Source organism: Falco peregrinus, chromosome 5 (assembly GCF_023634155.1).
Source record: "Falco peregrinus isolate bFalPer1 chromosome 5, bFalPer1.pri, whole genome shotgun sequence".
Lineage (NCBI taxonomy): Eukaryota > Metazoa > Chordata > Aves > Falconiformes > Falconidae > Falco > Falco peregrinus.
In genome coordinates this window covers 39,074,353-39,651,068 of record NC_073725.1, presented here as the reverse complement: position 1 = coordinate 39,651,068, position 576,716 = coordinate 39,074,353, and the positions used below count along the sequence as shown (strand labels likewise).

General features: G+C 39.2%; 10 protein-coding genes across 39 annotated transcripts; 4 read left to right on the top strand and 6 right to left on the bottom strand.

The window, feature by feature from the left end:
- Nucleotides 1-226,394: 226,394 nt before the first annotated feature.
- Nucleotides 226,395-347,200, top strand: AKAP9 (A-kinase anchoring protein 9). 9 transcript variants are annotated; one of them, XM_055803463.1, is made up of 51 exons: nt 226,395-226,622; nt 254,318-254,572; nt 262,558-262,602; nt 269,585-269,638; nt 270,038-270,208; nt 272,694-272,849; nt 273,860-274,057; nt 274,849-277,293; nt 278,853-279,066; nt 279,796-279,875; nt 281,324-281,462; nt 281,962-282,059; nt 284,027-284,132; nt 284,565-284,754; nt 287,790-287,883; nt 288,726-288,821; nt 290,351-290,722; nt 291,690-291,914; nt 293,313-293,453; nt 294,002-294,102; nt 294,819-295,024; nt 302,439-302,650; nt 307,840-308,002; nt 312,470-312,682; nt 313,862-313,900; nt 315,083-315,315; nt 317,838-317,957; nt 320,956-321,132; nt 321,238-321,342; nt 321,776-321,928; nt 322,187-322,366; nt 325,611-326,699; nt 327,776-327,922; nt 328,315-328,818; nt 329,233-329,296; nt 329,986-330,104; nt 330,910-331,101; nt 331,729-331,917; nt 332,507-332,663; nt 333,397-333,616; nt 334,695-334,845; nt 335,725-336,393; nt 338,840-339,045; nt 340,084-340,192; nt 341,070-341,255; nt 341,795-341,995; nt 342,378-342,610; nt 343,610-343,695; nt 344,497-344,617; nt 345,804-345,943; nt 346,598-347,200. In XM_055803463.1, the coding sequence occupies exons 1-51, from the start codon at nt 226,575-226,577 to the stop codon at nt 346,639-346,641; spliced, it is 11,856 nt and encodes a 3,951-aa protein (XP_055659438.1). In that variant the 5' UTR covers nt 226,395-226,574; the 3' UTR covers nt 346,642-347,200. The 9 variants fall into 9 exon arrangements, with proteins under 9 accessions (XP_055659438.1, XP_055659439.1, XP_055659441.1 ...); XM_055803464.1 differs by having other exon boundaries at nt 284,556-284,754; nt 332,507-332,651; XM_055803466.1 differs by having other exon boundaries at nt 284,556-284,754; nt 344,497-344,572.
- A 304-nt stretch (nt 347,201-347,504) lies between these two features.
- Nucleotides 347,505-359,408, bottom strand: LOC101920327 (lanosterol 14-alpha demethylase). The gene is made up of 10 exons (XM_055803472.1): nt 359,173-359,408; nt 358,382-358,480; nt 357,180-357,356; nt 352,998-353,124; nt 351,869-352,043; nt 351,574-351,693; nt 350,928-351,123; nt 350,248-350,343; nt 349,211-349,379; nt 347,505-348,543 (listed from the first exon to the last, which is right to left on the bottom strand). Exons 1-10 carry the CDS (start codon nt 359,323-359,325, stop codon nt 348,365-348,367), a joined length of 1,491 nt encoding a protein of 496 aa, XP_055659447.1. The 5' UTR covers nt 359,326-359,408; the 3' UTR covers nt 347,505-348,364.
- Nucleotides 359,409-361,075: 1,667 nt separating this feature from the next.
- On the bottom strand, nt 361,076-383,131 carry KRIT1 (KRIT1 ankyrin repeat containing). 6 transcript variants are annotated; one of them, XM_055803650.1, is made up of 18 exons: nt 382,997-383,131; nt 381,409-381,733; nt 380,611-380,732; nt 380,032-380,191; nt 378,594-378,686; nt 377,576-377,705; nt 375,235-375,478; nt 374,826-374,941; nt 374,252-374,395; nt 373,023-373,179; nt 372,629-372,736; nt 371,187-371,343; nt 368,693-368,844; nt 367,902-368,068; nt 365,925-366,012; nt 364,010-364,216; nt 363,590-363,706; nt 361,076-362,804 (listed from the first exon to the last, which is right to left on the bottom strand). In XM_055803650.1, exons 3-18 carry the CDS (start codon nt 380,710-380,712, stop codon nt 362,736-362,738), a joined length of 2,211 nt encoding a protein of 736 aa, XP_055659625.1. In that variant the 5' UTR covers nt 380,713-380,732; nt 381,409-381,733; nt 382,997-383,131; the 3' UTR covers nt 361,076-362,735. The 6 variants fall into 6 exon arrangements, with proteins under 6 accessions (XP_055659625.1, XP_055659622.1, XP_055659621.1 ...); XM_055803647.1 differs by having other exon boundaries at nt 381,662-381,733; XM_055803646.1 differs by lacking the exon at nt 382,997-383,131 and adding an exon at nt 382,851-382,930 and having other exon boundaries at nt 381,662-381,733.
- A 219-nt stretch (nt 383,132-383,350) lies between these two features.
- Nucleotides 383,351-475,488, top strand: ANKIB1 (ankyrin repeat and IBR domain containing 1). Of its 5 annotated transcripts, none has more exons than XM_055803645.1 (20): nt 383,351-383,489; nt 413,873-414,138; nt 432,373-432,673; nt 438,740-438,922; nt 446,289-446,406; nt 448,864-449,072; nt 451,302-451,390; nt 453,142-453,286; nt 454,686-454,852; nt 458,979-459,067; nt 460,078-460,208; nt 463,960-464,094; nt 464,650-464,736; nt 464,829-464,895; nt 465,299-465,444; nt 466,103-466,281; nt 466,820-466,871; nt 470,119-470,212; nt 471,769-471,812; nt 472,248-475,488. In XM_055803645.1, the coding sequence occupies exons 2-20, from the start codon at nt 413,951-413,953 to the stop codon at nt 472,998-473,000; spliced, it is 3,177 nt and encodes a 1,058-aa protein (XP_055659620.1). In that variant the 5' UTR covers nt 383,351-383,489; nt 413,873-413,950; the 3' UTR covers nt 473,001-475,488. The 5 variants fall into 5 exon arrangements, with proteins under 5 accessions (XP_055659620.1, XP_055659618.1, XP_055659619.1 ...); XM_055803643.1 differs by having other exon boundaries at nt 471,769-471,902; XM_055803644.1 differs by having other exon boundaries at nt 470,101-470,212.
- A 7,935-nt stretch (nt 475,489-483,423) lies between these two features.
- On the top strand, nt 483,424-494,500 carry GATAD1 (GATA zinc finger domain containing 1). Of its 4 annotated transcripts, none has more exons than XR_008747473.1 (7): nt 483,424-483,721; nt 483,835-483,960; nt 484,449-484,508; nt 485,950-486,133; nt 486,857-487,095; nt 487,245-487,300; nt 488,729-494,500. XR_008747473.1 is itself a non-coding variant. In XM_055805972.1 (6 exons), the coding sequence occupies exons 1-5, from the start codon at nt 483,533-483,535 to the stop codon at nt 487,045-487,047; spliced, it is 750 nt and encodes a 249-aa protein (XP_055661947.1). In that variant the 5' UTR covers nt 483,424-483,532; the 3' UTR covers nt 487,048-487,095; nt 488,729-494,500. The 4 variants fall into 4 exon arrangements, 2 of the variants coding, with proteins under 2 accessions (XP_055661947.1, XP_055661946.1); XR_008747472.1 differs by having other exon boundaries at nt 487,185-487,300; XM_055805972.1 differs by lacking the exon at nt 487,245-487,300.
- Nucleotides 491,729-508,728, bottom strand: LOC101911834 (1-aminocyclopropane-1-carboxylate synthase-like protein 1). 2 transcript variants are annotated; one of them, XR_008747471.1, is made up of 15 exons: nt 508,332-508,728; nt 508,140-508,199; nt 506,732-506,802; nt 505,849-505,918; nt 505,468-505,534; nt 503,788-503,885; nt 503,047-503,124; nt 500,256-500,356; nt 498,507-498,593; nt 497,254-497,299; nt 496,546-496,687; nt 496,313-496,455; nt 496,032-496,185; nt 495,115-495,340; nt 491,729-494,432 (listed from the first exon to the last, which is right to left on the bottom strand). XR_008747471.1 is itself a non-coding variant. In XM_055805970.1 (14 exons), exons 1-14 carry the CDS (start codon nt 508,626-508,628, stop codon nt 495,171-495,173), a joined length of 1,584 nt encoding a protein of 527 aa, XP_055661945.1. In that variant the 5' UTR covers nt 508,629-508,727; the 3' UTR covers nt 491,729-495,170. The 2 variants fall into 2 exon arrangements, 1 of the variants encoding a protein (XP_055661945.1); XM_055805970.1 differs by having other exon boundaries at nt 491,729-495,340; nt 508,332-508,727.
- Nucleotides 508,729-513,553: 4,825 nt separating this feature from the next.
- On the bottom strand, nt 513,554-541,073 carry PEX1 (peroxisomal biogenesis factor 1). 4 transcript variants are annotated; one of them, XM_055805958.1, is made up of 24 exons: nt 540,824-541,071; nt 538,455-538,598; nt 536,489-536,572; nt 536,126-536,240; nt 535,265-536,037; nt 533,698-533,817; nt 531,456-531,579; nt 531,058-531,167; nt 529,655-529,755; nt 528,201-528,333; nt 527,390-527,486; nt 526,106-526,276; nt 524,543-524,697; nt 523,183-523,372; nt 522,812-522,981; nt 521,830-521,964; nt 521,193-521,257; nt 520,212-520,354; nt 520,030-520,133; nt 518,675-518,851; nt 516,883-517,113; nt 515,209-515,409; nt 514,769-514,899; nt 513,554-513,842 (listed from the first exon to the last, which is right to left on the bottom strand). In XM_055805958.1, exons 1-24 carry the CDS (start codon nt 540,950-540,952, stop codon nt 513,758-513,760), a joined length of 3,888 nt encoding a protein of 1,295 aa, XP_055661933.1. In that variant the 5' UTR covers nt 540,953-541,071; the 3' UTR covers nt 513,554-513,757. The 4 variants fall into 4 exon arrangements, with proteins under 4 accessions (XP_055661933.1, XP_055661934.1, XP_027652129.2 ...); XM_055805959.1 differs by having other exon boundaries at nt 522,812-522,978; XM_027796328.2 differs by lacking the exon at nt 540,824-541,071 and adding an exon at nt 540,402-540,532.
- A 170-nt stretch (nt 541,074-541,243) lies between these two features.
- On the top strand, nt 541,244-546,105 carry RBM48 (RNA binding motif protein 48). The gene is made up of 5 exons (XM_055805961.1): nt 541,244-541,453; nt 542,886-543,076; nt 543,207-543,352; nt 544,282-544,817; nt 545,833-546,105. The coding sequence occupies exons 1-5, from the start codon at nt 541,340-541,342 to the stop codon at nt 545,917-545,919; spliced, it is 1,074 nt and encodes a 357-aa protein (XP_055661936.1). The 5' UTR covers nt 541,244-541,339; the 3' UTR covers nt 545,920-546,105.
- On the bottom strand, nt 544,507-555,005 carry CLXN (calaxin). 3 transcript variants are annotated; one of them, XM_055805968.1, is made up of 7 exons: nt 554,847-555,005; nt 554,434-554,589; nt 552,173-552,277; nt 550,423-550,574; nt 548,171-548,275; nt 546,280-546,349; nt 544,507-544,643 (listed from the first exon to the last, which is right to left on the bottom strand). In XM_055805968.1, exons 1-6 carry the CDS (start codon nt 554,902-554,904, stop codon nt 546,299-546,301), a joined length of 627 nt encoding a protein of 208 aa, XP_055661943.1. In that variant the 5' UTR covers nt 554,905-555,005; the 3' UTR covers nt 544,507-544,643; nt 546,280-546,298. The 3 variants fall into 3 exon arrangements, with proteins under 3 accessions (XP_055661943.1, XP_055661944.1, XP_055661942.1); XM_055805969.1 differs by lacking the exon at nt 544,507-544,643 and adding an exon at nt 544,902-545,173; XM_055805967.1 differs by lacking the exon at nt 544,507-544,643 and having other exon boundaries at nt 546,152-546,349.
- Nucleotides 555,006-555,594: 589 nt separating this feature from the next.
- Nucleotides 555,595-571,363, bottom strand: FAM133B (family with sequence similarity 133 member B). Of its 4 annotated transcripts, XM_055805962.1 has the most exons (12): nt 571,183-571,363; nt 567,272-567,369; nt 566,506-566,584; nt 564,357-564,431; nt 564,150-564,182; nt 563,686-563,754; nt 563,008-563,103; nt 561,866-561,913; nt 560,003-560,098; nt 559,169-559,217; nt 558,951-559,014; nt 555,595-557,669 (listed from the first exon to the last, which is right to left on the bottom strand). In XM_055805962.1, exons 1-12 carry the CDS (start codon nt 571,204-571,206, stop codon nt 557,546-557,548), a joined length of 855 nt encoding a protein of 284 aa, XP_055661937.1. In that variant the 5' UTR covers nt 571,207-571,363; the 3' UTR covers nt 555,595-557,545. The 4 variants fall into 4 exon arrangements, with proteins under 4 accessions (XP_055661937.1, XP_055661939.1, XP_055661940.1 ...); XM_055805964.1 differs by lacking the exon at nt 558,951-559,014 and having other exon boundaries at nt 559,173-559,217; nt 571,183-571,360; XM_055805966.1 differs by lacking the exon at nt 558,951-559,014 and having other exon boundaries at nt 557,462-557,669; nt 571,183-571,361.
- Between the last annotated feature and the right edge of the window lie 5,353 nt (nt 571,364-576,716).

The window sequence follows — 576,716 nt, the reverse complement described above, 5'->3', positions numbered from 1 at the left end:
GGTACAGAAACCAGAAATTCATTACCCTTAGCAGATAATCACTGATTTCCACTTATAAATCAAACAGGTCTCCTCACTAAAACGTCAGAAATTTTATACTAGGCAGAAAAATGAGGCCAAGAATTTGACTTTAATTTTTATAACAGGACAGAAATTTAAAAGAACTTGGGAGAACTACGATCAGCAGTCATCTCAGGATGGCTACACTTTGGAAGTGGTGTGAATTTCAGGGCTTTGTCTTACATCTCTTATCTACAGTTTTTAAAATGACTGCTGCCAGTTTTGGACATGCAGAAGTTTATTACAAATAATAGCACTTAAGAAAGGAGTCAGTGCCTTTCATGCAGCAATTAAATATCCACGTTGTATAAAACACACCCATATCCATAATTATTTTCAACCACAAAACTGTTTCTGCAATTTCCCCAGATATTTCATTTCACAACCTGTCTGTTAATGTTACTTTTTGATGATTTTAATGAACTGACTTAATGGTCTTTATTAACAGTTCTCTTCATCATGGTTTAAAAAAATAAATGTATGTGCATGGTGCATTACATAAGGCAAATTCAGTGAAGACACATCAACATTTGAAGATACTTTCAAAGCAAATCATGCAAGATTATTGCAGAGGAAAGCAGAAAAATAGCAACATAAGAAATCTGAATATGAAAGCATCAAATTCAGATAAACTGGGCCATTTCAAAATGTCAAAACTGTTCTGTACACAAGCATGCAGGAGGAATGCCTCTCCCTTCCATTCACCACCACCTCTCCAGCCCTCCCCCCACCCCACCTGCCCTGCTATTTCAAGGCAATGGTACACAGGAAAGCCAGGACTGAGGTTGCTGTTTAAAGTCCAGTGACCGTGTGGTGCCTTACTGTCAAGTGATCAGCCTTCCTCAACAGCTAGCTATCTGCAATTACAAATAAATAAGAGGTATTTCTGTATGGCAGGCAAGGAAAAGGCCAGATTTCCCTTTACTGCCTTGGGCACATCACATCTTTGTTGGGTCCTCTTGCATCCTATGGAGGACCACAAGGGAGGGATACGGTGTCTGTCAGTCTCACTGTGCATTAGAGTTATCCCCTCTTTTGTACTAGAAGGGTGCAAGAGTTTTGACCCAGCACCGCAGACTTTCTGCCAGCACCACAATCCTCATGTGGTATCTGGATAAACTGATCTAAATACAAAAGCCCGTCCCTCAGGATAAATATAACTGCCAAAGCAGATCAGTTTTATTTACATCAAATTAAACAAAATTCTGCTTTTTGGCTGAGAGCTAATAACTTTCAGCCAAAAGCAAATTCTTACCTCTGAGTTATATAAACCCCCTAAGCAGGCCATTTATAATACAAACACTAACAGACATGCAGCTTCTATGCAGTGGTGCTTCCAGGTGACACCACCAGGAAGATCAGCTAAATATCATGGGAATGACAAAATGGTGCTCGATGCTGGATATGAGCCTCTGACAAAGCCCTGCAAGGAGATACCAGACAGAAGGCTGAAGCTAGGAGACATTTATTTTTAGGCTCTTGGTTTTTAAGGAGAGCAAAGGAACTGAGAGGGGAAAACAGTGTCAACAGTTCACGCAGACACACTTTTCATGTTTGGGAGAAGCCGAGCTAGACTGAAACTATAACTATGATGGGATTTAAGAGTAGATACAATAAAGGCAGCCACAATCTATACCTGTAACAAGGAAGGTCACTTCTAGGAGGTTTTGATGTAGTGGAACTTGAAAAATATATTCATTTTTGCCCAAAGGCAGAGGCTGGCATGGCAGCTTGGGGACCACAATGGTAATTGTTCCTAAGAGGAAAAAGAAAATGTTCCATAAAGTTCCAATTGCCTTTAAAAGAGAGAAACATTTGAAGGACTCTTTGGTGCTGTTCCAGGTTCAGCAGAAGGAAACCTCTCACATAGGGCTGCTTTCATCTGTAGGTGTTACCGCAGTCAACACAAATTGCTGGAGAGGGGAAAAGGTCGGGGTGGAGGGAGGTGTTATTACGACAGCAAACTGAAACTGGAATAAACAGAGCTTAAACCCCCCAAAAAGTACAATTTTTCTGTAGCATTCAGAGCAATTTTAAATCCAAAGCCGGGGAGGAAAGGGAGAAGTGGCAAAGAGGCATTGGGAGGAATTTTTTTCCAGGAGGTTGGTCTCTATCAGTTATTTTGTTGCATTGTTGATTAATGTAATTGAAGTATATATAACTAGAAACAGAAAAGGAAATAAGACTTCTTCAGGGACCCATTAATTTCTTAAGGATAAAGTGTTTGAAGGTTCAAAGGCTTTGTTAAAGCTTATTTTAAATTTAAAATTTCCATTGCCAAGGGATTGATTACCATTCTTGCTTTAGCTTTGTCAAACAATAAGTTGATCCCAATCCTTTCAAAGTTTTATGGTGATGTATGTAGGATATTCAGTTAATTGTAAAAAAGAGGGGACTGTCTTCTGTACTCAAGGACAGCTATTTCACAAAAGGTCTGCAAATGTTCTTTCAAATGTTTGAAATCTTGGAAACCATAGCACTTGTATCCACTATTACAAGTCACAGTATTTTCAGGTATCATAATTATTTTTTAATATTTCTTCTCATTGGGAAAATTACATAACATCATACCTGTCCATATTTTGGGGTATATACATTACTGGATAATAAGGTAATTCCAAGGCACTTAATATAAATCACATCATCCTGAAAAAAGCTTTTGTGGCAGGCTGAGTCTCCCAGTTTTCTGTTAAACCCTGTTTTTTTTAATGTGATCTCATCACCCTGACTCATTTCTCTCTCCTCTAACTGACATCTAGGTCTGTATGTGTCCTGGAGCAGGGACAGACTTCTCTCTTACAGTGACTACTACAGTGGGACTCACATTTTCATTTGCAGCTCTGTGCCATTCCCATCAGAGTAATAAATAAAGGGGTACTTTATTTTTCTTCTTTTCAGAATAAACTGGCAAATAGGATCAATTCATGCATATATACACACACAAACAGAAACACTTAAAAGAGTTCTTCACACAAAAAATGTAGTCAAATAATTATTTTTGATTTTCAGAATGTTGATCTTTCAAAGAAAATTCAGAGACTTGCTTTCAAGTAAATGTTTTTTGTAATTTCAGGTTAAAGCTAATAATTGAAAAAATAACCTTTCATTTTAAACCCCCCAAAACCAAAACCAAAACAAACTTGTCAAACCCAAGATGATTTGCTATTTCTATTATGGTAGTAACTAAAGACCTCAACCGTATTTCCAAGTCAAATCAAAATGATTTATTCAGTATCTTACCCCTCACTCAGTAGGACTACAGTTCACTCTACCATGGAGTCATTTCTAAAGCTATAAAGGCTCTTTCAAAATAAAAGTACAACTAGAGCCCTGGTTGCATTTTTTAATCAGAAGGAAATATTGCTGTTTACTCTTAATTTTCTACTCTCCAAATGTTCTAAAATGGAGCTGTTATTAAAGATAGTGAGATGAGATTGGCCTGAGCTTCAAAATGTGTTTCTGCACTCTGGTTTTGGATGGGTATCATGTGTCCTGGCTCTCTTATCTGACATGGATGGATTGGTTTTTCGAGTCAGGAGGAGATGAGGACAGCAAGGGAGCCAATGACATAAAGTGTTGGCAGTTCTCGAGATTTTATTATGAATCTTAAAATGTTTGCTATTTTTCTTAAAGCCTCATCTGTGGAAAGAAGCTATTAATGGCAGCCTGAGGTCCCATTTTAGGAAAAAAATTGCAGGCTTCATGATTGCAATCACGGGCATGACCCTGGGAACTCAAAACCAGAAGGCAAATAAAAAGCATCAAGATATGCCATTTTGAAACAACAAGATTTTAAGGCTCTCTCCTGATTTTATACAGTTTGTGATATCTTTGTGCCAGTGATTGTAGCATCAGGCAAAGCAGCCCCCTATGCATGGATGGAGATGGATAGCGCAGATGGCCCAGCAGTGCCTGCTGGTGAGCCAGCGGAGGAGCCCTGAGACACCCAACACCAGCAGCTGCTGTCACCACCTCCATACATCAGCAACACCCCTATGCTTTTATGTTTTGGGTTTTTCTTTTTCCAGCCAGAATGGCTAGAAACTGGTTATTTAAGCCACTGCAGGCTCAGAGCCTGAGGAAGGCGATGTCTCTGCATGTATTCCCTGGGAAGTCTCCCTGTCATCTGGAGGTGGAGGGAGGCAGGGGAAGTCTTTCAAGATGCATTAAATAGGCAAAGTCACTGTTTACAGTCAAAAGTTGCTTTTTAAGATTTCATGAGTTCTTTATTTAAAGACAAGCAAACAAATTCAGGTCACCTCTTTATCCCGCTTAATTTAAGAAGGCAACTCTTCAAGCAGATTTTCCTCCTGTATTTTTCCTGCCGGAATCGTCATCATCTTGTGCAATAAATCAGGAAAAATGAGAAAGTTGGAAAGGCTGAACTTGGCTCATCTGATATTTTAGATTAATCTGTCATGGCAGGGTATCCCACAGTGCCTTCCAATCCCCCAGTGCCATTGTAAGACAGACATCTCACCTGATGACTCTCACAGAAAAGCCCCATAGCAGGTTAAAGGGGGAAATTATTCTTTTCACCCACAGAAAAAAATATAAAACCCCATCACAGGCTGTGTGTTGTGCTCAGGTTTTCTCCATTTTTCCTCAACAATAGCCATGTATCAAGTTTGCTGGACTAAATTACAGCTGGTTTCCAAAGGATAACTCCTCACTGGGGAGTCAATGATTGTCTTGATGAATTACTCATCTACCATGAGCCTTCTCTAAGGAAGATCATTTGTGTGGGTTGCCATGTCTGTAGCGACACAACTACATTATAGAGGAGCACAAAAAATACCTCCTTGTCATAAGCAGCTTATGGTGTAAACTAAGTGAATGCAGACAATGCCAGCACAGCAACAGGCTGGGAGGAAATTGGAGATGAAGGAACAGAAGGAAATACTGCTCCTGGAAAGCATGTTTCACAAATAGAGCAAGCAATGTATTTCTCTAATTCCTCATGAATCTTCCAGGCTAACTCTGATGCTATCAAGGCTGCTAATGAAGCAAGTTATCAAGAACACAGGAAAAAAGTGTTTTGTATTTGGAATTTCAAGGAAACCAAACCAGTGGACTTTTGGCCAGGTGCAATTTACTGTTTAAACTCCTCCGTTAACTTTCACAGCAAAATTAAGCTGATATGGGCTCATACTGCTATTAGCTTGGTGAATCAGTGTGGTTTTGGGAGCATGAGTTCATTTCTGTTTTGCCTCAAACCTTAAAATAATGTTTATAAATTTAATACTTGCACAGTGTGATTCAGATGGCTCCTTCTGTGCGGAAAGAAGGGGGGAGGGGCTGCAACAGCAGGGCAGAGGGGAGACACACAGGGACGGCAGGGAGAAGCAGGCAGGGCGCAGCTGAAATGTATACACACATACATGCACAGCAGTGTAGCTGCAGCTACACATGAGCTTACACTGATGCTTTTCTCTCTCCACTACAACAGCACGTAAGTAAGCCTTGTGTCTGTAGCTAACAGCTAGAGCTGTATGATCTCTGGGTATCAGCACTAGCCGGCCGATGTTTGCTCTGGGTTTGACTGTGCCCAGATACAAGGCAGCCACGCAGAGGAGGGACGGGGAAACCGCCAGTCCCTACATCTGCTCACGCACGCTATGGAGCTGAGTGTGTCTGGAAACAAGGGCCATACTTGCAGTGTAGTGCTTGGAGAAAGTGACTGTGAAAGTGGGTGCATGGGAGGGAGTCAGGGATGAGAGAAGACAGGGGCTTGCAGTGCTGATGGAGAACTATCAGCTCCTGCCTTACAGCAAAGCACAGGGAGACATGGTTAACAAGCTGGGACTCTGATACAAATTGTCTTATGCAGCGCAACTTCTTTCTTGAGTTACACGGTTGTGTGCTGCCTGTCACAATATGAAGGTCCAAATCGTCCCCTTTTACACTATACCTGTTCTAATGTAAATAACAAAGTACAGTAATAGCAGAACTGAAATATTTATTGTCCCCCTGAATACTAAAATATAAAGCTTTCAGAGAAGTCTTAAACCACAAAATTAGTGCCCATGCTTACTTCAGTTGACAGGTGTTTTCCAGAATCTGGATGCACCTACCTTCAGAGCAACCCACATGCTTCTCAGGTAGCTGGAGTTAATGGGTGCTGCTTGCTACAGCATGTGGTGAATGAAAATACAGAAAAGCCCTCATCTATTTTGGTGCTAAATCTGTTTTTACAGCTTGAATCTCGATATTTGGCACTGAACACAATAAAAGACGACTCACAATTATATTCAGCTGGCTCAATGACAGTAGAAGTAACCTCTGGGTGATGCCGGTTGTAAGGTGATGATGTCTTCAGCCACACCTGGAAGAGGTTTTCTGTTTGCTCTTCTTTCCCACAGCTCAGGTGTGTGCACTTACCCAAGCTGCAGGAAACGAAGATGCAGGTTCCTTTCTCAGCAGATTTAAGCCCACATTGTGAGATTTCTCACCCTTTTGGTGGGAGTATTTCTTCTCTCTGAAAATTGCACATTCACTAGGTAAAAGAGGGAGAAGAACTCTATATCATAATGATCCCAGTCTCAGTGTATACTTGTAACTGTGATATTTATGTTAGATACACATCAAAGTGGAGCTGGAATCTGAGTCTTCAACAACCAAGATCTACCTGTGATGCTCTAGAGGCTTTCTCAAATTCATGCCTGTATTCTGGCCTGATGCAAAGGTATCCCTCCTTGTAGATTATCAAAAGGACAAAAAGATAAGGCAACTTTGGTGGCATAGATGTTAGGGTTCAAGTCACCCTCAAGCAGGAGAAGAACCCAAACCTGGGCCTCCTGAGTCCCTGCTGACCACTGAGTGGGTGGATTAGCCGCTAAGCATGGTAAGTACTCACATCACATGTGCACCCCACTGTGGATATAGTCCTTTACTTTAAAGTTGTTCTTACATATTGGCATTTTATAAGTTTGCTAAAACAGTACCAGCTGTGATCTGTACTAGTCTAAGCATTTTAATGACTTTTGGCTAAACCTTCATAGCTAATAGTGAAATTGCCAAATGCTCCATAAAACAAATATGCAAACAATTTGCTGGTTAATCATCTATCATAAATGGACGTACGCAGCTGCTGAGATATATAATTGCTGTTTCATCAGGGCTGGTACTTTATTTACATAATTCCCTTACTGATTTTAACATAGATCTTTTTTTTTTCTTATTTTTTTTTTCCCTGAGAAACAGAGCGAGAAATGCTAACATAATGTCTCATTAAATGCAGCATGTTAAAAAGACAGTTCTGGTCACAGCTGGTGGATAACAATAGTGATTTTCTTTGATGTATTTTTAAAAATAATTGAAATTTGTATATCCGCATATTTATATATGTATGCATATATGTGCATGCATTGTTATTTACTTATACAAAATGTATGTAGAATAGGCATACAAATGTTTGTGTTAACATATTCAAATTAAGATCTGTTAAAAGTGCAGAAAATAGGTCTTCTATGCAAGACAGAAAGATAAAACATGAGCAATAAAATATAAATCAGCATTTTTTCTTTGATTCTGTTCGGTATTTTTGATTAAAGAGAATATCAACTGCAGATAGAATCCAAGCCATACAAATTAATATGTTTTCTGGAAAAGTATATTAAGTGCTTTAGTGTGTCTGTTTGGTTCTTTTTGGTTTTGTTTTCTTCCAGAAAAATCCCGATTAAAAATGGAATAACACACCTTGCTAGAGTTTACTCGTGAAAGTGTTAGAGAAAAGTGATTGATATCTTTCTGATGTTATGTCTTCTTATCTTTGTCAAGCTCTAGAGAGCTGATGAAATTGTCTAGAAAACCTTAATGCTGAAATGACAGCTACTACAAATGTAGAAATAACACTAGCAAGGGAGAGTACCGGCAATACCCAGGTCTGCTTTCCTTGAAATGTTCTTTTGTTTGAATGGAAGCCCACACATACTGACTGGATATTGACAGTGATTGTATCAGAGAAGCAAGGTACGGAGAGTAAGAAAATACAGCATGTGGTTTACCAGTTATGGGTCTTTCTGTTCGTTGTTTTTTTTAAAGGTTGCTTTGCCTGCATTTGCTCTCTTTTCTATGCTCTCTTTCTCTAGATCCAGGTATGAAAGCTGGGAATAGGTTCTAGAAGAAGACTACCCATTACTTCTGGTGTCACATTCATGCTTTTGAGAAAGTTTAAGCTCTCTCCTTTGTCAACAGTGCAATAAGGAAGCTGGAAAATGCCTGGACTCAGAATTTAGCAATATGGCTGACTGACTTGGTCAGTTCCAGCTTTTGTGTGAGTCTAGACTTTGGGCATGTTTACAAGAAAGGTATTTCCATTCCTCTATTTTGCCTCTTCACTGGCATTTTGTCGTGATTCTTGAAATCCTTCTGCAACAACAAAATATTACATTAGCTTCAGCACAATGCAGGAAGAAAAATGTTGGAAAATGTTGTTTATTTTACCAAACAGTAGACCCAATATCTATGCTTTTTTTTCTTCCCTTACCAAAGCTTTTTGTTTTTCATCAGAAAGTGCTGTCTTTCAAATGCTAGGTAAAAGCAGCCTGCAGTTCCCAACTGTTCTTTGCCTCTTCGGTGTAAAACAATCTCAGCTAAAGCTGGTTTCTGTACATCTACCAAAACTGGATGGCGATCATCAATGTTTCACTGGCTTGCCATCATTGTAACCTGACCAGAATGCAAAAAAGTGATTGAATGGAGGGTAGGGTTCTATATCCTATTCTGGTATTTCCACGTACCTAACTTCTATGGGCTGATCTCTAAATTACATGCCTACAAGGCCAAACATTCAACACTACAAAACAGTGCCAGAGTTGGCACAGTTTGACTTAAATCTGGCCTCTTTGAAAATATTCCTCATGACAGTCTTTAACAGCATGATTGTTGTGTTTGTTTTCTTCCCAATAGGTCTACAACTGTACTTTCTGTCACTTTTGTTCCAGGCCCCATGTAGCTGTATTCCTGAAAATTTGGGAGGTCATTTTGCCACTTCTCTTGTCTTTGATCTCATGAAAGCGTCACCTCTCCCTACAAAAACTTGGGGACCATTTAATATGATTTTAAACACTATGATAGCATTTTATATATGAAAAAAGCAGCATTTTGTGACTTCATTTGCAATGGAAAGCATTTGTGATTCATGGCAACCCTGACATGGAAAACTGAGAACCATAGATGGAAACCATCCTGCAGTGCATCGTGTGACTCAGGACACGTTTTCCACGTCTGGATGAAGCTATCCTTCACAATCCCTCGTCCACCCACCAGCTTTCATGCTCTGAGCAATGCCTGTCCTCTGCTCTGAATGAGCCAGGGTGTCCACAGAAAAATGAGCATGTAGCCATTTCTTTTGGAGCCCTGTCCTCTTACATTGGTACCAGGACACCAAAGGCAAGTGCATCACACAGCCTGACTGGCATTTCCTACCGTTTCAGTGCTTGAATTTGCAACCTTGTTGTCCTTTTAATAGTAGTCTAATTTAATTTCTTCGCTTTAGAAAAATGCAATGATGACAATGTCCAAGCCATTGTCCTGACTATCTCAGGAGGGATAAAACCACCACGTTTCTGGCAGTGTTTGACTCAAAGCAGTCGATGGCAATAGCATGCTATTTGAGCCATCCCCTGAAAGGAGTCCCAGGCTGTGTTTATCAGTGGTTTTGCACAGCAGACTGTTGAGGCTCAGGTCCTGTGTTGGTGAAAGTGTCTTACAGACTAGCACTCCCCTTTCATCCTTTGCCCCCATTTATCTACGGCACCTTTGCTGCCATCTCCTGCCACTTGTCGTCTTCCTCTTCTGCTTCTGCCTCTCATTAGTCAGAAGGGATACAGCTGGCAGCTGGAGTTGTGGGGAGGACTTCTTATCCAGTATGCTTTTACATGCTAGGGCTTTAAAGTTGCAGAGCTGGCAGCTGGAGCAGTTTGTATTGCTGAGCCTCCCAGTCCCCATCTGAACTAGTCCCTCCTGGACCCACATGGACAAAACAATGTTTTTTCCTCCCCTCTAACCTCATTCTTGGAGCTAGGAGAATTTCTTTTGCTGAAAGTTTCTCCTAGAAAATCAGCCAAAGCCGGACACGCTGCATGATTTTCTTCACAGCTTAAAGATGGTTAAAAAGTAAAAGTTCTAAGTAGCTGCAAATAAGATCTTCTGCCATCTCTAACAATAAGTTGCAGAGAGTGAGGATGCATCTGTCCTGACCTGTCCAAGCTACCAGGTAGTGAGGGATTGATTGACTACCAGACTATTACAAGGTAAATCTTCAATATAAAGCATGAACTTATAGATGTGGATTTATAGGTCTTTCAGGCAAAATGTTCTAATTTTTATTTTTCTTCGTAAGGCAATTATTTAATTCCTTTCAGTTTGTCAAGCAGTAATATGGACTTGAACCTTCAAGTCCTATCTCTTTTATTTTTTTTCTTAAGCCAGTGGGTCAAACACTGTCCCTTAATGCACCCACCAAGTCCCACTAATGTCAGCTTTCCTTCAGAGGATGAAATAATATGATTTAGTCCCAGAAAGCAGACCTCAAAGTCAGAGGCTTTTATAAGCATGCTACTTAGACCAAAGGCTTTAGCAAGTGGATTCTAAGGATTTTATTATGAGGAGCCTGACATGGAGTGGAAACTCTGAGCCATGAGGACATGCCCTTTCTCTCAGCCAAGCTGTCATCAGATGTGGTGGATGCTGAGCTACAGGTCCTCTGCTTTTGTTCCAGCTGGTATTGATGGCTGTCCATCTGCTACCAAGCAGGCTATGAAACAAAAGCCTTTCAGCAAATATCTTTTACAGTAAATATTTTTAATAGAATTATACTGTGGGTGAGGTATGGAATACTAAGAAAAGTATATTCAAGATAAAACAAATTTAAATACCTATAGGGTATTTAAATGTTTACATATGTTAATGAGGGAAATGTCTGCTTTATAATCAAAACCATATACTATATTGCATTCTTACACTAGATGAAGTTACTTTAATAAAGAAAAATTAAATTAAAAAAATAAATGCGGTGGGCTACTACATATTTATAGACTCTAGAAACTACAAGGCATATTCCTGCTGGTTTGAGGGCTGATTTTACATTAAATGCTTTTAAGCAGTTATTTATTACTGCTTACCACTGTGTTAATAAAAACAATTGTCTTTAAAAAGTGAAAAATAGATCCCAGTATTGACCAGTACCATCACTACATATAAAATGGGAATTTTCTGAGTCTTAATTGTAGTTAATAATAAAAGACTTCACTTTCTTCTCTTTAAGATCAAGGCTGATCCCTCTTAGCAGTGCATCTTGAATAAATGCATCTTGTGTCAGCTCATTGTAAATCTTCTGAAAAACAGCCATCTTTGTAGGGAACAGAGCTCCAGGTACAACAGAGAGAACAAGCATTTGCTCTTTTCTAAGGAACAGTGCTGTTCGCACTACATCATTTTCATAAGTAGGTGCTCAGTTCAGGGCAGCATCTTTGTATGGCAGTTTCATTCTTAGTCCGGACAAATCACCCTTCTGATCTGAGCTATTGCCAGGCAGTGCCTGGCCTGTAGGATCTGTTTAAGTGTGCTAAGCTGCATCCCTCACAGTCCTTTCCCAGAGCATGCACTGGTGTTTGCTGATGACCAGGGAAATGGTTTTTCTGCTGCTGAGGAAGCTGCTCACTGGTGGCAGCCCTTTGAGCTCAGGGTCCCTCTGGATGGTCCCCACCACCCCAGGAGCAGCAGCACCTGTACAGTGATGCTTCCACTCTCAACCACCCTCCCTGCCAATAAAGAAGGTGGAGGCCACGCTGCAAGGGGGCACAGGGAAAGACCAAAGTAGTAGCAGTGCTGTGCTGTAGCTTGTGCTTGGAGCCATGCCAGTGTCTGGATTTCCTCTGCCTGTGAGAGAATAAGAGGGTTCCAGGTGCCTCATGAACAGGCAGATGTACACAAAGCCATTGCTAAAGCAACTGCTGAGAAAGATGATGTTGTGTTGTCAGCCACCTACACAGCATGAGGAGCTGGACACAGGTTTGTGGCCACCAACCCACATTTGTTGTCAAGGGTCCTGAACCCCATCGTTCACATTTTTTTCATTTTTTATCCTGCTGGGATTTCCAGCCAGTCCCCTTCTACAGTGCTCTCCCTCATAGGCTCAAGTTTTTCAAAATTACAACTCTAGAGCTCTATAGAATCCCTTCACAATCAAAACAGCTATAAAGCCCTGTGAAAACTGGGTGCAATCCTCATTAATCTGTCTCCCTGTGCGGTCAGTGCCTTACCTAAGGTTACAGCTTTCAGAAGATGTTAGGACGTACATTACCTGCTGTTGTCCAAGAGGGCTGGGAGAATATACTCCATGCTATTTTATCATAGCTTTTTCTGTGACAGGCATTTCACACCTCAGCACTTCATTAGGCACAACACAGATGTTCAGCAGTGAACACCTTCTGGGGAACATTTCCTAGTACAAGCCTGAGCATGAATGAAAAAGCTATAGACAGCAAATTCCCAACAAGGCAAGAGGAATGGGACACTAACATTTACAATTCCTAACAATAATGGAAAAATGCAATTAATTTCATGGAAGGGGTTATATAGATACAGATAGAAATTGCGGTTTAAGGCATGGGAAGCATTGTATTATATTTCTAGCATCAGAAGAGATAGAAAGTTATACTCTTCATGTCTGGTGTGATCTTACAGTTGTAGGGTGTAAGCTGCAGGACTGTGTACACATGCATGTCTTCAGAAAGCAGGCACTCCTCAAGAGCTGACCTGCTTCCATATTCTATGTTTTTACTGTTGTTTACATTCTTGTGCAGAGAATATTTATGTGAATGTAGAAAAAAAATGAAGACTTGTTTTGGTAAAATCATAGACCCAGAGGGTGAGAATTCAAAATTCAAAAAAATCCTCCAGCCACGTTTCCACCCTCTCTGTCCCCCAAACCATGCTAAGTGCATGTGTCATCCCTGCTGCTGGAGACTTTGTGATTAATTTTCTGTAAATGTAGTGTTTCACTGTTATTATTATAAAATGTTTTCCATTAGTAGGGGTGATGTCTGTGCTGATTGTCAGAAAGAGGCTTTTCTTCTGCAGCCACATTGACCCGTGTTCAGCAGCACAGTCCTTATGCTCCACCAGGTAGTTATCCTGTGAGCACCAAAACAGTGTTGCCCTGAGCAAAGCGACCCACAAGATGTCCTTCATAAGCAGCATGTTGGTGTCTTCCTCCCACTCTCCCCTGCTGCTGCCACAGCTGCAGCTTTTCATGACGCATCTCTGGTCACAGCTGTGGTACTGGCTTTGCAGGGCAGTCCTGGCCTCGCCTGCTTCAGTACCGTCTTCACTGGCTTGAGTTTTCAGCTCAAAGATCATGGAATGTTATGAGGATTTCTGACTTTGAGTCCCAACAGGCCAAAGGGAAAGAAAAGCAAGGAGAGAAAATTCTGGTGCTCTTTTATCAGTTCACTCATCCTCTATCACAGTGTAAAAAACCTACCGTGTTTGCAAGTGGGACAGCAATGCAACCTCTTCCACACCACCCGTGCTCTCCCTCTTTCCTCCCTTGCACATGCCTGTGACCAGGTAAGCCAAGCCTGCTTGCTCCCTCCAGAGACACACTCAGTTCATTTCTGTTCGGCAGTGTCAGAGGTGGTGTTGCAGATGCTTTAATGGGTTTAAAAACATCTCTCCCCACCCCCCACTCCAGTTCCTTCTGGTTGAAAATTGAATCAGAAGTACTGAAAGGCTTCGCAAGACATTTCCAGTAACACATTGATGCCTTTCCAAGACTTCGCTGCCAGCAAGTCAGGTGAAGTTTGGGCCAATATCAATGTTTACAGATTCTTGAGTGAGCTGAACTGAATTTGTCAACCTGAGCTGTCTTATGTTCGCTGCAACACCTGTCTATACAAAGCCACTTTTAGCTCTCTCGCACTCATGAGTTCTTATATCTTGTCAGTCATTATGGCACACCTCTCACATTGGAAGCACTGACAGAAAAACTGGCTTTGATCATATGAGAGAGTCACTTTTTAATAGGAAATTTAGGCAACAAAAGGTATAGGGTGTGACTCACTTGCTTAGACATAAACACCTAAAATAGGTCAGAGCTAAAACTGTGCTGATCACCCTGGGCTCCCCAGCTAGCCTGGGGTGCAATCTGCTGCCCTAAAGCAGCTATCAGGACTGGGCCAGCTCATAGAGTCCCAGCAGTGGCCCTTTCTGCTGGCCACTGAGGCAAAGCAGGGTGGCTAGCTCAGAGGAGCAGTGGAGATTTACATGGTTAGATGAGATGAATCCTAAAAACCTAAAATTGTTGAGAGCTGTTTTCTGGTAAAGAATATGGTGAGTTGGTTATGCTGAGAAGCAATTAACAGCGATTCTTGGGGGATTTATTTTCTCTCCCGCCCCCATCCTTTTTTTCTGTCCTCAGCCACATAGCTATAAATAGAGATGAGTAGCTGAGTGCCTGAAGCAGTCACTTATCAGTGTCATCTCACTGAAGTGTACAATTAGTTTCTGTTTCAAAAATGCCAGTTGATTGTAATTGTCTCATTGTGACTGCACAACTGCAAAACATGTATTAATCCTTGCACTGGCACATACAGGCAGTTAGCAGTCATGCATGCACAGTGCATTAATCTCCCAGTTAGCAGCAAGAGAGAGAGAGAAATCTTCCTGTAAGGGTCAGTCAGAAATCTTGGTTCATTTCAGCTCACACATCACAGATTGCCTTTGCTCCCTGCTCTTCCCATTTGCGAACTTCATTATTTCCCCATGGGAAGCACAAGTTAGGAAGCTGGCGGTGCTGCAGGGGTGGCCCATGGCAGCCTGTGCCTCCCGCTCACCCCAGCGGTGTGGGAGCAGCTGGGGCTGGAGGACTCTGCATGGGAGCAGCCAGCTCTGCTGAGCACAGGCCAGCACTGCCTGCAGCTTCAGTGGAAATTTCTTGTCTTCACCTCGGCGTGGATGTGTGTGAGCCTGAGGAGGATGGAAATGACCTTAGAGGTCCAACGTGCATGGTAAAAATACTCTGACAGGTAAAACAATGTTGCTTGTCTGGTATAGCCTTTCTCTCCTCACATACCTCTTGTGGCAACATAAATACAAACTGGCTGGAAATTCAGTTGTCATTGATCTTTAACTGTTTCTAACCCTACAAATCGTGATTTGGAAGGTCTGTGAGTACTAAACCATCTAGTATTTGCATTCAATCTCATTGCACTTTTTCCTAATTCATTCTCCTGGGACAACAGGCCAGGAACAGCACAAAGTGTGAAGGAGTGTAATCAGCTGAATCACTGAATTGAAATTCTTCGGTTATGAAATTTGAGAGTAAAGAATATAATAAATGCAGTAGATAATAATATTGATAGCAATAATAAAGATCTACTGTTTTCCAAAGGAGCAAAGATGCCATTTTCCCCTTGGCTTTTGCTGCTCCCACTGAAGGCAGCATAAAGTACAAAACAGGTTTACTAAAGATGGATCGTGCTGAAATAATGTGATACCCTTCCTTGTCAAGATAATAGGGTTGCTTTAAAGAGAAAAAAACCAAAAAACCCCAAATTATTGTAGTGGAGCTTATTTATCTGGTTTTCAAAATGCAGTTGACATTATGTCACATAGAACATTAGTTAAGATTAAGAACATGGAGATATCAGATGAATCCTGAAATAGCGAGCTGGCTCGGAGGGTGATGGCAAAGGATCCTGCTTCAAGGAAAAGTACCAACAAATCACTGCCATATGTGCCTCTCAGAGCTTAGTCTCAGGACCAATCTTGCTTCATATTTTCATTAATCATTTTGGCACACAAAATAGAATGGGCTGATGAATGATACAGAATGAGAAGAGCTCAGGCCTAAAAAGCAGGAAATGTTTGCTGTCACACAGACAGACCTGAATAAATTCAATCGTACAAATGCAGGGCTATGTCTGATATAACACAGACTCCTGCTCTAGGCTGGCAATGGAAAAGACAGGTTAGTTGATCATGCAGTAGTACAAGGCATTGGGAAAAAGAAAATGCACTCACAGGGACATATCAGTTCCCATACTTCCAATAAAAGTGAGTAAATACTAATGCCACTGTTGGGACCTTATCTAGAAAATTGCCAAAAATTGCAGTCATCCTAAGACAAATTCAAATATATGTGGTCAGAGGGGGGCTGCTAAAATGAACAAGGAAATCAGGTCCTTGTAACAGAAAAGGAATCTGAAAAATCTGGAATTACTGAGTTTAGCACTGTTGGCACCAGGAAGGCTGGGTCACTCTCTGGAGTAGTCTTTTAGAGTTACTGATGACATTTCAGTGCCCCTTTTGCACTGAAGCATTTAGGCAACTCTTTCCTCTTCTGTTTGACTGGTGTCCAGTGAATCAGCTGCAAGAGATATCAGCTGGAGAGCTTGGAATGGTGGGTAGTGTGGCTGGTGGCATGTGTAGTAACTGGAGAAAAATTGTTATGCTGAGGTAAGAAGGCAGAGGGAAACATAACTTCCAAAAGACTGTATCAAGGGCCTCCTACACCCCATTCCATTAAATATTTCATGACACATATCAATTGCTGGACTGGTTCTTTATTCGGTGAAGTGGCAACTTTCCAAGTTAATTTTGGAGTTTGCTGTCACTTCTGACACCACTCAAAAGACACCTCCAGCCCTCATGCTGGAGCTTATCCTTGAGGGCCTTTTACATTTTTTGGAAATGGAGTCATCCAAATTAGGAAAGCAGCAAGAACACAAAGCTGAAGCAAATAATCACACAGCTCAATGGCAAGTTTCTATAAGTATTATGAAATTAGTTTGTAACTGATTTATAGGAAGTTCAGGCAAATACAAAAATAAACAAACATTGTGACTTACTGGCACTCCATTGCTGCATAGAAGTAAAAGCTGTTAAAATGTATTTGATAAATAAACTCTTCGACAAAAAGTAATCTTAAAATATTACAAGGAAAATTAAGAATATGAGCAAACGGAAAGATTCCAGAGGCTCTCCAGGCATAAAACCTGACACCATTTTACACAACCGGTAGCAAGTTCCGTTTTTAAGGCAAATTAAGATACTGAGAAGTATTTTTTAATCACTTTGTCATGTCTTTTTACAGCGTCCATGTTATTTTTAGTTTCATAATCCAAACAATTCTAAGTTATTGTACAAGTAAATTAGAGAAACTATATTTTATAAACTGGACAGCAATCACAGCCCTATATATACATTTCACATTCTTCTATTTTTTATGGTGGTATCAGAAATAAAAAGTTTATAAGTATATATTGCAAAAAAGTCACTTCAGAGGGCTATAAGCTAGTAAAAAGTCCTGTTTTCTTAGTAAACACAAAATGGAAGTTATTTAGGGATTACAGGTATTCTATCAGAAAATATATTTTGTGGTCACTAAAGGCAGGAAAATAGCCAGACCCTGAGCACTAAGTGCACTTTCTCAGCTGCTCTGGTCTTCTCCAGCAGCTAGTAAGGAATGAGACGTTCCCATAACAGCCTTAGGTGGCCAGTTGGGTCCAGACAGTGGGGAAATGCCTGTGGAAAAGCCTTTCCAAACAAAGTGCTCAGCCCTCTAAAGGTCATTGCTTCTGTCCATGGATGGAGACCTGTGAGCATTTGTTCAGCTGGAAGACCCTGAAAGGTCTTGCAGGATGTGTAGCATTTTGCCTGGCTGCCCAAACTGAGGTTAAATTCTGCCCATGTAGCGTTATTCATCCAAAGATTTCAAAATACTTCCCAGCGGTTAGATGGGTAATTCCCTTCCCCTCACCTTCAGTTCTGTACAAAAAAAAGCCTCAAAGAAAAACAAGAAATCGAGGTCCAGAGTTTGACTTAAGTCTGAGTAGTAAAGACAATCATGTTCTCCTGAGTATTAGTCCTCTGTAGACTATTTTCTGCTGCTAATCCTACTCCAGTCATGAGGTATGATGCTAATATTGGACAACAATTAAAACAAGGACTTTGTGCTATTGGTGCTAAGCACCAGTTTAAATTCTCAAGCACTGAAATCTGAAATCAAAGGAGGAACCATTTATCTTTTTTGTCCTTTTGGTCTTAAACCATAGAATCATAGAATCATTTAGGTTGGAAAAGTCCTTTAAGATCACCGAGTCTAACCTTAAACTCTGCCAAGTCCACCACTAAAACATGTCGTTAAGTGCCACATTTACACAACTTGCAAATACATTCAGGGATGGTAACTCAACTGCTTCCCTGGGCAGCCTGTCCCAATGCTTGACCACCCTTTCTGTGAAGAAATTTTTCCTAGTATCTAATCTAAATCTCCCTTGGTGCAACTTGAGGCCATTTCCTCTTGTCTTATTGCTTGTTACTTCAGAGAAGAGACAGACACCCACATTGCTACAGCCTCCTTTCAGATAATTGTAAAGAGCTATAAGGTCTCTGAGTCTCCTTTTCTCCAGCTAAACAACCCCAGTTCCCTCAGCCGCTCCTCATAAGACTTGTACTGAGTCTAAATGACTCAAACACACTGTTTTAATTCATTAAATATTTTACCCCCTCCCCAAAAAAGCCCTAGGTGTGATGCACAAAAGCAATTAATAAATTATTCAACTCAATCCCATGACTTCGTGCATTAATACATGAAGCCTCTGACCCCCTACAACATGAAGGTTTTAGTGATTAAAGAGGCATTCTGGCATAAATAGGTCAAATGCAGAGCTCTGGAGCTTCCTTCACCATCTGAATCTGAGTTGGTAGTCTTTCTCTCCTTAATTATAAAATCCCAGAAACTGAGGGAAATAGAGAGAAGCTTGAAATCCTATAAATAACACATAGCAATGCTTGGCTTCTTTGGGGTTTCTCAGGTGTTGTCATGTTCTGAACTGTGCAGCCAGCATTCTTCATACATTAATAATCAAGAGGGGAGACATTAAAGAAGAAGAAATATGTGAATAATACAAGAGACAAGGGAAAAATAATGAAAGCAAATGTCCTTCACCTGACATTGGGCATGATCATTCTGTCCCTGTGCAAATAAATTTCTGGCTTCAGGTCTGGTAATGAGGCAGTAAGTTGCTTATAAGTGCTGCTGAAGGCAGATAAAGACAGCTGTACTTCCAGATAGCTGGAGTTCTGTTCTATGTAGTATTGCAGAATTAAACCCTTTAAGATAACAGGGGAAAATTAAAAAGGCCTCTTAGCTTCACTGTCTTACACGGGATCCCTGGCATTTGGAAAAGCTGTGTATAAAAGCAGCCTGAGAAAACTGAAGCTGCAACCTCCCTGCACAGCTCTCCCAGTCCTACCTCTGTTGGGAGAGCCGAGTCCCCGCTGGTAACGACAGGCTGCAACCATCAACAGCCACGGAGAAAAGGTGCTTTAATCAGCTTCTCATACCCTGATAGTTTAGTACCTTTCTGTAACCCAGAACCTTTTTTATTTGTTCCTATTCCCTTGCCATCTTATTTCCCCACAGTGAGAATTCCCCAAGCTCTGGCTGCTGGCACTGGCTGCTTCCCAGAGGTAGCCAGACAGGATATGAAATTCACCAGCACTGGTGTGCCTACAGCTCATTCACATGTTTTCCCCCCAAATGAGGCAAGTGGGGACCCTAAAGATATCTTTTGCTTTCCTGCCTCACTCCCACTCATCTCTGACCGCTTGCCTCTCAGCTGCAGAGGTACCAAGGCTAATGGTTATGTCAGGATGTGGGATCAGCACCTCTAGGTAAAATTTGCACTTCTGTAGCTTTATGTACATATTAATATTATTTGTCAGAGAAAATGATGGAGGAAGAAGTCAGGTGAAGAATACAACTTTCTTGTGCCAAATGTGGTCATTTGAAAATTGCAGTTCAAAGTCACAGCCATTTTTTGTGTGATGTGATTACAACTCTTCAGACACAGAGCCCTAACCCTGAACTCCATTTTTTAAATGTAAATGTTTTTGTCTGATAAGCTTAATCGAATCTGACTTCAGATGTCTAATAGTTATCCTAATAAAATAATTCACTATAATCAGCCTAGCATAATATGTGCCTGCAGATCATTCATCCCAACTATTTGAATGTTTATCGCAAGAGAGGATGATTGCTCTTTTTCATGCCCTCTTCACTGACTTTAGAGGTAAGCTGTTAGACCTCCAAGGTCTGGTGAGATAAATTACATCCCACAGTGGCCAGCTGGGAACTCCAAAGGATCAAATCTCACAGATGCTGTGTGCTATTCGATGCCCCTTAAACTCACCTGCATCCTGATGACTCCACATAACATCTGGTACACACCATACCTTTAAATGATGTTTAAAAGCAATAAGCAATGCTTACAAAGAATGTACAGTGTCAACACCAGAGTAACAGTTACCACAGATGTCCAAGCACTCTCCAAACTATCCAGCTGCAACAAGGTCTTTTACCATCTCATACCAGCATACTCTTCATACAGTCCCTCTGCTGCCTTCTCCTCGTCTCACCTCATCCCAGGCACACTCTCTCTTCTCTTGCTTCTTCCTCGGCTGCTCCCTCTTCCCTGGCTGCCCAACCCCTTAACAGAACCAGCCCCAGCTGCACCTTATCTACATCGGCCAACCCACCGCCCCTGAAGCCAGCCCACAGCTGTATATTATCAATGTTAATTAACCCAGCTTCATTCCTCCACACAGATACATTTTTGAGAGAGGAAAAAGGTTTCTCCTGCGTTTTCCTTAGTTGAAGTTTAAATAAGCATATAATCCATACCGGATCGATGTACAGAAAATCTCCCTGTTGGCTGAACTTGGCACATGTTGTTGAATCATGCTTATCCCTGTTAATGTTCAGTTAGAAGTAATGATTAAATCTTCTCAGAAAAAGAATGAAATTTTTTAATTACGAGAAATCATTCCTGGACGAGAATATGTATGCTGACAGAGAGAGACAGAAAGAAAGAAATGCTGAATTGTAAAATAAGTATTCCACTTGATCCCAACATCACCACTGTCTTTACTGGCAGTGACCTTGGTGGAAAACTGTGCCACTTTTATTTAGAAATAAATTTTGAACTACAGAAATTGAATGCAGATTTTTGGGCACCACTGGTAGGCACAATGCACATAAGGGTTTTGGTTTGACCAACTATAGAAACAAGAGTCCAGTAACAAGTATCTATTTGCATGCTAAATATGGATTGGTACAATTAAATGACAGATTACATAAAAGCACTCATCCATACTAATCTGTCAAAAAGCAGTTCATGCTGTATTTCACAGGCGTGCTTTTGAAGTCCAGCTGAAAATATCCTTTTCCCATGTAGCTTTAAATAACACGCAAACAGAATAAACTACTATCTTTCTATTTGAGTGAAGAAATAGCTCTGTCATCTTAAAAACCTTACACTGTAACTATGTTTTTTTGTGTGACATGCAGGGACTCTGTTCTGGCAGATGACTGGAAGGCATCAGGAGAGCCAAGTGGAGACCATGAAACATCACATGAATCCTTAAGTACTGAGCTCCTTGGCTTTTGTAATTTGTTCCTTCCTACTCAGCTCAAGCAGAAACTCCAGCGCTCTCCAAAGTTAAATTTGGATTTACAGGACAATAGTTTCTGTCTTCTTTTACACAGAATTGGTGCGTTTTTATTGACAATTATAGTCTGTGGATAAGCTATCTTTTCTGCACTTACAAAAGGGTACATGTAATACCTATTCAGTATATAGTTAAGAGACTTACTATTCTAACATTTTGCTTTCTTCTCTAGCTTCATGTCATGCCTTGAAAATGTTTATATCCTCCTTTTGTGAGTCATATGCCTCAAAGTCAGAAAAAACCCATGACAGTTTGTAAGCTCTCATAGGAGTAATCCATTAATAAAATGGCTATGGATTTCCATCCCATACACTACTCATTGGCTAGTACTGCTTTACAGTGTGGGGATATGGACATTTCCAGCACAACCAATGAAGATCTCTGCATTTTGGGCATGTTGAACAGACAAAAGAAATAGCTGTTTAATTTTCTGTAACAAGAGCAGCTCAGTGTTATCACCCTGTACTTAAAATAATTTGATCTTTAGCAATTCCTGAAAATAGATCCCACGCAAAGCGTGAACTTGGTGACATGAGCATTTCCGATGACACGTCTTTGCTTTCATGCTCAGTGCAGTCTATCAGTTCTCATTTGTGAGTGCACCAACATCCTAAACCTTGTGCTACATTAACCAGAATGGCATTATTTCCTCCCTTTTTCTGCTGGTGAATGTAGTTTGAGGAGTGTTCATTATGATTTTATTCTTCCTTGTAATAGGACTGTGCTGACACTAGCCATTGAATTAATGAGAACAGGTGTCTTTTTGTATTTTCTCCCTCCTGTTCACCCTGTTCTCCCACCCCCTCAACCCCTTTCTTTCAGTAGAGATCTGCTACTTCTTTGTTCATGAATAATGTGCTGGGTTTCAACTCAATTAGTATGTAGCATCAAAAGAGGTTTGTCAGGTGTTGTTACCTGAAGCTGCCCCTCTCACTGAAAACACTTTTATATACTGCTTCTCGTATATATCATGTAACCTAGCCAATAGCTAAAATAAATATAGTATCCCAAACCGGACTGTATCATATTTTATAAATGAGATATGAAGTTGATTTGCAGCTATGGGACATAGGTTTGTAAAGGCATTTGTGCATGGACGCTCCAGAAAGGGAGGCAAGAGGTTGTGTTCATGGAAATAGGAAAGCTTAGTTTTCATTCTCTCTTCACTAAAACAGAGGAATATCAGAGAACTGCATAGATGCCTGTATTATAAAGCACAAAACAAAGATATTTTGATTGCATATTTGATGCTTTTTGAAAAGCTTGAGGAGTGGTTAGAAAGAAAGAATGGGCTGAAAAAGTGTGCAAAATTAGTTTGTATCTGATACAGATCATGCAGAAGGGCTAGAAAGCGTTATATGAACATCTGGCTTTTCCAGTGAATGTTCTGTGTTAGGACAGTGGGTTGTAAAGAATATACTCAGAAGCCAAAAATATTATCTAAGAGTATAAACAGTCCAGCAGGAGAAAGAAATAGCTTAGAGGCAGGGAGGCAGAAGTACAGTACTTCTGGACAGGTAACGACTTGGGTGATAAGAATCAATACATGCTGCAGCTTCCTGGGCTTACATTCTGGCCAAATGTTTATTACTTTTCACTTGTTAATACTTAGTAAGCAGTGATTTCTGTAAGAGAAGAATATTTTCTTGCACCTTGAATAAGAGTTGAAAATAATTTAGAAATACATGGTATTCATAAAGAATATGATCTTTCCTTTGCGATCTCTGCCATCTCAATAATCAAATGTTAAAAGGAATTTTTACACACATTTTTTCACCCTTGATTTTTATTTCTATCAAGCAATTGGCATTTTTAAATTCCTTCAGCTGAGAATTACTGTCTAACCAATATGATTAATATCAGGGGTTTTTTGATTTAAATCATTATATTGGTGATCAGGAAATGAAACAGTCTAATCACAAAATAATCAAGTTTTAAATTATGGAGAGGAGAGAACAGTAAAGTAAATTTCAAGTTCAGAGTAAAAATTAACAATAGGCAACAACTTCAGAGGTTGACTTGATGAAGTTATGAGCTAACCTCACCTTTTTCATCTTCTGTTGCTTCATGTCCTTGGTTTGAGGTTTTCCTGAGCTATCTGGACTGAACGGAGCACAGTAACATTTATTTTAATGGGCTAATATGAATAATAGTCGAGGTAATACGGAGAAAGGTACATGGCCAATGAAGCGGGCAGGGGCAAAAGTCAGGGTTCATTAAGGCTTTCAGCTGCCCTTTCGGAAGTTCACGTAAACAGTGTACATACTGTTTGCAATTACAAGGTGTCCACCGTGAAGTTGCTGTGAATTTACCCTGGTTCAGAACTGTAGGGCAGCTCCAGAGTTTCTCCGTACCAGCGTTGCTCCTGCACTTGTGTATAACAGAGCAGTGCTGGTCACTCCCCGGGAGCAGGGACTGTGCTCGGACCACACCAGGTTGCACCAGGCTGTGTTCTTTGGGTGGCTGCTGTCACTTCTCACCATGGGTAACACAGCTCAAGGGTGCGTGGAGAACACTGTATCTTTCTTCTGACCTACCCTGGTGTGAAGCACAGAGAGTGGGAACTGTACAGCCTTGTGTACTCACAGCGATGGCAAACAAGCACAGCCCTGGGCTTGGGAGTGTCACAAATACACAGTAAATTCACTCTTTCCAAGGAATAGTCACATTCTAGTAGTAGCCTCCTTTGTACTGCAGTCTTTTCTAGATAGGGTATCTTCTATAAAGGGAATGGTAAAACATGCACTGTGATGCCCCAGTATTTGTCCCAGTGACAATTTTACTCCCCAAAATCTTCAGCTACCAGAGTATGCTTATATTTTCTTTTACTACAAAAGTTTAGATTTCAAATTCATATGGGATTTTCAGATCCCAATTGGATAAAAATCAGAAATTAATATTGCATGCCTCAGATTGTTGCGACGGAGGGAAGACACAGTCACTCAATATGAGTGATCAGCAGACTTCCTTTATTGTCTCTTACAGTCACCTTTTATGCCTTCTTATAATTAGCTCATACATATTACAAAAGTTAAGCTCATTATTGGTTAGTTGCCTAAATACCAAGCCCGCCCCTTGTTTCTCTTCTGTAGTTATCTGTTCCCACCTGCAACATTCTTTTCCCACCAAAATCTTCCTGTTATTGTGTAACAAGGACAGCCAAAGACAGTGTATTTTGCTTTACTTCAGATAAGCTGAGAGCGATGTGCATTTTTGTCCAGCCAGCTGGACTATGTCTATGTGACCCTTTTCAGCTAGTCAGTTATCCACATCAGATAAAATCCTTTCAGGTTGTTTACACTGTAAATATTAATATCTGTAATATAAATGACATTTAGTGTCAAATTACACTGCAGTAACTGCCTGGTCTATACCAGAGGACTGAATGCATCATGCAAAGACTTAACTGGCACCATTAAACTTTGTATTAATCTTTGGAATTACTCATGTGGGTTCTTTTTATTTTTGCTCATTTCATGACCTATATAAACATGGGAATAAAAAAAAATAATATTAATTTGCTATAGTTCATTCCTGATTTTTTCCCAGAATTTTGAGGTTTGATTAATTTTAGTTTCTTTTAAATTTTTCAGTTTGGAAGTTTCCATATATATATATATTTTGGGGAAAAAATTGTTTTAAACCATACTAAAGGCTTTTTAGCTGGAATCCCAAGATAATCAGCTGATTTATAGCAAAGTACTAAAAAACTTGTAAAAATTCCAGAATCTGGGGTAATTGCTTACTGGTTCCAAGGTGCTGTAGTATGTAGGAATATATTCACTGACATTAAAACCAGGCACTCTGAGGATAAAATACTTCAAGACTGATAGCAATTTATTTAACATTTTCCAATGCTAATCTAAGAAATTGGTCTTTAAAATTATTTCTAAAACATGTAAACAATAGATGTCCCTTCCAGTTTGTGCTGAAATATGTATGAAAGGAAGTAATGAAATGGAATGGTGGAAGATCTGATTTACTATGTTTTTTACAGTTGTGGATAGTATGACCAAGTTATATAAATAAATGACTCACTGCAGAAAAGTCTAAATTTTATAAGCCGATCCAACAAATTCCAACTCTTTTTGCTAAAACGGATGACTTTTTTTAAAGGTCATTCTATCACGTCTAGGTGTATTACAGGCAGACCTTTTTCTTGTTGTTCTTAAACTCGGAAATTTACATTTTATCTTAATGTCTAATGTCCATAGACACGTATATTTGAAAATTATGGTCTTAATATAAGATGTCATGGGTCATGCATGGTTTTTTTCCAGATTATTAAAACAAGCCAGATCACAATTACCAGTTATTAAATGAGGTAGGTCACAGTGCTTCAGAGTAAGCTCATCTTCACTCTAAAGGATCTGAAAGCTACATCATCTGCTATAAATACGTATGTGTATATTTAAGTGCACAGTATAGCAGTATACAGAGTGCAGGAACACACACTAACACAAAACAAGCCTCTCCTGGCTGGAAGAAGAGACTAAGTGACCCAAAAATATTAGACTTTGTGTTTTCTCATCTGTATTTGATGTGTTTTATTTTCATTCTCCATGTTCTCCCTTTAGTACAGTTCTTTTAAAAGTATTTTCTTAATTTAATTTATTTTACTTTAACCGAATAAAAAATAAATTGCATTTTTCCAGTGAATGTATAACTACCTACTGCTGTGCAGTAATATATACTTAACATAAAAAGATTGTTAATTAATTGTTTAATTATTATCAAAAAAAGGAGGTAAGTATTATGTGGTATAACATAAATAATAATTGGTACTTTTTTATATGCTGTTTTGCCTTCAAGGATTGACCTCATTCTTACTGGTCAGATGTATACGGAGACACAAATACTTATGACATCCCACACAAGAGATGTAGCAAAACCAAAGAAATAACTTGAATAGACTTCAGTACTAAAATCCTGTGAGAAAAAGCTATTTTTAAAAAGCTCTCCATTAATTGTGATGTCTAAAGGATACATAAGGATCAAAGTTACTGCCAATAATGCCACATACCTCAGAGCATCCTCGCTTCTTCTCTAAGATCTTCTGCTCTGTAGTTCTTGGAACTCATTTGCTCCAGGTTATTAGGAGTTCAAGGACAAATATTTTGAAAAAGCAAGATCTCAAAAGAAAATCTATGGTAACATTCACAAGCCGTTACACTGTGGAAAGTAGTAATTAAAGACCCACTCCTTCCTTTGAGCCCTAAAATTAAAAAAATGAAAAATCATTCTGCTCCACAACTTAGTGTTTAACTCCTTGATGCTACCACTGCACTACAGAGGCATCTCCTCCAAGATGTGGTTACATGTGCAGTTCTGAGTCCTAAAAAATTTTGGGTGCTAGAAAACAGACTGTGTGCATTTCCTGTCCAGTTAAAAGGGTTTTAAAGGGAGTCATTTAAAAGATGTAGTGGACCATATTCTGTCCTGCATTATACCAGTTCACACTCAGTGATACATGCCTACGTGGATATGACCCAGCAGAAGGAATAAGTGACAAAGAATGAATGCTCCAACTTGGCTGGGAGGATCTCTGCCCAATGTTCTGCTTGTTTTACAGCCATTAGTAGAGAAATCACAACATTCTGCTTGTTTTACAGCCATTAGTAGAGAAATCATTCCTTTTCTGCATCTACTGAGCAATGATTTCCTTCTGATAAAAAGGGCTAACTGTACTCTTTTTATCTGGGCTCAAAGTTAGTGAAATATAAAAGAGTTGCTGAAGATGAAGCTGAGTCAACAAAACTCATCGCATCCAAAATATATTGCCATGTGAGTGTTCTCCTGAAATGCTGAGAGGTGAAAAGCTAGTGCTTTTATCCAGCACGCCATCCAGTCATCTGAGCAATTACTTGCTTAAAGCAAATGACGTCTAGATACTGGAGAAAGATAAAGTTAAAAGTCAATTCATTAAAAATATTTTTCTCCTCAAGAAATGATTTGGTTTTTGAAGTAAATTGAACATAAAGAGTTGGAAGGAAGAAGAAAAACTTGAAATTTTATCATACCATTTTAAGTTTGATTATGTCACAGAGAAAGTAAATGGCAATAGAGTATAAAGGAAGAGAAAGAGGTTAAAGAAGTCAACAGTAATTAAATGGTGATTGAAGCTGAAAGAAAATTGATCTGTGTTAGCTGAAGGCCATTCTTGCCTTTTGGGATGTTATGCATCGGTGAAGAGGGGAAAGAAAGGTTTTTCTTGTTTTGATATGGAAATATATGTCACATCTTCTTAGCCTATGGTGCTGTGAATCAAGACTGCACTTCGTTTCTGGTACACTGATTCTAGTGTCCTATGCATGCTTGTGGGTATTGTGTAAAGATAAGATGCTCTAACAAAGCTTGGCAAGGTCAAAAGGCATGGGAGCTTCAGCAGTTTGCATGCTGTTTTGTCTCGGGGCAAAAAAGAAAAGCGGCCTAAAGCAAATGAATCTAAATAGGGATAGCACCAACGCATCCATGTAAAAGCTGTGCAATATCCATGACTTGGGGATGCAGTGACCCACCAACCGCACATTCAAAGTCTGGCTGTTTGGCAGGCTCTTCTGGAGGGATATTTGGATGTGCTGGCATGAATTTATATGAAAGGAACATATATTGACACTGAACCACATAGAGAAGCTTTAAAAAAGTGAACAGTGCCAAGCAGTTTAAGTCTTGGTTACATGCTGGAGAGGCTGCATTTAATAAATTTCTGTCAGGGCATGAAGAAATGAAGCTAAATCTGTGACTCCGCTCAAGTTAAATACTGCCAATAACAAAAGCATTAGCTAATGCCACTGTAAACTACTTTCTGGGCTAGGTGAGAATCCATGTCCTATAAGTCTTACTCTTGCAAAGATCAGTGCCACTTTCAGGCACCAGAGCCTTATAAAATGGATTATAGACCGTGTTGGAAGATGCAGAGCACAGGCTGCAAGCAAGGCTCAGCACTGTGCAGGAGACGACCTTGCCATGGCTTTTTTGTGCCAGAAGAAAAAATGAACTATGATAATGAGTTATAAAACCAGCAACATTTACTGATTAGAGACTAAACCTTTCAGTTTAGTCACAATTTTGTCACAGTCTCTGTTGACATCACTGGGAGTACTGAGTGTGCAATGAGTCAGTACAGCATGTTTTGGCCATAGCTATGTAGATTTGTGAAATAAGTGGATTAAAATGAGAAAACCAAGTAATTTGCATTACTTAAAGAATAACAGACAGCTACTAAATGGTCTGAGCTACAGTTTTTATGAGCTTTTTGTCACTAGAGAGAGCTGTAGATGCATACAATTAATAACATTTATGTTAAAAAATACATTAATTCCTCCCTCAGTGAAGAATTAGGACAAATAACAAACAAAGCATAACAACCTTTTCTGTCATAAACCACTACTGGGAATCTTTCCCTTCTGTAGTGAATACGGCACTAGCTGCCTGCCATCGTCTTATTCGAGTGTGTCAAGCATAACAAGGATAAGAATAATTTGAGAGGGCCACTTCAAAAAGTAGCTCAGAAAGGAAAGGTGATTTATTATTAAAAGGCATTAGTGATCTATATTTCTCACAACTAGCTTCCAGATGTAGGAGAACAGAAACATTTTTCATGTACTGTAAGACCAGGATGAATGTCAGTGTTCAGGTTTCCTTCAGTAAAGACAGCAAGTTTTCCAAGAATTCTTTCTGTCATTTCTGGATGTGCTGATACTTTAGTTGTAAATCCAGGCCATTCACTGAGGTGCAAAAAAATCTGTTGAACTATGGTTCAACACATGGCTTTGAGCTTGTTTCACTTAAAATTAATATACATTTCCAGTGTTTTCCAGGGGTCATAGAAAATAGCTTCTTAACTTTATAATTATGTAAATTATAATTATTATTTATAATTATTATTTCTAGCCGTCTTTAATGATAATATGTAAGTAAAATATTGCATCCTATCTACCCAGCCACTTAGGTACAGGCTTCACCATACAGCTTTTGTTTGCACTGCAGATCACTTTGACCACTCAAATTATTCCTTAAGCTTCCGCAAATTCTCCTCCACATATCTTAGTGTTATAAGGGCCCCAAGCCTGACTTCTAACTTGTTTTTAGGACATTGAGTCCATTTTGCCTTGCTACAGTTCAGACTGAAGTCAGAGTATTCCAAGAGCTATTGTTAGAAGGATATTCACCATTTTTTTTCCCCATGAGAAAGAAGTAATAGATAAACTATGAGCTACGAGGTCAAATTAGGATTAATTCAACACTGCATTCTCACATGTAGAGATTAAAGCCACAGGAACTTTTTATACTGAAATTCACTTTATCTAGGGCTAGCAGGACCTGAAAAAATCAGGTTTTGACTTTTGGGCATCCTGAAACTTAAGGCATCCATTTATGTTCAGGCTTTCTGAGAAGAGTACTGTGTAAATGGAGACTGCCTAGTGTGCTGTCACCTTCTGTGGGGCATGGAGGTGACAAGGGCTCTGTGTAGCTCTTGCACAGAAGGCCCTTGGCCATTTTGCGCAGCCACCACACAGAGCAGCGCACTTCTTCCATGTGTCAGCCACCATAACTGTTCATGGGCTCGCTCTGAGCTTATATTGGTGTGCAACATGATTTTTCTTTGTGTTTTAAAATAGCTCACATTTGCTAGGCACAGGTGGTTTATGGCTGTACAAAGTGTACATGTGATCCACAGCTCTTCTGACATTGGGGTTTCAATTCATCCATCTAAATGCAATCACCCGCTGTGCCAGCAGGTACATCCAAGCTGGTCACCACAGGCTTGCTGGATGGTCCATGGGGTGTACTCTGTAGAACTCTAAAGTGGGTCAGATGAATCATTCCTCAGAAATTCCCTCTTCTCTCTGCTGAGCACAAGAGGAACGGAGCATGACTAACTCAGATGTAAACATCTACATTGCAAACGTTTAAGGTTAGGTGATATAAAAACTGAAAATAAGGATGAGTTAAAATGGTAGGCAGCAATTCAGTGGGAGTTTTGAGAGTCTCAGTAATACGTAAACATTGGATTTAGATGCCTAAGTAGCAGTCAGGGATTTAAATCTCTTCATTGATTCAGCCCTTTGGCCTGAATTCAGACACCCACGTTACAGAATTTGCACTTTTGATCGCAAGGCCCAGCTCCCCTGCCCTGGTACCTCAGTGGAGACTGACAGAACCCAGGTGGCAGCACACCGAAGCTGGCCAGACCCTGCAGCAGAGCCTTGGACCCTGGACAACCTGCTGAAGACTGGCATTTAAACTCTTTCTGCCAGAGGACTCCGGCTTAGCCTCTCTCTCTAAAGATGAGTGTCTGGGTAAAAGATTACTTTAGTATCTCTTTCTGTCTGCTACTCTACACAGTTCAGTTTCAAGCGAAGACCATACCTGGGTTCCCACTGTGATCATGGTGAGTGTGAACCCGCTGTCTCCCAACGTGCTCCATAAAGACCACGTAGCAGGGTATTTTGGACTGAGGAAAGACTGAAAACACATTCCTTTTTGCTGAAGCTCTACTTTATGCTGATTCTTTGGGCTATGAGGATAGTCAGTATGAGTCTGCAGCTTAGCAGCATTCATCGTACAAGGGGGAGAGCTGAGTCCTGCCGCTGTAGTGGAAGCTATTGTGTAGCAGAAAGTCACAGGGGATGAGACCTAAGATGAGACTTCCCTTCCAAAATAAATGTTCTGCCACCTAGGCAATACTTTACAAATGCTGTCAGAAAAGGATTATCTTCAACCATAAGAAAGGAAAGGGTTATTGTCTGAAAATAGTCTATCTGGCTGTTGATTAGGGCACAGATATAGGCCTGAATTATTTTTTCGGTTGTTTTCTCTGCAAAACCAGTTTTGGTGAGAATTCTCTGCATGTGCCTAATTCCAGTTAAGTATGTCAATTAACATAGCTGTTTTGTACAGCATGAGGTCATCCTTTAAAAACCTGAAGTTGTATCCAAACGAGGGAAATACAATAAGAAATTCTGGAAGATTGAATATAAAAGTACAGTAAGGCCAGCAAAACAATTAATAATATTTTTTAAAGAGTAGGCCTTCCAGGGAGTCTGCAGGACTACTTGGTCATCATGATACAGAAGGAAAAGATCATTTCAGAGAGGTTAAATGGATTATTTGCATCAGTGTTCACTGTGGAAGAAACTAAGGACGTTCCCACTCAGGAGTATTTTTTGTGTTGGATAATGAGCAGATGATCTCTTTGAAATTGAAATGACTGCAGAAAAGGATAAGGAACAAATGGACAATTGAACAGTAAAAAAAAAAAATTGCCAAGAGCAGATGTTATTCAGCCAGTTGTTCTAGGACAATGCAAGGATGCAATAGTTGAATTATTATTGAGGGTGTGTAATTTCTTGCCTGAAATTGCCTTAGCAGCAGGACTGAAGAGTGCCAAATGGGATGTCAGTTTTCAGAAGTGATTCCAGGGAAGATCTGAGGAACTGCAGGCCTGTAAGACCGACATCTATAGAGGGCACATCAGTAGCATGTTTAATAAGAATAGAAATCCACATCTGGAACTACTCCATGTCTTTGTCCATGGAAGTATTGCTTTATAAATTTTCTTTGAAAAATAAAAAACCATGTAGATAAGGGTGATCTGGTAGGTATGGTCTACTTAGGTTTCCAAAAAGCTTTTTACAAAATCCCTCAGTAAAGATTTTAAGAAAGCTAAACATCTGTGTCCTAAAGGGGAATTTTTGTTTAGATGAATATCTAAATGAAAGACAGAAAACAGAGGGTAGGAGTAAATGTTTAGTTTCACATTGAAGTGAAAACACCAGAAGAATTCTGCAGGGACTGTTCAATATATTTTAAATGTCCTGCAAAAGGGATGAGCACTGAGGTCAGGTTTTCTAATCACATCTTTGTTACCCAGAAAGTCAAAGGACAAGGGAAAAATGCAGAGGACTTTATGTCATTAAGCAACTGGACAATAAAATGGTGAAGGAAATGCACTGTTAATAAATGTAAAGAGATGTGCATGGGAAAATTCTAACTTAATCTAGAAAATGGTGGGCTCATGATCTCACCACTCAGGAGCGAGATCTAGGTGCAAAGATGGGTAACTGAAAATGTCATATAGATATTAAGTAGTGGTCAAAAATGCAAGTCAAACATTAAGAATTTTTTGGAAAGGAGCAGAACAGAGAGCATCACTATACCATTGTATAAAGCCATGATGTCCCAAGTCTCTTGTCTCAAAATGGATGCAGTAGAGCTGAAGCAGGTTCTAAGAAATGAAGTCTGGAAAAGAGGTTTAGATCTATGAAATCACGAGTGGCATCAAGAGCTAGATAATGATGTTTCTTCAATTGTCTTCCATTGCCAGAACTAGTGGGCATGCAATGAAGCCGAATAGCTGAAAATAGTTGAAAGTGGGATGTGATGGTTAGTGAAAAATATACAGACTTGCTCTTATTTCTCCATGGGCACATGCTTATGTCCACTGCTGGAGGCAGAAAACAGAGCCACACTGACGTTTGACCTGAAGTAGTAGGCTCATGTTTATATTTTTAAATTTTTAAATTATTTAGTATTTACATGTGTTCTAAACTGCAGTGTTTGTAAACTAGGGTGCTTGAGGGCTCTCCATGGGGTAGGCAGCTGGTGGGTGGAAGTTGTAAGGGTCTCTGTTTGATAGGAGCTCCAAGGTCAAGTCTCCTCTCCTTTTCAGCTTTTACAGGGATACTTATTGGCATTTCACATTGGAAAAGGCAAGGACTGAAAAGACATGGAAAAGAAACCACTCTTCAGTGACACAAAGGGATGTCTGAAGGCCAAGATTAGCAGACTGGCTGAGTTGCAGTAAAGCTTGTTCCTCATCTCTCTCTAGATTCCTTAGTTTGCATATAAATAGAATATTCAGCTATGTGATACATGCTTGTGTGGTGTCTGCTGCATGCAAGTCAAATATCTAAAAAATCCAAAGTGGTGTGTTTTACTTGTGGCAAAGATAACTGTACATTTTTCCAGTCAATATGAGATATGCTACTGGATATCTCATCTTCAAATGTCTGTATTGCTCTGTTATGCTTCACTTCCCATCTCAATGAAGTATAATGTGCTTCACTTTCCCTGGCCAGTCAACCTCCCCAGTTCTACTGAGCTGAACTTCAAGAAATACTTAGCTGCCAGGACACAGAAGTTGAAGGGGGATTGTTATTATTGTTTTAATACAATTCCATACTTGGCAACCTTATCCTTTGCTTTTGTCCTAATAGCTACATAATGGGTTTTTTTGACATTCAGAAATGAATAAGACTTCTTTTGTAGTAAACCTAGGTGTAAAACCATAACCAGCTATTTGGGACCTTAGTTTTCCAAACTCTGATCTAACACAAGTAATGACTTCTGAGGTTCACATATAGAAAAATAATACATACTTAACCTGAGCACAAGAGTAATCCCGGTGACTGTAACTATGTCTGAGATAATGGAACTCATGAAGATTCTGCCCAGAAGTTTTGGTGGCATGAAGCCACAATTGCTTTATATTTGCATTTCTTGCATTGCTCAGAAACTATATGTTTTAGGTTTGGTTTTAACTGATAGTTTTCCAGATTCTTACAGCCTTCTTTTATGGGTGGATACTTTGCTCTGAAATGAAATAAATTACTCATAGAGGAAGATACCACTTACCACAGCTGAGTATGTTAACTACTAATCCATAGTAAGGCCATGAATATTTGTTGGCTAAGGAGGACTTTTTAACAGTAATGAGCATGTGTTCTTCTGTCATATTAAAAATCTTCAGTAATAAATCCTAGACCACCCCAAAAAAAATTACAAATCATTTTTCTTTCATGTGTTTTTGATAAAGACAGTAAAACTTAGTACTGATAAATTCACAGCAATTAATGGCAACAAGTATAGAAAACATGTTCCAAATAGGATTTGACCAAATCATCTTGCATACAAACTTGATGCCAAATTATTTAATTCTGACAAGAAAAGTAGTCAGTAAATGCCCCCCCTACAAAATCATGAGCGCAAGTTTTTAACAAAAGGAACTTGTTACCACACAACATAGACCTGAATTGTGAAACTTATTGCCAATAGGTTACAGAAGCCAAAACTATAAGTGATCTTGCAAAATAATTGCAAAAATTAATGAAAGAAAATGTCCACTAAGTGCTATTAAACCCAAGGACTTGAGTATAAGTTCCAGCTATTGTAGCCTGTGATTCACAGGTTGCCAGGAGCCAGAAGGATGTACCCATGAAAGAGGCATGGGATGATTATCTTACAAGCATCTTTTCCTGGACAGTGTCAAAGCCAAAATAGTGAGGTTTATGCTGTCCTAAGCACAAGGAATACTAGCCAAAGTTTCTTCTACATGTAACCAGAACTGTGAACCACCTTTCTTAGGTGTCCACTACTTTTTTTTTTTTTCTTTTTTTCTTTTTTTTTTAAAAAAAGGGAAAAATTAAAGCATTTTAACAGTTTCTTGAATGATCTTTCAAGGACAGATTGCATCATATATAAGTAGTGGCCATACCCCAGCAAAAGTAATCCAACATTTGCCATTAATACTACTATAGTAACAAAAAATAAAGGGGTTGAGTTTCCCACACTGACCTGCTTTCCTATGGTAAGTGTTTTTGGAGAGCAATTATGATCTGAAGAAATGTTTCATTCTTGAAAGAACTCTTTTTATTCACAGTGGAACATGCCTGAATTTTACAGACCTCCACCAAAATAAAGTTTTTTGTGAATAGTTGGTGAAAGAAGCCTAAGGAAAATGTGTACCTAATCCTATTAGCTGACTTAATTTGGAATTATTAAAAACCTTGATATACAGGATTTAACACAATCTTTCTAGCAGGGTGTGATGTAATCTATTTTTGTTCCTCAGCTAGCAGATGGCTTACCTTTAAGTAATTTCCAATATGTTAGGAGATCAAAAGCCATCCTTACACCACGGAGGCAGTAATCGTTCCTCTCTGCTGGGGGTTGCTTGGTACTGTGGTGGGGATATGCAAAAGCTGCTGGCATTTCCAAGCATAGAAGGCCGACATTTCTTCAGACTTTGAAGTTAATAATCCTTCAGAAGTTGAAAAACTGAGAGATTTTCAAAACCCTTTTAATGTTCTATATGCCATGTACTAAAGTAAATATCTGTAAGTAATCACTGCGGACTAGTGCAAGGAAGCACCGCACATGCGAGCGCAGGGTGTGAGCCTTTGCAGGTCGTGCAAGGCACGCTGTTCTGCTGCAGCAGCACTATGGGGAGCGGGGGGTCTGACTGGGCGGGACAACTCACCCTAAGGACCCCGCTAATCAGCTTGATGCACACCCAAACACCCTGCTCCTCATGGACCTGAAACGCCACACAGTAGCCCTATACATGGCCTCCAAACATCCCTTTTCTGTGCTCTTCCTTGCCAAAGCTGTTGGTGCTAGCACAGGGTATCACAGATTCAGTCTGATCGCTGCATCTCTGCAGAGATCAATGTTTTGCTCTCCTGCAAGTGGGAGACTCAGCCTGAAAATGCCTGTTAGCAGCCGGGTTCAGACAATAAAGGGGAGGTGATTAAGATTGCTTATGACAGCCTCATTGATAGAACGCCGTGCTGTTTCCAAAGCACGCATCTTAACTTGCCTGGTATCTATCCCTATGTCAACTTTAGAAAGACATTCCAGTATAGCTAGTTTTGATTTCCCTCCCTGGATCAGTATTCTCCAACTATTTGGTGATGAAAAGACCATACCACCTGGGAAGGAAGAGCACCAGCCCAGCAAGGAGCAGCGGTCTGGCCAGACCCTTGCTTTGAGGCAGGGGGCTCAAACATTTTGAATAAAGTGAGCTCGGTCTTAAAAAAATGCCTGCTGGGCACAACCTTTCCAGCTTCTGATCGCATCATATTTATTTGGTAATCACAGTTTTTGCTCTTCTTACATTAAAAATAACTTAATATCACTGTTACTCCCTCAATATGCTTTAGCGGTTGGAAACTTCTAATCAACTTTTTCTGTAGTGAAGGGTGTAAAAATCAGCACTTAGAAATAATAATGAAAGGCTCTGTATTTAAATGTTGCTAATACTGACTCATTAAAGTAATTAAATAATTTAAAATTAACTCTGAAATTGGGTTAACCTATAAAAAGAACTAAGATTACTGAAATAACTTAAGGCCATTTTGTGTTAAATTAAAAATAATACTTGAGTTAAGCGTATTTATTCTTGAAATTTTAAGAGAGTTCCACCATTCAGGAGCAGGAAGTCAGTGACTGAACACCTGGAAAAATGTTTGCTTTTGCCAGCTGTAGCTTCTGCACAGGTGCAGAGAAGGCGTTTTTTTCTGCATTTGGACTTACTCAAGTCATTCATTCAAGTTGAGAAACAGGAAAGTTTGTTTTTTTCTTTCTATCTATGATTAAAAATTGGGTGGTAGAGACTTGAATGTATCAGTTTTAAAAACTCTTAAAAAGTAGAATGGTGAGAAAACCTCAGGGGCATTAGCTAAATGCAGACTATACTATTGGAGTCGATTTTAACATATGTTGATAACAAAAATCATAAGTTTCCAGAACATTCCAATTACCTAGAAAAATTTTTACAGCCGTTTCCTGCAAGCATCTAAAAACAATTTATAGGCTTCTCTTGAGCCAAACATTAATCATCTAGTTGGTAGGGAGTATCATATACTGTTTTATGAACATAAGAGTGCAAAAATAAAGTCTGAAAGATGCACAGTATACCATAATACCATTACAAAAATTATGTATGAGGCTCAGCTGCTGCACAGCACAGCAGATATAGTCTGGGCACTTTGTGGTTCCCAAGGGTGGTGACAACATCTGGAAGCCAAGGCAGATGTGTGCCTGCCTGAGGAGGCAGCCAAATGCCCACAGTCGGGGTGGGGGGAGCCGACCCCTCTGCAGGGTGCAGGTAGGAGTGTGCTGTCTGTGTTGGACATGGAGGAGCCCCTGACCGCCCACCCCACCACAAAGCCCCAGATGGGGCGCTGGGTACAGGGCAGCTTCAGGGTGGTCATGGCTCAGGCAGAGCTGCTGCTGCCTTGTCCGTGCACCCTGGTGGCACAGAAGACCAGGAGGGGTCATTAGTCATTCTGCTGAATTCAAGCAAGTGCAGAAACCTTGTTTTGCTGTTTTAACTCCCCCAGCAGGAGACCTGACTCAAAGGAAGGTTAGGGCATGACCACGTCAGGGTTCTGTAGTGAAAAGAAAGGCATTATACTGAAAGCATGGCCAGGAGTATTGCCTTGGTCCAATTTACTTCTGCAAGGCTGCAATGAATGCAGCAAGTTTCAATGTGTTCACGGGCTCAGGAATCGGTTGTGTTTGTCCAGACATGAACACAGGGGAATATCAGACATGGTACACTCTGGGGTGGGGTTCACCAACTGATTGCTAGGAATAGAAAAGCTGCCAAGGGTACTCTTTATTTGCAGTCATGAAAAACCCCTCATAAACAGTCTACTATTTTGGGCATACTGTAGATGTCTGTTCTACGTGGGGGAACTCAAAGCAAAAAAAATGACAAAACAGTATCTGCTGATAACCATCTTTATGCTAATTGTAGTAAGAGCAGCCTCCTGACATCTCCCCGCACAACCTCAACAGCGCTCTGACTGCAGCAGCCTTGCCCCGCTCTCAGGACCCTTCTGGTCTCTCCACACAGCTTGGCGACGCCTATGGCAAAGCAGTGGGCTCAGATGTAGCTAATTCTGCCTTTTTGCTTCCTGTCTTCTTTTCCTGAGAGATAAATTCTCCATGCGTGGAGATTTTCCCATCTTCTCCGGGACTTCTACAGCCAGACTGGCTGCATAACATCTCCCTTTGCAAACCTTTGCCGCCTGCCTCACTGTGCATAAGGATTTCCAACACCCTGTTTTCAGGTGACGTGGGTGTATCTCTATCACCCCTCCAGCTCCTGCTTCTCTCCCTCCATGGTCTCATCTGTTTGCTTCTCTTTTTACTCACTCTTTATACAAGTCCATAAGTTTTGTTCGGTGCTGTTCACATGTCAGCCTCCAGAACTGAAGAGCTCTCTGGATTATCCCTATTTTCAAGTCAGGGAACTGAGGCCCAGAGCAGGGATGTTATTTATTCAGCATAACCCAGGATCCTGGTGCTTTAGTCAGTCACCTCTGCTTCCTCACTAAGCTTCCCACTTTTAATAAAATGAACCTTTGCTTTGACTTCAGTGTCTATTATTAATGAGAAATGTACACTTAGGGGAAGGCTGAAATTAACTTGTAGTCTCACTGGCCAATGCTCATAAAAGTGAAATCTCTTCAGTCAGGTGGAATCAAACAATAGGTTCAAGCAACTAATAATGTGCTGTGTGACCACAGGGGGAAAACCAGTCAGCCATCCCACATTAGAAAGACACCCTCATATGATTGGGGGAAATCAAGTAAGATTTGCTTTGGTGGCACATATCTTGCAGAAATATCTTAGTGCAAAGTGGTGCCTTTCAGGTATGGCAGCATGGGAAATCAAAAATCTAAGTTAGCAATAGGTGTCTGAGGAGTATGAATCTTGTAGCCATTAAAATAGAAGGGAAAAATCTCCTCTCTGATTTGCACTTGCATTACTACTAGGTATTCTGCATTCTTTCCACTAGCTAAGCTGGACTGGATGCCCAAAGGAAACAAAATGAATGAGTCCACAGTAGGCTGTAAACAGGGAATAGCTAGAGCTCATGTGAATTAAAAAAATGAGCATGTCCTGACATTCATAGCTCAGTGTCCAGGATTCAAGTCCCTGTCTGAGTACATGTTTGCAAAATACAGACATCTTAGCAATGCTTCCCAGGTATACTTGCTGCCTGAAATATGAACTGAGGAGGAATCTCAGGCTGGCATATTAGCAAAAGCAGAAGAGACCAGTTTCTTCTGAGCACAGTACAGGGAACAATTATGCACAAAAATCTCTCTGATATATATTCCAGTGCAGGCCAATGGTACACAAGCCATCCCATCCCAAGGTGTCTGGACATAAAGGGCTTGTCAAAATGAATATGACTACTGCGTGTCTGTATGTATAGAAAAAAGCATAGCACAGCAGTGACTGCACAGCACTTTCTGTATTCCTACTGTGTACCAGGCAAAGATTTTTCAGTTCATACATCATTCACAACTTGCTACAGGGGTTCCACAAAGCCAGTACATATCCTTTACACAAAGGAAAGGGGAGAAAAAGAATAGATGCAGAAAAGAAAAGATTCTGAAAGTATGTCTGCTGGATGAGTAGTCAGTGTCAGGGGCACTAACAATACACAAAGCTTAGCAAGAAGCAAAATAAATAAGTAAACAGTGACATCACCCCTACCCTGTCCAAGCCACTGTGAAGCAGAACACCACCTCTGATATCATGGTGCATCTTCTCACAGTAGAGAGAGCAAGCAACCGCCAAAGGGGTTTCGTCCTGTTCCCCTGGAAGTATTTGCACCTTTGGGCATACAAAGGGTGAGGGGAAAGGAAGAGAAGAACTAGTATAAAAAACTGAGCAGGGGTCATCAACTTACCCAACTTCACCAATCTACAAGGTAGGTGTCTCATCTAAATACTTATTTAGGCCCCTTTATAGTGCGTAGGGAGAGGCCCCTCCAAGGGCCTTCTGTTTTTGAAGGCTATTGTGCTAACCCAGCAACAGAGGTGCACACAGATGGACAGTGGATGAGCACTATTACATTTGCTCTTTAGTCATTGCATCTACCATCCTGGCCAGGCACTGAACCCAAAACCTCCCTTGCTGAAAGATTCTCACCTTTTCTGCAGAAGAGAGTCTGTACAGGGACACACAGGAACATTCACTCACCGGTGGACCTATATGGGCAGTGACACAAAATGAGACATTCATCTGTAGTAAAAGCAATCAGAAGGCAAATTTGCAGCTAGAAAGTTCAAAGGCAGTGGCAAGACAGAGCAGATTAACATAGATCTGGCTAATCTGTTCTGGTTAGATCCCTTTTGGGGATTGAAACCAGCAAAATGAAGGAATTTTTTGGCACAAACTGCTTATGGAGAAGACACAGCTGCATGAAGAGAAGAGGCACCAAAAATGAACCACCTTTTCACCCTCACTCCCCCCCAGATTTAGTTAAACAATTACAATAATACCTAGTATGATTGATGGCTACAGGTTGTAACTACTGCTGTTGTGTTTCTTGATGCACTATCCTTAATCTGCTATTTAAGTAAACCATGCTGAAAAGAAAATTTTGAAGGGCTTCATATCGCATTTATATCACCATGGGTTCTGTGCCATAAGCAGTGGTTAAAAAGTAGTCTATAGATACTATATTACACACAAGGCAGTGCTGCAGCATAGTGCCAAGCCCAGATCTAATCTAGAAATGTGTTTTAACTCTGAAATGAATACTGTAATGCAGACTGCCTGCTAGTTTGGTTTCAACTGTATTTTATCTCGTGGGGTTCTGAGCTGATTGTAGCAGAAAAAGGTGCCAAGATGGTCTCTTGTATTAAAATGTATGGGTTACATATGCACCAAGTTTTATTCACAGTTTAGATTTCAATATCAGCAGCGTAAGGCATGTTGGGATGTAAACTGTTTTCAGATGTGTCTACGGGCTTGAGTGGAAAGGAAAATATTAATGGTACTCAAACTGATGGAAGTCAGGACCCAGAAGGTGAGCTGCAAAGTTCTGAAGGGGAGCTGCTGTGTTTCTCAAAAGCTATAACCTTGACATGGAGGTTAGCTCTATTTCTCTCTTTTACAGCAGTGTGTTGCATTATGGGTGTCTAAATATTCCTGGAAGCATTTCAGAGATTTTGTGACCCAGATGTGGATTATGTGTAATACTAACTATGTACATGCTGGAGATGATTATGCTGGAGCTTTCGGATTCCATTCTGCACGTGTAGCACTGAAAAGAAACTTGACTTGTACTTATGAAATTCCTTTTGACCATAAGAAAAACAGAAGGAAACCCCCTTTGGAGACTTCCATAATGGGAAACAGGAAACAGGCCTGTCAAGAGTGGAAAGTTTGCAGCACAGGAAAAACAATGGACTATATAAACATAAATGTCATTATCAGATACTCTGCAATGGCCTTGCAATAGGTCTAAAGTTGAAAATATGCAGTGGTTTGTGTTTTCATTCAGATCTAAAGATTGCTTTATGGGCTATTCCTGTTCCTGTTGAGATCAAGTGGTATTTTCATACTGACAGATGGGCATAGGTTAAACCCCAGGGGTAGTGGCTTAAAAAAGACACTCTTTATGAGACTTTTTAGCATCTTGACTTATTTCTGGTCTTTTTTTTTTTCTTTTTTTTTTTTTTTTTTCATACATTCACAGTCAAAGCAGTTGAACTGCAGCAGTTATCACAAGGCTTTCTTGGCTAGCAATGCAATGAGTTTCAGTGATGGCATCTAAATTTTGAAAGCAGGATGCTGGTATTTCAAAGTTCCATCCATGACTTTAATTTCTCTACAGAACTGATGAAAGGGCAGATTTCAGATTTTTCATGAGTGTGTGAAACTGTTCTAGGGAAAGTACTGCAGCTTCTTGCTTAGACCTCAGTTAGGACACTTTTCCAAGGCTTCCCTCAGAGGAAGAAAACAGAGGATGCCACAGTCTGTCTGCCTCGTGCTTGAGGACTGCAGAGGAAGAAGCTGATTATTTAGTCAGTGTTCCTACAGTGCACCAGAGGTCAGTGGTGGTAGAGGTACTGCTTGCAGACCCTCCTTGGTACAGTTTAAAACAATTCAGCAGCCTCTAGGGAGCAGATGGCCTCTGGTTCCCAGCGAAAGACAAAAGTAATCTCGAGACAGCTTACGCTAGCTTACATTTATACTTTTAAGGCCTGTAATGCAACAAAATTCACTAGAACAGAATGTAACCAAGCCAGAAGCTGCCCTGTTTTTAACTCAGCATCTGGGGGTTTCGCAGATAAGTGTTATCACCAATCACCCTACTAAGGTAGCTTTCTAGCTCCATTGTACTGGTGCCAGAGAAGATGCTAAGACACATTTATAGGGCAAAAATTGTATTGTTATCCCACAGGTTTTGTGGTACTACCATTGGGGGAGGAAAGGCCTCTTATTAAATATAGAGGTTTACACTGAAGTGGTGGCCAATGCCATTAATAGCAATGGAACCAATACATAACTTTATTTCACTCTGAAGAGTTAAAAACAGCCCCTATACAGTGGCTGTTTCTCTGCATTGATTGTAAATTGAGACCAGCTTGGGCCAATGCAGCCACACTGTAAATACCTGTGATTAGGTCAGATGAATTCCACCCCTCACTTGCATTTGCCACATACATCCAGAAGCCCAAGATGGTCACCTGCATGGTTCAGCAAGTCATGCTGGAAAAGGTTTGATTCAGCTCAACCTTCTCTGTAGCACTGGTCCTCTTGGCAGAGAGACTGAAGACAGAACAGGACAGGACCAGCTCTCCTATGCACCTGTTGCAGAAGCTTTTAGAAAAAGAATATATGCTTCTCCAGGTGGGATATACACATCCTGGGCTTTCCACTGCCTTCAGTAACAGGGTAAAGCAAAGGTGTATTGCATGCCACTTCCCTTCGGATTCTGTATGACTGCTGCAGTGAGAGCTGGATATTGCTCTTGGAGTCTGTAGACTGCTTTAGACCAGGTGAGAGAGATTGTTATGGACTGGATATACTGAATGTCTCACTTATCTTTTATGTTTAGAGATACTTCACAGCTCTTCTGTTATTCCTGTGTTTGAAATCATATGGTTGGTATACATCAATACCTTTTACTTTGCTAAAGCCAACACCAAAGATTTTTAAAAGTCTCTTCTGCCTCAAGAATCAGAAATTAGATGTTTTTATGGCCTCTAGAAAATTATCTCTTTCATCTCAAGCAACTTCACTGGCAATGTTTAGATCTGATAATCGGATTACAACCGTGTTGAAAGATACACCCCCAAGTGAATGAGTAATGTAATTTCTGTGTAGCACAAAAGATACCTACCCAAAATGGCACCATCCACTGCGGATGACTTAACTGTCTAAAAATAATACAATTCAATCAAAGCTGGTTGGTTTAATAAAAACAAGGAAGAGTGCATTAGCTAAGTGGAATCAAATAATACTTGATCATCTTGCAAATATTGTTTGCCCTTTCACCGTACCCTACTCACAGGGTGCTTCATCCATTCCTGGGAACTGACTCCCAGCATCGCTTGGGTATCTGCAGCCTTGGCAGCCACCCACAAATAAGAGGTCTCTGCTGAAGGAGGTCCTGTTTCTCCTGGCTGAGCTAGTAGGGCTTCCACTCCCTGTGCCTGGGAAAAGGTCTTTTGTCTATGATGCTCAGTCCCACTGTGCCTCAGCACTGATCAAAAGCCCTCTTCCTGGCCTCCATTTTCAGTTTCTTTCTTTTTCAGACTCTGAGGAAATGAGGAACTGATCAGTTATGTAAAGACAGCATAGAAGGGGGATCTGCCTTTGTTGTCACCCCTTACCCCATGCCATCCTGGATGGTTCTCCCAAAATGGTGGTTAAAGGGTGGTAATGATGCCATGTGAGGAGGACAGCTGAGGGTTACGATTTTTCAAGAGTATTGTCTACATTCCCTAGTTCTGCAATTCCGTGGAGGCTTTCCTAAATAAGCTGTGGCTGAGGGAAGTACAAAAATTAACGGCCTTTCTTCGGGATATAAGGTGTAAAATTAAAGCAATCAGAAAGAAGAAACCACAGTTCTAACAGCCAAGGTCTCAACTTCTGTTGGCTCAGCGCTGAGCTCTCCCCACCATTGTCTGCCCTTGCAGTTAGATTCCAGTTGACATTTTCTGAAGTACCTCATGGACTATAGCTTACATTTTCCTTGTGTGTGATTTGAAAAGCCTGGCTATAATCTCTGTTCACCCCAGCCACATAATTTTCAATGACTCCTTTATTCTGGAATTAATGACAGAGCATACTTCATGGTCCTGTTGTACAGATCCTAGGAACAAATGACTACAGACTGCTCTAGTCATCGAGGAGAGATAGGACCTCCACAGGGCAATTCATCTTCCCTGTCTCAAACACATGTTTTAGGATGGAATCAATGACCCTCTGGAAGTGCCTGTCTTTTCCCATTAATGATTAAGGGACCCTAATGACTGGCAGAGATAAACACCTAACTTCAGAGGTCTAAGATGAAGGCTGATGAATCCCATCATAAATAGGCAGCTGAACATTTCACCTAGGCTGTGTTCCCTAACTGGAAAGGGACGCCAGACAAATGTTAGTGCCCACAAACTTTGTCATCACAGAAAACCTGATTTTCTTTAAGGACTGAGGATAAATGTTATTGAAATGCTGCTTTGTTAGTACCTTAGAAGAAGAAAGAAAGGAAGAATATCCTAGGGAGAACATTAAATGCAAGCTGGTAGCTACCAGCAGGAGGAACCCCAAGCTATACGTATTGACTGTGATGAGGTTCCTTTAACTTTGCATGGTAGGATTATGTTAGAAATAACTGAGATAATATTTTGAAACTGTTTATGAAATCAACACTAATGTAAAAATCAAGGAAATAAACCCTTTCATTTCAGAGCATATTTTATTAGGCATATAAAGCCATCTGGCATCCTCCACCCAGCAGGATGAGCTCGTTAGACAAGATTGCATTCATTTCCTAGAAGTGGCTGGATGGTGTATGCAACTTGATACATCGTGAGTGATGCAGTAAGTAACCCTAAAATGGGGCTGCTGGTCAGGAGCATAAATGCTTCCTCTTTGTGCTGAAGTACAAGTCTAAAGAGTGGTAGGAGATCTTTACAAAATTCTTCCAGAAATGGCCTTTTTAGCCACAGAAGACTAATCTATCCCAAAAAACTTATTTTGTTCCCTCTGTCCATCTGATCAGAAAAAAACAGCAACTTGTTCTACAAAAAATTTATAAAAGCAAAACCTGAATATTTAAGAAAAAGTTCTCAAGAAAATGCAAATGAGGACAAATAAACTCAAAAATAATTTTCTACCTGTCTATAAAATGGTCTTATAGTAGCCAGTGTTACTTGTGGATATTTAAAATCTTAAACCTCTCACAGTGAAAAACAGAACAGAATACGAATTTGGAATGTGTTGTTACTAGATTTCAGCCACAATTGCTTGATTCTTAGTTTTCCTGGTTTTAAACTAACCATTATCCCAAGGGTGTCAGTGCAGGTATAGCTCATTTTGCTCAACTAGTTTGGGAAATGGCAAAGTTGAGGGAAACGGTGATTCAGGGACCAGTGGGTGATGCTGCAAGCGAGCTCATTTTCAGTGTTTCAGTGTTGTTTAGACACACAACCTTTACCTCCTCTGCAACATGCAAGGTTGTACAGTTGTACATGTATACAGGGCCAAGCTGATAACGGAGGCAATGAATGTTGCCGAATAATTCATTTCGAGAAAATCCAGGTGAAGGAATATACCTGGAAAGCTCCCTAATGTCTTTAAAATAAAAGTTGTAATGAGTAATATTTTACAGAGATTAGTTTAGTCACTTTTTAAAAAGTGAGATAAAAAGGTTTTCAGTGCTAAGGTTTCCATCCTTTATCCCTGAATATCTCCTTCATCCCTGAATATCTGGAGTGACTGGAGTCCCAGTTGTCTGACAAGATCACTTTGCATTTAGCAGTATTTTACATGTTGAGTCTTCATCAACTGAAGACCAGTGATAAATAATGCCTGTCAGCTCAACATCATGCAGACAGATGCACACTTTAGTCTCTTATTGTTATGCAAAGGATCAATGCTGTTACTTATTCCGGCTTTCAAGGAGAGAGTTAGGCAAACTGCACTGCAAACGGTTGCATCTATCTAGCAGCTACCTCACTTTCAATGGAAGTTAGATGTTCAGATTGCAAAGACTGGGCTAAGCACTTGAAATATCATCAAGGAAGTGCAGAAGCTAGATACATAAATAAAGCATATTGGATTACTCCATAGCATAATTGGCATTGCTACTACCACTGTCTTTTTTAGTATATCCAGTTGCTTGAAACTGAAAATCTCTGCCTGTACTGTTATTTGCATGGGACCATATTCCACACCCACACCCCTAATAAACAGTGATTATTGTCATAAATGATGAAGAAATTCTTCTGTGTGTTTTGGCTGGAGTCACTGTTGCCCCGTGGGACATCAGGGGATGCAGCAGGGCCATGGCTGTGTCCAGAGCAGCTATACGCTGCAAAGCTTCTCTGCAACCTGACCCTGAGGAATCTGTTCATCTATCAAAGAAGCACAAAGAGTTAAAGCAACAGGTGTATTATCAAAGATGACAAGCCTTTCCCACCTTCATCTTTGAGAAAAGCAGCAGCATAATGAAGATAAATAGGAATTTTACAGACAGGTAATCACACGATAACAGATCCCTGTTATTTAATACCACCAGAGCTATTTCAAATAGTGTTAGGACTTGTCTGTGCCCACCAGTATCAAGTTCTCCTAATCAGTGATCTGTAAGTGTGCATGGTCCATTAGGGCCCCAAGAACAGCTGTCTGTGTCCGCTCAGGATCAGATTACAGGATATCATTAACTTGGTTTCTATATCCGCTTCGAGGCTTTTGTTACAACTAACTCATAACTCTTTCTTTTTTTTTTTTTAAACTGTCCTGGAAACCAGGAGAGCTAAAGAGTAAGGTTTCTGTTTTACCTGCTTCTGTTCAGTATCATTTTAACGTACATTCAAAAGAAAGCTGTAAATATAATGTTCATTGTAACTAGTGCAATAAAACACAGAATATTTCATGCCTCTTGCACATGCCTGTGCTCAAGCTTTATAGTTGAATTGTTTTAGTGGAACTACTGAAATCCACTCTAATCTCCTACTGCCTGTAAAATATGTAAAAATACATATATTTAAAACCACATTATATATTTCAGAGCAACTTTTCAGTTTATTTCAGTGACTTTTATCTGATCAAATAATACATTGGTTTGGCTATTATTGCATGACTTAAGTACAGTTCTGGAAACATAAGGCTGAGTATGCTTCTTCCCATGAACTGTACTCTAATTATGGTATGGGTTGTTTGATTTTAAATGCTTCCTACTAGAATAAGAAATTTATAGGGCTTATATAGAAAAAATGGTGATGTTATTTTTTTCCTTACTTTTTTGAGGCAATTTGTTTCTTTCTACTTTTTTTCTGCGCTAGTTCTAAGAGATGTCAAACAAATCAAAGATGGATTCACAATTGATAGAGTTGAGAGCAGGAATAAAAACCAACCAATACATTACTAGCTGAATGTTATTCAGCTGTCTTGACTATTATTCTCCCAGTGTAATTAAAAACAACAAATTGTATTCATGAATCACTTATTCAAATAAAAATACGTGAATTCAGTAGTCAGTGTGAATAATTATACCAACAGAAATGCAGAAAAGGACACACGAACAGAGTCATTGCTGCCTATAGCAAATGTGTGTTTATAATACCCTGCTTTACTTATGTCAGCTATTATGCAATTACTGAATAGTAGATCTGTTATTAGATATTAGGCTTGATCATTCACTACCGTTCTTATAAGTAGATTTCTTATATTGAATATAAGTATGACCAAAATCTACTTATTTCAGTACATGGAACAAGATTAGGTTCCTAAAACAGCTAAAATTCCTAGAACAGCTTACTAATTAGTAAGATTAATTAATTAAGATTAATTAGATTAGTAAACTATTAATGCAAACTGTAGATATCTGGATATAGTATGATGCTCAAGCTAGGGCTCTAGGGTAAAAAGTGGTTTTGAAATAAACTTTCCAGATTTTGTGCCAAAAATCCATGCCTTGTAACAGTCCCTGCTGAAAATCCAGATTTGGCATATGCCAAATATTTAGGTAGTATTCTGAATGGAGTGACCCAGCAGTGAGGCTGTCAATCTGTATCTAGACACTAAAGTGAATGGCTCAGTTCTCTCCAGGAAAAGTTCATAAAACACCTGGAACAGGAGTTGAACTGGACCATTCACCAGTATCACTCTTCCTTCAAGTCCCTCAATGCGCTCCAATGGAATGCCCCTTTGCAATTACAAAAATTACAAAATTTGTAGAATCCCTTGATAAAGCTGAACAGAATACACATGAGCTATAGAAGCAAAGGCTGCCTGAAAGAAAACAACGCATCCGTGGAGGTTTAAGGTGTCATTTATGGAGCTGAATTTTGTTTCAGGGTCTTGATTGTCTCTTGTTCATTCTGAACAGGTTTTTCCATAGGGATGACTTTAGATCATGATAGTTAGACGCTGAAGCCTGAAAACACTGGTCATATGATTTAGCTTTCCATAGCCTGAATCCAAAAATGTTAATGCTCCTGATCTGGCATGAGTGCTTAATAATGTAAGTGAGCAGAATTAAATACAGTTGTGTGTGCTGTGCCCTTGAACCTATGGCTGTGAAAATGTGTTCACTTTTGCTCTGTATAAATGACGTGCTATGTACATTTTCTTAGCAAAAGACAGGTAAAATAAGACTCAGATTTTAAACAATTTCAGATGATTTTGCTTAGAAGGAAAGCATATTTGTCTTTGAAAATGGAAGGCACTGAGGACTGCTTTTGGCAGAAACCGCAGCATGGAAAGCCTCAGATGCTAACATACTGACCTGCAGTCCTCAGCTGCAGGTGCTAAAAGCCCCATTTTAATGTTCCCTGGTGAGTGCTCGTACCTTGCAAGCAGCTGAAACACGCCCCAGGGACCACCAGCACCATCTCTTTCTGACAGTACAGCAGATTGTCCCCAAAGCCACCAAGAGCCCGTGCAGTCCCTGCGGGTGCCCCTGGGCTGGCAGGCTGCAGGCAGCAGCCCCCGGCTGCCAGGATAGGGGAGTCCCACTGGCCCCAGGGCGCTGGTGGTGGGAAAAGGGGGCCCAGGTGGGATCTTCCTGACCATTTGCCTACTCTTGCAGGTCTTGCTCAGTTCCCTGATGATATCCTAGCAGGAAATCTGCTTGGGCAAGATCTTCTTTCTGGTGCTCACATTCTGCCAGCCCATGATGACAATTTAGATTGAGCAGAAAATTGGTCTGAAACCAATTTATCACTGGAATATCCTATTAAAGCAAAACAAAACAAAATTGTTGGTGGGCAAATTAGTTTAGTTGCAATGGCCTGCAGGTACTGCAGAGCTGGGAGGCTTGTGGCTTGGGTTGGGATGGATTTCTCCCAGCTGGAGATGTTGCCACAAGAATGGGAAGCAGATTGTGGGTCATGTTGTGTAAAGAAAAACTTCCGTCCTAGTTGGAAAAGCTCAGCACAGAGCACAGGCAACATGCAGGGCCAGAACGGCAATGTTTGGAAACTTCTGCTGAGCTGTATGAAGGCGCTTGCCAGCTGTGAGTGTGTGACAATCAACAGCCATCTCTAGGCATTTATCGGCATGACTGGAGAAAAAACATCTTTATCTTTCTAGAAGGTATGTCCCTATAGCTAGAAGCTGCAAAGAAGGTATGTGATGTTTGCATGCTAGTCATCAGTGCAAAAGATCCCATCACTATTAAAGCCATAGTACAGAAACCTGTTGGCAAAGCAGAGTCTTGGCTGTAGAACTGGATAAACAATAAAAAAATAAGATCCATGACTATGTTATTTGTTCATGAATCACCACCTATCAGCAATAATGCTTATTAACAAAAAAAATATAATATCAAGCCATCTGGTATGAAAAGGTAAGTCTCAAAGGATCAATAAACTACAAATTATTGTTATGAAATGAAATACAACAGATGAGGTACTGATGCTTTTTCACAAAAGACTCGTCATTTAGCTCTGTACAATGCCTGCTACTGAAATTCTGGTGAGACCTCGGTTCTCTGTTGCAACGCTGGGGAAGGATTAATGCTGGAATCTGCTGGGAGGACAAATCACAGCAATGTGCTTGATGTATTTTTCAAAAGCATTCATTTTAATATAGAAATCTTTCTATCTGACATAGCTTAGTGAATGGTAATTAAAGGTAATCATTCAACTCATCTAGTGTAATTTTTTATTATTATTTTTTCCAAACGAATAATAGGGCTGCTGTAAAAGAGAATGTTGCTAGCCCAACTTTCTTTTGATAAAGCAATAATAAGAGACATAACAAAATGCTGTGATGAAAACAAAGTCTCAGCTCAGAGCCTTTTCTTACAGCTTTTCTTGCAGCTGTGGCCCAAATTATAGGAGTTTTCCACACACTTAACTCTGGCTCTAATTTACAGTAAGTAGTTTTACCATGGGCATCTGGAAATATGTGATTTTTCTTTCATCATATTGATTTATATAACTGTAATTATGACTATCGTGGTGTTTGGGAAAAATAGTAGTTCTCCTGTTACCTGCTTGGACTTGTTATGTTGTGTAAAGTCCTGTAGGGCTTTTTCCAAAAAAACAAAAAGCACATCTGCATGCTGGCTCCTTTGTCCTGCTGTCCTATCTGCTCTGTCCTGGGCGTGTAGAAGCTGGAGCATAGAGAGACAGGCAAATGCACCAGGCTGCCTGTGATGACAGCAGCAGCCATGGGAAGCCTGGTCTGATGAAAGCTTTAGGTATTTCTTAGTAAAAATGTAGACCTTTCCACGCACATGAAATCAAGGCCAAAGAAGAAGCTCTTTTGAGTTGTGCCTCCATCTGTAGCATTGAGACCAAAACCCCACATTCAATTTCTAATATTTGAATTCCAGATCCAGATCTGGATCCACATTTTGTATTTGGGGCTCATTTCTGATACCCCACTGATCCAATTCACAGTAAAACACAGCAAAGACAACTCTCCAGTGCGGTTAAATTCCCAAAAAACGGGACTCAAGCTGCTGCTTTGGAAGTACTGAGGAAGACTTTCAGATGTCCCAACCTTTTGTGCTGGCTTGCCAGTCAGGTCTTTTCATCATCAAACTCAGCAACGGTCATTATTAACACAGTAATTATTTCACCCTCACCTTTGTAAAAATCGCCCTGTAAAAATCCCACTGAATTTTCTGAAGATTCAGAGCAGTAACAATCTCTTCTACTGTGACCTTGTGCTCTTTATTGTCTTTAAATCAAGAAAGACCATTATGAGAAAAGATGGCTCTGGAATTGTTTGGGGAAAATGGTTCAGAAACAGGGGTACACATACAGCCTTCTCTTCTTACAGGAAGCATACCATTTGGATGTGTGAGCAAAATGTTACGAGTTTATTTGGTTGAATTGATGCATTTGTGTGGCCGGCATGAAAGGGCATGATGTGAGTTAATTTTTAGCCTGTCTTCCTGTGAAAATGAGGTTAATATGGCTTTGTTGTTTTTATAACTGTATATGTGTGTATACATTTTAACTTTTTGACTCCTGGGATTTGACTTAGATGTATAAAGTTCCCACAAGCTGTATGGAAATAGCTAGCTGCTTGATGAGAAAGATAATATTATTGCCCATATTGAGGGAAAAGCATCAGTGAGTGTCTTCCCCTTTATGAAACGCCAGAGAATTTCAACATGGGACACTGACCCTTGGGAAGGTCGAGCGGCTGCTAGATCCACTGCTCGCAGAGCAGCCTACTTCTTCATTAAGCAATATTTAATGCTATGTTAATAAAAGCTATTTGTAAGTCATTCAGGTTTTAAACCTCAGGAATTGGAAGATGCTGGCGACCTGTTCAGGAGACGAGCGAGATGTCTGAGCAATGTCCTCCCATGGGTAGGACTTTATTGCAAGGGGGATGAGCAAAAGATACAATACACCTGTGGCTTCTGTGCTGTGACACTTTTCTGAATCAGTTGTTCTGTGTCAGTTGTTGATATAGCTCAGGTCCCTACAGAAACATAGCCATGGGATCATTGCTATTTGTCTGACCACTTGGGCTTCCACAAACCCATGTCTTGTCAAAACAACTTTCCAAGATGTTACATATTTCAACCAAGTTCACAGTGGGGTAAATTCTCAAAGATTATTCATTTCTTAAAGAGCTATTAAATTGGGAAACTGTCCACTGAAAAAAAAGAAGAAAAAGGGACTGTGCCAGAGCCCTGATAAAAGTCCCCAAGCAGCAAGTTCCCACCATACCATAGGCATGAATACTGTGGGACCTGCATATGCTGCTCCACTCTACTTTGCTGTTCTCCACACATGTGAAATACATAAACTAAGTGGAAAGTGGCTGTTTAAAGTGGCTAAGGGCATCCATTAGCTTGCCAAGTATATTTACAGCACATCTAAAAATTGTTGTTAGGATAACTAAAATGTTTATTGGCAGAATATGAGGAGAGAATTTTATAAAATGTTTGCTTCTGGACAATAAAAAGGGAAATAGGGTGATGATTGTACTTCTGAACGTCTGTAACCCAAAAGTTTGCACAGTCCCAAATCCCAGCCCATTTATAATGATATATAAATGTCATGCCTTCCATGTCTGAATAGAAGCCAAGCTAAGGACACATGACATCTGCTCCAGATGAAAGGGATTCGTGCTCATAATGTAATTCCACATATATAACAACTTCCTCAACTTTTTTTTGCAGTTACCAAGGAATTGTTTGGGGCATCTGGCGAGGACTGGCAGTGTAACAGTATTGGATTGTTAAGACAGTTTGGAATTCAAATTCCCCTTGTGAAGATGAGAGGTGATAACTCTGTAACTACTGTCTTGTAAAGAATTATCCGTTTGGCATACACAGATACTTGAGAGTTTTTCTTGTGCTGAAGTGGGTATTCCAGGTTTCATTTCTTTCCTGTGACATTCCTGAAAAATGTGAGTTTGTTGATTTGCTCTTGTGCAACAAATGTTATGGGCTTTAAGTGAAAGCAATGCTGCAGTACTGCTCAGTCACAGCACTCTCCATCAGCTTGGCACTTCCCTACCACATGGAAATCTAGTCAACTGGTATAGCATTCTGCAATCGATTACAGCTTGCTACCACTTTAAGGACACACTCCATCCCAACATACAACCTTGCTGGTATCAGCACCTGCATATTTTACACCTTTTATGTTACTGCGGTTGTTAAATCTGTTCCATCTTTCTTTTGGCAGCCACATCAGTTAATCTAGAGTCATGAATTCATAAGGGCTCAATGCTCATCTAATAAAAAGTTAGTCTCTGCCCCAGTAGCATTTACTGCATCATCACTTTTCTTACAGGACATGAATTTTTCAACAGCTTGTGAAAAGTTGTGAACAGAGCCTTAATTAAAACCACATTCAGCAGAAAGGTATCTTACATTATGAGTGAAGGAAAGATCTGGGTAATATTAAGCAGCTGTTAAAATACACAATTAAGTCAAGCTAATTGTTATTACTGGCAGCCCTAATGACAGATGAGCAGTGGAACGCTTGACTGAACAGGCCTTTGGTCAAACGATTGATGTTGCATAGCTATTCTGCAGTAGGCTCCTGACCCCCATTGAATACAGAAATATAATACTGACAGATAAATAACGCAATTTGTATGAGTACCAAAAGCATTGTCCTTCCTCCTCTTCTTACTGAAAAATACTGTCTGGCTGAATTCAGACTTGAGACGCCCTAATGAAAGTTCATAGATTTGAGGGACAGGAACCACAAAGGCAGTCTGATCTCCTGACACAGGTTTGCAGACTCTTCCAGTAATTCCCATTCAATAACTCATGGCTGAGCTGGAACACAGCCCATTAAACAGACATGCAGCCTTGATTTTACAGATACTGGGGATGGAAATCCTACATCTTTTTCCAAAGTCCTAAAGTTTCTAAAAGTTTCAGGATACGGGTGACAAAGCCAGCATAACAACTTCTTGTCTTCCCACACTCTGGCTAATCCCTCTTACCTCTGTGCTGTTGCCCCTCATTTGTGCCAGAGTAGCTCTTTCTGGATCCATGCTGTAAACCAGATTGTTGTAATGATTTAAAAAAATCCTGGGAACCTCTCAATTTGGCTTAATTACAGAAGAAACATATTGTTAACTTCCTCCTTATAGGCTGAGGCATTGCTGCAAACTTGATTTACTCTTTTTCCACATGCTTCGTAGTTATTTATAACCAAAGTGTGTATGAAATGCTGCTTTTCTGCTATGGAAAAGCTTTACAACCACTACAACTGTATTGATCTCACTATGCACTAAGAAGCAAGTGAGCAAATTTCACTGCAACTGTCAATAAAATAAGTTATTGGAAGAGTGAAAATCAAACATAGGCATGTAAGTAGCTGGACAAGAGCATGAGAGATCTCTGATTTAGAGAATGAATGTTATGCCAAACTGCAAACAAAGCAGATCACTCAATATCTCAGTTTTCCTTTTAGTTTAAAAGTGGGACTCCTGGTGTCTTCCTTTGGCAAGGCTCGTCTGTCGACATCCTAGGGGCTTTTTGAGCTTGTAGGAAGCAAAGTGAGAGTAATTTCCTTACAGGGTCAGCTGCAAGACTGTTTTCCAACATTTCAGCCTACCTGGGAGACTAAGGGTTGACAGTAGTTCCAAAACAAAACCAGACCTCCTTGTCTCCTTGGAGTTCTGTGTAACTTCTGCACTTGGAGGACTTTGTGGCATCAGATGGTTTGGCAATCATGCCTGGAAGTAAAGGGTCCAAAGGAAACATCTTCCACTTAAACCTCTGCTCCTTGGCCAGCAGGAGAACTAAGTATCTGCACTGCCCACTTACAGCCCTGCTGTTCATAAGGAACAGCATGTGGGAAACAGGTCTCCTCAGCAGTTACACCAAGACACAGGAATTTACTCTTGAAGCAGCTTAGCCTGTGACAAATTCTGTCTTTTTCAAATCTCCATTCAGTGTTGCCTTCTTTGTCTCCGCGTCCCAGGAGGAAGCTCCTAATTCTTCAGCATTTACTGCATGCACACCCCATGGCTGAGGAGATGGAAAGGGAACTTTTATGTGTTGGTGCTGGTTTTGCTCTGAAAGGTGCTCATGTACATGGCAGTGGGCACGCTGGAGAAACCTGAATAGTACAGAATATGCAGCCAGCTGTTTGAAATCACTTTCTTCCCAGTGAGGTGGTTCTGCTTGTGCCTTCATCCTGTGGAAAGACATTATCATTCATTTAATACAGCTTAAAGTGGAAAGATAAGAGTATTGTCTCTGTGTGGGGGACTTGTCTAAGGCTGCAGTTCGTTTCTGAGCTGGTGAGCAAACAGGAGCAGTTACAGGAGGGAATACAAGTGAACAATGTAGAACAAGCCTGATGAGATCCATAGATGAATCGTTCTCTTTTCTAATCTCTTCCTTTAAAGAAAAAAGGAAGGAATAAGACTGGAAATAAAGCGCTAGTTTTTTAACAGTGCGTACAATTAACTATTGAAACAGCTTGCTGTGGATTCTCCTTCATTTGAAGGCTTTCAAACAAGGCAGGACGTCTTTCTAAAACGGATTCAGACAGAATCAGCCTTGATGGCAGCATTCCTGTGTTGTGCTGGGAGGTGGGATGAGATTTCTGTTACAAACCTCCTGGCCTTCTTAGGCTCCCAGTAAGTTTCACTTTAGTTACTCTCCCTTTACATGGTAGGAAGAGGGCATTTTTTTTAATTAGACAGCAAAGCAATAGTTTATTTCTTGGTGATTGTATATTTCATACACACACGCATATATATACATAGTTTTATTTGTAGACTTGTACAAAAAAATTCTGTATCTCCGTCATGTATTTGTCTTTACTTCTGCTGATTAAACTTTTAAGTTTTCAGTGCCTGTGGCTAGTCAGCACAAAGAATAGAAGGCAGCTCCTTCTTTTAAACCTACTAGGATTAAATATCAGACACAATTAAGCATGAAAATAAAGCATCGTATAAACATGCACAGCAAGGTCAAAGATTTTAATACATCAGTGTGGATCAGATAATGGGACTTTACTGCCTAGTGTCATCTTCCCAGCATGATCTTAACAGAATTGCTTTTTTGGAAAATCATCTAGTGCTTACACTTAGGCATCTAAAGACATTTTGGACACCTAAGGTTACCTAACAGCTGCATGGGCTGGTGCATATAACACAGGGTCAGACAGGAGGCTTGTGCCCTTCCAGAGTGATAGCAGGATGACAGGCGGAACAGCCAGGAGGCCTTGAAGTCTTATCAGTACCTGTGCTTCACCATGGAGTTACTGGGACAGCAATTCACTTTCCTGCTGTCAAATACATAAAGTAAATTAGCATTCTTCTTTAATTCAAAAGCATATTGATTTAAGGAAGAAGATAAGTATGAGATTAAGACTTCAGATGGCCTACACTGGTCTGTCTTCATTAATTTGAGATAGGGTTATATTACATTAACTGAGAACTTATCCCACAACACTTCATTACTTGAACAGCATCTGTAATAGGTAACTGATTTCAAGAGAATTATGTTAAAGTCAGGGCTGTCAGTGAACCTTCCTGCCTGTAATCTAAGCTACCGTTCTGGTCTCTTTTCAGTGTTATTTATGGCTGGCTAGCTTGACTACCAGATAGAAAGTACACAAACCCAGCCATTAAAAGATCTATTCCAGATAACAGATTATCTTGGAAGTAACAGTGTTTGTGTTCAACATTTTGTCAAAATACCAAGCTGGTCCTGTGGGAGGCTGGAAAATATTTTCCTCCCCTTTGAGGTCTTGGTTCTGCTCAATGTGACCTGTACAGCAAACACTGTGAGAGGATGGTGTTTAGTTTGAGCTTACATTTTCAGTCTTACTGCAATTATAATAATTAGAATGATCTGGCACTGGTGTCTGTTTTCTTTCTGAATATTAACCCTGTTCATCGTCACTTGTACCCTTTGACTAGAATTCTAAATAGGCTAATTAACTGCAATTTTATTTATAGTCTTCCTGAAGAAGAGGCATAAGCCTAAACCAATAGCCTGCATCCACTGTCCAAAATCCAAATTCAGATTCCTTCTCAAAAGGTCCCTATTTTGACACATTGGACTGAAATCCCCAATGTGTGTGTCCTGGACTTCAGGCTTATCTGGAATCTACATCTGCATAAAGTTTGGCTTTCAGCCTCTCTATCCAGGAAAAAAATAATGTATCTAAAAGGTCATGATCTAACAGCAGAACTCAAACAATAAATCAGGCCAGCTGTCACTATTTAGTCAGAAACGAATACCAAACTTCCAAAAACGGAGATCTAAAAGTTAGAAATTAGATAAAAGAAAGTAGAATAACAATCAAATACAACTTTAAAAAGAGGCTTTTTTTTAGTGAATAAATTGTTAATAGAACTTTCTTCTTTCACAAACTGTGTTCAAATTATGGGAATTCCTTATTCTGTTGCTTTGCCATAGAGTTGGGTTTTTTCCAGTGTTTGGTTTTTGGTTTGGTTTTTTTTTTCTTTTTGTTTGTTTGTTTGGGGTTTTTTAATGTTTATAAACATTTTGCAGCTCATAGGATGGCCTATAATATGCAGTAAGGTGGTATTGGCACTATATTTGCTCCTTGATTACAAAAATGGATCCATGTACACTTGAAAATTTCCTTACTTCAAGCAATATTGTGCAAGGAAACATGAACATTGAGGGCAAAACCCCTAAGTCAATGCTTATAAAACGTCTCTTGGTGTTCTTGATATAATTTCCATAGCTGGGATATTCTGAACGTCCTTTCCTGAATTGTGTCTCTGTTAAGTGCTCTTTAAGGAAAGAAAAAAACAAACAAACAAAAAACTTTTATTGCTATTGCAGCACACTCCAGAGACAAGGATCTCACACCAGTCACTTTTAGTGCCATTCTCAAGTTAATAACCTATTTTAAAGGAAATGTTTAAATAAGTGAATATGCTTCCATTTTCTCCTTTTGGGCTGTGCCCAGAGGATGTACTAATGCTGGCTCTGCAGAACACTTTGTCTGCAACATGAAAGCCAGATGATCTGACCATGCCCATCCAAAGTGAAAGTGGTTATTATATACAACACCCACTCATCTTCTCCAGGCACTGAAACACCAACAAGACTTATACCCAAAGAAAAGGAGAAAAACCTCTTACTTAATACTGGATAGGCAATATGAAGAAATCTGATAGTGAGCATATAACCACCCAGGAAATCTCCATACAAGAAATAAGAATAATTTTCCCTAAAACACTTGAATGGGATTCATTAACTTCAGCTATCTGCTGGGTAGGAGACTAATGTAAATTTTCATCAGAATTCCTTGATAAGCAATGGAGAAGATAGACTCACAGCACTCATCATCCAAATTCAGGTGTTTACAGTAGGTGGGATGCGTATCTCCATACAGGCTTCATCCAGAGACACTAGATAATTTGCTTAGACTCGACATCTAAATTGCAGATAACTAAAATTAGGGGAGCTGGATCTTGCCCTCGGAGTCTGGATGAACAGACAATATTTCTCAAGTAACTTTCAAAGTGGATGCCACACTGTTTAGGAAGGCTTCTGGTTACTCACGGTCCTTCCTGGGCTTCATGAGCTGCTGTGCTTTGTCCAGGATCTGCTGTGGAGCTTGCAAACAGGCTTTGTAGAAAGTCTGACACAACAGGGCATCCCAGTTTTGTCAGGAAGAGAGCAAAGCACCTGAGTGCTGGGTGTGGTGCTGACTTGGAGCTGACAAGCCCAGCTGGACCCAAACTAATTGCTGAAGTGTGCTCCCAACTCTGCATCTTTGGGGAAACAAGACTTATCATCAGTAACAGCAACAGATTTCCAACAGCTCCATGCCATGAGCACTGAGCAAACAAAGCCTCCCAGAGCCTTCGAGAGGTGTCCCAACACCACTGCTTCCAAATTTCTGAGGGTCCTGTTAACAGAAACACAGGGCTGACTCAGCACAGCACCATTTTCATTTGGGTGAGGTCTACTGAGTGGGATTGTGACTCAACCTAGCCCCAAAATAAGCCTAGCTGTGCCCCAGAGTGGCACTACTGAGTCAGTAGGACCACCTCAGTGTCTCTGCTTTCAGGCCATGGGTAATCCACAGTGCAGATAAATGACCTACTGAGGACTAATTGTTGACTACAGCTTCTGCTTTCCAAATTTGTCACTGAGTCCTAAGTGCTTTAATATTGAGGACCAAAACCTGTGTGCTACATGCAATGTACCAAATTCCCACTCTGCACCCCTTCTCTCTGGCCTCTCTGAAGGCATTTAGAGAGAAGCCCTAAGGCTGTAATCTTTTTTTCTGTTGAAAGGGACCACTCTTACAGCCCTGCCTACCACAGTAGTTTTTCTTGTTCAAACATGCAGGAGCAGTGAAGGTCTCACTTGACAATTCAGACATGCTTACTAATTTGTTTTTGTTGACCTGAGACCCTCACAGTGGTTGTAATGTGTGAGGAGGTGACGGCAACGATGCCTGCATGGTCCATCTGTCTCTAGAGGGACTGGCTAGAAGGTTTGCCCCACAAGCAAAAGGCTTTTGCACCAGTGATGCTCATCCCTTGGTCACCAGGGAAATCATACATATTTATTTTTGTTGACATTGTCCTTGACTGGTGCCTGACAATGACAATCCTTTTCATTCAATATATTCACAGGACACCTACCATTATAGCAGGGGTCCTCAAACTACGGCCCGCGGGCCAGATACGCCCCCCCAGGGTCCTCAATCCGGCCCCCGGTATTTACAGAACCCCCCGCCGGGGGTTGGAGGGGAAACCAAGCAGCCGCAGATGACTGCCTGCCACTGCATCCGCGCGCCGGCCCCCTGGTTAAAGAGTTTGAGGACCCCTCCATTATAGGGACAGCGTTTTTAAATTCAGCTGGTTGGGCCAAAATTTGCCTTCCCATGTATTAGACTCAGGTTCAAGAGTTTCCAAAAATCTTTGTCTCTCATCCTTACCCATTTGCAAGAAGGAGGACAGGGGTGAAATTATTCTTGCCCATGTAAAAAACAGTCCTGTCAAGCTTTCATTTAGACTAGTCTCATTCTGTTGCACTTTATCCAGAGGACTAGAAACTGGCCTTATGGGATAATGCCTCCCCATTTAGGGTCACAGCATGGCATTAGGTCACTTAAAGGGCTCCCAGGAGCAGGGTGGGCAATGGACTAATGAAAGTTTCCCAACAATTTCCCAACCTAGCTGGAGAGTGAGCTTTGGACAGACACATGCATAAGTCCTATGTGAAAGCAGCAAAAAAAGAAACATATCCATGAAATATTTTGACAAGTTTATTTTGAATATTTTATCACCACTAGTAGCAGTCCTAATAATACACATAGTGGTAGTGAAGATCTCAGATAATGGGATGGTTCAGTCTTATTTTTTTCCAAATTTAGTTTTTACAAAGCTCATGAAATCATGCACAAGTCAAAGCTAAAGGATTGTTATTAAGACTGAAATGTCAGTAATTCAGTGTGAATACTAAAGCTGCCAGTGCAAGCTTAATCTGGTCTCTTTGGTGTGTGTACATTATGATAGCCTTTAATTACACAATCACAGATTACTTCATGGTGAGGTAACCAACTCTCTGCGACACTGCTGGGAATTTTCTGGTCTGACATCAGAAATGGATTTGTTTTCTCACAAAGCTGGGAGGTCTCAGCATGCCTCTCCTGTGGGGCAGGAGGAAAGAGGGATCTTCAGAAGGCTGCTCTTGCCTTCTGCCATCACTGCAGTGCCTCCACAGGTCCCAGCTTAGCTGGCAAGCTGACGTATTCATTACAGCGGAGGCGTGGACCTTGGGTTAGAGAAAGATAGGGAACTGTATTTTGTATGTGAGACAATGTTCTGAATAATGTAGGGAGTATCAAGGGAGAAAGGAAGAGGATTTTCAGCTTGTCAAGAGATAAGGAAGCTTGATAATGTAATAGAAAGCTAACTTTCCTCCTTTTCCAGAGAAATTTTGGCATTGTAAATGAAGCAATGGGTTTACAATATCCTTGTAGCCTCCTAGCAGCGAGGAAGTCAAGACAAAGCCACAAAATAGTAGATTTACTGGCTGTATGTATCTGCTTTTTATTGCACTATATCACATTCATACAAAGTATTCTTGCATGTATTTTCACTATTCTGTTTGCAAGGGCTAACATACATGTTAACTGACCATTCGCTGCAGGGTCAGTCTGTGCTGGCTCAAGCCTTGTGAAGGAGAGATATTTAGTGAAGCCAAAAAAGGGGAAGATTTAAGTTCTCTCTGAAAGTCATCCTAGGCTAACATTATGCATTAAAGGACACAATTAAAGAATTATGAGCTGAAGTCTGTAAATTGACCGAGTTTGAGGAGAATCTGTACTTCTATATAACTGCTGTTTTAAAAAACAAATTATTTTGTTCCATTTCTACCAACATATGCTTTCAGCTTTTCTAGCATTCATGAGTATCTTTGAGCAAATATTTCTTCATGAAAATGCTTGTATTTGTTTTTAACATAATACGTTATGTCACAATGATTGTGACACACATAGCTGCCAGAAGAATTAGTGAGGAGGCGCAGATCGATGTGCTTTAAGTACGTTGATTTTCTACCCAGCTAATTCATTTAATCTTAACAGTATGTGTAAGTGCCTTGCCCAATTTCCAAGGGAGAAAACATTTAAACCAGGACAGCTGGTGCTCATCTCAGTCTGCGTAAGGATGCAAAACTAGGAAGCAACCAGAAAAGCAGCGATGCTCCCTTTTCACTTGATCGTGTGGTTACTGGTTATTAGTCAGGTGCCTGGAGCCCGAGGAGTTTAAGAATTCATTCAGCTTTGGAGGATCACCTAGCAACAGTGTCTGGGAAACCACTGCTCTGAGGGAGTTTTCACTTCATTGTGTTTTCAAATGCAAGGCTAGGGTGTGCAAAGCCTCACATGAGATGAAAATCTAAGCAAATGAACATTCAGCGTCCAGCTATCATGATAACAGGAGTCATAAAAATAGGCTGTCTTAGACTACTGGAATTATATGAAGAAATTATATTCTCCAAACATTTGCACAAAGTCAGTCTCATTAAAAGTTCACTGGAAGTTAGTCGTGCAGGCAACATGAAATCAGATTTAATTTTAAATATGCATGGACAGGAAAAAATGCGTCCAGCCATCTTCCATACCCATACTGGTATGGGATGCATTATACTACAGAAATAGGGGGTTAGTGCAAATCAACAAAATGCAATTATTAGAACTGGAATTTGACCAGGACATCCATCTGAACCCCTTCTACTGCAAAAAAATATTACTATTTTGAGACCTAGTCCCAAACATCCTGCAGAGAGTTTTGGGGATGGGGATGACTTTTTTTCCCCTTCACTTGTTCTGATAGCCCTTGGATTATTTCCAAAAATGTCTCATTTAGGCTTCACTTAACAAACAGATCAGAGCACTCGCACACTAGGTCATGGTCCTGTAGGTTGCTGGAGGAAGGACAGTCTGTAGCTATCACATCAGGATCTTCATGTGAGAGAGATAAGGGAATACCAAGCAAACATTTAGTGCATTTTTCGGTTCTCAAGACTTTAATCTTGTGCCTGTGAGAAATGTAGGCCACATACTGTGGATGTGTCACCATTATCCTGTGGGGACAAAATGTGTAACTGTGTTTTGACTTGTATGCCTGTAGGAGTTCCTGCATACTCTCTCTCCCTTTTTTCTTTCACACACATGGGCAATATTTGTTCTTCAAATAACTCGATGTATTAGAGGGCTGTTAAAACTACTGTGAGCTAAAGAAGCACTATTTTGTATGTATGGTATATATGGACTGGCATATCATCAACATGAATTATTCAATTAAATGTAGTAATGATAGCATGTTGACATACAAAATGCTCAGGTGAATAAAAAGGTGCTTTGAAGTACAAAAATATTTGGAGTCAGCTGAGGGAAAATAAATGATTTTAAAGTATAGGTTTCCGAGAAAGAGAGTGACTGGATCTCCCTGCTCAGAAAAGCCCCCAGTCCAAACACACTCCACAGCCAGACCTAAGGTGCTTGCTGCCACCGGTTCAAGTGAAATCAGGTGCTAGTTATAGTCTCCAGCTCAAAAAGGAGAAGCTAAACATCAGTCAGAGGAATGTGAGAAAATACATGGAAGTCTAAAGCATCAATCTTCAAAATCAGGGACAGATGGAGCAAAATAGCGAGCCAGTCTTTCCATTTACACTTTGGTTACGATGGTTTGGCACATTCATTCCTCTACAGGCAGGCAGGGAGGCCTGCCTTGGTGCAGAATAAAGACAGCAGTGCAGTATTCCTTTTGTGAACTGTGCAATCAACCATCATTAGTGATAATACCACAATGGTGTCCAGAGCCTCCACCAAATCATCATCTAACAGAATGTCTACATGCCGTATATCCCCCTCTCCCCAGAATTAATCTTTAAGTGACAAGTAAACTTTATACATAGGAAACCATGGCAAGAAATGATAAGCAAATCTTCAAGTGCAGAGTTCATCTCATGCAGCTCAACTTGTCTGTAGTGTAGACAGCTGTACCTGAGCTAACAGCCCTGAGTTCCGCGTGAAATCTGTGAAAACTACACAGTTTTATAATGTCTGCTCCTTGCTAGATAACTACTTTAAACTGAAATCAATTGTGTCTGAAAGTGCCTGTTTTCCTGTACTAATTATAAAAGAAGACCAGGTAACTATCTCAGGTGTATATACATAAAAATAAAACACTGGCATGTGTGGTCATGTCTGCATTATTTCAGGTGTATTTAAAGCACCAAATGGAAATTTTAGCTCTACCTGGGGCCCAAGGTATCCGAGGCACCTATTTGCCTTTATAGCCTCTTTAAATGTGTATGTATATGTATATATCAAAGACCCTCATCTGATCCTGAGAGTTGAGTTCTGACCTCCCTGAATTCCCAAGTGCCCTCCTGAGGTCAATGAGTGAGGTGTGTACAGGCAGAATGCTGGGTTGTGCCTAAAATACTCTTTTTTCCTCACCTTTTGTGACTCCTGTATAGCTAGGGGTCATGTGGCAAAAACAGATTCTAGTCACATACCATTTTACACAATGGGCCTTGGCCTCTACTTTCCCAGTCCAAAAATCACAAAGCCATGATGTTATTTTAACATCTCCAGAACGTAAACCAATTCAAAAATATGAAGCTAAGGAGAGAGTATCACCAGCTAAATAGCCGAGTAATAAATATCTGATGACATGAGAAGGCTTTCTGCAGGATACCAAGGGGAGCTCAGTCTCTCTGGGATGGATTGCAAAACAGTAACTCCTTTAAGCCAAAAGAAAGAGAAATAAATTATCCTGCTGGTATTTATTTATTTGTAGCATTTCTTTCAGCTGCAACCCTCTCAAAGTATCTTGCTTGGTCAGGTTCCTGTATCATGGAAACTTGATTTTCAGGATCTCCTGGAAGAGCAAAGTCTGGCAGAAAAGAGGCAAACATGGAAAAGAAGCCCTGGTCTTGTTTATACTTATACTTTTGTCTTCACTGACAAAAATGGAGGGTGTTTTACTTCTAGAAAGTAAAACTAATGTTAGTTGTCTACTATAAAACCATGGTGGAGGCAAGACACTAAATATCCTGAAGCTGAATCTCTCCTTTGTCATCAGAAATTGTTTAAGAAAGGGTCTTACAGCCACTGCGGAGTGCTCTTTGCTGGAAGGACTGTTTTGCGTTTCAGTAACTCAGCCTTGCTAACGGGTAAGTGTGTCCTGTCACGCAGCATCCAGCTTTTTTCTCTGGTTCTCCAGAGCTTTCCACCTGGGAAAGGCCCCAGGGAAGGGCTGTTATTTTACTGAGAGGTAATTTGGAGAAGATGACCATGCAATAAGATAATTACTGTGTGTTAGCTATCTTGTTACCAAAACCAATTAATCAACAGAAACTCTCACATTTTTGTTTCAAATAAAGTCAAGTATTTAATTGGTTCTCCAAGCTTTTCAGGCCCACTTCCCCACCCCTCCATAGGGCTGGCACCATGGGTACTACTGAAATATAAATGGTACGATTGACTCACATGGAGCTGATTTTTTTACTGACCTGAAAGATGAGAGGAGTAAGTTTCTGGACTGATGGGCCGAGGCCGATTGTATGAGGTTCAACAAGGCTCAGTGCCGGGTCCTGCACTGGGGGCACAACAACCCCACACAGCGCTACAGGCTGGGGAAAATGGCTGGGAAGTGCCTGGTGGGAAAGGACCTGGGGGGGCTGGTTGACATGTGCCGGCTGCACATGAGCCAGCAGTGTGCCCAGGTGGCCAAGGGGGCCAGCAGCATCCTGGCTGGTGTCAGAAACAGTGTGGCCAGCAGGGCCGGGGAAGTGACTGTCCCACTGTACTGGGCACTGGTGAGGCCGCACCTCGAACACTGTGTTCAGCTTCGGGCCCCTCACACCAAGAGGGGCGTTGAGGTGCTGGAGCGTGTCCAGAGAAGGGCAACGAAGCTGGTGAAGGGTCTGGAGCACGAGGCTTATGAGGAGCGGCTGAGGGAACTGAGGGTGTTTAGCCTGGAGAAAAGGAGGCTCAGGGGAGACCTTATAGCTCTCTACAGCTGCCTGGAAGGAGGCTGTAGGCAGGTGGGGGTCAGTCTCTTCTCCCCAGATAACAAGTGACAGGACAAGAGGAAACAGCCTCAAGTATATGTCAGGGGACATTTAGGTTGGATATTAGGAATTTTTTTTTTCACAGAAAGAGTTGTCAAGCAGTGGAACAGGCTGCCCAGGGTGGTGGTTGAGTCACTATCCCTGGAGGTGTTTAAAAAGCATGTAGATGTGATGCTTAGGGACATGATTTAGTGGTGGACTTGGCAGTTCTGGGTTAATGGTCAGACTTGATGATCTCAAAGGTCTCTTGGGTTAATGGTCAGACTTGATGATCTCAAAGGTCTCTTCCAACCTTATATGACTCTAAGGATATGGTCTCTGAGTGCAGATATAGGGGAGACAAAGAGTACAGAGGAAACAAAATACATCCTCCTCCCTCAGAGGTTCCAGCACAGCTGCTCTACGGGCAGCCCCTGGCAGACAGGAGAGGGGAGGACGATATCTGTTGTTCTTCCCCCTTGTTAGATGGGGACATGGAGAATATCTCCTTTGAGAAGATTCCCTATGGAGGTTTGCATACTGCACACCGTATTTTATACAGCTCTGACCCTGTGTGCACAGCATGTATCTGGCAAAAGATGCATTCAGCCTTTATCACTCAGAGATGTGTACTGATTATTCTTCAGAGACAAAGAGAATTAGAGGTGACAAAATCTTGTGTTTCTGTACTATTAATCTTGAAGAACCAAAAAGGCATTAATTAAGCTTCCCAACAGACCTGTGTGTAGCTGAGCAAAATGCAGTACAAAGAGATTAAAAGCCCTGTTCTCAAACTTGCTCTCCAAAGTATCTTTAACTTTAGTTAAAGTAACTTTATGCATCCACATTTTAAAGCATTTTCCTGAGACCTTCACGCATCCATGCAATGATGCTACAGCTGCCCCAGAAAACACCTCAGCAATACAGCTTCTGGGCTATAACCACAAAAAAATTCTTCCCTCTTACAAAACTTACTCCAAGTCAGTGAGGAGTTCATTGGTAGTTGTAAATCCACCTTGAGAATAATCTGTTTTGAGCTTACATTTTGGAAGGTTTATTTAAAGGTTCAGAGCAATATGCCAGTGCTTGTTTTGGGACCTCATTCCTTCCCTCTTTTTGACAAGACAGGATTTTTGTCTTGAGCAACAAGACAGGAGGTTACAGGCTGGTGAATCCCAACCAAAGGTACATCCTCATCTGGCTGGTGAAATCCTTTTGGCAGGAGCATTCCCATGACCTGCTGTGTAAAGCACCCAAGACCACATTTCAGGAGGAAGGGCATTCTGGACCTGGTGAGCATTTGTAGGTGGGAGAAAAGACATAAAACATATCAGGTAACTGTTCACACACAGCTTGGCCTGAAAGTTTACGTTAATTTTATGTACTTCTAGATCAAACTGGCAAATGTGAAAACAACATGATAAACCCATTCCTCATAGTGTTTTTTTCCATGGTTACAGTGATTTAAACCCATATGAGCTCACTTAAACACGTTGCATAACATTTGGTTCCCCATCTTGAAGTCTGTAGATGTTGTACTAGTTTTAGGCGATTTATTTCTGGTCTTCTGCTAGCACTTGGTAAAGAAGAGGCTCAGTTTTCCATACTGAAAGTAATCGTTTTCCATTTAAGAGTCCACTTTCTGTTTGACTCCCTTCAACCTCATGGAATTACAAACTTGTAGGATTAAAGACGTTTCTGTCTCTAATTGCTGTGTCTTATTACTAAAAAAATTGCTACAGAAACTATTAGTTAAAAACTGATAATGCATTTCTACCAGTACCAATGCAGTGGAAAAAAAGGGAAAATAGGATGTAGCCTGGGAAAGTTGTTTCAGAATTCATTTATCATATTTTCATATTGCTGAAGACTAATGCTACCATATGTCTGGATTTTCTGAAATCTCTCTTTCTGTCTAGAAATTCTGAGGATTTTTTCTGTATTTGCTTGCATTTCCTAGTTACCAGGTACCTTTTAAGTCAGATATTACTAGGGAAGCTGTATAGAAATCACCGATTTGTTCATGGATGATAGCTATCTGACACTATGGGAAGTATCAGCAACTATGTGAACATGGCGTACATTTCATCTGTATATCTCTCTCTCTCTTTATAGACCATGAGTTTTCCCTGCCCTGAAATCTTCAAACCCAGTGTGTATACCACATGGTACATAAAACCATCCTGCTATCCCAGCAATGCTGCACAGTGACACAGCTGCCCTAGTGGTGAAAAGAGGCTACATAATTATTGCTGAGGAAAATCAACGGGAACTGCTTTTCACTGCTGGCTTGTGATGGGATAAACTTCTACTGGCTTTGCTGCTGCTTTGCACTGATACCTTAGACAACCCAGCAGCGCTGGCACTTGTCCACGGATCCACAGCAGCAGCAAAGGCATGACACAGCACATCCAGCTCAGTCTCACCCAGTAGACCTGCTGCTCATGCTACGATCCCCCAAATGTCTGACTCTGCAGCAGCGTGGCCAGAGCTGCAGCAGCACTCAGCTGTGCCCCGGGGCTGTGAGGCATCCACCCGTAAAGTCTAGACAAAGGCAGAGAATCCAAAAAATCTGCTCTGACAGGATTTTCCTTTAGATAAAGACCTGTCCAGGAGAATTTAGGTTTGGAGTCACATTAGGAAAATTGTGCTTTTACTAGTACAGCTTGTTTCATTTGAAGGGTAAAATGATTTTATTATACCAGTACCAAGCAATCCTGCTTGTCCAACAGAATTAAGTTTACTTCATTCCCATAATGTACAGGAACTCTTACACCAGTAAAGCATTCACTGTGTTTTTCAATCACTCATCTCCGAAATGGCAAAAAACATCTCTGAAAAAGGTTATGGTGAGAATTCAATCATCAGTGGATGAGAAGTTCTTTCAGATCATCAGAGAAAGTTCAACTGCATAAAGGATTATATATCAATATTATATAATCTCTTGCAAAGGTTTATGGCTTTATAAAAATGGTTCTGGCTTGCAAACAAAATGTGACTGCTTTGAGTATTTGAAAATGATGCTTTACTAATTTGTTAAAAATCAAACATAAATGCATGTAATACCTATCAGATGCATATTTCTCAGTTCAAAAATTGTAAAGATTATTCCTAATTGCCATCATGATTTTACAGATTTTCTGCTGCCATATTGTACCAGCTCTTCATGCATTTCAAAGTTCCGGTAACTGCATCTACATATCGCACGCATTAGTTCTTTATGAACATGAAAATTCAGTAAAACAACATAAGTCCCTTTAAATAAAAGAAACAGGTAAGAACTAAAGATATAATTCATTTATTTAAAGTCTACAAACCAAATCAGTATTATTTTTTTCCTGAGCACAGGCTGGCATATCATATTTGTTTTGTAGCATGATTCATGTATTTTGACTTTATTAAACGCCAAGCCATGAACGTCCTGTCCAGTTTACCATTTCCTACATATTTCAAATGCTGTTGAAAGTACTTCCAACCTCCAATAACCTTTAAAAAATGCAATTGCCTGAAAGATCCCAAGTGAAAAGCAAAGTGAACAAAGAATGGGGGAGACTACTGACTACAGTTGGCAATTTTCCTGTTATTGGCCAGGCCAAATACAGTCAAGAAACAGTAACATTTCAACATAGAGCAGCTTGGATTGTGTCTAAGGATGGCTAATTATGACCATTTCTTACAGAAAGATCTGTGACTCTTCACGTATTTCTTCAGATACTGGTGAACACTTGCACTCCTTTTGCCATGCTTTGGAGAAGTGCCAGCATCAGTAACCACTGGAGGTTTGACTGTGGGCCACCAAGGAAGCAAGCCTTCAGTCTCACGCTTCTTGTACTCATCTGCCAGGTGAAAGAGCAAGCAGGAGAGGAAGCACACACCGCTCCCCAGCCTGGTCACCGCTACTGTACTAGATGTCTGCCTGCCACGTACTTCAAAATGCTCCTCTTGGTGCTGGATCTCTGCCTTGCTGGCATGAAGGACGTGCAGCCAACCATGCAGCTAGGCTTTTGCTGGGTGTTATTTGTACCAGCAGGACATGGTGATTAACCCTTTTGGTAAATGCAGTATCTGTGGGCCCGAGGGGGTTAAACCAATGACTGAAGTACTGGTTCAGCCTTCATTAGCCCAGGGCATTGGATTATGGTGTTTTTTAAGGCCCTGCTCTTGTCTCTATTGGCAGAGACTTTCAATTTAAAAAGAGATCTGTTGTCAGACACCCTAATCCATGCAATAAGAACAAACTCACCTGATTAAGCTCAGCTACATAAACAGATTAGGCAGCTGTCATGCACCAACAGGCATTGTATAATACGAGATGACACGATATGATAAACAGCATACATATTGTTTAGAAATTTCTATCTCTTCAGGTTGAGATTAAATACTTATGGAACACACAAAGGCTGACTTTTATTTGGCCATTGTCTCTGTTTCTCCAGGACAAACACTCATTCAGTAATTCATCACACATGCTCCATTCATTCAAACTTCATGCGCACCTTGTATGCTGTGGGTCAAATTCTCTTCTCAGCTGCTTTCTTTGCAAACCATTGGAAATCAGTGGATGTGGAAGTGATTCACAGCAATGAAAACAGAGACATGTGGGGTTTTTTTTAACCGGGAAAAGGCTTTGGGGATTATAAGCATGAATTTCAGCAGAATTTGGGCTATGATACAATGACTTTTCAAGAGGATTTAAGAAAAATGGATCTACATCCTTTTGCCATATGCTTTCTGCTATGAACATCTGGTTCCAGTGAGATCTCACTGTGGGATATTTTGTAATGCAAAAATCTGTTAAGTGACTTTTGCTCAGAGAAAGGTTTGGTCGCAGACCCTTTATCCTCAGTGTTATATGTACAGTAAGACTCCAGTCTGTACATTACATGTCTGGGGACAATTAAATATCTACAACCAACGAGGAGGCATTGATCTTAGCAGGAATAACAGCCAGGCTGCAGACAGACAGATTGGAGTTTGTTGTGAGATCTGGGTAAGATGGAGCAGTGTGGAAGAGAATCCACAGAAAATAGCACAATATATCATGTGCTAATGGTATCATTTTTTTGCTGACTGCTTAGCCAGTCATTCTTTCCTCTGAAACCATAGCCTGTGGCAATTAAAGCAAGGCAAAAATACAATCTTTCCTTAAGCAGTCACTGAGATTTAAACCTGTTCATTGGCAAAATTTATTCTTGACCTCTGGTAATTTCTAACTTAATGGACTGTAAACTTGAGGGTTTACATGCCTTCATTCAAAAATAATATATATTCTGGATGTATACACATAATGAATATACATTAATGTTGCTCCAGTTTTGGGGTCTTGATTTCCCTAAGTGGCCAACGATTCTGACTTTCAGAAATCAGATGTCCAGTACTTTTTTGAAAATCAAAGCTGTCTGAGGAAAATCAAGTTGGACACTCAGAATCCGAGATCCTCACAGCATAGGCCTTAGATGATTTTATGAGCTTTTGCCTCTGCTGATGTCATCTGGCAATGAATTCCTTGCATGATTGGTATATATGAGTGTGGCAGGCTTGCCGGTCACTCTAAGCAGCTTTTACTCAAGCGATAGAGAAGGTGACTCATGGCTGTGCCTTACAGTTCATTGTCACATTGAAGTCCTCTTGCCCAAAACCTATATAATGTGCAAGTTGTTTAGTATTTAAATCAAATAAAGGCATCTTGTTGCTAATTTTTCTAATCTGAGACAGCTGAATGGGTGCTGTAAGTGGCACCTGATGCAATGAATATGAGGAGGAGATGCAAAGAATGGAAGAAACAACAAAATAAGTTTGGCAGAAGTTTCCTGGAAAGGTAGGTGCTCTCCTTGGGGTGGGGGGGGTGGGGGTATAAAATACCCTAAACAAGAAGGTTTGCACTGGAGAGGGCTGAAACCAGGCAAGTGGCAGAAATGTTGGTCCAAGCTCAGCATTAACAGGCTTGGGCAAAATAGCAGCGGAGTTGTCAAAAAGGGGAGTTGTCTTAGACTCAGAGCCAGAGAGGACTGCGATGCAGGGGTACAGCAGAGAGATGGGATTGCTGGAGCCACAGCCAGACAAAGCTTGGGGTGGTCATGCTGGGAAGCCCTGGGAAAGTGTTCAGGTTGCCAGGTATACAGCAGACACAAGCAACAAGGGAAAGCTTCAGGAATGGATGCTACAAATGAATGGGGGATGTAGAACAGTGAGGTTGCTTTTCAAATGAATTATAGTACTTAACACTGGTAGATTTTTGATCAGATCTGTAAAACCTTCAGAGACTGAAACCAGGCTGATCAGTCTATCCATCCCTCCATATCACCAGAGGAGTTTCGGGTGAAAAGAGAGCTTCTGGTAGCACATCTTTTGTGAAAGTCAGACAACTCTAAAAACTTTCCTCCGTGATGTTGCTTAATTGGATTCCCATAACTTTCCAAATACACTGCCAAGACCAACACTCTTTCAAAATATTTGGCACAGTGGGGATGGTGGCCTATGAGGTGAAGAGGTTATGTTCTTTCAAATGGAAGTTAACTCTGAAACCCAATAATGCTAGATTAACTTCAGGCACAAAATTTGAAGACTGACTTTTCCCCAATCAAAACATTAAAAAATTAGGAAAATATGTAAAACTGTAAGACCACCAGCCTACTGTGGTTTTGTAAAATAGGTGGAAGTGACCTACTGAAATAAACTTGGAGAACGGAGCAGATTTTCCCTCTTTCTGTTATGAACTGGAATAGCTGCAAGCACAATGTGGCATTAAGGAGATATTCAGGTACCTAAACATAGGTGATTAGTGCCATTTCAGATGATTTCTGGTGGGCTAACAGATATATGGGAAACACATGACCTTCTACAATGAGGCAGGAAACCATAGGGCATCTAAATGGCGCTGGACATATATGTTCAGGCACCCAAATCACTTCCTAGGTGTCTTCAAGTAGAACTAGCATGGCAACTTGCCCTTCATGCTTTTAGAAATCCACCCCTGAATAGCTTCACTGTATCCCCAAAGGTGATTAACAGGCCTGAGGTGAACTAGCACAAGGGTTCAGCAGCATAGCTATGTGATTGAATTCCCAACCCCAGGCTCATTCAATGTTTTCCTGCTAGCATGCACATTTTATACCCCAAATCGCTGTGGGAGTATGCGCTAAGCCAGAGCCTGCTGTTCCCCACTGGGGCTGGGAGCTCAGCTGGAGCTGTAGAAACATATCTTCTTCCTTAGGAGGGAGATCAGACCCACTGTCACCCCACACTTGTCCCTCACATATTTTTTCCATCTGCCCCTTCTCTCCCCAGAGGTTTCATGCTGTCTCACATCCATTGCTTTGCTTGTTTAACACTCTACCAAATGCATAAGGTGCTCCAGCTTTACACATCGGTGTATACTGAGACGTAACACATTTTATTTAATGCCAGAAGTGTTCTAAGATAATTTCAGTGACTGCCTCGAAAGAGATTAAAAGCAGTGGGGCAGGCAGCTCCTATATGTTCCAGGGTGCTGGTGATGTCATGGGACATCCTCTCCTCTCCCACCTGCATGGTCAGGATGCAGGGCTGCCAGCTGCCTCCCCTGCACTGGGAGCCAGCAGCTCTTTGGGTGCTCCTGGTGTTAAGGCGCAGCACAGCATGAAGGAAACCTTGCTGGTCAGGGAAAGAATCGTTATTAGTCAGATCAAAGTCAGGATTTTTTTCCTGTTCTGAGTCACAGCTAGAACTATTGCTCTATATCTTATCTGTCATATTAAAATTTTGAGTGACTTTAACTCAAAATAAAATACTTCAACTAGTGCAATTAATGCTTTTAACACATTTCAGCATTTAAAATTATTATCCTTGACTGTGGCATAAGAGTAAAAAAAAAAAGAAAGAGACTGAGACTCTAACTTTATTCCAAGCATTAAACCATGTATAAATTATAAGGATTCTGGACAAGGGGATTATAATGTGATCTCAAATTATTAAAAGGCTTTAACACAGTAAAAGAGTTCGCAGCCTTTGGCGCTGCTAACGTAGAATGTTTCAGTAATGCTTAAACAACTTTTCTGCAGATCCTCCTTTTTTATTTTCTTTGATCATATTTCTGTCTTCATAGCAGTAAATGGAAAAGTTACAAGCAGAGCACCAGAATGCCTGGGCTGGCCAGGCACTAAAACAAAAACCCCTGGCTTTAAATGATGTCATTTAATTGTCTTGCAGTTGCCTTTCAGCTATCGAAACTCTCAGCTACTGAAAGCTAAGACAAGCTGTCCTGCTGCTTAAGAAAAGGGTAAAGTATGGGTATAGCTTTTGCCACTGGGAAAGGTCAAGAACCTCCCCAGCTAAATAAACCAAAATAACCTCAAATCCTAAATGGCCAAAGTAGATGAAAATTAAGAAAACCCATCACATTCATACAAAATGGTATTGTCTGTGCAAGCAAAGAGGAGACAGAAAGCAGGAGACTTTATCCTCTGAGTTATCCCTGGGAAAGGGGGGGCTCTTCCCAGGTATAGAGGACAGGCCATTACCTGGGAAGCTGGGATGAGTCAGGGATCAAAATCAGTCAGACTGAGGGGTCGCATCCTAGGGAAGCCAGGATAGCTCTACCAGCAGGAAAGCTGCTGCCCCAGCAAAAGAAAAGGGGCTAAAAATCCCAAGCTGAGGTCAGCAATAACTGGGTAGCCTGAGTGAACTCATGTACCTGAGGGCAGAGCAAGCAAGAGGAATGGTATCTTCTACCTCAGGCAGTCCATGAAGTAACTAGGGCAAAAGGACTTTGCAGGGCACAAATACAACCTCTACTTTTGTTCAGGTTATCAAAGGAGCTCAGGGATAGATTCTGAAACACCAGGAAATTCACAGTCAAGGCAAGATGCAGAGGAGCGAACACTGATGCAAGGAACAGAAAACCTCTGCAACCAGGAAGCCCCAGTGAAGCTGGCATATTATTCACTGCAGAAGGACCTCAGCACATGGAGCATGGGATCCTTTTTGGAAAATAAGAGCTCTTTTAGACACCAAAATTGAAGATCTGGACATACAGACATCTTTGCTGTCTTTATCTCACCAAACATCTTGCACAATGACCATAATGAGCACCTGTAGTAGTTTTCTGTGTCTTTTCTGCAAGACATCTAAGCACAGGAGGATACCTGAAGCAGATCCTATTGCTTGTGTCCTTCATAAAAGAGCTGCTGGGCCATGACAAAACAGTGTAGCTGATACACTGTGATCTTTCTATAGCTATCATTCATTAACATGGCACCTTGCCTTCCTCTGATTCATGGATACATCTTTCAAAATGAGGCTAATGACAGCATGGACAATAACTGAACACACAGGTGTTTCATTGTATAATGTGCCGAACAAGAATTACACCTCTGTGTTATACATCTTCTCTATGGTTCCAAAGCTTAAAGCAAATATGAATAAATTTAACTCTGCTTCACTTCCTAGGGAGGCAGATTTCTCTGTTTTGTAGAGAGGTAAAGCTAGGCACAAAGGGCAAGATTTTCAAAGATAGTGAAGTGCCTGAAGATGGAGAAATGCCTTTTGGGATTTGCAAAAGTGCTTATGCAGAGTAGGTACCTGCCTCCCACTGAGATCAGTGTTTTGTATCTGTTCAACAGATGCAAATCTGACAGCTGGCTCTGTTAGAACAATATTTGCGGAGGGTAAACCAACTGCATACAACAGGGAACGGATACAGGACCCACACTCCACTTTCCTCCTGAGATAGGACCGATGTGACATTCATGTGATGCAGAGATCTTGTACTTCTGTCCACAAGTGGCTTCTATCCACCATTTATTAGGCTGTGCCACACTTGGCTGCTCTCTTGCCATAAGCCCACCACCTCCAGAAGCTCCTACAAGACCCTCAGGGGAACCCTCCGCTCTTTTTCCTCAAGCAACTGCCCTTAGCAATCTTGTCTGCCCTTTCCTGCAGCAGTCATTGAGCATCCAGTCACGGATTAGCCTTCTGTTTGAAACAGATCTTTCTCTTTTAATGTCTGGAGATCTAAATAATTTTGAATGCATCCGTTTTAGGTATCCAACCTCTGGTGCCTTCAGAAAAGGATATCCAGCGGCTCCTGGGCTGGGCCTCTGGAGACTTGTGTTCAGTCCCATCACCGGCTGATGATTTTCCATATGAATTCAGTGACTGAACCTAGGAAGAATTAATTCACAAAAGACTGGGATATCTACTGTAAAGGCTTACATAACAGTAAGATTCCAGTTGTTCAAGCTGCGTGTGGACATGCCATGAACCGCCTTCACCTGCTACTACTACGCAATTTCACACCTGTGCAACCGCTAAGTCTGCCATTGGGAACTGGGAGGCATCAAGCCCACAGGTGTGCTCAGGGCACAGCTAGTGCATGTCTGCAAAACTGGAGTCCAGAGAGCATTGGGACAGAAGCCCTTGTTCACAATGGTGCCCCAAGCAGCAGCTCCTGCCCACAGCTCTACTGCCACCACCTCCTTTCAGAGATGCAGAGGAGACAGGTCCACTTGGCTCTTTCATCAGAAAGAAGCTAAATCAACATGTCCCATCTCCAGCAGAAGGACAATCTGGTGGGCAGTCAGAGGGTACAAGAGTGAACATCAAACTGGAGCCAAGCGGACAGTAATGGGGACACCCAAATTCCTGTCCCTGACTTGTAGCCTGTGTAATTTGACCAACAGCTATTTAGTGCAGTGTTCGGCTTTATGACAGTAATTTGCATTTTATGAGTAATTTGAGGCAAACATGTATCTCTACCTATGGTCCAAGCCCAATGAAGATTTTTGTATGGGAAGTGAAAGAGTTTAGACAGTTTTGGTGCTGTGCCTGTTCGTGTGCTTGTGACAGAGAGTTTGTTGGCTCGAGGGCTTGTGTTACCGACACAGCTAAGCCCGCTCCGACCCTTCCAGGCTGGAGCGTTGGTGCTGTAATCCTGAGCAGGATGCTTACTACTGAAAAGCACACTTTGAGAGCGAGGACTGAAAACAACAATTGAAAAACAGCCTATGGCAAAATTCATTACCTGTAGATTCAGTGCTAATGTTCCAGGGTTATACATGCTGTTCAGTATTTTATCTGCAGTCACACCAGATATGTGAGCTCCCAAGAAAACATCTCTCTTTGCCATGAAATTTCTGATGCTTCATATTTAGACAGAAAGAAAGGCAAATAAATTTAGAAAAACATTCTATTTCTCACTTATCCCTTTTGTGGTAATTGAAACAAACCCCCAAACACATTGAGAAGGGATGCTCCTCAGTGCATGCACACGGGCTGGCTCAGTATTGGGTTCAAAGGCGAGCACATTGCTGGTGCACAGCATGGTGTGCATGGGAATGGGCTGCTTGCTGGCAAGCCTTCCTCCTTTGTTCAGTCACTCTCTAGCTCAAAGGAAATTTGGAGGACTGAGAATGCAATATTGAAAAATAAGCAAAGGACTTTAATTACATACTCATCACTGTACTTTATAAATGTCAAAGAGACAGTGTCAAATTCAAAACACATTTGAAAACACAATTTTACTATTGATATTCTTTGTTTTAAAAGCCAGGAAAAAATTAAGACATATATACTTTTCTCTGTCGATAGCGTTTATTCATTGTTAAGGATTTATACACTTAATTCATCGTGAACAGCAAAACTCATTGGCTCTCCATTCCTCCTTTCTACTATTTTCTGTTTAATGGAAGTAAACAGCACAAAGCCTTTTCATTTCTAAATCCTTTATGGTTATAATCTTTAAAATTTCTTTCAGGAAAATCTTGTCTGTTTATGTTGAGCTCTCTGTCTATAACTCTACACACAGAGACAGAAATACAGAAAATGTGCTTTGAACTTGCACAACCTGATGGCCACACCAGTTTCCACGTTCCAGAGGGCTCCGGTCATCAGCAGAGAGGAGGCTCCACAGCAAAGCAAGAAGGAGAAACAAATGCCAGAGTTAACTTCAGTGCTTTACCTGGGCAGATGATAATCAGTTGAGGCAAAATAGGTAATAAAGTCTTTCTACAGTTATTAAAGCATTGACTAAAAAAAGCCACTCAAAGAAAAACACTTCTCAACTTAAAATCAAGTGCTAGCACCTGATCCGTGTGTGATACAGCACATGTGCTGATTAAACATCAGAAAAGCAGGGAGAAATCCTCTCTCATTCATGCTGGTTACAGATGATTATAGCAAAAAATCTGCTCCCAATCTAGTTCCAGTCAAAATGACGGAATGTTCTTTTGATTTGCTGACACTAAGAGACATTAAGTGATACAAATTGGGTAATTTCATCTTCCAAACATAGAACCATCACAAGTTTGGCAGTTTGATACAGGGACAGTTTAAAATAAGGCTCTGGATTAATCACTCTTAGAAATTATTTTCTCCTGACCTCTCCCAGCTGCCTCCCCTCTGCCACCAACTCAATGAAACGGTTTCTCAGCAAGGCAGGCTGTTCTTGGCTCCCCATCCATGAGGAACATATACATCAGGATGTTTCTTAAGTCTGTTTATTAAAGATTCCACAAGCTTGCCCCAGGCGGGAGATAGTATAATTTTGCTGACAAATGGTACACACCACTCATAAGGGCAGCGCTACCTATCCTCTGTTCTTGGCTGCAAATCTGTCCCAGCATCATCAGAGTCTTCAGGTGGACTTCATCAGTTGTAGTCATCTTATCAGCTAGGCACAGCCTCCCTTAATGGCTTGATAAATATTCTGGCATCCCGGTATCACTATCAAGAGATTCAAATCATGCCCAGTACTTACTTCTGCTATTACTACAGAGTTATTGCCAATGACTCTTTCACTTATCTCTGGAACCAGAGACACTGAATAGTTCTTTTCATGTCTCCACTCCTGGTCACTGAGAGCAGAATTCATACAGAACTGTCCTCCACCTGGATGGGAAAGCACATTGGCCACACGAAATTTGAAGAACAGATTTAGTCTGTGTGAGAAATGCATTCCCACAATCCCATGCCTAGCTTGCTAATGTAAATGTGTACGGCACCTGATTTTTTCATTTCTGACATAGGAACACTGTATGTCCAAGTCTTTCACATGGCCACCCTGTGCTTGGCATGGGCCTCAAAGCAGACACAGGTGAAATAGTTTATTTTGTTATTTTTACACTCCCTGCATCCCAAGCTAACAAAATATGTATGATAGGTATTTTGGCTTCAGTTAGGGGAATATGATAGCTGTCCTAGTGATTTTCAACCTTTCTCATGCTAAGCCTTCATCTTTAATCCTCCTCCCATCCAGACGGGCTCTAGCTAAGATGTTCTTTCCCAAATAAAATAGTCACAATGCCTGTTTGAGACTTTGTGCTCTAATACCAAATCAGGCATAAGAATGAGGTAACAAATAAAGAAGACTTTACTGCCATTTGGGGATATTCAAGTGAAATCCTTTACAATGAGATCCTGGTGCCACTGAGAAAAAACTCACCAGTACAGGAAGGGTTTATATGTAACCTATAACACTGTCTAGATTGCCCACAGTTTTTCTGAGATAACCAGGACAGTTAAGGTGAAGATGTGTGGGTTTCATTTCCCCTTTTCAGAATGGCTCACATCCAGCATAGGAGGACTGAGAGGGGCACCATGTATTGAAAGGAGGCAAAAGCAAAATGGTCTCTGTGATCTGCCCTGATGTGGAAACAATGAGAAGACGGGCTAGAGGGATGCAAGAAGGGTGGAGCAGAGCTGTGGTGTGGGAGAGAAAAAGTGAGATGAACCAAGATAGCAAATTAAAGGAAAAACCGAGTCAGGGAAGAGAAAAAAGAAGTCGGGTAAGATGGTAATGAGTCAAGAGAAGAAAGAACATCTAAGATCGAAGCAAAAGAAAAATACAAAATGTAGATTAAGAAATAAGGCTTAAATTGGAGCCTTTTCCACTTTTATATTAGACTAGCATGATAAACCATGTACCTCAGCACATGACATCATGTGGCTACATGCCATGCAAAGATGACTGACAGGTTAATCAACTGACATCACAAGAAGTAGACACGTAGAAGAAAATCATATTTAAGCTGACAGGATAATTATTTCACCATCCCTCATGCAGGCCCCCTCAGGCAGGAACCTGACTCCCAGACCAAAAGATAGGGAGAACTATCACCACATACAGAAGTATTTTTCTCCCTTGTTATACTCTGAGGCATTTCTTCCATTCTTTGAGTCGGAAAACCATGAGAACGGAATGTATTCTATGATCAACATGTAGCCAGGATGAGTATTTCCAGCACCAGAGAATCATTTAATAACATCTGCAATCAAGATGTCTCGGGAGGAGTGTGTTGTTTTTTCTTAAATCTGCACCCTCTGCAATCCTTGCGGTTGATATAGAGAGCTGTTTATATTACACAGGAGTTTCACTTGAAGAATGGAAACAGGCACTGGTATAACCAACCCTTCCCTTCCTTCCAAGGCTTCCTGTTGTGATGGGACCCAGTTGTGAGAGACAGGAAAAATTGCAACTACCCTGTGGGGAGCCCCTCTAAGTTGCAACTACTTGGTGCTTTTCAGATCCAGACACAGTGTGAACACTGGTAACCATCATTCAATGATTTGAGGTGATAACAATTGACGTGCCAAGTTCAATTTGAGTTCTGGTAGCATCTTTCACCAGAGTTAAGACCTGCCTTTGATTATAACTACATTAGCTAGCAAGGGAACCGAAGCATTATTATAAACCTCATAAAAGAAAAAAAACCCCTATAGTTTCTGTGCACAAGTAAATTATCTGCATTTTTCCAAGTCCAATTTGTGATGCAGAATGTGTATTTGCCTTCAGAACAGTGAAGTTAAAGAACTGCCAGCTTAAATCAGCTTGTGTTCAAGCATCTGTTGATTTTGCTTCATATGCTCAGACAGGTGATATCTTCCAACTGTGGAATGTCCCACATGTATTTGACATTTTTGCTTTGTCCAAGACAGTGTGACTAAGCAGAGGTATTATAGACACTGAGGCTGTCCACTTTTCTACCACAACAGTCTCACACACAGTCTCCCATGCTTGCGTGGTGTAGGTGCTAGATAAGGAAATACATGCATTTTTCCACCCTTTTCTATAACATAGAACCAGCCTTAACTTGGTTCCTTTCTCCCACCAGCTGCTCCCTGTGCCTTGTGCAGATGGGGATACCTCATTCCCTCGCACCCTGCCAACTCCTCCCACACGCCCCAGCCCTCCCAGCACTGCCTGCACTGCTCAAAGAGATCCTCAGCAGATTCTCCCCACCCTGGACTGGTGCCATGGTGGCTTGACTCGAGATGTAGATAGACAAGGAAGTCTTGTTTAGGTAGAAAACACCACCACCAGAGCAAGTCAGTCAGGCTCTGGGATAGACAAAACTCAGTTGCTTTTCCTCGCACTCCAGTTCTCTCCACAAGTTCCTTCTGAATAATGAAATAGAGAAAAACACCGTTGATATAAGACTGCTTGTCCTATCAGACGCTACAGAACTGCAGAATAGTAGGCTCTTCTTTGATGCCCCCTCCCACCACCTGCATCTAAGTTTAGCCTTTATAATCACACAGATCAGCCTTTCAGAACTGGGGGAGAGGGGCTCGGAGGCAAATTACAAACCACAGCAGGATATTTTCTCTGCATAAGTGTTCTCAACCTCAGAGTGATCAGCCAAGCCTTCGGAAAGATGCATCACCAGTCAACATGTCATGGCAAAATCTGACAGTACAGAGTGTTTGGCTGTTTATTCAGTGAATATATTTGAATAATGAGTACATTCAAGAAACCATGCTGCTGCTGTGCTCATGGAAAAAAGAGCAAAAGGCTAACTTTGCCAAATAAATTATGTGTTGCAAATTATTCTTTTTCCTCTGAGCTCTGTGTCCCAGGAGTAAAGAGCTAGCAAAGAAACTCTTTACCCAGGCAAGTGGTAACTTGGTAAACAGGATTTCCAGCTCAGAATTCAAATGTGAGGACAAGCAGAAGTATCTTGTTTCCAAAGTGTGCAAATACCAGCAGTAGAGACTCTTTCAGAAAAAAATGTACAGAGGACATACAGGATGCTCAACACAGAACCTTCCTTTCATCAAAGCAGAAGCTATTTTTGAAAATTATGAACCTTAATTTAGAATTGTATGCACATTTACTGAGATAGAGAGCATTTTCTCCTCTTCTGCTGGCTTCAGCTTACATTTCCCTCCAGGATGCAGGTGTAACATTGCTGAAATTCCCTGGCCTTTGCTTGAAGGCCTGAAAGTTGCACTCTCCTTCTCCATAAAAACAACTACAATGAGCTTTTTGTGGGGACTTACACTCTTTCCCTGTTCAAAACCTGGTTGCTATGTTAATTTCTTGTTTTTGACACCTCAGATTTCCTACACGGCCTGTAAGTGGAATTTACCCATTTGTGGTCCGAGAGGTAGCAGCTACGAGAGGTCCTAGAGATAGCCAAAGTCTTCTGAATGCAGCAATTAACTGTTTCCCAAGGGAACTACTTCTTAGATGGTTTTTCACTAAACATCATGTTCCCTCTGGACTTTTAGCCTCTTGCTTTACCTTTTCTTCATCAGTAAATTCCCTCTTCTGCATCACTTCTAGGTGACTCTCCCTTATAGCTTCTGTATAGGCAAGGTCAAGAGTACCTGTACTCCCAGTGTCTTCCCCTATTACTTTACTTTGCTTTCCCCTTTCCCTTCCTGCCATTTCTTACCCAGACCAAATGCAGAGGGAGAAAGTCAGACAAATAATTACCATTTTGTTCCTTGCCTTGCACAGCTCTTTGTAGCCTGGGGCCATGCCTAGAGCTACTGGCAGATACTGCACAGCAGAGCATGCATGAGTAGCCAAGGTAGTTCCCACAGTTGTTGTGATGCCTCCAGCTCCAGTTTGACGGGATGGATATAGGCCTAGGTCACTGACAAAGTCCTGGCAAATGCAGCTTTCAGTGCCTCTTCATAGACAGATTATCACACTCTGCTTGTTTCCCTTCTGGCCTGTGAAGACACCCTTCACAATTTTAATGACCCTGACCAAATCTGTAAGCTCAAACACTGTGTACAACACCCTACTGTTCACCTTCCCCTCCTACCTCACAGCTAAATATGATAAAGTAAGGTGCTTAAAGTTTGACTCCAACGGGAACTATCAGTTACTGCACTTTCAAAGGTGGCCCTTGTTTCGTAAGTGTCTCTGCTTAGGAGACTCCTTCAAGATTTGGAGTTATTTTTTATGCCACTCTTGCTGATTGTGGTTTATATATGCTGATGTCAAGGCATTTTTCCTGAATAAAGGCTTACAGAAATTAGATTGTTTCCTTATGCCAAAGGACATCCAGTATCCTCTAGCCCATTTCATTGTATTTCGCTATTCATCTACAACTGTGGTTCTCATTTATATAATCTTCCTGTGTGGCCTCTCCTCTGCTTCCTTACATGGCTGTTATCACACGACTGCCAAGTCGGGCTCTACTGGATGGCTGATGCTAACGGAGTTGAACACTTTCTGTCATCCAGTGGTACATTGGCTCTGAAAATGAGACTACGGATTGCTTAGGAAAAAAATGATCCAATTGATTATTTTTAGTTTACTGTTCGGCTGCCATGGGTGAAGCAGCTTGCAAAAGGCATGATCACTGCTGAGCAAGGACAATGAAGAAGTATTATTTGTGTGCAGACTTCCCCACAGACTATCGTTGACGCCAGCTTAAAATGTTCCCAGTCACTGATGCATGGAAAATGTTCAGGATGCAGTAGACAGTTCTAAAAACACCAGAACCAATCACCTGGGAAACAAGAAAAACAGAAAGTCAAGTCAAAAAGTATTTCAGCTATTAAACAAACACCACCCACCTGTAGGCGAGTGGCTAGCAGCCTGAAGCAATATGTGTAAATCCTTTTTAGGAGTTCCAATATTTTTTTTTAAATGTAAGGGAGAGAATCAGTTCCTCTCATATTCTCTGTGTGATACTTAAAAAGTGCTGTGCAATAGTAAAACTACAGCCCCCACCCCTGGTTATTCAATATCATTTTTTAGTTGATGTTGAAATGACTATGTGTTTGTGAATCAAGTTGGGTAAAAACAAGAATTAATCTAACCTGATAGTGAATCAAGTTGGGTAAAAACAAGAATTAATCTAACTTGATAGAAAAACTCAAACCCTACGCTCAAAATTGGGGACAAATGAGAGGTATGCTTCTCATACTTCGCCCTCAGTCCCAGGGGACCTGAAGCCCTGTTAAAATAATCAGTAACAGGTATTGCAGTTGTGGAAACCCATACCTAAGTCTGAGGATAACATAGGAGGGCTAGATCTGAGCTCTTTCAAATGGTGCCTACAGAGTCAGTTCCCTCTCCATTGAGTGTGCTCTTTTCTTAGATTGGTTCAGGAAATAGTTTTCCTTCAAGTAATATTACAAAAATTGCATTCCTTTACAATAAAAGTTCAAATTTCATACAGAACAGGTCCAGAGGTCCCTAGTGTGAATGGCTCAGTCTGCCTGATGCAAAGCTTCATGTGGCATTAAACTATTCAGGTGATATTCAATACAAGTAATCAGCTAAAAAGTTGACAGTGGTTGTCAAGGCTACTTCTCGGGCACTAAAAAAAATGGATATCCCTGCACCATGCTTACATACAGGCTGTCTCAGTACTGGCCAGGTAAAGGTGCTTGGGTTCCTATAGCACCTTTCCTTACAGGAAATATAAGACAACGCCCAGTGCTGGCTCTGGGAAGGAAAAGGACTGAAATGTTATACATCTCAGTCCTGGGGGTGGAAAACAAGTTCGGGATGACTTTATGTTTTTCTGTTATCACAGACAGAACAGAACATAGTCTCACAGAGTGATTTGTGTGCATCTGCATGGCCATGTATGGCCAAAGTTTTAAATCATTAGTTCCACTCCCGAGCACCTCTGATTCTGGTATTTTGGGGGAAGTGGAGAGGTTGTAATTGCTCAACACATCTGATAATTAAGCCTCTGAGAAAGTCATTCATTTTGAATTTCCCAGAATGGAGGCACCTAAAAATCATGGCAGTTACGGAAAATGTGGTTTTAAATGTATAACAATTGTGTTTTGGTTTATTTCAAAATGTGTGTACAAACCACGATAGAGAATTACCCCTTCATTAACACCAGTAAAAGTGACGATAATAATAACCCTTCAGTGCTGTTTCTGAAAGGGAATTGCTCTAGGTTAAGAGAGGTAACCTTTGAACTGGTGTATGTTTTCAAACCAGAAAGATTAAAAGGTGAAAGTTGAAAAGTATATATTTTAAATAGCACCAGATGGCTGTGGTGCAAACACAAGGCTGAATTCAAACTGCTGTGCAGTTAAAGCACATGCACTCACTGGGACCCCACGGGTGAATTTACAGCCTCTGTGTACGCTGGGGCTGTCCATTATCTGACATATACCTACGCCTGCTCAGTATCCAGCCAGGGACGATCTTTCTTTCTTAATGACTATTAGATGAATAGGGCCAATTCTTCAGCCACTACAGCCATTCCCAGGGCCTGTGATGAGAACTGGGTGGGTATCTGAGGACAGAGGTTAGCCCACATCCCAGTGGTTTTCAACTTTTTTGATTTGTGGACCCCTTACTAATTCACTTGGAGAAGTGGAAACCCCAGTGAAAATTAACACATGTGGATTGCTATAGAATATTTATGAGCTTGGTTTCCACAGGCACCTTTTGCAAACAATTTCAAAGTTCTCTGCAGACCCCAGACTGAGACCATTGCTGAAAAAAGCCTCTTTTGCACTCCATCTAGTCCTCCCTTTGCAAAATCTAGTAGTTCACCTTAAAAACATCCTCTCCCAGTTTCACTGCTTACCAAAATGAATGCAGCTGTACAGATCTGATTTTACTTTGCACAGTCATTTGAAGGTTAACATAATTTCTTTTACTCTTTAGTTCTCACATTTATATGTCACCAGATATTTGGGTTGCTTCCTCCCCCTCTCCCCAGTCATTTTTCTCTCAGACAGCTCTGAAAGCTAGCTGTAAATTATTTGGTAATCACTCAGGATTTTTTTTTCCTGGGCTCATGGTGTGGCATTATCCTATCAGCTTGTTGTCTAAGCTGAAAAAGTCTTTTTCCATGTGGGAAGCATTCCATTTGTTGATCAACCAGATTTATTGCCTATTAAATTGACAGTTAACTTGGAATAATAATCACAATGAGGAATCTAGATTGTGTGGCCCTGATTCTTTCCAGATCAGTCTTAATTCTCTGATCTCTTATAGTCTTACCCTTGCTTAGGATGCCGAAGACACCTCTGTTGCAGACCCCTTCAAATACGATGTCAGAACTGAGAGTGAAAAGCAGCCTTCTTGCAAGCTCTGCAAGCTATTTTTAAATATTCTTTTTTTAAGACTCCCTGGTTTGGGCGTTGGTTGGGGTTTTTTTTGATTCTTTGATTGCAAGCACATTGAAAAGAGTCCATTTGTATCACTGTGTTTGTATCTCACATACGACAACAAAGTCTTTGAGCATTAATGGAATATAAATATTAAAGAAGGAGTACGATTCCTAGGATGAGGGGTTTTTTTCAATACCTGTCTGTGCCCTCCATCATTTCTTTGGTATGACAGGGTTCACTAACAGTTGAACAATGTATTGTGAAGCCATAAAAGATGCACAATTTTCATTTTATGAAAAGCAATTTTGTTGAGAGGAAAGCTGTGCCCTTTTCAGAAAACAACACAGACAGAATGAATTTTTATTCCCTGCAAAATGATAAAACCTGTGAGTTTACAAGTGGAAATTTTATATCTCAAAAAACCCACGTTATTGGTGAAATTAAAATTATTTTCTAGTTATTTTGCACATCTCTTCAATTCCTAGTACTATTTTATAGCACATGCATCAGGCTTGCATGTTTAATAACCATGTCAAACTGTGCCCTGTATTGTACCAGCCTGTTTATTCATTTCACCAGTTCTTGTCGTGCAATGGAATAAAGTGAAGAATTCTATTTGTCATCTAGAATTTTTGGTTGTCCAAACTAGTCCTTATTCTTGTATTTGCATAAAAGCAAGGTAATTGTCCCATGTCAAAACATTCTGACTTTAAACCTACTCCTTTCCCAAGAATATAATAATTTTGGTAAATCCACTTATTTTACCTTCAGATGTCCTAGGGCAAGAATCTTGGTGCTATAGTGAAGTCCATGAACCGAGCCATAAGTGACTTCTTTCTGAGCAGTTCTGGGTTTTTTTTGTGTTGTGTTCACAGCAGCTGGAATATGTTCTGTGTGCCAGTGTAATGACAAAGGCTTTCTGCACGCCTTTCAGACAAATCACATTTATTGATGGTAGGACACTCATAAAAATCCTACAACTAGTTCTTGTTATCCCTCTAAAAGAAGATCTTACGAAAAAAGAGTTTTAAGCAGCCAAACCATGAAAATCACAAATATTAACAGTAAATCCATATTTTCATTATGGTTTGAACTCGTATTTGTTTTCATTCCGGAGGTAAGCCTGGAGTAACCCCTGAAATCAATGGAGTTTCATGCCCAAAATAAAACCACGGTAAGATCTTAATCTAGCCCTGTATCTCAAAGTGCAGAGATAAAGATATATATGATACATATTTTCACATGATTTTATGTACTAGAACATTTTAATGTAGAGAAGTAAATAATTAATATATTGTGTTATTCACCTATTCCCTATAGAATTTAATAACTCTAAATCTGTCTTTTGGAGAAGGAACAGGTTCATACCTTAAGACTAAAATAACTTGTATAGAATTGTAATCAGAGAGATTAGCTAATGTTAGCATGCATCCTTCGTATCATAAATGTGGTTTCAAGGTTATCCAGCAATTGAAGAGAGCTAGATTTCATTATCTGACCTTCTAAAGAAATCAGCTATGCTAAAAAGCATAGCAACATTTTTTTGAATTCTGTTGTCAAGATCTTTTTTCACATAACTACATTGCTACAACATCTAAGACTGTTTTCAAACTGAACATGTCTTAAAAATTGTACCACTTAATTTTTTCCTGACTTTGTGTATGCAAATGAAGATAGACTTGCCAGCAAGCTGTCATTTACTGGTAGGTGAATCCTAGATACCTGCTGCATGAACCTTGTGACATCACTATTAGGCAAACTGTTCCCCAAGGCTACATGAATGTGTTTGCTTTCTTTGCTTGAAAGAAAACTGTTTGATACAGCTGAAGAGATTTTTGTACAGCATCTTTAGAATTGCGACACTTCGTTTAAATGCATCAATTATTTTAATGCAGTGTGACTGCATCAACATAGCTATCTATTAGTACAAGATGATATATTTCTCAGGACTTTCACAGCTTCAAGTTTGCAACAAGACTGTACTGGAAGTCCTCCTTGCAGAACTGTGCACAGGATATGAGGTATACCTGGGTTAAGAAGATGATTAGCTATTGTTCTTTAAAGTCTCTGCCCAGAGATTTGTATTTTTCCTGGCTCCTGCAAACCTGCACTATGGCAAATTTCCAGTATCCCCATGTCAAAGTGTACTACCTGCCCAATACTGTCTTGCAGCGGCACTAGAAGTTTCTGGTGGAAGCTTTATAACTCTGTGTTCCTCCCATGTGCAACACCTAGACTTTCAGAACAATAGGACTGTGATGCTTCAGATCTGTGAGAACAGGTAGTGGCAAATAGAAGGGCACTTTTTCTGCTTTATATGTTCTCCACCCTGCCTACTTCTCTGTAAGATGTACAGAAGACAAACATCTTGCATGTTATGAGGACTTAAGGGTTGGCTATAACTGAAGTTTGCTTCACCATTGGCTGTTGGAAAGGCCCTGAAAACATCAATTCAGGATAGCCCATTCTGTTTCACTTGGAATCTGATAGTACCAAAATCCATCTTGACTTTTAATTGACACCTTAATGGGACACACCCCAATATTCAAACTTTACTAGAGTCATGGACACCTGGATTTGTGTGGATATGTTGCCGGTTAGATTAACCTGAATTTTTACTGGGCACCAGACAAATTTAAATTCAAATCAATTAGCATTACATTAGCAAAATAGTTAAAACCATCAATAGCAAAATCTAAAATGAATGTAAGTTAAGTAAATGTAATGACAGAAAAACAAAATCACTGAGTCTAGAAGAGATCTCTGGTGATCATCTGGTTGAACCCCTCTGGGCAGAGCAGAATCAGCTGGAGCAAGTTGCCCAGGATTGTGTCCAGATGGGCTTTGGAGATATTCGAGGATGGAAAGTCCACAATCTCTCTGGGCAACCTGTGCTGGTCTTTGATCACCCTCACGGTAAAAAACTTTTTACTTCTGCTCTAATTAAATTTCCTGTGTTTCTGGGTTTGCCTATTGCCTCTTGTCCTATCACTGGGCACCACTGAGAAGTGTCTGGCACCACATTCTTTATTCCACCTATCAGATACTTACACACATTGTTAAGATTCTCCCATGCTTTCTCTTCTCCAAGCTGAACATTCCCAGGTCTCTCAGCCTCTTCTCACATGGCAGATGCTGCGGTCCCTTAGTCATTTTTGTGGCCTTCTGCTGGACTTGCTTCAGCATGTCTGTGTGTCTTTTGTACTGGGGAGCCCAGACCTGGACCCAGCACTCCAGATGTGTCTCACCAGCACTGAGTAGCATGGAAGGATCAACTCCATCAACCTGCTGGAATGCTGTTCCTCATGCAGCCCAGGCCACTGTTGGCCTTTCTTGCTGCAAAAGGATATTGTTGTTCAATGCTCAACTTGCCATCTACCAGGACACCCAGGTCCTTTTCTGCAAAGCTGCTTAATTTCCTGATCACTAGATTGGACCATTCTTGAGCTTGGTGGATCCTTAAAAAGCAACACTCTTCCAACAGGTTAAAAAACCCTCAAATTGCCATTCATTACTTCTCTGAGATATTACATAGCTGTAATAGGTGGCAATAGAACCTGGCTACCCTCTCCCTGAGAGGCTTTATTTTAGATCATACTCTCTGAACCTATAGTTTCTCTCAATAACCAAGGCAGTTGCTTAGTAGCTCTTTGTCTAATGCCATCTTACAGAGCTGTTTTATAACATTAATTAAAGATGGGTGGGAAGGGAAGGAAAGAAAGGCAGACCTCCAACATGCCACCACCACTCCAGGGCTGCCAACATCAGTGAGATATTTCAGGTTGCATTCTCTGTCCAAGATGGATCCCTTCCCACTTCTTCTGCCTTCCCTTTCCTTTATCTCTGGCTTTTGGGAATGTAGGTTTAAGATTTACATGAAGTATTACTCCTGCTTCCCTGCTAGCTAAAAAGCACAATTCTTCTCCCCACAGCCTGTTGGAAACCTACCTGAGTTTACATTCCAAGAGCGTTCCTTAATTAGCACATTCCTCCAGCCTCACTAGCTTTCTTGCTTTTTGCAACGATTCATGACAGCTACGGTATCTTTTGAATCATGTAACATCAAAACTATTAATTTTCAATAATTCTTGTTAGATTTCATAGTATCTAGGTCACTGTGAGTTTTGATAGAGGCCATATATGACATATGAATAAGGAAGATGACTGGCATGACTTTTAAGTATTTTTCTATATAACTGCCTTGAATTTAACTGTAACACACAGTGACCCATTGCTTGGGTTTAGACAAACCATGACTCTCTCATTTAAGAAATACAAATTCTGTGTCTCCCATCTCAGAATGGCTTTTTATTGGGTTGCTTAATCAAAATCCAAATACATATTTTTTTAATACATTAATCTCCTCTAATTTCACATCAAAGGGCTTTTCTGAATGCTGTTAATTGTCTTTGAAGATATTACATGTTTGGGCTAAGCAATCCACAGTTTAGCTAAGTTCATTAAACTAGAGAAGTGTGTCAAAGAAGGAAAGAAAAGAAAATGGGATTATGATTATTTTTTTAGATGACCGACATGTTTACTATTGAAATTCATTGCATCTCTGATTTTTGTGACTATTAGCTTATGAATATCCAATGTTTTCATTTCTTATGACTTTATTGCTAATCTCTTAATGTTTGTTTTTCCTCTAAGCTCCTGCTCTTAACATTACAAAATTGCTGGCAAATCCCCACTTTCTGACAAAAAAGAAAACATCTATTTTGCATTGCCTCAGGAAAAGTCTATTTATTTATTTTTTTTAATAGTATGTTTTTTAAATACGTCTCATGACAATGAAGATGTTATTTTTGTTGAAGTCCAAAACAGTCTTTCAATATGTGAGATTATCTTAAATAGTGCTTGTTAAAGATTTAACCATGGATGGATTAATAGTAGTAATAATAGAAGTGTTACCATAGCACTTTTGAACATTAAAACATGGGTCAGGTTGACATTATATGAGCACAGGATATAAGAATGGTCTTTCCTCTACAAACCTTATGCTCTTAATTTGTGATAGAGATTGATTCACGCAGAAGTAAAAAGCAACAGTAGTGGTGCTGAGAGTGGTAGACATGACACAGCAACACCATCACAGTTGTTAATTTTTGTAGGCATCCAAAGAGAATAATTCTGAGATGCAGAAAGAAGGAAAAGGGAGAAATAGCCCTAGTAACTAAAATAATTTGGATGTAAGAATTAACTCAAACACAAAGAGGGATGAGAAAAGGGAAAAGAAGAGCATTTCCCTGTTAAATGATTACCATTGGGGCTGTAGACCAAGCGTTCCATGTTCATTCTTCTACAGGACATAATAAAATCTTGAGCATTGCTTTCACAGCTGCAATCTCACAGCAAAGCCACTGGATTCAGAGCTAGGACATCTTGACATCTGTCCCATTTTTAGGGTCTGGTAGGAAGTTTACTCTCCTGTGTTTGTGAAAGGCATCTGAGTTCTAGGGCTTTTCATGGTGTGTCTCCTGTTGCTATGAAATGAAAAACATGGTGTCCTGGGTTTTGCTTCATGAAGCTTGAGTTGGCTCTTTACTGGAAAGATGAACCATTCCTTGAGAGTGGCTACTGCATTGTCCACTGTCTGCAGTGAATGTTTGGACTGAATGATATTCCACTGTTCTTCCCCATAAAATGCCTTTAATATGCTGCATAGCCCACTAATTAAATGGCGTGTATCACCAATTAGCAGGAACCACACAACTTCAGTGTGGGTGCTTATCTTGCCCATCTTGCCCAGAAGTGCGTATCTCAGGAAATCTAAGTGTCTCTGTATCCTGGGAAGACAAGCCAGGTGTTCCCAGCATGGCCTTCAGATCATTTGCCTGTTGCTGGGTTTTTTCCACATCCATCCCTTTTCCTGCTCATTCTGGCACCACAGCAGTTTTGAACAGCAGCCACTGAGGGTTCCAGCCAGATTTCCTTAGAAAAATACTTTCTGTGGGGTAGGAAGTGGACGAATGAAGCAGCAGCAAATGGAGCAGCCTTGCCATGTTCTTCCCCACTGCTCTCACCTGCACCTGAGACCATGACTTTAGCCGCCACCAAAGCCTGCCAGCTCTGGATGCAGAAGACCTAGCATTTGGATTCTAATACAGGTCTCCCATATAAAATACTGCTGCCAAGCTTCTGGGCCAGCTTTAGGAATGTGTTTTTAATATTCATTGTTCACTCTGTCTGTTACAGATGTGCACAGTGCAATTATTATAATGCTTTGCACATGTGGTGTTATGAAATGTGTTCCTTTAAAGTCATGCCAGGTTTTTTTCCTGTAACCTAAATATATTATTTCTACCTATGTTCCAGTTACTTAGTTTGCCACACATTAAAAAAAAAAAAAAACCAAACCAAAAAAAACCAAACCAAAAAACCAAAAAACTTTATTATAAAGATTAAACTAACAACTATGTAAGCAATGCAACCAGAAGAGAACAGATCTATTTTCTTCATAAAAGAACATGTTTTTTTCATTTGCATGCTTGGGTATTTTTTCTTGTGCTCCAGCTCCTCAACATAGACACAGATGCTCACACAAACATCTATCCACATAAAAAAATACATGCACATAAGCACAATTCATATTGTACGAAAGGAAATCATTCCCTAGCTGGGAAGAGATGCTCTATCCAAACATCCTCATCTCCAGCAAAGGATGTCCTTGCATTAATCACCTTCAAGTTTAAGTATTTCAGCTTATTATACCTAATAACAAATCTTCATCCCTTGCTCTAGAAATTCAGCTTCACAGAATATGACAGACAGTCATCAGAGAGACACTGTATTTATTGTGCCTTGGCAGTCCATTTTGGTTCCTCACTTACCATGGGATTTAATTAAACTAGAAGGTATCCAGATTCTATTTGTGGACCTTGGTGGCTCTGAGACTTCCACATGGGGTCTCCTGGGATAGCAATGCCTTCCTGAAGAGACTAAGCGATCAATGTTTGGGGAAAGGCATGGGAAGCATGAGTGCACAACACAGATCTTACACCAGTCAGGCATCATCCCCTTGAAGCAGAAACTAATCGCTGCAGGTCGCGTTGCATTCAGAACTATGAACAAAACTCATTGCTTTAATACATCTCTTCTGCAATTTGTTCTCCACTTGACCACCCAACAACCACCATCCCTTTGCCTCCATCTCCATGCAAACACCCCAGCCAGCCAAAACATAAACAAAGCCAATTACTTCTTCAGCAAACTGAGAGTAGTGTGCATGTGAGTGTTACTGGGTAATGATCTGGGAATTAATTAGACACTAGAATAGTTTGATCTTCACGAAGTGGTGGACAGAAAACTGACACACATGTGGATTTGATTTTCCAACTTCTTTTCTAGTCTGCTGAAGATGGACCAAGTTACATAAAATCTACTAGATAATTGCTAGATATACCAATAACAATGACTTCATTTTAATTATGTAGCTTGACCTAACAAAGTTTCTTGAACATTATGTAATATCTCAATTTAAAATCCAGACAAACCAAATGATATTTCTAATAAGGCTGTTTTGAAGAGATGTCAAAGCAAGAGATAATACTGAGGGTTTATCCACTTTTCAGTATTATAATATGCCTTTGTATCATCCTCCTTTAGAAAAAACAGTCTTTCACTGAGCTTCAAAGTTAATGATGCTAAAGCAATCCCAAGCCTTTATCAAAAGCAAATTTTCTATTGATAGCCTAACCAGGGTCAGGAAGCTGTGTCAAGCCTGTAATGTGAAATATTCCTATTGCAGAAATAAATAAGTGTAACACTGTAGCTAGACTTCATGACATATTTTACAGCCCTAGTTCCTCAGTCATCTAGATGGAAGATGTCCACAAGGTACGTTTGGGCTTCTTTCCAATGGGAAAATGGACATGCAGTGGGAGACAAAATGTAGGTCTGTACATCCAGGTCTCTTTCCAACACAGATTCAAGCTGTGTCCTGTCCATGATATACACCAGGCTCAAGAGCTGGGTCTAATAGCTCACCAGTGGTGGCTGGCTTCCCAAGTTTTAAAGGACAGCACTGAATTGATAAGGCAATGATGCTAATTGTCTTTACATGCTCTCACTGGTCCATATTGCTTCAGAGATGCACCACCGCCAGATAGATGAACTATCTGTAATTTCCAGTCTTAGCTTCTCAGAACAGCAACAGAGCTTTGGCGGTAGGTATATACATCTCAACAAAAAGTGAATCTGTTACTGAACATTTAATGATGAACAGGCCCAAAATCAAGTGGCTTGAACAAGGACATCCAAACTCTGACTAGAGACAAACAAGTTAATTCACAAAAAACATCATATTGAAAATTAGCAAGAGTTGTTGCAGGGAAGACTGATGATACTCAAAACTGGACCCTGTGATGGTCTCCTTACACTTTACCAGAAAGGGAGACTACAGTCACAGCAGAAGGTAACCAGCATCAAGCTGACTCAGACTTTATTACTGAAATAAAAAATTCCAGGGCACAGACGCACTGCTACCCCACGATTGTCCATACCATTAAATATGAGCACAATATCAGGCACATTGTTGTTCATGCCTGCTAGCCCATTCCCCAGCAAGTCCTTGGCCTGGCTCATGGGTGAACATGGGCCAAGGATCATTCACCATAGGCAGTTTGGATGCAGCCACTGGGGTCTGGAGGACAGGAGAGTTCAGTGCTATGGGTGTGAACCATGCCCTTTCAGCTGGCCAGAGGAGAGCCATGGTGCACTTTATTTCCTAGTACAGATGTAGCCACTGATGTCTTTGGCATGGGAGCCAGTGAACCCTGCAGGTCTTTGCTTAGAAACAGGAGAATCACATATATTTAAAATAAGTGTAATTGTATTCCAGTTAAGCAGCAAGCCATGGTGATCCTCAGTTTGTTTGATGTTGTGGTTTCATTCAGTCAATTGCCTAAAACTTCAACTATTTTTCTGAAGCACATCCAGGCTTCTTTGCTCTGGAAATCTCAGAGGATCAATCTCCCTGAGGAGATTTTCAGTACACCCTCATTCAGGCCAGGCAGGCATGTCTTTCATGCTGTGTTTTGATATTTCCACATCTTCTTCTGGCTGAACACAAGAGGTAGGAAAGCTGCTCAGAACTTAATTTAAAAGGTAAACTGAGCTCTTTTGAATTTCAAAAAGTCTCAGGATGGATCTTCTTTTATCAGAACCAGCTTATCCATCCCTAATTCAGAGAGAAGGGTAGGGGTCCAGATCAAAACTTTTTGATCTGGCTTCAGATGTTCTCAAAGTTCAGGGGTATTTGGATCTCAGGTTTTGCTGTGGGCCCATCTGTGACCCCCAATGCCCTTGTCTCACCTCTTACCTACCTACTCTCCTACACGTACTTTTCTTCTTTCCAGCTTCCCTCCCTCTCTATTGCTCTTCCAAGATTAAAGCTTTTTTATTATTATAATAAACATAATTCCTATAAGAGATAAGAAGCTCCCCAGCATATCTTTATTAAACCTAGTTAAGATAACATTTTGAAAGCAGACAGGGAAAGAGATTTGTAAAGAGCAAGAGAAGACAGTTGTAGATCAGCACAGCAGGGCCAGAATTTCCTACACTGTCTGAATCTGTTTACAAAGAAGCCTGAGTTAAAAATTGCCCTTCATGTGAAGTCCCATACTAGTGTACATGTGGCCACTTTGCCGAGTCTGAACCTAGATTATATTTCCTAGTATGGCCAATATTATAATCTCGCTGTACCTAGGAATGGCTGCCATTGTATTTTGTCTTGTGTACAGATCCTCGAACACACAAATATATTTGTGGCATTAAGGCCCTGTTATTGAAGCATGAGTATAGCTTGTGGATTCAATAAGGGAAGAAAGGTTTTGCTTCAGGATGGGAAACATGGATACCTATTAGTAAGCCAGAATATGTGCCAGTGTTTGCTGAGATTTTTGGCTAGTACCAATATTAAATACAGACAGAAAATGCAAACTATATAGTGCTATCCCAACACTCTGAGGTTAGAAAAACAGACTATGGGCAAAAGGAATACCATATACACAAAGCTAATAATTTATTGTTGATCTAATTACAGACTTAAGTCTTATCAAGGAGTTATTGTTAGTGCAGTTACAGTGATACTGCACAGTTCAGATTGCATATCACAGTTACAATTGTATAAACACAAACTTTATCGTACTTATCCCCTTCTCTGGTCTTATGTTTACCCTCCCACTGCCCCTTAGTCTCCTAAGGCTGATGGTGTCCATTCATGCAGGGCACAGGGAGGTTTACCATGAGTCTTAAGTATCCCAGGCTCTTTCTTAGGAGTAGTATGATGTTGGTGTTGAAGGATTCTTCCTGCTCCTCCGGGATTTGCTAGGGGGCATTTTTATGTTTGCTGACATGCTATGAACTTTGCTCTTTTCTCATCAGTCTGCAAGACCATGTTGTATCTTCATGTACTCTCTATATGGTGCATTTTACATATATTGGATACTCCTTGGTTCTCATGGCTGCCCCTGGGCCTGGTTTACACAGTGCCCAAGGTTGCATTTGTTTGCTGACCAGCAACTGACACCAATTTTGAGCCCTCAGGACTCCTGTATCTGCCTTTGTCTGTGTTTCCAAGGTTTCTTCCCTCATCCGGTGCTTTTTTCCCTCTCTGCTGCATTTTAGTCTAGGCTCTATTTCTTGTTTTCACTATCAATTACTGAGAAAACTTTATCTAATAACAGGTGTTACACCTCAGAGTTGTTCCAAGCTAAACAAAAGATAAAACCAAGCAGGTAACATCCTCCTGGTCGATACGTAACTGCTGTTACAAGCTGAAGCAAATCTCTAGGTGGACCATGACAAGTTCCAGATAAGCCCTAAGAGGCCCATACTGGCAGCTTAATGAAAAGCCATGCCCTTTACAAGCAATGGAAACACCATATTTACTGAGAAAAAAGCTACAGATATTTTTTCTCTCTGCCTGGACTCTAGCACTTTTTTCTGATACAGGCTTCCCATGAGACACTGGACAGGTTTCTTTGTCCTCCTGAAACTGTAAACAGAAATAAAATATACTGTCCCCTTAATATAGCAGAATCAGAGTGATAGATGTGAATCAATCATTATTATTTGTTCAAAGGAGAATCTCTGGTTTGGTAAAACCAAACAAGTCAAATCTGAAGAATGACTTTTTTTTCTGGGAAAGATCCTAGGAGACTTAGTAAAAGCTGATCTGAAACCCTTTTGACAATCAAGTGACGGAAATATTTGTTCTCCACCCAGATATGCGTCCTGAGAAGTACCAGCATGGTGAAATATCTTGAAGTGATTCATCCTATTCTATGTTCAATTTTTCTTAAAACTGGGAACATAATCATCTACTCAAAATGGGAGGATCCCCTTTTAGATACATAAACAGATAAAAAAATCATTTCATTATTAAAGTACTGAGAAAATTAAATCATTCTCAGAGGTTAGATGAACACTGATAAAGCCTACTTATTCTGGACTAATCTTGTAGGGCAAAACACTCTCTAACGTGCACCAGAAACAAAGATTATGGACAGCATAACATATTGAAATCTAAATTAATCCTGCTTATTGGCTGATAATATGCCCTGATCCTGGGGGAATATGCCTAATTTATTAGTTTTTACGTGATTTGGATTCCTTTAGGATGAGCAACTCCCCAATTTATTTTCATTGGCTAACTGTGTTGGGAAAGAAGTCATTAAAGATGAATGGGGATTATTTTGTTTTGAAAAATTATTACAAAAAATTCACATTCAGCCAGTGCTGTTTAGATTTTATGCTTTCTCATACTGCCAGGAAGAGAGAATATTTGGAGCACAGACTAAAATAAAAAAAATGAAAATAAGATGCATTGTATTGTTTCCTAGCAGACAGCTACTATCCTCTGAGTTTCCCTCCATTTCTGAAGCCACTCTCCCCACAACACATGCAGTACAAACTGGAAGAGTGGTGCTGGCACAAAGAGGGGGGATCTGTTCCCAACTGCTGTCATATTCACAAAATAGAAAAGTAAGGAAAAATAGAAAATACTTTACTGTAAAGTCTTGAAGGGCAACTTAGCCAGGGGGTGTTACTTGATATAACCCTTGAGGCTGACCTAGTTTTCAGAAAGGGCTCTTGGACCTGACTGTAGATTGGCACCCTACCATGTTTAACATTGTGCTCATACCGCAGTCCAAGAAAGATACTTTGTTACACACACACAAAAAAAAAGAATAATAAATAAATTACAAAAATGCAGTTCCTGACATAGACAATCTTTCTGCAAAGGTGTTGCTCCTCTCTGAACTCACTTTTTCTCCTATTTCCTTTTTGCAATTCCCTTCCACAGAATCTGGAAGCCCCCTACACAGTCCACCTCTCACAGGGTACCATCTCCCTACTTAATTGATATGCTCATCACATTTGTGTTGAATTAGATTCTACAAGGTCTTTAAAGGGATGAGTGTGCAAAACACAAATAGCTTGTGCTGTGCATAAAAGAGCATCTGCATCGTAGTTTGCAGGTCATTCATGTTTCTTCTCCAATATGATTCATCGATCAAGGTGGACTATCAGACCTGTATGAGGGATTCAAGTGTTCAGTAGCCTCTAGTTCTCTACCAAGTCTAATTTTTATTTATCTAATAGAATTATGCTCTTCTACCTTTGTTACAAATCATCACTGTTAAACAAAGTGAGGCAGCACTAGAAAACTGGTTTGTATCTTTGTTTGGTCTTTGACAAAACCTTTATGGAAATCCTATGAAATTTAATTGTCTTTTATATCACCTGCCTAGAGACTTCCCTAGGAAGGGACAAAGGTTTCTCACTGGACTTGCTTGTTGTTCCCTACTACTGTTTGCAAAAGCTGTTATTAACTATTCAAGTCAGCATGAACCTAGGAATAGTAAGGGAAAAGCTTTGACTGAATTTGGCCTGATGGATGACACATTTCCCACTCCAAAACAAAACCCATTGCCTTTGCAGAGTCTTTGCACAATGCACAAGGTGTTCCTCCATAGGGTGGATTATCCTTGGAATGAATGAACACTTTGTCTGCAGCAAAAGGGAGAAAACAGACCTGCTTCATCATACAGCCTCTTCTCTTACTCTTGTTTCCAAGTGGAACAGGCTAAGGAGTCCAAGCTAACCTACATGTGACAGGTGAACCTTCAGGTAAAAACAAAGTCTGGTTAATTTGTTGTTTTGCAGTCATTGGAGTTTCAGGTCTTGAGAGATGTGATCACCGTCCAGGTTATAACACTAGCTCCAGAGTTCGTGGCTGTCCTAGCAGACAGGGCTGTACCAGGGATTAACTGGTTCCCTGACAAATGATGGCCAGCTCAGGGCACAGCTGTGGGAGCCCTGCATGAAGAAGCAGTGACTTGCATCCTGAAGATTAACAGCTCACTTTGGTCTTTCATTCCAGGCTGGGGTTTACTTCTGCAAATTTTTGGGGTGGAAGACCAGAGGTTTGAAAGTGTTCAGGTACATACCACCTGAACCCTAGAAGAGCATTGATGAGATGGAAGGATACTCTACACATCTTTTCTCTGCAACGAGCTCTATAATGCCTATTAGTTAAATGAGAAATACTTAAACTACAGCACTTGCAAGTGGAATATGATGAAAGGTGAATGCAGTGGCAAAGGACTCTGAATGCATCCTGTGCCTTACTGACAGATCCATGGCCTATTGTTTGGGTTGGAAGGGGCCTTTAAAAGTCATCTAGTCCAACCACCCTTCAACAAGCAGGGACATCTCCAACTAAACCAGGTTGCTCATAGCTGTGTCCAACCTGACCTTGAATGTTTCCAGGGATGGGACATCTGCCACCTCTCTGGGCATATCTACCACCTCTCTGCACCTCTCTTTGACTGTAGTCAAAGATGAATATACTATGGAAGGAGTAGAAAAATGGGCCAAGCATACAGGGATCCTTCTCTAAGTGTGTCCTTCCACCTTCCAGCAATGTGCAGTTCAAGGAATTTCTCAGCCAGAGTACATATCCACATGTTCCTGGTGATTAATTTTTTTCTTTCCATTAATTTGACTCCTTGCTTTCCCAAACACATCAATGTCCTTGTACTCTGCAGTAATGAGTTACATGGGTTAATTATAGATTGGGTACAATGACCAAGGCATGAAAATTTCTGGAATCAAAGGCCAAGGCTGCAACAAAGGTAAAGAAAGATGTATTTTTTGCTTGACAATGTGTCATAGTATGCATTAATGTAATTGATTACACTTTATTTACACAGGCCTTTATTGCCTAATATGAAAGATAACAAAAAATACTGTTATAAAGACAATAAAAATTGCAAATGTCTCAAAAAGACTTGTGCTTTCTCATTCTATTTGGCAAGTTGCATAAAGCTAATTTTCTTACTTCCAAAAAATGCAATTTCATTTGAAGCATGAAAGTTCAGGAGGTTTTGATACTGAATAGCCAGCTTCTGTTTACATTAAACTTCTGGTAAGACAGGGAAATACAAACTGGTTTTGCAATTGTTCATCAATTAGATTTTGATTTTGTAAAATCCAAACTGGCTGTTTCAAATTCTGCTTTTTTATTTGCTGCGCAGATCACTTTTGCCTTTGACCTATTTAAAATAAAAGTTTCCCATATAAGCTTTCAAACATAAAAGCTACCATTAACTACCTCCAAACTTGCACAAAATCTAGCCACATTGTACTAAAGACACATTGCTAATATGTTTAGGAATCATAAAGTGATTATAATAAAAGCTGTTGAGGTTTGGGGTCAAGGCTCCCCAATGTTCTTGTTTTGACAAATGATCTTTGCAACACTTACATATCATAAACTACGTTTAAAGTTAAATGCTGCAATTAAATCAACAACTTGAATTTGCCCTCTGGGGTCATAAAAAACCCGAAAAGAGATATGTTTTTTCCTTTGTCCACAGCAAGAGGGTTAGAAAGAGAGAGGGAAAAACAATAGACTGTTGAAAGGCCTTTCCGATAAAAGCCCTAGCTTCAGTTTTATACTAAGTTTTATTCTGATTTGCAGTTTTGTGGTCTTTCTTACCAATTATTAGAAGCATTGCCAACAAAACAGAGGTTGCACAAGAACTTTTCCCACACTCATTTCTACCATTCTAGTTCAGTGAACCTCATTCTTAATTTCCTAGCTCAGTTGTGTCATGGAGCTGTGTTTTTACCACCCTTAAGGCAATTTCAAGATTTTCCCAGAGATTAAAGGACTTAGAAGCTTATTATTTACTGGGGACCTACACTACAGAGTGCAGCAGAAAGGAGGATAACCCTAGCAGGAGGAATACATTCTGCTTCTAGAACAGCCTGACTGGTCCACCTACTGTCCTCACTGATTATTATAGTGCAAAAATACTTTTATTAAATATAATGATATTAAATGGACCTGATGCGATTTAACACATTTATGAGAGTCTTTCATGTCTCGCTGTAGGAGGTTGATATTTAAACCCTAGTCCTCACTGAACCTGAAAGCATTAATAATCCCCTTCTCTTTGGCCCATATGCAGGCTCATTACAGTTGCTCTTTATAGTTATCTATTTTCTCTTAGGCCCTTATGCAGAAAAGAATCCCTATAGAGGAAAAAGCTTAAGCACTTGATTAACTTTAAATACATCGAAGTCAGTGCTCAAAGTTAAGCAGGTGCTTAACGCTTTCCAGAGTCAGGGCCTCACAGCCTAGGGTTTCTGTCTCTGTACTGGTTCAAAAAGTAACGATCTAGGATTGGATTCTGCTCTCAACTTCCTTGATACAAATCAGGAAGACTCCATTTAAAGACCTTTGTTCATCTTTGCCTTGTATCTTATATAGCCATCTAGAAAAAATGGGTGTCAAACATTGCCAGTGGAGAACAACAGTTTAAAAAAACTTTGCGTTCACTTTTATCACAGTCATAGAAGACACATGGTGCAAGGAAACTGCAACTCTGAGCTGGTGGTGGAGAACCAGGATAAAATTAAAGAGCAGGATTCAGGCTGAAGTGACCCCTCTTGGCCTGACTGCATGAATTGCCTCCAGACCATTGTAATGACATGGGTAGAAGGGGGCTGAGCAGGGGACAGGATGTGTAGGCAGTGATGAATGCCACAACCAGGACATGGATGTAGTGTGTCCTCCATGGATATTTCGATAGACCTCACTGCCCATCAATGTGCATACGTAAGGAGACATGTGAAGATCACCTTCCCTAGCCTCCTCTCCTCTGATTACTGTGCCCCTCTCCCTCAAGCACGAGGAGGGCCTTTATGCTTCAAGGGCACAGTACCTAAAATCCTGCTTAAGTACTGTTCCTTTCCCCAAGTATATAAGTATAAAACCCAGGCAGAACTCATCTCAACAGCTTCTTAAATCTGCTTTCATGAGGGACAAGAAATTTCCTTGTATATTCTAACTTCCCTGCATTTTCCCAGTTTCTGAAAAAAAGAAAAAAATACAGCAATTCAAGTTGCCTTGCTTTTTGCTCAAGGAATTATGGTGGCAGCCTGGTCTTTATGACACTCTGGGGCACAAGGTCAGTTTCCTCAGATGCTAAACTTAATCTGCAATTCCAGTAACAGACATTCTATCAATTATCCACAGCCACTGATAAACTGCAGAGTCCTCTGGTGCTGTAGACCAAGCCTACATCCATAAAATTATATCTAACCTTGCTAGACAAGGCCTGAAGTCCTAGGCCACGATCATGTACCTGTTGATGGTGATGTTCGCTCGGTCCATGATTTTGGATATGTACTCCAGAGTTTCAGGTGCCGTTCTGCCTTCAACCTTCACAGCTGATTTTTAGCATAAGCTTGAAATCCTTTTCACATCATATTTCATGCATTTAAAGGTAGCTGCTTAGCAGCAAGGGGAAATTCACAGTCTCAGCTCTTAATCTTCAGGAATGTCTCTGGGTTTTGAATCAGGACAAACCAACTGAATATACACCAAGCACACATTAACCTGCAGTATGGATGGACTGAACTCATGGGGCCAGCTCCTTAGCCACCATCAAACAACATTATTTCACACCATCAGCCAAGGGCCCCAGTTAGATGCTGACATCACCTACCACTAATAAAACAAGATTTATGAGCATCAATTTGTAGGCTAGGTAAAAGGGCAAGGACAGCAAACTAGAGTGAGTTTTGAGGGGTTATGCTATGACTCTGATTATTCCCAGGACCAACCAGGTACAGCATAGGTATTACCTATAGAGTCACAGGTTCAATATAGATGTAGTCCTCAGGAGCAGAGAATATGGCATACAAAATGCAGAGCTAGCATTATCCCTGCCTCTGCACAGCACATGCATCTCTCACAGCTAGAAATAGTTAACAGACACAGAATGAGCACATGCAGAGCTGGTAGATAGGCCCGATTGAATGAATCAGTTTATATATTTTAATCCTTCTTAAACAGGTTTATCCTCCAAAGAGTTTCTCATTTCTTCTTCTTTTCCATGATTTAGCAGCCAGCAATCTTACAGCCCTACTGTGCTTAGAAGGGGGCTCCAATTTTTTTATTTCTAACAAGGTTTCCAGCAGATTTTGAATGTCATACAAGTATTCCATTTGCACATTAACTTCTTTCAGACTGAACACATCCAGAGCTAAATTATTATTCTTGAGAGCCATAAAAGCAAAAGAGCCATTGCTCCCTGTTCTGTAGAAGGCAGCATCATTCCTGGGCAAGGTTTAACAGGCGTTTTTCTTCTGAACAGCTACACTTGAGAACTTTTATTCTCTTATTCCCAGCCAAGGAGACTTCCAGACACTTGCCATTGGGTGGGAGACCTATAGCCACATGTACAGGAATAATCCCAAAGTTTAAGTGTGCATGGTTTAGGCAGCTAAACTGAAAGCAGCTGAGCTTGGACTCTCAAATCTATAGATTTGGCTACTTTGAAAACCTAGGACTCTACAAGAACAAAGCTGAGCTGCCAATGGCTGTGAAATTCAAAAAGTCTGCCAGGTAACAAGGCTTGCTGTCGAGCATTTTGAGACAAAGAACTGAAAAAGAACAGTATCATAGCTGTCAGAAATATCAGGACTAGATTCATTAATAATTCTCAATAACTCTTGGAAAACACAAGACTGCTGCAATCTTGAGAAATAAATGGAATACTTAGCCCTTGACCACGCTTCATGTGAAACCACTTTTAATATGAAATTCTGTATCTGGTAACATTTTGTATGCAAGCTGATTCAGTTTTCTGCATAGACATACAGCATGCTACTGAAGAAGCAGCAAATGCCAACAAAGATTATTTCAATCTGCAGCTGGAAGCAAGGGTATAGTCTGTCCCACTGCATGATGAGCTCATCATACTGAGGGAAATGAATACCATACAACACTGCCTTGTAAAAGCTTTTGATGGCACTTTCATCCAAGAACAACAAACAAAAATTTGGCATGATTTCTTTATACATAACATCATCGTCAGTCATTTAGCTCAAACGTCAAGATAACCATTAGATAACTGCATATCCAGTGACATACATACATGGAAAGATACAGGCCATGTGCTGATTGGAAATCATATAGTAAAATCTGATACTTATTTATACTGACCTTTGCCATTTTCTTGCAAAAACAGCGCTTATCCTTCCAACACAGAGATATGTCTGGTGTGATATTTGTCCATGAGAATTCAGTATATTTCATGAAATAATCTTGCAATAATATTAAACAAGTTTGATGTACTTGGCAATATGTTGGATGATATAAATCAACTGAGACAATCATCAGCACAAGTTCTGAGACACCACAGGGATCATCCTGGTACCAAAATATTACAGCTGACATCCTTAGCCATCTGATGAGACACACCAAATCCTGTAATACAAGAGATCCTATAGTGATACTTATTGCAAACCTCCAACAAAGCCTTTTTGGGAAACCAAAAAACCAAACCTACCAAAACACAAGACCAAAATAAAAGCACTCTACTTTGAAAACTGAAGAAAAATAAGGAGAGAAAAAACCCAAACCAACCAGAAGAAAGAGTAAGAATTTGATACCAAAGTTATCCAAGTATTAAAACAAAACCTTGACAATCACTGTAGTAAATCTTATGGTAAAATAATCTCAGCTGGAAAAAAGGAATTCTGAGAGGATGAAAAGTAGTGAGTAAGAACACTTCTACTTCCCTTGCCTCAAAATTATGCTCAGATCTGGGTTTGTTAACAGTAGCTGTAATAGCTAATCCCATGGCACATCCCATAGAGGTGACAGGAATAATAAATTTCTCTGGTGACACAGGGGTGAAGAACTTGTTAGATTAGGTTAGGCGCTGCCCTCTTTCCATGGACTGTATGATAATCAAGGAGTCTCCAGGCATTGATCCAGTCCCATTAATTTAGAATTTTATTTTTATAGGAAATGAAAAATATTTAATACCTCTGTCTGCTCCATTCACACCTAATGATATAGAGCTTCAGTAGATTTCATTGGTCTGAAGAGGAAAAAAACTCTACTTCATTAAGGTCTGCCTTCCATCTACTAGTTACAGGACTTACACAGATGTCAGATAAACTGGTCTTAGCCTCACTGAGTCCACATTTCGTTCCATAAAATTTCTCCATTTGCCAGGCTATGGGAATAGGGATACTCCATACTGCATCCTGAAGCAGAGTCACTGGCAGACAGGATTGCAATAGTTGCAAGACCAGAAGCAGAGGTGCTACCATGTACCTTGACTGATGCTGCTGAGACTTCAGCACAGTGATGAAGTTAATCACTTATCATGGAATAGCTTTTATTTTTGTAACCAAAGACTATTACAAAACAGAATAGAAATATTCTGTATGGAGTACCTCTATATACACTATATGGGTTATAGTAGTTCTCTCTCTTCAGACTTGTAGTGGTTTGACCCTGGCTGAATGGTGGGTGCTCACCGAAGCTGCTCTATCACTCCTCCTCCTCCTCAACTAGGCAGGGAGAGAAAAATATAACAAAAGGATCATGAGTCAGGTAAGGAGAGGGAGATCACTCAGAAGTTACCATCACAGGCAAAACAGACTTGACTTGGGGAAAAGTAGTTTTAATTTATTACCACTCAAATCAGAAAAACACCTTCCCCCCACCCCTCCCTTCTTCCCGGGTTTAACTTAATTCCCTCTTCACTGACCTTGGTGTCTGCAGAGTTGTTGCTTTCACATAGTCTCACTCCTGTCTTCCACTGGTGCAGATTCCCCCCCCTTCCCCCCTCCCCCTTTCTTGATATGCTATCACAGAGCTGACTATCTCAGCCTTGGCCAGTGGCAGGTCCATCTCAGAGCCAGCTGCATCTTCTCACAGAAGCCACCCCTGTAGGCCCCTGCTACCAAAACCTTGCGATACAAACTCACTACAAGACTACAGCAGAAACAAATCTGTATTCAATGAATTTCCTGTTCTTTCCTGGAAAATCCATGAATGAATCTTTGAAATTTTCTCACCATGATCACTCTGTCCTTGACATGGTGGATGGTGTCACCCTTCTCATTAAAACACAAAAAATCTCAGACAAGGGACTGTGAAGCTTTAAGCATGAGAGAACTACCTTGTACCAAGATTCAGGGATGTTGCAACAGGAAATGGAAGTCAATGATGTTCTTTTGTTTTGATGAAATATGAAAACTTCACTGAGAAAGAGGATAATTTTTAATTTAATTCAATTTAATAAAAATAAATTTTCCACTCCTATATCAGGTATTTCAGTTTACATTCTGTATGTGTTGTAAAAGCAACATAAAAGAGTGAAATCACTTCATTTTCACCTATTCCAGGAACATCTGAATAACACGAGAACCATTGCCCATTACAAAACATCGACTATCAAGGGTGCAGAAGGAACTTACCCAAACTCTTGAACTGTCAAAATTTTGGAGTCCAGTACTTCAGGTTCTTCCAGACGTAAGTCTGAAAGTTGCATCCCATACTAGAAACATAATTTATCCATTTCCTGCCCACTCTTGCCGTGAAAAAACAGAAGCTGTATCTATAACACTTCTACGTATTGAAAAGGTGACTCACTTTTTTTTTGCTTTTAGCAGCCATGTTTTTGGGGAACAATGGAATTGTATATTTGCTAATGGTAAGGAATGCAACAGGGTATTTTTAATTAGGTCTCAAGCTGCTTTAGCGTTAGAAATTTTGGAATAAATCTTTGCAACCTGGATATTGTATCCATATAAGCTTTTGGGTTTACTCTTATTACTATTTTTTCAGAGGTGAAGTAGTCCAAAAATGTCATGAAGGCACACTTGAAAAGTCACAAATTAATATTACTATTTGACATTTGCCTAAAAGTGTGACCCAGTAACAGCAGATCTGGAAGTGTGTTAGCATAATGCTGGTTTCCACCCCAACTGAAAAGTCTGGGTCAGAAACCAGGCAAGGTCAGAGAGGTTAGAGGAAGCATTGCCTGCTGCAGCCACAAAGCATTCAGCTACTAAGGCTGAAGAGCAGCTCCCTATCCAGATTTATAACCTCCCCTACTGTTTCAACAGCTCAACACTGGCTTATGCTCCAAAGGGAAATGGTCTCCTGTCTCTGGCTGAAGGGGAAAAAAAGTGATGTAATGGAAAAAAGGCAGCAAGAAAGAACCTGTCACAGAGTGCAAGAAAATGTTTTCACAAAGTGAATGGTTTGAACACAAAGGTTAGCCATACATGCTGATACAGCGTACTCACAGTTGGGTGAATTAGCGAGATGTCGACAGTGGTTTAGCTCTGTAGAAAAGGGGAAATTCTAGTGGAAGTAGCATGCTCCACATCCATCATTTGAAACCTTGGTTAGAAAGTTCCTTTAAGAGACACAGTACTTTTGTAATCCTGATAACATCTGGCATTGTATATGACTACTGATACAGATTTTATTTTTGTATTATTTTTTTTTTTTACTTTTTTAGCCCTCTGTGACATAGCAAACTCACTATAGCCACTGGCAAGCAAAACAAATGCACAGGCCTATAGTCACTAGGTGGAGAAAACTCCAGGAAAACAGGATTCCAGTTCTCCCTGAAGCATTGGTGACCATGGGACATCCTCTCCTCCAATGTCTGACTGCGATTTTTGGCATACTGTCAGTTTCAAAAGAAGAGATAACAGCTTCAGTCCCCTTCACTTTTACTGAAGATCCAGCTGGAGTCATCCATCACTCAAATGAACTAACAGCACCAAACTGCTAGGAGATCTGTGCTACGGGACTGAAGAAATAGCTCTGGCATGGCCATAATTTTGTTTCCTAGCACCTGATATATTGTGGAAATTCTGCCCCAGAAAGGCAAAAGCCATTGGCATGTGTAAGAATTAAGTTCCGAGTTGTAGTTTCCAATCCTATTCCAGGAAAACTGGAGCAATAACTTGTGTTCCCACTGTATTTCCTTTCTTTCCTCTGTAGTACTCAAGTACTGCATAAGAGGAATCATTTATATGTAGCACAGGATCTCTTCTAATCCTTGTGTATTAGTAAAGTTAACACAGCTCACTCCATACTGCTGTCTGCACAGCTGGATGTGTCAAATAGAATAAGCTCATCCTTTATAAAATGAGCTTAAATACACAGCCTACTAGTGTCTTTCTTATTTACACCAACCACTGTTTCACATTGTTCCCATAAGAAAGGCTAGTTTTAGCAAAGTCATGTTCTTGGTGCAACCCTAATGGATGCAGAAGTGTTGATAAATAGCTTCAGCACACTATTCAGATCCAAGTATTCATCTTCAAGCCACAGAATATGTCTAATTATAAGTAAAAAGTCATTGAGATTTGTATTATGAGACCTACAGGTAATGACTCACTGGTGGTACCTTACGCAATCCTGGTCAAAATGAGTGCCAGTTGCCATGACAAAAGAAATCAGTTTACAGGGGTAATCATAAATGTGTGGAATTAGGAACATGGGCTTTGCTTATACAAAAGAGAAAGTTACCTCCAGAGAGTTCCTAAAGGTTTTCCCTTTGCAACAAAAATAAAAATCGAGGTAAGTCACATTCACTGTCATGAAGTTGCCCATCCAGTCATTCTCCCTAGCCCAGAGTGAGAAGGAATGGATGCTGAGGAACATTGCTGTGCTTTACAGAGTACCACGCAGATACCAAGGGAGGGACTTCAGTCACAGCTTAAGATAAAAAACCCCATCAGTTGTCTGCAGGTAGCTGCCTACATGTCAGCTAGAGTCCAGGCTCTCACTGCGCTTGGTGGAGACCTGGTCAGGACAGTCAACAGCATCTCAAGAGTGGCTCAGCTGGCAAGCCACTGCAGCAGGAATCGGTACTAAAGCACAGGAGCATGGTACTGGCTGGGATGCTCAGGGTTAGCCAGAACCCCTGTGTGAGGGCAGCAGATATTACATATCACATCATGCTGCCGCATCAGCAGCTGAGGCCCAGCCATCTTTATTTTGGGACACCTGCTAACACCACCAAACACCTGTGTCTAAGGAATTGGATTCCTCACACTTTAGGTGCTGCCTATTTTAGGATGAACTGAATCATTCTTCAGGCTGCACTGACTGTCTTGACTTGATCTCCATCAACTCTCGCAAGAGTTTAGATACGCAGTGCATGTGTCAATCCCATCTACAGGCATTAAATGCCGATGTCATAGTCAGCAAGCTGAAGCTTGTCTTAAGGCACTCTATGCTGCAGGCATGCCATAACTGTGTATTTTTAACTTTCCATTATTCATGGCTAGATTGTCCCATTTGTGAATAATTTGCTCTGCAGGAGAAGACATACTCAAGCAGCCTCTGTGTTTGTAGAAAGCTGTGGTTCATCAGTGTATTACTTTGATTTCAGCCCCATAAGGGATGGGACTGTACTGCTTTAGAGCCTGAACTGCATGTCTGTTCACTGCTGTACCCAAGGAAATATAGCCCTACAGAACCCAAGAAGATGAGGAACATAGTTCATACAGCAAAGGTGAGTCTCATCTCACTTAAGCTGGTTACTGGGGAGAAGCAGGATCCTACATGTACCACCATGGTCAGCTATTAGCTGCACTGAGTCAGCTCTCCATCATCATTTAGTCATAATGTAATGATGCACCACTTTGCCATGATGCAAGCCTTTGCATATTGCATTTGCAAAGGAATATATGCATTTGCAAATGCATAATGCCCTAAGAATTTTCTTCAAAATCAGAATTCTCTTCCTAGCTCAAGCAAAAATCCTGTTTTCTCTGTTCCCCTCCCCTGGCTTGACCCTTAACGCCACAGCTTCCTCTGCTTTCTTCTGTAATTTCATCACATATTGTCCTCTCAACCCTTCTACTACTATATGCTTCTCTTCCTGGTTTTGATGACACTTTTACTCTAGCCTTTTAGGTCTGAGGTTCCCCAAATGGCCACACAAACTTCCGAAAGGACTGTGTCTACACTGCAGGACATTGTGCTACATGGCATTAGGTAACGCTAGGTTAACATTGACTGCTAACTTTGCCTTGATAGCATTTTTTTCACTCAAGTTGTTTTGACATAGATTTTTACCTCAGTGATTGTTCACGACTATTTCACAATTAATTTAATGCAGGAAATGTTTTTTAATTAGCTAAATCCTAAATCTTTCCATTTAGAAGTAAATCTTAAAAAAAATTATCTTGGACACAGAAGTTGCCTAAGACAAAGGAAAAATACGAGTTAGATCACAGAATCATAGAAAAATTTAGGTTGGAAAAGACCTTTAAGATTTGAGTCCAATCATTAACCTAACACTGCCAAATTCACCACTAAAACATCTCCCCAAGCACTGCATCTACACACCTTGCAAATACCTCCAAGGATGGTGACTCAAACACTTCCCTGAGCAGCCTGTTCCAATGCTTGACCACCCTTTCTGTGAAGAAATTTTTCCTAGTATCTAATCTAAACCTTCCTTGGTGCAACTTGAGGCCACTTCCTCTTGTCCTGTTGCTTGTTACATAGGAGAAGAGACTGACACCCACATTGCTACAATCTCTTTCAGGTAGCTGTAGAGAGCAATAAGCCTCCCCTGAGCCCCTTTTTTTTTCCAGACTAAACCACCCCAGTTCCCTTAATTGTTCCTCATAAGACTTGTTCTCCAAACCCTTCAGATCTGTGCTCCAGAGCTTCGTTGCCCTTCTCTGGATGTGCTCCAGCACCTCAAGGTCTTTCTTGGTGTGAGGGGCCCAAAGCTGAACACAGTGTTCGAGGTGCGGCCTCACCAGTGCCCAGTACAGGGGGACAGTCACTTCCCCGGCCCTGCTGGCCTCACTGTTTCTGACACCAGCCAGGATGCTGCTGGCCCCCTTGGCCACCTGGGCACACTGCTGGCCCGTGTGCAGCCGGCACATGTCAACCAGCCCCCCCAGGTCCTTTCCCACCAGGCACTTCCCAGCTGCTCTTCCCCAGCCTGTAGCGCTGTGTGGGGTTGTTGTGACCCAAGTGCAGGACCCGGCACTGAGCCTTGTTGAAGCTCCCACAATTGGCCTTGGCCCATTGGCCAGGCCTGCCCAGACCCCCCTGCAGAGCCTCCTGCCCTCCAGCAGATCAGCACTGCCCCCCAGCTTGGTGTCCTCTGCAGACTTACTGAGGGTGCACTTGATCCCCTCATCCAGATTGTCAATAAAGATATTAAACAAAAATGGCCCCAATACTGAGCCCTGGGGGACACCACTTGTGACCAGACACCAACTGGATGTAACTCCATCCACCACCACTCCTTGGGCTCAGCCATCCAGCCAGCTTTTTACCCAGCATGAAGTATGCCCGTCCAAGCCATGAGCAGCCAGTTTCTCCAGCAGAATGCTGTGGGAAACGGTGTCAAAGGCTTTACTAAAGTCTAGGTAGACAACATCCACAGCCTTCCCCTCATCCACTGGGGAGGTCACCTTGTCACAGAAGATCAGGTTCATCAAGCAGGACCTGCCTTTCATAAACCCATGCTGCCTGGACCTGATCACCTGGTTGTCCTGTACATGACACATGATGGCACTCAGGATCATCTGCTCCATAACCTTCTCCGGCACCAAGGTCAGGCTGACAGGCCTGTAGTTCCCAGATTCTCCTTCCAGCCCTTCTTGTAAGTGGGAGTCACATTTGCTGACTTCCAGTCAACTGGGACCTCCCCAGTTAGCCAGAACTGCAGACAGATGATTGAACATGGCTTGGTGAACACTTCTGCCAGCTCCCTTGGTACCCTTGGTTGGATCCCATTTGGCCCCATAGACCTGCGCGTGCCTGTGTGGTGTAGCAGGTTGCTGACCATTCCCCCTTGGATCATGGGGGCTTCATTCTGCTCCCCATCCCCGTCTTTCAGCTCAGGGGGCTGGGTACCCCAAGAATAACTGGTCTTACTATTAAAGACTGAGGGAAAGAAGGTATTAAGTACCTCAGCATTTTCCTCATCCTTTGTCACTATATTTCCCACAACATCCAGTAAAGGACAGGGATTCTCCTTAGATCTCCTTTTGTATTTATAGAAACATTTTTACTGTCTTTTACAGAAGTAGTGAGATTAAGTTTAGTTGGGGTTTGGCCCTTCTAATTTTCTCCCTGCATAATCTCATGACATCCTTTCAGTCCTCCTGAGTTGCACGACCCTTCTTCCAAAAGTCACAAACTCTCGTTTTTCTAGCCAAAGCTCTGTTCAGCCAGGCCAGTCTTCTTCCCCACTGGCTCACCTTTCGGCACATGGGGACAACCTGCTCCTGCACCTTTAAGATTTCCTTCTTGAGGAATGCCCAGCCTTCCTGGACCCCTTGCCCTTCAGGACTGCCTCCCAAGGGACTCTGTTGCCCCCCTCCTCACTTCTCTCAGAAGTGAAAACTATGATTTTGTTATCACTGTGCCCAAGATGGCTTCTGGCTATCTCATCACCCACAAGTCCTTCTTTGCTCACAAACAGGTCCACCAGGGCAGTCTTTGGTGGCAGAGTCTGTATCCCAGACCTGTATAAGGTTTTTGATCTACACTATTTGTATAGCCAGGATGAATACAGTAGGTAAGTATATTTTTTTTAGGGGTGTGTGTGTAAATCTCCTGGACTGACCTTTTGAAGTATTTAATGTTCAGATTTGATGCATAATCAGGGATAAACATGAACTAGTCTCATATTCTTTATCACATAATTTAAATGGAAACATATCAAAAGCCAACTAATCGCATCTGTGCCAAAAGGTAATTTTATATTCCTTGTTGAGTGAGACAGAATAATAATTTCTCTGTTCTCTCCAAAAGAAATTTGATGACAGAGCAGGAATCAATGAACAAATCAATATGTGACCATCTTCACTAATAGTTTCAGAAGAACTTCTGGCAGTCCTTACACAAACAACAGGACACTCTACCCTGCAAAAAGTTAAAAAGCAAACTTACTTGTGAATCATTGATGTGAAAAAGTCTCCGGGTGTCTCAAAGAAAACTTGAGGAAGTCCAATAGTGTATGATCAGCAGAGATGGGTAACAGAGAGGGGAGAGAAAACAGAGTTTCCAGCACAATGGAAATAAATTGTTAGCCACCTGCTGTGGCCTGAGAAGCTGGCAAGAGCTAAAAGAGAAGATCAAAAACATGCAATGAAGTGAGATGCTTCTGTGCTTGCATATATAAAGCGATGCCCACTGCAATATCACATGATAGTTTTAAGGAAAAAGAGAAAAGAATAGAGGCAAAATGTAGCAGAGATACTGCCTGTGATATACTCTATCTTGCAGAACCTCACCTAAAATGTTAAATGAATTTGTCCAGGGTTAGGAGCATTACTCACTGCAGGTGAAGTGTCTGAATGCCAAATAATGATTGCTAGTGACATTACAGCTTGGTACTTGTTTGGGCAATGGCACAAGATGTGTCATATCAATGAATTCACAGTCAGCAGTGAAGCAGGAGGGTGAGGACAAAAAAAATAATACAGCTTCAGAGATTGAAATGTGGGCAGAAAATAATAAATTAATGCTCAACTGAAACCATTTCCAAAAGAATGTACGAGGACCCTGAAAGTTCACATCACAGATAATCTCCCCAGTACAGAGAACTCGTTTTCTTAGGTGTTTATATCAAGTGGAGGAAAATGCAGTCTTAATCCTGAACTGAAGTTAACAGTGGCAGCAAAAATACCATTAATGACAGCAACCTTGATTCAGGAGGAGAGATAAAGTTGAAGACTAATAAAAATGCCAGACTGGTAGTGTCATGAGTAGCAAATCCATAAATGTGTGATCTGAATAGTGTTCATCTGAAGGAAGAAATTGGGGCAAACTTAGGCAAACATACTTAGAGAGTAATTAAATCCTACCTGTAAGATAGATAGATAAAAACGCTGTAATAAAAAAGCCTCACTCTTTTGCATTTCCTTCCCTAGAGGAAATATGTTAATCTATTATATCAATTGTAATGCTTTTACTTCACCAGTGGTTAAAAAATGCTTAAGCAGCCAGGTGAAAATTACCACCAGGTGAAAGACTGGGGAGCTGGCAGGGAGCTCCCTGTCTCCCAGGACACATTGCCAGGAGAGGCAGGATGGAGGTGGTGCAGAGGAGAGGCATCACCAGCCTCTTTTTCTTGTGATCCATTCTGAGGGGTGCAGGTCAGAGCAAGTCTTGCTTTCTGCCTTGCATGCCTCATGTCCTGCACACCAGGAATCTCAGTTAGGCAACAGAGTGTAAGTCAGGGGGCTGAGTGTCACTGCAGGTTGTTCATGGTAGACCCATCTAGTTCATGATTTTGGTGTTATTTTAAACACAGCTGGCAAGGGAGAACAGAACCCTCATTGTGCTAATTTTTTCTACCAAGATGATCCCCATTTATAAAATGTGGTTTCTATAATAACCCAGTGAATAATCTCTGGGGAAAAAAAGCACATCCCTGTCATGCATGAGAATCACCCATCAAAGCAAAACATGAAGTTTGATGAAGTCAACCTGCAAAGCATAATTATTATAACACTGTATTAGCAAGGTTTCCTCGAGGAGATAACTACAGTCAGAAAATCATTATAGCAGTCACTGGTAAAAAGAGGGAGGAAGAATGAATCACAAACAAGTCGTGCAACTTGCCTACAAGAGCACCGCAGGGAGGAGTCCTGTTACTTATTACGCTGTGTGTCAGCTCCAAGAGTCCAGAAGCACAGCAGAACAATGCCTGTGACATCTTGGGTGGCCAAAGGTTTCTTACATTATTTTCACATTCATTGTGAACTTGAAATTTTCTCAGAAAAGAAAGCAAGCCTTTGGGCCTGCCTGTAAGAGGCTTAGTTTAGTCTCCATATAAATTATATGACGCGCACTTCAATTACATATAAAATTATATATACACCTTCACCATCCCACAGAACACAGGAGAAAACATCCATTTTCAGCACTCTTCCAGATTATCACTCCAAAGAGGGGTGGGAAGAATACTTAGGCTTATACCATGGTTGTCCCCCATTCCTTTTATTTGTATTTAATTTTGTAGGGACAAGGTTCATTTTGTGCACAGTCTCAAAAAGGAAAATTCTTTTATTCCACAGTTTATTATTATAAATGCATGTGGAGTATGTCGTATGGTTTTTCAGGCTGCATGGAATGAAGTGAAAAGGAGTTTTCAATCTTTTAATGCTCCTTGCTTGTGGAAGAGGCATAAGAAAATGGTCCATGGGGATCCTATATTATTATTTGAGGGATTTTTATTTTTCAGGCCTGGTCAGGTTTTATGACTGGCACGTTTCCGAGAATGCACCTCTCAGGCACTGAGGTTTATAATGATTTCTCCTTATGCTATTTATCTCACTTTTCCAGTTGCAGTGCATTTATCCTCACACAGACAGAGGCATGGCAGGAGAGGAGAGGAGATGTCAAAGAGATTCTACCAAACAGAGGAATATGGATTTCCCGCTCCCCTCCCAGAAGGATATTTTCAAGAAGATGCAAGGTTTTGCAATGCACAAATATATTAGCAGTGCAAAGCAAACAGGAAAGGCTGTGACATTTGCTGAAGTTCTACTAAACTAGCTCGGGTTGTGTATAGAGGAGGAGAAGGATTTGGGGCCTGGCAGGTTGCCGTGAAATGCACACATTTTACAGGCTGTCCTCTGTGCTTCCCCAGTAACTTCTTTCCCATCTATTGCAACCCAGAAAAATAATTTGCTTTCAATCAAAAAGTGAAAATACAAACCAGTCAATGCTCATCTGATTTTTGCAAAATCTAGACTTGCCAGATGATTCTGTACCCCTGTTTTTCTTTAGCTACATAGCACAGCAGTTATTTTGAGCATCTCTCTGCTGGAAAACTATCTGGGTAAATAACAAATATTTATCAGCAATCCCAACTCCTTTCTTTAAATAATCACACAACAGATTTTTCAACACAACATTTGGGGAGGCGACACTGTAGTTTAGGCAAGAATGTATTCATTCTGAGACAGGATACGTGACTTAACAAAAATTATTACACAATGTGGTGGCAGCAAAAGGCAGTTAAACACAGTCCACTAAATAGATGTTGGATCTTACATGCTTTTTTCAAAGTCAGAAAAAAGCACAGATATTTTAAAAATTTAGATCCACCTTTATGAACAGGTATAATCCTAGATGGGGAATAGGGAAGATAGCATTTTCCGCAAAAAAAGATGAGAAAATATTTTCAAATGGATTTTCAAAAGTGCTAAAGGAGTTAGGTACTCAAATCTTATGGGTTGGCATAAGTAGATTCTGTAAGCTTCTTTGCAAATCACAGCTGTAATGTCCATGAAAGAAGGACTATTTTGAAGCCAAGGCACTTAACTGGGACTTGGTAGATCTGAGATTCATAACCGGCTCTTTCTGACTTTGCAAGCCACTTGCCCTCTCTATGCCTCAGTTTCCCTTTCTGCAAAGTAGTACTGAGGTGTTCCTCAGCTTACAGGAGTGCCAAGGATGCAGTCATTGTAATGTTGGACACACACACACTCATTTAATTTAGAGTCATTTTCCACAACTAGAAGTAGTGCAACTGGACATAAGACTTACTATATATGCATAGAAGAAAATTTGTGATGTCAGTTACTCAGAAGAAAAACAAATCAAGCAGGACTTACTGCTACCCTGGTAAAAATGTTTCCTCCTAAACAGGAAAAATGTAGTAATTATTATGGTGAAATAGTTTCAATCTATGAAGTAACATCTAACCTCATTAAAAAGAGGCACGAATACAGACAAAATGGGAATGTGCTTGATGTCAAGTAATATTACCACAGTGCGAGACTGGCCACAGAAGCAATGCCTGGCTGTGTGGTATCGCTGTCAGCACAGCTGAGCAAGCTCAGAACACCCTAAACATGAACTGGGACTTCAGTTCTCTTAATTTTGCAGCGATGCCAAGGTTTTTGGCTTCAAAAGCATAAAAGATGCAGATAGTGGGTGCTTTAGGTGGAAGTGGGGATGACTCAGCCCAGGAGGAGCAGCTTGTTTTCCAGCCCTCCACACACGATTATACCCTCACTCACCCTCCAGCTTGCTAAACCAACTAATCTACTTGCTGAGCGTGGGTCTTGTCCGTCCCTCTCGCTGCAGCCCTCCAGGGAGGCTAGCCCTGGTGCTGACATGCAGCGAGGGATCCTTTCTAAACCTATGTGCTATTCATGAAGGAAAGCAAAGAGGCTTCCTTTTACCCTTGTTAGTCCCAGCTGCTAATGCACTTTGGTGCTTTGGTTTTATCGAGGCAGACCTCAAGCTCTGCTGTCAGGGCTGCTTGGTAACAGGACTGAGGAGAAGGCAGTGCATCAGTGCCTTTGGTTTTCCTACCAGTGACACAAGCCTCATCACTTGCCACAATGCCCCTGAGGCTATAGGTCTCCTGGTACCTTCAGTAGATCTATACTTGGATTCCTCAGAAGAAAATATGTACAAATTTGTTCAAGAGAAATGCTGCAGAAAAGTAGCCCATGGGGGCAATCCCCTAAGAAAACCAATGCAAAGCCAGCACAGAAAGATTCTGCAGCCACTCAAGGTTTGCTAGTGCCTCTGCTCTGTTAGTCTCCTTTACCTGGGTCAGTTACATCCGAACACAATGGCAAGTTCTCCTAGAATTTCTCTTTACATACTTATCACACAGCTCATACACTTTCATTTTTTCACAGTCTTCTGGACTACATTAAAATAACTCAGTTCCACTGGGGACATCTCTGATTACTCACTTCTAGTTTAGTTCCTCATTTGTCTTCAGAGGGGAAAGAGGTTCAAACTTGAAATCTGAATCTTCAGGGAGTGTTCAGACCTGGGACTTGAACTGCTTTCTTAAGTAAACAATCCTGTATCCCCAGTCCCTTCTCCAGAGTAGACACAGTGCTGCTCACCATGGCTGTGGCTTACTGTCAGCTACCTGTCCTGGTGTCCCACTCTGCCTCAACACCACAGCCCCAAAATTCAGCTGAGCTGAAACATAAGAAAGGGAAATTACGCTGGTTTGCACTGTCTCCATATTAACCTTGATTTTAAATATCTTTGTTTCTGCAAGGAATGCAAGTCATTCCTCCAGATCCCTCTTTAAGCACAGTGTGTTATATTTCAAAGGCATGTTAGGCTTTCTTCCTGTCTCTGGTGCCCAAACGGGATGAATCTGCATAAAAGGACGTCCACAAATGAGAAAATAGGACCAGGTCCACTGATACCTTCAGCTTGTGCATGAGAGAGCTGAGGGGGCAGTTCATCTGCAGTTTCCTTGTATTTAAGCCAACTTGAACTGTTGGCACTTATCCCAGCATAGCTGAAAACAGTTTGGGTATTAGCAAGGTACAGCTTGAGCTGAAAGCACAAGAACTACAAGAGACACCCTTTATTCCCTGGATGTTTTCCTGGCTCAGCTGAAGAAATCAGATCCAAGCTTTACCCCACCGAAGTAGTCCAAATTGGAATGGAGCAGGTAAAAAACCCTCTAAGCAAAACAAACAAAAAAAAAACCCACCATAAAAACATACCCTGTAGATAAACAGTCATCAGGATTACCAAAACAAAGCAGAAAAAGGTAGTGGGTAACATTAGATGGCATCAATTCACTAGGAACTCTAGATGTTTCTTAGGACACCCTCAGAAATGGGTACCAGTGGTCCCAAGTCTCCTGACAAACCAGCATAACTATTACAGACTCCAGGAACCGGGCTGCAATTCTTTCACCTGCACTGCCAGGAGTGGAGCTGCTGCAGCACAAGCAAACTAGCAAGCAGCAACAAGGCTTTACCGTGGGTCGGATTCTACCATCCATGCTGTTTCTCCATCCTCCCGAAGCCAGACCCCACTCCTCCTTGTCACTGCTTCAACCAGGCATCCTCCTCCAGGCTCCTCCTTCATCCAAAGCCCCTCCCCCCCACTCCTCAGGGCTATTTAACCACTTAGCAGGATGAGCTACAGCTGCACATCATCCATGTCAACCAACCCACTGCCTCTCAGGCAAGGCCACAGCTGCATGTTATCAATGCCAATCAACCCACTGCCTCCATTCCTCTACATGGAGCCATTAATTCATCCAGCCATAGGAATGCTTTCGGACCTTAACTATCAGAGGACACCCTGCTGGAGCTCCTGTGAAGGTCCAGTTACATACCCACCTCATTTGTGTGCACAGTTCTGACATGTGTGTGGACCTATGCATTATTCAAACTACATCCAGGGGAATACCCAGCTGATGATACCTACACACACCTCACACATGTACAGGTGATAGTATTTTATATGACACACAGGATCATAAGTCTCCTTTTGATACTCTGGCCTCCTTTTTAAAATACTGTTCCCAAATTATTCATAAACTACCTATGGCAGAAATTGATATAAAACATGAGGGTAAAATAAATTATAATGTCAAGTTAATAAAAATGCAGAAGCACCCATGCCATCCTCCAGGCCTGGTAGAAGAGTGCTCAAGCGGGTAAGCCCACCTGATGGAGAGTCATTTTGTGTGTATGTTTGGAGGTCTCACGCACCTTGGGGCATCCTGGCAGACTCCAGTGAAGCAGTCCTGCAGTGGGAATACCTTTATACCTCTCCTGCCCCCTTTATAAAATGACACATTGATCTCCGCCTTGTATTTACGACAGCCTTTACATTGAAACAGATCACCTTGAGATTTGGTTCAAACACAGCAAGTCCCCTGAGTTTTTTCCCCAGCTGTTACAGAGGAAGAAAATTGTTTAAACACTCACTTCATGGAAGCTGCAGACAAAGGCATTGCCTCTTCCCAGATGTGGATTCTGCCTGACTTTGAAGTGAATCTGTAGAGCCATCCTTAAGACCATTCTGCATGAGTACATGTCATTAGGTAAAACCGTTAATTGTCCTAGTTTCCAACATAATGTGCATTAGAATCATTAAGATTCACTGCTGTGGCAGATTTTTCTCCAGTTATTCAGTCTGCTTTAAAAGGAAATGTACTATCTGAGTCTCTGAGGTCTTGAGTATTTTCACCTGTCCCATGGAAAGTTGCCATTTAGTCTGATGGAAGCAGGAATCAGACTCAAGAGGTTCCCCTGGCATGAAGGAAGAGTCACAGGTGAAAAGCCTAAAAGGATAAAGAGTACGCAAATATTTTAATCTCTTAGAGTTAAGGGAACATGGTCACTTTTCTGGGAAGTGGCAGCTTAAGTTTACTCTCTGCACTTTAAAATGTCATAGTGTGCTTTAGGCAGCCAGCTCCATACTGACAGGCTGATTATTGCCTGGAGTAAACAGGAGCATTCCTTCAGTGGTTGAAAGCTATAGAGAAGTGTTGGGGTCACTTTGTTTACTCTGGAGCAGTAGCCCTTTTTGCAAAATGCTGTCTGCTCCAGTCCTGTTCAAGTCCTCCCAGTTTTAATATAGCAGAGTCCGCTGACAGGGATAGTGAATACCACTAATAGGGATTTCAGGGATGCTGAAATAATCTCTGGCACCTTCCCCAACTGAGATTAGAAATTACCCCTAAATTTACAGCTCAATATTAGCTTCATATTCCAGTTTTGTTTTCTTTTTTCAACTAGAAGGTCTGTTATGTCCCCACAATTCTCCTGGCTGGCTCACAACTAGAGAAATACATAAGAGGTCAGAAAATTTATTTCACTGGTTCAACAAGAAATTAATAGAATTGATTAGCCACAGTATCTCAAGGCTTAGATCCATGCTTTGCAGAAGAAATTCATAATATCCTGAAACTTGAAATCCTGAAATATCATTTCACTGCTGTGAATAAGACCAAATCAGCTATTCGTTGCACTCAGTAAAGATACAGTATAGTGAAGAGAATGATAAGCCTAGCTCGCTGTTAGCAGTGTAACGAAAGCAGCAAACCATGACAAGGTTAATCCCTGCCATTAAGAGTGACTATAACACACCTTGTTGATATTAATAAGGTCTTTGAGCTTTATTTTATAAAAGGCTTAATAAGTCATAGTGTGAAGTTGACCCAAATGCTGCTGATGCTTTTCTGTCATCGTATGATATGCCTACTTTGCAACTGGTAGAGTAGGATGCTCTGTAGACCCCGTTTCTTAATCACAGATTAAAGCAGCTATCATGGTTGTAGATATAGAAAACTCTAAGAAATAGTGTGCCTCTTACAGAGTTTTATAGCATCATTCAAGACCTGTTTTGAGACCCACAGCAGAGTCTATGGGACTCACAATCATGATTCTAGCCCCTGCACCCCTTCTTTCCTGCATTTCATTTCTCTGCTATAAAAATGAAATCTTGTCAGCAATACTTTTATTTAATCTATGCCTTTATTGCTAATAAGAAGGCAGTATCTTTAATGGCTACTCCACTGAAATCTAGCAAGTTTAAAACCCCTAACAGAGCAAAATGTGTGCTTGAGCAGTCACCCAGGAAGTATGCACTATCACAGCTCTTACCAAACTGCAACTGTGGTATATTTTTAAGTGCAAAATTTGAAGATAAATTGCAAATATTTCCCAGCAAATTGTGCACTCAGTGCTCTGAGGGTTTGGGGGTTTTGTTGACTATTCCCTGAAGCCTTATTAGGTGTCCTCTCTGTCCAACACTGTTCCACAAGTAATTCATGTAAGTAGTCTGCAGATTGTACACCAGCAACCTACTGGATGTCAGCAAACTGGTAGCTGAGCCCTGTTGACTCATTTTAATCAGATATATCAGACACATTATATTCTACTGGTTTTTCCCTATGGTCAAATCACTGGTATAAATATTCACATCTATCAGTTTTAAGGTCCAGAGCAAAGTTATTCATGATTTACAGCAGCCCTGTAAGAGAGAACTTCCAGTAAAAAACTGTGAGGCCAAGATGTCATCCTTAACCAAATTTCTCCAAAAAGTCATCCCTTCAATACTGTAAGTAACAAAGTAACACCTAGTTATGGGAAGGTATAGAGAAGAACAGCAGCAACGAAGTGGTCATATGCTACCACAACTCCTTACTGCACTCTTATCCCAGCTCATTGTATCTCATCCACTTATTCTTTTCTTTATCTATTAAACTGAGATCTCCTGAGCTATGTGGTGTTTGACATAGTACCTCGCGCAAGAGGGCTCAATTTAAGACTATGCAAATATTAAATTTACTGCCAGGTTAAATGCCCACCAACACTCATGAGATTTGCTGTGAAGAGCACAAAAATGAAGACGACTACAGCTGAGAAAAAATATTGGGTTTGTTTGGTTGTTTTTTTCTAGGCAAGCAGCTCTCTTGGTAGGTGTCATGGTTTAATCCAGCAGGTAGCTAAACACGGCACAGTCACTTGCTCACTCCCACTCCCACCCAGCTCTGCAGTGGGATGGAGGAGACAATTGGAAAAAAAAAAATTGTGGGTTGAGATAAAGACAGTTTAATAGGACAGATATGGAAGGGAAAATAACGATAGCTATCATTATTGTTATTATCATCATCCTCATTAACAAAACAAGTGATACACAATGCAATTGCTCACCACGCACTGACCAATGCCCAGCCAGATCCCAAGCAGCAGTCTCCAGCCACCTTTCCCCCTAGTTTATATACCAAGCATGATGTCATATGGTATGGAATATTCCTTTGGCCAATTTGGATCAGCTGTTGTGGCTGTGTCTGCCCCCAGCTTCTTGTGCCACCCAGCCTACTTGTGCCACTGGTGGGGTGGGGTGAGAAACTGAAAAGTCTTTGACTTTGTGTAAACACTGCTTAGCAACACCTAAAACATCAGTGTGTTATCAACATTATTCTCATCCTAAATTCAAAACACAGCACTATACCAGTGACTAGAAAGAAAATTAACTCTATCCCAGCCAAAACCAGGGCAATGGGAGAAAGCAGAAAAGCTTAAACTTCTTGGTTGACAAATTGAAAGTAAAGCTAGCACAAAAGTGACGAGATGACCTTAGGCAGAGTAACATTTCTCACCTACTGTTTTGTACAGTTGCCTGCTCTTGCTCTTGGTGTATTGCTCTTGCTTTCTCCTCTCCCCAGCAGAAAGTCAAAAGCTCCTTTCTGAATTTTTTTTGATGCTATCTCATCAATCCTGCTCTAAGGTAAGCAAGTTATAATTATGCTGTAGAATGGACAAGAGAAGTGGCTGCAAAGTGTATTATTAAGTGGTTTCTGATGGCTTTGTGGTAGATCTTTGTCTCCAGGGGAGCCTACTTCAGCCTCACCTCTTATTGCCATTAACATATAACCCAAAACAGCCCATTTCTTGGATACACGGGGAATACAGTATCAGTGAATCCATATACCAGGCAGCTTTACTGCCCTTTGCTTCACTGGTTTGTTGCTAGCAACCTTTGATTCTGCATATGTGAAAAACTGAGTGCAAAATGCCACAAATTATTGCTGAAATATTTATGAACACAGAAAGGTAATTATAAGGTTTGGGATGCTGTTATCATCACGAGTAATGCTATGGATGTGACCTTCTCAGCACAGCTCACTAAGTGCCACTGGAATTTCTGTTGAAAAATTATTCATCCCAGCAGAAGGTCACACCATCTTGGTGGGTTAAGTCACAAATTTCCCAGAGAGTGTGTGAGCATGTGTTTGGATTTAAGGAAACAACCCCCTCCCAAAAGTTAATGAGGGAGGTTGTTACAAGGTCTAAGCAAAGCAATTATTTTAAACTACAAGCCAACAAAACATTCCCTTTGTTTGTTTTTCTCTGGGTTGTCCTTGACTTTCAGAGGCTGGAAGACAGCTGCAGGCAGGAGGGCAGCCAAGCTAGCCAAGGAGGAGCTGCAATTAGCTTCAAAAACCCCTCTGAGCAGTACAGGGAGGCACAAGAAAAGCCCTCCCAAGGCTTTGGTGGGGAATAAGGCACCCGTATATATTTTTTGAACATGATCTGCCCCTAAGTTCATCTGCTAAATCAAAGGCAAGTCCTGCTGGAAAACAAGCAGGAAATGAGACAATGCCAAAGATAAGGTTATAAAGGAAACTTGGGAGGGAACAACATGAACAACCAATAACTCAGGACCCCATCTGCCTGACAGATCCAGCAAGTAAGATTTACCTTCCCCAGGAAGAGCCCAAAAACCAAGGGAAAACTGAAATGCTCAGAGATATGCAGGAATGTGGGGTTTCAGCACATGCACAGAGGCACCCTGCAAAAAAGACAAGGCTGCTTCCCATAAGAAGAAGTGAGAGCAAGCAAGGGGAGAGAAACATACTAACCCAGACAACAAAAAAGCAGAAATGACTCCCAAAGTCCGCCCTGAGAAGATTCAAACCAAGTAGAGTCACTCTGGGTGAAACGTAGACTGCTTCACCACCCTGCCAGATTCATCAGGTGGGCTCCTGATCTTGCTTCTGTTCCTGCTCCTGCCTTCACATCAGGTGAAATGGGTACAGAGGTGCTATCAGCAGCTTGAGATCTCTATGTCCCCATCCATGGGTTCTGACTCTTGGTCAGAGGAATCTCTAGCTCAGCTTATGAAATGGATGTACTTTATTTGTTTGCTTCTCCTGCTGCTCCTGGTACAGGATTTCCCCCACTGCCAGCCCTGCTAGAGTGAGAAGGCTGGTGCACTGAGACAGACCCCATGGCGGCTGATGGCAGCACTTCTCTGCAAGTCCAGTGTCAGGCTTCCAGTGGTGAAACAAATACAGAAAAGAGAGAACAACTAGTGGAAAAGGAAGTCCAGGATGAAATAACCAAAAAGTGGGGGGAAAAGGAGTGAGGAGGAGAGCAGAGAAAGCTGTATAAAGGGGGCCAAAAGAAAAAAGAACATTTCACTTTATATTTTAGTCCTTTTCTTTCTCTCCCACCTGTTTCTTTTTAAATATTGCACAGTTTCTGTGACACAATAGCCAATATAATACCATTGCTCTGTTACACCCTCAGACATAATACCTGAGACCTGTATTTCTTTTGTCATCAAAGAACAACTAAAAAAAGAATGGTAAGACAAAAGAAGTAGGATAGGATTGACTTTTTGGTGCAATAGTCTTGGAAAATGCCTAAGGCTTCCAGACCATCTTAGAGAAACCAGAGTGTCACATTTACTCTTCAGTCATTTTGCACTAACTGAATGCAATATGGCCCTTCTCCTGCCTGGAAAACCTTTTGTAATAACTCATAATCTCTCTCTTTTTTTTTTTTTCCTCCTTTCTCCAAGGTTTCTGATATGCATGGAGGAAAATGGTCTAATACAGAAGAATTGCAAGCAGAACACACTGCTGATACTGGATCACTCTGTCTGAATGTTCATAGTCAAATGCTTCTCTATGCCCCATTTCAAGTGAGATTGACTATGCAATGAAAAGTCTGATTTTGGTTATTTTGATGTAAATCTAGCTAATTTTGTTGTGGTGCGTATAGTTTCTCCAAATATGAAGGTAGACAGCAGGTGAGAGTTTCCTCAAGATTTCACCCAGAAATATTTCCAACCTAGATGAACACAGTACAGTCTAAAAAATTGACTGTAATGTTAAGTTGTGATGCCTATAAAAATAATTTTTAATTAATTTCTCTGATGTTCAAAGTCAATTTGCCATTGGTGTATCTTAGGTTTTATGTTCTCTGCCCAGTATTGATTACATACTTAATTTCCAGTAGATTAAAATTATTAAGTTTATTCTTGCTAATCTATTTTCTACTGGTTTAATGGATTTGGGCATAACAAATTCAAAGATGATCTTTATTCTCAGACTCCAAAATATGTACTTAGAAGTATATAAAAAAATGTAATCACACTGCTCCACAATTCCTACTTAAAAATCTATTTTTCCTTGAAGGAAGGGAACAGTTTTTTCTGTAAGAAGGGAAAAGTTGTATATCAACATTCAAATCAAATGAATCTTACTCCAGCAAACTTAGCAGAGATTTAATGAGATATGTCACACTTTGGTGTACATTGATGAGAAAACTGACAAAAAATGGTAAAATTGTGCATTTTATTCTAATTCGGCAATATTGGTCATGCAAATCCAAGTCTTTTGGCAAAGGCAATGTCAGAGAAAAGCCCCTGATAAAAACTGCTGTTATATAATTGATGTAAAGCAAACATAGTAAAGACATTGCTATGTATTCCTTAAACGAAGCAGGTCATATCTCAGAAGCAAGGAGATTTACTACAAACTTACAGAAAGATTTGTAGCTTTAAACTGATAGGATGTGCAGCCTTCCATTCTCTAAGCATTGTATGCCTGAGGGAGGTTTTGTTGACTTGAATAGATTTACTCCCAACTGGTACCAGCCTAAGTGAAAAAAAAAATCAAGCTTTGTATGTAGACATTCTGCTGGTTAACTAAAAACCTGAGGGAAAATTGGATGATGGCATTCCTCATATTTTCTCCACCCCTAAGATGTTGCAAGATATGATCAAATGCAATGCAAGATGCTTAATCTTATTTGCATATTTCCCCATCACTCTATGCAAGATGCTGGGAAAAAGTTAAATAAAGCAAGTATTGCTTTGCCTGGATAATAAATGTAAACTATCTTAAGGTGTGTTCAAGGACAGTTCTGCTCATTTCAGACTTCCTTTGGTGGTTCAGGATTTGCAATTTATTCAACCACAATTGTTATGCAGGACACTGAAAGCTACTGAAAATTTCATAACATTTGTACTTGAAAATCACAAGAGGGTAGCAGTACAAGTATGATTACTTTGGTTTAAACTATATTAATGCTACAGATTATTTTTTTTTAAGTGTAATTCATTTTTGGCTTACTTGTGGTGACTTGCAGAGTGGTTAATTACTGCTTGGAGGCAAAAATTGCGGCACAGAGGTCATTAAAAAAAGAAAGATTTAGGGAGTGCAAAAAAAGTCAGTTTTTTTAGAACTGGTTAATTTGTCCAGAAGGGGATACATTTTACAGCATGCATAAAGCAGAAATATTTATCTTGAAGCAAACCCACAATATTTTCCTTTCTGTTTTTAAAACAAACCATTTGGTTGTTCTATAATATCGTTAGACAGATCTTTTATTGATACTAGTTTCTATTACAATTCTTTCCCTGCCATTGAATTTGGAAATTTTTAGGTTATTTGGCATGATGATACAAATACTTCTCAGCTCTCCCTCAAATTCTGTTGATCATGCAAAAAGAAAATATTCCAAAGAAAATGTGATGAATCTATCAGAAAAAGAAAAAAAATAATCCTAAGTATTTTTATGTTTTAAGTGCATTGACTTCATATTCCACCCAAATAGTCTTGAATTTGACACCTGCCTTCTTAATTCAGTACATTTCTTGTTATCAGCATCATGCCTAAACTTGACCGTCTCCTATTTCCCATAGATTTTGTTGAAAGCTTGTAGAAACACAAGCACCTTGCAAAATCTGATCCAGCAAAGCAAGTCAGGTTCTTAGGTGAGCACCACAGCCTAATCACAAACCAAGCAAACAAATGGGCTATCTCAAGAACTGATTAGAAACAGGATTTGCTTTTGCAGTTGAAAGCTGAGACACTGCCTGCCTGAAAGCTGGTAAAACACAGGAGCAGAGAACAGGAGTCTGTTACATCAACTTAGTTAATGGAAACCAAGGAAAAAGCATTGTCTCAAATGTATGGGAGCACAAACAGCTTATTTTTTAATGGGAAACATAAATACTTGTGTTTCTGGGAGTAAAATAGAGGTGTTGAATTTTGAGAATTTAACAAGAAAAATGTGTGGTTCTGGTTTAAGTGCTCAGACTCCTACTCAGAGAAAGAAACTTGTACTGGATATATATCACTCCAGCTGTATTGCATGAAATTAAGAGAGCCTACTGGTTTTTTTCTTCCCTGCACACAAAAAGGCACTTTTCTCCATCTCTTTCTACTTAATCCAAGGTTTAAATCAAGATGGCTGGTAAAGGCAGAGAGCCCTGCCCTCATCCCAGAGCACCTATTTGTTTGCCAGGATTCCACCAATAAGTAATTTTTCAGTGTGCTAGGCTATAGTCTGTCCTCAGTAAATTGAAGCAAAAGTGAAGCCATTGGAGATTTACCACAGTACCTGGCTTCCTGATATCTCAAAGTAATAATTTTGTTATTAATTCGACTAATTTAAGGCTCAGACCTTTATGAGAACTGGGTTCTAACAGGCTCTGAAATAGATTTTGCTTTAATTAGGTACTCTGCCTCTCCCTTGAAAACAGATATGCATTCACTTTTTACATTTCTAGGATCTTTACTAGTGCCAGCACAGGCTCCTCAGTTAAAAGTGGTTTATGTGCATATTGGATGAGCTATGTATTATGATTCCTTATGTTGGTTTAAGGTCTTTTCTCTAGGTATTTTATATTTATCAATATAACATAGGAATGGCCATACCAGGTCATATCAAAGGTCCAGTTGCTCATTTTCCTTTGTGATCATAGCCAAAAGCAGATGCTTAATATAAAATGTAAGGATGGCATGGAGCGTTACTTTCCCATTATAGGCTTTCAGTTTCCATGATCTGTGACTCAAAGAAGTCAGCATAACGTAAGAAATACAGAGAAATGCACATAAAGGCCTTTCAGTCATTATATTTCTTTGACTCTGTATATTCGAGAGTTGGATGATTTGCAAGGATAAAAAGAAAAACAGCTCTCTGCTGCCTCTAAGGGAGAAAGGGGAAAAGCTAATTCGGGCATACTATATTTATGCAAACTAAATTCAGCCCAATGAATCTATGCTGCCTGTTGTGATTTTAAAAAGGACGTTAAATGGTACATGAGAATGTATTTCTCAAAGGGGGACTGAAACTCTAAAGGCATGGCCCGTGTGCACTCTGTCCCCGCCATAGCACCCCAAAGCTGCACTCCCATGCACCCAAGCAATCGTAGGCAAGTGGGAAAGAAATACTGCTAACATGTTCCGTGAGGTTTTCACTGTTAAGTTTCTACTGCCTTGAAGTTGAAAAGATCAGGATGAAAGGCTGATTTCCACAATCATTACCTTTAACCCAATCTAGCTCTTAAGATTGCCCATGTTGGCAAAAGTATTAGACCCCGGTTGCTTTATAGATTAAACTGAGAATCATTTAATTGAATTGTGTGTTCTGTCCATGTTCATGGACTCAGACTCCTGATTTTTTGATTTCTGCATCCAGAATTCCTCATTCAAACATGTAATTTTATTCAAATTATTTTTCTCTTTTTAGTGTCAATATCTCACTTTGGCTGTTAAGAACATTCATTACCAAATATAGCAGGGGTCCTCAAACTACAGCCCGTGGGCCGGATACGGCCCCCCAGGGTCCTCAATCCGGCCCCCCGGTATTTACAGACCCCCCCGCCGGGGGTTGGGGGGAGAAACCAAGCAGCCGCAGATGACTGCCTGCCACTGCATCCGCGCGCCGGCCCCCTGGTTAAAGAGTTTGAGGACCCCTGAAATATAGTGATACCAAATACAGTTCAGATTCTCAGAAGTACACGAGTTACTATGTTATCTACGCACACACGCCTTTACCCTCCTTTCCCATCTTTACGCATACCTTTCTTTTCTTCCCTTCTCTTCCATGCAGCTCTGTTGGGACTAATTCCATCATTAACACACCAGGGAGGCTGCACATGGAGGCAAGAGGGTGCAGAGCACTAGTATAACATATGATGTACAAGGACTTGTGCAGCCTCAAGAAGCCTGTGCTCAACAGAGCAGATGGCTTCACACCAGGGCTGTCATCCAGGAACTAGAGATTCGTGTTTGACCAGAAACAAAAAAGTTAAAAGATGTAGAAGCATGCTTTCTACATCTAATTCAGTATATCTGGGTTAAGCCAAAGGCTTTAAACAGCTCTTTAGTCTGGATGCCGAGAACACTAACATATGTATTGATGTAGAATTTTGAACAACAAACCCACCAACAAATGAATATTTCATTTCAGGACATTTGCTGGAATCCCTCAGGTTTTCCTTTCCCTCTTCTTGCTTTGGCCCAGGAATCACAGGGCTTGAATTCACAGCCCGCAGCCCTGGCCTCACCCCCAGGTAAGACAGCTTGGTGCCGTTCAACTCTGGTATGATGTTCTAAAAGAGGGAGACCCACTAACGTTGCTCACCCTCAAGAAACAAGACCAAGCTTATTTTGTTTCCTTGGCATGGAACTTATATCTATGCACAAATGATAATAATTGTTTATCAAACATGAAAAGAACAGAGATACTCTAAAACAGAATATATATGCCTGTAAATTCTTCTGGGAGTACAAGACCTAACACAAGGGGGCTGATAGGAGCCTTTAAACTCTGTTAGTATTAAAAAAATTTCATAGCCCCATGTATCCAGCTGTCCACTCTCATGATTTTATCAAGAATCTCCCTGTAGTGGACATGACATTCTCTTCTGCCATCTGGAGATTACATGACAATTTCCACTTCCATTTTTAATGAAAAAAGCTCCCAAGTTCACAAAGAAGATCTTGAAACAACGAACAAAATATAAGCAGGAAATAAAAAGACCACATTTTTAAAATTGATTTTGAAGTCTGTCTCACCAGAGTCTGAAGGCATCCCTTATGATTTCAGGCTGATGATTATTGCAAGCAGTTGAGGCTTAGCTCTGTGGCTGGCTCTGACCCCTGCGAATTTGTACAGAGCTGGGATTTAGGATCTTGGCTCCTGGTCTGACTAATCTTGGAAATAAAAGACATGTAATAGGGAAGAAAGTACTGCTTGGAAAGCAAGATGTCTAGCACCCAGTGCAGGGCAGAGCCAAAAGAAATAATCTGGACCTGATGGATGAGCCCCCAGCAGAGACAGAAATGGTATCAGTATCTTGGTTCCAGTACATCTGGCTGTGGTCCTCACCAGCCATAAATCGCTTTGGGATTCTTCAAGCTAAAGAGACTTCCCTGAGTACCAGTTATCATTACTGTGCCATACAGATCTGTTTTCACAGCTGGATGCCCTGATGCCCACAGCTAGTGCTGCTTGAAGCAGCGCTCATTCAAGCCACCTGCCAATGCAACTTCATAGATCAGCCAAATGCCAGGATTGAAAATGTTTCTTTACCTTAAAATTAGTTTCTTTGCAATTTAAATTGGACACATCAGCCTAGTTTTTGATGTCCTTAGTGGCAGTTTGAAGGGCACCTCAAAAAGAGGAAACCCTGGCCAGACAACGCTAGCACTTTATGCATTGACAATAAATCTCCCAACACCTTAATTTGCAATACAAGAAAAAATATCAGAACTTTAAAAAAGGTAATTAATTTCTACACTGATAAGAATCTCCTTTGTAAAACAGAAAAATGTATTCACTCTTCCCAGACTTAAACCATTAACCACCGTTCTGAAATAGCTTATCTCAAAACCCCTCTCCCCACTTCATTCAGTGCCAAGATTTAATAAGGCTGAGTTAGGTGGAGACCAAGGGGCTGGAAAGCCTTTTACAAAGGGGACAGGTAAAAGTTCGTACTTCCCATTAGCCAGTTTGAAGTAGAGGGAGTGAGCTGGCTTTTACCCTCCCTTTGGTAATTTAAGCATTTGCATTGGAGTGTCTGGGAGTTACTTCTTTCCTCCCTCACAGATAGCTCTGACTTAAGGATGTTGCTTTGGGAGATCAGGAAGCAATTTTTCAAGCTGGGCCTGTATGGACTCTCAGCTTATTCCATCTTCCTCTTAGCACCATAAAAGCACAGTTAGGGCAATAGATTTCAAAGTGTAACACTGCCGTTAAAGCACTTCACAGAGACATTTAGCTCAACACGCTCAGAGTTGCTGCCTGAGGAGACACGGGGGAGTTCACTGCACCACCATGAGACCTGGAGATGGAAAGGGGCCCTGCACGTAGTCCTGTCTGTGTTACCACACTGGTGGGAACTCCGGGAACTCATGTCCTGGAGCAACTTGGAAAATAGCTGGTACACCAATTTAATAAACTCACAGCTTATGTTGTCTTCAGTTGCCCACATGTCTGGATCAATGGCTTACTGTTCAATCCATTTCTAATGTGGTACTGGAAACTGCACTTATATTTTAGCTGGTTTGGAAATGCAACTGCTTACCACTCTGCACTGTTTCTCTGTAGATTTCAAAGCACTTTGCAAAGCAGAGATGTTTACAGAAAGGAGAAACTGAACACAAGGTAGACTTACCCACATGTGTGCAGCTGATCACTAGCAGAGCAACCCAGAACCCCTGAATCCTCACCCATCCACGTGGCCCTGCAGTACCCTCTTTGTCCTTGTCCAGTTTGAAAGGCAACAGACCTTTTATTCAGTGAGTAGCAGGCTCGTTGGCTGTCAGTCACCAAATGGACATTGTTACCTTTTTTTTAACAAAAAAGTTCTGAGAAGATAAATTAAATGAACACTTTACCTTGGCTTTGGCTTGTTCACTGAAACTGTCAGCTAGGACTGGACCTGTAGCTGAATTTGTATACAGTGACACAGATAGCTCGTTCAGAGGAGAATCCCATTTCCAGTGTAGGAATAAGATATCATCTATCCACCGTGTCTGGGGGATGTGGGGGAAGCTGTGCCTGCTAGGACAAGGCTGATGCCTTTCAGCCAAGACACACATGGCTTCAAGAAGGCAGGTAATATTTTTAACATAGGCTATCTGAATGGGGGAGCTTTAGTTTCCAGGGTAGTCTTTACTGGTCTGCCTTCACTAGTTTGGCCTCTGTAGCCAGGTTAAATTGCTCTTGATCTATTGCTTTTATGGACCTAGGGGGAAAAAGAATCCTTATACTTCATGTATATACCTCCCCATCACAGTGCATAACCAGAGACAGTGGTCAGGACACAAGTCTTGAGCAAGATCATCTGATTATCTCGTGGTCATTCATAGGCGGCACTAGAGCCAAACACACAAACCGCTCCTGCAACCACAGACACTTTGCCCAGTCTTATAAAGGACTCTATTTCACTCCCAAAGGCTTCCAGGACTCAGCTTCTCAGCCTGCCTATCTCCTGCTATGCATATGTTGACAACTGTTTTTTCCTCATCTGTATATTCAAAGCAGAAGCTAAGAATGCAAAGGTTATTCACTTCCAAAACCCTCTCTCCATGGACAGGTCTGCAATGTCTCTGATGATGAATAGCACCATGCTGGCATGCAAATTTGCTAAATGTAACCAAGGAAACAGGGTCCTTACTAATACCACACACTTCTCAGAGCATTTGCTGGAGGCAGAATAGCATCTCTGGTATCTGTATGCTGTCACTCACCTCTGGGAATGCAATGTAAAAATAATTACATATGTATAATGAGGAATAGGAAAGATACATGTTGTATGTAAATATAGCCAGACAGTCCTCTCAATGAACGGACTGATTTGATGAGGAAAGCTGATGGAGCAGAATAGCAGTGCTGATTTGGTTTTGATTCCCAGTGGAAAACAGTAGATATGCAGGAAATACACCACTGCTCAGGCCATCTAGATAGCATTTTGTTGTTAACATATATCTGGCCATGTGGATGTGTTTAACATGCTGTGGGCCGGATCATGGAGGTATAACCATAGCACACTTGAAAATGTAGAGCAAGCTTATGGCATGTGTGAGCATCAGCGCTATCTTAAACAAACAACCCCCAAACAAACAAACAACACAAAAACTTAAAGTCTTGAGACAGCCTGAATGGCAGAGGGACTGATGAGAGGAATTGTGAGTTAACTAGGAGAAAGCTTGTGGCTGCCCTGGTATGCCTGTCATCTATAATATACCCAGATAAGCACTTGATGAAGGGGACATGAAACAGGGAACAATCTGGGGAGGAACTCAAGAAGGGATGAAACTTAAGCCTGAGTTTGGGTGAGGCTCATGGTCTGTGTGGATGCAGCATACCTTTCATGGGGTGCTGTCCCTCATGTCTTCCACCATGTCCATCCCAGCACCAGGCCACGCTTAGTAGTCCTCTTCCAGCTCAACTACTTCTCAAACAGCCATACCAGGACAAGAGGGCAAAGGGAGCACACTGATCTGTGAGAAGAACAGAATTTATTCCTTTGTGGGAAATCTGTAACACAGACATGATGTCAGTGTAAGCCAAGCTAACATATGAAACTATGAGAGAGTCAGAGTGACACAAGGCAGGGGCAGGCAACCACTTGGCAGAACAGCTGTGAAGATACAGGGTCAACACACAGTTCTGAGGCAGCAAAGAGACTGTGGGGAGGGGACCATGGCAGAGCCAGTAAACATAGAGGAGGGAGAGGAGGGGAGCTATGTGACTGTGTGTTGCAGACCCCTGGAGTTAGGTCTTTCCAGGATGAACAATTTTTTTTATTTAGAAAAATTAAGTTAAACCAAAAAGAAACAAAACAGGTTGCTAGGATCCCCTTGTCTTCTCTTAATCCCTGGCATTTGTCTCCTGACTCACTTGGTTCTTCATTGGGTTCTTTAGGTTTAGAGCTCACAGCTCAGCTGTGCTAATCCTAAACCCAAATGATCAAAAATCTTTAGACAGAAGAAAACATTCTACCACTTACTCAGTAGCCTGCAATATAAAGAATCTGAATCTATATCTATGAACAGGACATGAATAAGTGAAGGAACAAAGATGTCATAGTATCACTGATAATGAATGAAAACATTTTAGCTGCTGCAAGTGAATTGCAAAAATGGTTGGCCATTCAGTACATTTTGAAGGAGAACTGCAAAACCTGGACATGCACCCAAAGTTTCTGGAAACTTATCTAAAGTACCCCAGAATGGTAGTGGTAGGAAATGTCAAGAAAAAATGTCTTTCTATGGTGTTCAGTATTTTCTGACATCTTTTAGACCAGCAGTATCCAAAAAATACCTGTGGTATTTTGGTAATTCCACTTTCCCTCACATAGATTCCAAGAAGTGCCAACATGCGAGAAAATGTAAAATTCAACACTATTCCTAACCTCAAAAAAATTTCATATTTGGCTCATTTGCTGAGGGAAAAGCTCAAGTTAAATGGCATTTTCCATGGAATGTGTTGTTCGTCTCTACTGATGAGTCCTTCATGACTTTTACAAAAACCCCAATGCACTTTGTACCAGCTGAACTTCTGGCACTGTTATTTTGCACTATTTGGACAAACACATTTTGTTTTCTCAATTAATTTTCTCAAAAGGATATTATACGAAACAAAGCTACCTTCCTTATGTAAGTGGTGGTTTATACTTGGTAATGACCATCAGATCCTTATCCATGTCTCAAGCCTAGCAACTGCAAAGATCTGTATGACTCAAAAGTCTAACAATAGAGGCTAAACAATTTTGAATGTAGATGATACTGAGTAAAATCCAGCACAGCCCTAAAAGTAGTTCTGTGTAAATGCCACATGTTTATTAGGAGGCTTATGAAAGGAATTTGGGCTCCAAGTTCTGCACATTCATGACAAAAAAGCCTCATATGGCATCATGATGCTATGGAGAGACATCAAAACTGGGTAAAGACTGGTTGAATGTGGAACAACTGAAAAAAATTTTCCATGAGATAGCATCGATGCCAGGATAAAATACAAGAAAGGTGGCATGTTAGCTAGAGGAAACATATTAGCCATTAGTGATCTGTGGTTTCAGCTTATTAGGGGATAGTTGAAGTACAGCAGTGAGCCACTTGACATTAAGCAAAAAAAATTCAATAATTTATACAAAATTATAACCCAAACATCATTGTCACTAAGGAAATCTTTGAAATATTAAACAGATAGACACTTTAGAAGAATAGAGAAACAAGGAGTATATTCTTAAGAAAAGACAGACATATATAACATAATGAATGATACCAGCAACTCCAAATGGGCTCTCTTACTTTCTTCTTAATTTACCTTCGGCCATACTACAAGAGCAAATAAGTACTCAAGAAATGTTAAAAGGTAAATCAATGAAAACAGATAAAAACAAATACTCTTTATAAAAAATCTTTGCATATCTATAGCACTTTTCCTTGAATTATTTCAAACCACTTTAATGAAGTTAGGCCTCAGACTTACATTCAAGAAGACTAAAACACAAGTAGATGATTTGCAAAGGCCATACAGAAAGTTTGTACGGTAGTTGAGAGGGGAACCTATTTTCTTTTACTTTCACTGCTTCCAGACGATTTAGAATTGAACTATAGAGCTGCTACAGAACATTGCTGAAATAAGTGACATACATAGAACTTTTCTGTATCTCTTAAGAACTTTATATGAATAATAACTTAGAAGGTAAGACTCAGTATACGTCCTTGTGCTAGCACATACATGATTTTAATCATGTATATACCAGAGAAAAACAGGTAGGAAATCCCCTAAGGAAAGAAGTCCAAAGGAACCAATCCTATGAGATTAAGTACTTCACAACAGTGACCACAAATAAAAGATGTGTGATTAATTCACAAAAAGTGTGCAACAGGCGTTTCTGCACCTATCAGTAAATACAGTATGTACAGACTATAACACTGTGGAAAAGTGAGGCTGAAAATGATCCATCATGAATCCTCTGAGTTAAAGGTAAAAGATCTCAGTTGCTTCCTTTTTACCAAATACTTTTTTAAAAAAAAGATTGTTATCTTGTAAAAGCGAAAAAGCAATTCCGTCTGGAAATAATTTAAGCTTTAGTAACATAACTTATGTTTCAAACCCAATTTAGAACCGGTAGTATTTTTCCTGGTAAAGAAGCTGCTAAGGAAGAAATTAAAGTGTGTAATTAATGTTACAACATTACATTAACACATAAATAATTTCTCTGGCAGGTCATACAATTCACATGCATATTTTATTAAAACGTAAGAAATAATTTTCTGTGTGACCCTGATCTTCCTGCATGCTTTGAAGTTTGAAAGCTAGCAGTATAGCCTATAAGTTTAAAGAAATTTAGAAAGAATTGTGAAGTTAAAAGGTACTTTTGATGTTTGTTCTTTCTCTTCTATCACAAGGGCATTCAATACAGAAGTAGAAAACATTAATGCCTAAGAAATTTCCATGGCAATCATGCTCATTTAACTCTTTCTAATCACTTAATATGAAAGGCTGGAGAGAGCTATTCGTTTAAAAGGGGTGCAAAGATGGTGCTAGGAACGCGCTGTTTTATTGCCCACAAATTCTTCTCTTACTGTCCTTGGAAACATTGCTGGGAGTTACCCCTTGCATTGGGAAGAGGTACCTTTGGCTGCCAAATCACACAGCAGTTTTTCGCATCCCTCGAGACCAGATTCAGAGAATATCCCTTTACCCTAGAGGCATTACTAGTATCTCTAATCACACTAAAAAGCATCAGACTGCTAGATAACCTCTGCTTCTTTGTCCAGACTGCCTCCTTATCCCCATCACCCAAATGACTGCATCCACAAACAGGCTGGACTACAATGGAACACATCTGTATGGCCTAACAGTGACATGTGGTGGTCAGTCAAATTTTTTGTTTCTTTTGTTTTTCAAAGTAGGTTGAAAGCTGAAAGCTGAAATCTGGATGATAAATGGGGCCAGCCATGCCATGAATATCTTCCCTTTGTCTCACTCATTCCCACTACTCTTCAAGACGTGTAGGAGCTGAGTCTGTTTTCTGGCATATAACTGAGGAAAAAGTGCAATTTAAGCAATAAATGAACACCAGTGCTGCTGAAGTTCAGAGGGATTTCCCAAAGGACAGATATTCATTTTACAACTGGTAAATCCATATCCATTCAGAACATTTCTGACCAGTTGCACCAGCAGGTGAAAATATACTATAGAGTAAATGCCTTGGTGGAAATATTTCATCTTTAAGTGTGGCAATGCCAAAGCTTTGTAGCTAACTGTACGCTTGACTTTTTGGTGGTTATTCTTGGAAGCGTCCTAAGTTTTGAGCTGTAAAGGCAAAAGCAGCTAGCAAAGAAAAATGTTCCAAGGGGGGATTTCAGAGAGCAAAAAGTTAGAAAAAGGAATAAAAAATGCCTCAGCAAAGGCTATAAACCCAGTTCTACCCTGTCTCCTGAGCACAAAGGTTTCAAGCAGTCCCACCCACCTTGTATAATTAAGTGCAATTGTCCATTAAAATTGCAGATTCAGGACTTAAAGGGGTCGTGGGTTATTCGTCTCTACACTGAACTCTATCCAGTACTTAAAGACGGCAAGAAACACGCCCACAGGCACTTGAAATAATCCTTACACATATGTCATGAGAAATATCAGGAGATTGTGAAAAGCACATTTAAATCAATTACTCATAATAATAATTTCATAAAGCAGATTTCTCAGAAGTATTGATTTAAATTCCTACTAAACTGTTAAATAAAATTACCTGGCCACCAAAGATGAGGTTTTAAGTCTCCCAGTTGGCACAACAGTCTCTGTTTGCCAGCTGTATTGTAATAACCGAAAAGTTAACATCTCTGACTTTATAATTATTTGAATTTTAATGAACAAGATGAATTAAATCTTTCAGCTTAGCTGCTTACACTGTGAACCAGCCTGAGTTCCTGAAAGATAAGGAATAGATTGTGCTTATTCAACAGCTTTTCTGTGTGGAAACAGAGGGAGGAAAAGATGCCAGGTTTCTGTGGAATTTAAACTCATTATTAAAAATAAGATGATAATGGTAATTATGAATATGAGTTGTAGAATTAATTAGCGAGTTTGAGAACAGCTCCGAAATGAGAACATGGGTCTTTTACCACATCCAGGGACGGTGTGCTTTGTTAAAGGGTGGCCTGTCTGGATACCCCAACACATGCATATGTGTGTGTGTGTGTGTGTGCATATATATATATATATATATATATATATATATATATATATATATATAAAACCAATGTGCAACAGAGTATAATTGCCTTGTAATCACACTTGTCCAAAAATACAGTTGAAAGAGCATGAAAGAACACATAATTTCTGCCAGCTTTCATTTTTTCTCCTTGTTGCTGGAGCTTTTATCACCCTCACTGGTATCTACATTTCACACAAAAAATATTGAGCATCTTTAAAGTTTTCCCATTTCCCTTGGAGTGAAAGAGATGGTGGTATGTTGGTCTAATTTGCCAATAATACTAGCAAACTAAATAGGAGATAAGTAGATGGTGAAGTTGGCTTGTTTCCAGGCTGTACATCCATTGTCAGCATGGTAGATCTAGCCAAAAGTATGAGACCTTCTGCAAACAAAATAGAGAGGATATGAACATTTCTATGAATCCATTTTCTTGTTTAAATTCTGCATTCTGCAATTAAAGAAGACACAGGTGTATCATATACATATATACATACATGCAAACACATGTGCAAAGACTGACTCTCTTCATTCACATGAATACCGTTCAGCACGGAAATTTACAACTCTAAGTGGGGGATTAGCAACTGCTTAGAGATTTAACCTCATTTCTATGCAAAAACTCCAATCAGAGCTCAAATAAGGAGTTACTGATGAGCTGGATACAACTGCAGATATTTCTATCCAATACTGCTCTTCTCTTCCTGCATCATGCTTTTTAATGTTAAACACCAGAAGCAACGTTTTAAACAATAGAAAGTGTAAGTCTCTCAATCATGTGTCTTTAGACTATGCACACTGCAATTTTTTTCATGAGGATTAGTATCTTTTTATGTTGCCTTTTTTCCTATCGCATATTTTTCTCCCTGTAAGATTTTTAGCGTGCTAACCACTGCAAAATGCCCTCATTCCCCAGAATTATAAAATAGTCTGGGAAGAGTAAAAGAGCCTCTCTGTTGCATACCTTTAAGTCGGAATATTTTGATTTCCTGTGTAATTTCAATTTCGCTGTGAATCAGAACCATCTACAGTAAACAGCGGAACTGGAGTTTGCTGATATTATGGTCTGCCAGGAACAGGAGCTGTTATTGCAAGTCTGAAGAATTTTATACCTCTCTGATAGCTTGTATACCATCTGAAACTTATTAAACTGCTTGTGCCTGACCTGGAGCCTGGAGCCTGAGCCTTTATATGCATGGACCCTTAATGCTAATAACAAAATGGGCTTTAATGAACCACGTCTTCAAAAAGAAATAATAGAAAACTTGAATGACTTCTTGGAAAGGATTTTACTATCAGCATTGATTAACAAAATAAATAATATGCCAGCAAACCAACTGTGGTCTGCTACATTTGTTTATTTCAGCCTTTATTTTGGCTGCCTGACTGGTCTTTGAGCTTCTTTTTCCCAAAATGTGTGCCACAGCCTGATGCCAAGAGTAACATCCCCATTCAGCAAACTGTGTGAGAGACAGTAGGAGGTCAGCATTAGAGCTACCTGGCAGAAATGACATTGTATATACAGTAAAATTATCAAAAATGTGCAGATCAATATATGAGACAAAACAGAGCTACGAAACACGGGGTTACACAGCAGAACTACAGATACAGAATTGTTCCTTCCCCTACTGCAGAAAGTGTTCAGCCACCCCTTCGTTAAGGTGGCACTAAAAGTGTAATCTGCATGCTGATTAATGACAGTGTAGTATTCTGATCTGCCCCCAAAGACACTGAGTTATATAAACAGCAACAGAGAAGACTCAGGAGATTTCCTAGCCCATACCTCTTTTTCGAAACTGTATCTACCATCCCTAAGCTATTTCAGACAGAACAGTTGTCTAGTATTTAAAAGACTTAATGCAAGAAAGAATATATTTGTAAAGATAAAGATCAGTCAGCTTCTGACTAACAGATCATTGAATAATCAACTTGATTTAAAATCTTGACATTTGTCTATCATAATTTTGCCTTTTACGTTCACAAACTACTTACTATTTACTCTTTGGAGGTTTCTGTAATTCATACTCCAGTGGTACTTAAAGGTGACAAGCAACAATTTTTCAGTCATTATTAATGACAATAGACAACACAGATATTCTGATTTTTCAAGCTGATTGGAGTTCTAGACATTGACATCAAAAAATCACAAACCAGTTTGGATAAGCTTTCACTGAGATCAAAAGAGAAATAGTCACACAAATACATCCTGCATACAGGCACAAATACATGCGTTACTGTTGGTGGGCCAACACTGAGAAGGAACATTATGAATTACTAATTGTGATACTCTTCAGCCTCAAGAAATAGTCACCAGATTATTTAACATCAGCAAGGGAACCGGACTGTAGGGGCATCGTTTTGGGGCTGTGTGTTTCTACCCACCATCATGCCCCAAATCGTGGATACCAGGGGGCCTGCTGGCAGTGGGACCCACAGACTACTTCAGGCAGCTTCTGTGCAATCTCCCATCCACACCTTCAGTCTCTCTTTGTCCTATGTAGAAAAAGAAGGAGAAAAGTCTATGCATAAAAGCTGGCAGGGCTGAAATAATTTTGACCCAGGAGCAGCAGGCTCCCAGCACGTCAGTGTTCCAGCTACAATGTTGTTAAGACTTTCAGGTGGAAAAAAAACCTCAGCTCTTTGGTCTGACAATTTTCAGGCCCCTGAGCACTTTATTTTTAATGACTGTAAGTGTGTGAAAATAAAGATTTTCAGAGTCTTCTCAACTGTAGTTTATACTACTGCTATTATGATGCCACAGCAAAATAATAACACAGAGCTGATTTTTAATCATTGCTTAGTTTTGTCTTTGTGTGAAGTGCAGTTACAAATTATTTTGTAGTCCTGACATTTTGTGGGGATACAATATACCCCTTCCTCACCTTCTAAATATAATCAGTTCATTTTATGTGCCTAAATATTATTGTTACAGATTCTCCTGCTGCAAAACCCCGCTGCATCAGACAAGCAAGCTCTGGTTCTGCCTCCTGCATCCCCAGCATCAGCAGGAGGGGATTAAGCTGCCCTCCTGGGGCCCCGGATCTGTGGTCAGCAGCAGCCGGGGTGCAGGCGGGAGCCAGGGCTGAGCGCGGGGGGTGGCAGAGGCAGCGGGAGGGGTGCCAGCCAGCCTCCCGGGGGGCTCAGCTGCCTCCCCTGGCTGGGACATCAAGGGCTCAGGAGCAGAGGAAGATGAGATGGCATCCTGCGGGGAGAGGGAGGAAGGCGGGAGCCGTTGAGCAGACTGGATGGGCAGAGGCAGCAAAGGAGCTTTTTGGAGCACTCAGGTGATTTTGGTAAATCTGGGCATCGATTTAAGCCTTAATCCATTCCTGATCATAAACTGTGGAAGCATAGACATGGGACAAGAGGAAGACAAATCCCTAATGCAGGCAGCTTTCTGTTAGATAATAAACATCCTGTAATCACAACTTAATTGACAGACCAATTGGCAACACTGGAGACAGAATTCAGCTAGTGTGCTACAACTTAGGAGCCTTTGCTTTGCTTTCCAAACCCATACTTTAGTCAGTAAAGAAAACAGATAGGACTCAGATGCATGACAGGATTATATTATCAAGAAAGAAGGTACAATTTTTACATAGTTATTTGCAGCCACAATTCATTTTCTCCATGCATTGCTGTAATTTGTTTATCTAAATGTCTCAGGAGACAAAATATAAGCCATTGGATAATCAACGTTTTAGATAAAGACCATTTCATTTTCAATGTGAATTTTCAATTTAAAGACATAGAAATAAACTTTGTGGCCCAGAAAATGGGTAGCAGGGACACAGTGAATCCTGTCAGGCAGATTTACTCGTATTTCCAAAATGGTTTATGGAGAACTTCTGACTATTCCTTCCCAGACACTTGCATACAATCACAAAAAAATCCTACAGCATCATCTTCTATCAGAGGATTTCATGACTCTCTACTTTTGTACTTCATTGAGGAAATGAGTATTAAAAACCTCGCCTGGTAAGAGCATATAATAATGCTGATTTACATGCTGTTTGTTCTCTTTAACATTCTGTTTCCAAATGTGATCCTTTTTGAAATGCTGCTTCCAGTGCCAGTTTTACCTCCTAGCGAAGACGGAGTGCCCTGGAGTGTTTAGGTGAAGTGTGCCACAGCTCTGCACACCAGTGCTGGGCTGCACGGAGTTGGCTAATACAACCTTCTGCCATTTGTGGGCGTTTGCTGAATTATGCGACCACCCACAGAATGGCGAGATGCTTTTGAACAAGAAAAAGCACCTCTCCCTGCTACATAGCTTTACATTTGGATTTCCTGTGTAATTACAATTTAGCTGTGAATCAAAACCATCATCAGAAAACAGAAAGCAGACCTGGGGTTTCTGATCTGTTATGTTGTGCCAGGAATGAGAGCTCTTCTTGCATGTCGGAAGAGAGCCATAGTCCTGCAACTGCACGTATGAATCTTTTTAAATTGCTTGCAACTAAGTGGAGAACCAAAGCTGATTTTCAGGCTAAACCTACAGCATTAACCGTAAGACAGTCTCTTTAGCAGCAAGTGTAGTGGCTCTGTTGTGGTACCCAGTGATGGGGGTGTCACTAAGCCCTTCTTTACATTACGTGGTTCTAAAGAGTTCCTGTGAAAATTCACCTTAGCTATAGCTCAGCAGGGAAGCATTTAGCCCAGAAGCATTAATTTTTCACTGTTAGCCAAAAAGCACCCAGTGCAGCTTGTCTCAGTCATTTAGTGTTTTAGCACATTGTATGTGAGACACCCTGCTCTCATCCCAGAGCTTCATTATTTATTAAATCGGGAGAGGAACAAAGCTCCCCTTGGCTTGCTTCCCTGCTTCCCACCTTAGCTGGGGGGCAACTTACCTTCCTGCTCCTACTGCTCCACAGACATGGTAAAAACATCCCTTAGACCTTACAGCTCGGATCTGATTAATTCTTATAGCACCCTCCCTCTGGGGAGCAGGGTATTCGGTACCTCTCATTTTTGCAGATGCGGCAAGGTGATCTCCCAGTGCTGCAGTCCCCACCAATCTGTGTGAGAAAGATGGAAAATAAGTACACTTATTTCTTCCTTCTTCTGCAATACATGCTGCTTTTCAGATTCCTCTCTTCCTCCAGAAACACAATTCAGCTAGAACCCAGTTTCCCACAACACTTCCCAATGCCAGGGGACTGATGCCAATTCACCAGTTCCTAGTAAATAACTTCCTCCTGACAGTTTGCCAAACATGTTTCCCTCTAAAATCCTCCAGCCGCCCATATGTACAATTTTCATGTGGGGAGGTCTCGATGGGCTCAGAAGGAAGAGATAAAGATGAAAGGTTCCCCATTCTGCAGGTATCTGGCCCTTTCCTTCATGAAAACATGTGTCTGCAGGGAATCCAGCAGGAGACCTTACATCCAAAACATGCCATCACCTCTCTTCCATTCCATTCTGGGCAAGTCACTCCATATCTCTATCTTTAAGAAGATTATTACCTTTTCTTGTGCCAACTTCACAGTAGTGTTGCATTACAAGTGATGCTGCGGTACTGGAGCAACTTTTCAGTGAAGCTCCAACAGATTAAAAGACAAATAAGCATGAAAGTATTAATCATAGCATCTTTTACCTAGAAATAATAAAAGAGTTAGTGATCCAACAAGGATCCAACAATAAACTGCATATATAGTCCTTTTTCTTCAGTGTTCCGGCATGTATTTAGGATTGATAAGTAATCCAGATGAATCGGAGTTTCTCTTCTTGCTGCAAGGTGGATGGATGTTGGTGAACAATTAACCTGGGCCTCTCTGCACAAAGGTGTGCCAACAAATCATGTTACAATACAGACTGAATGGCAAAAAAATATATTTTTTTTTTTCTGGGAATCATTTCTGAACCCATCTGGCCACAATGAAGTACCATGAAGGAACAGAAATTTCTTTCTTTTTTTTTTTTTTTTTAAAAGTTATTTCTGCATCAATCTGAGTAGGTTATAATGTGTGAAAGTCTATTACTTTCTTCTGTGTTGCTCAGTTGGAAATAAATACAAGAGTCTTGTATGGATTACCAATACCAACTATTTTTCAGTTTCACAGATGTTAAAACACACAAGGTCCACTTAACACCACTGTAGAATGCCAACATATAAATGTTTTTCACTTAAAAAATCTATATCAATCCCTTTCTGCCATTGGGGTATATCAAAAATATCACATTTCCTCTATTTTGTTTAGAATCAGAAATCATACTATATGACATCCAAGTGTGAAGATGCAGAAACTGAGGCTGCCCAGCGCAGAGGCCAGGGACTGTGAGTCTCCATATAAGATGTGACAGTGTTTCGGGGGTCCCTTTTACTTTTCAAAAGAGATGGCTATATCCTATATAGAGATGACATCTGTTGCTAGTTGAGTGACAGGTTGGTAAGGGTCACAATATATGTGAGATAAGATTCAGGCAAACCAAAACAATCTAGCTCTCCAATTATCACGGAATTATCGGTGTAGGTTAAGCTGTACAAAGTACATGTGATAAAGACTATACTCTTGGAAGCACATGCTTGATCTTTGTAATACCAGCAAATCTGCTGTATAGAACAGTAAAATTTGTATGTTTTCACTGGTGCTGAACTGGTTTACCTCTAGCTCTGGGTGAATCTGTGATGATGGAAAAATAGAGACACTTTTTCTTTGTCATAAAGAAAAAAGTACATCCTCCAATCTGGATTAAAATGGAAAATTCAGTCTTGAAAATTAAATATAAATGTGGAAATGGGTGTGGCTTTGGCTCAAGGCTTGTTTTCAGACATAACTTGCAATATTGTGATAGCAGTAACTGTAAGAAATGGAACATCCAAAGTTAATTTTCCCTACAAATTTTTCACCTGGCATTCTGAAAATCATGTTTTATTAAATCATTCCCACTACTGTGATTTTTAAACAGAATTGCAAGGGTTTGAAATATTTTATACATGTTTTTTTGTAATCTCCATTTGTGTATGTATCTGTGCTTCAAAAAATATACAGTTCTTGAAAAAAAGTGTGTGGTTGTAGGTGTCCCACAAATCAAAGCCACCAGAACCTCATCGCATCAAGTGAACCCTCCGCTTTTCCATACCATATTGTAATCCTCATTCACAACTCTTACTGGATAGGAAATACCACGCTTTCCAACATTGCCTAGCAGTTCTTGTTAACTGACCAAACTACTGTTGTTGTTATAGGGCTGCATATTAGCTCATAATGAGTCTTGTGAAAAATAGTAGGTGCCTTTTAAAACATGCAAATTGTGTAGATGATGGATTGCCTCTGATAAACTGTTTTTTAACCTGCTCTGAAAGTGAATTAACTTCCAAATGCTTTTATGTGTGAAAGGTTTCTCCTTTTCATTTGACGTTTCCCTTTTTTATTGGTTATTTGAAAGAAATCTGTAGGGGATGGAGCCATAAAAATGCATTAAAAATGTGAGACTCCAAATGGAATCCACAGTGAAAGCTACAGCATGTGCTTAGCTCAGCCTGTGGTGCCTCCGCACTGCAGAGGTCTCTCAGCAGAAAAAGTCTGCAGCAATGCCAAGACACAGAAAGCAAGTTATGGATGATATTTCAGCTTTCTCTGTGAACTCACTGCCATTATCATCAAAATTAAAATGAAAAAGATCTATTTGGTTAGGTTGTCTGTCCCCCTCTTGCTGGACTATCAGCCAGTTCCTGTTTTGTCCTTTACACTAGGACAAGGTGAATCAGAGGATCCCAGCTTACGTTTTCATAAATTCATATTTTGCAGATGCTGGAGACATTTGTATCTGGTGTTTCTATAAACCCACCATCAGCAGGCTTTATTCCTCCTTACTGAGATATTCCTAGACTTAAACGCACTTGCATTCAGATGCTGCCTCAAGGGCACAGCAGTTTCCATGTCAGTCTCTACATCAAGCTTTCAACCCCTTCTCTTGGTAATTGCATGAAAGGAACATAAACGCTAATGGATCAGACCTAGGATCTACCTAACCCAAAGTCCTACTTCTGATACTGCCAACACCAAAAGCTTCAAATAAAGATTCAAAAATGGAAGATTTGTAAAGCATCTTAGCTTTCATTTAAAGTCCATAGAAAAAAGGCGGTTAAAATCTTCGGACACAAGACATACAACCTACCAGGCTCAACTGAATTCAATGCCTGATGAACACATTTAAATGTGAAGTTCATAAAATTCATAGCTTCAGTCCTCTACAGTTGTGATTTTTCTTTTTATTCCTGTAAATGTTTTCCTTTTTGGTATTTTTCTATTTTTATTAGCATCAGCTACACCCAGCAGCACATATTTCCATAGGTCATTTTCTTGTTAATGAAAAATATTTCCTTAAAAGTTTTTGTTTCCTATATTTCTACTTTGTTCAGTATCTCTGCTCTTGAACTTTTAAGCACACAATATAAATTCTGTCTGTCATTTGCTTTAGAGTATCTTTATATATAGCTACTCTATTTGCTACAGTCAGTCTAATTGTTTCTTACTAAATAATTTTCATTTTTTTCATTAGTTATTACTACAGGACTGCTGTTATTTGTTTCTGTGGGACCTCCCATGTTTCTAATAACTCTTTTTCTCTACATATAAAATCCTTTCATCTTCCATCTAACTGTATCTCTTTTGATTTCTTTTCTAACCAGAAATTAATACAACTTGCCACAGGAAGGTCTTTTTCAAAATACAGAAACTTTTAATGATCTCTTAGCACAGACTCCAAAAGTTCTTTTGAGATATGAGGCTACAATGAATTTAAAGCCGTCGCATGCACAAGAAATAAAAAATACTCTTTTCAATCTGTGCGATCTTGATGTTGGCCACATGGAACTGTCTGCCATAGTACTGCCAATTTAGTTATGTTGTGAATTTTTCAGTGTCTTCCATAATCCTACCAAATTAAGTAATTTTGTGCTGTATGAAAATTGTCTCAGGTTTCCACTCTCCTTTTCCAATGATTGAAAAATGGTTTTAACCAAGACAGTCTCATTTCAGGAAAAATGCACATTAACTGTTCATGCTATTGAAAATGGACCATGTTCACCATTTTTCTCATTTTAGTCAGTTGTTAAGATATAACATAAATGTTTCTCATTTTATGATTATTTTTATTTTCCGAGCAATTTATGAGTGATCTTATAAAAAAGACTGTGAAAGTCCTTATAAAATACATTCACCAGTTTTCTTTTACCCTACTCAAGGAGCTGTAGCACATAATTGCACACAGAAAATGCAACTGACCTTGCCACATTCATGCTGAAAATTTGTATTTTGACATCTTTTCCATGATTTATTGCTAAATCCTCCAATTTGGATTATAATTTGGTGATTATATGAGCCTTCTGCAATTGAAACCAACACAAATGCAAACTCCTGCATGCACCTTGGGAAGGTCAATCCCATGTGCCAGTACAGACCGGGGGCTGGAAAGCAGCTTTGCAGAAAGGGACCTGGATGTCCTGGTACACACCATGTTGAACATAAGCCACCAAGCACCCTTGCAGCAAAGAAGACTAAACACATACTGGGCTGTATTAGAAAAATTTGAGCCAGCAAGTCAAGGGAAGTGATTACTGCCCGGTCTTCAGCACTGATGAGACCACATCTGGAATATTATGTCCAGTTTGGGGCTTCCCAATACAAGAAAGACATTGACAAACTGGAGTGAGTCTAGTGGAAGGCCACCTGGATGGCCAGAGGGCTAGAGTTGAAGGTCCAAGAAGCGAGCCTGAGAGCACAAGGTTTTGTTCTTCATTAAAATGTTGGCTAAAGGAGATTTTATTGCTGTCTTTAGCTATGTAGCAGGAAGGTATAGAGGGCATAGAGTACGTGGACAAGACAGAGTCATGCTTATCCCAGTGAAAGCAACAGACAAAATTTGCAGCAAAGAAAATTCTCATTAACTGTGACCTGTCACCCAGCAATACCTGACACTATGGGGACAGGTAGGCTCTTTTAAGGATCCTTGGCAGAATGAGAACTGGCCACGGGATTGTATTATACTTAGAGCTTTGTTACTATATAAAGATTTTAGTAAACAGCATAACTTATTGTTACACAGAATTTCTAGCAATTAGCATAGTTTTCCTATTACCTAAAATTTCAATTACCTAGATTTTCCAGTTACTTGGACCCTCCACACATCAGGTCATATTTGTAATAGTCAGCACATGATACAATAATCACAATCCAGACTGTCTTTAAAAAGTACACGAGTCACTCACTGAGTCCTCAGAGGAAGAACAGTGGAGGTGGTGTCTTGGTCCCCTACTCGATGGTGGTGAGGGTGCTCCCCCTTTCCCTTCCTCGTGGTTGGGCATCCCTTGTATCACACCGGGACACATGACAGCCTTAGCAGTCCGGCTGCTGTTGGATCCACTTAAAAAACTTTTTGGATAAACCGAGGCATTTATGCTTCTCAGGTTGGTGTTTACCGTTTCCTAAGTGGTAAGTGGATTCTGAAGAGGCTGCCAGACAATCCATATGCTGCAGGAGACAGCCAGCTGCAGGGGGTGATGGCTCCTTAATGATCTTTATCTCTTCCTCTCCTTTGTCTCCTGACTACTTGTTGCTCTTGCTTGGACTTACTGGCGATGCTGTCAGCATACATCAGGCCTTAGCACGAGCTGTGTGAGAGCCAAAATGTGAGCAAGAGTTCAGTGAACAGTTGCAGGATCCCTGATCACCGATGGATCAAGAGTTTAGCCATCCAGAATATCTCATGTGCTGTTGCAGTTCCCTGGTCTACAGCGGGTGTCACCATATGCTGGCAAAAATGCTGCACCAGGTGTCAGGAGCAGGTGATATGATGAGGGGGGAAAAAAATCACTGTGAACAGTAAGTTGGCTGGAGATGCTGTGGGATCTCCCTTCTTGGACATATTCAACACCCAACTGGACATGGCACTGAGAAACCTGCTCTAATTTCAGAATCGTCCTCTGAACGGGAGGGTTGGACCAGCAGTCCCTTCCAACTGAGATATCATGATTTTCCAGTCTCAAGTAAATTTTTAATTTGATTTGAATTAATCTTTAATTTCAGCACTATGGCAGCTACAGCAGTTCCTTTTCCCCTCATCCTGCTGCACAGAATTAACACGTCTTAAATGCCTGGGAAGATGGTGGTTCCCACATATTTTTTTTCTGATAAGGAAGGCAGCAAGAATGATTTGGATACTTTGATAAAACTTCACAGACTTCCTGCCTTTGATAAAAAAAAATATTTCCTGACACTTGTTTTCCCCTGTCAGAGCTGTTTGCATCTTTCTTGATTTCCAGAACGTAACGTAGCCTCTCAGCACTTGGGCCCCGTTGTATGGACTGCTGTTCCATCTCCTGAAGCCACCAGAATAACCAGCACTGCGATTTAATCATGGAAGGGTTCCAGTTTTTTTCCTCTTGCTTTCTTCTCTCTTTAGGTATGGATATGTCTTCTGCTACTTTGACACGCTTTACGTACAGCACTTAAAGCCTGTTCTGGAAACTTGCATTTATGCACTTTCCATTAAAGAATATTTTTAATAAATTATTCTTTTCCCTATTATTCCCACATGCTACTTTTCAAAGTCAGCCTAACACATACATAGCACGTGTTTGGGTTTTTGTAATTTGGTTTCGTGCAGGAATATACATATCCTAGAGTAAGCCCCTATTCCCAGCAAGATGCTGTAAAAATATCACAAAATTCCATTCCAATTTTTGTGGCTGGTTGGTTTTTGGTTTTTTTTTTCCTTTGGCATTACTGCTCCTTCTATCTCTAGGACTTAGCTGTTAAGAATATATCTGCTCTCCTTGAACAGCTGTACCTTAAAAACCTTCTCTCCACCTCTCTCTCTCTTGTACCACATTGATTCTTCAGTGTGATCCATGACAGACATTCCTACCATTTACATCCATTTGCTCTCCAGTCAGAAGTAACCATGTCACCTTGACCCTGGTGCAATCATTCCTTTCACCATTCCAGCCCAAAAGGGTTCCTCACGTTGCATTTTCCTGCTACAGCTCTGACAGCAAAGGGAAACAAACCCTTGTCCCAGGAAAGGGATGAGTTTCTGCCACCGAGTGCCAGGGTAACGCACTGGAAAGAGACAAGCAAGAACAGTCAGTCACATCATCTCCTTCCATTAGATGATGTCTGTCCTCAAATCACTTCTCCCTCCATTCTTCTTCATTCTGGAAGCTGAATCATTATAATATTTTTCTCAGAGTTCCCAGAAGATCAAGGCTGTAGTGTTTGCCAGGGTACCAAGTGTCGGGGGGTATGTGGTGTGTATTAATTGTTATAGCATGTTTACCATGGACTGAACCTTCAAATGAGAGGAAATTAATCTCGATGCAGCAGAAAGAGCCACTGCTTTTGGTCTCAGGTAACCTACAGAACAGACATAAATAAATCAATTCCTTAAACCTCTTCTGAAGATTTTACTTTCATCATTTTTCTTTTGCCTTCCTCTTATTATGTGTAATTATAATCTGATTCATTTGAAGTTTTCTTCTTTTTTCAAATCTGAACAACTATAGCAGTTGGTCTAGTGAAAGGTACTGGGTCTGTCTATGAAACCTCCACAGGTATAACGATACAGCTGCAGTCATGTAACAGAAAACCAAAACATTTATAAACAGCTGGAGACAGTACCAAGATGACAAAATTCACATCCAGAACTGAATTTGTCCTAAATGTGGGGACTTTCATACAGGATTTATGATCTGGTGTGTTTAGGAGAAAGTGTTTCTCATACAGAGGGCTTATCAGATTCAGCAGTTGCATATGATTTTTTTTTTTCTTCAGAGTAACGACTGTCAGCAAACAATTCATCATAATAGATTTGTCTGGAAAAATTACCCTTTCATTTTCCTCCACAGACAGGTTATTTAGATTGTCTCAGACAGCAATATGTTTGCTAACTGCAACTGTTCAACAGATATGATTGCAAGTACCTAAACAGAAGACCTAACTTAATATTGGAATTGTTTCTAACTTTGCTTCAGATAGCATTGTTTCATCCCAAACTAGCAGCATTGTGTTAATGGTTTTCAATTATGAACCTCAAGTTGCATTCCTTTAAACACTGTTTTTCCATTCTCTTTATATGTAATCCTTGGCTTCCAAGAAAATGTACGTCACTTAAGAAACAAAGTCCTGTTCAAATACAGGAAATGGTCAAAAATTAATGTTCATTTCATTTGCTTAGCTTTACTGCTTAGCAGAAGAACCCAGAGGGGTTTTGCAACAAGACAAATACTTTCATTTCTTCATTAGACTTCATCTCATATTTGGCATCACATCAGTGCTTTTTAAAAGAATGAATGTTACAGTCAAAATGTCTTCTCATGGGAGAAAAATGTTTTGTCAGAAAAATCTCGAAGAGGATAAGAAAGGTCATTTACTGGGTGTAAATATCCATAAGAGATAAAAATTTCTTTTTTCTTTTTTTTTTTTTTTTTGGTTGGAGTGTTAATTGTAGTTTTCAGAAAAAAAAACCCCATGCATTTTCCATAAAGTGTGTGCTTTAGTTCACTGAGTGCAGTGTGGTAATGCTAAAACCCCACGTTAGTCCTGACTGATGATGTTCGAACAGAGGAAAAGACATCTGTCAAAGTCAAATCTATCATGCCTTTTACTATATTTTATAGCTGGCTTTATTCAACAAATAATCCAAAACGTGCACAAAGAAAAGCTGGAAGCCAGCATCATGAAATATGATCTGTTTTCAAGAAATATTTTAGAATACCATTTTCAGTTATCCCATGTCAATGATTGATTGCTTGTTATTGCCTATTTGACTAATGATAAGCATGATGACACAAAAATTCACACTACTTACAGCTTGCATTGCTTGTTTTGTCACTCAGGAATATCCCTGCTTATTGTACCATTCACACAATAATTTATTTGCAGAACATAATAGTAGACTTAAAAGCAGACATTCCAGACAATTATTCTTTTTAGTGATAAGTCAACGTTATTTTACTTGATCCAAAATAAAGAATTTCCTTGCTCAGAAATGATATATATGTGACCTGACCTAAAGCATACCAACTCAGACAGCTGAATGATGCAAAGCAGACAATGGAGCCTACACATGCATTTGTATAGAAAAAGTTACGCTAGGACAAAAATAATGAAAGACAAACATGTCTACGATCTCGGTTCCCATTCCTTAATTTGCTTCACTGTTCTCCCTAATTAATGTAACAGAAAGTGCCCTTCACGGAGTTTTCCACGTGAGCAAATGGCATAAAATGCACTTGACCTTCAGTGTATATCTACATAGTTATTATATTCACATATTGCCTCAAAACCCTCATATGTAAAGCAATTGATACTTAAATGCTGTTTAAGTATTAATAATAGTGTCATATGCAAGATCTAGGTGGTAATCATTTTAGCTGGAGCTGGAAAAATCACTATGGTACAGGAAGCTGTTGGGGCACTGTACTTTAAGAAAAAAAATAGGCAAATAAAAGAGACAGCCAGGAGAAGAATAAATATAAGAGATTTAGAAAGTATGGGATGATTAAAAGAATTTTACCTTGTAAGTTTAACAAACAAAGGACTATGAGAGACACAGGAACAGTCTTTCAAAAAGACAACTGTTCTCTGAGTGCAGAAGGGGCAGGACCAGAACAAATCAGTTTAATTTGCTGTAAAAATGATATAAGTCAGAGGCAATGGAAAACTTTCTAAATGACAAAAGCAGGCAATCACATCAAGAGAAAAACCTGGAAGGTGATGGTATCTGCCTTTTGGATGTTCCTTAAGGGAAAATTAAAAAAAAAAAACCAAAAAAACAAACTCAAACCAAAACAAAAAACCAAACCACAAGTTTAAAAACCCCACAAGTTATTTAGGGATAAACCACAAAATACCTCGACTCTATGCAGCCCATTGGAGTTGGTCATCTCAGTCAATGGGGTTAAAGCTAACATTGTGTGTTTTAGTATGGCCAGTGAGGAGAGAAAAGTTGCAAGCAGAAGCACTAAGGCTGCTGGTACACTCGCTGGAGATGTCCAGGAGCAGCGTCAGTAGCAGCCCAGCTCAGGGAAACAAGATAAGAGCAGCTGTGCCTGACCAGACCTGAAGCCTGCTCTCCACCATGACCTACCTTCAGACACAGCCAACTGTGACACCTGGAGAGACAGGTAAGAGCCCGACAAACTGTCCATGTCCTCAAAGCACCTACAGGCCTGACTCACCCTGCCCAGCCTCTAGGAGCCCGCCACCCTACCCACAGCTCAGGACCCCATTTTAGCTCCCCCGGGGTCATCAGTCACTGACCCAGTGATGCCGGAGCAGGGCTGGTCTCCATCTCCCCACAGCCCTGCCCTGCCCATCCATAAGCCCCGCTGAGCTCCCCATCCATGTGAGCCCCTGGTCCACGCAGCACCCTGACGTAAGCATGCAAGTATTTTGTGTCTCAGAGACTTCTTCTGAGCAGCCATGGAGTCATAGAGCTGGGAACAAAGAACAGAGGTTGTACTTGGAGGGGATGAGACCTTTGGGAGGCAGCAGCTAAATATTTGTAAGTTATGATTGATTACAGGCTAACCATGAGGCTTCTGTACAATGCCACATCCAAAGGGCTCTTTGAGTCCTGGATAAAGAAAAAAGAAGAGCTGGGAGTGAGGAAATTGTTCTGCCTTTCTGGGCAGCTCTGGCAAGATCAGTTCTGGAATATCAAGTTCAGTTCTGGTATCTACATTAGAAAAAGGGTGTTGAAACTTGGAGATGTTACAAAGAGAAGCCACAAAAACAACTTGAGACTTTAAACAAATACCTTATTGAGAACATTTTAAAGAATTCCATCTCTTCAGCTTGTCAAAAGAAAGATGCAGGAGTCACCTGACACTGTTCTCTAAGTACTTACCAGATGTTAATAATGTGCTCTTCAGCCTACCAAAGAAAAATGGATCAAAGACCAACAGTTGAAACAGAACTAGGAAGAGGAAACATATCTTAGGAGCTATGGGTGATTACTCCTTGGAAAAAGCTGCCAAGAAAAATGAAGGAGTCTCCATTTCTTGGTGTCTGAAAATCAAAAAGGAAAGCCTTTCTATAAAATAAACCCAGGTGGACAAATTACTAAAGGCCCAAATGGGTGAAATTCTGCATTGGAATTATATTGTCTTTCAAAATATGAATTTGCTTGGCTTTAATTTGTGCATTTCTCAACAGGCAGCAGTCCACAAATAATAGTTTCCAATTCCTTTATTTGTACTTCAACTGCAAAAAAATCTTGATCAGATTTAAAGACATCATAGAAAGAACTAGTAAAGGAATAAAACATGCTAAATTTACCTGTTTAACATGTTTCTATAACAGGATTGCAACTAGTTATCAGAAGCAAATTTCCTATATCTTTGGCTCACATCAAATGACCAACTTTTCATCTTAGGTAAAAATGATAACAAGTTGTCCCGTATATAATATGTAATTTTGAAGCTCCTTAATTGACACCTGTGTAGAAAAGAAAACTCTACAGATATATCAGGCAGACACATCTGATAAATCTCTTCCACTCTGGCTGTGTTTGCCCTAATGCAGCTAAAGCCAGTCCACATGGAGGGTTGGAGGCTCTTCACTTTTTTGATTGAGCAACCTTTCTCTCCCTTTGGTATAGCTTGTCATACCATGATTAATTCATTGCCAGCCTTCTCTGAAATAAGTCACTAGGAGACACCCAGGGTCAGCAGAAACAGCTTAGCCACACATTTCATTCACTAGATGTAAGAACTTCACTATTTCTACAGGCAGCTGGGGAAAACTGCAAGTTCCTAAACTTAGTTTACCTTCTCATGGTCATTTGACTACCAAATGCACAGGATGTTGTAGATTGTTAGCAAAGTGAATAGCGTGGGGATACTGGGCAGTGCCAAGCAGCCCATAACAGACCCCTCCTCAGCATCAGCAGTGTTATCCTCCCTTCTGGTCTTGACCCAATGTATGTGCACAGGCACTTCTCTGCTCTCACACTGGAGCTCTGTGAAGGAAAACAGCTCCTTTATACAGAGCAAAAATTTCCCTCCTCTTCCCTGCCTACCCTTTCCAAACATCCTGCATGCATCCATAACAGTGACACCTTGCTATCCACCCCCCAGTCATAGGATTCCAAACTTTCCAAATTGTCTAATGCAATGGAGGTGCGATGATAAACGTTGGCATCATTTACAGGTAGTTTTTTCCTAAGTAGAAGAAAAGATACACTCCAGAAGCATAAAGGCTTTTTGTTTATCTTGAAAGCACATGCAAACAAAAATAGAATAACAATGCAGTTACACTAAAGTGCAGACTGTGTATCTATTTTTCTGAAGGCTCCGTGTGAAACGAACATAAAATAGCAGGGATCTCAAGCAGCAAAATGTGTTAATTCAGTGCATATAAAGCTTTGTTCTATGAGGGATCAGGCTGAGAAAATAATGCAATATTCTTATTGAATTATAACATATTTATCTTATATTCCATTCGGAGGAAAATGTCAATGTTAATTTACCTTAATATTGTTTAATTATAATCTAATCCATATATGTCCAACAACTGAATTCATTTTCTGGCTCTGCTGTGTGTAGGAGCCAAAGGTTAAATGCCTTTGAAGATACAGTAGAGAGGTAGCAATATATAAAGTGTCTGCGTTTCCAAGATGTTTCTTTGATAAAGTGCACACACACACACTGCTAATCTCAAACGTTTTCACAAAAGAAATGGACTCATTAGTGGAGTATTTCCAAAAACATTGCTGAAAACTTTACCCAGGTTCTTTTCTGTCTTTCGCCCGTGTTAAACTCATTTTGAATATTTATTGTTCATTCAGCAAAGGAAGAAAGACGGAACAAAGAAAATTAAAGTATTTGCAATGTAGAAGTTAAGATTTTAATTTTGGCAGGATTCATCCAAAATTCAAAACAAGTTATAAACACCTGGGGACCATGGAAAGTCTGGTGATGTCATTACTCTTTCAAAAACGTTCAGAACAGTGGTGCAATCCTAAACAAAATGTGATCTTTAGTGTATGAATGAAGACCATTTCTGAGGATCCAAATATACCTATTAATTTCTGATTTTTCCCATTACTGTTGCAGTCTTGATGAGTCCCTGGCAATCTTTCTTCTGCTATGTTTAAGCTTTAATAAATGCCAGTCATGCAGTTATTTCTACTCCCTGTTTGGTTTATTCTTACCAGCATTTTTATGTAACGTTTTGTAGTCCAACATGATTAAAATCTCCTTAAGGAAAATGAGCATAAAGCACCAGAACTGTAGCTTTGCACAGCACAGCCCACCTTTTGTCCTTCCTCTCCCTCCCATCCACAAAGAGCAGCAGAGAGATGTTGAAATTACACAAGTACAAAGCTAGTGGATTCCATGTGTTATGAAAAAATTTAAAAACACTGTTTTACCCTCAAGTCCAGGAAGCCCCATAACTGTGCTTGAGAGATGTGGGTCATCAAAATTAAGAGGTCACCCATGAAGTGGGTGGCAATGAGAATACACTAAGCAGTTCCAATTTCTAGCCAAGGATTAAATTCTTTACTGGTATAACTCCATTAGATGTTCCTTTACAAAAACCAAGACAGCTAAATGATTTGCAGACCATAAAAGTGATGTTCATTCTGAGCTGATAAATAACAAACAAATTTTTAATTACAAAATTTGTATGCTGTGAGACTTGTTCTTGCACAACAGCACAATTCCCAGTCAGTACCTCACACATATATTAAAATCCTTAGCAATTTTAGAATTCAAAATGATTTATGTCAATTTTGTTTTGGGTGGCAACAAACTACGGCTTCACTCAGCAAGAAAACATTTCCTGCTGCTATCTCTTAAAGACTGCCTGCAGTGTTTAACTATCAACTGCTAGCATCACACAGACTGGAAGGTGACCAATGGAATGTGTGAGGAGAGATTAGAATGAATTTTTGACGTGTGTTTTCATTTCATAAACTCCAGTCTCTGCAGCCGCAAGTTTGTCATTTGTTATGTGTTTTTTTTTCAAAGCCAGTTTTGTCTTATCTGATGTTGAAACTCTTCCATGATGCTTTGAACACTGAGGCATAAGAAAAAGAAATCAGTTGGAAATTTGTTCATGTCTACCTCTGTGCTTGACATTTCTCCACTGATAACGTACAGCTAAATATTGACTTTTTAGTTAAGTTCAGATTAGCTGTCTGGACCATGAGCATTGATTGTAAACCATTATCTTTTCCCCATTTATGAGCCCCAGTGCTTTAACACAAAAAAAGACAGAAAGAGAAAAAAAGAAAGGCAGAAAACAGAAAATGGAATGGAAAAATGTGTAATTGGCTGTAAAGGTGTCATTAAATTTCACTGGGGAAAAAATGAAATGCTATTGATGTTTACCCTTAAAAAGCTGTCCTTTCTTCATTCTAACAGTAACCCTGTTCAACTCATTTTTGACCCATTCAAGGAAAATGTCAAACCAAGATTACCACCAGGACATAAAGCTGGGAAGATTCTTCTATAACTAATTAAGTAAATACAAAACCTGGCATTAAATAAGCACTGTTAAAAGTATTCCTCTATAGGGGCTCAGTAGTACTGCCAATTCCTTTTCATTATCCCAGCCCTCCATCCCAATCCAGTAGAATAGTTTGCATATGTCAAAATAAGCAGATAAGAGAGCAAGATGATGTAACTATTTTAATTTTTGAACAGCCTTTCACAAAGTCCCTCCCAAGAGGCTGTAGAGGAAACTAAGAGATCACGCAGTAAAAGGCAAAATATGCTTATAGATAAGAAATTGGCTCGGAGAAAGAAAACAAATGGGAGGAATGAGTAGGAAAATTTCAGCTTAGCAAAAGTTAGTCAGTGGGGAGCTCTGCAATTCTTCTCCAGAGAGGTGGCACAGAGGGGACATGGCAAGAGAACTTGTTGCTTCAGCTGCCTAGGGATGTCCCTTTGGATGTCGCAGCCAGCTGGAAGAGATTAGGGCAGCCCACAAGGCTTGTGTACACATGGATTTATTCTGAAGCAGCTATTGCACACTCACTTCACACCATTCAGTTAATCCCATATAATTTCCAATTGTAGACAAGTATTTAACTTCACTGGGGCTGAACCCAGAACAGCACCAGCACCCCAGCTGCCCTGAGCCGGTGAGATGCCTGCTACCCTCAGGTGCCAGGATGAGGGGAGGGAAAGGGCAAGAGAGAGGTCTGAGTCAGGAGACAACATTAATGTTGTCAAAAGTTGTGTCTGTTCCTCCAGGACTACAACCAGCCCTGACCTGAACTAATAGGGTCAGCTAATTAGAGCATGCATACTGGCTTTTATAACTTGAACCCTACTGGGCAGTGCAGACAAAGAGTTAAGTTTGAAATTTTAGGTCCAGCATATCACATCTCCATGTGGCCTTAAATCAATAAAGGGGACTCTCCCAGAAGGTGAAAAGAAGCTGCCCTCAGTGGGGCAGAACTGGCTGATGGCTGGACTAGATATAAAGGGAAAAGAGCTCCTCTGATACTCAGCAGACACCGTGGATTTAACAGGTTTACAGGTCCTTTTGCTGTGAACAATGCCAGCAGTGCCCAGTCTTGAATCAGGAACTCTAGGTGTTACCCTGTGTTCCCCTGCTTCACTGTGCATGGGTACACAGTTCATATTTCAAATCCTAAGCCTGTGTGTACATTGCAACAACAATAGCTTAGTTCCATGAACCCAATTAAACTAAATACTTTAACTCTATGTGGCCTACTTGTAATTTCAAATACTAGCACCTGCTAAAAGAGGACTCATCTAGAGGCATGATTTTCTCTTGTGAGGTGTGATTCAGACCAGTAAAGGGAAAGGAACCTCAGAAATACAGCATTATAGGCTTCTTCACATCATTTGGTAGAGCAGAGTATAGTGGAGCCACTTAGTCCTTCAACCTTGAGTATAACGAAAATGTGTCATGGGAATATATAGCTTGGATAAGGTACAACAAGTGTTGTTCTAAGTATCTTGTGTGACAAAACATGCAAACACAATGCAAATACGAAAACCAGGTGTTTGTCTTTGCATTTTAAGGACTCTGTTCTTTAGATTTTCTTAATTGCCAGCACACCACATCTTCCACAGAAAGAGCTTGCAATATTTCAGTTTTAATGACTGCTTTTCCTATTACTATAGCATGAATGTCAGCAAAAACTCCCAAAACTTGAAAAATAACTGATCACCTAAAGTCCTTTCTCCCCTTTAAACCAAATGTTGCACCTATGCCAAGTTTCAGATTGATGCATATTTAAAAACTAAATTATAAATCCTCAGAAAGATATTCACAATTCACAATTCAGAAAGAAATTCACAATTCACGGTAATGCTGATAGGCTCTTGCACCTACAGTCCCAGAAATTAATGCTGTGACCTCACCATGTACCACGGGTCCAGCTGGGTTTGGTCTAAGTCAATCTGTGGGTGGGAAACCTCACTGGAGTTTTAGGAAGCAGTATTAATGATTTAGAGTCTATTTACCCTGCAAATTTTGCTAAGGTTGCAGTACAGTTCGTTACTTTCAGAAAGCAGGAGTAACATTTTAACACTGCTCCTGAAACAGGATGCAGGAGAACTGTCAGCCTCTAACTACAATCATTCTGTGCAACTAGAAATAAGTAGCATAATTAGAACAAGATGGGGACCTCTTATGGTAATAGGAACTTGTAATAAGATGTGGTGATGCTGAAAGAAACTCTTCATTTTGTTCTGACCACCCACATTATGCAAAGCCTTTTCCAAGAATTTGGTCCTCTCTCGTCCTGTGTTCATGCTTGCATATGGCTGGGAATTCTGGGGCCACAGTGAGTGACTTCACACTCCAGAAAGCCTCTACAATTCTCCCCAAATGATGAATTGTGATGGGACTTGTCAGGTCTTCTGACAAGAGGGAAATTTATCGAAAAGGATGGCAGAATTGTTAGTATGTAAATGACTCAGGAAATGTCCTGCTTGGAAGACAATTAACTGAATGAACATGGCATCCTCTTATCATTATCTCTGTCTGGGTCAATAATCCTGAAATTACAGCATCACTAAAGTCAGGTGAGCAAACATTGTATGTAGATACGATGCAAAATTAAAGCGGCTTTCAAATTAACTCCACAGTGAAGATCTGTGGAAATCAAAAAGCATAGGTTCTTTTATGCGTTAAAACTATCAAAGCATGAAGAGGATGTACACAAAAAAGCTGCAAAATACACTTTCTCTTTAATAACTTGGTCTCTAGTATTTTTATAGTACTAGTTAAAAAGAGGATTGGTTCATCACCAAAATTTTCTGAAAAACTCTGCATACCACAATATGATCCACATTTCCTCTTTCATACCTGCTGAACCTGCTTTAGAGGGACATTAATGGTTCTTCTGATATCTCAGATGGAAATGCACATGGCCATATTCAGCTTGACTGGCATTCACTTACCTATCATTAACCGTCTTCCAAAGACAAGTATTTTGTCTAAGCTGGTCAGCTAGAATCCCTCTGTACACAGAGAGAAAGAACATCCCAAGGGCAGCTCAATTCTTTGTAGGACAGATACCAACATAAATTAGAAGAATTTTCCTCTGAAAGCACTTAAATCCCTGCACTCTTTATAAGAGGAGCCTAAATTATTTTCTGGACTAGAAAACTAAACTTTATGCAGCTAAAATTAGATTAAACAAATCCCATGCTAGGTGGTAGTTCTAGACATTGTAATTGCTCTTCTCTGTTGACTCTATAGGATGCCACATTGTCCCAGAAAGTGCTATAATTGCAAGCTCTGTGCCTATAGCAGTGAGGCTGCTAAAGATTTTCCTTTAAACCTTTATTTTCCTTAAACCTTTTCCTTTATGAAGGAAAGAAGAAAGGATGGAAAAAGGGAGTGAAGAAAGAAAAAGAAAAGAAGAAGGGAAGTAAGTAAGGAAAAATCTGATGGAATAATTTCATTTCAAATATTTCCCCTTTTTCAGGGTGAATAGAAAAAGCCTTGACTGCTCTGGGTCTCTCCTTCTCCACCTTCTCCTTTTATTTTCCTTTTATACTAGAAAGAAAAGGCCAGAAAATGTGGCCTGAACCTGGAATGAAACAAAATTATATTAATTTCATATATAGATTAAATTGCTGTACTTTCACAAATCTGAATGCAATAAACTTTTGCTGCATTTTTAAAAATCTGTGAAAAAATTGCCATTTTTCAAGCACCCTATTAGTTGACTGATGTTTTCAATTACCTTTCCTCTATGACCACTAAAAGCTCAGTCAAGGGCTTGCTGATGCTAACAGAAATCTTTCGGGTTGTCACAAAAAGGCTTTTCAAGCAAACCCTAAAGGCATTATTTTTATCAGTATTTGTCAAGTTCAGCTCAAAATATTAAAATTAAATGAGAGAACTCCAGGTCTTCAAGGCACTAACTTGAATAAATACCAGAAAATTAAACCAAATTCAGTCACGTCTCCAGCAATTCCACTCAAGCCAGTGGCATTTCAAAGGTTTCAGATAAAGAGAGAATTTGTCCCAGTCACTGTTTTGCAGTCAATTTACACTCAGAGTTCATTGGACTTCAGTGGAAATTCCACCATGACAACCATGACAGAGCTGGGAATGATTATGTACAGTTAAGATATAAAGAGCTAATGAAGCATGCACAAATCAGTTCAATATGTTGAATATTCTCTCAGGACTGCTGGTTAGATAATAACTTAAGTAGATTAAGAGTTATAAACAGGATTCTTCTTTGTCTCTATCTTTTAATTAAATAATGACTAACCTACACTAGGAACGTAGTGATCTACAAAGTTAATCAAAAGACAATTTAAAGAATAAATATAATTCTAGAGATGTTTTCCCACCAGAAGTTCTTGCCCTTTTGTCCTGCATTTTTCCACTCTTAACTATAGCAATCTTGTTCAGAAACATGTCCAGCAGCCAACCATATATTTACTGTCACTTCTCATTTATTGATGGCCAATATACTGACGTAGGCATTTCAGATTTGTCAGCAATTACTAGAGATAATGCATATTACATACACAAAAGCAAAATGAATACAGTATTAAGCAAACTAGATTTTTTCCCCCCCCATTTCTTTGAAGATAAAAAAAATCACTGTCTGATTTTTGGAGCATGAGAAATAGCGTGGAAGATACTGTAAGGGACTGTTACACTGTCTCTCAGCACCAGCTCCAGACTGTTCTTTCAGAGCTGGGGAATTATTCTTCATTATGTTCTGGCCACTTCACTCCATTTTGCCATGTAATAGCCCTTGACTTAAATAACAGCCTGGACCATCATATCTAACTGGGTTAATATCAATGATAGTAATGGAAATGAATCAACTGGTAGAGCTGCGTGAGTGCAAACCGATGTAGAATGTTACTCAGGATTTAACATATTGTTTTATACCCCCAAAAGGACAAGGTGCTGGACAACGTTCAGGAAATGGATGGTAGATGTTTTCCTGTTTCCAAGCACTCACAAAGAGCCTAGCAGTTTATTCATGCGCTAATCCCACAGGCAGTCCTAACTCAGAATTTCCACAGACTTGCCATCGCTGTGAGATGTGGAATGATTATGCAGTTATTTAAATGGAGTGCCATCAAATGCAGGGAAGTCCAGAGAATTGGAAAACAGCCGTGGTAAGGAGCAAAACAAAATTATTGAAAGAGAAAAAGCCACCAAACGCAGAAATAACTCAGTTGTAATCGTATATTATTTTAAAATATTAAGGTTTATGGTAATAAATACAGTCATAAGAACCGGGGTGACATTCCACCCATCACAGGATTTAAAAAAAAATAGTCAGGAAGAAGGAAGAATCATGACAGATAAGGAACAGAACAAACAGAATAAAGTACTGCTAATCCTTGTTAGAGCAAAAAAAGCCCAGCCTTTTGTGATCTCGCTGCCAGACACTACTTTCAAGGAAAATTATATGTTGTATATCTGCTTTTTTTCCATATTTTGTGTGACCAGTATTATGGCCTTCCAATCTCTGCCTTCTCCATTACCTGCCTTCTGTTTATGTGACGATTAAGAATGATCTAAGGAGCAGAGATCTCCAGTGTGACAGTCCCAGATCAGGAACTGGAGGGTTGTAACACCAGTCATCCAAAAAAGTAAAATTGCTCTTTCACGCTTACTCAGTATGCTGTAGGCTACTGACAGCCCACGGCAGAACTGTGCATAACCTGTGCTGAGAACAGAGTGTAGGCTGGAGTCAGAATTTAAATTTACTTGGAAATTTCAACCAAGCTGCACACAATGAAAAGAAAAGAAAGGGGAAGCATGCATGGCATCACCAGACCAACCTTCTGTGTTTGTGGTCCTTTACCACATTATCACTATTTTCCATTCCCACATCGTTTCATGTAATTGTTCAAGACTGTGTTTATAATCACTGTGACCACATTTTACCCTTCCCTCAGGACAGGTGGGCTGCTGATTCCCACAGCACTCTAATGACTGCTATAATCCAGGAAACACTGAGACACCTAGGATGTGCTGGCAGAGAAAATAATCTCCATTGTGTAGAAGTGTTCTACAGCTTGAATGAGCTGCAAACAGAAAGCTCAGCATCACTGTGAGCCATTTGAAAAGCCATTTGAAGACCTATGTAGTTCTAGAGGTTTTACCTTTGCTGGTTTTGGGGAACAGCTCTGAAAGACGCCCTAATCTACTTTCAGCTCTATTGCTCCAAAGAACTGCAATGACAGGAATAGCAAGAGAGGAGGTGGTGTAGCAGGTATGACTGAAATCTCTCATCCATAGTGTTAACTTTAAGCAGATTTTTTTAAAAAAATAAAGTAAGCAAGCTGCATTTTGTAACAATCCCATAATCTCTCAGAAGACAACCAGCTGGTGAATTTCTCACTAAACCAACATGTTTTTTGAAAAGTAAAAGAAAATGTGTATATTAATGAGTATGAGCTTTGTGAGTACCTTGGTTTCATACCTGCTCATCAGTATCTTTCTTCCTCCTGTCTTTCCAAAGATTTCACAACATGCACCCATCCCAATTTGCATATAAACATTTGCTGTTACAAAAATTTCCAGTTAAATTGAAAATAAGTTTGTGTTACCAAGTAGGGATTTCTGTTTACAACTCCTCATTTTGTACCAATGGCTACTTTAAAGAAAACCTGGCATGTTTCTGAACATAAAAATCCTTACATTTTCCTGGAATGAAACTGAAAGTAAAGCTCTAATCCTTATTATCATTTTGGACAAGTACAAGTAAGTTTTCTGAAAAGCAGTTCCCTCACATAGGCATGTCAATTGTTCTTGCAAGGTCCCTTTATCTCCTGCACTTTGTGTCTCATAGCAGCCTCCCATCTCTCAAAAAACCCACCATGTTGTACTTGGTGTTGTTCAAAGCTTTCAGGGCTGAAAACTTCCCTTTCTTTTTTCATTTGCAGTTAACTGGCTAAGCGGTTGTTTTGTAATTGTCACATGAAAGCAAAGTATTTTAGTGCAGCCTTTTCATTATTAATTAAGATTGTAAATATTTTAATAACTTTTTAACATGAAAAAATTCTGACAAGGCCACTTGTGAGAGAATCATGGGTGTTTCCTGGTCTTCATACAGGAAAAAAACACTAAGAGTAAGTTCACTTAACAGTGATAGTGGCACTGCACCCAGTGTCACGTTTTGTCCTATAAGCTCAGTTCCTTTTTCTCCATGTACTACTTTAGAGATTTACCCTTTAAAACTAAAAAAAAAAAAAAGAACTGTCATTGCAAAACTTTGTTGAAAGAATTAGTTAAACATTGGACAACTGAGCATTAACAATAAATGGTAACTGAAAGAACCCTTTTTTCCAGTTGTACGGTGCCATGGAACTGTTACGGCAGGATATGTCTGCCCTGTTCTCTCTTCCTCCCAAATGACTTGAGTTGATTTTTCCATGGTTATTCTTTTTCTATTCTTCGTTATTATTTTTTAAATATGGGTCTTACCCCTTTCTCTGCTTTATGAATGCAAGAGGGAAAAATATATATTTTCCTTAAAAAAAAGTTTGTCTCATTTTTAATGCAAACTACAGCAAAAGGACCTTTATTAACACTCCATTATCTGAACTGAAAGAGGTCCAGGATACCATAGGTAATGGAAAAATCTAGGAAACATAAGTGCTAGTTAACCACAGATCCAGCATAACTGTAACTTGGCCAGTGCTGACACAGAGCTCAAGCTTGTCCTGAGCAAGTTGAGAGCTCATACAACCCACATCAGAAATGCCCCTGATTTGTGTCTTTCTAAGAGCAGGTCCTTCAGGTATCTGTAGGTTTGGATGGAGAAATAGTTGTCAGAAGCACCACACCAACAATAGGAAAAGCACGTGCTAAGAAGGTAAATAATGGAAATCTCCCAAGGACTGGAACTCTGAAAGTCCTGCTGAATATGTAACGTGGTCCCTGCTCCAGGAGGGGCTGGGGCACACCACTTGGTCTGTGCTGGCACTGTGTCCTCACTCAGCACTGCATAGGAAACCACAACTCCCTCTCACAGTGTGAAGAGGTTGGAAGCAGGTCAGTAACAGCCAATATGGGGTTCCCAAGGTCAGACACTGAGGGGTAAAGTAACAAATGGCTGTGTTTCTGCTCCATGTTTCCAGCTCCTTGATTCTGCACAAAGGCACTCCCAATCTACTGGGACAAAACTTCCAGTCTGTGCTGGGTGCAGAAGCAACAGTACTATCCCAGGACCTAATCTGGGTATGGGAGACAGACATCCTTCTCCACATAGCTCTGTGCCTAAGCTAAGTGCCAAAATAAAACACTACTTTCAAAAAGCCTAGGCAGTGGGCAAAAGAAATGTGTTGTATAAGCCAGTAGGCATTTCAAGGATGTGTCAGTGGTTCATGCTTTGCTAAGTGCATCGAGTTGCCATGTATTTTTATTAATTCATTATGGCTGATCTAGTTATATAAACAGGAAATGGCAATAGATTAGCTCCTGGAGAGTGTTTCATATGGGATTACATTTAATGCTGAAATTCCCGTCAAACTCTTAACTTTCAAACTACTGATAACACAGTGCATACTGTGCACTTTTTTGAACACTTGAGCAATGCATTCCCAGCAATACACTCAGAGCCGCAATAATCAAGATTGCATTTAGAGAAGCTTAATTTTCATGCTATTAATCTCTCCAGTGGTAAGAGTAATTATTCAGTATTCACCAAGGAGCAATCCCATAACATGCACAGGGTGCCAGTATGTTAGCATGGTTTGAATGACCACATAGTGAGAAGAAATGTTTCTTTCTCACCAGCAAATTATTATGCAGGTCCTTAAAAAGACTGTGAATTGTATTTGCTGGATATAAAATTCTCTCTGCTATAAGGATCATGTCATTTCTCTTTACCCTAAATGACCTCCAAAGCTTCCTATCTTCTTTTGTATCATTTTTAAGGTCTCCCTTCTAAGACTATCTTTCCTTTTATGACTCTGTTTCTTTTTTTTTTTTTTTCACCACACACCTTTGTCCAGCATTACATTCTGCCAAGGACTTTCACCATTATACCTATTTCTTATTCTTCTTGTCTCATCTGAAGCCTTTTTAAACAACTCTGTCTGTGTATTGTGCAGCCCCCTTCAGGTGGGTAAGGCAGAAAGTCGGTATTTGAATAAGGTAGGAATGACTGCATGCTAACTAATGACTTGTCCCTGTGTTGAGGCATTTCAATTTCCAGGAAGGAAAGATACCATTTTTACTGTGACTTTTCTTTGAAAAAGATGGATCTTCTAGCCAATTAATACCTTCTACTGAAAAAGATGCAGAACAGTGAAAGACTAAAACAGTCTCTTAGATGACACGACCAATATCCATAAGTGACTAAACCTACAACCTAAAGGTTGTACGTCTACCTTATTAATCATGTTTTCCTGTGTTTGTTCCTTCTGCAGTCTCCTGTTACACATTTTGACCCTCCTGAAGATAAAAAACATCTATTTTTACTGTATCTAGTACATCCTGAGTCATGATTCAGACTTGCAGAAACCTCTGTAATACATTTCATAAAATAATAATAAACAAAATAAGTACTAGATTTGAAAATATTGCAACACAAGATCAGTCTATAATGTTTTTGAGAATTTGTCCTCTGCAGCTCATAGGCAAATGTCTGGATACTCTGACTTGGATGTTTGTTCAGACACTGTAAATTTGAGAAGTCATCTAACACATGAAGCTTAGATACCATAACTGTGGCCATTCAACGCTAACTGCAACAGGGATCTTTTCTCTCCTTCTGCCGTGTAACTTCAACAGGCAACCATGGTGCCTACCCAGCTGCAGAGCTTATCTGATTCCTGTTCATCGCTTGCTTGTTTAATACTTCTATATCTCCTTTTTATTAATTATTATTCTATCATTTATCTCAGTCTATCCTCCAGCTGGTCCACCTCTCTCCATATAAATTTTGAGTGTTCCTAATTCTTCGTCCCCATGTGCACTCTCAACTGCGTCTTCACCAGCTCCTTCAATTCCAAGTTTATCAGAAATGTCAAGTCCTCCAGGCCAGGCAAACATATTCCCTCATCAAATGGGAACGAACTCATGTATGCAGTGTACCTAGACTCTCCTCTTCATATTTTAAGGGGCACAACATAATGAATAAGCCTATGAATCACATTTGGAAGATGCCAAATTCCTGCTGTACAAGCATTCTTGAGGGCCTGAGGGTACTATTACATTTGCTTCAGGGTTTAAGAAGATGGTGAGGAGCCAGGTTTTGATAGAGGAATTATTAGCTGCAATGAGCCTGCCACCTCTGAGGCGAACGTGAGTGATCCTGTAGTATTCAGTACCACATGCACATTTTCTGGCTTCCCGGCATCCTCCAAAGAGAGCCAGACTCAGCGTCTCCCTTACAGAACAATGCAGTCTAGGGTAATATAGTGTGAAAGGAAGGCTCAGGGCATGCTCTGAGGAACCAAACCACCACAGCTGCAAATATTATCTTTGAGTCATACAAGCACACATCATACTCGGTGTAGGTGTGTTCTCTGGCTCTAAAGGCTGCACTGTCCTCAGAGAGTGCTCAGGGTTATGTTAATTCCTTGTACCACAGCTATTACTAAGAAATATTTGTCTGTTTTAAAGAGATACTGTATGAACAGGAATTATTTGTTTTGAACTCCAGAAAAAAAAAAAAAAATGTTGCTGTTGTTGCATCTTTATGCTGAGAATTTCTCTCCACCACTGATGAGAAACACAAGTCTCCTTGGGCAGGTACTGCCCTGGGCTATGCACTGACCAGAGCAGCTGTCAGAGAAGGTGGCTGCTGTCAGTAGCTCTCTCCAGGCTTCACACCAGTTTAGCATATGAGGAGGGTGACTCCTGGTAATCTGCATCTCAGTGAAGTTACTGGAAAACCTCTAGACACAGTTTCCATTTGCAGAAGACAACGGCCTCCTCTGTCCCCCAGGCCAGCCTGGCTACCATCCTGCTTTCTCTTGAATCCCCTCGAGATTAACCCTTCCTTGTCCTGTGCTTCATCGTTTATCTCACTTCATCCCTCACCAGCCTGCCTCTTTCAGCTCCCTCCACATAAACTTTGACTCTTCCCTAGACCTCCAAATCGTTGGGCCTTTGTGGAGTGTGTATGCAGCTGTGTTCATGGTCAGACCTGAGTTCTGCCTGACAGCCAGTAAGGCCAGGGTGAACATTAATGTGTAAGCAATGAGGAAACCATTGAGTGTGACCTTGAATCCTAAGCTAACATGACAGTATAAACACAGTCCCAGTTATTGCTCATATGCTCTCTGCCTGTCTGAACAATCTCCCTCTTTTTCTCTCAGTCTCCCCCATTCCCCCTCACCAAACTTTCATTGCTTCCTCCACCATTCCTCACTCTCACTGTGTGATTGGAGACCTTTTAAGCAAGTTGAATAGAGGTATTCAAACAGTACAGAAAGGCCACTAAAAAGCACCTGGTTCTGAATGGCTTCACATACGTCCATGGCTCGATGAAGTTCAGAGTCTGTACTTGGATACCCAGAGGCCTCTGAAATTTTTAAATTAATCGGGCAGTGATTCCCTAAAATCATTCCACTACAGTCCTCAGTACTCACCTGTGTAAGAAAACTGTGAATTTCTGTCCCCAGTGTCACGATACTGCCCAGTCATCCTTCTACCTGAATAACCAACATACTAATCAGCACTGGTTCCCAAAAATACTGACAGAAGTGACCTTTGCACGCTCACCTACCACAAAGATAGAGTTAGAACCCAGAAGATGCCTCAAATCCTGCTTCACTCACTTATGGTGAGTAGAGGAAAGCACTATTATACAAAATAGTTTTTTAATTAAATAGTAAGGATTTGTGTCCTGCTTTGCCTTCACAAAGGGTTACCAGATTTCAGCATATTCCCCAACCATTGCCATCACACTTCATTCTTATAATTGTTTTACAGGCAGGAAATCCCATGATTTATTAAATTACTTTTAATAAACATATAATAGCAACTAACAATAAATGAAACTAAAGAAAGCAAGAAGGAGCCATAATCACAGCCATCAACTCAGTCTAAATGTGCCAATCCTGATGCTAATTTAATTTGAGATTTAAGAAGATTACAGAAACTGTATTATATTAATTTCCCTTTCCACTGCCTCAGCAGTCAGCTAGCATTGGACAGATGGCACCATAACCAAAACATTTTTCTTGCCCCTTCAGTATATTTCCTCCAGTAATTTACTTTAGCATGCTATGGCATGTTTGAAGAAAACAAAAATCACAATGTCTCTTAGGATTGTAGAAGATTGGTCTCAATTAAGGCTTATACATAGCCATATAAATCTATTTTCCCACAGTTTTTCAAAGACATTATTTTTCAATATCTAGTTCTCAACAGAAACTAAGCTTTTCAATCATTGTCTCCCAACAGCTCTCGTAAGTCCGGTAGATCAGCAAGAGACGGCATATCATGGAATAAACAAACCGAGCAATAGAGAATGACAGACCAACAAGAAGCCCAACTAGAAATTGTATCAAGTCCCTAACTGCATATTTGAGTTCTGATTTTCAGACAATTTTTGTGCTTAAGGTCAAAAGTTTTGGTTTTCCCCTTTTACCCAAATGTTGGTATTTTCCAGTCAGCCCACTCTGATACTCTGACTCTTGTTACAAACACCTCATCTAGACTGCATGATTTCTTTCTGTTTTCATTAATCATATAAGAAATGCTGTAATGTTTCTAGACACTCAACCATTCTGTGACAGACAGACAGGGGTTATAATAGCTGTTCTTTTCAAGGTTCAATAATTTTAGCAAGCTTACAATTCTTTTTCCTCTCCTTTTACAAACCTGGCCACCTGTGATAAAGAGGAAGTGTGAGCAGCCATTCAAAATAGAGTACATTTTAGCATTTAGATTAGGGTATGTGCTGCCCTCTTTATAAGCTACTGAATACAGAAAAAAATCATGTTGTAACTTTACTGTGGTTTAGTGGGTACATGAAAGAACCTGAACTAATCCTAGTTCGGGTGAAGTCCAAGAATACCAGGGACAACAACCTAATGCAGTATTCGCCAAGGTAGGTGGCCCGCTGGATCAAGTGATACAAGTGAATTCTTTATTGAGAAGGAAAAGGAGAGGCAAGAAAACATAATCAACATTCAGGAATGTATCTGGAGAAGGAGCAAGACACCTGGCATTTGAGAGAATGCAATGGAAGGAAAAAAAAAGTAGGGACGAAAGAAGACTAGGATGAGGAGAGATTTATAAAATGGGAGATCTATAAAGTTTATGTAAGTGTTCCTCAGGTTTCAGTTGCTAGAAAACCATGTCTGCAGCAAACATTTCCCAAGAGTCTGCAACGTCAAGCAGTTAAGCAGTTGGTATGGAAACAGAGATACATAAGAGTGCAACTTCAGAACACCACTGAGTCACAGCAAAGACTGTCAGCACAGTATCCTGCATCCGACAGTGATTAATACCAGTTCCTTAGAGAAAAAGCAGAAGAAAGAGAACAGGTACAAAGTGACCTCTACCTACTACGAACTTCCTGCAACTAGCTGCTTGGGAGGAAGGCCTTCCTGAGACAGAGGAAAGTTAGCAGTCATGAATGAATCTGTATCTAATTCCCTAGTTAAATAGACTGTATTTGGCTATCCGTAACAACAATTTCATATTTTCATTCTGAATTGCAAAAGAATATATCTGTTTAAACATTATAACCTTTTGTCTGAAAATGTCAGGGGCAGCAGCCTGTACATTTCTTGAATATCAGCTTTTTAGTCCATCTTACCATAATGAGCAGACTTTCCAAAAATCACAAAAATCACAGCTGGAGACTTTCAGAGCACTCCCACCATAAGGCTGGGGTTTGGTACCCTTCCTGTGACTAAAGACACAGGACTTCAAGTCTGTGCTACCTTCTCTTCCTTTGGACTTACGTCTGGCCCACTTCTCCATCTAAGTGAGCTCAAAATCTTCCAAATACTCACACTAGCCAACTCTGTCTTCTGTCTGTACATGACAGATAAAATGGCCAAATGACTGGAGGCTTGTGCTGAGCTACGAAGAGACAAGTGCTGCATCAAGGAAGGAAATGAACATACAGTTTTGTCTCTTTAACAAGTCATCCCTGCTATAGAAATAGTTAAAGTGAGTCCAGAATGGGAGCATGCAGAGAGATAACAATCTCTTATGATTATACTTTTCCAGGGGGAACTGTCAATTTCACTGATGAATCTATATATACACACTACACCACACTATGGTATACCTGGAATAAGACCATTCCCTTCGCTCTTCACCATCACCCTCACAAAGTGCTTGGAGAGCTATGGCACCTGGATGAGTCCAGCCTCCCTCCGCTGCCAGCAGCACAGCATGTGTAGCACTCAGTATAACTCTAAAAAGAGTCAGCTTCAGCTCCCAACCACTTTTCTGGGCAAAAAGCAAAGTGAAGAGTCAAGTAAAACTGAATCACAAGCTCCAAGTTAATCACGGTTTCCTGCTAAGTTACCTCTACTGTTAGTCTGCTGCAGGACACCAGAGACCTTCACGTATTAGTTGGCCATTCAAAGTCAATGATTGAAGATCTAGCAAAAGTAGAATAATATAAAAATAATTGAAATAATTCTAAAAACATAGCTTTTCTCCCAAATCAGGTGGGGTTTTTTCCATACTTTCAGGCTTTGATTTTAACATGCCAGCAAGCTTGACTCTATGCAAGCAATCTTCATCACCTCCTTCAATAAGTGCTTTTAAAACATCATAGCTCACCTTGGATTGTCTACTGCAATTTCTAGATAGGAACAGCATCAAAAAGGCAATGTAAGCAGCATGCTCCTTTCTTTACTTTTTTACAACTCCAGTGAAAAATTTGTCTTTCCTCTCCTGCACTGAGCTTGAGGCTGTTAGACCGCTGAATGCTACACCAATCAGCATGACTTCCAGCACCTCATAGCGAGTCATTTATGTCTGAGTGATTGTTTCAAAGCAAACAGTGCTGTAAGTGAGTAGTGCCCAGGCTCCCTGCAAAGGCAGGCCACAGGACCTAGCTCAATGCTTCTGCAGGCACACATATGCAGCACACACAGCAAAGCCCACCTGTCTAAAAAGAGTCATACTAACAGCATATATCCCTATCAGTGAAGTGGCCACACACAAAATAGGTCTTCCTGCCATGCATGAAGCATTTCACCTTGCCATGGCTCGTTCCTCCTGACAGATGTCATTGTGAAGGCACCTCTATACAAGCAGGGGATCACTATGTACCCAGTGAATAGCACTGGCACACTTGTCCCCATCACTGTACTTCTGAGGCCCACAGCCTCTCCTGCCACCCAGTCATGTGACTTAACACACATCATACAGACTGTGTGTTGGACACCTCTTCCCTTAACTACAAGAAGTATCTCCACTCTCACCAACATCAGAATTGGGACCTACTAAAAAAAAATAAATAATGTCACGTTCTTGTAGAATTAGCTTTTTGAGCACAGAATTATTCCCCTACTTTACTGAGATCCAACATATCCCAGCTAGCAAAAGACCTGCAAATCTGAAGGTTGTCTTCTTGTAAGCTAGGAATGCTGTGGCATATGCATAGCAGTCAAATCCAACAGCAACCAGAGCAGACAGAGGTCTTAACACCTCAATCCTGAACATCTGCAAGCACCATAGACTACAAATCTCATTTCTCACTTCTTAGAAGTTTGACTTCACCATGTGTCTGTACATAATTAAACACTCCTGATTTCAAACACCACAGTGTAATAATGTTTAGCCCATGCTAGATTCCTTTTATAGTAACCACCCTCAGACTTGGATAGCATTCTGAAAAATGGTAAGCTAAACAGTTTCAGCTATCTTTACAAATACAGTGAGAGGAAAAATGAAATTACATTTACAAGCAAGGGAGACTCCTTTTCAATAATTCCAGGAAAGGCTATTCTTGTGGCAGGAATTATAATACAAATAAGAAACAGTATAGACTTAACCCATTTTCATTACAGTCTTAAGACTGCAATTTTGTGGTTGTAATCTAATGTCATGCCTTTGCTATTAGTAGATTTTCTCCAGAGTCCAGATAGAAGTAGACATGTTCAGAAAGACCTCAGGAATATCCTGTTTTTCTGGCACCAATTTAAAATATAATTCTCATTGGATTGGTGTCTCTTTTTTATTCATGTTTTTTCTAGAATCAAATATACTTTACCTTCAAAAGAAATGCTGTTACCTTTTTTTTAAGTGACACAGAAGTGCTCTCTAGAATCTATCGCCAGAATCAACATTCTGTCATTCATATCTCAAAGCTTACTTTGTGATATGGTGATCATCTACCTAAAAGTCTGATACTCAAATTTGACAGAGAGGAAAGGAGTGCACCTTCATGTCCCCCCTATTCTTAATATCCAAAGTCAGCAGCAAGTATCCCCATGATTCCAAGGTGAGCAAGACTGGGTGGGTCATCAGCTTTCCAGCACGGGAAACAGGTCTATCTCTGTAGTCTGAATGGTGTCAAACACAATAGTCGTGCCCAGTAAACACTAAACACTAATAGCAATGAGGAAACCACATGCAAGTGTTTTGTCTTTTATTTGGTATATTTAATTAAAAAACATATTTCCACAGATTTAAGGCTGTCTTCAAAACAACCCAAAATGAGGAGGCAGCTCTGTGTCAGAGGGAGCACTGGAAGGTTACCCTGCTTTAAGAAAGCACGATGACTCTTTGACAGGTCCTATATATGGAGGAATATGCTGGCTTCTCCCAGTCATTATAGAGTGCCAGCTGCTTTCCCCTCTACACCCATCCCCTCCGCTGCATGGAACCGAAAGAATGTGTCCACTCTCTGCCCTCTCAGTTTGTCCCCAACAGGGCAATGGAAAGGGAGCAAGACTGGAACAAAACCTGCACCTCATATATATACAGCCCAATCTCCCTCAACTCCCAAGCAGATTTTCAAATTATGCGGGAGAGCAGTTGTATCTGTTCAGTACCAGGCAGAATTTTGCCCCTTGCTGATGTATTTCTGGGTATGATTTTTTGTTGGGTTTGCTTTTTTTCTTTTCAAGCCAGTAGCAGATGGCTCACCAGTCTGATTTCATCTGGCGATTCCTCTGCTCCTGTATTGCCTTCATGGACCACTCCATAGCCACAGTATGGGGCAGTTTCAGAGCTTTCTGATGCATAATTGTCACAGCTATTCAGAATCATAAAGTGAGATACTGACAACAGCAAGTTATTTTAAGTTCTAGGCTTATTTCTATCCAAGGTTTTCTTCTACATCCAATTTCTTCCTAAGCTGTGAACCATTCAAACTACACTTTTCATATAGCTGAAAGCAGATTTGATTAATATGATTTCTTTGTGAAAATCTGAGAAGATTAAGGAGCAGTGATGTAGAGAACATATGCCCTTTCTCAACATGACTTTCCCTAACATTATACAGGGGTCTGCAGATCCTTCCAGTCATTATATTGTCCCCACTAGTGGTATCTAAATAGAGAAAAATCTATCATCAGGGAAGAATTTCATTTTTTTCATATTATAGTTTCAGTCTCATGTGCAGGTCAACAAATCTGCAGCTGTGTATCGATTTCGCTCTGTAACCAGGCAGAAAAGGCCACATTTCAAGGGAGCATTTGCAGATTGTTTTTCCTTTGTGTTACGGGGTCTTTTTGTGATGGTCCCTTAGAAAAAAATTAAGATTGGCCAGATGACTTCTATGCTCAGTGAAGCAAAACGCCAAATAAATATGTTTACAGGCACATCAGTTAACTGTTCTTTCTCTGTGTATCCCAGAGTCTTACGAACCATGGAAACACTTTCCAAAATCAGTGGGGGGAAAAAATCAGTCCAGTATTGATTGAATATGGTTTCTCATCTGTCTCGTGACCTTTTGCATCATATATTATTAGAAATGGAAAGGTCTTAGCTGCATGCCTGCAGTACCCTCCAGAATACAGATAGAAGGTGTGGTTCAGTGCTGAGATACAACGAAGGCACACAGCTGACAGGTTCTAAGCTATGGCAGTGCCAGTATTTGGTCCTCAAAATCAGAAACACAGACCATGCCATCACTTTCAAGTTGATGCAATATAGTATCAGTAGGCTCTTCACTCTATTAGTGTAATATCTTGAATTGGATTGCACATTGTAGAGGATGCATAAGGTTTGCAACCATGTACAGCACAGAAACACACCAAATCTGTTGATTGCATGATATGATTTTTGTTACTTGCTGATGCAAGGATGTTTCAGTGTCAAACCAGTCAACATGATCTGCTAACCAGTGGTTAAGGAGATGATTATAATGCATCTAAAAGCATTTGTTTCTAAAGCATTTGTATGAGTCCCTTGTGGTGAGTCAAGCTGCTGTTTCTGAATGTCTAAAATCTTAAGCAGCCATAGTGACCATAGGCTCTTTGCAAGGTTAGTGCAAAGCATTTCTGATTTTGACACTCCACTTCCTTGCTTTGGCTGGATTTAGAAGGTTTGCACAAATGCCATTGTGAACTCACCTGTACCCTATACTACAGACACTTATACCTATCCCAATGTGAAAAACAGAGATGTTAGTTTTGGGATCACCATAGAAAAGTTAAATATATTTCACTTTCAGATACAGATCTATTTCCATTTTGGTGTGAAAATATTCTAGCAAAGTACCCCAAAAGTTGTTACTGAAAATCCGTGCTTTGAGATGGATGATTTCTTCCTGTATGGGGCAGGCTTGTAGCTCAGCAGAATGTGTTCGTTGGCTCACTATTTTTGCACTATGTGCAAAATTCCTTTAACAGCTGATTAAGGACAGGTAAAATAGATCTTTACTGTTTAGAATGCTGGATTAGTTTGGATGATAAGCAGCTGTCACCCTCTTACGGCTGGTTGCTGGTATCTGTGTGGTTGCCAATGGACAGTTGCCCATACTGCACAGGACACAACTAAAATTGGCACAGACCCAGAGGAGAAGCCATCGCGGAGTCCACATGATGGGTGGCTGAAGAGATTGATCCAATCTTTGAGACTGTTATCCCCTTTAGAAATCTTTTCCCATAATCTGCATGAGTCCATGGACTGTAGGAGTATATCTGACTGACACTATCTGCCAAGCCCCTGCCTTTCAAAAACCATACACACACAACAAACAAACACATTTTTTTTTAAAACAGCTGACATTCCTTCCTGATTTCAGATACCTGCTCAAACCCCTGAGGACTCTGGTTAAGCCATTTGTAAAATGTAAATCTCTCCCACTCATTCAGACTATTTCAACTACCTGCTTTGGTTTCTGGCTTTTAAGCCGGTCCTGTTTCTGTTCTAAGAGAACAGCTTTATTGAGCCACCATAAATAAGAGGTTTCTACATTTAGTGGTATGCAATTGCCCCGGTTGTGAATGAAAGCAATATAATTTCTTTTGGCATCATTATAAATTATTTCAAACATAGCTGTGAATTGAAATAACATTTCACAACAGTATATATATACAGGTAGTATTCTATATAAAGTTCTTCAAATTGTTTTGACCAGAAATATATCTGGATAGTTAAACAATTATCAGACTGCCAACAAAGAACACTTTTTCAGTGAGGATGAAACATGTAGGAATGATGATCCATCGCATCTGTATAAACAAATAAATCCCTCGAAAAACAACAAAAAAGAAAAACCTGAGTTAGTGTTGTTTGTAAAGACCCAGTCTTCTTAAAAAATATTTTTAAAAGATGGTTTGCCTGCAAAAGACATGATACAATGCCACCTTCTGGTTAAAATGTGAAGAAAAAATATACCAGCTTTGTATTGAACATTTTAATCTGTTCTCAAATGTGCTGAACTAGATCATTTTGTGTATGATTTCATAATAACCATACAGTTGATTGCTTGGACCGGTTTCTTTGGCAGATCCCAGTATATCCACTACTGAACGTCCTGGAGCAGTCCAGCCCGGACTAAAGCAGAGCCTTGCTACTCAACAGTTAAAGTTCAATGCAGGTTTGCATCTTAAGACAAGAATCTTTTTATTTCATATGCTAGCAATGAGGTTTGGCCTCCAATTTTAACACACTCACTTTTCACAGACTACCTGATTTTTTTAATAATGTTTCCTTGTTCAAAGGTTTAATAAGTTTGGCAGAAAAGATGTTTTAAAATTAGGCCTTTGTGAATTTTCTTTTGAGAGCCTCATGTTATTGGAGTCATATAGCTACAAACTCTTAACTCTGAAACATGCAGAGACATTTTCATAACAGCTTGGAGATAAGAAAGATGTAAATACTTTCCAGTTTAACCAAAATAAGAATAATTTGCCACTAGAGAAGCCAGCAGCTCTTCTAAGATACATTCAATACCTCACTCTGGTCCTTTTGAACGGCCAAGCACTTTAAAACAGTGACAGGATCAAGGTAAAGATAGTCCTAATGCTCATTAAAGTTAATAGTTGGAAGAGACCCTGGACACACATATATATGCATACACACACACATATTCCCTTATAAAATTTCTCTGGCACCCTTCAGTCCAGGGGCAGAGTTTGGCCATTCCCTTCTACTTTTGAAGAAATTCTAGGACTTATTCAAGATACTGAAGTTTTCCCTAAAATCTTCAGCTATTCCAGGATCATTTATAAAGACAGCACACGCCTTGTGTATCAGTTCAGTGTCCCATCCCTTCACACCCCGGGCTGCATGGTCCCTCTCCAGAAATCCTCTCTACAGAGAAAAGTAAAGGGAGATGCCCAGAGGAGACTTGAGCACGAGTAGGATTAATGGTGTTTCCCACTTCTGAGTCACCAGCTCATTTCAGAATCCCACTTGCCTTATCCATATTCTATGTGCACACCACGTGAAGGGGAAAGTGGGAGAGATGTGCAGGGAGGGGCGACTGCCACTGCTCCGGAGGAGCAGCACAGGGAAGCTGCACGAGTGCAGCGGTATGACCCAGCCCACGGTTACTGCAACATATTTTTACAGCTTTAGACTTACAAATATCTGAATTTCCCCTGACAGGTAGTAAATTCCTGAACAAGATTCAGAGCTCTTTTTATGATAGAAGAATAAAGCTGATCAATGGAGAGAATTACTGTATTGTAAAAGTACAGCAATGAGGGCACCGTGACAATTACTGGATATTTACTCAACTGATTTTTCTTGAGGAATTTTAATGAGGATTTCACACTCCATAACCACATGCTTTAGAGTCTGTCAGTAAAAATGTTAAATGCTTCTGTTAAAGTAATGTGACACTGCTTTTGCTGCACTGCTCCTTGCAGGGGAATGATATTTTAGTGAGATGAGAGCATGACCACATTTTTTCAGATGTCCTGGGAATGTTTTCTATTACTTTATGTTGTGGCTGAATCCCTCAGTATGCCACTGAACCCAGAGAAAAATGACAATGCCAGCCCCATACTGAAACAGTTGTGGAAATTCCTTCCCCATACTGAAACAGTTGTGGAAATTCCTTCAGCTTTCCATGTATAAGTTTCCCTGTGCTCTCCACGTAGCTGGCAGCAACATTATGCATAATGTACAAGAAATGCTTATGGGGGATTAAACATGGCAAAATCCAACAATTTTATACAGAGAGTTCCAAAGATAAACTCATTATCTGAAATTATGGCCACCACATGTTACTGATTGCTATGATTATAGAAAAATTAAGGTTTCGGTTCACAATGCTTAGATTTAATCTCGTGTCTATGGCAGTGGGATCCAAATAAGATGATGTGAAATTAAGAGCTTGGAAACTCAGTTTTATATTCTTGACTCAGCCACTGATCTACAGGATGATCTTCACAGGCTTCATTTTTCTATGCTTCTGTTCCACTCTTGTCTTGCACGTTGTAAGTAATGTTTTCAGAAAAGATTGTCTCTCATTATGTGCTTCTACTATGCCTTGTTTAATGAGGTGTTAAATTCACTGAAGTCTCTAAGCTTAACTATATGATACATAGCATCGTAATAACCCAGAATGCAGAGAAATCATCCTTCACAAACTGAAAATCAGAGTTTGTTATTTCAGATTGCCATTACTTTCCTGTGCTTCTAACATGGGTTGCTCTGCAGTTGTTCATGGATATGTCCCAGAATTTTCAGACAACATGGCAGTGTTTAAACTGCAAAATGTGAATATGTCTTTCAGGTAATCTGCACTAAATCACTCATTGCTGTGGTCGTGTAAGTGTTTCCTTGTATATGGCATGGTCTGCTTTTTCTGCTTGGATGTTTGAGGTACGTAATCACAAAAAACTAAGTAGAGCTGTGCGACCTTCTTGAACACAACAATATACATTTAGTTTTAAGCAATTCATGTTTCCACAGATGCTTATGCCAGACCACTGCAATTTATAGCTCTGTGAAGCAGAAATGAAATTTCAAGTTGGGGCTCTAAATTTCTTCTTGGTGTAGTTCTACATCATTTTATGAGATTACACTAGAAATTAATATAGGCCAGCAACAGAAGAATACTATCTGCCACTTTGGGTTTGGAAACACCTTGTGAAAGGAAAATGTCTTTCACATTACAGACTTCAATGTCTCTCAGTCATGGTAACTAAAGTCTTGATTGCACAGACATTTCATGTGAATGATTTTTCCTCATTCAGTCAGTCCCACTGATACTAACGAGATAACTGGGTAAAAACAAATCAAGGGAATAAAACCTGCAAGATTTTTCTACACCAGCAATAGGCCATACTTTTAAAAAAAGGATATCAGGGAAGCATGCCGAATTAAATATATGCAGTGTTTGGTTGAAGAGAGAGTTACGAACGAGTCTAAAACTAAGAGTAAACTTCCCGGTGTAAACTATAATGGTGGTTCAGAAGCTTTACAGAAACCCAGGCTCTCTAAATCTCTCTCTAGAAGCTGTGGTGCCTTTAAAGGGACCCTCAGCACCCTGAAAAAGGTGGGCAAACTCTAAAGCTAAATCTGGGTGAAGACCTAATGAAAATATAGACTACACACATTACACAAAGCAGCATAGGACTGGGGCCTTTTAATTATAAATTGCTTAGGACAGATATAGATCGTGTCTGCTTTCCTTTGGGAGGTAGCTGTCACTGTTGGCACAATAAAATGGCAATTAGTAATAGCAATGGTTTTAACAAATTATCAAATACCTCCAGCTTTTACTACAAGGAAAATACATTCCCATGCATGGCATAGCAGAGGCCAAGGGACCAGCCCTCTCCGTAGCCCCAGTCACGACTGTGTCCATGCATGTAAACGAACAGGCTATGGGATGGAGCACTGCCCTGCCTGAGAGAGGGTGCAAAACACCATTCTGGCCTGGGCATGACCCACGGGACAGGGGGCTAGAGACAGGACAGCAGGAGTGAAGCCACAGTGGTTTAAGTGGGAAGAGGGTGGGTGCAATGTGTGCAACATTATTTGGTCTTGAGGTGAAAGGATGGGGTTTAGCCTATTTGCTGTACTAGCCAAGGGGGTTTCTGTGAGTGAAAACCATCTCTATTTAGCAATAGCAACATACCAGCAGTAAACCAGCACAGTACCCAGCCTACAGCAGTGACTGACATCTGCTTCTCCAAAGGAAGGTGAAGAAAGGGACTCAGCTTAGCCAGAAGTACCATGCATTGCATGGAGAACAAGTCCTTGCTAATAATGTCTGTGAGGACTGACGTGTTCCTTGGGCTTACACCACCTCACATGCCTCCCAGGTATCTAGCTAGGAGAAAACGGGTGACAGCTCTGCCTCATGGAGAGTCACCCTCACGTGGGGAAGCTGCCTTCCCTCACAGCTCTCCCTCAAATCATCTTGCAAATAAGCATGTAGGAAGCTCACTCCTCTGCATGGCCAACTGAGATTAGAGACAGTGTTTTGTTTGTGTGGTCCTTTTGGCAAGCACTCACTGAAATGAATGATTACACAAAAAGTCAGTTATTCTTCTGTTAAAATAAACTGCCTTTTTTTTAAGGAATCAACAAAGCAAATTTTCCATTCAAAAAGTCATTAAACAAATTTTAGTTTAAAAGAATTTATTAGCACTGAAGGACTCAAAGAAAGAGAAGAATTAGGGAAGCCACAGCCAGCCAAAAAAAGAAGAAAAAAGAAGAGGGAGGGGCAGGGGAGAGAAACTGATTTCTTCTGAATGTTTTCCTTAAGATGAGGAAGTCAAAACGATCACAAAGAAGAAAGGGAAAATGTGGCATCAGCAATAATCGGCATTAAGCACTTAAAACAAGAAGCTTCAAAAAACATGCAAATTTAAATTTTTGAATTTATCCTTTCTATCCTTCCTCATTGATATTCATGGGGCAATAACCATTATTTGCAAACAAAGATAAAACCCAGTATTTACTCTTGCTGGAAAATGCAGCTATAATTTGTTATGAATGCATTCAATTTAGTATGAACCCCTTTGTAAAACTTTCATAACATAACCCAAACCAGAGCTAGACAAACAAGTAGTTTTTTTTGGTTCAGCCACTATAGAAAAAGGAAAACAAAATGTAATCGGTTGAGTCTGAATCAAAACAGACATTTCATGGTTTTGGAAAAATAGAGGGGGTTTTGGGTTTTTTAAGGATCAAACTAATCTATAATGATTTTTGCTTTCACTTAAAAACCTTTTCTTTTTACAGTGAGCTATTACTAAACTCTAAACAGAAGTTTACTTTGCAAATGTAAAAAGTAAACATTATAGCATTTCTAAAATGAAACCTATTTTTCTTCAGAAAATTAGGGTATTAAAAAGAAGCATTTAATTCCCTAATTTTCTGAAGAAAAAACCTATCTGGTTTACTTTTTATTCAGATGAATTTATCTGTAGATGATTCATATTTGCAAACAGTTTAAGTTCCTTAAAAAATTGTGGTTTTTACTATTAACCCAAACACAATTTCAGTAAAAGCCAGGAGCTACTTGCTATTTGTTTGCAGCTCAGTTCTGCACCTGAAGACTTAGGAATTATTTTGAAAATGACTGTTTATTTGCTTGGCTTGGCTTGACTTTGTTTGGTTGAGTAAAACCAGGCCAAGTTCCAGTAGATCCTGGAGTGACTTATATGTTTGGCTGGAAACTCCTGAATGCCTTTCTGAGGGGTTTCATGCTGAGTGCTAAACTCTCTCAGCAGGCGAGAACAACTCTACCAGTCAGGTCTACTGGCTCTGAAAGGGCCCAAACACAGGACAAGTTCATCCACAGCTTCTCATAATACAGGCAAAATGGAAATTTACCACCCCAAATTTCAGGATGCAAAACTGGGCTACACCTGTCAGAGGCAGCCTGATGAGAACTCAGCCCTTACGGCTGTTAGCAGAGTGGGGGAAACAGGAGAAAGACTGCTGCTGGGAATGGACATCCTCCCTCTGTCCCCAACACTAGCAACTGCTTCACACTTCGGCAGAAGCAGACATGAGTTTCCAAGCTATGGCAGAGGGAAAGCAGGCATAGACACTAAGGATGATCATAAGTCACACCAAAGGACTGTTTGGTTCAGCATCCTGTTTCAAGCAGTGGCCAAGTGAGGCTAGGGACGCATGCAAATGAAGATGAACATGCAGTAATGTTCCCCTGGCTTCTAGCATGCTATGAGCTCCAAGATTTTCTGAGCCAGAAAGAGCATCAATGTGTTTTACACTTTGTGATGAATTATTCTTCTGTGGATATATCTAATCCCTTTTCAAGCCATGTAAACTTCTGGCATCCTCAGAATCCTGTGTTAATGCCACCAACGATTTAACTACCCTTTCTGCAAAAAAAGCCCTGTTTTTGTTTGTCAAACCTGCTACTCCATTGCCCTATTTGTGCTACCTCCCTTGTATTACTCACTATCTATAGACTTCTATTCCCTCCTCCCTCAGACACCTCTTTTCCTACTCAGGATACCACGTTAATGGAGTCAACCTTCATCTGGAAGCTATTTCATAACTTTGAGCACCCTTTCATGCTTTTCTATTTCTGCTTTATCCTTTTTGAGATGTAGGGGACAGTCTTCAAGATACACCTACCCACAGACTTATGAAGTGTTATATTGATGGTTTCTATTTTGTTTCTTATCCCTTTCTTAATAATTCCAGCTGTCAATTCCAGAGTCAACCCCAGGTGCATCAGTTTGCATCTTCCAACACTAAATTATATCTGCCATTTTATCATCCAGCCAGCACCCTAAGTTCCTCCAAATCTACCCTGAATTGTTAGTTCAGTTTTGAAAAGCTGTGCCACATCATTTTGTTGACTGCTTTGACCAGACCTATACATGTTTGACAGCACAGAGGTCAGCAACAAGCTCTCTAAGTTTCCACTGGTGCATCTTTCAGACAAGCCAACCAATTCTCCTTTTGGTTTCTTTTCTACCTCTAAACTTGCTATTTAAGCATGCTAGGATCCTTCATTTTGTGACACGACGCTTAATTTCCTTAAAAGCATTTGATGAAGACCTCCTCAAAATCCTTCTGAAAAACCCAGTAGAATGTATCAACAGGATTTTCCCATCCAGTGCTGATTGATTCCTTCCATGAAATCCACATTTTAAAGAATAATTGCCTATGGAAACACAATGCTTGTGTCCTACTCAGTAAATAATACATAAGTATGTTCATTGGTTCTGTTCTTTATTATAACAATCATATTTATACATGTTCATTGGTTCTATTCTTTATTATAACTACTACCAATTTGCTAAAGGCAAATGTCAGATTTACTAAGATTTATATAGCCTCAACTCCCCCATTAAGCCTTTTTTTTCAAACTGTGTCATTTTCTTTTCATAAGCAAGGGAGAAATTTTAGAAGACTGTATGGCATAATGAATAGTTCACTCATTTCATAGCTAACTTCCTATATAACTCAAGTGAGCACCACATGCTCTGGCTGATCTGTTACTATTTCTAGTTTAAAAAAAAAAAACCAAACTATTTCTATTGTTACCCATATTCTCCAAAGACCTCTTTTTTACCAACTATTTAGTTTATAACAGATCTTCTGAGATGTCCTGTTTAAAAATACTCTGGAGCAAGAATCCACTTAGCTTCTCATAGTCAATAAGCTTTTAAAAATCAATTTATGTTTTTCTGCTTTTATAGCTGAATCATCTATTGTGGTTTTTTGTTTGTTTGTTTGTTTGAACGCTGTCTTGTGTTTAAAAAAGCATTTTTACATTCTTTAGCAAAAAGTGCAAGGATGGTCACCCCATTAACTGACTTGGCTGTTAACTGTCCCATCTGTATTACTGTCTTAAATTAACACAGGAAAAAATGGATGTATAAGATATTACTGAAAAATAATTATTTATTTCTTAATGTCTAATGATGAATGTGATTATGGTAATGTTGACTTCACAGCATTTGTTTTCATCACATCACATCTATTTACATACAGCCACCACTGAGGGTGTGAGGACAGGCCAACCCGCAGTGGAATACCCAGGGAGGATTTGTGGAGCACACCCCAGTGCACTCTCATTACCTCTCCCCTCTTCCTCCTTTGGGGAGATTACAAAGACAATGACTGTCTTTACTAGTCAGGCAAAACTTCTGTCTTCTTCACCTTCCCCAAAACATCTGTGAACTCTGAACCACTATCCTCCTTATTTGTTTTCTTTACAAAATATGGCAGCTCAGTATAAATATTCCCTGTCTCAAGTAAGCTCAGTTTATGATTTTAGATGGGGTAAAAGTATAGATTAGATACTGCTGAATCTAACTTTGAAGTTGCCATATTTAAGTTAAACATTAGTGAAATCAGAATCCTTTATTTGAAGCAGGAGTTGATAGATAAAGCAAAAAGGAATAACAAAAAGCAGATTCAAATACACAATGTCTGCACGTATTTGCTTAGACAAGAGTGCCTCCCACCACTCAGAGCCAAAGGCATTTCTCTCGTCATCGAGGTCTTCACAGGAAAGAAACCTGGCTGTGTGAGCTAGAATGATGCACTTCCTAATCCAAACATTTTGGGGCACAAGTCTAAGGTGGTCAGAGCACACTTGCCATATAGAGGCCAGACAGTGACAGGTACCTGCATTATGTCTGACAGCTATAACTTCTATGTGGCTTATCCATAGAAATGACTGATCATACCTTCCATCAAAAGCAAGACTAACATACACTGGTATAGGAAGAAGGTAGTTGTCAACATGTGGTACACATGGCTGTGCAACTTGCCTTCACACAAATGTGTGGTCTTCTGCAAGTGGGTAACAGTTTAACAGTGAAGGAAGGTATTTTCTATTGTGGGTCAAAGTCAATCCCAAATTCTGTCATTTATTTTAGGGTGTAATTTTTGTCAGGAGCAAATGAAAGTATTTTTAGCATAAAACAAGAAATGCTGATCTATCTACATAGAATTGTAAGTTTCATTAATTTTCCTATTTAAAGAAAATCTTAGAAGAATGTTTTGAAACTGTCAAAACATTTTTTGGGCATTTTTTTCAACATTTTTTAATTTCAAAATTTTAGTTCATTTAAAGTATTAAAAAGAAAAAAAACATAAAACCTGTAAGTTCAGAATTGAAAGAAAGTATGGTGAATATATTGCAACATTTCAGCTAGTGCGCTCTGATTACCCATTATTCCAGTTATTATTTCAGATTTAAAAATGGATTTTGATTTTCCATTCTGATTTTAGACAGGAAGACTCTTTGAAACAGTGAAAACTCTCACAGGACAGCCAAATTGATTCTCTTCCTGACTCCAGCTAAAACCTTTGTTCAGGATTGTCCACTGCCCTGTGGTACCTTTGGCCACAGAGTAGCAAGTGATGTAGAGCAGAGAACATTTTTGTACTTGCGACACCTTGAGGGGTAGAAAACAAACCCTACAAATGAGTCCTGAAGCTAAATCTTGAAGTCGTAACACACTGAAGTGTGTATTGTGTATTCACAGCAATCTGGTATCTAACTTTAAATTCAGGAGCCAAAACCTGACACTGCTGAACTGGATAGAACATTTTGCTAGAAGGTTCAGTGGGACCTAGACTTGGCCTCAAATTTCTACATAGAAGTAGCATTAATTTGAGGGTTTGCATCAGCAACACCTTTTTTTATCAAAGCATCCTATCTCACCTTCATCCCACTGCTGCTGCCCCTGCTGTTACCATGCTGCCCCCTTGTTCATGACACGATATTGGTTCCCTCTGAAATTGAGATATGAGTTCAGGATTTTACCAATAACTTTCAAGGTTCTTCAAGCTTTGACCCCTCTGTTCTTGCATAACCTGGTCCACATTTTTGTTCCCTTTCGTAACCTACTTTCTGTTTCTCATTTATCTCTGCTTCACCATCACTTTTCAAGCTGACTGTGTCAAAATACGGTCCTTTTGCACAGCTGACCCCAGTGTGGTGGAACTCAGTTGCTCTTGATATCTACAGATTTGGGAGATAAATTCCCTCCCTCTACCTCTCCAGGATTTCGATGGCCTGTCTGATAGGGTACAAAGTGTGGTCAGGCCACGTGATACAGCTTTCATTCCCCTCAGACCTCCACCCTCTTAAATTTTTTAAAGTTAAGAGCAGGATGTGTAAAAGAATCAGAGCTCACAGCATAATTGGAGTCATCTGAGACTCACACAAAGGTCACATAGGTTAGTGCTTTTGAGAATCTGTGTTAAGGCAGTGGCTGAGAGGGATTTGTGATCCAAGCCAATATTTCTGCTTAGCATAGTTTATGGGAAAATTTTAAACAAACCATAATAGGAACAAACTCCCTTTTGCTGTGCTCCTTATCATAAAGTTTATGAGTGTTGCATACAATATTGGACATGCAAAGTTCCTGTTCTCTTGTTTTCCTGAAAAGTATTTGTAGCTGCTGTTACAACCCAACTGCTACTGAGAGCTTTCTTCCCACATAAATAACCTTGAAGGCACCTCAAGTATGCTTAATAATTAATTCCTCCTTGAACACACTGTATTTTAAGAGTGTGCTTTGATTTTGAGAGAAATACAAATTAACTGGAAAAAATTGTATTTTTAACACTGTATTAATTTCACTTAGAAAAATACACTTGTCTCACTTATATAATTTTGTATTTCAGAAAACCCTGGAAGCAGTTGTACTGCTTACAAGTTTCTCAAACTGTAAAAGGGAAAAATGTATTTTCATATTTTTCTTATACACTGTCATATTTCATCTCTGTTCCAGGTTAGTTTCATCTTGATTATGAATTTTATGACCACAACTAGTCACAGCAGTCAAGCATGTTTCTTTCCAAAGCTGTCTCTAACTGTAAATCATTGTTTGCATTACAGCAGATTCTTGAACCGAACTCCAGTATGGTTAGCACTGAAGAAGGACTGAACAAGTTCTCCTGGATTCTTTTGTAACTAACTTGATTATTCGTTTTTGCTAAGCCAAGACTTCAAAATTCATAAGAAGTAAATTCTAAGCGTATCCTGAATGTGCTACTACTGCCCCTACCAAAGTGTGCAGTTTTCTGTATTTTTGACCAAACTCCACAGAGAGAAGATTCTAATCTAGGTCAGGAATGAAGCATATACCTTGTGGGGCTAAATTTCTCCAAGCAGGAAATGGAGACCCTGGTGTGGCTGAAGAACTTGACCAGACTGGCCTGGGGTTTTGCAAAAACAAATAAACAAGAAAAGAATATATTTGTGCTCTGACCTTAACTTCTCTTAGAAATAACAGTGTGTTTCTCTTTCTGTCAGTGAACACTTCTCGCCTGATGCCAGCTTGTCATCGCATAAATCAACTTGAGAAGTCATGCAGTAGACAGAGAAAACTTTACCTCTTGCATTCACATTTCTGGTAACCCTGAAATTAATATAAAGCAGCCAATAGTAATCTCTACTTTGCAAAACCAGAATTCAAACCTGTTTCAGCATTTTCTGGAACTCAAGCAAAATAGTGCTTTGAAGGGTATATATATATATGTATATATAAAAATCAGCACTTTTTCATTCTATTTACAGTTCACCTTTCCAGCTGTGCAATGCCCTGACTTGTGTGTACGATTTCAGGGCATTCGAACATCCACAGTGATGCAACAAAGCCCACACTTGCATTGAACTTTATCAGTTTGTGAAGTCTCACAGGCTCAGGTGATTTGGGCCTTTCAAAGAACACTTCAGCTAAGCCTTGCCTTGGCAAGAACAAAGACTTGCTAAATGTTTATCTCTTCGTACCACACTTCCCTCCTAAATTGACTGCCATGTCATCAAAAATGAGTAGGAATCCAAATGGGTAGAATTCACAATAGTGACTATATCTAAAACATGTGGGGTTTCGCTAAAGAGAATGATTCTTCATCAGTCCCTCACAGTAGGCCTTTACTTTACAGGCACAGTTAAGCACTGCTTCCAAAATTTGTTTTCTACATACTTTACAGACTTCTTCAGTGAGGCAGGCTTGTTGGGTTTGCTAACCAGCAAATACCCGAGTTGTAAACATTCCTCAGGAGTGCAGTGTCCCACAGTATAAAGAACGGCTCCAGGAATTCTTTTTCCCCACTGTTTTCCAGATCTTCTGATGTGTAACAGATGGTTGTTATTATTTCTCTTTTTGGTTTCTATCCCTTTTATCTTTACCCGAAGTATTTCACCACCACATATTTGTACTGTCAAATTGCACCATGCTGGAATTATGCGCACTTCTGGAATGTGGGATCTACTCTTCAGTTCTTTGCCCTTCCTACCACTTCCAGATAAATCCTCACATTTGCTGACATTCTACTTCTGAGAATCATCTTACAAATGCCATACTTTCTCATTCTCCCTAAATCACATTCTCTATAATTTAGAATGATTTTCAGTTCTACTGATTTGGGCTTTTTTTACTTGTCATTTTTAGTAAAACATCTGAATACAAAAATACTTAAACAATGTCCTTTACCATAAATTTGGTACCAGAAAGCACCTCAGTCTGGACAAAACATATGATCCCACAGGACTTCCAGGGCTCATGTCACCACCAGGATTTTCATTGGTTTGACACCTTGTTTTCTTCCTCCAAACATAATCCTGCAGTGCTGAAAATTTTTCAGACACGTCGTTCAGACTTCCATTTCTCCCTTATGGGTTCATGACTCTTTCTGAGGGAAACTATCCCATCCTTTATTTACATAAGGGCTCTTCAAACGGTAAAAGGGACCTTTCAATTATTATCACATAGTCTGATATAGATTTTAAAATTAATACTGCTATAAAAAAAATTAATGAAATCTGAGGGCTGCTTCTAACTCCTGTTACAAAAGCATCAGCTAGCCCTCAGTTATTTAAATAGTTGGTCTCCATTGACACTGCTCTACTATACTGATGCACAGTTTATTGTTAGACTCATTTGTTCAGTCTGGCTATGATTAATTTCACAAATTTCATCATTATTCAAACAGATCTTCCAGTGTAGACATGCTTTATAGTGTAGTCTTATCACAGCTGTTAAATAAGCTAATGTATTTCATTCTCTATCACATATATCACAAATATTCTCTATCATTTGCAATTACACTGCAAGTCCATTCACTCTGAACAATAAAGCAAGAAGCATCTTATTCAGATCTTACATTCTTCTGAAGATAAACATGTTTATCAAAATTCTTGTTATGGTTTGTGTTTGCAGGATGAGGTTAAAGAAATGACAAATTCACTTTGGAAAATGTATTTCTTCAGAATGCTTTACCCCACTTCTGGTCCCAAGAGCTATGCCTTCAATGTGCTTGAAAAGATTTCTATATTGGCAACAGGAGCGTGAGTTTTAATTTGAACAAAACAGGTATTATAGAAGAAGCTGCATATGAAAGCAGCAAGAAGCCTTTGAGATTCAAGAGGCCTTTATTATCTTCCTAAGGGACCTGTTTAGCTCTGGCATGGAAACTAATTTATACACATCTAGTCTTCTTTATTTTCATAGGAATAATTATTTCTTCCTGTTACAGTTTTCCTTCTGTTGCCACTTTCTCCCTAGTGCAGTTTAACCTCTTTGTAATATACAGTTACAAAACATTGCTTGCAACATTAATTTCAAAGAGGTATCTCAACCTTCTTTGAAGGTGGCTTTAGTTTAGTATATGCAGTATTTCTCCTGCATTAAGATTTTTTCCAAATTTAGTTAGCTATTTTTATCAAAGATGAGTGGAATTGCTGACAGTACAAGAAGCAGAAAAGACAGGATCTCACAAATGTGAAAAGGAACAGATCACAGGTGATAGCCTGAATTGTGGGTTATTGTAATTTGTATACACTCCTGCTAGAAGTTATCTCTCTATCTAATATGCATCAGGACATCCTTGCTACTCTTGTATTTACTTACACAGTTCAAGTGTCAATCTAGCCAGCACAATAAAGGGCCAAAGTGGCAGGTAAAAAACCACATCCAGAAATAGTCTAATATCAAAGAACCGATGTGAAATTTAGATTTTAAAAAAATACACTTTTGCCAGAGATGGCTGGATTCATTTGTGTATGTGATTAATCTCTCAGTTGAAGCCAGGAAGCTGAGAGCAGATTGTAGTGAGTAGCAATTCCTACACTGAATGACCTCCTAACCAACTCATACAGGGCCATGTGACTATAGAAAAGGAGAATATTATTTTTCTGAAATTGTCAGTTACCTTTGCTAAGCTCAGGTTTGCAAAAATAAGCTAAGTATTTTCTCTTTCTTATACTTTCTTCAATAACACACAATGCCTCCATAATTTTAAATTTCCTCATTACCTTGATACTGACAGAACCAGAACACAATCTACCTTCCTTTTCCTCTAAAAAGCTGGTTTAGATCTGTTTCACAGAAAATAAACCATAAAAATGTGGGTTTGTCAGTTTTATGTAAGTAGACAGGACTTAAAGACATGTGGGGTTAAAGGTTGAAACACTTCCAATTCATCATCCAGCTCTAGTTCTCAAGTATTTGGCTGTTCAATTTTGCAAGCACAAGACAGCAATTATATGTGGAAATTTGGAAATTAGAACTGTTATCAAGCCCAAGTATTTGTATAAGGGCATAATTTCAGAAAAAAAAAAATCCAGTTTCAAGGTGTGTAAGGGGACATACAAGGACTGAAATATGGTTTAAAAGTGTACCTGCCAAAGACAGAATCTGTTAAGTGTTTGCTGATCAGAAAGAATGCCCATACGTGTATGTAGGAGGCAGTGGTTCTGAAAAATGCTGTTGAAATAGATAAGCATTTCTCCATATCTTTATGGGTAGCTGACTTTGTTTCTTTGAACATGCAATAACTGAGCATTTCCAAAAATTGTTATTATCCAGCTCTGTAGTGATATACAGCAAGTGAAAAGCACAGAGCTGAGCATCCCACAAACACATACAGAGTATTTAAGCTGTGAAAATTGTGTTCACTGCAAACAAATGCTAGGTTTCACTAAATTTAAAATCATCACCTTGATATGAGGCTTGATTTTCAGAAAAACAATCATATTTTGTACTTACAAGAAAGTGCTGCAATTTTCCAAGTAAAAACTTGCACAAGCCTGTTAATCTAGAATGGATCCTCCTTCCAAAAACATAAAGCAAAAGAAGGGATTGCCTGTTAACCAGGAGCTTGAAACTATTCTTTTTTATTTCCATTCCTTGTTCATTCAGTGGCAGCTTTCTTACTGTCCCCTTGATCCATAGGTGAAACAAACTTGAGAAGTTTGCTCCCTCCTCAGTTATAATAAATGACCACTACCACAAATGAATGATCTACAGGTTACAGCTCATGCAGTTTAAAGCCAGTAGCCTTGCTAACCAGTGGCTCTCTGCATCCCCAGTTCATCAAAGCCTCAATTCTGGTCAGAAAACATGCAGTGAATTCAGGACAAGACCTTACAAGTTCATTCAGCAATGCTTGCTGAAACCTGACAAGCTCTTTCTAAAGACAAATAGACAGGTAGATATTTATAAACTAACTGTTTCTCTACTAATCTTCAAACCATGTGGCATGGCCATGTGGAACACAGGACTATGGAAATTCTTTTAATAGGACCTACAAAGACCCAGGTCTTTTGATTCACTTTACCCAACTGAAGGACTTTCCTTTGGATCAGAGACTTTCCTGTGGGTTGAGAATTTTAAGATCTGACTCTCACTTCCTGGAAAGTTAACATATGCATGAAACTTGCAAAGTTTGCTTGCAGTGATTAGAAGCCAGTGTCCATATTTTATCTTATATACTCTCTGTGCAATCCAGGGATCACAGGTGTTGCCCTCTGTTTTCTTTTTCATTGTGAATACGACTTTCCTGAAAAAGGATGAAAAATGTTGCTACAGTGATTTAGGGACAGGATAATGAATCAAATAGAAATGGCTACATTAAATCTATTTACAAAGTAATTGTGCGTAGCTGACTAGAAAGAGCTGGCAGTGGCCATCAAAAAGAATATAAAGCAAGCTCCACAAAGATGTCTTGTGCATGCTTTGAGGTTTACAAAAAATGTGTTATTCTTTATTTGAAATATGTTAATACATCAGAAACAGTATTCACTTAGGAGTGGGACTATGCCCCATTTTTTGTCAGCAGAAAGTCCCAATGCAGGAGTAGTTCTATAATTAAAAACTTCTCTGCCTCTGCCAGTGCTACTTCTTTCATTCAGGGCATTTGCCTAAGGAATACCATCAAAAGAAGACATCTGCCAATATTAACTGTGACTCCATTACACAAATCATACCAGAAAAAACTTATTTCCTAGACTCCTGAAGAATGACAGAGGAAGGATTCCTCTAGAAAGGAAAATGAGCCAAGTATTTGTCAAGTATTGAACTATGCTGCAATGAAGAATGGGACAATTTTCTGTCTTCAGAGAAGGGGCAGATTAAGCTGCTTTTAGCCGTTATCAAAGTTTCTACTGATCATTCTGCTGCAGAGCATGTCCCTAGCCACATGTACCCCAAAATGTAAATTCAGAAGCAGAAGGAGTATTCTACAAAAGGGAACAAAATTCCAGTGCAATTTTGAATGAAGCAAATTCAAGCAGCAATACTACTTTATTAGAACAGTAACAACTTGAACGTAAGTGAAAACTTAAAAGCAGTTTGGATATCCACTCTCCTAGACTCCTTTGAAATAACTTGCTGAGGAGGTAGCATGATGTTCTAAAAGTAATTAGCCTGACAAAATGTAGGGAGAAAAAATGTTTTAGCCTCTTGCCACGTTTTCTCAGCTTCATATTTCATTATGGATATCTGAGGTACAGTGAAGGTAAAGACAAAGAGAAGATGAAAAAAACTCCATCACTATAGGAATGTTTATTTTTTCATCTTGATTATTATGTCAAGCATTTTTTATTCTGTCTATGGAATACAGCACCTCTATAAGCCAGATTTTCAAAATGTGCCTCAACCGTGTCTACTTATGTAAAGCAAAATCTCTTGCATGTTCCCTTTTTCATGTTAGCAGTTGAGAGCAAATGTGACAGAAATGACATTAACATTAATCAGCCTACATAACAAACAAACAAAACAAAAGCACAAAAAAAAGAAAAAGTGCACAACCAGAGTAGAGGATTTCTGGGTTAAAAAAAATTATTTGTTAACACAAGAGGTAGCTAACATAAGAGCCCATGCAAGTGACTTAGGCATATATGAATGGAGATCACACTAGGCCTCTAAAAATTTGACCTTCACTAAGTTACTTCTTTCTTACTCTATCTGAACAGTGTTATAATTGTTTCATTGTAACTAGCTAGATTTAATATTAAATGTGTCTGGTAGTTCAGGTATTTTTGTCTTTCAGAGCTCTACGTTCAGGGCAAAGTCAATGCTGTGGATTCTTCAGCTGTACCATATATCTCCAGTGAATATGCTCCCCTCATTACACATAGTGAAATTCCATTAATATCAATACTGGTTTGGTGTGCAGAATACATAATATAGATCTATACTGCAGCTCATGAAACACTATTTTGCTTCCTTTATTAAACTTCAAACTCTTGATTCTTCTGCTATCCACCCTCCTCAAGGATAAGACTAAATTGCGTACAGACTTTTTTATAAAATTATAAACACAGGGCAAAAAGAATCAATTATGAAGACCTGTAGTGATTAATATGTCACTAACAAACTTTCCCGATTTTCCTATGTGTTATTTGCTCATTTTCTAAGTGAAACAGAAAAATAGTTTTAAAACCATAGAAGTGAAATATAGTCCTTTATTTCTGGGGAAGAGAATCCACAAACTTAAATCATTAAACTGTAATTATACTCTGAACATTGGAAGGATTTGCAGTAAAAATATCAGGTTGAGATTAAGTCAATAAAATTAATCACTCATAACCCTGAAGGAGAAAAAGGGTTGAAAAATGCTGCAAAACTGAAAGCTACTATGAGCAAAGGGACTTGGGGAATTCATTTTAATGCACCACAGCCAAGTTCAAATACAAGCTGTTCTTTGTTATTCAACCTGAGGTATTATTTTTCATACAGATGCTCACATCTGACCAAACCATAATCGCATTCTGTAGAGTTTTCTTTATCTGATTGTAGAAGTTTCCTGTTTTAGCTATACATTAACGATTAACTGCATATGGATGGGTGGTGTCACAGAGTGGACTATATTCTGCTCACCTAACCGCATCTATCAGTGTATTAAGTGCCTCAAAGCTGGGACTTGAGCAATGGGTAGTAAAGCTGGCCTGAAGTCACTACTCTCTCTCTTCACATGGCCCTAACAGACATTGTATATTGTGAATTCTTTGCTTTTCCAGCAGACAGCTCTCCTGCAGTTGCCTAAGAGAAGGTTATGAATTGCAGTATCTCCTTCTTTCTCACCTGTGTTCAGTGATTGATGGTGCTGTCTAAATTCATACTTCTCAACTACCAAGGTATGTTCTACCCATGAGAAACTGCAAACAGCAGATGCAGCCATCTCCCCGCCAAGGATCCACATGCTATGATGATGGGCAGAAACTTCTTTGTAGAAATTATCTAAGAAATGAGGTGTGAATTTAAATGGTTGAGAAGGATGTAGGAAAGGTTCTGTAAAGGACGCATTATCAACTACCTAAGAAGTAACTTGCAATTCAAATAGAACATGCTTGTGCTTTTGGATTTGAAGTGACCTGATTCATCTGCTCTGAAAATCAAGATGTGTCTGTGAATTGTGGGATGTTGCACTATGGGTGAATTTTAATTTGGCTGCAGAGATTTAGGCTCTTCCTCTAGCCCCGAGAAAACTAAAACCAATTAATGAGGTCTCTTTTTGCTTTAACATAGTGTATTAGGCATCTTGATTTTACAGCTATGAAAGTGGGGACAGTTGTATTGGAAGACTTCAAATAATGGAGAGAACTGCTTAATACATGATTAGTAAAGTAAAGTAACACTTCCAAGTGAAACCAACCAAAATTTAAAGATTTTTTTCAAGGAGTGCTTTGAAAAAATACCAACTCGGGAACTATTTATGTTACCAGAAATAGTGAAGTTGGGGGTGCATGAAAATGTATATATGCCATTGCCCATTCATAAGCAAAATCAAAGGCCACATCCAGTATTTGCAGTGAAAAAGTTTCAGTGAGAACAGCTCCATGTTATTGGCCTGACATGGCTTTCTTTCCAGAATATTTTAAAGAATTAGCTGAAACCTTTGTTTATTTACAAGATTTCTACTGAAGACAGATTTTTTTTAAAGATTTCCAGAAACATATAGTGGCCATCTGCAGGCAAGTTTGCTCCTGAAAAAGACATTTATGAATTTATATCCAACATAAATAAAGAGCTGTTAGGCAATTAAGCTAGAAAATGTGCATTTTTCAGACAGAAAATAAACATTTGTTTCTAGCCAGTTGATGTACAAGTACCACAATTTTAAATTTGAAAACATAACTTTCTGCACATGACGTTGAGACTGAATTTCTGCTTGAAAAACAGAATGTGTAAGTGTTCATGACTATGTGGATTTTTTTGATTCTTCTCAACATGGAAGGTGCTAATCTTCTACATGATTTAATTGAATTGAATTAACTCCTGGAATTAATTTCTTATCACCTAGGGCTATAGGTGGAAATTGAACTTTATTTTAGGCTGCCAATTCTTAGGTGGAGAGCACTGAAGAGTACTATAGCTTTGCTTCAGTCACTGTACAGTAAAGATCGAATTTTCTTTCTAAGCCTCTGTTTTTAGCACTTTTCTCAGCTATTACCTTTGGCCTGAAATATATTGCCCTTGTTTCTATCACTACCGATGTTTCCTATCTTTTATACTCTTCATGTTTGAAGAACATCCAGTTATTCCTTTAGATACACAAGACCTAAACCAGTGTAAGGATATTTATTTAGCTGAAGATCTCTTAAGATATCTTTGCAATAGGTTAGGTAGAAACTATTCCAATTTAAAATATCAAATGTAGCACCTGTGCAGCTCCCTGTAAGGAAAATGACAATTTTTTGTGATAGAAAAGTTGTGGAAGAAAAGAGTGAGATAATTATAAGCCATACTATTTTCTAAAGTATATAAAGTCTTGGTCCAGCAGCTAGTCAGAAGACGACTTTCCACATTTATACGAAAAGCATTATTAATACAAAACTGCATTGGTGCATGTACAATCATTTGTCTTGCAATTACAAAGGCTCGTGTACTCTTCTGGGAATATAAAATGAGTGATCAATGAGGAATGTGACACAAGGATCTTAATTCTGTAGTCCATCTGGACTAAAACTGCATTTCTTACAGACAGGAAAAATGAGATGTGACATGTACACTGGGCTTGCTAAAGGAAAGGAAAGGTAATGTAGTTGTTCTGAATAAGATTTTCTTTGAAATAATACCTACACATTGCTGCTGTGCTCAAAGCCACTAAAGCTTAAAAGAATAAAACCATTATGATTTTTTTTAACAGTAGAATTTAGGTGTGGTTCCCCAACCTGCTCATGGAATAAAAATGTGTTTGGAAGGAGTTAGTTAATGGTTTCTGAGCTGTGCTGCACCATTCCCTAAAATCTCCAACAGCATTAGCAGCTAGTCCACATTATTCCACTCCCTATAGTATTTACTTTCACCCACACTACTATTTGTATCATCTGTGTTATTTGCCTGGTTTTACTTTACAGTTTGTTTTAGAGAAAGAATCAGATGCGGGGGGCAGGGGGGTGGGGGTAGTTCCGTTATTGTCTCTGTTGCATATAATGACCTAGATGCACACTACAGCTAAGCAAGTCCCTGTACAGCATCTGAGTGCCAGAATCCGGGAAGGTAAATAAGAACAAACATCTTGCTACTCTTGCCCACTATCTTACATACTTAATCTAAATAGTCAGAATTGTTCACCATCAGAAGGAGTCGTCTGTGCTAGCTGGGTCTGGTTTTATGTAGTACAGACATTTGCATATTCTTAATGTTACCTGCATTTTCATAGTATTCACCACAACCTCAGCTAAAGATCAGGACCCCCTGTGCTAGATACTATACAAACACAAAATAAAGTTCCTGTCCCAAAGGATTTAGTGAAGAAAAAAATGGAACAGACACACTGTCAGAAAAAAAGGGACACAGAGATACCAAAATAACAGTAAAAGGCTATTTGTTCACTAGACAGAGAATGAAATCAGCAAATCTATTGCAAGAGTTGTCTAACTTCTGCTCTCCATTCCCTGCAACATATTAAGAGAGATGCAAAGCAACCCTGATGTTGCAATTGATGTGCACTGTAAAGTGAATTTGCACCCCTTGCCTCTGGTTAACAGGACACAGTTCTCTGCACCACGGAAACCATAAGCTTTGTACCATAAACATTTGGGAAAGAATGGCAATTGCTGTAATAATAGGTGGAATATAAACCCCTGTCCTAAACCTCATACACTGCAACAGAAACATTTCCTGCTGTAGAAACACAGCCAGAAAGGCCTGAGAGTGTCCACACACAGCCCTACCACCTCAGAGATCTGCAAATAGAGATGATGGAGGCACCATTCCAACAGAGATGACTGTGTACTCCTGCCTGTGAACTATGGTAGTACCTCCCAACTTCCAGCCCCGACTTCATTCTCCCAAAAAACAGTTTGCTCAATCTCTGTGTAAGCATTAAACTCTTGCACATACACATTGCTTTTCTTTCTCTTTAAATAGTGTTCCTTATGACAGGCAGGGTGAATTTTAACCTGTATGTCTAAAGACTTTCATGGGAGCTCAGCAACACAATTATGTGCAGAAAAGACAGTTTCTAGGTACACGACATCCATGTAAGATCTTGAGTATCTAGCCCTCAAGCATGTAAATCCCCACACTGTAAACCATAGCAAAGTCAAGCTCAGAATAGTCCCCTGATGCTACAGTATTCCTTATAATTGATTTTCTATATAGATTGCAGAAAAAGATTTCCCAGAGTCAGCTTATAAAAAGGACTAGACTCTCCATGGGTTACTTCCTTTTTAAATACAATCTAAAATACTACTACCTCCTGAATATATGCAAAATGGGACAAATCTTCCATGTCTTGAAGAGTAATCTAAAAAAGATATTTGGAAAGTTGTCAATTAACTAAGAAAATGTAGAAGAAAAAGAGAGAAAAAGAGGAAAGGAAAAGTAGGCAAAGAAGAAAAGAGGAAGAGGAAAAGGAGAAGGAGAAAAAAAATAGAAAATGGGGGAGGGGGGGAGGAAAATGAGAAAAAAAAAGAAGAAAAAAGAAAGAAACCCCAAATTTCAAGCTTTACATTTTGCATTCCTTAAGAATTGTGCCTATTTAAACCAGACTTTGGAAATCTTGCTGTAGTCTCAGACTGTAAAGCAACAATTTGCAATGCTAAAGATATTTCCTTTTGGAGTAATAATCCAGAATGTCCTTTTTTTTTCTTTATTTAAGAATATTTTAATTGGAAAGATGGTATTTTTTTTTAGTTCAGTTAAGCAAGAAGTTTTCTTCTGAAACATCTAGCTTTCTGTTAGCACTGTTAAACTACTTCATCTTCCTTCCTATGCACACACACGTCATGTCTGGAGCAAAGCAAAATAAGAACCACATGTTTCATATAAACGGTTAAATGCTTTGCATATAGATGGTGCTTAGCTGGAACAACTATAAAGGAATAAAACAGAAGGAAACAGTAGGTGGAAGACAGCATTTTAGTAAGAAAGCAGGAACATAAGCAATTAATCATTAATATGGAAAAAAGCGGACAGCAGTAGAAGGAGGAAAGTAATTACTACAAGAGAGGAAAAGATGTCATTAAGCTTTCATTTGAGGTGAGCCTCACTCAACCACGCTTTGAATCCTTTTGAAAATACACATCCAGGGCCACACTCTGCCTTGACAGAACCAGCGTCAAACTCTAGTCACTCTTTTTCCATAGACATAAGTACGAAGATAATTTGTCCTTTCATCATTCCATAAGTTTGCTGAATTTGTTGTTTACATTTCAATTGTTCAAAATTAAAGACAACAATATAACTGAGACAGGATTTTGATCTTAATTGCATCCAGTAAAATGCAGAATAACTCTACTGAAAAAAACACTCTGATACTTAATTTTGTTAAGTAAAATTCAGTAGAGTTACATAGACTTATCACGGTGTAACTCAGATCAAAAGCTAACTCAGCCAAAAGCAGTATTGGAGTGCGTAATGCCAGACTTGTCAAGCCTCATACTTCACACACAGGATATTCATCTGGCTCCATCTCGCTCTCTTCAGTGCGGTGCTTCAGTCTCAGGCAACCACACAACAGCTCCTCAGCTTCCCTCTAGCTCCGGCATCCAACATCAGATGCATGTGCCGACAAATTGTGTTTGGCAGATGGGGTCCTGCCTGGGGAGGGAGGGCAAAGCACACACTGTAGCAGGGAGTGAGCGGTTGCTGTCGAGGCAGATCCCACGCTCCGAAGTCCTGCAGGTAGACAGCAGCTCCCCAGCTGCAGCCTCACACCACTGCCTCTTCCCAAGCCCCACATTCCCTCTAAAAGCAGAGCAGTCCTGCAAGAGCAAATCTGAGCTCTAGCCTCAATAAAAATATTCAAAAGGAATTACTTCAATGATTCTCATTACAATGAAACATTTGCTAAACAGAACAGCAGGTTGACAAGTGTCTCCACAGTAAGAAATTATGCATTTTCTTAACATTTTGTGGAACATGATAGTTCATAACTGTTGAGTTTTCCATGGTGATCACCATGGCAATGCACTATAAATTCAGTGGATAGTCTCTGTGAAATGTATTTTCCTCCTAAAAAGAAAACTAAATACTGAACACTGCTAAACGGTAATGCACATTATTTTTTTTCTAGGCTAGCAGTCACACCCAGGCCAAAAAACAAGAGGCAAATGAAAACCAAAAGTTTCTGAGAGGGGTAATCCCAGTACATTACATAAACATATATAGTAACTTTTTTGGCACTTCTTATAATGATGCATAAAAAAAAGATTGTTGCTTTCTGAAAAGTTTTTGCAATATTTACCTGATCTGTGAATATCCCCTTGTTGATTAAATTACTAAACAAAATATTGTTTTATAGCTAAGCCAAATTAGCTTATAATAGTAGTCTCTACTTATAGTCATACTTTTCATTTTCATTTGCAGAGATAGACTTGCTACTTTGAGATTATTTCCTACAAATGGAAAAAAAAAGACAAAGATATTAAGGATTTGTCTTGCTCCAGGTTACAAAAATGTTAAGAGCCAGATTCTGCCTCCATTGTGCTAGACCTAGGAAAAGTGGGGGCTGGGAGACAGGGTAGGGGGTCAAAGCACAGTGAACTTTAGTTGCTCTTTTATCTCCCTCTGTTTCATCCATTATCTTCATCACCATAAATGAAATTGTCTTTTAAAGATAATTAGGAAGCAGTTAAGTTTAGAGCAGCCCTGTGGCTGTCCTAAAATAAACGGCTGGAAGAAGAATGATAGAAAATAGCCTCATTTTTTTCCTACATGGAAGCACATGGGACTTAATGAAAAATACACAGAATTAAAACCAGAGAAAGCTGAAGATTTCCTGGCTCCTAGTTCTGTCTGAAACCCCTCATTCCTCCCCCAGACATAGAGCTACTTCAGAGCTTCATTTAAACTAAAAGCTCTAATGGGAATCTCTACCAGATGAGGGTATAGGTCCTTGGACTACACATTAGGAGGTAAAAATCACTGAAATTCAGCAATTATTAACCTTCCAGGTCACTGTCAATACTGTAAAACAGATTGAAAAAAATGTTAGAAGCCTAATCATAATAAGACTTTCTTGAATTTTAATAGAAAAAACAAATATAACTTTTTGAGGAAAAACACTTTGTTCAACTCTTTTTTCATTTCAGGGTTCTTCCCACTCTTAACAGAAAAAAAAAAAAAAAACCAACACTTTAGGATGATGAAAAGATACATGTCATGCAGTCTGTATCTTACTGGTGCTAACCTAATCCATCAGCAGCCTGGGAATACGTGCCTTGACAAAAGGAAGCAGATGTGCTCTTAATCCTCCTAAAGTGAACTATGGGATGCATATCCTCAGTCATCCAGGATGGTTTCTCTGGAGCCCTTATGTCTCTTGGTAAAGGCTGAACAGAGTATTTGTCATGGAATCAGACCTTCACCTGGGTTTTCTGTACTTTAAGTCCTTTGATCATACGTCTCATATTTTACTTTAACTGAACCTTTGTGGACTTTCGAAGATAATCATTGCTTTCCATTTTTCATCAGAGCGTGCTACTGGCGTGAGCAATCCTACCTCTCTGCAAACCCCTTGAAATACAGGAAGCCACTTGCCCAGCCTACTGAGAGGCAAACAGATACAGTAGATACCAGACCTAGGCTTTTTTCAAATAACAGTCGTTAAATCTTTTCTACTTCATGTTGATTGCAGGCTTAATTAACCTTCCACTGTTCAGATCCAAGAGAGGTGAGAAAACACCCTTAATGCCAAAAAGGAATATAAGTAGTGTTTATTACACCCTTTTTTATGACCAAGATACCATGGCTTCTGTAACACAGGTGTGCAGAAGGCAGCCAATGAACTCTGCCTGGCACTCTTTCCAGCACTGTGTATATGACAGGCTAAGGCAGTATCAGACCATCTCTGTGACAAGAAAGCTGTCTTTATCAGTTTTCAATGAAATTAGTTTCCTGCTTCATCAACACGTAAAGGAGAAAGGACATGCTTTGTTAATGAATCCAGGTGACCCACCCAAATGTCTGAAAACACCAAAACAGAATACATCTTGTATTTAAACACTTTTTTTTTTTTAATTGTATTTAAATAATTCCCTTGGAAACATAGGCCTTTGGCTTTTTAGGAAGCACGAGACTGGAGAGTAGGTCAATGCAGTCAGCAGAGAACTGCATTATTGTGATGAAGGTATGAGCTAGGGTCAAATCAACAGTCCTAGCTCTTCTATCATCAATTTTCTCCTACTGCGCCCTTTATCATTATCCATTCCGCAGACTCATCAGAACAAGAAGAGAAATATATGGTCAGGGTGTTCTGCACTGCTGCAAACCCAAACCGCCATTTAACTACTTCCATAAACTTTACCAAAGCCAGAATATAGTCATTCAGAAATTCAGAAGTCTATAAATGGTTCATTTTCTTGATACACATAGTGCCCTTGACAAAACAGTATGCGTAGCATTCAGTATAGAACCCCTCTTACCTTGCCTGAGAAAGCAGCGTAGCTTTTGTCTGAATTAACCTCCTTTGCAAGGTATTTAGAAGTGAGGTGTATTGGACTGATCACAGCACTGTGCACCATCACACATAAGTCTTCTGCTCCTAGCAATAAAAAAACCACAGGGCAATGATTACTCATTATTGTCACATAATGAGACGGACAGAGTCCTGACTGAAACACAGGTCTCTTGCCACTTGGATCCATGCGTAAGTCACTAGGCCACAGTTCCTACAACCAGATTACATGAAAAGTCATGCCTCATTTTCCCCAGAAGTAAAACACGCTACAACACTCTTTCATCCATTGCATTGATGTAACTGGAGTGTTGATGTGGCATACGAATATTGATAGCACACTTTGAAAATGTAAAGTACTAGTAAGAAAGAAGAAAAAATGTTAATGGTTTACTGCTTGGTTATATAGCAAGAACAAAAACGTGGAGTAAATCTGCTACAGGCATCTTCCACAGACACGGCACCACAGGAGTCTTCCAAAGCGCAGCCCAGCTCAGTGTAGACGACACAATGAGCCAGTTCTGTGGCACTCTGCAACTTTGCTGAAATGGACCCTAGTGAAGTAATATAGATGCTTACCACAGTTTGACAACATTATGCAGCTAAAATGTTCACTGACAAAAAGACAGTGCTTTATTGTGCTGACTAGAGAAAACGGATTGTTTTGTACAAAATTAGCCTGTGATTCAGGAGATCTGGATTCAGCTGGCAGCTCTACCACAGATTCCCACAGGACCTTCAGCTAGTCAAGTGCTCTTTCCATTCCTTAGCTTCCCATACATAGCTAGTTCAGCAGCAAAGTTACTGGGATTGACAAAGGAATTACTGGTTAAAATTCTACAGTAACTATTGTAGATTGTATATGATTATCAGGGCATAAGTGATAGAAAATCTATGCCTCTCTATCTTCTAAATATAAAGTCTAAGCATCTGTTCCATTTTGCAAAGTTAAACATTTCAGCTGGATCTATTTAACATTTTTTAAGCATCAACTGTTGTTTTTTTCCCCTTAGCTGCCAATGTTTTGTGATTAGAAAACATTTTATTCTCAAAGCCTTGCCATATTTTCATTGCCATTTTTTTATGAACTGAGCGACAGAGGAGATAAATGAAGGCTCAGCTGTCCATGGTTTAGGAAAAAAGAAAAATGCAGTTAAAAACTTCTTAACAATTGGGCAGAAAAACAGCAAGACAGATGATTATCTAGTTATTACTTACATGAAGTGGTCTTGAAGGATAAATATTTAAGGAAAAAGAAAATATGTCCTCTTTTCCCTCAGTTGGTTTGTTTTCTGAAATAACAATGCTCCCTCCTTCCCATCCCCTTAAAATTTGATATATAACTCTCCAAGTCAATTATGTACATACAGACAATGCCGAGGAAACACTATCTGACAGTTTAGGTATAAGCCACGATGAATATGAAGACAGTGAAGTTACAAAATCATTTAACAGTCATAAAACTACAATTTAAGTTGCATCCTGTTTACTGAACTGCCAGAAATTACCGTATAGCATGTTTCTAACCAAACATTTCTGTGTACCTATATATTCAATATACTGCTGGACTTTTACATTAGCTACTCACTGTATTTTGTAATTTAATGCTGGTGTTCAGACTGAATGTTACTGTTGCACTCACCCCATCTAGCTGCAAATAGCAGAAAGGCCAGCTAGGCAAAAACTAAGCACTATCCTTACAAAAAGGAATGTAAATCTGATTTAACAAAAAAATATAATTTTTTTTTTTACAGAAATAAAGTTTAAGATACTTTGAGTTGTGATCTTTCAGTATTGATTAATAACCCACTAAGAGTATATTCTGTTGTATTTCACTAAGACAGTTGAAGCACTTCTCCACTTCACAGAAAAAGCTATGCAGAAAAGCATTCTTCAAGATGCACAGTCAAACACTGAGAAATGTAGAAAATAAAATTCTTTAGGGAACTTAATTCAGCCCTTTAGTATGCATGTTTCAAAATTCTAACAGTACAATCCTACGCTATCTTCCCCTATGGAAAAACAAACCAAATACAGATCAACAACCGGTTCATCTCAATTCTCATCTGCTTACACAGCAGCACTCCCCATGTCTTCTGTCTGTCTCAGACTCCTCGTGTACCACACAGTCCTTGCCTCTAGCACACAGAGGAAGGCTCCTTCGCCCATTTTAGTAACTTATTTCCAGAAAATGCTTCTTGCTAAGAAAATTCAACAGAGCTGCCCTTTCTTTTCCCTTCTTGCGTTTGTTCTCACTGCCACACAAAGGGAATGAATTAATACAGAGCAGGGGAGAAAGGAGCAGAGAGCACAGCAGAAGACCTGGGAATGAGCATGGTTAGGACACCTGCAGGAATAGGTCTTGACACGTACAAGGGGCTCAGTAATGGGTGTGCTGGCAGTGAGCTGGGGTACAAAACAACTGTGTACAAACTGGTCATGTATTTATATATTTACTTCTGCCTAGTAAAAGGTTATAAATAGTATGCTGTGCTTTTGTAGCACATTATTGGTGATTTATAGATGGTATAAAGAATACATCATCCACAGTGAAACAAAATTGTGGTGGGGAGACCCATACAAGAGTTTTGACATTTCTCTAGCAGAGATGTTCTCTTGTTTATTTCAAAACTGTGAGAGGAACATGAGATGTCCCAGTAACACTAGCCAATTACTATTTTAGACATTATCTCAGTCATAAAGGGCATAACCCAATCAATAATAATTTGGCTATCTATTGAGCAAATTACAATGTTTGCAACCAGCTTTGAGCAAGTTCTTTCGTCTTTCTAATGAAATCATACGTCGTACTAGTAACTGTCAAAGACAGGATGTGGGCTGGCTCTATTATAGAAAAACCTACACTCTTAAATCCAATGGAAGTTCAAATATCATTACACAGTTACATATTGGAACCAGAACTCTGAGCTTCACTAAGCTGTGCACATTACAAGATACAAAACCTAAAATTTAGTAAAGGGAAAAAGGTGCTTTTTCATTCCTTCATCTTGTGTCATGATAGTGAAAAGCTTCCTTAGGATCCACAAGGGAAGTCTAAGGCGTCTGCTTCAATAACCTTTTAAATTACTACAATTCTGAAGTCTCTCTCTCAGTTTAGTCCTCAGCCTAAGACAACTCAAAGTAAAGCAACTAGTGCATCACCAACATCAGTGTTATTCAAATTAGCAAAAGAAATTCCAAAGACCTAGTTTCTACAGAGGGATTTCAGTTAAGAGACTGTAAATATATAGTTACAAATAACTATTTATTAAATAACAATGGATAATACCAAGGTTTTGTACTTAAAAATTTCCCTTGGTGAAAGAAAAGAGGTAACTTAATGGGCTGCTGTGATGAGAAACCACTGAAAAACTTTTTAAAAGTCTTTCTTGTAAATTAAAGACAGGCCTAAATTTAAGATGGACCTGGTGCTTAACCAGGAGGTATATATGCCATCATGTTTTCAAGAAAAAAAACCAAACAAACAGTCACGGAGAAAGCTGAGTTCAGGGAATCCATTCAAAAACTCAATGGCAGAAAAAGAGCTTGCTGATATTGAGAAAAAGTGGAGACAAACTGTAGAAATCACATCTCAAGAAATTACCTTCAATGTGCTAGTGGGTATAGTCTGGTGGTCTGTACAAGTGAGGGAGAGCAGAGAAGTAGGAAATCAGGGAAAAAGTTTAAGACTATAAACCAGCAACCTGCAATGAGTTCCACATAAAGCCTAGGGAGTGAATAAAACACCCACTTCTGTTCTCACCATTTCAGGAAAGTTTCACCTATAAAATGATTCAAGAGCTGATAATTTTATTATTCATTGAAATTTAAAAAAAAAAAACAAACCTGCAATTAGTTTCATTGTTAATAAGCGTAGTTGCAATACTGAGCCACATTGGCTTACTTACACATACCATGCCATGAAAGTCAGCTGAGTTGCTCCAATTTGCATCAGGAGTGAATTTGTACTGCTGCTAATGAGCAGGGGTCTGTGACTGCCTCATTTCCCCTCGTGCATGGAAATCTCATAAGACCCTTACTCCCTCAACACCACTAATTTCCGCTTCAAACCAGTCCTGAAAATTCCTTTTTCTACAAGCCTTGTGCTAAACAAATAGTGCATCCTGTATTTCCCCTTTTAAAGGTGGATTTCAGAAGCTTAACAGGAAAATGGAACTTAACAGGAACCACATCTTTTCTCATTAATAAATGTATTAGTTCCTCATCCCATTCTCTCCCTATTGCTTGTTTCCATAACATACTGAGTCATGTTGAGTAAACTGAGGTTGTAAATTTGTTGGGACAGTGGTCCCATTTCTGGGACATACCTGCCCTGTTTTAGGAAGCTATATTAAAAATTAGATTCAGCATGAGTCTATCTAACAAAGTGCATACCCAATCCTCTTACCTAAAGGTGCCATCCCTCCCTGGGAAGTCATGCAGACCTACACAACTCAATTAAATTTGTCAGCAGTGAGCTCCAAGAAGATAAAATAGTAGTTTGCAGCTCCTTATACAGCTATAATAGCATTCCAGCTGGTGGCAATTCTCCTGTTCCGGGTTTCTTCCAAGTGAAACAATATTTTTAAAACAAATAATTTAAAGGGAGCATATGGCATATACAAAAATAAATGTCTAGGGCATCAAAAGCCCAAAGCAATTTTTATTTTGACTGCCAAAGAAAGTCTTAAAATTTCTTTTTGGCTTTGCATACAAAAGAACCATTGTGAGGCCTTTAGCAGCACTTTCTCTGTGTCTTCCCCCGTCATCTCAGAAAAATAGCATTAATAATTAAGAGTCTTTTTAAAAACACCATAAACATAGGATTTGTGTGCCAATGTTTCAGTTCTATTAACATGAAACATTTGGAATTCCTTTTGCCCTCAGACTTTTAGTCATCTGTGGCAGGAGCCAATAAATAGAGCCTCTTGCTTGTTTTGCCCTGGCTGCCAGTACCTCAGCTAATCTGGAACCTTTTTAACCCATTCCTTTGGACAGCAATTTGCAGGTAGGCTCCTTAAGGGAAGTGAGATCTGGATTTCTCCTACTGTTGCAACTGCTTTTTCAAGGATCTGTCTCAGGTAAGGTCTTACCTGGCATCTTATCTTAAACTAGGCTCTTACTGTTTTCTAAGACTTACTTGCAAACAATAAGTTTTCAGATGGCATACAAAATTTGGGTCTTTCCTTAAATTTTCTTTTTATGATTTCAGACTGTCAGGGAAAAGCTTATTGTGCATTCATCTGATTAGAAAACCAGGACATTGCTTTTTACAAGGACTCTACTCTCAACATCTTACAGCAATGGCTATATGCTCAGCAAATCTATTATTTGGTGAAATGGGGATGTGTTGTTTCCTGACAAACTACCGCATCAGGTTTTTTACTTATTAGCACTCTTTCTAATGTGAGAAAGGAAAATTAAATTAAATTATAATTTCCCTTCTGAGGGACTCATTTAAGGACCACTCATGCTTGTCTCTACAGTAAACTGGATCTTTCAGAATAGCTAGACCTATCCAGGATCTTTGGTAGTGGAGGGGATTGGTACTCATATCGCTCATGTCTGCACACTCCCTACATATGAATCCAACACTGAAGGTCTAAATGGACACAGGGACTGAATCATCCTGCTCCTCAAACTTCCTTGTTTGATGGGATGTTTCCTTCCATCCCTTATCAAGCTTCCTTGTTTCAGTCAGTCCAAAAATGTTAGTACAGCACTGGCTGGAATGGGCCTGTGCAGTACTTAGTCTCTATGTTCATAAAGAGCAGACTTTCAGTTAAAAGGTTTGTCTGATCTTGGATAGTTTTTCTAATCGTATTCACCTGTGGACAAGGCCTCTAGCATAATTTACTGGCATCACCTATTAAGAAAACTACTTACTATGAAGAACATGCTCCCTACTGGGAGTCTCTGCAGCCTTAAAAATTGTATAGTACCTATCTGTGATCAGTTCAGACATGACCTCCCACTATGCAGTGTAATGAAGTCAAGTCATTGACATTGTCATAAGATAACGTCGTCTTTTTAATACATCTTACCTCTGTTGCTGGGCCCCCAGAGCATCAGGAATGTAAAAGCTTAGTAAATACTAAATCATCTACAAATAAGAGTAAGTTCTAAGATGAGCCCAGGCCAATATCTAAAGTATACTGAAAGCTAGGACACCTGGTTAACAGAAGCAACCAAATTGCAACAAGCATTTCTGTCTTCATCAGCCTCCCACAGAATGCATAAAACTTGGTTGGATACTGAAGACACCCTCATCTCCGAATTTATCAACATGTTTATAAATTCTACCACAGAGGAAGGAGCAGGATTCTCATTCCTGTTGAGAAAATTTTTTTTGTAAGGAAACTTCTAAAAGTTCATACAGACTACAAATTCTAATGCAATTACCACTTTGGGAGCTCCGACTCTTATCTTTCTCTCAATCCCAGCTCCGAAGTTTTTTTCAGTGAAAGACACAATGGCTCATCTAGACCAAATGTTCACCTTAGCTGTTAGGTCTTTGGCCAGGAACTATGTAGTTCTTCATATTTCAACATATTCGTATTCTGGATGTAATTCTTAGTATGTACATATTCTGTATGTAATTCAAATTTCATCCACTAGGCAATTTATATCCTGTGTGACTTAGGTAATTTGCTTGATTTCATCTGTTCTCTAAGACCTGGAGATACCTTTGCTGCGACACCATCTTTTAACCAATAACTAACAATGTGGTTTTCTTTATTTAGAAGTGACATGTATGCACACAAGGATTATGAAGATGTATAGGAAAGTTCTCAGAACCTCCTCAGCGTTATACAGCCAAGCAGCTGCAAAAAAGCATCTCCTGTATGTTTTAGCTTTTGGCTGAACAGACTGGGAAGAACCTTTACTGACAATATCTGTATAGATCTTACATAGAAGGACCCTCAAACTTTTGACATCTCTGCTAGTAAAGGTCTAGAACATACCAAACAGTTTGGCAACTCTTACAAACTAGTATGAATTTCTATCTTGCAAGCCAATTATGCCACAGTTCTCCCTAAAGAGTATTTGGTTACTTATCTTTCACAGTAAGAAACACCTCTGTCAAATAGTATATGGAGCTGACAAAAATCTGGCTGATGAACTTCCTTTACAACTCCAGAAAAAAACCGGTGCTATACTCAACTGTTTTCAAGTTGTTTTCTGTAAGAAAGAAATTATTTTTAAAACTAGATAATGTGTAGATGAAACATAACACTTCCCCTTCATGTATAGGCTTTTGCTCTGAATTATCTGAGTCCAGGTATTTTCTTCAAATCTTTTGCTTCAAAAACCATGATAGAAAATTATTTCCCTTCTGAAATCTGTTCTCAGTAGAAAAGGAACACAGCCACTTAGCAGGTTTGGCTGGCTTGTTCTGGCCTTCCTGAATGTAATATAGGCAGTTCTGCAATAAAACAAGAGGATTTATACTGGGTTTTAATCCTTCTCCACAATTCTGAGACAAAGTGGGCTTAACAAGCTAGGCCTACATAGATCCTTCTCGTGATTTATGTTGCAGCTTCTTTAACATCCATACAATTCCTGCTCTTTCACCACTTTCTCCCATATCACAGCATTTTTTCCGCAGATGTGCCAGCAACATACTGCCATTCTTTGTTCCAGTCCTTAAAATAACTGTTATCCTAGTAATATTGAAGAGTTTATATCTGAGCTGTCTAGAAGTAGAGAGGAGAGTGAGGAAAGATGTTTGCTTTTCAGAATAATTTTTATTCTGCAGAGGAGGTGCGGTTTTTCCACAGAGAAAGTTCTACAGTGATAAAATTTAGTAGAAGAAGAGAAACATCTGGGAGCATATATCAGGTTGCCTAGGGGCCTGCCTAGTCAGATACTGATAATCTGCAAGGGTGAATCTGGGTAGTTTATTGCAGTGCTTAGCCATTCTCATCCTTCATATCTAATCAAAAATTCTCTTGTTGGCTTCTGTCCTTTCACTCTGAACTTCAGAGGAAAAGTCTGGCTCCATCTTCCTATGATGCCTGTTTAGGGAGCAGAAGAGTGCTATTAATTAGGTTCCGCATATTCTCTTTCCTTCTCCAGGCTAAAGAAATGCAGTGCATTCTTAGCATTTCTTAGCATCTCCTTGCTTGTCAGGTGCACCACTCCCTGAATGTCTCAGTGGTCCTACAACAAACTCTGTTTTATCAACAGCTCAACTTCATTCACAGTCTCAAACACAGTCATATTACCAGGTTGGCTTGAACAGCATTCAGATGACAAAATGAGGCATCTACAGAAATATGTATTTTGACTTTATAATCAAAAGCATCTAATGGGTGATTTTTTCTTATCAAGAAAGGTCATGACTGCTTTGAAACAATCTGTGAACTTCATATTTCATATGTACAGTAATTAGGTGGAATAACATCACATAATAAAATAAAATAACATATTTCCCTAAGGTTTCCACAATCTGATCTACTGCTAACCTTCAAATACAATGAGCTTTACCCTTTCTAGTAACACATGGTCAGTCACTTTTTCCATTTAAGAGCTACTATTGCTGTATCTTTCCTTCATAAAATTTCTGCTTTCACATACACATTAATAAAAAAGAAGTTAGGATTTTTTGATTTATTCTCTTTATTACTTAAATAGAAAGAAAATACATACTTCTTAATGAAAAATTTGAGTTGGGGTGAATTATATACAAACTTGTCATTATTTGTAATGTATCATTTAATTAAATTATAGCTTCTAATAACTAAGCCATCTTTCAAACATCTCTCCAATTATTGTCCTAATGATTTATTCTATTAATTCTCTTCCATTGGTAAAAAGGAAGTAATTACTGTTCTACTCTGGCATGTTTCATTCCAATTTTTACTCCCTATAAATGTGTTACAGTTCTTCCGTTGGCAGTCAGAGAAAGTCTCTATAAAAGCAGCATTTACTGCAGTTTCTCTCAGAGCCAAGTAATACATATGCAGCTTGACATTTTGGAGTATCTGTTTTCAAGCATTGATCTACAGCAGTTATTAGAGCTATTGCTCTTACTATTTTACACTGTCTTAAGAGTGCAGCTTATGTAAACATTTCTTGGTATCTTTTATGTGTTCATCATAAAGAAAAAAAATGGCATTGCATAAAAACCAAATCTTGAAATGGCCAAAAAGTCTTCACGCACTCACTGTAGGTCTCTAAGATCTCCACTTTTTCAGTTACTGAAAAACAACACTAAGAGAACTAAAGCCAGACTCTTTAAACTACTGGAGGGCCTTCTTAACTTAATTACGCACTAATTGCAAATATAGATCACCTTAGATTTTAAAAACGGGTAATTCTATTCATTCCTGAGGGATGTGCATCCATTTTCTCTTGTATCACCTGTCCCTTTAAATAGTAACATCTAGGCAATTTAAAAAAATCCTAATTTTGCATTCTGATTTCCTGCTAAAGAAAAGCCAACCTTCTAATCATAACAGAATTTAAACCAAAGTTAAGACAAAAATGAAACTCAAGTTCTTACTAAAAGACAAATACAACTGCCTCAACATTTCTCCTTTACAGCAGTCAGGATCAAGCTTTCCTGGCACCCTTCCCCCAGGCATTCCTAACAAGAGGAAATAGTAAGAAAAACACAACTGTGGAAGAAAGCTAACAAAGAACAATGCCTTTCTTGTTAACTAGAAATTAACGTTCTATCTAGAAAGTCTAAATATTCAGTAACAAAAGTAAATTTAAAAACCTGCATTTCTGACTAAAGATAGGTGTTTTTAGACCACACACTGCAGCCTAAAAAGGAGGAAACAAAACAACAGAAACTTACTTTTACCAAGACTAAGCAAAAAAGATCCATTGTGTAATCAGAAGACAAGTGCATATATGTATGTATTTGAAGATCTTGTAATTTAGCAGTAGGAAAAAAAAGCATCCGAAAAACAAAATTACTCCTTTTTTATACTTCAGGGGCATCAGGTTACTGGGTTGGGTTTTGGGGTTTTTTGTTATTGTTTTGTTTTTTGACAGGGATCTTCTTAAATTATTTAAGAATTAAGAAGTATTTAAGATCAGACTAGTTTGATCTTCCATGAAGACTTCTGTAGCCTTTAATGAAACTGCCCTCAAGACACTAGGGCAACAGATCCACCTTTCTTACACCTCTGTCAGTCATTCATTACAGTCTGTGCCATTGCTGACTCCATTCAAATCCTCAGCAGAAGCATATCAATACATCTCTAGAGGTCCACTACCTTCACAAATTACAGGCCAACCATCAGAACTTTCTCATGGCCACTTCAGACAATTCCAGTACTAATGTCAAAACATTTGCTTACAGCTGTTTATTTAGGGGGGGGGGGGGGGGGGGGGATTAAATTTTTTTCAAAGCAATATAGAATTTTTATATTTTTTTTAATTACAAAATCTGGTCAAGCTATTGTCACACAATAGCTTATGAACAATAGCCAATAGCTATATCTGATTAATCAACGTGTAATGTTTTCAGTTTAGCTTCAAATCTCCTTTTAATTACAGCAAGACTGCCACTTCTGTAAGTTTCAGTTATAATCAAGCTTTTCCAGTTCTCTGATCCAACTGCTTAATGCACCTCTACATAGAATATAAAAGTTTATTGTTACATGTTTAATGTAGATTTCTGGCTGTACAAAATGAACTATTTTATCATTGAAGTTTCTGAATGAAAGAAGAACTTGCAGATAGTCAAGAATAAGTCTATCCACATCTCTTCCAATATAATCAACAGAAGGCAGTTTCTCCTTGATACCTGTAAGATTTCTTTCAGTGTGCTCATTAGATAAGTTCAAAATACCAGCCACACAACAAGGGATAGCAGTTCTCAGATGTTCTGTTTGAAAGATGCCTAGAGAAACTCAGTGCTGTTACTTTCTGCTCTACAGGAGGACTAAGGTATTTCTAAAAATGGCCTTCTTTAAAAAGCCATTTGGTTTTCACTGTGTACAGGTGACTTCATGAAGCAGGTATGTCATCTACCAGTTCTACTCTGCTTGAAAACATTTGTGGTGCTCTGTTTAACTTAAAGATTTTTAGGTATCAACCCAAGAAAGCAAAAAAACAGTATTCTTTTTTCTCCACATTGCTGTTAATACAAGAATGAGGAAAGGACTCTAGGTAAATTTCCAGAATCTTTTTACTTTTTACATCACTCATGATAATATTTTTCCCAACTTTTTCCAAGAAACTCATGGGCTGACCCATGGCTACTGTTAGATTCTGATGGTAATACGTAGATTGCTAGCTCCTTTGATCTTCAGGAATTGCTTCAGGCCCTGCTTGTGATCAGTCTGCTAAGAACACCCAATGGCTCTTGTCTTACTATTCTGACATCCACCCTAATACATGCCAGGTTGCTCTTCATGTGATTCTGCATCACCACTACTCGATTCTCTTCTTTCTGAAACCAGAAAAGGCACCAGTCTGAATACAGCTCCCACTGAACATCTAATAGCTAGAAATTATGTGTGTGTTAGAGAAGCAATACATTCTTTATGTGTGTCGATCATCTGCGGTGGGGATCAGAAGCTGTATATATCCTCATACTGCTTTTCTTGCACGGTTCTTCATCTGGAGGTGAGGAAAAAGAAAAACCATATAACGTAATCAAGCTGAATGAAAAAAGAAAGAATGTATTGAGGCTTTTCCCACACACACATTAGCTACAGATTAAAAAGAGAAAAAAACCTCTAACCAAAATAAGAAAAGGCAAGCAATTATTTAAATAAAACAAATGGCTCAAAATAATTATGTTAGTACTAACCCAAACTCTTAAAAAGTTAAGCTGTACTTCAAACTCAAAAGTACAATATAGGGATGTTTGATCTTGTCACGGAGCCAAATTACGTTACATTACAGTTTCAGAGCATCATTTATAAGAAACGTGAAACAGAATCGCCAGCCCTCAGAGAATGAATCACTAATATGAACTGAATTTTCTGCTAAACTTTCCCAATTCTGCATGCCCTTAGAGTCTCAGAGTACTCAGCTTCACATAGTCCTGAAAGCCAGTATAAATTATGGCAACTAATATGCCATCCAGAATTTCCTATAAATTTTTCCCAACACTCCCCAGCTATGTCTTACATATACTTTCTAAGTAAGAGTTCAAGAAGTCCTGGAAAGAACAATATCTAGCTTTTTTTCCACAGCAATCTCATTCCAAAGGAGTTTTTCTCATTACAATTGAGGTATCACAACATCTCATTCTGGTTCACAGTAACTTCGTTTCATGGTTACAAAGACATTATGTATTATTTTTTTTAAAGAGTCACTATTTTACAAAATCTTACTATGGCAATGAGTTAAAAATTTCCTAAGTTGTAAAATGCACACCTTTTCAGAGTTCCTCTTCACTGTTTTGAAGTAACTTCTAATGTAGAATTTACTATTTGATTTTCAGCATAATGTGTCATTTCTTGGGATTTTAAATAAAGTTGATTGTTTAAAAATCCCATGTATTTTAATTTTCCAGCACAGTCACAGAACTCAGGAAATGATGTCACTCTCCTAGTGCCAAAAATCAGGTTGGAAGTCCTAAATCTCAGCACACTTTCTCAGCCAGTGACGCAAGCAGCCCGCTGAAGTGAATGAAACCTTTGTCCTATTCAGTGAAACTGGGATTTTTCATGCTTTTTTAAGAACTCTACAAAACCTAGCTGCTGAATATGCTCACAAAGTAAGCTTCAAAAGATAAAAATCGTAAAAGCAACAAAAGAGGTTTCAGAATGGGATTCAGACCTCTCAGGATTAACTGCTGGCAACATTCCTGTGTTTTAAAGAGCAATTTATTTTTTACTTAAAAAAAACAACAAACCAACACACAACAAAATACTGTTTTAAATCTGATCCCTTATTTTGAAATAATTAACAGCAAACACACAGATTCTGAACAGCAAGTAGTCACTGCAATAAGTGACATCAACAGTAACATTGAGAGGCCACCTCTTTCACCAGGTGTGTCCTGGTTTTGGCTGGAATAGAGTTACTTTTCAGTAGCTGGTACAAAGTATGAGAATAATGTTGAGAACACACTGATGTTTTAGTTGTTGCTAAGTAGTGCTAACTCTAAATCAAGGACTTCTCAGTTTCTTAGGCCCTGCCAGCGAGAGGGCTGGAGGAGCACAAGAAGCTGGGAAGGACCACATCCAGGACAGCTGACCTGAACTAGCCAAAGGGATATTCCATACCATAGAATGTCATGCTCAGTGTATAAACTGAGGGGAGCTGTCTGGGGCCTTGCGATCACTGCTTGGGGACTGTCTGGGCATCGGTCAGTGGGTAGTGAGCAATTGTATTGTGCATCACTTGTTGGGTCTCTTTCGGATTTTATTCCTCTTTCCCTCTCTCTCCTTTTAATTACAATTGTTGTTGTTATTATTGCATTTCATTTTATTTCCCCGATTAAATTGTTATTATCTCAACCCACAAGTTTTACCTTTTTCCTGATTCTCCTCCCCACCTCACCAGTGGAGTGAGCAAGTGGCTGCATGGTTCTTAGCTGCTGGCTGGGGTTAAACCATGATGAAGTGTCGTATCAACAATTTAGGAAACACTTTAGCTGAAGATCAACACACCCCAGTACAATAATCTAAATGTAGCTATCGATATGTGATTATAGCTAATGGAGATCAAAATTAGGGTCCAATCCAGATGACTATCCAGTAGGCGTCTAGCATAAACTGATTCACCCTCCAGTCTCTGTTCACTGTTTTGCAAGTAACTCTTGCAGCATGAGATGGGGAGAGGGAAGAAGCTATGCTCCCACCAAAGCAATACCTGAAGCCATCTCTAACAACACAAAGACTTCTTTCATTTCTTCACAAGTCTTTTTTTCCCCAATGATTGTGAAGCCAGGTTCAATTCAAACAGCTGTAAGTGATGCTTATGACATTGAGTCTTCACACTGTTAAGCCAGGTAAGTGAATTCAGACTAAAAAGCCTTAACAGCCCAGTAATAACCCTCAAGTGCATGGAAACAGCCTGTTAATTTTCTTCAAGTACAAGATGCATACATACATCAAACCTTGTCTATCCACTGCTGAAGATAAAAAAATTCACAACACCCAGAGCTTGTTACATAGATCACTGATGAAAATCACCACAATTTTTTAATCAACAATGAGTGCTGTGAGGTCTACTCATGCTCATAAGCCCTCAGCATGTTTCAGTGAAGTTTTCCAGCAATACGATGTCAGTGTTCAAAGAGCTAAACCTGTGGCATTGCATGAACATAAAACACCACACATCACCTCCAGCTCCACAGCAACTGAAGAGCCTATGGGGAAGGACTTCAGACCTTAGACATTACCATTTCCTGAAATACACAGCGAACGGAAGGTCATGCAATATCCTGGACCAATATGATTAAGGCTACTCCTTTAGCAAATATAAATCAAGTTCTGGCACTGCTTTTTTCTCTACTTTCATCCCTAAAGTCGTGCACACAAGTTTACTAGTTCTCTACATCAGGAACATTTTTTTTTCTATTTTGTGTCAGAGGTACAACCACTGCCCGTGACAGCCCAGCTAATCATCAGCCACACTTCTACAGAATTGTTGCAGTTCGTGCCTCCAAATGCAGAGTAAAATGAGTGGAAAACCAGCCAAGGTCCTTTCACTGGGGCCAGTGAAAGAAGCAGTTTCCCAAACAACTAGCTGCTTTTCTCCTCCCCTAAAGCAAGCTTCCCAGGCTTTGCCTTTACCTGTGTCAATAGTCTGATAAGTGCTTCACTTCTTTTACACTGAGCTAAAACCCAAACACAGGGAAAACCAATACAGATTGGCCCTGGATAATCCTGGATCTGCCATTTCCAGCACCACTCGGACACAGAGGGGCACAGCAGCTGTCCTGTCCTCATGTCTGCCACAGAAATTCACAACTGATCCATGTCAACAGGGGAGAGAAGTTAGGACACAAAGAACAGTATTACAAGGATAAATATTCACGTGCATGAGGTGTCCCAGCTACATTTTTTACACAAAGTTCTTACACCCTTCAAATGTTTAGGTATACCACAATCTGACTAATCACAAACACCCACACTGAACTTCATAAAGCAACTATATTTTTGCAGCATTCTTGATGCTTGTATATTGATTACAGATGTTCCTGCAGTCAGTCTTGCTATAGTTACTTATCTATGACACCAGATGATGCTGAGAGGGTTTCAAAGATGTGCCAGAGGGGCTAGGATGCTGGCATTATCTTGGTTGTCCAGGTGTAACCATTATCCTTCATGGACAGCTCTAAGCTTCCAAGAAGCAATAGTCCTTATTTCCAGGGCTGGGTTGTTCTTCACTTTAGTTTTAGTTAAGCATGAACGATACTAAAACGTGCAGTAAAATGCCGCTACCTCATTACATTACAGTATACAATGTGAAACTAAGATATAGATATTAACAAAGTTAATACACCTTCACATATGAAGTCTGATTGATAACAACTGTTAGGGAAGGGAATGTCCGTAACACCTCCCTGCGGTGCTGCAGCTGCAGGCAGGCAGTGGGAAGGCACTGGGGCTCCCTGCCATCCTTGTTACAGAGGCAGCACAGGATTCTCTGGTTTCTCCTTTTTCCCAGTGCCAGCACAGAAGATGGGCCCCATTTGCCATCTCTGCTAGGTTAAACTGCCCTGCAGAAAGAGCCCACGCTTTCACACGAGCTTGTGCCAAAGCCCACCAAGGGCCTGTTTTCACCTCACTGACTACAGGCCACACGCACTAACCAGAAATCATAGTGCTGAGCTTTCACCTTGCTCTTTACAGCCTCTAAATTTAACATAAAATGCGGCTGCCCGACCCCGCCCCGGAGGCCCAAGGTGCCGGGGAAACCCGCCCTTCCCCACAGGCCGCCGCCCAAGGCAGGGCAGGGGGCAGGCAGACACCGCCATTACGCGAGGCCGCCTTTGTTGCCAGTACTGCCGCCTAGCAGAGACGTTTTACTCACCATTTTATTTGTAATGAGCCGTTTGCCACGAGATGGCAGCATACGATAAAATATCCCGGAATTTTCGTCCCAGCTGTTCGCCAGCAAAGTGGTGTCCCCCACAGAGCCGTACGGGCCTCCTGGGAAGCCTTTCACGCGAAGATCTTGATTTACAGAAGTAGGTGGTGGGCTACAAACCCCTTGTACTTCAGTCAGTTTTACAGCTGCTAGGTTGATAGCAGCAGGTAGAAACCAATTTGTTTAAAGAGCATGTTAAAGTTTGGTGACAACAAAAGCTGCGGTCACACCGAGGGAGTGCAAGCCAGGAACACAGGCCGGCCAGCACCAGTGTTGGTGCTTTGGCCAGGCAGCAGCCGGTCCTGCCTTCACAAAAGTGCAAACAAGAAAAAATAAAAATAAAAAAAAAAAATCTCAGCAGGTAAACAATCAGATCTGCTGAAAAACCTGCACAGTTACGGTTGTGTTGCCCAACCAGGCTGTGACGCACAGCCTTTTTGTGGGTAAAGCAGGAAGAAGACGTGGCTCTGGGAAGGCGGCCATGCTGCTTTCACTCCTGCTGCACTGGCCTGGTGGATTAGCTCTGGCCATACTTGCAGAGCACCCAGCATGTTCTCATAGCAGTTCAGTAATAAATCCTTTTGCCAGGGTGTTAGTGAGGCGTGCTGGTTTTGGAAGGCCTACACACGCTTCTCACAGCTCTGCTGTGTATGGGGTACTCGTTATTTGAGGTGGCAAAAGATTTCCCTGGAAGTATTGAAGTTAAGCCTAGGAAATTCCTTGTACTTAGCAGTTTGTATGGGATTACCCAGCGTGCTATCTCTTTCCCCCAAAAAAATAATGCTAAAAAAGCCATATCTCCCACCATGTTACAATAATTTAGGAGTAATTCTCATTACGAAAGTAATTATCTTTTTAATGTATTTTGAGCTTTGCTAACATACGAATAACAAGTCTCCATTTTAGTACCCAATTGTATCAAAATAGTTAAGAGTTTTAGGAAGCTATACCTTGTTTGGATTTTGTAATTCTGTTGCCATTTCTGTTGCCTGGAGCACTTCATCTCAGATAGCACTGGAAATTCTGGAATTTCTAAAAAAAAAACCACTGGGAATGCTGACCTATCAGGTGAACAGTCTGGATAAATTTGAAAATATTCACACTGGCAAATTGGTAGTGTGCTCAAATGTGGACATTCTGGTAATTTTTTTAAATTCTCCCATGTTCTAAATGGAGTTTCATGAATAACACTTGACCATATAAAATAACAGAATAGTAGGAAAATAGCTAGTGTTTATACCTTCATATGCAATAGGCATAAGAAAATCATATGCAGAATCTTTATGTAAACTTGGAGAACTGTGAGCAGCTATAAAGAAATGTGTGCTATAATAGCTCTACATAGAGCGGATACAAATAACTGATTTGTGGTAGAAAGTAATCTTTCTATAATTTCTATAATAAAGTGTGTACCTCAGATATCAAATGCTAGTTTGATGCTTCTGGGTCACTTAATTAGTTGTATTAGTTGCAAGCTTACTTAAATTACCTTCCTGGATATATTATGTCTGCAGAATAAATTGTCCATGTCAAAATTTATTAGTTAAAGAGTCTTGCCTCTTACTATTTCCAGTATTTACATCAAAGCAGCAAACAAATACCATATTTGTCTTAATCAATTAAATTACAAGAAATAGAGACACACAGCTCCAGGAGGTAGTGTTACTGTAATATCACAAGAGGCCTGTGCTTTACAGCTGTTGTATAGGCTATTTTATCGTCTTTTCAGCAGAAGAAAAATGTTTGGGTTTAGAAACAAGAAAAATAATTTTGTGTGCTGGACTTGACTGTAACTGAAGCATGTTAGCAAGCCCACATTTATTCATGTATTAAGTGAATGCCTGGGTCACATATGTGTGGGGAAGGTTTTAATGTCTGATTTCTTCTGTCACCTATTACAACAAAACTTAATAAGAAAAAAATGCATTCTGAGTAGTGACAAAGCTATACATTTGGTGGGACACTGGTTGCAATGGTTAATATGAGTTTGTCTAACTTCACAGCTGCAGATATGAGTTAAAAATCACATGGTTTTGGTAATTTGTTTCTCCTTATGTCAGAACATTTTATTTTTATCCTCAGTGCTCATGCTGTTTGGTAACTTTTTTCATTAAAAATACATATGAGAGGAATAGAAAATTTAGCTGTTACATCGGACCTTGATTCTATATATATTCATCAGTCACCCCATTTAATAATTTTTCATACAACCATGCTTCTCCAGTGATTCTCAAAAGGAAAAAAACCCAAACCACCACACCAAACTTTAAATCATAAGATGTTTTCCTTACATCTGTAGCTCACTTACTTGTTAACCACCAAGCCTCACTATTTATTCTGCAATGGCATTTGTTGTGCCCTGCTTTGAAGGAGAGAACATTTGTCTGTTTCTAAAACACACTTGGGGGTAGTCCCAACATAAATAACATACCTCAAAAATCCCTGAGATGAAAGTAACTGAGGACTTAAAAAATGTTTTTATAACATGTAGTCAGACAATCTATGTATAATAGGCCAAGTTCTACCTGAAATTTGAGTTGATTTGCATTTGCTAATAGTAAATTAATATGATTTGGTAATATTCCCTCAGCAGTACCTACAAATGGGTCTCTGAAATTATGAACTTTACACGTTTACCTAAATGACCTGTCTGATGCAACCATGCCAACAAAGCAGCACTGTGGGAAACTGCAGTGCAAAGCAATGCTCAGTGCAGCTGATAAGGCACAGAGTGGCACAGCAGACTGTCGCAAAGGCAGAGGTAAGGTACTCATTAAGTCAACCTCATACTCTTCATGCAACCTCACACTGAGGTGAAAGCAAATAATTCTGGTTTACAAGCTCTATGGCAGGTAAGTACTGACACCCTGCCTTACTGTCAGTAAAATCAGCTGTAGAACTCCAATTATGTTCAGTGAAAGTGGTGCATGTCCCATCAAATAAACCCTTTGGCATGGTCACCTTTCAGGTGGAGGCGTCTCTTATTTTTACACTTGATCCATTTAATGTTCACTATAATTGAAGGTGTTTTCCTGCCAGGTAGGTTTTGTACAGCAGAACTGTTGGGCAAACGTATCAGAGGTTGCACATCCGTTAGCAGGAGGACTACTCCATTACCATATTATGTTGACCAAATACAGACATTTCAAGTTAAAAATTTTTGTGGTTCTCTTAAGAAACATAAAGTGCCATGGTCATTGAATTGGTGCTAGGAAAAAGATCTGACTGTTATCAGGTAATGTTTTGGTTTTGCAAGCTGGTTCAGGGAATCTTATGTGGTTCATGTAGGAGTCTTTCATTCTAATTTGTATTTTTTGTTCGAAGGAAATTAATTAGAGTTGGATAGTCTCATTATTAAGTGGTATTGCTGATAGTTATGACAACTGAGAACACACAGTATCTGAGCTCCTTAGCTGTCAGAAGAGGTTCTATCACCAGTTTAGGCCTGTGATATTTTGTATTTTTTGCGTCTTATTTACATGTGATTTACCAGCAGCATGTTATGATCTGACAGCCCTCTTATTCCGGCTTCAGTGAACTATGACAGAGTTTGAATTTCCAAAGTAGAACTTTGTGACTTTATCACACATGGTCTTTAGGCTTCATCTTTTGGCTTTGCAGTCCACTAAAGCACCATGATGAGAGTCACCAGGCAAATTTTCAGTGAACAGTGAATAAAGGAAACAGCAGGGGTAAGAAGAAGGTGGAGTTTCATTGTTACAGAAAATGCTGTAGGCGAAGAGGCCTTTGTCCTTCTTTACAAACACAACTAAAAATTACATCTGATATTCGAAGCTAGTTCAGTGCAGTTTTGTATGAGCACTTCCAATAATCAATATATTTGCATATAAAAATAAGCCTGGGCCAAACCCCCAGTCACTCCTATTTTGGAAATGTCTGATCTATATTTTTTACATTGTTAATCAGTTTTGCTTCACATATGCTACTGTTGAAAACAGTTAATGTGTGTTTAACTTATGTGAATTCAAGGAGCGTTAGAAAGTTAATCAATTTTTAAAGCAGTTACAGCCTGACTCTTGAGCACTATCTTACATTCTTAGGCAAGTGAACATTATTGGTCAATTCTGAGAATTAAGCAAGCAAGGTTAATGCCCTTCTGTAACTGAAAGTTTAATTGGCTAACCAAGTTATGAATTCCAGTCAGCTCACCCTGCATGTATCATAAAATAGGAATTTAAATAGCTGAAGTAGGAGATTATACTGTATGGACTGCGGGTTTTTTTTTTCCTAGGAGAGAAAGTCCTGTTGCTCTTCTAATGTTAAAAGAATATGGAAATATTCTCTGGGATATTTTATCCAGCAGTAATTTCCACAGTACTCTATTACAGTTTGTCAGTCTGATTTTTGTGACTTTCATTGTCGTGAATTAGGTGTTTAACTAAAATCCATTAGAATTACATGGATATAAATCTGTGAGCGGGAAATTAGGCCCATCAATTCTTAGCATTGACTCAAGAACCCATTTAATTATGGGATTTGGGAAGTTTGTAATTATCTTCTAAATGGGATATGTACTGATTAAGAAATTACTATCATAATGTTATGTGTGGGTGAAATTTTACAGCCATTGAACATCTAGTTCTGTGACAGTGGGCTCCATCAGCCAAGAGAAATGTCATTGGCACAGAAAAGGTGATTTATTTTTCCCTCAGGGACCTCTGGGCCTTTGTAATTACTGGGAAAAAATAAAGTACTTTCTATTACTGACTCAAGAACATATTTTTAGGGGATGAACTCAAATAAGTTTGTATTTCTATAAAAATATTTCCTCTTTAATTCTTAATTTAATTTTCATTTGCTGCTTTTCTCTGTAACATGCACTTTCTTTAGTGAGATAGCAAAGTCTGAGAACTTTAACTGAAACATACACTCGCTTCAAATATGGAACAAAGTATAATGTGGACATTTGTCATTCCCTACCATGGATAGAATTTTTTTTTTTACATAAATGGTATTAATTTCCTTTTTGACTGAGGGTTGAGGACATTGTTTTGTAAATACAGGAATGCACATTATGTGTACTGATCAACAAATGATTTCAGACTTTTCCATGAAATATAATGTGTTTTAGGAGAGGTGGAAAATCCTTAAAAAAATCAGATTGTAGGTTTAGTTTACTTTGGCAGTAACATGGGTGTGGAATTCTGCTGCTATGAGTCCTAATATTTTTCATCTTGGTCCTGCTCAGTAATACTGTGCAGATGTTTTCTCTTTGACATTCTCTCCCGTTTTGGGTGTACCTGGTCCTTGCTGGGTAAATCAAGCAAGGAAGGAACACATACTAGATGAATTGCGTTCAAAAGATGAGCAAGGCTGAAATCTAAATTAATTCAGAAGGATTTTTCATTTAATAAAGTAGAATGATTCCAGATGCAGAATAAGGAATCCATTCACGGGCAGCTGTTACACACTAAGGAAAAAAGGCATGCCAGGAATGTGTAAGCCTGTGCCATCCGTTGCACCATCGCAAACGGAACTGACTTTAAGTGTAGTTGAAAGAAAAAGCACAGTATGAACAGGTAATACAAATTGCTACTAGACTTGCAAGGCATACAATTAGCAGACGATATTAAATAAGCCCAGTATATTGCTTTGTATCAAATGCTGAGGCATAGAAATTGCATTAGCATTTAATAGCCACGTGCCATATTTCCCATTGTGATTTTAACACTCCCATTTCAACTCTTCTGGCACGATGAGTGCATATTAAGTAATTTAAACGGGGGTGGGGGGGGTGGGGATACACATCCTTTGTTGTCATCTTTACACAGCCTGCGACACACGCTCAGGAAGCCTGGGTGGTGTATTTCCAGGCTTGAGATCCATGCTATAGGGAGCTTGCAAATCAGCGAGCCGCAGGCAGGAGCAAGAAAACACTGTAAGAGTATTGAAACTGTCAAAATTAGCACTGCAGCCAGAGAGGGTGGATTTGCGAGCAGAAGGCAGCACTCCTGCACACCTCGGGCAGTGCCTGCTCAGTCCTTTGTATCAAAGCAGCAGCACATTACAGGCGTCTCGGCGATGCCGTTCTTTGTGGGAAGAGAAGCCCCCCGCCCTCAGCCTGCAGGAGCGAGGCGGGGTGCGGAGGGGTGTGTGCCCGCCGGCGCCTCCTTCCTCCCGCTCCGCGGCGGCTGCGGCCGTGCTCGCGGCTTGCTGCCCGCGCTCGGCTCCCGCCGCCGGTGCGCGCTGCCCGCCCGGCCTGGCGGGGGCAAACCCGCTCGTCCCGGGGCGGCTCCGGCGCGGCTCGCCGCCGGGCGGGGGGCGCTGGCGGCCAGGGGCGCTCGGCGGGAGGAGGAGCTCGCAGCAGCAGGAGGAGGAGCGGGCGGCCCGCACGTCACTTTCCCCGGCCGCATGTGTACGTGGAGATGAAGATGGCGGCGCCGGTGGCCCCGCCGCGGCAGCTTCTGTCGCTGTGACGCGGGACGGGACGGGACGGGACGGGACAGCGAACGTGTGCGCGCGCCCCGGCTGAGGGGCGGAGGCAGGGTGGGCCCCGCCTCGCGCCGCCGGTAACGGTCTGCTCAGTCGGGCAGTCGCCATGGAGGACGAGGAGCGGCTGAAGAAGCTGGAAGCGGGGAAAGCCAAGGTGGGAGGCAGCGGCGTGGCGAGGAGCCGGTGGGGAGCGCGGTGACGCCGGGGGAGGACAGTTAGCGGGGCTGGGCCGGGCGGCGGCGGAGCGTGGCTGCGGCGGGAGGCTCAGCGCGGGGCGCCGCCGCGAACAAAGCCGCGGGCGGAGGAGGCGCTTTGTGCTGTCCGCCCTGCCCGCCCCGGCTCCGCGCCCGGCCTCGGGGCCGCGCGGGGCCCTCCTCGGCCGGCGCGTGGGTGCGAGTGGCCGGTGACAGCGGGCCCCGCACGCCACAGGTGCTCCTCGCAGGGCCGGGCGGCCGCAGCTGTGGGGCCCGGCCGCTGGCGGCGCCGGGTGGAGGAAGAGCCGAGGAGGAGGAGGAGAGCCAATTGCCGTACCCCTTCGCAGCCGGGGCACGAATTGTTGCCGTTAAGCCTGGGAAGCTCCCTGTAAGGCAGTGCATGGAACCGGCAGCTGCTCCTCAGTGAGGTACTACAGAATCACTTAGGTTGGAAGGAGCCTTTAAGATCAAGTCCAGCCGTTAACCCCGGAGTGCCGAGTCCACCGCTAAGCCATGTCCCTAATACCGCGAGAGAGCCTGAGGAGGCAGGGGATTACAGGTGCCGCCGGTGGCGCGGCCAGGTGCCTTTCCCGGTTCTCTGGGAGACGCCGGGCAGTACGTGAGGCGGCCGTGGGACCCGGCCGCGGGCGCTGGCAGCCCTGGGTGCCCCCCCCGCCCCCGCCTCCTGGTCTGGCGGGCGGCTCAGACGGGGCCCTGCGGGCTTACCGGAGCTTTAATCGGGGAGCTTATCATTTCACTCCTCGAGCACGGCTCAGCGCACGCCGGCTGTAAAGCACTCCGCCCTCTGGGCGACGAGAGCGGAGTTACCGCGCTGTAGGAGGACCTCTTTCTTACTTCAAAGAAAGCCTTGGCGTGGTCAGTGAGATAAGGTAATTAACGGCACTCGTAGGAAAAGAAGATAAAATTAGTGTTTTGATATTAGTTACCGTCTGGTTCCTTGCAGCAATCATTGCTAAATGAGTTTAGTAGTTTGTCAGCCAGTCATTCGCACACATGTAACTTGGCAGGAGCTCATAGTACAGGTAACTAGACGTCCTAAAGATAAAACTGGAACATCAGCATTGTCTTGTTTCTGTGGTCCATGAAAAAGACAAGGTAAGTTTGGCTGTTAAGTTTGAATAGGTATTTTGCTGTATTAGGCAAAAACTTTGTAACTTAGGTGAGTTTTTGTTCCCTTTGAAAGACTGTTCAAAACCTACACTGGGAAACTCCTAGATGGAGCTATATGTTTATATAGGGAGACCTGTTTTTAAATGCTGAGAGCAAGAATAATGTTTACACAATGTTATGCAGTACTATTAAAGGGCACTGGGACAGATCAGGTACTGGTGGCACTGTGTTCTGTCACACCCAGGTTGGCTAATTCTTTTGCAGAACATCAGAAAGTACTTTGCAAAGAAAATGGTTGAAGTTAATTTGCCAGTATTATAAACCACAATGAAGGATTTATCAAGAGAATTTATATTTTTCTGTCCATGTTGGCCTGGGATCGACACAGAAAATTAATGACAATTACTGAGAGGTGAACCAAAAGCCAGGACTCTAGCAGGAATTCAATGGCTTCCTTCTTTGAGAAAAAATGTGTACACACCTTACTAACTTGTTGCATTTTAAGAGCGCTGTCATAATTTTCACCCTTCTTCCAGACTTTTCTGACTAAAACCTAATGATCCTGTGTTCACTTGAAGACTTTCATATTCTGTGCTTTTAAAGCTCCCTTGTGGTTTAAGTCATTATAACTCTTTAAAGCTATATGTGATTTACATGGGAAGGTACTGTAAAAGCAGTGTTAGTTTTTCAGATTTTTCATTGGTGTTCTGTGTACCATTTACCCCCTTTTTTAATGTGTGAATGATGTAATTAAACATGTTGTACTGTGGAGACTAGGGCATAGTCTTCCAGTGACAAATGCTACTGATAAATGCAGAAAAGAAGAAATTATTAGAGAATGGAAGCAGGAGCTGCTCCTGAAGCTGCTTTTCTCTTTTTCAAGGATACAAACATATTCACAGTAGCATAATCAGTATGTCTTCTAAAACGGCTTGGCTCCAACGAGTATTTTCTGCAAACCACAGCAACAAGCATCCAAAAACTTTTGAACCTAACCATTGAGTGTTGTTTAAGTAAAATAGCTGGGAAAATGTATTAAAGATCGTGCTGTTACTGTGCTAAAAGTGCAGGTGTTGCTATGCTGCAGATACCTTAATACATCCACCTAAAATTATAAATATGTAAATAAGATGTTGCATAAAGTGTGGGATGAATGTAGGTGGTTTGGAGGCCAGTAAAAGAGTCTAGTAGGTGCCACGGAGGTGGCTGGTACATTGCTAACAGTGGAGTTATTATTTGAAATTAGGACATAGACTCTTGTTTGGGTTTGGTTCGTTTTGGTTTTTTTTTTCCTCGCAAAGGAGGTAGCTAACTACTACCAAATGTCAGTATGTGTGTATTAAGCAATATGAATATTCTGTAAAGCAATTGTTTGGTTGTTCCCCAATCATAATGTTGAGTAGGCAAGCTGTGGAGTTTGTTTTTGTGTGAATTTATCTGCAGTGGAACTTTTTCTTGTTGTCTTCTTAAGACACAGTCTCCCCACTTAGATCTTTTACAGGGAAGTGTATTACAAATGGATTTTCTGCAATGGAAGTTTGAGTCCTCCTTTATTTTTACTAGAAATGAGAAGCTGCATTGTGAATTTTACCTTGATTGAAAGGTGCTAAGTATGATCAAGCCTGGCAGATTGGGTCTCGGCATGAAAACACAGCCTTTGCCAGTACATCATTTGAAAAATGGAATTAAAAGCTCTTGATAAAGGCTCATCAACATTAATGCGTACCTGCTGACTTTTGGAGACTACACCAAATCTTTATTATGAGGCGGTTGCACCGTATGTTGCTGTTCTGTCTGTTACGAACCCACAAAGGCAAGGGAGGCACAAAGTTAAACCCAGTAAATTACAGGCTCCTTTTTCCAGACCTGTAGTCATTCATTTTCCTTGGCTGCAAGGTAAATGTGTTGGATGTTAACCCAGCCTCTGTAAATATCTGTCTCCTTTACCCATTTAAATGGTCTCTCTGTGCCTTTATAGAAGTCTCTTCTTCCCAGACAATTTCTTCATCTCAGATCCTGCACTGATTATAGTGGCGCAAGGAGAGTGTCAGAAAGGCTAGTTAGGGGTAACAGGGTTGACTGTGATGGAAGGTGGAAAGAAGATGATGTGTGCCAGCAACAGAAATATAGATGCATGTTGTTAAGTTGATCAGTGCCCCAAAACACCATGAACTTAGAAATCAATCAGGTATGTTTTGTGCCTTGTTAAAAAGATTCTAGAATATTGTTGATGGCCTGAGATAGTGTAGATATAGCTGGTCTTACAAAAACCTTGATGAAGATCTTAGTTTGATATTTATGTGCACGCATACTATGTGTGCATGCCTGTGTGCATCAGTTTGCTTGGAAATCTCATCTAACATTACAGTGGCTACTATTTATGGTGGTTGGGTCTTTTAATTTTAGTTAGTTTTTAAAAAGATCTTGAATACTGTCTAATATTTATTATTGACTATTTAAAAATATTTAAATATAATTTAATATTTTAAAATATTTTATTTCATTTTAGCAGCTTAGTAGCTGGCTTTTCTTATCAGGATGTCCCACTATTTTAATCAACTTTCAAAACTATACAGAAGAGTTTGCTAGCTCCAGAATAAAAACATCAGGGACTTGGATTCCCTTATGAGAAAATGGCTAACAGTATTTTGGTAAAGCTTTTGAAATTTAAAAAAAAAAAAAAAAAAAGTGATTTAATTTATACACACACACACAAAAACCACACAGCTATTATAACTGGTAAAATTAAGAGAGATGAAACTATCAATAGCAAGTTTTATGGAACGGTCAGTTTCACAGTACTGAAAATTTATTTGTAAAGTATTTAAATTTGTGTGTTGCTCCTGTTTAAATTTGTGTTGAGGAAAGGGCACGCTCCTTAGCTGTGTGCTTTTTTTGGTATGGGAGGGGTGAATGAGGAAAAGACACTAATTTACTTTGTAAATTCTCTCAGGTTGGTTTAGGATTTCAGATCTAACATTGTAAGTGCAGAATTTAATGTCCTGATTTTCAGAGGTTCAGTGTATGTTTGTAATATATTCTTGTTGTGGTGTTTGGAGAAATCTAATTGTTGAAGAACCTTAAAAAATTAGGGGAACTAGTTTAGTTAAACACTTGAGCACAGAATAAGTAGTGTTACTAATTTTGATCTATACCAGAAAATCGCTGAGCAGACAGAACAGTGAAGTTCGTTTAGGAAGCGCTAATGGCACTCAGTGGACAAGTATTATGGGTTGTATAACTAATTTAACAAGTTATCTTCACAGATTGAATAGTAAAAAGAAATAAATGCACTTTGTCTTGTCGTGCATGTGTCCTGGTTTCGGATGGGATAGAATTAATTTTCTTTTTGGTAGCTGGTACAGTGCAGTGTTTTGGATTTTGTATGAATATAATGGGGCCCTGAGCCTTTGAATAAATTAAACAGGAGGTAGTTCATGCAGTAGCCCTTGGACCAGTCCAGACAGGGCAAGGTGTAAAAAATGTGCTCTACACGGCAGCTGGGGAGAATGGGCCTACCTGGAGCCTCTGGCAGAAAGCACCAGGGGAGACTCGAGGTTGACCCTTGGGCTTTTGGACTCAGGGATACAGAGGATCTGAGGCTCACTATATTGCAACTGAAAAAGAGATACTGGTGGCTTATGAAGGGGTTCAAGCTATTTAGAAGTGGTTGGCATTGAGACACAGCTCCTCCTGGCAGCCCGGTTGCCAGTGCTGGGCTGGATGTTCAAAGGTAGGGTCTCTTCTACACATCATGCAACTGTTGCTGCATGGAGTAAGTGGGTAGCACTGATCACATGAGCTCGAATAGGAAATCCCAGTCGTCCATGAATCTTGGAAGTGATCATGGACTGGCCAGAAGGCAAAGATCTCACAATGTCACCAGAAGAGGAGGTGATGTGCTGAAGAGGCTCCACTGTATAATAAATTGCCAGAAAATGAAAAGCAATATGCCTTGTTTACTGATGGGTCCTGCCATATTGTAGGAAAGCATCAGAGGTGGAAGATGGCTGTATGGAGTCCCCTGTGACAAGTTGCAGAAACTGCTGAAGGAGAAGGTGAATGGAGTCAGTTTGCAGAGGTGAAAGCTATCCACCTGGCTTTAGACATTGCTGAGTGAGAAAAATGGCCAATGCTTTACCTCATGCATGGTGGCGAATGCCCTGTGGGGCTGGTTGAAGCAATGGAAGCAGAGTAACTGGCAGCACAGAGGTAAACCCATGTGGGCTGCCGCACTGTGGCATGGTATCACTGCCCAGGTGGAGAACCTGGTTATGAAGGTACATCATATAGATGTTCACATATCCAAGAGTGAGGCCACTGAAGAACATCAAAGCAGTGAACAGGTAGATCAGGCTGCTAAGATTGAAGTGGCTCAGGTAGATCTGGACTGGCAACATAAGGGTGAATTATTCATAGCTTGGTCGGCTTACGACACCTCGGGCCATCAGGGAAGAGACGCAACACATAGATGAGCTCATGATCGAGGGGTGGACTTGACCATGGACACCATCACACAGGTTATCTATGAATGTGAAATGTGCTGCAATTAAGCAAGCCAAGCTGCTAATCCCTCTTTTGTATGGATCGTGATGGCTGAAATACAAATATGGGGACGCCTGGCAGGTTGACTATATCACGCTCCCACAAACCTGCCAAGGCAAGCAACATGTGCTTACAATGGTGGAAGCAACCAACAGATGGTTGGAAATGTGTTCTGTGCCCCATGCCACTGCCCAGAACACTATCACAGGCCTTGAAGAGCAAGCCTTATGGCAACACAGCACCCCAGAAAAGAACTGAGTCAGACAACGGGGCTCATTTCCAAAACAACCTCTAGACACATGGGCCACAGAGCATGGCATTGAGTGAGTATATCACATCCGCTGTTGTGCACCTGCCTCCAGAAAAATGAAATGATACAATGGACTGTTAAAAACTACACTGAGAGCAATGGGTGGTTGGACCTTCAAACATTGGGGTACACATTTAATGAAAGGCACCTGGTTGGTCAACACCAGAGGGTCTGCCAGCTGAGCTGGTCCTGCCCAGTTGAAGCTTTTATGTACTGCAGAAGGGGATAAAGTTCCTGTAGTGCACATCAAAAATATACTTGGGAAAACAGTCTGGGTTATTCCTGCCTCAGGCAAAGGCAAACTCGTTCATAGGATTGCTTTTGCTCAAGGACCTGGGTGCACTTGGTGGGTAGCATGGGAGGATGGGGAAGTTCAGTGTGTGCCTCCGGAGAATTTGATTTTGGGTGAGAATAGCCAATTAATTAAATTGTATGATGTTAATTGCTATGCAACACTGTATATTGTCACTTCTATGGTGGCTGTATGCCCATTATTGCACTGGGCACCTTGCAGCGCCTGTCTCTGCCACTCTGGATTTGGGGATCTGAACCCACCTCCTTTTCATCACCACATTAATGAAGAATGAACTTCAAGGAGACGGGACAAGTGCAGCAGTGGTGGAATCAGAACTGGCTTCAGCATGGAACAGTCCAACACCTTGCATCGTCTTTCCTGCCCTGAAAGACTGTTATGACAGTTGGAGCCCAAAGTCATGGACTGAACGAGGTCAATGGGCTTTTATAGGGATGGTACATAGACTAAGGGAGTACCTGTGTGTTTATATCAAAAGACAGGAAAGGTAACAGAATATTGGAAAGTATGGCATGATACAAATGGTATGGAATAAGGGGTAGATATTGTCCTGGTTTTGGCTGGAATAGAATTAATTTTCTTTTCAGTAGCTGGTACAATGCTGTGTTTTGGGTTTAGTATGAGGATAATGTTGAGAACACACTGATGTTTTAGTTGTTGCTAAGTAGTGCTACCTCTAAATCAAGGACTTCTCACCTCTGCCAGTGAGGAAGTGCACAAGAAGCTGGGAAGGACCATAGCCAGGACAGCTGACCTGAACTAGCCAAAGGGATATTCCATACCATAGAATGTCATGCTCAGTGTATAAACCGGGGGACTTGGCTAGGGGCTGCCAATTGCTGGTCAGGGACTGACTGGATATCAGTCAATGGGTAGTGAGCAATTGTATTGTGCATTGCTTGGTTTTTTTTCTTGGGCTTTATTCCTCCCTCTTCTGCCCTCCCTCCCTCCCTCCCTCCAGTTGTGGTTGTTACTATAACGATATTTTACTTGAGTTCAATTATTAAATTGTTCTCATTTCAACCCTAGAATTTTGTCTTTTTCCAAATCTCCTCCCTGTCCCATGGAGGAGGGGGGGATGAGTGGCAGGCTGCATGGTACCCTGTTGCCAATTGGGGTTAAACCATGACAACATCTAAGTATTTCAGGTGGCTGAAGATGAAAATTATACATATTATTAAAATAGCACTGTTTAAGAGCCTGAGAATGTTTGCATTCTTACATCTTACTCTTTTGAGGAGAGAAAAAGATTTTACTTCCTCATATCTGACCTCTTTGGTCTGAGAAATTTTGGATTTCTCTAGGAAGGCTGTTGGATCAGGTTTTTTTAAATAAAAGATTCAAGTGGAGCATGGAATAGCTATGTGCCACAGTGATTAAAGCTCTAATTTTAAAACCCCAGAATAATTCAACATGTAGATTATGTTTGTTTAACATGGTCCTTTTAAATGCCATGTAATTTAGCTGAAGAGGAGAGAAAGCAGCATTTCAGTGATTATTAAGAGTTTTTAATCATAGAAGATATTAAATGCATTTAAACCTTACATTTCATCAAAGGGCTGACCTAACACATCTTGTTTTGCTTTCAGTTGTAGACTATTCATTTTATTTATCCTCTTGTCTGCCTCAAGTAATGTGAATGAAAATAGAGAGTCCTAGAAGCAAGAATTTCCTTTTCAGTCTGCATTTTCTTACTCTGCTTTTCTCTTAAAATAAACTTGATGTTCTCTTGAGGATAATAGAATTACCTGCTCTTTATGGTTTTCTCAGTGTTCTCTTTTCCTTTAAAAAAAATCATGTTTTTTCTCATTGTGTTCAAGTTTATTCTGGACTTTATTGGGTCCTCGTAAAAAAAAAAAAAAAAAGTACTTGAATTGAAATCTGGGATTTCAGCTCTCTTTTTCAATTGACACTACTAGAACTCTTCCTATTTCTTTGTTCTCTGTTTTCGTTTTGATCTCCATTTCCCTCATTCCAGAGATCTAATCTTGCTTTTGATACAGGGCTTTGATTATTTGTTTTAAATGTTATTGTCAGTATACCCTTCTGGTCAAAGCTGTAAAGTAGCTGTCTACCTTTCAATAGTGATGCAAGGTAGAATGAGTTTAAAGTAATGCTTACTTTCCTCTGAGAATGTAGATAAATAGCTCTTCAAAATAACCTTTGTTCTGTAGCCAGTTTAGAGAAAATTGGTCTTTAATCCAAGATGCCCAGTGAATTTCACAAAAATTAAAAAAAATAAGAAAATGCAGTATTTAGTAGTACTGTGAAAGCAAGAAATCGCACTGTAGAAAAAGGATTTAAAATATTTTCTTGCTGCTCCATGTATAAAAAGAAGGAATTACAGAAAAGAAAACACAAGAGTTGTTCTTTGCCTACATACAAGACTTCATTTTAGTGCTAGTCTCTTCCCTCATTTTTATGGTCTGCTTTCCAGCTATTTATTTTCTTAGTATGGGTGTTGCAATAGCAAAACAGATGTGACTGGCATTTGTTTCCCTCAGTTATAACAGTATCCACACAAGTTTGTTTGTTTATCCAGATTTGGAAATAGGCATTATCACCACCACATATTCTTTCTAAAGTACTTCCAGTAAAGTGTATCTGATACTCCAAGAAAAGTAGATTGAACCTTTTGACATATGTAGGTGTTACCAGAAATTCCTGTATTTTTTTCCCAACAGGAAATAATCAAACAAGTAGGTTCTCTTAAGTATTGCTGTACAGATACACTAACTGCAGAATAACATAGGGTTACTGTTGCACCTTGGTGTTTGGAATAGTAAAAATCTGATAAAAATGAGGACAAAAGAAAAAAGGCCAACTTTGCTGTACTACCTTATATTGCAGTGTAAGTTTATATACTAAGACAATTGTTGGGAATTGTAATTTAGGGGCTGAAAGCTCTGTCTTATGTGTCTGCCCCATAGCTAGAGATTTCAATGTATTTCTGTGTATTTGTTTAAAAATCATTTTGTTACTGGTACCAGCTAATGGGACACTGAATGTGCAAGGACATGTTGATAAATGTGCCACGCTTTAATGAAACACATCCAGTAATTGCAGTCTTTTGACTGCTATGCTGAAACATAAAGTAAATAGATCTTGAAATTTATGATTAGACACTTGTATATTGACTGCAGAGTCCTGGCATGCTACACTGTGTTGATAGCTCTGGTGTTCCTGTTTCTTGAAAGAAACCTTAATCTGCATTTTCACATGATTTCTTGAGAAGCCAACATATTATATTATAAACTACCTTTCCTACGAGTGGAGAAAAAGACAGAAGAATGAATGAATAAAAATGTTAAGATTTCTTAGAATTCTTAGTTTCTTGGAAGTATGGAGTCAGTCTTCCTGTTTCTCCTCTCTTCTGAAAAGGAACCTCAACAAGCTTCCAAATAGAACAGATTCAATAGTTGTCAGTTGGGCAAAAGAATGTGAAACTTTAGAAATTAAACACCAAGTTCAGGAAGGTGGGGGAAGTGATCAAATTACAGTTGTAACAACTCTTAAGTTGTAGCATCATCACAAAACAAAGAAGAGGTAGTGTATTGGACCATGCTTCTAAATCTGAAAACACGAAATTTTAAGACTTTCCACAATTGGAGATAATAATTTTAAAGATATATACCATTTTTGTGATATTTCCAGGGAAAAGCATAGATTTGGTGAAAAATGTAGTCATGGCAAAATTACAGCATATGACTAAAGCTTATGATCCTGAGCAGAAGACCAAAGAAGATTGGTACAGTTGAAGAGGTGGAATTCTGGGGCTGAGTATATTTTTGGGGAAATGCTGATAAAATAGGTGCTACAGAGAATAAGCAGAATAAGTTACATAAGTTTACTCAAATTTGACTTCGCTGGTAGGCTGTGATTTAACAGAAGTGGTTGTTCCTTAATCCTGGTTTAGTTTTCGGAAATTTTAACTTGCCCTTAAACTGTTGCTTTTCTGTAAAGAAACCTCCTCTGTCCAACCACAAAACAAGGGAAAATTTTTTTAAGTGTTCCTAAATTTGGATTGTCCAGGTAAGGTGGCTGATTTAACATTAGTACCATGCATTGAGAGTATGTATTTTCAATTAAAAGGTATGTAGGAGATAGATACAGGTAATGCTTCGTAACAAAGAAAACCCTGCCTTTGTATGTGCAGTAGTATGTTGTGCCAAGTAGCCTAAATTGCTGTGTTTAAAGAAATAATGGAAATCCTGATACAAGACTTTTCAAAGAGGGATGCGTTTCTTAAATTTTCTTCATTGTTTGGAATATATTCCAGGAATTTAATTTTGCTTTCTTTTTTTAAGAAAGCAAATTCCACAGACAAGTCTGGAATTTTGGGAGCAATGTTAGTGTCTTTGTGCGATCGCTTTTCGCTCATGGTTCTGCAGCTTGTAAAAAGTAATAGAAGCATGTCAAAATAATACAAGCCTGTCAAGTCTTGCATGCTGAGCGTGAAATTCATGCAGTTGGTTCTTTCCTTATGTCTGCTCTGCTCGTCAAGGAGCTGTCTCTCACAAACCTACTGAGTTTGGGGGCTTCATTCTCACTCTGTCCATTCAGTGCCAGACATGCCACATGGTATGAATTCATGTAAAAATAATATAAACAAGGTGGGAAAATGATGAAGTGCAGCTGAGTTTGACTTGTTCTAAAGTATTTTACAATTGATTTTTAAAAAAAACCCAAAACCCACCACAAACAGGTTGTAAATTGAAAATGTAAAGTTTTGTTCAGTTTCTACACAGAGGTGGCCAGAATGCTTATGAATAATCTCCTAAAAATGTATGTAAATTCTCCAGACTGCTTTGAAAATCTCAACACTAACTTTTGTGAAAAGATTGCCTGATTGCCTTTGATCACCGGCTGGAAGTCATCACATCACTTGGATTTGTTGACAAGGAGTGGCTATTATGCCTTGCTTAACTTGGACAGAATTTAAACTGTTGATCTGTATGTGAAAAGCTGATTGTCTTGTTGCCAAAATTGTAACCTCTCAAATTCTGTATCAATTTCATGGCACTTGTCAACTTGACAAATACTATAGTCTTGTGTTGGTTATTAATATAGACTTATTTAGGTGTGGTCTATTAATTCTAAATGTGCCTTTTTCTTTTGGACTTCTTAGTTAATGAGAAATTAGATATGAACAAAACTATTCAGAGCTTACTGTGCTTTATTCCATTCCTTTTTATATTCTCTCTACCTTTTAAAGTTTTTTCCTTAATTTTTGATCTTTAAATATTTCTGACATAGTTACATTTTTATTAAAGTGGACACAGTGTGAAGCAGAGGGAAAAAATCTAGATGTAATCTACATAAATACAACTAAAAAGTTTTACAGCAGAGCAAAGTTTTTGCTATTATAAATTCTTCTTTCTCTTAGGATGAAAAGATTAGATTTACATGAATCAGAATAATATAAGCAGTACAGAGTCACTCAAAGTAAATTAATAGTTGATGCTTTTTCTAACATCCAAAGCCAGTCTCTTCAGCCCTTTCCAGTCAACTTCTAATAAACTCTTCTTCCTCATTTAGTATATAGAGGAAAGGTTATAGTGCAGGAGGAAGGAAAAATGTGCATTGTTGTGAAGTGGAGGAGTCCTGATCAGAAAAAACACGCAGCTGGCTGCAGTCCCTTTCTTGCAGCATCAACACAAACCAGAAATGGCAAATGCTTCTGTGATTTAAGTTTTCTTGCATTCGCTACATAAAGAAGTCTGGACAAAGCCTTTTCAGATACAGATTCTCACCATGCATTTCATTATATGTCTCAAGATTGCTGCATCTTTAAAGCCCTATACTCTAGAAATGGTAGGTTTTTTCAATTTAATTAGTTAGAAATTGCAGTGGACGATTTGCAGTGTGTTGTGGAAGAATGAACTATGTGAGCTGGCATGGAGTATTGATGAGGATCCCATGGGAAGCAGCAATTGCCTGACTATGTATCAGGATTTTTCTTGTAGAATTCTAATCAGTATTCATGATTTTTGAGAAACAGCCGATTACCCCCAACCCTTGCCCCCTAGAAGCTACACTGATGCTTGATAATACACCATAACCGAGGCTGCAGTCATCAATAAGACTCTGCTTATACTCACTAGGAAGTCGCAAGAGACTGGCAAAGATTGCTCTTTCAAGGAAACAGACTTGCCTAAATGAATTGTCAACATTAAGGTCCTTGGGGATCTGCACAACTGTTAATATGAGAGCGCCTTTATGTAACTAGGGCTGATTCCAATAGTACTTCTTGCTGAACGTCTGTTGGTATTAAGATTTTTGATACTGTTCAACATGATCTTACAAGAAAACTAAAGACTTGGTCTAGGTACAGTCATCATTTTGTGGTTACAACTGAACAAAAAATTGTGCTTAGAATTGTTATTTTTTTAATGGCTAAGACCACCTGCTTTGGGAGTAAGTCTTTCAGGGGCCTGTGTCATTCATTATTTACATTATTACCAGTGGAAAGAATGTGTAGTTATATGTAGACAGTTATATGTAAACTGAAGTGGGCGGCAAACACAGTAAAGAGTCTTAGAATTCAAAATGATCTTGACAAAGGATATGGTACAAAAGGACATGGAAGTAATGCTCAAGGCTTTCTTTGCCTCTTTAATGATAAGGGCTGTCCTTGGGCTTCCCAGTGCCTTGAATCTAATGATGGAAATGGAGTGAAGCATTATCCACAGTACAAAAGGTCAAGCTGGAGACCACTGAAACGAATTTGATGTACACAGATTTATGGGACTGAGTGCAATGTATCCAAGCATCCTGCAGAAGCTGGCTGCTATTGTTACAAGGCTATTTCCTTGCTCATCTTTGAAAGGTCATTGTGATTAGAAGATTCTAAATGAGCAGGGGGGAAAGCGAACATCAGACCCATCGTCAAGAAGGGCAAGAAGGAGGATCTGGGGAGCAATAGGAAGGTCAGCCTGGCTGTGGTGTCTGGGAAAATTATGGAGCAGTTCCTCCTGGAAGCCATGTTCAGTCACATGAAGGGCAAGAACATGATTGAAATTTACAAAGGGCAAATTAACTGTCCTCTATGATGAGCTGCGTGGCTCAGTAGATGAGGAGAGAATGGTGGATGTTGCTTACCTTGACTTCAGGAAGGCATTTGATGTGATATGTTACAGGAGTTACAGCTTATTTTCAGAGACACCTTGACAGTTTGGAGAAATGGGTTGGCAGAAAACTCATGAGATCATAACAGCATGAAAGAAGATGGTAGAAGAAAGTTCACACACTCTCCCAATGGCAGAAAGGAAGAATTTCAAGTTATCATTTCATTATAGGGATGTAAGAGTAGCCTGCAGGATCCTCCAGTGATTAAAACTGGTGATGCTGTGGTCTAACTTGAAGTCAGGAAGTGATGCTGCATTTCACAGTAGTGGGTCAGCACTGTGTGTTTTTGGGGCCCTCCTCCTCTTCCAGGGTACGTAGCTATAAACTGAAGAACAGACAGCTGAAGAACATCATAAAAAATTTGGTCTGGATGACCTCTTTGATGACTGGCCAGGGAGGTTGATAAAGAGATAACGAAAGCACAGAGGTTTTTTTTATGCAGTATTCTCCTTTCTTCAGCATAAGATCATCATTTATATTCCTGCACCACCCTGTCTTGTTTTCTATGTGCCTTCCAATTTACAGTGAAAGAGAAGGTAATTCTACAGATGGCAGTATCTCAGTTCAGTCTGGGCACAGATTAAGGCCAATCCTATGGGGAAAAAAATAGAAAGACTGTGCCATAATGCATGTGAACTCCACATTAGGGCAAAATTGATTCCTACCTGCAATCCCAATTTTGGAATATTTTTGTTTTTCATGAGTTCTTTAAGTTAAACTGTACTTTTCTAATGTGGTCAGCTTGGGTAGGTAATAATCTTGGGTTTTACCTGAAACGAGGTAAGAATAACTTGAGGTACATAATATAATTATCTGGTAGCATGATAGCTGTTGTTCCAGGTGATAATGGACTGAGTTGGTCAGATACCGATTATTCAGAAATTTAAGGGGAGCTGGAAGCCAACACGGCTATCTTTCACTTCTCTCCTGCTCCTCCCCATGTAATTTTTTCATTGCAGCATATATTGTGCAAGGGGAGGGGTTCTGTATTTATTTGCTGATGTTGTGAACCAGCTTTTAGATTCATTTACTCATTTTTAGCAAATATTCTGTTTTACTCTGTTTATTCCAAAGGATGTTCAGATGTTAACATTAAATATAAATTCTATTTTAACTCTGCAAAAATAGCTAGGTACCAATTTATTCTTTCCAAGCAACTTGGAATAAGGTATTTCTTTTCATTGGGAGAATCACATTCAAAAACTTGATTTCACAGTGCCAGAATAGGCACAACATAAAGCTAATTTAAGAAAATACAAATATGTAAGCATATATTTAGTAATTCAGTACTATACTACATCCTAAGGAGCTATGCAACTAAAGGATTATATAAAACCTTTTTTTTGATACAAAAGCATTTTTATAAAAGCATTTTTTTGATACAGTGCAGTAAGATGTTAAGCAATTAAGATAATTTCTGATAGTGCTGTGTTCTTTCCATGCTTTCCAAAATAAGTCTGGTTTTGGATATTGTATTCATCTACTGGGTGTGGGGAAGAACACCTTTTTAATTTGGGTTATAATGTCCATGTGGCTGTATCTGTGTGGGGAAAATGGTTTTCAAGTATCTTATTAGGAATTCAATGTACAGAATACTATAAAACTGGTGAAAGTAAATTTATTCCAATGTTTTTCCCCCAGTTGAAAACATAAAAATAGCAGTGTTCTGCTTAGTTATACATAAATGCATCTAAACCAGAATATAAGTGAGTCTGTTAATACTCATAATCAAATCTAGTGCAATTTGTATTTAGGTTCCTATTATTAGAAATATGAGAATCATTACCTTGCTTCTTAAAGCTTTATTTTCCATTTTTATAGTTTAATGTTAAAAGTTCATTCTTTCTAAAAATATAAAGTGTCTACCTGGACTTGTAAACATGTAAGACAATTAGTAAGTGGAAGAAAGTGTCTGTGTTGCATGCAAACGTGCAGATTGCCAGTAATTTGATTGACAAGCACTGTGTGGAGTTACTGGCAACTGTTGCTTTGCATACTTTTGTATTTTTACAGTTGGCTTCTAACTGGCAAGCACAGATGGCTATAGATTATGATTTTTTTTATGTTTCTGATTTAGAGAAAACTTATATATGGTATTTTAAATTTAATTGTCTAAATATCATGTGTTTATATGGTTTTTGATTTTAATTGTTAAGTTATAGTATAGGATTTTTGGAACCAGCTATTGTAATATTTTATTAATGATATGAAAGGTACCTATGATGAGCTTTGGAATAATTGGAAGATTTGTTCTCAAGTAACTTCTCGATAAGTAATCAATATTATTTTGTGATAATAGCAACATTTTGAAGTTTTTCCTGAAAAAATTTATCAGATTTGACACTTTCAGGCCTTTCTCTTGCTGATAATGAGGAGTGTTCCATCACAAAGTCAGAATTTGTTGTTTCAGTGGAACTTCATAAAGTATTTGGGACTGCTCTAACCCAGAGTTTAAAATGATTTTAGAGAAACCCTGTGAACTTCAGTTTGAAGGATCAAGGTTGTTCTGCCCACTCCATGAAGTTCAGTGTACTATATAACTTTGGGTTTTTTCTTCAGAATCCTAGCAAAAATGAGGACTAAACTCAGTTCTCTAGGATTTGATAACTTGCAATTATGTGTGGTTAGTAAGGAGAAAAATAGTAATTGAGGAGAAAAATTACTAAATGCTAGACATAAAAATAAATTTTTCTTTTACCAGAAGGAAACTTTGCTCTTTCCATCTATTATTACAGAAATTTAGATTGGAGTTTAGCCTTACATTGGGCTCAGGGAAAACGCAGACTCACTTTTTCACTGCCTTCTGGTCTTAGGAATGTTGTACTAAGATTATTTTTGGGGGAAGAAGGGCAGCATGCGAAGACAATTACTGAACAGGACGGAGGTTTATTATCTTCTTTGGTGCATGTAGTATTTAATGGCATGGTTTCATGTCTTTTTAGACTGTTGCTATTCTGGAAGACATTTCTTCTGAATTGAATAATTTTTAAGACCTAAATACAGTGGAATAAACATGCTTAATGCTTAACCTGTTACTGTATTGCAGTTGTTTTCTGAAAATAAATTGTTATCCTGAAAGAACTCCAAGGGATTAATTAAATGAGTCTCCACCTGCTGTTTTAACTATATATAGTTAAATAGCTGATACAATTATATGCTTTTTAACAGGTGCTAAACCAGTTGCTTTAAGAAGAAATAAAGTAACTATATAAGCAACACTTAGATTGTTAGTAATTTATTTTTTTTTAGTGCTACAGAAGGCAACATACTTACTTTCCCGTGTTGGATGACTCTGATGCTTTCCAAAAATTAAAGTTCTGAATAGATTAATGATTTAATGCCTATATTTAACCACTAAGTTGCTACTGTGCCATAAAACAAGTTTTCTTTGAAGCCCAGCTGAAGCTTGTTATCTGTAAATAGCTGTTACTTCTTTCTTTATTTCTTGATGTATGGTACTCATCTGCGTGCTTTGTTTAAATAACTCATTGTGAACAGTTCATGAAGTATGGTTCTGTAGGTAAAAATTAGTCAAATTGATCCTTGTTGTAATTCGCTTGACTGCATGGCTTTTTAGAAGTCAGCTGCAGTAAATATAAAGCCTAACACTGTCATTTTGTTGAATCAAACAATTTTGAAAGAAAATATGGATATAAAATTGAAAGCTAGTACATAATTTTAATGTAGACTGGGAACTTCCTTTTTTTTTGCCTTCTGTTCAGGAGGGCTATATCTGCCTTTTACTTCCAGAAGGTAACTTGTTTCACAAGGCTGATTTCATCAGGAGTTGAGTGGGGGAAAAAGTACTTATAGTGTTAACCAAATCTGTAATTGTACAACCTTACAAAAAATGTCGGTGCTGAAGCTTGCTAAAGAGTTCGTCTTCATGAAATACTGTAATAATTATGGCTTTCAGTCTAATGATTTTTCTGCAAGTGTATTTTGTAGGCATTAGTATGACCTGTCCCAGTGACTTTAAAGGTGTGATTGTTTTTACAAGTCCCAGGCCGCCTTTTTGTTTGGTTGGTTGGCTGGTTGGTTGGTTTGGGTTTGTTTGTTTTATGGTTATCTTCATGTTACTGAATTTATTGAACACAAGCATTGTCTTGGTTGCTGTGTATCCCGTAGGCCAGTAGAGGACACACAGCAGCCTAGTTTCCATTTGGTTGGTGTCATGTGTAGTTTACCTCATCTAGCCTACTACATGCCACCAGTGTCTTAATTTTATTAGTTATTCTTGAGGTCTAACTCAATATCTGACAACTTAGAATTTTGACAACTTTACATTAAGATGAGAGGTATCATCTTGTTATACATCTAAGACCATGATAGGTAAGGTTGTATCACCTTTTGAAGCTCATAAACATTATATACTTTTTTCTCTGTCATTATCTTTAGCATTTACTGTTTGGCTGCTGACATAATTTTTAATCTCTATTTAAATGACTGAGATAAAGTTGTCTGTTCACTTCCTAGAGTCTGTCTTTTGATTGTGTCAACAAAACCTACACATCCAGTTTCTTTGGTCAGTAGGAAAGTGATAGTAAAATCATATTGTAGTCTTTCACATACACTTCTAAAACAGCAGCCGTTTGAGTTAATAGAACCTTGTCTACATTTATATCTTGTTTAGTGTCCTGTGCTTTAGTGAACTTACTGTCCTTACATGGATGTCAGAGCTGAAGTTACCCATTGCCTTATGTGGATACCAAAACACCCTAGAAAATTTGGTACAGCTGGGGAGTAACTTACTAGCAACTAGTACATGTTACTAAATCAATGGAGTCAAGTGGATTTGCATGTAGACATAAGCGTGATGGTGTGTAGAAAATCGTTGCAATGTTATAGCCTAGTGACTGAATTTTATGACTGTCTTGAAGATGATGAGAACACTGGAAATTTGTTAGCACTTGGAGATAAATACTGATAATTTTGTTTCTAAAGGGCTGTAGATAAGTTCATACAGCCCAGTGAACAGTACTGTAACTATGTGGAAAGCAAGTAATGCTTTCAAAGTATTGAAATCTTAATATTAGGATTCATTTTCAAGAATGAATTCATGTACAAACCTGTCTGCTGCATGTGTATTTTCAAAACACTTTCTTGAGATGTGAGGAATGGCATTGCAAAGAAGTGAAGGTTTCTATTTCAAAAAGATGGTGAATAAAATCATACGACTCATTAAAAACTAGCAGTTTAGCAAAGTAAGTAGTAAATTTTATTTTCTTCATTCTTTTGTAAGGATAAAATGTGAGAAACATTTCTGTTTCCTTTTCTACATGTATTTGACCAAATTTTAGCTCTGGCCTGGAATTTACTGCCTTTGTCAAGCTAGATGATTTTAGAAAGGCCAAGGGAGGAGACATTCTTCCTTGCTGGGGGTTGAAAGATTTTCACATTCATTAATCCTTGTCCTCCTTCCCCACCTCCCCTTCAAAAATTGTTTCAGAAGGTTGTAGGACATTGAATACTGGGGGTTTTTTTTTAGCATAGCTGAAGAAAGTTTCAGGATCCAGTTTTTAATTACAGTTGGTGTTACACATAAACCCTAGTGGAACAGGAGTGCGTTTCTGTCAGCACATAATTCTTGCCTTCCCATTATTACCAAGCCTTTGAAACTCCAGGCAAAAGCAGAGGATGGACTGTGCCTTTTGAGACAGCATCCAGCTGGTGATCTCCCTCACGTAATGCAGGGTTAGAAGAGGTTCTGTTTTATGTCAGCACCCTTGGCCTTGGTGGACAGAGTCTTCCTAATGTTTCAGGCTTCACACATGGGTGATCTGTGCTTTTTTTACACTCTGTTGCCCTCTTTATTATTGCCATTGTCAGCTTGGCCCAGTCCACTTCTTTCCTCTTCACTTTGGGGAAATACAGTACCAGTGTGGGTCAGATGCTTTTTTTCACCCTGTATATCAGCAGAGGCAGTTATACTGCATTCACTGTGAGAAGAATAAAGTTAAAAAGTAGACAGAAGCAATATGTAAATCATGTATGTAGAAGTAAGTTAGTTAAGAGACCAGTTCAGTTGAGTAATTTTTTTAGCAGTTAGTTTGAGGCATTGCTTTTCCTGAAGCAGTCCAGCATTGAAATGTGCTTGTGGTGCTTGAGTCTGTCATTGTAACCTGCCTTGAGAGTATTTTCGTACCCTAACTTCTATTCCTTGTCCAGAAAATAACCCAGCTGTAATTAACTTAGCTGTTCCTAGGTCTGTTCCTATTTAAATTCTTAGGACATGGAAGAGCAGACCAGATCAGAACCACACTAATTCTGAGGCTTTCCAGCTCACAGTGCCATCTGGAGGGGTTCATTCAAGTTCACTGCCCTTGGTTATTAGCACTGCCAACAGTACTCTAACTTGATACAGACTGCTAAAAAGAATTGCCCAATGTGCTATTCCTCTCACTATCCTGCATTCTCTTTCACGGTAATTCAGCCTTAAATGTAAATTGTGGTGATCCCATTGGTTTTCTTCAGAGTACTGCAAAGGAATGGCTGTCTCTGAAGTTGAAAGACTCTCAAGCTTGTATTTAGGTAGCGACTATAGCACTTCTTCTTTGGAAGTTTTCATAGCCTTATTGGCATCCTCGAATTCTCATGAGCCACTTAAGTCTCTGTAAGGGGAGACGTTCTGAGGTTTTGCTCATGTTATTTGGGAAAATCTGAGTGCAACATAAGAATGAGTAGATTGGAAATACCTCATTCCTGGGTGATTATTTTCTTGTTCATCCAGCCTAATGTTTCCCATTTAGTAAATTCATCATCTGTTGAATGGAACAAATAAACTAAAGTTCTATTTGTCTCAACAAATAATCAGATTGAAACTTGCAAAGAACATTAATTATTTACAGGTTTTTTTACAGGATTTTTAGCTATGTGGCATAATATATTGAACATATTTCCAGGTTGCTTGCTCAGTGATGTTCTTTCTGAGGTTTTTATCTTTGGATTTGGGAAGAGTTGTGATACTCTTCTGTTTATTGATTAACAGAATTTTATATTAATTATATTATTTAAAATATATTTTAATAAAATAGAATCAACAGACTTCACTAGGAAAATGTCTGTTTATCTTCTGTATTTGATAATTTTCATCTTGCTCTCAGTTATTCTTTTCTTAGTACAGGCATCAGGAGCCTAAAAGATGCAGGGAGCACTGTAAATTTGCCTATACTTCAGGAATTATTGCTTTGACAACACAATCTTCAGTGCTTAGACCTTTTGAGAATATGGCAAAAAGTGAGAGTGCCACTTTCTTCTCTAATACAGTTACCAGTTAACCTGTTTGACACCTCTTTAGGGGGCAGACTGTCAAGCTTTGTAAAAACTTGGTGGCCCAACAACAAATGAGTTTTAAACAGCCTAGGTGAGGCTTTAGTGCCTAAACCTCAGTGTTACTGTCCCCCAGACTCCCTTATCCCTTTTAAGGGCCTCATATCTGCTGCCATGCAACATAAAAATGTTACTGTATATTGGAAAAAACAGATCCCAGGTAAAAGAGAGATTATAGCAGGTATTTTTCAGTTCTCTAGGGGAAAGTGGAATAGGTAACCTGAGACTTAAACCACAGCAGATCTCCAGCTTCTGAATGATGTCAAAATTTCAAATTCAGGTTGGTCTTTTTGGTTTGACCCTATTGGTTTGTGAGACACCCAAATCAATACTTTGTGGGATGTATCCATGCTTTATAGATGATCAAAGCAAATCCCACCACAGGCCCCTGCTTTTGTCCTTTGTGTGTCACTGAAAGACTTTGTAGCAATAGTTGCTTACCTGTGGTTAAGGGGAGTAGTGACCTATCATTAATAGGGCAGGTGAATCTTAAATTAATCCTTCACCCTTGAAGACATGTTATCAGTCTGTCATAGAGTGAAAGTGAAACCAAAATATTTAGACTCAGTAATCATTCAGAAATTATACCTTATTATCATTCAGTGATGAGGGTTAGGAGCATTATAACAGGAAAAGCCTGAGCTTTTCTGTCACAGGACTGTTTATGTTCTTGTGAGTTTCATGATGCTTCTGAGTGTAATCTTGCACTTGCAGCCGGAGTCTGTCTGATTCTGGGATTTATCATATTTATCATTTGTACAATACAGTTTGCCACAATGCAACTTAGAGCAGAATCTTTAGTGTTCACTCTATATGGAAAAAAATAACCCTTTCTCAGACAGATTTGTGGCCTTTCTGTTGGTGGTAAGTCTCAAGCAACACCTGACAAAGAATACTATTTCACTTTTGCCTACCTTCCATATGCTTAGTTGCAGATACTGCTCCTGTGGAGAGTTTCAGTCTGCTAGTTTGAAAGTTTAAAATATGCTTTCTACTGTTAAATGCAACATTTGTATTGAGCACTGAAGCTAGGAGTTGTTTGTCAGGCTCACTGAGCCTTTTTTCACTGTATTGTGAAACCAGATTTTAAAATAGCTGATGGTATTACTGCTATCAAATTCTGTTTTACAAAAGATGACTGTGTAGGGTCTTTTTGGTCATGCAATAAGTAGTTAATTGCAGAAGTGGTTTACCAACAATTGGATTCATATCTTAGTCATTTATTATGGTAGGCATTGAGAGTCATTTCAAAGAGATTTCACATGGTTTCTCTTCATTGCTGCCAGGGCATGCTGCTTGCTCACGGTTATCTTGCTATCCACCAAGAATCTCGGGTCCTCTTCAGCAGAGCTACACACCAGGCCAGTCAGTCCCCAGCTGTTACTGCTATGTGGGATAATCCCATCCCAGGTGCAGGATTTAAAGATGTTTATCTTTGTTAAATCTCGTGCATTTCTTCTTGGCTTAGTCTTCCAGCAGGTTGAGGTCTCTTTGTGCAGTGGTTCTTCCTTCTGGTATATTGCACTTTTCTCCAGTTTGAACTCGGTGCGTTCAATTTCATCATCCAGATTATCTATTAAGATACTGGATATTATAGGACTGCCATTTGGACTTTGATTCATTAACCACTGCTCTGAGCTAGAGACAAGAATATTCAGAAGTCCTTGTTGTCTTACATTGACTAAATGATCTAAAGATGACTGGGTCCAGCACATAACATTTCTCACTGGATACCAGACTGTGTGAGAACTTCTGACCAAGAAGAAGTAAAAAGCAAGTCCCTTAATGTGAGTGGGACACATTAGGCTGAAGTTTAAGCAGTATCTGGAACACCTTTTGAAATTATACTAGTTGAGAAATGCAAGACTGTGATGTAGGTCTCCATTCATGCTTTTACTGTGCAGTGTAGAAATGAAAAAGTAATTACTTGCCTGGAGCAGCTTCTCTGAGGTTTCTTTTTGTTGTCAGTCTGTAAGTTCATGACTCATCTTTCTATGCTGATGCTTTAAATACAAGCTTAAAAAAAAAAAAAGAAATAGAGATTTTGTACTTGAAGAGGAACTGTGAGAATTGAACAGATCCTGCTCTTTCTGTAAGAGGTGCCTATGCAGCACTAAATATGAGATGTAAGCATCTGAAGTTAGTAATTTAAAATTTGAGACTAAGAATATCTGTGTACAGGTACAGGAAGTATAATGATACAAGAATACTTGTATGGGATGTGCTACTTAAACTTTTTGTCTTAGCACTTAGAAGTTGATTTTGAAACAATAAGAACAGCAAATATAACAGCCTTCTTCAGAGGCACTGAAAATTTCAGTTCCTGTTAGCTGTAGTAGCTCTGAAAATTAAACTATCCAGTTATAATACATTGTCTGAGAATATTAAGGAATAACAATCTATTATAAGGCAGCATCCAGTTTTAAATGGTTTAAAGGTGTTCCTGTTTTTAAAATTCTCTTGTGCATGTGAAATTAAAATATATCTATCCATGCTTTATAAATGTAACTTAGTTTTTGTGGATTTTTTCAGTATTTTCTTGTGCTGATGCATGGGCAGTGATGAAATGTTGCAGCTTTTATTCCGATATTTTATATATACCTTTTTCTAAATGCTTAAGAAGAGATTAAGTTTTGCATTCTGTTGGAGCCAAATTTTATTTTAACATGCATTTCTACTCTAGAAATAGTTCAGTCAGACCGTATTTGAAATTAATTGATGTCAGCATATCCCAGCAATCTCGATTGCTGGCACAATCACCAAGGGTCAGAATGTGCTGAAGACAGCTGAATAAATAAATAATGCCACTGTTGTAATTATAGTGGTACATTAACTACGATGTTTGACATTTTTTACACAAGTAATCTGCACCATGCTGCAAGTTAGTTCCCTTCTGTCTCAAGAGTGTTTATTTAGTACCTAATAGCAGTTGATTCTCCTCTGCTCTTCTGACTTTCTGCCAGTTGGATACCAGCATTTAAAAGCTAAGCTAATGTTGTGCCAGGTGTCTTAATTTTGCTGCAGTGTGTGATGTGGGATTTGGGCTAGTATGTTGTTTTGGGATTCATTAGTAGAAAGAAGTTTTAATTAGAACTAAATAAATAATTGTATTGTGTAAATACCTAAGTTCTTCTATTCAGTTGTTATTTTACTGTGGGAAATTATTTTGAAAACTATACGCATTACTTACCTGCATGCTACTTTATTGTAGTCCTGTGACTTTCGGTAAGTGTTTTTCTGTTTATAAGAGGCAACATGTTTTGTGCATCCACAGAATTTAGTGCTAACATCCAGTCACTTCCCATTTTTTTCAAACTAATGGAAAGCTGAGCAGGTGTTGTAAATAGTACTTCTGGAAATCTGAAAATAAACATGTAATTCTTCCTGCACAATTTTATTGTAGTTTCTTACACGTTAAAAGGAAACAAACATAGTTTCATTCTCAGAGTTTAGCTTAAAACTTCCATATATTTATTATAATTAAGATTTTAATTGTACACTGGGTAATCGACGGAAATAATTCGGACAGTAAACATGTACTCCATATTGTAATTTTTTAATATTGCTATAAAGTGGACATGTCTATTTCCAAAAGGATGGCTTTTTTGCCTAGAAGCAGGATTTCAAAAACCTATGAAGTGGAAATTGCACCTTGTTAGTTATTTTAGATGCAAAAGTTGAGAATCAAGGATAAGAGCCAAAATCAGCTGTTACTCAGTACTGGAAAACACTGATGGAATTTTTAACAGGATTCGGTACTGCTTGCAGAATCCAGGGTCTTACCAGCACCATGGGAAAAGCTGGAGGCAATGGGCTGGCAGACAGGTGGAGTGAAAGAAGACTTGCTGTAGGTCTGTTTTCAGGTGTACTAAAGCCTGTGGTAGAGTTGCATCATGGCAGACTCTGTTCCTGATGCTTTCCCAGGGTAAGGTGCTCGTTCTCTGTCGCTCCTTGGAGACGAATCAATGCAGAGAGCCTGTGCTGGGTGTCCTTCAGCTTCTCGTTTTGGATACTTCCTCCTCTATAAGTAACTCATGTTTTTACATCTTTTATTCTTGCTTGCAACTTTTGTAACTCAACAGAATTGACACTGATTTGTTTCAAAACTGCAGATTCAGAACTGATAGAAGCAGTGTAAGCTCTCCACGGGCTTAGTTTTGGCATTATCAAGCTGATGTGCCTGGAAGACAGGGTAAAGGAGCCTTTAGTTGTATCAGCTTGTATTAGTTTCACATTTTGTTCGCACTGGAAAAAAATATTTTTCTGTATTTTTCTAGAAATACAAAATCTGTAAGTATTTGGCAGCTTTAATGCTACAAAATTTGTTTTCCTTTAGTTCCCATGACTGCTGGTGGACTTTTTTGTGCTTGTCATTGAAATGTAGATAGATCCTCAACTCTAGTTCCTGAGTCCCATTTTCTGAAGGAATTCAGTATCTGAGACTCCCCTGTCTTGATATGAACACCAGAGTGTATTTGGCCAGCAGTAGCTTTTGTTATCTGCTTCTCTCATTTCTAGTTTTTAAAATTTGATTAAAAATGTGAATTGGAAGCTATGTTGCATTGGTAGCTGGACAGTTCGGTGTTATACATGTGAATGCGCAGAGTAAAAATTGCTATGATTCATGCATGCATCTGTCACTAATAGTGTAGTTATTTCCAAAATACTAGACACTCATACAGAAATTGTCAGTTGAGAATTTGTGTAATACAGAAATGTAAATTGTATTTGCATGTGTGTTTAGCTTTCATACGTGCCCATCTTCTTCATCAATGCTTAAACAGAAAAAAGTAAATTCTGCTTGTAGCTGCCATGGTAGAGTTTAATCTGTTAATTCTGAAGAAGTGGAAGTCAACAACTTGATTTTGAAAGGAGAGAAATCTGGCAGGCCCAGATGCCTCAGCTAAAATATGCAAATACTTGAGGAGAGACACAGAGTAATTCACTTGTCCTTGAGCTACACATCTAATTTTGTAGACAAATAAAGACTGTAAAGCTGCTTTTAAAAAGCCAACTTAACTTTCCATTACAGAAGGTTTCAATCAAGTTGGGGAAGAGAGTTCTTGACCATTTGCACTACATGTCTTTCATTATTTAAAAAGAAAAAGTGAAAAAAAGCAAAATCTCTCAATAGTTACACTTGAAGTCAGGTTGTCCGCTTTATGTCATTGTGGCATTTGGACATATTCCACTTGACTTTTGGATACACTGAAATTATTTTGTTGAGGTAAATACACAGTTTTAGGAGAACATAGTGATGTAAGGAGACAACTGGAGTCTTCATCCCCTCCCCATTTTTGAGATTTATTTTTTTTTTCCTTAAACTTTGAAGTCAGGAGGAGACATCTTTTTTTTTTTTTCTTCTCCCCCCTCCCCCCGGTTCAGAATTTGTGGATTTTTGGTGAAATAATAATTTTAAAATAGAAGAAGAACCATGAAGTTAAACTTATTAGAGATGTAGTAGGGAGGAAGTAAGTATTAAATACGTAGGTGAGCATATCTGGCTCAGCAGATCTTCAGGTCCTCCTTCTGTAAACAGAGCAGGAGCCATATGCCAAGCTGTCAGTTCTCCTAAGAACGGAGAGGAGGCTGAAGAAACCCATGAAGAAATACAGATAAAGGGACAAAAGCATAAACTAGCTAGAAGTCAGAACCGATCTGTCAGTGTTGCATTTATTTAAATTGGGGCTTCTCAGCTATCTTGGGGCCAGATGAGAACTAGAGAGCAGTTCAAGTGACGGCTTGAGCTGTAACTGAACGGTGACTGGGAAAGGGGATCCGTCCTGCTTGATTTGGGTGTTCCTGCAGAAGTTGGATGGAAGCCCGGCTGTCTCGATGGGTGAATATTGTGAACAAATGTGCTATCTTTTCTATAACTTTTTCTAAAATTGCAGCAGATTTATAAAAAAATACACTATATTTGGGTATTAGTTGATGTAAAAAGTATTCAAAGCTTTAGTGCCTTTATTTGCATGCTAAATATTTACTTTGGAGCTACATTTGTAAAACATATTTTAGCACTTTATTAAGTTTGGATTCTTCAATTGGAAAATAAATATTTTTGTTTCCAGATTTTATTGGTAGGATCTGTTTAAATTTGAATTTTAGTTGGTTAAACCTGCCATGCTGTTTTTTGTATTTGAACAGAAATACTGTTCCTGTTAAGAAAAAAAAAATATTTTAAATGGATTTTCTTGTGTAAACCACTATAAAGTGATTAAAAGTGATAAGCTCTTCAAAAGGCAGTGTCTTACAGTATTTGAATAGCTTACATACTAATTGGTTTTTCAACTGTGTGCCTGGCTCACCTGTGACTTTTTGTTCATCAGCATGTTTTGCTACAAGGTGGTGTATCTTAGAATTTGCTCACTGTTTGGTCTTAGACTGTTCCTTTGTTACAGATTTTGCTGTTCCTTTAGAGTGTTTTCAGTAACTTGATCTGCTTTTTGATATCTAACAAACTTAAAAAAAACACTTTATATGATAACTTGCTGGAAGAAAGGTTTGCTTTTCTGTCTGGTATAAAAGTAATTTCTGTAAATTAATTTTGAGGGATTTGTTACTCTATAATTGAAAAATGAGATCAGAGGCTATTTTATTGCGTTTGTCCTTTATAATGACATTTGTACCTTTACTTTAAGTATTTTGATTTCTAGGTATCAGTCTGTACAACAGTAACTTGATCATACGGAACTGAAAAGGAATTCATTATTAGATTGTTGTTTTACATTTAAGATTATTTTTTAAAGCAAACTATGGAAATGGGAAATGTATGTAAATGGAAAAATAATCTGAGTCTTGAAGCTTTATGTAGAATAGCTAGTAAGCCATTATAGAGCATGTCATTAGTAATAAAGAGGAAAACTTTCACCTTTAACAAGATTTTTGTCTTTGTACAGCTTGCCCAATTTAGGCAGCGAAAGGCACAAACTGATGGTCAGAATGGATCAAAGAAGCAGAAAAAGAAGAAGAAAACAGCAAACATCAAAGGTGAAGAATCAGTACAAGATGGGACTGATACTGATCAATCTCGAGGTGATGAAACATCCACGTGCAGCAGCCGAAGGGGAGCAGCTGCTACTGCTGACTTTGCTGTTATCAGGACTTTGCATAGTGGAGAAATTATCAAACACAGCCAGGCTTACACCATTGAGGTAAGTTCGTCTCATGCTGTAAACAGTTGATTTTGAGGGGAGCAAAATGGTCCATTAATTTTCAGAGTGGAGATTTTAGATATTTCTGTCTGTCCTTAATATGTCCAGAGAAGGCACTTTCTACCTGCCTGCTGTGCGTGTGCTGTAATTTATGGAAAGTTTGTTGGTACTGCTGTGCTCCCTAAATTGGCAAAAATTGGTTTTGTTTTATCACTTCATTTTATGCATTTTGTTTTATTAAAAATTTACAAATTGCAGTGAATTTCTGACCACTGTAGCTATGGCTACAGCAAAATGCGGAACTAGTATCCATAATGTAATTTGAGTCTTTCTGGTTAATGAGGAAGAGGAATGAATTTAGAAAACATTACTTAGAACTGGATGACTTAAGAGACTGATAAACAGATAGTCTACTTGTACTACTTAATGAAATATAATCCTGATTGCTAGTGGCTGAAAGTACATGCTCTGGGAAGGTTGTAAGATGCCCGGTGTGATACACACTGGCAGTGCAGTTCAGTTCTGGGTGGACATGTATTCATGTAACGTAATATGTGGTTCTAGATATGAGGGACAGAGATGCTGATGTTATTTACAGAATAGCTCATTCCATTCGTGAAAGCAGTGCCTCTAAGGACATGAGTGGCATTCTGAACAACGAGCTCAATGCAGATTCCTAGCTCTGTGCATGTGAATGCAGTCTTTTCTGAGAGATGTAATACAGATGAATGCTCTGCATTTTGACTTGCCAGTCCTGTGCTAGGATAGACCCATTTTAAACTATTTTGGCTCCATTCTCTCATTTCCAGCAGCTGAGAAGTAATAGAGAAATTATGCATTTGTGTTTTTTTAAAAAATAGAAGTCATTCTGCCCCTCCGCCAGGGAGATTAAATCATACATGCAAATAAAAACATGTAAAGGTCCATTTATTTCACAATTTTCAGCCTACAGTATGTCAGTACACTAGCTATTTTGAACTTTATAGATGCATGCCTTTAATATGTAGCTTTTCATACTTAGAAAGATCATGTTAGGGCTTCACAACTGTTTGTAGTAACTCACTAAAACTGTCTGTTCAACTCGGAGCTTTTCCTGGAGGAGGTAATAAATTTTTCAAAGAGTATTTAATACCACAGTGACTGTTCTCATAGGTGAAGATGAGACTTATTGCCTTCTAGGAAAAGAGAGAAGTGTACTTTATGAAATGCAGTAGATTAGCTACAGCTAAAGACAGAGGACTGCTAGGGCAGAGAGCTATTCAGAGGGAATCACTTAAACTGTTGTTTTAAGAATATTATAGTCTACATAAATATGATAACTGTATGAAGAAACTTAAATACATTTTAAGGTACATCATGATTGCATGTTACAGATGGACATTGCTGATGTGCTTACTCTCAGTCGGAATAAGTATCTCTATTACAATTGGAAAAACAGGGTGTAAAGTACAGAATCATAGAATAATTTAGGTGCTCTGAGGTCATCTAGGCCGAACCTGTGCTCAAAGTAGGTCTGATTAGATTGGTTGGTACTAGCAGCCTTTGTTGGCCTTTGAATTCTAACAGTGCAAAACAGATGATTTTAAAAATGGAAAAAATATCTGTGCTGCAGTTGCTACAGATTGTACAGATAGATACATTCTTAAGGTTGGGTATGATTTTTCTGAGGTCTGTCTTATTCCCAGAAGCATTCAACTTATGTTTAAATAAATAAACATAGAGATGCAGAGGGGTTTTTTGCTTGTTGGGTTTTCTTCTTTAGTTGTTTTTTTTTAAATGTAGTTTTAAAGAATAAGCATGGTAACCAGTGTTTATTTGTAATTTGACTCTCCTGAATTACTCATGTCTTAGTGATTTCTAAAACTGTTCACTTCCACTAAAATAACACTGCTCCCAACTGAGAGAGCAATTTCCTTTGTTACATGTTGTTTGTGGCTTGCTTATTCATGACAAATAAGTATATGATACTTTGGAGTTGGAAGGTGATTGCTGAAGTCTCTATCTGTGCATTATGAATGAAAGAGGAAAAATTCTGAAACAGTGAATCTCACAACTTGCTGTTTTTAGTCTTGTAAGTGCCATGATTTGGACAGAGAGCCTGTATTACAGTAATTGGATTAGAACTTGCTTAGCTGAAATGGCAGCCAATGTAATAGACAGTTTCAGACTAATCTCTGCGATGGAGAATTACAGACAGCTTCTTCGAGCTGTTTGCTTTTTTCACCCAACGTTAAATCTTTGTAGGCTGCTGTGTCAGGAGAGTAAGGCAAGATTACTGGAAGCATCATGAAGGATTGTTTTCTAGCTAAATTTTGTTTCCACTTATTATTTCATCTTTTACTGGGATTCATATTTAGAATTGTTCCTTCTGTACCACAGAATAGAGCATCTGACTATACTGCTTGTCTTATCTAAAAATCCCACCTGGGCTCTTCTGTGATAGTTTTGTTGATAGAAGTGTATCTCCCTGAAGCTTTTCTAGTATGTTCTTTTAGTCCCTATTGGGAATTATTGCCTGGGAGCTTATTGCCCACCTGAAGTTAGAGGAATTCCTGTTCAGAGAGGGTAAAAGTCTGTTCAGAGAATTCAATGTTATTTTTTGCAGTCATCCCTTTCAGGTTTTTTCTCTCTGTCTTCCTAAGGGTGGGTTCCTCGCTTCCCCTGTAATCTCTTGTGTTACAGAAACTAATTGGAAGAACTCTGGAAGAACTATCATTGTTTTGTACTGTCCTTATCCATTCCGTTTTACCTTCTGTCTGAACTTACTTGTAATCTCTATAAGGTTTTCCATCCTCTGTCAGAGGAACAGTTAATTTACAAGATTTATTAAGAGAAATGCCAGTTGGTATTTCTTGGTTAAAGTCTCTGCGTCTTAATTTGTTTCATGTTGAATGCTTTTTGTCTTGATCTTACAAAGAGAATAATATGTTGTACTTCTAGTTCCTTTTGTTTTTTGTCTTTATTCTGTCGCACCCTGTTATCTTTTGGTCTTGACATCTATAGTTTCCTTTTCCATATAGTAGTAAAAATAATCGTAGAAGACACAGCCCAGGAAATAAATTGGATCAATGGAACTCTTGGTTTAGGGATTGCTTATTTTTGTTACTTCCTGCAATTAAAAATGGAAGAAAGCAAAAGCCACTTCCAAGGTAAATAACTGATGAGATCACCTTCTCTGAGAAGTCTTGAAATGATGCATTGGAGCAGACTGCTTTGGAAGGATGTACCAATGCCAGGAAAGCAAAAGAAATTAACTTGTGGCACAGTAAAATTGTCCTTGAGTCACCTGGTAGTAAAAGCTATTATACAAAGCTTCTTAGAAAAGAAAAGTTCAAAGTTCTGCGGTGAAGAATACCTGCTAATTGACTAAGGTTGGATTAGTAACTCGTCTTTTGTTTTTCACAGGACAAATCCGTTTGGCAATAGTTTTAGAATAGCTTAACTGTTTGCTCAAACAGGTGATAAAGCTCCATGTTCATTGTTTCATTTCTATAACTTGTTCCAGTTAGTGCCTGAGATTTGACAGGCAAAGAACTTAGAGTGAGAAGGGAGACACTGGGTAGGATTCTTGGGAAGAACTAAGAAAATGACAGAAATACAATAACATAACCAGTGCGGAGACACAGAGAGGTTGCCTCATTGAGGAAAAGTGTAGGTGGTGAAAGTGGGTAAGGCATTCCTATGATACACGCATGAAAGCAAAGAGCAGCCAAAGGCTTTGACTAGAGAAGAGCTATTCTAAGAAGTACAATGTGATGAAGGATTTGGAAGAAAAGGGTGGGTAAATAAAATGTAGTGACAATTAGCCCGGTCACTTCAGACAGTGTAGCATCCCTTGAAAAATATTTTTAAATTGGAGAGTAAAGATAAAAAAATGTTTGGAAATAGTCTGTTCAATAGTAAAGTCAGTGCCCCAAGAGAAGCTAATAGATTCTCAGCAGCGTATGGTTCTGACTGAAATCAGTCATCTTCCCTTTCACCATCTGGCCAAAAGATTGCCAGAATATCTTGCCATTTTACTTTGATGCATGAGACAACCTCTGGTATGCTGCCTTCCTTTCTCTGTGTAAATACTGATCTGTAATAGATTTACTGACATGGAAGTTACCTGTATTGAAGATGGTCTTGCCAGATTTACAGAGTATTTAATTTTAATTTAAACATTTATAAGGCCATATTATCAAAGAATAGAAACCTAATTAAATTATGATGTTTTCTGATACAGGAAATTTATACAGTGAGGAGTGAGGTAACTCACTGCAGGTTATATGCATATTTGGCCATGGTTTATCTCCGCTGAGATGTGCTCTATTTAAATCTGATTGTAGTCAGATGGTTTGGGTCATAAATTACCAGGGAATACATTCCTTTGAATTGAATGATTTTTGGATTAAGAGCTAAAAAAGGCATGGCAAGTCAATATATTAGAATAGCACATCATATTCAGAATGTTCTGCAAATATTAAAGATCCATAAAGTTCAGAATGACCTAAAGAGAGGGTTTCATGACTGGGATTTTCAGATTACATTCTCTTGGCCTCTCTTCCTAGTCATGGACCTCTTCCTTAGTCTCACACAGGTTGTGATCATCTATGGATCTCTAGTGACCCATGTGAAACTGGCCAAGCTAAAATAACTTGGTTTTGCTTCTGATACTGGCTATTGTGCATTCAGGAATGAATCCAGAATTTTGGAGTTCCATTTTTGTAACAGTTTACACTGAGGTCATAAAAAAGGTCAAAGAATCTACTTCAGGTAGAATTCTGTTCCATGAATACTCGGTCTTGGTTCTTGCCCTTTAATACTCTCATCCATTGCAGCTGCAGTAGTTTAATACTGGATGTCCGTTCTTGCCAAACATTTTATTGTTACATATGAAAGTTTTCTAAAGAAACAGAAAAATAACATTTCAGTTCTTGTGGCCAGTTTCATATATGAGTTCTTTTGTGAACGCTGTGATAATGTTGGGCATCCAGTACCAAAGAACACAACTTCTGAGCAATGCTTAACTGCGTACAGAAGCAAGTTACTCTGGAATGAAACTTCTGTGTTCCACAGCCTGATTATTCCCTTTTTTGTATCATCTTGCAGTATTTCCTGTGCAGAATGTATACAGATGAAAGTGTGTTAAATTTTCTGAATCCTTAAGTGTTATCACTAAAGGTACTATGGGCAGAGTTGATGGAGATAGTTAAAATACAGAGTAAACATCTCAAAGACTATAGGCAACTATCAACCTCGTTGTCAGTGAAGAAAATAGTAAGTAAAGAATTAAAACATCTTGCCAGAAGAGGAGAACTGTTTGTAGCAAGAAAATGTTCTGGGGCGTGGATGGTAGAATACATGCAAACTAGCAGCCTGAAGTCAGTGTAACAGATACCTATTTCAAATTCCATAAATACAGTGTGGGTATATATGAACTTTTTGAAGCAGTTCCTTTTAAACTGGACCCCTGTGGTTTGGACAGCTGATCCGTATAGAACATAATTAATTCTGTTGACCAAAGAACTACTAAAGCATACAGAATGGATGGCTAATGGAAGGTACTGGATTTTGAAATAAGGTTGGTCAGCTCTTAGGCACAGCTGTTAGGAGGGCAGGATGAGTGCCTGTAAATTGTTGGCTACTTGTAATGTTATTGAGTCTGGCAGCAAAAAAACAGCATTAAGTCTTACAGTTTAATGTGTGACCTCACAGAATTTAAGTCTTTTAAATTGATTTTTAGCAGGGTTTGGATGAACCCCTTAGCATAAAAATCAGATCCATGTAACTTGAGTTCATTTAGCCATCTTTCTGTACTTACCTTCAATAAATCCCTTAGCAAAAATACTTGATCCTAACAGCCAAAAAAATATCTAGATCCAGGATTGAAGGAGATATTTTAGAATATTTATGCTGCTAACAGGTATTGCACACCTAGAGTGATGGAACACTATGGGTTTTGATAATTTTTTAAAAACTGTTTTAGAGGTTCTTTTACTTTAGATTGGTATTTAGGAAAGACCAGCAATATATTAATTTTTAAAGCATCTGGCCAAATTATCATTAAAAAAATAGAGAATTATTTTCAGTAATCACCTTTCTGTGAGATCATATTTTCTCACTCTAACCTAATATATTCGATCTACAAGTTCTTTGCCTTTTACTGTAATTATGTACTAGGCTTGTGTTTATCCCAGGATCTAAACATTCATTTGTCATCTTACAAACAAGGAGATGTTTATATAATTCAAAAACATTACAAGGAAAAACTATATAAGAAGTCAGACTACTTGTCCTTGTTTTTTGCATGTTGAAGTACCTGCATTTCATGCACCATATAAAGAACTTAAAGAATTAAATATGTACATTTATAGGAATACTTCTAATATTTCTTTGTGAAGTCTTCTGAATTGGAACAAACAATGAAAAATTGTAGTGTGATACAGCCATACACTTGTCATGTATATATGTATATAAGTAACAATGTGGTTTTCCCTGATTTTATTATTCCTTCCAGAGAACTTTGTCCTAGAACAAGGACACAGATGACAAATACAATGTAAAATTTGTGTGTGTATATGCTTATATACACAAATATACATATAAGTGTATATAATAGGAATACAATATATATTTATATAAAAAATAAATATTGTGAAGTACTAATTGTATATTCCACAGCAGAAACACTTTTGTCACCCTGTGGTTTTAAACCATAGTTTTGATTTCTGTTTTATCTTGACTTATTTTTAAGGTGGACCACTGTATGAATTTTAGCTTCCACGTTTGTATTTTTAATTAGGTTTGAGTACTCTGTACGTAATACCCTCTTTTTAGGTTAATTGCACTGTGGAGCTGCATACTGGATTCAAAATAGGTACAATCGATGATGTTGGGACTATAAAAACTGCAGACGTCCAGTAGGTCTGAGTGGCAGATTTCTTTAAAAAAAAATACAAAACAAAACGCAGCTGACAGTTCCAAATTTTACTGATGTCTACTGATATAAAACTGACTATGTTCCTTTGAAAATAAGACTGACAGAATTAAGTGTGAAATGAAAACTGATTTAATGTGAGGCTGGTTAATGTGTTAAATGAATTTTGGAAAAGCCTATTATGTACACTTCATTTTTGCTAAAGTAGTTTTAACTCAAAATTACGCCTTTTGAGTTCAAAAGGGTACTTACTCCACAGTAGGGCACATTTTGTAGATAATTTGATTTTGCATATTTTCCTACTAACATCTTGATTCTCAAGCCTGTTATATTGTATATAGGTCAGCAAGATACTCTGTATTTAAATCAAGTGTCCTTCATGGCACGTTTATGCTCACTTTGTTAAGACTTTGTTCCTTTAATTGCTCTGATTTATTAGATCACAAGATTTGAGTCTTTGTCCTTGATCTTCCTGGTCACTTTTACTTTTCCTTGGTTTCCATGGAAGCGGAAGGAGAATATGAGTGTTTGTTTTAAAACTCTAGTCAACATCAAAAGTCTTGCCTGTATGAAAATGACGTTCGATAGATGATGATGATGTTTTTAAGCCAGCAATGTTGCTAATTGGGTAAAATAGCTCTACCAGAGAAAAGTCCTTTTCTTGGTACTCCTTACTACTTTAAAAAAAATAATACAAGTAATATTTCCAAATATTATTTGGTACCTGTACATTGTATTTTTATTAGAAGACTTTGTCAGATAATTATAATGTTTCCATGATCATAGTATAGCAAAGAAGACTTTGTCAGATAATTACAATGTTTCCATGATCATAGAATAGCAAAGTAACTTTTTTTTTTAAGCTGGGATTTCAAGAAAGTGGAGGTGGCCTTTGAGATATAGATATAGATATATAGATATAGATAGATATATATATATTCTAATCAAATTCATGTATACCTTACTATTTTCAAATACTGTCTGCATTCTCAGAAACGGATGGAAAATGTCTTCTTTAATATTGTTAGAGTGCCATCATTGTAAATATTTTAATATTTTATTTTAGCCGGAAAGTGAAATTTCCACCACAGTAGAAGATTACAGTTCTGAGGTAAGACTGAAGTAATGTTTTTCCTAACTTTTCTTTCAACTTTTCTTTTGCGTGTTTACTGCAATGCTGTGCATTGTTTTCAAAAAGAGAAGGAAAGAAAGAGCAGACATGATACTAGAGAAAGCTGTTTCATGTTATTACTGGTATCATTCATGTACCATTAAAGCAAGCATTGTGTTGACTACATAATGGGATGGCTACTATAATCAATAATCCAGTAGATATATGAACTGTTGTAACAATGTCATCATTATGGTTGTATTAATGCTTTGTGTTGCCATTGGAGTTGTGGCTGTGCATAAGCTCTACTAAATTTCTGTGGGCAACTATTTAACAAGTTGATTATGTTTTAATGAGTTCCAAAGCAGCTGTTGCTCAGTGACTGGCTTGGCATCAGTCTGCTGATGGGAGGTGGTGACGTGATGCTTTTGCATCCCTTGTTTAGGGGCTTTGTTTTGTTTTCTTTCACTTATTAAGCTGTCTTTATCTCAGCCCGTGAATTTTCTTGCTTTTAGCCTTCTGATTCCTCTGTCCTGCTGGTAGGTGGAGTGAGTGAGTGACTGGAAGGGGTGCCTAGCTGTGGGCAGGGGTCAGGCCACCACACATTGGGATCTACTGCTCGTCTCTGTAACATCGAAGGCTGGTAGCATATACCGAACTTTGGTCATGCCAAATAAAACAGTTTGTATGTTTGTGAGGAGTAAACTACCTCACTCATAACTATGGGTCAAGAACATGCTTGCAAGAAATAGCCATGGAATATCTGATTACAGTAAATATTGTTTCTAGTTTAAAAAATTAATTTTTTGTGTCTCAATTGCTTTTTGTGGTGACAATCTGGGTCCTGTTTTGCAGATCTTTGTGCTAAACAGTTCTGCAGAACACAACCCAGAATCTTAAGCTTGGCAACAAGTAAGAGGGGGTGTACTAACCAAATGAGCCTCTGTTGCTGAAGTAACTTTGGTAACTTCTTTTAATATTTTTTTTCTCCCTTTTCCTTGAAAACCTGTTCTGCTTTATTCCCTCTTCTTATATTGGGGTCCTTCTACTGTTCAGCTCAACTTGTCCTAGGTGAAAGCGGCAGTTTTTCTTTCCAGCCTCCCTCATCAAATCCCAGGTGCACTTTCTTCCATAGATTTGGTCTCAGCCTTTTAAGTTGAATTCTTTGCCTGTCCCTCTCTTCCCCAGTCTGACTTTTTCTCTCCCACTGTCCTTTCTTCCTCCTGTCCTTGTTGATAAGCACCCTCACTTTCTTCTGGTGTGTTGGGAGGGAGGCACTTGGGAGTACAGGGAAAACATCCCCGTCCCCTGACAGTCATTATGGGCTACTTTGAAAATACAGAATACTGAACCATATGGACCCTTGGTATGGTCAATTGTGATTGTTCTTAGGGTGTGTTTTTTGTGATGCAGATTTTTTTTAAAAAGCGCACCCCCCCAACCAACCAACCAAAACAAATCCAAACCCTGAGACCAGCACTTCTGGAATTGAAAATTCCAGTCCAGCTGCTGGGGCGTGCTGCAAGTGAAGGAAAGAAAAAACATTTTTATGCAGGGATAGGTGCAAGGGGTTGAAGGAAACTCTACCTGGAGGGGAAAAATATAATCAGTTTAAAGATTTTGTATTTTTCATAGATAAAATGTGGTTTATAGGAATTAAAGTAGCAAAGGACAAAAAGGGTCCAAGTTTGCTTTATGTGTGGTAAGATGATAGGGTGGTATGTGCACGCAGTTTGCCACTGAGAGTGTAGCAAATGGACTTTTGAACAACTGCCTGTGACCTTACTGCACCTTTTTAGAATATGCATCACCATGGTATGTGATTACTATTAAATGAAATATGCAGTATGTGAAGAATGAACCCATGAAAACAGTTGACAGTGGCATTGATGTTCATGTATTTTTACAAGTGAGAGGTATTACATATGTAACTAAGTAAGACTAAGAAATTTTGATCACTTCTGAGGTGGTAGGAAGCAGTGCTGAAGAGTGATTGCAAAAGCTTAAGAAACACATCTTTGCACGAGGAGGTGGAATACAGAAAAGATCTGTCATAGTGCCTCATGATAATTGTGGATATATTCTGATTTTAAGTGTTTTGTTGTTAGTATCATTTGAATTCAGAGCTTTTATTTTAAAATGAATTCCCACATCTAAACACTTGACTTTACCCCCCTTCAGTCTTTAAAGATTTCTGTAGGTGACTACAGAATATATTAGGGAGCAATTTTTCAGCTACTAAAGACAACAGAATTACATCCAGACTGCCTTCTGAATGTGCCTTTTACAAAATGGCAGATTTCCTCAAAACTGAAGATTTTTTCCAAAAATGCAATGATAGGTGCATTTCTAGGCACTTCTTATTCTCATTCATGCAAAAAGACTTTTTACCTCCCTCAGAGTTATTTTCTAAGACATAAGCAGGCAACACAAAACTTGTGAATAGTAACATGATGATAGTAACGTGATACTGGATCTGGTGAAGAACAAACTCAAGTGGTGAGAGTTATTATCTTAATAAGCTCTTTTAAATTCCAGTTCATTACAGTTGGTTGGTATCTGCAGTGAGGAAACAGGGTGTTTAGGAATGTGTATATTTTAGAAAATGAATTTTCTATATTTTTCATGTCAGCTGTAATGTTATTTTTATTATTAAAAGCTCTAATTAAATTCACGTCCACCCTGTAAATAAAGTGATCTGAGGCCTTTTCGGTTGAAGAAGATGAGAATAAGTTGCATTCCATCTGTAACAACATAATTCTGAAGTTGCATGAAATGTTGCTGTGCTTACGTTTTTCAGATACATGGCCTCCATTTCAGAATACTAAGAAATGACACATTTGTAGAAACATAGGCTTGTTGATTCGTCTTTCCCCTCGTTGGTTAGAACATTGGTATTCTTTTTAGTGGTTTTTGTCAGAAATTATGTTGAAAGCAAGGCTGTCATGCTTCAAAGTGAAATAGGTAATAAATAATTTGTTTTGTTGCAGTTGATAAAATAAGTCAGATGTTTATAATTCTTCAGCCCCTTCTTTTGGGGAATTGGATAAAATTCAGTTATGAGTATTTTGCTTTTTAGGAAATTTACCAGACACACAATGATAAGCCAATACGAAATTTGTAGGAACCAGTGAATGTTTATATAGGAATTCTTGTCTTGAAGGAATTTTATTGTAAATACAGTCTCTTGTTCAGGTTTTTTTTTGCCACCTTTCTAAATACATACATTATCAAAGGTAGTAGCCAAACTGGAGACTGATAAATCCATCATGTGGCCAGCTTGCCTTTTGTAACAAATTACTCACTTTGACCAAGGATGACACCTACCTGCATAGTCTTACATTAAATGATAATGGTGATTAGCTATTTAAGGTTATGGTCTCAACTCGGAACTAAGGGAAGCTAGGCTTTTTCCAACAGCTAGTATTTGTGGGGTTTTTTATAACTGTAAGGTGAAATTGCCCCCATATATTTTCTGTATGCCTCAATTTTACAGTATGACTGAAAGACTGTTTCACCTGGTTATTTTTCCCCCCCTTATTGACTCTCTACCCAATTTTTTTTAATGTTAATGAAATTCTATACCTCAACCTTAACCACTACATAAAGAAATCCTTTATTGTGTGCTATTAATATATTAAGAAGTGTATTAAGCCATGATATTTTAAAAAGCCATTAGTTTTTATTCTTCAGAAGTTATTAACTGTAGTTAGATGATTGTAATTATTTTCATCACAAACTGAGAATGTTTTTTGTTTATGGAGTATTAAAAGACCCCAACAAAACACAAAAATCCCACAACTGAAATTAATTTTCCCAAGTAACCCTAATTGCTATGTTTCATACAGTCAGTTGTGACATAACTAGATAATTGAGGAGAGGCTAAGAACAGTGACAAGCAGTGTTGCTGGTCTACGTATTAATTTTTGTGAAGGAGTCGGATGTCTAAAAGTTAAAAGAAAAGGGGGGTGGGGGGAATGAAAACATGAGGTAAAATTGTTAATCCATTCAAAGATACTTCTGTATGTTTCTACTACGAAATCAAAGCACTTGATTAATCAGAAGTCTTCTTGCCTGTCTGTAATAAGTTGTATTGAGGGCATTTTTTATATTTGCCAGTGATTGAACAGTATGCTGAGCATGAATTAGCTATTGATAAAGGGAGATCTCTGTAGTACTGGCATTAATGTTATAAGTAGTCTTACATTACATATTATTGCTACTCTTTCTGGGGTACAGTTTCAAGTCTTCCAAGGTCTAAGGAACATTAAAAGAGGTACAGTGACTTCGTAAGTGTAATCCTGCCCCCTGGTGGCAGTTATCATGAATTGCTGCCTTAATTCAGTGGTGGAACTTGGGTTTTCTTTGTGTTCTTCTGGAAGATTAATTTGTTTTAAACATATGTATTTACTGATGCAATATAAATAATACCTTTATTTTTATCCAATAGACTACAAATTTTATTTTACTTTGTATTAGTAAATACTGTTTCTGTGAATTATTTTGAAAATACAAACAAGGAAGAAAAAAATCAGAATGTCCATTGAATGACTTCTATAACCTTCGCTTGTTTCCTGTCTGTTGTTCACCAGAACAGTTGCTCCTGGGCAGCTAATGTGTTGTAAAATCTAATTTTTTCTTACTTTGTTTATGCAATTGTATCTAGAGCTCTGGTTACTCCTTGTTTCCGTTACCTTAAAATCCAATGCAGTTTGATTGTTTCTTTACACCTTTGATTGTTTGCTGGGGTATGTAACTAAGCGCATCATAAGGATGTTTCAGCATTAAAGGTGAACTGCAAAGCTTTAAAAGAAAAAAATTTCTAAGAATCTACATCAGTAGTATTTATGGGCTTGCAGAAAATCTCTATATGGGTAAACTACTGGGGCCATGACAGAAAACACAGAAGTTCAGTAGGCCTTGTGTAAACAGATGTTAATGCTGAAGCTGACATCTGGATTACAGTCTTCATATATTGCAGATAAGTGAAAAAATAATTTTAAATTAAGATGTTTTGAAGGTAGTAACTCAGCCCCAACTGTCTTGTCTGTTCTGACATAGAAGGATTCTTGTTGTGCTAGAAGTTGCCAGGCTGCTCTTGAGTCTCCCATGTGCACAGCACCCTGCTGCTGTGGTTTGGCTGCTTTTTCCATGGATTGCAGTGCAATTTGTTGTCTTGTTGTGTTTCAGTTTGCACTTTAAGAGAAGGCATAAGGCATTTGAAAGGAGAAGGTACCAGATGAGAAATAGCATGGACTACCGTATTACTGTGGTTCATTTCTGTGATCTCTAAGAGTTAGGCTCCTGTGAAATGAGGCAGGATTTCTGAAGTTCCAGGCAGTTGTTTTGAATGAATATAGCAAAATCCCTTTTATAAGTGAAAGGTCTTTTGTAGAAATTTCAGCTGCTGAGGAGTCTGGAACATTTAATGAGATAAGGCTTTTATGTCTTTCCTAGCAGCGCTTGTTATAAAGCAACTAAGAGTCTTTGTTGTACACAGAAATGGTTCACAGGAAGAGAAGCATGTCCACTGTGGTAGATTACAAGAATCCTATACTACATCTTTATCAATTAAGCCTAAATAAAATGGGAGTTAAAAAAAAAAGGAAAAGTGTTTCAAAATAGAGTTTCTGTTAAACTACTAGTGTTATTAATCTGGGACATGCCCCAAAATCTGAATAAAGACGTTGGTGCCAGGCGTTGTGTAGATGCTTGTATGTCTGAATGTAGAGCGAACATCTGGCAATACACAAGCGATGTGCAGTGCCTCTGTGAGTTGCCTGGACTGCTGTTTACTGCAATTTTCTTAATTCTTTCTAAAGTAAAGTAATAATCTGCCTGTGTTGTCTTCCTTTTTACTTGAAGCCAGGAGTTGAAAGGGCACTGTGTCAGCTCTGCAAATTCTTGTCTAATGCAAGTTTATTCATTCTCTTAATACAAATTTGATGACTATATCGATCCCATTTCTAACTGTGCTTATTGCTTTGCTCAGGCGTAATAGTCCTTTGTAAGTAAGCCCTAATCTAGACTACGGCAAAAGTCTGAGCAGTATAGCTTCTTTCTTTCATGGAAACATAGTATTCCGGTCTGAAACACTGTGATGCATGCCTTTCAGTCTCAAGTAGCGTTATTTTGTTTCAGGCTCTGATGTAATAGAAAGCTCTGAGGGGAAGTACAGCTATTACTGCGTTCTCATTTTAAAACATTGGTCTGCTCCTTTAAAAGCCTGCCTGTCTGTTTTATGGTTACCCAGAAGTACACAACATAATTCTTTTCATTTGGAGGTGGTTTTTTGACCTGTAACTGCCACTTGGGCTTCTGCTTGCCTTTTGGAGATTTGTCCTTACTGGTTTGCACAGTGTGTAGAACCAAAATTCTCACAGAAGCTGAAAGGGATTGCAGTGTGAGGTGGGTGAAAGAGGATTTTCCCCAAATGTCTTATGTTAAATGCATAATTTTTGCCTTGTTCTTTCAATTTTAAGAAATTCCTTCAAATTGAGGATAAGAGTCTTATGATACTGCCTTTCATCTACTATTGAGAGATTGGTGACTTTCAGAAAGAGTAAATCTTGGGGGCGTATAAATAACGTTTAGAATGCATAACTATGTTTAGTAATATAGAGAAATATTAAACAATTTTAAATGCAATAGTACTGCATTTTAATAATTTTAAGTATAAAGCTTTGCATTGACCTTTAAATCTGAATCCCTCTGCTTTCTTTAGATGTTTAAATTCAAAATATGGGGTTTGGTTTTAGACAGTAGTATCCATTTTTGCAGTTTTGGGTGTTTTACCTGTTACATATGCTTACTTTGATGCAATTTACTATATATAAAGCTACTTTGTATTTCAAATGAAATTTTTGTAGCATAAAAATTCCTGTTGGCCTGCAGGAATCCCCACAAAAGATTCAAATGAATGGAAAATAGAAATCAAGGTTTATTTCAAATAATAATGTATTTAGAAATTGTCTTTATACAGGTAAATGGTTGCAGTTTTGTGACAAGAACAGCTATACCTGCAGACTTAATCAGGGTACAGTATTGCAAATTGAATGATAATACTAATGGTAAATACTAAAAACCTCAAAACAATTTGTTCTGAACAAAACCTATGTTGCTGACTAATACTTTATTTTGCATGCTCTGCTCTGCATCTACATTATTTATTATATTTTAATATAGTGTGTCATTAAACTTGAAATTAAAAACAAATTACTACTTCTATTAAGGCTAAGATTATAAAGCAGAACTGGCAGAAATGCTTTATGTTAGTGCTTCTGAGATGTGAATTATACTAACAAAAGAGGTTACCATGGCAATAAGATCTTTGATGCTGTCTTGTATGTTAATGTTCTAAGGTGGCATTTGATATTTTAGTTTACTGTGATAAAGCATAAAAAATTGGCATGTTAAGGAACTTGGATTGATTTAGGAAGAAGAATTTGGAATTGGAGAGATTTGTTCTGAGTATGGAATGCAGCACTCTCACATGCAACTAGAGGTGATGGAGGATGAATTGGCTGGGAAACAACAAGAAATTGAAGAGCTAAACAGAGAGCTAGAAGAAATGAGGGCAGCTTATGGTACAGAAGGATTGCAACAGGTATAATTACCTTATGTTGCTTTCTGCTTGCTACTTGGTTACATGCAAAATTGCAGAGCATCACCTGAAAGAGTTCACACTTAATGGCAGCTGTTCACAATGCAGTCAGTGTGTGATACAGAATTACACATAATTTCTTTCAATCAATACTATGCACTCTGTTTCTTTGAATGGCATTTCCATCGTGTGTCTTGCTTCTCTGTATTTTGTGACTAAAATTCCAGTTGTCTTTGAAGTGACTTTCTTCAAATCAGGAATGCAAAGACAATTTTCTTCAAGGAGAGCCCTAATTCTTCTCTAGTTGTGCAAAGACTGCGTTTCTTTAATACCTTTCTTTTGCTCCAAGATAAAAAAACCTCAGGTTTTACTTCCTAAGAAATAATATAACTAGTTGATCCTTGAACGAAAAAGATATTTTGTCAGACTTCACGTCTGGAATACAAGGCAGCTGTGTCAGAATGTTTCAATAAACATCTTGGGATTACAGGGAAGTATTTTGTACTTTAGAAATGCCATTGGAATTTAAAGTTAGATTGTAAAGTAAAGAATATTCTTCCAGTTCAAGCAAGTGTGGCAATGCACTGGAAGCAGTGCTTTGTCATGCTTCATGTCTTACTTCTCTCTTTTAATTTGGATTAAAGTCACATCACTGTGTTTTTCTATTTGTTGCAAACTACTACAGAAATTGTTCTAATATTGTCATTTTCACAATCATTATTATTGCACAGTTATAATTTTTTCTGCTTTCATTTGTATTTTTCTGTGAAAATGGATGTTGTATTTTTCCACCATACTAGACTGATCTTGTTGGTTGCCCTGGAGGAGGTGGTTTACCATTCCTTTGTCTGTTGGTGAATTTCTGGTGTTGCATTTTAAGTCAAACTCAGCTTCTGATTAGTGTGTCTTTTGTCTGTGTTGCTAAACATAATAGTAATAATTACAGCGTAATAAAGAACATAAACATAATTCTAGCTTCTCACAATTGTGACTACTGCTAGATTTTCCTGAAAAAGCTGAAAGTGGAAATGTTTGCATTTTTTAAATGACTGTTTACTATTTAAAAATAAATTAAAATATATTAAAGCAAAGCAGGCTGTGGTACAATAATATCTTAATAGTTGCAGCATGTTTTTTTATGATAGTAGTACAGTGCATATTATCTCGGTTGAGAAATGCATATAGCTTGTTTTTCAGAAGAAACAAAAGAATTGTAAAAGGGGAGTGTGGAAGATACCTTGTTGCTTTAGTTCTGCCTGTTGTTTATAGAAAAAGATTGAATTATAAAAGTTGAAAATTATCATAACAGTGTGTGGATTGGAACAGAGATATTTATTAATTCAATTTCTTTGAACAGATGCAAAAGGAAAGGTATGACATACTTAAGTGTCTGATCTGTTCCTAATTTTCTCTATTATAACAAACATCTAGTATTTCTACTAGGTCTGTGCTTTTGTAGTAGGAGTTCAGTCTTGTGAAAAGAACTTTACAGGAATTTCCTCAAATTCTTTGCATAGTTTGGCTTGTTTAAGGGACTTCTGTTTTTTGTATCCCACTGAATAATGTCCCTATCCTCTAAATCAGTAAGCTTTATCTGGAAGCATTACAATTTTAACTTCGAGACTCAGGGTGTAACCTGGAGAAGCTTCTTTTGGGGAACAGTTTGGGAACAAACCATCAGTCATCCTCTATAACTGTTTTAAGAAATTTGCAATATGTAGAGATGAAGATACCACTAGTCTTTAAATAAGTTCAAATAGACATTTAACCAAGTAACACATGTATTTATGTAATTGCACATAAAATAGTTGGAATTAGTATTGTGGAATTCCTGTTGGCCTGATTGTAATCCTACAAAAAAAGTTAAACAGTTGCAAAGGATTTTTTTCTGTACTTTTGTCATTTCTTCATCATTACAAATTACAAAAGATTCATCTGTTAGGTACACTGTGTAAGTTTTGCAGCTTGAGCTGATTTTCTCATGTAGTTATGAATAATTTCTCAGGGTTCACAATGTAGAGTACTGCATGGTATCTATTACATACTTTTAGTATGATGAATGCAATTTATTGCATTTTCAGTGAAAGGTGATATAACTTGCATTTATTGTGGGAAAAGTGTGTGGACATGAGTAGTTGTACAAAATTGCTGAAACACTATTAGGTAGATACTCTGGCTTCCTTTATGATGGTTTGTTTATGTGGCCACACTTTTTAGTTTAAAAGCAAGTTAAATACATAGCAATTAACCTTCTTAAAGGTTCAGATTTTGTTCTTTGATAAAGAGAAGTCATATATTGTTAGGTGAGGGGGGAAATTCTGTTTCTGAAATTTTTATAAATAGGGTTTGTGAAAACATAAATGCTCCAGTAGGTCTGTGAGACATCTTTTAAATTGAGAGGTTAGGGATGACTTATTTCTAATTAACTAGAATAAGCTAGTATATTTTTTTTAAGGTACACTAATAGTTTAAATTTTATATTTTGTAGCTGCAAGAATTTGAAGCTGCTATCAAAAAAAGAGATGACATTATCACTCAGCTCACTACTAACCTACAGCAGGCACGGAAAGAAAAGGATGAAACTATGAGGGAGTTCTTAGAGCTTACTGAACAAAGTCAAAAACTGCAAATTCAGTTTCAGCATGTAAGTTACAGTGCTACCAATATTTATCGGTTTTTGAAAATTGGTGTCACTTTGGATGGTCCATAAAAGGCTACTTCCTTCAGAAACACAGAATTTTTGTGCATTTTTGAAGAATTGCTCTCATAATGTAGATCAGCAGTCACTTTAGGGTCCTACAGTTGTCATTAAAGTACCTGGTTTATTGTACTAATTCACTATAGAATAGTAAAAATTAGGCTGTTTTCTTTCATAGTATATGGTAGTAGCTTCTGATAAATACTGGGTAATGACAGTTATTTTAGGGGAAAACACTTGTGTAATTAGCTCCCAGAGCTTTGGGCAGAAATCCAGCCTGTTCCCTTTGAAATCAAAACAGCCAGTCATCAACTCTGGTGGGCCCCACCACTTCATGCTCTAGTCCTTCCTGTATTTTTGGGTAAAACCTGCCTCTTGTGGTGTTATTAGAAGTTAATTTAAATAACAAAGTTACGTTTCAGAGAAGCATTTGTTCTAAAAGCACTAGTGACTGAGGTGCTCTGTTAGCCTGTGTGACCACAGTTTACAGTGTTGCAGTTGATATTGTAGTATTTTGTGCTGTTTAAGCACCTTATAAAGCTCTTTTGAGCTTCAAGTGGATTATATTCTGAAGCCTGAGTTATTTATTATTAAAAATCTGGTTATGGGGACAGTAATTGCAACTAGTTCATTTTACTACTTAGAAATGTTTCTGAGACACTGCTGTCCTGTGCTAGCTCACCATGAAATGATTTAATATTGAATATCTTTTATTGGTTAGCCATCCCAAATGAATAAGGCTATATCAGTACCTCCTAAAAGACCTTCTAAAATTTTGCGATAGTCTTCAGGCCTGTGATGTGGAAGAAGAAAATAAAGATCACTCTTTGTATGTATTTTTTAATACAGTAATAACATTATTTAAAAAATAATAATAAAAATATTGTTTATTTGTAGTACAAGCTGTTTCTGAAGAACTTGATGTATTTTAAGTTTTATTTTTTTTAACATTCAAGTTGCAGGCAAGTGAAGCACTAAGGAACACCAGCCATAGTTGCACAGCTGCTGATTTATTGCAAGCCAAGCAACAGATAATTTCACATCAGCAACAGCTAGAAGAACAAGAATGTCTGTTGAAGAATTACCAAAAAAAGAATGAAGAGTTTGAAGTGCAGATTACATACCTTCAAGACAAAATCACAGCATATGAAATGGTATGTTCCTTACTAGAAAGATCACTTTTCCTAATCTGTTTTTTCCTTTCAGGATTTTATAGTTGCTTTGAAATACAAGGGCCAAATCACAGATTGTGAGCGTGCTGTATATAATGCATACAAAGATTTTTCTAATTTAATTTTAATTCTAACCTAATTTTAAATTTAAGACTGCTTCTGTTAACTAACACGTAATACATGCATAGTTTAAACCTGAAATTTTTAAATCAGTAATATGTATCATGTTCTAAAAAAATGAAGAAATATTTACAACAAATTATGAAACTATACTGTATATTAGAATGTCTTGATTAAATTAGATCATTTTGTTAGGAAAAAAAATTAAAATAACCTGGTTGAACAGTCTTTTCTGTCTTAAGGAAAGAACCAGTTCTTTTGTTCGTGTAATTTTTTTTATTATCCTTCCTAGAAAACATCTTAAAAGTTCCTAAAAAAATAAAATATCATTAACAGTGACAAGAGACAAAGCTTGTACCAATTTTTATTTTTTTTTTTTAAAGTATCGGAGCACAACTGGGGAAAATGGAAGTAACTGGTGTTTTTTGATTTTGTTTGGTTGTTTTCCTTTGTTTGCGGGGGCAGGGATTGTCACTTATTCCAAAGGTACTGAAAGCCTTTAAATGAGGTCAACAAATAATTTATATTTAGTTCTTATAAATGATCGCTAGCCTTCTAAAAAAGGCATTGTGTTTAATAGCTAAGTCTATAAATGTTCTTATATGTTCAGATGAACTAAAAATAAGAACGTGGTTTTTGCTCATTTTTTAAAGGAAAAACAGAAAAATGAGGGAGAAGATTTGAGTAAACTACAGGAAAAAGAAGCATTAGTTGGAGAGCTGGAAGCAAAACTTGGAGAAGAAGAAAAAAATTCATTTCAGCTTAAGGAAAAATTATCAGATGTCAGTAAATTGCTTGAAGAATTGAAAGAACAGATTTCACTAAAGAACCAGGAGATAAGTAACATGAAAGTTGAACTTGCCACCTACAAACAGAAAGAAAGGCAGTGTTCCGATGAAATAAAACAATTAATGGGAACTGTGGAAGAATTGCAGAAACGATGTTATAAAGACAGCCAGTCTGAAGCTGACATTGTGCAAAGAATGGAATTAGAAACACAAAGGAGACTGGCACAACTTCAGGCTGAATTAGATGAAATGCATGGGCAGCAGATTGTACAAATGAAGCAAGAATTAATTAAGCAACATGCAATGGAAATAGAACAGCGTCTTTTGCAACAAAAAGTAGAATTGGAGAAAACTTCAGGTCTGTGTTTGAATGAGTATGTTAATGAAGATCAAATGCATTTAATGAATATTAAAATTAATGAATTGAATGTAAAATTGCAAGATGCTGATAATGAAAGGGAAAAAATAAAGCAAGAGTTGTCACAACAAATGGAAGTCATTTCAGCTGAGAAGTCTCTTCAACAAAATAAAATCGAAGATCTTTTCCAAGAGCTGAATTTTTCAAGAGAGCAGGTTCAAAGAGCCAAACAGACTATAGTGGACATGGAATGTAGATTAAATGAAGCTGAAAAATACCAGATTGTGATTGAAGATTTAAAAACTCAGCTGGATTCTGCTTCTGAATTTAGGAAGGAATTGGAATTAAAACATGAGGCAGAAGTCACAAATTACAAAATAAAACTTGAAATGCTAGAAAGGGAGAAGGATGCGGTTTTGGACAGAATGGCTGAATCTCAAGAAGCAGAATTGGAGAGACTGAGAACAAAGCTGCTGTTTAGTCATGAAGAGGAACTTTCCAGACTTAAAGAAGACTTACAAAAAGAGCACATGGTGAACATGGAAAACCTTAAAGATAACTTGAATATGCATCATAAACAGCAGTTAGATGAGGTACAAAATGAAATGAGTCAAAAGATGGAAGCCATGCAATACGAAAAGGACAACTTAATTACAAAGCAAAATCAGTTGATATTAGAGATTTCAAACCTAAAAGATTTACAGCAGTCTATTGTGAATTCTAGATCTGAAGAAATGACACTTCAAATCCATGAGCTGCAGAATGAGATTGAAGTGCTTAGGCAGGAGGAAAAGGAAAAAGGTACCCTTGAACAAGAAATTCAGGAGCTGCAGCTTAAAACTGAGTTGATGCAGGAACAAATGAGGAAGACAGAAGATAGCTTTAAAAAAAAGTGTTCAGAACTTGAAAGGCAAAATAACATTCTGAAGGGGGAAAACAAATCTCTGGAAGAGAAATTAAAAAGTATGTTGGTAAGCTCTGAAGAAAATGTCATTTTTAACAACAGTGTTAGCTCTAAGTCAGAAATTTTGGACTTGCAAAAAACGGTAGAAAAGCTGATTACTGAAAATGAGCAACTTAAAAACCAAAATGGTCAACTCCAAGAGGATACTGAAAGGCAGAAGAGTGTGTTTGCATTTACCGAGAAAAAATTTGAAGCTGATTGTGAAGAGCTGCAGAAAGAATGTGCAAGCCTTCTGAAGGCAAAAACTGAGTTAGAAGAGACCAAGAATAAGCAGGAAGCTGAATATAAAAGCAAACTCAAAGCTTTGAATGAAAAACTTCACCACTTACAAAGCAATAGATTGGTTTTATTTAAGACTAAAACTTCTGATTTTGAAGGAAGTAAAGAAATCAAGGTCTTCAGGGCAGACACATTTGAGGCTGGAGACGCTGAGAAAGATATGACAGAACTTATGGAAAAGCTCGAGGTTACACAGCGTGAGAAACTGGAATTATCCCTGAGACTTTCGGATCTCTCGGAACAGTTGAAGTCAAAACATAGTGAAATTTGTCATTTAAATGAAAAAGTTAAATCCTTAAAAGATGAGAAAGAACAAGTTGTAGCAAAATGTAAAGAACTAGAAGTCATAATTAGCCATGCTCAGAGAGGAATTAGGAGTAGTAATGTCACTAAGACAAAATGCTCTAAAGGAAAATCTCTAAAGACTGCTGCTCCAGTAGCTGAAAGTAGAAATAAAACCCCTGGTCCAAGGAATAAAGTTGATGAAAGAATAAATCTAAGAGGAAATCTAGGTTTGGATAAAGATACCAGTCATGAGGTAACAAAAAGAAAGGAAGTTGAGCAAATGTTGAAACCAGAACAGCAGTCTTTTGTAGAACATTTGCATGGAGTGACAGACAGACTGACGGATGAAACATCATTAATAGCCATTGCACAGAGTGAACATAATACTCTTCAGCAGCAAGTGGATGCCTTAAAATCAGAACAGGTATGTTACATAAAGCAGTGTAGAAAATAATTTACCTATGAAAATTTGTAGGACCTTGCACTTGGAAATTTGCATCATGTTTTTCCTATTAGCTACTTTGAAGTACAGATGTGTGGTTGTGTGTGTGTGGCAGTGTAGCCGGTGGTTGAAAGTGGTTACTTCAATGACCAGAATGGTAATCGTACTCAGTGTGTATGAAGATAATGTTTTTCAGTGAAAGAAATATTCTTCCCTTGCATTTAATTAGATCAACAATGACAACAAAAAAAGGTAAGGAGAAGAGGCCTGTAACATTTCACACTTTGATATAGGATTTAACCTACTTGAGATGAAAACTTATTCAGGATGTAATTCTTTAATCTGTGATTAGCTTTTCAACTTGCTAAGTAGTCAATTCAAACAATATAGAGATAGTGAAACTCTTAACTTCTTCAGTTATCTTTTGTCAAACCTGTGAAATATCAAGCTTGTGAAAAACTAATCTTCAATCATCAAGATCTCTGTGTGTATGCTGTTACCACTTCTTAAGAAATGTATCTGGATGTGAATGTGAGAAGAGAAGCGTGTGAAGATAAGTTACGTGTCATGTGATTGTTACCAATCTCTTAGTTTTTCTGGAGAAATTTTTCTCATATTTTTTGGTATTGTAAATGAATTGCAGGTAGTATGGAAAGGATTGTAATTTGCTAGTAAAAATAGCGAAGTATTGAATTACCAGTATTTAATTAGGTGCTGGAATCATAAATCTGCCTTTAAATTTATATACAGTGATGAAGTTGAATAGCGTGGTGCAAGAAGTATGCAACCAAGTTTTCTGTAGAAATAGATGAGAACAAGTCTACTATTTTTCATGTTCTAAAAATGCACCTAGCAGTGAACTAATACCACCATTGCCTACTTTTATGTTGGTTTGTAGTTCATTCATTTCCTAAGAAATAAAATCACAAGTAAAGCCACATTGGAAACAGTTCTGAGATTATAGAAAAGAGCTACAGCTGTGTAATATTTGTTTGGGGTTTTTTATGAGGATGTGAATAAGGGTCTTGCAATTTCCTGCCATAGAACTAAAAAATCATTATGGTCCAGAAGTGTCTATAAAAATATGTTCAGGTTTGAACTCTAAGTAGCTCATTATTGGCATATCCTAAACAATAACCAAAAGTGCAGGCTAGAACTACAAGCCGTGGAAATCAATGTTTTTAAGGTCTACTAATAATACAGTCTTCTTTCCTGTATTTGGAGTGAGCTTTCTTAGCTTACTTTGGTGGCGATAGTGCTTTCACTTCATCAGGTAACATTTGTTGAGTTTTTATCACTGCAAAATAGTAATTGGAGCATATTGAGTTTCGTTGGTTTTAGTTCAATTTTTAGTTTAAATTTAAGAAGTCTTACACTATTTTGTTACAATTCAATTTTCCAACCTTTGTATATTTAAATTTACCTAAAGTATACCATATATGCAGTATTCCATTCAACGCTATTGATTTCAGAAATTTAAGATGGGACTTTTTTATTTTCCTGTTTCTCACTCACTGTAAAATGTGTCTTTTTATTCAAAGACTGATTTACGGCTACAGATGGAAGCACAGCGCATTTGCCTATCCCTGGTTTATTCAGCTCATGTAGACCAGGTTCGTGAGTGCTTGAAAGCAGAAAAAGAGAGTGCTCTTTGCAGTCTTAAAGAGGAACTTGTAAGTAGTCACCTGCAAGAGATGAATGATCTTAAAAAAATGCATCAACTGGAGCTCCAGACCTTGAAAATTCAACAAGCAGGTAACTTGGCCAAAATTATGGCAGTGAAGCTCTTGATATGTAAGTGTCTTTAAAAAAAAAATCACAAAAGTTTGTGCATGTAGCTATCCAATAAATTGTTTTTGTAGAACATTTTGTAGTGGTTTTGTACCAAATTGCTTACCCATTACAAGTAGTCTATTACTTGGTGTACTTAAAAAAGCAAACAAAAAGTAATAATAATATAAAAGAAGGAACAGAAAGTACTCGTGTTTTGCCATTTGTATTGGGTCAATTAATTGTAAAGAAATATACAAAAGATTAACATACACAGTTGTATTCCTTACTGAAATAATAAGCAAATGCATCAGCAAAATATTTTTGGCTTGTTTTGTTCTCTGTTCTTTGAATTCCTGCATTGACTCCCTGCCCACATTAGTTAAGCTTCTTTGCTACTACTTCTTTGCCATAGTGAGCTTTTATGTTATCATGATGGGTTTTTTTGTGTCATCCCATAATTTGCCCTTGCATAATTTTTTGGCGTAAGTTCTTTGCCCTACAGTATGTTTCTGTAAAGTTTCTAGACATCACTAACACACAAAGCCATTTGTTACCACTTCCTCCTCTTGAACATGCAGTTCTACTATAAGTGAGTCTGTGTGATGGAACAAAAAGAAAGCTGAAGAGGCAATGTGACTGAGGCAGGAAATTAGGCCTTTGAAAAGTTGTTGTGCATCTAGTGTTTACAAATTATTCATATTTTATTTATAGATGATGAAGTCAAATCTACACAAAGACTTATAGAAGAGCTGAATGAAGCTGTAACTGAGGAATGTACTAGGCTTGCTCAGGTAAGATTTAACAAAAAGCCTTTTTTAAAAGAAAATTCTGAAAACAAAAACATGTGTACAGAGAGTCCTCGTATTTTTCTGCATAATTTCAAACTGGGGTTTTTTTTTGCAGCTTTTCTCTTTGCATTGATCTCAAAACAGAGACTGCTAAACCTGACCTTCCAAAATAACAAGGAGTTTTGTAATATTTTTCCCCCTGCTTTTTATATCCTTGTTCAGACAATTCTTCTGTCTTGTACCTAGTCTTAATCTTCTGTCTAATGTTTCTCTTACATCTACTAGTTCAGAAGTATTTTTTTTCTTTCTGTGTGTGTCTGGCTCTATGTTTTGATTTAACAGTCATCCAATGTCACACACATATTGACGCACAGGACATCACACTCATATCTGCAGTAAGATAGTAATTTCTTTCTTAGCTGCAGGATATCTTTCAAAGACTTAAGTGTCTAAGAAGCTAGTAAAATTGCTGTCTATATTGTTCTCAGTAATCAAATATTATAGTAAAAAATTTAAGCTTATTTTTAGTCTGCGTTCTAGTATCAGCCACCAGTAATACTACTTTGCCATATCTTTTGGGGAAAATAGACAACAGAACTTTTTTACTTGAGAGCCAACTTAGGAGAGATTAAGCAGGACTCCATGGTAGCTCACAGAATGTAGCAGCTAGATGAGAGCCTGACATCAGTTGTTTCACAGCTGAGAAGAACGCTGCTGTTATGTATGATTCCATGTTGAGCTTTTGGAGGAATTATGATTTTACTTTTGTAAGCTGAATTTGCTGTCTATGGAGTCCAAAATCTTTAACTGAAGAATGCCACTGTGTGCTCTGAGCAGCCTGTTTCTTTTCAGGATCATTTATCTTCAGAAATTGTACAGATAAATCTTCTCTTTGCCTAGTCATGGTAAATATGGTAGCTATTCTGCTGGCCACATAACACCAACAAACATGAGGCGTTCTGGTTTATGATTTGCATGAGTTTTCTTATGCCATCCCCTTTTATACTATTTGTTGAATACTTAAGGACATGATGAATGGTAATCTCTAAAGAGGTACACATTTCTGCCTTAGGGAATCCTCCTTCCAAGTAAAATTGCGGTTTACAAGAATGAGACATTTATAACGTAAATTTGCTTTCAGTATTAATGAAGGAGGCCTTTCTTTGCAAGATTTTAATACTTGGCAGTTCCAAATTAAATAAGAATTCAAAAATATATGTATTTATGTTTTAGCTGAAAAGTTTTTCCATACCTGTTTCTTTTATCAGGAGTTTTAAAGATTTTCTAGGTCCTTATGACAGAACAAAACATCTATGCCATCATTTCCACAGAAGATAATATTCACAAAGTACTACTTTCCTGCCAGCATTTTTCTTGTTTTGTTTTAGAATTGTGATTGATAAATTAACAAAAAATTCTTCACTTTTTTTTTTGTTTAATTTGTTATGCAGGCTTTGTGTTACAATCAAAAGGAACATTCTTCACCTGCTGTAGAAGCTGGTGATAGGGGACAGGATATTTTCCACGAACCTGCTGCTGTGAAAGAAAAACTGAGTGTAGAATTACCAATACATAGAGGTCAGGCTCAAGGTAATGACATTGTACTATCATGCTGGTTAAAAGAAAATAATAAATTACTGATTTCAAGTATTTCAGACTGGCAATTATACCATTGGTTGTTCAGGTGCTGATTAATGTGACTAAATAGCTGCTTTAGGGATTTCCTCACTGTTCTGAACCACTTCTGATTTTTTTTTTTATTATGGGTATTTTCTTGTGCTGCTTTCATTGTAGTGGAAATTGGTGAAAAAAGTGGTTTGGGTTTGTTTTCCTTCCCCTTCTCCTTTTGTAGAAGAAGCTAGCAGCTTTACCAAAAAAATCATATATATCAATACTATATAAAAATGCATCCAAAATTTGGAAGGGGCCTCAGTTGTTTCAATAATATGTAATGTTTATCAGATAATTCTTCATTAGAGAACTTGTGAACAATTCACTGTATTAAAATTGTTAAAGTTTGTGGTAAAATGTTTGATTTCAGTTTGTTGGTTGGTTGTGTTTTTTCTAAGTCCCTGGTTATGTTGTTTAGCTGTGCAAGAGCGTATGGATGCACTTCTACACAGGATAATGGAAGAGTACAGTAGGCTGAAAGCACTTCAAACACAGCTGATAAAGGATTGTAAACAGGTAAACATTTTTAATATATATAAGTGTTTGAATTTTCTCTTGCATGAATTCCCTCTGAACGAGCAAAGAATGTGTTTGCAATTGTGTTTATGTATTGTGGTTGAGTGCAGAGGAAGGCAAAGATTTGATAAAATAGAGAAAGCTGCTACCCACGTCACAGAATTGTGGAATGGCTGATGTTAGAAGGAACCTCTGGAGTTTATCTAATCCAACCCCTCACACAAAGCAGGGTCAGCAAGAGGAGGTTGCCTGGCACTGTGTCACATGGAATTTTGAGTATCTCCAAGGATGGAGAGTCTAGTGGCCAACCTTGTCTTCTTCAGGTTACACATTTCCAGTTCTCTCAGCCTGGCCTTGTAAGACAAATGCTCCAAGCCCCCCATCCCCTTTGTGACCCTCTGCTGGACTCATGCCAGTATGTCCATTTCTCTCTTATACTGGGGGTGCAGCACTGGAACCGGCAGTCCAGATGTGCCTCACCAGTGCTGGGTAGAGAGGAAGGATCCCCTCCCTTGACCCTATGGCGAACACTCTTCCTAATGCAGGCCAGGAGGCTGTTGGACTTTTGTCATAATGGCACATTACTGATTCCTGTCCAACTTGGCTCCTAGGCCCCCACGTCCTTTTCTGCAAAGCTGCTTTCCAGCTGGGAAGTCCTCTGCATGCACTGGGGCAAAGGGCTATTCCTCTCTAGGGTGAAGGACTTGCCATTCACCTTTGTTGAACTTAATGAGGCTCCTGTCAGCCCATTTCTCTGGCCTGTTGAGGTCTCTTGAAACAGCAGCACAACCGTCTGGTGTATCAGCCACTCCTCCCAGTTCCGTACAGTCTGCAAAGCTGCTGAGGGTGCACTCTTGTCCCGTTATCCAGGACATTAATGAAAAGATTAAACAGTATCGGTTCTAGTATCAACCGATTAGGTATACCACTAGTACTAGTTACTGGCTTCCAACTGGACTTTGTGCAACCGATCACAATTTTTTTGAGCCCAGCAGTTCAGCCAGTTTGCAGTTGGCCTTGCCATCCCCATTCTTCATCAGTGTGTCTGTGGGCATGTAATAAGAGGTGATGTTGAAAGGTTGGTCAGGTATGATTTCCCCTTTAATAAATCCATACCGAGTACTCCCAAATGGAGTATCTTCTTGGCTTTATATGTTTGGGAATGGTTTCCAGGATTATTTTCTCCATTGCCTTCCCAGAGATCAAAGTGAGGGTGACTTGACTGTAGTTCCCCAAAACTTTCTTACTTTTCTTGAAGTAGGAGTGCTTTTATCTAGTCCTCAGAAACCACCCTCAATCACAATGTCCTTTGAAAGATAATTGAGGATGGCCTCGCAGTAACATAGACCAGCTCCGTCAGCACTGCTTGGTGTCTCCCATCAGGCTCTACCAAATTTTTCATGTCTCGTTTGTTCCCTCACCTGATTCTCCTCCACCAAGGTTGTCTTCCTTGCTCCAAACTTTTACACTTACCTTGGGGGCCTGGGATTCCTAATGACAAATTTTGTCAGTAAAGTTGGAGTTAGTTACTTCCATGTATTAAATAGAGTACACTAGCCAATTATATCAAGAGATGGTTGCAGGTCACGTGTATTGGTGGATATAGATGTAGAAAAAAAACATTTGTATGTGAAAACTGCATCTTGGGCCTGAGGAGGGTATTAATGTTTACCTCTTCTTCTTGGAAAGGAAGTATAATGGTCCTGGAGTCAGAGGAATTATGACTTAACAGTTTAGGTCCAAAGAGAGGAATTTGAGATTTACGGTGGACATTCTACATAGGCTGATCATCTAGCTAATAAATGTATACTTGGTCATTCGGGCTGTAAAATGAAACATGTAACACTGGTTACGCTCTCTTATGCATTGACTATCAACCTTTCTTATATGTTTATAATTACAGTTAATATGTTTGCATTATTCCTGGACAAATTGTCATCACTTGTATTTACTTGATTATTTTTTAGGTCAAAGAACCATGGCTATCTTCTTCACAAAGGAGGAAAGAAGACAAACCTTGCCACCTGGAAACACGGAATGAGTGTCTGCAGACCCCTTCTCAGGGTCCAATGGGTAAAAAGATGCATATGTTGTTCTTAATGAGTACATATTCAGAGAGAGAGAGGACAATGACTTCAAATTTTAACTGATTTATAGATTGCTACAGCTTAAAGCGCCTAAGAGATTTTTGCAGATTTTGCAGTATGATACTCTTGATAATTTTTTTTTTTTAAATTGCTGTAATATTTTGGAATTACATTCTGTGAAACAGTTTTGGTTTAGGCTTTTTTGGTTTTCCACCAAAAAGTTCTGTTAGCCATATCAAATATAGTTTTGCAAAATTGAAGATGAAGTTAGAATTATTTGTTATGGAAAAGTAATTGATATGATATCAGAATAATTTTTAAACCACGATAATTATTCAGTCCATCATTGCTAATAACTTGAGAGGGAGTTTTATTATTCCCATCCACCCACCCAATAACCTACATATAGATTCTACAGTTCAAGAATATTGTTTGAAGGAGATGGGGAACCTTAAAACACAGCTTGAAGAACAGCATGCTCAAGAACTGGAACACCTCCGGTCCTATTTCCAACAGCAGCTGAAAGAACGTGAAGAGAGATACATTACAGAGATTGTCCATCTGCAGGACAAGCTTCAGAGTGCTGGGGTGTCCTCTGACCGCATGAGGTATTAATCTGTTCTTTAATCCTTGTAACTTTGCACTGCGTACAAAACAAGTGTTTCAGGTAACCATTTGTGTAAAGCTACATGTTTTATTTCAAAATTTGAGAAATTCTTTATAAAAACATTACTCTTATGTTGTTCCATCAGGAGTTGTTGAGTGTTATGAAGAAATGACGTAAACATTGCAAACTAAGTAGTGCAGCATTTAGAATTAATTACATTTTTATAGTTAATAGAGGCTGATTTGATAATTGGGATAACGTACAAATGTCATTTTGTATAGATGAGCTTTTTAGCAGTAATTTCAAAACTCCTGACTTGATAGACCACTTTTAAGCCTTGAACTTCCAGGCAGTGTACTTTACAACTAAAGACACCTGGTTAAGAGACAGTTGCATGAAATTGGTGATTTTCTAGAATTATATGTAACAATAAAGTTCATGGCAGAATTGAGGTCCAGTTAATACGTTCTGGCTTTCACCAAATTGTGGGCCATGGGATACACTCAACAGCCTTCTCCTGGCCCTGACCTTTGTGGCCATTCAAAACTGAAAGAGTTGAAATTGTCATGGGGGAATCCTGACAGCTATGGAGCCTGCTTCTGTTCCCCGATTCTTTCATTGTCTCCTTGAATGCGTTCAAGGAGTGGTGGGTGCTTTTAATTGTGCCTGATTCAGTGTCATCTCTGGTTTCCTGTTCTTCTGTTTTTGACCCTTGTATTCCTTGCATTTACTTACATTATAGTTTAATTTACTATCCTACAAATCTGCTCAGATTCTCTGCATTTTTCTTTTATCTGAATCTCCCTTCTGTGAGAGAGAACTGTGAGGGCTTGTTAGTCAGACCAGTGCCCAACTGTAAAAGGCAAATGGATAGACACAGTGGCAATAGGATATGCTACTGAAAAGGGGGGGAAATTGTCTAAATGTTTCTGGAAATTGTTAAATACTTGATATACTTACCACAGTACACCCTTAAAAAGCAAAAGGACTGTGGTAGGATAAATCCTTAGAAGGCGAGAGAAATGAAGATGAAAGTATTTTCCTTCAACCATGACCCATCAGAACCAAACCAGCTGTTTTTCCGTTATTGTTTGATCACAGCCTTTTTTCAGCCATCTGTTTTTTCTAACTTTTAAACAGTTTTCCTTTCATTCCTTAAAATATATTTCTAATCTTGGAAGTGGCAAGTAAAATAACCAAATCTTTTTCCTTCTATGAATTAACACTTATATATATTTGGTTTTATAAACAAGAGGTCCAAGTTCTGCAAATGATTATTTATCTGTAAGACTGAGACTTGTAATTTTATATCACTATTTTTCACTATCTGCCTTGTAGAGTCAGTACATGTTTATTAGTTTATTAGCCTGAGTTTGGTTTTAAGGGACTATATGGCTTCTTAATTACTTTTTAATTGGTTAAGGAAAAAAAAACCCTATGAGCATTTTCAAAATGCTTTTTGTAAAACTATATACTTCTGTATGTGTGCTGGCCAAGACAAGGTGTAGATATTCATATATCATTTTTAAACTGTTTTTAAATGGATAGTTAGTGTTCTGATTTAATCTATGCTAACTATTCACCTAAAATACTCAAAATTCACTTTACATATGTTTAATGAGAATTTATAGTGTTTATCGATATTTAGGAGCTAACAGTAGGGAAGACATTTCCCTTGAAGTGTTGCATTCTCTTAGCTTTCATACTTGAATGTTTAAGGTTTTAAACATTAAAATTAAACTGGAGTTTTACAGGAAGAGTTCCTAGATTGGTACCTAAACTGGTTTCTAATAATGTATGGAGGTCTGTCTCGTTACATCTCCAGCTGGAAGAGATGAGTCTCTTTTAATGGTGTAGTCAGTAGCCTGTTGAATGATCTCTTACATACTCAATCTCCATACCTGATTTGTTGCTGCATCTTTTAAACTAAGATCTGAGTATAGCTGTGGCCAAGCGTGGGAATTTTTGTAAAAACCCAACCCAACCAACCAGTTGCTACTATTCATTCACCAAATGAAATGTGAATGCTAAAAATAATGGGTTGCTCTTGTAATTAAAATTCTCACAAATTTTATAAAAACTACTGTTCTGGACTCCATTTCAGGATTATTTATGCCAGCTCTCAGATCTGAGCAAAAGGAAACTTCATGGTCTATGTAAAACCCTAGCGTAGTTAAGACTGCAAGTCTCTCAGACAATAAACTTGCCTGCTAACTTAAATTTGTATCCTGTCTTTTAGCAAGGTGTTAGTTCCTTTTTGGTAGCAGATCACAAATATTAGAGGAGATATTTTTTTTATTATTTTAGGTAGTTTGATACTGTATCTTTTCCTTTTGGCAGTGTAATTCTGTTAAGCCTTTTTCAATATGTAGTGAAAGGGGAGCTAGAGTTTTGGTGATGTGTGATGTTACTTTGGTGTTTATTGACTTACAGCACTGTGAATACGTAGAGCGGTTCTGTTGGAAAAGACTGTCTCTGAATATATTTCAGCATGTTGTTATCTAAATATAAAGTGAATCAGATTTCTTACTATTTTCCTGTGTATGCCTCATCTATATAACACAAGAGGAAAGAAAGCAGTGCCTCTGATAAACATAAATTTAAAAGTATCAAAATAAATATAACCATTTTTTAGGGCTTCATACACATAGCCATTCTGGTTTCTCTCATAGTGTTATGATCCAAACAGATGCTTTTGTCTTCATCTTTTTGTGTATAGTTACTATGCATGAAATATTCTCAGGTAGCTTTAAAAGTAAGTTTTGTGAGGTCATTGGCAAAACTGGTGTTAAGGTGTGTTGCACTGAGAGGAGGAACTAGCAATTGGAAGGCAGATGAATTACCTTGTCAAGTGCATGAAATTAGTGGCACAGGAGAAGGTGTGTTCTGAGGAAAATATTTGAAGTTATAGGTCTTTGAATATACATAATGTATATATGTATTTATAAAATGCATATTTTAATGGAGGAAAAAAAATGGATACTGAAATACTGACTTATTTAAATTTCACCCCCTCTGCTTCTTTTACTTTTCTAGTGTATCCACAGATTCAGAAATAAACCTAAAAGAAGTTTTCAGGAAAGTGAAGTGCACTGAAAATCATCAGCAAAGAACAGATGAAACACTGGAGGTATCGTATAACTCAGTTGACAGCTAATATACATATGGTCAATATAATACAGATGCTTTAAATTTTAAGATGAAATTGAAATATAGACTAATATTTGGTAGTATTAAAGTAATTATCTTAGTACTATGCTATACTATTAGACCATATTAGAGTAAAAAGATAATTTTTGCTGAAAAACACTTCTGGAAATTATGAGGGATAAAACTTACTTTATTTGTCTTGGATTTAAATTTATTTTTTTATTATTTTTCTCTAAAACAAGACGTTGGGGTTGGACTGCTTCTTACGAAAGTGGAAGAAAATTAGTGTTCAAATTCTGGGATTTCTCCGGGAGTCTATAATATTGTGACTCTTCTTTAAAAACTGGTTATGACAGAAGAGTGATTTAAGTGAAATCCTAATACTTTTGAAGTATAGACTGCACAGTTTTGGAGAAATTTTGCAAAAGTAATCCCAAAGATCTTAGAAACCAAATGCAAATGGAAAAGACCCCATACATTTCTCCCCCTCTACTGCTGGAAACCTGGCTCAAAAATTCTGCATTTTTAAAAATACCAATGCTGTTTTGCAGTGTGATCCTGTGCTTTCTCACCTGTTTTCTCTGCATTTGACAATTCAAATAGTGCTGGATGAAGAGCTGTTGCAAATTCTACTTTTAAAATTCATGTTGAACCAGAAACTTGAAGTTTTTTTACCCATTTCTTTTATGTTGTGCTACAAAATTATGTGGTTTGCATGAAATGAAGATAACCTAATTGAAGAAAAAAATCTGTCAGATTGAAACTTTGGAAATTAAATAAAAGCACAAATACATGATCTGAGATTTCATGGTTTTCTTACAGCTTACTAGTGCAAGTGAAATGGGGAATGATGATCTGGATGTCCTTCAATTGCTAGAAAAACAGTACCAAGAAAGATTAGAAGAAGAGATAGCAAAGGTATTATTTTTATTTTCGTACTTAAAAACGTGTTTAAAAAAATTGACATTTTCATTTGCCATTTCTGAATGGGAAAGTCTTTAAAAAAAACAAAACGAAACAAACCTGAAACACTGTGGGTTTTTTTAGCCGTCTGTCCTATTTGTGACTCGTAATTTCTATTTATGTAAGGGGGTGGTGGTGGTGTTTTGCTTTAAGATGCAAAAGAGACTAGACAACATGCAACCATACTTGATACTAGAATTTATTTAGGAAATCCAGAGGTTTAGAGAATGAATTTCTTGCTACTGTAGCCTTAACAGCAGGTCAGTTCAAACGATTTTGCATTTAACAGTTTCATACAATTTTCTGATCATATTTTTTTGTGCATTTTAATATGTTGTGTAAAATGTGTAGGTTTTATTTGGATCTGATGACTTTATTTAAAACATGAAAAGTAAAATTAAGATTTTAAGGTGACATATTAAATTGTGGATTTGCTTACTTTTTGACTTCCAAAAATCTTTTCACTTCATTGAGAATGAAAAATTATCTCTGCTTTCCATTATATCATGGCATAAATAAAAATCAGTTTAACATAAATCTAAAATTGGGAAAAACAAAGGAGTACTTCTTAAAAAGGTTTACAGTCAGAGTTAAGAAAAATGTTATAGCCAGCACTGGGTTCTGGCATTAATTTAAGTAATCCACATTTCTGGAGTAAAAGTGCCATTTCTCTCATCTGCTGCCCAGAAGACCCTTCTTTATGGGAAGGTAAAGTACGTGACTGGTTTGTGTTTTCTTAAGGGCAGTTTTAAGTTCAAAAGACAAACGCATTATCTGGAAAGGAAGTATTAGGTCTTTTCAAATATAACACTTCTGTATTTATTATACTATATTTTTACACTTTTTTGTAGCTTATGCTATAAATGGCTGTATTCTAAATCTAGAAAATAACTGCTCACATGATTGGAAAAGGGATTTATTTGTATTAGAAGGAGATACTTAGCAGTACTTACAAAACTTACCAGTCTGTTGTAACTGCAACTTCAGCTATTTAATGCCAGTAGAAGTTTCTTTCTGATCTAGTAAAATTCCTGTGCTGAGTATCAAGTACATGGCACTACTGTCTTTGTACAGCCCAAAATTCCATGTTGGTGAAACATTTACAAAGGATAAATTGGTTAGAGGAAGCTTAGCAAAACTGCACTTATGTCAGTATGCCAGGACTTTTTAAAGTCGCCTTATAGAATCTTTTTTTCAAAAAGGACAAGTTAATTCTGTGGCAAATAATGCATTTTAACTGAAAATAGCATCACATTTTAATAAACTACCTTAAATACAGCATGTCTCTATTTTAAGATGTGACTGTTGATGAGATTGGCAAGATGTCTCTGTTCTTTTGCCTGTTTTCCTCAGGAAAAAAAAACAATGTAGATTGTAGTTCAGAACTTTTAGTACTTATATAATTGTGGTCAGCAGTGAGATTTCTTCAGCAACAGGAGATGCTGTGAAGCATGAACTAATACAGACTTTTCTTACTTATTCAGGTAATTGTGTCAATGAGCGTAGCATTTGCCAAACAGACTGAGTTGTCAGGAATTGCTAGGCAGAAGGAAGAAGCAGCACAAACACAGATTGTACCTCAACAGGGAATGCATTTTGAAATTAAAAAGCAATGTAGTGAAGAAGAGGTTGACAGCCTTCTTAGAAAAACAACAGGAAAAAGCAGTAAGGATGAAGAAGAATTGCAATCACTTTGCAAGGAACTCAGTGAAGAGTCTGGTGAGATCAACTTGCCTGGAGAACGGCTTCATGCTAATAGCAAGCCTGGTTGCTTATTAGTACAGACCACACATGAACCAGAGATTTCTGAAGAACAGTTTCCCAATGTCAAAGGGCTTTTGGCAGAAGAAACACAGGTAAGTGGGGTGAGGAAAAAAAATGGCAGCATGTAACACTATCTGAATAATTTTTCCAACAGATTTGCAGTTGATATCAATGAGAACTGCAAAGAAAGGTTAAGACGAAAATTCCATTTAAATATTTCCCTTTCAAAGAGGTGACAATTTTAGACCTAAATTACCTACCTGTCTTTCCTGCATTCTGCCTGTCGTGGCGTTATGCTGTGCTGTGAGGAAAGGAATAGAACATAACACGGGTTACATTAAAATAGATTATTCCATTTTATGGATAAAACTGTATTGCAGGCAATAAATTCTATAAAGACATTTTGTAAGCTAGGTTATATTCTAGTGTTTATACAAGGAACAAATTAAATATAGTGCTTAAAGAGTTTGAGGCACTTGTGATAAAGGCTATCAGCTGAACATAAAAATTATAAAAGTAATATGTAAAATATATATTTAGCATTTCAAAGACATGGGGTGGGGCTAAGGTGGAATAAATATGGTAAAAAGCAGTCATAAATTTTCACTCCACAATTTCATCCTATGTTTAATGGTTTTTTTAATTAAATTTGGCATTAGCTGGACTAAAAATTATAGTTTCAGATTTCCATAACGGTTAAATATTCTGGTCTTGTATTATCTTGATAGTGAATAAACTGTAATATTCCTGTTTTGTATGATACTGCTCTCAAACATCTGCTGTTGTACACACACTGACACGTGTGTTTGTCAGCCAGTGTATTTTATGTTGAAATCCCTGCCAGCTAAAAAGCTAAGTGTTAACACTGTTCACAGTTATTTAAAAAAAAATAATTAAATGGAGAATAATTGTAAGCCTGGACTTCCCAAGAAGCTGGCTACAAGGTAATGCTTTTGTGATAGCTACTTTAATTTGTGGAAGTATTTTCTAAAATTTATTTAAATGTTTACTAAAAACTGTCATTGAACATAAAATGCTAAAGTAGGTCCAATATTTCAGCGCTACAGTGTGATGATGGCATCAGACACAGAAACGTCAAGTGAGCTGTTGTTATATGAGGAACGTTTGGAAGACATGCGACAGGAGCTAGTACGGCAATATCAGGAACATCAGCAGGCAACAGAATTATTGAGACAAGGGCACATGCAGCAAATGGAACGCCAAAAAGAAAATCAAGAGCAACTCTTAGCAGAGCTTGAGAGTCTTAAAATGCAACTAGCTGAGGTAATAACAGAGTTTGACCCAGTGGGTTAATGTGGATTAACAAAGGGACATCACCAGGCAGAGAGATATTTATTTCTATTTGTATCTCTCTGTATGTTGAGGTATACATATATTTACTATATGCGTGCATAAACACATATGTGCATATATATAAACACATATATGCATGTATGTATAAAAGGCATATTTCTTTAATCAAAGCTCAGTCAGTGATGGGTCAGTTTAGACTTCTGTAAACCTGGAGAAAACCTGTAGTGCTTCACAGCAGCCGGAAGAGTGAGTGCAGATGCATTGTAAACCATGCCACATTCCAGGTGGATGGAATCCAAAAAGATCTGTGTAGTTTCATGGGAAACAGCATTGTTTCCTTGCCTTTTTAAACTTAACTTGTCGTCACTCTGCATCTATTCAAAGCCTATAGTAGGTATGCCAATGAAACTCATTAATTTATCTTAATAATTAAGTCTTCAAAAATAACGTTGTTTATAGACTTGCTTTCAAGGATTTCTTCCCTTGAAAGACAAACAGAATCCAGAAGAATTTGTCTTGCTCTGATTTAACTTCAACAATGTAACAGTACAAAAATGCACCTGGAAATAGTAATCAGTGAATTCTAAAATTCTTTGATTTCACTGTGGAGTGGAGCTTTAGGTTCCTTCATACCATATCCAGACCTGGTTCTGTTCTGCTTAAGTTTGGGATCAAGGAGCTGGGGAATCTAGAGAGCCAGTCACTTGTGTCCTAGTTGTCATCTCCAGCAATGTCAGGTGTCTGTTTCTCCTAGCTGCTTTGTAGGTGTCTTTCTGTCATTTGTCCTGATAATCTTTCCTTTCAGTAGATACATCCTTTCTCCTTTTACCTCTTCGTCAATTTGCAACTGCATCTTTTGTCAGAGGTTGCAAATTGCAAATTCCTGAAACTAGAAAAACATTAAGTAGAACTTACACTGCTGGCTTTTCTCCAGTTTTTAAAGCCAAGGATGTTTATTCATAAGAATTGCATAGAAATGCATACATTGCATTTAAGCCATGAACACTTCTAGCTCTTCTAAAAGAGAGTGTGTGTAGGCTTTTTATAAAAAGAACTTATTTTCATCTTTTTTTCTGGTGTGAAACATACTACAGCATGTAATATCCAGAAATTCCTTCCAGTTTGCATTGTGACCACTGTGTTTCATAAAAAGCATAAAAATTTCACGAAAATCTTGAAGGTATAAGATACCAAAAGTATTTATTGGCTGCATTCCATTCTAGAAAGCTTTCAATGTCTGTTTAACCATTTAAAGAGGTGGACTGAAATTTTATTGTGCAAAATATGTAAAAAATTAGAAGTGACAGGACTCGCTAATACTCAGAAGCTTAAAAAATTGAGTGTGCCTCTATGACACTTCTTTCTTAGCGTGTCTCAATGGAGAATGACAACCTGGTTGCAGAAAGAGAGCGAATACTTTTAGAAGAACTGGAATCATTAAAACAACATTCTGTACCCGGAAAAGAGAGGCTGCTTTGCCAGCTACAAAACAGCAGCACGCAAACAGAGGTAAATATGGACTTTGATTTTCTTGGCAGCTGTGGCATGTAAAACCAGTAAGATTCCTTTTTGCTGCTACTCTTTTTATATAATATATTTTCCTAAAAGATGTTGGTTATTGCTTGAACAAAGGTTTAAGAATCAAGAGACGGTACTGGTAGACGTAGTTTTTTACTTCAGCTGAACAGAAGCTAGTTTTAACAGTTTGAAGGTGGGGATTATTACTATAGCTATTTACTCAGGTAAACTCACATTTCCATATCACTATAGCAACACCAACAGAAAACACAAGGACTGTTTAATCACTATAACAAAGTTCTTTCTAATAGGCCCTGCCTTGAATTTCCTGTTTTGGTTTTATTTATCTTTTAGTTAATTTTTCCGTGTAGGAGGAGTTATTTCTTGGGTTTTGAATTTGGTACATAAGTTTTATTAACAGAACACAACTAAATTAGGTTTTAAATGTCATATTCTGCTGTGTGTAAGAATGTGTTGATTCTGGCATGACAGGATTTCTGTCCTTTTTGTCTTCTCTCCCTCTGCAAAAACTTACTCAGAATGAAAATGAAAACCAAAAGGATGTGAGACTGCAGATCTTTGAACATGAAGATGGAGGAAGAAAGCCTGATGAAACATCAGCTCTTCTTTCTAAAGAAAGGTGCATAGAACTCTTAAGAAAACGTTTTCTAAGAAATTTTGAGAATCATGTTCTTGTTGTTAATAATACTTATAAGCTTTATTCCGACTGACGATAATGGCATTTTTTATTCTAGATAACTATATTGCTAAGTTTACAGACTTAGATTACATAGTGTCTTATTTTTCATAAAGCCCTAACAATGTAATGGCACAGAAGATGAGACAAATCTTAGCCTATTTTACTGTGTCTTTCATTTTACACACGTATAGAATTGTATATATCATCTATACACATGTATTCATATACACATTGTATGTACATATGTGAAATACATTTGTATGAATATGATTGTTACATTTCGTAATACCTTTTGACTATTCTGTAACTTCTTTGATCCATATAGAGGAGCAATCTTTTCAATTGTCACTTTGAGGAAAGAGTAAGTTTATAATGAATACCAGGGAAATGTAGACCAGGAATAACTAGGTAAAATAGCAAGATAAAAGTAGAAATATTGATAAATAGTTTGACTTTTTACATATTTTGTAAGAAGAACTGAGTTCTAACACAAATGTAATATTTATGTGTATCATGTGGGTTTGTGTCTTAAAAAAGAAACCTTAATTTTACTGCTTCAGCTGCAAATCTTTCCTGGTTGCAAGGGTATAGAAGGTATAAACAACACTTTGAAAGCAGGGGAAATCAAAGGACTGATTAGCTTCTCTCTTCTGTAGGCTTGTGTTCCAGAAGGCTAATGAAAAACTCATGAAGATTCTTTTAGAAGTTGTGAAGACAACTATGGCGATGGAGGAGACAATTGGTCGCCATGTTCTTGGGTTACTGGATCGGTCTGGGAAAGTCCAGCCTTCCAAACCACCTGGCTGGGACACGGAGACAGAGGAGTCAGTAAAACCCTGTATCCGTGTGGGATATGAAAAAGGTACCATTGCATGGGTTTCTATTTCATAACAAAGTAGCACTTGCATATTTCTATTATATATTTAAATAAACTTAGTTTTTGAATTTTTAAATTAAACTTTTTTTTCAATTCCTTGTAATTTGAATGCATATGACATGTCTGTTTAAGAGACAACATTCAGGCATTGTCTGGGTCATGCCTCAAGCCAGTTAAGACTCGTATCTAGGGTCCTGCTGCAAAGGCTGCAGCAGAATGAGGAACTGATTGAGAAGTAAAAAAGCAAGTATGTTCCTGTTGAAGGAGGCAAAGGGAAAGAGAATGAGACAGCTCCATGGCATCTTCCACCAACTTCACACCTTCCTCTGTATGTATGGGGAATGGGCATTTAAAGTATGCGAGGATATTGCTGGTCTCTGAGGCCAGCTGGCATGGAACAGCATAAATAAATATATACACACACACACATGTGTGTGTGTATATATGTATACACAGATGTGTGTGTGTGTATGTCTGTGTATATATATTTGTTTGTGGACTTCCTTAACCTCCTAAAGTGGGTGGTTGCATGTAAATAGCCTTTTGAAAACAGTTCCAGGAACTTTCTAACTGCCCAGACTTGCCCGTCAGCTGTTTGTAGGAGCACTAATGGGAACAAGCCTAAATGAGCATTTTAGTGTTGCAGTTAATTGCTTACCAGTGCATAAACGCTCTCCCAGGCTCTGTTTAGTTTCTTGTGATTGTACTAGGATAGGGTCTGTCTATTTCTCTTTTGGGCAAGAATAGGTGCTCTTACCATATTGCCATTTAGGTGCCATTAAGGGTGTGTAGATTTCTCCTGGTTCTTATGGGAAGGCAATATACAACCGATCAGCCTGAAGCACATTATACATCTGAATTTGGCTGGAATTTTAACTGTAGTGAATGAGAAAAAGAACTGGAAGTCAAATACTACATTTCAGTAATAGACAATGATAATAGAAACGGTAAATGAAGATGAACTTTAACTCTTTCATTCAAAATTTTTAAAAAAACTTAAATTAAATATTATTGATTCCCTCTGGCTTTAAATATAGGTCACATTAAGCCTTGGGGCAAATGAGGAAGGGATGTATGACTTTGTAGCATAGTTTCATCTCTCTCAGTGGATTACTCAAAAGGTTACCTGCGGTGAAACGTGTACAACTGCAGTCTAAGAATTCTTGAATTTTTCAGGTTAACAGCACTTCTATGCTTGTACTGCTGTTTCATCAAAAATCCTCGTAACTTTTGTTTTCTGCACAGTTCACTGTATTTATTTGTGAGGAAAACTTCTTTTTGAACCTAGAGTTTCAAGGGGTTGTCTTTGTCTCCAGATTTTAGATTGAATAACTAAGCTTCTGGCATTAATTTTTGATACTTGTCCAGGAGACCTTAAAGATGGAGAACATCTGCTACTATAATTGAAGGAATCACTTCTTTCAAAATGAAATGCAATTTACTTTGAGGTGGGAAATTAATACAGTTCACTTATGTTAAAGCACTTAAAAGTATTTTCAACCACTGGCAACTATTTTCTGCAGTCTCCTAGCTAAATGGTAAAAGGAGCAATGACCATGCTTGAAGTTTACCACCGCCTCCTTTGGTTTTCTGAGGCAGTCTTAAATTTTATGTAAACTGCATTTTAAGTAAGTTTTCTATATTAAAACCAGAAATTTATAAATATTCTTGGTGTTCTCATTGTATAGTCTGAGGTGTGTAAAAAGCATTGGGATTTTCACAACATACATTACCCAAAGAGGTGAAAACATGTTCTGGTTATGAAGGAAGTGATCACAGGTTGTCACAGCTCTGTGTGTGGTGATAATACCTCGTGCATTCACTGAACGTACTTCACAGTTACGTCGTGCCTGTTCAGAGAACATGTACTGGGTTTTTTCTCCCTCACTGTCATTTCCTGAGAATATTATTGCTCCCTTTTCTCGGATAATATATACGTAACAGTATGTACAAAGTACTAATATGTGATTGTTGCCCTTCACTACTCTCATACATGCTTGCTCTGCACAGGCATGTACAATACACAATATGTGCATTTGCTTTTTGCCTGCTCCTGCAAAGCAATATGTATCCTTGTATATGTTACTAATTACTGTAATTAACAATTCTTAACATGGAATACTTGCATTACACATATGTAGAAAAACACAGTTTAAAAATTACCTTTATTTGGTATTTTGGCTGGGTACAATATAGGCTTATGCCTGGCTTTCCTACTACTGCCATCTAAACCCACAACAGGCCCTGTAGTTGGAATGTATTGTTAATTTCTTGTGCAGTCTTCTGATGAGACACTACTCTCTTAAACAGAAGAGAACCCTAATCCATTCTGCTTGTGTTGAAAGCTGACTGTTTTAACTCCTTGTATTTGCTACTGCTGCATTTTGGAGAGACATGTAAGGTTTCACTGTTCTGTAACAACACACTATGTCTGTTATTGTAATGGCCCTCCTTGGTATAGAGCGGCATTCCAGCTGTCCACATACCAGTTGTTTATTCCAGGGGGGTTTTTTGTGTGTGTTTCCTTACATTTAGAAATAATTATGAAAGGAGGAGAAACCAAAGAAAAGAGTGAGGATTAAAGAAGATCCAAGCTCACAGTAGCTGTAATGTCTGAGTGTATCTCTGAGGTTGTGTTCACAGTTCTCTTTTTCTTTATTTCTCTTTCAAAATGATACAGCAGCATCCTTGCTGTATACATAGCTCTGCCACTGGGGTCAGGCAGTAATAATAGCAGTCATACTGTTTCATCCGCTGAAGTATTTGATCCTTTTCAAATGAAATTAGGGGACAAATTCTATTAGTGTTTTCAGCAACAAGACTGTTGTTATTAAATTCTTATACTTCCACTGAATGGCCTGAGAGGACATTAGCTTTTAATTTTTTTTCCCCATTGTTTTCTGGAAGTACGAAATACGTAGACACTACTTTTATATTTTAACCTGTGCATGTTATTGTAATTTTCTAATACCTAGCCAAAAAGATCTTCCTTTTTGTTAGGAAATTTGGAGGAATAAATCTGTACCAATAAAAATCTAATACTAAAATAGAAAAAATGTGTTTAATAAAGTAAATTCTCTCTGACCTTTTGAACATAATCCATATTTATTGATGAGCAAAATTCAGCTTACTGTTTTTTGCTGAGTTTCAGCATTTTAAAAAGCTGAATCATTAAGGTCACATACTGATAACCACAACCTGATTTATAGAGCATATAGAGGTTTATCTGGGACCTTGCCTAGGTTATTGGCTAACACAGGATTTTATTTCTAGCAAAGTGAGTAAAGTTCAAATTTCAGTCATAAAGCATACCATTGGAAGTGAACAGTATTTGTGCAAAGTAATTCAGTGAGTCAATTGCATCTGGAGATTGGGCCAGGCAGGCTTTGCTGTTCTCCTGCCCCAGATGTTGTACCTTAGGTAGAGGGGCTGCAGTAATGCAGGTTGCTCGGGAGAAGCTGGCGTGATTATGGCATGCCTTGAATACTAAACCCTCTCACCTACTTTCTGAGCTCCTTGTTTCCGCACAGTGTACCAGGAACAAGGTAGTAAATAGCTTTATACACTGAACAACCATAAAACTGGTTTTTTTTGGAGGGATTTTTTTTTTTAACCCCTGACCTTAATTCCTCAGTGGAATCTCAGGAGTAAACTGAGAAACTAGCTGTATGTGATGCAAAATATGTATTGCTTCGCAAATGTTAGTTGGCATCTCATAAGCAACTTCTGTATTTGAAATTTCTGAGTAAGCACTGTATAATTAAGCACTTCTCTTCAGATTTAGTGGGCCATGACATCTGACGTGCTGAACTGCAAGCTTTGTGGCAAAGGAAACAATGTGAACTGTTGTTGGGTTTGTTTGTTGGGGGGGGGTTGTTACAAGGAGAAAGTTTACACAAGGAGAAGATGTTTTTACTTGGGCCAGTTATATTCTATTTTTTATTTTGTGTTGACTGAAAAAGAAAATTGCGGGACCAAAAAAAAAAAAATTGTTTTAGTTCTGTTGGGGTGGGAAATTGAACAGCGTTATTATAAGCATGAGTAAAATGGGGGTTAGGCATTCAGCTGCCATGGGTAGTTAATAAGACTTGACAACATTTCTATTTCTTGCTTCCACCACTGAAAATCTTCTGGAAAGATGCTGTACTAAGATGCTGTATACTAAGACCATCTTCAGGGGAAAAAGATACAGAGATTTTCACTTTGCAGTTAGGAAGACATTTAATATGAACTCCTGTTCTTAAGTGCCACTTTGTAGAAATTATAATATGGATGTCTACATTTATCATTTGGCATTGATTTTTCTATTTGAGTTGCCAGCCGTACAGTATAGGCAGAGTTATTATAGGCTTTGTGTGCATTTGATAAGTTTTGTTTTTCCTTTTTTATCTTTGACCATAGTAAAGTTTCCGTGTGCCAAATTATACTTTAGCTGACAGTTCCCTTTTTCTTTCCTCATTTTTTATAGTTATATTTGAGGTAAATTATGATGTTTTGTTCTGAGATTTTTTCGTATAACAAAATTGTATTTTAACATTGATTTATTTTGTATTTATCTAGAACAAATGGAAGTAAATTACAAGAGAACCGATATAAGCAAAACAGGAGTTTAAAGTCTTGGCATGAATTATGAGAGGCCAAATTCTACTGTTCTGGTCACTGGCAAGAAGTAGTAATAGTATTAGTGATACTATTAATAGACATATTCTGGACCTGGTTTCAAAAGATAACACTCTGAGCAGGCATCAGTGTTTTTAAGTTTTCTCCTAAGTTTCCAGAGAGCCAGAAGCTTAGATGATATTGCAACAGACTACATTTCTGCAGTTATTTTGTATAATGATTATTTGTGTATTTGACATACGCTCATCATTGTACAATTCAGCTGTAGCTCTCAAGCAAATAATGTAGTAAAACATAAGGGTTATAGGACATGAATTATGGGTTAAGCCAGAGAAGGAAAACCAGGACGTTACATAGGTAATTTGTACTCCATCAGGAAATAATTAGATTGTGCAGTAACTAGTATGTCATTGGGTTATCTTGTTTATAGCTGTGTACATTGGGCTTTTATTTTGTGATACAGGTCTGAAACTAAGCAGTCTTACCTGGTCAGTACTTAAGATGGGTGGCCTTAACAGAGCATTAGGTGCTACAGTAAGTGTGTCGGTGGCTCAGTAGGGAATATGCTTTCCTTCAGCTCAGTCCTCAACCAATACTTTGGCATAGCATTTGGAAATATTTACACTGCTGGATGTCCATCTTAAATGAAGATCCTCTCTACTCTGAGGATATTAAAGCTTCTGCATCATTATTGGTATTTTGAGACACCCAGAGCCAACCCAAATATGGCTGATGAGAAATCGGAATGCTATTGAATAAAAACTATGAAATTGTTGATTTTGCAGCCTTCCTTACGCCACAGGGGGTGGAATATTAAGATGTTATGGGAAAGCTTTTATGCTATACAAACCCATGGCGAATATTTGGTGTACTGGAAGAAAATGATTGCCAGCCACTGCTAGGGTGTAGAAATCCTGTGTAGATGAAAGGTGCCACGTGATGAATGTATATTAAATTCATCCGATTATTCGTTCCATTCACACATATAGTGTACTTCTGCTTTTTCCCTTTGAAGAGCGAAAAAGAGTTTTTAACATTATATCCCACATATCTAAAAGGAGATATGAAACAATAATCATATAACCAGAAGAAAAGAACTACTAAATACATTTGCATTTTAAAAATTTTAGCAATTATGAGATAAAAGTAAACAACAAGATCTTTTGAAATTAAAATCACTGTAGATTAGTTTGTTGTATATGGGTCATACATAGAGCTGCATACATAGTGACATAAATGTGTAGGTATTATTATCAGAATGTTTGCAGGTATAAAAGTATTGTAAGTAAACCAGGTGGCTGATCATGTTGCAACTTGTTTAAAAAAAACACCAAAAACAAACCTGAAAACTAGAATTTGACTTACTTGCTAGGTTCAAACAACTTCAACAAGAGGACTCCTATTTCCAATGTTATTTGCATGATTGGTTAAGAGGCAAGAGCAAGTATAAGGAAAATGTATACAACAAGAGTACTAACTACATTTTTAAAGGCAATTTGTCAGATGGACCTATTATAACGTCATTTTAACGTCTGTAACTAAACAAACTGTTGCAGTTCAGGAGCCACAATTTGTGGAGTAACCAGGAACTTAAATTCAAAGATTGCAACTTAATTGCTAAACAAGCATTGACTGTTCTTAACCCATTTAGTTATACTGCTCTTTCCCAAAATATTTTTCGAGAAAACCTTAGGCAAAACCAACATCTAATTCTTAAAAAAAACCAAAACACCAAAACAATTTATTTTTTTTATCTATTTCAGAAATATACTTCATTAAAATAACCTGTTGTTTTTTAAAAAAACTTTTGACAGTAGCATTTATTTCTGATATTTCAAATCTAACAGCTTAATGACGTAACACTTCTTCATTTTTAAAACACTGTATCAACAATTGTCATCTACTGTCATGATGTAGTACTGTGTTGTTATTTCATACTGGAAGTGTGATTTGTAAAACATCTCAAGAGTTTGCTTTCACTTCTCTTGCTTAAATACACCCCTGAATTGGACATGTGGCAAATCTACTGTTTTCTAGGTGACTTGCTCTTAGTTTAATACCATAGTTGAACTTTGTGTCTTCTGCTTTTCGGGCAGAATGGATAATGCCTCTAAACTGAATCAGACCTCAGGAAGATTGAGAAGTAGGCAGGTGCCAGGTGGCCCATCAGTAGGGACAGTTACAGTCCCTCTGCACTGTACTTGATTTGTTCAGCAACCCATTTTAATCAGTTTTCAGTTCACTCATAATAATGCTGAATCCTGATATTCTGTATTCTAGTCTGTTATGTACATGTCTTTTCCTTTACTCCCTTGAGTCTGTGCTTTTGAGTCACTAAATTTAAATAGTTTTGTGTTAATGTACACTAACATAGCTGGGCATTGGTGAAACAGGGACTGACAGCCTGTTTGTTTGGGTTTTTTTAACCCGGTTGTATTTTAAAGACAATCTTGTAAGTCACTATTGCAAGTTATTCAAAGTAGTAATGGTTACTGATAGTAACAAAGGTTTGAGGGTGAGCCTCAGAGCCCAAAAGTGTACTGAAAGGATGTCTAAAATATTTCCTATTAGTACCTCCTTTTCTCTTTCCCGCTGCTTGTTTTTAGTTAACACATTGTGTATCTTGTTTGAGTATGCAGTATTTCCCTTTCTGTCTTTGACCAATGCAAATATTTTAATCATTTTATGACTTGTCTTTCTAATCATACCTCGGATGTACATTTTTTCATGTTTTGAAGTGCTGAGAGTCTGTGTGAAAAGGTAACTGCTGTTTTTCCAGAGTCCTGTTCCTCATATCATGGTAGTAGTATGGGAGATGATGATATTAACTTGTGGTCAGGAGCATTGGATGAAGGGCTACTGAGCCAACATCTTGCAGAAAGTGGAGTGGAAATAGATCCTGAAAATGAAGAACTCATTCTGAATATTAGTTCTCGACTGCAAGCGGCTGTGGAAAAGCTTCTGGAAGCCATCAATGAAACTTCAAATCAGGTAGGGTGATCTAATAGTGAAGCATTTTAAATTTTGTGTCTCCCCCCCCCCCCCCCCCCCCCCGAATGTGTTTTTACAAGCCTAAAACCTGTAAGGTGATTTTGAAAGCCAAAACAATGCTTCAAGTGCCTACACCCAAAAAATTCTACTCCAGTATGACTTTAACGATTAATTGATTAATGTTCAAAATCTGCTTTGGACTGCAAAGGAAGCCTGAATTTGGGCATGTTTGTCAATCTAGGGCACTCTTTCATTGCTCGTATGGGTCATCTGCTTTCTGCTGCAATCCAGAGATGAGACAGGAGGTGTCAGGGCACATTGGGCTGGTCCGTGTGAAGAGGGAGGGTTAAGGGGAGCTGTGCCCAACTCTCTTGACAAACATCTTAGTCAATTGACTGGCCAGAAGGGTGGAGCTCTCCTGCTGTCTCTTCCAACCATGATTTAAACACGGCCAGTTAAGCGCAGAAAAGGAGTCTGCACTCCAGCTCTCCAGTGTTCACGTGAGGTGATTCATGAAGGGTCTTCAGGAAAGAGGCCATGTGTGGGTACACCTTTCTGTGTGCTGCCAGGGTATGCTGCATGGTGGGATGTTGGTTGCTTTCTGGGGTACTTCCCTGTTGACGTGGGAGCTGTATACCTAGTTTGATCAGTTCAAATCACACTACTTACATCACCTGCTTTACTTTTACATTATGTACATCTCAATTTGAAGGTATCAAAGTAAATACTTTGTATCTCACTGTAGCTTTTTAAGCTCTCTTGAGGGACTGTCTTTAGAGTTAGCTCTTTATTGTGTGTGAGACTGGAATTCAAAGGATACAGTGTGTTTTATGACACAGACCCATCTATTAACCTAGTAATAATATTATTTTAAAAGTCATTGCTTTCTTGTAAAATGTGTAAATCATAACTACTGGAAATGAAGGAGAAGAAAATTACAAAAGTAATATGGAAGTTCAGCTAATACTTCAGTTTTAAGCTTTTAAGTATTTGTTGTTTGAGGTATTTTTCAAAAGCATGAGGTTGATACTTTTTTTTTTTAAAGAAAAAGATAAAAGACTAATTTGTGAGTTACTGAAGTTAAAAGTAATTTAAATACAAATTTGGTGAACCCCTCTCTGGCTTACTAAATTAAGTAGTCTGGTGGATCTTGTAAATCAGTTTCTGCATTGTGTTTATTTGCAAACTCGTTTTGCAAGGCACCCTCCTGTTGGAGCATGAGTTCAGTTAAAAAGAGATGTTTGGGCTTCTTGAGGTCTTTAAAGATATATTTAGGTATTTGTAGGAAATCGTGCATTTAAAGAGGAGATGATACAGACAAAGAAAAACAACTTCAGAGCTTCACAGTACTTAAGAATTCATGCTGTGATTATAACAGTATTGTCAGTTATTTGGTGCTGCTTTTTTTTCTGACATCTTGCTTCTGATCTTTAAATGCAGTAGTTGTATACATAGCCCTAAATTATTTAAATTATTTTACTATTGTGACTGATTTTTTGCAGCAAGTCTTTACTTTTCATGATACCAGTGGAAGTACTCAGTGTATTCTAAGCAGCTTATTTTTTATTGTCAATTGATCAAGAAAGTTTATTTTCCCTTCATAACTTTGTAACCGAGATCTTGCCTATACCAGCAACAGCGTTATGTTTTGGCTCAAACACATAACACACTTTTTTTTCATTAATATGGATTACACAAATAAGGATTTATCCCTGATGATTGTTTGTTTGGGGTTTTTTAAGTTTAAAAAATGTTAACCTGTTTACATATTTTCCCACAGTATTAAGTATAAATATTGACATCTTCTCTGTAGAGGTACTTTGCAAGCATTCAAGCTTGTCTGCTTTGCGATGTCTGTTGTGTGCTTACTGGATTGTAAACAGTTCCTGTATATACCAAGTGTTTGTAGGTCACTTGACAATTATTTTTAAATATTCAGAAACTAAATACTTTTTTTTTCTGCTCTGCAGTATTTTATAATCTAAATATTAGAAAAGATTTTAACCTTTCCTCTTAATCAGTTTTGTTGTGCATACAGGCAGATGTACCTATCTCTTCAAATAAACTTAAAAGAGCGAGAGAAACCTGGCAAAATCTTCAAAGTAACTGTTTGAGACCTGTCTGAACACACACTTTCAGACCTGAAGTGCAGTTTAAATCTTCTCAGGCAAAGCATATAGTGGGTGTTTTAATTCAAATTCCACCTGCTGGCGTTACGTATAGGTAAATAAATCATGCCACTCCCCTGAACTCTGCTGGCTGGTAGATACCTACGGGAAGCCTTTAAAATAGCAGAGTTTGAGAAAGTTCTTCCTGTTGAATTAACTCCAAGAACAAGAATGAGGGCATATACTCTTTCATTTGCCATAATGGAGAGGGAAGATAATTTTTAGTTTCTGTTCTGCTAGTTTGCTTGTCTGCTGCAGCGTACCTGTGCAGCTTGAAAATTAGGCTTCCTTGCCTTGGAACTTACCTGCCAACTCCGTTTGGAAGATTTCTGTTGCTTTTTCATGTGAAACTTCTCTGAGAACAAATTTTAGGAGTGATCGTATGAAGTTTTCTTGCACCTCTCTCTATTTTGGATTAATCCAGTCTGAATTACTCTGCTTGAGACTGTGATCTGAGGCTTCCTGCTGATTCTGAGTACCTTTGTGACCAACAGTGCTGATACGTGTCTTCAGATTGTTAAATGTACATGTTCTGTTACAAATTCCTGTTAGAAATTTCTAAAACCAGCCCGGCTAGTGCAGAATACCTATGTGATAGTGGAGAAGACAGAAGCAGTGATAATTTTTTGGAATGGATTCTTACCGTGCTTACTGGGCATCTAATCTGTTCAGTAGTTTGTGGACTGAAGGCCAAGAAGAAGATACATACGAGGTTGAATCTCGTGTGCCTTTACCATATCCTTTTCCTTTCACTGAACATTTAGATGAGAATAATTCTGTAGTTGTAAATACTTCAATTTTTCACTTCAGCCACAAAAAAAATGGGCACGTTTTAAAAGTTGTCTCTAAAATCTCCTTGCCTACACCTCCCTATTCAGTAAGTATAAAAGTTTTTAAAAGAAATTGTTTTTAAACCAGCTTAAATAGAAGAGAATGCAATGAAAAATCATATAAACTTGTCTCTGTTGTTAAAGCTGTTATGTACTGCTGGCGGGCTTTTTTCCTAGACAGTTTTTAATGGGCACTGAAAAAGCTTTAATTATACAATTTTATCTGTTCATTTCTAACAAAAGATATTTACCAGAGACAGAAATAAATTGAATTAAAGAGATCTGAGATCTCTTTAAAGCACTTCAATGTTACTTACTACATTTTTCTCACTGTGAATAACTTGGAGGAGTGGGAGGGCAGGGCAGTAGTCAGTTTAAATTGTTCCTTTATAGCCTTCATGCACTGACTAGTAACATTAACTAGCAGAAGCTTGTTAATGGCTTCCAGTGATCCCATGAAGAAATTTTTATTCTTGACAAATCACGTTCATGTTTGTGCTTCTCTTTGGTTTTACCCTGTGATATTTTTTAATAATACCATGAGCTGTTACTACTGAAAAAAGCTGGAGAAAATTTTTTTTCAGAGTTTTAGTTAGAGTATTTGATGCATTTGAGTAAGCCATTTTTTATGGTAGTCCATGTACAGTAAACCTATCACGTTTCCCTTTTATCTGAGATGGGTCTTTCATGAAGCACTTCAAAATGTAAGAATAAAGTAAAAATAAAAAATTTTTAAAATGTCTCAAACCAGTGCCAATACTCAGCTGCAGTATTTACAACTTACTTTAACTCCTGTCAGAATACATAGTTCATGTTAATAATGTCCCTCTAAAAAGGAATGCTCTAGAAAAGAAAGTATTTAAATTCAGTGCGTTATAAAGGAGAATGTATTGATTATTCAGACATTCTTTTCATAAGTGGGTAATTTTGTGTGCAGTGTTCTATGACATGCTCCTAAGCCATTTTTTCTGAGATTTTAAAGCAAGCTAATCATATTCATGAACTTAGCTGGAGATGGTGAGAAAGCTTTTATTTTTTAAGAAATTGAGAGCAATAATTTGTTTATAGAAACTGTAGCAAAGCCACAATGTTACTGTCTTACAAATACCTGCCAATATCCACAATATTAAAAAGAAAAAAAAAAAAAAAGAGAAGAGGGAGAGGAGCAGGAAATATGTATTTGTGTTATTTCATTTTCTGAACACTGTTCTTATTCAAAACAAATTGTTTTACTTTGAATAGAAGCCACACAAAGAACTTGTGCCTGGTTCAGCTCTGACAGTTCGTATTTTTGTCCCTCAAAGAGCTAGGTGTGGGCTGTAAGTGTTAACAGTTGAGAAGTAGAGATCATCTTGGTATTTGACTCCAGTTTGCTGTTATCTTAGATCAACATATTGTGTAATCAAAACTTCCAACATTAATGTTTCTTCTTTACTATTTTGCTTTTGTAATTATAATTTGAATTCTTTTTGAGATTATTGCTTTGGGTACTCTAAACTGGGCAGCAACTATACAATTTTATGCATTTTAGTCCTGATTTTCCAGCAGTGCAGGACAGTGACATAGTGATATTGTGCTAAACCTGTGGTAGTACACATTAAATATTAACCCATCAGATAAGCAAAGAAGAATAAAAAATCCTTAATAATTTTATTAGGTGGACATAGTTGGAAGAAGCAGTGCTTTGTTGAAAAGTGCAGTGTATTCAAAGTTCATGTTTTCCTAAGGTTCTGATTTATCTTCATCTTAAGGAGAAAAAGAGATGAAGCACCACTTGTTTCAGTTTATATTAAAACTTCTGCCAGTTTTATGCAATGTTTTTTAGCCAGTCTAAGTATATGGTGTGTGATAGCTTACTTGTATTTAGGGTAATACTCATATGTTAAATAAAGGTGAATCTAGTATAAACTCATAAACCAGGAATTACTGGAACAAAGACATGGGTTTAGCCAGGTGGCTCATTGAGTGCACTGTACTGACAAAGCCTATTTGCTTAAACTTTCATACCGAGTCAATCTTCCTATTGTAGTCTGTGAATGTGTGTTCAGCAAAGGTCTTATTGAATTAGTGAAGTTATGTGAGAGTTCTCATCACACTGTAAATCAGCTTAATTAAAGGGGAAAGATAGAATAGTTATTAACCAGAAAATCTTTGGTTTGTTTAATTTCTTTACTTTTTTTTCCTGTGGTAGCTTGAACATGCTAAAATTGCTCAGACAGAACTTATGCGAGAGTCCTTCAAAAAGCAACAAGAAGCCACAGAATTTATCAAGTATCAGGAAGAACTACAAGAACGTCTTAATGAAGAAAGCAAAGCCAGAGAGCAGTTGGCTTTGGAGCTTAGCAAAGCTGAAGGTGAGTAGCTTTTTTGATGAATCATTGAACTTTGCACTCACTTACCTATTCATGGGTAAAGAAACTGCAAATTAGATTAATTTCTTTACAAATTTCAGAATGTTACGAGCCTTCTGGATAGTTATGGATCCTTACCAACAGCAACCACTGTGTGATTCTGTTTCCCAACTTTGCCTGACTTATTATTGTCTAACTTAATAAAAATAATAGGTAGAATATGTGTTGTTAGGCTCAAAATTAATTTATTTCATCATAACATGTCTGTTTGTGCAGACAAGCATTATATTAACAACTTAGAATCACGAGGCTGGAAGGCACCTCTAGAGATCATCTATTTTAACCCTGTGCTCAAAGCAGGGTCAGGTAGAGCTGGTTGCCCAGGACTGTGTCTAGTCAAGTTTTGAATGTCCACAACCTCTCTGGGTAGCCCATTCCAGTGTTCAGCTGCTGTCAAAGAGCAGGAAGGGATTTTTTTTTTTGTGTGTGTGTGTATTGAAATGCAGTTTCTCATGTTTCAGTTTGTGTGTGCTGCCTCTTGACCTTGGCCTGGTTCCACAAAACATGGATAAAAACATAGAACCTTCACTTAGAATTTGATGATATGGTAATGATACGTTTCAATCTGTTTGTAATTAGCATCTGGAAAAGATGCTAAGAACACCTACCCTATAGGTAGGATCTCTGTAGTAGTAAGCAGAAAGATATTTCAGTTGGTTTTGAAGCTCAGCAGACTTCTCTGTTTCAAAGTGGGAGCATAGCGTAAAGTTTCATAGCAAAATGTTTTTCCTGGAGAATGCTATCCTGCCAGCCTTCCTCCTCTTTTTACATAGACAGATAATCTGACATGAGTTCTATTCACACACTATTAACAGCTGGAACGCACATAACTTACACTTTTCAGGTTTCTAAGCCACGTGTCTAAAACAGGGTGCAAGGGACAGTTGGTAGTCTGTCAGTCCACAGAGGATAAACGTTGTGTGTCATCAGCACCAGTACTGACTGCAGCATTTCAATAGCTTTAGCAAAACTAGAAAGGAGGAAAATTAATTTCAGATGGAATAGATGTAAATATGAAAGAGGCGTTGTTAATTTTTTTCTAAATATTAAATTGTGTGAAAAAAATCTTATAACACATCTTAACATGCAAAATAGATGAAGTCTTCCACCAAAATATAGATGACCTAAGAATTTATATTCTTGTACATGTGGAGTTACAAAATGTTTAGTATTGACGAATTTCAGAACACAGGCAGCTTATAAGTCTGTTGTTGCTCTCCTTGGAGGATAATATTTTTCTCATGATAGTCTTTATTCACAAATCTTCAATAATTAAGGAGAACAGAATAATACATTAGGACAAAGCAGAGAGGTTAGTGTTAAGTTCTCTTTAAAGGCTGGAGTCTGTCAATGTCAGAACTGTCTGCGTATGTTTAATCCTACAAGTAGCATTTAAAAAATAATACTAGAGACTAATTTTATTTATTAAAAAAAAAGTTTTATTATGAACTTATCTCTGTTGCTTTGCCTTCTGGGTTTGTATTTTGGGGCTTAGTCAGGCTTCCCGCTAAGAACTACAAGCTTGCCTCTTCATTTACAATAAATAAATTTCCACTTATGCAGGAGTCTATTGCAAAGAGTACATGCATAATTGTATTTGAAGATGCCATCGCCCAGTATGAGACCTGTTTATTATCCATGTTTTATTTTCTTTTTTAAGTATTATTTTTATCGTATTACCACCAGACAAGAAAAAAATCTAAAATTAACTAGGTTCTTGAGCAATACACTTCTGTTATAAAGTTTCCTTATACAAACAAACTAATAGGAGCAAAGAAACTGCAAACTCTTACTCACTGGCAGTTTGTAGATAATGGGATTGCCCATATGTAAATGAAGGCAAAATTTACCTGTAAAATTTTTTTAAATACTTGAAATTTTCCATCAGAACCTGGTTTGGGGATCTAACGGATGAGACAAATACGTATTTTTTGCTAGAAAAGAAAGTATATTAAGCACAAAAATTTAGTGAGAGCTATGAAGCTATGTTTTGCACTCTCCAGATTTTGTCTGATCACATTTTATTTGGAGAAAAAAAACAACTTGGAAGCATATAAAGTGGAAACATCTTCAAAAATTTTTAACTGGAATTTAATTTTAATCAAAACAGTAGCACTGTTAGTTTATAAGACATGACAGACAGGCTGTATTGATTTGGTTCGTGAAAAGTTCTGGAGTATGACACAGAATTTGATGTTAGCTTTAGCCCTTGACAGATATATTGCACAGTTGAGCTTTTAAAGTTAGGTGCAGGTTTATGTCACATGTAGGTATTTAATTCAGTTCAGTCTTTTGCAGGAATTCAGCTCATTTTTCCCTTTTAATTGCTTTAATGCTTTTTTAACTCCTGAATTAATTAAATCTTTGTTCATCCTTTTTTTCTGTGAACTTCCGAAATTAATGCATTTCTAAATGACAGGCACCTTTTATTTTGGTGTTGATGTGACAAAACAAAAATGCCATAGAACTCTTTTTATTTAATTTCTTCTGCTTATTGAACTGAGTTGTGAGCATTCTCTGACAAAGCCAAACTACATTCTCTTATCAAATTCCTTAGATAGGTATGCAGAACAATGTCTCAGTTCATTATACGTCTGATGGTACTCTGTCTTCTCTCGAGATAAAATGTGTCATTTTTGATCATTTTTTTCTTACCGCAAAAACTACTGCAGCTGAGACATTTTTCAAACCTCTAGTGTTTTAGTCATGTCAGATATCACTTACCTAATGTGATAGAAAAGCTAATGCCAATGTGTTCACTGAACTCTGACAACTTTCATTACATCTCCTAAAAAAAAAAAAAAAAAGGCAGGAGTAAATACCACAACATGTGATCGTAGTAGACTTCATGGTTCATACCTTTTTGGTGAGGGTGCATGCTCCATTTAACCTGGGAATGCCCTCTCAACTTCCGATCTGTTAAGTACTCATTGTGAACAACATTTGGTATGGTGGAAGTAACTACTAGAATTCATATTGTCTCAATTTTTTGAAATGCTGTTAATGATGGTTTTAGTTTAGTTTTTTGGGTTTGAGGGTTTTTTTCAACAGCCAGTCCCTCTATGTGGCTGTATTCTCTGTGAATCTAAGTCTGTAAAAAAAAAGACTGGTCAGGTGTGCATGACTGATACACAGCAGGACCTGACCTGTGTTTCTCAGACTGTATATACGAGGACCACTGTTACTTAATCTCCTCTCATACAAAACTAGATGCTCACAGAGGTTTTACTTTGCCTACTTTGATAATGAATGGAAGCATCTTTAGTTCTCCTACATTGTCAAGCCAGGGTAAAATCCATTTTGATGCTGACACAAGACTATAGATTTGTACTGATAAAGTACTTTCATATTGAAAATAGTTTGATACTGAAAAAATGCTGCTCTAGATTCTGTGGGTTTAGTAAGAAGCCTGTGAGATAGGTGTCTGTGTCCAGCTGAGGAAGTTTGGACATCATATGACTGATTTCTGTCTACCTTTTGGAACCATGGGTATCCAACATGATGGAACACACCTTATCATGGAAATCTGGGATACCTATTTAGTACCTTCTGTCACTCAGTAAATGTCTTTTGTGTTCTGTGGTCAGATGTTTGTAAAAGGACTGATGTGAATCTTCCGAAGCAGATACCCTTGCAGGATCTCAGTTCAGTTTGTACAGCCCTCAAGGAAATCCACTGTTTTTTTCCTAAGTCTTTAGCTTTGTGCTCACTTCCACATTATTCCAAGATGGTGCCATTTCTTACAGCCATGATGTCATTCATAAGGCTAAAATAGTTTCCCCTCAGAATCCTAGATAAACTACTTGACTGTGAACAAGTTTTCAAAAGCATACATCAAGGTGGCGTCCAGAATTCTGTTAACAAGATCATTAATAGTTAGTTCTGTGCTACTTTAAAAATTGTGCATTAATAGTAAAGAAATTAAATTGTTTCTTAAATGTCAACTGCTACAGGGCTTTTGGGAGCAATTCAGGTGCTAAGCATGGACACCTACAGCTAGATTTGGTGCCTTATGATGTAGGAGGTATCTATATTATACCTGACCTACAGGAGACCCATGATCTTACGGAAACTGTGGTTTGAGGTCAGGCAAATTTCTTGAGGCATCTAAAATTGCACCTAGTACCTGAATTTATTTGAAATTTCTTACTTCTCCTGTGTTTATTACACACTTATTTTTCCTTGGTTTTGGAGTTCCTGTTTGCTCCAGAGATCTTGTGCCAAGAAAAAAAATAAAAGCTATGTTTGGTCTTGTGCTATCCTTCCTGTCATTTGTTGATCATGGAAGAATAGCAAGGACAGGAGTAGAAGCTGTCAGGTGCTATCTAACGTGTGTGACTTCATCATGGAAAAAAAACCAAATTGTTCTTTATTGTCTATTAAATCTGCCCCAACATTGATGTTCTACAGGTCTCATTGATGGTTATGCAGATGAAAAAGCATTTCTGGAAAAAAAACTCCAGGAAAAAATAGATGTAATTGACCATCTTGAGCAAGAGCTACTGTGTACAGGTAACAAATTGCAGGAGTTAGAGGCTGAACAGCAGCAGATCCAGGAAGAAAAAGAGTTACTCTCCAGACAGAAGGATGCCATGAGAGCAGATGCGGGGCCAGTAGAGCAGCGTACGTATTCCTCACAATCTTTCTATGAGATTTTCTTACACTTTCAAATAAATTACTAAGTAATCTTGGCAAAGGTTTTTCCCCCACTTCTTTGTAATCAATAAAAATCTAATAGGGTAAAATGTGGTATTTTCATAACAGATGCCTAATGTTAGCATGATAACTTTTATTGATATTTAAACAAAAAATGACTGAATTTTCAGCAGTATCAAGCAATCACAATCGTTTTTTTAAGCCAGCAAAAGCTTGATACCTCTGAAAATCTGCTTTTATCTATATTATCACTGGAGATGAAAGTTAGCACCTATGGATAAAAGTACTGGTCTAAATACTTCTCAAACAGAGTTTTAGAGCAACTAGCAAGCATACCTACCAGAACATGATCGAACTACACAATGGCTATACTTATTTTAGACACAGAAGATACATTTTTCTAACAAATTCCTCTTTTGGGGAAGAATGGCAGAAAAGTTGCATGATAAAGAAAGCCTGTTATCTTCCAGTAATGAAAACTTTCGGCACTGATGGTGATAATTTCAGATAAATACTATGTCAATGTAATCTAACTAACTACTTACTCAGAAGAGCATTTACCTTCATGAAGGTAACGTCTTTTAATTCTTCCTTAATCTAATAACTTAAATTAATATTTTATGTTTGAGAGGGGAAGAAAGTTAGAATAGTGGTGTTTTAAGAAGTACTGATCTTTCAAGGATTGCAGAACTTACATTGTGAATAGCAGGATGAAATTACTATTTTATTTAACGTCTAAAAGTTTATGGCAATTTATAATGTTGCTGTTTTTATAAATTACACATCTTGGTGTATATTTGCAATTTCCTGCATCTACTTTGTGTAACAATGAAATGTTAAAAACAACCTGTCGCTTCCTGCTTTATAGTAAAGAAGTTACTTAACTATGACTCCAGTTTAGTTACTTGTTTTATGTATAACAACTGTAAGGATAAACATTTCTATAAATACATGTAGGTACTTATGTCATGCATACCAGAATAACTTACCACATTCCCTAAGTTACCTCAATAACTTTGTCATTAAATGCCATATCTATCTTTGGCTTCATTTTCTCTTACATTGTTGCACCACAAGAAAACTGTAGCTGGCATGTGAATTACTTTGCTTCTTTTTTTTGTTTTCTCTCTCTCTCTATTCTCCTAGGCCTAGTAGATGCTGCAGTCGATGCAGCTTCCCAAGCAGGTGTGTTTGTATGTTGCATGGCCAATATGTAATTGGGTGGAAGACTTACACATACTGACATTGTTAATCAGGATTATTGGGCTTTTGGTTTACTGACATTACTTGTAGTTCTTACTGGCCTGCAGCTTTGATGTTGTATTTCATACTCAGTTTTACATTTTGCTAACAACATTTCTTAAACTTTCTAAACATAATAAGCAAATTCATTAATAACCATCATCTTATTCACCTACGAATTACAGATACTTAGGTGGTATTGGAGGGATATTTTTGTAACCTTTTTTTTCTTTTTATTTCCAAATACAGTTGATTAATTCATTATGATAACTAAACACTTGTATTATATTGATATATAATGGTTACCTAGAAATGAGAATTGGTTAAATACGATGTAAGATGATGGTGCCTAAAGGATCTTTCTTCTATAGTGAAATTGTATTGTTTCTGTCTAAATATCAATCATGTTTTAAAGATTCTTCAAATGAAATTGCACTTTACAGTTTGGATTTTACCTCAAGGGATTCATACAGTTAGTTAATATGTACTTCAATGGGCTGTGGCTTAAGAGTCTCAGTAGAGTGGTTTGGGGCTTTACTATATATGCTTGCCAGCCTTTTCATGAGGACTCAAAATTGGGCGTCCGTGCAGTCAATGATTATGCAAAGCTCCATTACAGGTCAGTAATTTCCCCCTCTGCCTGCCCAGCAACCTCACTAAGTCTTTAAATATTTCCTTCAAATTATTTATATGTATCACAGTAAATGATGAGACTGGGAGTGGATTGATTTTACTGATGCTGGGAATGAGAAGAGGGTTGGGTTTTCTGTTCTTCATTGTTAACCCCTGTGCTGACTATCTGTAGTTTGAACCCATGCATTTTCTTTCCAACTGTACAAAGACTTTTTAATTTATATGAAACTTAAACAGGAAAGTGATCTGATACAACTTAACAGTCCTCTGAAGACTAACTAAAGGATAGTAATTTTAATATGAATTTGGTTGAGTAGTGATCTGGATTATTTCTCAGAAGAAAATATATTTTCTAAAAAAAGAAAAATAGCGAAAACCCAAACCACTTCACATCCTTCTGCAGAGTACAGCATGGATACCTTGGGGAGTGGTTTTACTTCATAACATTACTGACTATCTAAAAGTAGTGTGTTATGCTTTTATTACAACCAGAATTGCTGGAGGAAACAGAGAAGCTAATGAAAGAAAAAATTGAAGTACAACGTCAAGCTGAAAAAGAGTATGATGACCTTCAGAAGCAAGTGAAAGTCTTGGAAATCGACTTGGAAGAACAGGTCAATCGTTTCATAGAGCTAGAGCAAGAAAAAAATGCAGAACTAATGGACTTAAGGCAGCAAAACCAGGCTTTGGAGAAGCAACTAGAGAAAACAAGAAAATTTCTAGATGTAAGTATGATAAAAGGCTAGTTTCATGAAGGTGGGTGGGCACCTGTACTAGGGATTGGTTCAGTGGGAAATGCTAATTTTTTCACCTTCTGTGCAAACATAAAGAAGCACACAATAGTAACAGTGTTAGAGGTTCCAGCCCAAGAATTTAATTAGTTTTAGAAGTTGAAAATTCATTTGAGATGCTTGCTTAGGACTTCTCTGTGTTTCTAAGTATAACTTAGTAGGCTTCTTAAATGTTTAAAATAATGGGAAACTTCTAAAATTAATGAGGAAACAAATTTTTGTGACCTTCATTTTTAACAGTTTGTGGAATTTCCATGTTTTCCAATAAAGTCTGTTAGAATTAGTCTGTCTGTGCAAGGTCCTGCACCTAGGTCAGGGTGACTACCAGTATTAATATAGGCTGGAGAGTGAAGGGATTGAGAGCAGCCTGAGGAGAAGGACTTGGGGGGTACTGGTGCATGACAAGCTGGACACGAGCCAGCAATGTGCACTCACAGCCCAGAAAGCCAACTGTATCCTGGGCTGCCTCAAAAAAAGCGTGGCCAGCAGGCTGAGGGAGGGTGTTCTACCCCTCTACTCCACTGTCGTGAGACTCCACTTGGAGTACTGCGCTCAGCTCTGGGGCCTCCAACATAAGAAAGACATGGCCCTGTTGGAGCGGGTCCAGAGGAGGGCCACAAAAATTATCAGAGGGCTGGAATATCTCTGCTATGAAGACAGGCCAAGAGACTTGGAGTTGTTCAGCCTGGAGAAGAGAAGGCTCCAGGGACACCTTATTGCAGCCTGTCAGTACTTGAAGGGGGCTTGTAAGAAAGATGGGGACACACTTTTTAGCAGGGCCTGTTGTAGTAGGACAAGGGGTAATGGTTTTAAAGTAAAAGAGGGTAGATTTAGACTAGATATAAGGAAGACACTTTTTATGATGAGGGTGGTGAAACACTGGCACAGGTTGCCCAGAGAGGTGCTGGTTGCCTCATCCCTGGAAATATTCAAGGTCAGGTTGGACGGGGCTCTGAGCAGCCTGATCTAGTTGAAGATGTCCCTGCTCATTGCAGGGGGCTTGGACTAGATGACTTTAAAGGTCCCTTCCAACCCAAACTATTCTATGATTCTCTGAATTGTCAGCTTTATTTGTATTTAGAAATTGAAAGCAGAATTTCTCTTAAGTTTCTTTTATAGTCTTCCTTCATAGTATCCAAGAATGTACCTCCAGATATAAAGCTATACCTTCCAGACAGTTACACTATATGTGTATTTGTCCCCATTCACAGGAGCAGCTGTCTCTATTGTACACAACTTCTTTCCTGCCTTAGGCACTCTCTGCGATTTTGTTTTAGACTCTACCCTATTTTCAGCAAACACTATCTTCCCTGCTTCCTCCTTTTCCCATTTTAAATGTCCTATGGTGCTGTTGGGAGAAAACTTATTTCTGTGCCTTCTCAATTAACTCTCTAGCTGACAGCAGTATGATGGAATAATTCTTTACTTAATAAATACAACACTCTGTGGCACATTCTCTGTGTAATCTATGACTAAGCACTATTAAAGGAGAGATATTTCCAGATACTTCTTGGCACAAATGGATTTGCTTTATTTCATTTTCTGCAGTTATAAGATTATTCTTCTGACTAAAACTAGTGTGTCATAATAGGACAAGGTTCAGAAGTAAAAATTCCTGTTACAAGTCCTATAGTCAAAAATGCATTGTGGTTTGGGATTATCAATAGCATGAACTGCAGAATTATGGAATACTGAGATGGGCAGCTGTTTGTGCTAGCAGCATTAGTACTCTACTGTTTCCATGAAACAGCAGGTGAGTTTTTAAAATCTGCAACTTGTAACGGTTGAGGATTTATTCTGGTTTCCTGATTTTTTGCAAAATATTTTGTTGCTAGATGGAAGCATTCCTCTGTGTATCAGATACTTCAGCTAGTTTATTTTAATGCATCTGATAAGGTTTGTCTGTTTTATGAAGTGTCATTTGAAGGTGATGCTTCACTGGATGCTACCAGTTGTGCATTATTTCCGATATAAAGATGTATTTCCCAAATGTCAGACTGGGATATATAACAGCTGAAACCGGTTGAAAGTAAAGTGAAATGTAAAATTCAAATATTTTTTTTTCTGTCAGCTCCTCATTGATATTAACACAGAGTTCATTTCTATTCTTAATTTCTGTTTATCTTACGTATATCGGAGATAAACATTAGGAAAGAAAAATATTGGGTTATTACCATTTCTGTGGTGTACCCAGAAGAGAAGAAACACAGCTGTCATTTTTGTGAAATAATGCATCTATCCTGTCCTAAATTTTTAGTTTAAAAAATAAATAAATAAATATATTTGCCCCAAATGATGAAACTTCTGTTGAATGTAGTTGCAAAAGGTTCTGCTACCTTAAAGATACCGACATAATGTTACCAGCCTCACATTAACAGAAATAAGAAGTAGTAATATACTTAATTTAGGTAGTTTTTAAATCAAATGGTGTATCCACATGATTTCTTAACTTTCAGGAGCAAGCAATCGACCGAGAACATGAGAGAGATGTATTCCAGCAAGAGATACAGAAGCTGGAACAACAGCTTAAGATTCCACAAAGGAGTCAGCCTGTCAATGAACATCAAACCAGAGAGGTAACACATTTTTTTTTCTTTTATGCAATGAGTATAAATGACAAGTTGACAGCTGTTAAGATAATGTAATGAAACTATATTATGATGTACCTAACCTGCATTAATTTACAAGCCAGGAAAGCAATTCCCCTTAGGTGAGGGGTAAGGTGAGAGTGGTGTAACTGTGTTTTGAGGTTTTTTTAGGCAGGTTGTTTGGTTTTAATAGTAGGCATTTGTAACTCAAAAAGGTTCTTTCACGTAACAATTTAGAAAATCCACTGTTTTCAAAAGCCTGTGGAAACATTTAGAACTTCTTTAGCAATTTCACATGGATTTATGTTGTTTTTTGACATCCCATTTGTAGCACAGGTACACGACTGGAGAAACTGAGTCACCAAGGTTTAGCACCTGAGATGTAGCAGTGCGCTCTGTGTACACTGGAACCTCCCCAGTGAAAGTCTGTCTCCACTGAAACAAATGTATTGACTGTAGGACAGCAGCTCAGTGGAGTCACAGAAAATGCTTAGACGCAACAAAATCAAGAAAAGTGGCAGCAGTGCAAATGCTAGATATTATGAAGCTTTTGCATGTTTTGTTTAATGACCTGTTAGTCAATTAAAGTGCATTTCATTTTTTGTGCATTTTCTTGTGTCCTGCTTTTTCAGCAAGGCTGATATTTTTGCATGATTTTCTTGCCTGATTTTCAGTATTAAAATGCCTTTTATTAGGTTGCACTATGATTTTCAAATTGAAGCTCTTACTGAGGTAGTTCAGTTGCTGTAATTGAATTCTTAAATATTAGCAATATTTAGTATACTGTATTATATACTTTAGTCCTAAACTTATGGTCCTGAACTATAGACATTAATAGGACATAAACTGATATATGTGAGATACAAGTTGTCAAAATATTTATTTACTTATTCTCAGATTTAGAGGTGTATTTAATGGATTTTTTAATAAAATTTAATACAAAGGTTTGTAAGAAATCTTACAAAGTATTCAGTCAGTAGTATGTGATACGGCTGTCATCAGCCTCTGCACAATGAATCTTCTGGGATTAGCTGGGGGTGTATTAACCAACACATACAGAGCAATTCCGCATCTGTTTCCTTCTATTGCAAAGTGTGTGCACGCTCCTCTTCTGTTGGCACATTCCACAAATGGAGGAGAGTTTTTAGCATGATTAGTTTTCCTGAATCCGGAATATTCATTCTGAATTCATTTCATTCTGTGTATGTGTATAATTTATGGCATGGCTAGCATGTGAATTCCTGGTTAAAATTATCACATGTTAAAATAAAAATTCTCCCAAGAAAAAAATTCAAATTTGATACCATAATAAAAATTGCCCTATTTTTCTGTACAGAATCTATGGTAAAAATAATTTTGTTTTATATGCATATATAAGCATATGTATATACTCTTTTAAGTTGGCAGGTATGCTACAATAGAAATTTAAAGCATACTTTAAAATGAAAGACAGATGTAACTGTGATTAAATTTTTCAGATTTGTATCGGATGCTTTTAAATTAGAGGTTTCTAGTAGGTAGAAAAACAGACAATAAGATAATGTCTGCAAGCACCACAGGAGTGACAGCTGTTTTAGAGCTGGGTGATGTTGAATGTGATATATTATAAATTATAGACAGAATGTTCAACAGTGTATTAGATTTACATTTAATTTTTATCAGGTGAGGCACATGTCTTACTAAATAGTATCTTTAGATGTCACTTGGAATATTTTGTAAGTATACCTTTTCTCATTCTTTCTCATGCTTTTCTGAGATAGTGGCTTTATTTTTTTCATAGTTGCACAGTTTTTTAAATGCTCTTCTGCTTTGCGTGAATGCTGTGAGCAGTCTGTTGATAACTTCATTTCTTTTTTAATGTTGTTTCAGCTTACTCTGTCAACTTATTCCAGGGAAGTTTGTCATGAAGAGTCTGCTCTAGACTTGATTTTTCTTTTTCCATTTCTCTCTCAGGACTTTTCTGTGGTCACTTCAGACTTTGATGTTACTCATGGATGGATAACGTCAATAATACCATCCTGTCAGCTTTATGTTCTGGTCCTCTTCTATCTATTGAAATGCTTTGAGTCTTCTACCTTTTGGCTACATCGTAACTTCCTAATTGTAAATACTGAAATCAGTTTCTTGAGTGGGACGAACATTACTTTCCATGCCTCTTGCTCGATTGCTTAGTTCAACTCAGGTCTTAACTGTGCATCAGGCCTAATACCATGGATTTGTCACACATCTTTCTTATCTGTAATTTTGATTAATCATTACTGAAATACTGCTAGAACTGGGATCATTTCTATCTCTACTGCTTCAGTTACTCTTCTAATATGTTGTTTCTAAGCTGCAAACATCTGACCTACTGAGATTTAGAATGCTTTATTTGGGTGCTTTGTCCCCTGTAGAAAGTGAAATTGTATCATCAATCATATCTATTTGGTCCCATTTAACAAACCCAGCAAGAAAACAAAACTTTGTTTCTCAAGGTTGAAGTATAGCAATTCTTGTCAATGTTAAAGACCCAGTGAGTTTAGGATATGTCTGTATATCACTAATCAACTCCTTATTTTGAATAATTTTGACGCAGATTCTTACAATTATGACACTCCTTAAAGATGCAAATAGCATCTTGACCCTACAGTCAAGACATTCCATCTGTAGATGCTAAAGGTATCTTTTTAGTGGGCTACATAGGGATGCCATGCTACTTGCTTTTAACTGACTACAGAGTCTGAAAATTTCAGAAGGACAAGGTCAGTTCTAGAGAGTAGGTGATAGAGCATAGAACATGAAATTTGTTTAAAAAATGCTGTTTATATTTGTTGGATGTAGCACTACAGTATCCTAACTTTATATTGTTTCACCTATAGAGTAGGAGTTTTCTTATGAGAAAAAAGAGGGATATTTTCTCTCTGTCAAAAACTACTGCTGTTGCTATTGCTAGCAAACCCTTCCAGTCTAGTACAACATATTCATCATCTTGCCATGTTATCACCAGGTTGAACAGTTAACAAATCATCTAAAAGAAAAAACAGACAAATGCAGTGAGCTTTTGCTCTCTAAGGAACAACTTCAGAGAGATATACAAGAACGAAATGAAGAAATTGAGAAACTAGAATGCAGGATAAGAGAACTGGAACAGGCCTTAATCATCAGTGCAGACAACCTGCAAAAGGTATTGCTTGATCTAAAATGATCATTTACTACTTTCTTATTTTCTTGAGAACAAAACGGTATATCTTTTTTATTTGTTTATTATTAATACTACTTATATTTAAAGGTGGAGGACAGGAAACAGTTTGGCACCATCGTAGTAAAGGGAGAATTACCTCTTGAAGTACAACTGCAAGCTGAACGAGAAGCTGTGGACAGAAAAGAAAAGGAGGTAAAATACCTGTGAAACATTCTGTGTTTCTGCTGATATTTTGTTTTTGTCAGTTATTGCTTTCTGTTGAGTTTAGTGAACTATACAGATGAAATTTTTTAACAGATCAGAGAGACAGCAGTCCAAATCCCTTTGGAATTCTCTTGTGAGCTATGGTAATTGTTATTGTCTATGTTCATGCTTATCACTTAACAAGTGTGTTTCTGGAATCAAAATTCAGCCCAAGTAAGAAAAACTTCATAGTGATTTCAGCTTGTTTTTACTGGGTTTTAAAATTCCATTCAGTTTAAGGATTCAGAATGTCACTGAGTACCCATTCTTTTGTTTTCGTATATCAAACCAGTTTACTGTAGACAATGCACTTGAAAATCATGACATTCAGTTTTTCATATGGCCGTCTATTCCTTTTCCTCCATTCATTTTGGAAACGTAGGTCACGAACCTTGAGGAACAACTGGAGCAGTTTCGAGAGGAGCTAGAAAATAAAAATGAAGAAGTTCAGCAATTGCACATGCAACTAGAAATTCAGCGAAAGGAGTCTACTACACACTTGCAAGAACTTGAACAAGAGAACAGATTATTTAAGGTAATTGTGTAACAGAAAGCCTAGAGCTTAGTTCTCCCTCCTGCCCAGAAAGAAATTCTTGGAAAAAGCCAAAATGCCAAATTCTTTCTCAAGCATTCCACAGTTCAACTTGCAAAATATTAAAAGAACTCATATAACTACTTCCCATTCCATGCAATTTGTGTATTTTGATTCCTATGCCTTAAATGCTTATACAAGAATATACAGAAAATGTTATGTACAGCTATAACGTGTTTTGTTTGGGGTTTTCTTTGGTAGGATGAAATGGAAATACTGGGACTAGCTATCCAGAAATCTGAAGATGCCACCATAAAGGACCATCATTTAGTGGCTGGGAGGCTCGCTCACGTCATGCAAGAAAAGGAGCAGGAAATAGATCATCTTCATGAACAAATTGCAAAACTGCAGCAGCAACTTGAAGTCACAACTGACAACAAAGTATGCACTTTTGAAATCTTTTTGAGAATCCTACTTTGTGTTGTGAGCTGTTTACAGAATAAAAACCCCTCCATGTCCCCCCCTCCAATTACATTATCTTCTATTGCTGCCTTAATTTAAAAATGCAAATGCTTCAGTTTCAAGCAACACTTTAACCCGAATCTGTTTTTCCTCTTTTGTCTCATTTTTTTTATGAAGGATACTTTTTGCTTCCTTTTCTTTTTATCATTCTGCCTTATTTCTGCTTGAGTTTTTGTCTTCAATTTTGCATTCCTTAATCTAATACTTCCAAGCATTCAATAGTACATAGATGGACTCTCAACATTCATTCTACCATGTTCCCTACAATGACTTACTTTCAGTGTGATGTTTCAGTGACACCTACTGGATTGCGTTGAATTTTGTAGTGAACTTCTGTGCTCCATGAGCTTGTGTAAATAGTTTGCCATCATACTGATGTTGGCAACATCTTTAATGCAGTTTGAAGCATTATGGATGTGCAAACAAAATGCTGTGTTTTATTAGAAATGGAGAGCAAGAAACATTGATTCATCTTTCTTTTATTTACTTAAGAAATAATACTTATTTTGCATTGATGTAAGCGATAGCAGAAACAGGCATTCAGTATCACATATTTTTATAGAAAGAAAATTGGATTTTTTTTCTGACCATTTTAGATGTGAGCATTTATTAGTCGTAAGCTTTAATCCCAAAGCAAATATTATTCAGTAAGGTAAGACCAGGAGTTCTGTTACCCTTCAGTAGATGATTGAACATTTAGGGTAATACTCTACTAGGACATATTGAGACCAGTAAAATAGAGCTCAGACCGAGCTGGATAAATTCACTGTGGGTTTATGTGCAAAATTTAGTTATTATGAACCTCAGTGAATAATGACAAAACTTTGAACTGAATTTAGGCAATTAGACTTAGGAAATTTGATTTAGGAAAGATCATACTTTAGAAATCTGGAATGGTTCTGCTTTATACAATGACCACGGTAATACTGTTACATTTCTTGCCTTGAAAAAAAACAACAAACCCAGGATTCAAGTAGAATTCATTTTAATGATTGGTTCTTCTCCTGTTATATGAAGTTTCATTTTCTTAATTTCATCTGCTTACTCAGTTATATTTTCCAGGCCATTAAATAATTACTCTGCTTGATTATGAGATGGGTATTAAATATCAATAGATATTTAATATCTAGGTCAATTGCTTTCCTAGTCCCTTAGACATATTCATCCCACTACGTGCTTCTTTTAATTGCTGTATTTGCCTTCTGTGGTCCTTTATTCCATTATGTTATTAAGAACAGAAACTGTTATGCTGACTTGATAGCAATCACCAGGATCGCTGTTCTTTTCTTATGAAAACAAATGACTTGTTCACATTTTATTTAGTGTTTTTGAGCTTCCTCTAGTCTGTGGATTTTTAAAAATAAGTTCTTGCTTGGCAAATCAGCTCCTCGAATTTATATGGTCACATTTATCATTTATTTTTCCACATATTAGACTTACTACAAAGTCATCATCTTATTCTATTTAACTAACTAAACATAATGAAGTATTGAAAGATAAAGGAAAAAGCATGGCTATTTTAGTAATTAATTTAGTCATCTATCTTCTCTTCTGCATTTTTTTTCTTCTTCATGTTTCTAAAAGGTCCTTTTAGAGTTCTGACCTATTTTATGTACCATAACTGATTTTATTTTGTACTGTCTCTTTCCAAATATTTTTAACAAATTTCCTTTGAACTTTTTCTTTTCCATTGTAGAAGTACTGTTCATTTCAGATCTCCAGACACTCCTTTAAGAAAATATATCCACTTTGTTTCTTAGATGTTCTATTTAGAATCTGCTGTCTTTTATTTTGACTTTGCAAATGAGAATTTGCTCCCACTGTCATCTAACAAGCAGTTTTTTTAATTAATTTTATAAAACGTATTGGAATCTGATAACTTGTGTTTTTATTCTATTATATTTATTAAACTTAGTGTTTAATAAATTAGTAGATGTACATTAAGAAATTATATTATTTAATATATTACAATTTTATTTATTAAACTTGGTGTTCATCAACACCACTCACTTGATGATTATTTTTTTGTGTGTCTACTCATTTATTTTTTTCTTAGAAGCTGATATAAGATGGCTTCTCTTTTATTCATCATAAAGTCAACACCCTGATATTTGCTAATTTATGTGATTTTATTAATATCTTGGAATTCTGAGCCCCTTACACAGCCTGTAATTTTAAGTGTCTTTAGAAGTAATCTAGGAAGGTATTATTCTCGCTCTCTTCATGTCTTCACCAATCTCTCTTTTTAATTTTGTTTGGATAGTCATATACATTTTAAAATAAATACTTCTGTAATTTTGTCTCTCTTTACTACTGTTTAAACTGTAGCAGAAAGAAGTAACTGTGCTTTGGCTCTGTGGGTACTATTTGCCCTGCATGTTTTTGTGCACATCTGCATACATGTGCACACACATAAGCAAACACATATTTAAGTTTCTAATAGGAAGTTCAGAGACAGCTAATGGGTGTTTTCTGTGGTCTTGAACTAGAAAACATGTTATAATGGTATTTTCAACACAATTAATTAAAGGTCTATTTGTATTTAAAATATATATCCATCTTAACTGTGTCCTATATAAATCTGTTTGACCATATGAATGAGTGGTGCTTTTGCACAAAGAGCACAGTATCTATCTAATCTAACTGAACATAGCTGACCAGTGTATGGTAAACTTGAAGATATTTTTTTTTTTTTTAAGGAAGTTCTTTATGTAATGTAATGCAGGAAAAACAGTGTATTAAAACTTGGTTTCATAAGAAGATTTAGCAGCAAACATGACCACTCCACTTGTTTCCATTCTAATTTTCAATAAAAATAACAAGACAGAGCTTTAGACCAAACTATTGGGGAAAAAAGTATTGTGAACACTTAAACTGCAGTGTTTCATGCCTCTCTGAATATTAGAAGTGCTTTCACTTCATTTGATGCTTTCACACCTATTTTGCAGTTCATTGAGGTCACGGGCTACTTTGTCAGTCATGTAAAGATGTCCTGATTCTCATAAAGCTTTACAAAAGACATCCCAATAAGAAATTCACTAAGGACCTTGTTTTACAAGGTGCTTCAATGTTTAATCAAACTTGCTGTGAAGTCCAGGAAAAAAATAAGGTTTTTAGTTACCCATTATGAAGTTATTTTCTTGTATTTATTGGATTTTTTCAGGTTATTGAAGAGCAAAATGAGCGTATATGGGAGCTTGAAGCCCAGGTAGAATATCTGAAAAGTGATCAAGAACGTCTGAAGAAAAAAAACGATGAAGAAGTAGAGCAGTTGAATGATGTAATTGAAAAGCTTCAGCAGGAACTGTCAAATATTGAACAAAAAGTACCTGCAGACATTGCTGCTTTTCAAGAAGATGCTGACAGTCTGAAACACACACTTGAAACAGTTCTGGCAGAAAAAGAGGCTTTGGAGAACCAAGTAGAAAACATAAATGTAGAGGCATCTCGAACAAAGAGTGAGCTTGAGGAAACTAAGTTAAAAATGAACCAGCTAAAGCAAGAAATAAGTCTGTTAAAAAAAGAGCATGAAAGAATGACAGAGGAATATAAGTGTGCACTGATGAAAGCTGATAGGGAGAAAACGGAAGATGGGAGCAATGGGAAAACTGAAAAAATGGAAGCAGGCTTATGTGAGATGGTAGAGTTGCTAGATCAATCCAAGCTTAGGTCTTCAGGTGAGAATACAACAGTCGCCGTTAGCAAGATGGAGGTACAACTGCAGCAACTTCAGGCATATGTTAAGGAAAAAGATTCAGAGCTGCGTCAGTCCTACAATGAAATAAAAGACCTGAAAGAGCAAGGCAAAGCTGAAAGAGAAATGCTTAAAAAGAGGATACTGGAACTGGAAAAGACACTAGTGGAAAAAGTTGCTGCTGCTCTTGTGAGTCAGGTCCAGCTAAATGCAGTTCAAGAGCAAAGGAAATTCATGCAGGAAATTCAGGAAGCTTCAAGATGTGTGGAGGAAACAAGTAGGAGTGCCCAAACAGAGGATCTGACTGATAGAACTGTAAATGAGACAGAATCAAAATTATCATTCTTGACACAGAGGCTTAGTGAGATGGAGGACCAACTGGCAACAGTAAATCGTAACTTCAAGCTAGAAAAAGAAAATCTAAAAGTTGCACAAAAGGAAGCTAAAGTGAAAGAAGAGAGACTCTTAGAACTTCAGCAATTACTGGAAGAGGTTCAAGAAAAACACAAAGGAGAGATTCAGAAATACATCAAGCAAGAAGAAATGCAGACATATCAGGTAATTAGATGCTATTTTTGTTTGGCTTGTTTTCACTAAAATCTGTTCTTATATGTAAACCATAGTGAATGAAACACTTCTTAATGAGACTAGTCTGTATAAGAATCTTCTGTGTGGGGTTAGACCTTCATTTCTCTATTATTCCTGGAGTTACAACAAGGAGAGGATTTCAGGTGAGCTCCACTATCCATTTCCATTTTGCATTAAAAATACTTTGCCTTTTCGTGAACATAGGGTGATTTTTGAATTTTGGATGTACACTTTCTTATTCTTACTTTGAATTGACATAGAATGGAGTGAATTACCCTTTTACATGGCATGGAGTTAGATAAAAATTAGAATTATAAAAATTATCTAAGAGTTCAGAATGATAAGGGAGCGATAGCAATTTGTACAGGGGGTTGGGGGGGCAAGTTGTTTGCTTATATATGCTTTGGTTTTGGTTTACTTTTTCTTGCTTTCCTGTCTGGATGCCAAAGATATTTCCCATCAGTAGTTTTTACCAGTAGATTTTTGTCCTAACTTGCATCCATCACTGGTTATGTTGCCTCTGAATTTAAAACCTTTGGTCAAAGTTGACTATGCTTGATAGCCCAAACGTGGGCTTGATTGCTGCAACTCTTAAGTTCGGAGACATCATAGAACCCAGTGCTGGCCCATGAAGGTTCTCTGACCTTCAACCAAATGCAGATTGAATGAATGTCATAAATGTCTTAACAATTTAATAATATTATCAGACTTTATTTCCTACTCTGTTGGCTTTCCTCCCTGTGCTTTCTGTGTGGTGTAGCCAATTTCTGTTTGCAGTTCAGTGAACTGCAAGTAGGCAGTCTTTCTTCCCACATTTGTCTTTCCTCCCATGCTTATTCAGTTTGTGGGAGTTAATCCTAGGAAAATGGTCTTTCAGGATTGATTTATTAAGACTATGTTAATTCAAATAATATACATTTGTTGCCCCCTATGCTCTTTTTATTTGTGGTTTTTTATAAGTTGGTGTGAAAGCAATCAATGCTGTTAATACTTGATTCTTTTTAAAAGATTCTGCACCGTTTTCCATATCTTATGTTGCCATGTAGGTAGGAGCACAACTCATGGGAAGTCAAAAAGAAAATGTGCTTATTAATGAACTTGAACTAGAGCAAGTTAAAGAAGAAGCAGCTGCTGCTAAGGAAGAACTGAGCAGTTACAGAGAAAAGGCAGAAAAACTTCAGCAAGAACTAGCAGTAAGAATCACGCATTTTTCCATATTGTATTTAAAGCAAATAATTATACAGAACTTAATTGAGCAAATATGCATGTTATAGCTTTTTTTTAATCTTGTACTGAGAATGCCACTAAGAAAAACGGTCGCTCAGTACCTACGGTCAGTGGAACAGAACTGATGCTGAAGACCAAATCTTCGCTTGTTGCTGAAGTAGTTTTACAGTCCCCTATAGTGCAACAGTGGATATAGAGCTGTGTTTCGTAGGAGATATTATTGTTACCGTGTGTCATAACTGCTTTTAAAAGAGGAGTAAACTACGCTTTAATGGTGTGGAGGGTTTAGATTTGTTTAATTTATTTTTTTTAATTAAGCATTTGGAAGGACTGTGATTCAGATTCTCCATATTTGCAGGTAAAAGAAGCAAGTCTGATACATCTTCAGGAAGATCTGTGCAAAGCCAAAGAGAATCTAGTTGAAGCAGAAGAGAGGCTTGCGAGTTACATGAGAAAGGGCAAGGAAACGGCAAAAACTGAAAGCAAAAAGGATGCAGAAATACTGTGTGATTTGTCAACCAGTGAGTCTACTCTAATTAGAAAAAGCTCATCATCACAAACAGACATGACTGTGGAAATCAACAGCTGTATCCAGACTTCACCAGTCCTTGTTAAAAATGCAGAAATCCAAACTGATTTGCAAAATGGATGCTCTTCAGAAGAGATTGCAGAGATCATAAGAGAATTTACTGAAAAAATCGACCAAATGCAAGAACTCCACGCTGCTGAAATCATGGACATGGAGACAAGGCATATCTCCGAATCTGAAGCATTAAAGAGAGAGAAGTTTGTTGCAGTGCAGGTGTTGACTGAAGAGTGCAATACATTAAAGGAAGTCATAGAAACTCTGCAAACCAAAGAGGTATGTATCCTATAATTATTCATTGAACTACTTTGGTTTGTGCTTTTGTTCCTGCTACAGAAACTGCCGTTTGATGTCTGATAGGTTTGAACCACCACATGGTAAGTATAAAGCTTTTAAGTGTTCTAATGTTTCCATGGCCTAGGGAGAGATCGTGAACCCCTTCCTCAGCAGCTTAAGTTTGGGAGTGTGCTTGACTACCAGACGCTTCCTTGGACCTGTCCTGTTCTGTGAAGGGGGGACAAGTGTAGGTCACCCTATTAAATATTCCATCTTTCTTGTCTCCGTTTTGATTACTGTGATTGCCAGGGAACGAGCAAAGAGGCTCATACCGTTTCTTGCTCCTTAGCATTAGTTCCTTTATTGTGAGTGTCGGGTGATTAAAGACTGAATTGTTCTCTTTTCTAAATATAGGGAATCCCCATTTCTGGATTAGCACATTCCTCACCGTATCAAGCTAGAGATGGAGGTTCTAGTGGTAAGAAACTTGTTTTTATAGATTTCAAACAGCACAGTAAATGAAATCTGCTTTTTTAATATTGTTTACCATTAAAGGGTTTATGTTCTAAGAAATAAAAACTACTCCCCAGATCGATGCAGAAGCCTGTCACGCTAACAAAAGGTGCTGAGCGTGCCATGTCTATTAATTTGCTTTGGAAGGGAAATGACTGGAGTGAAGATGGGTGGAGTCAAGGCACCAGATGCCGATTTTTATCTTCCCACTGGAGTTCCTATATTCTACTTACATATTATGTTAGCTCTTCAGTGTAGCTTCATGATCTCCTGATACAATTTAAAGCTACACCTCCCTAGCGGTGGGAGATGATGGTAGGTACTGACTTCTCCAAGAACAATAACAATTATTAACATGATCCTTTTTGTAGCATATTAAGGAGGGGGGTCATTTGGCAGAAATGTTTGTGCAAGTAGTTGTTTCTAGAACTAAACTAGGATTTTAAGTTTGGGGTTTTTTTAGTTTTGTTGTGCTGCTGCTGCTTTGAAACTGGAAAAGAAAATCTATAAAACAGGTAGTCTTCAGGCTTAGAATCAACTCTGGTGACATGCAACCACCTGTTACAACAACAGACAAAAATATTTTTTTGATGCCTGTTCTTCAAAGTTTCACAGTAATCCAGCTTTCATGTTTTTTTTCTCCTTTTATTGTAGACTCCAGTTCAGACTGGAGTCAAGGAATGTATCTTGCCCAGACCCAGGGATCTGACATGATATCTGAAGGAATAGACGAAGGTGAAACTTCAGCAGATTTGCTTCCAAAAAAAATTAAGGTAAAATAAACCCAGTCATTTTTGTTATGGAACAAGAGTGATATTATCAAAAGCTTAAATTAGCTGCTGCGTGATGAGTGAAAAGAGCCAGTTAGATAAGTTTTGAATAAATTCTAGATAGATTTTAAGATAATTCTGATACATATATGCATTTTTTGCATGTTAAATTAGGTTAAATATGAGTTTTGTAATTGTAGGCTTGTTCTCAATTATAAGAAATATAACTGCTTTAATTTATAATTTATTGTAGTTATTGTGTATTAATGGTAATGTCATGATCATATATTACGCAATTGTATAGATACTGTTGTTATAGGTGTAGAATAATACCTATATTATGAAAGTAAACAAATGTGTTTATTATAAACAGTAAGGGTATCGTGCTTTAATTATATTTTTTTAAAAAGGCAAGTCTTCTGCAGCAAAGCCTTAGCTTAACAGTGATTTCAATAAGTGAATTGCAAAGCTCACCTGGAAGCTTCCCAGGACTTTGCTTTTAAAATGTCAGTTTCTATCAGAAACCACTTTAAAATCTGAGTATTGATCTGACAGATGAACTTTGGGAATTTTAATTTAAAACTGAGGACAAATAAACCTATATAATAAGTTTTACCATTTGGCAGATATGAAGAACTAGGTGACGCTTCTGGTTTTGATACCAGGAAGTAAAAATAGTTTCCTTACGCTGATCAGTTTAGAAGTGCCAGTATTCCAATATGTATGAAATAAGGTGGTGGTGGTTGTTGTTGTTGTAGTTATTATTTTTATTATTAGGACTGGCATTACTGATTTCTATTTATTGTAGGGTTTGCTGAGAGCAGTCCATCATGAAGGCGTACAGGTGCTGTCTCTCACAGAATTTCCATATGGTGAAAGAGAGATCCCACCTTTTAAGCAAGAGCCAGAGTCTTGGCTTGAGGAGAGGAAAGCTTTTCTAAGCACCATTTCATCTCTGAAAGATCTAATTGCAAAAATGCAACTTCATAGAGAAGCTGAGGTATAAATAATATAAGATTCTGTCTAAATAAAAAATAATTTATGATAACATTATCAGGCACATTCACAATTCAGGTTTAAATGCTCTAAATATATTGCAACGAGGCAAAAGATTTTAAAAATATGCAGTAACACTGCATGTTGCACTTTCTGATAATAAAATAAGTCTTAAATTACAGCTTGCATTTCTTTCTTTGGCATTTCCTTCAGCATGTGAAGTGGGGGGATTAATTTTATATCATTATAAAATTAAATCTTCTTCATACACAGTATCTGCACACTACCACATAGTTCTGTGAGAGTCTAGGAACATATATATAACATCATAAAAATCAAAAGGATAGTGTGATACAGTAACATAAATAATAACTACACAGGGCAGAGTTTTCAGTTATAAAAAGCTAACTTGTTTCCTTCTACAACACAGTTAAAACTTTAGCATTTTTGCATGCAGAAGAAATCATAAACTGTACAATAAATACATCCATTTGTATGAACGCTTGTTACATAGTTATCAAGTAAGAAAAGCTCAGTTTTCCACTGAAAACCACTTTACATAAAATGATAATGACTATGCTTGATGTAGTCTTTGAATTCTGCTGTTTAAACTGGTTTTGTACCACTGTAGATATATGAAAGTGCTGAATCTCCTGAAGGTGTTTCAGACTGGCGAGGAGAACTCCTGCATGCTATTCAACAGCTTTTTGTAAGAGAAAAAAATGTTCTTCTTGCTGCATTTCAAACCGAACTTGCAGAACTGGGCACAAGAGATGCAGTGATATTGATGAATCAGTTAGAGCACAGACTACAAGAGCAGGTAATATAAAACGTACTTTAGTCAAAGGATGTTTGTCTACATTAGATTTTGAATGTATAAATCTATTTAAAATACATGTATTAATAGTAGTTTTGATAGTCTAAGGGTGAAAACAAAGTAAGACTTGTAGGAAGAAGAGGTGTTGGGTGCACCAGCTATAGAAAAAATATAGCCTTCAGAGATCAATTTGAATTAAACACAAGTTCTGAGCTTGATTTCATTACGTTAATTAGAATTAGCTTACACTGTCTAAGAGAAAAAGTAGCTTGTATATGTGAAGCAAGTTGTAAGAAGAGGAAGTGATAAGGCTGCTATGGGACAGAGAGGTCAGTTTCTGGATTAGTGAGGAAAATTAGTTTGCCATAAAACCGATAGCTCTTTTGATTCTATTATTTTTTTATGCCTGGTAGAGAAATACAAAAATAACGAGCAATTCTTCCCAGTATTATAATATTGACTTAATTATGACTTCATTGAAAATGTTCTGGATATATCTGCCCTATGAATATATAAGTAAATGTAAGATCCACACCATAGATATTCTAATAAAATCTGGAGTTTTACCTTAAAGTGTTTCTAATGCTAATAGGCTACTGACCAGAGAGCAGCAATGGACTGTCTTCAGAATGCAGACAGAAGAAGTTTGCTGATGGAGATTCAAGTATTACATGCTCAGATGAACAGTAAGAAAAATAATCCAAAGAGAGGACAAGAGATTGATTCAAAAAGCCAAGGTGACTTCTGTGGTAATATATGTCTATTTCTATATGCCACTTTCATGGCAGTGGTCATAACATTGTAGGTGAAAAAATACTTTCTTTGTGCTCTGATCTTGATACTCATGTTCTGACCATGCATAGTTTTCATCTTTTTCAATCTTACTGGACTAATTTTGCAAAAATTAAGACATAGTCTGTGTACTTATGACTTGTATCAAATTGAAAGTGGTACAAAGTTATTTCAGTTGCTATGAAAATCAGGCTTGTATTTAAGTTTATTTTCCATATATGCACTTCAGTGTTTAGGTTCAACAGCTTTGAAGTTATCGAAGTTGGATAGTCAGTCGTAATGAGTAAACTAAGAAGCAATCAGAATGAACAACAAAAAGTTCAGAGAACAGGTATACCTCAAAATTAAGTAAATGCTCATTGTCAGTGTTTTGTCACAAAAATTTGGTCACAAGCAGACATAACTTCAGTTATGTAAGTCGTAACTCAAATGATAAATATTGATATGGTTGTGCACATAGTCTTTTAAAGAATGTTATGAGTTGAAGTGGTATCTTGGAACATATGAAAGGTATTCCAGTATAAAAGGCATGGTTTTGCTTTCACTCCACTATTGAAAGAATATATTATTTTAAAATACCACTCTTTGTGATAGCCTTGTGGTCATTCTCTGTGCTAGGGGAAGCTTTACCCAAATAGGCAATGTTGGTTGTTTACTGAGTAATTTCCATATTGATGGTACTCTCATTAGAAATGCTGGAGTATAATATGCAGCAGAAGCAGTCACAGATACTGGAGATGCAAGTGGAACTCCGCAGTATGAAGGACAGGACAGCTGAGCTTCAGGAACAGCTGAACTCGGAGAGAATGATGGGTGCTGAGCTGAAGAATGAACTTGCACAAGCCAAACTAGAGCTTGAAGCAACCCTTAAAGCACAGCACAAGCACTTCAAGGAACTAGAAACCATCAGGTATGGCTTTCCGTGCCAAACTTTCTGTCTTGACAGTGAAGATGATATTTTTCTATGTTGTCTGAAATCGTAACACTGATTTTATTAAGGAAGTTGATCTCATGCCATGTAAATGCTTCTCAGTTTTTCTGTAAAAATATGTGACAACAAATAGATTTCTGTTCCATGTGACAAAAAATGCAATTGTATAGATTAAGAAGGTGTGATTCATAGTTTTAGTGATTTATTAATAACAAGTTTCTTTTTAAATTTTGACACGTTAGGCTGCTGTGTAGAAGCTAGTAAGTATACTGTATTTATTAAAGGTTTTTGTGCTTCTAAAACTGAACATGGAGAAAAAAATTGCAGAGTTAATATGACTTTGCAAGTACCTCCATGTGAAATTCTACGACTTGTGTTGTTTTGGCACAGTCAACAGCAGAGGTAACAGGCTAAATATCTGGCACTCAAGAAAGCCATTATTATTTATGCCTTTACCAGATGGATGTGCCCACATACGGTATCTTAATGTTCAGCTCAGAAATAACAAGTTAAGACAGAGTTTAAGTTGGTATTACTTTATAGATTACCTTACAGCTGTTACAGACCATCAGGAACAAGATTCTTTCACAAATGGATGCAAAATTGATTTGCCAAAAAAAAAAAAAAAAAATAATATATAATTCAGGGCGTAGGTTTGGTTTGTTTGTTTCTTTTTTTCCTGGAAGATATTTTTTTTTCTTTTTTCCTTTGAGACACATGACAGCAAGATGCATTTCCCCTGCATTCTTTCAGATTTTGGCCAGGGACTGGATTAAGTTGAACACTAAAATCTAGCAGCTGCAAAGTCAGCAGGATGGACACAGTCTATGTCATTTTTGACCTATGCAACTCTTTTGTTTGGTTTTCGGGGTTTTTTTGTTTTAGAGTTAGGCTTGTTTTTCTAAATAGGCTTTTACTGTTACTCTACTACATCAGCAGGTAGCACAAAATGGAATAAATGTTAGTGCACAAGGTGGAATAAGTATCAGGTAAGTGATGTTACCATGATAGGATCAAAGCCATTGTCTAATCTAAAGGTTGCCCATTTCTCTTTTAGGACTGAAGTCAAAGAAAAAGCAGCTGAGCTGGATATTCTCAAGGATACAATGGCCAGCGAACAGAAAAAATCAAGAGAGCTACGGTGGGCTTTGGAAAAGGAAAAAGCTAAAATGGAACGCAATGAGGAAAGAGGAAGAGAAGAGCTTGAGGTATTCCGTAATTCCAAATGACCTGGAACATTAAGGAGCTCACAAACATTCTTTCAGTTAACATTTCATCTCAGCTTACTGTTCTGTCTAATGTGTGCTCCCTGTTGTCTTCAGTATCATCTAGAGCTGAAGAAAGATGTACAGAAGCTGTGTAGCAAAGAAAGAAAAAGGCTGATGCAAATTCCATTTAAATCGGTGGGAATTTTTACAGCTGTGCTTTTTAGGGCCAAGATGAAAAAATTCTACTTTATATAATAGCCCTCAGATATCCAAAGGGACAGGCCACTGCTAACATGGCTACACCTAGCCCCCACCACAACTTAACTCACAAAAGATAGTATTTAAGGACATATATTGTTTGCTGCCATTTAAAAAAATCAGCAGTTTCACCTCATGAAAACCAAATTAGTGAGTTTACTTTAGGAGAAAATGCATTAGTAGCTTCCTAGGTACCTCTGCAGTATCAGATATAATGAGGGAGAGAGCAGGTATCATAGTACAAGTATAAAGACAAAAATGCGATAACTTGAACGGCATAAAATTGAAATCTTTACTTGAAAAATCACTTCCACAATTTTAGAAAGTAAAAGCAGCTAGTTGTTTTCCATTTCAGAGCTATGGCTGTTTGTATCTCACGAAGAAGTATATGTTACAAATACTGTTTTATGAAATTATTTGATTTTAGAATAAAGACATCTGTAATAGATTTTAATATCAGATGTAATGTAGCATTCAGAGTATTGTCACATTAATTGTGAATAGCGCAGTCTGTTAAAAGCAATATGTGTAGAGGTAGCATATTTGCAGTTTGCAGAAGGTAATGTAATGTATACATAACTGGCTTTAATAAATCCTTTTCCTCTGTTTTCTAACGTTAAGGATTTAAAATTTTCACTTGAAGATCAAAAACAAAAGAACTTAGAGTTGACTAAACTTTTGGAGCAAGAGAAACAGCTGTCAACTGATCTGCAACAGAAAATTGAATCCCAAGAAGCACTCAGTGCTGCGCAGCTGTCACGTGAACAAGGCCGTAATTCTGAGTTGCAGGTGCTTCTTGAATCAGAGAAGGTTCGAGCTCTTGAAATAAGCAGCGCCCTAGAAAGGGAAAAAGAGCTATGTGCTCAGCTTCAAAGTGCTGAAGATAAGGGGCAAGCTGGAGCACCTAATCCATCTGAGGAATTACTTAAAGAGCTACAGAAACAAATGGATGAAAAGCATGACCGTATAGTGGAGTTAGTAAGTGAGATGGAGAAGTACAAACTGGAATCTGTGCAAGTGAGACAGCAAATGGAAAAAGAAAGGCAGATCCAGAGGAAAGCATTACAAGCAGAACAAGATGCTAACATAATAGCACAGAAGAAACTCCATGAACTGGAGTCCAAAGTAGAAGACCTTCAGTGGCAGCTTGGAGAAAAGAAGCAAGAAGTTAATAAATTAGGGAATGAAACAAAGAAGTTGCAGGAAATAATCCAAGAACTACAGAAAAAAGGGCAGGAGAATGAAGGAAGAAAGGAAGCTGAAAGGACACCAAGCCACAATCCAAATGAGGTACAGTAGGACTAAGAGCAATATATAATACTGAACTGTGCAATTTAGCTTTTAATTTTTTTGTTCAGTTAGCATTGTGTGTCACTGTGCCTTTACTCAGTCTATAAAATAGTCTGCAGATTACAAAATATGGGCACCAAAGAAAGGGAAAGCATTCCAGTTTTGCTACCTACAACGATTCACACACATCCTCTGAGAATGAAGCTGTAGAGGTGTGTAAGGAGGGAGCGTGAGCAGGAGAAATGCATCTGAATGTATACACACACTTGGTGTGGCAGTATAGGAGAATAATATTCCCTGCACCCAGTCACAGGAATGAACTTTTTCTACTCAGGAATGCTCCAGGTCAGTGCTCTTAATCTTTAGTTCATAAACCACAAGTGGGCTTTGAAATATTTAAAAGTGATTTCTGAATGACTTCAGCAATTAAGTGATCACAACAGGCATATACATGAATATGTATATGTTAGCAAACAAAATAGAAGGAAGAAATCGAAGTAAAAAATAAAAGATTTTAGCCTAATTTGTAGGTGAATGAAAGTTGGAGCCACTGTTGCCTGTAAATTTTTCTCTCTCATAAAAGGTTTGGAAACTTTTACAATTACTTTTAAATTACTTTTAAAACTCTTTAGAAACTTCCCTGTAAGATAAGTGTTGCTGGGTGAGAGATTTGTGGGTGGTCCCAGAGATGGTTGACAGGAGACTTGCCTTTTTGCTGACTATGATTTTGTCCGTCATGCCATCATTCCATGCTTTTTGGCAGCTGTCTGTGGAGCCAGGAAGGAAACTTTTCAGCTGATTTAGCTACTAGTTTTTAATCTTCTGAAGCACTAGAAACCACCCACAGCTAGAGGCAGGACGTTGAGTGTATTGATAACTGCAATGTTTAGTTTGTGCGCTTTGCTTTTCTGCTCAGAGGTACCTGCCAGCACTGTGGTCAGTTACAAATCTTCCTTTGGTTCAGGTTGGCAGTGGCTGCTGGGGCTTTTTCGCCTCCTCGGCAGCAGATAGTATGATCTGTTTTCCAGGATCTGCTTGGAGTTTCAAATAATGAACCTCCTGCTGCTTCCTGTGACTTTTAAAACACTCTGCTCTTGTTCACTGGTACTACACAGTGGTCAAATATAGAATCATGGAGCTGTTTAGTTGGAGAAGACCTTTGAGATCAAGTCCAACCGTTAACCGAGGCCTGCCAAGTCCACGACTAAACCACGTCCCTAAGCACTGCATCTACGTATTTTATAAACACCTCCAGGAATGGTGGTTCTACCACCTCCCTGGGCAGCCTGTTCCAATGCTTGACCACCCTTTTTGTGAATAAATTTTTCCCAATATCCAATCTAAACCTCCTCTGGCATAGCTTGAGACGATTCTCTCTTGTCCTGTTCCTTGTTAATTGGAAGAAGAGACTGACCTCCACCTGCCTACAGCCTCCTTCCAGGCAGCTGTAGAGAGCGATAAGATCCCTGCTGAGCCTCCTCCTCTCCAGGCTAAACACCCCCAGTTCCCTCAGCCGCTCCTCATAAGCCTTGTGCTCCAGACCCTTCACCAGCTTCGTTGCCCTTCTCTGGACACGCTCCAGCACCTCAATGCCCCCCTTGGTGTGAGGGGCCCAAAGCTGAACACAGTGTTCGAGGTGCGGCCTCACCAGTGCCCAGTACAGGGGGACAGTCACTTCCCCGGCCCTGCTGGCCTCACTGTTTCTGACACCAGCCAGGATGCTGCTGGCCCCCTTGGCCACCTGGGCACACTGCTGGCCCATGTGCAGCCGGCACATGTCAACCAGCACCCCCGGGTCTGCTTCTCCTGGGCACCTTCCCAGCCGTTTTCCCTGAGCCTGCAGCAGAGCCCCTAGCCATATGCAATGACACAGCCATAGACCCAGGTTTCCTTGTAAGGGCTTTGCAGTTCTTCCATGGCCAGTGTCAGGGGGATTTAGTGCGGGTGAGGAGCACGTGTTCAGCACGTTGCTTCACTTGTGGCAGCATCAGTAGTACAGTTGCCTGTGACTGTGGACTCACCTCCATGACTGTGGTGGGTTTTTCCAGTCCTGTTTCTCTGACTATGAATTTGTCACCAAAACACATGGGCTCAGTTGCCCAAATTCCCTGCACAGCTGGTAAAGCAGCTTCTGGTAGAAGAAACAGAAAGGCTTGGTGGCATCCCGCTGGCTGAGTTTGTTGAATGGATTCACGCTGTAGCTGTATGATTGGTAGATCTTAGTCAAGAGAGGCATCACACTATGCCATTCACAAATACGTCTAGTAGTACACTACAGCACCAGTGTATTCACACTAAACTCTGTGTCAGAATTGTTTGTTCTTCAATTTCTGGGTGTGTTTCAAAATCAAATGTTTCCATTTTAAAGCACCAGGACACATGCATTTTATACATACATACATACATGCATATATATATAAATATAAAAAACCATATTTATGTACAGACTACCTGGGACACAGCCAATGACAGAACAAGAAATTGGGTCCTTCAGCAAAAAATGGAAGGAGCCAAGACAAATGAATTGACCTACCCGACGCTGACAGGAGGAGGAGATCTCTCTGCTGCTACTGAAATTCTGGAAAATGTCAGACACAAGCTGCAAAATGTATCTCCAAAGCTGAAGCAGTTGGCTCGGAAAGCTGCTAGCAGGTTAGACCAGTCTTCAGCTACTTGGCTTTGTTAATAGCAACCAACAAGTTAATATATTGTCATCATATTTATATTAATTAATATAATTATAATTTCATATTTCTATAATTGAAATAATAATATTGATTAATCGTAATTCACAGACCGCAGGCCTAACTGATTTTTGGGTTGTTCTAGTTTTATCGTGTATCCCAGTACTTGAGGTATAGTGATGTAAGACAGGATCACAGAGTATCAGGTGCTGCTCTAAATCTGACATGCTTAATGTGGTCTTTTGTAAGTTACAGCAACATTGTCTTTTTTTTTCACTGAAAAGTGATAAGGTTTATTTGGGTATCATGTAGGTAGGTAATTTTAAAACAATTTAGTAATGAAATAATTCACTGTATAAGAGGATGAATATAGGGATTGTTGCTATGGATCATCCCCCTTGCTTCCCCCAGGAAAAAAAAAATACTTGATGGTCAAGTGAAGCTGACCTTGATTCTTATTTTCTTGGGTTACTGTTTCTTAAGAAAAAAATGTAGCACAGTACCAGGTCCATGGGAGGTTTTAATCTGTTTTATTTTTATATATATATATATATATATATATATATATATATATATATATATATATATATATATATATATATATATATATATATATAATATTATGCTGTGATGGTGATTTAATATTAAACATTCATTCTGATACATTTGGGCAAAGTGGAATTCATTCTGTCCTGAAAATACCCTAAGATTTTGATCACACAGATTCAACAGATTTGTGGGAAGCAGAACCACAGTTTTAAATGTGCTTCATGTAGAACATGGGTTTTTTTCTAAATAAGTGGGAACTGTTCTATGCAAATTCTTTGTAAAATTGAGCCAATTTCATTTAGAGTCACTGAGCAGTCTTGAAAATGCTGCTGTGTCATTGGTAACTATGCTGATGTGACTTGCTAAAGTCCCAGTGCATGTGGATCGATGGAAAGTGCTGTTAGGCTGGCCCATGGTGTCAGGATACCTGCTGTTGAAACTGTCACTTTTGTTTCAGATTACAGTTTGAAACAGCAGATGATCAAGACTTCATCGCAATACAAAATGCTATTGAAGAAGTTATTTCAGAGCTGCAAAAACTGCCTGGATTGTCCTGTCTGGAAGAGGTGAGTGCGACGTTTAAACTTCGGTGGGAGAGTTTGGATGGTGAGTTATGAGTGGAAACCAGCAAGGAGTTGTTAAGTCTGTACTTAGCCAGGTCTGTACTCTACACAGGAAAATCTGCTCTAGTAACTGTTCTGATCTGGAGTTGCAGAAATGTAAAAAACCCTTTTCTTTTCTTTTTTTCAATTTTAATAACCTTAAAAAGTGAATTTTCAACTTTCAAATTAAAACTTCTCTTCTTTTTATTATAAATTTTTTAATCTCATGGCTTTTTCTTTAAGAAAAGATTTATTTTTTTTCTAACAGCAGTGTTTCTGTAACTGAGGAAGCTTTGCTCAGTACTTGCTGGTATTAAAATCAGCATTTAACATTTACTAGGTTGTGTTGATACAATACATTTACTTAATCTGTGTTTACCAAAGGAAAGGCAGTTGAAGACTGAGTAGTGTGCACCTCTGTAGAAAATAAAATGAGGTAATCTGTTACAAAGAATTCAGTAATGTTTCATTTTAACTGCACTTGGCTAGGTCCTTACCTGCATTTTCAGCAAGTTTTTCCAACATGACTTGAAAAAAAACTTTGAAGCTTTCCTTTTCCTCTAAGCTAGATAAACCTAAACACAGTAGAAAAGCTTTGAAAATTGTTACAGCCAGTACATCTGAGCTCGTGTGAAAGTATTTTGCTGTGATACACAGGATAAGCACAAAAGGGAAAGTCATGTTAATCTATAGTTTACATGTACGCTTATGTTTTCTTTATGTAAGTTATTATGAAGTTATTGTCATTATCTACAAAAGTTTTTCACTGTAAGCCACTTATTTTCAAGTTGGCAACTTGGATCTAATACAACTTTTCTTTGGTTTTCTTTCTTCCTTCTAGCTGAAGCTAGTGCTGCCACCAGGGACTCCATCCAGCTCCTTGACCGAGAGGCTGCTGAAACAAAATGCTGAGCTGACGGGCTTTGTCAGCAAACTGAGTGAAGAAAAGAATAATTTGAGGAATGCTGTTATGAAACTGGAAGAACAACTGAAAAGTTACCAGCACAGACAACCTTCTGGAGACTACGTATGTCTTTAGTGGTGCTGATATAATGATGTATATATAGGCATGAAAGTATTGTTCTTTGTCTTAGTCACCTAAGTGGGAATGATCAAGCCGTCTGTCTTTTGACTTCCCCCTGCAGAGTAAATGGGTGTGAGTTATTCTTGTCCTGTGGTCAGTATATGCTGTTTACAGTAAACTTTGTGATTTTACCCAGCTTCTTTTTAACTGCTCTTTTCTTTTAAATTCCATGCGCTTCTCTTTTTGATCCGTATCTCATCACCATGATGATGAGTAGCAAACAGATCCAGGTAGCTTCAAGATCATAAAGCTGGTATGATCCTTTTTTTTTTTTTTTTGATAAGCTGTATTTTTCTAGGATATTGATCAGGCTCCTAAACTCTTTGCTTCTGAGGTGTTAGAATGCAAGAGTGGCCTCAAATCCAATCAGTGGGTAATTTTATCATTAATTTTATGAGCTCTCCACCAAACCAATGACTGGAATGATACAGTTCAAGTTTCTCCAAACTGTGTGGTTCAAATTTACTTCCTTTTTTCTTCAGTCTTCTAGACACTCATCGGATGTTGGAATTAATATCGATACTCTTGTTGCCTCTGAGAAGGAAATTTGGAACAGAGAAAAGCTGTCACTGCAGAAATCTTTGAAACAAGCTGATGCAGAGCTCTCCAAGCTGAGAGCAGAGCTCAGGAGCGAAGCTTTCCTCAGAGAACTGGGATCAGATTCCGAAAATGCTGTTTTAAGGGTAGGAAAACTTTGTTGTCCGCATACTAACTACAGCTGCTTTTTTTTATTTTGATTTGGGCAGATTTATCGTTGTGTTCACTCTACTTATTCATATATAAACAGATACTCAGTTTTTAAATTTTCATCCTCAGATACCTGACTCAGTTTTTCTCCCCAAGAATGGAGTTGTCCTTTCATGTATGCTCATATTTCCTGCTGCTCAGGTGACCGTCAAATTACAAAACTACATTTAACAAGTGTGAGCAGCAGTACAGTCTTCTCTGTGACAGTGAAAAATGAATAATCACAGAAATACTATAGGAGTAATGATGTCCAAAAGTCTTAGAACTGTAATCATTCTTGGAGCTTATGGGACCTTTTTTTTTTCCCCCTTGTTGTAGAGAATTTATGGCAAATACCTACGAGCAGAGAGCTTTCGGAAAGCTCTCATATATCAGAAAAAATATTTGCTGCTGTTACTAGGCGGATTCCAGGAGTGTGAAGAAGCCACGCTGGCCCTCATTGCACGAATGGGTGGACAGCCTTCCTACACAGACCTCGAAATCATCACTCATCATTCAAAGGGTTTTACAAGATTTCGCTCTGCAGTCAGAGTGTCCATCGCAATTTCAAGGTAAACTGGAGGAAGTTGTTTTTGAACAAATAGGGCTGTGACGTTTAATATACACTTTTCTAGCTGTAGTTGAATCTAGAACTTGTCATGTTTCATCCTGTTTAAATTACATATTTTTGGTAGTCATGAATAGAGTAGATACTGTGTAGGGCAACAAGTTGAGCAGAGCATAGGCAAAATCTGCAATAGGAATAAGCAAACATCGTAGCTGAAAAGGACTCTGTATTAGATAAGCAAAGATGGAGTATATTAAAGTCATAATATTAGGGGGGGGAAAACTGTTAGCAATTCGAGGGTATGCCCTTACTTACGAAGATATTTTTTGCAGCTTGATTTCCTTTAAAGGTTAAATTCTTACACGTAAATATAATACAGATCTGTGAACTAATTTTATCCATGTAGGCAGTCCTTTGAATTCACAAGACTTTAGGTCTCAGACTGAGGATGAATAGGAATAAATGAGGAAGAACAAGTGAAGGTTATTGCTGCATAGTACTGCCACGTTGCTTGCAAACCTTCTTCAGAAAGGTTTGAACCCTCAAGCACTTCTGTTTGCTGTTGATCTGAGCCTTCTGTGCAGTATAAATGCAAGGAACTATTCATGTACCTGTTGTGAGGCTTTTACTCATAGTTATATAGCTCTGTGGTTATAATTCTGGGGATGTGACAGGGCAAAAATTGTATTTAGTATAATTTTTAAATGCTGATGCCCTGTTGCTTCATGGCTTAAGCTACTTGCTGTCCACTTAGACTTATGCAGCACCTCTGGAATCACTGGAATTGCAGAGGTGAAGCTGAAAGCAGATTTGGACAAAAGATGTTTTTCTTAGGGATGTGTATAAGGATCTCTTCTACTCAAGCTTCAGGTTTTTAGATGCCCATCCATTAATTTGCTTGCTGTTTTAAGAAATTCTTATGCCTTCTAGAATACAGCAAGCAGATTATTTTTAGCTATTTCATTTATCAATAATCAATGTTTTTTTTAAATTTGAATTGCAGAATGAAGTTCCTGGTTCGTCGATGGCACAGAGTTACAGGCTCTGGTATACTATGTATCAATAGGGATGTCTTTAGCCAGAACACAGGTAAATCATAGTCCAGTAATGACTGAAAAAATGGTATTCACAAGTCACACCGCTGCTTAATGGAGTTGGGTCTTCATTTGTATTTCCTCATGTGGAATGAGTGGGATGCCGTTCCCCCTTCCTTTTGCTATAATTGCTTGAATTAACCTATTTCTCAGGTTTCTGAGAGTTTCCATGCTCAGCACAGACTTTCTCATGCTCAGCACAGGCTGCTTGCTTTTCAGGCTTGTTTTGCTGTTGTGGGTGGGATTTAAAAAAAATATGGCAACTTTCCGTATGGAGTGTGTTTGCAAAAACAATTTTAGCTGCGTCCTTGGGTTTCTCAGAAGAGATCTGCACCCCCAGTTCTGAGAGGGGGTGCTGAGGACAGGGACGGACAGGGGAATTGTAGCAGCTACTGGACCCTGCAGTGATGACAGAGCTTATTGACCAGTCCTCAGGCCTTTTCCTCGGAACAAAAGCGTGTCATTCTTTTGTTACAGCTTAAAAGTTTTGGAAATCTGATTTTCTGTTTGCTTTTTGGTATGAGCCTAAGGAGAATCAGAAGCTTCATCATTAATTCGTGGCTGTCTAGGTCTGCACTAAAACCCTGTCCTGCTCAGTCTGTGCGAGTTTTCTCATTAACACCAGCGAAGCCAGGATTTCACCTCTGGTTTTCTCTGAAGCAGACTGAAAGTGGTCTGCATTTGTTAAACACTGGTTTTGTGAATGCAAACAGAAAACTCGCAGTTTCGATTCCCCGTAAAGTGCAAAAGATGTTACTCTCTTTAGTTTTCAAGCTGTTGCTTTTTTTATTTCTAGGTAATGAATTACGGCCTGATGCATTCTCTGGTGGCATGGACCTTTATGGAGAACAAAGGCATTCCTATAGATCCAGGTCAGACATGGAGTCTCCTAGATCTCCTGTAAACTTTCACCATAAGTACGTTTTATTTTAGATTATTCTTCTCTGTGAGAACACTGTTTTACTAAGTGAATGCATCAGTGCTTACTGCTAAGGTTTGTAATCTTTGATGCCAGAAGATTGTTTTTTAAACTTCTTTTGTAAGGATACATAGCAGATTACATCTTAGGCTTTCAGTGTGTGGTTACTTACCACCTGATCAAGGCCAAAGCTCGCAGCCTTCTGCTCTCTGATTTATGTCATGTTCTTGGAACTGGTGGTAGGTCACTGGCTGGAGCTACAGTTATCTACGTCTGTGGAGTCTAGGCTTCACGACCAAGTGAACCTGTCCACCTTTCTGGTTGGCAGCAGAGCACGGCATGGAGAGGTGCTGCCTCAGGTGCACTCAGCCAAAAGAAGGGAAAAGCAGGCCAGGAAAAAGCAGGGCCACTTGCTGGGACTGGGGCGGGCTGTGGGGCTGCTGCGGGCTGGGAGGGATTGCCACAGCCTTGTGGCCAGAGCGTGGGTGGAAGCTGCTTGGTAGCTCCATGCTTGTTCTTGTTTAAACCCTTGTGGTTGGCTTGTACTAAGCTGTGATACCAGAGGAATCGGTCAATCAGATGCCAGTGAAACCAGGTGTCCTTCATCAAAAGCAACGTTTTTATAAGCACTGTCAGCCTTTGAGTTTACGTGGAGCTGGGAGCTCAGATTTTTACTGAAGATCAGATTTTAGCCATTTTGGTTTTTCATTTTTATATAAACCACCTCAACATTTGTAATCTTATTTTGTGGCAACCATAACAGTTTACATGGAAAAAATCTTTGATCTATTTTAGCCACATTTTTAATTCTAGAGAGTAATGAAGAGAGACAGAATCCTGTAAAGATGGCCGTGTCCTTGTTCACACAAGCTTCTAAATAGAAAAGCAAACCTGAGTTTACCATGGCTTCTGCTGCTGTCTCAGCAGGAATTTGCTGGTCAGTCGTTGTCCCAGGGAAATGCAGCATCAAATCAGTAGAAGGAAGAGGAAGCTGGGAAAAGTGGTTTCTCTGGGGCAGGCAGTGTGATGACTTGGGCAGTAAATGGCAGGGAGGTGACATGGGTACGGTGTGCTGGCTACCCCTGCGTAAGTTAAGGGACGTGCAGTCAGTACTGTGTCTGCCGATACTTTTGTTTTACTTCAAACTTTGTTTTTTTAAAACATCTGTGGTGTTCTGCCCCTAGGTTCCACGGTATGCATGCCGATTTAAACCCAGCCTCTTTCACCTGTTCTCAGCTGCAGAACTACGATCCTGAGCGAGCTTTAACAGATTATATCAATCGGCTGGAAGCACTACAAAGGCGACTCGGCAGCGTGCAGTCAGGTAAGGGCGGGGGCAGTCCTCCCCATGACTCTGGGTAGCACAGGGCTCAGTTCCACGTCAGAAAGCATGTGCTGGTTCTCCAAGATCTGTAACAAACGGCTTTGAATTTAGGCATTTTCAGCCTTAAACAAGAGGCTACTCTGAGATGTAGCAAAAAGCTCATTAAGAAAATTGTAAAATTCTTTGAAGGGAGATACACAGCTGTGCTTTAATTACAGGTTTTTAGGTCATTGGTAATGCTTTAACTTTCCCTGATCTCGAATGAATGTGCAGCAAGGATTCAGTTGGCATCCTATTACGATTTTAAGCTAGAGGAGAAAAATGTACCCAAGAGATTGGGATGTGGGAGTACAAGGGGGATTTCGTCTCCTACCACTTTGCTTCCCAAAGTTACAGCCTTTTTGTCCCATAGATGATAGTAAATTTTGTGCTGCAAAAGGAATAAATCAAGAAAATTATCAATGGGATATAATTTATCAAACTTGGGTTTTGCAGTTACTGTATTAAAGTCTTGCTTCAGCATAAAATCCATCATTTGAGGAAATTTTGTTCTTGAAAGATTACCCATGGGAAATCTTTCATGCTTCTTCAGCTGAATAACATGTCATTTGTGAATCCTCAAGTAATCTTAATGGAAATCTCTCCATCTTACAGGTTCAACTTCATACACTCAGCTGCACTTGGGTATGAGAAGATAATAATGCCCTTTCAACATCTCTATCACTGGCAGTGATGTTAATGGATTGCCTTCTCTAGATCTGTGCTCTTTCTATGCTTCTGTACAATGTGTATATCGTGGGACCAATATGAACACAGCTATACAATTGTATACAGTTCCATCCTGGCACACCCACGCAGCCTGGGATTTATGTATATAGGCACTTTGTGATCATGGAAGAAAAAAAACCCCCACAACCAAAAAAAACCCTCAAAACACCCAAACAACGAACCCCCACCTCATTAAATTACATGTATATTTGTGGAATGCTAATTTAAATGATTAACTTATCAAGTGTGTATTTATCAAAAGGGTGCGAAGATGAAACTTGTGTATTAATGAAATTGAGCTACATTCAGCGAAGTTTACTTGCACTTTTTCTGGCAAGGCTACTGAAGTTACATGACTCTCGTAATATTTGCTACTGGCAGTGCAGACAGAATATCACTTGTAGAGACCTATTTTTGTAATGGTAGAAGTTTTGAATTTTATGGGTATTTTGTCAAAGTACTGAAATAAAAGACGACTTCATGCTTTAACTGTGTTCAAGAACCACTCCCTTATTCCCACGGAAAAGGTTGCTCCTCCTACTTGCGGCAGCTTTACTTTTCTGGATTCCAAGACACTGCTGCTAGTGAGGAGAGGACAGGTACCAGCCTGGCTCCTGAAGACCCTGGTCACACCCCGGAGGGCTGCAGGGGAAGACTGTTGCACTCCCACCATTGCTGTGCCTGATGGCAACACCCCCATTACGGTGAGCACTGATGAAGGGGGGGTAAGCTCCTTGCAAGACCCACTCTTCTTCATAAAGCTTTTCAGAAGTGACAGGGTAGAGCACAGAAATCTGTCACAAGAAGACTTTTTATAAATGTAATTCAAAGTTCCTGTAACCCAGAGCTCGTTACTATTTATCATTGCCACTCTTGAACTAAATGCCATTTCACAATCCTGCATTAGTCATTACAAAGGGGGACAAAATTCAGCCGTTTCACTTAACTTTTGACCATTTTATACACAAACATGTTATTTACCAAATCAACATTTGTATTATCAGTTACTTTCACACTTAACATCAAGCTTCCAGAGATCACTACTTTCAGAAGGCTTTTTTAAAGAATTTTTTTCTTTCTGAACCTAAGCATTTTACAACTGCTTTCAAGTTAGACGTTTAAGTTGTTCGTCTCTGTGAACAATTTGCCTACTGCTCAGCTGTACAGTAACATTTTTTAAAAATAATTAGCCAAAACCATACCTTGTTGGCTTGGAACAGAATCACAAACATTCCCCTGCAGTGCCTGTTCCCTGACAGATGTACTGGAATTGGACACAGAGGTACAGTATGCAGTCTTAACCTCTTACTATCTGTGGAAAATAATCTTCAATTATCTTTCCAAAGCAAACAGTTCTGTTTAGAGAAATTACTTATTTCTTCACCTTGAAGAGCTGGCATGCACCTTAAAAGTGTTACACCAATAAAGACACTTTTTCTTTAAAAATGCAATGAGAAATGTGTAGAACAAGCAATTATACACAGCAGCATTAAATGATGTCAGCAAACAAAATTGATGCAAAGACTTTGCATTTGGTAATTATTGTTGCTTTCTGTTAACAGTAGCTGCAACAGCTTCCATTTGCCACCCATTTTGTGACAATTTTCTTCAAAAGTCTCTTAGTTTACACAAGTAAGGTTTTAGCTACAGAATTTACAGTGACCTCCTCTTATATCTGATAATGGGGTTATTAGGGGTGTGTATCATGGTTGTATAATTTATAGTTGGAAAATAGTCATTGATGAGATCAAATTCATACAAACGAAGCAAAGTAGACCAAATAGTCTTAATCTGAACATAAGCAAAGTTTTCTCCAATGCAGCGATGACGGCCTAGGAGGAAAGCCATAAAAAGCAGTTTAGAATACATATTATCAAACCACTTTTGACAACAAGTTAACTTTGAAAGTTTTTTGCAGCCAGTAATTGCTTCTTTCTAAACAACAGGAGGCTCTGATGTTGCACACAAACCATTATGGAACTCTGATGCACCAAAGTCTTGTTTATAAAAACTGCCATTGCATAAAACAGATTGAGAGTCATTTGAATGAGATTGTGTTGTTCTGTGTTCACCACAAAGCATTAATTCACGTACTGCCGGAGAAGCATTTGCAACACAGAGAAAAGATGCTGACTTTAACCCTGCTGTGGTGACATTTGCAAACTGTTGGGCATGGAGTCACAACTGCCACATTTTTGCTGTGCCTAAAACTGACTTTGTATTACCAGGTTTTTACCTTGACTTGAAAAGACAAGTCAAATATCACACATGCTGACCTAATTTGTTCTGATTGCTACTTTGAGTGATATATACAGCTATTGCTCAATTTACTTCATTCTTTTAACAGCGCTTTCACATAAAGAAAATTTTCAGGTGGGAACAGAAAGGAAAAAAATAGATCCTTGGGCACTACAGTGTGGGGAGGTGCTGTACAAGATGACCAGTGTGAGCTACTTCAGTACTCAATCGCTCAGGAAAGTGCTGTGTTCTCTTACTCACCAGCGCCAAATGGAATATATGCAAATTTCTCTCCAGCTGCTGGGTTATCCTGGAGATACCGGTCAGGCTTGAACTCTAGAGCATCCTTCCAGGAGTCCCTGAGTCTGTGGTTAACAGTGGGAGAGACACAGACCTGATGGCCAGGGGGAATATTATATCCAGCGACAGTCTACAAGAGAAGAGACAAGACTCCACACGTGACAAAACTTCCCCATTTTTATTTTCAAAGTGTTACCTGAAGTGTTGTATCATGACGCTGGAATTTCCAGAGATTTTGCCTAAGCTCATTTACAATGAATGCAGCTTCATACTTCATTGTTTCACTTGTACAGGGCACAATGTGCAAGTAGTTGCAGGAACCTTTAACAAGGCTGGCACTTCTACAGAAGGGTTTTTTAAAAAAAAGTGTTACCTTAAATTTATTGAAAGCATTTGTTATGGGAGGAACAATTGTTTAAATAATTATTTTACTTTCTTATTTGTACAAACAGCAAGTTTAAGTACAAGCCACATTCTTCCAAGATAACTACTAAAAGTAGCTGGCAAACAAAAAGTATCTTCAAATGGTAGCACCAAACTAAGCTCCAGTGAGACTGATGGAAGAAAGGGTTAGTTCTGCTGAAGAAGACACGTGCACACGTGGCTGTTACCAGGTCCCCCCAAAGCCTTCCCTTCTCCAGGCTGAACAAACCCTGTTCCTTCAGCCTCACAGGACAAGTGCTGCCGTCCCCTGCCAGCTTGGTGGCCCTCTGCTTGCTTCACTTCATCAACATGTTGATTGCTGGGGGCCGGAGGGGTCGAAAACTGGATACAATTCCAGCGGAAGGTAACAACTACCAAGTTCAATGTATTAATTGCTTTCCTCAATCAACACCAGCTACACTCCCACTGATACAACCCAGGCAGACATCAGCTCCCCTCCCTGTCAGCAAACACTGCTCACTCATGTTTTCCATCTGCCACGTGGGACACCCCCCGCCGGGCCTTTTCCAGCCCCATTCTACTGAAGTGAAGTCAGCTCCAACGAGCATACTCACCTGGGGAGCTCTGGCCATTCTCATGATGGTCATTATAGGAGGTCTAAGCCTTAAAGTTTCTTTTAGACAGCGATCCAGCAAACTGAGATCCTTGAGCTGAATATAGAGAAAATGATGTATCAAAATAAAGTCAAGTTTATTCAACACAAACAAAGTGTTTTTTATACCACGTAAAACTAAATTTAAAAAAAAAACAGAGTAAGCAGCTCATATTTACATGTACTTCATTAGCTATCCTGATGGGTTTTTTTCCCCAATTTGATTCGATTAAGAAGGAAAAGTCTCTGACCAGTGCAATCAAATAGGACTAGTTTCCTTCTAATTTGTCTCATGAGTGTTTTCTGACACCTAATTAAAGCACAGAGTCACACTGCATCCCTTTCCTCAGTGGAAATATGAAGCTCTTCCTCCTCTACAGAACTACTGTTTCTTAAATAAACATTGCAGGAACTGTAATTTCCTTAACACCAATTAAAAAAAACCAACAAAACAGTAACAAGCTGCGTATTTCTTTGGAGAGGAAGAGATAATATTGGCAAACAGTGTTATGACAGTGACAGCGACACACTGATTCTAACACAAAGCACATGACTGTATTTCACGTTTGTTTGTTGTTTTTCTTTCTAAAGAAGCATCGAGAAGTATAAAAATACCCAGCAGCAATACCGTAACATACAAACCTGCTCATAAGTTAATGGTGGCAGGTCATCCCCACAAACTGCTTTTTGTTCTGTGTAGCACTGTTCCTGTATTGATTTGTCTCTGGCTATGAAGAAGCCAAGCCAGGCACTAGTGGTGGAGGATGTGTGCTGCCCCGCTAACAGCAAACCGATAAGCATTCCAGCAATTTCATCATCTGTCAGTGGACGGCCATCCCTAGGTTAAAGGGGGTTATGTTAGAACTTCATTTGATCAGTTTTCCAGTTACAGCAGCATTTACGATTTCTTCTAATGTATTTCTTTCTCCTCCTTCTATTTTGTTGCCTATCCTATATGAAGCAGCAAAAGCTCTAAGGGTAGGGAGAAGGGAGAACAGAGGGAGAGACGCATTCTGGGAGCCTTAAAGAAAATCATTACCGAACAGCCAGCAAAGAGAAAGGAAACAACCTCATGACCAGCGATGAAAATCACAGAAATCTGAACAGCCATTAACAAGTAAGGTTTTTAAGCTGTTTTTAAGACTACAGCTAGGACCAATTTCTGGTAACAAAAACAGTTCAGACCATGAGGGAATATTTCTTTTTTTTTTTTTTTTGGTAGACAGTTTTAACTGAATAGTTCAAAGCTAAGGTCTATAAATGATAAGTCTTCAAACCCTTGGCTTACTTGTACGAAGCATCAAGTAGAGTCTGGAGCATGTCATCCTCCTTTTCCTCAGACTTTCGACGTTTCTGGATAACCTTGTAGAAAATATTCTTTATTTCTTTGTGCGCTCGATCTCGACGTCTGCAATTAAAAACACTTCTATTATCAACTTTATACAATGCAACACAAAAAATGCTTAAGAGGATTTATTGGGACATCTAGAATAGCTTACGAACAAGAACGTGGGGAGGGGGATCCAAACAACAAAGATGTTTAGATAAGATGCTTAAGTTGCTTCATCTGTTATTTCTGGTACCTGAAGCTTGGCAGAGGCAGCCAACCTGGCAGAAGCCAGGCAGCGTGAGTAAAGCCCCCATCCAGATCCGCATACAGCTGAGCCACCTTCTCATTCAGCAAACTTCTTATTTCTTTCCCATGTAAGCAACGACTTGCTGTCAAGATGATAAGTTCGGAAAAGGCTTCAAACAGGTCTGAGGAAAGATTTGAAAAAATGTTACCGAAGATGCATTTCAGGCGAGATGTTATGCTCTACAGGTTTATTTTTATTTTACAGAAGAGAAAAATAAGTAACTGGACACAGATTTTAAGTGTTTTAGATTGTTTTACTCCGAGAACGGAGCATCTGATTTTAAATTTCTGTGTGTCTGTCAGGTCTGTCTTTAATCAACACTTTAATTGCTGATTTCAACAGCTTTTTTCTAAAGTATTTCTTTCTAGAAATTTTTCTAGGAGAGCTAGTAAACCTTCCAAAGTAAGCCATGCAGCACAAGCTCAATCCTTAACAAACATAAAGGAAGTCATATGAAAACTTAACCTTGAAATCCAAATGCATGAGAAACCAGTTTTAGTTTTGCTGCTCACTGATTTGTCTTTATATAATATTTATACTTTTAAGCATAAAACTCTGTATTATCACATTCTATATATAAATTATATACTTCCAAAATAAATTACAACCATATTATATTAAAATATACAAGTGTTACATAAATGTTACCAATTTAATTAAAATATATATGTTTAAATAAATAATATTTATGACACTGTTATGCCACTGGGGGCTTGCAGAGCAGGATCTTTTCCTAGGGACTAAGTGGTTACACTGGGCTGACTCAGATCGTGCGAAATGAGGATGGTTCAGCCAGGCAGCAGGTACACTCTCCATAAGCTGACTAAGCAAGCAAAAGTAAGATAATGCGCCACTCCTTTCAGTGATTTTCTGAGCAACTTTATTCTTCAATAGCCTTAAATTTGATTAAACAAAATCTGTATTTTGCACATTTCTTCCAATGTTCAGTACAGTTTTACCTATGTCATTTTTAATTTCTTTACTATTGCAGTAAATAATTTACAAAACCATACACTGCATTGGCCTTAATGCCTTCCCAGAAAACTGGTGGAAAAATGCATCTGATCTCACTTACTTTTTTCTCCACTCTCTCCCCATGCTTTGAAATACTCCTTTGTTTCTTCTTCGATCATAGATACATGCTGTTTAAATTGGGCAATATTTAGCCCAGTTTTGAGCATCTTCTTCTGTTCCAAAAATACCTAGAGGAACCAAGACAGAAAAAGTGGTCAGTACAAGGTTCATCATACTGATGTAATTAACAACTTATTATCATTTGTACTATAAGAACATACAGAATTAAAAAGAGATTGTGATTAGGACTGCAGTGTACAACAGACACTTAAATTTAAATAACAGGTACTATTCTAGTTTTCACCTTCTTTGTTTTTCAAGCAAAAGTTTAGCAACATCCAAGTAAAATACAGTTCTCTCTCTTGCAGTACCAGAACAAAAAATAAATCTGAGAATCTCTGTTAAACTTTATCCCTGAAGATACAAGAAACATTCAAGACTGAAATATGGAACACGCTTCAGATACATGACCATAAATGTAATCAAACCTGTCCTTGCAAAGTCTGGATTCAGTCTGTGTTCCTTGTGATGTGCCCTCCTTGCTTCCTCTCCCCAACAGCATCAATCTTCTCTCACGCAGTAATACCCTACCTCTGGTCCAGAGATACACCTTTTTTCAAAGGCCCTCTGACCTCACTGCCCAGGAAGTCAGACACAGAAGCAGGAAGCAAACTGCCTCCTAGAAAAACGGTGAGCTTCACGTCTTTCTCACCTCTTCCTCTTTTCCTTTGAACAGACTCAAAGCTAACAAACCTACTGGTAAAAAGCCCATTATTTGATGAGAACCGTTCAATGGATTGATAGGACATTGGCTCAGAAAAGTTATCTGATTAATTTTTAAGCCCTGATTACAAATGAGGGCATCTGAACTACAGATCTGCACTGCACCATGAGTAATATGCCAAAAACCATCTTCCCACCAAGGGCTCTGCATGTCCTATAAAGTTATTCACAAAACAAAAGGCATAAAAAGAAAGGTTACTTCCTAGAAACTGCTCAAAAGAGTGAATGCAGTGGGGACTCCTCCAGCCGTCTGTCAGAGGGTACACGTGCCAGAGAGCAGAGACAAGCACATTGTCCCTTACAACACACTAGCCAATCTCCATCTCCAGCCTGACAGAGACAGGAATGACACACAGGAGCAGACTCGTCCTCTGCCATTTCAGCATCTCTCAACACAAAACTATCAACAAAAGGCTCGAGGGGAGGAGACAGAGAGTGAATGTGACTTGATATATAGACTATGCATATTAACCAACAATTACCAGAATTACTTCCTTTTAAAGAGTAAGGGGTGGTGCTTCTACACGCATGACTGGAAGTCACTGAAGAGACAGAGACTTAGCAGCTTGAGCAGAGAGAAGGGGGCCTGAAAAGAAAGTTCTGAATGATCCATCAATGCTAGAACGCCAATGAAAGTTTGAATGTCTCTCTAACTGCCCTCCCAGCAGATGTCTGAAATGAAGTCGTGGTGGTAGCGCTATGCAAAAAACCAGCTCACTACTAGCAGAATGAATTCTGGCCACAACCCAACATGCTACCTCTCCAGCTTCGCATCGGAAAACACACAACTAGAAACAATCAGTGGATGTCAAGAGCAAAGTCCCGGCACCTCCCCAGCTGTGGAAAAAAGTAGCCTAGGCAATTTTCTTAGAAACCTGGATCTGCAAAGATAAAAAGGAAGAAGTCCTTTTAATATCAAAGGTATGAACTAAATAGACTTATCCACAGACACTCAAGACTGACCAACTGTCCTGGTTTCAGCTCGGACAGCGTTGAATTTTCTTTTCAGTAGCTGGTACAATGCTGTGTTTTGGATTTAGATTTTTAGCAACATTTCAGATGTTGCTAAGTAATGCTCATACTAAGTCAAGGACTTTTCAGTTTCTCAGGCCCTACCAACAAGTGGGCTGGAGGGGCACAAGAAGGTGGGAGGGACCACAGCCAGGTCAGTTGACACAAGCAATCCAAAGGGATATTCCATACCACAGAACATCACGCTAAGTATATATAAGCTGGGGAAGTTGGCCAGGACCTTGCGATTGTTGCTCGGGGACTGGCTGGGCATCGGCCAGCGGGTGATGAGCAACTGTATTGTGCATCACTTGGGTTTTTTTTCCCTTTTTGGATTTTATTCCTCTCTTGCTCTCTCCTCTTTTCATTACAATTGTTTTTATTATTTTTCATTTTATTTCTATTGTTAAATTGTTCTTATCTCAACCCACAAGTTTTACCTTTTTCCCAGTTCTCCGCCCCAACCCACCAGGGAGGCGGTGAGTGAGAGAGCAGCTGTGTAGTGCTTAGTTGCCAGCTGACATTAAACCACAATACTGAGTAATATGGAAAGATTAATCTCTTGACTAAAGCAGAACTCAAACACACCCTAGGGGAAAAAACTCTAGAAAAAGACTCGTTTCAGATAAAAAGCAGTATATGGTGGATCAGTGAGGTAGGCCTTAATCATCCCTATATACCTGAAGAACATAATTGTAGGAAATGCCTGTTTCCAAGGAGCTTATAGAAAATTTTATGAAACTGCTGAAGGATGAGATTAGATCCCATCAAAGAACTAGCTCTTGAATCAAGACAGACCTTCAAATCCATCCATGAACTCTAGAGTGTGAAAGCAAAAGTCAGAACAGGTGTAATAAGTGGATGAACTGTCACAGAATTAAGGACAAACCAGCACTTTTCATTTTCAAGCAGACATCCCACGACAGTCGGAATCCAAAGAGCAAGCACAACACCGAGAAAAACTGGCTGACTTAGCAGTCGACATCTGATTCATAGACACTTTTCTGAAACTAGCATATACCAGAGAAGAACATGAAAGATGCACTGCAGAGAATCATGTACCCTCTACACTCAAGCAGCTCCAAAAGATCCACAACTCCATCCCTGACTTTTTGAGGAAGACCTCCAACGGTCAGAACTGGCAAAACAAGTCCATTAGAATGGCCCCACTTGTGGAAGAGGTCTCCTAGGACACAAGAAGCGATCTCCTACTTTTCATACAGGCTGCGGTCCTGCTAGTTTCATTCACAAAGGGATGGGAGAGGCTACTCAAACCCATCAAGTGCAAAAAAAACCCAACAACCAAACAATCCTGCCCCCAAACTTTTGTGACACTGTCCACCCACCATTTAACATTTCCCGACAAAGCAGGCGACTAGTAAGTTCTCCTTATTTGCTAAATGGAAGTTGTGGGAAATCAGTTGTAAATGAGATTTCCAAAAGAATGGGGTAAGAACAAGATACATTCTTTGTGAATCCCTGCAAAATGCCAGTGTGGAGGAAAAGAGACTAGTGCCCCATAGGCACATAATTAAGAGGGCAACAATCACTGCAAGTATCTTCAGCGGGGGACAGCGAAGAGGCACGCAAAGGAGGAAAAGTACTGATGGCTGTAGAAACTATTACCAGTTATATGATCGCATTTATACAAACAAAATGAAGCCAAAACCAAAAACCCCAAAATACGGTGTATCGCAGCGCTGTTTCTGCCACCAGATTACTCTGTTCTACAACAGGCTGCAAACGTCAACATACACTGAACACAGTCCCAGTGGAGCAAGGCCATCCACAGAAAAGTTGGCTTCTGCCGCTTAAGAGTCTGTCATGACAGCAACATGAACAAACAAGAAAGTAGCCAACACGTAGCTCAGAAACAATGCCACGCGACACAGCATTCCAGACCCAGGCAGACTGTATTCAGCGAACATATACAGACTGATTTCTGTTTGAGCAAGACAAACTTTGTGGTGCAAACTGTCAAATTAATACTCCCATATCTAGATTTGGCATGGCATAAATGAAAAATTATCACTCTTTAAAGCTCTCTCAGAAGGAAGACCTAAACTTGCTTGTAAGGGAAAAGTAAACTGTGGCCAGTGGTGCTGTAAGGGAAGGAAAAATGAAGAGACTCATTTACTGGTTTTTCTTCTATGTGGTGGGATTAGATGGTTTCAACAAGAAAAAATAGCATCCATACTGACAAAGGGCCATGTAGTAAATAAACCAACCTAAACACATTCAGTCTTGATTATTCAACCAGGACAATTTACCAACAATATGCCAGAACTGCATATGAACACACAACTCCATCATACAGAGCCAAGAGCTCAGGGCTGCCTACTCAGAATTTAAATTATGCGACTTTTCTACTCATACTTAAAATACATACCATATTAGGGACATCATAAGCAACTCCCTTGCCAAAAACCGGTGTGGTCAACCGAGAGTATACATCCTCTGCATTCAAATCTTCATTTTTACTATTGAAGAGTAGAGCAGCTGCATCACTACCCAGTAAGTATGTGAATGTCTTGCCAACCATTGTGAAACTGAAGACAGGTCCATACTAAGAGAGGAAAAAAGTGGCAACAATTTATTTTAAATATGAACAACACAAATTATTAAATTCATTTCTCTATATATACAGGCTGCCAGAAATCACTTGCTCGCCTAGGAAGTATCTAGAGATTTAATCAGAATAGAAATATTTTAAGCCATACTTAAATTCTGTTCTCAATATATTTATTAGCGATATCTAACGTTATAATGAACACACATGATCTTGCACATTTTAAAACCATTTAGTTTTAAAAATGTAAATGAAAGACCAATTACACTACAAAAACTAGCAGGGTAATTAAAGCACATATAGCCTCCAGTAACCTACAAACACAGTCTCAAAAAATTCCGGATTTGGAGTTATGCATAAATAATTAAGAGCAACAAAAGATTTTGAAGTTTAAAGGTCACCTTCAGCAGATCTTCATGTACTAAATTTGCCTCTCTCTAAGCTAACCAAGCTAATATTGAAGCTTATGACTCTAGAAAGTTTTAGACATTGTGAAACAGATCAATAAATCTTCTTTTATTGGAATTAAGGCAATGAACTGCCTTAGTTCATTTCTTTTGGGCTGTTACAGTATAAAACCTACTAAGGTTTTATACACCAGCCCTTGTAACATTGGCGAGGGACTTAGAATTCATCAAATTGCCTGCAGAGGTGATCAGCTACATTCCAGCCTGGTCACAGATTAATAGAGTGAGATTAAAAGTTCCCAATTTAGGCATGAAATAACATCATGAAAATGGCTTTTTAATTAAGTTGTGATTTGGCTATGAACATTACCCAAATACACAAACATATTTTTAAACCTGAATCATAAGAGATACCTCAAAAAACATTATTTCTCCAACAACAATGTACATAAAAAGATCTGAAGAAACAAGAGTCTACCCTGCACACTCCATTTCCACATTCGAGGTGGTAAATGAGAATTAATTGATTTTACACAGACTCCAGACAGAGAATGTCATAAATACACAGAAATATTTTAGCATATGCTCAGCCAGTCACGTGGGAAACACACCTACCTTGTCATAAGCATTTTCCAAAAATTCAATGGGACTTTTTCCAAATGCAATTGCATGTCCAAGGAAAGGGATGCTTGATGAAATGTAAGGTGGGTGTTTCTGAGGGAAAAAAAAAAAAAGAGAAAAATAATTACTGAAATTTGTGCAGAAAGTAGTAAGATTATGTCCATTTACATAAAAACTAAACAGAGGAGACGCTAGACATGTTCTGTTTAAACTCTTTTGTGAAAAAGCCAACCATGGAAAAGTGATTTTCTTTTTTAAATAGAGTAAGAGCAAGCCGCATTTAAAACCAGCAGAGGTTAAAAGAAAATAAATACAACTAAAGATGCTTGCTAAGGGGCGTCTGAAAGCCAAGCACGAGGGTACTGCAGCTGGGACGGCAAGCCAAGCACGAGGGTACTGCAGCTGGGACGGCGGCGCTCAGCAGCAGCGTTACCGGCCCGGCCGGGAGCCGCACGCCCGCGGGGCGCCACCTTCAGCCGCTCCCGCCCGGCACCTCCGCCTCGTGTGACACCGCCGGCCGGGCGCAGCCGGGCGCAGGCACAACCCGGCGCAGGGCTCCGGTCACACACCGCCCCCGCGGCTGCGGGCGCCCCCCGGCCCGAGCCGGCTCCCGCACGCCCGGGCTGCGCCCCCCGCTGCCCCGCGCCCCCAGGGCGGCTACACAGGGGAGCGCCCCGCGGCCCCCCCGGCCCTGCCTCCGCTCCCCGCCCGGCTCGCCCGGGCCGCTCCCGGGCCCCGCGGTGGCCGCCCCGGCCCCCCGCCTGCCCCCGGCCCCCCGCGCCTACCCCCTGGCCGGAGCCGGCGTGGCGCCGGTAACCCAGCTGCAGCAGGTAGCCCAGGCTCAGCGCGAAGGCGGAGGCGGCCAGCACCAGGGACAGGGGGTTGCCGACGGCCACCCGCTCCAGGAGGGACCCGCCGACCTCCGCCAGGCTCAGCATCGCCCCGGCCTCCGCCGCCGGCCGCTGCGCCGTGCCCCGCCGAGCACCCGCCGCCGGGCCCGGCAGCCGCCCCGCCCCGCCCCCCGCGCTGGGCTGATCTCTGCCCATGTGACGATTCCCGGCGCCGGAGCCAACCGGCGGCCGCGCTCCGCGGGGTGACGGCGTCTGCCGGGCCGCGGCGGAACGCCATTGGGCGGGAGGGGGGCGGGGCGCCGGGCCGCGGGCGGTGGTTGGCGGTTGGCGGCAGGCGGCGGCCTGGCGCGGCGCGCCGGGGGGGTGGCGGGGGCGGTGAGGCGGCACCGGCGTCGCGGCGGAGCTGCCGGCGGGCGAGAGCAGCGTGGCGCCGGGCCGCGGCCTCGCAGCGGGGAGCGGAGCCCCGGCGCGGCCTTGGCCGGCCCGCGCACTGCTGCCGGCACCGCCCTGTCGCTGCGCGGCTCGCTGCCCCTGCCCCGAGCACCGCCCCGCGCGGCTGCCGCCGGTCCCCGGTGCCGCAGCGCCGAGGCAGCAGCGCGCCGCGGGAGACACGCCCGTGGGCAGCGCGTGCCGGCGCCGAGCTGGCGCGGGGGGTGGTACCCGTGGGTCTGGGCTCGTGTGGGGGTCACGTGTGCCGGCCCCGCGGGACTTCGAACCCACACCGGCAGCGCCGCGGGCTCGGGGAGAGCGGGTGGGACGGTGCCCGGCAGAAACGGCCCCGGGGGTGCTGGCTGACCGCCGGCTGCACACGGGCCAGCAGTGTGCCCAGGTGGCCAAGGGGGCCAGCAGCATCCTGGCTGGTGTCAGAAACAGTGTGGCCAGCAGGGCCGGGGAAGTGACTGTCCCCCTGTACTGGGCACTGGTGAGGCCGCACCTCGAACACTGTGTTCAGCTTTGGGCCCCTCACACCAAGAAAGACACGGAGGTGCTGGAGCGTGTCCAGAGAAGGGCAACGAAGCTGGTGAAGGGTCTGGAGCACAAGGCTTATGAGGAGCGGCTGAGGGAACTGGGGGTGTTTAGCCTGGAGAGGAGGAGGCTCAGCAGGGATCTTACCGCTCTCTACAGCTGCCTGGAAGGAGGCTGTAGGCAGGTGGGGGTCAGTCTCTTCTTCCAATTAACAAGTGACAGGACAAGAGGAAACGGCCTCAAGTTGACCAAGGGAGGTTTAGATTGGATATTGGGAAAAATTTCTTCACTGGAAGGGTGGTCAATAAGATAGATTAGCTATAGGAGTTGAGCCGAGCATCACTTGCTTACTTAAAGGTAGGATTTTGAGACTTGCCCCCTTCTGGCAGTGTTGTTTGTGTTTGGTACAGAGAGGAGGGCTGTTGCTACCAGTCTGTCTCTACAGGGTTTGGATTTCTCTCTGTTCCTATTTTTCATTTACCCACTTCTGGATGAAACGACGGTACTCACCTGCCTTCTCGCAGCAATAGTGGAAACTCCTACGCACCCAGCTGCAAGAAGCTTGCTAGGACTGCCTTAAATGAGCTCTCGCTACTTAATGCCCTCCACTGACACACTACATCTGCCAATTTCTGGTTTGCCATGACGAGCAGTCTTCAGTTCCCTTGATGAACGCCCGAGTGGTTTCCCACTGTGTGCTGTCTTAATTTGTAGTTGCCATGGGAGCCTCCCGATGATCCTCTCTGATGATCTTCCTACATACCTTGCATAGATGAGCCTGTTACAAAATACTGCCCTTTGGTAAGAACACCTGCTTGGTAAGACTGATGGCACTTCCATGCTGGCTGCAATAATAAAACCAACAAACATGACTTGTTGCAAACAATTTATTTAGTAATAAATAAGAATTCAGCAGAAAGAACTATACAGCAATAAGGCATATTAATAGTATTGTTAAATATCCAACTGATGTACATTTTAATGTTTTTCCTCTAGTTTTCTAACGCAGTACTATGTGAAGTATATTTCTGATAGCAGTGCCAAGTGATAACAAGGATGCGCTATGAAGGACCTGACTATTGCGTTATTTACCCTAAATAAAATACAACAACCCATGAAGATTTACCGTTATTTATGCCTGTAAAGTTTAATTAGAAAAGTATAACTTGCTAAGATTACAAATTATGTCTCCTGTTCACTTTTTTAACTGCTTACTACTTTATTTCTTAAACTGTGCTTAATAGTAGTAAGGTATGAGTAAAGTCACTACACAACAGCACAGTTCCTAACATTCATATTAACTTTTATTTGAAAACTTAAGAAGCAAGTGCTAATTTTTATTTTTAAAAAAACTTCTTTACAAAATATTGCACACTGTTCTAGCATGCAGTTTACACGGAAGAAATAGTCAAGTGCACTTAAAACCCTGAAATACAACCAGAAATTTTACAAGATTTGTCTTACGGATACTGTTTTAACATAGGAGGATATGTTTCAGACTTCATAGGCTCCCACCTTACACTTGGGACCCAACTGGTTGAGATCCAATCCTGACTCTGCAAAGAGCAGGCAAAATGCTTATCCAGCTTCCTTGCAATATAAATCTTCATTCCTGCACTCTGCACTGCTTGTAGTCTCAAGAAACTGAAGTAATCAATCAGTAAGAAAATTAGTTTAACAGAAATAACTTAGTATCTCCTATATGAGTTTTCATTACTGCTTATGTGTTGCAATCCAGGGTAAGATTTATTAAACTTTCTGAAGTCCTCTGAGTAAGACTAATTTCTAAGTAAATCTGTTTCTCCCCCTCTTCCATAGACATATTTTATATTGCACAGCAAAAGTAAAAAACATTCTTTAAAAAACCCAAGCATGCTAAACATTTATATGGCTTCTGAATGTTTTTAAGTATTTCCCTTTTGACATCCTCATGCAATATTTTAGAATAAATATGAACACAAAGTATGAGAAAGTTACAAGTAAAAATAAAGCCAGTTATAACATTTGTCAGAAACCCATAAGAATGGTTTACCCAAAGTAGTCGCTTGAAGGTCTGACTGGTCTTTTAAGCACACTTATCAACAATACCTTAAAAATAAAGTGTGTCTACACAATACTGTTAACATATACAACCTCCTTAATGTTCCACAGAATAACATGAAAGGTAAACAGGTTAACTGAGACTTGCTTAATGGCACCGTCAGTCCCATAGTCCTCCGGGAACAAAAGCCTTACTTGATTCATGCTCGTCCAACTTGGTAAACCATTTACATTTCATTAGCTTTATTGGGTAAGCTCAAGCCCTACAATAGCTTATATATGAAACACAAAAATACTTATAAAAATAATAGATATGTTGTACAATTTTTTTAAAAAAATAAACCATGCAGCTTCTGTACAAAGTTAAAAAACTGTACAAATTGACTTTTCTATTGTGTAAAATTCATGTACATGGAAGTCTTCTGCTGTGATGAGAAGTAATTTTTTTGCTTAGCCATCAGATGTTGTTTTGTAACTATTGTTCATTTCCATCATTCACTTCGTTCACTTGGCATTAACTGGCCATTTAATTTCATCAGAAGCTTTACGACGAGACCTGCCTATATAAAGGTATACAATTAAATTCTATCAGCATTTCAGAACCGTGACACAATCAAGTATATGACAGATCAAGTAGATAAAAATAGTAAGATAAAAGCTGCATCACTTTAGAAATCAGGAAAATAAACCCTGGATTTTTCTCAGCCATCAGAAAGTGTTTCTCAAAACCTTCAAACAGTTCCCCTGTAACCACCTTAACATAACAGAATCAAAGGCAAGTACGGTCAAAGTATGCAAGGTACTCAAAGCTGTAATTTCATCAGAACACATGTTAGCATGGCATCTTACCACTGACGCAGACCATGAGTAAAACAGGCGTTTTCTATCAGACATCCACAAACACTATCACAGTTGCTGGTAGCAACTGCAGTGAAGTTGCTTTCTAACACTGCCTTCACAGACCCTTAGTTTTACTCAATATCAAACCCTGCCAGGTTTGAGAGCAAAGTTACCAGCTCCAACTCTGTGATTCGCATCATATTTGGAATTACCCTTAGAGTCTGAGGGATTGGACACATGCAACAAACAGTTTCAATTTTAAAAAAAAAAAGTTTAATGATAACAAATGCATTTTATGTATTTTGAACCCTAAAGGCTTCACGTGCTAGGAAAATAAGCACCATTCTGCAATACTAAAAAGAAATTTTTAAGATCATTTTTGTGGGGGCTTGGCTTGGGCTTCTTTTATACTGTACAAGGTTGGTCAATCTCAAATGAGAAGAGGAACGTATCCAGTTTAGGAAACAATAATTGAGCATAAAGGATGAAAAATGACAATGCTTACCTGTTTGGTATGCACAATAAAGCTCATTTTATTTTCCAGACTATGGATTTGAAAACACGTATCTCCATCTCCCAACTGCCACATAAAGCAACCATACTTTAGGCTGAGGAGTAAAGCCTACAGTGAAATGTAGGAAACTGTCACTCAGAAAATATTCTCCATACTTACAAACTGAACTTTCCTTCATTCACTTAGACAGGATTCTGACTTAGAACAGAATGTTCCACAATCTAATTGTAGCTTATGAAGTAGTGAAGTGGAAAATTACAAGGCTTTCAGTTAGTATGTCTTATAAAATCTTAGAAATCTTCACAGTCAAGTTTAACTAAACAGCTGGACATGAAATGACTACTAGCACAAAGAATTCAAGATAACAGAATTAAGCTTAACAGTTAACACTGGCAATTCACTTAAGCTGACCTTCGTTTCCATGTTGAGGAGGTGCAGCCCTTTTACATTTACTCCTACGTACACTTTGATGACTTTATGGCTACTTGAACTTGCTTTGGTGAATATCTGTCCTGTGAAAAAAGCTGCTCCGTAAGTAGGAACTTCCCAGCAATTCTGCAAGAACATGCGCTGAAGGTGATGCATCTCTTTACTTACACCTTCACTGGTGCTGAGGTTCTAGAAATAAAGGAACGATGGCAATCAACAAGTCTTCCCAAATAGTTGCGGCTATTGGAAGAAAATCCACTATTTCGAGGAATTCTCACTGAACTAGTATTCCCGAAGTGCCTTCCCAGCAACTGTCTTGCTACTCTAAACCCCAGAGCAATAGAAAGGCCCAAATGTCAAAAAAGACTGAGGCAGAAAGCAGATACCTGTATGAGCCTCAGAAATCTGAGCCACAGACACCTCACCTGTGCAGGGCCCCCCAGTTTTGCCTCTCTCAGAAATATGATCAGCTCATCAGGGATAAGCACCTACGCACTCATCTGACATTAAACGCATCACTTAAAACTAAGCATTCTTCCTCCTTTAAGGGGTCCGATCCAGTGAGGCATCGTAAGATGAGCAAGTACCTTCCCCCAAAAAACATGGATTTTCTTTTTTCTTTTCTAAGCAAAACAGAGGTGCAGATTTCTTTTCTTTAGTGGAGCCTTCATTCACAATGAGACAGGCTTCTGTTTCGCCTTCTTCAGCAGCGTGAAACAGTCGCAACGAAGGATTGCAAGTGTTCCTGCCTCAAAATATACTGGTGTAAGGTACAGTAACAAGCAGAAAACTTGGCTGGGCCACGTGCAAGATAAGAAGGCACAGGCATAAAAGAGAGCACATCTTCAACAGTCAGGGGACCATGACTGTGGGTATAGTGTATGGGACCAACCTCGCTGGATCCACACTCTGCATTACAGCTTACCTGAATTCTACACAGCTATTTTAAAAACGTAAAATATATGAGTATTTTTGGAACAAAAGATTGAAACTCTTTTCCCCTCCCCCCATCCCCTGCACCCCAATAATGGCCTAAGAACTGAAGTCAAGAAAGCTATGTTTATTCCTACGTATTATGTGATACAAGAAAGAGCAGAGACTATGCTGCTATGCCCACAGTCTTAGAAAGACCACCATCATCCTCTCATTCATCTGTATTGGAAAGAACAGGAATGATCTGCTGGTTTCTGACAAAAACAGTGTAGGCACCAAGATAAAGTTTGGTTTTAAGTAACCTCAGAAGACAGCCAAGGCCTGAAAACATTCCCTGGGTGCCTCTGCAGTGTTTCCTGGCAGCTACCTTTACTGATGCATGTCAGCCAGTACAGTTCTCCCTCTGACACACCTCACTTTTTCCATAATTTTTTATGAAGTTCACGAATTTAACCTTCAGGTGCCTATGACCCAGGCTGGAATCCACAGCCCTCAGTTAGATGTCTAATTTTACAGAAGCATCCCAAGTCCACATTTAAAAATTTTGCTCAATTAACTGCTCTGGTCAAAGGAGCTTGTGTGTGCAGATACACATGCTCACATCAGTAGCACTATCAGATCCCTAACATACAAGTTACACTGGCAAAAAGGACTGTGGATCTGTCGCTACAAACATGTGAAAATAAGTCAGAGTAGATTTTTTTACATGTATGTCTGAATTGGCAGTATCCCCAATACACAGTTGACACTGAAGATAAATTAACAGGTGACAATTATACTTACTTTTAAGAAACAGATCAACTGTAACTGTACAAGAAAAACAGCATTCCAACAACCCATCCCAAAAATTCAGAACACACACATTTCTAGCTTTATATACCAGTCTTTTTTTTAATTAACTGACAACCAAACAGTCCAAAAATGTTTAAGACAGGATTTTCTACTACTTGATTATTTATCTTACCTTGTATTCATGAAGTATCCTGTTTGTCCAATGAGGAGCTTTACTTTTTAGTTTAGTGATTGGTACTATAGATTTAAGGTTTTCTTCACTAAGAGAAAAACAAAGCAGAAAAAAAAGTTTTTCTTCACTGAAAAAAGCAAGGAGAAAGAACACGTCTGACAATTTCTATCTTCGAGTCACATATTGAGCTAGACAGTCACCTCCTACTCTACTTTGCCTCATCAGGTGAGAAGCTTTCCTGAAATGTAAGCTAAGGCTTCCTAAGATATGATATAGTGTAATTCTCAATTAATGGAGATCCAGCTTTGTGTTACACACTTCGTGTCATGCATCATGAACACAGCAGGGAGAGGAAATGTTAGCAAACAAAAAACACTAAAGGGAAGCCTTTACTAGTTTGCTTTTATGCACAATTAAGGTAGTCTCAAAATCTAGTCATACAACTATGTCAGTAACTGCACATGTGATCTATCAAGAAAAAACCCTGCACACGACAATGCAACTTAATCTTTAAAGTCAAGGATACTCTGAAACAAACAAAAGCCTGGATACATTTTTGAAATGACCGGTCTTTTAATAAAGCGTTTATGTCAACGACAAAAAGAATCAGAATATAAACCTCTTCATCTGTCTGGAGAAGAACAAGCTGAGATACTTTCCAAGATCAAAATTTGAATATGGATGGAAAACATGCCCAGATGCCCAGGAGGCTCTTTATCTGGCCTAAACTCTCTTTCCAAGTAGTCCTGTCTACAGAGTCAAACACTTCCATGGAGCAGGATCAACTCAGAACCCCATTCCCGATTTGCCTCAGCATGGAGAGGACCAGTGCCCTGCAGCTGCTGGGATTCAGCAGGGGGTAGTTTTGTGTTAACCCCAGCTGCATTTAACTGCACACTCCTGCAGGTAGGCAGTCCCACTTAAACCCAGTTCTCCTTATGCTCAGTCTGCCAACTGTGTAACTCTGGGACAAGATGGGTCAACAGCTGAACCTACTGAACACCCCACCCAAACCCCAAACCCTTCCAGTGAGCTCATTCACCTAGCTCACTCTGTGATGGTATAGCCTCTACACCTGACAGAATGAAGGGAAAGGAATGAGCAAGCGCAGTCGGCCCTTCCAGAGGCAGCCCACGCTTATATCAGAGTAACTATAGCAGAAAATGCACCCTGATTCACTGATGGCGGAGAACACAACCAAAAGAAAGGAAACCAAGACAGCTCAGTTGATGCTGTGAATGACAGGAGATGAGAAGTATCGTAGTGTTTGAGAATAGCACAGCTGCTGTTACATGAATGAACTGAGGTGGAGATGGTAGGGGGTGGAGTGAAGGTACACACAGTAGAGAACTGGAATCCCGGTGGGCTCAGATACTGCTGCAGAAATGTATGTGGGAAGAAAAAGTCGTATCTCAGAACAGCTCAGCTACTGTTGTGCTGGCAAGCAGAGAGAAGGGGAGGGGAAAGCACCATCTGGCAGAGCCCTACTGGTGCTATGTTTCTGACCAACTTAGTACAGCTGTTCACTACAAATGAGAGAACAGAAGTAATATCTCTGCATGGTCTGTGCTCTTCAAAGAGGGAGGAAAGCCAATCCCACAAGATGGAATAACTGGACACAGTAAGAAGTTAATTGAGCATTGTCCAAAGTCTCAGTCCCATCAAAACCCTTCATTCACATGAATACTATTACTCATTTTGGTATTACTGTATCTCAGTATAGAGTTATATAGACTCAGAATACAGGACCTCCATCCCTCTGCCTGGGATTGCAATGATTAAGATTAATACATTTTTAAGACCCCTGTCCAGGTTCTATTAACGCTGTGAGGGTTATGTGATTACTCTGAACTAGACCTCAGTGATGAAGAAAAATAATAAATATATCATACCTAAAAATCAAGAGTTCCATAGTAAGTGCTATCTAAAAATACTTAATCTAAAAGCATGATTTAAGTTTTAAACACACATACTTACTTTAGAAAGCCCTGTTTGTGCTTCTTGCTCTCGTAATTTCCATAGACTATTTGTAGAAGCAGGCTTGCCAGTGTGATCAACTTGGCATCAGGTGATGTATAGAAACCTTTCAGTAAATTATATCTGGCTTCATCAAAAAGGATAAGAATAGCCAATGGATCTTCAATCTATCAAAAAAATTTAAATAATATGATTTCTTTGTAAAAGAAAATAAGCCTAGAAACCATAACTAGATTTTCTCACTGATTCAGAGACAGACGACAAAGGTGTGATCCTGACTGAAGTGTACATTTTAGTAATGTGTTGTAATAGAAAAAATGATACGTTCATTGGTTTAGTTCAACACTTCACTGACCTAACACACAAATTAAAGGTGACTAGCATACCATGCCCAATCAAAAGGTTCACAGAAATACTGACGTCTGTGGGCTTTTTTCTCCCATTAATCTATTTTGAATAATATATCTAAATAATCCCATAGAAATTGAGCAATTAATATATCTTAAAAATCACAGCACAGGAAGAGAAAGAAAACTGGGCAGGTTGTCTTTAGCTGTATGACAGACAGATAAAGACTGAGACACACGACTTATGACAAACCAAACCGTGGCGGGGAAGGCAGGAAGGAAAGAGAGAAGAACCTGAAGACTCAAACTAGTACAAAAAAGGAGAGGAGAGGTCAGGTTTAAGTAAGTTTGGAAATTACTCCAGTCATTAAACCCACTGAGTGTTGATAGTCAAAGCGTTCTGACTCTGACCATGATTTCATGCCATCACTTCCAAGTGCAGACCTTTTTTTCTATTTCCAGTGGAAGTCTCACATCTCTTCTCAGGAAAAGCTGTGAAGTTTCCCTTTGAGGATCCAAGTTTGTCAGTTCAGTGAATATTTCAGGCCAATCTCGAATATGCTGCAAAGGCTTGTGATATGGCTTCAGCTGGAGGCCTGAAAAATAAGAGATTTTGGTTTTAGATAAACAGAATAACCCAGCACCCCCCCATATATACACACACACATATATATGTATATGATTAAATGCTGCACCAAAACCAGAGTATCTGAAACTAAGGGCTCATTAACAAACATTTTCCCCTGTGTTTTCTAAACTGCCATAAAAAAAGGTTTTGAAAATATGGATTTATTGACAAAACTCTCAACATCAACTCACTAAATGCACTACTGGTGAACCTCTGTTATTTTCAGCTTCTCAAGAGTGAAGTGGTATTTAAAAATTTAATGGAATACCAACACAGACCTTAAGAATGCAATAATAAAACATTAGAGACTGTTGTTTCAATTATTATGGGAGAAATACAAAGTCCAGTGATCTTATTTCTGACAGAGAAATACAGATATAGCTTATCTTATAAACACATCTGCCATTTTTGGATATATATATAAACCATGAACTTTTCAGAACAGGCTTTTTTTTTAAAAAAATCTGTAAAATGTCTTTATTCTTAACAGGCTACAGTCATTCAATGCTTCATGTTCTCCTGTGTATATGAGAGCTGAGAAATTAATACAGAGCTTTTTACTACAGTTTTACTATGTACTAGAGGTCCAAACCTTCAGTTATGCTTATTCACTTACCCTGCCTGTCCTTGTGATTATTGCTTGGCTGTTTCCTAGTAGTGAGGAACTAGAAGGCTGTGTCTGCCTCACCCTCGCTGCTCTGGCTTTTACACTGTGACATTTCACATTATATGAAAAATTTCAAAGGACATGTAACAGCGCAACATCTTTTCACTGAGAATAATCTGTTCACTCAACTTATCCATCTTACTTTCAAACACAGAAAAGTGTTATCTGTCCTACAAACAAGAAAACTACAGGCTTTACAGTTGTACACAAACTGCAATAAATACTTTTTATAATTAAATTTGTCCAGTAGTTGTTTGAAGCTGTGAATCAGCAGCTGACATTTTCAAACTATGGCAAAGTATCTAGATAATTACTTGGTTTTAAACAATGTAGTGAGCTCTTCCCCTCAAATGCAAGGGTAATACTTCAATGATTTCAGTAAAACACGACATATGTATTTAGAAAAGGCACAAGCAGGGAGACTTCAACACCCAAAAACTTCCTTTTCTTCCAGACATTAACATCTATGTTTAACTGGGGGTTACAGTAGCCATGCGGCATACAGCAAAGTAAAAAGGCAAATGGCGTGACACTGGGAGAAAAAGATTTTAAAAGAATGAAGAACAGATATCCTGCAAAATTTATAGATAAAAAGAAAAAATAACAATGCCACTGTAGTGGAAGATTGACAATAGTAAATAAAAATTTAAATGCAAGGCTCCTGTGTTAATGGCACTTGCAACACAGTATCCTACCAGACCTGAATTATGCTTTGTAAATCCATTATAATGTATCCCATAGCTTTCTTGTTCCAGCAGTACTGTTTACTATGTTTTCTGACAAAACACAATCACTTTTGTGGTCCTACTTACCTTTTGCTACATCTCAAATTACAACTATAAATATACTTTTTATTTAGATCATAAATACCAAAACATACAGCAAATGTAATTATGTTTTGCATCAGAATTTCCTTCCACCAAATATATCTGAAAACTTGTTTATCAAAAATCATTTTGGTGCAAATCACATGAAAATTCATATCATTAAAGGACCTAATGAAAAAATATTTATCAGCTTTACTTTAATTACTAGTTTTAAATAGATTAAATATTGGTAAACACAACTACATGCATCCAATTTCAGATGCTCTGGGAAGAAAAATACTACTAAAATCAGGGTAAGTTAGCAGTAAGGACTATGACAGCAAATGTGCCTTGTAACAGAAAGGCAGCCTGGACTAGCCTCATCTTCATCTAGATGAAGTACATTCTAGATGCCACAGTGACACAGGGTCAGACTATTGCAAGTACCCAAAAACCTAAACTGGAGAAGCTTTCTATAGCTGTGAAAGCACAGTTTGGAGACACCAGGCTGTAAAAGCTGGCAGTTGATCTACTGGAGGAAAGCTTAAGCAGAGGGAATAGAAAACCTGGTCTCACTCCCTATGCAAAAGATAGAAAGAATGAGACCTACAGGCATTACAGAGGGTCTGGCAGGGGCAAAGTGTATCAACAGACAGTCTAAGTACGAGTTAACTTGTAAAGGATGTCTTTTAAAAGCTGATGGAAAGAGGTCAATACAGAACTGTGAGAGAGGATGTTTCCTGTTTTCCTAAGGAAATACTATTTTTTCTAAAGGCAAGCAGAAATAAAAAAAAACAGTACAAGCTCTCGAGTATAATGATCTTCCTTGTTACTTACTGAGGTTCTCAGAACAGATCCAGATAGTGAAGTACTGCTGAGTTTCTTGAGACAAACGCATTCCCTCCATTATCTGCTGTACAGTAGTATTGTTTCCATGTTTCAACTCCACAGAGCGGTATGACCCATCCATACGATAAATTCGTGCTTTTTCATACTACATAAAAATTTAAACATATTAAACAAATATATTGGTGCTTCTGAAAAGCAATTTTACCATAATTAAGCAATTAATCCATACTGTTGAGAAAAAGAACAACTCCTGCAGATTTACTATTTATCAAAACTGCTTGTTTCATGTCCTATGCAAATTCTTACACTGTGCTGCTTACCACAATAACCCCAAGAAAGATCTTATTGATACTTTGAGGACTTCACTTCTGTTGAACTCAAAGGTAAGCAGGCACTTAGAAGTTCCCCAAGGGATTTGGGCTCAAGTGCCTATGCATGTCCTGAAACGTCTACCTCACTGTTAACTCACAGGTTATGAATGATTCCCCTCATCAGTCTCTACTAAAGACTTACTTTTCAGACGGAAGAACCACCCTTTATGCAGACCCCAGTACAACAAGAGTACAATTTCACTAAGATCTTTTAGCACTTCTATAATATTACTACTAATAAATAACTTTCCCCTTCAGAACTCCCACAGCTTTCACTGAATTGCATATGGGCCCGGAGTATGCCTCCTGTGAGACGTAATTCTATGTAAAACAGATGCCTAAAGCATATACACACAAGTCATAAATCCATGAAATGTCTTGTTTTCATCTAACAGGTTAAATGTTTCTGCCATTTGACCAACTGCATAATAAGACCCCTAAAATAAAGGAGGTCAATTCCCTTCATTAATTATTTTGGAAAACTCATTCATATAGATAAAACATCTTGAAAAATCAACAGGTTTACTGCCACCTGCCTACAGAGATACAAGTTGCATCTGAAGTCAAAGAAACACAACAAGCGGTTTTGTATCATTTGGCTGATTCTAAATCTACTTCAGAACTAGAGGAATCACATCGTACGCTTTGTTTACTATCCTAGCTCGATCTCCACTGACTGCCAAGGAAGCCTACGCTGACTAACTGATGTAAAGCTTATTTTGTAGAACCCTACATTTAGCCAGCTGAACGCTCCTTCTAAGGATGCCACCGCACAAAGCAAGCTGATGGTTATATGATCAAAAGCAGACAAAAAATCAGTAGCTGACATTATTGATACTTCTACAAGTAAATTTAAAAATCATGTTTAAAGTCTTGCATATATTTCTCGAGCAATATAGACAGAAACATTTAGAGACAAAACGTTAGTTTGTCAATATTTACACTAACAATTTCAGTATACTGCACATTTCCAATAGCAGCTATGTCAGCCTAGCTCTTCTACAAGTTTGTGAGTAAATTAAATATAAACTTGAAACTATTTTGAAAATAAACTCATACAGGTTTATTTATGGCTTCCTTCAGCAGTTTTGCAGTTTCTTCCCACTCATTTTGTTTGTTCTCTTCACAGACATTCAGCGGAGATCTTCCTTGTTGATCAGTAATATGCTACAAACAGAAACAGAAACACTGGTAATACGTTGTTTTCACTGGAGATAGGTAAAGCATGTACACATTTTTTGAGATAATTAAAATCCTTGATCCTACAGTTCAAACATCTAATTGATACACAATGGGAAAGTAGAGGTAACAGAAGATAATTAACCATTCTTTGGTAATCTCTCAATAGCATCATTATGTTTACACATCATGATCTCGACACAAGATATCTCACACACACACAAGCTAGAAACTGTTGCTAAAACTTCTGTTTCTATACACAAATAGAACTCACTCTGTCGATTTCCGGATGATTTAGCAGAATTTGTACTATTTCAGCATGCCCACCTCCAGCAGCAAAATGAAGAGGAGAACTAAGTTGGCCATTCAAAAGATTTGGATTGCATTTCCCTTTCTCCAAGAGCATTCGAGTGGCTTCAACTTTTCCATACCTGTAGACAGGTTTTAAAGCAGAACAGACACAGCAAATGTAAAATGAAATCTTTTTTTCCAGATAGTTCTAAATATGGAAAAGTATTCCCATGCTCAAGTTTTTAGGTTTGAAAGGACACCAAAGACAATGCAACATTAATATTTTCAGAAATTAGTATCAGTTCTGCACCATTTTGGTAACCATTGGTCTAGTAACCGTTTATTGGATTAATTACAGACAAACCGAACCTTACGTTAAACTAGCTAATTTTGGGTAGTTGTAGCAATTCAGTCATGGCAAAACATAATTCAGCCTTGCCTGAAAAAAAAAATACTCTGTGTGAGAACCAGAGTAAAGCTTCTGATTGTCATGCAGATGGATCCTGAGGACTCTTAAGCCTCATGCTGATAACTGGTAAATCTTGCGTATACTGTTTATGTAAGCTTTCTGAAACACTACAAATCAACTATTTTTTTTTTAGCCAAGTTTGATTTTGATGTTATTCATATCATCAGACACTACTATAAATACAAAAGACTAACTTGCATAAAATAAAAGCATTTTTACAACTGAGGAAAGCTCTCAAGCACTTACAGATTAAAACATCATATCTCATTAAAACATCAGAGAAGTTGACCTCTGTAGGTCACCTAGTCCAGCTTCCCACTCAAAGCCTGACCATCATCAAAATGTGCTCAGCTCAGCTATGGCTGTGCTGTAAAACTGCTCAGAGCCTTTAATGAACAAAGACTGTGAAAGTTACCACACTAAACCAGACCCAATGTCTCCAACAGGAACTAGAACACATGTTTCAGGACAGATACAAGAGGCTATAGATAAGTGTTTGATGATTTGATTTCCACACCTGGTCTCCTCTGAAACCATTCAAACTGAAATTACCTCAAAACCTGAAGCAATCTTTCTCTTCAGAAGGTAACACTAACATATATTAGAGTCAAAGTGTAACAAGTCTAGAGGGTTTTTTTATTACTTATTTTTGTGTCTATATGACAAGTTACATAAATGATTAGTGATAAAGAATCATGATAACAAGCGTGCATTTGACTGGCAACTATATTAATTTGACTCACCAGCATGCATAATGAATAGGAGCCCAGTGGTCACTATCTAACTGATTAACAGAAAACTTTTTATCCAGAAGGTGGCTTAGTAAATCAGAGTCGCCTTCACAAGCACTGCGGTGAAGAGGGAAATCATCTACCCACTGGTGTTCTCTATGAATTAGAAGGGGAAACAAGAGGAAAACACAGATCAGAAATATTTCAATAGTTGAGAGCATCAACTTTTTTTAAATCATAAACATAGCACTAACTAGATCTACACGAAGAACAAAAATGAAGCTCATGCAGCTAGAACGTGCCAGTATTCACACAACTAGTATTTTCATCATGCAGTAGTCAAGCCACAGCTGTAATAATTATGCTAAGAAATGCTTCCCTAATGTTTATAATTTAAACCTTTCTTGATCCATCCTTTAATTGTTGTGTTTCATTACTTACAGACTTCAAACAGAATTTTTTTAAAATATTTGTACAATAAAGCCCTAAGGTAAGAAGAATCTCACTCTGACCAGGTCTACCAAGTACTACTGTAATAAAACAAAACAAAAATATCCATTAATGAAAAAAGAATGTAACATAATACTTGTCCTCTGTGACACTGCTCATGCTACGTTGCCACTTTTCTCTTTTAGGAATCTGAATCTTTGAATAGTCTGGGGCTCCGAGGCCGAAGTATGGATTTATTACCACTTTGTCAACCTGTGAAGACATAATTTAAAGCACAACTGAAAAAATACCTTATTGAGATTTGCCTAAACAATCCCCCATCCAGGCCGAATATTCTCTTGAAACAAGTTATGACTAACATTTTGCAATTAACAAGAATGATGTTCAAATATGAGGATTTTAAAAACCATTTAGCAGTAAGTGTGCAATAAAGAAACCTGATTATATCAAACATAAAGCACACACTCATATCAAATAAATGAATGAATTGTAAAATGAAAACATATGTATGTTCCACAAATATAAAACGAAAATATAATTCTTACCCTATTGGTATACTGAAGGTCAGATCCAAACAAAGGATTATAAATACACATATCTGCTTTCTCCAGTGCCAGCATTTTACTTTTTATTTCCAGGGCAGTATAGCCCATATGTAATGAGCTCTCTGTCTGACCAGGTTCTATAGCATAGGCTGGGTTTATCACATTTGTTTTAATTCTCTCAAGAGGAGATGGTCTGAATAAAGCTGGGATAGAGTGAGACTGGGTGTGCCGTTCATCCAACCACCTGCAGGACAGAATGCGCAAGTAATTTATTTTCAGACAGAAAAGGACTATTTTGGTCATGCCTGTCCATTATTTTGTTTGAGTAAGGGTTGCATGTATGATAATCACATATTTTAATTAAAAACAATTAATTATAAGCTGCACAGCCGATTTTGTAAGACTAAATTAATCCCCAAACACAGTATTTTTTAACCAAGTATAGTTAAGCAAATATATTTGCTCAGACACATTTCCTGCTAATACAAACTCTAAGAAAAGGAAATTATAAGCTAAACTAAGTGTAACATTGGTTATAGAAAAAACACTTAACCACACCAACACGTCACCGTTTTGTGTACTTTCAGTACTTTCAATAATCTCAACATACACATTTTGAAACTTAAAGCATTTTTTTAAGGATGATTTGAAGTTTCAATATCTGTGCTGACTTAAGTCTTCTAACTTATGTGTTTCATTAGGGAGAGTTGGAAAAAGACAAAAAATCAGAAGGTCCAGTTTTCGAACTGCTAAGCCTCTTTCAGATAGGCTACCACCTGCCTTTTCACAAAGCTGTGCTGGTTATTCTCTTTTAAGTGCTCCCCTACTGTCAGTACAGAAGGGCTTTAGAGCCCTCTTACTCTGAGCTACTGGGGGCAGTCAGCACTGTACACTTGCTGCATTTTTTTCTGCCACATAAAACACAGGGCTCAGGACAAGTTATTCATCTCAGGTTTTGTATAAATGTATTCTCACTAAATTCTGAATTATTTTAGTGTTATGTTGAATGGGGCACATTTTAACTAAGGGTCTAAAGCCAGGTTTGTATTTAGGTTTCTGCATGTACTTTCTCTCAAGCCTGAGATAAACACGTGCTTTGCTGGAACATATAAATTCCGTTTAGAGAGTTAGCCTGGAAATACAGAAGAAGTAGTACATGCTCTGGAAAGATAGATCCACTGACAGACCACTTGGATCTTGTCTGTCCCAGAACCATGTGTAAGAATGGCAGAACATGGCTTGCAGTTCACCACGTATGCTTAGGCCTGGATTTTTAAGTCCCACCTCCAAGCTATCACGTGCTGCAAAAGCTGTATTTCCTTCACTTATTCACGGTCCTACTGGAAAGGAGGACTGTAAAATTGCGGTCATTGCGCTATAAACACCCTCTTGCCTTCCTGAGGGATTTTCAGGCTTTTCCTCTATAAACAGTTGGTAGATAAATTTGTTACAGTAGTTTGAATCTTTCAGAAGTGTTTCAGATTACATACATACAGAATAATCAATATAAACTATTTACTATTACACTGCCAAGGCTTCTCGCACAACTGTAAGGCTTGTAACACATTTTAAGCAGAGCTTAGAGTCTGAATGCATTCATTAAGCAGCAAATAAGTCTAACTGGCATGATGGTATACATGCAAATATTATGACTCTACCAATAAAACTGTAAAAACCCTACACACAGAATCTTTGTAGATAATAGCCTAACTTATAATTAATAACTTACAATTCTGCATGTTAGCCAAGATTTTCAGCTAACTTTATTAATGCAAATAAGTTCACACGTAAGTATATCTGCTATTTATTTGTTAAGGGTACATTAAAAAGACCAAAAAACTGCTCACATATTCAATTTTCAAACTACTATAAATCTGACTAAACAAATAATCACCTTCTGAAAGTTAACTCCCCACTGCGAATAAATTTGTATGGCTGGGGAAGATGCACTCCCTTTCTAAAGGGAGGTTTAGTTTAAAGGTAAGCATGAACATTATACAATTAACAGGGTGTTTTTACTACACTGGCAGATACTTTTAAAGGTCGCTTTTAAAAGATTCATCATTAGTATATGCTTGTACAAAACATTCACTGTGAGCAAGAACCTGTAAAAAGCCACTTGATTTAGATAAGCACACCATTCTTGAGTTTGCAAAAAACTTTTTTAGAAAGATTTAGATATTTGCTGTCAAGGTTTCAGTTTCTGATAAACAAGAACAAAATAATGTGATATCACAATGATTTCCTTCTTAATCACAAGAATGCTATAAAAACTATGTGCTACATCTACAAATTATCTTAACTTGTTTTTTAACATATTTTTACTGATGAAATTTCTTACTTATCCAAAGCAATTAACATTTTTGCAGTAAGCGTAGCAAAATGGGTGCTGGATTCACTGCAGACTCTCATGATGTCTTGTAAACAGTAGAACACAGGGCATCCAGGACTGTATGCGTATTTCGTATTATCTAAAAAGAAAGCATACTCTGAAGACAAATCGATGAGAAGAACCTTATTTTCCCTTCTGCATCTTTTGCAGTTACACGCTCTTGAGAGCACTTTCTAACTCTGGCTACAATAACTTCATTTTTTCCAAATGACAATTGATAGAAATTACATACAATCCTTACAGAACAATTCACAACCCAACAGAGCAGCCTTAAAAACCTTAAAAGCGTTCAGCTGCTATTTCATCAGTGTGATCAGCTTCATCTAAAAAATTAATGCAAAATGTATTCTGTTGCCAGAAAAGAAGAATAGGACTCAGGACTAGAAGAGGTATTTATTGCCACTGGTATCTCCACAATGGTATTTATTTGATAGGTTTTAAGCATAAAAACTATTAGTAAGGCAAAAATGAAGGAGTTTCCCCAAAAGCACAAAGACTTCCACTTCAGGCTTTTTTTTAAAAAAATACTTTCCCGACAAGCAATTTACTTTGCCTTCTAAAGACATTATTTGCTATAACTGTTCACAGACTTCAGGAAGTATTCTTTTCTGAGTAAAGAACACTGAACTGAATAGAGTATCTGTCTCATACTTGCTTTCAGTAAATTCTATACAAGTTAACGCATATGTTTTTACATATAATCAAGTGAACAAATACAGCTTAAAACAGAAGTATACTATTGTTACAGAAACAAAAGTAATACATTAAAAAACAAGGGTTTTTTTCCTTAATTCTAAGTAACTTTTTCAAGTTTAGTGTATTCAGGGAGAGGTTTCCACTTGAATGCAACTTTTAATGCTTAAATACAGAAAAAGCCATATTATCATATTCACAAAAATCCTTAATAACACTTCAACTGAACTTCTGCTAAAATGGGTACAATTTCAGAAATTATGCTCAACGTTACCTTTCACAACAGTTGGAACAATGTAAAGCGATGCCTCCTGGCCTGCCTTCTCTCCATCAAGAGGAAACTTCTTCATTAACACTACACGCTTTCCTAGCACAGTATTAAAAAAAGCCAAATTAATTAATTAACCAACAAAACAAAAAAAACCCAACCAACCAACCAATAAAACCTAGAGTTTGCCATCTGAAAGCTTACCAGACTCAATTTCCCTATTTCTGAGAAGAAAAAAATTATAACTATGAAATATATAATCTAAAGCAAGTTAAGAAAATCTAAATACATATTTAAAAATAGACCATAAATATGCATATATATATATATCAATTAACATGAAAAATGCAATTGATTTTTTCATAGCAACTTTTCTATATCCCCGATTTTTCATAGCATTCACACTCAAAATCTTTAGGTTAAACAAGATTCTTTTTGAAGTGGGAAAGCATGCTATAGTTGCATGCTATATTCCATGTTAGGGTCTATGCTTTTTTATATGTAGTGGTATGACAGTATTTTCCTCCTTTGTTATCCTCCCTTACACTCTTACCGAATTCAGCATTTTGTTTGATTTTCTGATCTCACTTGCATACTTTAGCAGTGGCCACACTAAGCTATGCATATTAATGCTTCAGCCCTCTGTTAAAGTCAATTTAAAACTCTCTAAACCATGGAAGAAACAGTTTTTGCTTTTACTAGGTATTCCTCATCCAGCCCCAATTACTGCCACCCACAACATTCTACCACGCAACCAGCTAGTCCTTTTCTAAATTGTTAGCACTGCATTGCCTTGTCTGAACTAACAACCCTCCTAGTATAACTTTACTTACAAAGCAGAGATGAGATACACAGCAAAAAAACATGCTTTAGTCAGTACAGTTTATACCAATCTGGAAATGAAATATGCTGGCTAAAACAATTTTTGTCAGCACAAGCATGAGGTTCTTTGCTAGACCAGCTATGCAACAACAGCAAAAAAGAAAATGTACTAATCAAATTATATCTGTAAGTGGTAAATTATGCCAGAAATATTTTCATGTAGATACTGCCTACTGAATGATGCTGGCTTTAGGAAAGACTTTAGAAGCAATCTATTCACTAGTTCAAGTCAAGTTTTAGCTGAAATTGAGGATAAAAAAGCCACTTCAATCCAGTTTACCAGAACTTTAGCTACAAACCTCAATTTGAGATGAAGAAGTAGTACAGACAAGAAAAGTTTCACTTAATAAAAATAATTTAGTAAGCATTTTATAAAGATAAAAGGAAAAAAGGTAAATTAATGGTTTTAGCTGTATAGTTGGCTTGCATTTTTTTAATGAACCTCAAAACATTCGTTCTTTTTTTTAAAAACTAATTTCATGCTTTTGCATGTTTCCATGCCCATTTAATTTTTAAAGTATTTTTATAGAGCTATCAACCACAATTTATTTTTTTTTTTTACCTTTAATGCCCTGATTGGCTGGTGAAATTGGTTTGGTGGCTTCTAATACATAATCCAAGATGCTCTGAGTTATCTCAGTGCCTCCCTGCAGTTTAGTTTCCAGCAAAACTTTCTTTCTTTTTTTCTTTTGGCCTTCAATGGGAACTTCAAGCAATAAAATCTTCAAGCAATAATGAAACCAAAGGAGTTTAAGTACAACTGAAACAAGCACAGAACTTGTTGTTGTTGTTATTTACTGTATGACTGTAAAAGCAGTAACAAAATTCAGAAAGTGCTGAATGTGGAGGAGCAGGACGGCAAAGTCAGAATGACCTCCATAACAGTAAGGTTAAAGAGAAAAAGACCAGGCTGTACCCTTGTAATGAGCAGCCCGCAGGGCAAGAGGCCCTGAAATGAAATGAAACACAAATATATTACAAAACCTTAAAGTGTTCAAATACCGTAAGGATGGGGCAATGCATAGTAGGTATATGACATACATGGAAATTATTTAAATATTTTATTGTCACATTTTCTCTTCTAGTTTAAGTAAAAAATTTTTTAAAACATTAATAAATACAAAAATTTAAATAGTTTTACTTCATAGGATTTAGCTCGATATTCCCGAGAATTCAGGCTAGCAGTATTTTTTGGACGAATCACAGCAACATATGCATCTCCAATGTTTTCTGGGTTTCCCATTTCGCCTTCTTATTTTATCACTGGAAACAATGAATAAACAGAAAGTAAAGGTTCAGTTAAAAAAAAATCCAACAGCATGATAAAGTTCAGGATGCAGTATTTATATCCACTGATTCCTTGCATTATTCATTTATTGCTCTTTAGCTGAAGAAATATCAATGGCTGATATAATTCTGTTTCCCTTTCATGAAAGGGGAGAATTCTATATCACATAGATGTAATACAAATAATCTTGTTCTTTAACCCATTTTTAAAATAAAAATAAAGTATATTTTTTTCCCACTTTGTAACTATCTTCCCCTTTTTGCAAGCTAGCCATAATGTCAGAGAAATTCAGGACTCTGAAGAATATATGAAACGGAAAAGAAAACCATTCTAAAGTGACAAGGCACTGTAATTTGTATGTGCCATAACAAAGTACTCCATTTCTGTGAGTTCCACAGGGATTTCAAGAAAATACCTGATTCTGCTTGCCCGCCACCCCCACCAGAAGTAGAACACCATCTTCCCTACAGCCCAAGTAACAAAGCTGATGAAAATGAACTATAGTATGGATTAATTTACTTAGTTTTACTTCAGTGAAGCTGCAAACTGATGCACAATTAATTCAAACACAGAGCTTCTAAAAGGAATAAATCTTTAGTTTTTGCAGAAAGTGGACGCAGGTTTTTAGATGTAAGACAAAAGCTTGCTTACCCTTCTGTTTAACCCCAAGTGACAATTCCAGTAATCACAAAATTTTATAAAAATGATAGGGAAAACGTCCAAAGGCTAAATCATGTATCAGATTTGAGAAAGGTCATGTCTGGCCATTAGCACCTTCCAGATAATCATCTGCTTCATCTGCAAATGAACTTCCTGTCATTCTATATCATCCCTAAGCACATGCTTTTTGCAGACTTAATCCCTCCACAAAGATTTTGGATGTTACTGTTTCTAGCTTCTTCACCTCTTCTAGCAGAAACAAAGGTCTTCAGAGTCCCGTGCCCTTAGTCCAGTATTTTTGCTGGCATCAGACTACCTGAAAACATATTAAAAAACCCCAACGTAAGTAACAGCATGCACATTTTCACCTTTGGTTAAGATAAATACATTAGAGGATTTAATGGTGGTACTTGAACAATAATATCCATGTAGAAATACCTGTTGATTTGCATTACAGTAGCACCTAGAAACGTTAAACAAGCAAGGTGCTGACTTGTGAGAGCTTGTACTTCGGGATATTAGGAGTTTTGAAAGCAACAAGAACCAACCATCCCTTACAGGCAGCTGAGGAAGGTGTGCTCCCTGGGTTTCCCTACAGGTACCAGGATATACCGGGTTTGGGTCACAGGTTGCGGGAGGGATCCTGCACAGACAGGGCTGGGCCACCTGGGTGGCAGGTGGCACAGGCAGCGGGCGAACTCCTTCTGTCACTGCTCTGTACTAAATCCTGAGCGGGACGAGAACGTCTGGTTCACATTAAGAACTACAGTATGACTCCAGAAAACAAAAACAGAGGATGAAGAAGAGTGGGGTTGCAAGGGCAATAAAGATGTCCACCTTCAGAAGGCACCACCAGTGAACTGATCCTGACCAAATCCGGGTGCCAACAACGCGTCACCCTCCCAAGGGAGGCAGGTCTAGCGAACACGCCTCAGCCGGGCTCCCCCCAGCGCCGCCGGCCTCGCCCCCTCCCACAGCGCGGCCCGCCGGCCCCCCGCCAGCTCCGGACCCGCCGGGACGAGGCGGCGGGCGGCCCCCACCGCCCCACGGGGACACGCGGCCACGCCACCCCCGCGAGGGAGGCCGCCCCGCACAGGGAGCCACGGCGAAGGCCTCGGCCTCCCCCGCAGCGCTGCCTCGGCCAGGCGAAACCGCCGCCACGGAGGGAGACGGCCGCCGACCGCTGAGCACGGCGAGCGGGCAGGGGCCCCGCGCCTTCCGTACCGCCCGCTCCGGCCGCAGCCCCCCCGCCGCTCGGCGCCTCACGGCCGGGAAACGCCCCCCCGAACTTTCCCGGTGGCGCCCTGGAGCCGGGCCCCGGAGGGGTGCTCACGCCGCAGCCTGGCGGAGCGACAACGGCTTCCACGTCCCCGGGACGGCCCCATCGGGGCGAAGGGCAGCGCCCCGGCCCCGCTCGCCCGCTCCCCCCTTGCCTTCCTCCAGCGCCTCGCCTGCCGCCCCATCCTCTCGCCGCGCCCGGCACCCAGGCCCCTCGTCCCGCCCCGGCTCGGCCCCGCCCCGCTCCCTCCCCCGGCTCGGCGGATCCGCTTCCCGTCGGACCCCCGCGGGCCTCGGCTACCGATGAGTTTCCGGGTCGGCGGCCTGAACTTCTGCTGCTGCTGCCGCCGGTTGTTGACCGCGGGCGGAGAAATAAGCAGAGAGACCGCGCAGCGGCGCGGGCCGGGAGCATGAGGCGCTGCTGGCAGGCAGGGAGGCGCTGAGGTGAAGCGGCCGCCTGGTCCCGAGGAGCGCCGCCGGCAGCTGTCAGCGCCGCCACGCCGCCAGGAGCCGCCGCCGAACAAAGGAGCAGCGACACAGCGGCAGCCGCAGCGCCCTGCCTGCGCGGAGGGAGCGTCGCCGCCGGGCGGGCACTCCCCACCGCTTCAGCCGCTGAGTGACGGCCCTGGCTGCCCGCGGGCCGGAGCCCCGGCGGAGCGGGCACTCCAGAGGGCGCCGTATCAGGAGCGAGGCGCGGGAGAAGCGGAGGGGAGCAGCCGCTGAGCAAATGGAGGCGCTGGGCGGCGGGCGCGGAGGCGCCGGGAAGGGCCGAGGAGAGCCCCTGTGAGGAGCCGGTGAGTACCCCGCAGCGCTGGCAGCGATCCCGGCGCCGCCCGCGGAGGCTCGGGCGGGGTCCGCGGGGCTGTGAGGGGCGAGGCCGGAGGAATCGGGCCGCGGGCGCAGCCGGGGGGCTTTGCACATCTGGGCGTCGGCAGCCGCTCGCATCGCGGGTGGGGCGGGCCGGGAGGCGGCTCCGGGAGCTCCTCGGCGCCGTCGCCAGGCTGGGGGAGCGGAGCGGAGCAGGGGAGGCGAGAGCAGCGTTAGCGCCGGCGAGCGGAGGTAAACACGCAGCAGGTTATCGAGGCTGGCTGCCTGTGTCGGGCCGGCCCTCGGCAGCGCGGGCCCCGGTGGGCGGCGGGCTGTGGGGAAGCGTAATGGTGGGAGGCGGCGGCCGCCGGGCTGGCTTGTTTACGGGGGGGAGAGGCCGCCGCCGTCCCGGTGTCTCGCCCGCAAGCCGGCCGGGTGCGGGGCGCTCGGCAGCGGCAGCCCCGGGGCGGCGGGGCTCCCTCGGCCGGCGGCGGTGGAAAGTTTGGAGCTGCCCGATGTCGTGGCTTCAGCCGGCTCCTGCCCGCCGTGTCGGTAGCCTGGGAATGCTGCCTTGAAGGCAGAAGGGAAAAAGTGCGAGCGGCCGGAGCGGGAGCATGTGCTGCTGCTGCTGGGGGGCCGTGGCGACGGAGCCTGGCTCCCGGGCTGGGTGACGCCGTCCGGAGCCGTCTGTCCTGAGAGAAACCGGATGCTCGCGAGCTCGTATCCTAATTTTCATTTTGATTTTCTGAGTAAAATTTGAATCTTGATACTGTAACAGTTTTATTTAAGTAGCAGCGTCACTCTCCAGGCATGTCTAAACACGTACTGGCATTTTCGGCTACTTTTGAACATTAAGAACCTTGACAATTCACGATTGCTCAGTCTGCCTTTTATTTACAGTTCAGACGGTATGCAGACGAAACGTGGAGTCACAAAAACAGGCTCTGCAGAGTAAGGCACTAATACCACAGCTTAAATTGTCTCCCCCCCCCTCCCCCCCATTACTAACCATTGTTGATTGTGCTTTCTTCTTTGAGTGCATTTCTGTGCTTACAAGTTTCAGAAAAAGAGGTTTAGTTGTAGATGTAACATCAGTAGGTGTACTGTAATTTAAGCGTGTTCCCTAAAGAGACTGCTTTTGAGAGAATTATTAGCTGTGGAGGTTAGCAAGGAAAGAGATTGTGTCTTCCTTACATGTTTTATTCTTACTTTCATCTCTTTGATTTTCACTATGAAGCTTGGTGGATTAATTTCTCTTAAATCTATCTTGAGTACAGGAAAAAATACTCGTCTTCCTTGGGGGGGGGGAAGGCTTTAGTTAGATGGGACACAACAGCATTTTTCAACTTCTGAGAACATGTGGCTTATTTATTTGAGGTGCCAACACAGAAGTGAAGTAGTAGAATTTATAGCAACTTCCCCGCCCCCCCCTGCCCTGGGACGTGCAAAAGGTAAAATGACAGTCCTTACAAATAAGAGACCAATTTACAGAAGAGGCTTCTGGAAACTTTAATTCCAAGACTTTCTGTGGTCCTGTATTCAAGCAAATTCCTTCTCTAACAAATTTTGTCCTTAAACAGAAGAATAAAATACTTTAACAGTGCAATATATTGTTCCTGAATAAAAATATTCCTAGAAATCTACTAAAAAAACTAAATTATGTTGGTGGTGCCAACATATTTATATATATATATATATTTAAATATATGCATCAGGAGAATATTGTGAATGAAAATTAAAAAAAAAAACAACCAAAAGAACAACAGCGGCACTGGTATAATAATAGCATCAGTAATCAAAATAGAAAAATTAAGCAAGTAAGTTTTATGCATTCCCTTTAATTTTAACTTGTGCCATACACATCTAGGTTGCACTAGGTATGTACATATATGTACATGATTAGGCCTCTTTGAAAGAAACACTGAGTTTCCTAGACTTAGTTTTATATTGTATGTAAGTTTACACATACCTGCTTGTTATATCAGGCATATACGCTCCAGGAAATTAAAGGAAACTAAACACATACATTAAAAAGGGAGTGTCTTCTCCAGCTGTCAGCTTTTGTTTAATGGAGCAACTATAAAGAAATGGTTTTAGAAAACTATGTAAGACCTTGTTAACCCAACAGCTGATTTAATCTGTCCTCAGCAGTTTCTCACCCACTGGTCTGTGACACCTCTGCTGTAATTGATTACCACTACATTGCTTTTTATTTCAGTAATAGAGCTTTGTTTATTAATTATTAACTAGTTTGTCTAGCAGGGTTTGTGGTGATTTTTTTTTTTTTAGTGGGGTGGGGTTTTTTTAGCTTGTTTGTGTTTTTTTAGTTCTTGTTTTGGTTTTTTATTTGTGATTTTGGGTTGATTCTTTTGTTTGGTTGGGGTTTTTTTGGTTTTAGCTTTGCTGTTTAGATGTCATGTAGTTACTGTTACCTGGCTACTTAATTAACTTCACCTTGGAATCTGAAAACTTAAAGTTGTTCTCTGCAGTTATCACTGTTGAAGTTTTGTAGCCTTTGCTAAGGTTACTCATGCCAGTAAGAAAATAGTGAAGCTGGAGGTTACAAATATATGTGCTGAACTAGTTTATGTTTCCAATCACATTACTGTAGTTCCATAGTTGGTAATGATACATAGCAAAGAGAGATCTGTTTTGCTTGAAGAGCAACCCTGTGGAAATTCTGAAATGTTCAAAAAGACAGAGGCAGTTGTGTTTTCAACACCATCATCATCAGACAAGAAACTTACTGTTTTCCCTCTCTCCTCCCAATGCTGCATGCTTTTCTGTGGAGTGTTATTGAAATCGCACATGTATAAATTTTAGGGGTAAAGGATATTTCATGCAAGATTACATTACATTAAAAATTCAAGCCAGAGAAGTCTGTGACGTTTAAAACCTGCTAGTTTTCTTCAGAACCACTAAATGTCTTCCAGATTTAAAGTGGAACTAGTAAAAATAGTTTTCACTTGCCGTTTTGCAAAGCTAAGCATGAGGTCCTCCACCTGGGCTGAGGCAGTCTTAGTGTCATTACAGACTGGGAGATGAATGGATTGAGAACAGCCTTGCGAAGAAGGATTTGAGGATACTGGTGGATGAAAAATTGGACATGAGTGGGTAACGTGCTCTTGCAGCTCAGAAAGCCAACCATATCCTGGGCTATGTAGAAAGAAGAATGGCCAGCTTGTCAAGGGGGACAGTTCTCGCCTCTGCTCTGTGTCCAGCTCTGGAGCCCCAAACGTAAGAAAGATGTGGACCTGTTGGAGAAAGGCTGAGAGAGTTGGGGTGGCTCAGCCTGGAGCAGAAAAGGCTCCAGGGAGACCTTGTTGCAGCAGCCTTTCAGTATTTAACAGGGGCTTTATGAGAAGGGCGGAGAGAGAGTTTTTACCAAGGCCTGTAGTGACAGGGCAAGGGGCAATGGTTTTAAACTGCAAGAGGGTGGATTTGGATTGGACATAAGGAAGACCTTTTTTATGATGAGGGCAGTGAGACACTGGAACAGGTTGCCCAGAGAGGTTTTAGGTGCCCCATGATTAGAAGTGTTCAAGGTGAGGCTGGACAGGGCTTTGAGGAACCTGATGTACTGAAAGATGTCTTTGCCTGTGGAAGGAGGGTTGGACATGATGATCTTTAAAGGTCCCTTCCAACCCAAGCCATTCTGTGATTTTGCCCTAAGGAATAATAGATTGTCTTCTTTAGTGTCAGTGAAATAGTATGTTTTGCGTTGCAGAAACTCTTAATTCATGTTTTTTTATGTATATGTGCATTCATTTATCTCCTCATCTCAAAAAATGCTCGGCGTGCTGTACAAGTAAATGTAGCAACAGCAGGATATCTTCAGTTTATTAGTCCAAAAATCACTTGGCGAAAGATAGATCCTAGTTAGTTGCTTTGTGTTTTTTTAACTGTTTTCTGAATTTCCTTCACCCTCCATGCTTTAATAGTATAGTCCTTACTTTCTGCTTCTTTTTTTTTTAGTCTGACATTACCTTAAATTATACTATGAAAATACAAAGAAATTAAAGAAGTCTTTGTGTAAAATCAGCCAGGGTTTTTCTTCTACTGATGTGTCGAGGTGGTCTGAAGGAGTCCTTGTTATTTCTCCGATCCTCTTTCTGTATTCTTGTTTTTAGTAATAAAAAGTAATTTTCAGAAGTGCAATCATCTCATATATTATGTAGGTTAATATTTCAAGTTCACATTTATGTGTATCCTTAAGTCTCCTGTTTTCCAAACAAAAGAATTGCCATGTTTTTAGATAAGGCAAACACATCTTTTGACCTAGAGCTAATTTGTTGTACTGCTAGTATCCTTGAATTTTCTTTGAGGGGTTTTGTTGGAGTTGCTTAAGAGATATTTTCGTGTAGTGGTTTTGCTTTGATTTATGTTTTAAAGCACATAAATTCTGAACTCTGACTGTTGAAGGATAATTGCAGTAAAAATACAGTAACAGGTTGTAAATGGATTACTGCAGGGAACTGGAAGGTCTTCTCTGCTGAATGCCTGGGATCCTTCCTGGCTCAGATGGCTTTATGGAGCAGCTGCGTGACAGTGTTATCTGTATAGTTCCTCTTGGAACCTTTCTTGTTCGGTTCTGTTCTGATAAGGAAGAGGAAGGGCCAAAATGAATTCTCTAAAAGTAAATTTTATGTTGGTGTATAAACTTGCACCTAGGAACGAATGTTTGCACACAGCTTGCAGTATGGTAATGTTATTCTTTGACAATAAGTTAGTGTAGTTTAAATATTACATCATGAGAACTAAGGCAGTGTATCATTAATTACATATAAAATGGTTCTTATGTGCAGGCTTCTATGTTGGAGAAAACTTTATTAAATTACTTGGGGATTCTTCCTACTTAAGGGAGTTTCCCAGTGGTTTGTGCTTACTGTTCTGACATACCTGAAAAACTTAAAGGGCACATGATACGGAGGATTCCCTAACCTCTCCCTGCCCAGCTGAACACAGTGACTTAAGGAATAGGGGCAATGGCAACAAGTTTCTGCCTGGCACAGCAGCAGGCACATCTCCTGTGTGACTACCCCACCTTCCCAGGTGCCTGTGTGCAATATGTCTGAGGCTCTGCAAGTGGAACTGAACAGTAATGAGGAAGATGGTGTATCTAGCTTGGAGGTGTCACCAGTGTTAAGTTGGCCTATACCCTGCAGCAAAACTGCTCCCATAAAGAAAAAAAGACAGGTCATTGTTGTAGGAGACTCCCTTTTGAAAGGAGCAGAAGGCCCAGTGTCCAGACTGGACCCCACTTCTTAGGGAAGTCTGCTGCCTCCCTGGGGCCAGTGTTAAAGATATGAAGAGAAAGCCTCCTACCCTGGTACAGCCCTCAGATTATTATCCATTATTGATTTTTCAGGAAGGCAGGGATGAAGTTGCAACAAGATGTCCAAGGGCAATCAAGAGAGACTTCAGGTCCTTGGGATGACTGGTTAAGAGATCAGAAGCACAAGTAGTGTTCCCCTCTACCCTTCCAGTTGCAGTGAATGATGAGGGAAGAAGCAGGAAGAGCCAGCAGATCAATACCTGTCTCCGAGCCTGCTGCCACAAGCAAAATTTGGGGCTTTTTGATCATGGCTCAGTCTACGGGATGCCAGGCCTACTGGCAACAGACAGGGTACACCTATATCAAAGGGTGAAAAGGATCTTTGCACCCGAGTTAGTAGGAGTTATTGAGAGAGTTTTAAACTGGATTTGAAGGGAGAAAGGGATAAAACCAGGCTCACTAGAGACAAGCCTGGGGCTGGCATGCCAATAACTGAGGGACAGTGTGCTAGTGAGAGCCTTTGGACTGCTGTCACAGTGGAGGTAGGGGATGCAGATCCATGTGGCGTGGCAAAGACACAAGTGTTATTGATGTGTTAGAAACCGTGGAAGCACCTGAGGATGGTCACGTGCAAATTAGGGCTTATCTGCTCAAAAAGATGGCAGGATCAATAGCCCAACTGAAGTGCATCTACACCAATGCATGCATATGGGCAATAAATAGGAGGAGTTGGAAGCCATTGTGCAGCAGGAAAACTAGGATATAGTTGCCATCATGGAAGAATGGTGGGATGACTCACATAACTGGAGTGCTGCAATGGATGGCTCTAAATCTAGAAGGAATCGGCAAAGAGAGAGAGACAGTGGGTAGCCCCTCATGTTAGTGTTTTGATTGTCTAGAGCTTGACTATGGTGATGATGGGGTTGAGCGTTTATGGGTATTAACTGGGGAAGGCCAATGAGACAGATATCATGGTGGGAGTCTGTTATAGACCGCTGAACCAGGATGAAGAGGCAGATGAAATAATTTTTTAAGGAGCTAGGGGAAGTCTCACAATTGCTAGCCCTTGTTCTTGTGGGGGACTTCAGATGTCTGCTGAAAATGCAGTGCAGTAGAGAGGAAACGGTCTAGGAGGTTCCTGAAGTGTGTGGAAGATACCTGCCTGATACAGCTGGTGAGGAGCCAACTAGGGAGGGCACCCCACTGGACCTGTGGTTCACGAGCAGAGCACGACTTGTGGGTGATGTGAAGGCTGGAGGCTGTCTTGGGCACAGCCATAGTGAAATGATAGAGCTTTCAGTTCCTGGAGAAGTAAGGAGGGGAGTCAGCAGAACTACTACTTTGGACTTCCAGAGGGCAGGTTTAGGGGCCTGGTTGACAGAGTCCCTTGGGAGGCAGTCCTGAAGGGCAAGGGGTCCAGGATGGCTGGACATTCTTCGAGAAGGAAATCTTAAAGGTGCAGGAGCAGGCTGTCCCCATTTGCCGAAAGATGAGTTGGAAGGAAAGAAGACTGGCCTGGGTGAACAGAGAGCTTTGGCTGGAACAGGGGGGAGGGGGGGGGGAAGAGAGTTGGTGACCTATGGAAGAAGGGGCAGGCAACAACTCTGGAGGACTATAAGGATGTCATGAGGTTATGGGGAGAAAATTAAATGGCCAAAACCCAACTAGAACTTAATCTGGTTACTGCTGTAAAAGGCAATAAAAATAATTTATGAATAATCTATAAATATAACTAGCAATAAAAGGAGGGCCAAGGAGCATCTCCATCCTTTATTGGATATGGGAGGAAACTTAGTGACAAAGGACCTTTTTCCTCAAAAGGCTGAGGTACTTAATACCTTCTTTCCCTCAGTCTTTAATAGTAAGACCAGTTATTCTTGGGGTACCCAGCCCCCTGAGCTGAAAGATGGGGATGGGGAGCAGAATGAAGCCCCCATGATCCAAGGGGGAATGGTCAGTAACCTGCTACACCACACAGGCACGCGCAGGTCTATGGGGCCAAATGGGATCCAACCAAGGGTACCGAGGGAGCTGGCAGAAGTGTTCACCAAGCCATGTTCAATCATCTGTCTGCAGTTCTGGCTAACTGGGGAGGTCCCAGTTGACTGGAAGTCAGCAAATGTGACTCCCACTTACAAGAAGGGCTGGAAGGAGAATCTGGGAACTACAGGCCTGTCAGCCTGACCTTGGTGCTGGAGAAGGTTATGGAGCAGATGATCCTGAGTGCCGTCATGTGTCATGTACAGGACAACCAGGTGATCAGGTCCAGGCAGCATGGGTTTATGAAAGGCAGGTCCTGCTTGATGGACCTGATCTCCTTCTGTGACAAAGTGACCTCCCCAGTGGATGAGGGGAAGGCTGTGGATGTTGTCTACCTAGACTTTAGTAAAGCCTTTGACACCGTTTCCCACAGCATTCTGCTGGAGAAACTGGCTGCTCATGGCTTGGACGGGCATACTTCATGCTGGGTAAAAAGCTGGCTGGATGGCTGAGCCCAAGGAGTGGTGGTGGATGGAGTTACATCCAGTTGGTGTCTGGTCACAAGTGGTGTCCCCCAGAGCTCAGTATTGGGGCCATTTTTGTTTAATATCTTTATTGACAATCTGGATGAGGGGATCAAGTGCACCCTCAGTAAGTCTGCAGAGGACACCAAGCTGGGGGGCAGTGCTGATCTGCTGGAGGGCAGGAGGCTCTGCAGGGGGGTCTGGGCAGGCCTGGCCAATGGGCCAAGGCCAATTGTGGGAGCTTCAACAAGGCTCAGTGCCGGGTCCTGCACTTGGGTCACAACAACCCCACACAGCGCTACAGGCTGGGGAAGAGCAGCTGGGAAGTGCCTGGTGGGAAAGGACCTGGGGGTGCTGGTTGACATGTGCCGGCTGCACACGGGCCAGCAGTGTGCCCAGGTGGCCAAGGGGGCCAGCAGCATCCTGGCTGGTGTCAGAAACAGTGAGGCCAGCAGGGCCGGGGAAGTGACTGTCCCCCTGTACTCAGCACTGGTGAGGCCGCACCTCGAACACTGTGTTCAGCTTTGGGCCCCTCACACCAAGAAAGACCTTGAGGTGCTGGAGCGTGTCCAGAGAAGGACAACAAAGCTGGTGAAGGGTCTGGAGCACAAGGCTTATGAGGGAACTGGGGTTACTTAGCCTGGAGAAAAGGAAGCTCAGCAGGGGACCTTATTGTTCTCTACAGCTACCTGAAAGGAGGTTGTAGCAAGGCGTCAATCTCTTCTCCTATGTAACAAGCAACAGGACAAGAGGAAGTGGCCTCAAGTTGCACCAAGGAAGGTTTAGATTGGATAGTATGAAAAATTTCTTCACTGGAAGGGTGGTCAAGCATTGGAACAGGCTGCCCAGGGACATACTTGGGTTACCATCCATGGAGATGTTTAAAGGACATGTAGATGTGGCATTTAGGGACATGATTTAGTGGTGGACTTGGCAGTGCTGGGTTAACAGTTGGACTCAATAATCTTAAAGGTCTTTTCAACCTAAAGGATTCTATGATTTTAACTTCCGTGGTGTCGTCTGCCCCCATAGCATTCCGGAAAGTAGAAACTTGGTTATTGGTTGCTACTTCTCTATATCTCTTTGCTGCACTTAAGTTTTCCTTTTCTCCCCAACAAAAATAACAACAACAAAAAGTAGTTGTACTGTTTTTACATATACTTTTATTGTGAAAATGGCACCCCAGAAGCATACAAGTAAATAAACCCAAGGAGACTTTTGGAAATACTGCAGTCACCAAGTTCCATGGAATAAGGACTGTTATGTGGTAGCCAAATGGTGTATGTTCATTTCAAAGGAGTATTTTTAAACTGCTTTGAACCATTTAGTCCTTGCTTTATAATAAAGACAGTGGTCAAAAATACAATTTAGGCATTTCCAGGTTACTGTGGTATTTGCTAGAATGATCTGAAATTCTCCTATATTTACAGTTGATAGTCTGTAAGGCATATGCATAACCCTCTCTCGCTTACAGCATTCTGAAACAAAGCATGATTTAGAGGAAAAAATAAAGAGTGATCGATTTCTGTATCATCTGCCAGACTGTATACAATGCAAGTCAGTTTAAGAATCTTGACTTGTAGAAATAGGACAATAAGCTTTGAAAACCAAAAGAATCTAGAGAGAGTTGTTTTGCTATGGAAGAGATCAATTGGTTGTAGGTTATTCTCTGTATTAAGCAGGAAAGTAAATCACTTGTATACCTCCTAAATATAGCTTTAAGAAATTATTGTAAATTTGGGCCATTTTTCAGTAACGTGGAGTAAATTCTTAAATACGTGTGGCATTTTTTTTCAAGAGTCATTATCAGAGGTAGGGAGATAATAAACACTTATTAAAGAAAAGGTCCATTGCTTATTTTCAAATTCTGGATTAACTTCAGATACTAAAATATGTTTCATGGAGGCAGACTTTTTTCCTTCATGTAGTATATTTAAATCTGATGCATTTAAATCCTTTTCCATTTATGCAAGTTAACAAAAGTGTAACGTGTAAGAGTGTTGGTTTTTTCCTTGGACATGATTGCTACTACTGTTGAGGTTTGTGTCATTTCTCTTCTGTACAGTGTCTCTCCCGTATCTTGTAGTAGCTGTTTTACCTTGGTGTTGTGTTGGTGTTTCCTCTGTATTTATATAGTGTTCTAGCTTCTGAATATTTATTCCTATTTTTCTTGCTTTTCTTCTTTCTATCCTTTCCCCCTTATTTTTTCAATTATTTTGTGTTTCATTTTTGTTTTATACCTCATGAAGCAAAGGGCTTTTTCTTCTGTTGACAACATGAATGCCTTGTAGCTTTGATCTGCTCTTGTAAAACATTTTTGTAGAGTCAGGACTGTCTTCAGCGTTATCTGCTGTGATAATGTCTCATATGCTGTTTTATACTTAGCTGTTGCCTCTGTCTTGTGAAGTTAATTGAATGGGTGAAACCTTTTAGAGACACTATGGTGTCGAGGGTTTGGTTTTTTTCTGTTTGTTTGGGCTTTTTTTAACCACCATCAATGATTTGGCAATTCTATACAAGTAGAAATTCTAAACAGTTCTTAGCAGTTTAAAAAATAGAGACACAGTCTTGCGGACACTGTGAAGCAAAGCACTGTCAAGAAGTGAGATAAACTAAGGGGAAATTAAGTCAAATGGGCAAGTTTTTATGTGAATACCCTGAATGAATATTTAACTGTAATTCAGATAGAATTAAAGTTTATAAAGAGGAAAACATAATTTTGTATTGACTTAGACTCCAATAGATGATGTCAGCCAGGGGTAACCACTGAGATAACTTACTTGAAGAGTGGTAAAAGGATGATTGTGGCTCATTGTGAAAGTTCTTACCCAGTTTAATTCTGTCGTTATTGTCTTTAAAAGTTAGAATACTGACTTTTGAAAAATGTGTTACAGGAGTGTTGGCGATTCCCCCCCACCTTTTTTTGTTTGTTTGTTTGTAAATGAAGGATGACTTGAGGAAGGATACAGGTTTGGAGGTTTCAAAGCTGTTTCTGGGAAAATACGCTTAAAGGTAACATATATAATGCTGATTATGTATATACTAATGGCAAGTTTCTTGACTGTTTTATATACTCTGTATTCAACTGCATTTAAATGTAAACATAAGTAGGAAACTGATTCTCTGATCTGCCCCAAGTACTTCACTTCTAATCAGTCTTCTTGGAATTTAGCATAGAAAAGAACAAGTTTTTTCTAGTTTATAAATATAATTCCTCTTTAAAAACAGGCCCTACTTATTCTTATAGCAGGTACTTTAAGTAATTGTAGGAACATCATGTCCTGTTTGTGTTTAGCCGGTTTTGGTGCTGATGATGGTAAATTACTACAAATAACTTAGTGGATAAAATTGTTTTTGTTACATTTATTAGTTTGAGATGTGTTTACAGTCCACTTAAGATCTCCTTTGCAAGGAGCTTTCACAGATATTAATTGGGGTAGCAACTCTACACCCCACCCCACCCCCTTTATTTCAAGTGGATTTCTAATTGGAATTTTGAAGGCAAAGTTAAAAATTATGAGAAGAGATCATGATATGTATTTATCTATGGTTTTGCACTGCCATTACATTAAATACTGGTCCTGTTATAATTTATCATGGACTTAAGAACAGGAATTTTAGGGCTGTTGTAATTTTACTAATGAACTGTTCTCTGTACTGAAGGTTTGGTTGTTACAGTACTGCTGTGGTATGCAGTTGTGTGTTTTTATTATTATTAGCTACTATGTGTGTAAGATATAAGAATAATATATGCAAGGCTAGATGCACATCAGTACTGATTTTCAGCAGTAGCAACCTGTAAATGCTGTTGCAACGGACTTTTCCTCTGAAATGTCCTTTTTCTTATTACCTTGCCTGTACATTACTTGCAGAATTGTTATTTTTTGAGGATTTTTTTAAAATCCAGGTGGCTCTGCTGTGTCCTAGATCTCTAAGCAGCTGGGGAACAAGCAAATGTATTAATCTCCAGTTAACTCTCTTATTATGTTGAAAGACTATGTGTAGAAACATCCTGGCAGAGTAGAGCCCAGAAAATATATTGTTAGTTTGTCAAAATGGTGAATTTCACTGATGTTTTGAAAAAAACAAAAAAGCATGTAGCTACTACAAACCAAAGTTCCAGCTGTGCTAATAATGCAGGTTAAATGTTTTAATGTTTTTAAGAACTTACTGACTGATGCGGTTTCATTCATGTTTGCTAAATATTGAAGTTACCTCTGTACCCACAAGGTGAGGATCTTGGTATTTTAAAGCTCAGATCTTGAGACACAGCTGTATAGCAGACTTTACAATAGCAGAACATGTGGTTCTTAGGCAATGATTTGACACATTTCTTCTGTAGAAATAGTTCTACTACAAAGTTGTAATACCAAATAATCTAGGGCTATGCAGCATTGTGAGTTATATACAGTTCTAAGAGAAAGGAATTGTTCTTAATGGAAGAACTCCAGCTGCATTTTCTGAAAGCTTGTGTATGAAGGTGCACAGCCTGCGGTACTGAGACATTACTAACAGCTCTGTGGCTTATTGCAGTACAAAGATACAACGGCTCTTAATTTAGGCCCTCTTCCCTGACTTCTTGAGTCACTGACACAGATACTTCATGTATTTAGTTCTCCATATTTAGAAGGATGTTTTGGAGAGAAATCTTTCATTGGAGCTTTTTCAATGAGTCACCAAGTGCGAACTGGCCATTAAAAAAAATACTGAAGAGGCTTTATTTGGTGGCTTGTGTACTGAAATGCAAGTTCTTTGTAACGTCCCATTTACCAACCTGTTAATTAGTTAACGTTAAACAACATGGAAGTCCTTTATCCTTTTCAGGACATGGTAATTAATACTCAGTAAAATTAAATAGTGCAGTTTTCCATTTATAACCTTCATTAGCTATCTGCATGAGGCGATGGAATCGGCAAGCTTGTTGGTGACACCAGGTTGTGTGCTGGAGGGCAGGGCTGCTTTTCTGAGGGACTTCAGCAGGCTGGAGAAATGGGCTGACAAGAACCTCATGGTGTTCAACAGCATCTGAAAATTGAAACAATAACCCTACACAGTAGTACACCCTGGGAACCAATGACTAGAAAGCAACATTGCAGCAAATGATGTCACTTTCCTGGTGGACACCCAATGTGAGTCAACCATGTGCCTTTACTTGGCAAGGATGAAGCCAGTAGCTGAGAGAAGCAAGCATTTCTGTCAGCTTGGCAATTTCTGTGACTGCGTCTGAAACTTCTAGTTTTACACTCCCCACTATAGGAGAGAAGCTAACACACTGGAGCAGGTCTAGAAGATGACTGCCAGGATAATTAGGGGGCAGGAGCACATAATGCAAAAAGAGAAGCTGGAAGAGCTGGGTGTCCTTGGCTTTGAGAGAACACTAGGTGGGGAGGATCTTATTTTTAATTAGTGGAAGGGTACAGAGTCTACTTCTGTCTTCTCTTAGAGGAGCTGGGTGATAGGGCTAGAGGCAACGGAAAAGATTCTAGCAAGGAATGTTTCATTTAAACATTAGGGAAGGGTTTACACAATGAGGTTGGTCAAATGCTGGTACAGGTTGCCCAGAGAGGCTGTGGGATCTCCATCCTCGGAGATACTCAACTTAATTGAGAATGGCCTTGAGCAGCCTTTGAAGATTGCCCTGGGTAGGAGATTGAAGCAGTTGACCTCCAGAGGTTCCTTCCAATGTAAGTGCGTACTTGCTCCATATCAGATGATGTAGCTGCACAACCATTTTATCCCTCCTCTGCATACAGCTGGTTCTGGCTCAGCTGAAGCCCATGGCCCAGAATGGAGCTTCATGAAAGAGAATCTCATGTAAATTCTACTATATGGCTCAAACCTTGTTTTTTAACCTGATTTCTATATAGTCAAAGATATGAAGTGATTAGTTTAGTGCTTTGAATTATCATGTGTCTGTAATGAAATAAACTAATCCTGAACAAGGTATCTTTTTTCCAGAGTTTGGTATTTTTAAATAATGTTGGTGGGTTTTTTTCTGTAATACTACTTTATAAATTTTTCCTGCTTTGTAGAAGTAGCTTGATTTCTTGTGCATCCTTTCAGACAATGAAATAAATGTACAACTGTAGTTGGAATACAGGCTATTCTGGTTTTATTTGTTGAGGTTGGGGTTTTTTTGTTTGGGTGGTTTTTTTCCAGATTCATAAATCCAGACTTTCGCATAAGGGAGCTGCCTGAGATTTATACCTACTTAATAAAGGAATGGAAAAGAATAGGAAGTTAAATTAATTTGTCTGGAATGGAAGTTAGACAGGCAGCATGTTCTAGCATAAAATAGTTGTAATGCTTAACTAAAAAGAAATAACTTGGAGATTTTAGTCTTTATTACACTGGATGTTATGACAATGTAAAATAAGCAAACTTAAAACAGTCACATAATTTTACTGCAAAGGCAATTCAAAGTGCCTGTTGATTTGGTCTTTATTTCATAGAAACACCTTTTAAGTTCAGTCTCAGTGAAAGTTCAGTCTCAGTGAGCTCAATTCAGAAATCCTGCTGGTGTTTTGGTGGGTTTTTTTTCCCTTGCATGTATTTCTATTATGTATACAGTGATTTGGGGAATCAGTTGGAGAACGAGGGTTTTAAAATCAATAAACCAGTGATTGGTTAATTTCTTTTACACCCCACCCCCACCCCATTTTAGCTATTCATATGACTTTCTAAGAAGAGAATGAGTCAAGTTTCTTCTAAATTAGTCACAAGCCTTAAAAGTATAGTGAATTCACTTCAGGTTTGTAGGTTGTGGTATCAGGGTAGCTATGAGGAGTTAGTAATAAATGACCTTCATTATTTTGCAGATTTACAGAGGTTCTCAATTTTAGCATCTACTCATGAGTATGAGGGAAGAAATCCTAAACCCCAAAATCATATGTTTCCTGGGAATAACTTCTGTGTGAATAATACAATTTCTAGCAAAACCAGACAGTATTTTCTGGGTGTCTTCAGCATGTTTTAGCTCCTTCACAGTATGATGATATGCAGATCAAAGCAGATGGGGTTAGTGCTAAATGGAATTGTTCAACAAAGTTTCTTTTTGAAACTTAAAACCTCAGTATGAGCTTTGAACAAAAAATATTCCCGAACCAGTCTGCCCACAGCCTACTGTGAAAATAAATCCTTTCACATTCTTAAAGCCAGACAGTCCACTCTGACCATGCCTTGGTTTTAGCTATTGTATATTTTGTTTTCCCCAGTACTGCCTGGGTCTGCTTACTCTAACTCTGATGATTTCTGTTGTCCTTTTTAAACTGCCCACCCAGCTGCTGTATCCAAACAGCTGTAACCGAGGGAACCTGAGAAATGTTCTGATGCAGTAATTGTGTGTTGTGGCCCTGATTCCTTACATTTGATTATGTTTCTGATGATGATTTCTCATTCTATTTAAATGTATTGCATTCTTAAAAGTAGAAGTGACTTCAAAATTTTTCAATGTAGAATTCAAGACCTGAGAGCAGTGTTCTGTTTTCAGAGTGGATTAAATGAGACATGAGGCTGTAAAATGTGACGTTTTGGGCTTTTTTTTTTTACAGAGTTTGCTCTAATTGATTAAGGAAGTAAGATTTTATGTTATGCAGACACTTGATTACATCCTGAAAATGACCAAGCTATTGCATAGGTGGATTATGTGCCTTTTAGAGTAGGTGGTTCTAGCATCCCTGATTCCTGGAATGTTCCAGCCTCGTGCCCTTCTGCTGCAATATGATATGTTTTCATACAAGCCACCTTTTAAAAATGGAATCTCTTATATTTATTTCATCTCTTTATAGGGGTATATTTTTTATTAGTGTATATTGTTAGTCATGGCTGTTCTCTGAAGCAAGCATTTAACAGCTTAAAGATGCTTCTTACTTTTACTGTAATACAAATACTGTTCCATTTCTTTCACTTCTTGTCTATTCCTTTTTTTCCCCCCTTGTGAATCTTCTAGAGAGTAGTTTAATGCAGTTAGAACAAGCTTCTTGCTATGTAGGATGTTATACGAGCGCATAGGGTGACACCAGGGTAGATTGCCTGCTGGAAATTTTCAGAAGACCTCAAGACTTAAATTCTCTAGTGAATACCTTGACCCTATTGATAAAGTATTGTTGTTTCTACATATCTACCAGCGATTGAAAATCTGGTGTATGGATTGTCTATTATGAAATACAATGCCAAAGGATATGCAGTATAGGAGGGAAGGAAGGGATGACTGTTGTTCAACAGTAGCCCTTCCCAAAGTGCATGTGGATATGTATTTTATTGGACATATTTCTTACCACCCCCCACTTCAAGACTGTGTTTGTTCAAAAAGCTTTGTGCCAAGTTAGTAGAGTTTGTTCTCACGAAGAGTCCTGCTGGGCTTGCAGCACCCAGACAGCTGTGGGCTTTGCACAGTTTGTACATTGCTGGTGTTTCTGCTTCTGTCTGCACTTCGGTTTGAAAAAACACTGTTTTGAAAGTGTTTCCATTTTTTACAGTATGCACTAGTACAAATCATCCTGCCTTCCTATTGCTGCTGCCGTGCTCTGGCTGTTTGGACCATCAACATCCAGGAAGAAAACCCAAAAGAAGGAACTGCTCTGAATTACCGCTTCTCTAGGCAGTTACAAAGACACATGCCAGTAAAAAATAAAGTGCAGAAATATGGACAAACAGAAGGGGCAGATCTGAAACAGAAAGGGCAGGATCAGCTTTGGTGTCAATGAAAACCACTTTAGAAACAACAGTCTTAAGTTTCTCAAACAACATTAGTGTCATAAAAAGATAATGGAGGCAGATTTCAAACTTGCTGAGTGCGTGCTTCATAATAACTCTTAAAATTACTTGTGAAGCTTCTGGAGAAGTCTGGTAGAAGTCACACACTGATCTGGATAGCAGTAACAGGGAACTGGACCTGAAGGAGAACAACCCAAGACAGGAGCAAGAAGTGCCGGAGAAAAAGAAATACGCTTTTTTCTTTTCTTTTCTTTTTTTTTTTTTTTCTTGTGGGGAAGGGATTCTCTTGTGATGCCTTTTACTTTACAAGCAGGAAGAACTATTTTTAAATAAGTGCCTGTGTGTTACATTGGCACTGGGGCTGTTTGTTCATAAAACAGCCATCAAGGGATTCCTGAGCATCACAACTCTGTGAGCTGCTGAAACTAATACAGCTGCTTCCTCTGACTTATGTCTCATCTACCACTTCTTGCTTTTGCTCCCGCAGGTGTGTGCAGTGAAAGTGGCAGTGGGATTCTTCTTCTAATGAACTGTATTCTTGGACCTTACCCCAGTGGATTTCTGTCTCATTTTCAGGCAGCCAGATATAAGTTCTACCAGTACTTAGCAAATGCTGGATTGATAATTGAACTTTTCCTAGTGGTGAGTCAGGCTGCTTAAGAACAGCTTTACCAGTCATGGTAAAGGAAGGTGAATAGGCTTGTCAAGCTGAAGGAGAGACATGGTGACTTGACTGACAGCTGTAAGCCTGCTCTTTTACATGAGCATGCAGGGTTACCTGGTCTCAGGTGGCCACAGGCTGTCTTTGACAGAGTGCCTCTGTCACTGCTTTGCCAGGTTTGGTAGATATCGAAGTAAAAGTCTTCCCTGATGTGAGGAGGCATGCCTAGCTATGGAGGTAGAAGGAAGGGAAAGTGTGTCCTCATCACAGAAGCACGACCACAGCAGGGAAAGCCCATGTGCAGATGTCCTCTGTGACTTTGTGAGCAGCATTCAGAAATAGCACTGGCTAAGAACCTCCTTTGCGGCGTCACTGACACCTCCTGAGTCAGGAGGATGACCTGGATCTTTCTGCCCTGCAGGACCTCTCTGTCTAATGTAGCAGCAAATAAGAGACACAGAGGTCCTAGAAGTCACCTAACCAGAAGTACCGGATCCACTGGTGAGCTAGCTATGTTTTGCAGCATGGTCAGTCATTCTTTTCTTACGACCCAGGGAACTGTATGGAGCAGATGTGGAAGGAACAGAGCCAGTGATGAACTCTGCATTATGTATTTTGATACCAGATGGGCTCATGGGCAAGCAGTATTAGAAACAAAGGTTACGTAAATCTAATAAATGCTGCTTTTCAGAACACATGCTTGCTGGCGAAGTAACTGACTTGTAAAAAGAGGTAAGGTAGCAGCTTTCCATCCAAAAAAACCCAACCCCAAACCATCCCACAAAAACTTGGGCAGTACATGAAGGTGAATTAGTGGACAAGGCTTGAGATGATCTTGACCACTGGACAGCAAGCCAAAGGCTTTTGCTGGGTAGGGGGAGCATTACTGTATGACCATTAGCAATCTCCTCTTGAACAGGCTTAAATCTGGTACCTCAGATGATCAGGTTCTACGGAGATCCAGCAAAACAGTCAAGTTACAATCAAAATCTTTTTATGATAATTCCCTTTTTTAGGCTGCAGTGTTCTGATTTAAAGCACAAAAAGTAATTTCCTGACAGGTATATTAGACTGTATAATTAGTGTTGAATGCTTAGATCTGTTTCTGGTCAGAGGAATTTTCTCCTTCATATTGGGAAGTTCAGTGAAATTTTTCAGGTATGCTTTGGCTACCCGAGTGTTTTTTGTGAGGAGGTGTCGTCTTGTTCTTCCCCAGCAAACATGAAGAGGAGAACAGTAATAAAAGTGGCAAGGTTTAGAGACTACAGGAGAACAGGGGAATTGTAGGGAGAGGGGCAGTTTGTTTGGCAAGTTTCCCTTTATTTGTTGTTGCTATGAAGTAGAGAAGAGTAAGGAGAAGCAAGGTCTGTGTATGTGATCCCATGAACTTGATGAGAGTAGGAGAAAAAACACACAGGACTTCTTAAGCTTTCTTTTTTGTAGCATTTGGCTACAACCTTTCCTTGATATTCAGCATCTCTTGGCGAGAGAGGTCTTTCATGAGAAAATAGGGGAGAAGTCTAAAATAATTCAACGTTCTTAAAAGACAGAATAGCACTCCTTTATCTTAATGTAAACGATGTTCCAGATGTGCTTTACAGGTTTCCTGCATTCTGGCTGAATCAAACAAGGTAAAGGCAGATTAGCATAGGCACCATCGCTTTATCAGGTATTGTTTGCTGAAGTGAGATGTACTTAACTGGTGATGAGAGCCAGGGTCTAATTTTGTAGGTCAGATCTCAGAACTCTGTTGTATCCTGTAGAAAAGTGGTGGAGACTCTGTTTCAGGTTATTCTTCTCAGTGCAGATATGGTTTTCTTTAGTACCTTTTGGATAATTAAAACTGTGCAAAAAAACTTGCATTTTGTCATGTTTAACCTCTCTCTTAAGAACTAACTTGGTGCCACGTTACTGGAGGTGAGTTAACATAATGCAATTTTTAAAAGATTCCAAGACAGACTTGTGGAACACCAGATGCATAAGCTTGATGCCTGTTCCTGGAGTATTAATAGAAATGATGTAATAATGTACCAAATGAGCAGACACATTGATAAAATGTGATGTCCCAAGGAACAGTCAACATAACATTGTAAGGCAAAGTCTGGCCTCACAACCTTACTAAAATTATTTGGAGACGTTAGCAGGGAAAATGTATTTGATATAATCTGCTTGGATTATCAAAGGGCATTTCACGTGATCCCTTGCTTAGAAGTCTTAGAGTCCATAGAGTGTTGGAGAAGAGGGAGGGTCTAGTTGCATGCTGTTTAATTAGGTAGGAGTAAAGAGAAAGTTTTCGCAGTGTCTGGAGATTACTAATAGAGTCCCAGGTAGATCTGTGCTAGGACCTGTACTGTTTAATGTGAGGGTAAACGATCTGGAAAAAATGGTAAGTCATGAGATGATAGTCTCTATAGACAATACTACAAACACAGTTTAACTGCAAAAGAATTTTATGACACACAGTGGTAAATAGTATATGAAACTCAGTATAGCTAAAAGGTGAGACATTATGTGGTTGGGAGAAAAAAAGGAGTCCTAAATTTATGTAGAATATTATTCTCTTAATTATTACCACTCGGAAACAAGATCTTGCGGTTATAATAAAAACTCTGAGGAAAATCAGCTTAGTCCTTACCAGTCCAAAAAGTAAGTCAGATGTTGAAAGAGTAGAGACCATGCTACCACCATGTAAATCCATGCATTTTGCATGTTGTACACAGCTTCTTGGCTCCTACCTCAAAAAGATGTTAGTGGCATTGGAAATAGGTCAGAAAAAGCAGAAAGGATCCTAAAAGCTGCACAGAATCCATTCTTTAAGAATCAGGGTTAGTCAATCTCTAAAAGAGCAAAAGATTGATAGTGATAGAAGGGTGATCGCCTGTAAAAGGTGGTATGATAGAAATCCCTAAAATTGCAAGTGGAAAGAAGAGAGTAAATAGGAAAGCTTTTGTGTTGTCTACCTCTCAGTTCTTGTAGACAGTGAAAAAGAAATTTAACAAGTGTCAGGTTAAAAACAGATGTTTCTTTGCAATGAATAGTTAAGCTGTGAAATTTCAGGATGCTGTGGCTCTTAAAATTTTCCGTAGGTTCAGGGAGTTTTTGAACAAGTTAATGGAAGAAAAATGCATTACAGGTTATTAATATAAAACCAGCTCACCTAGCTCAAGAATTCACCAAGTGATAAATTGTGGAAGACTAAGAGGATTGTGGAAAAGTATCAGTTCATGCTTGCCCAGTTTTTGTACTTTTCATTGGTACACTATGCTGGCAACTCTCCGGACAAGGTATTAGATGAGTAGTATTTGATCCAGTATGGCCATTACTGTAACTGTTCATAATCTTTGGAAACAAAATGGGAAAGAAAAATGCATATATTGGTAACAGCAGACTTCTAAAAGAAGTAAAGTTACATATCAAGTGTTTGATTTTGTATTTGTGAAGTCTAAAACCAATGGAAATTTTGCTGCAAACCAGATACAATGCTGTTTTCATGAAAGCACACAATAAATTGTATTAATCAATAAAATGTTGGCATCTGAACAGTAGAAGTGGTAAATGAGATTGTTAGAATTGAAGAAGTAATCTAGTTGTCATTAATAACTTTCCATAGAATCATAGACTGGTTTGGGTTTTGTTGGAAGGGACCTTAAAGATCATCTAGTTCCAAACGCCCTTCCACTGGACTAGATTGCTCAAAACCCCTTCCAGCCATCCCTGGAACACTTCCAGGGATGGGGCATCCACAGCTTCTCTGGGAAACATGTTCCAGTATCTTGCTGCCCTCACAGTAAATTTCTTCTGAATATCTCATCTAAATCTACCCTCTTTCGGTTTGAAGCCATTACTCCTTGTCCTGTCACCACATGCCCTTGTAAAAAGTCCCTCTCCAGATTTCTTGTAGGTCCCCTTTAGGTACTAGAAGGCTGCTAGAAGGTCTCCTCAGAGCCTTCTCAAGGCTGAACAACCCCATTTGAGTGTATATAATGAACCCAATTTGAGTATATATAATGAAAATCATCTTCAGCTTGCTTTAAGCTAATGTCTTGAAATAGAATTGCTGTTAGGGATAGAGTTCTTTCAAGGTAGGAATAAACTATTTTTTCTGCCATTTAGAATTTCAGATATTTATTTTTAAGCAAAATTTGCCTTTATTTTTGAGGACCGACGCTTTGTTTTTTCCAGTAAGTCTGAAACAACTTTCAAAACAAAAAAGGACTCCAGTCTTTGTCAGACTTACAGTCATTTTTAATTGATACTATAACCCTTCGAAATCTACAGAGCTGAAAAAAACCCTCTGGGGTTTGCTTTTATATTTTTTTAAAGGCTTGTCTAATGTTTTTGTAATTCCTCTTTTTTTTTTTTTTTTTTAAGCTTAATAATGTAGCTACAAAAAGCTCATTAAACTTTCTACTTTCTTGGTCTGCTGTAGAAGCCAGATAGTTTTTCGGGTTTCCAAACTGAGTATCAATTGAACCCATTATCTGTAGAACACACTGGCTCCAAGGATCTGTTGTAATTTTTGGAGTATTGCACACTGTGGATGCAAGCAATAAGAAAGCTCATGAGTAAATACGAATGATGAAGAATTCTCATTTCAGGACAAGGTCAATCACTTAGTTGCTGAACTAAAGAATTTCTTCCCTTGGCAGTTCATTGTTTAAGCTTTTTACAACTCTCTGTAATAGGAAACTCCTCCTGTTAACAGGAAAGATAATGGATTATATCAATTTCTGAGGTTGCAATCCAGGGAAACAATTTCTCTAGCATGCAGAAGAAGGTAAATAAAATTGAGGAATGCAACTCCTGCAGGTCTTCACAGTCTTTTAAACTCACTCTGGTGAGATTCTGCCGGAAGTTCAATACCATCCTGATCCTTTCTGATTACTTAAATCTTTATCTTGGCAAGCACAGGTATTAGGAGACCTTACTGTTATCAAGGATCCTTCATTTCTCAGTACCCAAAAGCTTGGTTTCTTCTGTGAAATACCATGTATTCTTTCATAAATTGGGGCAGTAGTTTTCATCCAGAAACTGTTGGTCTGCATCTTTATCTTTTGCTGTATCAGCCATTTACCTAGATCAAACATTTATTTGATATAATAGTTTTGGATCATCAGATTTGGCTGAGATTCTATCTTGCCCCAGATACCTTTGAACAACCTTCTTGTCTGCCTTCTCTTGGCTTTTAGCACAACAGTAGGATGATGTCCAAAGAGCTGTCTTTTGTTTAATCTAAACTCATGGAAGTTGCTGTCAAATTTACTGCATTGGAGACAAAGAAGATTTTTAAAAGACTTTGGCTCAAGGAAGGGTAATTTGATTATACAGGCTGGTTAGTGAAGCATGGTGTGATGCAGCCTCTGTGCTAAACCAATACAACAAAATCATTCCTGGCCTTCTGCAACAGTATTGCAGTAATTTAAAATGAAAACTTAAGTGCAAACTGGTTAGCCTTAATCAGTACAAATGCCGTTGGATTTGTTGGAGCACAGATGCTCTTCTATTGGTATGACACATTTCTGCATGAACAGAGAGATTTTTGTTTTCAGGCGTGATAGGAAATTGAAACAGTGAATGCAATAGTGCAATGTTTCGGCAGACATCAGATATAAGAATCTGGTGACCTGAATGTCATGGTTTAGAATATAAAGAATGGGGTTTGTATCAAAGTTTTGCTGTTCAAGAAAGACTGTAACGGGACTTTTAAAAGAACGATTAACGGTAGGTCTGTGTTCACTAATATTTTTTGGGCATGTAAGCTGAACTGTGTGCCAGGCAGGAGTGAGCAGAAAACTCCCTGGCTGATACTACCAAACTTCTCAACAATATTAGCTGTGAAAAGAACATAGAAAAAGTGAAATTAAAAATTAATTCATTTCTGTCATAGAACACCTGCTTTCTTATGTCTTAGATTTTTAATATAAATACTAATTTTCAAGCACACTGTAACATGCATTTTTCTTAAACTTGGATGTCAGGAGGGGTAGTAATGTTAATCGTTTGTTTGTGCTTCTCTTTGTTTCTTAAAGAAGCTTCATTGTCCTGACTGGAGCATTGTAGTGACAAGTAGCATAGGCACATACTACTTGAGAAAGGTTCAACAAGAGAAAAATCGTTGTAACAGGCTTATACAGTCTCAGTAACTTCCTAGAAATAAGAAGTGCCAGAATAAGGGATGTTTGTTCAGGACATTACAACTCACCTGCTTGTATAGGCCCTTCATTAATATGTCCTTTAGTGTAAATGAACACGTACTAGTTTTGCCTTATTCAGCTTTCATGACAGTGGTCCATGAATGATGAAGGTTTTTTAGTCTCTGTTTTCTGTTTCCATTTTCCACCCACTGATTACTGCAAACTGTTTTCCCTTGTTTCCTGCTCCTGGCAATCCAGCCAGGCTTGTTACTCCTGCTGTCTTTTTCCACCACCTTATCTGGTTGCCAGCAGGAATAGTGACAACATAGGAGAAATGGCATAACTGCTGTTACTGTCTCCTCTGACTAGCTGGATCACAGAGAAGGATCCACTAACTATCAAGCACCATTCACTGTTTGATGATCCCAGTGTCTGTACAGTTACTTCTGGTAGAAACGTCAAGTAAATAGATGAAACTCTTCTCAGTTAAAGTTATAAATATTTTATGACTTTGGTAAAGCAGAATGCTTCTTTTTAGACTGGTTCTTGAAAATCTTCGTAATACAAAATCTGTATAGTGTGTTCAATTTTGTGCAACTGTGATGCCAAAAGGCTCAGATTTTGCAAAATAAGGGACTCGGGTAGTTTGTATTTCTCTTTACTTCCTTGCCTTACATAGGAAAGCTCAGTAATAGTATTCTCCAAAGAACAGTAGTAATTTGTATTGTCTTAGTGTCTACATCAGTGACTAGGTATGTTGATTCTGTTAATAGAGAACTGATAGAAGAACTAATAGGAGAACTGCATAGCCATCAGGTCCAGAGAGGTGATTCTTCTCCTTTGCTCTGCTCTCCTCTCCTGTTGTGAGATCCCACCCGGAGCGCTGTGTCCAGCTCTGGGCTCCCCAGTGCAAGAAGGACCTGGACCTGTTAGAGCAGGGCCAGAGGAGGGCCACAAAAATGGTCGGAGGGCTGGAACGCCTCTCCTGTGAAGAAAGGCTGAGAGAGTTGGGGTGGCTCAGCCTGGAGCAGAAAAGGCTCCAGGGAGACCTTGTTGCAGCAGCCTTTCAGTATTTAACAGGGGCTTTATGAGAAGGGCGGAGAGAGTTTTTACCAAGGCCTGTAGTGACAGGGCAAGGGGCAATGGTTTTAAACTGCAAGAGGGTGGATTTGGATTGGACATAAGGAAGACCTTTTTTATGATGAGGGCAGTGAGACACTGGAACAGGTTGCCCAGAGAAGTTTTAGGTGCCCCATGATTAGACGTGTTCAAGGTGAGGCTGGACAGGGCTTTGAGGAGCCTGATGTACTGAAAGATGTCTTTGCCTGTGGAAGGAGGGTTGGACATGATGATCTTTAAAGGTCCCTTCCAACCCAAGCCATTCTGTGATTTTGCCCTAAGGAATAATAGATTGTTTTGGATTTTTAAAGTAAGCTTTATTCTTGCTCTCTGATTTCTTCAGCTTGATATTTGTCTTGAAGCCAAAAATAGTTATCACGCAACAAGGATTTGTTTCATTGTAATTACACTAGAGTCAAGAATAATCTTCGTAAATACAAACTGTGACATGCTATAATTAAATTTTGTTATCCACAGCCTTTATGTAAATGATTAAACAGTTTGTACACAGTGGGAAAAACAGCCCAGTATTTCAGCAGAGGTGTTCTGGCAAAAGTTAAAAACATTTCTTAGTTATGTGTTTGTGTAAATTAGATGAGGTCCAATATATCTTTTGCTATTTCCCAGCCAGAGTCAGAATTTTGCCAGTGGGTATGTTAAATATTTTATTGGAAGTGCAGCAGTTGCAGTTCTGCTATTTTTCTGGCATATGTTAGGTGCAAGTGATGATCCTTGTCACTGCAGTTACCTGAATGTCTTGTTCTTAGCAATGATGACTTGAGATTCTGGGAACTTAGCACCAGGACAAGAAGGATGTGTACCTCTTGGGCTAGAAAGAGTTAAGGAGTTCCTAAACTTCTCTCTCAGAAATGTCATAAAATGCTTGTGAAATACCGTGTAGAAAATTTATTTTGCTGTGGGAATCATCTCATTTTAGACACAGAGTGATCCGGATTCTGTGTTTAGACCTTAAATGAATGTATTGCTTTGAAGGAGTGCTGACCAGTTAAATTACCTCTTTGTTAAAAGGAAATTGATTTGTTCATTCATCTGAACAAAATCAAGATCTCTTTCAAAGATCAGTGGGGTCACATTGTCTTTTAGCTTACGGAGAACAAAACCAGCATGTAAGAATGCTTCCAGGAAACAATAAAAATATGTGCGTGCTTGTTTCTAGTCCGGTACGTCTGTGAACATTGTTTGTCATGTCTCTGACAGCTGAATGTGCTTTCCTCACCTCCCACTTGAATAGCATAGAAACGGATATTCTTTAGTGTAAGTAGAGTATATTTTACAAAATCTAATTCCACAGATATTTATAAAATAATTATAATGCACCAAGTAGACATGTATTCTGTCACTCTTCAAAGCATAGCTTGCTTAAGTGAAAACAGAGAACCCTGCAGACATTGCATGTTAGTTGAAATGGTGTGTAGTATTTCTTTCAGTGCTTTCAGTTATTTGTATGATAAACTACAGTAAGTGTGGCTTAGTTTATTCAGAACATGCAGACTATCAGCAGTCTGCATACAGAGCACTGGTCCTCTCTGTAGTGTAGTCAGGTGTCAGTGGTAGGATACTGGCTTTCCCCTGATAATTTGAAATATGGCATGATATTTGGGAGATTCTACACTGAAAACTCATGGGTTGAGATAAAGACAGTTTATTAGGTAAAGCAAAAGCACACGCAAGCAAAGCAAAACAGGGAATTCATTCCCCACTTCCCATGGGCAGGCAGGTGTTCCACCATCCCCAGGAAAGCTGGGCTCCGTCAAGTGTAACGGTTACTTGGGAAGACAAATGCAACAATGACAAATGGTGTCCCCCACTTTCTTCTTCCCCCAGCTTATATATACTCAGCATGACATTCTATGATATGCAATATCCCTTCGGATAGTTCATGTCAGCTGTCCCAGCTGTGTCCCCTCCCAATTCCTTGTGCCCCTCCAGCCCTCTTGCTGGCAGGACCTGAGAAACTGAAAAGTCCTTGACTTGGTATAAACATCACCCAGCAACAGCCAAACCCATCAATGTGCTGTCAACATTGTTCTCACACCAAATCGAAAATACATCACTGCACCAGCTACTAAGAAGAAAATTAACTCTGTCCCAGCCGAAACCAGGACAAAAAGTTTGTTGCATCAGCTCATATTTTGTCCTTTTTCTCCTTCAGTTGAAGTAGAGGCTTTGGTGGCAGACGTAGCTTGTTAACTGACAGATGAACTGAAGACTGCAAATGGACAGATCTTGAATGTTTTACAGCAGGGCACTCGTGAGCCACAGCAGCTTGAGAGCGGCAACAGCTGTCACGTCTTGGTTTCTCCTGGACTTCCAAACATGCTGGAAGCCAACTGTTACAGCCAGAGTACTGAGGCAGCTTCTCCCCTGTCTCTCTGTATTTCTGCTAGCATGGTTAATGACTGATTCAGAAAAGACTACAGCATGTCCCACCAAATTTCCAAAGCATAAAATGCCTGTTTTAATGTTAAAGATGAAAGAAAGACCTTGTGAAAGTGAAAACTATTAGCACAGTTTATTATATCATATATTTTAAGCGTGGAATTGTTTTCTGACTTAGTTTTGATCCTGTCACTTCTCTCCTTGCATTCTTCCAGGGATTGGTTTCTTGGTATCACATCAAATATAAGCTGTTTGCCTTCACCTGAAGGGCTTTCATGGACTATCCCCATTCTATCATCTTGCATTTTATTTTGATAGTGTGATGATTATAGTTACATTAGCCATTTGCTAAATTTTCAGTACTTCTCTGCTGATTCTTGGTTTTGCAGGGAGCTTCACTTCTGTCTGTTTGAAGCCACATAGTTGCTGTGTTCCATAACCCTTCAAATTCTTGCTTTTCTTTGACTGAGAATTTTTTCATTTGGAGAGTGGCCATGTTATGCAGACAAGTATTACACTGGTTTTATTTCATTCACCTTTCTATATAATTTCTGTATCGCATGTAACCCTTAATTTTGCACATGGGCTGTAAGCTTTTTTTATGGAAGCAGATGTCAGTTTTGTTTCAGTGACTTATGGAGTACATACTGCATATTCCTAACATTCCCAGATGTTACGATAATGTACATAACAGTTCAAGCAATGTGCCTACATCTTTTATATTATTAGTTTTTGAATACTGTGCTACCTACTAATGCATCCATGCTCCATAAAAAATAAATAATTTGCTTGGTGCGATATAGAATCGATACAACTTAAAATTTTTGCCTTTTCTGTGCTGCAGTAACTTGAGCTTTTAGTTCTGTAGAGCCACCCTACACAGCTGCTCATTTCTCCCATGCACTTCCAGACCCCTGCCCAAATCCATTCAAATCTCATCTTCAACATCTCAGTAGTACCACCCTGTCCCAGCTTCCTCTCAGGCTGCGCGAGGGCACCTTCTTATCTCCTTATACTCTAAAAAACCCTCTGTCATCCCTACCCAGGTTTGTTTAATGTTTCAGTTCTGGGCAAGAGGCAGCATGTTCTGCAGCTGATGCAAGCTATCCATGTGCTAATTGACAGAAATAAGTGCATAGCAATTGGTGCTGTACTTTCTAATTTCAAATTATGGAAGGTTTTATGCTTTTCATCTTCTTATGGGCACTATTGGTACCTTCATTATTGATTTACATGAAGATTCTAAGAAAATGGTATCTTTCAGGCACTTGGTCATGTCTAATTTAGTTGATACTCTTGGAATCTCTTGGTGGTGGATAGGGGTAGACAGATAATGTAATACCATAAACTAATCTCATTGACAAACTCCACTGAAAAGCATTCTTTCAAGTTATTTTTGAGATCCTAGCTGTTGAAGGTAGTATGAACTGCTGGTTGATTGAAAAGTGTGTAGAGTTTTTCTTGGTTTTGTACAGCCTTTTGTGAAGGCCTGAAAGTATCCAATATTTAGAGTAATGCAGCTCTTTCTGCATCTGAAAACACATTTAATCTACAGCACTGAGAGCTGTGATATGGTGATGTGAACATGCGGTGACTTTCTGGAAGAAATACTATATCTGCGTAGTATCTGTATGTTTATATTTTAAAATAGATGACGGGAAGATGGAAAAAACTGCAAAATCCTTAGTGTGTTTGAAGGATCTGGGCTTTGGTTTGTGTATATAACTAAACATATGAAGGGTGTGCATTTGCTTTTAGATGAGTGCCTACATTATTATTATGAGAAACTTTCAGCTGCTTAATTCAGTTGCTTGTTAGATAACTCTGGTCACAGATGAGAATATGGGCAACATGTTTAGCATGTTGAGTCAGCTGATTCAGCAGTATCATTGTTCTCTTGCACAATGAGATAAAAAGGTAGGATACAACAGCTCCACAATAAAGGTTGCCTCCCCAAGGTTTTCTAGGAAAAGGGGATGAAAATGGAGGCCATGAAAACCACTGCTCTCCTTCTCGAACAGCCCTGACAGCGCTCGTGAGATTAGGACGAAAGTGGTCTTTTTCCTCCCCTTCACAAAATGACATCTCAGAGGAACTGTAGAGAGGAGACAATGCAAGACTCCTGCTGGTAGGATTTCATGCAGAATGAGATCTGAGCAAAGCTATAGTAAGGCTGGGATGCAGGGTGACATGTAAGTTCACAACAGTAGCTGAAGGCAGCTCATGAGAGGACTACTCAGGAAACAAAAATACCTCGATGCAGCTCTTCGCCAGGTTTCCCCAAAGCCTTTTATGGGACAACCTGATTCCCTTGGATCCTGCATCCACATGCTGATTCCCTTGGATTTTCTGCAGCTCTAGACCCCTTGGATTCCTCAGTTTCTTCTGTCTGTAAGGCTGTCTGGGCAGTAACTGTGCTGGAAAGCCAATGTAGAAATAGAAGTGTCGAGATAGTCCCAACAACTTGAACATAAGATACTGGGCATGAAGCAGCTTCTGCCCTGCCTGCTTATATGTGCCCAACATAACAAATCTCAATTTCCTAACCTGCTGTGCCTGGCATATTTGGATCCCAATGTGTGCTTTGTGGGGTGAAAGGTCTGGCATGGAGCAATCTGGATAGGATGACACATGCACAAAAAGAAACGTCCTAGAAGGTTCATTGTGCTATCAGCTGCAGCCTGGTGCTGAGTCCCCTGTCTGTCCCTCTGACACAAACCAGTGAGTGCTCTTTCTGGCTGTACGACCTGATAAGCTTCTCATGTCCCATCTCATGAGGAGAGATGCTGCCTGCCCTGTCTATGCAACTGGATCGGCTGGTCCCCTCCATCAGATAAAGGTGAGAGGCTGGGGAGCACAGCATCTGGAAAGTACTTTGACATACTTGTAAGATGCAGTTGGTTTGTGCCAGTATAATGCCTGCCATCGTATGGATCCATTTGTTGTTGATCTTTTAAGTGTCATTTTAAAACTGAAGTTAGGTGTTTTAAGAACAGTCTGCTTAGCAGAACTGTCAAGATAGGGCCGTGATAATTCCTGTGTTGATGTGCATTTGTCTTCCTGGCACAGAAAGGTGCTGTTTACACCCATCTACGCAGCTTCAAGCACATTTTAATGTGATCTTCTTTAAGTAAAAGTTAAACTGATGTCTGCTTTTTTGCATGCTTTTGAAGAATTTTACCTCTTTGTTTAAGAATTTTGCTTTGGTTCTGCTGTGTTTTGAAGTCACTTCTAATTTTTAATTCAATTCATGCATAGAAATTCAGTGCTCATCTGTGTCTTGCAATACAGTTGGATATTGGCCTTTTTTTTTCTTTTCTGTATGTTCAAAGAGTATAGGTAGTGCAGATACTTGCATAGGGAGATGGCACAATTTATCAGGGAAATAATCTGTGAAGAATTGGGAATGTGTGTGTATTTGCCTAGAAGGACTTAAGCAATTCATGAGTTTACAGGCCCTATGTACTTCTTCACATGCCTTCTTACAGTGCTGTAGCTTTGAGTGAATTCATCTCGGAAAGAGCGTTTTACAGAATAACTGAAATATTGTTTGTCTTTTTAGGCTGTGAGGCATGTTACAGAACCATACAAGTGGATGAAGGGGAAAGGAAAAAGTGCCATTGATAGCTAGGACAGCAACATGGGAAATACAACCACCAAATTCCGCAAAGCTCTTATAAATGGAGATGAAAACTTGGCCTGCCAAATCTATGAGAGTAACCCTCAACTAAAAGAAACTCTTGACCCAAATACTTCTTATGGAGAAACGTACCAGCACAATACTCCGCTCCATTATGCTGCTAGGCATGGAATGAACCGTATACTGGGGTAAGTATGATTTGAAGTTTTGCTTGGGTGTGAAGAGCTGACCTAAGAAATGCAAGAGTGTCAGCTAGGTTATAAATACCTAATATGTGTGCACATATATGTGTACATGTATGTGTGTGTTGCAGACAGGGAATGTGTTACATGTTCAAGTAGTAATAGAAAACACACAAATTAGTCTGTCATCACAGACTGGTATAACAGTTTTAAATTTTATTTTTAGTGTCTTGGTTTACAGTTTTGACTTGCTTCCCGAATACTCCTATACCATGGTTCTTTGAAAATAGTGACTGTTCCAGCATTCTTGATGCATTTTCCTCTCTTAAAATAGCCTGTAAAGCCGTCCATAATGGATACCACACTGATTGTATCTACTTCCAGAAGGCACAATATATGTTTATTCTTGTGTTATTCAGGCAGCTTTTCTTTTTCATTTTGGATAACAGTGAGCATTAGTATCTTGATAGTGACTAAGTTTATTATTGCTGCAGTTGATATGTATGACAATCCCTGACATTAGCTACTTCCACTCTTCTATATTTTTGTCAGTGCTTCAAGATCAATTAAAGATTAACACCTCATCTATGTCCAGACATCGCAGGTACAAGCTGTTGTGGTCTAATATTTAATGAAGCTAGTACCAAGTAGAAGTTGCTAAACCTCTTCAGTAGGTAGTAAGTTAGAGAGAATTTTGTAAACATCCTCTTCCTTATATTAGGGAGCAGGATGGAAATATATAATGAACTGTGTTGTTGTTAATATTCTTTTCATCTCTGTGTTTCTATCAGCTGATGGGTCTGTGGTATTCTTCATACGGTTCATGTTGTCCCTCATATGCTGTAACTTTACTAGTTATCTGGCGTCCCGCCATAAATTTTTCCTCAGTGTTTTAGATTTACCTAACCGGTTTTTATACTTTGTAACCTATCACTTATCTTGATTTTTTGCTAAGTATTTTTGTCTTCTCTCCCATTTATTCTGTTTTAATATTTTTAATTGATATTTTTATTTCATTGCTGAATCTGTTTGTTTGTTTCTTAACAGCCCCAAAACTTTCCCCCATTCCTGATTCTTGAATTACAGGAAAAAAATAACTAAACCAGATTTAAAATAGCATCCAGTTTTTATTTGAATCTTCTGTGTGATTTCTTTTTTTCTTTTTTTCTCTTTATCTCTTTCAAGAAAATATCTCTTAAGAAAATAGAACCTTGCTGAAACAGGGACATGCGAGATTTTTTGCATATGTGGAAGGAAATGGAGTTATAATTACTGATTTCTGAACTGTCCATTAAATTAATTCATATTGCACCATTATGTTGAGATCTCAAATGATTGCTTTGTGTTAAAAAAAAGGTAATTTAGAAAAGACATTTTACTGCTAGCTGCATGGGACATTTAACATCTAAGTCTCACCGGACAACTCACTTAGATTTTGCACACATTGCAAACAAACGATCAACAGAATCATTCTTTTTTCTAGTTTGAGTCCAAGGTTTGCAATACATTTCTTGCCAGTAAGCAGTGAAAGTGCTATTGTTTGCTAGTCTGCTTCTGAAAACCTGTATTGTTAGAATTGTCGCTGTTGGTAGGAGTAATTTGCTGAGGTTTTTTTACTAGTTACTTTTCTGCTGTCTTTCTAAGGGCTTTGTTCAGAATTCTCTAGGACATACTGCACAAAAATTGAGCCTGTCTGTTAGTAAGAGTGAATAAATAACTATCTTACAGCTTGTCAGTTTGCAAAGTTGACAGTAGGAAAGGCACAAGTGAATTCCAGTTAAGCCTCTTCCTTTTGATACAGGAAGTCCTGGATATGGCAGAGATTAAATAGAATATTAAAACGAATGCTTTGATTTACTGATGAAGTGCAGTAGCTGAAAATAAATGAATTTTAATCTGTTTGTATTTTGAGAGAAATTCACAATTATGATATGTCTATAGTACTATAATGTTTTTATTCATCCCTTCATTAAACCTTGTAAATATTTGGGAATCTGTAGCTATGCTAACTTGTAGTTCAAACTCTAGATGTTACTTACACATATACCATATAATTCAATTTTTCTTTATAGGCTTATATGTGTATTATTGTAGGTGGATAAGAACTGGCATGTTTTACAATTCACTGTGTGAAATTTTCCCAAAATAGAGTAGGGCAATGCAGTTGTAAGTACACCTTTTGCGTAACAGAATACATTGAGAGAGATACTCTGAGATCTTTAGAAATAATCTATCTGGCAATGCTGTTACCAAATACTGCGGCAAAGGGACAAATTCCCTGTTACCAGATGTATGGCTGGTGGTGACTGTCCAAAGACACGGTGAAAGCATAGGTACCTAGTTTTCAATGAGAGGGAGTTAGGGACATCCTGGTATCACAGTCTCAGAAGAGTAAAGAAACAAGAAACTGGAGAAGAGGTGAAAGGGTCGTGAAGCGAAACTCCAGACCAGGACAAACTTTGTATAATCCAGCATGAAGCTTACTGGCAGAAAGTTAAGCCAACAAAACTTTCTCAATCATTTTGAACTGCACAGTTGTTTTACATCAGGTGTCTGAGTCAACTGGCTGCGGTGCCTTTCATCCAGCATCTACAGCCCAGAAACTGGATTTGGTATATAATCGAGCTGTAAAAATTTGGAAATTTGCTGTTAATATTTTCTCTCTATACAAGATGCAGCAAGAGTGTGTTAAAATACTAGGATTGTTTCTGTGATAATTTTTCATGAGTATCATAGAAAGCTTTGGTGTTTTAGTAATGTTGAAATAAAAATGGAAAATAGGTAGGCATTCCATTAATATATAACTTCTGCTTGGTCTGCAGCCCTAAATAATGTTTAGCTGAGACATCAGTTTGTTTTAGCAGACCATTTAATGTTTAAAAACCAAAAATTGCTGGTCACAGCTAACTAGCACAAAAAATAATTTTCGAAGCATTGCTTGAAGTTGCCTGAAGTTATTACATAGTGCTTAGCAGCTCCCCGTAACTGAGAGCTGCTGTCCGTTTTCACTGTCCAGTTAGTGGGGTTATGTAGTTAGATTTTGGGTGAGGTGGTGTGATGGAGGGCTCATCCCCAGGAGTGCAGGGGAGCCCAGAGGCAGAGCAGCAGGGGTAGCCTGGTAAGCTCATCGGACGGAGAAGCCACCTGCTCCAGGGCTGTCACAGGAAGGCCATCCACCCCGTCAGGAGGAGTCTACAGAAGGGCATTGTACAGGGTTTATGTGACAAGGTTTTGGTAGCAGGGGACCACAGGGGTGTCTCCTGTGAGAGGAGATCAGGAGCTGCCACTTGCTGGACACAGCCAGCTCCAGCCCACCACTGGCCAAAGCTGAGCCTATCAATGATACTGGTGGCATCTCCATGATAACATGTTTAAGAAAGGCTAAAAAATGTTGCACAGCAGCTGTTGAGAGGGGAGTAAAGAAAACGTGAGAGAGACAGCCCTGCAGACACCAAGTCCAGAGAAGAAGTAGAGGGAGGAGGAACTCCAGGCACTGGAGCAGAGATTCCCCTGCAGCCCCTGGTGAAGCCCACGGGGAGGCTTCCCTGCAGCCTCCTGCAGCTCTTTGGAGGTTAATGGTGAAGCAGATCTCCACCTGCAGCCTGTGGAGAGTCCCTGCTGGAGCAGCCTCCTGGCAGGAGCTGCAGCCTGTGGGGAGGAGACCACACAGGAGCAGGATTTCTGGCAGGACCTGTGACCCCATGGGGGACCCATACTGAAACAGTCTGTTCCTGAAGGACTGCACCTTGTGGAAGGGACCCACGCTGGAGCAGTTCTTGAAGAACTGCAGCCTGTGGGAAAGACCCACATGGGGGCAGGTCTGGAAGGATTGCATCATGTGGGTGGGACCTCATGCTGGAGCAGGGGAACAGAGGCAGGAGCAGCAGAGAATGAAGCATTATGAACAGACCACAACCCCATCCGGCATCCACCGAGCGGTGGTGGGGAAGGAGATAAAAGAGTCAGGAGTGCAGTTGAGCCTGGACAGAAAGGGAAATGGGGGGAAAGTGTTTTCAGTTTTGTTTTGATTTCTTGCTATCCTACTGTGTTATTAATTGGAAATAAATTAATTTCCCCAAGTTGAGTCTGTTTTGCTGTGGCAGTAATTGGTGAGCCATCTCCTTGTCCTTATCTCAACCCACAAGCAAATTTTGTTGTATTTTCTCACCCCGTCCAGTTGAGATGGCGGAGAGAGTGAGTGGCTGGGTGGGCACCTGGCAGCCAGTGAAGGTCAACCCACCACAGTGATCAGGGTGGTTTGGAGAGGAACATGCTTGGGACAACAAAGCAGGGGCTAAAAGGGGCTGGTGAAATGGAAGTGTGATCAGACTACAATGTTTTTCTGATCATGCCTGATCACTGCAGTCTGTCCTGTCTTCTCATTAAACTCTATTACTAGTTAGAATCCCATCACCTGGGAAAATGCTGTGTGCATGTTTGTGTACACAGGTCTAAGTACCAGCAACTGAAGTAGAGTCCTCATGACAGACAGGTCCCTGAGCCTGGGATGCCAGCAGCTGGAGAGACCAGAGTGCACGCATATGTCAGTACGAATATCAATGTGTAACAGCTAACGAATATCAAAGCTGGACTAGCTAGCAAGTTGGGTAAGTGGCTTGGGAGCCATGTTTCAAGTCAGCATTAAGTCCACAGGTCACCCAGAAGACCTGTTCAAGGCAACTGGAAATGAGGGGATCAAGGGGCCAGGTACTGGGGATCTGCAGTATGTGTGTGTGCAAGGTAACTGGAAGGTCCAGGTCATCCAGTGCCAGTTATGGGATAAACAGCATCCAAGGCCAGTTACTGAAACAATCAACGTTGTTATATGCATATATTTGCCACTAGTGGACCTTCATCCTGCTTGCCTCGAAGGGGGAACAGAATGAGGCTGCTAGTGGTGTTTGTGGTCATGAGAGTGCTGTGTGTTTCTGTCCATGTACATCTATGTGGACCACATGTATACATGTATCGTGTATATATGATGACGTGTCTCTATTGGGAATACAGCCCAGCCTCTCTGCTGGCTGGACCTGGGTGCATGGAGCTGCATCAGCCTTGCCTCCATCTTTGCCAACCCCTAACAATCTGGAGCCTTTTACTAAACATAGAAAGATACAAAGAGAAAGTATATGCCTTGAAATGCCTCCAGAAAACATGTGAAGGTTACTTTCAATTTTGGAAGCGAAGAACTAAGCATTTCAAGTTTTCTTTATGGGACTATATTGTAACTACTGCAGGAACAATTTAAGGGTGATTTACTCAGTGATTTTCTTCTCCAGTCTCCAGACATCTGCTGGTGGTGCTTAGATTCGGCATTAATGTTCAGAGAAGTTTGCTTTGGTCTTAACAGCTCTTATTCAGAAATGACATCTCTGTTACAAAACTGTATTGATGTTGCTATTCAGACTGTGTTCACTGCAAGCTAATAAATAGGTGGTCTCTGATGGATGATACATAGGGCATCTTGGAAGTAAGAGAAAAAAGTTATGTAGCTCTCAGAAACATCAAAAAATAGTAGCAGCACTTACAGATGGATTTTGAAAGCTTTGTACAAGATATACATTGGTTTTATTCTGCTATAAACATGTATCACAATTCCCTGTGAATGAAAGTCTTGACAGAAGATTCACGTCCAAGAGGATAGTTTTGAGTTTCATTCACTAAATGGGTGTAAAACTATTACAGGGAAAGCGCATACAGGAAATCTGTTTTCTTTAGAAAATGCAGTCTTCACATAGTCAAGCACCTCCGATGTCCTCGGGCTTTTTTTGCCTATGGTACATTTAAGACCATCTTGACTGTCAGTTTGAAAGAATTGCTGTCAGTATGGAAAGTTGCTAGGGTATGGCTGTTGGTGAACCACTCCTAAAATTCAGCAAGGGAATAGGCCTTTCTAGAGGGCAGCTGAGGTGGAATGGCTGGAAATCATGAGGAACCCTACTTGTGATTGAAAGGGGAAAAAAAATATCTTAGATAAAACTGTCATTTTGCAATGTGTGTTGTGGCGTGGCATTCAGTGTTCTAGCTTTGCTGGGAAGCATTTTGGATCAATGACAGATTTTCCTCATCATGTGCTTCGTGCTGCTGTGTCTGAGCACTTTGTGAGTATTCAAGCCAGAAGTGGATTGTTCGTAGCAGTTGCTGTTGGTCCTGGGTGGAAGGGGGAGGAGGAGGAGGAGGTGATAGAAACAGGGCTGTGGGGAGGCAGGACCAGTTTGTGAAGCTGATTTTTTTTCCATTTTTTTTCTAGAACATGGAAAACAAAGGTTTCTAGTTACAGAAGGTTCTGGAAATTGAGGTGAATGCTGAAACTGCAAAAAAACCCACCAAACCCCAAACTTTAACATTCTTGATGCCTGCCAGTCACTAATAATAGTAAAGGAACTCTGGCACTGAAGGCATAGCTAAGCTAGCCAGAGAGAAGCACTGGTAAATATGCCTGGGATCTGGCTATAGAAAGTATTTCTTGTTTCACTGCTATAATTTGGGAAGTATTTTTCAGTGCAGTAGAATGGCAGAAGATCAAAGTAGTGGTGGTTTCCTCTTGGTTGAAATTTCCTGATATGTTAAATAAATTAAGCAGCTCTTGGAATTTCAGGTTGATGTAGGCTACAGTCTTGTCTAGTCTTGTCTTACTGTACTTTATCTAGTTTTCTTGGCTGTTCAAGGGGTTTCAGTAAAGGCTGATCTAAGCAATTTTAATGGAATCAAGGAAAGTGTGTTGAGTTTACCAATATGTTATACAGGATGAATTTGGCAGAATGTTTGCTGATATCAGAGGGAGCATCACATTGGTCACAACACATTCGGGACTGGCTCTTCCCATGTCAGGTTTTGTAGATTTTTATTTCTTTTGCGGTCATTGAAAATTAGTTTTGCACGTATAGCAGGTAGATGTGTGCAGACTGTTTTTCAGAACATAATTTTTCTATAGTTGAGAGGATATTTGAGGATTTTTGTGCTTTAAAAATTATGTCAAGGAGAAGTACTAGAGAAGACCTTGTTAACGTCTTCTGGCTTTAGAGAGGCTGCTGTAGTTGATTATTTCCTGATAAGTTGTGTTGTTGTTTATTTCTGGAGATGCAAATAAAAGAGAGGGTACTTCAGGCAACTTCACTCTCTGCTGTTTCGACTGTGACAGAAGTTTGGTAAATGTTTAAACTTTAAGGTCCAAATTGACCTAAATCATTCATGCTGAAATCTTCAGAAAGGTGCTACAAAGTACATTCTTTCTGTATCAAATTTCTAAAAATCTGTTCAGTGCTTTGCCAGTAAGACCGGTATTCCCTTTTAAATTACTCTTATAAATGTACTTCCAATATAAGTGTGAGCAAAAGAAAAATAACAAGGTTAATAGCAGCTGTTTGTCTAATAAGGGCAAATAGGAAAAAAGGAGTTACTAACCAAAACAACAGGTTCCCAGTGTAAGGAAATTTGTATTGAATGTATGGATGTTTTCAGTAGGTTGTTCAGAAATCATGGAGGAGTTGTCTTTTTTTCCTTTCTCCCTCCCCCCCCCCCCACATTTGTTTGGTTGGGGGGGGGGTGTGGTGTGGTGGTTGGTCTGAATGATTAAATTTGCTTGGTGTTTTCCAGGCAACTTTACAGCTCATTTGGGAAAAAAATTATGAAGATATAATAGTCATGTAAACTTCTTTCCTAAAAGTAGTTTTTAAAAGTTTGACTTTGGATTTTAGTATAAAATATATTCACCTAACTATTTTCCCTTTCTCCCACACAACAAAAGAATTCTGTCCTGTTTCAATAACTTAAAATATTACAATGCATTTTAATATTTCATCTGAATAATTTATTGGAATGTCATTGTCTAGATTATGCACTTTTGAACAAGAAAAAGCAAACTCCTTTTTAAATATAAATCATAAATTGAATATTTAGAATATAATTTTATGTAAGATTAATTTTATTCATGAAAGTAAGTATGTCTGCATTGGAATTACTCATGCTAGGCTCCCTTTATAGTCAGTGTAGACCTAGGTAGTAAATCCAGTCAGAATAATCAGTGACAGTGAAGCACAGTTTATTTTACTGTGAAGTTGACCATGAAGTATTTTTAATTAATTATGTGCTAGAAGTGCCTGTTTCTTCCTGTTGATTATAAAAGGAACCTAAGAGAATTGGATCAGCTTTAGTTGTCTGCACTGTAGATCTCCAGAGCTGCTAAGATCTCTATCCTAGAATATGCTAAATTGTGTAAAATTGAACAGTAAGCACCTGCAAAGCTGTAAATTCAACACTTTCACAGTTTTACAGTATCAGACATGAATGCTGCTTGTGGGAGATACAGTTTGTGACATGGTGTTAAATGTTTCACTGGTGTGGTCTGTGGTGAATGTTTGGATCCATCTGAGTGCCAGCGAGCACTGGCGTTTCCCTGAATGTTTTGTTGTCATTCCACTGAAAATACCTTCATTCTGCTGAAAAATACCAGGGTTTTGGCTCTGTAAGACCCTTTTCAGATTAGTTATTTTATATGGCTATGAGGCTTTGTCACCTACTAAATGCTTTGCAATATGAATCACTGAAGGGAGTTTTTTGATCTGATGTAAGAGAACAATATGTGAAGCACGTGATCTGACCAGGCTTTGTGGGAATGTTCATAAAGAAGCAAGAGGACCAAGTGGATTGAAATGCCCATGACTTCAGTAGCAGAGCATGTGACAATGGTAGAAAATAGTCATTTATAAGGTCATTTTCATGATAGCTAGTCTCAAAAGCATTCAAGGGAATGGAGGAATGGTAAAATTGAGCAACTCCTTACTGTGGCTGAATCCTCGCTAGAGAAAACTGCCAAAGACAGAAAACAGTAGGAACATTTAGAGGAGCAGCTACAGGTGTGAAGTAGCAGCACTAGTGTTTGCTAGGTTTCTCAAAGGCTGTCACCCAGTTGGGCATTGTCTACCAAAGTACAGCTAAAGCAGGTTTAAAAACTCAAACCCTTATCTGACTTACTCCATTGGGGTTTTTTCTCTAAAGCTCAAAATCTTGTTTAACAGCTGCTCTCACTAACTAGATGTGAGCCCTCCTAAGGTGGCTTCCCTGGTGCTCCTCATGACTTCCTCACAAGACAAAATGGTGGGTAGGCTTTATCTTGATAGTAGTCTGACGTACAAGCAAAGCTCAAATGCCAGTTAGCTACTATGTTTTTAGCCCTTAAACTGACCTTTTTATAGATGTTTTCCGATTATATTAACCTTAATAGGGTGAATATATGTGATGCCTACAGAGTTTGTAAGTTACAACACAGCCTTGCTCTCCAGTCACAGGTGCCACCATTGAACGTGTAGTTACTGCTGCTTCTTACTACTAAGTTTTCCTGCTTAGGAAAGCAGGAGCCTTAGGTTGCTGTGCTCTTCTTGCATGTTTAGGTGCCATTTAAATGCTTATACTAAAATGATCACCTATTCCCCACATTGTTCTTCTTTTTCTTTCCTTGGAAATAGGGTACTGCAGAATAAGATTGCTTTGTTAGTGACTGGTGAGATGAGACACATTAATGCAGTACGCTATTAAAGATTTTTTTAATGTGTGTTGTCTGTTCTCCTTAGTAGAACCCTTGTGAACATTTTACCACAGGCAAAGTAAAATTATATTTGGTTTGTAGAGGAGTACAGCTGTGGTCCTTGCCAGCCAAGATGACTGAATCTTTATTTCCACTAATTTTGTTACCAGGTGGAGTTTGTGACTCTGTGGAGTTGATTGGTAACTGCTGAATCATTGTGTCACATGGCTTAACTTAACAAATGGCCCTGGGGTTAGAGGCGCACGTGGCTTCCTTACCAGAGAATGTTGGTTCAGTAGTTACCAGAATAATGACTGAGAGACTTGCAGTTTCTGATAAACAGAAGTAGATTTATCAGAAATAACTAATCAACTCTTATAGCTAAATGTAATATCCAGCTAAAATAATCAGTGACATTGTATATAAACCCAATGTACCTTTTGGCCAAAATATAGACTGTGACTTATTTGAATTTTTAAATTTGTAATTTTTTTTCAATTTAAATGTAATAAAATTACTTCATTGAGACATTTAAGGAAAATAAAATTTAGTGTCATCAAGGATCAAGCAACATACAGGCTGAAAGAATGTTTCTGGAGGGAGACACAGAGGAAGATGAGACAATCTCTGGAATAAATTCATAGCTTTAAAAATAGAACAGAAATGATGCAAAACCTGTTAGTGTATTCTCTGAAATTTCATCATTATTGCTGTATAAATAATATCAACACTAGATGTCATACACTGCTAGGTGATTTACAGGCTGATATGTAGATAATGGTCCTTTCGTGGAAATACAATATATGTGTTTAAATGATGAAGATGAACGCACTTGTTGGTACTTTCATGCTTTTAATTTCATCTGACATTTGTTTGAAACCAATCTAAAAATAATAGTCTCACAGTTATATGAAAAGAGAATTCAGTGTCTTTTCAGAAAAAACTGTTCAAAGGAGGGAAGGCTGGAAGGATGACACCTAAATTTGAGAATTGGTTCTAGCTACAAAGAAGTGTATAGAAGAAGGGCCAGAGACAGATGAATATCACACAGATTCTGTCTTACAGAAGACATTTAGTCACAAAAGCTGCTGGTAAGCAGACAGCTCCAGCGGGAGCTGCTTCTAATTTGGCACTCAGCTCTTTTTCTTTTGAAATCTGACTCAGAATATTGAAATAAAAGCCAGAAGTGGCATGGGATCATGGAAATTGTATTCCTGACTGTCCAAGGGAAGGCTAAGCTCAAGTCATTCATAAATAAAAGCAGTAGTTTTCTGGTTAAGGATAACTTAAGGATGTTGTTGATACCTTTTTGCATCAGGAATGGTTTAATTCTGTGTTTCAGTGTTGCTGTTCCTCCTAACAGGCACAGGAACCATATATAAAGCATGCTATTTTTGGCCTACAGTGTAACAAATGTAAGGATTAACCAAGTTTTCTGTTCCTGGCTTGTAGTGTGCATCATCTTTGGATCTGTGCTACACAATTCAATTGTATCCCTTTGCCACTCCTGCACATTGTCCCTCTTGGGGTTTTTTTTTGTGTTTTATCATGCCAAAGATTGCTATCTACGTACAGAAGGTTGTACTTAATCATATTAGCTGACACAAAACCACTAAACCAAAGAAACCTTTCCACCTATTTGTATCTTTTCAGTAAAGAGAATATCAAGTTCTTGATGTGTATTATATCTCAAGACCTTGCTTAGGTGTCTTTAGGTGATGGGTTGCTACGTTAACATGAGTCAGTCCAGAACTGGCACTCAGACCCAGGTGCTGGTCAAACTTTAGTAGTCTTTTGGAAACAAGCTGTTTTGGGAAAATATAGGTGAAATGACAGCAATAGAGTGAAAAAGATTGTAAGGCTTTTTAGAGCCGGTTTAGGAGAGAGTGAGGACAGTGCTTGTGTTCTAGGCAGTATTTTTGTACTGAACATGAGGCCCAGAAGAGTGTATGTTGGCAGAGTCAACGATTTCTGTTTGAACCTTAGATTGCTCTAAGTAAAGACAGGATTCATATGTGCCATATTCTGGACTTGGTTCTCAAATTGGTGATTTTATCTGAAGATCAGCAGAAATTGTTTGAGTACTCAGGAAATTGACTTAACCCATTTTGCCAGATGTACCGTACTTGGTAGGTATCATATGAATGGAAACAAATGGGAGCCATTTCTGTTTAGGAAAAATACAGAACTGGAGGCCAAAGTGGAGTACTTGATGTAAGGGATCGTGAAATGTCTGTGAAGACTTCAAATTTGAGAAGAATTAGCTCTTCGCAAACTTCCATCAGCAGTGGAGATGGTATCATTGACAGCCTCTTAGATGCTCCCTTTGCTGTTAGCCCAACTCACCACTGGTATAACTTCACTCCTTACTATAGCAGGATATTACTACTATGGTAATTCTGGTGGTGTTCCTAACAGTTCTTAGGCAAGGGGCCAACTGAATTTAAGGCTTACAAAAAATCAGGATAGTAGTCTGTGGTTTTTCTTTGATAAATAGTTAATGATCTGTCAGCAGATTCCTTATGTTAGAATAGAATTTATTCAAAAGATTCCTGGGCTGTAAGAGATGCCTGAGAATCTTAATGAAACAGAGAAGAAACTGTAAGTACTAATAAATAACTTTCTACCACTATATAATGAATAAAAATATCAATAATTACTTTTAGTAGATACAGCTTTCAACGTCGGGTAAATAATAATACTCGGCACAAAATTATTTAAACCAGCTCATACATCTGTACAGCCAACTAAAAAGATTTCTTGAAGTGCTTGCTAGTAACTGGTTGTTTTGTTACAGTACACTTTCAGGGGAAAGTACTTTGAATTAATGAAATAACTGTGATTATTCAAGTTTTAATGCATCAGTATTGACCTGTTGTGTTGGAAGCTGAATGGTTCAATAATTGTATGAATTAATTCATTGCATTTGACTTTGAAATTACTGCGTAACAGGGCTTGGCTCTTCTGTATGTTGTTTTAACTCATGGCTTACCTGTATGTCCCTTAATGCTCAGAAAGCTATGAGCTTTGGGTTTATGTCTGCACTGCAGCATGCAGTGTAACTTTTTTATTTTTAATGGCAAGCTGGACTTACACAGGCTATCTAACCCAAGGACCAGAGGGGATGTTGTGAAAGGTAACCCTGTGCAGATTATTTTTATCTCACTGCTGCAGCTCAACTTTTTATAGTACTGTTCTTATATTGCTTAAAGCAACACTGCAATTTTCTGTATAGTTTATATATATTTTACATAAGTTTCCATTCAAAAGTCAGTAAGTTTTACTGTCTTTGAGCAGATTCAGACTTGTTTTAGTCTCCAGCTGTCAGAACTACCTTTATAATTTCATTTTACACTAGTTTTTATTTTTGTTCTGGCTTTCTGTACCTAGGTACATTTTTGTATGTTTTTATATGCATACATATATATACATGTGTACACATGTATATAACATTTGTTTAGAGAGACAAAGAGACTGTAAATATGGTGGTTTTCGTGCCCCAAACATGCATAATTTTATTAAAACCTGAAGAAACGCTTCTGTTGATGTTATCTTCCTGGAGTGAGGGAATGTGCCAGCTGTTTATTACTCAAGTTCACAGCCTTGTGATCTTGACTCTCTTGCTGCTTTTCTGCAAATACAGGTAGTAGTAGGTGTGAATATTACAGCCCTTTCTTTTTTGTCACTTTTTCCAGTACTTTTTGATGCTTTTGTCACCTCAGGTTTGGATTCTGCAAAGAACTATAGCTTGAAGCAAAATCTGGAAACTACAACTCTAGTAAAGTCTGGCTGCCTTGTGGTTAAGTGGTATTTCCCATAGGCAATGCATATTTTCACTCTATCAGTACATTTCCAGACATTTAGCTTTTTATACCTCTGAAGTTGTGAGCCAAATTGCAGGAGTTTATAGCACTGCTCTGTTGAAGTCTTACATGCCAGATACCACTGGTAGAAATGGATCCCTGTTGAATAATGAATTTGTGGATGTAAAATGTATTAATTTATCCTTTTTTGGACACTACATTAGCATTTGAACTTCAAGTCATGGCTTCAGCTGGGCTTTTCAGTGTTGACGTGACTTCCCCTTACACTGAAGAGCTGATCCTTTCACTTTTGCAAGAGATTAAGGAGAGAAAAAGGGGGGCTACTTGGCATTTTGAAGCCTATTTATGTGTCCAGAGCAAGGTGCTGGTTGCCTTTGGCAGCTCTGGTGTTTGTCATACTCATTTATGAGACAGAGATATTGAGTGAGAAACAAGAAGTAATCAAGCCTAGTTTTCCCCCAAGCCCAACAGTGTTTTTTATAAATCCCACAAATCGTTCTTGAAAATTTGCATATGGTTTTTACTGAAGATTTCAACATATTTAGAGATGGTTGGACAATTTTTTTTAACAGATAACTCTGACAGAAGGACAAATGTTGCGTTTAGGCAAGGGAATAACTTCCTAGGGAGGTTTTTTGCATTTCTCTCTTGGAAAAAAAAAATTGCTGATACTTCTTGCTGCAAGAGTTTAAAATCTACCTTGCTGATAGATTTATTTGAGTAGGGATATTCTTTGTGCTATGAAGCAATAGTAAGACCGCACAATGACACTTCTAAAGATTTAAATCCATCCTAGATTTTTTCATCATTTGGTTAGTACAGAAAAGTACCTTTCTATTTGTTTAACAGAGAGTCTGCAAGCAGGCAGGCTGTAAGCACTTCTCATTTTAGATTAGTATATACGTAACTTTTTAAAACAAGAGCTTTATTGGGTTTTTCCCCACAAAAGCCTAATTTTATTATGGAAAAATTTATACTAATAGTTAATATATATAAAATATATAATATTATGATAATTAATAGTCACTACTAAAATTACCCTTTAAACTGTTGTTTAATGCTTTGGAGAGTAATATTGGGTTTAAAAGGGGGTACTGGTTTGACAGCCTTCAAATTCTACTTTTATGCACAGTTTCAGCCTAGGGCAGAACTATCTCATAACTGAACTGTTCCGGATAAGGTGAAATGCCTACCTTGAGCTATGGGAGAGCATTTGTATCTATTCAGCATTTTTGTCTTCTGCAAAGGTTCTTCTATAAACCTGCACAAATCTTAGTAATGGAAAACTAATAGGTTACAGCATATAGTCAGTCAAAGAAGTCCCTATAGCTTGGGATTATTAAAGAGAATTTTGAAAGAATTGTTGGGAAAAATATAGTAAAGTTTTAAAAAAATAAAAAGGGGGAGATGAATACAAGCAGGATGATCTCTTTAATTGATACGATTCAGTTAACCTTGCTGTTAGGTTAGCGAGGTTATGAATTTTTTTGTTTGTATGTAAAATACTGATCTTTAAGACAAAGTGTGTGATTTACGTCTTTCACGGGTCACCACAAAAACATTGTGCTGTTCTGAAATCAGATGCACTGTAATCTGATTCAGGAATGAATCACATGCTTTATTCCATGCTGAATACCACAGTATGGAATTCCACTGATGAAGAGCTAAATATTAAGAACAGCAATGTACATTATAATATTATCAAGCCTAGAAGGTAATGATTAGATAGCTAAAGATACTAGAGAAACTTCATCTGATTTGGAAGGAGTGACAGTGCAGGTCTTCTTGCAATTAAAAAAACTTAAGCCTTGGGTCAGTGTCATACAGAAACCACAGACAGTTCACTGAATTTTAGAGTAACGTTTTACTTTGAATTAGAGGAGTAGTATGTATTATTCAATCATATTAGTAGTAGTATTCAATCAGTATGTTGAATATAAAGCAACTCAAAGCAGGAAGAAAAGATGTGGTTAATGAATACCCAAAGGACTCCCCTGACAGTCAAAATATGGTGGTCTAATTACTGCAGCCATCCAGCACGTTAAACAGTCTTAAGTGCAAACTTTGAAATAAGAGTTCAGGCACTTGTTGTGAAAGACAAAGTCCACACTCTGCAATACTGAATTGTCTCGGTTAGCTTCATACGGCGAGCTTGGTGCTGTGCCTTGGTGCCAGTTGAAGCCTTTAATCTCGGTACTTGCTCAGTTGTGTGTCCGCAGGGATTCCTGCTGAATGCTTCTGCATAAAACTGGTACTCTGGGTACTGCACTGCAGTCCACTGTGGTGATTGCAGGAGGGATCTGGCCCCTTCTTATCCTTTCTCCTCTACTCATTCCACAGCAAATTTGAAGTTAACAGATGTGTGCTGCAGTTACAAACTTTATGTTACAGGCATCAGGTAAAAATAGCTAGGCCTACTGACTTGAACATTAGTGTTACCTAGCTTTAAAAATGACTGAAAAAGGGGCCACACATGAAGTCTTTTACAATCTTCAGCTGCTGGCTCTTTCTTACAAGTGCTATGATCTCTTTTTTTTTTTTCTTGGGGAAGATGCAAGAGTTTTGGGATAAAACATTAGGAGGCATATGGATAGTAAACGCCATGGGCAGGGGAGAAGGGATTAATATTTAAAAAAAAAAAAAGCTTAATTTATTCTTGATGTGAGGACTCTGACTTGAAAAATGAAAAACTTTACATTTTTCTGCTCATACTGCAGTTTACAAATGCATTGGAGGCTACATTGGGGGTGATTTGGTGACTGGTTTGAAGCTAATTCAAACAAGCAAATTCATTTTGGGTAGTGTTTGATACTGATTAGTCTTATTTCATGTCATTGGCTGTGAAGCATTTTGTCTGTATTGCTAAATCCCTTTTATCTGAAAACAATAAAAACCCCAAGCAAACATAATGTGCTTTCACTTTTTCACAACATATTTAATCTCAAGTTTGGCATATTCGTATTTCCTAACAAATGCATCTTTCATGTCAGCTATCATGGAATGAAAGAGAGATTTCTCCAAGGAACATTTTTCCTGCCAAAATGGGACACAGAGGAGCCTGTTTTGTTTTTATGTTTTCCTCTGAATAACTTGTTATCTCTTATTTATAAGAATGGTATTTTAGTAGTAAGTTTCATTTTGAACTACTAACTGTTCAGAGTTTTTCAGAGGGAAGAAAGGACAGAAATCCAGCTGACCAGACAGCTGTCATCAAGACATCCTTCCATTGCAGGACCAGATCAGCTGTGCCTGGTTTTTTCTACTGAAATACTTGCCCAGCCTGTGTTTAATAATTTCAGAAAGGGAAATCCCACACCCACCATGTATAGCCTCCTTCTTTATTAATGAAATAATTTCAGAATTATTCTTTGTCCTGAACAGAGCATGGGAGAACTTTGGGAGTGAGAAAGGGATACTGTGTAGTGCCTGGTGGGAGGTATTCAGTGACGATGGAAAGGGGAGGTAGCATTTAGACTTGTAACCACAGCATAAGGCAATAACTGAGGTAAATAATGTTTTCTTTTGTCAGTTTGGTTATCAAGTTGTTCTGCTCTCCACCGTTCACCAAGAGCAAGATGGTCTGATTTTTGTATTCAGGCAGCGCCTGCCTTCAGGTGGCTGAGATGCCTGTTTTAAACTGAAAGTTATTAAAACCCTTTAATGAGCTTTAGCGGTGAGGGCAGGGAGGGTGGAAGCTGTATCGACTTAAGGATTCCTGAATAACTGGTTTTTTCATATTTGAAAACTGTTCAGAGTCAGGCAACAGCCTGGAGAGGAGATGAAGAGCGGCTTCTGCTGGGTTTATGTGTGAGATGCTTATGGGAGTAGTGCAGGTGTTTCTGCAGTGACTTCTTGAACATATGCCATGCTTTGGTCTAGCCTGATGCTACCTCTCTGGTCTTTCACCACTGCTGTGTCTCCAACGACAGTCCTACAAAGAGATGGTCTTTCTTCTCTGCCATTTCCTACCGTTCACTCTGCCTTGATAAAAAAATTACTTTAGTATACCTCAAAAGGCTAAAGCAAGTTTGGATTCACAGGGCTTTTATGATATGTCTCTGTTCTTCCATTTCAGAACTGGATTATAACTTTTGTAATTTCTTTTGGCAAGAAGCACAGAGAGCTGCCTTGTCTCAGGAGCTGTCAGAAATCAGGGTTGTGATTCCAGGAGTCAGTTTTATTATTTCCCTTTCATTCCTAAGCTAATCCTTTTTGTCAGTATATTGTCCACTTTGAACTGCCTCTAAAGCATTCAAGAGAAGACTTAAATTCTTGCCAACCTCTGTTACCTGCATAGGTGAGGGTTTGCATTATGTTGCACTTCCATATATTCTAGAGTGAAAAAGCAAATAGAGTCTTTCCTCAGTGCATGCGGTGCTAGTAGGAAAAATATTTCATATGTTTTCAATAAGTAGGAAGTACTGCATTGACATCTGACAAAAGATACAGGAAATAAGAATGAATTTTTAAGAAATCGCTCTGGCATTATCTATCTGCAAACTACCAAATGCACTACTTACTATTCAGGATACACAGTAGAAAAAAGCAAGTATCCATTTCATCAATCTTGTGACTTAATAACTTTTATTGCAACACAACACAGAATTTTGGAATAATTTCTCAAACTAAAATTTATGTTGCACACTGACAGAGTAAATATATATGGCATTTAATGATATTTCAGTAATTCATCCAGATCCGGCTCTTGACTCCAAAGAAAAATGGAGAGCTGTCCAGTAGTAATTACCTACTAAGAATGTTTATCACTAACATGGCTAATCAAAATCTTGGCAAGAAGAAAAGAGAGCTGTCGCAATAAACCCTTCCCCTTTCAAGGAAATGAGTGGAATTGTGTGCTAATTATTTTTCTTCTGTTCCCCCCCCCCCTTGCAGAACTTTCCTTTTTGTTAGAGATGGTAACCCAAATAAACGGAATGTGCACAATGAGACATCTATGCACTTACTGTGTATGGGACCTCAGATCATGATCTCAGAAGGAGCTCTTCATCCTCGCCTGACACGACCCTCAGAAGATGACTGCAGAAGAGCAGATTGTCTGCAAATGATCCTGAAGTGGAAGGGAGCAAAGCTGGATGAAGGACAATATGAACGAGCAGCCATTGATGCTGTTGACAACAAAAAAAATACACCTTTGCACTATGCTGCTGCCTCAGGGATGAAAACCTGTGTTGAGGTAAATGTTCATATATAATCACATGTTTATATATTGCTATTAGTAAATGACATGCAGTGTTTCAACAAGCTGTTTCAGGAAAAAAAATACGATGCAGTATATTAAATTAATTTTAAAATTCTTTTTTATCATTAATTGGAAAATTTACAAAGATAAACAGCCCAAAACATGCACTGTCTGTGGAGAACAATGAAAAAATTGATTACATATACATTAACTTCATGACATAAACTCCTCAGCACGAAGACTTGTGTAGGCTTATAAAAGTTGGAAATAATTGCAAGGCTCTAACACCAGAGAAAAAGCTTTGAAGGTAGGCATAGGCATACCGGTATGTGTAAAGAGAAGTGAAGTAACTGCCTGAGAGAAAATTGGAGCTCTTTTTGTTCTGCTCTGTAACTGAGGCTGGGAAATGCTGTCCATGTTTCAAGAACAGGCTTGATGTCTTTAATTTACAGTGCCCAGTTTTTTTAGACTATGCCATAATCTGTGCTAACATACTTAAATATAATTACCTTTTTACAAATTTAAAATTACTTTAATGTTTTTGAAAGTAGTGGATAGTAATGACTAATTGGGAATCATAATGACTTTGAAAGTCTCCCATCAAATTTATTTTTAAACTATACTAGTATGTAATTGTGATGGTAATTAAGTTTAAAGAACGCAAGAACAGACATCTAACATTTTCAAAAACAGCTAACATTTTCATAAGTCTGTCTATTATTATGTCAAGATTTCTGTTTTGAATGGTAACAATTTATTCAGAGTTTAGTATTTATTTGTACAATTTAGGTTATTTTTCTTCTGTCTGTAACTTGATGCTTATTGAGACTACACTTCTAAGACTACGTTAACTTAGTGTCATCAGCGAAGTTTATCACCTCATTATTCACCTTCGTTTCTAGATAAGGTCTGCATGTCTTAAACAGTCATGTCCCAGCACCTGTGGAACTTTACTGCAGAGACAGGTCACCAGTCAAAACTGATGTTTTCCCTGTACCTTCCTGATTTTCTCTGGAGCTATTTTTAGTATTGGTGTTACTTTTACCACATTCTAAGCTTGTGCTTTGACAGATTTAAGCATTAAGTTGCATGTTACAATAAATAGTTCAGAAGTTTCATATTTGAGCTTATGAATAAGTACCATCTGGTGCTGGGTATGTATATTAGTATTTGGTTTATTGGTTTTTCCAGGACCTCTTGTGCTAAGACTTCAATTTGAAACAGACTTAGTTTTGTGTCCTCATAAAGCATGTGTGGTACATCCACAGAGAATCTGGGCTCCCAGCAATTCATATCATTTTTCTGCTTTATGTTTTTTGAGATTGCTTTTGCACTTTGTCCAGCAACCAACTTTAGAAACACATTGACAGATTTACTGTGTGATGTTTTAAAATTATTTATTCTGAGTTGGTATGCACTTGGCATACTGCTCAAAAAACATTCAGAGCCTTCTTTATTGTGATTTTACATTTACCTTTCCCAGAGTTTGTTCTTCACAGATCTGGAGACAGCTTCAGCTTTGTAGTTCCTATATGATTCTGTCCCATTGTTCTACTTTCACAGATTGTTCTGGTATTTCTAGAATTTTTTTCCATGCTTTTATTTAGTACCACTTTTAGAAAGCAGACAGTGGGTTATTTGTCTTCTTTCTGCTTCTGCAAGAATGGTACATCTAAGTACATTTTGTGCTTCTTTGATGATAACATTTTGAATTACGTCTTGTAGACTACTCTGGACAGTCAGGAGTTGGTTCTCTGTGTGCTAACTATTGTCTATTATTCTGTCACTTATGTAGTCTGAAATTTTAATTAAGCATCATGTATTAGCATAGCATTTTCTCAATGTACTTGAGAGATGCAGTGACTGAAGTTTCCTTTATTTTTGTGGTTTCTGCCCTTGCAGTATTTCTGCTCTTGGTCAGCATGTCACTTTTGTTATGTTACAGTTTTGGTCAGGTGGTCACCAAAGCTTTTTGGTGTCATCCTAGTTTTCTGAGCTTCTAATGAATGGAAACTGAGCTTCCTTATGCCATTTTCTGTGCTGTAACTTAAGCCTCTGTCTCTTTGGTCCCCTGCTCAGTACTGAAAGGAGTTAAGAGGATGCTGCTGTTAAGTGCTGATGCTTAACCTCCAGTATCACAGCCTGCACCTTCTCTTTTGTCTGCCCCATGTTGTTAAAGCTCCTCAAGCTCCACACTAGCGGTTTGTCTTCAACATGTCCCTAGAAATTATATACACACTCTACAGGGAGCCAAGTCACCGTGCAGTCTTTGCTAGCTGAGTTATGCTCAGACCCTGCTAATTATGTATGTGGTAACTGAATGACATAGAGGTGTTGCCTGGCTCTTCCTGTCAACTAGAATGACCCTTTCTTTATTTGTATGGTTATATGATTGATTGAGTGCCTCTTTTGATGTGGTTGAATTGTAAATAAATATCAGGCTATGTTAATACTGCTTTTATGTTGATTGTCAACTTTTAATTCTTTTTAGCTTTGTTAAACAAACAAAAATTATTAATTCCATTAATTCCAAAAGTACCATAAAGCTGGTACTTTTCCCTTGTTTTCTTTTTTTACTGCCACTTGTTTGGTTCAGCTGTCTGATAAATTCTAGCTACAGGCATTTTCAGTCACAATTGTTCTATTTAGCCTTTCCCAAGAAGATCCAATTGGTTTTAAACATTATTATACATTAGGGGACAAATGTGCATGTCATATCAGAAAATGGGAGATACCGGGGTTCATCATTTAACAGCCTCTTTGAACAAAGAGTCTTAAAAACACTCACATAAAATTATTTGATATGGAAAGGGTTGCGTCTGGTAGAGAAATGGTGAACAGAAGAAAAGTTTAGTAACCAGTTTCCAACATATTTCTATTTCTGGTATTTGCAAGCTTGCTCACATTTGTGAAATATTATGTCTATTACACTGATTTGTGAAGTGTTTATAGTTGGATGCATATCAGTATGTACTGCAAGAACCCCACAACAATTACATTATACACATGAACTCTATTTTTTGTCATTTATCTTTCTGTACACTTGAGATTCCCAGGTAACTTAGACTTCACATTTACAAGGGATTTGAGCAATGAGTCTTCAGCCTCAATTATTCTGCCTTCATGCCTGCAAATGGGGCTATGTAGTGGTATTAGAGGTAGACACAGTTGTTCAGAAGTTTCAGTTTCAAGAGCGTGAAGCTCATGAGCTCACACAGTAAGATCCAGGCAGGCTATGATGTTGGAAAGAATCACAGTCACTGCAGTGTAAGTTGTGGAGTAGATTGTGGTTCTGGAGCTGGGCTGCACATTTTAACCACAGACTGTAAAATCAGTTGGTTTTAAACTCATCATGATAAGTTCACCGTTTGCGTTTTTTCATAAAATTATTGTTTGCTATTTCTCACCATCTGTGATATGATTCATAAGACGAATCCAGCTACTAGACTACTAGTTCCCCATTTAATTATATAAACTGGCTTATGTTATCATGACAATACATACTGCTCAATTGACTAAACCATTCCTGACTCTAATTTGCCTTCAGTTTGTCTTTGAAGAAGAATTTACAGTCTGATCCACATGGATTGCTATTTGCCAGAGTTTGGACGCAGTTGTGTAGTCTTAACTAATCATGGTTTCTACATTAGAAACATAGAGTACATCCCCAAGTTCAAACTTCATTATGTGCCCTACCATAGGGTAGAAGGCCTTGGATCCTAAGATTAGTCTCTAAGACATCTTAAGTCCTCCAGTATAGTCTGTAGTCCTAACTCCTTCAACAGGAACAGGATTATGAACAGGAACAGTACATTATGAAAAGCCTGAAACAGCTTGGTGAAGGAATTTAACAATGATCTCTTTGTTCCTGGAAGTATTTGAGGATTAAAAATCTTAACAAAACAAAAAGAGATAAAACCCACAGTTGCCTAATTGTCAAGTTGTCTTCCCTCTCTCCAGTAAACTGAGGGTTACTTAGAACTCCAGGAGCACCTTTTGGCAGTTTGTGGTGGTTGCTCTCATTTCAGAGCAGCAGTCCTCTTTAATCATCTCCTTATTTTTCCATAACTTTTTAGGAAAACCCCAAGATTGTATCTTCCCCTTTCCTTACCACACCCACATAAGGAAAGGAAAAACCAAACATAGCCCCTTGTGGGTGAACCAGCTACTAGTTGGTTTGTTCAGAGTTGATAGTTAAATGTGCAGTCTTGATACTACTCCATTCACATGTGTTAAATTTCTCCTCTGAGCAGAACAGCTGTATGGAATCCATTGCTAGAGGTAGTTTGGGCAAAGTTAATGTGCTTACCTGAAAGTGCTGAATAGAAAAAAAGACTTACCTTTCATGCTGAATAGGTTTGATTTTATGCAACTATATTCCGCTCTATCACAGCATATTTGGAATATTAAATGGCATTTTTGCAATTAAATTATTAAGGTGATTATTTAGATTATCCATCTCCTTTTAATTACTTAAGAGACACAAGCCTTTTTAACAGTGCTGCCAGAGAAATATGGCATCATTATTAAAAGCTGGTTGATTTGCATATTCCTCAACTTGTGGATTAGATTTTGAGCTGCATAGGTCTATGGAGTGTTCCTTCAAGTATATTTAATATTTTTCTTCCTCAGAAGGTATCTTAGTTGCCTCAGTTAAGTTTCTGTTAGAGTTTAAAATATACAGACAGAACGTGAAACTCGGCAAAATTTTGGCAATGTTAAGAGGTTGAGACAGAACAAGATACCCAGCCTGCAGTTATCTTGATAATTATCCCAGTATTATCTTTATTTCTGCCTGGTACTCTGCTATGGAAATAAAATACGGTGTCATACTTAATGACACTTAATATCTTCTCAACTAAATCTTGTTATTATACTGGCTTGTGGGTTTTGGAGAATATGGGAAAAGTTTCCAAAGAATCTAGGTATGTAAAATACATTCTGTATTTTAAAGTGACAGATGAAGGAAATACAATCGGCTGAAAAGAAAAGTAAGAAGTGACTGATTATGATCTGAAAGTTTTATGTGGACAACAGGTCATTTGGGGGAAACTTTAATTTTTTCAGAAGCATAAAAATTAGAAGCTGAGTTTCGGAATATCCTGGCTGAAGATACACAACAGTGTTACAGCCATCATGATCTGAAGGCGAGATAATGTTTATAGATTTTAGTTTTGTTTAGAAATAAGATGAATCGTTTTAGTAGTGAATAATTGTACTGGGTGCACCACCATTAGAAGTTTAGCATGTGTTACAAAGATGTCATGGTAAATCAGCAAAATGGTCCACTGTTGGCCTTTAAAATCTGTCGTATGTTGTCCTTGCTTGTATCAGACTAGTTTGTAGCAGAGACAAGGTTGGCAAGGTAGTAAGAGCAGCACAGTTAGTGTTTATTAGCTAGAGACTGTGTGTCTGGGTGATTATTGGCAAGAGACAACGTTGGTGAAATGGCACAGTACTAGACTGTATTAGGATTTTTAGAGTTAGTATTATTTCATTTCACTTTTCTCATGTTCTCAATAATAAAGTAGAGCTACCAGTAGTATTGTGTGCAATCTGTGAATTGGTACCCCATCATCCTTCCTACTCAAGGATTCTCTCATTTTCTGTCACCACCAGTATACCAGTGCTGATAATAATGGTGGAGTTATACCCATATATAAAGAATATTTAAAGGTGCTTATAGCTGCATCTTGCCAGATGCTTGAGGACTTCAGGCCCCTTATTTTCTATGGAGTATTGACTGTAGCAGTAGAGCAGAACTTTAATCTTTGAAACCTAATAGAAACATTGGACAGTGTTGCCTTGTAACATATTTCTGAGATTTTGGGGTTCTGTGGAGTTATGGTAGGTATAGGTATAATCGTGTTTGAAAGCAACCAGTAATTTATTTAATAACAATAGCGTATCTTTGCTTCCGGCAGACCATTGCTATTATATTTCTCTCTTCTTTCTGTTTTCCTTGTTCATGTTTTTTTGTGCTGCTCTTAACCGACAATCTTCAGGGTATTTTTAGAGTTGGTAATTAATAACTGTTTATTTTGCTGTTTTACTTTTCAGCTTCTAGTAAAACATGGTGGAGATTTGTTTGCAGAAAATGAAAATAAAGATACCCCATGTGACTGCGCAGAGAAACAACACCACAAAGAGCTGGCTCTTAACCTGGAATCTCGAATGGTATTTTCACGTGATCCCGAAGCTGAAAGCATTGAAGCTGAATATGCTGCTTTAGACAAAAAAGAGGTCAGAGGATACTTTAATTTTGGGGTATTGTACACATTTATATTTGTAGCCATTACATTATGACAAAATTATTATGCAAAGTATTTTGGTAGGTACTGTACTTGGTACTGTGTATTTGTAATCCATTTGGTTTTAACACAGCTCTTTATAGCTTTCAAGTTAAGCTTGGGGAACGTAACACACATATTGTCAAAACTAGAGAGAAGGTTTATTCATATATTTGATTCCATGGAATGTCTTGAAAGTGTTGCAGGCTCTGAGTCTGGAGAAAATACAGTGAGACCAGTAAGCTGGGAAACAGTTTCTCTAAAACAAACATTTCTTACATACTTTTATTTCTTCAAATGCCTTTTTGTCTAAGAATGAGAGCAGGAGAAATTCTAAAAAGGTGAAGATCTGTGGGATACAACAGGGAAAATGTTCTGGTGAATCCTCCCAGACTGACTGGGTTGAATATCACCAAAAAACGAGTAGTGCAGGATTTCAAAACAGTGCATTTACTTTCTTGCTTCAGGCATCATGTTATAAAACCATTGCATACCAAAACCTGTATGAAAAACAGGTACTAACAGGTGTTGTTATTCTAAAGTAAATTTTTGTAAGAGACACTATATGCCTGATAAAGACTGTGATTTGATAAGGATAGTTTGACCAAAATGATTCTGAGCAGAAGCACCCTTCCCCATCCATTATCAGATTTTAATTAACTAAAATTTAAATAAGAATACATAGATTAAATTATATGAATCAGTAAATACTACGAAGTAACTCTGTGTAAGTTAAAGGACAATAGATTTCTGTATGGCTGTTCCCTTCAAAAGTAGCATGGCCTTGCCTTTCACTAGCTTTGCCCACTTATGACCTAATGACGTTCAGAAGAAAATTAATTCAGATTTTTATATGAGTAGCCTTAGATCACATCATCTGTTTCCCTGAAAAATACCGCTCATGGTCACATTTATTTGAAAGTCTTTGTACTGGTCAATTAATTTTCTGACCATTTTTCTTGAGTAAATGCAAATAAAAGCAAGCTTAATTAAATTGTTTATTGCTAAATGAAAGATTTTGAGATGAGGTTTAATATACTTGAATAGTACATTGAAATACCAAATGTAATTAACTGATTTTAGGTTTTCTGAATATTCCCAGATTGAGACACCCAAATTGTTGTAAAAGTATAGTTTGAAATTCTATTTTCTCTGTTGGCAAAACCACTTTAAAAGACTGCTGCAGTTTCCTGCCACAGTTGCAGTTTACTGCTCCTTTGGTTGTACGAGTAGAACTATTTTGATGCTGGTTCATAGCAATGATTTGGCTTAAAAGAAGAAAAAGTTTTAAAAGAGTGGTAATATTTAATTGTTTTATTTAAGCTGAATAATTTTTGTCATTATATTATACCATGGGTTTGCTGACATATGCACCAGCACAGCCAAGAGAATAGTGAACTTACAAATACGGGTGGGGAAACAAGAACGACTTGAACAGGCCTTTCAGCAAGAGAAAATAATCTCTTACGACTGTTTAAGGTAGATGCTCAGAGCAAAATCAGTTTAAAGACTTCGTAGTTACAAAAGACTTGAGTAAAAGGTAATTGTGTTAATTTGGGGTCACTTCACTGCGACTGTTAAAAGATACGGTTCTGTTCCTTATTTGACTTGTTTTTTGCAAAGTTGTGGAGCATGAGAACTGAAATGCAGGCAGGCCTGCCAACCTAGATCCATCTGACATACCAGGGCAGCTTTCCCGCATGTTCCAAAGATTCACAAGCCAAAAAATGTCAGCCTGGAATTTGGCACACAAACTGGTGGTCTTGGGGCTTCACTTGCATAGAGCAGTTCTGCCTTCATGTGCTCGGTTCTTCCCAACCCCCCTCTCTTTGTGACTTTTCAGTGGGGTAAGTTCTCTTAACTTCTTGTGTAACTGTAACAGTACAAGTGCTAGCACAAGAGAGATGCCAAGATCACGTAGCCAGGAAAAGTTTGTTTTTCAATCTTGGCCCTCCGTGTAGCCAAAACCAGCTGAAAAAACCCCGGCCTTAGAAAGACTAGCACTGAACTGCAATCCAGATGACTGCATGTTCTCATCCTCGAGGTCTGTGGGCAGATGTCTGGGATGGGCAGTGAAAGCTGTGCTTACCACTGGCTATGGTGGTCCCTCCAGCTATTGGCTTAATGGGGCACAAGAGGTGATCCAACAGCCTTCCCCAGAACACATACCCTTCACCAAAGTTGCCCCTCAAAGATGGTCCTCTACATTTTTTTTCTCTCAATTTCATTTTAAAAAATATTAAACACCGAGGGGCATGAGTGTGCAAAATGCTTGTTTAACGTAGCGTTTAGATAGTAATTGTTCAGTGATGCCCTTCAACATCCTTCCAAAGTACAAAAAAATTCATGAAGGATTAAAAAACTTTGGAACACCAATTCAAAGTAATTTAATCTCTTGAATGAAGGTTAGAGGAAAAGATGAAACATTTGAAAACCACGAATGAGATTTCTTCCCAAGCAAAACAACCAAATGGGCTTAACTCTGGTGTTTATGACATGCACAGTACTGTCTGGACTCATAGTACCCAATACCTCCCCTTCCAGACCTACCATGTTTACAGCAGAAAATAATCCTCTTTTTCATACAGAGCAAAAGAGTTTTTAGTGCTCTATGCAGCGTCATTGAATTAAGCATGCATATTCAGAGTAATAACAGAGCTTTGTTTCTGATGTTGAGAACCAGTTGGTGGTGTTCATCACACTGAAATTCACCAAGTAGTTACGTTACTGCTCATGTTTAGAATCAAAATACTTGTAATAGTGAAAAAAATAACTTGCACACATACCTTTCTTTGATTACAGAGGCTCTCAAGCTGTCAAGAAATACACATTGCTGAGTAGACCCAACAGCAGAGACCTGTCCATCTTCCAGCAGTTCAGTTTACTCCGAAAGGGGTTTCTGAATAAAGTCCATTTCTGTCATACCGTTACCCAACCTTTTAAAACCTCATTAAAGCAACATTTCTATTTTACTTTAGTTTTAGTACATTTTAGTGATCAAATTAGAGACGGCAGTTAATAACGGACAGAAAACTGGCCCGAATAGATTTGAAACAGAAACATGTGTTAAGTGTGTTTCCACAAAATACAGTTTGGAAGGAAGCCATGTGCCAACACATACATAGTCTGCATTACCCTATATAGAATGGAAATGGTAAATATTCTAAGAATGGAGTATAAAGTGTGACTCTTAACACAGTTATAGCAAAAGATTCTTCTATGTTGTGTGGGCAGTAGAAAGGGTATTAGAAAACAAGCCAGGGGAATATATTGGATGAACTTCTTTGTCTTGATTCTTTTCTTTTGTTGATGAACAATCTAAAAAAGTAAAAATCTGTTCTATAAAATCAAAGTTTATATTTTTCTTTTAAATCTAATTGAAGTTACACTAAATAATATGACCGTAACTGCTTGTTTTTTAAATGGCTGTTATAGATTTTGCAGTTTCTTTATTTGTACAGTCTTTTAATTTGATGTTTATTCTAGCAGGGGAGCATATTTGTCTTGGTGTTGTATTCCTGGAAGATAACAGGCACCTTCGTTTCAGTCACATCATGCAATGTTTTAAACTTATATAAGAAGTGTCTGGGAATGAGCAGCACTTCAGAGCAGATCATCCAGAACAGTTTTGGCTCTCAGTCATACTCAGTGAAATATATTGTGCAATAGCAATGTATATAACTTCTTAGTTAATTTTACATATGGGTCATGGCATACTGTAGAAATACACTGCTAGTCAATGTATCACAGACTTAGTGAGTGTATACCAGTTGGAATGGTTTTCTTCTGCTCCAGAACGACATCATATAAATATATATATTATACAAGTATAAATATAGAGTTATCTAAATTGATTAAAATTTACTTTATCTTTGCAGATAGAGAATGGTTTAAGTGAAAGGAGAGAAGGGGACAACAGGTAGTTAAGATATGTACACATTTATATACATATAGTGTATATACTTGAATGAATTACATGGAGTATAAATAATTTTTTTTAATATGACTCCGTTAACTATAGAACTCCATCCACCCATAAATGAGTTGATTTGACACCATTTAATTATATAGTCATCACTGTAGGAAAGTTACTTTGCCCTTGTCTATTTTAATGATATTTTAAAAGTGAAGCAAATAATAATAATTTGAAATGAACTTTAAAATAATCAGCTTATATATTAAAAGTGCTTTCAGGAGAAAAAAAACCTATATAATTTATGATATCTAAATATTAGTGGTAAAAACTTGAGAAGAAAATAGCTAAAAGGAGGGGCTTTTGAGAATACAAAAGTGTTGAAATCTGTAGTGAGAAGCTCACCAGTGTGTTACAGTAGTAACTCAAGTAGTATATTCCAGAATCATTATATAGTTACATGATGCTAATACTGAGCAATGCCTTTTTTACAGCAAATACAAATAAAGAGTTCCTCCATAAATGAGTATTAAAGGAGGTCTCTGAGCATGATAAGCTGTAACCAAAATCCTTTACGGTATATGACAGTGCAGATATAGTCATCAATGTTTGAAGTAGTTGTAATACCGCAGAGGTATGTTTTTATTAAGGATATACATCCTTATAGCAAAAGACTGTGTCTCTGCAAGACTGTGTATTGTACGCACTAACATTTTTAAAGCTGCTTGTTGTATAAAGCCTTCACTCTGGAATTTCCAGATTGAGCTGCTTAATGGTGCCAGCCTAGAATTCCCTTCCTTTCAGCTTCTTCTGTGGGCTCATATATTATTTTACAAAATAAAAGTCTGAAGTTTCAAACAAATTCTTAAGAAATACTTCCCTCATTGCTTAAGAAGATGTAATTAGGATTCTTAAAAACTGCAGCATCCAAAAAACCCTTCTGGGTTGTCTGGAATGCTCCAGCTGACATAATATAATAGTCTGTTACTCAAGGGAGATACTTGCCAGTGGTTGACCTAGACCTGATCGGTTAAATATAATTTTGAGCATATCTGCATTTCAGGATAAGATCCTAGTTCCTAAATATGTATATATTTTGCAGGTTTAACAGAAAAGACACTTCTTCTTATGATATATGTGGTCTTCAAGAATTGAGTACTGTTGTGCTGAGAAAGCTACTTGTTTTACAATTCTAATTCAAAACGCAGTTCAGATTCAGTCAAGATGATTTAATATTTGCTTCCATTTTTTTTGCAGTATATTTGCACAATTATAATCATTCATGCACCCAGCTGTTTGTATCCCTGTCTTTGTGACATGTTTTTATAAATTATCTTTTTTATAAGAAATTAAGTAGGTCACTCAAATTCCAGTATGCTATGAATCAAGCAGCCCAGATTTATTTCAGTGCAAGCCATTAATGTTCGGATTGTCCTTTACTGAGTCATGCATGATCAACAATGCAAGGACATAGAGAAACTCCCTGAACTTGGGCAATCAAAGTAAAGGTCAGGACACTCAAAAGTCCATTTCTCTTCTGCTCCTCTTGCTTTCTCGAAAAGAGCAAAGACCCAGTACAGGGCTGTGGCACCATTACTCTTGCCGATCACAAAGTTTCTAATACCAAGAAGTTCCTGTTTATTTTACTGACTAGCTAACAGAAGAAGCCCTTGTAGGACTCAGTTTAAGCTTTTAGATGCATTTTACAGAGTTTATTATGATACCTAGAATGTAGGAAGCATTGATATGTTTTTAGAGTGTCTCAAAAGAACAAAATCATTTAGGAGCCCAGGGTATCCATTCTCCCCCATCTCTTCTGCCTTCTGCCTGTTATCCTCAAAGGATTATGCACAGTAGACTTTTACTTACATTGTAAACTTCTTAGGACAGAACCAGTCTATTGCTTTGCATGTGTGTATGTATGCATGCATGCATGTGTGTGCATATCATCTAGCACTGGGGAGTCCTGGACTATGCTCTACATAAAATAAAAATATAGATAGGAGGTAATAATGATGCATAATCTTAACTGTGGTTTTCTGTTACTGTTGCTCTGTGTCCTTTCTTCTCCAAATTGGTGAAGACAATTGCCATTTGGTGGCCACGTTACTAATAAGTTCTGAGCACATAGCAGTTTTATGTCAAATACTTTAATTCTTTTGTTGGCTATCCTTTATATAAATAAAACCAGTGCATGTGAGAGTAAGTTTTTTACATACGCTTTCTGTATCCATTCACTGCATGTATCCTGTCACTTGTTTTTCTCTTTCTACCTGTTGGGCATTTTCCAGATGCAAATAACAAATATATTATTTGCCCTAACAAATACATTATTTACTGTCATGTTCTTCCTTTCTTAGTTTTAAAAAAGGAGTGTGCAAAACGTGTAAGCATCTGTAGTACCTTGGTTGGAGCTAATTCAGAATTGTGAAAATACTGCCTTTTTGTCTTTCTAATTCAGCCTTTTTTTTTACACTATAATAAGGGGATGGAGCTCCAGACCAGGACGGCACCTGGATGATCAGCTCTGACTGTGTAGGGCTATTGGTCGGCCATTGCGTCTCAAAAAGAATTTTGGCATCTTCATGTACAGTGAATCCTCAGCCTTAGAAATATTTAGAAGCTGTCTGGACACGGTCCTGGGCAGCTGGCTCTAGGTGACCCTGCTTGAGTGGGAGGGTTGGACCAAATGACATCTGCAGGTCCCTTCCATCCTCAACCATTCTGTGTTTCTGTGAACCTCTAATGCATGTCTCATCTATCCTGTTCATGACTGACTTCACTTCTGTGAGGGTAGATATTGCCTTAAAAGACCGGTACCTGATACTGTTCACAAACATACCCATTCTTATATATCTTATACCCATCTAACATCTCGATGTATCCTCCCCCAAATCAATGCAAAGTTAATGGGTCTCAATTCACGTATAAAGTTAGTGTCAGAGAATCTACATGCAACGCATATTAACCTCTCTCTTGCTCTCCTCTGAAATCCTTAGTTCAAATCTAGTCAGGCGTTCTCTTGCCATGCCACAACATCTGAGGTTTAATCACTTCAAAATTCAGCTGGATTCTGTGGAAATCTAGCTTTTTTTGAGAGAGGGAGTCAGTTAGGATAGTTCATCATTTGAACATGGCCTTCAATTTTAGTGGAGAACCCTAGAGATACTGTCTTTCAGATTTTTGAAATGTACAAAGATCATACTGTAAATACTGCACAGTTACTGTTTTTCTGTATAGCTTTGCATGGTCATTGGTCTGCACAGTGAATACATTTTGTCACATACTACCTCCCAGTTGAGATGATAATCAGTTAATGGTGCTTTGAATGCTTTCATTTTAATATGGCATTAGAGGCTAACTGGAAAATACTGCTAGACATAAATTGTCTTTCTTCTTCTCAAAGCCGTATGAGGGGCTAAGACTTCAGGACCTGCGAAGGCTTAAGGATATGCTGATCGTGGAATCTGCTGACATGCTCCAAGCCCCGCTCTTTACTGCAGAAGCTCTACTTCGAGCACATGGTAATCCAAAACCTTGAAGACTAAAGAAATGTATTTTCAGCAAAATCACAGTTGCGGTTGTATGTTTACTTTTTATTTCCAAGTAAAAGAGGTAACAGTTCATCAAATACCAGGAAACAGTTCACCCAGGTACTTCAGAAAGTACAGCTGTGGTGTGTCAGAAAGCATTGAGGCAGTCAGGGAAGCCAATAGGAAAGAGGTACAAATTAGGAATTACAATGGAAGAGAATTTAACTGAAGCAGTGTGGAGAAACAGAGCTTTCCTACTTTAGTGAGAGGCACAGAAGTAGAACTTCCATGGTTTTATTTGTCAAAAAAGTCAATTTCATTGTATCTGTTTTTGTCAGACCATTGGTTTTCTGCCACTATATATTTGTGTATAAAACTGGATCAACATTTTTTTATTTGTTTATTTTTTTGTTGCAATAAAAGCAGTCTGACCATTGTAATAGATGGTTGGAAATTGCCTTGGAGTTTAAAGCATAAGCGTGTATGGCCTTTGAAAGGTTTTTTATAGTTACTCTTTTAATAGAGTATACTTTTCCATGTTTGTATCTGTAACTAGTGTAACTTCACTGAATTCAGTCTGTGTTCTTGTTGTGTAATGTAAACTGGGGTTGTCAGAATGAGGATATACTGAATTCAGTATGTTCACTCCAGACAAAAGTATCTTTGAAACTCAGCGGAGGCTTTAAGTTTTGATTCAGTGATTCAAAACATATGCTTACTGAAGCATCTGCATTGTTGCTGTACGCTAAAGGAACTACTCGGGCAGTTAATGGTTTGCATGCTCATCGCCATAATGCTGGATTAAGCTTCCATACCCTGTTTCTTGTGTGCTCCTTGTGAAAATGAAAGGGAAAAGTGAAATAGGAAAACGTCATTTTAAACCCACAAAATTTGGCAGACTTTCATGAGGTGGTATGCTACCTGAAACTCATCTCTTACATTATTTTCAATAGTAGGTATTTGTATCCCTTTTAACATTTGATTAAGTCAACATGAAGTTGTTCCAGTCTGATGATACTTAAGGCATATCTTTGCATTTATGGCTTTTTAACATTGATTATGTGTTTAATACTTATAATGTATTTATAATATGTGCAACATTTGAATGCTATTTTGGATGCTCAGACTACTCTCATTAAGGCTAAATATTACTAAATATTTGACTAAGTGGGTAGGCAGATTCTGTAACCTGTGCAGACATTTTGAGTAAGAAAAATATGGCAATAGCGTTCAAACTCACAGCACAGCCCATAATAAGTCCAAAAGCAATGAGGTTGATGTAAACTGTGGAGAAATGTCTGCCAGCATCTAGCAAGCAGGGATTCAAAGTTGAGAAGAAATCAGTCTGTGTTGGAAAGGTCATTCTACTGATGTTGCCCTAGTGATGTAGCAGTTACTTAATGCAATTGGCCAGTGCGGAGAAAAAAGCACAGACGATTTACAAGTCATGAGAAAGTCAACTGTTTTGCCTGTAGCTGTAGTCATACACTAGAAATTATTCAAACTATTTTATTTGAAGTGAAGGCATTGGTTCAGCCTGGTAAGGGGGAATTACTGAGCTACTTACAAAGCCTTAGACAACTGGGGAAACAAATGCCAAATTGTAATGTTTTTGCATTTAATCTTGAAATTCATAAAAGAATACTGTGAAATCTCAACTCAATTTGTGCTTAATATATGAAAAGCATGTTTTAAATTCTTGGAAAGATCATTCTTGTGTACTATTTTTAATAGTTTACAGACATGTAATATCCAAGACGCTTTCTTTTATCATACAATTGTATCAATTTACTGACACAGGCTGCAAGTGTTGAGTGGTTTTTTGGTAGGGTTTTTCGGGTTTCTGGTTTTGGGTTTTTTTTTTTAATAAAGAGGCAGAAATATGTAGTTAGAGCCAAGATAAAGAAATGTTATTATAGCAGCCATGAAAATTAATAATGTCACTTCTTCTACAAGTGTTTTTCAGTATTGTTCCTATTTCTCTTCTAGTTCATAATCAGCAATTGATTTCAGGATAAGAGAGGCAATTCAGCAAATATAACTGCCTCACATTTTACTAAAAATCCGAAGTTAGTAAAGAAACACAGTGGAATCTATTTAGTAGCATGTCTTAACCCTGGCTGATTTTAAAGATAGAGTGACAACAAAGGAGCTCAAGAAAACTTCTAGCAAATTTTACCTGTATCTTAGCATCAGTCACCTCCCCTCTGAAAGATTATAAGCCTAGGGTAATTTGAAAAATGCAGATACAATTTATAATTCTTTAAGTGTAAATATGTTCGGAGTGCATATCTTTACACATGTTAAACTAAACTAACCCGTGATAAATATAATTTCTTTCTGAATTTTCTAGCTGAGGGTTTATATATTCTTTTGAGGGTGTAGTTACAAAATATATTTTTAACATTGTCACCTGCATAATTTCCTGTGTCTATATATTTATTGAAGACTGGGACAGGGAGAAGTTACTTGAAGCATGGATGTCCAATCCGGAGAACTGCTGCCAACGTTCAGGGGTTCAGATGCCAACTCCACCTCCAAGTGGATACAACGCATGGGATACGCTCCCTTCTCCACGAACCCCACGCACCACTCGCTCTTCTGTAACTTCCCCTGATGAAATCAGCCCCTCGCCAGGAGACATTGAGACAGCTGTGGTAAGTTTATAAATAGATCTGAAACTAGCAGGGCAAAAGAGCTTATTTCTAAACATAGCACACCTATGTGGATAGGAGAGCTGTGTTACCATCTCATTCTGAAAATACATTTGTAAAGCTGCAAAGTGTTTCTCTTCCCAAAAGTGGTGAACAGAGAAGTTGACACCTTAAATGTTCAATATAATAACACAATTGAGCACCTGCTTAATGGAAAGCACTCTGTTCACACCTTGGCTGTCACTCACAAAAGTAGAATTTTAGCCAGCTATGGTCACATCAGCGCATTTGGCTCTTTTTGCTTCTAATCTCATACTTACCAAGATGTTCACTTCCACTGTATCCATTTCCCTGAATGTACTTAATGCTGTGAACCCTGCCTTTGGAAAATTTTTTCTTTAGAAAACAAAATTCTCTTTGTCTGCATTTTGAAATGTCAGCCCACTAGTGTACTGTAAGCTTATAATTACTTTTACTATGTGTGGGCTGCTTCAAGCAGTTTACAAGGCTATTGCAAATTTTAAATATGAAAGCGCCTTTCATTAAAATCAGTGTGGTTCTTTTGGAAGACAGAGTTCTCTTTTTAATAATCTGCAGCTGCAGCATTATAAAACTTCTGCTCCATGACCTACCTAAGCATTTTTCTAAAATATTATGTACAGTCTTGCAAATGGATCATCCCTAAATCTCATATTAAAATTAAGATTTTGCATTCCTGCGTGGAAGTCTTTTATGTCTTTAATTGTAAAATGCTGAAAAAGAAGCTATATAGAAGGAATAATGTTATCATATACTTATTTACATTAGTAGTTAAATATTGTCTGGGAATATTTCCTAATTAAAATATGTAATGAAGGATTACGTCTTCAGTTTTACATTTTGTTTTTTGTTTTCGCTTATTGTCCATAAGCCAGGAATGCAGGTGTGGTTTGCAATTCTAGATCTAGTGTGTCTGAATCCAAATCCAGAGTTATACATCTAGTATGCCTGTTCATTTAGAAATGTTAAAGAGCCATTAAAATCATATTTTCAAAATGTTTATGGAAAGAGAAAACTAAAAAGCATAGATAAAATAAAACCCCAAGCTACAAAGCTCCTTTTCAGATTTTGCGTTTACATCCTATCTTGTAACTAAAACTGTTCCGGTAAATGTCCTGCACTTGATACTTTGAACTCAGAGCTTCATGAAATTCCTGATTTTAAAGTTACATTTTAAACAAAATTGAAAACGCGTATGAATTTAATAATGAATATTTTTGATGTATTGTCAACTTCTAAAATATTTGGCAGAAGAATAAGCTGAAATAACTGAAACAATAAATGCCTTCATCAAGTTTTGCACTTTAAAGGCCAACTTGTTTGGTTTTGTTTTGGCTGTGATGCAAGTGCTTTTAAAAAGTGGTGTACTGTAGACTAACTTTTTGAAAATGTGCTATGTGTATATGATATCTAATGTATTGAAAGCTGAAGTAAATTTGCATGGAATTTTTGTTCCTCTGGAAAGAAAAATCCATTTGTACTCCTTGAAGAACATGAATGTTTATTTTCACACCTAACCACAAGCAATGAGCAGTTTCATCTCTGTGCTTTAAATGTTTTCAGAATAAGGGTTGGTCTCAATATTCAGTGTTTTATTTTTTTGGTAGTACCTAGTTGTATAAAATTCAGCAGTGGTATATCTGTTGGAATATTTGTAGCTTAACTTACTTTGAGGCTTTTTATCACAATAAATAAATATTTAAAAAAAACCATATGTATGTAGATTATTGCTTAAAATATTTGCGGCTGTTGTACAACCAGATTGCTCCACCTTGATTTGGACCTGGTAGTGTGAGATGCTAAACATTTCCTGTAGCTTCTGTCATCTCCGAACTCCATTTCTGACTGCCTGTGAGGCTGATGAAAAATTCAGGTCCCTTTTATCGCTAGAACTCTATAATGTCCTAGTGCTTTGCAGGATGAAGCACTCACTGAGCTGGAGGACATGATGGAAGGCACCCCAAAATACGCTTTTTCAATAGGGAGGCATAGAAATATATATACCTAATCTTTACCATTTCTATTTCTATAGCTTAAATAACTTTCTTTCTGGTTACAATTAGATTATTTTTTTCTCCTCCTACTGAGCACTCCTTGAAATTTTTGCTGAGGTTCCTTTGTGTAACATGTCCTGCTAACAGCATGAAAGGCTTTAGGGTATTTCTTAATCAGAAGTATTTTTTTCATCTACAGTGTGACATTTGTATGTGTAATATTTCTGTGTTTGAAGAGCCAGTGGATATGCCTTGTGGACATGACTTCTGCAGAGCATGCTGGGAGGCGTGAGTAGATGTGCTTTTCTATCTTTTGAGAAACTTTGATACTTGCCATTTTGAAGAGGAAAGGACAAAGACCATAAACAGCTAATGTTAAAGTACTGTTTGGGTTTCAAAGAGTTGGTGGTTTGACCCCAATCAGATATTTAAGTTATCACTCAAAAATGGCCATCAGCTGTTCTATATAAAGTTTGTTTTGGTCCTGATTCAGAAAAACTCTTAAGCAAATGTTTCAAGCCTGTGTGTAAATAGGTGAGCCTACCCTTTATGTATGTGGTGTTGGCAGCATTGGGGTTTACACTTTCTAAATTAAGCACATGCTTAATTCCATCTCTTACTTTAGCACAATAAACTTAGGCATCATAAATCCATTTCCAGACAGAAAAGCAATTAAAATGCTTTCTTATGTTGAGGGTTAACAACTGAGTAGATTTAGCTTAAAAGTTCTGTTAGTGTAATGCTCTTGTTACTACATAAATTTTTTTTAAAAGCAGAATAGTCATGCCAGTAAAAAACTCAGACATGGATAATTATGCTAGTATAAATATTAATCATACTTCCCAGGAATAATTACGTCTGTATGCAGTGCCTTTTGTATTTTTCTTTGTCCCCATTTCAGAGATTATACTACTTGAGCTGTACCACTGTAGTGTCTTGTTATAGTGTCATATCAGCACAGCTAGTTGTACTGCAGATCATCCCAATTTATGTGAATCCATTCCTCCTGTGTTAAGGAAGAGCATTTTCTCTTCAATGTGAGCTTTTAGAAGGCAGTTCTTTTCAGTGGCAAGAAAATTAATAGCCACGCTTCTGTTGTCTTGCAAATTGCTATGCAGCAATGTAGAAATTACCAAGGGATCACTGGCTTGACATGGTGCTTCTAATTTGGGTGCTGGACTATGTGTACTGCAATTTGCACATGCACGCAGAGGTACAGTTCAATGTCAAGCAAGCATTTGCGGTTGTGGTTTGCGGTAGGGTGGGATTCATTTTTCAGAGCCAGTCATTTCTGTTAACCAGAGTACAGCCAGGACTGAGTTCTCCTATTCTAAGAAATGAATCTAAGATGGGATGAATTGGAATATCTCCCTACCTTAACTATTGAAGGATCCCAGGTGACTAGAATAGCTGCCTGTCCTCTATATGATTTTAAATATATATACACACACATATATATAAAACTTTTTTTATAAGCTACAGATTTTAAACTCAGCTACCTTGTACACTATTAGCTAAAGTCTGGCTTTTAGCAGATTCCTGAACTCGCTCCGTCTTGCATTCTGGTGCTTAGGGACTATAAAGGTCTCAATTTATAAATTTGTTTCCAAGAGGAGACCTGTTTTGACTAGCATATTTGCAAAAATTAATTGTATGTCAAGTTAACTATTTCCTAGATTAATTACACTTATATGTCCCATTTCTGGTTTAAGTTAGAAGTAATGCTCAGTTTAATTAAACACTGAAGAGCTGTCTCTTATAAGTGGCAAGGATGAAAAACACAAACACATAATGGCTAGCATAGCTGATGGTGCTCACTTCTGAACCATGACAGTGTTGGGGTTTTTTTTGTTGTGTTTTGGTTTTTTTAAATTATGCTCTTCATCAGATCTGTAGCCCTTTGAAGCAGAAAGGGATATTTCCTATTGTTTGTTTACAAATTGATAAATGTGGATATCTGTGAACCTAGTATAAAGTATTCAGCAGCCTTTTAATTTTTACTTTTTATTCACAAATACTGACTGACAAAATTCTGGCAGATTTTTGAATCTGAAAATTCAGGAGGGTGAAGCTCACAACATTTTTTGCCCAGCGTATGATTGTTTCCAGCTTGTGCCTGTAGACATCATAGAAAGTGTGGTTTCCAAGGAGATGGACAAAAGATACCTTCAATTTGACATCAAGGTAAATTATCAAACTGTTCTTGTACTGTTGAACTGTATTTCATTTCATAAAAAGAACCTTACAACTTCTATGTGATATGCTGTAATATGTCTGTAACTTTCTAAACAGAAATCCATAAATTAATATGTACACTGAATTATTGGCTTTTATGCCATAATACCAATGTTTGATATACCAGTGAGAAAAAGAAAGAACATTATATTTACTCCTTAAGCACAAATGCAGAACTTCCATAATGTGTAACTTAATGCAGTATTTATAACAAGATTTGATCAAAGTAATGTTTGTAACAGGTGATATGAAGCTTTTAATCAGCTGGACTTGTTTATGTTGGCTATCTAAAATTGTTAAGAGTTTTTGGAGTATTCTTATTACCAAGGGACTGTTTACATTCAAAAATAGTATTCTTGTTTCCATTTCAAAAATTTATTAGTACAAGTGAATTATTTGATTTTTTTCCATCCAATGTTTTATATGATTGCTATATATCAGAAGAGAAGTAGGAAAACCTTGATTTGGTTTTCCTGTTCAATTTTTTTTTTCACGTGTTTATTTCCATCATTGCAACTTGTTTTTAAAAGCAATCTTCTAATTCACCTGGTTTCTTCTATATTAGTGTAGTAATGAACCTGGCTTTGAGCTGATGTGCTACTTTGTCAGTGGTGGTAGGGCAAAGGAGAGTAGAGAAATGTTTTTTTTGTGCACTATGCTTTCTCTGTGTGACAAGTCTCTTTTTAATACACAGTAACAGTGTCTTACACAGTAAGATTCAAATTAAATGACCAGATCTGATTAATCTTTTATATTTTCAAATTTCACGTGGCTGGTGATCAGCATAGGTTTGAAGTAAAGTAGTGAAAGTTCCTTTTCCTCCTCATTTATTAGAAGCAGGTTTTACAAGAGCAGACCTGCTACATTAACCAAAAAAGATTGGTGATAAAATTCCTGAGTTAGTCTTCTTCTGATTTCAGGTTTATTGTGGGTGGGATATATTACAGGATTTTTGTTTTATTCAGTAAGGTTTTAATTCTTTTTAACTGCAAGAGTCAGTTCGATTACCAGTGCATATATAGTAGAGGTTTACAGTAAAGCCATATCACAAAGGAATTGACTTGCACACATTGAACATTTTGTTAGGGATGTAAGTAATTTGTATCTTAGCATAAGTCTGGAGTACTGTTGTTGTTTAAAAAGGAAACCACCACATCTTTAAGGTGGAAACTGAATTATTCCCTGTAACTATTTTAAAAAGTGTATCAAAGTAGCTACAAGATTGTGTTTATGTTTTTTGGCTTTGTTCCTTCAAAATAAGATTATGAATACAGGTTGGTTTATACCAGTGATGAGATCTGATCTTATGTGATAAAACATTTTCCTTTTTTCCCTTTTTTCCCCCCAGGCCTTTGTTGAAAATAATCCTGCTATTAAATGGTGTCCTATACCAGGCTGTGAAAGAGCAGTAAGGCTAACAAGGCAAGGATCAAATTCAGCAGGATCAGATACGCTTAGCTTCCCTATGCTAAAAGCCCCTGCTGTAGATTGTGGAAAAGGACATCTTTTCTGCTGGTTAGTACTAGAAACTTACCTACATCTACATAAACTCAGTTACTGCTGTTCCAGAATTAATTTAAAAGTCCCACTTAGTACCAAGCACGCAACAAAAATTGTATGGGATGGTATATGACTGTACTGTCCTGTATCCATGCACTAAATAACGTTATATGCACAAATATTTTAGCATTTTGGGGCACAGCAAAGGTATATAATACTGTCTTATTATTGGCTCTCTTAGATGCAAAACAGCAGTATGGAGTGTTGTGATGTTCTGTTCTGAGAGGACAGAGGAGAAGCGGGATATTGGTGAAGGGATTTTTGTGTCTGCTCTGGATAGTTGTATAATTGAAACATGGCACATTCTGAATTGCAGTACAGAAAATCAGCAGTTTTTAGCTTTCTGAATTGTTCTAGAATCACATCAAAGAAGCTGTACTTTAAACAGGGCCATGAAGGACCTTTTGCTTCATACATAGCTATTCTGTCCAGGATCATTCCAATCCTTCTTTCCCTTCATGGTCGTTACATTATGTTATCTTCTATTGAGTCTTAAGATGAATACAAGCTTGAGAAGGACTAAAAAGCCTAAAGATATTTTAAAAAGATCCCTCACATTGCCTGTCTTCTATTTTTCTGAAGTGCAGAGCAAAGCCCTGTCCTAATTCCTTGACTTTATCAGACTGACCATTTATGACTATTGTTGTGGGGCATCCTTTTTGCTGTTGGGAAATGAAAAAGGGTCAACCACAGTATAGACGTTCAAACAAGCTGAGTAGTCCTTTTCGTTTTTCAATTGAAGAAGAGATCCTGAATAATGTGCTTGATTCCAAATATCACGAGACTCTTAATGTCTTATTTAAGATGCTTCTGATTTTAGTTCTTTGCCCATATGAATGGAAACGGAGAAGGAATGAGAGGAAAGTAGACATAATGAAACAACCACAGAAGCCAGAAAACAGAGCTTCTTAGAAGGGGTTGTTCATAGTGGATGGAGAGCTCAGAAAGAAACAAATCCTGTGGAAACAAACCAGAAAATGTTTTTCTTACCAGTGAACTTATAACAAAACTGAGTACTATTCCACCAGAAAGTACTGTCCTTGCTTCTGATTACAGAGGGAGAATCATTTTTTCCATTAACCTGAAGGACAAAGCTTGAGACCACTTTAGTGTAATACTGACATGGTTCTTCAGACATTGCCAGCTTGTGCTTCCTTTACATGGGCTGAATGTACTAGCTTCCCAGAATGTCCTCTGAATGTGAAAATGTCCTCTGAGTGCCAAATTTTTATGAGAGATGTCATCTTTATGTTTCCTGATAATACTTCTGAATGCTTTTTTATGTTAATGCTTTGAGATACTGCACAAGAAAATATGGTTAAGATCTTGGAAAAGATCTCATTTTAGCAGCAAAATGTGCAAGAAGACCTTTCCAAGGCCTTTTTTTCATCCCCTCAAAAGCAAATGAAGAGTTTCAGAGATGGCAGTAAAGTTCTGCTAGCAACCAAAGCATCCCGCAGTACTGTAAATCAGAACCCTTTGCTGAGGACAGCCATATTAGTGTTACAGTACAAAACCCCACGCACGAATGAGTCCCTCTGGAGAAAAAGAAAGTGTATTCTCAGTTCAGAGGATTTTCATCATTACTGTATGCTTAAAGGGAGCTTGCTTTGTACCTGTAAAGTTCAACCAGCACATTCCACAGTTCCATACTTAGGTCATTTCTGCAAGTTTTACCCAGGTAGTCTGCAGCTTAGACATTGTAATAGCTACTGATACTTCATTTAGTAAGAGATTCTTTGGAATTTATGTATTGGAAAACCCCAACCAACCCCTAAATAACCACTTGTTTTTTCTGGATCTACAGCCTTTCCTACTCATGAAAGCAAGAAAGGAAAAATTCTCCAAGTCTGTTGAGCAATTTCTTTTTTCTTTTTAGTGTGGAAGTAGGAATGTTCCTCTGAAAAACAGAGTTCCTTAGAATTTGCTCATTTTTCATTACCCATGACTCACAGTGATTTCAACAAAATGTAATCTATTGTGACAAACACAGAATTCCATTCCCTTTCAGAAAAAAACGTTCTAAGATATTTAAATGTAGTACAAATGAAAATTATGCACAAATCCTACATCTGTGTATTACCAGATACATTCAACATGTTAGAACCACTTCATGCTGTTTCAGATGCACAAGGAATTGCAGTGAGCAGACACTTCTGGAAGCTAGTCATAGCAGGCAGTGCAGACTTCGTTTTGTACCATCCGGCCTCACTCCTTTCATCCTAGATGGAGATAAGAAGCAGAGTCTTGTTCTGTGGGAGAGACATCTCTTCAAGGTGCTCTTGGGAAGCTGATTATAAATCGGAAACAGTGTTTTTCTATTTTGATTCAAAATTCATTAAATTGCATAAATATTATCATGAGGGGAACGAAAATCTGGAACTGCATTCTTCTTGGATGATGCTTTTAAGCCTTTCCATGTATTTTAACTTGTTGAAACTTGCTGCATTTGTATTAAGTATGTGCTGCACCTTCACGTAACTCATCCTGCTGAGTCCTGAGGCAGGCAGTTTGGCGAGGCTAGCGCTGTTAACTGGCACAGCCATTCGGCAATTAGTTCCCTTCATTCAGGGCTGTCAGGGAGTCTTCCAAAATACAACTTTGTTTCATAAAAAATTTTATGAGTGATAGGCTCATAAATTTTACTCACTTGCTGTAGTAAAATGACATCCCAGTATAAAAAAATCTTTGTTCTGGGGTGGGTTGAAGGAAGAACTTCTTCCATGAGAAGTTGTTCTTTAGTGCTGTTTTCATTGTCATATATCTCATGTATCTATATCTATATATTATATATATATGATGGCACTTCATTAAAAATCCACAGATTTACAAATTTGAAAACATTAAAGACACCACCTCCCCCTGCCACCCCATAATAGACTGACTAATCAACTTTTAACTCAAAAGTGAGTTTGTTAAAGTTAATTTTTGCTAGTTTCAGTTCTTTCTGGGAACAAATACTGTGTGAGAGGTCCTGGCTCTCTTGAAGTCAATGATTTAAGTGTACTGCTGTCCTACAGAAGTGAAAGGTGTCAGTTTTCAACCAGGGCCGAGACTACTTCATTACAGACTAGTTATTCATTCCAATACGATCTTCCCCAGCTACAGATCTTAAATATCTCAAACCCAGAGACCCTTGTCTAGTGAATTTAAGCTTGTTTGATAGCAGACTAGCTAGTGGCAAAAAGGTTGAAAACTGTTACCGTAACCTTTTCTTCCTTCTTGCATTTCTGCTTAAGATGTGGACAGAAGTGATCAGAACAGTACTGATGTAGCTTCTGAATCTGTGCTGCAGAGAGCAGTTCACCATTGAATCTGCAGAAAACTTCCATATGCTCTGACGCAGCCGGTGCCCATGTGAAATATACTCCCTCTGAATTGTTTTGTCTGAGGCTATTTGCTGTCATTCCAATAACAAATGGAGTCATTACAAATCCGGAGTCCATATTGACACATCTACACCAAAGTACCATCTGGAAGCTATATATCTGCCACTGCGTGCTAGTGATTGCCATCCTTAATGGTAGTAGTAACTTCAAGAGAAGCTCAAGGGACTCATTTCTCCACTGTGTGCACATATCTAAGTTAAAGCCTCCGTTTAAGAGGCTCTGGTGGAAAGGGTAAACATCCATAAATACTTAATGCTGGTGTTGAAGGACTTGGAACTTGTTCTAGATTAAAAGCTTGAGGCTACTTAAAGATTAATTATTACAACTGAATAGATGCAAGTAGTTCTACATAAAATGCATTTCAGCTATAGCAAACTACCTACTTTTGGATAATCTCTTTATTCTGGTTTACCTTTATCACAGAAACTAGCACTTTTTGTGCTATAGTACCCATAAAAATCTCTTTTTCTTTTCCTGTCTCATTTCACTCTGTTAATCTTAATAATGGTCATCTATGCTTGCGAGCAAGTAGTCTAAGAGTATTTTAAAGTAATGTTAATTGGATGTCTTTTTATCTTCCTGACTTTTGAGTATGTCTTCATACGTTTCCATGGGGTTTAGCTTGAACCAATTTTAACTTTAATTCTAAATCTCTAAATTAGAAGTAATTGTGTATATACCGTCATTTTCAGGGAATGTCTTGGTGAAGCACATGAACCTTGTGACTGCCAAACCTGGAAGGACTGGCTGCAGAAAATATCTGAAATGAAACCAGAAGAACGTAAGAGTCATGCCGGGGGATGGGTGGGGATTAATATTTTTTTGCTATTGTTTTTATCTTTTGGGTTTATAGGGATTTTTTTAGTTGCATTAGGTAAGAACTCTACATTAGTTAAAAAATGGGGTACGAGGGGAAGAAAACTGAACCCCTAAATGGGGGGCTGCTTCACACTTCAACAGCCTATTAGGCAGCTCGGTGGTAGATTGTAAACCATTCCTCCCCATAAACCTGCTTGTGGTTCAGTCAGGGCATACAAAACTCTTTTTCCCTTCCTCTTACAGCTTTGTTTCATTAATCAATTGATTTATTCCTGAATATGGCTTCATTTGTCCTCGGCAATTTTTGTAGCCCAGTCTGCACTTCTGTTTCGGTTGTGTTCCATGCAGTTTGTGTGCTTTAAAACTAATTCAAGCCAACAGGTGAGAATGATTGTAAGGTTGAGGGTGAATTGCAAGGGAGTTGTGGGGAATGGCTTAATGATAAATAATATTTACTGAAAAAAACTAATAAAGGTTGGGTTTACACAGGACAGACATTTTCTTGGTAAGCATTTAAAAAAGATTAAAGATTAGCAGTAATTTGAATAAATACTAACTTAACTTGGTTACCACAGTTCAGAGCCTTTCCATAATATGTTATAAATACTCTGGAAAGCATAGAAAAATTTATAAAGAGGCAAAATACACAATACTTTGTCAAACTATGACAATTTTTCTCATGTATGTATTTGCTCATTTATAAACTATAAATGTCCTATAGATATATATAAAAAAATTGTATAGAAATATGTGTGGAAATATACAGAAATAGTATGTGTAATACATATAAATTAGAAAATTTATATATATTTGTAGATGTGAGAAATATATATAGTGAGTAATAACAATATTCTGTCAAGAAACAGGTAAACATATGTCTTTCCTAATTTGATTTTCACCAAAGATTACACAAGTACAATTTCAACTTCTCTGTTTCTGCATGCTCCATATCCTCCTGTCACCCTCAAAAAGTTGTGGGAGTGAGTGAGGCATATGAAGATGCTGCCAACTGCCTGTGGTTGCTAACGAACTCCAAACCATGCGCCAACTGCAAATCTCCAATTCAGAAGAATGAGGGCTGCAACCACATGCAATGTGCAAAGGTAAGAAAGACCCTTCATATATTTTGTTGTGAAGCCCATCCTTCAGATCGTGTGTCATGTACACATTTTAGGAGCACAGATAAAGAAAGTGTGTAATATTTGCTGTTTGGCTGGCAGATGAACACTGTAACAATCAAATGTCTTAAACACTGAAGAATTACTGGCAATACAGTATGAAACTTGAGGAAACAGAAATAATTTGATAATTTAATCATCATTAATAATGTAGAAGAGAAAGAACATTCTTAGTTGGCATAAGATGAAAGTTTTGAGGAATGGTAAGCTTTAATGAAGGTTTTGCCTTACTACATATTTCTTTTGCATTATTTTTCTAACATAGCAACAAACCAGAGTAGTTTAAATAGAAAACTGTAAACAGGAATTAATCAGTAGATTAATGAAAAGACAGCAAAGAGTAATTCCAAAAGAAACTCTTCGGTGACAGCATCCAAGAAATTAGTCATGAGCTTGCACTGTGTCACCGAAATAGAAAAAAATGTTTTGCCATGAGTTCAGTATCATTTGAGAATTCCTTTTCTCTCAAATTAGTTAAAAGCAGCATATTTAGAATACTATTTATATCAGAAATATCTTCTATAACTACAGCTAATACCTCTTTGAGGCGGCATCATTGAAAATAAGAAAGCACTCACTACATAGTCTAATAAAAAGCTAAGAGATTTAGAAAGTAATTCCCTTTATTTTTCTGGAAATATGTTAGTCTCTCTGCATTGCTATGCAGATCTGATTTTCTTTATATTACAATCACATAGTGTCTCTCTTTCTACGATACAAATTGAAGGTTGGGCCTTTTTTGTGTATGCCTTTCTTTGGTTTTGTCTGTGGCAGCAGAGAACAGATTCTCCTCCACTTTGGTTTATGGCAAGTTTGCCGTTGGTTTTTTTGTTGTTTTTTTTTTTTTTTAGCTTGAATTATTTTAAAAGAGCTCATCAGTTTCATAGTACTAAAAACTGTGAAAGGTATGTTGCAGCTTTTGCCACAGAGCTCATCTCAGTTGAACAGAAGTAGGGCTGCAGGCTGAAGAAGACTTTGGCCATTAAACACTGCTGAACATAGATAATTTAATTCAGTACCGTTCTGAGGCACTGGCTGACACCCACCGTTCTCTTTTCCTCTTTGATGCTGTACCTTATAAACAGCTTCAGGTGTCCTTAAAACAGTCAGATTCCTTTTGTGGTGGAGCAATTTTGCAAACTGAAGCTGCCTTCCCTCAGCCTAGTGAGGAAGGAAAGGAAGGGTATCCTCAAGCTCATTGCAGAGCTCAGACACAGGTATAGTGGTCACCTCACTTGTCTCTTCCTCTGAAGTGACCGTCTGTGGTGGAGCTTCTGCCTTTGCTGCAGTAAGGTCTGCTCAAGCCTACTACATGATAAGCTACGACTGCCTCATAGCAGCTAGCATGTACCTTGGTGTAAAGGGGGATACTCTTTATTCATAAAATCACATTTCTGTACTTATATCTTACAGGTTTATGAGCCCAGTTTCTAAGGAGATCAGTGTTAGGCAGACCTGCTTTCTCACTCCCCTACCTGTAGTAGTGTTTTAACCTCCTGGGTACTTTGAACCAGACATGAAGGAGCAGAGAGGGTTCACAGATCTTGTGGTTTAACCCCAGCTGGCAGCAAAGAGCCGCTTGCTCACTCCCCCCTGTGGGATGGGGGAGAGAATCAGAAGAGTAAACATGAGAAAACTCGTGGGTTGAGATAAAGACAGTTTAATAACTAAAGCAAAAGCTGCACAAGCAAAACAAATGCTGAGCCGACGCCGTATGGTATGGGATATCCCTTTGCTCAGCTGGGGTCACCGGTCCCGGCCGTGTCCCCTCCCAGCCCCTGTGCCCCCCCAGCCCACCCGCTGGTGGGGTGGGGTGAGGAGCAGAGAAGCCCCCAGCTCTGTGTGAGCGCTGTTCAGCAGGGACTAGAGCATCCCTGGTATTATCAACCCTGTTTCCAGCACAAATCCAAAACATGGCCATATACTAGCTACTATGGAGAAAATTAATTCTTTCCCAGCCAAAACCAGCACAACAGACACTAAATTACTGCAAGTTTCCTGGAACTTGTTAGCTGTGTGGTGCAGAGACTTAAATTTGTACTGCCACCAAGAGAGAGGCAGAAACACTTACTCAGCAGTTACCTGCTCAGCAATTACTTTTTCTGCTTGTCTCAGACAGTGGCCAGGCAGCAGACGTGAAGCCCTGGCAGTGCTGCTGCATGGCTAGGTGATCAGAAAGGCACAAAATGCAGAGCTCAGGGGGCTGGGAGATGTGTAGAAACAAATTATGTAGTCTTGAATGTTTAATGGGACTAAGGTATTTGAATTAGGATCTGGGAACACTGGGTGAATCTTGGGGTTTTGAGGACGCTTTTGGAGATATGAGAGATTAGAAGGAATATATAGTGGAGTGGTCATGGAGGGGAGATAGTTTGGGAGAGAAGAGATTATTGCAGTAGGAGCATATACACATAAATTAATAGGAAGTCAAGCTTTATGAGTTCTGTTGCTTGTGAAACAAGTTGTTTCATACTGGGTTTTGAATATTTTGTAATTTTTTTTTCTAATAATGAGTATGAGTAGTTTTGAATGATAGGCAAATGATGCAGTGATACACACTTAACACTTCTGTAGACAGTCGTTTTCATACTTCATTCTCTGCACTCATCTTACAGCTTCAAAAAGTTTAAGAACAAGAGGGTGCAGCACAATAACAAGACAATAACAATGACAAGACAATAACACCCTAGTCTGCATTGCTTTTTAGGAGAAAATCGGCACTACTAGTGACATGAAATAACGTACAATGCAATAATTAGATTTCATTTCTTCCTGTAATATATCTAATGGATTGTATAAAACAACTACAGATAAACACATCTGGTATGGACATTCCTGGAAAGGTTAAACTTATGAAAGACAGAAAAAATATGACTTAATTTATCAAATTCTAATAATATTAATGGATTCATATTAATTAATGTAAATTTTTCCTTCATTTTTTCAGGATTTTTCTTTGCTTATCTGTAAAATAGGTAAAATAAACACAATTCACCAAGTCATAAAGTCTTTTGCCCATCCATCTGCAAATAGCTGCAATTATTTTGAAATAAACTAGCTGAGAAATCAGTGCTGAGTTGAGAAGTTTGGTCTCTGACACAGAGAAGCCTGGATAAGTCAGATCTTGTAAGGTGTTGCCTATTTTGAAAGCTCTCTACTGAGTCAATGCAGAAGAGGCTTACCTTGACACAACCATTCTTCAAAGTTTTTGTCCTGGTTTCTTCTCTCTTGCTTTAGTAGTTGTTATTAATACTTCGCATCAGGAATACCACATCACAGAAATACCAGTAATCACATTTTTGTAAGTGATATTAGGAAAAGAATCAGTCTTTCTCATGAACAGTTTCTGTGTGGCTTAAAAAATGGGATTTTTTTAAAAAAACGATAACAAATCAGGCTTGAACAGCTGTATTTATAATTTGATTTACTTCATCCACTTAAAACTTAACATGTAGATGCAACACAGTCTTGTGATCTAAGGAACAAAAATTATGACTGACATGGTTTGATAACTGAGATGATCTGTAGTAGGTAAAATAGGAAGGAGGCTCCTTAAAAGCAGACTCAGAATGATGTTAATTCAGTTGTTCATGGAGGAATAATGATGCATAAGTTAGAACCTACAATGTTACCAACTTTTTTTCTTTTTTCCCCCTTGTTCCTTTTTTTTATCAAGTGCAAATATGACTTTTGCTGGATATGCTTAGAAGAATGGAAGAAGCACAGCTCTTCCACTGGTGGCTACTACAGATGCACTCGCTATGAGGTTATTCAGCATGTAGAGGAACAGTCCAAGGAGATGACAGTAGAGGTAATGAATGTGTTTGAAAAATAGCGCTAAGGCTGCAGTTTTCTGTTTAGGATTAGTTTCCTCAAAATTCTTCCAAACCCAAGTTCTAAATGTATCTTAAATATATCAAAGAGACAGAAAGAAAACACTGCTTTTCTTTTTTTATAGAAACATAAGATTTGTTTCTGCTTTTGGCTTTGGCAACAACCACTGGTGATTTACCCAAGTTACTTTACTTTTCTGTGCCACGGTTCCCTTTTGTGAAATGGGCATGCTGGTACTGCTGTTAGCTGCTGTGCACTACAGGAGACATGCCTTAATTTTGGCATTTGGACAGTCTGTTTAAATAGCATGCACAGACAATCTATCAACGCTCTGGCTATGGTATTTGCAGACTTGCAAATTTCAAAAATTAAATTTGTCTCTTTACTTATATGGCACTCATCAGCATTGTGTACAATACTTCATGTATAGTGGGAATAGAAAGATTTGGTTATGTAATTATCTCTAACGATTATTTCTAAATTAAATCGTAAGATTTATCTTGGTTTCTTTTGTTTCCCTATTGTTTTCCAGGCTGAAAAGAAGCATAGAAGATTTCAAGAGCTTGATAGGTTTATGCACTATTACACAAGATTTAAGAACCATGAACTTAGCTACCAGGTATTGGTCAAGCCATTTTAATGACTTCTTTTTCTATTTTATTAATCAAAACATAATTATCTTACTGTATTTTATTTAAATTCTTTTTCTAGTTAGAACAGCGCCTTCTAAAAACAGCCAAAGAAAAGATGGAGCAGTTGAGCAGAGCTCTCAGTGGAAGTAAGTGTTTGCTGTGATCTATGAATTTGATTTAAAATCAAATCATCTCTGTTACGGTTAAACCCTTTTTTTTTTTTCTGGACAGATCTCACATCAGTCTGCTGTGTGATGTGATCCCTCCAGTACTGGAATTCATAAGCAGTGGCTGAAAGCTAAATGTACATTATATCTTAAGTATTCCAAAGACTCAAGAAGAAAATAGCATTAGTAAGGCAGAAGCTAATATTCTGTGCTTACTTCTTCAGTAAGAACACTGTGCAGTCATTGAGAATCTGCTGCTGTTTACTTGCAAAATACTTAACTGACATACATATGAATTTTATTTTTGAGGAAAACTCATACGCTAAAAGAAATGCTGACATCACCAGGAAAATATTTTCACAATGCTTGTTTCCTCTTACAGCTGAGGGAGGCTGTCCTGATACCACATTCATTGAAGATGCAGTGCAAGAGCTTCTAAAAACTCGCCGCATTCTTAAGTGTTCTTATCCATATGGATTCTTTTTGGAGCCTAAAAGCACAAAGAAGGAAATATTTGAACTTATGCAGGTAATACATGCGTATATTTTGCTTTTCTAATGTTACTTTTTTTTTTTTTTTAATACTATTACCAGTGTCTTTTTGTCATTTTTGTAGTGTAAAACTGATCTACTGATTTTGTATTTGTAACCAAGTTTGGAAAATTAGCCCACTTCTATTACTCTGTGACACAGTAGCTTTTAGTTCAATTTTTAAAAACAACGCTTTGCTGCAAGGGGAAAGAGATAAGGACAGGTGGCGGGGGAAAGGAAGAACATCATTTCCTGTTCATCTGCTTTCTGAGGGTAACATTTTAGTTACAGTCTTCATCTCCTCTAGCTCTTCTTGTCTTTACCTACTCATGTGTCTGACAAGTGGGTGGGGGCAAAACTGGGGGTGTACCTGGGTGGCAGTGGCATCAGTGGCAGGGGCTGCCACCTCCTTTCCTTTCCTTAAGGGCCTCCGAAGATGTTCAGTATTTGTGAGTGCAGGGAAGCCGTGCTCCAGGCTGGAGGACAGCATTTAGGTTGGTAAAAGGGTAGGCTAGAGGACAAACATTTTGGGTTATTTTGGTATTTCAAATGGTATTTTCAGGAAAATAGAGATAATTCTGCTCGGTATTTATGGTGTAGAGCTCTCCCTTGTTTGCATTTCACTGTAAAATTACGTTACTTATTAACTATTGCAGACAGACCTAGAAATGGTCACTGAAGACCTTGCACAGAAAGTGAACAGGCCTTACCTTCGGACTCCTCGCCATAAAATCATCCGGGCAGCTTGTCTTGTGCAGCAGAAGCGGCAGGAGTTCCTGGCCTCTGTGGCCCGTGGCGTGGCTCCCGCCGACTCGCCAGAAGCACCCAGGCGCAGGTAACCCAACCAAAATTCTGGGCAGGTCAAATGATAGCTGCCAAAGCGCGTGAAGCTGCTGCCATTGCTGGAACGTGAGGTACAGTGGAGCTGATCAGCGTGGTGGCTGGAAATCACCGGGCAGTAATATTTTCTTGGACATTTGATCCTCGTGGAATTCCAGCTTTGCACTGAGGAAAAACATACTTGAGCATCACTGCTCTGTATGTTGTAACCTAAATTGCTACCCCATCTGTGCTGTATTAAGGAGTAGATGTCATGGCCTCCATTTCTCTTTTTGCCTTCAAGATTGTCACTAAATATCTGGTACGCTTCAAAAATCTTTAAGTATTTGCTAAAAATATCAGGCAGTTCTGGAATAGTCAACAATTTAATTGTATGGTTGTCTAAATTAATTTCAAGGTAAGAATTGAAGTAGAAGACTTGTTTAGAGTTACAGTTGCACTAGGGTTTAGATATTGATAGGTTTTGAAGCGCTGGAGGTTGTTCATACTTGTGCTACTTCCTAAACTTTATGATGTATCTCTTCATTTTATAGCTTTGCTGGTGGAACATGGGATTGGGAGTATTTAGGATTTGCATCCCCTGAGGTAAACTATTTCTTTTTAATTTTTTTAACTTAGTTCTGCATATTCTAGAAACAAAGGTATGATCGCAATCTGCATGAAGAGCTTCCGTATTTTGATTCAAAGCATTTCAAGTTGGTTTAAGCTTACTGTTTTGTTTCTTCCACAATAGAAGGAAATATATTAATCACTAATTGTGCAATGCCTCTAATATGGATATAGTTATTTTAAGGTGGCATTAGACAAGCTGAGTTGTATTCATCATTTTCCAAGTAGATAACCAGTTTTATAATTGTATATAAACTGGTGTCTGTGTGCTGGGGAACCTTAAAGTAACAAATATATGAAATTGTATAGATTACTTTCGAATGCAACATCAGTTCAGCACATCTTGACAAAAAGTCTAAGAAATTTCCATCCTCCTGTAATAACAAAAACATAACAGGCATATGCCTAAATATTGTTAACTACTTGAAATGTTTCTTTTTACTTTTATTTATTGAAGCAGGATGGAAATTACATACTTAAATGAGATGAGCTTCTGCTACTTAACCAAGAATGAAAATTATAGTTTTTAAAGTTAATATTCCGTTATCTTTATATATAGGAAAGAGTAAATAATTTTTGAGACTCTGCACTAAAATAATGAGAAGGTTCCTATAAAGCTTTCCTTTATCATCTTAATTTTTATTCAATATTTTGAGAACATTAGATTAAAGCATTCAGTTGGGAAGGAAACTTCATTTCAACATTTCCTTGGTGCTGTTTTCTTTCTAGCTACTCATTTTAAAGCATCCTGGAAAACTCCATGTACTCTTTCTATATATTTCCTTTGCTATTGTTGTTGGTGAGCATCACACTGGTGAGAAAATAGCTTGCTTCTCTACAAAAGATCAACTTGCTTCTCCTGTCTAGTTCCTTTAGTCTTTGCTTTTGAAATAATTCCACATTTGATAATGTCAAACTCACTGTGATGTTACTGTATCATCAGTGGAACTGGTTATGAGAAAAAGCTGATAAGCAATATGTTGATAAGCTGTTTAGCAGTAGGTGCCATTGCAGTCATGCTTAGGTGATTGCTTATGAGCTTTTATGATTTGCCTAAATGTGATGCTGTGTGATGCAAGTTGGTTTCTTTGCTACATAGCTGTCAAGGATACTTGCAACCACCTATCCTAAAGGAATTGTGTTGAATTAAGAGCAGTCATCTTTGTTTTAGTGAGTTTCACTAAGGGTTTTTTTTACATAGAGCTGTACTTTTACTGACAAGTAGTAGAATTACTGTGTATACCAGATTATTACAGAAAACAAAATCTTACTGGTTTTAGCAAGGAACACTGCTTACTGTAGACCATTATGTGAAACTATGATGTTCCTACCCAACAAAATTAAAACTTCTTTTGCTCACATGTATTTGTTGCTCCAAGTAATCAGAAATAAATTTTTATCAGGAGTAATTAAGATGTCTTTCTAAGGGTTAAAAAGCAACCAAAACTTAAGTGGCTGTTGGTAAAAATACTTTTTTACTGCAAAGAGATGAGAGATAAGATCTGATATGATTAATAAATCTTAGTGTTCAGTGATTGCTTCCCATTATTCCTTGTCTGATTCACAGTAATACATATTTTATAAGTAATTCAGTTGTACTGTTCCATATCAAGTTTTTATTTTCATCTTTCATACCAGATTTTGGTTTGGGGCGCTACCATTTAGGAAATCCCTGAGCTCCCTAGGAGCTGGAAGAATATTTTAAAGCAGAATCACTTCATGTTTGTCCTGGTTTTTATGCTGTCTCATAGGCTAACAAGCATATGCTACTAACGCTGTTGAAGACAGATCATTGGCCTAAATACAGCTTTTGTCAAGTACAGCTATTTTCCTGTTCTTACAGTTTTCTTACACAGATAAAAATCTGCCCACAATGATGATTTTGTGATCTTTTTTTTTTTTTTTTTTGCCTTGCATCTGTCATTATGACTAAGAACCTGGTCTGAAACTGTTCAGGGAAAGACAATATACCATCATAATATCATCAAAATTAAGTAGTAAGGTTATTGTGTAAGAGAAATTACACTTCTGGATTTAAGTTTTAGATACTTCAGATGTTGAGAGATTCTAGGATGAAAAGTTAATGTAAGAAAGGAAAGCTAATGGTAGGTAGTTATCCTTCCCAGTTCATTCGGCCAAATGAAGCTTTTGGATTACAGATTTCTCAGCTTGGGGCTCAGGGAAATAAACAGCAATAATCTTTTCTGAAGAGAAGAGCTAGTACCTGCGTGTATATTTTTATTGCCTTGTGTAAATGAATAACTGAAATTAACGAAAGATCTTATCTACCCAGTCAAGTTCAGTGTCATCTGTACTGACCAAAAAACGTTATCTGGAAATTTGCCTTCAAAGCAAAAAATCAGTCTCTTATTAATAGGAAAGACATGGAAATCAAAGCATTTATTTCCAAGTATTAAGATAATTAACTTTTGAGATGTTAGCTTCATGTGGTCAAAAATGAGTCTTTTCCATAAACGTTATATAAACCGTCTTCAGTAAATTCATATAACATGAGAAAGTACAGGCTGCAGGAGTTAAAATCTGTGTGGTATGGCTCATTAACCGCTCAAGTTAAGCAAAAAATAAAGGAGATTTGTAATTCATGGAATAAAAATCCATCAAAACCTGTTCAGTCGAAGAGTATCAGCTGTGGCTTAAGAAGTTTCTGAGGCATAGCAAAGTGTCCTGGAGGCTGGGAAGAGCGTAACAAATCCCAATGTATGTTTGGCAGCTTTCTATGGTCTTCCAGAGGTTATTTTATACTGGCAGTTGCTGGTACAGGGACTCTGAGTTAGTCTGTTGGTCTAATTCAGATTAATTATTTTTATGTTCTAAAATCACTAGGTATATATTTATTAAACAGTGTGTGTGTGTGTATATAAAGTTTGGCATCAAAGCTTTTAAACAAAAATATATACTTGGAATTCTTTAAAAAGGGAGATTGCAAGTATTAAAATGTCAGTAATATGTCAAGTATTTTTATTTGCTAATTCATTATTTTATAGGTTTAGGCTTACCTTGGAATTTTTTTTATTATTTATGTTAAGCATTGCATGATATAACTTGCAATTTATTTTTCTGAAAACAGGTGATTTTATAATGTACATATAAAATCACACATTTTTTTATAAAAATGTGGTGCTTGTTACATCAGAAAAATATTTCTGCATGCTGCCCTGTATTTTGTAACCTTTGGTTTATGCAGGAATATGCTGAATTTCAGTATCGGAGGAGGCACAGACAGCGCCGACGTGGAGACATGCACAGTCTGCTGAGTAATACTCCGGATCCTGATGACCCCAGTGAGAGTACATTAGGTATGTTCTGCCTGGTGCTAGGTTTTTTCTTTTCCTGCTTCAGAAATTGCTAGTAGTGACCACAGTGTGTGTTCTTCTGTGGACACACTTCAAAGAAGTTTCATATACATTGCTGTATTTTCCAGGATACATCATAAAGGGTTATTTTTGTATTTTTGTATGTGATCTTACAAGGGTTGCTGAGTTCATTATGGCTGCTCCTCTTTTTAAAGAGAAATACATTGATCTTCCCACGAACAGCTCCTCAGCTACTTAGGGCAGGTTTGCTTTTCTGAAGAAATTCTGAAGGGCGCATACTTCATATGACAGTCTTACCCATATAGCAGCTCTTTTATGCCAATTGAAAGGAGACCAGTTCTGCATAAAGAGTTGGAAGAGGGTTCCCCTGCTACATGGCCTGCTGACAGGTGGTCATAATGCTGTATTCCAAAACACTGCAGAGGAACTCCTGTATTGGCAAAGACAGCCAAGAAACAAGTCGCCATGGGCTATGGCTTCCACCATGCTGCTTTTCTAAGCAGTGCTACAGCTGGTAGCACCGTACCTTAAGGTCACTGTAACTTGGCTGTCTGGGCTGTTCTGCCAGGACCTTTGCAACAGTACAAAAATAGCTCAAACCCAAATCATCCCGTGACACTGTTTCTTCAGTGCTACCAGTTGTGTGCTCGGTGGCTAAGCCACGCTGCAGAAACTCTAATTGCTGTGTCTCATGAACTTAGGTCCTATACATAGCTTGTCCTCTAAAAACAAAAAAATCCTTTCCTGAGGAGAAATAAGCAAATGCGTTCTTTATTTTAGAAACTGTAAAAAGAATTTTGGTGAGCTTTGGTCCTTCCCTATTACACATATAAAATGCAAACCCATCTTGTTAGTTTGAGGACTAGAATTTGACTGAACAGTTGGATATTGTAGTGATGACCAGTGCATGCTGTTTGTCTGCCCTTACTTCATTTTGAGTTTTGAAATGGAAAATTGCGTTTTCCATTTTATTTTTATTATGGAGCAATTTTTCTAGAAACAGCATTTTACTACTTTCCTTTTTTTTGTTGGTTGTTTTAAGAAAACAACAATGTCAATAATTGCTGAGGTATACACTGATGACTCCACTCCTAATTGTGCAGCAATGTTATGGTAAAAATTAATGTAATGTCAGCATTACAGCTGAGTTGTTGTAAATGCATCCTGTATCGTGTCCATGTGCAGTATTTTTCAGGACTTTCCATAAATCATGTATGTGCCTTAGAAGCACTTTGCCCCTCCTGCCAAAGGGCTCATGCTCCTGATGGCGTACCCCATCCTTTCGAAGAGAAGAAGGGTATCGAGAGCAGAAAGGCACAAATGAGCCAGGCAGTCACTCCTGAAACAGTGGGCCTGGTGTTTTGCCACTGCGTAAGAGTTGGTGTGGAAGGTTCTGGATTATTTCATTCTGAATGAATAAAGGAGTAAAATTGCACAGCTGGAATCCAAAAGGAAGGAAGAGATTCTCTGACTAAATAATAGTGGAGAAGGCTTCCTCACTGGCTCTTCAACTGTTTTTGTTTCAATTGTCCAAACAGACACTCAGGAAGGTGGCAGTAGTAGAAGACATGGCACATCCATGGTGAGTTCAGCTTCTATGGGTATTCTGCACAGCTCTTCACTTCATGACTATACCCCTGTCAGTCGCTCTGAAAACCAGGATTCTCTTCAGGTATCTCTCCTGATCTGTTTTCCATACTCTCTGCTTGCTTGGCTTCCACTGGTCTGCTTTTCTGTGTCATTTTGTCTCTCTCCAAATCTTAATTCTTCCGTGAGAAAGGGAGAATTTAGGACAACAGATTATACATTCACACCGGTAAGAACTGTTTAAGCAATTGCTAGTGGTAACAGTATCACCTTTTAAATTCTGTTAACTGTGTCAGTAAAAATTGATTCTGATAAATGGCACATAGGGATAATGAATTAATTTCAGATTTGAGCCCAAATTACTTTTCATCCAAAATATGTAACAAGATGAAAGTTTTATTCTGAAAGCAACCTTTATGTATTTCCACAGGCTCTGAGTTCTTTGGATGAAGATGACCCAAACATCCTGCTAGCCATTCAGTTATCATTACAGGAATCTGGCTTGGCCATAGATGAAGAAACTAGAGACTTCCTAAATAATGAGGCATCTTTAGGAGCAATAGGTACCTCTTTACCTACAAGATTGGACTCTGCTCCCATAAGTATAGATAATCCCAGAGGCGCGTTGAGCAGCTCTGAGCTGTTAGAACTTGGTGACAGCCTGATGAGACTAGGTGCAGGCAATGATCCCTTTGCAGCTGATCGTCTTCATTCACACCCCTGCAGTGATACAAGAAGTGGATTATATTCAACATCTAGTGATGCTGATTCCAGCAGTCAAGATCCCAATACCAATGAAAATCTCCTTGGAAATATTATGGCCTGGTTTCATGACATGAACCCACAGAGTATTGCTCTGATCCCCTCAACAAGTACAGAAACAGATGAGGAGTCACAGCAACCCAGTACTGAAGATGGGTCAGCAGGGCAACCAAACCTTATAGACAGAGGGCTGGAGCCTCAGGAAGAGCATGCACTGTTTGAGGATGCACTCAAAAACGAAGGCAGAGGAACGCAAACAGAGGAAAGCACTTCTGAAGAAAACATTATTCCAGGTGAAATGGTATCACAAAGTGGTGATAACCACAGGGGAGTAACAAGCACCCTAGATACTTCAGGAGATACTTCAAGTCAGACTCCTCAAACCTCAAGTGAATGGATTGAACATGTGCATCTGGTATGAATAAAAACTAAATCTGGAGTAAGTGAGTGGCAGTGACAGATGGTACAGTATGTGGAGTAAGCATTATGGAGGCTTTGATCCACATAATTGCAGCTCAGTTGTAACCACTGACATAACAACAGATATTTAGGAGTTCTCTTGAATTGTAGTTCTTTATAATAATGTGAACCTTTCAAGGAATATCCTTTGCATTTAATTAGGTAGTACTTGCCTTTTTGCTCTCAAGAAAAAGGAATAAGTAGGTTGTGTTCCACATTCCTAATACAATGCAGCATCTGTTTAGCCTTAGGTTGATGATCCTTAACTTGAAAATATGGATTAAAGGCTTACACTGATTATTTTGGTTGGTTTTCCTAAGAAATAGTTTATTCCATTTTTTAGAACTCATTCTTTCACCAAAGTAACATTTAGCAGTTCATTTGCATTTTGTTTTTGTTTTCCGTATCTTTTCCTTACTCACTTCTCATTTTTGTTAGCAGTGTGAACAGAGGTATTTAATGCTTCTCTTTAGTACTGCTCCAGGAACACGTTTTAGGGGATATTCTTTCCCATTAAAATCAAAGACTTTTTCATGTCTATTTACAGTCCAAATGTGCCAAACTGTGAATAGTTAGCTGGCAGTAGCCTAACAAAACAGTGCAGTGTTACTCTATCAAACTAATCCCACAATTCTTAGCAATGATGAAACCACTGGGTAGCATTGCTTCTCTAAATTTAACTGGCATGTGTTGCCATGGTGACTGCATTTAATTAAATGTAGCCTGTATCTTAAGTTAATAAAACCTAATGCTGCTGTTAAACAGTTATTTTAAATATTAAAATACAGTGAGTTAGCAACAGCTATGCTGTATTTTAAGAGACACTTTAACGGAAGTGCAATCATAGTTATTTGTTTTCATAATTCTACAAAGCATTCTATGCACTAATAGTGCAATTACTTTTAATGATAACATTTTATAAAAATACAGGAATACAGAATTTTCATATATTAGCCAGTCCCACACTTAAAGTTCAGATAACACATTCTGCTCAACATGTTATGGTGCCTTTGCCTAACCCAACTGGATAGTTGCCACAGTTAAACAAGTAATTAAAATTCAGTGTCTGTTCTGGAGTAACTATGCTATTAATTGCAAAGACCTCCATAAAACCACCCATGGCCTTGCCTTTACAGTAAATAACTAAATGTTCAGTCAGTGTTTTTGCATAAACAAAACACTGCTAGGTATTTGTTCAATTGCACAATATTCATTTGCTGTGTGATTACTGTTTAGTGTAAAAAAAAAAAAAAAAAAAAAAAAAAAAAACACACAAAAAAAACAAAACAAAACAAAAAAAACCCACAAAACCCCCTTTTCCTAGTTGTTGTACCGTGAAAAAAAAATACCGGTTTTAGATTTGCTTAAAAGCATCAATCTACAGTTAGTGAGATACAATGGTACAGTATGTAATTACAACTAGAGTAAATTGTTCAAATGGCTGTTTTAATTACATATAATCAAAACTTGTCATAACACAAGCAAATTACATACACTCCATTTTAAGTTTTGCTTAACTGTTACCAGAGATTTGTTGATATGATATAAAGTTTATTACTACTGAGTGTGTATAGGCAAGTGTCATGATAGCAAAGTTTATGTATTGATTACTGTGAGTTCAAGTGAGTGTTTTGGTAACTAATTCATGCAAATCCAGCTTTTGAACCTTGCAGTCACAAGGTTCATATTAGTAAAAAAAACGAAGTAAGAATATTTTACCCTTACCCCATAAAAACCTTGTTCATTTTGCAAGCATCTTTAGAGACAACGGAATAGAATAGTCTGAACTCATTTTCCAACTCTTCCTCTAGCCACCCTACTCCTGACATAGTCATCATGAACCTTTGGACATCTTTGAAAAATACCTATTTAAAATTGTTCTGTGGTATGAAATCCTTCAACTAAAACAGTTCTTCATGAACTGTCATCATGAATTGGTCTGAAAGTTGTTTAACTGGCATAGCTTCCTTGAATTGTAATTTCTGAATAGAAAGATTCTCACAAAAAGATTGTGTATTGCGTTGAGATGTCTTGCAAAGTTACAGTAAGATATGTAAGAGTGCTCTCTGTGAAGATAGTGAAGTTTGTGGGTTCTGGTTTTTTGTAATTTGGTTAGGTTGTGCAGTATATCCATTGTTCCCGTGTTACTCTTACAAGCATGAAATTAGCCTATTAAATTTGTATTTTCTTGGTACTTATTTTAACACCATAGTCATTGACTTTACAATTCAAAAATAAAGTTTGGCAAGACTATTTTGTAAACCTGTTAATTTTATAATGTAAAAAAATTACTCTAACCTTGAATTGTTATTTGCACTTTCATAGTCTATACTTGATACATTCCCACTTTATATACAAGTAGGATACTACAACCATGTAGATGTTTGGCCAAATGAATGCTGTTAATAATATGTAAAATTCTTTGATTAAACATTTATTACTTAAACTAATTACGTTCTGTTTCATTACATTTTAGACTTACTGTAGCAGATTTTTAAGACTGATGACAGACATTTTTAGGATATGTTCAGTCCTGTGCCAGATTAGCTGGGGACCATATAGTAAGTTGAATGTTTTGATGTGTAAAAATAAGGTACTTATTAAGCTTTGAAAACAAAATCTAAAATAGACAATCCTATCGTAATTGCTACTCCATACTGTGCACTTGTTTTTTTGCAGGGAGTATTGTCATTACAAATAGTGGTGTTAAAGAGAGTAGGGGGACTAATTTTTGAGGAAGATCCTGTTAATTAATGTTACTTAAGTGCCACTTAATACTGAGTCTCCATTGTTACCAGGAAATTCCAGACTGCCTACTGCCTCTGTGATGTTAACAGGCACTAAACTAATCTATTCATTGTTACAGTAATTTAATTAGCTTCCTCCAACAAGCATGCCAAGATGCTGGAGAGCTCCTAAAACCCGATCTAGAAAGTTGGATTAGTCACTGTAAGGCACTTGCCATCACCTGCTGCTGTGGTGTCACTGCATATGCTGCAATTAGCAAGCGCTGAGCTTTACTGAGAGCATGAGTACCACAGGAGAGATTTTGGGGTTTATGGAAGCTAGAACATACTAATAGATAGACAAATTTAAAACATATTTTCTGAGGTGTTTAAAATCACAACATGCTTCAGAATCGGACATCCCCACAGCCCAGTTTCAGAGACCTGTTTATCGTTGATTTCACCATTACCATCTCTTCTCTCCCAGCACAACAAGGCTGTAATACTCATAGAGGCTGGGAAGAATGGAGGAAGCCAAACGTGGATGTAATAACTACTTTTTTTACTAAAAATTGTGTAGACAATCTAGTCAAAATTAGCCAATATACCGATTATTGTCCTCATTACTCTTCTGTAGATCAGCCAGATGTGGAAACTTGAAAGAGGTAGAGAAGCCAGTGATGACACAAAAGTGAGTTGTCATTTGCACCATTTCATCCTTTTAACTGAAGCATAGAGCACAAGATGTGCATCAGAAGGAGATGGATCCCCTGTAAATACTGCATAAAGCTGTGGTTCCTGTCAGTCTTTGTATGAGGGCGAAGGAATGAAGGCTTGACTCTGCAATGATAGGCTTTCTTTTCATTTCAAAAATAGGCAAGTATAGAATTCATACTATTCTCCAAATACATAACAATATAAAACAATTTCAGTAGTTCATAAAAAATTACTAGAAGTAGAACATGGAGTAAAGAAAAAAATGTTTCCTAACTTAATTGCAAAGCCCTTTTTTCCTCAGCTTTTCATAGATGCTTACGGTTACTTCTCACCAACAAAATGTTAAAGCTAATTGTTAACAGAATGGTGTTATTTTAAAATTATGCAGGTCTTGATCGTTACAGAAGTCCTTTCTGCAGTGAAATACAAACTTGAAAAGGTGTTTTACATACATATATATATTTTTTAGGTCATTTTCATGAATATCCAGATAAATGGAATATGAGCAAGAAAATATTTAATATATCCAGGTAGATGTTCAGTACTGCAATTTATGTAATCTTCATGATTCAGATTATAGTGATTTTTCATCCAAGCATAAGTGTCTTGTCCACCCCAAGACAGTGGAAAAAAAAGATGGGGGATTTTATCTTCAGGTTTTTACATAAGAATCGTTCACTACATAAGAATGATTTACCTTTACATAAATAGTTTTAATAATAGTTTTTAAGGAGTATTTATTGGTCTACAAACCCAGGTGTTTTTGTGTGAGCAGCAGTGAACATAACTATGCAAATTATTCATCAGTTATACTTTGGACACTGCATCTTCTGCTCTAATTATTAGATCAATTTTATATATAATAATCTATTTGAAAAAAGGTCTGTCTTAGTACCATTTTTACTCTGCAAATGCCAAAGTCAGTCTTGCTGTCTACATTTGTTAGCATGACAGTCCATGTAGCCAACATCACCACCTTTAGGAATGCAAACAAACAGCACTGTCATATTAATTAGCTAGCCAAGATTCACTAATATGATTGCAAAGAATACTGGAATTTATACCTGTCAGAACAGAAAACTTTCTTTTTTTTAATTTTTTTTTAATTTCAGAATGTAAAGAAAAAACCCACTTATTTTTAAATTAGTGGTCTTTTATTTTCTGTTCAGGCATCTGGAGTTTGAGGCCCTCCTTCTGACCATGATGTCTTTACACAAAATTCAGCAGGAGGCACCACTTAAAATTCCAGTTCTGTTTTTTGGAGTATATACAGACAGTGCTAGTGAGCACAGCAGTCCAGATTCTCCTTGGCTATAATTTAGCCATCCAATCCCATACTCCATTATTTTAGATTCTGCTCTGGAAGGCAGAAGAAATTGGTACTCTGATGGTCTAACTAAAAACCCATTTACTCTATTTGTACAAAGTGAGCACAATACACATGGTACAGAAAGAGACAGTAGACCTTTATGGTGTATATGTTTATTTATTATACCAGGAGATATGTAAGATACTTAAAGTACCTTCCCCTTGACATATAGCCAGTCTTGATGGATTTTTGCAGCTTCTGCTACCATATAGCTCTTCTCCAAAACAGTGTTAAGAGATTTAAATTAGGTAAGTCTGTGAGGTAGGACCAGAATAGACTATATCAAAATACTGAATATCACTTTGAATAGATTATATCAAAATACTGAAAACTACTGTTCAAATAGGGCATAACCTGTTTGTAGCTACTCTTAGAAAACGAAAGGACAAAACATTTTTTCATAAATGATCTTACTCTGCTCTGCAGACTCACATTGGAAATCTTTGCATAACAAATTGCTATTTTGTTTCAGTGTAAAGAAAAATGTGTCCTCTTATAATTTCCTATTACATGGCTATTTTCATGTTTGTCAGGCCTTCAAAGTTCTGCTTGAGCACAGGGCTTCTGCTGTATCAACATAGCACAGCAGTCCAGTTTCATCTTTGAAGAAACTTCAGTGAACTCAAATAAGGAAGAGTGTAGTTCTACATTCCATTGTAATAACAATGTAGAGAAAGGTTGAAGTTCACGAACAGAGCCCGACAAGGAATAAAACGGGGATGGTGGGAAAAACTCACGGACTAAACCATGGAAAAGAATCCTAGGCAAGTTTGAACTGGCTGCAGAATCCAACAAATGAAGCAACATGCTGCAAAGCTTCATGGAAAATGAGGTATACTTACAGTAGTCCCATGTACTCATGATTACACTTACCATTGCAGAATGACACAAAGAACGCCAAAGGCCACAGGTGCTAAGATCAGAACCAGGAACATTTTAGGTACTACAGTGAAGTCCCACTGGAAATAACAAAAGGAACTCGGACTCAGTTTATTGCCTGCTGCAGCAAGTCTTTTGACTAGTGTATGAAGAGACAAAAAGTCACAAAACTATACCATGAGCCTGGCACCTTTCAGGAGTCTGGAAAGGCTCTAACTACACAGTTCCTCAGAAACAGGGACTCCGTGTGCAATATACAGAACTACAGCCACAGAAGGACTTGAGCACTGCTTTAAAAAACACAGCTGATGTGGCATCAGAAGCAGAGGGGCAGGGAGCTGCTTACCTCAGAGGAAAAGTTCATAAAAACTACTACAGTGGCAATCCCAAGTCACCTGTTAGGTGCAGCTGACTCAAAAGGACAAACTTCTGTCAGGTTTTTTGAAGCTAATAAACTGGCAATGGTAAATAACTGAGGCTGGTTCTCATTCAGTATGAAATCTTACACAACTGGCAGATCTCCTTTATGTATTTTTACTAATTCATTGAAGAGAAAGTCTATGTGATTAACAAGTTAATTTACATGCATAGCAGGAACGTGCTTGTTGTGCCTTCAGGAATCGGTGCAGACTTGCAGCTGTCATACTGGCTTATAATGGAGACGTGAAAGCATTCTTTAACAAAACACATACATAAAGAAAATGTACTTCTATACTCACAGTTAAGGGCAATACCTACTTTTGTCACTAGTGCAGATAGACAATCCCAAAGTCATAAGTGAGGCTGCATCCAAGGACCACATCATTGCACCAGCATTTTAAAGGCTAAAACCCAAGTCTAAATTATTTTTAGTGGCAGTTTAGCAGAACCACCAATTAAAGTTTTGTTCAAAGACTTGCTTGAAAACTGATCCAAGATCTGCAAGAACTGTCAAAGCAGAAGCAGTAAAAGATACCCTGCTAAGCAGAAAGTCTGTACTACAGGATCCCCATTTACAAGAAGATACAATAGTGAAAAAGTGTCAGCTTTTACAAAAGTCAGTCAGTCCTGAGAGCCTGAACTGACAAAACAAGTGCAGACAGACTGATTTTTGTTACAAGGTGTGGTTTTGCTGTTCATGTATCACAGAAGCATTTTAGAGTACACATGAAGTAGCTCAGGAGACAGCTTTAAGGTGCTTTAAAAGAACAAAGTACTTGTGGTCATGCTTTACCTAGCCATGTCCCACAGGGCCAAAACCCAAAGACCTCACAAAATCTGGGCTAAGCGCTTGGCTCTACCACACACTTGAATGAGTAATTAAGACCCAGAAGTGGCAAACATAGATGCACGCTACTTATGCAAATGATAATTGTGCAGTAAGTTTCAAGACAGCATCATTTTTAGCTATGGGAATTGAGAGAATAAAACCTGCTTTTCTCACAAGAGACCTAATAAGTACAGAACCTTAGTACAGGACGATGTGGAAATGGCAAGTGCACCAGTCAGATTCATACCAAATTTACAAATTTACCAAATTAAATTAATTGCATTTAAAATGCAAGTATTTCTGGAGAAGCACTTCAGGTGCATCCTCTGCAGCTGACTGTGGAGCAGTGACACACGGAAAATCAGAATAAAGGATTCTTCAGTTGTGAACCAGCAGACTATAGGGCAGCAGTAGGAATCTAACAGGAAGCAATGCAGTTAAATCCACCACTGCAGAACAATTCAGCTACTTGAGCAGAAGATACACAGAGTGTGCGTGGATGTGCATCACTTCAAATAAAAAAACACCCTTCCCAAAAGCTCCCAGTAAGAAATGATTCTGCAGCAACAGCCAGTGTGTCTCTTAAAAATTCACACTCCTGCTCCCCCAGTGCAGTCAATATTTTGTTTTCTCCACTTCTCTGTCCTGTCTATTTACATTTGAAGTCTCTCAGAGCAGGGATGGGTTATGATGACTCCAAAGAGCTTAGCCAAGAGCACACCTTTCTCTTATTGGGTCAAAAATAAAAAAAAGAAGTGGAAAGATGCATTAATTGGAGGAAAACATATTTACTCTCTGGCTTTAGCTGAGGTTACACTGTGCAAAATCCCTCAGTGAAGTCAGGCGTTTCCAATTCCAGTCAGGCCACAGACTAAGAGTTGCCTTTCAACCCACTTCAGCTTTAAAGAGAGGCTAGTTCTTTTAAGGAGAATCAGGAGATTAAAGATGATGCTCAAAATTTAGGATCAACATTGTAAAACTTGGGATCCTCTAGAGAGGGGTACTTTTAAGAAGTCCTCAGCCCCCATCCCCTGCTACCCGTAAGTACTCTGTATTCAGCAACTCTCAAATCAGAGCATTTCTGCTATTGCCTACATAATGAGTTAACTATCAAGTAACAAAAATCACTAGCCCATGCTAATTTTATTGGACATAACTACAATAAAAGACAGGCTGTTTTCAATTTTTGACAAAACATCCTAACCACTGGTCTTTCCATTACCTTTCAGGCTAGGTAGGGAGTGATCAAACAGCACTGAGAGCAATCTCTGCCTCTCCATCATGGTAGCTCTAACGGCCTTTCACAAGACCAACAGAATAATCATACTATGCACTGTAATCTGAAGTGGTTGTTTTATTGAGGTTCCATTGAAATGACAGTCATTAATGAAGCTGCACTTTGACTTGTCAAGGAATACTGAAAACACTTTTCTGCCAACATTACATAAATATGGTTGTCTAAACCCCACTGAATTATCTTAATTACCACCTCAAATTAGGGTTTTTAAAGCTTGAGGTTTGTTTTTTTCTATTCAAGTTATAATTTCAAAACTGAACAAAAAATCATGGTGGATAAGTTATCAGAACAACATACAGTAGCATATTTAATTAAGAATATAGAGATATATGTAAAATACATACATTCTACATTTGTGGCAGAAGAAAAGACTCTGCAGCTTTGTTTTGAAAAGACCGAAGGGGAAGAAACTGAGAGTGGGGGAAGTAGTAGAAAGGCTACAGCAAAACTGGTGTTGAAAAAAACCCCAACTATTTCCAAATTTACTTGTTATCCATTAACACTGTATCTCATAAACCTACAGAATAAAAGCCTTCACAAAGTATTAGGCACTCACTTGGGCAGAAATGGACACTGTTACTTCTACTGCTTTTCTGTGCATACTAGTGATGCTATGCCAGCGTGATGGCACTGAGAGGGCCTGGGCAATGGAGAACTTCCGAGCTGGGTGGTTAGGAAGGCAGGTAGGGAGAAGCTGCAAAAAAAAGTGGTGGGAAGAGTTTAAAGGTCTCTGTGATCTCACTGATCTCCATGACAATCACACAAAACTACAGAGGGATAGATGAAAGCACAGGGAAGAACAGAAAAAAACCCAAAAAACCAGCCCAAGAACTATGAACCGCTTGAAAGAAGATGCAAGTAAAATAGGGTTTAAATCAAAAACAGGAAATAAATTTGGCACCTGAGATAAGAAAGTCAAAGCTGGTGTGAAAGAGAGGCATGCAGGAGGTTAAGCAAAGCTGCCCATGAGTCAGCACCAACCCAGGCATCCACTGCAGCTGCATGAGTGGAGCATCTGGTAAACAGATCCCTGCTAATTATGTCTATTAATTATGCAACTGTTACCATAACACCGTTCAATGGAATAGCTTTATTTTACCTAAAATAATGATGTTATTTTAGCAGGATCATTCTCCTCTGTGTAAAAAATGTTATTAAAGAAGATTATATGTTCTTCTTGTCCACTGAGAACAAGACAAAAAGAAAGAAACTTAATTTGCACAAAAGAAGGTTTAAATGAAACCTAAGGATGAAGGCTTAGTATGGAAACTAAGAGGCTGCAAATCCTCGTGCAGGAGTGGGTCTGCCTTTCTTAACATCAGACGTGAGACACCTACCCAGGATGGCTGGGGGCCATGCAGGTGGCATCGGGGTGAGGAACCACCCTTAGCTCGGCGGCTCCTGCATTCAGCTCACCGGGCCTCACGCAGCCAGTTCGTTCCCCGGCATTTTAAGCTGTGTGGTATGTGCCTGAGGGCCCACGCAAGAGGGCTGCTGGCGTGACGAAGGCTGAGGCTGGCGTACCCTGAGGGTCAGATCCACAGTCACGGCTCTCCCGGATGAGGACAACACGTGAGCCCACCTCTTCTCCACTGATTCCCGGTGCGCAGGGCGACGGCACCGGGGCACCTTTGCGACGGCGGCGCCCGGCGGCCCCCTGCGGGTGGGGACGGAGCGGCCACCAGAGGCAGCTCCTGCGCTTTGCTGCAGCCGCCGGGGCTGTCCTGGCTGCTTCTGGCCCTGCCGGGACTGAAGGGACACTGCCTCTCTGTCACGGTTCTTGCTGAGGCCAGAGGCGCGCTCAGCCCGGGACAGGGGCCCTTTCTCTCCGGGGACCGGGCGCCAACGCCCGCAGAGTGCCATTCCCGAGAGCAGCAGCCCTCAGGCTGCCAGCACACGGGCCCAGGGCGCTCCGCTCCGCCCTGCCCGCACAGCCGCCCCGCAGGCCGCGGCCCCGGCGGCACGGCCCGGCCAAGCGGCGCCCACCCGCCCTACCGGGGCACAGGCGCGGCGGCCCCGGCCGCTGGCGGCAGGCAGCCCCGCGGGGCTCGGCGGGGCGGGCGCGGAGGCGAGGCGAGGCGGGCCGGGGCCGCCCCCCGCCGCCAGCAGAGGGCAGGGCCGGCCGCCCCGCTCCTCCCGCCGCGCCGCAGCGACATCCGCCGCCGGCGGGAAGGGGCCGGCGCGGGGCCGGTGTTGGCGCCGCGCTCCCGCCGCCGTCTCGCTGCCGGGGGCCGCGGGCCCCGCCGCCGGCCGCAGGATGCCGCTGGGGCTGAAGCCCACCTGCAGCGTGTGCCGCAGCACGTCCTCCTCCATGTGGAAGAAGGGTGGCCAGGGCGAGATCCTGTGTAACAACTGCACCGCCCGCTCCGCGCCGCCCGGGCCCGCCGCCTTCGCCACCACTTCGGCTGCCGCCCAGCACAGCAACGGCGGCGGCGGCGGGAAGCAGGTGAGCCCGCCCGGGACGGGTCTCGGCGGGGAGGGCCGGGCCGGGCCGGGGCCGCCGTACCTCCGCCCGGGGCAGCGCCCTTCCGCGTACTGACTCGGCGGTTTCCCCCCTAGAGCAAGCAGGAGATCCACCGGCGCTCCGCCCGGCTGCGGAACACCAAGTACAAGTCGGCGCCCGCCGCGGAGAAGAAGGTCTCCACGAAGGGCAAGGGGAGGAGGCACATCTTTAAGTTAAAAAACGTAAGGCGGTGTGCGGCTCGTTGCGGGCCCAGGGAGGGGCGGCGGGCCCGGGGGGGCGCCCTGTCCGTCCACCGAAGAGACGGACCCCGAGCAACCACCCCCGCCCCGGCGTTGGGCCCCGGCGCGGCCGCAGCGCCAGCCCGAGAGCGGCGGGGAGCGGGCGGGGAGCGGCTGGTGCCGGCGCCTTCCTCGGCAGCCGGGCCCTTCTCCGGCGGGAGGGAGCTGCGTGAGTAGGAGCCGTGTGAATGTAGTACCCGCTTCTCCACTTAAAATCCTGAGAACGAAAACGCTAACTGTATTGTTTTCCATTTTAAAGTGCAGTAGTTTGAAATGTTTGCACCCGATTTCTTGTCTTTACTAATTTTCTAAGAAGCTAATGTATCAGTATGTTGTTTGAAAGATAAAAAAACCCCAACAACCTGGAATTACATCGTATGATTGATTTGTTCTAACACTTTCGGTCTTCCATTTCTGTATTCTTTTCGTAGCCCATCAAGGCTCCCGAGTCTGTATCCACTATAATTACAGCAGAATCAATCTTTTATAAGGTATGGTTTATGCAGATTTGTTTGCAAAATAGATCTTGCTGTTCCTTTTTCAAATTTCAAGGATTATCACAGATAGTGAAAGCACTAGAGATGTATTCACAGAGACCATTCTTCCTTGCCTAGCAGTTGTGTACGATGTTCCTTTGCCTTATGTTATAGCCGTTAAATCTTGCAAGATGGTTTACGACTGTAGCCTACGTACATGTCGTCCCCCCATTTTTTTCTTCCAAGAAAAAGATGCATCTGGTTTCCTTAGTAGTGATTGCAGTCAAGGTTTTTAAACTTTTAAGTTTCACTGTGCAGAGGTCAAGCAAAGGTGACTATAGCTGATGATTTAAATTTATGTGATGTTCCCTACCTTGGGCACAGAGAATATTGCCCGTGGAAGGGATGGGTTGCACTGCCCTAACATCTAAACGGGCTCCCATTTCAGAGCTGGGTGCAAGCAGTGTTGAACACCCTGGGAACAAGGTCGGTTGACTATTGCAATGAAAGCAGAAGCTAGCCTTCTCACGCTTGCTAAGGTGTTAAGTGTTCTGAAGTTCTGGAATTTGCTTTTGTTTCCTGGTAGTACAAACAAACCATTTGAAATGTCTTTTTGCCAAAAGAAAAGGTCAGGGCTATGGGAGACCGCACAGCCAGAGGAGAAGTGGAAGACTCAGCTTCCGTATGCTCTCTGGAGACCTGATGCTTCGTGTCTGGCATCTAAGATGACTCTCTGCTGTTGACTAGTTCAGAAAAGAATTAATGTCTTTTTATTGCGTGTTTTTGTTTTTTATAAGAAATTCCTAAGAATTCTGTCAGAAGTTTTATTTACCCTGATCTCTGTTCTGATACTGTGCTGTGTTGAGAAGGGGATTGTTTGGGGTTTTTGTGTTCCTTTTATCTTTTGCAAAAAAAAAAAACCCTCCTGGATGATTCTTGGCAAATTATGATCTTAATAGTGCAGGCACTGTCTTGTGCTGTGTGACACTGTTGTAACATGTAGTGAATTGCCTTTGCTGTGCAGCCTTGCGTGTTACGGAGCACCGTGGAAGGTGGCAGGAGGTGGATCCGTGTTTTGGGATTCCTTTGCATTCAAATCAGTGAACTTCTTTGTAGACAGAAAGCTGCTTTCCCTGCGCACGCAGGGAAATCAATATAGTTACCTTTTCTAGAAGGTGGTGTTGCGCTCTCGTGTTTCTGGTAGAGTGAGGCCATCTCCACTGTGCAGCCAGGAGGTGTAGGCTCGGACTCCTGGGCACTGGGTGACTGCAAAACCAGTGCTGATGACTGCTTAAGTGAGACTGCACTCTTATCTTATGCCACCATTATTTTGCATGTGGCTGAATTAAGGCTGTCTTTCAAATTTGGGGTAATTTGAGATACTTAAGATATGAATCAGAGTCATAGAATGAAACTTACAGAATCAGATTGTTTAATTATCGTTTGTATGTTCTAGGGGGTATACTATCAAATTGGAGATGTTGTTTCAGTGGTCGACGAGCAGGATGGAAAAACATACTACGCTCAGATACGTGGGTTTATTCAGGACCAATACTGTGAAAAGAGTGCTGCGCTAACCTGGCTCATTCCTACACAAGCCAGTCCCAAAGATTGTTTTGATCCAGCATCCTATATCATAGGTAATCCGTAGGCCTTCATTTTATACAGCTGTTTATATGTGCCTAGAAGAAGGCAGAGTTGTATTTTTTTAAGTGAACTTACTAGCTTGTCAAGATCATTTATGCAATTTCCGCATTTTAGACCCTAATCCTGTAAGCGTCTTGTTTACTTCAATAACCTTTTTTATTTATCTTGCGTATAACATATGATTAGCATTACTGCAGTGAGTGTGATTATCTTAAGTATTTGTGCTCACAGACACAATTATAGTCTTGCAACTTTAAAGATCAAATTGTTACTCCATAGATAGAGGCACAGTTATTAAAATCTGATACCAGTCCAAGCTGTTTCTTTTAAAGTGACCTGAATTAGCTGATCTTCATCTTGGGTACTTAAAATATGTAAGGCATAGAGAGTGTTCTGCTACTGATTATAAAACTATTAATAATTCAGAAAAGTTCTTTTGAAAGGCCATAAATAGTATCTATTTAAAATACATTACCTGAAGTACTTCACACAAATAACTGAATGCTTCAAACTGGTTTGGGGTGGGGGTGTCAGGCCAGCAAAATAAAGGTAAGTTTCTTGCCTAGTGTTTGAGCTACTTTGCTAGGAAACTCATTCACTGAAAAGGTGCATTCTCTAAGGGATGCTGGCTCTGGCTGCGTATTTTTAAGTCCTGCATACTCCAATTTTATGCCTTTAAGTTTTGTCGTTGAAGAATCCTTTTTTTTTTCTCCTAGGACCAGAAGAAGATCTTCCAAGGAAAATGGAATATTTAGAATTTGTTTGTCATGCACCTTCGGAATATTTCAAATCTCGATCATCTCCCTTCCCTACTGTTCCTACAAGACCAGAGAAGGGCTATATATGGACTCATGTGGGACCTACTCCTGCAATCTCCATTAAAGAAACTGTTACCAACAATTTATAATTTTTTTAAAGGAATACTTTGGACGAGTTATTTTGGGTGTATTCTCAGGTCTGTGAACCCCATACAAGAAGTTTAAAAAAATTATAAAATACTCATTTTACTTTATGGATTATGGTATTTATTTTAATTTATATCAGATCTTTGAAGTGGAAGGTTTCTTTCCATTTGATGCGTCATTTCCGTGCTCTGTTCTTCAGGCATTATTGCTTATTTTGGGACAAACCCACAAGTTTCATGTCATCTTCCAACTCTGGTGAGCAAATAATTGACTTCTGAAAGTTGCCTTTAGTGTTTTTATTTTCTAACTTATTTTCCAGAAAAGGAGTTAAAGACATCATCATCCAGTACTTCATATACTTGTAGTTGTGTATATATATACACTTGTATATATACTTGCAGTTTTTGTTTACTTCTTAAATAATTTAAGACTAGCTCCAAGTAAATGCTAAACTTGGTCAGTGATGCAGTTAGCAGTTTTCTGTTATACTGGAGACAGGAGTGAACTACTTAGGTTTTAGTCTGAAGAGAAATCTATCATCTGCAAAGCAGTACTCTATTTAAGTCACCTTTAAAGGAATTTTGTTCAATTGAATCTAAAATATGGGCCTACATGTGTAGCTTCCTGCTAAACTTTGCTTATGTAAGGGGACAAATTTCTTGGAAGGCTGGATGCAGATTTAAAAATTAATGTTGTTTGGCCTTGCCATCCTGGCATCCTCGTGACAGAAATGTGTCTTCATCTCCTGAGCCAGCCAACACTGATGTATGATTTGAGTTTGTGTGTGTGTTAGCTGGGTCTCTTAAAATTGATTTTAAATTGTTATTTTGCAATTAATGACAGTAGAGAAAAATCCTCAAGTAATTCAGATGAAAAAAACATTCGCTAAGGAAAATAAGAATGATTTTATATATTGACAGTCTCAGTATATTTAAACAGCAGAATGGGAAAAATGCTGCATACTAAAATACCAATGTTCTGCACTAAACATTTTACAAGCCAGTCAGCTCCAGACACTATGAGATGTGATTCTATGGCCGGAACTCCCTGGGGTTAATGGTTCTCACCAGAGCAGGATCAGTCCTGCTAGTTTTGTTTCCAGCACAGACCGCTCAATTTTATTTCATTTTTTTAATGTGAATTTTGCTAATTTTGGAGATGCAAACATAACTAGTAGAAATTGAGTGACTCGATAAAACATACAAAGCTGTCATTAAAATCATGACAGATTATTTGTGACATAATCCATTAATAATACTTACTTTTGTCTTCAGAGTAAATAAAAACAGTAACAGGGTTACAAATGCAGTTATTCTTCCAGCTTGCAGTATAGTTATTGTATTGTGGGAGCTAAGGCAGAAGAGGCAACCTCTTAGCTCAAAAAGGTCAAGCAGAATGTAAATCAGTGAAAGAAAAACGCTCAAAATATTCAATCTAAAATAATTCTAATATACTTCCAGCTACAGTCTAAAAAGGACAAAATGTATTTATTTTTTTTTCACCTCCCTTAGTATTTTTTTGTTTTTGATGATACTAGGGAGTGCTAAAAAATAATCCAACTGGGCAAGGATTCTGATGGGAAGTTCCCTAAAAAATGTGGAACCACAGGCAGTGTCTTATTAAAGCATTGTAACTTTATAGATACTTGAACAATTGCGCTGTCTTTGTTTTTTTTATGTCCAGAACATCAGCCAGTAACATGGGAAGGATGACTGACGAGCTTCTTACAGACACAGGTGAAAGAACAGGACCTCAGAGAGCAATGTCTCTGTGAAAATTCCTCGTATTAGGAAGAGCAAAAGGAAGACCTGCAAAATGGACTCTACAGCAGAAGCGATATTATAGGATCACATGGGGAAAAGCTTTGATGCCCTGCAGCTGAAGGAGCTGAGCTCACCCATTCTCTCTTTTCTTGTTCGGTATCTCCCATGCCAAAATTTAGGTACGTTTCATTCTTGCATCATTGGACTGTGAGTGGATATACTACTGGTGAATTTATGGCCATGTGTTAAGCTTCAGAGTTTGATGACCCGCCAACAGACATTCCCGTTAAGCAATTTTAGATCTAAAGATGGACTGTGGAGCTAAGAGCTGGAAGAGTATATATAATATACTGAGTAAGGTACAGAATATGCAGGATGCGCCCTGATACATACATTGCAGTTCCATCTCCTGCAGGAAGAAAATACCCTTTTTGTAGTTGTAGAAAACAAAATCCAAAAACATTTGCCTTGCAGAACAGGAAAAAGTTTCCACGACAGAAATAACACAGACTTTTTTTAAAACTACTTCTAGAGGAGAATTTTCACTTTTGTGTCTTTGTAAGAGAAATAATAAAAGAGCTTGAAAAGGAAAAATCATGGACTTAAGCAATGTACTTGCTTCTCAAGGTGTAAGAGGCACTCAATGAAGTCGTTTGGTTGGCAATTGTACGCAGGTTAATAATAGCAATACTCATCCAAATAAAAATAAAGAAGCAAACAAAACTTTTCTAGTGACTGATAGCTCAACTAAACATAGGAAATAAAAAGTAACAGCTTTATTTGCTGAAAACAAAGCATTCGGATTTCATATATGTGAAGACTGCCTATTAAATACTCAATATTTTTTCAGCATATTTTTATATTATTGAAATGGAGTCTTCGTTATGAAAAGCCATACTCATTGAAATGGAAAAATGACTCGCTTCAGATGCATACATGCAAATAATTTTTTCTCAGGTAGTTGTCTGTCATATATTTGTAGGCACTGGGTCTGTAGTAAATTTTTTACCTCTAAATTGCCTGAGTGAGTATTGTTGAAGATGTGGAGATTTGTATTTGAAGGCTGGATCAAGGGGAAAAATACAAGGGCTGTATTTTCTAGAACTGAATTTATTCAATTTTCCAGGTTTTAATAATTTATGCCTAGAAACTTTTTGATAAGCACTGTAGTGGCATACCCATGGGGTTTACATTCTAACAAAGGCTTTTTAATTCTGCTGCTTTGTTGGGGTGTCTGCATCTCCTTCCAACGCCTGAACGTGAGGACCAGAGCTACCTGGGCCAGTACAGACAGCCTTGGGTGGGCAGGATCTGAGCCCATTACAGAGTAGAAGCCAGACTTGGGACCCAGTTAACAGATCTGGCCTTAGACCAACTTTTTTCCCTTCCCTCCATGCCCAAGAGCCCCTAGCTGTTCGGTTTTCTTCCTCAACACTTTGCACCTCACCAAGCACAGCAACACACGCTGACTGAACATGTGAGCCCTGAACTTGCAGAGAAGCTACAATGGTTGCATTTGGTGCTATAGACCAACACTGACCATTTCAACCTGAAGAACGGGCTGAGAGACAATGAAAAGCCTAACAATCAGTAAGTGGAACTTTGCGGTTTTCAACACACAGGGTAAGTGTATATATATATATACACACTTTTTTTTTTTTTTTTTTTTTTACTATCCTCACGTTGCAATTCCAGCCTTCAAGGAAGAAAAAGCAGTATGGAAGATGTGAATAGAAAGTGTTAAGAAATTAGATTAGATTTCCTTCTCATGCCACCAAGACAACCAGAAGATGTAGGAAAAGTAGCAAAATACTAACCCGGTTCACTCCAGCAGAGGTCCCAAGTGGTACTGTTAACAGCGTCTTGGTTTGTAACACTTATCTGAACAAGCGGTTTGCATCATTTCCGTGTACTTTGGAAGTGAAAGCCAGCAATAGTACTCCAGCTGCTTTAATACCCTTGTCCTAGGAAAAGCGCAAGCAGTAGTTACAAGACTGCAAAATACACATTTCAGCATGCACCTTGAGCACAACAGGATTGCCAAAGTGTGAATGAAGAAAAATGTCCCCCTGCTTGTGCTCAGTGCTGTTCCCCTTGGCTTTCTTTGCATACTCTTCAAACCCAGGTTTCTTTACATCCACAGCTCCCAGAGGGCCAAGAACACAAGGTGATGAATTGTCAAAGATGACTGATGAACAGTGACAAGCAACGGTGCTGAACAGTAAGTTTTATACTGGTGATGGTATACAGGATGATTTATGCTGCCTAGATTTCAAAAGTCTGTGTCTGTGATCATCTCTGATGCTTTCTGGAGCCTGTGTGCTGAAGATGAGGCTTACGCAAAGAGGGTGACTTTTCCCTTCCTTCCACATTGGAAATGTATATTTAATAGATGTTGTGAATAGTCTTATTTCCCCTACATCGCTGAAAAAGCAAGTAAAAGGAAACCAGCAATTGCCTACTTAAGGAAGGTGGGCATTCACTGCTGATGTTAACATCTCCACTAGCAAATATGGATGGTTTGTATGTCACACAAACCTGCAAAAGGACACGAAACTTTCCCAGGAGCCGCTAATGTGCTGTGCCTGAGGCAAGGCAGTCATTGCAGCAGCCCATACTGCTCAATGCATCCAAAGCAAGCAGGCTCCTGTTGCATTTAGGGTGTAGCCCTTCTTATTTACATTTTTTTAACCTGTTAGCCTAATCTGCCAACTACTTGGAAATTGAAGCCAATTTCCAAAATTGTGGGAATCTGCATACAGAATTTTCCAGTTACCTCTCCTGAAGGCATCATGACATAGCAGAGTGAAAATGTTATTTAGCTGGTTTACAGAGGAACAGCTTTATTTATTTTTTTTTCTCATGTCCTGCACATGGAGGTGGAATCCCAGGAGATCTTCACTTGCTGTTTTTCCACCAGGATCTTACTGATACTGATCCTTCGCACTAGTCATCGTTCTGCACTGGGTGTTTTGTCCATGTGTTTCCCATCTTCTGAAATATCACAAAACAATTAGTGACTAGTAACTTCAAAACAAGAATTGACTGTAGGAAGTATAATGAATGGCCAAGGGAAAGCTTTGTCATTCTTTCTCGAGAAACAAGGTCTTTACCTATGAAATCTTGATCTCTGTGCACCTATTGGTTCAGAGCTGGATGCATAAACTAGCTGTAAAGTCTGACTGCACAAACTAGTCATGGCATTAAGGATTTAAATATTACATACACGTTCAACAGAACATCATCAAACGTTATAAGCAAATATCAGGTAGCAAAGCTTACTGAAAAACTTACCCATGTTCATCCCCTGCATACAACCAATAGTGGGATGGTTGTACAGTGTGTAAGGAAGCCTTTTGTGTCAAGAAGATCAATAGTTTTTCATGGTGCTGATCTTACTAACTTCTGGTTCAATCTTCCTGCTTTCTTAGTTCTTTTGTTTCTAAACTGCTTAGTAACAGACCACTGCTAGGCAAGATAAAAGATTCGTCCCCTTTTCAAACAAACTGTGGAGGAAATGGAAGCGGATGCTGCATTTGTCGTTGGCCAAAACAAAACCGAATCAAACTACTTCATACCTGCAGAGTTTGCAGAGCCTGTCTGTGGCTTAATTGCTCCCTCTGTCAGGTACATGGAAATGGTATGCTGAAACTTTAACATATCCATGTAAGGCTATAGATAGAAACACATACTGTGGGATAATGACAGGAACGTACATTGTGACATGCTTCCTCCATAGGCTTTCAAGTCAAGCTTAACCTGTTCATAAGGACCTACAGCCCACCCTGAGTAAGTTGAGACTGTCAAAAAAGGAACTGACAAGTTCACTGTAGCTTTTAGTGACCAACATTTTTGACCAACCCACTACAGTACTTTGAGGTAGAAACAGTGCCTCTTGTAGAAAATTAGTGTAACAAAACTCAGTGCAAGATCTGGGGAAAATCTGTTTAACAACTCTCTTAACAAACTGGTTTTACACACTCACATTAATGCCATGAAGGAATGCCACGTGATAGGCTGGCTTGTTGCCGTCCTCCCCTCGTAGAAGTGCAGGGCCCTCTGCAGAAGCTGTCCATGCCACGGTCTTGTCAGCGTGCGACCATCAAGGCTTGCCCCGCTCCCTGGCCAGACTGCCTGGGCGCAGCTTCCATCGCTATTGATGCAGACCATGCCTTTCACTCCTGTTCTGCTGTTTCCGCTGGTGCTGGCACCCCGCCACCCACAGCAACCCCCACTTCTCTGTTACAGAGCTCTACATTCTTTCTTCCCCCAATGCTCAGAAGCAGAGTTTCAGAGTAACATAGGAACAGATGTACCAGGGCAAACCTAAACTCTGCATAGTAGCCCACCTCCAATAACGGCCAAATTCCAGCTTCTAATGCCTCACAGACTGGTATTGAGATCCAGGCAATCACCATATTACTTGCTGAAACACATTTCAGAGATGCGTGTTTAGGACTCCTCAGTAGAATGAACTGACTTTTCCAGCTCTGCTGTATCCTTTTTGGTGCAGAAGGACCTAAACTGCACGTAACCTTCAACAGCACACAGGCAGGAACACCACGGATTTTTATATTATGACAGAACACTTTCTGAAGTCTTTTCTATTTCTTCTCTAAGAATTTCTAACATTCAAATTCTTCTTAACAACAAGCTGGTGTTTCATGGGGGATCATTACTGAAGAGCAATGGTCATTAGACCCTACCATGGTGCTTTTCCTTTCCCTTTATCTACAGTAAAGTGCCTCTAAGTGCAGTCAGCACATTTTGTGAAGGGCTGTAGTGCTTTATGGCCAACCTTTGCTTTCACAGGCCTGAGAAGGTTACTCATCAGGGTTTTTTGCTGTTGGTGGTTTCACCCTTCGCTCTCCCTGTCAAGATCAGGCGAGTCCATTAAACACCACAGGCCTCTACACAGCACCAGTGTGACACCCCTGGAGTACTGGGCCCCAGTGTTCTGGGCTCTCCAATACAAGACAGACACGGACATACTGGAACAAGTAAAGGCAAAGGACCTCAACAACGATTACGGGACTGCAACACCTGAAATACAAGGAGCGGGGGAAAGCTGACACTGCTCAGCCTGGAACAGGGAAGGCTCAGGGGGAAGAAGATGAGCCAGACTCTTCTGGGTATCCAGTGACAGGACAAAAGGAAATGGGCACAAAATGAGAAACACAAAACCTGTTCAAACGTAAGAAAAAACTTTTTAGTAAAAAAGAGAGTGAGTGAGCTCTAGAACAAGCTGCTGAGAGAGGCTGTGGGGTCTCCATCCTTGGAGATACTCAAAACCCAACCAGACCCATCCTAGTCAGTCTGCTCTGGCTGACTCTGCTCCACGCAACAGCGTTAGACCATACAGTCTCCAGAGGTGCCTTCCAGCCTCAACTACTCTATGATTCTATGAGCTTTAAAAAGTGCTGTACCGCAGATTATTTATGTTATCAGCCTGAACAGTGCAAGGCTGCCAAGTTTAAAAGCTACAAAAAACAGGTCAAAGGCCGTATTACCATCAGGAGCTCAAATTCCAGGTTTATTAGGGAGCCACAGCGCAACAATCCTCCTACCGAGCCTCTACAGCAGCAGTCTGTTAATGCTGCAGTTCTAGTTTTCTCTCACCGAACCTAAACAAGGGAGCAAATAGTGAATTAATTCTACAAATACTTTTAGAAAAACCCCAACCAATCAAAAACAAAGCAAAAAAAAGTCTCCATGTAACTCTGTCAAGTAAGTATGTATTGCAAACCTCCATGGATTAATGTATGAAAATGCTATCCAATGAACACAGGCACACAGAAATAACCTGAAAGGGAGCCCAGAAGCCAAAACTAAATGCTTTCTCAGAAAGTACTCACTTAGGGTGCGTATACAGAAAGGTGTACAATTCTGAGAGCTGTGTATGCTTAAAGCGATTTCATGAACATACAAAAACATCCTACCAGCTACAGAAGTTTAGCAAAATTTTAGTATCACCTGATTCAGTACTTCCAGTATTCTGATTAAAATATACAGTCCATAATATATAGTAATGTGCACAGCTATTTTACCAGTGTTTTCAGAATTTCATAATTCAACAACTGTGCAAGTATGTATTAAGACTCACTGATCTGACTGACGCATAGCACACTTGAAATGGAGTAAAACCAAGTGCTGTACTTAACAGCGCCTAATTTCACGATATTCAGGAGGTCCGTTTTCCTTAAAATTCAACTTTAGTAAGTCCACTTGCAGATTATTAATGCCAGGTCACAGTGAAGCGAGAGTGCTATGCAAGGCTACAACCAAAAATACTGGTGTCATACACACCTTCAGTAAACATAAGCATGCTAAATTATATCAAATCATCAAATTAATATATTATTTTAATAAACAAGTATATTTTTTAGCTGGGAGACATCTTTTCCTGGTGTGTTTGAAGGTCTGTCAGAAGAATCTTTTTCTGGATTGCATAAAGCATCTGCAGTAGAAGATGCGGTGTTTGTGACTGGTTCAGCAGTGTAACTGTGCAACATTTGCTCAAGTCTCTGAATACCTGCAGAAAGGAAATACAGAGGGAGATAGTGACTGGACGTATGGAAAAAAATTCACCACGAGTGATTAAATACTGGAACGGGTTCCTTGAGGAGGTTACGCAATCTCCATCTTTATACAGTCTCCAGCTTGGCTGAACAAGGTCCCGACTTAGTTCTGCTCTGACTTAGAAACTGGCCCTGCCTCGAGCAGGACGCTGTACTAGATGACCCAAGAGTTCCCTTTCCATCCACATCTGTCTGTAACACTGTATGCTCTATATGCTTCACAAACATCCACTTTGTCAACAATATAAAGCATTCATTCAAGATTAAGTATTTTACAGCATAAGAGATGAACACATTTTTCGTATCTAATACGGGCCACATAAAAATGAGGGATGGTGAGGAATTCCATTGCAAAGCATAATTTGAAAGATTAAGAACACTTTCACATAAAATTTGGTTCCTTACTTCTGATAGGGTAAAAATAAATTCTAAAATTAAATTCTGAAAGCTTCAGAGGTTTAATATAATCCAGTGTATATTTGTAACCTGTGCTCTAGGCCAATCTAATATCTCTCAGTTCAAACAAATTCTAAAAATGACCCTCACAAGCTGACAAGAGAATAATTAGGTTTGAACTCTGTAACGTTAATGTTTCTTAAAACTTGGATGCTACTACATGCCATATTAGAAGGAAAACCCACTTACACAAGTAAATCTTATCTACAGAATCGGAGAAAACCAGTCTAAACCATCCAGGTTCATAACAATAAAAAGCTTTTCCAGGACTAATCAGGACTTTTTTATCCAGGAGCTTCTGCCATAATTCAAGTTCAGCTTCAAATGTCTGTGATTTTAAGAACTAAAAGAAGAAAATAATTTTCTATGAAAGGTTGAACAACTGCATAAATTCATTGAAAGTATTTTCCAGGACTTGATGAAGTGTGTCAATTTTTACATTCCCACCCCTTTTCAAACTTCTTACATACTTTTCTGAAGTCTGCCCACACATAGAGTCCTGCTGAACTTTTGAGTATCGGTATTCCAACATCTGCAAGCCCATCCACAAGAATATTCTGTGCTTCTTTAAGTCGCTTTTTGTTGGTGGGAAAAAACACATTATCCAGCCAATCTATCAAAGCAAGAAAAATGTAATTGTTTTACTTCCACCTGTAATGGAAAAATAAAACAGTTCAATGGAAACATTTCCAGTGTGGCTAACCTCTGTCCCTAAGGAATTGACTGAGAATGTGCTGAACAGGTCCAGGACAGCTATGGAAGACAGCCAGTTGATTCACAGCTTTCCGAATTTCTTGATTTGTGGTGTACAGTACTCCAACTCTGATACCACTCATACCAAAATCCTTGGAGGTCAAGAAGAAGAGAGTGAGGTGCAATTTTTAGTTTATGTTTGTGCTTTGTCAAGCCAGCAACTCTAGAGCCACTGTGATGTGTAAGAAAAAAAAACACCTTCTGGAGTAAATTCTCAATATTGCCAAATGCAGTCCCAAGCACAATGAAAACCAGGCAGCAACTTCTAAACCCTGCAGCATGGAGGCCAGTGGCTTTAACTGGGTTGTTTCTCACACAACTGGAAACATGCTTGTCCTGGCCCCATTACACCCTGCTGCTGCTTCCAAGCATTCATCAGCCGACTGTTCCCTCCAAGAGAAGAAAAGGCAAAATGCGACAGATCTGAAACATGCTTATACATTTCAATGCCTTCAATACATATGCATTAACTGTTGCTGTTAACTAGATCCCAAATTAAACTCCAGAGTTGAAGAAATTTTACACTACCAAAGAAGAAAACAAATTAATAAACAAAGAGAAACTTATTTTGGCACCTAGAACACAAATTATGTCAGAATAGCCCAACCAATTTTTGTGGAGAAATACCTTAAAACACAAACATAGTATTTTGACCTACCTTGCTAAAACCCCACATAAAATGTGTCCGTTCCGGATCTGGTAAACTGAATAAGAAAAGATGAAGATGAGAATTGTTGCTATAGAAGAACAAGTTATGCAAGGTACAAAAAATGTTTCAATTTGTAAAATTATAGTAATTTCTTGGTAAAATTGGTATTTAAAGTGACATGACATTTTTTTGAGAGATCTTTTAACAAATTATTACCCTATGACCCTGATCTCCTAAGTGTGTGCTGAGGCACAAATTTACAAAACAAAACAAAAAAAGAACAGAAAGGATCTGCACTAAGATGTAATGGTCCAGTTAAAATTCCCAGGTTCCCACTGCGTAGTCAGCGATCACACACACATTAAAACAAAACCAGTATTTCAACAAGTGATGCACGACTGCTCTTGTACTTGATGGAGAAGCATTGTTCACTCAGCTATGCTATATTTCAGGCAAGGGAAGGGAAAACCGAACATTTTAGGGCACGCACCTACACAGTGGGATGCACCTAAACAAAACCTTCACTCCTTGTCAGTGTACCACTGAAGATGGTAGGTTTTTCTCCTTTGTACAACTTTGTGCAAGCAGGGCCAAGGCTGGAAATTTCCTTCTTCAGCCTAATGGAGCTGGGTGAACTTTCTCAGTAACAGGAGTAGGTTTTTAGGCTTCATTTATAGTTCATGATCTTTTATGAGTGAGGGCTCGCTTGGGTTTGGTTGTATGACAGACTTGGAAATTTCCCATCAGTATGAAATTTATGCCGTTATATAAAGACAATCTTTCAGGGAAAGAAGTTTTATTAGTCACATACCAACAGGTTTAAATATTCTTGAAACATTTATTCTTCTCATCACACGTTAGGAAACTAGGAGCCCAACAGCATACTAGTCAGGAAGGAAACCCATTCTAGCAGGTATCTTGCACAACCTTAGGTGATTTCATTACCATTACAGCGAGAACCTTACGCCCAGGCTGTGTGCCAGGGAGCAACAACGAAAAGCAGTGGCGAAATGACTAAGGGCTCTATCAATTTGTATTGTTATTACCGTATTATACACATTAGCTGGAAGCAAGAGATCTGCCATATAAAGTTGTCTGTGAAGAAGATATCTTGCATTAACTAGCCTCGTAGTTGCAAAGACTTGGATATGGGTTAATTTGAACTACACCAGTTACACTAGCTAACCAGAAGTTTGAAAAAAATGGCATGGGTGCTGGATAGGATTAAAAATCTCTGATCCCTGCTAAGAAATCACACTTACCAATCTAAGCTAAGAACACTGGTGAAGGCAGTATCATCATAAACAGACAGCATGTATATTTCATCCATTATTACATGCAATTCATATCTACGTATAAAAAAATAGTCACATTAACATATTTAAAATAAATTTATTTGCATATATATATGTATAATCTCAACTACTGCCATAGCAAAGTATCCATAAGCACACTTATTTGCTATTATATTCCCCCTATAAATTTTACACGAAGAGGTGACAGGGCATACTGTTAGCACTTGTGCATCATCACCAACTTCTGTGTATACATATTGCATATTTCACACCAGGAATAACATTCCATATATCTAAACCAAAATCCAACTGCATGTTGAATCCAAGGGTTCTCTGGAATATGCATGGTCCTACCCAACTCTTACTTAAAATTTAAAATGAACACAGCAGCATATTATAAACTCCTTTACCCTGCAAGATTTCTCCAGTGAGACTAGGTAAAATGCAGTTGTTAGATTTTAAAAAAGACTTGTCATGCACTTAAAATAACCCTCTATACGCTCTCGCTCTGAAAGCCAGTTAACAGCAAGCCATATTACCATACTGGATACCAACAAGCCATGCACATATTTACAAATACTGAAAAAAATGCAGAACAGTTTTAAACACCCAAGTAGTGCAGGTATCCTCTTCTAAGAAAACCTCATTTAATTTGATTGTTGAGTTCTACAAATTATTTTAAAATTAAGTTTGTTTTCGGAACAGTTGTTACACTAAAAACTATTGTTTCTAATTCTTATCCCCTGATATTATTTTAGTACTTAGTATTTAGGAAGTAGCACACTGAATTCTACCAACCTCCACTGCTCTTTCCATGAAAAGAAAATCATGCCAAAATGCAGGAATGTTGTGTTATCCCCAGTAATCTTTGGTAATTAATGAACAATTAATACCAACCTACTCTATTTATGATTGTCAGAAACTAAGTATTGTTAGCTTTCAAAGTGTACAGGATTTTGTGATATTCTTTGGCAGAAGCTCACTGAAATAATGAAGGAACGTATCTTTTCCTAAAAAAATACAGATCCTTTTCAAAAGGAAGTGCTTTTTCTCCACCAGTACCCAGGGGATTCAGGAGACGGTTACAAGCTTCGAGCTTAGAATATGAACTCTGAGCTGGGAAAGGATAAAAAAAGTGGAATGGGGATGAGGTATTTCAGAAGTATCTTCCTTTGATGGAAAGCAAATTGCTTGCACATCTTGAGCTAAGCAGGTATAACAAATCCTACAAAACTTCAGACTGTTGACTTATTTCTTGCCAATTCAATTTCTTTCCAACAATATCAAATGTTAAGATTTTCTTATTTTGATAATGTGTCAAATGACAATGCTGACCATGTTATCTACTACTGCTAAACACTGACAATGACCTGCTGTCATTTTTCTGAGCCATGCATCAAGATGTTTAACAAACATTGTTAGGCAAATAAAAAGCTTTGTAAGTTTAAACCACACCTAAAGGAAAAAAAAAATCCCAACAGTATTTCATTCAGAAAAACATTGCTGGATCCCAGTTCAAGCAATTTTTTCTAGTATTCCCAGAAAGGCCAAGTAAAAAGGATGGCTATGCAGGAAACATGATCAGGACCCTGTCCATCAGCCCACCTCCTCTGAACATGTACGGGCAAAGAACAGGCTATCACCAAAGGTGATTTTTCATCACTGCTATATTGCATTAATAGAAAATGAAACAGCAAATAGCACTAGGGCTCAAACCTGTGTGCAAACTCCAGACATTCTTTCAGTAGCTGTGCTGGGTAAATGTCCCCTAATGGATTGCGGGGGTTGATCAGGATCAATGCTCTGACTCGGATGCCCTGGAAAAAGAAGAACCAACAGCTGAAGACAACAACATCAAACCAATGACTAGCAAGGATGCAGCGAGGAAGTTTGTGAACCTTCAGTGAAAAGCCACTTTTGAAAATTATTTAATTACATACTATAATTACTATACAGACTAAGGTTCCAGCTACCGACCTTGTTCCATAATTTACCCAACACCACCCCAAAACCCATACTTAATAGTTTATCAGTAAATGAAAATCAGGTTAGCACCCATTTGAAACACCCATTGATATCAACAGGCAGGATTACGGTGTTGTAGCGATTAATACTGGTTTTACAGGCATACTTCCAAAATAATTTCCCACGACTGAGCAAAGTTACAGCTGATAAACGTGGGAAAGCTGAACAGAAACTGGACTTTGACATCTAATAACCTGCCAAGTAATTACTTTTTAAATGCTGCTCCTTTCTTTAAACAAGTAATAGGAACTGCAGAAGACTGAAAATGGAATTATTTGGTGTTCTATGAGATGCGCAGAGGTCTTGAGCAAATAATTACTTTTTAATTGTACTTTATCAACAGTGCAGAATTTCTTTACAGAAATCCTCTCCACAGAAGCTAAATATTCTACCGCATAATAAGAAGACTCCCAAATGACCAAAAATTAGATTACAAGTACAAACATAACCAGTCTTTTTAAGTCTACAGGTATTTTTCAGAAAGTCACCCATTTTCTATTTGCTAAAAAAATCCTTAATGTACATTAATGTAAACTATATGCAGCAAATATATTTTTGGTGTACACAATCACCCAGTGCAATGACTACAGCAGGAACTTTCAAGACTTTAAACTTATCAACAGGAGACTGAAGTAATGTGTTGATCATTACTTCATGTTTGGGATAAACTTGAAATTAAACTATTATATATTTTTTGATGCCACATTTTTAATTTTTAGAAAACTCTACCCACTGCAAATTCTCACTCCACCCAAGCCTCCTCCAAAGGAGATTATTTGCAAAGATCAACTCCCAAGGACACCAGGAAATAAAGTTCAATGATGAGGAAGCCCTGACGTTCGCTTTTCGTGCCACGTGTAATTTGTTTGAACATTAATGAGTCCTATGAGCAAGAACTTTGTAAGAAATGAACTTTCAGTGTATTGCCTTTGACTCCAGTTACAGAAAGAAATCACCTTAAAACAAGAGAAGATGCAAATCCTGAGCACAAACAGTTGTTTCCACAAGTAGTCCTTGCACAATAGCATACTTGGTGTCAGATATCTTTGAAACTGGCGTGTATTATGCTGAAGATGCTGTTCACGGGAACAGCTGCTGTGGGACGGCAGTGTCTCGATCGTTGTTCTAGTCTAGCTCCTCTAGCTATTTATGATATGACATGTATCCAAAGCAGATGTTTATAATATTATTGGTGAGACAGTTTCAGCTCTAGAAGCCTGACAAAACACATGCGGATCTCTAAAGAGTTAATTTGGTCTGTGACCCAGCGCCTTGTCCAGCCAGTTCATGTCCTGACAGCACCACAACGCAGCAGGGATGCTAGCTGCCTCCTGCTAGGATCAAGTGAGAAGTGTCTGAACGCTTGGGCTCACACGGGCTGGCAAAGGCACAGACAGATGACACAGACATACAGATGGTGTCTAAACATAGGCACCGTGCTGATCAAGCAATTTTCTAACTAGGACAGCTTCAACATATCTATAAAAAAAATGTTAAGATACATTTGTGTGCATCCAAAATACCCACTTTTTTACATGTGTCCTTCCTTGTTAACTATCTTTATCATTAAACCTAATTTTCTATTCTGGAAGAGGACACAAGAAGTCTATCTCACTTCATGTTTTTGAAACATCACTACCACCATCACCGTCTTTGGTGACCACCACTACGTTACCATCTTCGGTAAAATGTTTTACTATTCAGCCTGTGCCTCCTCCTTCCAAGGAAGAGTACACGCAGTTGAGTGTAAGTGCATTTACAATTTTCCATTAAGCGAGTGGATTATGAGTATCAAGACAATAAGAACAGGAAACATTTTAGCCTGAAAGACTGGTGAGCGCTATTTTGTGGACAATCACTAAACTAAACACTTCCACAAGGAAGAAAAGCAGTTCCAGATACACAGAGGAATGGAAAAAAAAAAATAGATTTGTATGTGACAAGCAGTAATAACCTCATTTATGAGATCCCGATCAGAATAAACCCACTGACCATGCTAAGCATTTCGAAGTAATGAACTTCCCTAAACTCTGGAAAAATTACATTTGTAATTTTTTGTTTGCTAGCAATTTCTTGTTAGCTGGAATTCAGAAGAACCCTCTTCAAAATCACATTATACATGTTCCTTTCATTAACGGAATGGGTTGTTACAGTAGCATATTCTCTCTCCTGAGCGTCAGAACAATAGCTTGTTTGCAACACTTCAAATTCCATTAAAATCTACAGAGAAAGAAACTTGGTCTTGAAACACAAGTTAAGATCTGTTCTTCATAAAACAGTCAGGGGGCTTCTCTGCTTTTTGTTACAGTGCCCAGATACTATAAAATCAATTCCACTCCTGTTGCCAGAGTTGGAACCACCTCAGCCACAAGACTGAAAATCTGCAGAGATGAAACTGTACAAATGCTTCAATGCTGAGAACATACGCTGCTTACAAAGTAACTACAAAAACATGAAAATCAGAAATCAATGCTATTGATACCTGCTTTTTAGCTTTCTGTAACGCAGCTTCTAATTTTTCAACTGTTAACTGAAAAGGGTGACTTTCTTCATCAGCCACCTAAAGAAGAAAAAATCAGCAAGAATAGAAAGATACAAAATATATTAATATATTTTACAAAGGAGACAGTGAAGGAAACAGTCTGACCTCGTGAAAATACAATTGCTACTGGCTTTTATAATATAGGAAAGTTAAACAAAAGAAGTTACTCATGGCACAGACTCAAGGGGGGAAAAACAGCAGTCTAACGACAATACTATTATCAGCTCAGAATCTGAAACTAAGATCAGTCTTTTCTATATAATTCATTGTTTTGCATTTAAGCGTACCTTGCCCTTACCCAAGATTATACTATCAGCAACTTACAGAACAACATGTGTACCTGAAAGATCACATTTACTTTTTCTCTGACAGAATGATTTGCAAAATGTGACTGAAAAATTTGCAAACCAAATTTGCTCAGAGTAGGAGTGACAGACTTAGAGCTGACAAATTAATAGTTCAGCATGTCGGTGCAGAACAGTGTCTGCGCAGAACAAGCATAACCCTATATATCTGATGACAGCAGCCTCCTATCATGCTGCAGCCTGAGAAAAAGACAGGCTGTCTCTAAAGCGGTAGACTGGACCTGTCTCTTCACTTAGATTTGGTTTGCATTTTCAGGGTTTTTTGACTGTTCCCTGTGAAATGTCTGTTAAGGTACGTGAATAGCTAAAGCTTTACCTCACTGAATAAGGGCACATGAACAGGCTGTATTCCACCATATAGCCATGTTTTCGAATTTATACCGCCATAGTATGGAGCTGGAATAAGATACCCATCTAAAAATATTAAAAAATGAAATGAACATTTCTCATGAGCCATTATTTCCTTATACTCTAATAGGCTAAACTGACAATCTAAGAAATTGACATCTGACTCACTGTCAAAGCCCTCACTGTGGCCTAAACCAATATTTAAACAAAACTGAAAATTCAGCATATATCAGTCAACCTGAATTCTTTCCCAATATTCTTTGTAAGTGTTTGCAATAGCAGATTCGACAGTCATACGTATTTTCAGTAAAAGGGAATGGACCTGATCAACTACTTGGTTTATTTCTTCAAATAATAATATTGACAAATAATGATTTTGCTCTCAATACTTTTGCTAATGCTCTGTTACTATCGATTTTTCATGAAGAATTGCTGCAAACCTCAGACTACTTCTTTCTGGTTGCCAAGGTGCTACCTTACAGCCAGGGAGCCTACAGCACTGTGAAACTTGTTTCCCTCCTCATATTTTTTGCTGTGAAGGAGCCCCAGGTTGTGTTGGCTCACAGGCTCAGCCTGTGAAGGTTGGTGTTCTCCTGGAGATACTGCAAAAGCCCTGCGTGCCAGGGTTTCAGAGGGGATGGAGTGGGCTTCCTGCATTAATGAAGGGGTAAAAAGGCGCCTGTTAGCTTTCAAGTGGAAGAGTTCCTGTTAAAACTGTGCAAATATAATGAAATCTGAACATATCAAAATAGATATGGATACAAGGAGCCATCAGTACCGTTATCCTTTAAAGCTAAAAAACCCTCATTGGTTTCACATGGTTTCACCATCAATATGCTGAAGTCACTGCACCACTCTGCGTTGCTTCACCCTCCTCCCAGGGGGTCTTGGTGCCGGTAACAGGGTGCTATGGGTGGCGGCACAGCCTCCTGCACTGGAGGCTGTATAAGTCATCCTGCTCATCTTCCTTCCCTGGCAGGTCTCTGGATTCCCCATTCTCTGCTGTACTGCACACCAGCTCTGCTTTTCCTCGTTCCAAACCAGAGAGGTAACTATTTTCCCTTGCTGGGCTCTCTTTTTTCTCCTACTGCCTGCTTCTGCTGTGAGCAGAGTGTTTCCCGGGACCTCAGTCCTTCTGCTTTGCATTCCCACCTCTGCTTCCTCCTCACTACCACCCCTGTTTGGCCAGGAATCCCTCTTTTGCTACAGCTCCATTCTTCTGTCCCAAATTACTTCTTTGTGTTTTCCTTATCCAGTTACCCAAATTTTCTCTAGGTCCCAGATTTCAACCCAGTACACCTCCCTCCCTGTGTGCCTGCTCCCTCCAGCTTCCACCACGGCTCCCACCTCTTTTTCTCCTAACTTTTCAAAATATGCTGCGTTCTCTTGATGCCCTTCTCCTCTTCCTGTAACACTCTTTAAAAAACTATAGGTTGCATTCCAGAAAGTGAGTGGGCCCATTGACACCTCAAAGGTTTTCCACCATTCTAGAAACAGTGGCATTATTTCAAAGACACTCTGCCAGCGACAAGGATTTCCTTGCCATGCTTCATTCAGGCAGAGTAACAGCAGGCTGTCAGAAGTCACAGTACGATTATATTCACTGCGAACAAATGTTTTTAAGTAAAATTATCAAGTTTTTACTCACCACCAGAGTCACATAATACGGTTGACAGAGTAGCAAAAACAGAACAACAGCCATTCATAACAGTTATCTGAAAGTAGTACATAATTTCATGTAGCAGTCAAATACTTAGCAAAAATACAAGCACTTGTTTAAATTCATAAGCATCAGCACTAGTTTAAATTCAAAAAAACAGCATGAAAAAGCCACCCTACTACACCTATAACACTAGTCCCTGAGTGTTAAAGCTTGCCCACTTTTTCAAATGGAAAATTAACACCACTAAGACTTCTGCAAATCTTGCATATATCCCTCCTGTAGTATCCTGCTGACATTTGTGTTCAGATTTATTCATCTTTATCAGTTTAGGAAAAATAAGATGCAGAGATAAAGCACTTGTCTTACATGTTCTGGATTCAATGCTTTTGCAGCTCTGGCATAGTCAGTTAGAAATTTGGCAATTTCTTCTCTGAAGCTAAAATACAGAATTAAAGTCAAATAGGCAATCACGTAATTCTCAGGAAATAAAAGCACAAAATACACACAGAAGAATGAAGCTTACCAAAACCAGAAAAAACACATAATTCATTCTGTTACAAAAGCCTTGAAGATTTTGATTAAATAATGCAATTTCCTCAGATATCTAGCGCACTACATTTTGCAAGACAGGAGCACACAGAAGCCATCTGCTACCCTGAATAACAGTGACTGTGCCTCAACTATTACTGTTGTACACTAGAAAAACGAGAAAAGAAAGCATCTCTGAGCCCAAGTCGCATCTGTTTTTTGGACAAAAATTTGGGTGAAACAGTGGAACCTGAGTCAATGACAATTCTTTAGATCAAGACAGGCTTTCATAGCCTGAGTGAAGGCAACGGTGGAGTTCCCTATAGATCTCCAGGGAGCCAGTATTTCCTCTCTACTCTTCACAGACCCCAGAGTTTCAGATTATCCCTCACTAAAGACTAGAATGAACCATTCCAGGAGTGATTCACCACATCAGAACCATTCTCCACATCGATACATGCTCTCCTGCTTGCCAACAAGCCCCCAGACCTTTGACCTTTGCCATTCTGGGTCTTTGTGGCACACCGAGGGTGGGAAGAAAACCCGAACAAAAACTCAGAAAAGCAACTCCTGCACAGGAATCCGAGAGCTTGCCAGCATGCAGGTTAACAGTAACACACCTATCCTTTGGGCTTACCAGAAGAGTGAAACCGCACCCAGCTTCACACCGGGCATGGCTGACAACAAGCAATGTGATAAATGGGAAAAACAAACTTCTTACCTTCTAGTACCTTGTGTATCAGAATACTGGAAAAGATCAGGCTCCAGATAATTCATGTCAGGTCTTGTGAACTAGTGACATGCAAGAGAGAGAATGCAGAACACAGTGTTCTTGGGAGTTTCTGTTCTGCTGTAGCAGAGTAAAAGATTTTTTTTTTTAAAACCCCATTATTCATTAATGTTAAGGAAATGGAGAATATAAAAATTAGTGAGTTACAATTATGGTTATACTTTAAACTTCTTTAGTTTTAAGATACTAGAAAACATTAAAACATCATCAAAAGGAAGGAAGAAAATAATGAAAGAATTATTGGGTTATTCTGTCATATATGAAACCAAGTCCTGAATAACACATTGAGGAAACGCATCCCAGCTGTACCTATGAGATTCGGCAGCCACTTCTGAGATACATTAAAGCTCAAACAATGCTTGCAATACTTATGATACCAGCTTTTAATCCACGTCAACTTTGATTAGCTTCTCAATCAACAGAAGAAAAGTGACTGCAACTCTATGCACTACAGAAGAAAACTCACTGTATTACCAGCAGCTGCTTTCTTGCTCTTGAAGCAGGTGCCCCCCGCACCCCCTGAAAACTGGCCCAGTCCTATGTTCGTTGTGACATTCCTTTGGATTTATTCCAAAGAACAAAAATCCTCTCTGACTTGCCTGCGCTGCCAGCTCATCAGCTAACCCAACTGTACATGGAGCTCACGCCTGACCCTGCGCCACAAGCACGGCAAAGGCAGGAGCAGCTGCGCATCACCTCATGGAAGTGGGAGGGAGAAGCAAGAAGCAAGTGGCATGCTGCAGGGCTGGCCGGGCAACTGGAGCTTCGCGTGGTTAACGCCTAAGGCAGAACCCCATGCCTTCCCGCAGATGAGCCAGTATTAACAGCTCTGGGGGAAATACTGTCTTTAAAGAAGGTGCCATTTCCCCACAGTGGCGTTTCCGAGACTGGCTCGTACCGTGGCGCACAAGCAGCGTTAACGTTTATGTTACAGCTTGAAATTTGCTCAAAGCCTGAATTCCATGGATGGCGCATTTTCAGTCAAAGCTTTGGCTTTGCCATCGGACAACCAGCATCTCATCAGGCCGCGACTTCCCCCTCTGCAAACATGCTTCTTCCCGAAGGCTGCCGTGCCGAACTGTGTCCTCTGCCCTGCAGGCACCGGTACCGCCAGCCCCGCTTGGGGCACACGCTCCGTTAAACGCAACTGAAGTAGAAGCAAAACCAAAACCGCCCTGGTTTTCCACCGTCCGCAAGTTTTCAACGTAAGCATTACTTGGCAAAGCGTGTTTCCAAGCGTGCAGCCCCAGCAGCACCGGGCCACCGCACCGGGCTCCCGCCGCCGGCCGCCCCCAGCCCGCCCCGCCCCGGTAAGCGGCCGGGGGCCGGCAGCACTCACTCGCTCCTCTATCAGGTCGAAGCAGAGCTTGTTCTCGCTCGTACCCAGGTTCAGGATGCCCTGGAGGAGACGGCAGCTGCTGAGGGCGCCGCTGCGGGGGCGGCAGGCACCGGCCGGGCCCCCCCCGCCCCGGCCCCCCCCCCGCCCCGCAGCTTGCCGGGCCGGGGCCGCGGGCCCGGCCGCCCCCCGCACCTGCGGGTTGCGCTCCCGATCGAACGGGTCGGCCACGTAGAGGGCGAAGCCCGCGTCCAGCAGCCCCGGGGCGCCGCCGGCGATGCGGGCGCCGCGGGCAGACAGGGCCGGGGCCGGGGGCGCCGCGGCAGCCCCGTCCACCCGGTGGCCGCTCATCCTCCGCCGCCCAGCACCGCGCTCCGCGGGGGTTCCGCAGCGTCCCGCCGCCCCGCCCCGCCGGGAGCCGCCCCCCAGCCCCGCGGCGAGGGCGGGGAAGGGGCCCCGCGGCCGCCGGGCCCCGCGGGGCAGCAGCAGCATGGCGGGGCCTCCCGCCCGCTCCGCGGCCGTACAGGGCGCTGGGAGCGGCCCGCGGCTCCGCAGCCGCCGGGGCACGCCGGAAGGCGCCCGGGACCAGCTTCTGCTGCCGGGCGGCCGGGCGGGGCGGGGGGCACGTGTGGGAGGCCGCGACCGTGTTCTCCCCCGGGGGCCGTAGAAAAAAACAAGTTTCAACACACTGGCTGCAAGTGTTACTTTCTACAGACATATTTAAACCCCTGCTTTTTAATTGAAGAACATTTTTGTCTTTTAGAAATAAAAAATGTCTTTTAGGCATTTAGGAAATAAGAAAATCCTGGGAAAAGGGGTGTGGGAAAACAGGTGTTAGAAAATGGGTAAGAGTTGGCTCATGGCAAGTACTGAAACAGTCCTGCACCGAAAAGCGTTTTAGTACCTAAACATGGTCATGGTGCTGTAGTTACAGTTATTTGCCAATGCACTGTTAAAGTATTGTATTAACGTAATAAGTATTATTAACTGTATTACTGTTATATATTACTTGGCAATAATGGGGGAAATGGAGAGTAGCACTGAATCTTTTAACTACTTCATCTGAAGGATCCAAATATCTTCCCAACAGAAAAATGGCACAAACCTGTGAGGATGGCTTTAATCCTAGTGGTGCATATACTGGAATTGCACAGTAACAGCACTGACAGGATTTTGTGGGTGTTTTCACATATTTTTTTCACATATTTTGCTTTTGATTCGGCAAAGCTGTTGCTCTCTGGAAGGAAGGGAAATGGGTCATACAGCTGTATGACCCTGGCAATCCCTGAGGTACCAAAATGTGGTGCCAGCACCCACCTATCCCCTGGGTCTCCACAAGATAGTACTGTTACAGCTGTGCCTAAATTGCGGGATAATAATTACTGCAGAATCGTAAGAGTTGGTTTTGTGTAAACAATGAAGAAAGAGGTCAGCATTTTGCACCTAGGAGTCCCAAACTGACTTCTTCCCTAAGGTATCACACTTCACTAAACTGTCGCAACCAATTCAAGCTGCTAAAGACTTTTGGAGACTGGTGTGTGACAGCACTTCTAAAAAATGCAAAATCTGCCCTGGTTATCTAATGGCAGCTGACGCGACACCACTGCTGTACAGTGCCAGAGGAAGGCAGCGTACTGAGGTACATGCAAAAGCCCCACCAGCTGCTAGAAGATACAGAGGAGAGAATTTTTCACACTTTATTTCTGTTAGTCTGACTTAACGCTTGTGACCAAATACTAGGAAACTGATTCAGCATTTCTCTACCTACCACCATGTGAGCATCTGAAAGCATTTCATCCTAGATCTCCTTGCTGCATCACTGGCACAGCACACTAAACCTTAGCCAACAGATTTTCATGTCAGTGCACAGATCAATTGTGACAGATTGTTACCATTTGGTCTCTTTTATAAATAGGAAAACTACAGCAACTGAGCCTTAAAGCAAGATTTGTACCACTCCAATCCCGTTGTGCACTTACTAATCAAAGAGAGAAATAACCTACTGGACGACTTGCTAAAAAGCTAAAGCAGATTATAGAACTACGTCTCCACATTTGTACCCGAGGCAAAACTGCATATTACTTAAAATGCTGAACTTCTGGTGTATTACAACAGCTTACACTGAGGTCAAGCACATTATCATCATGACCAAGTTGTCATCTCCCTTGTGCTTCAGATGCAAAATATTTCACTTAACCCATACTTACATCTGATGCCAAGGTCATGCTAACTGGTGGCCTATTTTTAAGAGGGCACAGTAAGTGCAACAGAGACTCTACAGACCCCTGCAATGAAATGTGCTGAAGGAGTGCCAACCTGACAGACCTCTGCCAAACCACCTCGGCAGCCCTGGCAGAGGTGCTCAAGTGGCAGCTGTAAATGGATTATTCCCCGATGAGAATGAGAGAATGAATCACTTACCTGCCAACTGAGGTTGACAAACTGGAGTCCAGTCCCCCAGCTTCATTCCATAGGGTTAATGCTGCAAATACCAGCCTAACTCATGCAAGAAATTCTGTTCTGCTTCTGCGCTCTTCCAAGTTCCTGCATTCCTTACAATTTTGTGATTGCTATCTTAACTCCCTGGAAAGTAGGCTTCACTCCCTCCCACCCTACTAGATGAGCTTAGGAGGTATTAAATAATAAACACCTTGTGCAATAATACAGCATGTATGTATTTTACTATTTTCATAACAGCTAGGAGTTATGAAATAAATTAGGCAACAAGTAAAATGATAAATTAGATTCATAATATTAAAAAGGCCAATTATATGTTCATGTTTCATATGTATACATATATATGTATACACACACACACACCCTCAGTTAATTTGAGTAAAATACCCTGTGATAAAACTAAATTAATACAATGCTTTTGTTTTGAAATTATATTTTAAAAGATTTGTTTGCTTTCGGGCTGGAGAAATTTACTTTGCTTCCTTAATGCCAGAAGAGGAGGAGGGAGAACTCTTTGCATTGTGTTACATGTAGATCAGTCCACACAAAATTTAAGACTTGTTTGGGTGAACTAAATCCAAAGTACTTTTCAAACCTAATGTAAATCATCAAATTTGTGTGTTTTTAACCAGGTTGCTGTCATGCTTAAAATATTGTCAAGCAGACTTCTAGCTGGTGATGTCTATTATGAAACATAAGGCTAATGCAATCTAAGCCTCAGCAAACATTGCTTATCTTTTAATTTGACTTCAAATGAGGTAGGAAATATTTTCTATTTTTTTCTCTTTAGAAATGGTGCAAAGTTTGATTCCTTAAGACGCAGAAGTTATACAATAAATACCCTACAAAGTTTTTACTGGACAACAGAAATTCCGTTTCCCAAATAAACAACAAATGTTATTTACGTCAGCATCCCCAGTTCTTGGAAAAATAAGTCTGGCAGATTTTGATTATTAGGAATTACCAAATTCTAATACCCACATTCAGACACATGAGCCTTTCAGTAGAGTTGACTGCACTGATTAAATCAGCATTTAACAGAATTAGAATTGACCCACTATCTCATTTTTTTCCCAAAACTTTTCCCAGTCAACATAATCCAGCATTGTGGATTTGAAAAAAATATTTTGTGTGAGCTCAAAATGCCACTGCACTAATAATCATAGGAAAAAAAAGATTACAAGAAGCTGATAAACAAATAACTTACATCCTGAATGCCGGAAATGCCCAAAATGAACTACTGAACCTAGAAAGTTAAATTGAAAAAAAAGAGCCATTAAGTTTTTGAGTTCTGATACATAAACAAAGCAGAGCAAGTAGTTATGGCTTGCCAGCTGCTGCACTTCATTAGCAGTATCAATGATTTTTAGCCCTCATCTGTTAAAAGATAAAGTACCTTGTATTTACCACAGTGTAAATGTGAGTTGCCATGGAGCATCTGACAGGGAATAACTTGCTCCTTCGCAGCAAACTGCTCATCTGTGCAACCATTATTCATACTCACCTCTACAGCCATTTAAAATAAAGTGGCCAAGGAAAAAAAAAAATTACGTTGTTATATAAGAAAGACGAACTCAAGTTTAGAGGTAATCGAGGCTATGGCTCCAATGCTAAACCCACTTTTGAGAAGCAAGTGTGATGTTAATGACATAGTGGGATTCAATATAGTAGAGCTTTGTAGTAATGCAGTAAGAATTTTCAGTTTCAAAACCTTCTGAAGCAAGAGTTAAGCACCAGTAAAAAGCAATAGCTCACCATAAATGAGAAAATCAGGGCTATTAACTGCTATAAGCTAAGACTTGTAGTGTATCAAGACCTGCAGTGTATACGGGCTTCGCCTGCACCAGGCTGCAAGAACGAACATACAAATCATGTATTCTATGGGTTATTTGCTGGCACTGAGAATAGGAATTGCCAGTAGACAGCAGTGAACAATATAATCATACGCTCAATACGATGGGTTCTTCTGATTACTGATGTAGCATGATACATGAATGAAGTAACAAATTGAAAAAATATAGTGGGACCATATAATCAAACATATAGAAGCAACTTCTGGAAGGCTGCTGCTACTAATGTACCTGAAGAAGTGATCAGAGGAAGCCTGGACATACTATGTGATCATGGAAAGGGTAATAATGCCCAATGGCTCAATGCAATACAGGTGTGAAAAGGCACATAACAGCTATGAAAGACCACCAAAACCCAAAAAATAATCATAATTAAAAAAAAAAATCAATGTTTTCTAATTACCTCAGGTATGTAAATAGTAGGGAAGGAAAATTAGTGAAAAACCAAGCAAGTAAAACTCCCCAATAATGGCAAAATGCTGTGAAAGGGTGGCACAGACTCGTGGGAAACATCTCTAGCTTTCTTCCTTTCCTGTTCCTTCCTTGTTCCTTCCTTCTTTCCCCTTCTGTTAAGACCTGCTTATCTACGTATCAGCTGAGAAGAACAACTCTAACAGCCTTCATGTAAGATGGCAGTTGTGAATAATTTCTGGGTGTAACATCAGAAAACTTCCAAACATCAGAGATGTTTTTGAACAGCCTCCAAGAAGAAAAGATGGGGATAAGAAGATACAATTTTTGTGAAATGCAATTGATATTCTTCTGAATAATAAGCAGTGGCAGAAACCAAGACACAATTATCTTGGTTTGTCTTCCCCCCCCCCCCCCCCCCCCCCCCGTAGTTTTTCTGGAAGTATTAATCTAATTACCTACCAATAAACACATGAAGTAGCACTCTTCTCTAAGCCCTCCAAAGGCCATTAGAAAATGGTTTTATAGATTTTTTTTTTAAACATTTTCACCATTAGATATTACAATTTCTTCAAACAATCTTTTTGTTGTGAGGAAATAAACAGGGATAGGAAATCATTGTTATGTTTTGGCAACTATACTGATAAAACGCAAAATTTAAAATTTTATGTGATAAACAACTGGACAGAACATAACCAATGTTCTCTCAAAAATTTAATATCACTCTGAAAGAAGACAATTTTCTTCAAAATAAAATATGATGTAATTTTACAGCATGTAAGTTTAAAAGAAACTTATCTTCAACTTCTGTGTTAATAAATCCATGTGAATATAAATAATCTGATTTAAATCACATTTGTCATTCCTAGTTACAGTTTATCAATTACAAGTAATTACAAGTTACTATGCTAGAGTAATTTTTTGTCCTGGTCTGAGTGTTGAGCCAACTTGTCCTTTCCTCTTCTTGGGATTCTGAAAATTATCATACCTGGAAACAGAAAAAGGTATTAGCAAATTCTTATGAAACTCCCTTGTTTGCATATGCCTTTTCAGATGTACATTAATGCAACACAGAACTATAGATGTTTAAGTATGTTTTTACGTAACTGAAAAGTGCATGTCTTCTCAGACCTGGGGGAGTCTTCATCCACAGACCTGACTCTGAGAGCTCTCTACAGGGCTTTTTTTTTTTTTTTTTTTTTTTTTTTTCCCCGAGGGGACAGGACAGATGTGGGTGAGACAAGGAACAGAAGTGGACAGGGTGGTATAGACTCCTGGGAAGCATCTCTCATTCTCCTTTCCTGTCCCTTCCTTCTCTCCTTCCCCTGCTATAAGACCTTCCCTTATCCATGTATCAGCTGAGGATGACAACTCCTTAACAATCTTTGTGTCAGAATAACCCCATGATGAGATCACAGAACATCCCTGTACCAGTTTCCAGCTTTTCCAAGTCTAAGGAGAAACACTCTCCTCTTCAGTACGTTTATACTTACGCAGATGATTGTGTTTTCCCAAACATGGCAGCTACAAAGACCCCTATGGAGAGACAAAATCCAGCCATTTGAAAGTATGAGGGGCTACCGTTCAGTGGGAGCAGGAAGGGCCTAGCTCTGAGTCTTAAAGAATCAGTGCCTTTTCGTATTGGTATAGGTCTTAACATAGTACAAGGGTTTTCTGGTCTGATTACAATTTCTAGGTCTTATGTTAATAAAAACAATAAAAGACAACGCACTGGTAACATATTTTCCCTTTCCCAGTATGTAATTTAATATTCCTGAAAAAAACTGCCGTCAGAAGCTATTCAACTCCACCGCCGTTCCCCACATTAAATAACTATTGTGTTTCTGATGAATAAGGGCTGTGAAAATACCAAATCTCCACTGAATTCACAATTACTAAAACATAATACTTAACAGTTCAGTAAAATTCTTCCAGTCATCTTGGCTAATGGATGGTCTTATACCCTCAAGTGCAGCCATCAGATGGGACTGGGTAATAATTAAACTGTTCTTGGCAAGCACGGACTGATCAAGGGTGCTGTCCTCCTTGAAAACAGAACCATGAACAGACAATGGAAAATTACCACAGAAACATAGTGCCATGAATATCAGTAACTCTGGAACCTCCCCATTACATGTACAGACAAATGTATTATAAATACAATCACAAACCCCCACCCCCTTAACAACACAGAAACAACTATTCTGTCATATGAATGCAACATCTGGCATATTTTCATCTTTGCTATTTTTGTTACATTACATATTATGCAGAAATTATTTATTGAAATACCAAGAAGTGTAGGGGAACAACAGAAAAGCTTTAAGACTAAATAATTGAAAAAACTGCCATACCCCATTCTTGCTTCTGTGATTGGCTTTGATAGCACTGATTTCTGTCCTCAGGTGCTCTGTTTGCTGCTCTTGGTTATTTTCCAGGGAGTCTTCTTGAGAAGCTGTTCTAAGCATTGAAGGTTGTGATGATGCTGTGTCTCTCTGTGTCACACTGATAAAATCATGACTTAGGGAGTTTGGTCCAGATAAACACAAAGAGCTCTAAATTGACCATAAGAAGAAATAATTACCTCATTATGGATCCAAAAGAGTAATTCTGCCATTGAGATTTAGCCTACAATTCAGTATAAGCTTGCCTCCACTGGCAAAAAGAGTATTTTCTCTTATAAAATATATCACATAACTTTTTGAACAGAAAGATGTAGGTTAATTTGCCAAGGTGTTTGGGGAAGAGTAAAAGTTTCAAAGTGACATGTTTCATGTTTAGAAAAAATCTAAATATTTTTGCAATGGCCTATCTCAAAAAGAATAAAGGTCTACTAACTCTGTTGTTTTATGTACATATGAAAATCAGTGGTTCAGAAATCTGGGCAAATTTATGTAGTTAAGATTTGAAATTCCTCATTATTTAAATATTTATCACCTCCAAATTCTCTGTCACTTGATAAAATATGCAAATTTTAAGTTCAACAACTTTAAAAAGATCAAAGTCCTTCTAGCCTTGCTGAAAAACTTTCACACTCGGAGGAAAACTGAAGTCTCTAAAGATGCATTATAGATGATAGCATTCAATTTATGTAAGATAAAGCACACAAGCACCTTAGCGCTCAGAAATTTGTTTTCCAATGTCAACATAAGCAATTTTTTGCTTTAAGAATCAATGCCATACACTTTTGAATTAAAAAAAAAAAAAAGCGTAACAACCTTGATAACTACTTGTAGTAGTAGTTCTGCAACAGATTTTGAAAATTAATGTCCCGTGGATCACACATGAACTCTGAGGTCGTATGTTCACCATAAGGAGCTCGAAGACAACATGTTCTGTTTTGCTTACACAGCAGCTGCCAAGGAAGACAAGCTGGCCAGCTGATCGCTACGCACATGCTGGGTAGCCAGCACATTCCTGTCTGCAAGCTAGCCAGAGAATGTGCTGCCCTCTGTGCAATGTGATACTATAACAGGAATTCTGCTTCTTAAAAGCAAGGATGGAAGCCGAAGTTTACTTCTGTTATTTACACAATTCCATGGTCAGATTATTCCATTAATACACACACTATTGGAAACTGAAAAATGTTTGCTGATTCTTAAGATTCTGACTGAATCCTTGAAAGCTGAATGGCCATTGTTGAGTAATAAAACTAAGTTAAAACAAAAACATAAAACAACAAACTAAAAGACTGTTTTAGTACTGAAGTTTGAAAGGCAATAAGCCATTGGACCAGACAGTAAGATCTAGTATGAATACAGTTTGCTTTATTATAAGGTATTAAGCAGTATATTTGGGGATTTTGACTTTGAAGCCCTGCATAGTTGCAGAGAAGTCCATATTGTATTTTGTCAGATGACATCCCTCCATCTGCTGCCGCACCATGGACAAGATACAGGCTAAAGACAGTTTGAAAGACCAAGCAGACATAATTGTATTTATAAAACCGCACCACTTGCCTAGTTCAGTTTTTCTGCTTCACAAGTGATAATATTTAGAAATTTCAAAATAGGAAGCGAGTAGTTTACCAGTTCTGAAGGAGTTCCATTTCCCAGCTCTGATTCATAAGAGCTTCCAAAATAAAGACGATACATATTGGACCTTGGATCTTCAGGAAGCAAGTCAGACATGTCTAAAGAAATAAGAGATTGCTCTAGCCCTGCGTCTCCATCTATTGCTGAATCATCTGAGCCACTGCTGTGGTTTAGAAAAACCATGGAAGAGAGACTGAAGTCACTATCAGAACTAGAACCAAAATCCTGTGACAAAGAACAGAACATTAGAAGTGTTAACTCAGAGCTAATTGCAATCTGAAATACATTAAAAAATGTAATATACAGTGCGAATGGAAGCATCGATTTACATTTGATTCTAGTATTCTGTCCTTCTCTGGGAGTGTATTTCTAAATATGTTGCTAGGAAAATCCAATGCCTTTAAGCAGAACTTTCTGTCTTCACGCTAGAAAAAGAATTTGAGGAGAGAATCTTAAGGTTTTTATTTGTTTGCTTTGAACTGCCTCACTCCCTCAGTGACAGCAAGTGTTGGGAAACTTCATGCACGTTTTCTGTTGTAGAACTGTATCACTTCTGTCTCAACCATTCCCTCTAGGCAATTTAGTGTCTTGTGTAAAGTGCTGTAAGAGATTGTGGTAAATCTACTTCTACAGTGCCTAACTGCTGTACTCACCTTTAGTCACAGTCAACACATTTTAAGGATTGGTGTAGAAGTCACGGTTGTTGCTTTAGAATGGTGTCTGCAAATCTTTGTTTGTACACCCCTATCAGTAAAACATTTCTAAATACATTCCACCAAATAGATGCACATTTATTTATTTGTAATTTATATACATGTGCTATTGAAGTTCTAATATTTTCTTCCTGCACCTCAGTGGATTGTCTTGTGCACACCACTCCGGAGACAACTGCTTTAGATAATGGCTGCCTCTAACGATGCATAATCATCAGGTATCCGTACAACTACTTACTGACGCTACAAGTGAAGCGATTATTAGGGAAGATATGCTGTAGATCCCTCCCTTCCAATACTAAGGGCTGCATCCTCAGAGCCCCATCCCTTGGTAACAGAACCGGAGAGGTCTCCTTGTTTTTGCACCTCTGCCCCAACCCCTCCCTTTGACCACCAAGTAGCAGAAGCCATGCCTGCCCCTTTCCAGCTAGAACCAGAAGACTGGCATTAAAAATATGAGGAGAGGTGGCTGATTAGAGGCTAAAAGAGGAAAGGAACGGTCAGTCACATAAGGGGTATAAGCCAGGGGTGCAATCCTGTACTTGGGAAGTGCAAGTATTAGCTGGTGCCTGAAAGACGAGCCAGAGCAGGCCGCTTCAGAAACCCCATCTTCTGGCTGCTTTTCTCCTGACCTCAGGTCAAACTCAATCTGTTGGAGCAACTCCACAAAACCCACCAATTTCTTGCCTCCTCCATCATCTGAAATGTGTCACCTCAAAACTGAATTTGCTAGCTGGTCCTAAGAAACTGAGTGTGATACCTCCTATTGATCTGTCAGTCATTCCTCATAACAATGATAAACAGATATAGCTTACATAAATCTATTTAACATTAAACACCTACCATAAAATGGAAAAAAATTGTATTTAAGTATTTAAACTAGTTTGTTAAATTATTCCTACATTTTTCTGCAAAGATACTAAAACTTTAATTGTCTGTATACCAATATTGGAAAATTACATCTTATTAAACATAATTTTGGTTAAAAAAAAAAGGATAAAATTAGCCTTTTCAAACATATCAACATCAAAATAAAAAGGAGGAGAGACTTCTCTTATATCAGTGTTATTTACCTGTGTTAAACCTGAACCTAAATTAGTATGGATTGCCTCTAATTGGGCGTTGTACAACAAAGCTTTTAGGTCAGCCCCTGTGAACCGTTCTGTTTTTGCTGCCAAATCCTGAAAGTCCACATCGTTTGCCAAGGACAGGGAATGACTGAGAGCTTTTAAGATTTCATAGCGTGAATTCTGTAAAAAGGGAGAAAAAAGAAAAAGTCAATAAAGCAACCTATTTTCTTCCTTGTTCTGATTTCTAAATAGTGCTTTGGCCCTGTCACAAGCAACTTCCTATCCGAGGGAGGAAGGATCTTTTTTCAAGATGACATTACCCTAATAATAGTATGTATAGGACATACTGTATAGCAATTTTTAAAATATAGGCATTCATTTTGTTACATTTTCTTGAAGAGTCTAAGAGAAACTGTACCAAATAAAGTATACAGAGAAATATATTTCCTTAAATATGCAGTTAATATCTGGGATTTTTATATATGCAATATATAAAAATATGACAGTGAACTCTGCTACTCACACGACCTTTTCCAAAGAGAAGTACGACTAAAGTGAAAACCTTATGTTTACCTGAATATTCCAAACCAGAAGTTTACAAGAAAAAAAAAAAAGAAAAAAGAAAAAAGGAAAAAGAGTATATCTGTGTTCTTAAGGCACAGATTCATCATCTTCATGTGTGTTTCAGAATTAAATGATACGGCATTTGCAAAATGTGCTAATCTGAAAATGAACGGCACTGTTTTTTTTTCTCATAAAATGGAGAATCAAAGGCACACATTGTACAGCCTCTAAGACTTGATCCAAAGCCTACTGAAACCAATGGGAATCATTCCTTTCCTAACTAGTGACACATCTGACTTAAAAGAGCTTGAATATTCCAAATTAAATGTGGATAAAAAAGTGTGGGATCAACTGAATTTGGAATCAAACTACTCTGGAAAGCTTTAGGTAATTCAAGAGTTGGGTTGGGAATGGTTATAGTTCACTTCAAGCAAATGGCAAATCCACTGGATTCAAATTCAGAGAAAGACACAGAACATGATAAACACTACCCTGCATCCAAATTCTTTCTGCAGCTAGCTTCCTTTTTTAATTTTATTTTTTTTAATCTGCTATATCCACAGGATCATGATTTGGTCCTGCAGACTGTGGTAAACAGCCTTGTGTTTCCCTAGCTTTATGTGAACACATTGACACTAAAATCAGTGAATTTATACTGTTGTATTACTGGAGCTCGGCAAGCCAATCTGCTTGTACGGGTTTGAAATGCCACTAAATATAAAGAAAAGGAGAATAAACCCCATTAGTTTGAATTTTTTTCCTTGCCTCCAATCTAAAATGTTTTGTTTCCTCACCTGATCAGGAGGTGGACAGTACAGGCACTTATCCAGTCGACCTGGCCTTAACAAAGCAGGGTCAATCAAATCTGGGCGACTAGTAGCAGCTAGCACATAAACCCCTTTAGAAAGTACAGAAAAAACACAATTAACATCTGCTAAATTTTTGCATAAAAATGAGCACATAGATTAATTATTACCTTGTAAGCCTTCCACGCCATCTAACTGAGTCAAAAGTTGGTTGACCACTCTGTCAGTAACTCCTGTGTTGTCATGACCTCGGCGAGGAGCAATAGAATCAAACTCATCAAAGAAAACAATACAAGGCTTAGCTGCCTGAGCTCTGCAAGGCAAAAAAAAAAAAAAAAAAAAAAAAGCAATAATTAAATTCTATTTAAGTTTGGGTCACAGGTAAAACTGCTTAGAAATATTAAGGATAATTGCTTTTTGCTTCAGAGAAGCAAAGATTCAGTTATCTTTAAAGAGAGAACATGAAATCTTTTCTGTAGAAATTAAGAGGTTCTGAAGAATTAGATTGCAATGGAATCACTGCTCATTTTTATAGCACACTTTGCACTTACTTTCTAATTTCTGAAATACTCAACTGTCATGTTAATATACATGAAAGTTCTAAAATCCAATCACTGCAGATCAGGTCTTGGCTTATGTACATCTAACAGACTGCCTACACTTCAAACTACACAAGAAGCAAAGGCTGTGTAGGGTATGTCTGTATTAGTGAACACTGAGAATCAGTAAGGGCAGATTTGTAGTAACAACTGGCACAGAGGACCTTGATACCAAGTCTAGTATGAACCCGTATACTGAGTGTTCATTACTAGTTGAAGCATTACTCAACTGTGTCCTGGAATCAGCTGGGAATGGAATTCTGCATGTGTTTTCCAAGACAGTTCTGTGATGTGGACCAATGCATGGTAAATGGAAAGAACTGGGAGTTCAGCTTCAAAAGTGCACTCCAATCTCAGCCGAATGTTCAGTTCTTAAATAATGATGGTCAAGTTGAACTTGTCAAGATCTGAACATCTGATTCAGCACAACTAATCATATTTCAGATGCTTTTGTGATCTGATGCCATGTCTCTCCTAAGACAACCAAATTATTTCTTGGAGCTTCAACCAATAAAATTCATCAATAACATCACCAATCTTTACAAAACCAACCTGTAAAAGATATCTCTAACTGCTTGCTCACTTGCTCCAATGTATTTGCTGAGCAGCTCTGGTCCCTAAAAAAAAATAAAATAAAAATTTCATGATTTGTTTCTTAGTTTTAATGTGTGATTCAACATCAGCCTACATTTTATATACTACAGTGAATTTTCTTGCAGCCAAGAGTGGCATCTCTGAACAGAAGAGCTGAGTGGTCTAGATAAACCAAAAGAATCTCTGAAGCACTCCAACTTATTTCTATTTTTCTACTATGACAGAACATATGTTACAGTATCACAAGGCAATGGCTTACACTGTATTTTGAAAATATGTTTAAAATGCATTGCTTAACTTCATTGTCCAATGGAACCAAAATCCAGGATCTTTTTATAAAAAATGGGAAACTAAGAACATCTAATTAAATTTTATAATTCTACCTTATGAATAATTATAGATATATAAAAAAAATCCCCAGTAATAAAACTGTGACGTTCCAGAAGTCAGATGGTAGGATATCCAAAGATATACCAAATTTTAAATGTCAGTTTCTTACTTTGGAATTTAGCCATCACAAATACTCAGAGGTATTATGTTAAGCTGTTTCATTCAGTTAATCAACTGAATCAATCAAACTTCATAATCTTGGTACCTTGATGCTGATGAAATTCATTCCACTTTCTCGAGCAATTACTCCTGCTAACAGTGTTTTTCCTGTTCCAGGTGCTCCATACAGCAAGACTCCTGATCTCTGTCGTATGGGCAGGTTTGCAAATAATTCTGGATACTGGAAAAGAGTTTCAATAAGACATATTCTAAAATATGTAATTATTCTGCAGTGCACTGTAATATCACTGACTAGTGTTAATTTCTGTCTACGCAGAATGTCTCCAGTTTTTTTAATCCACATTATTATCACAACAGCTCATCTGGGCCATTGGTGGTGTACTTGAGACTGAAGCCTAGGAACCCACTTCATATGTACTTAAAATACAAGTAAGTGGCATTTTCTACTAAGAGGAAACAGGACAAAACAGGAATTCACTAGAGCTTTATAAAGCCCATATTGGCACTTCTGAATTCTTATTTTAATCACTGACTGATATGATCAAATTATATAAGTATACAGTGAAAGATTCTGTCCATTATACAGAAAACTGTTCGGTCATTTCTCTGAAGACTGAAATGGATGGCTCATCTCAATGCTTGATGAAGTCTTAAGCAAGGCAGAAAGGTCAAAGCAAAATAAAGGGGAATCGTGGACTGGCATTAATCCAAAAGAGAATACTCTAGCAAAAGTACTGCAGAAGACAGCTGAAAATGTTATCATCACAGAGCCTAATCACAAACATTGCAACAGAGCAGGGAGCAAAGATGATGTCAGCAGTACTGCAACACTTGATCTGCAGGAAAGCACAAGCCATTGCCGTTTGTATTTGGAACAGGGCAAGGGAAGGAGAAAGAGTCTTTCAGTAGCTGAAGACAGCTGAAGACTGGGAAGTTACAAAAGTAGCTTAAAATCACACCTGTTGTCTTTCTGTCAAATACTGTATCAAACCTTAAAAAGCATTCTTCCCCTGCTAACATTATGTACAAAATTCAAGTAACTAATTTTAAAAAAAAAAGCTGTCTACCTTTGCAGGTAACATGATGGTATCCATAAGTATTTGCTTCACATCTTTTAAGCCACCAATCTTGTCCCAGCCAATGTCTTTAGGTTTATGAAGGTTGACATTTCTCAGAGCTAACGGAGTAAAATCTTTTAGAGCTTTCTGAAAATCCACAGTTGACAGAATCAATTCTACTTAAAAAAAAAAGAAAAAAAAAACCTGAGCAAAAAAAAAGAACACACATCCTACCAGTAACAAATTCCTCACAATATGTAACAATTACATACATTCTAAACATAAACCATAAAAAAAAGCCTTTTTATTTCTGTATTACTCCACAGGTTCTGGATGACAGAAGCAAGGCTATGAAGTAAGAGATTTTGTTGTCAACGTACCACCATTTTGAAATGCATTCTGGTTGGAAATACTGGCATGAATGGCACGATCAACCAGCATAGTAAAATCTCTAGCAACAAAACCTTCTGTTTCCTTTGCAACACACTGGAGGTCAAGATCAGAGAACTTCTTTACATCAGAATTCAGTTTCATTTTTATTATGGAATACAGCATTTCACATCTTTGCTTCTGAAAAACAGAATTATGCAGCAAGCGTGTATTACTAGTCTCATATGAATTTCAGAAATTCAGAAAGTAAAAACATACGAGTTACTAAAATTTCCTTAAATATTTACATGTCACCAAACCTTCCAATAACAAAATCTGAGCAGGCATGAAGATAAACAGAAGTTAGTTCTTCAGGTGAATTTCAATAAATTCACCAGTTTTATACCCTTAAATGTTTACCTCACCATAGCTATCTTACAGCCAAAAATAATAATGTAACAACCCTCCACGCCCCAGATTTTATAGTTTTACAACCAGTTTCTCTGTTTCACAGAAAAAGGAACATCCTTCATTTTGCCAATTTGAGCAGAATATATTTGAGATTAAATATATTGCATTATATTAAAATACATCAGATAATTTTCTATCTTTTGAGATCCTGACTTTTCCAGTGATGTCTCATCCTTATTAATTTTTTTTATTAAATCATTTTTGTATTAAAAATAATAAAAGTAGACTTGCAGGAAGTGGGAGAAAGCTACACTATATCTAATGCAGAATCCTCTCCTCAGTTCCTTTTAATTGCTATCCTGGACAGCAGACCAGCAGGCAGGAACAACTGTGAAATACAAATGAGTTGCCATGTCTGTGTCATGTCTTTAGGGCATGCACAGGTAGAAAGTGTCAAGTCTTCTGCAAAGAAGTTATACTGGTTTTCCTTTTCGGCTTTCAAAATGAACCATAATCAAAAGTAGAGCGATATAATTAATATAGAAAACCAACCCAAACCCTTCCCATAAAATTAACATTTAGTTTTAGTAACGTTTTAAAAAATACATGTTACAGGGACATACTTATTCCTCTGAGCAGTGAAAAAACACACTCATGTTTAATCTCATTTATCTAACTGTAGTGACTTACATTTACTTTTTCAAAGCTGCTCCTCTAGAATACCCTTACAAGTAATAAGTGGGGGCAGCTGGGAGTTTTCACTAGATTACTTTTATTCTTTAAAAACATTATAATGTCACGTGTAATTTCTGAGGTATTTAAGTATCAGGAAATAACTTCTAAGACTTCCAGATATTTTTCTCATCTTTGGGTGTAACCTACTATTTCTGCAGCTGTTCCTGTACTGTATTTGAGGTTGCAGGGAAGGCGAACAACACTAACCATTTTACCCAAATTTACCTGATCTGGAGATCGGATACATTTGAAGCATTGAAATATGTGAGTTCCTTGAGCTGAAACCAGGGAAGGATGTAAGGAGTGTTCAGACTGACTTGTGGCAATTAATGCAATCAAACTCCCCATGGAAATAACTTCTTTTATCAGATCTTTCAAAACTAAACACAGAAGACATTGCTCCATGAATTGCAAAATAACAAAAGATTCTGCATTTCATAATAGACATTTCTACTGTACTGGAGAGCAGCATTAGGGCACACAAAATGTAACATATTATTTATTTGTTTTACTCCCATGTTTACAGGCTTTTTTTTAATCATAAAAAAAAAAAAGAGAGATGTATAGTTATTTTCTCTAGGACAGTACGTTCCATTAATAAAATACCATCACAAGTGCTCTTTAAAAGCTAGATTTGTAACATCACTGATGATGTCTACCACAGGATATTAAACAAGGATTTATTTTTTTTTTGTGCGTTATGATCACTCTTCTAGAAATATTATTCCCTCCATGCAAACAAAAAAAGGGAAAGTTGTAAGATTGAAAATAGTTGCAAAGACTAGAAAATAAGCCGTCTAGGAAAAAATAATATATGGAAGTTAAAGAAATTATGGATGCAAGGTGGATCTTCAAGGAATATTCTTTAAAACTCAAAGCTTCTGTTGTATGTATTATACCTGTAAATAAAGTAATAAGAAACACAAACACTTCTGCAAGTAACTTAAATGCAGATTTTTAAAAAAGAAATTATAGTAAGATTTGCTGAACTTCAAAAATAATTTAATTTAAAAATATGCTAACTCCCTCAAACTGAGCTAAGAAAGGGAAGGTTGTTTTTTTTTGCTATGGCTTTAATTTTACATGAACAGAGTTTAATACAGCTAATAAAATAAAGATATTGATCACTTTAATTTTATTTTGCAACTTATCACTGCCTAGATTTTAGGGACTAAAAAGGAACTGTATATGGGATATCAAGCTACAATGATAACCTTATTTTTGAAATCTGTGGATTGTTACATTGTAAAATAAAACAGAACTTCTACAAAGTATACCAAGTAGGATGACAAAAACGTTAGTACACAGCTAAAAGAAGTTGGTTCTAAGTATCACTAAGTACCAAATATATGTACCTCTGTAATTACAAATAATAATTATTGAAAACAGGATCAATATTAATGATATGTCAATTATAATACTGATCTTATCAATAATTATCAGTTAAAGATTCACCTGTAATTTGTAAGCAACTGGAACATATCTGAGTGCACAAACAATCTAAAAGGGAACTGAAAAGCCTTACAGCTGGCAGTGGTACTGACAACAGGCATTACCATCAGCAGTACCCTTGGCAATGACTACTCCAAGCTCCAGAGTGAACTGTTCTGATTCTGCTAGTGGTCCACAAACTGTCTACATACCATGGTTTGTGAATCCCTGCCATGGAATACCACATGGTCCACAGGCAATAATGACAAACAGAATTGTCCAGGTAGGACAGTACGATTCAGGTGCAAGAAATTCTAAGTTGCATTATATTTTTATCCACAGGTACCACAATATTACCATAAGCAAGTCTACTGCTTTGAATGGTTTCAGGGCTGTTCTCATGCTCTGGTGTAGAAGGTACTCCAACAATGTGATCAAGATCATCCATCAAAAGAATAGATGGTTGCCTCCATGCTGCCTCTAAAAAAGCTTCTTCCACATTTTTCCTTACGTTTACTAATCTTTTTCCTAAAACGGAAAATACAATTTTAATGACAAAACATATGAGGGAAAAAAAATCATCAGACTGACTACATCGTGCTCACATAATACTACAGTGTTTTGATTTGTGTAGCTTAACTTTACTCCTGTAAAATCCAAGTACCAAGATTAAAGCAAAGTCAGCAGTTCAGTAAAGAGACCACATCTTCCATGTAAAAAAAGTACTAGAAGGATCCACCTGTACTAAAATTATATTAATCATCTTTCACCAACCACTATAGAAGTCTACAGGTCTAATTCCTAGACAGTTAGAGCAATAGCAGCAGCATTCTAAATTAGCTACTAAGGAGTCCTGCAATTAGAAGAATTTTTCAGAGTGCAGGACCTAGCTCTTTATCAATCTTTCCCTTTTCCTCTGGAGCAAGGAGCTTGGCAGGAACTTTAGAAAAAAAAGAGTATAGCCATGCAATACAAGGACTCTGTATGAAAACAGTTGAGTATTCTCTGCCTCTATAACATCAAGATTATTTAGGAAAGCCAGCAAGTGAAAGACTAAAAAAAGCCTTTTTTGTCCTCTTCCATCTTTGGTGCAAACTACTTATTTTGAACTCACAAAACCTAAGGATTCATCCATCTCATCATCATCATCTATAATGATGAGTGTTAGATGACTATTGCAAACATATACTAGGTTAGTAAATGTGTCATCATAAATCAGGTTTCAGCTGGTTGTTTGATCTTTCTTTGGTGCCTGTGTCATCATTTCACTGAGTAATACAGGTAATCTTTAATACTTATGATTTGTTAATGTAACATTTGTTCCAGCTAGCACAGCCGAAAAAAAAGCATAGTTCAACTTGCAACTTCTTCCTGTTTTGCAATAATTAGAAATAAGCATGGCAAGCATGGTTTGAATTTGGTGGTGGTACATGGGACAGAAACTGATAAAAGTGTGAAATAAGCTTACAGCAGCTGTATTTTCATCAGGCTGAGAAAGATGCTTATTGCAGGGCATCAAATATCCTTGCAAAAGCAGTAATAACACTAGAAAAATTATGCAGACTAAATATAGCAACTTCATAATTGTGCTTCTTCATCATACAGCAAACATTTGAGATATATAAAAAAATATTATCGTACCTCTTAAAGTTTTACAATCGATTACTTCTACATGAGCGTCCAGTCTATCAAATGCTTCTTTGCAGATGGCCTTTGCTAATGTTGACTTTCCACTTCCCTACAAAAATAAATGTGAGCTAATGTAAATCGACAGAACTAGCTCCTTCTGTTTTTGTCACAGAATATACCGGTTAACAAGCTGAGAAAGCTGTACACACACTGGTTTTATTTTCACCAGGTATATATGAATGCTGTCTTTATATCACTTGGTAGAGAACAAAGCCATAGAGCAAAACAAGTATAAACAAATTCAAGAGTGGATACATCCACTGCAGAGAGCGCTCTGACTCCACTGAGTTCAGTGTTAAGACATCTGTTAGTTTCGGTGGAATCTGACCTTAAATGGATCACATAAGAGGCAACAGGAAAACAAGCATATCAACTCCACTGCCATTTTATGTTAGAACACAGGAGAAAATACTATACTCTTATTTTCATTCAAATATTTCAGAGACATGATGTGTTTATTATACTTTGAACACAAAGTAGATTAATTCCCTAGCTGCATTGGTAGCAATCTTTAAAACTTACATTATATATATATTTATACATACATGAAATATGAATATATATTTATAAAGTGTGCATATAATGTATGTATATAATATAATGTTTTACTGAATTAATTCTGTTCAATTAACTGCTCTTTCTTCAGCTTGTTTGTTAATTCTTTGGAATTCACGAAGTATCAAAGAAAACTAAGAAAAACAGTTTTGTAAATAGGGAAAACAACCTGGGGGGGTTTGCAAGTAGAGAGTAGTGAGGTGTGTACCTTTCCTCCTGTGAGAAGCACCCCTCCACTTCGCAGTCCCACAGCAACAGCAGCCAGCTTTTGAGATAAAGGACGCCCCAGAAGACTGTGGCTTATGTGTTCAAATGAGGATGTTCCTAATTTGTCCAGTCCCCTGCAGAGCAAATAAAACATTAAATGGCCTAGGGTAGCATCAATACACATGATGTAAATAGCAATGGCCTGCCGTATGGTGAAGTTTCAATGCTGACACATTGTGACATACTTCACCCTTTCAAGAAAAAGCTAAAGACAATTCAATCTGAAGAGACAGCAGCTTTATTCTGCAGTGGTGACACAGGGGACACGGACAGATATTGCAGAAGACTCCCACAATGGCAAGGTTACCTAGTCGTTGTACACCATCCTAGCACGAGGTAGGTCTCAGAAGGTAAGAGCTCACCATCTTTTGGGACTTCACCTGTTTGAGTGGCTGAGTAACAACCTACTAAGGAATGTTAACAAACCAGTAAAAAAAAACCCAGGAGCATGCCTGGGTTGGAAAACTCAGGCTTTTCAGAAATAAAGCAACACATAATTGCTTTGAAGACATCCTTATCCTGCACCTGTCCTAAATCTTTGTAACTTTCAACACAACAGTGCTCCTTTCAGATCCACAAACAGCAAGGCTATCAGTTTTGTATTTCAACTTTCTACAAAAAGTGTTGTTCCATGAAAAATGGAATGAACAAATGAATCCTGGTTTCTAACATCCCTACCCGATGACATCCCACCCCTACCACAATACCCCCACATCAATTCCTATTCCCTCCTCAATAATAATATGCTCAGTTGCTTTTCAAAATACCTCAGTAATATCCTCAGTTGCCTTTCACAAAGCTGATAGCATACTACCACAACACTCCAACTCTCTCACGTCCCCTCTGTCCCATCCCTACTTGAAGTTTGCTACGTGGTACCACTGTCTTCCCTTCTATCAATGAGCATGGCTTTGCATTATTACTTATTTGCTGGGAGACAGCATGTCCTATGGCTAGTTCCAGACTACACCTCTGCCACGGGCCACCTAGCAGGTTAACTGAGGAGCTGTTGAGTTTGAAGGGCACAGTTTACCCGCGGCGTATCTCAGTACACTATGTTGTACTTGGCAACATCAGTATTTCTTCTGAAACTTAGGCAGTTCTGAGACCTCCCATCCTACTGTCAGACATGGTGAACTTTTCAGAATGTGAACAGCTTCAGTCACATGAAGTTTTCTATTCACTGCAGTAAGACTATTCAGAGGATAAAATTAACCATTTACATTTACTAGGATAAGGTCTGAACCTGGCACAAGGCAAAAGGTGCAGAGATTTTTTTTTTTTAGACCTGGCTTAGTTTTCAAAAAAGCTGCATTTCCACCAATTTATTTATTTATTTATTTATAATTCTCATTCCCATTCCCTCCCATGTTTTCTACTATGAAAATGTCTCACCCTAAATCGTTTAGTTTGTGGTAAGGAAGGTTCCTGTCTGTATCACATATAGGTGGCTGGCTGTCACCATCAGCTTTTCTAGTTAGAGGATGTAAAAGAACCTACAACAAAGGGAAGAGTTAGTACTTTACATTAAATATAACTACAGGAGAAGGGTATCAAAGTGACTAGCCATTTTAGGAATTGTGTAAAGAAAATGTTGCATGTATGCTCTGCTGAAGTTTACTGTGCTTGAAAGAAAGATGCATTGGTGAAATGGCATAGATACAACTATTTCAAAACACAACCCAGTGTTTACAGTGATGTAACAACCTATGACTAGATGTTAGGCCAAGTGCTGTTTTCTACCACACTATGCAGCCCATCATCTCTTTCCCTACCTGTAACTACTTGTTCCTTCTCCTCTGCCCTCCCTGTTGTGCTGGCACTAGCACTTGTGAGGCAGGATAGTGAACTACACCAGGAGTCTGGCCTGGATGAAAAATAACCTGACTAAACACCTTGGTTTTTTTACCTGCATGGATTTTTCAGTCTAGTTCACTCTTGGCAGGCAAACAGGGCTAACAGAGAGGTTCACAGATGAGAACACGCTGGTAGGAGATGCTGGCACTGCTATTAAGAAACACATTTTGCCCCTTCATCTTAGCACCAGTCACTAGCACAATTTGTAGAAGCCTTCTTGTACTTCTCTACCACCAGCAGAAATAAAGCTAGTTTTACTTTTTTTTTGGAACAGGAATCCTGAATTTTGCAGAAAAACTATATTCTAAACAGCCAGAAGAGGACACCTTAATTCTCCACTAAAATGTAACTATCAGTTTAAAAATGAAAACATGTTATCTCACTCCTATAACCATAAGCCTGGGCTCGTGGCCACTGGTTCAACCAGAATTATTAATGGAAACAGTAATCCTAATGTTAAATAGAAATATTTATTCTTCTGAGAAAGGAAAGACTGAAGGAACAGAAGGCACATGAACTATATGAAAGAGAAGGTAGTGTGAGCTTGGTAGGTTTGAATCTTTGTCAGAACTAGGTACTGTTCCTGCCAGATACACTGTGAAGGGATTTTACAGTGCTTTAGGTATTAAGGGAAAGATCAACAAAGTATAAGGACAGTATGTTCAGACTTGGACAGTACTAACATTCCTCTGCTCTAACTGATTTTTCTGAGAGTTTGATACAGACTATGAAATTCAGTGACAAGCGTGGCACTCCTGGAATCTTAGCAATACCTCAGGCTATAAAATAACATCTAAAGAATGCAAACATAATTTAATGAACAGTCTGACATTATTTACTTAAAAATGGAAACCAAAATACATTATATATAAAAAGTAATACATTTTTAACAAAATATAACAACTTAAATTACTTGATACCTGATACTATGTGATATTTACTTGTATATTAGTCTTTTGCAGCAAACTGGGACTCAGTATAAAAATATTCTCAGACTTATTTTCTTCAACGTGCACAGGATGCACTACACTAAGGACAAACTCCTCCGTTCCTGTAACAAACCCAAGGAACAACTATTAAAATTCCAAATAAATTCAGTTTTTATTCCTTACAAAATGGAACAGATTAGTGTCTTCTGAATTACTAAGATATAATAAAAAAGAAAGAATAATAAATATTGAACATTATTAAAGCATAATTCATGCTTACAGTTTCAGTTTAAAGAGGTATCTGTTATGTTAAATGGTGTATACACATATTAAGTGGCATATTGCCTAAGTAAATTCCATAATGGACAGCTAAGACAGCTACACCACAGGACACTATTATCCTTCCTTACCTTCTTTAACAGACAGATCTATACAGCATGTGCTTGTCATTATCCACGGGTGATCATCAGTAGTGGAATCCTGCAGCCAAGAACTGAAAGCAGATTTAATATCATCTTCATGTATATCTTTATGCTAAATAGGAAAAAAAAAAAAAAAAAAAAAAAAAAAAAAAAAAGAGGGAAATAGAACAAGGTGTTAGTAAGTAAAACTGTTTTCTTCCTCTGCATGAGGCATTTGTTTCTTTTATGGTAGCACAGAGATGGAAGAAGATACAAGAATTTTATTTATTTAGAAAATGGTATTTTTCCAGCAAACACCATTTCTGTCAACTGCTCCATGGAAAGCATCTGCCTAGCCCTTGCTATGGCAACAGCTGAATCTTTTGCCACCTCTGAAGATTTTATCTTTGAAACACTGACCTGGGGGCAAGGAAAAGCCTTTATTCTTGTTTTACTTATCTGTATTGCCAGATCCAAGCGAACTACTCAGCTCCTGGGTTTGAAAGACCACCCAGGGTATACACCAATATTGACCTATGACTTATTCTGGGTTCTCAGAATACCCCTTTCTTCCCTGTATAACACACTTCATATACAAAGAACCCTGCGCTTATCCGGGCACCACCAACAAACTTCAAGGGGCAGGCAAAGAGAGCAAACAGCTTACCCCTGATCACCCAGATAAATGGAATAGGAAAAGAAATCAAGTCTAGATTGCGTATCTCTTGGCTGAGTTCCTAATCAGAGAAGCCTAATTCCTACCTAAAAAATGGGGAATCAACCAAGATCATGGAAGCAGTGTTCAGAAAAGGAATGGAAAGATACTGTTGTATTTCTTTCTGTGTTTGCCTGTTTTTTCCAAGAACTAAAAAATGTCAACTGAATCAGAAAGGAAAGAAAGGGAAGAATCTGTATTTAAAACATAAAACCACACAACTACTTTTAACAATTTTAGCAGATTACTGCCAGAATACTTCTGTTAATTCCAATATAAAAAAACGAATGTTGTTCAACTATTCCTTTGTGGGTAAGAAACGAAATTAGAATACTGGGGATAAAGAACAAACTTGCATAAGCCCTGCTATGATGGGAAGCACTGTATTTAAGCTTTTGAAGGGCAGCTAAAATGACAAATCAGGCCAGTGTCACACAGAAACAAGCATATGGTACATGACGAAGAAATACGTCATTCCACAGCTACACCTGACAGGCTGCAAGAACTGGTACTAGGTATGTTCTTACTGTCACAGATGCTCACTCTGGAGACTGGGTATGCCTCACAGGAAAACAGAGGGATTAAATGAGACAACTCTAGAAAATTAAATCTTCAGTACAAGGAAAAGAAAAATTGAAAGGAAGCATTAAAAGGAAGTAAAAACCTAAACAGCATATACAAAATTGTAATAATTTTACAGCAGTTTCTTTCTTAGAAATCTACTGGGCACTGCAATGTTTGAAGAGTATAAGCATGTCTTCCCCCAGAAGAATGAAAATGGGTATTTTTTCCTCTTTAACTCTGTAATTCTTTTTTCTTTTTTGTGTTTTATTTTTATAGGCTTAAATGTATACACTGAACATTTGCTAGGTTTGAATCAGTATTAATGTACTGCAGGGAAGGGTCTGATGCAAAATTATTATCGATTATTGTTGCTGCTTTTACAGCAACTGTTTTATGTTTGAGACCTAATTAGACAGAAAAATGTATCTTTTCCCTACCAATGCTACTTCTCCTTCATGTCAACATCCTTTCTAATAAGACAGACATCAGAAATTTTCACAATTTGAGAATAACTAAGTCCCTAGGATTTAAAAGGGACTATACAGCATTTGTCTAACAGCTTCAGGAAACCAGAAGTCAGAATCCAGAAGTTCTATTTCGTCCACCCTCTGTGACCTCTACCAATTCCTTCAGATAGAAAATTGTTACAGATAGCATGCCAAAGTATTTGAAATATTTCCAAGTGCAAACTAAAATTTAATGGCTTGATGTTTACAGTATCATTCAACAAAATACAAAAAAGCATTACTAGATAAGCTTTAAGTAGATTACAGCATCTTCTTAATTTAAACTTACACAGCAGAAAGATAAAGCAATTATTCAAAAAAGACACACCTTTGGAATTACGTCAAACATGACAGACATCTTCTAAATGAAGAAAAAAAACCCATAAAAAAAATCCCAACTTGACCAGAGCAACATTATCAGTTTTCCAATATAGGAACATGTACATGACCGAGAATATAAACTCACTAAGTTCTGTTTGGGTTGTAGTGTCAGAGATACAGGAATTTTAGGAATAGACTCAATTGACTTAATTCGGACTGTTGAATGTGTGTCGATATGTAGTTTTTTCCTCAGACCATCTGGAATCTGAAATATTTAAAATAAAAGAAAAAAGGAAATATTAGAAAGTAAAACAGTTATAATATTGCATCTATAATACAACATCAGTTTCTTCATCACTAACAGAACTTCTAGATTTGACCATTGATCTGTCTGTTGGTTGTAATCTGTATAGAATAGAAGGAAACCATAAAACTGATGGTAGTGTCCAAATCTTGTTCTCTCATGCACACTTCTAATTGCCTTCTATCCTAATTGTGAAAGTGCTCACTATAGCTGATGGTCTACTAACTTCTTTAATAAAACCCCAAAAGGTTGAAAAAGAAGAATTAGGCGGAGTTCTTAGAACATTGTAAGAATGCTTTTAGTATAGAAGAAACCCAACAACTCTACCTTCATTTGCTGATTAAAATTAATTTTACATGGGCAGGTAAACATAAATAGGCCATTACACAGATCAGAACTAAGCACATCTGCAGCACAGAGAGAGAAAACCCAGCCTCCTTAAATTGTACTAGTCAGTTTGCCCTTTTAAAAAGCAAACTACTTTTCAAATATTCTGTGATATTTTAAACATATATCGAAATTGAAAACATCTCATAAATGTTTGATAAGTCTAAAAGACTTTATGGTTGCTGGCATTTGGAAAACTGTTAAGTGTCTCAAAAGATTTAGTGGTAAAGACTACTACAGGCTCTTGCTCCCATTCTCAACAAAAAAACGTAAGTGAACGGTGAAAAGTGTATTATGTCAAAATAATCAAACAGTGATTTGGAGTGCATTTTATCTATTTTTGTTGGTCCCACATGTGCTTCCAGGAAAGACAGAACATAACCAGGCTGTAGTTCTATCAGGACAAGCTGAAATGTCAGCACCTATACACCAAGACTTATGCCACCTTGCAAAACAGCATACAAAAAATAGTTTAACTTACATAAAACCTAGTTATATTAATTTTAAGGGGTATTTTAAAAGAGTATATAAAAGCACTCACAAACATTGTGTGGCAGTAGGATATGTGATCCCATTAACTTTACCGTTTGATGACACCTAAAGTCCAAAGCACATTTCAAAGTTCTAACTGACAAAAAGAATCTCGCTATGCAGTACTGAGTGTAGGTAAGTAGATACTTTCACATTTTCCTGAATACAATGACTACCAACAGATTCTGAAGAAACCATGCATTCCCTCCAGAAACACTGAGGCATTTTCCCCATTTGGTGAAAAAAATGCTAAGGATGAAGAATCCCAGAATACACTGTACATCTTGGAGGATGACAGTAAGTAATGTAGTCCAGAATGAGACAGCTTACCAAAGCACAGCTCTAGTAAATATTATTTGATTCTAGTATACTCGAGAGCTTAACACAAAGTTTATATCCCAAAACTGCATGTTAACCAGCCAGTTCCACAATTATCCAACAGAAAATATTATTGCATAAAAAGCCCAAAAGATAGTGTGCTCAAACTGACCCAAACTCTTCCAACATGTAAGGCTTCCCCACTGTGGCGATACTCTATGACACTCTTTAGGTCTTCAAATCCATTCCAAACAATTTGAACAACAAAACCCTCACTGGATGCTTGACTGCTATTAGAACCAGAATGATTTTTGTCTTGTGTACTAGCCAACTGCTTTTGCTTTTCAGATGGCAGATTTTGCTTTGCTTCTTGTTGACGCTGTCTCGGGGAAAGCAGCTGATTAATTTTGCCATATGATACTACAGGATTTGGATCCAAATCAGTAAATTCTAAGTTCCATGGAAAAACATGAACAGCATTCCATTTCAGAAACGCATGAGTGGTAGATGCATTCTGCACGCTGGGAGGCTGGGACTGACATACTCTAAAAATGGAATCCATGTGAATTAAGTTCAGCAGCTTGTCTTTGAAGGTGCTCACTTCATCTTTATCACACAAAGTCTTTTGTTTCTGCTCAGATGTATGAGAAAAAATGCTCCCAATGAAATTCCATATATTTGGGAGAACATTTGAGCCAAATGTCATGTTTGCATCAGCCTTACTCTGTTCAAGGACTCCTGGCTTTAAGTAAGGTTCTTTGGCAAAAGGATCCTTTACTGTTTCTTCTTGCTCCATGTTGTTTTTCACAAAACTTTTGAGCAAGATGTCACTTTCTGTGGAAGCTGTGCTGGTGGTATTTTCCTCAAGTTCGCGTGTTTTGGGACGTATTAGAAGCTCCGTGCATGGTTCTAATCTCCCATAGGGGGCTGCTGGCTTAAGCGTACCTGAGTATGAACAAAGCAGGTCATGAATGCATCCACTCCTGCAAAACAGCTTACTCAAGGTTCCACAAGAGCCTTCGCTGTTGCTTACCGATTCTGATGTAAACGTGAGTGTGCTGTTCAACCCATACAGGAAAGATGGCTTTGGGAAATACTACCCGAATCTGGTCAAGAAGATGGTTTTCAAGAGAAGAAGCGTGCAGTTCCTGGGGAAATGTGGTACCATTATCAATTAAATACTGCATTCATTTTCAACATTTGTTTGAAGGTGAAAACTCTAAACGTCCTTCTAATACATCATTTGAAATATAAAATACAAATTAGCATTACATCACATTTATTAGTTCTTTAGGGGCTGAAAAGAATGGGGCATTCTGCAAAAAAAAATATGCTTGCATCAGAATCTCTGTCATCTGTAAGAAAAGAACGTGAACAGTGGAAAGGGTTTTATTACCAGAATTTCCCAGTCGTCTGCTGAGAGTGGTTCCACTTCTACTTGCTGACAGGAGGAGATGTGGGAACATGGTTCAAGAAATACCTGGCAAAAGTAACACTATTTCAAAATGCTTAACTACTTACTTTTAAACACATAAAAGCTCCACCTTTAATGCAACTACAGAACTGACATCTCCTTCATTATATGCTTTCACTACTTTGAACATACATCTTCTTAACGACACCAGGGAATTCACAAGCAGAATTTGGATATTGAACAGATGGGAAATAGATTGCATTGGCCATGCTTTGGGGACTTCAACAAGCCATGAATGGAAGCGAATGTGAAAAGCATCAAGAGCTTTACCAGCTGATAACAATAAATTTTTAATGCATATTGATCACAATCATCTTTTAATGTTTTGATTTTTATTTTTAAATGTTCTGGACTTTAGAATGCTGAAAAAAATCATTAAGCTGCGGGCAAATTTAGGTTGCGCAGAAACAGCTGAAAAAAATCAGGAAAAAGTATAATACAAAAGCAGAACCAGCTCCTTTAAAACGGTTCTGTGGAAGCGAGGCTTCCTGTGAAACCATTCATAAAGTTCATCAGGAGGGATGATGAAAGCTATTGTGGCTTAGGCTTTTCAGAAACCATTAAGCATACATTTCAAAAGTCAACTTCTACCAAAGGTTCCATTTGACAGAAAGTAACAGTTTTAAAACAATATCATGTCATACATCTTAAAATAAATTTAATTATTTTTTTCTTGAGACAAAACTAGTTACTTGTCTTCTGAGAGCAATATATAAAAGTAAAAATTGATTTTGAGTTCTTCTAGGTCCTCAATTTGAAGCAAAAGTTGAGAGGAGTATCTTTTCCCCAGCATGGTAAATAGAAGAGCCTATTATTATGAAACACTGCAAACATATAATTCCTGAATCCAAACAATGGCTAACTACCTAATTATTCACGTATTTGACCGTACAGATGCTTATTTCTAGGCAACAGTTAGGTGAGGTTTTCTTAGGTTTCCTTTGCCAACTGTTTTTCTCTTGAAGGCTATTAATTGCTAGAACTAAAAAAGGTTCTTACCTTGCCACTGAACCAGTAAATTGTAAAGCTCTGCAAACTGATACCTCATTTCTAGACAGAATATGCTAAAAAAAGTTAATAAGGTAAGATAATACACTGCTTTGAGCCACATTCTTTGATGTCTTCTACTACCTGAATAAAATTTTCCATATGAAAGAATAGGTGTATATGAACATACTACACAATAACATTGTATAGAGGAATACTTTTCTATTCCTGTTCACTTAAATTTCCACCCATTAATGGAAAAAAACCAAAACCCCACACTTGGATGCTCATATTTTAATAGTCCTACGTCAAGAAGCTCTGTCTGCCTCTCTCAACTTCTGTCCAATGAAAGAATCATTTACAAAAAGTTTAACACAGCACCCAAGAGTAAGAGGCCAATTTAAACGCACATTCAAAGCCAGAGGATGCATGGGGACGTATGGTGAAGGGGGGAAAAAAGGGATGAAAAGTTAAACCCCAAACAAGTCAAAGAATAATGCAGTAAGTCAATCATTATTTTAAAATAACAGGAACCCCTAGCAAAATATTCTCATAATTCCCAAATTATTTAGCTGCTTAGAAGTGTACTTTCCTAAAACAAATGGCACTGCAGAGAGTGGCTCCAACCTGGGAAAGACCTACCTACAAGCCTATCCTAACGTTATTTAGGCAATTGTTAATGATTTAAGGAGCAAATCTTTTCATGTTTGAGACATTCAATGACTGTTAACTGTTCTTACGAGCAGATATAAATGAAGTAACTGTCTAAATATATGAAACAAGAAGGTCCTAGTTAACTTGTTTACCTTTTCTTGAAAGGTAAATACCTTTTCTTACAAGATACCAATGATCTTAAAATATAGTCTTTATTTAAATAAGAAGAAAAGATTGCATTGCAAACCTGTTCTCCATCTGTAATGCCAAGTTTCTCTGCTAACTGTCTGTTAATCTCTGCAATATTTTCACCCTGGTGACCTCGACGCCTGATTTCCATCCAGCTCAAAAATACAGGCTGACGACTGCAGGATACTTTCACAGCTTGGCCCTACAAATTTCAAAGGAATAAAATAAGTTAACATCAAACAAGCTAAATAAGATGACTATTAGTCAACCTAAACTGTATTTGATTAGATCAGAGGATTTAAAAATATTATCTGGATTTTATGTGCCCTATTTTAATTAACATTCCCTAAAAATAACTTGCAGAATTTACAACGTGTTAGTAAAGGGTGTTTCTATTAGCAGTGACAGAATTATTTTTTAATTCTGGCAGACTGGCCAACTTCTTAAGACCATCTTTAGAATTTTTCTCCACATTACCTACTTTACAACTCTCAACACAGAAAAGCATGCTGGTTTCAACTGTTAAACAGCTTTTAGTTTTTATGGACTATGTTTAAGTAAGAACAGTAATTCCTCTTCCTTTCTTCTGTATTATAGTCTGTCAAGGAAATACCTTACGGAAATGTAACACAGTTCTGTTTCTCAAATGAGGAAAAAACATAAGCATAGGCTTAAACTTTATATGTGTTGTAACATTTGCATGGACTCCAAGACTGCTTTCATGAGATGGGGAATATTTAATGTAAGTGACAAATCACATGAACTCAGACCAAAATGATTTTATTAATTTGTTTCACAACTGCTCAGCGCTGTTGATCCCAAATTGAAGAATCTTAATATGTCCACTCAGTTTCCATATAAAGAGACTATACCCTAGATTGTATCACTCAAGTGACTTTTTTTTCAAACATTACTATTTTTATGAAAATCAAGTGACCAAGACAATGTACACTGTGAACATATCACAGATTTAATTATTAATATAGTCACATTTTCTGTTCTGTTTGCAACTGTATCCCAATAATTTCAAGTATTATTTGACTTTTTGGTGAACTCTGAAAAGTTTCAGAGAACATCTACAATGGTCCCAAGATTCTTTTACTAAATGATATATTTAATTTACAGCTCTTCCCTCTACTCACACAGATAAGAGTTTCTCCCATAGTGTCTTAATTGCCACACAACACTGAGTTTTGTAGACCACTTTGTCACTCACTTATCTAATACCTTCTGCAATTAGATTTAGCTTTTGATTCCATTTGCATTTTTTAATTATTTACTCAGTGTAATCTATTAATGTAATTATTTATCCCCTTTTTAATATTTTCATTCAAGACTTCAGAGATCATGCATTTTTTTGTGGATCACGTTAAGTAAAAGCAGGAGCCCACCATAACCAACTATGTACAGAATGACACTCGTCACAAGACTTCAAAGGAATTGCACTCCTCTTCCCTCCCTCTTATCAGCAAATTTGTAAGACATCCAGAAACCGTAGCAGAAGCAAAGCTAACATTTATACCAGGTTTCTTGGAACCCTACCAACCTTCTTCTACTACCCCAAAGGAAAAGAGCAGGTTTTTACAAGTCTAGATGATTGCACTTTTGTGAAGTGTCCTTTTTGGCCTTGGGAAATGAGCAGGTTACACATACTGGGTGAGGCCAGCCTAGCCAGAAGGGGCTTTGCCAGGATTGCGGCTGCCACCTCCGCTCCTGAGCTTCACTCCTGCCTGCTCCCCTTCACCTGCTGGTTCTTGCCATTTTTCAACCTGTCTGTTCTGCTAGCAGAGCTTTAACTCTCGTGTTCATTGCACAAGGGATGTGCACAGGCCCTGCTCTTGTTTTCACATGGAAATGTTATTTAGAATTGAAGGTGGGCTTCCTGCAAGCGAGCAATCTACCTAAGAGGCCTTAGCAGGACAGGAGTCCCTTTCCGCACAGGAATACATAACGAACGATTCGCGTACGCCAAGAACGCTGGTTCAGCTCGGATTTACCACCTTACCTCACACCCGAGAGATTAATTTGCACAGTATTCGGTTAACGCCAGCGAGTTACTGGGAAAGCCGGTGTAGGCCGGGCCCCCAATCCCCCGCCCCTGGCTGAGCGGCCGGGCCGGGCAGGCAGGGAGCGCCCCTGCAGGGCCCGGCCCGCCCGAGGCGGCGTGCGGGGCTGCCTGTCGCCGTGGCCACGGGGCAGCTGCGTCCCCGGGGCGGCGGGTGTCCCCCAACGGCGGGGGGGCCCACGCGCTCCGTCGCCACAGCGACACCGCAGCCGGCGGTGGGGAGGGCCGAGGCGCGGAGGGAGTGGGCTCTTCGTATCACCGCTGCAGCGGGGTGCTGGGGGGCGGGGAGCCGGTGCTCTCCCATGATCCTCCCTGCCCAAGGCGCCCCTCCGCCCGGGCCCCGAGCGGCGCCGAGCCGGTACCTGCTGCAGGCGGAGGTGAGAGGCCAGCACGGGAGGTAAGTGCAGGAAGCAGTCTCGGGTCCCGCTCAGGACGACCGTCACCGCAGCGGCTCCAGCTCCCCCTCCGCCGGGGTTGCCGCTGCCCCACATGCCGCCGGCGGCCGAGCCGAGCCGGGCCGGGCCGGGCCCCGCAGCCCGGCACCTCTACGCGCCCGCTCCGCCCTGGCAGGGCGCTGCCTCCCCGGGGACGGGTGGAGAGGGCGGGACGGCCCTTCCCAGAGCGCCCCCTTCCCTCCCCTGCCACGCCCGAAGCAGGGGCGTGGCCCGCTGCCAGCCAATGCGGACGCGGCATTATACCCGTTCTCTGCCTCTGATTGGCTTCTCTATCGAGCGTTTCGGCTGCTCTGTCTGGTTTACCGACCCCGTCTATATCCGCCTCAGTTGCAGCCAACGGGAGTTCTGCCCGTTGCCCGATTGGCTGTTCTCTCGGCGAGCAGCTAGAGCGGCCTGACGCGGGGCGCGGTGGGCGATGGGAAGATGGCGGCCGGTGGCAGCGGCGGGCCGGGTGATGCCTGCAAGCACCACGCACAGCTCGGGGTCTGCGAGTCGCGCGCCAAATACCGGGAGGGGCGGAGGCCGCGCGCCGTGAAGGTGGGGCCGGCGGGGCCGCGCGGGGCCGGGGGCGTTGGCTGCGGCTCATGGGGCGCGGGGCAGGCCGCCAGCCCGGCTCCCCGCCTGCCCCCGGCTGCGGCTGTGGCGCCGCCTGCGCGCCGCCATTAGTGCTCGGCCCCGTCCCGGGTGGTTTTGGTTGTTATTCTCGGCGCGGCGGGGCAGGGCTCGGCTGGCAGCAGGCGCCGGGGGAAGGGCTGGAGCGGAGCCGGGTGGGTCGGGTACCGCCCGCCCTGCGCTGTGCGAGTTGGTCGCGCAGGAACGCGCGTAGCGGGCGGGGTGTCCGCCCGGCGGTGCGGGGCCGTGCCCGGGAGCGGCGGGGCCGCCTGTCGCCGCTGGCCGGGGGGCGGCGGGAGCGCGGGGCTGGGGGCACAGGGCGCTGCTGTGCCTGCTGCGCGGCAGGGGCTCGCGTTACAGCAGCGCGAACGCTGGATCTGGGTTTGGTCGGTGCTGTTGACGTGCAGTGGTGGGCTGTAACGGCGCCTTCTAGGGCTGGCTTGAGAAGGAGCAGGCAGGAGGAAGCCGCTGTCACAAAAACAATTTGTGCGACCTATTTGCAGAGACTGTTTTTTGTGATGGCAGTTTGAGAGCTGGTTTCCTCAGTGGCTCTCTCTTTGTCCTGCGTTTTCTGGTTTTTGAGAAATACATGTAACTCATGCAGTCTAAATGTGGGGTTTTTTAACAAAGAATTAACTTCCTTTGATCTTAATAGCTTAGCTGCCCAGTGTATGTCGTGAGCTGTCAAGAGAACTTCGCTTACGAGTCTGTGTTATGTGACAGTCATTACACAAAGCAGAAAAAAAGTGGCTGGTTTTTAACCTGCAGGGGAAAGACCTTGTTTCTCTTGTCGTCTTTCTTGTATCTTGTATTAAAAATGTATGTTGTTTGAGCACCAGAGCAAGGAGACAGCTTAGCTTTGCGCATAGGTGATCTGGAATTGTTGTACTTTTGGTTTGGTTTTTTTTGTGGATTCCCCCCTGCTTTACCTGTGTGACCTCTGTCTCTGAACAAGACAGGTTTTTCAGTGTGTTTTTTTTTTTCTTTATCATGACACTGCCTCATATTAGCTGGCTACTAGTCAGTCTTGCAAGGGCATTAGCCAGAGAGAGATTTTACTCGGCAAATGTCAGTACCCTAACCTGGTGTGAAAGAATCGGCTCTAATTTGTGTTCTACTTTGAGTAAGAAGCTTGAGTTTAGTTCCTGCTCAGTGATGAAGAGGTCCCAGATAGCCATGTACTTAATGTTCCTGCAAGAGTGCAGTCAAAATAGAGCACAGTGGGATTTTCAGCATCCTGAGAGGATTTGAGAAACAACAGAAAACACGGAGAAATTCCTTGCTTTTGCAGTAAAACAAGAATGTGAGCATTTTAGATTACTGTATTTTGTTTTGTGTCTTCTTTATTTTTTTCCAGGTTTATACTATCAACTTGGAATCTCGTTATTTACTAATACAAGGAGTTCCAGCATTAGGTGTTATGAAGGAATTAGTTGAACAATTTGCATTATATGGTGCCATTGACGAGTACCATGCTCTAGATGAATATCCAGCAGAGCAATTTACTGAAGTTTATCTTATAAAATTCCAGAAACTGCAATGTGCAAGGTATTGGACAGGGCAGTATCTGCCTCTTGCTGTCTTAATCTTCTACACCTTCTTTATTTACAATCTGTTAAGATTCTAGAGAGTTGAAGTAAAATCCTCAGTTTTGCCAATACAATTTAATTCCCTTCAGGGTGGCCAAGAAAAAAATGGACGAACGAAGTTTCTTTGGTAGTTTGCTGCATGTGTGCTACGCTCCAGAATTTGAAACAGTCCAAGAAACTAGGGAGAAGTTGCAGGATAGAAGAAAGTACATAGCAAAAGCAACAAATCAAAGAGGTTTGTAATTAAACTTCCTATAGAATCGTAACATCTCACTTCAGGGGTGAGTAGGGTTTTGGTTAAAATGGCCATTAAAGAAAATGCTTTTTGGGTAGCTGTTTTAAAGATGCATTTTGTTTGCAGCAGAATGGAGACATCTTTCAGTATTTAGAGGGCTGTACCTTCTTCAGAGTAACTTTTTTGTTTTGGTTAAGACCCTTTAATAATGAAATACTTCCTTCTCTTCTTGTTTTCTTTGCAAAATGTTATCAGAAATTTAAAGCAGTGGCAGGAAATTTGAGATCATCTTTTCACCCTTGTTCCAGCTTATTCAGGCATGCCCAAAGGGGCAGTTTTGTGAGGAAGGTGACTATACTAGAACCTTCATCAAAAAAATTCTCCAGCCTACATATTGGCACAGGAGGAATGCTAGGAGTGGGCTGGGTTTATAAAGGCTACTGTACTGCAGCATTCCCAGGCAGCACTGAAGGCTGGGCAAGCTAAGAAATAAGCAGATTGCTGAACACAGGCTTCTCCTTTCCTGTGCTTGTGTACTTTCATATAATTATTCATTGCATGAGGATATTTTAAAGTGAGTAAAATCATTGACTTCACATCAGAACACCTGTTTTTTCAATGTTGCAAGACAGCCGGTCCTTGCAAATCAGTGACTTTTACCTCCAGTTCCAATTTCAGCATTAGATATATCTGCCTTGTGTTCTCAAAACTGTTGAAATACTTCTGCTCAGGCTTTCCTCACAAGCCAGCAGAGGGACTAGGCTGGAAAACTAGTTTGAAAGGTGCCGCTTAAGAGAAAAGAAGTGCAGAAGGGTGGCTGGGAATGAAGGACCACTGGTATTGCTTCTGTAATTTTACTAAATGTTTTTTGTTACATGTTAGAACTAATAATGATGTGAAATAGTGAAGCTACTTTTTTTGTTTTGAAGACTGCTTTGTGTTAAAGAAAGTAGAGGGGCCTAAGAAGACAGTCTCAAAGAGCTCCGAGCACAACTGTCTGTGGAGTACATCAGAATCACGTGCAGCCAGTAACTGGGATCCATCCTGCTTTACAAATTCTCACGGGGTGTCCCACCACATGGGGTATCCATCTGGGAATCCTAATCAGGGTCTGTTGACATTTCCCCAGTATGGTAACAGTTGCACTGGAACTTCTGGGTACTTTGGTCAAAACGTATCCCTAACTCCAAGTGTACATCCAGGAGGATGCACTCCACCAACTTCCTTAATGCAGCAAAGAATGGTTCCGATTGATAATGGAGTTGATAGGTTTATGCCTCGTACAACTCACCTGCAAGAACGTAAGAGGAAGAGAGAAGAAGATAACAAATTTCCCCTTATTGGAACAAGCGTGGACAATACTGAAGTCATTATTGGTCCACAGCTACCGGAAATACCTAAAGTGGATATGGATGATGATTCATTGAATACTTCAGCTGCGTTAATTCGAAATAAACTGAAAGAGGTATGGGTTCCAAAAGTTCTGATGTTTTCATTTTCAAACACATATATTATATGTTCATTATCCATAAAAATAGAGACTCTAAGATAATTTACTTCAACAGTTATTTAGTTTTAGCAGTTTATTTGCCATGAAGCTGATGTTCTTACTATTTAACTCTTCCATAATGCAAAACATTGTAGGCAATTCTACTCCATACCTCTTACACAACACTTCAGCAAGTATGAGTGTCAGTGCATGGTCCTAAATGATTTTTAGTAAATGACACTTTTTCTGCACCCCCCCACATGGGGAGGCACAGCAACTTTGCAGGTAGCTGTGCTGACTCCAGTATCAAGTACATGACTTGTATCTGTTTTCTGAAAGGGAGTGAAAAATAACAAAGTCGGAGTTCAATGTAATTTTGTTCCAACACTTCTTACGGCATTAAAAGATGTACAGAACTACAAATTCTATGCCGAGAAGCATGGTAGAAGTGCTTTTTATAACCTTTTATGGAGGACATTAATCAATCAGCAGGTCAAACACTCCTGGTAACTTTCCATTTACATTATAATACAAAAAAGCTCCCTTGACTATGACTAACTTGATTGATTTGAAAGAGCTTATCTCCAGTCACTGCTTATATTAAATACATTTCTAAAATAGGTGTCTGAACACACTTTTGCTTTCTCATCTCTTCCTGAAATACCCGAGTTTTCAAAGTAAGATTTGGTACGTGTTTTAAATACCTCTGGTAGGGAGATACGCAATGCTTTATTACTGAGTATCTGAAATCAGTTTCCGTGGTTAATATACAAAAATGGTTCTGCTAACACATCCAAGTTTCACGTCCCTTGTGTTTAATGCTGCATTTGGTGTTACCTTTTTCCCCTTTTTCTGCAGGAAAGTTCCATACAAGTGTGATTACAGTAATACATCCCTCCCAATACTCAGATTTTGGAGACGTGGCCTTACTTCAGCATAAAAAAAAGAAGTGGCTGCAGTTTACTAAAAATTATTTTTTCTCCCAATTTAGGTGGCAGATTCTGTTTCAAGGACATCTGTGGAAAAGCCAGAGAGTAGTTCAGCCAAACCACTTGTAAAGCAGAGAAGAAGAATATAGGTACTGCTGGCAGCATCTTCCAACAGTCCTTTTTTAAAGGCTATAGATTAAAATACTTATTTTTTTAATATAAAAAATAAAACTATTTTATATTGCGTTACAGAGAATTCCCTGTTGAAAATTGTATCAATTTGTTTCTTGGAATGAAAAAACCAGTATAATATATTATTGTTGCAGTCTTGTCTTTGAATGTGTAATGTATTACATAACTCATTGAAGAACTGTATTTAGGTAGAGTAATAGAAGTAAACTATTTATTCAGTAGCTTTTACGGTAAAGGACTATTGAAACTTGGTAACAGTTTTAAGTTGCTCCTATTTTTACTATACCATGAAGAACAGTGAAGAAAAAACCTCTTACAACAGTATTCCACTTGGAGTTAGAGTTTACGAACATCCCGGAAAGTTTTCTGTTCAAATGCCATACTGCTCTGTAAAACAAAACAAAATATTTTCAGTTACTAAAGGATTTAAATTTGGCCAGAAAAAGTGCTGAAATGAAACGTGTAAGCAGTCAAAGTCCTTACATTTAGGGTACCTCTTGCTTTTTAGCTTTGAAAAGGTAAATTCCATAGCATTAATGACATCATCGCCGAGAGACTAGTCAGAATATTTGAAGTTACAACTGAAGGGGAAATTCACATTGTAACTGTTCAGCAGTGGTAACGTGTGAGGAAGGAATGAGTAAAGGAGCGACATTTCCCTTGATGATGAGATAACTATCCACAGCACTGCGTTGTAACAGTCCTGGAGTGGGAGCGCTCCAGGGCTGCTGTTGGCAGCAGAACTGGTGCTGGGGTGATGAGCCCATCACTGGGCTATGGTGCCCCACGCTGACACTCAACAGGATTGGTGCTGGGTCCAAGCCCGTGTAACAGATCAGCTCATGGCATATCTTTGTGGACTCTTGTAGGACCACTTACGGTGCTAGAACTCAGTCCAATACATTGTTCATTACATTTTTTAAAAATATATTTAACTAGAAACAAGTGTTTAATTTGAGTCAAGGGGTACAATTAAATTTCCCCAACATAACCCCACTGGGAAATCTAGTACATTACAGGTTTTCTACCTGTAAAGCTGGTAGCTGAAACTACAGACCTCATAAAAAGGCAAAAGCTGGGTAGGGTACAGAACAGAGGGCCCGAATACTGTAAGCAAGAAACAAGCCAAGTTTCCCACCTCTTGCCACGAGTTGTGTACCTGCTTTATCACCAACGGTGACAGCAAACTGATTTATGAATGTAATTTTGCTCAGAAACTTCTTAAAACCTTTTCACTGGTGTAAAAAACCAGAGTACTTAACCTGGGTTTTCCAAAATCCTTCAAAGTCTTTTGACAGCCTGCCAAGAAGTCTGGCATTTTGGAAACAGCTGCTTTGCAGCTGACACGATACAGTACAGCCTGCAATCACTCTACAAGGCTCTTCCTTCCTGTCCTCCAGCCTGCCAGGCAGGTGAGCTGGCAGAAAGCGTAGGTTTCCAGCAAACAAAAACTTGTGGTGTTCTCCGCAGTCTTACAGTCTTTTCTGTTTCTGGGAAGCACTGCCTGTATTTCAGAATTTTGTTTTTCCACCTCTATGAAGGCACAACTATCGGTATTTTAAAATGACACGCCATTCAAATAGAATAATGATTACTGGATGAGGAAAAAAATATTCTTTATATAGAGCACAAATGCTCTCCACAGTTGAACTTGACACTGAGGGGAAAAGCACGTTCTACATTACCATCAAATATTCTGAATTGAATTAGATTTATTTCTAATAAATACAGGCCAGTTAGGTTAAAAAACAGCAGTGCCACACTAAGATGAAAATTACTCAAGGTATTTTTTTCAGAAAGTTACCAGCCTCTCCCAAAAAAGAGTCTATAAATGAGGTGATGGCAAGTGTTGCCAGTGGCACTGAAGAAAGAAGAAATGAAAGTTGTATTCCTGGAGATCTTTCAGATAAACAATTAAAGAGAACACTCTCATTTTCTTAGTCTGATCAGATGCTTATTGAGGATCATTCATTATATTGCTGCGCCAGGACAGATGAAAAGTGCGTTCCTAAATTCTCTGGTACTGTATAAGGAAACACCAGTGCTGTGAAAGGTAGACAGGAACTCACACATGTGCATCTCCCAAGCAAGGCATCTATCAGTTGACTTCAGCAGGCCCCACATAATGACAATTAACACCATAATATTTACATCTCCTTACCAATAGTACAGAAAATATTGCACTTTTTCAAACTCAATGTTATGTACCTTTATGTCTGGCAAACATGGTCCAAAGGCTTCTAAGAGAAGATACTCATCTCTGACTGCTTTTTCAAAGTCCATAAAAGAAAGCTTGCCATCATGATCATAGTCCTACAAAACAAAGGAACTCTTCAGTAAAGGATGATTACTTGTATTTTTGTTTAGCAGGTCGTTTTACTGACATGGATTCTATTTTTAGTTTGTATGCAAAAGTCATTTTCTTTGGGCCATCAGTCCTCTGCTCGGGCAAGGTCCGTATCATTTGCCTCTACTTAAGGCATAAAAGGTGGAGCAAGCTCAACTATCTCGTATGGCTTTCCTAACAGAATTCCAGAGAAGGCAAAACCTTAACATGGGAAGAGGCTGAGCTGAAAACTGCACAGATAAATCTCAAGCACAGTTGCACTCAGATAAATTAAAAGGAGACTTAAAAGTACGAGAAAGCGTTAGGATATATTCTGTATATGTTATTTACATCATGAGTGTACCTACATCCTATTCACGAGGCTGGAAATACTTTACGCTAGTGGGTTCTATAGTAGGCACACTCCTGCCCTGTCTTTTTCACATACAGCACCCAGAAGCGTATGGTGGAGTGTGCTGATGCCAGCCCACTTCCTTCGTGCTGCAGAATCTCAGCACAGCAGAATATTCCTCTGGGGGTGGAAAAAGCATCCTTGCATTTTTAGTATTTCTGCAATTTGAAAAGCTCCTGTTTCTACTGACATGGTAGCCTAAACCACCAACAAGCGCTATGGTGAGCATAAGTACTTTGTTAAACCAGATAAAAGAAAGGCTTTAAAATGAAGATTGACAGGTAGATATGACTAGTGTTCAGGGCACAGGGCCAAATCAACATTTCTGAAGATCAAGCCAAGGAATGAACCGTCATAGCTGGTGAACATGCAGGGAGCACAGGTTCCAACAGCCAGAAAAGCAGAGGCAAGGAGCTACGCAGATGGAGATTTCCTGAGCAGGAAAACCCGCCACCGGATGCCTAAGAGAAACAGAAGTGGCTGGGTACTCTCTACCTTTTATACTCTTCAGCACAAGGGAGGGCAGGGCATGAGCATATTCCTTACAAATACTTCAAGGTATGAAAATAGTATCACGGGACTGGACTTACGCTTAAGTCACAATGCCACGGTACGTACAGGCAATTGCTCAAAGAGTAATTTTCTCTTGAGCGATGGACTCCACAAATGCATTTTTGGATACCTAATAGTTGTTTAGTTATCTGATACAGGTAGCACTATCCTACTCTGACAACTGCCCAGCAGCCAAATCAGATCTGGGAATTATTCAAACATATCAAAGCTTTATTAAGTTCTTGTGGGAAAGCTGAAACGGGATTATGTACATGGTTAGTTTACAGTATGTTCTTACAAATTTGAAGATTTACTATGTCTAGAGCATAGTGCTTGTGCCTGGACTAGCATAGCCCACTTGTCAGCTGCCCAGAACGTAAGGATATTCATTTTGGATGCAGCCTGTAGGAAAGCTGTGTGTGTAGGTGCTCCAAAGACAAACAAATAGCTTGCTTTCTGCACGAGACTAAACTCAAGAGTTCTCAGTAACTCAGCAAGACAGACTGTCAGCTGAGGGTGTGCAAAAGGAGTGGGTTTGAAAAATAGGAAAGATGGGTTAGACAAAAGGAGTTGGGATTCAAGACCTGGTTTGAAGTGAGATCTTTTGAACTATAAGAGGGGAGGTTATATTTCTTGATTTGATGGAAATGTTGAAACGCTGATCTGAATATCCTAGATTAATCACAGTAAGACAAACTTTACCTTAATAACCTTGAGGTTACTATTCTAATAAAATACATAAATCGGATTAATAAATTTCACAACCAGTTGATAAAACACAAACATACTTAATAATAAAGCCACTGCAGATGCCTAACACTGGAATAAATGCAGCTTACGCTTTTGAATATTCCACTTTTGACTGGGCATTTGTTTTGACTGGGCATGCACATGCACACATAGACATGCTAGTTTATATATAAAGTTTATAATACATTCACATAATACATTAAGTTTCAGTTGAAGATACTGGACTGGGACTCATTAGATCTGAATTATATTTCTGGCTTTCCTCAAGAGACTTATTTACCTTGAGTACCTAACTCCTTCCATAGCTCAGAATCCCACTGGAGATCAGACACCGTATTTTGTTATCTCATAGGAATGTTCTAAGGTTCAGTTAGTGACTTTTTGAAAGACACTCAATTATCACAAGGAGTAAGTACTTGCCATTTTCTTCAGTACTATGTCTATCAAATCCTTAATTCCCTCATCAGGATCTTCTTCTGATGGTTGTTTGAGAAGGCTGTTTTTCAGCATTTGAAACATTTCCTCTCTTGAAATGTATCCATCACCATTCAGGTCGTAAACCTCAAAACAGTCTTTTCAAAAGATAAATTGATTTCAAGGTCATACAAACTGTACTGTACACATTAAAACTGTTGACAGATCTAGACAGAAAATGTGCATTTTATGTTGTACAGCTTATCTACTGAGCCACATCATATATATATATCTTAAATATATATGTATCACATTTTGATACACATACTAGCCAATTATTGCCTATTTACCCTTCATAGTTAAAAATCTGTTTCTGCTCAAATAAATAACCTTCAGTTCTCAGAAACTATAATAACTTGCAGATCTTCTCTAAAATTGTCTATTTAGAACCAAGGTTCTGGTTTAGAAGCCCAATTCACCACAGCAGGGACCAGCTGTCTGTATCAGAAGGACACTGCAGTTATAAAACATCATTGATATTTCAGAAGCTGGGTTAGAAAAGAAAAGAAAAAGGAAGACTGAGCTGTACTAGGATGGAAAAGACAACTGGGGTATCCATTAATGGAAAGAGAAAATCCCTGTAATGGAGCATTTTAAGTATGAGTATCTGCCTAATTCCCCGTCTAATTATTTCTACCTTCCTGGAATCAGAAATGTACGATCATAATAGACTTTACCATCCTTCACAAAACTTTTAAACAAACAAACAAAACTCTTCAATTTTGGAACTCAAGAGTTATTTGGGGTTTTTTTGTTTGTTTTTCTTCTGACAAAGGCGATGTCTACAGTGAAAAACTACTGGCATACAATTACGACAGACAACATTGTGTATCACTAAGCTCTAGTATATTCTATAGTGTTTACAGTAGGGCTGTGTATTTTACTGCTTGTAGTTGTATTGACACACTGAATTACATCCTGGGCACACATCCTAGTGCTGTGACATCCCAGGCCACTTTGCAGATGAATTTATATAGTGCATTAGGCATGGCTGATGCTACAGCGGGGGAACTATGGAAACATCATGTTGTCATTCTCCTTTGTCTGTAACAATTTCCCCCCCACGTGCCCTGCTTTATTTTTTTGTGTAATTCCTTAAAACTCTAGAGTTCCTGCTATTTTTATTCCCCCATCTTTCTCCATCACTACTGTGGAGGTTCTCATGACCATCTTGCAGACTCAGTTTTTCCATCTATGCTTCCAAGCTGAAGAACTGCTGGAATTAATGCAACTGCTGCTGTGCCCCCATTGTGCCAGTAAATGAATGCTGGCAAGGCTTGGTTGGCTTCAGACTGTGTTATTTGGCCAAAATAACCAAATGCAAATGTAGCCTGAGCTACATTTACTTCTTTCTAATTCTGTTTGTGAATACAAAAACATACATTCTGTCAAAACTGTATACTGTAGAACAAGCTTCAGTTCAAATGCTAGTTTTTGTAAGCAACAAAATAAGGTGGCAGCTATGACAACAGCAGTTTACACAGAAAACCTGCCTTGGAGAAGCCATTTGTGAAGTCAGTTTCACCAAACTACACAGAAGAAAACTCTTCAATTACCAAATACTTTATAAGAGCAACTAATAAATGACAAGAAATAAATAATAAGAAACAAGAAATAAGAAATAAAAGCAGTGCGTAACTTAGTAGGCGTGAATTCAGTGACTACTACTAAATATAAGTGTACAGCTAAATCTTACATTTAATCCTCTCTTCCAATGTCCCCCGAAGAAATACTGATAAGCCTTCCACCCATTCCACCACACTGATGCAGCTATCGTTGTCTCTATCAAAAGTGCGGAACACTGGGAAGCATATTAGATAATTTTTAAATTTATAGAATAGGGAAACACAAACAAAGGCATATTTTCTTAAATTCAACGAAAATATAAGTATTTTTTCTGAAGATGTTCCTCTGCTTTCACCCAAGGTATGATTACCCTTCTTGAATCTTTCTAGAATGTAACAATAGATTTTGCCCCTCAGTTTACTGATCTTCCACTCCAGAATCCTGCGGGATAAGATATTTTGTTTGATCTGCTGCTTTCCTGACTTAGCTACAGGAAGTGCACTGCCATGCAGATGTAAACAAATAAACCAATATCCCTTACGCTAAGACATATTTCAATACAGAAAAAGATTTTAGTTACTAGGTTTTGTTGCAGAAAATCTTGGAGAATGTAATCTGAGAAACGATACATAAATATTTCAAATATACAAAGAAAAATAACTCTCTCCGGTCTTTCATGTACCAAAATCTTTTTCTTCTCCCTTCCCTGAAATAAGCAACTTCCAATCGTGCAGCTTCACTATTCATACAGCCTATAATACGGTAGCACAAATCAAAGACGTTTTTCAAAGCATCAACTAACATCTGTAAGAATTCGTATGTTTGAATGTTAATTAGTAAGTTGGCGACAAACATGCCTCTAAACACAGAGCCAAGCATTTTGGAACTGGAAAACAATAGGTTTGCTTTTGCGAACTGAAATCGGCTCCCTTGCATGTAAGCATTAAAGTAATTTTTAATGACGTGTTCATGTAAGGTGCCTTCCAAGACACACCTGACTCGTGCAAAACGACAACAGGTTTCTTACGTTACGGCATTTAAATACCCCTCCTGCTGGCGAAGAGGGCCACGCCGAACCAAGGGGTGGCTCTCAGCAGCCTGAGCTGGGAAGCACGGCAGGCTCGCACCCCCTGCGCGGCTGTGCCTCAGGGACCACCCGTGCGGCTCCAGGGCAGCTGCCCTGGCGGCCCGGCCGCATCCTCAAGGGGGGTGTCTGCCTCACGCTCCAACCTCCGCCCGCCGCCTCCCGGCTCCTTCAGCGCTGTCCGCAGCGCCTCCGTTGCAGCAGCCTCCCCGCCCCAGCCGAACGCCGGCCCGGGACCCCCGGCCCCACAGACCCCGCTGCCCCTCGCGCGGTGCCCGCAGTCCCGCCGCGGCCGCCGGAGGAGACAGCGGCACCGTGCTGCCCTCTTCCGTCGCGACAGCGCAGTAACTGCGACAGAGACAGTCGCAGCACTACAACTGCCCCCTACGGCCGGTCTCCCTCGTACGACAGCGTGAGCCACGCTGAACCAAGGGAAAATAATTCCGCACGAAGAAGGGGGGAGGGGGGAAGCCCTCCCTTACTCAGCAGCTCCTGGGCACAGCTCTTCCTCTGCTGTCCTGGCAAGGGCGAGCCGGCACGGGTTTGTCCAGGCTTGTTCGTCAAGTCAACAACGTAGTGATGTGAGAAAACACAGTGAAACCCCTAAAACTCTGCAGGCAGGAGCTGCACAGGTAACAGAAGCACCAAGAGGCAGGCAGGAGCCCCACCGGCTGCGAGAGAAGGTCTGGGGCCGGGCCGCTCAGCGCTTCCAAAGGGACAGCTGGTACCGATGTCGGTGAGCTCCTGAATGATGAACGGCGTACCGCTTATCTAAAGAATGATATACTTAAGTTTTATCTAAAGCTGGGAAATGTCCCAAGGCCTCTGTTGTTGACCTAAAGGATGGATTCTTTAAATCACTCTGCAAGGGTGAAAACCAGTAGCCTTCTGACAGGACGTGCTAATTGCTAAAAGAAAACCCACTGAAGTGACAAGGCTCAAGGACACCAGGATAAAGTAACTGTGGTAGTGGGAGATCACGACCCCTTCCTCAAATAGCGCCCCCCCCCCCCCCCCCGAAGAGAGTGAACACCCCGCTCGGGGAGCATGCGCAGTAAATTTTTAACGAACTGTACCTTTAAATTGAAGCGAGAAAGCAATAATTAGTAGGTGTAGACTTTGGGCAGAACTAACCAACTTCGCTGTATAAATGTGCATTGTGAGTACAACCAAGTGTGCAAGTTTGGAGGAGCGACCCCCTTTGCACCCGGTGCCGCAATAAACATACCTGCTTTATAACTTATCCTGAGGTACGGAACTTAATTCCGCACGTCAGATCGCACACCCTTTTCCGCCCCCCGTCTCACCTCTGTCCAAGATCATGTCGTCCGTCAAGCCGAAGGCGCCGTGCAGGGTGTCCCTGAACGTGCTGCGGTCAAAGCCAACGGCGGCGGGGCGGGCGCCGGGCCCGGCCACCAGCGCGTCGAACAGCCGGACCAGACACTCCACCTCGCCTTTATTAACTGCCGGCCGGAACAAACGGGCACATTTTGTAACGTCAGTTGGCGCGGGGAAGCCGCCGGGCCCGGGCACCTCGAGGGCCAGCCATCGACCCCCACCCCTCCGCCCCCCACCCCCACCCGCCGTTCCCCGGGGGCGGCGGCGGGCGAGCAGGGCCCGGCGCCGGGACAACGGGAGGCGGCCGGCAGCGGCGCCCGCCCCTCAGGCGGCGGCGGCACTCGACCCCCGCAGCCCCCCGCCCCGCCGGCCGCGCACTCACAGTGCCGGGCGGACCGGCCCAGCGCCTCCACCAGCTGCTGCAGCCGCTTCCTGCTCATGGCGGCGGGCGGGCTCTCCCCGCCGCTCCCCGGCCCCGCCGCTCCCCGGCAACGCGGCCGGGCGGGGCACAGCGGGCCCGGGGGGCCGCGCCGCTTGGCGGCTGCGGGGGGCCACGCATAAACAGGCAGACACCTTCCTCACACACAGCAACCAGCGGGTGTAGAAAATAAAATAACCGAACTTCAAACCTCAATCGATGTTTCCGGAAGCAAGAGCTAATGTTACCTACTACGTGCGATCCTGTTTAACAAGTTAGCTACTACGTGCGATGCCGCTTTGCTCCCCTGCGGTCAGAGGACCTTACAACGCTTTTACTCCCACACGGCTCATTCCTGCTCCGTTCCGCTGCTGTAACGCCAACACCTGCAGGTCGCCCGGCGCCACCCGCATCCCGCACCACCGCCCCGCGTTCGGGCCGCCCACCCGTGCAGGGCGGCCACCAGGCTGCTCCTCCGGGAAAAGCAGGATGCGAGAGGAGTGGCAACGCGTTCCTGTGCGTATTGCAAACGGAGAGGCGTCACGGTCACTACTAAAGCAGCTCTGCTGGCAGCTGCCGCGGCCTGTCAGCCCCTCGAGCAGCTACGCCGCTTCCAAGGCACGGCAGCAGCACCTGAAGCCCGCAGCTGACCAGAACACACACGTTAGATTCAGGCAATTAAAATGACATACCAGCTTACAATTTGGAAGACTGGGGCTCATTTCCATTTTTATTTCTTTCCGTTGCAGGTGGCTGTGTAGAAGTCAATTACGGTATCACACAGGACACAGCATTTACGCTATGGTTCATTACAAGTTCTTTTACCAAAACTGCAACACCATGACTCAAAAAGAAAACCACCCCCAAAAAATCAAACACAAACCCTAATCAAACCCCTACTGTTCACTTCACCTTGTCTTTACAACGTCACTGGCAAAACAGCATCTAGAATCAGTAACATCAAGCCCATCAGTATAAAGTATCTGATCAACATATTCTTACTACAGTCTAGAGGGACATTGCTGCGACTCAACAGTTGTATTTTCTCAAGAACTTGAAGTCAATTTCTCTGTAGAATGCCAATATGAAATCACCTTTCTCCCCCCCGTTTTTGGTTATGGTTTGCAGACTAACCATCAAGGTCTTAAAGGTCTTGCAATTCTTGGCAATACAATATTTGAGAAACATCTGTATGCAACAGAGGTTAAGTTCTAAGTTAGCACCTGCACAACGAAAAAAAGGGGCGGATCAAGAGCAAAATCTACAGCTGACCATAGAGGAGGGACAGGCCGTTCTTAACTAAATGGAAGCCCAGCGATAGGTACTTCAGTGGAAGGTACTATGAGAATTTCATGTAAAAACTAAAATCAAATGGTTGCTTGTGTTTTCTTGTGTGCACGTTTAATTTACAAAAGCTTTTTTTCAATTTCTAAAGCAACTAATTTAAAAGTAAATCAGCTTTCTGATTTAGTCAACATTCTGTAGCCCTCAAGTACAAAAATATAAATACAAACTGTTTAAACAGTATCTTTAATGAGATTCTGGCAGTAGTTATCTAACAGGACACATCATGTAACAGGTCTGCCACTGAACTTGCTTAGAGTAAAATCAGCTTCAATATGAAGCTGTTAAGGTATCAAAACCCCGCTTTTTACATGCTAAGTATCTTCAAGTGTGCACTTAAACACAGCAATGAACTTAACTATAAGAGTAACTAAGTACATACATGAAACTCTGCATGTGGAACATAATTCATAGAACTGGTTACAACAAACGATTACCTGCATTTCGTTAATTTAAAAATGGTACAAATCATGCAAAACAATTCTAAAGATAATGCAAAGAAAGCTCCCAGTGTTTGCAAGAAGTATTCAACTAACCCAAAATTATGTTAAATGAAATATGCATACTTACTAGCAAAAAGCTATCACTATTTCAAAGAAGCAGAGGTAAAATCTTCAGGTTTCGAACGTCAGTTATACTGCAAAATGTCATTGCTCTTGCTTAATGCAGAAGCACATGCTTAGAAGCACAGAACTGCTTATTCAGAAGAAGTCTGCTGACAATAGTTCTGGCCTCCCTAGAATCAGAGATGCTGCGTGGATTAAGAATAGCAGATTTGCAAGAATCAAAGGCAAAGGCACCCTATGCGGTCAGCCAAAATTGTAGCATTCCCTTTCTCGTAAGCATGAAGATGGTAATGGGGCAGATCATAAACATTTCTACAAAGGCAGCATTTTAAATGTTATCATTAATTTCCCATTTTGTAAATGCCATTAGCAGACACCAGCATGTAATAGTTTATGTATAATATTAACCTGCAGGATGAACTTGGGATTTTCTTTGTCCAGATTTACAAATAAAGACTATTACTAATGCTTTAAAAGACTACTCTTACTATCTAAAAAGTTCAACTTTTATTTTCCGATATTTTACATCTCTGCTGGACTACCATCTCATACGGTTTCAAACATCTAACACTGCTTACTGCAATTTTATAGAAGTTGTACCTCATGTATTAAGCAGCAGGCAATAACAATGGTCTTTCCCAGCACAGCTGCATCTGGCTGGCTACTGAAAGATTATGAATATTTCTAAAACACAGGAAAACTCATGCAGTTTGGTAAAGTTTGCTGTCATTTCACAGTTTAAGTTTCCTTCAGTCATTGCACTTCTGTTGATAGTCTTTTTTTATTATTATTATTCTGAATCCGAATTTGAACCAGCAATCTTCTTTTTCTTCTTTTTACCATGTTTCTTGTGCTTCTTTCTCTTTTTTGCTTTATCCTAAAAAATAATAAAATTAAATTGAAGCTATTGTATAATAAAATTGCCGTCTATGAAATTCTGCTAGTGCAAAATGAGAGCACAGAAAGGGTATCTTAACAAAGATTTCCTAAGAGATTTCTGTAAAAGCCTACTGAGAGATCACAGAAAGAAAATGTGTATTTTACCCAGTAATTTGTACTATTAATAAGCAGTCTTCAATTTATCTCCATCATGGTCTGGCTATTTCACACCCCTTATCACCATCACTATTACATTTTCTAATCTTTTAGATGATTTTCAGTGCTTTATAGATTTCTGAGAAAGTACTAAGGAAGTGCTTTGACAAGCAGTGACAACTTATATATGTGGGAGTAACTAGAATGTTTACAGATTCTAAAGTGCGTGCTTGCTTTTACTGTGCACAATTAAATAGTTCAACCACATTTGGCTAGAATCTCCAGCACTTGCACATCATTTAAAATAAAACAATTATGATCTCAATTGTAAATATGAATACACTCAATTAACCCTACTGGATTCAGTCCTGGAGATATTAACCTGATCACTGTAATACAGAAGCTGAGAGATGCAATTCTGTCTTTTTGAAAGCAGAATTTGAACTGGAATTTGTAAACAGATGTGACATTATGTAAGCAAAAAAAATCCTGGTATGAAAGCTTTGTATCACTAGAAATTTCATGGCAAACAACTTATATGATTATGAAAAACCAAACAAGTACTATGGACAATGTGTATTATCACTGACACTCCTATGCTTGTATTTTTAGGCGACTAATGTAAACCTAAACCTTCCCTTCACGCTAACTCATCTAGACAGCTGAGATGTCCGATTAGGAGCACTGCTGCTGACACAGGAGATGGAAAGATACAGACATCTCTGCCAGACATTTAGGATCTCAGAATCACTATACTCCTAACTGAGGATCCTCAGGTGTATGTCATGAATTTGAGTTGTATATACATCACTGCTGAACCTTCCTCTCACTTTTACCAACAGAAACAAATGGACAAAATTAAGAAAAGTAATAGGTTGTTGACAGCTTTTTATTTGGTTGGGGGAAGAATTATATTCGTGTAGATGTTGCAGCGATTACATCCTAAGGCCCTTTTCACGGTCTGGTAGAGGGGGCTTAGCATGGAAGAATTATGCACGACACTGACAAAAAAGCAGCACTGATGGCTGTGTGGCAAACTGCTACCCTACCCAATACCACACAGATGACTAGTTCTAGTAGGTTGATACAGTAAAATATATGCTACAGTAAGCGTTAAACTTACACAAATCTCAAATCACGTATCTCTGTGAAAAATCCTTCCTTTAATTCAACAACTGAAAAAGTGACTTCAGCAGGTAAATAGAGAAATTGTTAATTTAAATTCATGTGACAGTAGACTTTTGTGATAAGACATCTGTATTACTGAAAAACGTGAAACTGGAAACTAATCAAGTACAGAATATTTATACCCTAAGACTACAGTATGTGTAAGAAGGATACTTGCTGTTTTCTCTTTTTCCTCATTGTTTTTCTTCTTTTTCACTTGCACCTGAAAAGAATTAAATCTAATGTAATGGAAAAGCAGCTTTGGAAGTGCTGTTTTAAATAAAAGTTTGAGGTTTTGTTGCATATAAATTAATGATGGCACAACAGCGGTAAAACATACTGAAGAAACACTGGTTATCTGTTCTGTGCTATGTTCTGGAATACACATTACCCTACACATATGATTTGGGAAACACACTCCGCTTTTAATACACAGCAGAACAAGACACAGCAGAGATATAAAGGTAAAATTACTAAGCCAATAACGTTGCAAAAATTCTTAATGAAAAAAAACCACATTGGAACCTTCCCAAATGTTGTAATCCTACAAGAATACAGATCCTCAAAGTAGATATACACAAGGGTGAGAGTAAGGTTATTATGTTCAAAATTTTCTAATTCACTAGAAAAGGGAGCCAAAACATTTTAGACATCTTCATTTCTCTCTTATGATTTTGAATAGATTGGCAGATTTCTTGTGAAGGACACCACACCAATCACTTAAACCTCATTTCATTGAGCTCTAAAATATCCATTAAAAGTTGAAAGTTTTCAAGAAAGTTAATTCTAATTTACTTATAAGTAATAGGAATTGTATTAAAATTCTAGTAAAATTTTTTATTAAAGATAAAAAACCACAAACAACTTTGAATGTGCTGCTCTTGAATTCAACTGCACAGAGCAGAACAGTTTCAACAACAGATTAAATCTAAGCTGGTTTGTTCACTGACTCATGCGAATCAGTAAGCTAAAGCATTATCACATCTGAAACTGAGGTTTCATACTGACCTCCTCTGTCTGATCTGATTCTGATAAGGAGTCTGATGATAAAGGTCCATCACCGCGATCGGCTTTCTTCCTTTTCCTGTGGTGACTTTTGCCTTCCTACACAAAGTAATGTATTGGTGAGTAAAGTCAGGCCTTTCAAATTTTGTAGAACTTCTGCTTAAAACTTAAAATTGAAATATTATTTCTAAGTTGCGAAATATTGTTAAATATTGTTGACAATATTGTTGACAAATTACTAATCATCAACAAATTACCCTACCAACTGTTAAAATGCTTTTAGTGGAAATAATCCTTTTTCTGTATATTCCTTTCTCTTGTTACCAAGATACAGCAGCCTTCTATAAGTGAGAGCAATACTACTACAGTATAGTCTCTTATTTTAAAGAATAACACATGAAGGAGTAAACGTTTGAAAATAAAATGTTTCACCACTTCCAGATACCGAGTAAATTAAGATGTCTCAAAACGCACATACAAATGTTGCGGTTTCAGACTCTTGCTTTGTTGATTAAAAGAAAAAGCTCCCTCTATATCTGTCTCCCATTGGGAAAAGCTGTCCCTGCCAGCTGCACTTCAACACTTTATAATCTCGGTACATTGAAAGGACAGACTTTATTTTTACAATCTTGATGCTGCATGACTGCTCTGATGAGCTACTTTTCAACTCCCCCACCTTTCCTCTGGACCAGGCAAGGTGTTCCTAAGACTGAAGCCAGTTTCTTCCATTCGGTTTCTAAGGCCAGAGACTGAAAACAATTTCTTGCTAATCAACTTTTTGCAAGGTACGATCACACATCTCAGTTGTGCTATTTAGTCTATTGTAGGTACCACAATCCTTTCCCAAAAGTACTCAGGAAAAGTAGACATGATGCAACACATTTGAAGAATGGGGGATCTTCAGGTAGAAGACCTCTAGTCCCCAAAGGCCCTTTGCTTTCAGAGGATGTGTGAAAGCAGCATTACAGTAAGGGGTTCTGGTAGACACTTGGTCTTTGAATCAAAGCTACCTAGAAGTTAAAAGGAGTTGATGGGAAATGGAAACTCTGTGAAATGGAAGCAGCAGCACGGAGGGTGGTGATGGAATAAATGTATTGACACATTCGCCTTACACAACCGAGAATTTGTACATCAAAGTCAATACTGTTGACTGGGATGGTAGAGGCCAATGTGATAAGAGAGGTAACTGGAGAGAAAGACTAGGGAGGACTCTGAAAGCATTGTTATTTCTACCCGATGTGTAAACTAACTTAGGTCAACAAGATTATGTGCATTAAACAGAAGAAAGTCCTCAGATGTGTGGACAAAATGGTGAGGTGGCAGCAGAAAGGAGAGAGGGTTTTCATGCTCAAAGACAGAATAAGATAATTTTTTCTTAAGCCAATATACATTTTTCTCTGCAATTTTTCAAAGCTGTCGTAAGTACAATATTTGCAATTATGACTACATTTAGATAAATATATCCTCTGCTCAACATTCCTTAATTTACAGCAACCAGCCAGTATCCTACCAGGCATGCCACTGAAATATCACCACACGTATTTTTAGCTCAATGTGACTGCTCATGATAAAACCCAAAATAATGAAATGCAGCTGATCTACTTACAGCAGATCAGATACTTTTTTTCATTTACCTTCATAACATGAACAGATCCAGCAGTTTCCACTAACAAGAATTATTAAAACAGGAGCTGATCCCAACTAATAGTCTAAGTCAAACTGGGGTACTGAATACCTTCTGACTGTGTAGCTTTGGACAGAAAATTTCCATAGGTGTAAATTGAAGCATTCAATATTAAAGATTTTTTTAAAAAAGTGCGTACATAAAATGCAGTTCTCATGCAAGTATTTAAAGAGTAAAAATACCTTCTCTTTTTCATAATCTTCTTTCGACCTTTTCTTTTTTGTGCTGTCCTAAATAGAAAGGAAAACAAACCATGACAAAACTATTTCAGGAAAAAGGCTGAAATCCCAAAAGCTGTTTGACCCATTGCCTTTTTCAGTCTACTGAAGGTCGTTCTTCAGAGTTTTTCTTTCTACCTTGCAGTTAACAGGAAAAAAGTCATAGTTTTGATGCAGCTACTAATTTCTTGAACCAGCAGCGTAAAAAGGTCTTTATGGAAACAGGTAACAAAGTCCTTGCAGTACATGTAAAGAGCCTCTGGAAAGGGTACCAGCTATCGCTACTATAACCACATATAACAGTCTGGAGTTCTTATTCTCTCTCTAAGCCCATCTCTGCTGATCAGGCAGGAGTTAGGAAGATACTTCCGTGGAGTCTTCCGTCTTCCAATTTCAGCAGTAATAGATCTGTGTCCCTTTATGTAGCAAAAGTTTTAAAAGTTCCATTAGCACAAATTCCTTACGTTTATACCACACTGAATTAGGTATTCCAGTGAAAGCCTGTGATGAAGTCTACACATAAAATCTTAACAACTTGCTATATTATTAATATTTAGGCAAGAAGTACAATTACCATCCAGTGTAACACAGAACAATGCTAACATACAAGAACAAATTGCCTCATGTATCTTCTCCACCTTTTTGTTCATTGAGTAAGCCCGTATATCCACAGTCCACAGATACTTGGAAAGGCAGTATTTTGGCCACTGATAGCCTGTAATAACTATATTTTCACAGATGGTGTTCAATTAAATAGCATATTCACAAGAATTTCACAGAACATTAAGTGCTAACGTAGTAGTAAAACTAAACATTTGAGCAGCACAAAAGCTGCCTATGTCTGAACTCAGAAAAATAGCTAAAAGTTGTTGGAATAAAGCATGTTCTTTTTCTAAGATCAAATTATTTCTGCCAGGCATTGTGACCAGTGGAGGTAGATTCCTGACTGCATCTGGAAGATACAAGTGCAGCTCAGCTACAGAATGCATGGTTTAAAATTTGGAAGATAAAAAACCCCCACCCAGGTAAGTGAAAATCAGAAGCGTGTATGTCTTTATAACACAGATCAAGAAAACTTGCCAAGGGTAACACATCTGCATATTTACCTTGCTATCCGACTCAGATGCAGAAGTTGAGCTTGCTGAAGATTTCCGTGAGGAGCGGTACTTCTTTTTCCTTCTTTTCTTCCCTTGCTTTTTATCCTATCCACAAATATTGTAGGAAAAAAAAAAGAAAAAAAGAATTTATTCTCACTAGAATTAAAGACTTAAATTAAATGTAAAGAATAGGGAACACCAAATTCCTACATGTTAGCATGTTCTCTTGAAGGAATAAAGTACACTACAGTCAGATTCTCTTAAGAGGAAGACCTTCATAACTCTCCTGCATTGAAATAATGGTGAAAAATCCAGGTTCTCTAGGTTCTGTTTATTATTTAGATGTGTGCTGTAGAATCTGATTATCTGTAATAAAGATTTTTGCTAAAAAGTAAAAATGATATTTTTGCATTTTTATGATTAGATGGGGGATTCTATTGAGAAAATATACAATTCAATGTTAAAACAGAAATTGATCCAGTTTACAAGCCAGGCACCAAAAATTTATAGTCCTCAAAGAAATTCTTGAAGAGATACATGTCTAAAATTCACAACTTTATATGTATCAAATGCATAAAAAATAGTTTTATGCGATCCAAGCCCTCAAACAATATTCTAAAATATATTACCAAAATCTCTGTTAATAAGCCTCATTAACAAAACATATTAGATTCTATTAGTTCTTACCTCATCTTCTGAATCAGATGAACTGCTGGAAGAATCAGAGCTTGATGAAGAAGAGGAAGATGAAGACAACTTGACCAAACACAACAAAAAGTGAAGCTTGTGAGATGCAGCATTTTGTCTGGCAAATATTCTAAAGTCCCTCCAAACCCTACCTTTAAAGTTTATTAATTTGCAAGGTATTATCAACGAAATTTTACTTCCAAGCAGCTCGTCTTACAGATTTTATTTATTAAAACTGTAAAAAGTAGCTTCTGACATTTTTAACGATATCTATTTAAAGCTCTTTTCCTCCCTTTAAGCAGAAGTAAAATTCTGCTTGTACAGAATGTACGCCACCCCTCTCAAGTTATTTTAACAGCTAAATTAAAAATTAGTTATACTCTCTCTTTCCAAGAGAACTTGAATGACAAATAGGAACAAACCCAAAGCAAAAAAAAGCTCAGAAAACTGAAAATTTTGCTCACCCTATTAGATTTCTTCTTTTCCTTTTTCTTTTTCTTAAAAATAGAATAAAACAAATGTTACTTTGGCATGATGTTCTTCTGCTGTGCATTTAGGTTTATGTACTTTGATGATGGCTTTTAAGATGTATTTATGAAATTCTGTACTGGCAGCATCGATGATAAATGCAGTTCTGAACACAGGCTGTATGAAACTGAAAAATAACGTACCTCTTTCTTTTTGGAGGAACTCTCGTTTCCACCCAGTAATTTCTCCCTGTGTTTTTCCAGTTCCTTCCTCCAATTCTGAAAAAAAAACAAACACCCCAAACAGAAACAGTGACACAAGTGTTATTTCCAAATAGGTCTTTTTAAGAGGCCTTTTTCGAAATCTTGTCCTCTACCTGGTATTATAGCCTTCACAAAACCCACAGAAAATAAACAACATATAATGTTAACCAAGGCTATAATGCATTTGATTTTACAGAAGAATAATATTCATCAAAAATATCATGTTAGTTCACACCTTAATGTTCAAGTTTTTTGGATTTAGGACTTTGGAATTTATCTTCGAGGGTGTTAATTACGGTATTTTTACTTTTGTAGCACAGTGTTCTTGCTACAGCACTTCAGAAGGCCAGGGTACCCTACCAGAAAAACTTCATAGAAACACTCTTACTTTTGTTAGGCCAAACACACTGCACACATAGAAGTCTCCTCTCATTCCTCCTTTTCAATTCCTCACAAGGTCTTTATGTCTACCTAAAATCCCCTCTTCAAGAGCTTGGAAATATCCAACCTGCCCCCATCAGACTGAAAGGCTGCTAGCTCCAGTCTGTGCTATTCCTGCTTCCTGTCAGACACACCACATGCTCCCTTCTTCATTACTACTATTCCGATCCTCCCTTTCTTCACAATGAAGCCGCATTGGTATTGTATTGGCAAAGCAACAATAATCCACATACTGTGCTGAAGGGACAGGAAAAAAATTTGGAATTAAACAAGATTATACCTGTGCAATGCAGTATGATACACAGAAACCCAAGTCAGCATACGGTGAATTAGCTGACCAGTGCTGCTGAGCCCAGATACACTGCTGTGTGTCATGTGCTTCCATGGTCCATCTACGCAATACTGCGGTGGGTCGCGTACTTCGATATACCAGCTACCCAGAGCTACCCGAGGGGTCTGTAACAACAGCCTGTGCTTTATTAGGCAGGTGCTCTCTTTAAATTATCTGTCAGTAAAACAGGAGAGAGCACAACTCATTCAGAGACTTGTAATCTTTTCAGCTTTCAGAGATCTATTCTTCAGAGCTTCAGGAAGAACTCGTGGCCATTTCACTATTTGCTGCACCCCCTCCTACCTTTCTGCCATACTGAAAGGCTGTTATCTTCTATCTATGCCAGTTCCAATTATTTCATAATAAAGCAAAGATAAAAGCAGGAAAGGAATAAAATACTAAATCAAACTCACCAAGCGAAAATTGGCAGAGCACAGAACAACCAATCCTCTCAGAATAGCACATCATGACCCTCCAAATACCAGTATAATTTCTTAGGCAAAAAGGTAGTAGCAGGAGTACTACAGGTACTATACCCTTCCAGTAACAGAGCAGGAGCATAATCTACTTCAACTAGAAACTCACACACAGTGACGGAGACTACAGCTTGAAGCTTAGCTCAAGATACCAGAATCCAAAAAGGAACAGGAACAGTTTAATTCATTGTATACTAATTTCTTCCTACATACACAACAGGACTTACACATGAAACTTTTACACTGTGCTGATCTCCAGTAGGTACTGAACACAAGCATCAGAACGGTTGCATTTATAGCAGGGAACCAGCATGGAATTAATCATCTTAGGATGAGAGAGAAAGTGCTTTATAGTCTTATCTGTGTACTGAAGGCCATTCTTTGTGCCTTCTCCCATACTAATATTATGTGTACGTTTCTTGCCAAAGACACGTTTCCACTAATGCACGTTTTTAAAATATATTCGGATCATGTGACCTTAAACAAGAGAAGATTAGCCCAACAGACTTCAGTTTATCATACTGGAAAGTGCATGAGTTTCATTTATTAATATAAACACATGCATTTGTAAACTGTATTTACATTTTTGAAAAGTTAAAAAGTTCTATTCAGCAGCAGTTGTCGAAACTTTTTATATAGTGTTTCTCTTAACTGAGAATAGCTCTTCACTGGTTAAGTGGTAAACCTTAACTTCTGATACAAATGAGACAAAATATTTACTCATTGAAAGCTTGAGTGAAGTGAAATGTAATGGCTACTTGGTGCTGTTAAAGATAACAGAAGAAAAGTGGTATGTAAGATATGAAGAATCAAGTACTAACATACTAATAACATTACCAACCTCGTTCATCTTTTCTTCAAACTCAGCCAAAGCCCTGGATCCTTTCTTTTTCTTTTCTAGTTGTTCTTTCACTTCTTCCCTACATAAAAAGGATGATAGATCACAATTTTCACAATTAAAAATACCTTCTTTGGCATCTAACTTTTTGTAGTTTTTTTTTCAAGTTTAACTTTGGCTGAACTTCCAACAGAAAGAAGAATGAAAGCATCTTAGATGTTATGCATATCATAACCTAACCGTAATAACTTAAAGTATGGTAATTAAATCCCTCTGAAAGATCTAAACCTAACTTTGTAATTAGGTGAACTGTTCTCTAATGTCTAATGAGAGGAGGCAAAATGGACTGAATGTAAAGTAAGTTGTTGATAATCTCAAAGCGATGATTTTGTTGGGTAAACTGTGTTCTGTGAATATACCAGCAAAAGCTTTTGCTAGAGATTACTTTGTTTAAAAATTATAGATATCTGCAGGCTTTAGGTAGTAGGATTTGTGAAAGAGGCAAAATGACTGATGTTTTCCTCTTCTGAGAAACTGTTGCCAAAACATTTAAAGACAAATAAGAAATATGCAATTCAAAATGAAATACTATTGTTTTTAAAAGAGGAGATTAAATACATATTTGAAAAAGAACACCCTGGCCAAAGACAAGGCATCTTTCAAGATGTATTACTGGGGAGGAGGTAGGTACCATTGTCATCTTAGTAAGAGGGACCAAATCTTTCTCTCAAAAGGTCAGAAGGACAGACAGACAACTGTTGCCACTTACCATGTTGGTCTTGGCCTGTTCAAGTAGTCCTGTATCGTTGGTCCTGAGTTCTGGGCAGGACCTCGCGCTCTGGCCATAGCTATGGGATTCATATACGCCTTGAATATGAAATAACAAAAAGAAATATCAAATTCACTAGCTGCGCTGTGATATCAAAATCTGTCCTTTTTGTTCGTCATAGGAACTTCTTCTCGCTTGTTGAAAAATAATTCTGACTTGTTTCTAAAGATATAAAATATTTAACTAAACCAAGTTGATTCAGTCTGGCAGAAAGACTCAGGTATGTGCTTTCAGTTAGAGACTGACAGAAAGAACTCATCCACAAAGAGCCTATGTTGCTTACAGTAATTCCCCTCCCTGAGCAATGATTTTGCAAACCGAGTACAGTATCACAACTGCTGAAATATTCTCTCTGGGACAAGTGATCCTACTATGCCTTTAAAATTCTGCTCAAATTCATGACAGTAGATTCAACAAATTCTGCATAAAGTTTCTTGCTGTAACACCAAAACAAGCAAGTGGCGATGCTGTGCTACAGTCATGCATGTGTGAAAATTCTGTGATTTAGGGCTATTTTAGGGAGGGGGAAATTTTTTTTTTTTTTTAAATATCTTATGAGGTATTCCATTTTCCAAACCCATGCAGCCTCTTCATATTCACCCTAAAAATGTAACAGCTTACAAAAGATTAATTTAAAACTTAGAAACCATAACCCACCTCAGCAATTAATGAAAAAACTCTTAACTAGCAAACAATTATTATTTTTATACCAATATTTTACTTACGCAAAAGGAATGTACATGTACCCCCTTACCTCAAAGGCTTTACCACTACATCCTCTCAACATGTCACAATTTACTTTTGCAAAACATAACACGTGCTGTTCTTACTGTCCACAGTAAGAACACTGACCCAACAGTCAATGATTAGCTTTAGTTGACCAGCTCAAGATTTATTTTTTTTTTTTGAAGTACAACATTTTGTAGATTCAAAATAAAGATTTGACCATACGCACAGTAGCTCTTACATGCCCGCACTGCTTTTTATCAGGCCATAAAGTAAGCATTTGGAAACCACCACGCACAGCAAGTGGACATTTGTGAAAGCTGTCAAAAACAGCAGCTGCCGCCTCCTCTCTTGTTCCCCCTACTGCAGAAGCAGCGGACACTGCAACACTGAGTTTCTGGACTGGACTGCGAGCAGGCTGATGGCCTGCAGCTCTTGGGACCACATTTGGTCCTGGAAAAGAGACTCTAGGCTCTACCTGGGATGCGGCAGCAGGCCGGAGGGAAACAGTCCCCACACGGAGTTTGGCTCATGGTCCATCAGCTAGACCACACTGAAGCAATCTGAGGGGTCTTTCAAGTGGACCATTTTTTGACTCAGGTTGACTCTGCAACTCTTAACTTTGCGGTCTGCTGCCATTTCTTGGGGCTTTGCTGTGTTCCTTTACTTCACACAAAAAGGGACTAACTAACATGGGCAGGTAAATGCTGAGGTATGCCAATTTAAACTAGCTGAACCTCAGCTTGGCACCTTCTTTTGTAGCCTGGTGGATGTATGCACTCAAATAGTTACAGCACTTAGAGATAAGTATTCACATTATTAACTCTAGCATTTCATTATATGACAAATAAGTATTTGCATTTGAATTCATCTTCAAGTAGAAAATGAGCTCCTTTAGCAACGCTGGAAGAGAGTATCTGAACACTGTTTTCACGGAACAAAGGTAATTTCAATGTACTAGATCCACTATAGAAAACAACAGCAACATGCTTAATCACTTGGCTTACTCCAGAGAGCAAAGCAAGTCAAGTCTTTCCAGTTACCATTCAACAATTTATATCTGAAAGGTCTATCTTCTTACATAATTATTATACCCAACATTAAAATTTAATAGAAATTAGCTACCTTCTTACCTGAGCTAACCTGAAACAAACACCTTACCACCTCCAAACAAAACTCACTACCTGCAGAAGAGGCTAGAACTGTCAAGTGTTGTTTTTCTACTTCCTCAAACTGATCCCAGATGAGCAGCTAGGAAGCTTCCTTCCTCCATTCAAGTGGCCTTCTTTAACTTTCTAGAAGCAAGTGCATAACGACCGAATACTGCTCTATATACACCACGATTAGGAAATATATACCACAATTAGGAAACTGATGTCTTAAAAGACATTCTTGCAATTTCAAATAGGTTTATTTATGAAGAATTACTTTATCAATAAACGTTTCTTAGAAGTATTTACGCTACTTTGCCAAACTGCACCTCACTCGCCAGAAAGAGCACAGAAATGCACCCTCAGTAAAGAAAGTGCTTGTCTGCACATTCATTTTCTTTTTTTGGCAGTTTGCTCAAGCAGTTATTAAAAGGTATCTGTTGTATAGCTTTCATGCTTATGAAAAGCATAAGGCTCCAGTCAGCTAGGGTTCTTTGGGCAAGCGATACAAGCTATTACTGCCTTGCAAGTATCCTGCAGATATGAAAAACCTAAATTTATTTTCCATCTCCAAACTGTCAAAACGATGGTGTATTTAAAAAGGGTCATGGGAAAGAAGCAACAGGTAGGAAGCTTTACGATCATAGAACAGAGGTGAAGGGTCCTTCCTATATTATAACTTGTCTGTGCCAGCAGCTGTCATAGCATAATGAACCTTATATAAGAATGTAAAGATTTGCTGGCATTGGTAGGTGCATCCCAACTGTCTCATTGAAAGAACATAAGACACCCAAATAGACCCAAAAACATTATGGGAGGGCAACACATTTTGAGCACAGGCCAGGTCTTGCAGTCTAACACTGTCCACACTTTCTCAGTACACTTATTTTGATGCCTCAATAATCAAAAGCCTTTATACATTATACAAATACACATATACAAACTATGTCCACCATGTCTATTTTGTATTATTCCACCAAGGTAAGCAAAGACATTCCCCTGAATGGATCTGAGTATGAACTCCTAGCACATACCAGAGACAAGGCGGGGTGGGAGGTGGGGGTGTGTGGGTAGAGAACACTATGACTTGGTTTTACTCGTAAAGCTCATTAATTGTAAATTTACAGTGCCTAAATGAGTTATGAGCATAAGGTGAATGGCTAACTGCTATTAAAAAGTTTTCAAGAAAAATACGAAGAGGGATGAACGCGGTAGCAGTATAAAGTGAGGTCCTGCCGCCGGGTGTGTAGGAGCACATCTGTGGCCGCCCGGCGGCTGGCTCCGAGGGTTCGCACATTTCAAACCGCTCCGGTACCGCGGAACGCCAAGTTTAAGGAAATCCGGCTTCGCGAGGAGCGGAGCTACTTCAGGGAATGCTGCAGCTCCCACGGGGAACACCGTAGCTTTGTAAGGACCCGGCCAGCATCTTAATCACCTTCACGCAGCAGATCACAAAGCGGGCACCGGCCACGACCGCCGCGGCTCTGACAAGGCGGCGCGGCGCGGCCCGGGGGCGGCGGGGACTCGCCCGCCCGCGCTGAGGGACGGCCCGGCCCGCAGCGCCCCGGGCGGCCCAGGCCCGCTCCCCGCGGCGCCCACCGCGGCCGGGCGGCCCGGCAGGGCACGGGCCCGCCTTTGTTGTCTGGCGGCACGGGGCCCCCCGGCCCCGCCGCCGCGTACCCAGCCCGCGAGTGCCTCCCGCCCGCCGAGGCGCAGGCCCGCCCGAACGGGGCCCCTCTTCCCCGCGGCTGCGGGGCGGCGGCCCTTCCGCCCCCGCGCCCGGGGCACGGCAGCGGCCGGACGGGCCTGCCTAGGCCGCCGCGGCTGCCCGCGCTCAGGCAGCGCCCCGCTCCCCGCGGCTTCCCCAACGGGGCCCGCCCGAAGCTGCCGCCGCCGCGGCGGATCCCGGGGGCGGCCGCCGCGCCGGCCCGGGCCCCGCCGCCACCTCCCCACCGGACCGCCCGTGCTACTCACCACCCGGTTGTCCCGCTTCCCCATGGCGCCGCCGAGACCCGGCGCCACCGCCCGCCGTCGCCTCGGCCCAGCCCGAGGCCTTCTCCCCGCGCCCGGGAAGCCGCGCCGCAGCCGCCTCGGCCCCGAGCAGCCGCCGAGCTGCGGGGAGCAGCGATGGCGGCGGCCACACAGCGCCGCCTGGCGGGACCGCGCCGCCACCGCGGGCCCTCGCTGCGGGAGGGCTGTGGCCGTTAGCGCCCCGCCTCAGCCGCGCCCCGCCCCTCAGCCCGGCGGCGGGGGGGGTGGGCGCAGTGGGGAGGGGGGCGGTGGGGTGGGGCGGGGGCCGGTGACAGGTGCTGCCGCGGAAGTGCGACCGCCCGGCCGCTGCTGCTCTGTCACGGGGGCGCGAATGACAGAACAAGCCAGCACCGGGGCAGAGCCACAGGAGGCGATCACGCCCTGGGGGTACGAGTGGCAGATGTTGGTGCCCGAGTTGTTTTTAATTCCATTTTACCGGTGCGAGGAAAGGGCGCAGCCAGCAGCAGGTGTACAATGCACATCAACTGCGGCCTTGGCGGCTGGTGCCGGTGTGAGGGCTTGGCTTCTATGGCCTGTTGGGGAGGGGTGGGCTCCACCTGCCCAGGGGAGGCAGCGGCCAGCCGGCTTGGCCAGGCAGGCCTCACACCGGTGGGCTCGGGGGGGTGGGGTGTCCAGAGTGGCACTGCTCATGCCATCGCATCCAGCTGGGGGGCTACGCCAGGCCAGCCAGAGCAGCGGTGTATGTTCCTTAGCTGTCTCCCAAGATGAGTACCGGAAAGCCAGCTGCCTCCAGGGGTGTGTGGCTGTGGTGGATCCTCCTGCACCCCTCCTGGGACACCCACACGCTCGATTCCCTCTGCAGTGCCCGTACACCGCACGCGCAGCACGGGGAACGAACGGGGAGAACCGGAGCTCCGTGTGTGGTCGCTGGGCTGTGGTCCTAGTGCAGCTACAGAGACACGGTGAGATAGCTGGCACGACTGGAACGCTGTCATGGATGGCCGTGTACTTTTTAGGTAAGACAGGCCAGCAAGGAGAGGCGGTGGAGTTGGGTTTTATGTGAGAAAGAAGCTGGAATGTACTGAGCTGTCCCTAGGCGTGGATGAAGAATGAGTCAAGAGCGTATGGATCAAGGACTAAGGGGCAGGCCAACATGGGTGACGCTGTTGTAAGTGTTTGCTACAGGCCACCTGGTGAGGGAGAGAAGTCGATGAGGCTTCTTACAGACAGCTGGAAGTAGCCTTATGATCACAGGCCCTGGTTCTCATGGGGGACTCCAAACACCTTGATATCTGCTGGAAAGACAACGTGGCTAGGCACACATAGTCCAGGAGGTTTCTGCAGAGCACTGATGACAACTCTTTGACATATGTGGTGTAGGAGCCAACGTGGTGAGGTGTGCTGCTGGGCCTTGTACTCACAAGCACTGGAGAAGGGAGGACTTTCCCTTGGTTAGGTAGGATGGAGTTATAGATCATTTAGGCAAACTTGACACCCACAAATCCATGGGCCCTGATGGGATGCACCGCCAAGTGCTAAGGGAGCTAACAGATGTTATTACTAATCCACTCTCCATCATTGAAAGGTCAGGAGAACACAAGAGGGGCCTGAGGGCTAGAGGAAAGCCAATGTCACTCCAGCCTTCAAAAAGGGCAAGAAGGAGGAGCCAGGAAACTACAGGCCAGTCAGCCTCACCTCCATCCCTGGAAAGGTGATGGAGCAGCTCATCCTGGACATCACCTCTAAGCACGTGGAGGAAAAGAAGGTTATCAGGAGCAGTCACCATGGATTCGCCAAGGGGAAATCATGCTTGACCAATCTGATAGCCTTCTGTGATAGAATGGCTGGCTGGGTAGACAAGGGGAGAGCGGTGGATGTTGTCTACCTTGACTTCAGCAAGGCTTTCGGCACTGTCCCCTATAGCATGCTCATAGGCAAGTGCAGGCAGTGCGGGTCAGACATGTGGACAATGAGGTGGATTGAGAACTGGCTGAATGGCAGAGCCCAAAGGGTTGTGATCAGTGGCCCAGAGCCTGGCTGGGGTTCCCCAGGGGTCGGTGCTGGGTCCAGTCTTGTCCAACTTATTCATCAATGGCCTGGATGAGGGGACAGAGTGTGCTGCTGCACCAGAAGGCTGCCCTGCCATTCAGCAGGACCTAGACAGGCTGGAGAGTTGGGTGGAGATGAACCTAATGAAGTTCAGCAAAGGCAAGTGTAAGGTCCAACACCTGGAAGGAATAACCCCATGCACCAGTACAGGCTGGGGGGTGGCCTGCTGGAAAGCAGCTCTGTGAAGGACCTGGCAGTTCTGGTGGACAGCAAGGTGCCCATGAGCCAGCAGGGTGCCCTTGGGGCCAAGAAGGCCAGTGGGATCCTGGGGTGCGTTGGGAGGAGCGTGGCCACCAGGTCGAGGGAGGTGATCCTGCCCCTGTGCTCTGCCCTGGTGAGGCAGCACCTGGAGTGCTGGGGCCGGTGCTGGGCTGCCCAGTTCAAGAGGGACAGGGAACTGCTGGAGAGGGTCCAGCGGAGGGCTATGGAGAGGATTAGGGGACTGGAGCATCTCTCTTATGAGGGAAGGCTGAGAGAGCTGGGCCTGCTTAGCCTGGAGAAGACTGAGAGGGGATCTTATCAGTGTCTACAAATATCTTAAGGGTGGGTGTCAAGAGGCTGGGGCCGGGCTCTGTTTAGCGGTGCCCAGCGACAGGACAAGGGGCAACAGGCCCAAACTGCAACACAGGAATTTCCATCTGAATATGAGGAACAGCTTCTTTACTTTGAGGGTGACAGAGCACGGGAACAGGTGGCCTGGAGAGGCCGTGGAGTCTCCTCTGGAGACATCTGAAACCCACCTGGACATGATCCTGTGCAACCTGCTGTAGGCGAACCTGCTTTAGCAGGAGGTGGAACTAGATGATATCCAGAGGTCCCTTCCAACCCCAACCATTCTGTGGTTCTGTGATTCTGTGAAAGTGGAGGAGCTTTAATGCAGGGCATCGGTTGGGGTGGTGGCAATGGTGGGGAGCTGGCGGTGGCCCTGGCAGGAAGAGTGTTGTTATGATGGTGGCAGTGAAGGGCCAGTGGCACAGCGGGCAGGCTCCCATCAGTGGCCATGCCCTGGCCTGCCAGCAGGAAGGTAACGCTGGGCTGGCCTTGGCGAGGGGGAGCTGGGGGAGTGGAGTGTAACTGAGGGGAGAAATAAAACATATGTGTACACCTGTATCCTGGGGCGCAGGGCCTGGGGCACCCACCTGGAATAAACATCCCAGGACAGGACAAAATTCCACTATGAGGGTTTTTTGTTCTCTTGATCTGTCTAGTGGTCAGCTACAGGTGGAACTGCAGTGTTTCCTTTTCCTTTTTCCTTCAGTAGATGCATAGACCAAGGTATTATGAAATAGCAGCCTGTCCTGGCATAGAATTCAATGAAATGGGGCTGTATTTGAAAAAAAAAAAAAGGGGGAAACAAAAGTGCTTGTTAGCTCTCTGCACTGCAAAATAAAGAAGATTGTAATATTGACAAGGTTAATGAAAATGCTAGGAGAAGCCTGGGAGTTACCAGGATCTACTAACTCCAAATTTCAAATGTCCTTTCCTTAAAGTGTTACCATTAAAAGTTACTGCATATTAGTCACAGCTTTGTAAAAATGAAGAAAAATAATCGCATGTCAATACATTTATCATACAAAGTAAAAACGAGTTTTGCTTCTGAAGTAGCATTGCTGTGTTTATTGTATTTGGGAATAGCTGGAAAATTGGTGAACCTGTGGGAATTTGTGATACCAAATTACTCAGTAAAACCAAGAGCAGTCTGTGAGGAACTACAAGAAAACTAAGAAGGTGACTACACCAGAACTGCAAGTAACATTTGCTCAATTGCAAATAAAATTTACTGTTGGAAATTGCAAGATAGTGCATAAGGGAAGGGAAAAATTTAATCCCTCAGAAAATAGTTGGTGTACACTAAAATGAGGATGGCTACTTTGGAAGCACCTCAGGCGGAAGTTCTCGTTGGGCTGCCTGTGATGCTGGAGAAGTACATTGAAGACAGAAGAAACAAACTGCATTAAAATATACACAAAATAAGATTAGGAGTATTACTAATATGTAACGATACTCCTTCTGTGAAGTGTGGTGATGTCCTCACCCTGAACAGATTTGGGCCCTTTTGGCACACAGCCACACAATCCAGTTCTAGGTGACCAGTGCCATCACGCTGCACCCGTGTAAACCGTGCCCAGCACTGCTGCAGCCCTTGGGGTGGGAGCATGGCTGTCTGTCTGTCTGTCTGTCTGTGACACGGTGGTAGAGCTGCCGTTGTCCGGGGGCTTCAGCTCAGCTGCAGAAGTCTAGGCAACACCTAAGCTGCGGCAAGTCTGCCAGGACAGAAATGTTTTGACCAAATCTGAACCAGGATTATTCACCCAATGCTTTGTGCTGCGAGGCTTGGAGCTGGTGCCTGGTGCCTGGAAATATGAAGACTTGCTGTTGCGGGAAGGCAGGGGTGTGGGGTCCCTCCCTCCCTCTGCAGGCAGTGGCAAGGGAGTCTCTGCTAGGCACTTGAGTATTTTAATTAGACTCCCATTAGCTTTTTTTTCCTGGCTGCGAAGGAGGCTTGGGAGTCCAGCCAGGCAATTCAGCCAGCTAAATCAGATTTCTAAAAATGGATGAAAATACTTAGAGAAAGGATTTCTGTGTGACAGGAGACTGAAAGATGACCTTGTTTATCAAAGGGGGCAAAAAAAAAATAATAAAAGCAATACAACTGATGGGTGTAAAATGAGGAATGATATATACTGTAATCTTGCTTTCCGTGTATCAGTAAGTGGCAGGCAAATGACAGACAAAGACAATGCATTTAAATCTTTTAAAATTAACACTTGTTTCTATGGTGCTAATAAGCATGTGACATCTAGTGTCAGATAATTTTGAAGCAAAGAGAATGAGAACATTTAAGTGAATAATAAGAAGAATAGCATTTGTGCTTATTTCTACAACGTCCTTAGTATTTTGCTTAATGGATTTTTTTTTTTCATGCATTTTTTTCTTCCATAATTGGGTTTTATGAACTTCATGCAGGGGGTAAGACACCTTCTCAAGCTGAGGACTAGGAAGAAAATTCCCAAATTTGTTCCATAGTTGTCCACAGACTGTTGGATTTTATTCTGTGGTATCTTGCCCTGAGCACTGTCAGAGAGAAAACACTGGATAGTGTCCAGAACTGTATGGCAGCTCTTATATAATCTGTTAAATAAATATCGCCATAATTTTATTCCTTTTTTGCAACAGATTAGCTACGGCTAACATGGGTATTTATGATGGTGACTCTTCTGCTCAGCTACAGGCCTCACTGCGGCTGATTTTGTGTCTGTCCCTGGCTGGACTGCTGCTCGTAATCTTATAATGCGCTTAAAGACTAATCTGGGATGTCACATAATGTAAAGGTAGCTGCTGTTTTTATTTAATGCTGTCACACCTGCAGTGTATGTAACTATGTTTTGTAAAGGACTTTCACGGTT

What these genes read in the sequence shown, in the direction of transcription:
- CLXN (XM_055805968.1), bottom strand. Translation starts at nt 554,904, where the DNA reads ATGAGCAGGAAGCGGCTGCAGCAGCTGGTGGAGGCGCTGGGCCGGTCC. An exon ending in GGGCCGGTCCGCCCGGCACT is followed by an intron (nt 554,590 to 554,846) that starts GTGAGTGCGCGG and finishes TCCGGCCGGCAG; the next exon opens with TTAATAAAGGCGAGGTGGAG. An exon ending in CGACATGATCTTGGACAGAG is followed by an intron (nt 552,278 to 554,433) that starts GTGAGACGGGGG and finishes TATGCTTCCCAG; the next exon opens with TGTTCCGCACTTTTGATAGA.
- ANKIB1 (XM_055803641.1), top strand. Translation starts at nt 413,951, where the DNA reads ATGGGAAATACAACCACCAAATTCCGCAAAGCTCTTATAAATGGAGAT. An exon ending in AAAGGACATCTTTTCTGCTG is followed by an intron (nt 454,853 to 458,978) that starts GTTAGTACTAGA and finishes CGTCATTTTCAG; the next exon opens with GGAATGTCTTGGTGAAGCAC. An exon ending in CCAAGGAGATGACAGTAGAG is followed by an intron (nt 464,095 to 464,649) that starts GTAATGAATGTG and finishes ATTGTTTTCCAG; the next exon opens with GCTGAAAAGAAGCATAGAAG.
- LOC101920327 (XM_055803472.1), bottom strand. Translation starts at nt 359,325, where the DNA reads ATGCTGAGCCTGGCGGAGGTCGGCGGGTCCCTCCTGGAGCGGGTGGCC. An exon ending in CTTATGATGTCCCTAATATG is followed by an intron (nt 353,125 to 357,179) that starts GTATGTATTTTA and finishes TGGTTCCTCTAG; the next exon opens with GTATTTTTGGAACAGAAGAA. An exon ending in GGGAGAGAGTGGAGAAAAAA is followed by an intron (nt 352,044 to 352,997) that starts GTAAGTGAGATC and finishes ATCTTTCCTCAG; the next exon opens with ACCTGTTTGAAGCCTTTTCC.
- KRIT1 (XM_055803650.1), bottom strand. Translation starts at nt 380,712, where the DNA reads ATGGGAAACCCAGAAAACATTGGAGATGCATATGTTGCTGTGATTCGT. An exon ending in ATGTTAATTGCTTTGGATAA is followed by an intron (nt 375,479 to 377,575) that starts GTAAGAAATTTC and finishes TCTGTCCTGCAG; the next exon opens with GTGGTTGGATGAACGGCACA. An exon ending in TTATTGTGCATACCAAACAG is followed by an intron (nt 362,805 to 363,589) that starts GTAAGCATTGTC and finishes ACCTTTATATAG; the next exon opens with GCAGGTCTCGTCGTAAAGCT.
- GATAD1 (XM_055805972.1), top strand. Translation starts at nt 483,533, where the DNA reads ATGCCGCTGGGGCTGAAGCCCACCTGCAGCGTGTGCCGCAGCACGTCC. An exon ending in ACATCTTTAAGTTAAAAAAC is followed by an intron (nt 483,961 to 484,448) that starts GTAAGGCGGTGT and finishes TTCTTTTCGTAG; the next exon opens with CCCATCAAGGCTCCCGAGTC. An exon ending in CAGAATCAATCTTTTATAAG is followed by an intron (nt 484,509 to 485,949) that starts GTATGGTTTATG and finishes TGTATGTTCTAG; the next exon opens with GGGGTATACTATCAAATTGG.
- RBM48 (XM_055805961.1), top strand. Translation starts at nt 541,340, where the DNA reads ATGGCGGCCGGTGGCAGCGGCGGGCCGGGTGATGCCTGCAAGCACCAC. An exon ending in CAGAAACTGCAATGTGCAAG is followed by an intron (nt 543,077 to 543,206) that starts GTATTGGACAGG and finishes AATTCCCTTCAG; the next exon opens with GGTGGCCAAGAAAAAAATGG. An exon ending in TTCGAAATAAACTGAAAGAG is followed by an intron (nt 544,818 to 545,832) that starts GTATGGGTTCCA and finishes CTCCCAATTTAG; the next exon opens with GTGGCAGATTCTGTTTCAAG.
- AKAP9 (XM_055803462.1), top strand. Translation starts at nt 226,575, where the DNA reads ATGGAGGACGAGGAGCGGCTGAAGAAGCTGGAAGCGGGGAAAGCCAAG. An exon ending in TGGAAGCGGGGAAAGCCAAG is followed by an intron (nt 226,623 to 254,317) that starts GTGGGAGGCAGC and finishes GTCTTTGTACAG; the next exon opens with CTTGCCCAATTTAGGCAGCG. An exon ending in CCCTTCTCAGGGTCCAATGG is followed by an intron (nt 284,133 to 284,555) that starts GTAAAAAGATGC and finishes ACCTACATATAG; the next exon opens with ATTCTACAGTTCAAGAATAT.
- PEX1 (XM_055805958.1), bottom strand. Translation starts at nt 540,952, where the DNA reads ATGTGGGGCAGCGGCAACCCCGGCGGAGGGGGAGCTGGAGCCGCTGCG. An exon ending in TACATGTTGGAAGAGTTTGG is followed by an intron (nt 533,818 to 535,264) that starts GTCAGTTTGAGC and finishes TAAATATTTCAG; the next exon opens with ATTCCAGATGGTCTGAGGAA. An exon ending in TGGAAGAATTTTACTGAACT is followed by an intron (nt 513,843 to 514,768) that starts GTTAAGTATTAT and finishes TTCTGTTTCCAG; the next exon opens with GTATGATAATTTTCAGAATC.
- LOC101911834 (XM_055805970.1), bottom strand. Translation starts at nt 508,628, where the DNA reads ATGCTGCTGCTGCCCCGCGGGGCCCGGCGGCCGCGGGGCCCCTTCCCC. An exon ending in AAGCATTGAATCCAGAACAT is followed by an intron (nt 505,535 to 505,848) that starts GTAAGACAAGTG and finishes TACTACTTTCAG; the next exon opens with ATAACTGTTATGAATGGCTG. An exon ending in TGTCTGGAGTTTGCACACAG is followed by an intron (nt 498,594 to 500,255) that starts GTTTGAGCCCTA and finishes TTTTATACGTAG; the next exon opens with ATATGAATTGCATGTAATAA.
- FAM133B (XM_055805962.1), bottom strand. Translation starts at nt 571,206, where the DNA reads ATGGGGAAGCGGGACAACCGGGTG. An exon ending in AAAAGAAGAAATCTAATAGG is followed by an intron (nt 563,755 to 564,149) that starts GTGAGCAAAATT and finishes TGTTTGGTCAAG; the next exon opens with TTGTCTTCATCTTCCTCTTC. An exon ending in CATCTGATTCAGAAGATGAG is followed by an intron (nt 563,104 to 563,685) that starts GTAAGAACTAAT and finishes ATTTGTGGATAG; the next exon opens with GATAAAAAGCAAGGGAAGAA.